This window comes from Eumetopias jubatus, unplaced genomic scaffold (genome assembly GCF_037043125.1).
Source record: "Eumetopias jubatus isolate StellerSeaLion01/CBP00866 unplaced genomic scaffold, mEumJub1_p1.0 scaffold_10, whole genome shotgun sequence".
NCBI classification, from domain to species: Eukaryota; Metazoa; Chordata; class Mammalia; order Carnivora; family Otariidae; genus Eumetopias; species Eumetopias jubatus.
Genome location: NW_028274816.1, coordinates 105425694 through 105999635, shown reverse-complemented (window position 1 = coordinate 105999635; position 573942 = coordinate 105425694). Strand labels below are relative to the sequence as shown.

The following is a 573942-nucleotide window of genomic DNA, read 5'->3' as shown; positions in this document are numbered from 1 at the left end:
AACTCTCTGGTGCTGGTTACCAGAGGAGGGGGCTCCCCCCTTCTGGCTCCCTTAGATCCAGTGCTGTCTGATCCCTCTCACCACCACCACCACCACCACCACCACCCCCGCCCCCGCGACCGCTGACCGCGGCCTCCCAGCGCCCCCGCCCCTGCACGGGGCAGAAGGTCCCCTGCCCTTATTATACTGGTCTCCTAGGCTGGTTCACGAATCTTCCAACCTTCTCCGTCTCTGCCCCCTCCCCCACCCTCCCCTCCCCCCCTGCCCCCGTCTCGCCTTTTCCCCCCTTCCCAGCAGCCGCCGGACGCAGGCGAGGCCGACAGACCTACAGCCGCTACCAGACCCTGGAGCTGGAGAAGGAGTTCCTATTTAATCCCTATCTGACTCGCAAGCGGCGGATCGAGGTATCGCATGCGCTGGGACTGACAGAGAGACAGGTCAAAATCTGGTTCCAGAACCGGAGGATGAAGTGGAAAAAAGAGAACAACAAAGACAAGTTCCCCAGCAGCAAATGCGAGCAGGAGGAGCTGGAGAAACAGAAGCTGGAGCGGGCCCCGGAGGCGGCGGACGAGGGCGACGCGCAGAAGGGCGACAAGAAGTAGGCTCCAGCTGGGACTGCCAGGGCCGCGGCGCCCTCCGTCCGTGGGCCCCCCGACCACGCCACGGCCGTCGTCCGCCCCCGCCCGAGAGAGCTCTGGCCCCGCAAGCGGGGCCCGGAGCCCGGCCTCCCGCCGCAGCGTCCCCCGCCGCGCCAGTCCCCGCTAGTGGTAGTATCTCGTAATAGCTTCTGTGTGTGAGCTACCGTGGATCTCCTTCCCTTCTCTTGGGGGCCGGAGGGGGGGGGGTGAAGAAAAGGATTTTAAGCAAGGACTCCCTCGCCCTGCGAGGGTGAGCGGCTGCGGCCTGGCTGAGCCCCCCACGCCCCGCCCCGTGTAAAAAGCCTCCTTGTGCAATGGTCTTTTTTCCTTTGAACGTGCTTCTTTGTAATGACCGAGGTACCAATTTCTGCTAAGTTCTCCCAACAACATGAAACTGCCTATTCACGCCGTAATTCTTTCTGTCTCCCTCTCCTTCTCTCTCTTCTCTCTCTCTCTCTCTTTCTCTCTCTCTCTCCGTCCTCACTTCCCCCTCCCAACCCCTCTCTCCCCGCTGCCCTCCCTAGCTCGCTGGCTTTCTCTCTTGCTTCTCTCTTTTCCTCCCAACCCCCCCCCCTTTGGTTTGGCAATTTCGTCTTAAGTGTTTCTCAAAAGAGGTTACTTTAGTTAGCATGCGCGCTGTGGGCAATTGTTAAAAGTGTTCTTAGGTTTACTGTGAAGAGAATGTATCCTGTATCCGTGAATTGCTTTATTGGGGGGTGGGAGGGCTAATTATATATTTTGTTGTTCCTCTATTACTTTGTTCTGTTGTCTGCGCCTGAAAAGGGCGGAAGAGTTACAATAAAGTTTACAAGCGAGAACCCGAGACTGGCCCGGCCCGCGCTCCTCATTTGCCCCGGGCGCCTTGCAGAGCTGGGGGGAGCCGGTCACCGGGCTCCTGCGCCCGCCAGGCCAGGCAGCCCAGAGGAGGGGGCGGGGGCTGGAGGCAGGTGGTGCGAGTCCCTTGGCCCAGGGGCGCAGGGGGTGAGGGAGGCGGCTGCGCCTGATTGGAGGAGAGAGGAACGGGGGAGGGGAGCCCAGAGAAACCCCCTCCCTTCGCGTTCCGAGGCTGCCCGCGCGAGACCCAGGCGCCCAGGCCACGCTGGAGAGATGCGCCCGGGCTGGTGGCTGTATCCCCCTCCGCCTCCCCCTTTGTTTTCTGTGGGCCCTCTCCTGTTTGTGCGTGCGTGTGTGGGGGGGGTGGATAAAAGTGGAGTGCAGGGCCGCTGAACAAGCTTATATATTTATTTTTCCCGGATTGGGTGGGTGGGGGGAGCAGGAGGAGAGGAGAGATGCTCTTCCCCCGCCTCTCCCTCTCCACGACTTGGCCACCTTCGCCCAGCTCCGAGGTCGTGGCTCGCCGCCTTCCTTCCTTCGCTGCCCCTGCTTCTCCGGCAGCCACGCTCGACTGAGGCATCCGCCTCCCGGAACCAGGAGAGCAGTATACCCAGGCCGCCCTCCTCCCTTCCTTTCTCTTCCCACCCACCCCACCCCCTTCCTTTTTTATTTTCAAACCTTTTTTTTTTTTTTTTTTAAGCCGCCAGAAACCGCAGCATCCAACGCCCGTGGGCTGGATCCCGCGCCTGTAGGAGCACCCACGAAACCTCACTGCATCCCTGCCTGTATGTCTGGGGGCGCCAAGAGAGAGCCAGGAGGCCAGGCTCACCTCCGCTCCTCACCTCGGGAGGACCGGACCAAGTTCCCCCAAAGGCCCAGCCAGGCCGAACTGGCCCAGATTAATAAAGACCTGACCTGCCCCCCACTCATCCAGTTGCGGGCAATCCCTGCATTTGTTTCTCGTTGGGTAACCGGCTGGGGAGGTGGGGGGGGTGACAACGCGGATCGCTCGGAGGTTATTTATTTTCCCTTCTACTCAATCCCTTCCTCCCCAAATCTCGCCTGCAAGCTGCCTCCAGCCCAAGGGGGTCGACAGCGGCCCTTGAGCCCCCAGCCCCAATCCTCAGGGCTTGGCTTTCCCATTCATTATTGATCATATTTTATAAATCTAACGCCACACAATTTTTTCCACATTACCGGGAGCCGTGGGGAGGCCGCCCGGCCATTGGCGGAGGGGACGTCACGTGGGCGGGGTCACGTGGTCCGGAGAGGAAAAAGGGGGTCCTGTTTGGTGTAAATCTGGACTCTAATTCTGTAATATATCAAGGAATCTCGTAAAACCGACACTAAAACGTCCCTGCCTACAAATCATCCGGCCAAATTATGAGTTCATTGTATTATGCGAATGCTTTATTTTCTAAATATCCAGCCGCAAGTTCGGTTTTCGCTACCGGAGCCTTCCCTGAACAAACTTCTTGTGCGTTTGCTTCCAACCCCCAGCGCCCGGGCTATGGAGCGGGTTCGGGCGCTTCCTTCGCCGCCTCGATGCAGGGCTTGTACCCCGGCGGGGGGGGCATGGCGGGCCAGAGTGCAGCCGGCGTCTACGCGGCCGGCTACGGGCTCGAGCCGAGTTCCTTCAACATGCACTGCGCGCCCTTTGAGCAGAACCTCTCCGGGGTGTGTCCCGGCGACTCCGCCAAGGCGGCGGGCGCCAAGGAACAGAGGGACTCGGACTTGGCGGCCGAGAGTAACTTCCGGATCTACCCCTGGATGCGAAGCTCAGGTAACGCCGCGCACCGAGCCATCCCGAGCCTCAGTGGCCCGGCCACATTCCCCGGAAGGCGCCCCCTTCCCGGCCAAGTGCTCCTTTCCGCGTCCAGAGTGCTCCCGGTAGGAGGTCGGCCCTGGGGACGCGGCAGCCCCTCGGCCCGCAACCCGGCGCGCCGCCCCCACCCCCATTTTTGCTCGGTGCTCTCAGGCTCCTTCTGCTCCCTCGGCGGATCTTTCTCCGCCGACGCCGTGGCGCTCCGAGCCCCCCGCCCGCCCCCCACCTTTCCTCCCGGCCTTTTAGCTTTAAATATTTATCAGCCGCGCCGGCACGGGCTGGAGACGAGGCCGTTTGTCTTGTGGAGGAAGGCTGGGGTTTGCAGAGAATAGCCATTAGGGTCTCCCCCCTCCCTTCTCCCTTCCCCCGCCGGGGATCTCAGCTCTGGGTGTGTCCCCCAGCCCCAGCTTGGAGGTCTGGGGGAGGGGGCCCGCAGCGCAGAGCAATTCTCCCCTCCCCCTTCCTTCCCAGCCAACCCCGCTCCCCCATTATTCCCTTCTGGACAATTAGAGGTGGGCTCTAGAGGCTTGGCGGGAGGAGGGGGTATGAGAAGAGATGAAGATCCAGCCAGGGACGCAGAGCCAGAGAGGCAGGTGGAGAGAGGGGGGCTGAGGCCAAGAGAGATGAGGCTCCTGACCCCCCGGTGAACTTGGGAAGGGGGAAGCAGAACTAGAGAAAGGGTCAGAAGCCTCATAGGAGTACAGCTGGCTTCCTCAGGTGCCCTTCGTAGGGCGCCTAAGTACCCCCTGGAGAACTGTCCCGCAAGTTTGCAGGTATCGTTCCAGAAGGAACGTGATATTCCAGAAGGGTGAATGTTCTCTTTGGGGAGGGACTAGGACTGCGTGGAGCCAGATCACGGGCTGGAGAGTTGCAGGCCACTGAGCCAGCTGCTGCGGGAGCCCCAAGGGACCCCGGCCCTGTGGGGTCTCCTGACTAGCCTGAACCAGACGTCTTTCTTGGTGCTGCCCTGGACTCAGGGGCCAACTCCAAGGTTCAGAAGGCCCAAGACTTGTGGTCAGAGGCTCCCCAGTCCAGTCAGAAGAGGCCCAGCTCTTACACCATCAGTATTGGTGGTCACGGTCCCCATTACCTGCTCCATAATTCAACTGCCTTTCCAGTTGGTTTATCAAAGCCCAAATTTTTCTGCTCGTAAACATTTCAGCTTGGCTTTTATCTGACTTGAAATTAGGGCCCCTAGGCTCTCCTCCCATGTCTACTTCCCAGGAGGGCTGGCACCAGCACCTCCCCCAGGACAACCTCCCCCAAGGCTCCTCAGGGTTTCGGTCTAACCTGGAAAGCTCTCCTCTGCCCTTCAGTCCCCACTTCCCAGATACTTCATGTTCCACCCCAAGCCAGGCTGCTGTCTCCCCTGTGCCATCCTGGAGGCCCAAAGATTGATTTGGAAAACTGGGTTGTCTGGGCAGGTGGGCAGGCAGGACAGCCTGGCCCTGTCTGAACCTGAGCCACTCACTGGAAAAAGTCATCAGAGGGCCCCTGCTGTCAGGCCAACTCCAGGCTCCCAGGAAATCTGCAAATTCTCACCTCCTCATTCCACAACAGGCTGTGTGTGTGTGTGTGTGTGTGTGTGTGTGTGTGTGTGTGTGTGTGTGTGTGTGTGTGTGATAGAGAGAGACTGGGTCTGTGAGCTTCCTTTGTTTCCTTTTCTTTTTGGGAAAAGCACTCAAGCCAGGCCTAGAGCCCCACTCCACTTGCATGGTTTCCATTGCCTCTTACCCTAAAGACCATCAGAGTCGTATCCAAAAGGGGAGTCTTAGGGTGCCTGGTCCCAGGGGTGATGGGAAGATTAACCTTCCTTCTATACCACATACACTCCTCAGGTGCAGGGCCTTCAAAAGCCAGCCGGTTAAATCTTGGGTTCAGAAGCCCTAGGTTGGAAGACTTTCTGGGTGGCAAATGGGGATGTTTGCCTCAGGAGGCCTCTAGAAACGTTGAGGGAAGAGGGAAGGCACACGCTGGGGTATAGAAAGTAAGAATTTGGTTTAGAGGGGAAATGGGCTCTTCCACCCACTGACCCCAAACCTAAGGGTCTGAGAGGGAGATGGGCACTCTCGTGGCTTTTCCCACACGCACTTATTATTCTGCTTTAAATACCGTGAGCAGGGACTGACCGAAAGCGCGGCCGCCAGACCTACACCCGCTATCAGACCCTGGAGCTGGAGAAGGAGTTTCACTATAATCGCTACCTGACGCGGCGGCGGCGCATCGAGATCGCGCACGCGCTCTGCCTCACCGAAAGACAGATCAAGATCTGGTTCCAGAACCGGCGCATGAAATGGAAAAAGGAGAACAAGACCGCGGGCCCTGGGGCCACAGGCCAGGACAAGGCCGAGGTGGAGGAGGAGGAGGAAGAGTAAGAGCCGGATGAAGGGCAGAGGAAGAGAGCCAGAAGGGAGAGAGGGTGAAGCCCAGCTCTGAGAACTGAACCAGGAAACTCCAATTAAATAGGGAGGGGGAAAACTATTTAAGTAGTGGAAAGCAGTTTAAATTTTTTTTTAAGGAGAGACGTGAAATTTTGGTTTCTTAACACTGAAAAAAAAATACTACCTACAGAAAAGTCCGGCGGGTTTGTTTTGTACGATATGGGAAGAAAATCACCTACCTGTTCTGTAGCTTTTCTGCCTCCCCTTTTCTATGTCGCTATTGTAAGGTCTTTGTAAAATCTTGCTGTTTTGTAAGCCCCTTTCTTCGATGCTGTCTTTGTGGTCTGTGGGTCTGGACTAATGTGTGTGGTTCCCCGTCCTCCTGAGCCCCCCGCCTTCCCAGTAGCGGCACTGACGGGGCCTTAGGGAGCCCCATGGACCCACCGACTAGCTCAAGTGTTGCCTCTGTGCACCTGGCCTGCCCGATGCTCCTTGCTCCCGCTAGCCCCTGTGATCCCCTTTACATTGTATGTGTACCTGAAGGATGGAGAAATAAAAGGCAATTTAAAAATGAACAGATGACCTATTTTCTGTGTTCCCCTAAAGCTGAGGGTGGGGGGTCAGGGTGAGCCATGCATCCCTGAGGCCCTTGGCTCCAACTTCTGCGGCTAGTCATTTCTTTCTGTGCTGGGGTCTGCTCTTTTTCCTGGTGCTCCTGGCCCTGGGGGGCTGTCAACAAGTGAACCCCGATAGGACACACGCACCTCCCTTTACATTCTTTTACACACACTGACATACCCAAATGCACAAATCACACATATTTACAGGCTGACATCACACATAAATAAATCTATAAACTGTCACCTACAGTCACAACTAAACACCCCATATTCATATGTCCATAAATAAACATACGGGCATTCACACATCCCAACTCTACCCTGGAACACTGCGTTCACACACACTCACAAGAAAACACACATTCACACTCACAGAGACATTTATACATACCAATGGCACATTCACACATTGGCTTATAAACACAGATTCACATTTGCCCCCAAGTAAACACATCCATGAGCCCACACGCTCAGTCACACCCGTTCACAAAACAAAACCCCCACCCTTCCGCAAACTCTGCCTCCTCCAGGCCTTCAAACCAGGCTGCGGCTTGGTGGCCCAGCTGGGGCACAAATACAGAGCTGAAATCCAAAGTGTTAGGCCCCATGCGACGGAAGAGGGGAAGGAAAGGGAAGGTGACCACCCAAATCCACTCCCGCTTCTTGGGCGATGTTGGGCACAAGCCAGGTCCCCGCCAGCCCAAAGAGGCCTCCAAAACCAGGGCGCGCCGGTCTTCCGCCCCCTCGGCAAGCATTTTCCGCAAGACCTATTCCGTTATTTTATTTCAACTTATTTTACTTTCATTTATCTCATTCTAAATTAACACATCGATCCAAATAGAATTTTTAAATGGGTGGAGGGAGGAGTGGATGACCCCTGAGAAAGGGAGCCTGAGCGGTGCAAGTTTACCCGGCTAGTGTGGCCGCATCCCGGCCGCTCTGAGCCCAGCCGCGCCGGCCGCCGGAGCTCCGCGGGCTTCCTCAGCGCCTTGCTGCCCGCGGTCCGCGCTGCCGGCGACCTGGAATCTTCTCCGGAATACAGAGAAAGAGAGAAAAAAGAGAAAACCATTTTGGGGGGATGGTATTTCGTTTCCTGCATTTAGGCGCTGGTAGCTCAATGCAAAATACAGGAGTATTTCAGGGAAACTGGGAAACGGGGTAAATTTTGTTTGGTGGTGGTGGTGGTGGTGGTTGGTTGGTTGGTTGGTTGGTTGGTTTCCCTCCAAAACACCCCTTGATTGAGGAACATAAACCTGGAGGATGGCCCCTATGGCAATCTAGAACTGTGGAGCTGATTTTTAGAATTTATTCGATTATAAACCTTGGATTATTTAAATGCAAAGAACAGGTTTGGGGACAGAAAGGGGGAAGCAGTTGGAATGGAAGTGCGTTTTAGGAGAATCTCTTTAATTTGAATTTGTAAGTAAAAGTCCCCTGAACCTGCAGTTTTCCCCATTAATGACCACAGAACCCCCAGGAGAGCACATGGGGCTGTCATTGGGAACCTGGGCATGTGGGCATTTTGGTGGGAGAGGCAGGGATCTGACCTCACCCTCTTCCAATTTCTGGGGTGCAGAGGCGAGAATCTGGTAGCTAAATTGTCCACCTTGACCCCTCTCAGGGCTGCCTTTCTTCCCCAGGCAAAAACTAGGCCCTAGGGGATGTAGGGCCCCCACACCCGCAATGCTACAAGCCTCACAGGTGGGGGGCCCGCCATCTAGAGGGCTGGGAACAAGGGGGGCATTCAGGGGGCACTGAAGCCTTCATTTTGCCCTGATGCAAGTGGCAATTTTGGATACCCACTGTTACTCCCGACTCACCCCAAAATTACCTTAGAATGGCCCCTGTGTGGAGGATTTGGGGTGAATTCTTACTAGAAGAGGGGGCAGAGCTCCTGCGGGAATAGGGAGGTTCTGGAAAGAATCCCCTTTCCAGATGGACCCTTGTGGCTCCTCCGCCTGATTCCCTGCACCCCAAATCTCACCCCTTCTCAGATTGGGGTTTCCCCAAATAGCGAGAAGGAGAAGAAAAGAAGATGGCGACCGAGAAAAGGGTTGCTGGTGGAGCAGCCATGAAGAAATGCAATAAATTCCTTGTTGTTTTATGAAAATTTACAACTTTGTGATAGAAGTTTATGAGTGGTTGAATCCAGCGATTGGCCGGCGCCGGTCATGTGGCCGGGCGATCGTGAACATGAACTTTTTATCATTTCCCTGGTGGTTATAATGCAGCATTCTTTTGGACACCACACCTAGGTCGGAGCACTGTCGTCCTTCAGGGCTCCAGCCTCTTGATATTTTTATACTTCAGTATCAGCTTGATAAAGCAAGAGAGAGAGGAAGAGAGAGGGAGAGGAAAGGCGGGAGAGAGAGAGAGAGAGAGAGAGAGAGGAGGGGTGGGAACTACACAAAAGAGAGAACCAAAAATAATTTTAATTTCTAAGTTGATTTGCTTGCTGATCTGGGATTTTAGTCATCATGGAGGGTAAATGGACAATCTGCCCAGGACTGCAGCCTGATACCATTTTTCAAAGCCAGAACTTACTCCATTTTCTATGCAAATATCAGAAAAGCGAAACACCCTCTCTCCCAAGTCAGAGAAGGGGAAGCGACGGCTCTCAGGTTGGGACAATATTATCTGGAAGATGAAGGCGAAACAGAATGCTTTTCCCCCCTTCCTCCTCACCTCTTTCAATCGGAGGAAAGAAATCCCAAGGTCTACAAAGGTAAGGGAGATTCTACAATTCTCTTCTTATTCTTTTGCACCGATTTTGTAGGGGGTGGGGCTTAGGTTTGTCTCCCTCTCCCCCCCACCCCAAGACGGGGCTGAACCCCACCTCTGGGCACTGCAGCGAGAGGCTTCTCAGGAAATTCGGTGGCCGAGAGAGAGAGAGAGAGAGAGAGAGAGAGAGAGAGAGAGAGAGGTGGCTGCTTCCTGGAGGGGGAGCCAAGGCAGGGAAGACGGGAGGAGGAACCGAAAGGGGCCATGGAGGCGAGCTCTAAGTCGCCTTTTTAAGCTGGAAGAAGAGGCTCAAGCGAGGGGGCTGCGAAAGAGAGGACAGGGGTGTCTGGGCTGCGGGGCGCCCCAGAAGCCGGTTGCTACGGCCCCGGTGGGTGTGCGCCCCCTCCCCCTCCCACCATCCCTCCCTTGTTCCGGCCTCCCCCAGTTGCCCCAGTGCACTTCTCTTGCCCGGTGTGGGTATCGGCGGTTTCCCGGAGGCACTGGCACAAGGGGCGGTGGCGCTGAGGGACGTCCTGGTCTCTGGAGGGCCTGGAATCTCCGCAGAGGCCCGCGAGGGTGAGGAGGCAGCGGCTAGAGGGACAGAGAAAGAACAATTCACAGAGAAATGCTCATTATCTCCTTTCGGGAGACGTTTCTGAAATTAAAGGGCTGTGGGTGGAGGCACCCAAATCGAGGGAGACCCCCCTCCCCCCAGGAAGCCAGCCCGAGAATACCCAGGTCTCTCGATACTCCCGCAGGAGGGAGCCTCGCTCTGCAGGGAGACAGTTTTGTGGTTTTTTAATGCGGTAGGTTACAGCGTGTTGGTTTCCGTGCAATATTGATTCTATTACTTGTGTTTTATTGGTATGGGCGTGTGGATTTCGGTGGAGAAAATTGTCATGTGTGTGTGTCTAAAGTGGGAGCATTTCAAACTTTCCTGGATCCAAACGTGTTGATTGTGGAGAAGCTGTTGAGCATGTTGTTGTGTTTTAAGCTTGTAAACAAAAACAAAAACAAAAACAAAAACAAAAAAAAAAAAGAGAGAGAGAGGGACAAAGGGAGAGAAGAAGAAAATAAAAAGAGAACCCAGTTAGGGAAACTGATGGTGTCCGGACTGGAGAGCTGCCTGGTGCTGAGCTCAGACAGCTAGTCCTCTCCCTCTGGCGCCTGATTTCATTCTCCAGCCAGGCCTCCTGGGCGTGAGGAGTGGGGAGAAGAAGCACTGGGCGGGATACTGAAATTCCTAAAGTAGCTGGTGGGGTGGAAGAAGGGGGAAGCTGGTCAGAGCCTAAAAACCAAGTGAGAGGGCTTCTGGGGGAAGCGCCAGCGGAGAGATAAGCAGCTTTGGGCATGGAGGGCAGGAGAGACTGCGATTTAGTTTGGTTTGCACAAATAGGTGATTGCTTTTCTCTTTTTTCTGAAGACCAGATGCAGAGCGTTCAGCCTCGGGCCTGTGGTAGCCCAGGAATTGCTGGCCGCGGGGGTGGGTAAGGGGATATTGGCCCTCTCGAGCCTGGGCTGGGAAGAGAGGGATGCAGGCCACTTGTGGCGCTGGAAGGGGGCCCCTGGAGGCGCAGGTAGATGCCCAGGAAGCAGGCCCAGACCGGGTGCCTGCAGGCACTCCTGGGCTGCGCCGCGAGAGAAGTTCTCGGTCAGCACCCACGGCACTCGGGGCCTATTCTCAAAGGAAAATTTCCCCAAACCCATCCAGACTAAAGGTCTTTTTCTCCTGTAGTCTTGGCGGGGTATAAATCACCCCTTAGACAGTTTGCTCTGACCCAAATTATGCGGTTTGCTGCCATCTACCGTCCGTTCGGAGACATGCGGCTTCGGCGCCGCAAGCCCGGCGACACCGCCTGAACCGTGCCCGACGCCTGGAGCCCCCGCTGCTCAGGTTCGGCGGGTTTCGGGGGACGTCGGCCCAGATTGTCGCTTTCCGCTGGACCATGGTACCCGCCCGTCCGCGTGTGGATTAGAGAACAAGTGTGCCCTCCCCCTCGTCCGCCCCATCCCAGCTCCAAACCCAGCGGCTGGCTGAGAACACGGCTTTTTCTAGGTCATATTTAAAAAGGACTAATACTGCATCCGGCGGGCAGGGGGCCCTGAACCAAAGGGTTGGGGGATCAGAGTCGCGAGCCCTCACCCTCCTACCCGTCCAAGGCTCGAGAGGGGATCATCCGGGAGGCTCAGGAGATTCGAGGCCAAGGCTGTTCAAGGTTTATTTGGTTTTCTTTTCGGCCAAGGCGGGGGGGGGGGGGCGGGCAGCAGGGGAGGCGCCGGCCCCCGCAGTTCCACTCGGTTGTCAAAAGACAAACCCGGGTCTGTGTTCTCCGGGTTGGCTGGTGGGGTCTTGCCAGTTGCTTGGCCGGTGAGTCGGTGGTGAAGGAACGGAGCCGAAATTTTCTGGAAACTGTTGGTGTCTGCAAGTGAGTGTGGGTCCCCTCCCCCATTCTCGATCGTTTCAAGCGAAATCGACACAAATATGCTTCGGGAAAAAATTGGGAGTGGGAGTGGGGATCAACCATTAAGGAACCAAACCATTGTGATTTCCGTTCCTGCCGGACCCCTCACACCCGCTTAACCCGACCGCTTTCCCAGAAGAGGGTGGCGAGGGCAGGGGTACGCGCCTCTGCTGCCGCGTTTGAATATTGGCCCCTGTCTCGCGGGTTACTGATTAGCTCGGGCTTTCAAGCCGCAGGAGGAAACCCTGGCTGCTCCTTTCAAGGTGCTGTGGCCCCAGTTCCTGGGCGGAGGCTCCAGGAAATTGCCTGCGGTGCCAGGCAGGCCGAGGTGTTACTAGGGTCTGGCCTAGAGCTGGAGGAGCTGCCGAGGTCGAGGGGGCCCGGCGGTGCTGGGGGGCAAACCCCGCGGCTGCGCTCCCCGGGTCGATGGCGCCTCAAGTGTCTGCACCACAGGAGCCGCCTTTCAGCTTTCCGGCAGCAAGAGTGACTTTCGGCGGCCAGAAGGCCCGGCCCAGTGCGGAGGCCCCCAGGCAGCCGCTGGAAAGTCTTGGGCCCCTCTTTCTTGGGGGCGGTCCGGAGGACAGGTAGGGAGGGAAGGCGGCTGGTACAGGGGGTTGAAACACTTTGGCTCTTAGGGTGCCGATGGACCTGGTTAGGGAGAAAGGGGAGGGAGCCCAGTGCCACCGCCAATCCCACCCTCCCCATATCAGAGAGGAGGATGTTCATTTGCATAATGGAAATGAGGTCTTTGTACCGCGTGCAGGACAGGCAAATTTTAAGGCAATATCCCATGTAAACAGCTCCCAAAGGTTGAGAACTCCCTCTGGGAACATTTATGCTCCCCAAATTCAGAGCATCACACAGTCTAGGGGAAGAATTGGGTTGAGATGTCTTAATTTGCTCCACCCCAGCCGGAGTTGGGAGTGGGTTGGGGCAAGATGCTCACAACCCAATGAGCTGGAGGTGGGGGGAGCTTTGTAGCTGAGAGGAAATGGGAAGCCTGGACAGTGTCTCAATACCCCCTCACCTCCATACACATCCCGGCAAAAACCCCTCCCTGAGGTTGCCGGTACAGGAGAATTTTACTCACAAGCTGAACACAACTTGGACATTTCCCTGGGAGATGAAAATGCGTGCGTGTCCGCGGGAGCTCAGATTCACAGCACAGAAAATTACAATTATAAATTCTGCCTGTGGGGTTTCTCTGCAATCCTTCTGTTGTATCCTCAGTACTTGGTACACGTTTATATCCACCTCTCTCTATACACACTTCCTCAGTGAGGCTGGGAGAGACACCTCAGACTGGCAGACAGCTGTGCCTGCTGGGTATTTACATATTCCCCCTTGGAGACAGACAGACGATGGTGGACCGAACCACAGACAAATTCGTAGAGATCTGGCTCCAGAAACCAGGCGGCCTCTGGCCAGGCCCTACCCGTCTGCTCTTTCTCCCAAACAAACGGATCAGACGAATAAACGCTCATAAATACCTCTGGGCTTAGATAAGAGCAATGAGGCGCTATTTCCTTTCATGCTGGACTCCAGGCGCCCAGGCCCTGCCTTTGCGGCTCCATCTCATGACAGGCAACCTGCAGAGGTGAGGTTAATTTGGGGCCGTGACTCTAAGGATAAGGCAGTTATTTTCGTACTTCTATCACAGGGAAGTCTCCCTGCCTTATGGCATCCTACTTAGTCCAGACTCTACAGCAAAGCCCACACCGTCCAGTTCTAGGAAGGGGACATTGTGGCCGGGGAGGAGGCAGAACGGATGTGGCCCAAGGCCCAGCCTCAGTGGCAGGGAGGAGGGAGGTGCATACACTCTCCTGACCTTGTTCCCCCAGACCAAATGTTCCCTATTCCTCTCTAGGAGTGGGCCCAATCACTGCTAGACTGGGGCACGTAGGATTCTTCATCATTAGCAGGCTTGAGTTTTCTTAAATCTTGATAAACCTCCCCCTAGAGTTTGGCTAGGAAGTGGTTGGTGGGACATGCAGGGATCACCAGTCGGCCGTGAAGGTATAACCTAGAAGTTCTCCTGAATTCGGGGAGCCCTGTAGGCCACTTTGCAGCCAACCACGTTCCTGCCCTTGGTCACCAACCTCAGCCCTCTACCACCTTCCCTAGTGTCTTGTGCCATCTGCAGCGGACAAATCTGGCCCACAAAAGGGAGCCCAAAGAACAAGGCAGAGGAGAGTCAGCCTGGCCCCTCTATCATCAGATTTTGTCACGCATCCTGGGTCATTCCAGAACCCAGGTCTGAAGGTTATCACCCTTTACTGCCTGGCCTCCACGTGCCTAGTTAGAATGTTGAAAACACATTGTGGTTCAGTCTTCCAGCCTGGCTTCGGTGCTCATTTTCCTTAGATGAGAGAGAGAGACAGAAAGAGAGAGAGAGCGAGAAATGAATGGAGAGGAGCACTCTTTCTCACACCCAAGCTTGTGCAGCAGCAAAGCTGGCGTTACAAATATGAGGTGTGGGAGGGAATGGAGAGATGCTGAGAGACAGACAGGAGGGTGGTGAGCATCTGGAGAGGGGATTCGGGCTGATAGTTATAAGCTGCCTGCTGGGTCCCCAGGAAGATGTGGACACCTCTCCCTCCTTAGAAAACTAAATCCAAACCAAGTTTTGGGAAAGAGTTAATTTTAAAAAGAACTGCCAGCTTCTGGAGAGACCTGGAAAAGGAGCAAGGGCCCCTCTCTTTCCGGTTGTCTTTGATTGCCTCAAATATCAGGAGGTTTTGAGGACCTGGAATTGGAGGAAGAACAATTTCTTCCCTGGGCCCAGATGTCCTGAGACATCTTTGATTCCTAAGACTCTGTAGCCCAGGATATTCTAATAATGTGGGGGGTAGAGGGTGGGGATGGAGTGAGGGTTGCAGGCAGGATAGGGATCAGACAACCTAGGCTGGGCAACGCCCCTCACTCTTCCTCTCCCTACCGCGCAAGTGAAGAGAAGGCGAGTCCCTTTCCCCAGTGCCCCTTCCTGTGCCAAGAGCAAGCAGCACTTGCTCAAACCAGCAGGATGTCTTGGGCAGCAGAGGTAGCAGAGCCTTCCAAGAAGCTCCTAGCCTAGCCTAACCTGGCCACAGAGCCAGAGGGAGAAGCTTGGGCTCAGACCCTCCTCCCATTTCCCAGCCTGCTGGGTCCTCTGGGCAGCAGGCTCTGGCCTGCCCTTCAGACCATAAGAGCTGAGAAGCAGCAGGAATAATAAACCCAGGCGTGGAGGAGGCAGGGTAGACCTGAGAAATAGGAAAAACCAGTTTTCAAAACCTGGGGAGGGGAGAGTTTCTTCTTCTTCGCCTCTCCTTCTGAAAATGATGCTAAATAGTGAACTCTGCTCCTGGTCTACCGACACAAAACCCTAGACACAACCCTTTTTCCTTTAGTTCTCACCTCACCACACAGAGAGGGACATTTACGCACCCTTCCCTTGAGGGAATGGGGCTCAAGCAACGCAGGGGTTAACTTTTCTGAAAACACAATTAACTTTTTCCTATCCTGCGTGGGGAGGGGAGGGATATATTTATTTAATCACTGGGGGATGGGGTGGTCTCAATCCAAACGCTCTCTCCTCCCTCAAAGGCACAGACGCCTCTTTCGCAGATCCTGCGTAGGTGGAACAGGACGCGTTGTGTTGTCGGGGAGGGAGAGAGAGAGAGAGAGAGAGAGAGAGAGAGAGAGAGAGAGAGAGAGAGAGAGAGAGAAAGGAGAAGGAGAAGAAGGAGGAAAAAAAAAAGGTTGATAGGTTTGTGCGCGGGTCCCTCGCGCGGGCTGCGCTCCTCCTGGGTGCTATTTGACAATTCCTGCCTCTGCCATTGGTCAGTGTTGGATCAGATGGTTGTATTTCCTTCTGGCCCTCACTGGCACCTCGCCATCCCCCCTCAGCTAAAACCCAATCTCAGATATACTACTAATAGGCGCGGCGCTCGGACTATAAAACACAACAAATCATAAACCCGGCGGAGCAGCAGCGGCCAAGCGCGCCTCCCCTCCCAATGAGTTCCTATTTCGTGAACTCCACCTTCCCCGTCACTCTGGCCAGCGGGCAGGAGTCCTTCCTGGGCCAGCTGCCGCTCTACTCGTCGGGCTATGCGGACCCGCTGAGGCACTACCCCGCGCCCTACGGGCCCGGGCCCGGCCAGGACAAGGGCTTTGCCGCTTCCTCCTATTACCCGCCTGCTGGCGGCGGCTACGGCCGAGCGGCGCCCTGCGACTACGGGCCGGCGCCGGCCTTCTACCGCGAGAAGGAGTCGGCCTGCGCGCTCTCGGGCGCCGAAGAGCCGCCCCGGTTCCACCCCGAGCCGCGGAAGTCCGACTGTGCGCAGGACAAGAGCGTGTTCGGCGAGGCCGAAGAGCAGAAGTGCTCCACTCCGGTCTACCCGTGGATGCAGCGGATGAATTCGTGCAACAGTGAGTGAGCCCTCCCGCGGCCGCCCCGACCCCCGCGGGCCCCCACCCCTGGGGACAGACGTAGCGCCCCCCTCCCCCCGGGGTGCCGGGTGGGCATCTCAGTTAGGGGCTCAGGGAAGACTGGGCGCCCGTCCGAGGTCTCCCGCTCTGTCCTCTCGCCCTCAGGAGTTACAAAGTTTGCAAAGTCCCAGCTGCACTGGGAGCCAGGGGGAGCGAGTGGGCTCTCCGGGAGCGCCGCGCCAGAGCCCGATGCCGGGGCAGGGGAGGGGGCAGGGGCCGCAGCCACTGGCGTAGCTTCCCCCCCGCCCCCCCCCGGGCCCCCCTAGCCCCGGTCGGGTCCCCCACCCGAAGACGGGTTCCATTAAAAACGGAGTGCGTCACGGGAAGGGGGGCGGCGTGACGCTGGCGAGGAGAGTTGAATCCGTCCCGGACTGTGTTTCCCTGGGGGTTCGGGGCTGGGGAAAGAGGAGGCACTAGGAAAGGGGTGGTAGTCAGAGGAAGGAGGGAGGGAGAATAAGGGGAAGAAAGGGAGAGGCAGCTGGCCGAGGGGGAGAGAGGGAGAAGCAGGCGCCTGGGTCTCAGGTTGGATTATTTGTCGGCCTTAAGTCCCAAATTGATGTCCATTAGCGGGACACGAAAGTGAGGAGCCGTTAATGCCGACTATGGATCGATCCACGTCATTACGGATTAAAGGCTGGAATCTATCACAGGGTGGTGGGGGAGCCAGATAGATGGAAAGAAAAGATAAGGCTAGGAAGAGACACACCTGGCCAGTACTTCCCCAGCCCCTCCCCGCTAGGGCTCAGGTGGGTTTTTAAACTCGCCTCCCATCCCCCACCAAGAGTCTAGACCAGAGGCACAGGCCTGGGAGACCCGGAGGGAATCTGGAGGGGGCGCTGGAGGAGTGAGGAAGTGGGGTGGGGGGAAGCAGGGAACTCGAAGAGTGGAGGGCATCCCGGGACAGGCTAGAGTCCATGTTTGAGGGTCGAGTGGGGGAGGGGGTTCTGGCCCTGGTGACCCCAGGCCTCAGCATCTTCTCTCTGCGTAACAGGTTCCTCCTTTGGGCCCAGTGGCCGGCGCGGCCGCCAGACCTACACGCGCTACCAGACGCTGGAGCTGGAGAAGGAGTTTCACTACAATCGCTACCTGACCCGGCGGCGGCGCATCGAGATCGCGCACGCCCTGTGCCTGACCGAGAGGCAGATCAAGATCTGGTTCCAGAACCGGCGCATGAAGTGGAAAAAGGAGAGCAAACTGCTCAGCGCGTCTCAGCTCAGTGCCGAGGAGGAGGAAGAAAAGCCAGCCGAGTGAAGGCGCCGGAAAGGGAGGGGGGACGCGAAGGGAGCGGCCTGTGTGGAGCCGAGGGCGTCGGAGAGCCCGGAGAAGGCTCTGCGGGCTGGGGGCCCCGGGGACCTGATCTCTAGCACGCGACAGGCGGGGCCCAGCGCTCTCCTGGACGCCCCCACCCGCAGAGCTCTCCCTGGGTGCTGGGAGGCCTTGCCGCCTGAGCCCACCCAGCACCCCGAGCGCCCCCTCCATCCCTGCTGGACCGCTTCAGCCCCATCAGGCTCCCCTATGAGAACTGAGGACCGGATTCACTTGATGTTTCCTGGAAGCAGAGCAAAATGCTCTTGTCCGTGTCGCGTCTCATTTCGTCCATGTCCCCCGTGCACGGTTCAATGGTAGATTCGCAGTCCCCTCAGCAGGGGCCTCGAAGACTCCCTGACCCCAGACCTCTCTCCCACCCCCTCCCTAAAGCCACTGGAAGGAGCACATACTACCTAGAAGTAAGAAGAGGAGCCTCAGAAGAAAACAAAGTTCTATTTTATTAATTTTCTATGTGTTGTGTTTGTAGTCTTGTCTTAGCTCTGGACGTGAAATACTTCGGTAATAATATTAATATTATTAATAATGATGATGATGATGATAATAATAATAATAATAAAGATGTAAAAACTCGCCGCTCAGTCACCTCTGCTCCTCCCCTGCCACTCCCCCACCCCGAAGGTCACCCCAGAGTCCCAGTGCCGGAAACTCCTTAGCAAAGGCGGGAGCCCTGGTCGCCCGGGCGGGCCCGACTCGACTCGGAAGTTATAGTTGAGATAGAGGCTGGGGAGGTCCCGCCCAGGCTCCGGTGCTGCGCCTTGCCACTGCTGAGGCTCCCAACAGCCTCTCCTAGTGCAGACTTGGGGGACAGAGAAGAGCCGTTTCCCTCTTATTCTCTAAGCTTTTCCTCGTTTGTCTGTGGCACGAGGGACACCGCCGAGGCCCCGAGCCCGGAGCCCCTGCAGAGACAGCCAGGCGGGTGTCGCGCCTCAGCAGCGCCTTTCTGTCCTCACGCTCGCGAGGCCCGCAGTCTTTGGCCTGCCCACATGGCCTGATCTCCGCAAGCCTTGGCCCTCGGCTCCGGGCCTGTGGCTCCGGAGACTAAATCAGGGCCGCCGGGTGTCTCTCTGCCCAGAGTTGAAGGCTCAGGCGCCCTTTCCTGCTTAGCGACAAGTAGGGGAATTCGAAGCGGCCGGCAGCCACGGGGCGAAGGGCACGACTTTCCGCTGCTCCTTGGAGACCTGAGGGCAGGAGTCCAGGTGATGAGGCGGCTTGGTCTCATCCCCTCAACCAAAAACGACCCATTCTCTCCCCACCCCCTACCCTCACCCAGGCGGCAAGCTGCGGACACTGTTTTCCTTTCTTTCTCCTCCGTCTCTCTCCCTTTTTTATTTTTAAAGAAAATACACGCCCCCAGAAGGAGCCCAGCTGCGGCAGTCTCTGGCCGCCCAGCACGCTCAGCAAGGCGCCGCTGGTCCTTGGAACCCCTTTCCAGGGAAGATGTGGGCCGCCAGGCAAATTCTGAAACTACCCAGATGTCAGCGAGGGGCCTCGAGTGGGGCCTCCCAGTGCAATAGCTGGCATCTGGTGATGAGGGGAAAGGGTCTTGCCTTGATCCCCAACTCTCAGAACCCCAAACTCCAGCCACCGGTAATGTCATTGCCACTGTTTCTCCCCTGCAACTAGGCCGCTTCGCCCCAGTCCTGCACGTCCTCTGGGCTCCCTGTCCTGCTTTGCCATTCTCTGGGCCTGGGCTAAGGAGGAGGAGAAAGTCAGGAAGAGGATCCCAAACTTCTAAGGGGCACAGAAGTGAAAGCTTCTCCGTGGAACGCTTGGCCCAGCCCTACAAGCTCCGCCTGGACGCTGTGCGTGGGCCACTGCAGCCCCGGCAGGAAGCAGGCCAGGCCGAGCTCACGGGGAAACGCGTTGCAGTAATTGTTTTTCACACACATCTTCCAGCCCTCCCCCCCATTTCCGCCCCCAACACGGAGACTTGCAAAGCCCAAGTGAGGGAAAAGCAACTCAATTTTTGATCATCTCATCCAGAGTGAAAATAATAATGATGATAATAATAACACTAATAATAATAATAATAATAATAATGACAGGGAGAAGGGCACAGATGATCTAACCCCACTCCCAAGAAAGTGGGTGAAGGCTCAAGTGGGTCCCTCCTCTAAAAGATTCAACTCTGCGGGTGAGCCCAGGCCGGGTTTCCTTCTCGCCCGGCGGTTGCAGGGAGCCAGCAGGGAGGCAGCCGTCTCCGCCATGGCAGTCCGCGGCCCGCGCTCCCGCCGATCGCCGGGAGGTGGCGCGCTCTGCTCAGAGGCCGCCGCCAACCTTCTCCCGGTTTCTCCCCCTTCTCCGTTTTTCCCCCTCTCTCGGAGGTTCGCATTGAATCGGCCCTAACGATTCTCGGATCGTCATTATTTGTAACCATAGAGCATGAATTACCTCTTGAGGTCATCAGCGAGAATTTACGACTGGTCAACAAAAGCACGTGATTCCCTAACGCCCCCCCATCCCCCTTCCAACCCCCCCCATATTTGGCCGCATACATAGCAAAACGAAGTACAGTGCATCGCTATAATTCATTAATACATCATAAATCGTGAAGCACAGGGTTATAACGACCACGATCCACAAATCAAGCCCTCCAAAATCACCCAAATGAGCTCGTACTTTGTAAACTCCTTCTCGGGGCGTTATCCAAATGGCCCGGACTATCAGTTGCTAAATTATGGCAGTGGCAGCTCTCTGAGCGGCTCTTACAGGGATCCCGCTGCCATGCACACCGGCTCTTACGGCTACAATTACAATGGGATGGACCTCAGCGTCAACCGCTCCTCGGCCTCCTCCAGCCACTTTGGGGCGGTGGGCGAGAGCTCGCGCGCCTTCCCCGCGCCCGCGCCCGCCCAGGAGCCCCGCTTCAGGCAAGCGGCGTCGAGCTGCTCCCTGTCCTCGCCCGAGTCCCTGCCCTGCACCAACGGCGACAGCCACGGCGCCAAGCCCTCTGCTTCGTCCCCCTCCGACCAGGCGACCCCGGCCAGCTCCAGCGCCAATTTCACCGAAATAGACGAGGCCAGCGCGTCCTCGGAGCCTGAGGAAGCGGCGAGCCAGCTAAGCAGCCCGAGCCTAGCTCGGGCACAGCCAGAGCCCATGGCCACCTCCACTGCCGCGCCCGAGGGGCAGACTCCGCAGATATTCCCCTGGATGAGGAAGCTTCACATCAGCCATGGTAATTCTCGCTTTCGCTCCCTTTTTTTGTCTCCTCGGCTTTCCTTCTCTGCCTTTGGGGAGGTGGGGGGGGGAGGGAGGCGAGGAGAGCTTGGCTTCTCCTCAAATATAGATTTATTTTTTTTCCAGAGGTGGAGAAGTCTCTAAGAGGGTCCTCACAGCTCGAGGGGATAGAGCCAAAGAAGGTCTAGGTCTTTAGCTGGGGAGGAGTATTTTTAATCATTTGTCTCCAGCTTCAGCTAAGGTTTTATTCGCCCAGCTGTACTAGCTATGGGATGAAGGATGGGGTTTATGTAACGTGGGGAAGGGTCCTGCTTACCCCCCGAAATTTTGACGCTGCTGCTAGCAAAGAAGGGGCAAGCAGTAATAGGAGCTTTCCAGGGCAAAAGTGCAGCCGCTCTCCTCCCTCCCGGGGCGAGCGGCCGCCTGAGCCCAGCGAAGGGTGAGGCACAGGGAGGGAGCAAGAGACAAAGCCGGGCGCATTCGCTGCCGGCAGAAGTGGGGGCTGCAGGAGAAGGGGGTGTAGGAGCGAGCTCGGATGCGGGCGTCTGGAGTGGGGAGGCTTGGAGCTGCGGTGAGCTGGGTGCCGGGGACGCCTGGGTCCTGCTCCACGCCCCTCTCCCATCCAGGGCCCCCTCCCTTAACCGGAATAACGTTGCCTCGCGGCTCTACTCTGTCTGCTCCAGATATGACCGGGCCGGACGGGAAACGGGCCCGGACCGCGTACACCCGCTACCAGACCCTAGAGCTGGAGAAGGAGTTCCACTTCAACCGCTACCTGACGCGGCGGCGGCGCATCGAGATCGCCCACGCGCTCTGCCTGTCCGAGCGCCAGATCAAGATCTGGTTCCAGAACCGGCGCATGAAGTGGAAGAAAGACAACAAACTGAAAAGTATGAGCCTGGCTACAGCCGGCAGCGCCTTCCAGCCCTGAGCCCGCCTGGAGGAGCCCTGGGTGGCCCAAGAGCCCTTGCCGCCCCCCAGCCCTGGCCCCTCCAAGCCTCCCGGCGCTGCCACTGCCCGCTGGGGACCGGTTCCCACGAGCCTGCCTCGCCCCGGCCTTGTGTTACGATTTTTCGTTTGGTCTTAGGTCTTCCTGTGGCTCCCTCTCTCCTGGACTGGTTAATCTTGTTATTATTGTTAATAATAATGATAATTATTATTTTCCCTCCCTGCTCCCCACGCCCCTCCACTCACCCCAAATCCGCCAGTGTTTCTGAATGTTCGTGTCTGTGGTTGCACTCCTTCCCCCAGGAAAGAAAGAAACTCGCATGTTTAATGTGAACTTTCCCCTCCCCATCTGTGTTCTTCTAACTTATTTATAAAGGATGGTCGCTGTATTTTGAGTTTCAGCTTGAAACTTCTCTAAGGGGCAGCTGTTGAGGTGGGGTAGTGCCGCAGCGCGGGGCCCAGCTGAGCTGGCCTCGGAGATGGAGTCCATGACTGTCTCTTTCCACCCTCCTCCTCCTCCTTCCTCCCCACTCCCCAGGCCCAAGTCTCCCAGTGGCTTGGTCCGAGGGTGGGAAGGGGGCCTGGAGGACCAAAGGGGTGATCTTGAGAAGAGGGAAGGTAAACCGTGAGAGTTCATTTCCTGCCGCCTGGGTAGGCCCCACAAGGCCTGGCCTGGGAATGTAGGGAAACAAAAATAATCCTCAGTGTAAAATGTCTTGTGTATTTCTCTGTGAATCCATGGGTCTGGAGTAGAGGGCCCAAAGCTTGTAAATATGGGGATAGTCTGGGTCAGACCCATCCCCCCCCCCCCATTTCGCTTCCAAGACCATTTGTAGTGAGCGGGTGGATGCTGTGCTACGTGTGGAATCTGTCTTTGCATTTGCCGGGCCTGTCTCAGTGATTCGCTTTTGGTATTTGTTTGTAGCTTTCCTTGAAGTCAAATAAATGTTTCCCCCACTCCACTGCCCTTCCACTTGTCTTTTCTCTGGGGGCCTGTCTCTCCCATCACTGGGCACACCCTAGACCACTCTTGACAGATCTGGGGTGTAGGGAAGGGAAAGCAGGATGCTCACCAGTAGCCCCTCTCAGCCACCTACACCCCTCAGTTGGTCAGCCGGTACTTGGGCCAGGGGATTGGCCTTCAAGTCTGGGGGACTGAGAAGTCCAGAAATCCCATGTGGGGCTTAGGGCAAGGGAAAGGGTGAGCTGGATTCCACCCTGGCCTTCCACCAGCCAGCAAGAAAAGCCTCTGGAAACCTCTTCAGGGAAAGTAATGTGGGCCTAAGTCCTGAGCAGGAGGCTCCTGGCCTTTTGGGAGTGGTACAGGCCTGCCCAGCCCCCCTGTCCCCTGGCCCAAATCCCAATTCAGCTCCGCCACCCACTAAGACCAAAAAAAAAAAAAAAAAAAAAAAAAATCAGCTCAATTTCAAAGGTTTCCTCTCAACCTCAGTCTTCTCTGTACTTAGCAAGGGTTCCCTCTCTCCAGGGGCCCAGCTGACCTTCCCTCTTGGTTAGGAGCTGGGGTCCCTCCTGGAAGACCCCTGTTTCCCCTGCCAGCCCGAGTGGCCCAGGGTTAAGGCTCAGTTCTCCTCCATCCAAGTCCGCCTTCACCCTGAGTGCAAGAGTCAAGTCTGGGCACTTACCCGGTCAATCCCTTCCAGCTTGGCCCAACTTCTTACAGGACTTGGGGGGGAGGGGGAGCTGGTGAGGAGGCAGCCAAGGGTCGTAGAGGCTCTACTGGGCCCTCCTTCCCCCTCACCCCTTGACTTTGTCCCCCTTTGTCCATAGCAAACTATCCCAAAAGTCGCTATGACATTTAGATGTCAAATGGATAGGGGTTTTATCTCGAAGTTAGATCGTAAAAATCGCCGAGAAGTCAGACAGATACCCCTCACTGGCTCGAGAAAGTCACGTGAGGTCCATAAAGTTAGTTTTATGGTTTTGGGGAGTTGACACCGCGCGGTATATTTCACATTCTCCAGAATGTTAAGTGACACTTTAACTGCTCGCCGTGGTGGGGAAGGGGGCAGAGGTAGGTGAGCGCTCTCCCAGCCCAGAAGGCGGTGGCGGCACTCCCGCGGTAAGTGGCTTCCAGCTTTCGCTTTCTCCCCCTGCAGTTTTGGGGCTTGGAACCCGGGGCAGGAAATCTTGCCTCCGGCAGGGCTGTAGCATAGCAAGTGGGGGACATTTCGTCTGCTTTTTGCACCAAGTTCTGACAGGCTGTGCAACTGACATGGGGGCTCTCGTTTCTGTAAGGCCTCAGCGGTTGGGGTGCCTGGTTTTTATTCACAGGAGTGTCTGACTCTTTGTGGGGGGAAAGGGCTTGTGTGGGTTCCTTCAGTGTCCTTGGAAATTTAGGGGGCGAGAGGGAAGGGTGTGTACTCCTGAAAGAAGGGCCCCTTGTGGGGGGGCCACTTCACTGCTGGATATCTTCAGACAGACATCTCCCCACCCCCAGGAAAGAAACTTTATGACATTCATTTGTCAGGGGTGTGGGGGGGCGCGCCGCTGGGCACTTTTATCTGGATACATCTGAGCTGAGAAAAAGCACCGGGAAGGCTCATGCGGCTGCTGTGGGCCGCCTTGCACTGGGGCTCTCTCTGGCTTTCAGATTTTTGAACCCTGTGAAAGGGGGTACCTCCCATTTCTCCATGGCCTCATCGGGGTTACCCAGGATGGGGCGTGCGGCGCTTTTGCACCCAGCTTCCGCCTGTTAATTCCAAGCCAGCCCCTTCCGCTTGGCTCTGAGGAGGGTCAGAGGGGCACAATCCCCTCAAATTCCAAACCTAATTCCTGGCCAGGAGTGCGGGGAAGGGGGGACCTTCTTCCCTTGCCTGGAGGAGTTAGGTGTTTCAGCAGATCCCTGGCAGACCCTCCATAAATAAAACTTGCTCAAGAACACAGGACCCAACTGTCCGGAGGGGAAAAAAGGGACTCAGGAGCAGGAGAGAAAAATCAGAGAGGTTCTCTCTTTCCTCTCCTCTCCCTCCCTCTTCTTCTATCCCTACCAGACCCTTAAAAGCCCCTTTGTTTTGTGGCACCGCAAACCCAGAGGGATTTCGTCATCTGACCCCCAGGGGGCCTGTTATTTTCTAAGGGTAAATCACCCTCTTCTAAACTAGAGGCCTCCTCTCCACCAAATTGACCCCCGATTTTAAGACCCATGGGGTCTACCACCCTGTCACTCCTGTTTTTGCTAGCCCTCTGTCTCTTGATTCAGCTTACCAACTCCTGTGAATAGTACTTAGAATTGGACATATGGCACCTTAAGGAGCTTCTGATCTTTGGGACAAGGGGAGGGCCACGAGATTCCCCCCATTTCCCATTGAAGGACATCTGCACTCTCTGCCTCTCTCCTCTCTTCCCTGTAACCATTCTCTGGTCCCTGAGCTCGCCAGTCCCTGCCCAGGCCTGACTTACAGGAGAACCTTCACGGGTTTGAGAGCAAAGAGGACAGAGAGCTTGGGGTCCTCACCCTGACTTGAAGACAAATCCCCCCAAGAATGATGAGGCATTTGTAGTCCTTGGAAAGGAGACTCTGGTCAGCTCCCAGAGGGTCCCCAGCATCATTTAAGATACCAATACATTCTGGAGGCACAGCCTCCACAGGCTTCCACTCTGGACAAGGCAAACGAGTAGAGTAAGGTGCAGAGGAGTGGTGCAGCAGGGGCAGAATCTGACCTGGGGCCTCCTGGGAACCCCCATTCCCGTGTGTCCTGGCCTCCCTCCAATGCCGAGCCCTCTTGCAGAAACCCCAGACCACCAGGCCTGCCTCTGAAGACATTTTTTTGTCCCCTTCTATGTCAGCTCTGCAAACTCTGATAAAGAACGCACGGGGCTAGTGGCCCAGGGACATCTGCTGGGCATATCTAGACAGATTTTCCGGAATGGTGAAGAGCAGCCCCGGGCGGGGGAGGGTGCCCACTTCCGCCCCGGAGGTCAAAACCCTTGAAGGGTCTCCTGCTCTAAGAGGTTCCGGGAAAAGACTCCCTAGCTGGTTTTCCTCTTCCCTGCTTCAGGTTCTCTGGGCAATGGTCTCCCTTGAAACCCAATAAGGACGTGTGTGTGTGTGTGTGTGTGTGTGTGTGTGTGTGTGTGTGTGTGTTGGGGGGAGAGGTAAGAAGGGGTTTCTGGTGCAAAGGAACTCTTCCTTCGCCATAGACCCGTGCTCTCCCCTCCCACCTTCCCCAAGATATTCTCTGGGAAAGCTGCTCCTCAATCTGGAGGACTCTTTTCTCCCTCCTCGCCCACCTGCTTCCCCCTCCCCGGCTGGGTCCAGGCCTCAACCTTCTGAGCTCCAGGCTAGCACCCTGCCGGCCAGATGCTGCCGCCCAGCCACCCAGCATCCTCCACCTGGGCAGGCCCCGAGGAGGCAGCCGGGGATTAAGGCCCCAGTTGCCTTTTTCCCTCCAAGGCCTGCCTGACCACCTCTCAGCGGACAATTTGATTTTGGATTTTTTTGTTTGATTTGGTTATTTTGTTTTGTTTTGTTTTGTTTCTCTGCGCGAGGGGTGGCAGGAAGTATAAAGAAGTGTAAACAGGAAAGCCAGCCGGCCCTGGAGTTCCGAGCGCCCATATTTCATCGGCTTCCTCTCCATAACTGCAGCGGGGACACTTAACCCTTCCCTGGCTGTGAGAACCTGTTCACTGGGGGGAGGGGGGAGGCCGGGGGTGGGGGCAAGATCCAAGTGGGAGCTCCTCTCCTGGCCTGGTTCCCTTATCCCTGGAGTCTGGATGCTGGGGCAGAAGCCAAGGATTTGGAACAAGAGAGAAGACAGACCACTTAGAACAATCTCCCAAACTCACTCCCTTCCAGGGTAGAGAGGAAGAAGCTCCCTTGCATGAGCTTCTCAGCTTGGGGACCAATTGGATCAACCAAGGAGGACAGAGCTGGGAAGAAACCCTCCCATCTTTTAGGGTCACTCTCTCCATTTTTGGAGTTTCTAGAAGTAATCAGATTTCGAGGCTGGGATCTGCCCACAGCAGGATTTATCGATTGCTGCAGTGCTGTTACACATCCATATTAATTAACCCAGACACCGGCCTGGAAACTGAGCTGCTTGGGGAGGAGGAGGGAAGAAATGGGGGCCCCTTAAGGAAAATGGACATTTCTCCCTAAGTGCCCCTGGGGCCCAGATTGGAGAGTCCTTCCCCACCAGAATCATGTGGCCTTCCCCAGGCTTGAGGTCCCTGCACTTCTCAGCAGGGGCAAGTGTATCTTACTCCCCAGTGTCAGAGTCCACACACAAATCTTCTCAGGGGTGGAATTAAACACCTCTCAAGCCTGACTCTTCCTTGTCAGACGTAGGTTGCCCTCAGATGAATGGATCTTTTGGTGGATGTTCCCAGGACGTCCTTTCTAGAGGGCTTCAGGACTCCTCCCTACCTTCCTTCCAACTTCCCCAAGGTAGAAGATTTGTATGGCCTGGGGGCTTGTTTTGTTTTTAGTATTTGCTGGTGGTGGTGGTGGTAGCGGTGGTCTCCCCCTTCCACTCACCCCTCCCTCCAAAAAGTGATTAAAATCTGTTAAAGGATTTAATTAAGACAGTTAAATGAAAAGGAAGGAGGCGCAAATGAGTTGGGGGAAAAAACCCACACCAAAGCTATTCTCAACGATTAAATCGCCATTTTAACCATATAATGGAGTTTGCATTCTGAAAGGGGAAATCAACGCTCATATCTCATCAATAATTCATAGAGTCCGGGATCACGCAGAGGTCAGCAGACGGGGCCGGAGTGCTCCGGGCTCCGCGCCGCTGCCGCATACATTACGCGCCTCGGGCCGCGATGCAGTCACCTCCACCGCTCGGGCCCAGGCCGGGGCCCCGGCATGCCGACAGGTTTAGGCCGATTTTTCGATTTTTCGTTCTTCCTTTTGGCGAATTTACTGAGACCCAGATTGGCGGGCTCCCCGGGGGAAGTGGGGGATTTAGGAGACTGGAGAGATTGGACTTCGGGCAATTTGGGACCTCTCGGACAGGAATATCACCCCCTTTCCAAGTTTTAATCTCTCCCCCACCCTTTTTTTTTCTTTCCTCCTTTTCTCTGTTTAAGGCGTCTTCTGTCCTGTCTCTTCTCTTCCCAAATTTCCTCTCCGAGAGGCAAATGCACTCTCTGCAGCATCCTCTAGCCTCTCTTCCCTGGAAACGGCTCCCAGGCTGCCGGGCCGCCCTCTGGCCTTGCTCTCCGGGTGGATTCGGGCTGAGCCCACATAGCTTCGCCCCGGTTGCAGCCTCTGAGCACCGAGGCTGCCTTTGATTGTTGCGATCCTTGACCTCGGAGCCCCGTGGGGTGTAGGGATGAATGCGTCTAGGGAGGAAAGGGACCTGGCAGGCCCCTGTCCAGCTTGCTTAGTTAAGAGATGACCCAGGCCAGGTGGGAAGGGGAGGATTCGGCTTGGAAAGCAGCATCTGGGGGAAAAGTGGAGGGAAAGTGCCAGCATGTGGGAACGTCTCCCCTTGGGGCTTGAAGGCACATGCCGGATAAGCCCTATATTTTGGAGCTTCTGCAGGCTTGTTCCATTCTCTGTGTGTGTCTCTCTCTAATTCGCTCTCTTCTGCTTTCCGACCCCTAAAAGGCCCATAGGGAAGGGGGAACGAACCCTTCCCTGTGAGAAGTGGGGTCCTGGGAGGGCATATTTGGGCGCAAGGGAAACCGAAAGAGCGCGGGTCGCTCGTGCGGCCGCCGCGCGGGCTGAGAGGCAGAGGCTGTAACGTCCCCGAGCTGCCAGTAGAGTCCGCCTTAGACCAAGTTCACAGCCAGGCTGGGGCCTCGGAGGCGCCAGCGAGCGGCCGTGCAAGGTGGCCCCGGGCCCGCTGGGTCTCGCATGGCCTGGACACTGAGCTCTCTCTTTCCAGCCCTTTGGGGACTGTGGCCCCCTCCGCTCTCAAGGAACCCTTGCTCCAAGCTCTCTCCACTCTTCACCCCAGAAACTCCCTTCTCCAGGTCAGCCGACGCGTCGTACTGCACCCCGTATGTCCCCATGCCCAGCAACCGCGGCCCCGCTCGGAGACAAGAATGGAGCGGGTGGGTCATCAAAAGCTTTTCCAGGCACTCCACAGGAGAGACCCGTGGAAATGCGGGAAGTGGGGTCGATGCGGGAAGTGGGGTGGCATCTTTTCCCAAGGAGTTATTTAATAATCAGAAGACTCCTCTTCCCCAGATCTAAGGCCCTTAGTGGGGGTTTGGGGAGGGTGGCGAGGGGGGAGGGGCACGGAAGGCGTTTTGCGCTTGGATATCGGCAGCCGGCGCAGCAGAATGAGACCCTGGGCCGTGAGGCCAGTGTTATTGCCAGAGGGGTCGCAAAGTTGGAGGGTCAAAAGTTTACAGCGTGCGGGAGCGGGCGGCCGCATCTAGTGGTGGGGGCGGTGTGGGCAAGGGGAGGAGGCTGTGTGAGCAGAGACAGAAGAGAGGGAGCAAAGGGTGCTGGGGGTAAGGAAGACCTGTGTGTTTGGGGAGTGGGGGAGCAGAAGTGGGGAGGAGGAGAGGCAGCTATCTGGGTCAGGAGAAACTGGGGTGGGGGAGAAACCCTTCTCCAAAAGCCCCCGGGCTGGTGGGGTGGGGAACTGCGCAAGAGTGCTGGGGGCATGGCGAATCCTCTGCGCAATTTTCTCTCCCAAAGATAACCTTTGAGTCACCATATAAAATTTAATTAAAACCTACCCAGCCGCACACATTAAAAAAAATCCAATTACCCACGCATCCTTGCAGGACGTTTGATGGGGCCAAAGGCGGCTTCCAAGGTGAAGGCCTTATTCTCACCAACATCAGCCCCACCCTCCTTCCCCCAAAGGGTCCAAAGAGCTGACTCCCCCAACTCCCCCTATCCCTCAGACAGGCCTATTCTTCAGGGATTCCTAACCCCCAGGCTGGGTCCAGGCAGCTGGAGTCCATGACAGTGGGCCAGGACTGGAGGGTTTCTAAACTCCCATTCCTCTTTCCAAATTGCTTGGGTTTAAGAAGTTGCATATTGAAAGAAGGTTGGCTAGCTAATTCTTGCACTCTCTCCCAAACCTCCACTTGTATGTTCATCCAGAATCCCTCTCTTCCTATTTGGAGGAGGGAGGGGAAATGAGAAGGAAAAATACTGAATGGCCTCACAGAGATCTTTTTAACTGGAGTTAAAACAAGCGACCTGAAATGAACCTTGAATCTATGCATTAGGCTTAGCTCATAAGTAAAATGTTTACAGAGACTCTGTAATTATAACACCAGGGCATATGCCTATTTTTGGTCTTTAAATGACTGTTTGTCGTGTTATGAAATGTCATCACATTCTCTTCCAAGCATTGGATATAGGAGGTGCGCTGTGGGTGTTTGTCCTACCAGAATAGAGATAACCTGAGAGTTTTCATAAAAACGCCTTTTGAATTATGGCCGGAAGAGACAACAACTTAATGTCAAATTTCAAATCAATTTGCCCCAGTCTTTGACTAAACCAACTGAGTGTGGGTCCCCATTTCTATTCAGCCTTGAGACAAGTTGCTCTGGGGAGTCAAGCCAGGAAGGGATTCCCGAGGACCAGAAGAGGTAGAGGTCAAAGGCTGAACTGAAGACTCTGTTCCTCCACTGTCTCTTTTTCCTCCTTTTCCGGAACAGAATGCTAGCGAATTTATGGTTCTGTGGAATAGCCTGGAGCAGCCAAAGGGCCTGGGCTGGAGGGGCCTCAGGATGGGGAAAGAGAGTCCTCTGCCATCCTAGGCCAAACTGGGTGCCTTGGGATGGTCTCTCTCACCTCCTTGTACCAGAGGGATCTCTCCCTGCAGACACTCCCCCTAGACTTAAACTGGGTGGTAGGGGAGTCACCTGACCTACCTCTGCTGGTCCCTTGGAGGCTAGAGAAAGGGGGAAAATGTCTTGTTGACAGTCCAAGAATTCTAATCCTTGAGAGACAAACCAGAGAAAATCTCTGAGTATTTTTAATGTCTCCTTGCTTTGCTCCTGTACGTCCTTGTGGTGGTGATAGGGGTAGGCAAAAGAGTTACTGTATAGATGAGAAGTGGTTTTAAACAAAAATTGGGGGGAGGGTGTATTGTTTTGTTTTTAAAGGGAAATTAAAGCCTCTGAAAACCAAGTCCTCCTGCTTTGACCAGTACGGTCCAGCTCCTCTCTCAGGATTCTCTCCGTCTTCCCCAGATATGCTGGCCTAGGGACCAAATCTCAGCCCCAGGAGGTGGAGGCGTCATTCTTGGGGACCTGGAACTTCCAAAGTTTGAGCAGAAATGGGATATCTCTGGCACTGGGGGAGGGAATAAGGCAGAGGGAGTATGCAAGGGGGCAGGGATACAGGCCCTGCCAATGCAGCCATTTAATAGGGCAGGCAGGAGGGAAGGGGGCTCTGGCTCAGGCCTGCTCTCTGGGACCCCGAGTCCCAAGGCCACATTTCCATTTCTCCAGGTGCCGTCCTCCCTTCCCAGGCCCCAAAGGGAACCCCTATGGAATCCTACCCTCTCCTACCTTGCCCAGGGAACCAGAACAGACGAGAAAATAGGAATGATGGAATATCAAGGCAGAGGTGGGGTAGGCTGAGTCCTACCATCCTGGGACTTTTTAGGGGGTGGGGGTTGGGTGAAGGGAAGAGAAGGTTCTGGCAAAAAGTCGAGCTGAAGAGGATGAGCTGAATCAAATTCCTGCTCCGTCATTTTTCTCCCAAGTAATGACCTGCGCAAAATTCAATATGACCGAGCGAACTGTGCGAGCGTATTATAGTAACTGCCTGCTCGTGGGGGAGGCCCGGAGAGGGGTGAACCGTAGGTCACGGCGTCTAAAAATTATTAAAATGTTCGAGAGCCTCGTGACGCGCCTAGCTGTTTAACAAAGACTGCCAAAGTATGAGATTAATACGAAAACTTGCGCTTCAAAAACAAAAACACATCAAAAAAAAGTCTTGTTCCGGCCTGCAAGGGGGCCCGTAGCGGCGGTGCCCGCAGCCGCGGTTCGGTTTTCCGGACACACAATAGTGGACGAGAGCGAGCTCATCTGGGGCCGAGCGGGCCCGCGGGCGGGTCTGCGGCGGGAGGGCGCGGTGAGCCGCCCGGTGAGTACTCTTGCCCGCTCCCCCCTCTGGGCCTTCCACTCCGTGCGGCCTCCGGTGCGCCGGCCGGCTGGGGGCTCGCCTCCTCGGCCCTGCGCTTTCCCTCCCTTGCTCTGTGCTCTCTCCCTGGCGACAAAAGGTAGATGATTCCGTGCGGGCTGGGCGCGCCCGGGACAGCGGAGGGGGCTGAACAGCGAGAGGTCACTTTAGCAACCTGTGGCTGCCAGGGAAAGGCGGCCGGCGAGCCGGCGAGCGAACGACCCGGGAGCGCAGGGGAGGTGGCTCGGGACGCGCGCGCAGAGCCCTTGCCTTTTCTTATTTTTATTACGAGTACTCGTGTTCGTATTCTTTTGGGGTCGGAGGGGAGAGGCAGCCTCCGGTGTTGGTGAAATCCGTCTGGGGAGTCCCTGATAAACCTTGTCCCCCACCCATCGCGGCTGCACTCGGCTGGGGTGGGGGGCTGCGGCGCCTCGGTGGGATGGGCAGGTGGCGGCTCCCAGCGCGCCGCAGAGAAAATCTCTGAGCTCTGTCCCCAGGAGCAGCCATACCCAGCCCCGCAGTGGCTCTGCCTCCCATACCTCTCTCTTGGGGTGCTCCGAGCACCTGGGCTGCATCCTTTGTGAAGTGTAGAGCAGCAGAGAGGCCCGGTGGCCAGCCTAGCGGCCCTCCCAAAATTCCGAAAAGCCGGCTGAGTTGGACGGGTTTCAGAGAGCGAGTTGAGAAGGACAGGAGGTATGGGGTGGGGGAGGGGCCTGGCCAGTTGGAATGGGTCGTGGAACCCCTGACTAAGTGGCCTTTGACAAGACTTGGAAAGATCCCTGCTTGACGCTGGGGGGCTGGTGGGGGTTCTACCCAGGCATTTTGTCTGTGGGCCCAGGGCCAGACTCGTCTCCTTAGGTGCCCAGATGGGGGTCTACTGGACCCTCTCTTGGCAAAGGTAATTAAAATGTGTGTGTGTGTGTGTGTGTGTGTGTGTGTGTGTGTGTGTGTGATTTTTCAAATATATGCAAGTCAGCCTGGCTGGGAGAGTGTTGGTGTTAGAAATCAGGCCCGAGGCCAAAATTGGCAATCTAGATTTGGGATAGAAAAATCAAAAGGTCTCTGGACCTAGTTTCTGGCAAGTGGGAGGGAGCACTCCTCCTACCCACCTGCAAGAGTCCCAGGACTGGGGATGGGGAGAGAATTCTGCAATGTGGTGGTTAGAAGGTTGTTTTTTTGTGTTGTTGCTGTATTTGTTAATGAAATTGATACCGTTCTGACTCCATCACTAAGTATGCAAGTATTTCTCAGGGAGATGGGTAGGGAGTCTGGGCAAGGTAGAGGCTTTCTCTGTGCCAATTCCCCTCACCCTTCGATGGTCTCAGCATTCAGTCTAGGAATCAGTTCCCTCCAGCCCAATCCCAGGCTCCCAGCTTAGTAAATTCAGTGGTTACTGGGACCCTTGGGAAGTTCATTTGTAAACCCCAGATTCCCCCAGGTTTACCAGATCCCCATTTTGGTCCCACGGCCAGAGACCCTAGCAGGTGGCGGAATGAGCAAATTTAGACAGAGAGAGCCTGCCTGGGGCTGGGGAGGTGGGGGAAACGGGGTTCCTCCACACACTTCAGGGATTATCCCCCTTTTCTGGCCCCAGGAGGTGCGGGAGGCTGGGAGGGGCCGGAATATCATCTGGCTGCATCTTTTATGGTTCTTCATTGCCCTTCATTCGGAAATGAAACGCCTTTGATCTTTTTCTCAGGTTGTAAACGGAATTGCCCGTCATTAAATATCCGGGGCCCCATCTGTTTGGTCTCCCAGCATTTTTCTTTACAGCTGTTTCTCTCTCTTTTTACCATTGAATTTTTCCAAAAGGACTTTTATGACACCTCCTTCACACCCAGCCACCTCTCCCTCCTCCCCTCACCAAGAAGCGCCTTGGAAAATATCTAGATATTCGTTTGATGGCAAACTAAAGGCTACGAGGGGCACGGAGGAGCCGATTGGGGTTTTGTTTTTCTTTAAAAAAATAAAAGTCCTGGGGGGGAGGGGAGGGGCACGAGGGCACCCAGAAGGGCCTGATTCTGACTTCGCTGCAGCCTCGGGATGACCCTTCCTCCTTTTGTGCTTAGCTAATGTTTACATCTCATAATTCATGCGCCGCCCAGTGTTGTGCGGTGGCCCCGAGGTTCGCGTCCCTTTGCGGGACCGGCTGCTTCTATTTCTCTCTGATAGAAGAGAAAGAGAGTTGAAAACCTTGTGATCCCCAAAATGGACCCGCAGTGTCTTTTCCTGCTCCCAGAGCTCAAACGTAGAACAAAACGAAATAAAATCAAAGCATTGAAACCACACCCCAAACGAAGAAGGCGCGGAAAGTAGGAGAACTGGAAATTTTCTGGGCCAAGAAGATCTGTCTGTCTTCTGTATATACCCTGTAGATCCGAATTTGTGTAAGGAATTTTGTGGTCACAAATTCGTATCTAGGGGAATATGTAGTTGACATAAACACTCCGCTCATTTTTTTCCCGAAGAAATATTTTTCCCAAAAAGAGGACCATCTGGTGACTGACCACACGAAGACCCCTTCCTTTTTTTTTTTTTCCCCTTCCTCTTTCCTTTCCTCCCTCATTGGTTAGAGATGGAGGAATTATCTACCTGAAATCTTCCATGCCTGCCCCCGGAAGGCTTGGTCCCTTTTCACTTCTCTTAATAGGTTAATATTGGTGATGGTGTTTTATCCTCTCCTCCAAGCCCACTTATTCTCTATTCTGGGATCAGGGAGGCTTTACTGAAAATCTGGAAAAAATGACTATTGTTGTCAGTGTGCGAAGGCAAAGAAAATCGTTTTTCAAATGGATGTTGAGGTTGTCTTTTCGTTTGGGATCAGAACAAGATGCCCTGGAAATATGCAATTACTAAGGGGTGTTATTGTGTGTGGGGGTCACCCCTAGGGCTCCTACCTCCAGCATCATAAGGATGTGAGATTTCTGTTCACTGCAGACGCAGCTGCATTAGCGGCAATTAGAACGGCTGGGGCTGGACACCGTGGTTAGCATTGCTCGGGTGGTTCTGGAATTAGCAAATTGCTATTCAGTGTGCTCTCAAAAGTTGCAAGATTTTTACTCCAGCACTCACGTTCAGTGTGGGGAACCAAGTCGTTTCTCGGCGTGGGCCGTGTGGGGTAAGGGGAGGACTGGGTAAGAGAGGGGAACGGAAGGACTGACCGACACAGCCAAACTAATAGCGCAGCTAAATGCGATTTGGAAGGCGAGGTCTCCCCGAATTAGTGCATGAATTTCCTATCGATCCGCCCGCGGTTCCATTCATCTCTGACAAGTCCCTCCTGCACCCGCCTGCTTGCTCCCGACGCCTCCTCTCTTCACTCCCTACCCCTCCCCAGGCGACTGCAGAGAAAAGCCCGGTGCTCAGTGCCCTCTGGCCCCCACGCGGGTTCCTCTCTCTAGGCGGAGCCCCCAGTCTGCCCCTCAACTTAACTCCCCACACAGCCTCCTGGGCTCCTTCCCATCGTGAGGAGGGGATGGGGGCGCCTATTGTAGGCAGAGAATGCGGGGCGGTGAGGCCGGACAGGAGGGGGCTGCACCGAGAGCCCCAACTTCGAGGGGATCCAGGGATTGTTCTCTGCCCAGCGCCCCAACAGGCCCTCCGGCGGCAACCTGCCCTCTTCCTCTCTTTCTCTCCCCCTCTTTCTCTCTCACTCTCTTTCTCTGATCCCGGAGAGAGCTGGGCGAGGAGGCGGTCGCCCTGCAGGAGCCCTATGTAAATCCTGGTGTCGGGTGGGTGGGGAGGGGGAAAAGAGAAGAAGGGGAAATAGACCTCTTTGGCTGGAGTAGGGTCCGGGTGAGCAGATTTCCTTATCCGGGAATCGCAGGCGGGGCGGCCATTGGCTCCGAGGATCACGTGGGCCCCTAACTTTGTTCACTTGACAGTAAGTAGGAGGGCTTTCGGAAACAGGAAAACGAGTCAGGGGTCGGAATAAATTTTAGTATATTTTGTGGGCAATTCCCAGAAATTAATGGCTATGAGTTCTTTTTTGATCAACTCAAACTATGTCGACCCCAAGTTCCCTCCGTGCGAGGAATATTCACAGAGCGATTACCTACCCAGCGACCACTCGCCGGGGTACTACGCCGGCGGCCAGAGGCGAGAGAGCAGCTTCCAGCCGGAGGCGGGCTTCGGGCGGCGCGCGGCGTGCACGGTGCAGCGCTACGCGGCCTGCCGGGACCCCGGGCCCCCGCCGCCTCCGCCACCACCCCCGCCGCCCCCGCCACCGCCCGGGCTGTCCCCTCGGGCTCCTGCGCCGCCGCCCTCCGGGGCCCTCCTCTCGGAGCCCGGCCAGCGCTGCGAGGCGGTCAGCAGCAGCCCCCCGCCGCCTCCCTGCGCCCAGAACCCCCTGCACCCCAGCCCGTCCCACTCCGCGTGCAAAGAGCCCGTCGTCTACCCCTGGATGCGCAAAGTTCACGTGAGCACGGGTGAGTGCGTGGGCACCCCTTCCCCCTCCCACCCCCGGTGCTTTACACCGAAGGGACCTCAGAGGCATGGGGGGGGAGCTGAGGGAAGCCAATTGTCCCCGCTATAAACTCGCCATTGCCGGAGATTTACGGTCGCCTGTTTTCAGAGCCACATAATTACATCCCCCATAAATTTTTATGGCCTGGTGGGCCCCGCGCCTTTGAAGTCGGTTCCCCCATCCTCTTTGCCATTCTCACCAGCGACTTTTTCGCCTGGGAGATGCAGTCTCAGTGAAGTTGCAAGTTGGGGAGGGGTGTGTGGGGTGGGGGAGGAGAAGGAGGAGGAGGTAATCTGTATTTGAAGGGAGAGTTGAGTCAACTCCCAATATTTATTTTTTCCTTTCTTTCCTCTAGTCTGGCTCCTTGGCTTCAGAAGTGGGCAAAAGTTTTTACTGGGGGCAGGCGCTACATGGAATCTGAGCACAGAGGGTGGGAACTAGCAGAAGAAAGGTTTAGGGAAGCCCCCCTCCCTCTTTCACCCCCCCATTCTCCCATCCCGGGCCCCAGGCCAAGGGGGCAGAGAGGAGCGGTTAAAACCTTGTGAAGATTCCTCACTGTCCCCACCCCCTCTCCAGACACCCAAACAACAACGTGGAGACAACACAACCCTCCAAAACTTTGAGGTCTCTTTCTCTTCCTGGGGGCCCGCTTTCTTCCCTGGGCGTCCCCACCCCCCTCTGGAGGAAGAAGAGGTGGCGGGGGCGGGAGGGAGGGAGACACTGTGCTAGCTGGAAGAAAGCGCTCTCCCTCCTCCCTTTCGGGGCAATAAAACTTTCTCTTTCTCCCTCTCTCTGTGTGTGTCCAGTAAACCCCAATTATGCCGGCGGGGAGCCCAAGCGCTCTCGGACAGCCTACACTCGCCAGCAGGTCTTGGAGCTGGAGAAGGAATTTCACTACAACCGCTACCTGACGCGGCGCCGGAGGGTGGAGATCGCCCACGCGCTCTGCCTGTCCGAGCGCCAGATCAAGATCTGGTTCCAGAACCGGCGCATGAAGTGGAAAAAAGACCACAAGTTGCCCAACACCAAGATCCGCTCGGGTGGCACCGCAGGCGCAGCTGGAGGGCCCCCTGGCCGGCCCAACGGAGGGCCCCCCGCGCTCTAGTGCCCCCCCCCCCGCACGGGAGCCGCGAACCTCGGGGCGGGGGTGGGTTGTGAGCGCGGGGGTGGGGGCGGGCGGGGGGAGATGCAGGAGGGGACCCTAGGGCCTGGGTCCGCAAAAGCCTACCTGCCCTCCCCCCACTTTACTTACACGAATAAACGCAGAGGAGGGGGAGGGGAAGCTTTATTTATAGAAATGACAATAGGGAGCCGGGTGAGGCCCCCCCAGAAGCAAGGTTCAAGTCTCTTGCTTTCTTCCTTAAAAAGAAGAAAAAGAAGAAGAAGAAGAAGAAGAAGAAGAAGAAGAAGAAGAAGAAGAAGACGACGACAGAAAAAGAAATAGGAGGAGGCTGCACTCCTCGCTTTCAGCTTTGGCGAAGATGGATCCACGTTTCATCTTTAATCACGCCAGGCCCAGGCCCATCTGTCTTGTTTACTCTGCCGAGGAGAGGATGGGCCTCGGTGGCGACCATTACCTCGACACCCGGCTAACAAATGAGGCCCGGCTCGGCCGCCTTTACTGCTGCCGCCGCTGGAACACAGCCTGGATTTTCTTTCTTTGTCCCCCATTCCTGACACCCAGCGAAAGCACCCTGTGACTGCCAGATAGCGCAGTGTTTTGGCCACGGTAACACACACACACACACACACACACACACACACACACACACACACACCCTCCCCTTCTGTGCCCCCGCACAGGCACACTGACTTCTCACCCCCCCTTCCACCAAGAGGCTGGGCTGGGGGGCAGCAGGAAGGGGACAAGTGGAGGCGGGGGTGCAGGAACAGGCAGGGAAGTTGAGTCCCAAGAAAAAAAAATGAGAGACCCGGAGACATGGGAGGGCCTTCTTCTGGAAGGTCAGGCCGTTCCTGGCAGAGCCAGAGGCCAGTTGAGTTCTGGGAGCTGGGCGCAACCCTGTCGCCAATCTAGAGTTGTTCTGCTGAGGCCTTCTCCCCTAGACTGCGAACGAATGTGAAACTAGCAGATAAAACGGGGTGCCCCTCCCGGTCTGGGAGATGGTGTTGCAGAGACCTCTCCCATAGTTTATCATTGTTTTGCATTGATTATTATTATTATTATTATTATTAATTATTATTATTATTATTTTATGTCATGTGCGTCCTCTCTCCTGTTCGCTCTCTGACATTCCAAACCAGGCCCCTTCCTAGTTCTGGGGCTGCCTGAGTCTAGAACCCTTCGTTGGCGTGAAAATTTGTGTCCTGTACAGAGTGACAATAGAAATAAATGTTTGGTTTCTTGTGACCAGCACGGCGTGTTTTTGTTGAAACCTCGATATAAAGATACAGACAAATGCCACCCAGAGTATATATTAAGCATCTCAGTCCATTCGGCCTCATATTGGATGTGGTTGAGGATTTTTTTCAAAGGGTCCAAGGGGACTTTCTGTCTCAGAGGACTCCAAATTGTGGTAACTCGTTTGTTTTCCTTTTGGGATGGGTGTGTTTTGTTTGGGGCTTTTAATTTTTTCTCTCCAGTCCAAAAATGGATTGAAAGTACTGGGAGGGCTGACTCCAATCCCTAATGGGGGGGGGAATGTTTCATTGTAGGACACGAGAGGCTTAAGTATGGCAAAGCCTTTCATATCGTGATTTATCTGTCATAAGCAAATAAAATGCGGTTAAGCTGTCTCTTTCTAGACAGACGACTCTTTGCTTATTAAGGTTCGGAGGGAGGATTCTGCGAGGCCGGCGTCTTTCCTCCCGCCTAAGAAGGTATCGTTTTCCTCTGAGGTGTTTAAAGCTTTAATGAGTCTAATTTTTTGCACAGATGTTTCTGGGTGTTTGCAGTTTTCAGAGTATTTTTATATTACAAAGGAGCTAGCCGGTGCCATAGCTCAAACTCTGACAAGCAAATAGATAATCAAGAAGACAAATGGCCTCTTTTGTGAAGCCCTGCTCCTGTATTAATTTTCATTTTCTTTCTCATAGAAAGTATCGAAAGTACGACTAGGGACCAAATAGCTTTCTGTCTCTGAGGTCCCAGTCACCCCTAGAATGGAGTGGGGGAAGGGGAAGGGGGTGCCGGTGACCCTCACAAACTCTGTCAGGCTCGGGCCACTTTGGGAGAGCACCCAAGAGAAGTGCTAAGGTCTAAGGGCTCCAGCCCCAGGGTCTCTGGTCTTGTGGTGGGCCAGGATACCGCCACCCACCCGCCTCCAAAAAGCTTGGGGCTCAAGAGAGCATATGCAATTAAAAGTCGTTTTTCGGTCCCGTCTCCCTCCAGAAAATAAACATAGCTGATTCCACCAGCACGTTTTATTGGTATTTCTTTTGTATCCCTCTGGTTTGCAGCGCCCCCGGGGGAGTGTGAGGCTGCGTAGGGCCCAGGACACACGGGCCGGTGTCCACAGCGCGGGAAAGGGCCATAGAACGGCCCTGTTGAAATGCTGCTGGAAGCCTCATAAAAAACCGCCCGGAACCTGGAGGCTCAGAGCGGCGAGCTTTGTTTCCGTCGAATCTCGGTGTGATGTTTAGCTGCCAGGGGATGCGGCTGCCCTTAGTGGAGGGGGGAAATAGTTCTTAAAAAGCATATGCCCCCCCAGGAATGTCTCTATAGAACCAAATCAAAGCTGCTCCTTGGAAGGTATGAATAGAATAAAAAAAGATTTCTATGGAGCTTAAAGTTCACAGCCATTCTGTGTAGACAAGAGCTAAGAAAAATGTGAGAATTATACAGAAAACCATTAATCACTTCTTTTCTTTAAATACGTATCCTCTCTCCTTTGTTATTATTCAACAGCAAATCTCCGCAGACCGGCTGTTGGGGGAAAAAAGTGTTAGCTGGCTCTCCCGGATCTGCGAGGGGGAAAAAATTTGGAACCATAAAGTTGAAAACTTTTTTCTCTCAGTTTGGAAGAAGCCCGTCGTCATGAATGGGATCCGCGGAATTCAGGCCAGAGGAGGCGAGAGGCGCAAAGGTAACAAAGCCCCCGCCTGGGCTGTCTCTTTTTTTTTTTTTTTTTTTAATCGTTTTATGAGCTCTTTTTTTACAAAGGAAAGAAGAAATTCTCTCGCCTCCTTCTTTTCCTTTTTCAACTTTTGTCGCGGGGTTTTTTTATGGTGGATGCTTGGTCAGATTTGCTGCCTTTTATGATGACTGATGCTTGGGTCAGAGGGAGACAGAGGGGCCTCGCACCTGGAGAGTGTTTGAACTGCTTGGGACTGAGGTGTCAGGGCCCCTGAAAAACCCCAGAGAAGGTTGTTTGTGAGGCTGCTCAGAAGTGCTTTTCAGGTTTTGGAAAATGCAGGCGGGCCTGGGGAGGTCCAGCATGTGTGCGTGTTTAGCGACACGCACATGTGGCCCGTGTGTTCTGTGACTTCGCTTGTCTACACTGGGGGCTTGTGTCCCATATGTCTGTTTACCGGGGAGATGTCACTGCTGCCTCCTGGAAAAACGGAATGCAGTTCTTGGATGGAATGCCCCAAGGATTGGAGCAGGGTATAGGTAGACATCTTCATTTTTTTTTTCTTTCTTTCTTTTTGTGTCTAGCTTGGGATTCTGGACTAAATATTTGCAACTCTGAAGCAGGAAACTGTTCCGTTTACAGGCAAGGTTCGTTGATGCCGGAATCTTCCTCTTCAACTCTGCCCCCCTTTCTTCCTGGAGGCTCAGTGTTCAGTTTGGTTTCCTTTTGCTCTCTTGTTTTAGGGGCTCTGTTCCCCCGTGTGGGGCCCTGCTTCTGAGGGCAAGGGAGCCAGGGGGCTCTGCCTCAGACCTGAATGTGCTGGCCCTTTTACCCTGGGGCTACACTGTGGGTTTGGAGGCAGGAGGCTGGCAGGAGAGAGAGTTCATGGAGAGGCCACGTTTTCTAGGCGATTAGCTCAGTATTAGAACCACAAAATGACCTCGGAAGCCCCTTGACCTCTCTGAGACTGGACAGTGTGCTGGCTCCTGGCTCCTGACTCCTGCCCAGGAGGGAAAGTCACACCTCTGCAGGGAGGGGTGCTTGGGCTGTTGTGTGGCCCACCTTCTGCATCTCCCTCCAGCCCCCAACCCCTTCTTTACTATCTGGGAATTTCTGGGTTGTTTTTCTATGACTGTCCATTGGGGAGAAAAGGAGTAAAAATTTTAGCTCAGGGGTACGGCTGGGGGAGGGAAGTAGGGTGCTGATCTGGCCCTCTGTGTAGAATTCCTTTCCTAGGCCAGGTTCTAAGCCCCCCCCCCCCATATCCAGCTCATCCCTCCTTCTTTCCTCTTTCTCTTGGAGGGAGCTGAGGGAAGAAAGGCAAAGGGAGGTGAAAAGATAGGTCCATAGGGCTTCAGAGGGCTAAGGGAACAAGCCCCTGGGTTCTAAAGAGGGGGAAACCCTCCCCCGCAAAAGTCCCTTGGAGGCTACTTTCTCTCAAGGTCTCATATCCAAATCCACAAAGCTGTGGATTTTCTGAAGTTCCTTTGTTTAGGAAGCTATTCCTATAATCACTTATGCCCTCTTCCCCTAATCCCCAGTCCCACCCCAGCTACTCACAGGACCCATGGATACCTCCCTACCAGAGGAGCAAGAGAGTTGGGAGAAGGGTCAGGACAGGCTGTTCTGCCCATTTCCAGGGACAGCGCTGCCACAGTGACCAAAGTTTTAGAAACTTTTAATTTTAAGAGATGGGTGGAGAATTTGCTAACATGGAGCCTTTCCAAATCTCTGTTCTACTTGATGCATCTTAAAATCCACACCAGCAGCCATTCTCTTAGGAGGAGAAAGAGACAAAGAGAGACAGACAGACAGGCAGGCCGACAGACAGACAGACTGAGACTCCAGCTGAGAAGAGAGGAAATGTTCCTTCAGTTAAAACTAGGAGAGACACAACCTTGCTGGGATGTGTGTGGGGTATTGATTTGCATTTTGTAAATTGTCTCCTGTAACTTGGGGACTCTAACTCAGGCAAGAAATAACTGGCATCCGTGGGTACCTTCTCCTTTGTCCCTGAATGGTAGAATACACCCAGGGGCTGGAGGCCTCGGGCAGGAGAGGGAGTGAGTTGAAAGGGAGCTGGGCCGCTGCTGGACTGCAAATGTTTGGGGCTCATGTAAGATATGCACCCATTACTCATAAGGGCAGATAGCCAATTGCGGGCCCTCTAGAGGCCCAGGTGAGGAAGCTGTAGTCACCTGGGACTTTAGGAGTTAGCAGTGTGAGGGGTCCATCAAGGGGAAGGAGGAGGGAAACAATGGAAGGCAAGGTTGGGGTTCATTCCAGGGTTTCCGCCCCATAGGCGAGAGCTTCGAGATTTCCCTTTTCCCTTACTCCCAGACCCCCAGTGTTTTCAGGGATGAGCACCTCCAGCAGGCTCCCCCAGCTGGGTGGGCTCACCTTCTATAATTCCAGCGGCACGCCTCATCTTTGCCCTCTCTTCCCTCCCGGTCCCCAGGCCCTTCCCGTTGGCCCTCCTGTTTGCACCTCCGGGGGCAGAGGGGCTGCCTTAGTCCTGCCACAGCCCTCGAGGCCGCTCCAGCGCCCGTGGTGGGTCTCCCTGGGAAGAGTGGACAGCCGAGGAGGGGAGTCTGGTTGGAAAACAGAGTTGGGAAGTTTCCCAGCGTGAGTTGAGCGCTGACGGATTTGTGATCAGCCATAAAACCGGCGCGTTCAGATTCGTAAATCAATCTCGCCTTTCTCGCAGAATGAACGTTCGCTTTATCGGCAGCAAGAAAGCGCTCCGCTTGCGCTCAGGCTCTTGTTTATTTGAACATGGACATTCCCAGGATCCGAAAAGAGTGTGGGCATTTTAACAGAACCTGCCTGGCGTGCCTTCCTGTCATTCTGCTGTTCTTTTTCTTGTCCTTAAAGACAATTTCTCAGTTTCAAAGATTGTTGTCTTCCCATGCTCCTGGCTATTACTTCCTTTCTGTCTCTCTATCTCGCTCTGTCTGTCTCTCTCTCTCTCTCTCTCTTTTCTTTCAGACTATAGGGGGCTGTTTTCCCAAAGGGGACCATTTTTAATGGATTTGTGGCCAGGACCTTGCAAGGAGTTGCCCTGGCTGGAGCCAGGCGCAGGGCCCACGTTGGGAGCAGGCTGAATTCAATACCAGTCTGTGTTTTGTATCTGGACAATCAAAGCCGCCCACCCCCCTACAGAGTGCGGGGCTCCGCCGGCGCTCCACCCGTGCGTCGGGAGCAGGGATTCCGGAGGAGGAGGCAGGGGCCGCCCGGCCGCCCCAGCTGGAACTTAAGCGGGCCCGGCAGGCGAGGTGACTGTTTCTTTGGGGGCTGCTAAGGCATCTGGGTCCTCAGCCTTCTCCCCATTGAGTTGTTTTTGGTTCAGGTCTCTCCAAACAAACCGGTGGCGACCCCTCGGCCCCTGCTCCCTTACCCTAAGCCGAATTTATTCTCCTATCCTGCCTGCTCTGGTGGCGCGGGCCAGGCTGCGCACGGAGCTGCTGAAGATAAGGCTGGGAATGTGCCGAGCGGGGCTTCTTCAGGAATGTCTTTTCTGCTCCCCTTTGCACTCCCACCCCTCACGATGGCCCAGGACTCCGATTCTGGTTGTAACTGGTCTGCTCCTTCTGGGGCCAAGCTGTAAGTGAGGGTTTGGGGGATTTTTTTGTTTTGTTTTGTTTACATCTGGGAGGAAGGAGTGTGTGTCCCTTTCTGTAGGCCTAGGGAATGGATTGCTCCTATAGTCCCTGTGTTTAACCCTTTATTATGAGATTCCACACCCCCCCCAATCTTTCCCCATCGATCAGACTCCATTGTCTGCTGATTGGGAGCTCAGGATATTAACACCTGGGAAATAGGGACCCCGGGCTGCCAGGCCAACTTCAAAGCCTGTTTCTTCCCTCTCCTTCCTCTCTAGTTCAAATCTTCGGCTGTCTTCACTGGTGTGTTAGGGGTGGAGGGGGTCACTGATATGGGGTGTGACATAGGTAGAGAGCTACTGAGTGTCCACTTCTTTTGTGTAGATACCTTAGTCTGGGGTCTTTGTCTCTAGAGCGTATTCTCAGTTGGTCACTAGAATTTGTTTCCCTGTGATGGTAATAATACAACGGAAAAAAAAAGTCCCCCTTGTGGTTATTCTCAGCTGTGGGAGCCCCAGAGTCATCTCTTCACCCTGTCCCTTTTCTGCCCCTTCCAAAGGTACCACAAAAGGTCAGAAGGAGAATTAAAGCCAGAAGCCCCATTCTTTATACATATGTAACTTGGACTGATGAAGTGTTTGTTTTGAAGCTAGTCCCTTTAGAAATGTTGCTTTTTTAGGAAGAGGGGAGTGGGTCCCACTAAAATCAATATCCTAGGAGCGAGAGAGAGAACTGAGTTGGGGGGAATCTTGATCTTAAAGGATGCAGAGAGAAGAACTGGAAGCTGAGAAATCCAGGGGCTTGGAGCAGGGCTCCGCGCCCACCCCACCCCCACCCCCCAGACGCCCCTGCAGACTATTTCTGCACCTCCACGAACTAAGCAGAAGCAGGAGGAGAAGGGAGAGAGGAGAGGTGGGCTGTGGGTAAGTGTGTGTCTGGGGAGGGGAGGTTAGGGAGCTGTAGGTAGAGTAGGTATAGATGTGAATGTGGGAGAGAGAAGGAGAACTCACTACTCTTCCATTGGTGGGTTGGGGGGAACCTATTTTGCAGGAAAATTTCTCCTCCTGAAGGGGAAGGTCATAGTGGTCCTTTGAGCCTGAAATCAAAAGACCCCCTTCCCCCTCCTGGTCACGTGATTCATTAAATAATTAATGCCGAGGTTGCAGAATAGATATGTATTCGTCAGGAAAATCGCAGGCTCGGTCTCCCTGTTTCTGACGTGCAATTCAACTGTCCTTTGAAAAACAAGCCTGTACCCCGAGAAAAAAAAAGAGAGAGGGAGAGAGAGAGGGAGAGAGAGAGAAAAAGAGAGGGAGGCAGCAATAAAACAGCCCCGCAGCCGGAGCCACACCGCGGGCTGGGGTATTGTAAGTAGAAGGGATTTCTCACTACCTACCGCGTCTTCTGTGTCCATGTAAATTTATTGTTTGTTATTAATGTTATTGTCGTAAAATGTGACAAATAGCCATCTTCATTTCCTGCCATTTCTCTTCACATGGTGCTCTATGTGTTTATACCCATTGAGGCATTGCATAGAGATTTTAGGAATATTCCTCTTCTCTCTCTCTCTCTCCCCCTCTCTCTTTCTCTCTCTCTCTCTCCCTCTCCTCCAACCTTTTTCTTGATTTATAGCAATATGGGTGTCAGCTTCTCGACCAGCATGCCAGCCATTGTGTGTGTGTGTGTGTGTGTGTGTGCGTGCGTGCGCGCGTCTGTGTGTTTGTGAGCAAGTTGTGTTGTTTATGGCCATGTCTTCGATAAATCATTTCTCACGGAAAATGATGTGGAAGCTAGGCTATTTCTGCGGCCGGGAGAGACTCGCTCTCGGAGCCACTTCCTCCCCTCTCTGCTCTGCTCCCAGGAGTTGGTTATTTCAGATGATTTGCAGTAATATATCAGCAGTTAATATGAAAGCTCTATGGCTGGAGGTCTTAAATTACAGCATCTGTGATTATCAATTAAGGCGAGATTTGTATAAATTTGGTAAACCAGAAATGCCTCATTGGCATATAAACCCAGTCAAAGACCACGACCTAATATAAAAATTATATTTGCAAGCCTGAGAGAGCCAACATTCCTAAAGCAGCAGACAGAGCTTCATTTTTCAGCCGTTCCCCTCCAGGAGTTTGGCTGCTCTGACTCCAGCCCAGGGTAAAGAACCCAAATCTGAAGGCAGAAGGAGCCTGGGGGCAGGAGAGGTGGAGGCGGAGGGAGAAATGGCTGGAGTTGAAGGCAAAGATTTTTGTAATCAATGGGGACCAAATTGAAGCCCTCTGCAATGGGAAGGGGGCTGGAAGGATTCAGTCATAGTACTAACGCATCATCTGTAGGATCGATGTGTATGGCACGGTACTGAGGGTGGAGAAGGAGCTCTCCAAATTGGGGGAGACAATGGGGGCAGAGGGTGAAGGGCAGGGAGAGAAGCTGAAAGCTCCCCACCCTCCTGGCTAACAAAACAAGGAAATGAATTCACACCCCAGTAGCCTTCCTTCGACCTCCTGAAACAAAGAAGTTTCCTCAGCAGTGAGGGACTCTGTGTTTGGGGCTAAAGCAGGGAGAAGTTCTCTAAGTTTTTCTAGAAAAGAAATGTTCCAGGAATCAGGTGGTCCCAGAAAGTTGGTGAGGGTTCCAGGACATAGGGTGTGTTCCCCTCCATAAGCCCCCCTCCAAAGAGGGAGCAAATGGGGTGCAGATTGGGAGGGGGAGAGCTGGTAACTTTTCCCTTGGGTTTCATGTGGGGGTCTCAGTTCCTCCCCATTAGGGAAGAGCCTGATGGTCAAGAGCAAAGCCAGAAGTAGCTTCTGGGGACATTCAACACTGCACCCCAAACTTGTGATGGATGAGGAGCAGAGGGCCAGAGCCTTTGCCAAGTAAGGTCCAGGCCGCTGGCTTTTCCTTTTCTGGCTGGAGCCCGGCCAAGTGACTTTATAGCTACTATTATCCATGATATTTAACTGCCTGCTAGTGTAAACCTTCGAGGAGAAAAATTAGAGTGATGCCGCAGCACCCAGGTGTTAATTATTCATGCCGTCAGCCTCGTGGAGTGGCGACTTAGGCCTCAGTCCTGGAGCACCCAGGAGCTCGCTCCCATGCGTGGCTCCAAGGGGTGCTGAGCCCCGTCCTTGTTACCTGGCAGATTTGTGGGTGGGTGGTGGAGGAAGCCTCCCAGATTGGGAGTCTGGATTGAAAAGGGTTTAGGGAAAAAGAGAAGGAGAGGTCAAGACCCTAGGCTGGGATGGGTGTGGTGTCTAGTCTGGATAAAAGGAACTGGGGAGCGTGTGGATTCAGGGGCAGCTTTGATGGGACTGGAGATTGTGGGGAAGGGGGAAGGTGCTGGGGAAGGCAGACTTGAGGGATGGGGGCTCCAGCCCTTCAGGCCTCCCTCTTTCGGGTGTTGGAGAATCCCACACACACTCAGTGTGACAGGCGAGTATGTATTTCTCCCTCACCTGGGAAGTTGTTGGGGGGGATGTAAATGAGGGAAGGGTGAGTTCACCCCCAAAGCAACATTCCAGAACTTAGGCCAAAGTCTTGGAATCCCTGAAAGAAGGGGGAAGGATTACCTCTTCCTTGGAGAGGAGGAGGGACACAAAAGAAAGAAGAGGGAAACCTGTGTTTTATTAGCTTCTGAATTCAGCCTGTTTTGGGGGGATGGGAAACAAAAGGGGAAGGCTGAAGGATTTGCTCTTTGGGAAGGTCAGAGCTAGGGGGGTGAGCTGGGAGCCAGTCCTACAGGCCGCTACCCCCGTGTTGCCAACTATGCCTCCTTCTCTGTCTCCCCTCCCCCTGCTGCCTTTGCCTGTGACAGGGCGATCTGATCCCCCCTTTTCCTCTCCATTCTGTCAGCCCCCTTCAGGTCTTTGTCTCTTCTGGCCGTGGGGATACCCCCTCCCCTCCCCTTTCCCCAACTCACACTCAGAGTCTTCCCCCAGGAGAGACAAAAGCGGGGAGACCATCCCTCTCCACCATTATCTTTTAGTTGCTGGCTCCTTGCAGAATCTCTCCACGTAAGGCTTGACGCCCTCCATCCAGGCATATATCAGCAAGTTTGGAAAGACTTTTGTTGTTGTTGTTTTATATATATAAATATTTGGTTTACTTAGCCAGGAAGCACCCTGCCTCTTATCCATTCTGCACATATGCACCTCCTTTGCTTTTGTGCTGTTCAGGAGATGAGGTAGAACGTATTTGGTGGAAGGGGCTTTCGGAAAGCTGCTGAGTCCATCTTCTCTCCAGACTCTGCTGGTGTCCTTCTTTAGGAATGAGAGTGTTTATCCCCATGCCTTTAAGAAGCCGGGCTGCCAATGCTTTAGCAATCAGAGGAATTGAATAAAAAGATGAGGAGAGAGAGGATGAAGGAAAAAGGGAGGGCCCCAGAGAGAGAACAAGCAGCAGGATCCTTTTCTGAGGGGAGAAGTTAAGGCAGAGCCCAAGGAGAAGATGACAGGGAAAATAAAGACAAAGGCCGGTCAGAGCGGCAGGGAGGCTGTCCTGGGACAAGGAACCCCACTACTTGGATGGGCGCGCGCACACACACACACACACACACACACACACACACACAGTTAAGTGAGAAGGAGGGAACTAGAAAAGAAACCACTCATGTTGCCCCCTTCTCTGTAGAAGAGAATGTCTTTGTGATGGAAGGATGTGTTTTCCCTGCAGATGAAAGGGCCCTGAGGCCAAGAGCTCCACATTGCCCCCAGGAGAGAAGCAGCCTAATAAGTGAGCCCAGAAGTGATTTCTGGAGATACTGCTAAGTCTTTCACGGGCTCAGTTCAAACTCACAGAAGACAGAGAGGCAGAGTATGAGAAGACAAAGAGGCCGTGAGAAAGGGACAGAGACAACAGAGATGGTTAGAAAAGGCGGGAGTGGGGGAGAGTGAGAGAGAAAGAGAAAGAGAAAGAGAGGGAGAGACAGAAGAGAGAGACATGTTGAAAGAGCCCAACCCCTTGGGGAGGCTAGGCACGGGGAGAGGGGAGGGCTGCAGGGGGTCTGGAAGCTCCTCCAGACTCGGTGCTTTCTTTCCAGGCAGCTGCCCAAAGCCGCGGCTGTCCCAGAAGCAACTGCCTCTAGAGTAGGCCCTCCGGGGTGCTAAATCAGGTGTGAGGCAACTGGGGTAGGAACCGAAGTGTCAGGGAATGGCCAAGACTGTCTTAGCCCGTCAGTCTCCTCTTCCACACCACCATCAGTAACTCAATGGCTGGAATCTCCCAAAACAGAATTCCACGGGGGTGGTGGTGGTATTTGGGGTCAGGCGCTCACACCTGGACCCCGGAATCCTTCCTTGGCCACTATTCCCCTTGGCGGGTTTGGTCTCTTCTTTCCCTCTTTAGGGACAGGGAGAAGAAGTTGATCTACCAGCTGCCTAAGAACTTTCCCTTTCACCTCCAATCCACATCTCCTCCCTTGAACCCCCAGCATGAACAAACGGATGCTACCCTTACTAATCTCCTCCCTCCCCCATCTTTCAGGAAAGAAAAGGAAAAAGGGAAAGAAAGCTCCTACCAGCCTAAGCAGCTTTAGAAAACTCCAGGGAACCTGGAAAATGCAAACCTTCTCGCTTCTCCCATCCATCCCTTTACCCCCGAGCCCCTGCTCTCTGCCTCCACTGCGCACCCCCACCCCCATCCTCTCGTCCCGTCCTGCCCAGAACTCTCTCCCTTCCCCTCCCTTCTCCGCTGGGCCGGACATATGGAACCCATTTCGCTGGTGACATTGAAGAGCCGCCCGTGCGCCCGCCTTCCGCCATGGCGCCCCCGGCGCTCCCCGCGCCTCGCCGTGCCCCCAGTCATCCGCCGGCTCCTCCCGCGCGGCAGCTTGGCCCGCTCTCGCGGCCCCGACCCGGCTGGGTGCCAGGCGCGCCAGGCCGCCCGCAGCCCCACGCGGGCCCTCGGCCGAGGGGGCGCCCCGGCTGCTCCGGCCCGGACCCCGGCCGCGCCCCGAGCGCAGCCTCCGCGCGCGCCTCGCCGCCCCGCGGCCTCGAGGGCCAAACAAAGCCGGGGGCGGGGGCGGGGGCGGGGAGGGGGCGAGCGCTTCCGGGCCTCTCCCCGCGCCGCCCGCCGCTCCGGGGCCGCTGGGGTCTGCGCGAGCGCGATGCGGCGGGCTGCGGCCGGGGCGCCCCCGCTGGGGCCGAGGGACCCGGGCCTGGCAGTCGGCTCCCGCGCGCCCGCTGCTCCCGGCTGCCCGCGGCCTGCGCCCTAGCGGGAGTCCGCCCAGGTAAGTGGGGGTGCGGAGCCAAGCGGCCCGGGTCCGGCGAGGGGTGTGTGTGTGTGGGGGGGGTGGTCGAGACCCCAGCCCCCAGGTCTCTCTCCTGGGTCAGGAAGGAGGCTGGCTCCGAATCGTGGAAGACAAAGATGGGCGCACCTTAAAGAGGCGGGTGGGCGCCGAGGGGGTAGAGGGATTGTGCGGGGCAGTGTGGAGGAATGTGAGGCTGTAGGCCCCCGGTGTGTGGACGGGAACCGGCTTAGGGGATGGGGGAGCTCTCTGGCCCAGGAAGGGTGTTGGAGGCTCTGGAGGGTTTTCCAGGGGAGTTGGAAGCTGTGCGTTATGAAGGAAATGTGGGGGCATCTCCTGGGGTTGGGGGGACAGCGGGGGCCCTGCTCCCACAGTCCAGCTGCCACCATGGTGAGCCTTTTAGCACCTGGCGGGTTATTTGAAGCTGAAGCTACAAGGGTTGCGGTGAGGCCGGGTGTTAAACTGAGAAGGTAGGAGAGGGGGGTGATTTATGGCTTCAGAGAAGCTATGTTTACTCCCAGACTGCTCTGGAAACCAAAAACCAAACAGAGCAGAGGCGGGAGGAGCCCCTCTCTGAGGAGTGGGAGCTGATGCCAGGTTCATTCGCTGAGATTTATTTTCCCAGATGTGGGGCGATGGTGGGAACTGTCCCTTTGCAGGCGCAGGATGTGGTGGGTCTGTGTGATGTATAAGGAGAGTGTGCAAGCATGCACACGTGGAGATGTGTTTGTGTATTGTGTGAGACCGTTTGCACGCCGGGGCACATGTGCCCTAGGGCTGGGGTCTGGGGGTGGGGTGCAGCATCGCTTTGTGTGTGGGCACACAGGGAGCTGGGAGGGAGGCTCAGAGTTCTCTGGTCCTGGTATTCTGACATGGTAGCTCTAGACACACTTTACTGCCCCGTGCCCTCACTGTGGGGTGGTTCTGGTCCCGAGTGTGCTTTCTTTCCTCCCACAGCCACATGCAGACAGTCCACTTGGCCTGGTCCCTGGCCCCTCTGTGCCATCTGCCCACGCTGCCTGATCTTCACTTTGAACCTTTAACTTTGCCATGGGAGGCTAAGGAATTAGTGAGCATGGCTGCATGGGGAGGGGAAGAGGAGAGGAGAAAAAGGCCTGGGGTGGTAGCAGAGATCGGTGGTTTGACACTGGGCCTTGGCAGGCTTGGGTTCCACCATTACTGCTCGAATTTTCCTCCAAAGTCTCTGCTTGGGAAGGGGCAAGTGAGCACAAAGGGGAAGAGAGCAAAGGAGCCATGCAGGATGCTGGGGGGTGGGGAGAGAAATATTTTGACCCCAGATAGTTATTTCCTCAGGCCAACTGGTGGCTCTTGCATTTCTGTCTAGAAGCCTGGCTTTGCCTGGAAATTGTTTTGCATTAAATTTTCTCAGCCGCAGAATTATCTTTCCTCGCCTCCAGCTAAACTTGCATTTTTCCACCAGACACTTGGGCCCCGCACCAATGAAATCTGAGAGGAAGCGGCTGGGCCCTAAGTGGCTGTAATTTAATTGATTTTATCATAAATCATCAACTTGATGAAGAACCCGAGGTTTCAGTGAAGTAAATTGATATTAATGGGAGTTTCTTGAAATGCAAACTCGCTGCATTGTTGGGGCATCTTGAACTGGGGAGGTGGATTTCATGTGTCCCAGGAGCAGAGAGCCTGGACCTGGAGCCCGCACAACGTTGGGGGTAGGGAAAGCAAGCTGTGAGGGGCAGCTGCAAGCCAACCGATTTCTGTGGGGGAGCAAGGCAAAGAATGGAACTTTGTTGGGGAGGGAGCAGAGTCTGACTCTGAACCCTTCTGGCCATCTTGGGAGTGCTGGTCTCCAACTGGGGGGGAGACAGTTGGAGAGGCTGGTAGGTGAATGGGCAGAGTTGGGGGTCGAGTGAGAAAGCCAGGCTGGTACAATGGGTGCATTGACTCTTAGTTAAAAATTGCCAGGTCAAAGCCTTTCTCCTCTAATTATACAAATTAATTATTTACTGCTCAGGTTGCTGTGTCCAAAAATAGCACTTTTGATTTAGTGATGGAGGTAGAGAACACCCCGCCTACACACACACACACACACACACAGAGAGAGAGAGAGAGAGACAGAGAGAGAGAGAAGGGTGGTAGAAACCAGTGTATGAGCCTCTGTGGGAGCAAGGAGAACCAGGAGTGGGGTTGGTTTTCAGCAGTGGGGGTGTACACATTTAAATCCCAAGAAGAAATATTCTGCTTTTGGCAGAGGTGGTGCCCATTATTGTCTGAACTCAGTTTATTACTGCATATTGTCACTCACTTTGATATGAGCACACAGAGCACCACAAGCTGTCAGTCCAAAAAGGGACCTGAAACATCATTTAGGCCAACCCCTCCCCTCCACATACGTGCTCCGGCTTTACAGAGGGGACACTGAGGCCCAAGGAGTTCACTGCTTCAGATCACACAGCCAATCTGGAATGCCTAGAATCCAAGCCTCCTGAGGGCTGAGCCTGTGTGCCAAGTATGACTTTAGACAAATCACTTCCTGGCTCTGAGCCTCAGTTTCCCTGTCTGTAACAGTGGCAGTGGTTGGAGAGGACGGTGTCTGAGTTTCTCCGTAGATCTGACCTTGGGAAACTCTGGTGCGTGTCCTGGAGTTCTGAGGGCATCTGGGTATAGAAGTTACTGCGTGCTTATTTGCAATATCCAGGGAGTATGTACGCGCCCAGAGCAGTGGATAGTTACTCTGACTGGCTAGGAAATCTATTAGAATCTGGACCATTCCTCTTCTTGAAGGTGTCTTTATTCTCAGCAGAGAAGCCCAGGCTGAGAGCAATTGAAGTGAGAAGTCAGTGGAGAGGGGCCAGCTAGCTGGGTTGGACTGGGATTGGCATTTGGAGGGGGGGCACTAAGGAAAAGGGGGTTCCCCCTCACAGAGCAAGGCATTTTCCCTGCCAGGCACTGGGCTGAGGCTGGAATTGTCCAAATTTCAGGTTTTGAAATTCTTCCTACTCCAGCCCAGGGACTATTGTGGTTTCAGAATTTGGATTCTGTAATGGTGGGCCACTGCCTGTCCCCCAGCCCCACCCTGACCCCAGGCCCTTTGGGCCCTCTCTTTTTTGGGGGAGGACACACACACGGTAGCAGAGCACTGTAGATGTCCTTCCAGGGCAGCCAAGACAGAAGGCCTATGAGGTAGATGACTCCCACCCTATTTTTGCTTTTGTTTTCATCTCTTTTCCCAGCTGGAAGTAGATAAAATTCGAAAAGAGGTGGGAGCTTCTTAGAAGTTGCATGGTTGTGAGAGGGAGATTTCTTGTAGGGTCAGGGATATGGGAGGCCACTAGGGGACCGGAGGTTTCCAGACTGCCTTGGGAAGTGTGGTCAGGTACATGAGTTCTGGTGGAGGAGAGGAAGAGATGGACACAACTTCATCTTTGGGGTTCTGGAAGTCAGAGTCTCTGTTTTGAGAGAGAGGGAGAAAAAAACAAAACAAAACACCCAAAGGGCTGGCAAGTCCAGACTCTGGCCCTATCCAGTTCTGACTCTGGGGTTTTATATTTGGAGGCAGTTCGGAAGGCCTTCCGCTGATTGGTCATTAATCCGGTGAGTTATTGTCTGCTAAACAGAGGTCGCTGGGAGAGAGACATCCAATCTGTCAGGAGAGACCTGCCCAGTCACTCGCAGCAGGCTGGGCCCCTGTTCCTCCCTTGCCTGCTTCTCCCTCCCTTCCCCAGCCACCCACCTCCTCCCCAGGCTGGCCAGGATTCGGTCTTCCCCTCTTGCTCTCGCCAGTCAGCCCACCTTTGTCTCGACGGGCCGCCCGGGCTGGGTCTGTGAGGCCGGGACTGAGTGCCTAGAGGCGGCGGCCCGGGATTCAGATGCGCCCGCCTGTCCCTGACTCGTGACTTGGCCCGCGGCACCGCCATCCGCTCCGTCAGCGCATCCAGGCGGCCTCCGTGGTCCCCGAGAGAGACACTTTGCGAACCCTCGTGGCTGCTCTGTGTTTCCCTGCTTCCCTCCCGCGCCCCTCCACTTCGGGTGGGGGGAGAGCAGAGCTTGCATTTTTCTTCTCCAACCGTGGCAGCCTCTGTCTTCTTTCGATCCCTGCTTCCGCTGAGCCGGGTCTACACCGGCCTCCAGGGCTGCACGAATCTTCTTCCCGCTTCCTCTTTGTTCCCTCCCGCACCGGCGTCTTAGAGAGGTGGGGGTTGGGAATCCAGATACCAAGAGCCATCTTCATGAGCAATTTAATTTTACAACCGCCAGCTTTGAAATCTTTATTAATATGCAAGAAGAGATGGACATTCCGGTGCATGTGTGAACTCTGCAGCGGCCACGAAGTTGGGCAGTGAAGCTGGAAAAGAGTGTGGGGCCCTGGAGCCCAGACAGGACCAGGAAGAAAAAGCTCTCTAAATCGCCTCGCCCCCGCTCCCAGGTCCCAGCTTCTCAGTGAGCCGGTGGGTTGGTTGAGCTGGGGGCCAGATCTTTGGTCACCCCAAGGCTGATATCAGAAATCGATTTTAAAGCAGCCAGCCATTTTGTCCTTATTGAGAGGAGAATTTTCGTTTGCTCTTTGGTAGATTTTTTTTTTTTTTTTTTTTTTTTGCGGGGGGAGAGGGAAACAGACATGATCCTTCCAAGGCCTGGAAGGTGGGCAGCCAGGAATGGCTCTAAGAGGTTTAACGCGCTCCTTGTCCCCTGGTACTGGGTGCAGATTAGGAGTGGGGGAGGGGAGTGCTCTATCGACTGGGAGGGGAAAATATGCCCAGAAGGGGGCCATTTTTTTCTAATTTTTACCTTTATTATTAATTTCTGCCTTTGTTAGATTATCCTAAAGTCTCTGTCTTAATCTTTTCTCAATTTTTCAATCTCTCTCTCTCTCTCTCTCTCTCACACACACACACACACACACACACACACAGAGTAAGGTTGCCCAAATTTCCCTCCTTGGGTCTAGGAAGAAATTGTTCACTCCTCTCTCTGGTCTGCCCCTAAATCACCATTTCATTGTCAGGAGTGATAAACTCCTCTTCCCCCTCTTTTTCCAGACCCCAGTCTTCCCGCACACCCCTGTGATGTCTCCTACTCCAAGTCCCCTGGCCAAGCTCCTCACTGCCCGGCCTTTGTCTCCTGAAGTTTGAAAGGTCTCAGCCTGCAGCAACAGCTCAGAGGAACGGGGTACCCTCCAAGCTGCCTGTTCCCCCATCCACCTCCCACCCTCCCAGCCCCAACCAGGAGTGCTTGCAAAGAAATCGCCAAGAAAGGAAGAAGAAAGAAACCAAACTGGGATCTAATTGCCTTCCAAGCAGTTCAAATGGGCTCTGTTCTGCAGCATTAATAAGAAGCCCCCACTCCTTCTCCTACCGCATTTGGGGGTGTGTGTCCTCTGAAATTTTTCTCCAGGTTAGCTTTCTGGATCCCCAGTCCTTTTCACCCCCACCCCACCATGCCCCAGCTCCTTGTGTCCCAGGAGAGACCACAATGAGTTGAGGAGGCTCTGGGAGAGGAGGGGTTCACCTCTGTCTTTTGAAAGCTCCTCCACCCTCCTTCAGCTCAGCTCCAGGCTAGATCCTCCTGCAGCCCAGTCCCACAGGCCCGCAGCTGGCTGGGTGCCCTCTGGGCTTTCTTAATTTCTTGAGGTAATGCTGTGCAGCCCCATAGCGACCGGGTTCTCCTCTTGCTTCAGTTTTGCAATGACTTTCTGTAAATAGTGGTAGCAACAGCTAGGAGAGCTGGAGGGTCTGAGGTACATTTTTGACTTACTTTTGGGGAGTAAGAGAAAAGACCCAAAGGTGCTCGTTCCCTTAAGCCTCCGGAAGCCTCCCTGGGCTGAGTCCCCAACCCACCAGGCCCAAAGCTACATAGGAACCAACATAGTAGGTCCCTAACCAGGGTCTAGAAATCTCAGGACAGGCTCGTGCAACCATGTATGCAGGCAGCCGTGCTGTAATGGTGTTCTTTGAGGGTCCTGGCTTGAGTAGCAACATAGGCTTGGGCTTGGGCATTTTCTTTTCTTGATACTACTTAGTCAACAGAAAAATGGCTCCCACCCTCTGTCCTCACCACCCTCCCCTTCCTTCAGTCACCAGCTCTCTAGGCAGGTGGTCATCACAGTGGGAGGTTCTGCGTGTGGTTCCTGTTGCTGGAGAGCAGGGAGGCCATGGGTCCCACCCACCCCCTGTTCAGCCAGGCCCCAAGAACCTGGCTGCTCCAGCCCATGAAAACTGACTTAGCGGGACCGAAAGCAGTAGGGGCTGGAGGAGGCCCGGGGAACACTCGCTAGGAGAGCAGGACCCTTTCTCAGCCCAAAGCAGAGCTCGTGAGTGGGCTGTGAGGGAAGCTCTGCCAGACACAGCCACCGTCTCCTGGAGGGAAGACAATAGCTAGAATCATCTCTCACCTTTGTTCTCCCAGTCCCATCTCTTCTGGTGCATCCAGATGGGAGAAGGCAAAAGCCAAGCATTCTAACCAGGAGGTCACAGGGTAGTGGCTGGCTCTGTCTACTCGAAGTTAAGAGAACAAGTTTTCCAAGCTGCCTTTGTAGAAGAGAGAGACTCTCTGCCTTCTATTTTGTCCCCTAAGCCCCGAGTCAGCAGTTAGGCAGAGTTGCAAGCACTCCTGCTTTGGGAGCTGTCCTGGTCCTCTTTTTGTCCCTCTTCCACCGGGACTGGCTCTCCCCCACCCCCGCCCCAAATCTGCAGACACCTACATTCTTGGCTCTTGGCTCCCTCCTACAGGCCTCCTCGCCCTTTCCTGCCCTTCTCAAACACACCCTAAGAAAAGTTTAGCTTTTGTAGTCCTCCTAAGTTGTGCCAAGAGTCATAAATCTTGCAGAACTAAGAGAAACAAACAGGTTTGTTCTGAAGCATAATAATAACTACCCTCCTTCTCTTCTGCCAGCGCATTTAAGATGAAGCCATTTTGGTAGTTCTTCTCACCTTCTTAGAAGTACAAATGTCCTTGTCACCTCTTAGCCCCTTCTGCCTAACCGGAGGTGAGAATCTTAACAGAAACTTCTCCGTGAAGTTCTTACGGCCTCTCTATTGCCAGCCGTGTCTGGAGCTGGAGCTAAACAGACTGCTCCTTTTGTCACCCTCTCCTCAACCCCCCTCCTCCTGCAAGACGGTCTGGATTTTTAAAATAATCACTCACCGCTTGTTGTCTGTTCTCAAAAGGGGGGGGTGTTTAAAAAAAAAGGTCTGGCTGTCTCCCCTACTGGTTGGAAACTGAGCCTGGAGATTTGCGGGGAGAGAGAAGAAACAGGGAGGGTGTGAGGGAAGAGAAGAAACAGCCTGGGAGACTTGGAGAGGGGGAGCCAGGGCGAGAGGGCGGGAGACCCAGCCACCAGTCCCGGAGGAGTGAAACTACTTAAAAAAAAAAAAAAAAAAAGCCCTAGTGTTGCCACTTCGAATGAACACAGAGAGGCACCCAGCACCCCCACCCCCAGGCGCCTTGGGTGCCTTTGACTAGGCCTCCCCACCTACTTCGCAGTTAGCATAATGGTTTACCAGCACGGTGCCGAGGAGCTGTGAACTCCACTGGCTTTGCCTTGCCTTCCTCTTCCTCTCCACCCCCCCCCGCCAAAATCTCAATTTAAAAATTTACCTGTTTAAAAAAAAAAAAAAACCCAAAACAAAAATCCCTACTTTCTTTCCTTTCTCACTTTTTTTTGGGGGGGGGTTAAAAAATGTCCCCCTCCCCCATCACCACCAACACCTTCCCTCCTTATCAGGCATCTAAGCTTGCTAAAGGGGGAGCGGTGGGGGTGTGTGTGAGCTTGTGTGTGTGTGTGTGTGTGTGTGTGAGAGTGAGTGTGTGTGTGTGTGTGTGGTTTTTTTCCCTGTGCAAAAGCAGAGGCCATTGTTACGGAGAGTAGGGCGTACCAGTCTTGTAGGGCAACCACACTGTGGCGGCTTGGCCGAGCCGGAGCCCGGAGCTGGATTCGCAGCGAGCTGAGCCGCCCGAGCACCTTTCGGTCTTCTTCTATTTTTTTCCCCGCTCCCCCACCCCCTCCCTCCTGCGCACCCCCGCTCCCAAGCCGAGTGAATTGAAGCGGACGCCGCGCGGCTCCTTCGGCCGCTCTGCCCCTCGGGCTCCCCAGCCGGGGTGGCTATTGGGTGGGGGGGCGACGCAGCTTTAAACAGTGGTCTTTTTTTCCTTTGCCTTCAAGGAGGGGAGATTTCTCGCCTGCCGCTCGCGCTGGGGCTCGATGTGAATATATATTATGTCTGCCTGTTCTCCCCTCGTCGGTGGCTAAGGTAAGCTGGACTGAAATAGGCTATCAGTTTGTGAATGGCGGAGAGTATGTCTCAATGATTTATGGCCCATATGACTCCAATCTCGGTTCAAGAAGAGTTCACAAGCTTTAAGCTTCCTTCCACGCAGCGACTCTCCTCTCTCTCTCTCTCTCTCTCTCCCTCCCTCCCCCTCCCTCCCTCTCTCTCTCTCTCTCTCTCCCTCTCTCCCTCTCTCCCTCTCTCCCTCTCCCTCTCTCCCTTCTTGCTTCTCTCCTTTTCTCCTCTCTTTTCTTTCAGCAGCCAGATCCAGGGCTGAATTTTCCCCCGGCTGCTAAGAAGAACCTAACCTTTCTCCCTTTTCCTTTCTTGTTCTTTTATTTTTCTTCCTTCCACTATTTTTTTTTTTTTAAGTCCTGGAAGGTGGCCTATCTCCTGTCTCTGGTCTTCCCCAGCTATTGTTACTCTCTCCGGCTCTTTTCAGGGGTGTGCCTGGACAGGTGGGGTTCTTGGGGTGGCTCACCGCCCTTCTCCAATGAGACCCTGGGGGGAAGCCGGGAGCCACCGTCTCCCTCCCTCCCTCTCTCCCGAGAAGCCATATGGAGCCTGGATTTTTCCAACATGGAGGCAAGGGAAATAGACATGTTTGGCTTGGTAGAGCTGCACCCACCCCCTCTTCTCCTGGATCCCTAGATCTCGGATCCCCTCAACACCTTAACCTCTTCTCACTGTCCCTCCGGCCGATCGGGGGCCTGCCAAAGTCCCGGAGCGGAGTTGCTAAGGCACCTTTTCATTCGGTTACCTCCATTGCCCAAACTTGCTGCCCTCAGCCTGGTGTGCTTGGAACCTGCCGCCGCGAGCCATTTAGGCGTTCTGGATGCTTTCTCTTCGCCTCCTTGGGCCAGCCTAGCTAGTCGCCAGCCCCCGCGGCGGCAGCGGCCGAGACGGCCCCGGAGGCGGCAGCCAGGAGCTAGCTCCGTCCACAAACCTCCCAGCCCTCTCTTGCCGCCGGCGTCTCCATTCTTTCCTGTTCCGTCTCTGGCTTCTCCGCTTCCCACACTCGCCTGGCCTCTGTCCTGCGATGGTTTGCAGGTTTATTGCAGGGGGAACGACAGGAATTTCGGCCTCAGGCGTCTAGTCAGATTATTGCTTTATCATCATCATCATCATCATCATCATCATCATCATCATCGTTGTAACAATCATTTAGACTAAATAAAGCCAGGGCTCAGCCAGCCAACCTCTTCCAACGTTTTTATTTCATTCTCTTCTCTATCTATTAATAACAAACTCAACTGATGCCTGTTAATTAATTCCCCCTTCATCCAGGGCTGCTCCGGAGCTAATTTTGGTTAAATCATCAGAGGCTAATGGTAATAATAATAAAGGGATTGGGTCAGCCTGGTCAGTTGAACTCCAGTTCTCCTCCCTGGAAGGACCTGCTGCTCTACAGACCCATGTGTATTTCCCAGAAACAAATTCTTCCCAGAAACCAATCGGAACTCAGGGCTACCCTGGCTCCCTTTTGAGTGTAAATCTCTGCCATTAAGAAGGGGATTTATGTGTGGGAGGGACTTCTTCACCTGCCCTCCTTTTATTTTATTTTCCTATTTTTAGTTTGCTTTGGAGTTGACCAGCTGGGCTGAATGAGATTTAAGTAGTCCAAACTCACATGTCAGAAGACAGGGTCACTCTGGAGGTTTTATGAAATGCGATGGTGAGAGATGTGGGGAGACAGGGAGGAAAAAAATGCAGTCAGAAGTTTTAGAAGAAATACACAAAATCCTATGACAGCTCGAAGCTTTATTTTTTCTGCACAGTTTTAAAAGTCTGCGTTAAAATAATGATTTTTTTTTTTTTACTTGGAAAACTTCAGTAAACAAGATACCCTGTTTCCAACCCAGAGAATAATATTGTTCTGATTGCTCTGTTGACTTTCTTTTTTTGCCTTGGGAAAAGGTGTTCTCATTCGGGAGGCACTTTAGCATCTCTTGGTAGAAAAGTCCAGCAGTTAGTTATCCAGTTTCTCTCTTCTTTTCTTCTTTTGGAGAAATCAAAGGAAACAGACTGTCAAGGAAAGGGGTGGAGAAAAAATTAGGTCTGATGAAAAAAAATGGAGCTGGGAGAGACTTGGGCCAAATGGTCACTGCACCAATCAGTCGGGCCAGGGAAATGGAAACAATCCTGCTCCATTTGGGGGCCCCATGGGGGCTGCTAGCTGCTGGGTCCCAGACTTAGCTGAGCAGAGACTCAGACTGAAGGTGGTGGTACCTGCCTGCTGCAGGGCCATGGAGGAGGCTCGGTTCTGCTGGCTCTGGATGTTAAAAATCTTCAGGAAGTTTCTAGGTCAGGCTGTTGTTTTCGTGAAGTGGGAGGGGAAAGAGAGGGCTCCTCACAGGAGAAGGTTCCCTGCTCAACTTGCTTCTTCTTCCTGTCTCTTTCAGAGATCCTGTTTTTTTTCCCTTCAGGCTAGACTCTGTTTGGATGAGAGACCTAGAGGGACATGGAGGGAGGCAAAGACAGGAGGCCTCTCAGCTCAGAGGAGGGTGTTGGTGATGCTTTTATTTTGGAGTCTCCTAGTCCCCCCCCCCACAGCCACCCTATCCCAGAGTTGGTGTGTGTGTGTGGGGGGGGCGGAGATTGGGAGAGGGAGGTGGAAGAGGTCAGGGGCTAGCATGCAGGCGGGAGAGAGAAACTATGGCCTTTGCGGTAGTCCGATTCTATACCTAGGCAGTCCCCAAAGGAGTAGAAGTGGAAATAAAAACTGGTGGGCTTTTTCCTTAAAATTAAAATAAGAAATAAGAAAAATCCATTTCAGGTTAGGAAAGTGGCCTCAGCATCTGCTTTGAAGATGTTGGGGTGGGGGAGAAGAAAAAAAAAACCCTATTGATGTCAGTTCCCTTTTCAGCTCCTAAGATGGATTCGAGCCCCAGTCCTCTTCTCCCCCTTGTGTCTCTTCTCTCACCCCGCAGGTCAGCCGCTCCCAACGGACTCGGGAGGAGGGGGGCAGAAAGGGGAGGGGGGGTCCGGCGCCTCACGTGACCCCCGCGGGTGCCAATGTCCGGTCGTGAGGGTATCAGGCTCTTGCAAGTTGTCACCCACTGCCCGGGCCTCGCCCAGCGATGCAGAAAGCCACCTACTACGACAATGCCGCGGCAGCACTCTTCGGAGGCTATTCCTCGTACCCTGGCAGCAATGGCTTCGGCTACGACGGCCCCCCCCAACCCCCCTTTCAGGCCGCCACGCACCTGGAGGGCGACTACCAGCGCTCGGCGTGCTCGCTGCAGTCCCTGGGCAACGCCGCCCCGCATGCCAAGAGCAAGGAGCTCAACGGCAGCTGCATGAGGCCCGGCCTGGCCCCCGAGCCCCTGCCCGCCCCGCCCGGCTCACCCCCGCCCAGCGCCGCACCTACCAGTACCACCAGCAACAGCAGTAATGGGGGCGGGCCCAGCAAAAGCGGCACCCCCAAGTGCGTTCCCGGCTCCAACTCCACCCTCACCAAACAGATATTCCCCTGGATGAAAGAGTCAAGGCAAACGTCCAAGCTGAAAAACAGCTCCCCCGGCACAGGTACCGGCTCTCTGCCTTCCTCGTCGTCAGCTTTTGTCAGGGCCAGGAATGTCACTGTTATTCTAGCACCCAGCCCCTAGGCGCCCGGGCGGCGGCGCTTTGCCGGTACCCCCCACCACCTGACGACCCCTGGCCCCACCAACACCCTCTCCCGCCAGCCACCCTCCACCTGAGCTGCCGAGCGCTCCAGAAGGCCAGGTGCTTGCTCGGCCTCAGCCCTTGGCAAGGCCGCAGAGCCACGGGACGCTGCCAGCAGACGCAGAATCATCAACGATTGATTATTATTAAGTATGATTACTGTGGGTATTAATCACAATCGCTCGGGCGGCCCGGGGTCCCGGCCTCCAGGCAAAGCAGCCTCTTCGAGCCACACTTCCGCGCCCTGCCCCCGAATGTCCAGATTCCCCCAGGGGTTCTCCTTGTCTGCCCACCTGGTCCACAGGACCAGGCGGGAAGTGTGTGGGGGAGGGAGTGGGGGGAGGGTGGGGTCTTCCCAGAACCTGGAATTGGGAAATGGGGGGAGAAAGCTTGCGCGAGAAAATCCACTTCTAAATAAATGGCCATGCGGCTCTGTCTGCGTGACATGATCAAATTTTCATAAGCTGGGGCAGCAAGAGGAGAACAGGTCTCTTAATAAATGCCACTATTATAGAGTGTCCGCTAATGCGACGGGCGTTGGGGGGGGGGGTTAGGAGGAGGCGGGGACGAGAAAGGGAGGGCGGCGGGGGCTCCGAGTCCAGGCCTGGATTTATTAAGAAACCATGCATTCAATTTCGGCGTGTTCAGTAATTATCTTTTATTTCATTTTGTCCCCTTCCCACCCCTCCCCCTCGGATCCAGCGGAAGGCTGCGGCGGCGGCGGCGGCGGCGGCGGCGGCGGCGGCGGCGGCGGGGGGGACAAGAGCCCCCCGGGGTCGGCGGCGTCCAAGCGCGCGCGGACGGCGTACACGAGCGCGCAGCTGGTGGAGCTGGAGAAGGAGTTCCACTTCAACCGCTACCTGTGCCGGCCGCGCCGCGTGGAGATGGCCAACCTGCTGAACCTCAGCGAGCGGCAGATCAAGATCTGGTTCCAGAACCGGCGCATGAAGTACAAGAAGGACCAGAAGGCCAAGGGCCTGGCCTCGTCGTCCGGGGGCCCCTCCCCCGCCGGCAGCCCCCCGCAGCCCATGCAGTCCACGGCCGGCTTCATGAACGCCTTACACTCCATGACCCCCAGCTACGAGAGCCCGTCCCCGCCCGCCTTCGGCAAAGCCCACCAGAATGCCTACGCGCTGCCCTCCAGCTACCAGCCCCCTCTCAAAGGCTGCGGCGCCCCGCAGAAGTACCCCGCGACCCCGGCGCCCGATTACGAGCCTCACGTCCTTCAAGCCAACGGGGGCGCCTACGGGACGCCCACCATGCAGGGCAGCCCCGTGTACGTGGGCGGGGGCGGCTACGCGGATCCGCTGCCGCCCCCTGCCGGCCCCTCCCTCTACGGCCTCAACCACCTTTCTCACCACCCCTCGGGGAACCTGGACTACAACGGGGCGCCCCCTATGGCCCCTAACCAGCACCACGGACCCTGCGATCCCCACCCTACCTACACAGACCTCTCCTCTCACCATGCGCCTCCTCCTCAGGGTAGAATCCAAGAAGCGCCCAAATTAACACACCTGTGACGGGAGAGGGAGGGCAGAGGGGCAGGCCATGGGGCGGGTGAGAGCCAGAAGGGGCGCCCGGCCGCGGAGCCCTGGGAGGGCTGCCTGGAGGTCTGACAGAGGTAGGCCAGGAGGTGATAGGCACACTTCCTGGGAAGTCCAGGCCTGGAGCTCCTTTCCCTCCCCCAGGCCTGAGAAGTTGCTTTTTAAGGTCCTCCTGTCCTTGTTCCATCTGCCTGCCGACCAGTTGGAGAGGAATCCACAGCAGATTGTGGAGATGACATCCTCAGCCCTAGGTCTCCAACAATACCCAGTTGGAATTCTACGCTCCCTGAGTGGGGTGGAGGAAGAGGAGATAGGGAAACAAGGCAGAGAAGCACATTTAAAAAACCAGACAAGATGGCTAGGCCATCACCAACCAACCAACTTACCTTCTATCTCTGTGGGTAATTCCTCCAAATCTTGATTTTTTTCCCCTTGCAATTCTCCTTTAAAAAACAAAACAAAACAAAAAAAACGCATTTCAAAACCAAGGGCACAACGCACGCTCCCCTCCCACTTCCATGAAGCCTCAAGTTTCTTCCCATCTATTTGAGGTTTCTTGGGCATTCCCTTCATTTCTAGCCCCATATTTTCTGCTTTAGGACATTAATATCTCTACCCCGCCCCCATCTATTACAGTTTTCAGAGGGCTCAGGGATGGTGAGAGATCCTGAAAGTCAGAGCTGTCTATATTATAAATATATATTTTTTCTTTTATGGAAAACTGGGTGGTCAGAGCAGGCAAGGTGTCAGGACTGAGGGTTTGCCCATTCTGCTGCCTCCCATCTCAGCTCCAGGACCATCCCCCTCTCTCCACAGAAAGCAATCGGCGACACGAGGTTCTACACTTTTCTTTTCTTCTGTTGCTCTCTTGACTTAACGTGAAAACAGGGTATATTTTAACAAACTGTCTGTCCCAGGCAGGGGCTGCAGCTGGGCCTGTGCGCCTTGCTCAACCCCCTGACAGGACACTTTTGTTGCACTTAGAGTTTACATTTTAATGGATATAAAAACAACTGTGAGAGATGCCTGGGCCTGCAGGAATCCAGCATCGCTCAAAAAGTGTGTGTTCTAGTGAACATTTTCATATATATTTATTGGTTATAGCCTGTTAAAATATTTTCTTTTTTGTATTATTTATCCCCCTACATTATGTATTTATGAGGGAAAAAAATGAAAAACTGTACTTTTTTAGTATTTACTTGTTATAAAGGACATTGTGTTTCCTGTCATGTAAAACCAGCTATTTTAGTTATTATTGTACTCTAGAAAAGAGCTGTAGATTTATGTTAAACTCGTACTTATGAGCAATTGTAATTAGTTCTAAAAGGCATGAACTCAGCTCCTATTGTCACTGTATAGTCCTGAATTTGTAGAATTAGAGTTAATTCCCTCTTGGAACTTTCTTTGTTCTTCCGTAGTTACTTTTTTCCTTACTTGAAAGGGTTGTCTGTCAAACGATTCTTGAATAAACTTTCTGTTATCCATTTTATCTTGTCGTGGCGGTCCAGTTCAGATAGCAGAGCAAGGCCGCTGCCTGCCAAATTTCCCCCAAGGAAAGAAGGATATTGAAGGCTCAGGCCCCTAACCAACCCCCCCCCCCCACCTTGCCGTGCCTCAGGCCTGGAACGTTCTGCCAACTTCTTTAGTTAAGATTTAAGTAACAAGTTGCGGGGCTGGGGGAGGAGGACCCTTGGGTGCTCTCTTTAGGCCTTTCTGTTTGGCTTACTTGCCTCTCACTTTTTCCCATTGGCCTTTTGTCTTCTTGCTCCTTTGGCCACAGCTTCCTGGCCACCCCTTACCCAACAACAACAACAACAACAACAACAACAACAACGAAATCTGGCCATTTACTGCTTCTTCCAAGCAACCTAAACTTCACAGTTCTCTTCCGGAGCTACAAAGAAGTCGTCACGTGACCCGAAGCCCAACCACCATTGGGTCTAAAATGAAAACAAAGGAAAATGATTAAAAAAAAAAAATCTGAGGCCTAGACTTCTCAGGTCAAACCTTAAAACTAAAGTGAAATTAAATCACTAAATAAAACTCGGGGCGGAGGGTGAGGAGGCGCCTTTGATTTCCCCTGCCAAGGAAAGGGGAGAGGAGGGGGTTGGGAGAAGCTGTTGGATCCCAGCGTAAATAAAATGGTCCCCAGGCTAATGTGCAGCTCCGTTTCCACGATCCCTGGGAAAACTTCATTTCTTAGTCGTGGTTCCATAAAAGTTTTATCACATTGGAGCGAGGATAGAGAGGGTCTGTCAAAGATGAAATGTCACCGCCGCGTCGCTGGAGCCGATAAGAGCGAAGAGACAGGGCGGCTGAAATATGGAGCTAATTCGTTGAAAGAGGAGCGATGGCTGCGCCGAAGAGTTGCATAATTCTAATTGTAAGCGATGCGCCCGCATTGCTTAATTAGGAGCATATATTTGGTGGTAGTGATGGGGGGGCAGTGTCAGTGAGAATCGTTCCAGGCCCTCAGCCTTAAAGCGAGGGCTGATTTTCATTTTTATGTTGCATCCTGGCAGTCCAAGGTTAGTAATTACAGTCTTTATGCAACAATAAATAACAATAAAAAAGCAACCTGAATTCTACACCCCCCCCCAAGTAGGATTTTAACTGGACTCGGCTCATCCAAGCAGCAAGCAATTTAGCATCGGGTCAGGCTATAATTTAAAGGCATAAGAGCGTGCAAAGTTTGATTGGGATCAAATAACGCTCAAGGGTTTTTCTTTCTTTCTGTCTTTCCCTCTTCCTCTTCCCTAAATAACATTTTCTGAATGATGTAACTAGATGAAGCGCCATGTTTGGCTCTGGGGGTGGGGTGGATTGATTATCTAGCAGGAGAGAGGCAGGCCAAGAGAAGGAATTTAGCTTGAGTTTGAAAAGCAGAGCTTTGGCTTGAAGCTGGAATTGCAAACGAAAAATAAGGGCCCACTTGGCTTGGTGTCCTCTACCCTTCTTTCTGCGAGATTCCAGGCGCTGGCTAAGCAGCCAAAGTCATGGGGGAAATATCTGTGCTGTGAGATTCACAGCACAACAGGAGGCGGCACCCGGTGTCTCTGGGAAGGAGGGCTCTCTTGGCTGCTTTTAACACCCAACTTTTCTGCTCTTCTCTAATCTGGCCGTAAAATCTGTCAGCAGGGTTAAAGAGAGCCGTATTTCCTGCAGGGACAGCCTCGGCCCGGAGTTGGTGCCGAGAGAAGCGCTCGACCCTGCAGCCAGCTGGAAAGGTCGTGGAAAAAACTTCCCTGGCTTCTCAAGGGGGTGGCCGGAGGGAGAACCCTCTTTCAGGCCTCACTGCACAACTTCCAGACAACTTCTACTCCGGATCCTTCTGTGCCCCTCCCCCCCCCACACCTCCAAAGGGCAAAAACTGGCTTCTTTGGAGTGGGGTGGGACACAACGGTCTCTGGCCAGTTTGCGCAGTTCAGAGCCGCTCTCTCTGTTCTGAGCCCTCCGTAGCCGGCCACCCCCTGTCCCTGCAGCCCTCACCTACAAATCCCCTTTCTCCCTACTGGCTCTCCTCTGTCCTTCTCTGTCCTTTTTAAATACTCACCGCCACCCACGCGGATGAATACTCACCGCCACCCACGCGGCTGTTACATTGACAGAAAGTTTCTAGTTCCAGCTGCCGGCTGAGTTGCCATTTCTCTGCTAACCAGCCTTCTCCTCCTTGCCGGGCCCGCGGAGAGGAGGAGGGGGAGGGGAGGCCAGAGCCGTGGGAGTTCTCCAGACAAACTTTCCACCCAACTCAGCGTCCTTCCCTCTGTCCCCATTTCCCATCTGTTTCCCCGCGCTCCCAGAATCACCTTTCTCTTTTGCTATCACCCCCACCCCCCAGGCCTTTTAAAGGGATGTGGAATTTCGGCTGTTCCCTCTGCTTTCCCAAAGAGCCAAATTCTTTGATGCCATCGGAGGGAGCTGTCAGGGGGCTAAGATTGATCGCCTCATCTCCTCTCGGTCCCTCTGACCCACTTATTTAAAAATCTTCCCCCAGATCGACTTTTCATTTTCTGCTTTGAGATCTAGTTTCCCACCAATTGCTTGGGGCCTCGAGTTTTGTGTCCCCTCTCTTCAGTAAATTACAGCACTCCCTAAAGTTCAGAGTCTCTTGATCCCTTCAAAATAAATAAATAAATAAATAAATAATCTCCCCCGGGGGCCAGAAATGGAATATCGTCTCCTTATTCATTGCTTTTACCCCCTCCATGCTCAGAGAATTCTTTCTTGCCAGGGATTATTATTATTTTTTTTTAAACTAGCACACTGGCAAAAATGGGAAGGGGAATACTCTTTGTCCTGGGAGGGAAATCCTCCCCCCCCCACATTGACCTGAGTTTGAGAGTGCTCTCAGTTAGATCGCACTACCTCCGTTCTTGTTCCTGTCCCTGGAGACAGATGCAGATACAGACTTGAGGCTCCAATGGGAGCACATGCGCCTTAGACCCTGTCCATTGTGGGGTATCAAAGAGGAGTGAGATGAAGACTCCAGGTGAGGAAGGCAGGTGGACATAGGGGCAGGGGCACTGCTGCAAACACCAGGCAGAGGAGGAAACTGAGACCACACAGCAATGGCTGCCAGAGGCCCCAAAGGGCCCCTCACCATCTATCTCACTCCTCCGTGTCAGCCTGGGAGTGCCTGTCGATTTTCCAAGATTTATCTGTTGCTTTTGGGGGGTGGGATGGGAATGGTGGTGCTGGTGATTGTAAATCTCTTCTCTTCCTTATTGCACCTTAACACTGACCTTTCCCAAAGGATGGAAGCCTCTTTCTACTACCTCTTCCTCCCACATATAGATAGATCCTTACTCAGCTTTCTTTCTTTTCTTCTTTTTTCTTTTTTTAATGGGGGAAGGGTGGGGAAGAAAATGCTGCTGGCATTGTAAAGAACGTATTAATGTATTCTATTACAAATATTTGGAAAAGAGGAAGACTTCTCCCTTAGATTCTCTTGTTTCCCGGCTTTCGGAACCTCCCATCCTCTGAAGGGGATGAGAGAAAGTTTCCTCCAGCTTTTCTGGAGAAAGGGAGACTTTGGGGAGTGGGAGTGTAGGACTTGGGGCTCACAGTGTCCAGGTCGTGGTCCTCTAGAGTTTTTGAATCAATTAAAGCAAATAATGCTTTCTGTTTTCCACCAGGCCCAGACGAGCGATTGGCCGAGGCCAGTCCCGTGACCATGAATTCCCTGCAATTTCGCCGGAGTCCTGGGTTTAATAGAGAGAGTCCCCATACGCCTGTATTTATCAGCAATATACAATTATAAAGGCCCAAAATTAAAAAAAAAGAGAGAGAGAGAGAAAGAGGGAAATCTCCCCCTCCCAAAATCGCTCCATCACATAAACCTGGGGGGGGCAGGAGGGGGGGTCCCTTCCGATCCTCCCTCCTGACGCCCCCCCCAGCAGGCCCCCTCCCCCACCATTGAAAGCCATGAATTTTGAATTTGAGAGGGAGATTGGGTTTATAAACAGCCAGCCATCGCTCGCCGAGTGTCTGACTTCCTTCCCCGCTGTCTTGGAGACATTTCAAACTTCATCAATCAAGGAGTCGACATTAATTCCTCCTCCTCCTCCTTTCGAGCAAACCTTCCCCAGCCTCCAGCCCGGCGCCTCCACCCTTCAGAGACCCGGGAGCCAAAAGCGAGCCGAAGATGGGCCCGCTCTGCCGCCGCTGCCGCCGCCGCTCCCCGCCGCCCCCTTGGTCCCCGAGTTCCCCTGGATGAAAGAGAAGAAATCCGCCAAGAAACCCAGCCAATCCGCCTCGTCTCCCCCGGCCGCCTCCTCCTCCGTTTCGGCCTCCGGGGTCGGATCGCCAGCAGGTCGGTTAGCGGGGTAGGGGTGGGGTGAGGGGCAGCTAGAAGAGAGGGGGAGAAAGAGCGATGGGGGAGGTAGAAAGGGTGTCGAGTCTGTTGGGGATCTTTGCCCCGTCGATTCCAGGGGTGAGGGAGCGGAATACGCTGCTGGGATTCAGGCCTGGCCGCTGCCAGCATTTTTTTTTTTTTCCCACTATAGCAGATTTTTGGAACCTGGTTGGGGAAGAGCGTTTTCTCTGCTAGAAGAAAAGGATTTGATTTAGGTTTTCACTTCTGTCTGTGTGGAGGAATTAAAGTGGTGTTGCTGGGTTGTTGAATCTGAGGGCAAGAAAAGATTCGGCCCCATCTCCCCCCTCCCCCAGCTCTAAAAGAGGGGGATTTGAAAGCAAGGGAGGAAAGGAGGTGAGGAATAGTCTTTTCTTAATGAACCCTCTCTCTGGGTTGAGCTCGAAAGTGCCGAATTGAGGGGTCTACTCCAAGGACTCAAGAGGGAGGCTCTGAGGTTCTGGGGGCAAAAGGGAGCCGCTCCCTACCCCCTGCGTGGCCCGTGGGTGGCTCTCTGAATGCTCTGCCCTGACCCGGGCCGGGGCTGCCGGCAAGAGGGGGACAGGAAAGAACGGAAAAGCGGTGGGAGCGAACGGCTTCGGTAGGCGGGAAGGAGGCGGGGGGGGGGGGTGGTACTGCTGATACTGTTTTTGGCGGATGGGGTGGTCTTCACTGAAGCTGAATGAGCTTGGGCCAGGGACACGGCCCGCTCTGACGCCCAGCCCGCTTTCCCTGCAGATGGCCCGGGACTGCCGGAGACCGCGGGCAGCGGGGCGCGCAGGCTGCGCACAGCTTACACCAACACGCAACTGCTGGAGCTGGAGAAGGAATTCCACTTTAACAAGTACCTGTGCCGGCCGCGCCGCGTCGAGATCGCGGCCTTGCTGGACCTCACCGAGAGGCAGGTCAAAGTGTGGTTCCAGAATCGACGCATGAAGCACAAGCGGCAGACGCAGCACCGAGAGCCGCCCGACGGAGAGCCCGCCTGCCCAGGCGCCCTGGAGGACACCGGCGAGCCCGCCGAAGAGCCCGTGGCCAGCCCTGGCCGCCCCTCCGCTTCGCGGGCGGCGCGGGAAGGCTGCTCTCACCCGCCCGAGGTCGCGCCGGCCCCCCCGGGCGCCCAGGGCCCCCAACCTGTGACCGCTCACGGAGGGGGCGGGGAGCCGTTGCCGGAAGATGCCTTCCCGGAGCGGCAGGATTCGCCTTTCCTGCCCGACCTCAACTTCTTCCCGGCCGACTCCTGTCTCCAGCTGTCCGGAGGCCTCTCCCCGAGCCTGCAGGGCTCGCTCGACAGCCCGGTTCCCTTTTCCGAGGAGGGGCTGGACTTCTTCACCAGCACCCTCTGTACCATCGACCTGCAGTTCCCCTAACCTGTCTCCTCGTCCCGGCCCCTTCGACCCCGTCGTCCCCTCCGCCGACTGCGGGAAAAGCCGAGGACCCCCTCCCCCAAGTCGTTTAGATTTCTTTCTGTATTTTGCTAAAATTCAGGTATTACGGAGTTAGCGTTTAATCCATTTCCTTTCTTTTCTCTCTAAAATACTGGGCACTCGAGCATCTTTAAAAAAAAAAAAATCACACAGGAAATTCCGTTTGGTAGAGTCCTTCCAGTGAAATCTCAGGAATAATTAAACTCTAGGGGGGGCTTTCTTAAAAAAGAACTAGAGGAACTTGTTTTCCTCTCTCTTTTTTTTTTTAAGTTTTAGACCGTAGATTATTTATTAAAACTCTTTAATAATAGGAAAAGGGGAAAGTATTTATTGTACATTATTTTCATAGATTAAATAAATGTCTTTATAATACGAAAATGAGTGTTTGTGTTGGGACCCAGCCCCTTTCCCTGCAGCCCCCGTAGGCCGGCCGTCACTCCCTGGGGACCCGCGCGCGGCTTGCCCGACCCTGGGACGCTAAGTCCGGGTGGTACAAAAGTAACCCTATTTGGCCACCGCTTCTCGGCCCGCAGCTCGGGAGGAGTCGGGGGGTTTGCTGGAAGCTCTGTCACCTCGACACCCTCTAACGGACGGACGGACGGCCTTTGGCCCTGCGCCGGCGTTCCCCGGCCTTCGCTTAGAAATAAGGGTGGGCGGGTGACGGGAGAAGGTACCGACGAGGGTGCCAGGAGAGGCCTCGGGGGCCGGGCTGCGGGGTCGTGGGAAGGGGCGCAGAGGTTTAGCCGAATTTGGAGGGGTCCTCGGGTTTCCCAGGTTTCTCCCTTCAGTGCCCCAAGCGGGGTCGAAAGGCTTTTTCCGGGACGCAGGAAGCCTGAGGACGGCGAGACCTGCGGACGTGGGCCGGCGCCAAGGCGTCGAGCGGGGGTCGCGGGTTTTCTCGGGAAGCAGGTTCCAAGTGGGCGCGAAAGGAGGCCGGGTGAGGCGTGCAGCGGGGCCGGGCACCAGGGCAGCCACTGCAGGGCTTCGCGGTCGGGAGAGCGGCCGAGGAGCTGCGGAGCGGCAAGCCCGGGGAGGCCCGGGCTGCGTCGGGAGGCGCTTGGCCTACGGGGGCGGGGAGGAAGAGCGAGGAGAGAGGGAGGGCGCCAGGGAAGCAAGGAAGATGCTCAAAATGGCGCTGGGGCCGGGCTGCAGGGAGGGCGAGGGAAGAGCCGGTGGCCGCCATGACAGCCGCTTCGGGATGCTCGGTCCCCGCGCCCGCCGTCTCCTTTCCGGATCTTGCAGACGCCACGGAAGAAAGGGAGCCCGGGAGCCTCCTTTTCGTTTTTGTTTTATTTAAACAAATGCAGCCGAGGGAGGCCGAGGACGCGAGGTGGACGTGGAGGCCGCGCGGGGCGGGCAGGGCTGGGGCTGAGCGGCGGGCGTGCAGGCCCGGGTCGGCCTCGCGGGGGTCTGACTTTGGGTCCTTCGTGGGGATCTGAAGGCCGGCCAGAGCTCTCTCCAAATGCAGGCCTACCTGTCCTACCAACAACTTCATCTGCCACCTCACCGCTGTCTGCGATCCCCCACTGCACCCGGCCCCGGCTCCTTGCAAACCCGGCAAAGCGGGAAGCCGAGGATCGATCTCCCCCATCTGCCTCCTGGTTTGTTCCGGGGAACGCGGAGATTTAAAGGGCCCTGGAAAGCCATCCATCCTCCTTAGGTTTACTTAATATTTCTCTGGCTCAGAAACAGACACCGCAGGGTTACCTCCCCAGCAGATGCTGCCATTCTCCGAAAGCAGTTTATTTCCTGGGCCTCCCAGACTGTCCCCTGGACCAGCAGCAGGACGGACGGGAACTTGGAGTACCAGGCACTGGGAGGCCACAACTGTCAAGAAAAGCCGGGAGCCAACATAGGTCATGACATATAGGACTAGAGAGGCTCTCCCATATTTTTTTAACTGGTCCCTCAGTGTGGGAAGTGCACACATCTTATTCAGCCGGAATTTAATCCCTTAAACTGTCTTAATATAGAATTCATCTCCTGCATTAAATAATCTTATGTCATGTTAAGTTGCACTTATTTCTTCATAAATAAATTAATATAGAACAATTAGATGTGTTATTATAATAATATCATGTATCTTCTAGTTTATTTTCCCTCATAAAATATATAGGTATGAAATACATTCAATATATTAAAGTAATAATACACAGCTTATTGGCTTGTGTATTTATTTTCCCCATAAATAAGCGAATATACAATATATTAAAACCACACTATACATCTCATTGGGCTGTGTGTTTATTTCTCCATAAAATATGCCCGCAGGCAGTGCTTAACATCTTAAAAATCACAGCACTTAGCCATCTCTACACCAACAAAATGAAACAGACATTTCAGCTGGGGCTTTGATTTCTATGGACAGCCAAACCAGATAATTTGGTCTAATTAAAAATGCTCTTTCAGCTATAGCAGGTTGTTACAAAGATCAAGAATACCAGAAGGATCTTGCTAATTGCCCACCTTCCAGCTTTCTTTGGTCAAAAGGAGAGCACCCTTCATCAATGCCAAAAATACAGGATCTGCTCTGCTGGAGAGAATTCAAATCCTGGGATCATGGCTTGGTCTGCAACACTCTGGGGCCTCTGAGGCTTCAGTTCTCTGAGAGCCTTGCTGCTCCATGGACCAGCAGCATCAGCACCACCTGGGAGCTAGTTAGAAATGCAGAGTCTTAGGCCCCACTTCAGGTCTACTGGATCAAAACCTCAATTTAGCAGATCCCCAAGTAATTTATATGCACATTAAAGTTTGAGCAGCACTACTAGATCATAGTGCCACCTTGCTTCCTGCCTTCCTCCCATGCTTAAGAATTTTTGACCTGCTTAACCTGGCTGCTCCCTCCCCAACTCAAACTAGTGGCCCAAAGGAGATTCCCTGTCTCAGCTCCTGCCTGAGGCTGCATCAGTCCTGATTCCTCCCTGCCCAAGTGAGTGGAGGGCCAGGAGGGTCCAGCCAAAGGCTCATTCTACGTGTTCAGATCTAGGCACTTTGTGTATCCTGAGGGTGGGAAGCAATGAATCTAGGGAATCAGGAGCATTTCCAGCATTTCTCTTGGTTGATTCTTAGAGAGGAGTTGGAACTCTTCAATGCGCAACGCAGGAACCGTTCCGTCTCTCCTTTTCCATATTCACAAAACTCACCATCTCTGATGCCACCACTGCAGAACAAAGAGACAATGCATTTCCAGAAGGAAAGGACTCCTGTTTTCAAGCTCCCCACCGAATTTCAAAATCAAAGGAATGCCTGGCAATTTGGGTTTCATAAAGGACTGGTACTGGGGATGCCTGTGTTCCAAATCAGCTCCTTTCCTTGTTTCATCTCTGGGGCCATCCTCTTTAGCCTGAGTTTTCCCAGCTGGCTTAGGAGAAAGAAGGAGAGGAGGAAGGGGTTCCCAGATAAGGCAGCACACCCACCCCCGCCCCGCCCCGCCCCGCCCCACACGATGGCAAGCTGATAGTGATACCAGGCAGCTGCACGCACTTACCCCATTCTGATTGGGGCGGGGCTCCTCTTGGGTCAGGACCGAGTGTGAGTGGTCTGTAGCACGGACTGGTTATAAACGGGCTGTGGTTGGAGTGGGAAGGTTTCAGTGCCGTCCTGAAAGCTGCTGGTCAGTCCGCCTTGCTCTTGGTGCGTCATCTTTTAAGAAGAATGGCTCGTTAATATTATGGTGAAAGCAAAGGACCATTAGATTGAGAAATTATTTGCCATCATGATAACCCTGAGTCATTAAAAAAAAAAAATTTAACTCATGACGGGGCAAGTCCCTTCCCCTTTCCAGACCTCAGTTTCTCCATCTGTAAAACAGATGGAAAGACTAATGTCTCTAATATCTTCTGCATCAATATATGTCCAAAGTATATTTGTTAGTCTTCACAAATAATGTTCTAAATATTTACTGTAGCTGGTGTCACGCGCTTTTAAATGGAGGTGGTGGTTTTTGATGTTTGACAACAACCCACCTCCGAAGTGTCTGGTAGAGCCATTTTAACACATTTTAATTTGTATCTTTATACCAACATTTATGCCCCCAATCATTATTTAAACTAGTAGGGAAAGAAATCTTTTTCAACAAATAGGTCATCGGGTGTAGTGTTACGTGCCAGGTGTTCAGTAGATATGAGTATTCAGGAGTGTCCTAACCAAGTTTTCCTGTGACTTCCGTCTTTTGTCGCCTTCCCTAACATTTGGTCATGTTTCCTCTTGTGTCAAAAACAGCAGGATGGGGCACCCGGGTGGCTCAGTCAGTTGGGCGTCCGCCTTCGGCTCAGGTCATGATCCTGGGGTCCAGATATCCGGCCCCGCTTCGGGCTCCCTGCTCCGCGAGAAGCCTGCTTCTCCCTCTCCCTCTGCCCACTGCTCTGCCTCTGCCTACTTGTGCTCGCTCCGTCTCTGTCAAATAAATAAATAAAATCTTAAAAAAAAAGACAGTAGGACATTTTATACAAAAAGAGCCACCAAGCTGCTTTGACACAGTGTACTAGACCTTAAAAGTCCCGTTAAGTCAGGTTTTGTCTGGTTCCTCCGGCATCAAAGCGTAGGTACAAATTCTGGGTCCCCCTAAACAGCCCCGATGAATTCCCCTGCCCACCTTTCCCCTAAGTTTCTGACAAGCATTCCGTGACCCTCCTGTACATATTCTTGAAAGTGCTCTCGTCAAATACATGTCCTCAGTTTGCAGAGAGTGGCCTCTAGCCCCCATGTCATCCCCTCCACCTGCTGTGGCTGGTGTGGCCCAAATCCTCCCTTGACCTCTCCAGCTCAGCTCTGCCCTCCTGTCTCCACCCATCCCCCTCGTCACACTCAGCTGGGAAGCAGATATTTAGTGTCCGAAGGAGATCTCACAAACTGCTTCCTCCTGAGAAGAGAGTCACCAGTAAAAGAGCCCTCCTAAAACCTTCTCTAACTCCCAAACACCACAGAAAAATCGCAGTCTGGACAGTCACCTAGATAAAAAGTCATCTCGATCATTGTTCTATAAAGTTTCCAAAGTGGGTATTTTGGCCACAACTAACACAACTAACAATTGGAGAAACCCAATTGAGTAGAAAATTATTTCAACTCTTCATGTCACTCTAACCTTTCCTTTTAGAAAGATTCCAACTATCTGACTTACCTTTCAGTCCGGATGAAATCTATCTAGAATACGGAAGTCAGGTTCACCCAGAAAGGGCAGTTTCTAAGCTAAGTTCCTCAAGGAATGAGAGGCAACATCCTCCCTAGAAAACTTTTTCCAAATATTTGGAAGATCAGGAAGTTCTTGCTAATATCTAACCTCACCCTTCTGCTATAATTTTAATCATTTGGGTTCTTTATAGATTATATGATATTAGGCTTTAGTTCCCAAAGAACTCTGTAGTTTAGAAGAAAATCCTTTGCCTAAACAGAGACAAACTTCTCAATTCTCAATGAAATTTGCATATGACAAAACACATATTGTATAATATATGGTGGTATGTTACATGAAAATATAGCACATATGCTATTTTCCTATCACATATTTCCATATTTTATTTATTTTATTTTTAAAGATTTTATTCATTTATTCATGAGAGACAGAGAGGGAGAGGCAGAGACAGAGGGAGAAGCAGGCTCCCCAAGGAGTAGGGAGCCTAATGCGGGACTCAATCCCAGGATCCCGGGATCATGACCTGAGCCGAAGGCAGACGCTTAACCATCTGAGCCACCCAGGTGCCCACATATTTCCGTACTTTAATATGCTAGTTATATTAAAAAACAGAAGACTGACTCATACTGTTTCAGAATGTGCAAGTAATGGTTTATATCAGACATTTACAGAGTTCTCTATTGTTCATATTTTCTTGTTTGCTTTAATCCTACTAACAATGCAGTGAAGTAAGTAGAATTAAACCCATTCTTCTTCTATGAGGCTGAGACTCAGAAAGACCAGGAAACTTATTCAGAGTCATAATGCTAAGAAATGGCCAAGCAAGGATTTGAACCCAAGTCTCCTGGCCCCCAAGCTAGTAGTCTTCCCCTTATGATATGTACTGCCCATAGTCTGTGGTTCTCAACCAGATTTGTGACAATTTAGTCAGCCTGTATTAAAAGAAACACCACTGAATTCAGATTCCATCCTCTCCTCAAATAGCCATCTCTTATAGAGAAAAAATTAGAACCCTGAAAGCCCTCTTAATTCTTACGTTCCAAACTTTGATCTTGGACTTGGCCTTGGGCCTCAAGAATTGGGCTGGGAAGAACAGGCAGAGAGACACTTGAGGACTTTATGAAGGAACGGTGCAGATTACTCCTGCTACCCCCTCCCCCTCCGCAGCAAAAGCAGCTTCCTGCACAAAAAAAGGCCAGAATCAGGTGTAAACTTCTAACACATCCCCATTCTCAGTGTGATAAGGACTAGCACCTCTCAAAGATCATTTGGGTTCTAAACACGCCTATGGTGTCTTTGCTCTCCTGCGTGTCTAAATAGATTATATGAAAGAGGAAATCAATCAACTTTATTTCACTTTGGCGTTGGGTGCACCCAGGCCTTCTCTGGTGAACTTAATTTGGCCGTCCAGAAAATGCTGTAGCCCAGAGGTTACTCCAGCTGTGGATTACTTCTGTATGTTTCTTTGTTTGTTTTGTACTCAGCTGTGGATTTAGCAAGGAATCCAGGCTTTGGAGACTTTCTACTCAGGCCAGAGGCTGGTGAAGTTTCTTTTAAGGAGGTAGCGACTTGGGGATGTAGAGAGCCAAGTTACTTTTTTTCCCCACCAGTCATTTCTGCTGGAGCTGGGGGATCCAACAGGAATTTGGGGACGTTTTAATCTTTCTGCTACACAAGGGAAGGGAGCAAGACCCAGGGATGCATTAGGGATTATAGTGAATTTGGAGAGCTGAGGCCAAAGCTATCCCTGTAATCAATAGTATCACTTAAGACACTTTCCCCCCATCCCTTTGCACGAACGCTTGGGTGGCTCAGTCGGTTAAGCATCTAACTTTTGATACCTGCTCAGGTCATGGTCTCAGGGTTGTGAGATTGAGCCCTGAGTCGGGCTCCTCACTGGTAGTAGAACCTGCTTAAGATTCTCTCACTTCCTCTCCTTTGGCCCTCCCCCCCTTTAAAAACAAACAAGCAAACTGGTTTGGAATTCACTTCATTTAGACCTCAAATTGTTGCCTTAATTGGAAAAGCAAGGGATGAGATGAGTGGCTTCTTTCTGGGTTGAGGCAAACGTAGAGAGTGAAGAAGTCTCAAGTCTCTCAGAGGCTGGGCCACCAGGTCAGATACAGGCCTCAATCAGATTTGGGGTTTGAAGAGAAATCCTAACTCTAAATAAACCCTTCTTCTCCAAAGGCCTCCATGGAGAATATCTTTTTTTAAAAAATTTTTTATTGTTACGTTAATCACCATATATTACATCATTTGTTTTGGTGTAGTGTTCCATGATTCATTGTTTGTGCATAACACCCAGTGCTCCACGCAGAATGTGCCCTCTTTAATACCCAACCCCAGGCTAACCCACCCCCCTACCCTCCTCCCCTCTAGAACCCTCAGTTTGTTTTTCAGAGTCCATCGTCTCTTCCATGGAGAATATCTTAAAGGGAGAGGAAAAAGTTAGGAACATCTACAAACCCCAAAAAGGGAACTAGAAAGAAATATGCTTGTTCTCACCTCCACACTCCTTTTCTCTTCAACCCTCTGCAGGCCACCCCTGCCCCCATCTCAACTCTCCTTTCCTTTGTCTGCCCTCATCCTTTGGCAGAGAACATTCTCTTACCCTCCCTCGTTGTATCTCCCTTAAAGGAGTTACCAGCTGGCTCCCTCCCCCCCAACTTGTTCTGGTCTGAAGCAGGGTCCAAAGCAGAGTACACATGGGGAGGGACAGGGGCAAGGGGCCCGTAAAAAGCTTTGAGCTCCTTCATAGTTGGGGGCCTAAGCTGGGCTCGCAGTTATTAAGAGAAGAGAAAGGCTGTGTGACTCTGGTGATAAAGATAGAAAGCCAGAGAAGTGACTATAAAGGACAGGCAAAATGATGGGAAATGGGAAACAGAAATACGGGGAGACACACAGAGAGACAGAGAGATAGAGAGGGAGCGCTTTGGGGTTCTTTGTAAAGGAGGAGTACTCACCCTGCCCCTTTAGGGGTGGGGAAAGCTGAGCAGCTTCCAGAGTCTTCTCTCGCACCAGTCCCACCTGCTTGCTTCCCTTCCTCTCCTGAGTTCTGTTGTTTACAGAGATCCCTCCCTGAACTCTTGCCCTCCCGGACTTGCCCTAGCCCCAGCCCCAGGCCTCCGCTCAGGCAGACACCCTGACAGGTTACAAATGAGCGTGGGTGTTGGATTGCGCCAAGCTCTTGTGCTCAGAGTCTGGAGGGGGAGAATCAAAGGGCTCTACCTAAGGGTTTCTCTTCCAGTCCCGTCCAGGTCTAAAAGAGAGAGAAGGAGGCGCTTCCTGTTCTCCTCCCCTCCTCCAAACCTAACCCAACAGACACACAGGACAGAGAGGGGTGAGGCTCCACTCCTGAGCCTCCGCTTCTCTCATTCTCCAGGCGAACTCCCTTAATTTATTCTAGAAAGTTCATTGAAAATTTGACTAATCTTTAAGACATGACTGGTATTGAGTTTATGATTTTGAGGCTTGGGATTTTTGGGGGGGGAGAGTAGGGGAAAGAGATGGAAGTTGGTGAGGGAGTGAGGGGAAGGAGGCAACCAGGGGAATACAGGAGCTCCACTAGTTTTATTTATTTTTTTATTTAAAAATTTTTATTTAGATTCAATTTAGTTAATATGTAGTGTATTATTAGTTTCAGGGGTAGAATTTAGCGATTCATCAGTTGCATATAACACTCAGTGCTCATCACATCCAGTGCCCTCCTCAATGCCCACCACCCAGTTACCCCATCCCCCCGCCCTCCTCCCCACCAGCAACCCTAGAGTTAGCTCCACTAGTTTTAAACACTTGAGAAAGAGAAGAAAAGTTCCCTCTTCTTCCCCTGTGAACATCACCCAGCTCTGTGCCCATTGTGGCTCTCTGCAGAGATACAAGGAGTTATTTGAGTCTGAGTGAGCGAGCCAGCTAGAGCTATGGATGGCTAGAGACAGGGTAAATACATCTAGAGAGATGAGGTGATGGATAGGTAGGGAAGGAATATAAATATGGAGAGAGATGGACGAATGGAGAGATGGATTGAGACAGAGAATATAAAGTGAGGCTGAGGGAGAGAAATGGACGTGTGAATGAGGAGAGAGCGTTTCTGTGGCGAGGTGGAGAGAGAAATGGGGCGTTTCTCATCCTCCTCTCCACAGTTCTGTCGTCCTGCCTTGCTCACTGAAATGAGTTTCCCACCTCTCCGTTAATGAATTCTTCCTCTAGATTCTAGACCCTGCCCCACCCTTGGGCGTTTTGCACCCTCTTCCTTCACAGTTATCCATTTGGTCCAAGATAACATACCTTCCCCTGCTGTCCTAGCCCATCACCCCAAGATAAATTGGGAGAAAGAGACCAGGGGTGGGAGTTTTGGGCAAAGTAAGGAGTTGGATTCCCTCTTAGTCTACAGCCTTGGGGTGGAGGGAAGCTCCTCTGGGGGTGGGAAGAGTGAGGGGCAGCTGGGTTGAATTTGTCCAAATCTAATAACCCAGGAGCCTATTGAAGGCCTTGGGGGTTGGGAGGGGAAGAAAGTCTTGAATATTCCTCTAACTTTTACCCCCTCTCCCTCTGGTCCCTTCTTTCCAAAAGTCTTTGAAGAAAGATGTTTTTGACGCTTCCACGTCGCTCTCAGATGGATGGGCTGTGGGTGATTGAAGTGTCTTTGTCATGCTAATGCTTGGGGGGTGATGGATGGGCGCTGGGGCTGCCAAACTCTGGCCCGCTGCGCCCATTGGCCTGGGAGAGATCACATGCGCCCTTCCACCCCCACTCCCTACCCCCTTCCTGGGGGAGCCCTGGCCCAAGCTAGCTGGGCCGGGCCATGGATGCAAGCTTCAGCGCTGTGACATACTGCCGAAAGGTTGTAGGGCAAGAGGGTGTCTCCCCCAAACGGGCCGACCCTCCTGCGGCCTCCACGCATGGACTATAATAGGATGAATTCCTTTTTAGAGTACCCACTCTGTAACCGGGGACCCAGCGCCTACAGCGCTCACAGCGCCCCTACCTCCTTCCCCCCCAGCTCGGCTCCGGCTGTTGACAGCTACGCAGGCGAGACCCGCTATGGTGGGGGACTGCCCAGCCCCGCGCTCCAGCAGAACTCAGGCTATCCCACCCAGCAGCCGCCTTCGGCGCTCGGGGTGCCCTTCCCCAGCTCGGCGACCTCGGGGTATGCCCCTGCCGCCTGCAGCCCCAGCTATGGGCCCTCTCAGTACTATCCTCTGGGCCAACCGGAAGGAGATGGAAGCTATTACCATCCTTCGAGCTATGGGGCCCAGCTAGGGGGCTTGTCCGACGGCTATGGAACCGGTGGAGCGGGCCCCGGGCCGTACCCTCCCCCGCAGCCCCCTTTCGGGAACGAGCAGACGGCGAGCTTTGCATCGGCCTATGCTGAACTCCTCTCGGAGGACAAGGAGTCGCCCTGCCCATCAGAACCCAGCACCCCCACGGCCCGGACCTTCGACTGGATGAAGGTTAAGAGGAACCCACCCAAGACAGGTAGGAGTCAGGCGCGGCCACCTCCTCTCCGGAGGCCGCTCTGCCGCTCCTGCACGGAGGGTGTCCCGGGCCTGGGCCGGCAGGACAGGTGGAGCAGCCCTGGTGGGGGCAGGTGAGAGCACTCCGCCCCGTCTCAGGTCAGCTGGGCTTTCCCCACCCAGGGAGTGCCCGGTTACCCTGCAGAGGAAGTCTCCACACACCCCCGCTTTCTCATCTCTGTGCCCAACACAGACTCAGCACCCGGTTCGCGGGAGGGGGGTGGCGGGGGGGGTGAACGGAAGCGTTGGGGGAGGTCCGTCTGAATTTGGAGGTCACTTTGGGGGGTGTCTGGCGATGCAGGGGCACCGGGAGAGCTGAAGTTGGGCAGACGTTGGGGGCGCACAGCTGGCCCGGGAGGAGGAGAGGGGAAGGGGAGAGAGGTGAGAGAGCTGACGTGGCCCTTTCCCCGCCCCGCCCCTAGCGAAGGTGTCCGAGCTGGGCCTGGGCGCGCCCGGCGGCCTCCGCACCAACTTCACCACGCGGCAGCTGACCGAGCTGGAGAAGGAGTTCCATTTCAACAAGTACCTGAGCCGCGCCCGGAGGGTGGAGATCGCCGCCACCCTGGAGCTCAACGAGACGCAGGTCAAGATTTGGTTCCAGAACCGGCGCATGAAGCAGAAGAAGCGCGAGCGGGAGGGAGGCCGGGCGCCCCCAGCCCCTCCGGGCTGTCCCAAGGAGGCGGCTGGAGACGCCTCCGACCAGTCGACGTGCACCTCCCCGGAGGCCTCGCCCAGCTCCATCACCACCTGAATGAATCCTCCCCAACCGTCGGGGCTCCTCTGTTCTAGAGCGCCTCAGTGCAGCCCGCTCCTCGGCTCTCCCGAACCCAGGCCTCGGCTTTACGGTTCCGGCGACCCTCACCAAGGCTGGAGCGCCAGTTCACAGCTGCCTTCGGGGAGAATGGGGAAACACTTTTCTCTGGTCTGGGCAGGGTGTTGCTGGCTGGGGACCCTAGAGGACCAGAGAGGCCTGGGACACACGGAACCTGTCAACTCTGGAGGGAAGGGCTTCCTTCCGCCTTTCATCTGGGGATCAGCACGTGGGTGGGGTAGGAGCAAGCCTCACCCTCCCGAATTCTCCTTTCCCTTCCGACTTCCTGTGTTCAGTTCAGTGCCTTTGAGCCGCGAGGACTCCTCTCATGCGCTTGGATCCTAACTCCCTCTTCTAGGCCCAGACAGAGGGAAGGCCTTGAAGTGTCTCTTGGGGGAGGCTTTTGGGTGCAGGCATATTACCGATGCTTAATCTCTCCAGTCACCACAGACCTTACAATAACACCAGCTGCCTTGTGACAGACCAAAAAGCACCCCCCCCATCTAACCTTATTAACCCCCTCCTGGCACATTTGTATTGCACTAACGCAGCCTCCAGAGGTTTTCTGAGACCTGCCTCCTCCCACCAGCGACCTCATCTCTAAGCCACCAAAGCGTTTTGGAACTTGGTACTCCTGGAGACTTCTGGAACGTTGTTCGAGGCCTGCGCCCAGCAAGCCTCTACCAGGAAGGCGCAGGCACGCCCCCACTAGTTCCTCCTCTATTTATTGCCTCCTGGAAAACCCAGGACCCTCCTCCCCATCTCCACCTCTACCCCTGAGGCAGCCTCGGGAGGCCCAGGTGCCTTGAGGGCTCCTAGCAGCAGCAAGCATTTCTCCGAACGTTGGAAACAGTGGAGGTGCCCCCCGAGTTTCTGGAAACCTGAGCTCCAAGCAAACTGGGTTCTCTCTGTACCGCCAGCTACCTCATTTCAATAAAGTCTGTGTTTTCCCCTCTTCCCGACTGCTTCTTCTCCTCCACCTCGGGGAAGAGGAGGCTTCATACCCCAAGAGCCCTGGAGAGAGATGGGGGAAGAGTTGGCGAATGCTGGTTGAGCGGGAAAGATTTGAACTGTAAGATCTCAGCTGGATAAAAAGAAAGACTTACTGGGTGGATCCCAAGCAGAACTGGGCCCCAGCCTCCAGGTCTGACCATGGTCAGTCCTTGGGTCATTGGGGGAACCAGGAAAGAGAGAAAGGAAAAGACGGGGAAGGAAACGGTCCAGGGAGGGTCCTGAGAGGAAGGCAGGAAAAGAGAGAAAGAGCTTGTTTGGAGAGAACAGAAAAGGTGTGAAACAGAGGAGGAAGTGTGGGGGAAAGCAAGGGCCCTCTACCCCCTCCCCCTGCTCTCTCCCCCAGGCCCAGAGCCAGGCCTAGAGGCATAGAGTGGGCCCTCAATAAAAGTTGATGGAGTGAACCCGGGGTCGGGGGGGCTGTGTAATAATGCCCCGGCCCCTCCAGCTCTTGTTCAGAGAATGTCAGAGGATGGGTCCCTAGCAAACTGCAGACTGGCACACAGGTTACCCCCCACCCTACCCTGCCCGGCCCACTCCGGCCCCCCAACGCAGAACCCTTCCACGCAAAGGGGACCGGGACGTGAGACGAGGGAAGCCAGAGTAGCTGGGAGACTCTGGTCCTAGCCGGCCGGCCTCCTTAGGGCCATCCCCGGGCTCAAGGTGAACGTCCCCAGTCTCCGGGGCGCTGGACGGCACGGGGGGGAAGGCAGCCGCCACTGGACGGGGGGGGGGGCGGCGCGGGAGGCTGGCCAGCTGGAGGACGCGGGAGGGCGGCGTGGAAGGGGGGGATGCCGGGAGGGCCGGGATAAACCCCAATCCCGCGCTGACCTTTTTACCTCCAAGCGCCTCTGGGCTTTCCAAACAAGCCAACAGCGAGCCCCGCGGGGGCAGCTATTGTCTCCCGGCCGGTCCCACTGACAAACCTTTGGTCGGCGGAGGCGGGGGGGGGGGGGGGGGGCCGGGGCCCAGGAAGCTCCGCGACGGCCAACAAACCGCCAGCGCTCACTCGCCCCGCGGTGCCGTCGAGCTGACGCGGGCCTGCGGGCACCGGCCCCGGTTATTGAATCCGGTTACCCGGGGAGTCTAAAGGCCCCGGAGCCCCGACAGCTGGGGGGGGGGGGACGGTGGCGCGAGAGCAAGGGGGTGTCCGTTCCACCCCATCTATTTAATTCTTGACCTCAAAGGAAGAGAGTTGGTCAAAAGAACGAGGAGTGTCGGTAAGAAACGCTGAGCATTTGCTTCCTAATGAAAACGGTACCATTATAGGGGAGGCAACGTTATCAATAATTGCACAGCCCCGCTGGAGAGGAAGGGAAGTGTGTTGCTAGAGGAAGCCTAGCTTTCCCAGAGCCTGCTGTCTTAAACCACACACACACACACACACACACACACACACACACACACACACACATACCCTATTAACTGCTTCTCTGCATTGAATTGAAATTGCCACCAAGGTTGGCTTCCCTAAAAGGGTCACCTTGACAGAGGGGACAGAGCAAGGGTCTGTGGAAACAAAACTCCCCTGGCTTGGGGCAATTTACTGGAAGCCGGTAGAGCCTTCTGATTGGGGTATTTGTGGATCCTCCAACCTCTGGACCAGCAAATGGGCAGAAATGCAGGGAGAGGAAGGAGCAGTGGTTAGGACTGGACTACAGGGCTGGGGGAGTTGGGCCTCAGAATGGGGCTGACAGGCCCTGGGGGAAGCGTGATGGAGGGGACAGGAGGAAAGGGGAAGGCCGGCCGTTTGATTTTGGTCATCACAGAAGGAACCGTGAGATTCCCCCAGGGAAGGGTGAGGGGCAAATCAATTCTCTAACAGAGGGGCTGGCTCAAAATAATCCACAAGAAGTCTGAGTCTCCCATCTCCTTTGATGCAACGATCTTGACCTCTTTCCCACTTTGTGCTAAATCCCACTTCGAACCTCAGGCTCCAGACTGGTCTACATGGAAGGCATTTAGTTGGAGAAAGAAAAGATCACTGTGCATTTTCCTATCATAACTGACAAAGGAGAGGATGGTAAAACAAACAAACAAAAGCACATTTTTCTGCTATTGAATTAAGTCTATGGTGTTCATTGTTCAACTTCCCAGGATAGATGCCAAACTGCTTCACTCATAGATTCCACCGCGGCTCTTAGAAAGGTGGATTTTTCACAGCATGGAGGGGCGGGGGAGGAGGGGAATTATATTCACCAGGAGATCTGATAGCGCATTTTCCGCAGAACTGGAAAACCCTCCACCCCCACTTCCATTTACCAAGACCATCTCAAGAAGATTCTCCTGTTTTGAAAATTAAAATCTTAAGAGAATCTTTTCCCCTTGAGTCTTCATAGGAAAGAGAATTCTTCTCAGGGCTGGTTGCAAGTCTGTCAAGGTTTCTGAGGAGCATCTCCCCACCCCTCCCCCACTGTCTGGGGGGGCAGTCAAGCCTTCACTCCACCCAACCCTCCGCACCATCTGTTTCTCAGCCCGAAGTGTGAACTTTTCTTCTTTCATTTGCCTTTTTCTTCAGCGTTTGTTCTCCCAACGTGATGCCCTTTGATCTCCTGGACAAGAGAGACAAGAAAGAGAGATTTTAAAAAACCCCGAAGTTCTTCTTACTTTTAAGTTAGTTGCTTTGTTATGAACATTCCTTGCACCCATACCCCTGAGCTCCTGGAAGGGAGTGGGGATGGGGAGGCTGGAGGCATCTCTGGGATGACTGAGATGGGGGCCGGGGGTGGGGGGTGGCCGGTCCGGATGAGCCTGAGAGGAAGACTGAGGATTTCAGGACGCGTCCAGGATACCTGGGTTCAGCTCCTTCAAACCCTGCCTATCACAGCCAGTGGCCTTGGGCAAGTTGTCTAATTCCCTGTGACCAGTTTCATTACCTACAAAATGAGGATCGTAATAGTACCTATTTTCATAGGGTTGATGTTGGGATTAAATTAGTTAAAATGTGTAAAATACTTGGAACAGTCCCTAATAAATAAATGTGTGCTATAATCATAATTCTCATTACTAAGAGGAACATATCCTCTCCCACTTCTTTGGTCTCTAATCTATTCCAGGGCACATCTGGACCTTTTGGCACGCACACACACTCTTACTTCTCACACTCATAGCTTGTTTGATCCCTGATAAACATATGGGACTAGTGGCAGGTTATGGGGCTACAGAAGGGATTCCCTTCTTTGAGGCTGAGAACAGGTCCAATGGGTCTGGCTGAGACCCTGTCATTTCCTTCAGGTCTCAGTGCACTGACCGGTGGAGGGGGAGAGTGAGCTGGGCCTCCCACACTTTCCTCCCTTCTCCATTATGGGAGGATGGACAGGCAGTTTTGAAGGCAGAGTTCCTGACTTAGAGTGGTGGAGGGCAAGGGTTCTAAAGTGTAACTGGGTTGTCAGTGTGGTCCCCTTCTTATTGGCTGGGTGAGCTTATGCCGGTTACTCAATTTCCCTGTGCTTCCATCTCTTCAGATATAAAATGGAGGATGTTGAAGAATAAATGAGATATACGAGACCTGCTTAGAACACTGTCTCGTGGTGCATTCAGTAGAGATTTTCGGTCATATATATACCTTCACATAAGACCTTTCTCTTACTTTCTTACACCGAGTTGTTCTTGGTCTTGGCATGATGGAAGCAGACATCCTCCAGCCCTGGTCCTCCTGCACTGCACCCACGGGCCCAGCTGGTCCCATAACCATGGGACTTGCTGTTACAGAATAAAATAATTCTGAATGAAAAGATTCAGGGTAGTCCCACAGAATACTGTAACAGTGTCATGATGAGACATGCTCTTGGCAGGACAGCCTCATTGCATAAGTCTGCGAGCACATTCTCACTATTGTCCATGAGATTGGCACCCCCTGCAGTTGTACCAGATTTTTCTTTTCTTTTCTTTTTTTCTGATGATTCAGTCCTGACTCTAAGGACTCCCTTGAATGACCTCCTTTGCATGACTCAGTCACAATATTCCAGATACTTCAGCTTTTGCTGTTTCTCTGCTCTCTAAATGCTTTCCATAATCAGAGTGAGTCCTGGGTGGGACAGGAGTTGGAGATGCAAAATATTTAATGTCCATTCTTGGGAGAACAGAGAGGCTCAAAGGCTTCCTGGCGCCTGTCCACTGTTGTTCTCCTCATCAGGAAATAAATGGATCAGATACTTCAGAGAAGAAAGAATTCTGTAAGAAGTCCGGAGACCCAAGTTTACTCTATCAAGAGACTCCTGTGTGTCCTTGGGTAAGTCACCTAATCTCTCTGGGCCTGCTTTCCCAGTCTTTCATGTAGATTGAATTACCCCACTGCAGTTTGACTCATCCTTTCATCTGAGGATAGCAGAAGACATAAGTAAGAAAGAATGTTAAACTTGGTGGGGGATAGGAGGGTGGGAAGGTGGGGTGGGGGAAGCATCCTGTTGGATAGAGTCTACTGACCCAGTTAGAGCTAATTAAAATCACTCTTTCTCTTCCTACCCCCAGTCCATTTCCTCTAAGCTCTCAAAAGCACTGGCTTGAGTCCAGACAATTCTGAGTCCCGCAGCCCTTTTTGCCTGGAAGGGAACCTAGGAGGGAGGGAGCCTCACAAAGCATGTGCTCTCTGCTCCTCAGGGGCCTGAAGCTCCCTTCAGTTTACTCTGCTCTGACAGCTTTGTTTCAACCCCCAACCTTGGAGATGAGGCAGCTCAATATTTACCCAGCCAGAGAGGTTTGCCCAGAAGCCTGGCCTCCCTAGCCTGCTCCTACTGGCTCTGCTCTGACGTCCCCCCTTCCCTTCCTGGTTCATGGAGAGTTCAGCCCTAAAATGGCTAGCAGCCCCCCACCCCCAGCCCTGGCGGAGCCGCCTGTCCAGGGGATTGCTGAGGCCAGAAGGGCGGGGGAAGGGCCCCGGTCGTGGGGTCATGCCCTGGTCTCTCCCCTCTTGCTGGACCAGCAAGCAGCCAGGGCCTCCCAGAGGAGAGAGGACTCAGCAAATGATTGTCTTTTGGGGGAAGGAGTAGACAGAGATTGACTAAAATGGAACTCTTGGGTCGTGGAGATGATCCAGGACTGCAAAGGGTCACGTTATCTGCACGTTATTAGTATTATAGACTATGTTTCATCACAGAGACACTTGTAACTTTGTGATAGCTTGGACTCTTCTTCCAAAAACACTAAAAGAGCTCGTACAATAAAGAGGTGACACACAATTCCCAGCAAACATATATGAAAACAGTCTCCTGCCTCCTAACATTCTAGAATGTAAGGTCCATGAAGGCTGAGGTTTTGTCTATTTTGTTCATTGCTCTATTTCTAGTGCCTCGAATGGTGCCTGGCACGTAGTAGATGCTCAGTAAATATTTGCCAAGGAAGTGAAGATTGAAGCAAAATGCTTCTATCTAGAAGGCGGGCACCCCAAAAATGGTGTTCTGAAAGGGTGTCGATTTCAGATGTTTGATGAGTCCAAGAGTATTATCATAATCAGTGTATCACTATGGAGGTAATGAAAGCAGGGTTAGGGATGGGAGGGGACTTGGGAGGCATTTTCTTCTCCTAGGGTCCTGCGTTGAATGTGTCTATCTCCAGCAAATGACAGAGTGAGTTGACTTCATAGCTTCAGGGCGAGTCGGTTCCCAGGGCTCACCCGCAGAGGTTTTATTTGGGCTTCCTTTAGCTTAGTAAGTGTAAACTCAAGAAAAGACTCAACTTTGGAAATGTAAGGGATTTGAAGGCTCAGCTGGATTTTGTTTTTGTTTTTTTAAGTATCTCTACCCCCAACATGGGGCTCGAACTCACTCACTACCCCAAGATCAAGAGTCACGCGCTCTACCAACTGAGCCAGCCAGGCACCCCCAGGGTGTTTAGATTGGTAGAAATGTTGGTACAAAAGGGACGAGCAGCCATCCTTCTGCAGAGCGACCCCGGTGAGGAGATCAGGGTGAGGCGTTGCCGTCACAGATAAGCCTTTCTTTTCCCACTCCATCTCCCAGCTCAACCCCACAGAGTCTGGGGTCATCCATACATGAATGGACCTAGGTTTCCTTTCATCTTTTCTAAAAATATTTGGGATGTCTTTCCCTTCTAGGGCCGATATGGTGAATTGGCACAGGGCAGTGCGTGGGCTTGTTGGGTCTGAAGGGGGATAGCGAGGGAAAGCATTACTTTCATGTTACATGCTTCAAAATTACATATTTCATGGAACTTTCCATTAAGGGAAAGCTTAACAGAACTTGGGGCAAGGATGGCCACCTGTTGGAAGGGTCGCAGAGCCCGCGGGAGGATCACCCAGTCTAGCAGGGTCAGTTGCCATCACTGGGAATTGTTGGCAATTGATGACGTCCTTTTGCTTACTCCTATCATAGACCTACACACATGGATCCTGATCACAGAAACAGGAACTGACCAGTCAGGAAAAGAGAAGGGAAAACCATCAAGGAAAAGGAAAAGTTCTCTGCACCCTCTGCTTCTCTGGGGCTAGGTTTCAAGATCGGGAGGAACAAAGCTGGGGGAAGGGAATTCCTCAGCAGCGACCCTCAGGAAAGCGAAGGGCCAAGGGTCCTGGGCGTGGCTCTAACGCCTTGGGTCAGGGTTCTCTGCTTCCCCGCTTCGGACTGGCCGCAGCCCCTGCCAGGTGCTCTTGTTTTTTAGGATGGGGATTCTGAAGATGCAAAATCTGGACAATAGGCTGTTCAGGGGGAAAGTCTTCCAACTCTATGTAAGCAAACACAGGCTGGTTAGGTGGTAGAAGAGCGATCCCACGTTGTTCTTCAGCTCCAACTTCCCCACCGCCTCCAGTTTCTCCTATTTACACTCCATCAGTTTCCGGAACTCAGTGTTCAATCCCCACCTTTGGGGTTTGGCCGGAGAGATCCTACCCAGGGGGCTGAAGCTACAAAGAGCCAGTCCAGCAGGAAGGCAACACCGTCCCCAGAGGATGGGTGGGGTGGGGTTGGGGGCCGAGTGCTGAATCCAGCATGGGGTCTCTATTCAGCAATTCAAATTCAGTAATTTAGGTGCATTGGAAATGGGGAATTGCAAAGATGCCTTTGAAAGGGCCCGCAGGCTTGCAGGCTCCCACCTGCGGGGCGAACATTTCAAAACCTATTGAAATCCACACCTTGATACACTCCCCGCAGTCACATGCTGGCCTCCCTCACGCATTCACAGACCTGTCTATAAACTAGCATTGTTACATGTGTTCTCGATTAAAAATCCAGGACGTGGCTTTGCAGACGTGGTTGCAACAGCTGGAGAAGGCGGGCTCCCGGGGAGACAGGTATTGTTTACCTGCGTGGAAAAGTTCTCTTTCTCTCCTACACCTTGAGTTTGTATTTTGACTATAAGTGGTGCAAAGCAAGACTTCTGAGAAGTGTGAGTGGAAAACAGAAGGGTTCTCGGCATACAGGTGAAAAGGAGGAGGGCCTTTTGCTAAAAATCCCTCAATCAAATTTATCTCTCCAGAATTCCCAGAATGGAAGCGAAAAGGAAATAGGGGGGAAACTAATCAACTCTTCCAGTTGTGGCTAAGGACTCAGAGGGAGACCAAAAATGAAGACAAAGCAAAACAGACAAACAAACGAAAAATCCCAAATGTGGCCAAGCTCCTACATTACCTTCATCGAATACAGAAGATCTGCGAAGCTGATTTTTTCCTTGGTTTTCATTTGGGTGTTTGGACCCACAGTTTAGTAGACTTTATCTGCATCTACCTGCCTTGACTAGGAAAAAGAAAAAGAGCTTGTGTTTATCCCTAGAATTTAATAATGAGGAACAAAGGGACGGATACAAAAATAAAAGAAAAATAGCATACAGTTAGTGTCTATTACCAACCCCAGCTTTGGGTTCTTCAACATCCTAACCGATTTGGGGGAAAAAAATCTAACTTCCAAATGTGCCTTATATAAATCTAACAAAAATAATGAGTGTGGCTCCAAATCCTGCCCTTATGAAAAACTCCCTTTATTTCTCTAGAGAAAATCCCATTTTTTAAAAAATTCCTCCTTTTGAACGAGAGGTTTATCTACAATAGATATGGATCTTCCTTCTGCCTCTTTATTACTTTCTAAGCCAAATGGGTATAGGAGACTGGAAAAAATTTAAAGCAAATTTTGCTTTTTTTTTTCCTTCTTTTCCTCCAGCTTTCTTTTACACAAATCTCCCAAGGTAGGGCAGGAAATAGGATCCTAGGTTTGAATTTAATATAGTCAGTACACAAACCTCTTGCTCTTAAGTCTTCTGCATTGGCCAGGTGCTGAGCTGAGCTGAATGTCAGATTCCTCCTTTGGAAAACAAGAAAAGACCTGATTCTCTCTCTCTTTTTTTCCTCCCCAGATCTTTTAAATTTAGTTTTCAAATTTATTTTTGGTGACAAGTGTAAATGTTTGCTCAGTTGCTGAGACATAACTTAGATTCTTCTCTTAGGTCAGTCGAAGCCTGGGGGAGTACTTTTCCATCCTCTCCTCTCAACCGAGGCAGGGTTTAAGATGCAGAGAATTTTCCCGCTGTCACAGAAGGTCTGACTCAGCACCCCCAGAGTCCTTTCCCACCTCAGTCTGGAACAGGGAGCAGTTTCCTGAGTTACAGTTTCCACTCCCCAACGAGGTCTGAAGCCCTTGTTTGGGAGAAGGAGAGGCAAGTTCACAAATCCTTGATGGTTTGAATAGCAGCTGTTTCTATCCTATGTGTGCGTGGAAGGAAAAGACTCTACTCCTCTCCCAACACACACACACACACACACACACACACACACACACACACACACACACACACACACACACACACCCCACAACTCTGTCAGCTTAATGGAGGAGTTTTGTTGTTTAAAGGAATAGGGACAGAGGAGGAGTAAGTTGTAAATCTGCTTCTAGCAACAGGGAGAGGTGTTTTCCCCTGGCTTTTGGCAGATGTGGAAAAAAGTTCCTGCCTCCAAATGAGATTCTACTCCAGCTTTCAGATCAATATTGCCCTTGGATATTTTGAGGACCAGTCAGCTGCTTCCTGGCTCATAGAGAGAACTGAGGAATCTGCATTGCCTACCTCTCTTCTCATCCCTTCTGTCTTTCCCCGTGCCCCGCCTGGACACAGTCTACGAGCCTTTTGTTTTTCTGTCAGATGGGTGAATTTCCAGACACCTATCAGTGCTGAAGCTGACAATTGCTGGGAACTTCCCTCTTTTCTCAACCCACTAGTGCCCACCTGAGATAGCCTTGGAGAATGAGGGTGGGGCAAATCAAAGCAAAAGAACAATGAAAAGCTTGGAGATGGAAAGACTGTATAGACTTTATCCTTTATACCTTCGCCTAGTCTTTACTACAACAGGCTGGCCTCGCATGCCTCTAGCAATGGGGAAATCACTATTTGTAAGGAAGATTCCTCTAATGTTGGATTGCTCTCAATGATAGGAAATATTTCTTTATATGGATTAGGAGCTCATCTCTTTGGGACTTGCTCCCATCAATCTTACTTCTTTGCCACCCTTCTGGACTCAACAGAATGACTCTGAATTCCTTTTCCACATGCTACCCCTCCAAATATTTGAAAACAGCCGTCACGTGTGTCCCTAGCTCTTTCTTTCTCTAGAGTGATACACATGCCCGATTCCTTCATTTGTTTCTCCTAAGACCTGATTTCCAGATCTTTTCCCATCCTGCTCTTCTTTCCTTAGTTAATATTTCCGTAAAACGAAGCACCCAGAGTGGAACAGAAAATATAAAATGTGATCGCATCAGTTCTAAGTAGAGTGGGAATATCCTCTCCCTTGGTCTGGCCACTATATTTTTGTTGATACAGGGAGCAGGGCCTGGGCAGGAAAGGCCAATGGGGCAGGCTGGTGGCTGGTGAGAAATGAGAGGAATCCTTTATCTCTTGCCAATTGTGTTTATCTTCTTGACCTCTAGGGCTGCATCAGTCATCAAAACCATAATCCATACAAATCCCCAAGCTCTGGGAGGGTGAGCGCTGTCACTGTCAGACTGGCAGCTATTTGTGGGGAACAAACATTTGCTGAGCAGAGCCTGTGTAATTTGTGAGAAGGGAAAGGAGCCTTAGAGTAGAGAAACAATGTGGACAAGTGAGAAGGAGAGGCCGTATTATCTCAGGGGCAGGAAGTGCTGATGACCTGGGCTAAGCCAGCTACTCTTCCTTATCATTGCTGTCCAGGTAACTCTATTTCTTTCAGAGTGCTTCACCCTGACCTCCCTTCTCGAGGGCAGCAGTTATGGTTTTTTGTTATCGTTGTTGTTATTGACATTTATATAGCACTTTGCTATTAGCCCTTACCCCTCACCGCATCTCTGGGAGGTTAGTACGATCGTTATTCTCACCTATGGGGAGCCCGAGGTGCAGAGAAAATAAGTAATGTACCCAAGATTGCGTATCTGAAAAGCAACATATGATTTTCTTTTTCTGCCTCTAGCCCACAAGAATGTATATGTAAGTCCACATATTTGGAATATGCAATGCATTTGGGATCATGGCTCTGCCTCATCCTGCCCCAGCTGCACCCCTAGCTATCAGACCATCAGGCCTTGTTCAGGGTCTTAGGTCATTGCCTTTTTCCTTTTAGGGAACAGAAATCAAGCAGATAACCCAAATATCCAAGATCACCAGGCTCACCTAGGGAATCTCTCTCTCCGTATAACCTTTAAAGATTGAAAATTCCAGCAAATAGAATCCAAGTCAAATATTGGTTGACTCACAGAGTCCAAGAAAACTTCTAATGGTCCAGGGTTTGGTCATGATGGGAGGTTTGGCTTTAGGGACCTTCCCCTTTGAACGGTCTTCCCCAAATTTGGAAAGATGTAGACACTTCGAACATGACTGATCTTGAAGCTGAAAGATTCAGGTTTGGTATATTACAGCAAGCCTGAGGGAAATGGGAAGGGGCCTCTTAACATGAATTTGGGAAGAGTTCTCTTTGGGGCCATATTTTTCCAAATTCTTATGATGGGTATGTGGGCGCTATGACTTCCCAGGTAATGGGAGTCATGACACATGGATGGATAAGAAGAAGGGGCTTTTAGCCCTGGAGTCAGAGACAATAGCACTGCCTAGCTGCCTGTTCTCAGTTTTTTAAAAAAGAGATTTATTCATTTGAGAGAGAGAACATGAGCAGGAGGGGCAGAGGGAGAGGGAGAAAGAATCTCATCTCAAGCAGACGCAGAGCCCAACGCAGGGCTCAATCTCACGACCCAGAGATCAGGGCCTGAGCCTACACCAAGAGTCCCATGCTTAGCCTAACTGACTGCACCACCCAGGCACCCCACCTACTCTCACTTGAATCAGACCTCTTCCGCCTTCCCCATTCCCTGCTGCCCCCCTCCCATCACCCAGGACTTGTTGGAGATCCCAGTCATGGTAGACATATAGGTCAGGGCTTTGAAGACTTTGAGGAATAAGCAGATCAAAAGTCCAAATCTCCAACCTCTTCCACCTGTGAGCCTCCTGGCACTGGTCTGCAGAGCCAGACACAAAGCAGATGGAAGGCAGAAAGCTGGAGGCCATGAGCAGCTTCCTCTCCTATAACTCAGCCCAGGTCCTGGGGACCTATAGAGGAGTCCTGACAATAGGATGATGGGGAAGCTGGGTGAGACAGGAAGAGGAGAGATGAGGGACGTAGAGCCAGATTAGGGGCAGTAGATCACTTGGGCCTGGCATCTACTCTCTTGCTTTATGCAAATGTTGCTCTCTCCCCCAAAGAAGCTACATTCTGGGACTGGCTTGCTATTTCTTTAAAAATACGCAGACTTTGCAGAGCTCCGAAGGGGCTCCTGATAAGGGCATCTCATCGTATCCTAGCAGCAGGGCAGTACATCAAGAACATGCAGAAACATCAAAAAACAAAAACAAAAAAACCCCACCTTCCTTGATCAGATGTTGTAAAGAATTTGCCAAGTCTGCTGATAAGGAGATCAGAGAGTGCATGTGTGAGCCCCTCAGAGAAAACCCACTCATTTTCTCCTTTCTGTTACCTCCTCTGTAGATGAGTAAGGCGTGCACAACAAGGGGGAGGGGGGTGAACATTGGTGGTAAGGCTGCAGGGCCCAGATCACATATGGCCTCTCCTCACCAGGTGCTCCCAGTGAGCAGGATGCGGGCGGTGGGTCTTGCCTTTCTTTGCTCTGCAATGCAAGCTGCAGGGACTCAGCTGCTGTCAAGGTAAAAGGCCATCACAGAACAAATACCTGAATGACAGAGACATATTTGAGAAAAAACAGATAACATTTTCAACATATTTAGAGATCCCAGCCCTCATCCGGCTACCGAATCCCTTCACCTGAGCTTTTACCAGTAAGAGGTGTCAAATAAATTCAATCGTTTATGGGAAGGCAGGAGCCAGGCATCTTCCCAGTCTTCTTTTCATGGGTCGGAGCCAGCCTGGAGACAACATGCTGAAATAATGGGTCTTGGTGATTTCGCAAGCTAGGGGACTCCAAGCGCACCATATTTCACTTACTTTGCAGAGAGTTACTCAGCCCTCTAACCAAAAGGAATAACAATTTTGGCTGAGATTCAGTAAAAAACATTAAACAGCAGTGAGAGTATGGGGGGAGGCAGTTGGAACTATTTTTTATAAGGTCCAGTTAAGGCTTCATGAGTCTGTCCACTCTTACTTTCATCCCTTCCCATCATCAGCCTTGCTTGTTAACTAAGGAAATGGAGGCCAAGGGAATTTCAATCCATTGGAGGTGATATTGGAGGAAAACGAGCCCTCTCTACACATGACACCCTTGCAGGGAAGGTCCTCATGGAAAGTCCAATACAAGCCCATCAAAATGTAAAGTAGGTAGGGTGTATTTTGAGGGGTCAAAAATCTGAAATGTGAGGGGCACCTGGGTGGCTCAGTTGTTGGGCATCTGCCTTCGGCTCGGGTCATGGTCCCGGGGTCCTGGGATCAAGCCCCACATCAGGCTCCCTGCTTGGTGGGAAGCCTGCTTCCCCCTCTCCCACTCCCCCTGCTTGTGTTCCTGCTCTTGCTATCTCTGTCTCTGTCAAATAAATAAATAAAATCTTTAAAAAAAAAAATCTGAAATGTGAGACTCCCAGGTGGCTCGGTCAGTGAAGCATCTGACTTCAGTTCAGGTCACGATCTCAGGGTCCTGGGATGGAGCCCCACGTTGGACTCCCCACTCAGCGGGGAGCCTGTTCGTCCCTCTCTCCCACTTATGTGCTCTTTCTCTCAGATAAATAAATAAAATCTTTAAAAAATCTGAAATGTACAACAAGGAAGGCCCCAATTCCAGGTTGTTTTTTTTTTAATATTTTGTTTATGGGGCTCCTGGGTGGCTCAGTGGGTTAAGCGTCTGCCTTCGGCTCAGGTCATGATCCCAGGGTCCTGGGATCGAGCCCCGCATCGGGCTCCCTGCCCGGCGGGAAACCTGCTTCTCCCTCTCCCACTCCCTCTGCTTGTGTTCCCTCTCTTGCTGTCTCTCTCTCTCTGTCACACAAATAAAATTTTTTAAAAAATGAAAAAAATATATTTTATTTATTTATTTGAGAGAGAGAAAGACAGCGAGAGAGAGAGCATGCATGGGCTCGATCCCAGGACCCCCAGGACCATGACCTAAGCCGAAGGCAGAAGCTTAACCGACTGAGCCACCCAGATGCCCCAATTCCAGGTTGTTATATCTGTAAATCCTCTTAAAATAGGGCAGTAACTGGAGGACAAAAAACACTTAAAAGCTTATACTGTGAATGAGGTCACCAGCTTCTGGAATGAAGAGATATGGGGTTTCAGGAGGGAGGTTCTAGAAGTGGGAAGAAGAGAAGAAAGAAGCTTGGATGTCTAAGTCTTCTGTCTGTCTCTCCCCTTTTAGAATTGTGATACATGTTCCTGACGTTCTTGGTTTTTCATATTTCCTTGAGATCCGGTTTTACCTGGTTATTTGTCCCTCCAAAACCTGACACCCTTTCTATATCGACATTTAATAAGCTCTTCCATTTGCTGAAATGATTTTTTACCCGTTCTATGTCTGGAAAATCCTTCTTTTCCAAGACATAGCTCAAGTTTCACTTCCTCAAAGAAGCCTTCCCCCCATCCCTAAAGAGAGTGAATCTCTGTCCTTGTTTCCTCTGCTCCAACCTTGTTAATCCCCACTGCGGGGCTCTTACCACTCGTTTATATGTCAATTCATTTTTATATCCTTAGTACCTAGGAAAAATATACCTTGTAAGTATATATGAAATATTGAAAAGATAAATGAACAAATATAAGAATAACGATGAGACAGATCTAACAGGTGGCATAGATGGTATAATATTAATAACTGACAGATACAACAAATTTATTTAGTTTTTGGTTTTCTCTCTTCATATAAAGATTTTCGAGATTTAAATAACAGTGAGTATATTAAGGGAGGTATTTGTCTTACTAACTCATATCCATAGCATTGCATTCACTTTCAGGGACCATATTTTAAGAGCATCTTAGACTTTCTGGGTTGGAAGGGACCATAAAGACCGTCCCCCTTTTCTCTCTTTTGTTTTTGTTTAAATATTTAATTTTTAGTAATCTCTATACCCAACGTGGGACTTGAACTCACAACCCCAAGATCAAGAGTTGCATCTCTACCAGGCGCCCACCCCCTTCTCCTTTTCATGACAAAGTTTTCATCAAACGGTTGTCCAGCCTCTGATGACAACCCACCCATTACCAAAGAGAGGGAGCTGACAACTTCCTAAGACAGTTAATTTTCTGTTCACGATACTTTGACTGCTTTTCCTTATTTAGGATGGCATTTGTTTCAATAAACTTTTACCCTTTGCTCCTAGTGCCATTTTTCAGCTACCAGAAGACTATCGTGATGTATTCCCCACCTCAGTCTTTCCCACTCCAGGTGAAACAAGCCCCTTATCCTCCAGCTGTTCATTGAGTGACGTGACTGTATTGCCCAGGAAGGAACCAGAGGAATACCCTCTGAGAACACTCAGAGCAGAGTACACACTGTGCTAGGTGGTGTCACCACCAGCATGGTCATTTAAGACTGTAACGTTTTCCTCATACTTCTGCTCCCATCACCCGCTTAGGGAGAACTTATTGAATATTGGCTTTTGTTTCAAGCCTTTTACATACATGGTCTCATCTAATTCGTCACAACCCAAAGAGGAAAGGGATTAATATAATTCTCATTTGGCATCCTATGGAACCCAAGACTCACAGAGGGTAAATAACTCGTCCAGGGTCACATCACAAATGCCATATTTTTGTTAATACAGCTAATGGTTATTTTTTGCTTTGTTGAATTTTTTTTTTTTTTTGGCAGTCACACCAGAGTTAACTCATCTGGAAAAATCTAATTATTTTTGCATGTATGGAGGCTTGAGTGTATTTTCTCCAGCTGGGTTCATACAGTGATTTAAACATTTTTTCCAAATTTTTATTATGAAAACTTTCACATATTAAGAAAACATTGAAAGAGCAAGTACAATGAACACTACATCTACCACCTCAATTCAGCTGTTAACATTTTGCCAGGCTGGCTTTATGTAACTCTTTATTTATGCATCCATCCTTCCATCCGTGCATTCAAAATAGGTTGTACTTCACCCTTATATTTTTCAGTGTGCATTTCCTGAAAATAAAGACACTGTTCTATATAACCACAGGAACGTTATCATACCTAAAAAATAAACAATAACATCCAGTGCATGTCAAATTTTTCTAACTTCCCCAATGCCTTAAAAAAATTGTGGTAAAGTACACATAAAATCTACCATCTTAATCATTTTTAAGTGTACGGTTCACTAACGTTAAGTACTTTCACATATGCAACCAACTCCAGAATTCTTTTCATCTTGAAAAACTGAAACTCTATACCTATTAAACAACCTCTTTCCATTCCCTCCTGTCCCCAGCCCCTGACAACCACATTCTGTCTCTGTGGATTTGACTACTCTGTGTACCTCATATAAGTGGAATCATACAGTATTTGTCTTTTTATGATTGGCTCATTTCACTTAGCAAATGAACTCAAGGTTTATCCATGTTGCAGCATGGGAAATGTAAAATTTCCTTCCTTTTTAAGGCTGGGTAATAGTCCATTGTACATCTATGCTACATTTTGTTTATCCATCAATTTGTTGAGGAACACCTGGGTTGCTTCCATTTTTAGGCTGTCACGAATAGCGCTGCTGTGAAGAAATATCTCTTTGAGACTCTACTTTCAATTCTTTTGGGCATATACCCAGAAGTGGAATTGCTGGATTATATGATAACTCTATTTTTTAAAAAAGAATTATTTATTTGAGAGAGAGACAGGGAGAGCACAGAGGCAGAGGGAGAGGGAGAAGCAGGGCTCGATCCCAGGACCCTGAGATCATGACTAAGCTGAAGGCAGACGCTTAACTGACTGAGCCCTGAGCTGCCCAGGTGCCCTCATTATGGTTTTGATTTATATTTCCCTAATGATTAGTGATGTTAAGCATCTTTTCATGTACTCATTGGTCATTTGTATATGTTCTCTGGGGAAATGTCTATTCAAGTCCTTTGGCCATTTTTAATAGGGTTGTTTGTTTTCTGTTGTTGAGTTGTAGGAGGTCTTTACATATTCTGGATATGTAACTCCTTATCAGATATATGATTTGTGAGTCTTTTCTTCCATTCCATAGGTTGCCTTTTCCCTCTTGCTGATTGCGTCCTTCGATGCAGCAGTGACCTTTTTGAATTCAAAATAGCTTACCTCTATCTCTATTAAACTTCATGGCTTTTCAGGCATGTTTTCATCCTCACCTAGAATGCCCTCCTTACTTTCCTTTGTCTGGATGACTCCCCTGCATCCTCTTAAACTCAGTCCAGTTGTCACTTCCTCCACTCTGTGGGAGGTAGGAGGCTTTCCCCTATATTCTTATTCTCCGCATGTGCCTCTTCTACGGCCTTTAGTGCAGAGCACTCTAATCCTCTGATGACCTTGAAGGCACAGATCATTTTGTTAGTCCTGGTTTTCCCAGTGCCAACTACAGTGTCCAGCTCCCCGATGCCTACTGAACTAACAAATAAATGTTCAATTGAGCTGAACACACTGGAGAGATCCAGAGGACGTTGGCCAAGAAGGAGGAGCGTGATGATGATTATAAAGCATGTATATAATGTTTTAATGTAGGCGTGTATTATCTCATTCCTCCCCGCCCGGCTTTACTGAGGTATGATTGACAAATATAAATTATATGGGGGCGCCTGGGTGGCTCAGTCAGTTAAGCGTCTGCCTTTGGCTCAGATCATGATCCCAGGGTCCTGGGATCCAGCCCTACATCCCCGCTGAGCGGAGAGCCTTCTTCTCCCTCTCCCTCTGCTCTCTCCAATAAATAAACAAACAAACAAACAAATATCTTTAAAAAATTGTATGTACTTCGGTTGTACAACATGATTTTTTAAAGGTGTACAATGTGATGATTTAATATACATAAGCATTGTGAAATTATTGCTGCAATCAAGTCAATGAACACATCTATCACCTCCCACAGTTTGTGCGTGCGTGCGTGCGTGCCTGTGTGCGTGCGCGTGCATGGTGAGAACACTCAGGATCTACTCTCTTAGCAAATTTCAAGTATACAGTACAGTATTATTAACTATAATCCCTTTGCTTATACCTTAGTTCCCCAGAACTTATTCATCTTAGATCTAAAGATTTGTACTCTTTGACCAACATCTCCCCATCTCCCCTCCCTACCAGTGCCTGACAACTTCTGCTTTACCCTTTGGTTCTATGAATTCAACTTTTTTCGATCCCACATGTAAGTGAGATCTGACAATATCTGTCTCTCTGTGTCTGGCTTACTTCACTTAGCATTATGTCCTCCAGCTTCACCCATGTGATTGCAAATGGCATTTCTTTCTTTTTTTATAGCTGAATACTACAGCAATATGTATAAAATTTTTTTTAACTTACTATTTTTTAATGAAAGTACAGTTGATGTATGTACAACATTATATTAGCTCCAGGTGTAGAGCATAGTGATCTGACAGTCCTATACGTTATGCTCACCATGAAAAGTATGGTTACCATCTGTCACCATACCATGCTCTTACAATGTTATTGACCGTATTTCTTATGCTGTACTTTTCATCCCCATGACTTCTTCATTTAATAACTGGACGTTTATACCTTTTAATTCCCCTCACCTATTGTGCCCATCCTCCACCACCCTCCCTTCTGGCAACTACCAATTTCTTCTTTGTATTTATGATTCTATTTGTTTTGTTTTTTAGATTCTACATATGAGTGAAATCATATGGCACCTTTTCTTCTCTATTTCACTTAACATAATACCCTTAAGATCCATCCCTGTCGTTGCAAATGGCAAGATCTCATTCTTTTGAATGGCTGAGTAATATTCCATTGCATGGATAAACCACATCTTTATCCCGTATCTACCGATGGACACTTGAGTTGTTTCCATTTCTTGACTACTGTGAATAACGCTGCGATGAACATGGGAGTGCACATATCTCTTCAAGATACTGACTCCTGGGACATGTCCCTGCTGTCAAGTGCCCTTCAGACTTCTCTGACAGCCTGGAGTCAGAAGCTTTCAGGAGATCAGGGGCCCTGACTGCTCAGGGCAGCGCCGAGCTCCTGGGAGTAATGGGTGTGGGAAGGACATCGATGCCTGCACATTCAGGATTTAATAAACCGGACGCATATTGTGCTCGCCTTTCAGTGAACCCCGACCTCCCTTTCAAGTCCCTGGCCTCCATGTTCATTAAAAAATTTGATCACCAGTGACCTGGGCCCCGGTGCAGCTGACACTGAGTCGGTCCTTTCATTTCTGCTCTGGCCCTGACGTGCTCCAGGGATGCAAAACAGCCGGCGCTCAGCGGTGAGAAAATAACTTGCTGGAGAAATCTGTCTACAGTGAGGACTTCCGTGTGGCGCCAGGAGGTGGGAAAAGGACAGCTGGAAATGAGAGGTTTTGCCCGCTGAGCAGGAAAATACTGTTTTCATGGGCCGCCAGGACGCAGGGGTTGGGGCCAGGATGAAATCTTGAATTCTCCTCTTTCGAAGGGACGAAAAACAAGAGAGAAATAGCATCTTCTCCAGCTGCAGCCAAATTAGTTTTAGGGCCAACCTTTGGGTCAGTCAACCCCCTTTGGTCTCCCCTCCCACCTTTAAATCCTGGATGTGAGACCTATCTCCAAACAGTTTTTGAAAGGGTGATTTGGGTTATGTCCTCAACAGCTGCTTCTTCTTTTTTTTTTTTCCCAAAATGTAATTTTGGGGTCTTTTTTTTAAACAAATTCTCTCTTTCTTTTTTTAAAGATTTTATTTATTTATTTGAGAGAGAGAATGAGAGATAGAGAGTATGAGAGGGAAGAGGGTCAGAGGGAGAAGCAGACTCCCTTCTGAGCAGGGAGCCTGATGTGGGACTCGATCCCGGGACTCCAGGATCATGACCCGAGCTGAAGGCAGTCGCTTAACCAACTGAGCCACCCAGGCGCCCTGTGATTTTGAGGTCTTAACTTTGAGGTCCCACTGTCTCTGAATTCTCACTCTGAACCTTCACGGAGATAAAGCCCTGGAGACTTGACACGGTTTGACATTCTGCAGGCCTTGACACTGAGCAAGGACACGCGGTATGAGCAGTGATGCTTGGTCCAACAGGATGTGCATACTGAGGGGATTCTCCAAGGGTGGGGCTGAGACACCCCGAGTAATCCATTCTGTCTGGCCTAGGTGCCTTAGGGACAGCATTTGCGATGGGACCAGCTGGGCTCAGGGACACAACCCAAGATCGAAGAACAGGTTTTTCTTTGGCATATGACCTAGCACTTAGCAACAGCCTCAGTAAATGTTTGTTGAGAGCATACGGGTGCCACACACGGCAAGAGGTGGGGCATTAACAAGATGTGCTGGCATGGCACTTCCTTTTACAAGGCCCTTTCAAGACATCTCATTTCCATAAGAGCTCTGTGAAGTGTGTATGGCAAGTATTATTTTCATCATTTTATAGGTGAAGAATCCGAGAGTCAAATGAATTAAGTGACCCGTCCTACAGCTAATAAAGAGTAGAACAAGTTTTCAGGCTCCAAATCCCATGTTCCTCCTCTTATTAAAAAATAACCCAGACTTGTGGCCAAAATTGCTAGCTTACAACAGACTATACCTGCGTAGGGAGGTATGGATGATATAAGGTTGGCCTTGATTGATAGTTGTTGAAACCGGGTATTGGTGGGCATGTGAAAGGCCATTCTATTCTGTCATTTATGTATATGTTTGAAATTTTCTTTGTTTTTATTTTTTAAGGATTTTATTTATTTATTTGAGAGACACAGAGAGCACGAGCATGAGTTGGCGGGGGGATGCTGCAGAGGAAGAGGGAGAAGCGGACTCGCCGCTGAGCAAGGGAGCCCGATGCAGGGCTCGATCCCAGGACCCTGAGATCATGACCTGCACCAAAGGCAGACTTGACCGACTGAGACACCCAGGCGCCCCACGGAAGCAGTACTATTTGAAACATGTTTTCGTTCTCATTGTCTTACAAGAAACTCTGAACACAGGATTGGAGACCTTCTCTTCCTCACTGTGGGAAAAATAGGACTTATAAACAGAGACACTCTGGCCAGCCCTGTCTGTCTTCACCTCCCTTCGGGATTCAAGCATTTAACTTTGTTTTGTCATCTCAGGTGGACGAACTGAGCACGGGGGTCACAGTTAATTTTTTTCAGCTTTTTCAGTGGAGCTTCTGCCAAAGAAGAGGGGAGGCAGGGAGGGTGCGGTGGGGAGGGGACAAAGGCCTTCGAAAGAGATTTAGGTGCCAGGTCTCTTCACGGATTCACAGAAGACCAACAATTGTCCCCTAACTGGACTGGCCCAGGTTAAAGGACACCAAAACCAGCCCCACTGGGATGCTTCCACCTCAAGTCTGCCTGATTTCAGCCAAATCCAGTGCTGGCAAGGCCTCCCTCCTCTCTCACAGAGCCTTCTCCAATCAGCGGGGGAAGAGCCTTGGGCTGTTATCTGGTGTGATATCAAGTATTTAGCTGGAGAACGTTCAGAGCTTCAGGGATGCAGGGACTGTTTAGATATCAGATTCTCTCCTGCCAGGTCAAGCAAACCCCCTGTTGACGAATGGCTGTGTTTCCTCAAGCATCTTTCCCAGCAGCGAGTTATCTTGTGCGCCCTTTAACTTGCTGTCCAGCTGAGAGGCCCCAGGCCTGCAGAAGCTGTGCTTCTAATCCCCGTCTCAGGCTCAAGCGCCTGCAGTGGGCGATGGAAGGTTGTTTACAAAAGATGAAGGCTCACTGCCTTGCACCTGGTTTCTGTCTGGCCCACGCTGACGGGGATGAAGGATCCTTCATTTATCTCAGCCTCTCTTCTCAGGCAGGTCCTGCTGTCATGGCAAGCTCGGGCCCAAGGCTGCTTGGACTGGCGTTTCAGTCCCTGATAAGCAGCTTGCTGAGGGGCCGGGGAGAGCACTTGGAGGCTTACCTACCTCACCGAAAGTCCCCCGCTCCAGGCTGGGGGCAGCAGGGCTGGGATGGGGCAGAGGCTGCGGTGGGTTTATATGGCAGGTCAGGTGGCCTTGATCCAGCTTTCTGGTGGGCGGGGCATCGCGCTCTGTCTCTGTTTACAGATTTGGGAAACAGCTAGCCCAATAACCCGGCTGCCCTTTTTGTCTCCATGGGAGTAAGAGACAAAGAGCATCTACTAGGTGAAGGGCATTAGAGACGATCGTGTTTTATGAAGGACAGGGACAGACAAAGTAGAGAAAGTCCCAGTGGGACAGACATAGCAATCAGGAAGGACAGACGTGGGTGCGGAGAGCGTGGAAGCCCCCTCCCTAAAAGTCCCTGAAGATAATAACTAACGTTTATGGGGTGCTTACCATGCGCCCAAGCCCTGTGCTAAGCTCTTGATCTCATTTAATCCCAAGAAGTAAATACTCTTATTTAACAGATGAGGAAATAGGGGTTTAGAGCGATTAAGTACACAGCCAATAAGAAGAGCTGAGATTAAACACAGGATAGCTTGGCTCCAGGGCCCCAAGCCTTTAACGACCAGGCTGTAGTGGAGAGACACACGGCGGGTGACCGAGTCTGGGGAACAGAGATCCGTGGCTGCTGATGTGTGTTGAGGAAAGTGGGTGCCTGGTTTTACCTGGTGACACCCTGTTCCTCGAACCTGGAGTGAGAAGCAAATCCCGGTGGGCAGTTAGGAGAAGCAGATAGCACACGGTAAGTAGAAACGGGCCCCTGCAGGAAGCTGCATTTGGAGAGGGGTCTGGAGACCACAGGCCCGACGACTTCGGGAGTTTTGCTGGCACAGATTTCCTTGAAAACAACTGCTTCCTTTTGACTTGGATAAATCTGCTTGCTGCCTTCCACCTTCTGGAAAAAGTCAATAACCCTTTGAAAATGAATTCTTTTTTTTTTTTTTTTTAAGATTTTATTTATTTGACAATGAGAGACACAGTGAGAGAGGGAACACAAGCAGGGGGAGTGGGAGTGGGTGAGGGAGAAGCAGACTTCCCGTGGAGCAGGGAGCCCAATGCAGGGCTCCATCCCAGGACCCCGGGATCATGACCTGAGCCGCAGGCAGACACTTAATGACTGAGCCACTCAGACACCCTGAAAATGAATTCTAATAGTAGATCCAGTGGGGGTACTCTCTGGATCGAGCAGGAAGTTAATAATCTCAGGTGTTGGCGTCTACTCCAACTCGTTGAATAATGCACTGTCTCCTCCCTCCTGGGACAGATGTTTTGAGCTGTTTGGACAAGCCACCACTCTCCCCTGCATTGAAGGAACATCAGGCGTGGCCAGGGCCTCAGTCCCAGGAAAGGCTGGTCCGGGACTCAGGAGGTCTGTGTTCCATCTTTGATTCTACCACAGAGTTGCTGTGGGACATTCAGGGCTTCCAAACCCTGGGCCTCCTCTCCTGCAACAGAGAAGTTTCTCCCTTCCCCCATCATCAAAATGTGGCAAGGACGAGGACAAATGGGACCACTTAAAACAAGTGTCACCTACATTCCAGGCAAGGTGGCTTTGATAAAGGTAAGCCCATGCCTCTTCTCTCTCTGCATCCTTCCGCTGAGGTCTGGGTCTGTATTGCAGCAGCCAAGTCAACTGTCTGAGGGGTAGAAAGCACTGACAGAGGCCTTCAAGCTTCGTTTCTGCAACTGCAGCTCCTATCTGACCCCTTGAGGACAGACAGTTGGAGACAAGGGGAGACTGGGGTGGGGGGAGGGGACACACTGTTTCACACTCTACCAACCTGACGCCGCCAGGGCGGGGATGGTGACAGGGCCTGGACTCTGCGTTCGAAGCAGCTGAGTCTTGTGGACAAGAGGCAGATAAACTGCACCAGGCCTCTTAATGAACCCAGCGCCAGCTTCAGATAAACTGTCGCCACTTACTCCTCCCGCCCTCCCTTCTCCAGGAGAGCCGCTCTGCTATGCCTCAGCAGCAAGCTTGGAGCTGGAGCTGGGGCCCCAGGGCCTGTTGCTCTCCGGGGAAGTTCGGGAAGGAACTCCAATGAGAACCTTGTTTGATTCCCCTTAGCTCCAACTGAACCCCACTCTCAGACCCAAAGAGAGGCAGGAAACCAGCAACTGTCTGAAAAATATAGGTTAAAAACCACTGGGGGAATGTTAACTTGAAAAAACATATTCCCCAGTACCTCAGAGTGTGACTGTATTTGCAGATCTGTTTTTTTTTTAATTTATTTTAAGTAAGTTCTACCCCCAATGTGGGGCTTGAACTCAGAACCCCCAGATCAAGGGTTGCATGATCTTCTGACTGAGCCAGCCAGGCACCCCTGTAGATATGACCTCTAAAGAGGTAATTCAGGTAAACTGAGGCCATTAGGGTGGGTCCTAATCCAATATGGCTAGCGTCCTTATATGAAGAGATCAGGATACCGACACGCGTGCACACGCGACACGCACCGGGGGAAGACCATGTGAAGACACAAGATGATGGCCATCCACAAGCCAAGAGAGAGGCCTCAGAGGACACCAACCCTGATGACACCTTAATCTTGGACTTATAGCCTCCAGAGTTGTGAAAAAATAAATTCCATGTTTTGCTTTCTTGCTTTTTACTACTCTTTTTCCCCTTCGTATCTCCTTTGATTCATAAATCCTTTCTAACCACCAAAGAGGTATGTACATTACAAGCAGGTAAATTCTGTTAATAGATGTTGGAAGCCCCATCCCAGATCAGCAGAGCAGTGGCAAAGATAAGACTAAAATCTGGGACTCCGGCCTCCCACCAAGAATATTTCATTATAGTATTTCCCCTCCTATTTATCTCAATAATTCCCTCAACTTTATGCTTTGTTTTGGCCCTTGGAGACCTGGCCAGGCACATTCTAAGAAATGGATCATCTCTTTGTAGGTCATTGGGACAAGCAGATTCTTCTCTTCCAGGTTGCACACTACTCAGATTACCCTATGAGCCCATAAGAGATATACAAATATTAACTAAATATTAATATTCCTAAGGGTGTGAGCATGTGGTCATTCTTATTAGGGAAATGCAGAAGCTTTTTCCGAAGGCATTGGAAAAACAGATCTGTTTCTCATCTGGGGTAATGTCAGTACTCAGAAGCAGGTAGAAATGACCTCAAAGTGGTCTTCAGACACTAGGATAAGGCCCAAGCCCGGGGCTGGGGAGGATATGAGGTGCCTAACCTCAAGCATATCTGTTCCAACAGCTTTAAGATTCCATAGAAATTTGGCAGGAGATAGTTACAATGTGCAGGATATGATCTAGCAGGATCAAGGACCTTCTGATTTCTATCGCAGTGTTTTACATCCAGGGCAAATGTTTTTAACTGAAGGAGACAGGAGAATTCCGTTTTTTCTTTTCTGACCTAGCTGCCGAGTTTGGATGGGTTGGTATTATTTTCTAATCGTTCCACCGAAGTAAGCAAAGCCATGCCATAAGTTTCTTCTATTGCCCCAAACGTGGCTGCCTAACACATTTCCAATGACCTAGTATGGCTCTACTGAATTCTGAATGAGTTCTGGAGGTTTACTTAGATGGCGATGCTCATTGGTATCACCATCCTTTTCGTCTGTCTAGTAAACAGTCCATAGTCTTCTATTCAAAGTGTGATTCATGGACCAGGCTCCGCACCATCACCAGGGAGCTTGTTAGAAACACAGTAGCTCAGACCAACCCACATCTGACTCCGAGTCTGCAATTTAACAAGGCCCCCAAGTGATTCATATGCACACTAAAGTTTGAGAAGCACTGGTCTGTCTTGCATTATGTCTTCTACCTATGGAGAAGGGCGAGTATTCTTATTTCCATTTTATCGGTGGAAACTGAGACTCACACAACTGCCTGGAGGATTTGGAATTTGAACCCAGATCTTTGGACTCCAGATCCCCAGCTCTGTCTACTATGCTGTGATTCAGAAGGAGAGACGAGCAGCTGATTCAATGCAAATGAGTTATCCAGAGACTTGACCTCTTTGTGCTTCTGTTTCTCTCACGTGTAAGATGCTCTCCGAGGGACAGAGTGTTGTGATGATGAGCTCGGTTGTCCCTTCTGTCCTTTATCCCCCAGCCATCTAACAGCATCTCTAACCCTGGCCAACTGCTTCACAAGTGCAGGCTGTTAGCGATAATTGCCAGCACCTGTCACAGTGCCTGGCATTTAGGAGGCACTCAGCAAATGTTTGTTGAGCCAAATAGAATTACCTAGCATTAGCGAGAGCTCTTGGCCGCTGATTACCAAGGTGCGTTGGTGAAGGAGTGCTGTGGGTGGGTCTTCGTGGCCCCTCTCTCTAGTCCTGGAGAAACATTCAAATCACACGTCCTCCTGACAAGAATTAGGGGCACCATCTTCTTAACCTGAAAGGCAGATTTTAAAAACAAATTCCATTCTCTATGTCTGTCTCCTGAGTAGCGCCCAAGCCAGGAGTTGATGAGCGTGGAATTTACATGCTTACACTGGGAAACAGGCTCGGCTGCATTTTCTTTGACTGGAAGCACTGAGTGTGGGAAAAGTCAAGAGCACGGACTGAGCCAAGTTTGAAGCCAGGGGTCAGCAGAAAGATATTACTGGGTGACAGTAACTGGAATCTGCCTGTAAACGTTGGCTGAAGTTTGAGGCTTCCTCTGAGATTGTTGATAATGGGAAAAGCCTCATGTTAACCAGACAGAGGATTTCAGTGCTGCTAAGCTGACATAGGGCTGAATGGGAAATGCCTAGTTTTCTTTGCTTGCTTCCCCCAAGAGAGCAGAAATGAAGCAAAGCTCAGAGGAGGGCTGAATTATTGTTCTGTAAGAAGTTTTCCGAAGATCTGGGCTATAAAGACAGATCTCATTAGTAAATGTGACAGCTATTCCGTTGTTCTGTGCATTTCAGTATTTTACAACAAACTATAAATGAAAGGAATATACTGTCTTTTACAAGGAAGCTGTCAATCCTCGCCCTCGGTGAGCTGGCCACATATTTGGGGGTTCATCCACCTGGGTTGTGCTGCTTAACCCACATGTTCTCCTCCAGCCCTCTTGGTATATGCTGAAATCTGTGAGCCATAAGATAGATAAACCTGTAATATTGTCTTCCTTTGTGTGCATCAGACTCTAAACTACAGACTGAACCCCAGATGCAACAAGATGCAGTGTGGCCTTTGATCATATAAAGATTAGAGAGACTGGCTTCATCCTCATTCAACTACTTTAGCAGTCAGCAAGAGGACTCAGTTGCTTCCCTATAACTGGTGGGGAGGCAGGGATTCAGCTCTTCCGGTGTGGGTGGAAGAAAGTTTTCCCTTTGCCCCAATGCTGCTCCACTTGTTTTGGCCAGGAAATCTGTAGCCTGGGGATTTTCTAAGAGTTGGATCAGAAAGAAAGAAAGTACTAGCTTCAGGGAGCCTCTATTCCTGACTCCACGCAGTTGTTCTCAGAGATGTGTAACCCCATTCCTACTTGCTTTAATTTAGTTGGTTTGTTTGTCTCGTGGCACTGGTGGTGGGCAGGTAGATTTCTTTTCCTTCCTGCTATTCCCTCCCCCCCATCCCCCACCCCGTGCGATCTTCTACTCCAGGCTTTTTGCTGGTTGATTCACTTGTCCAATAAGCATGAACACGTAGGACGCTGTGTAGGTAGGCACGGGAGAAAATCGACTGTTTCCTCTTCGCCATCCCCAGTGTCACTTACTTAGATTTCTGTCACCACATTTATAGCATGTTATTGCATTTATTTGATATGCTTGCATGTATTTCCCCTCAAAGAAAAATGAACATCTCAAGGGAAGGAGTCATTTTGTTTTTAACTTAAGCCAAGTTTTCCAGCACATGGGAAATACCCAGGATAGTTGATTAAATTGGATGAACAAGGGCAGTTGAAAGGATAGAGATGAACCAGAGAGATCAGGTCTCAAAAAAGCCAGATCTAAGTTCTTCTGTGTAGCCTGAACCTGGTGTAAACTTCCAAAATGGTCCTGGGTTTGGAAATTTGACCTTTTCAACCTTGACATTGCTACAGCCTTGCTGTGGTTGCTATGCTGTTGACAGTGTCACAAAGATGTTTGTTGGGACTGAGGACAGCTGATAATACATCATCATTTTCAGCGCCACAAAGGACATTTATCAGTGATAGAGAATTGCTTAGAAACCATTGCAACAATACAGTCTTGCAACTGATTTGTAAAATTATCTATGTACATACTAATGTTCATTTTTTGTGTACATTCTTGAACGGAACCATAAATCGTCAGAAATGAAGATTGTAGAAGGAAGCTCGCCTGCTTCTTTTCACAAAGGAGGAGCTGAAGCGCAGAGACTGAGAAAGAACATATTAGCAGCTAATGGAAGAGCTGGGATGAAAACCAAAGCCTCCCAATTCACCAGAAAATGCTGAGAAACTATGGTGAGGGTAACAGGGGCTACACAAAAAGTACTTCCCTCTTATTCAAGGGACCTGAGCATCTTCTTCGATTTCCTTCCTGCAGAAACACGCACAGAAGCTTTCTTTTTCTCTCGGTCTCTCTCAACCTCCTTCCTTCCCTTTCTCTCTTCCTCTTACTCTTCCCATTGCTAACATTTATTGAGCACTTACTGTGTTCCATGCAGTTTGGTGCTTGACAATGGGGTAATGAAGACCAAGATGGACAGAAAATATCCAAATTCCACATACTTAAATTTGATGTTTTGATGCTTGACAATGGGGGTTCCAGGCAGTTTGGTATGTATTCTCTCACTTCATCTTCATGATAACCCTGTGAGGTAAGCCCAGTAATAATCATAGTTCTTCTTCTTCTTCTCCCCATTTGATAGACGAGGTAAGGGGAAGTTAAACAACTTGCCCAAGATCATACAGTTGGTAAGTGGCAGAACTGGAATTCAGACTTGGGGCACTTGACCGGCTTAGTCGGTAGAGCATGTGACCATCTCAGGGTTGTGCGTTTAAGCCCCATGTTGGACCTGGAATTCAGACTCAGTATGTCCCACAGCAGAGTCCATGCTCCCAATCATCACTCTGTAGTGTTTTCAGAGCTCTACCCAGGTTTAAGCAATACCCTCCTATGGAGCACTGAGGACCCTTGCTGAGAAAGGAATCACTCTTGGCAAGTAGGTGCCAGGCGCCATCTTACTCTGTACTCATCGCCATAATAGCCATTTGTAATGATTTGTTTTTATGCTTGTCTCTCCCACTAGAATATGTGAAAGGGTGTGTCTTTCATCTTTTTATGCCCAACACCTAGCACAGTGCCTGGCTCAGAGATAGTGGCTAACCCATACCAGATAAGTTAATAGAGGAATGCCACTCTGATGGAGATTGCAGGGTTACACACACTAGCACATCTATTCAGAGCTCCTGAGTTGGGCACTTGAACCACTATGTCTGCTCTCTCTGCTCGTTTTCCTTGTGGTGCAGTGCTCCACATGGGCAGCTGGTTCTCTGGTGGAATATGCAGACCCCCTATGGTGGGAGGACTGTGCCAGGGGACTGGGCAGTGCTGGTGTGGCATCCTTCTTTCCTTCAGCAGTACCTTGATGTCTGGAGCCTTTCTCTCCTTGCTGGCTTGGTTGGACCGCCCCAAACCAGGACTGACCTAGGCTTGGCAGCATGGGCCTCAGAAGATTATTGTGGCTTACTGCCTTCTGAAGGTTGGCCTGCTATTTTTACCATGGCCAATTTCTCCAAATCCATGCTCCCAAACCAGGAGAAGGGTCCCCACCACTGGCTCTGATACCTGACCTGAGACTCGGCAGTGTCTGTTTTGATTTGAAACCTCTGCATGGAAAGGTGTCTGGTTCAGACCATGTTCACGTCTCTGTCGGGTTTATCACCTCCGCGCCCGCTGCTTTTGCCTGCTTGTCGTCAAAGACCCATAGGCCCGATGTTCCACGCCCCACATCCTGCTCCTTCTTCCTGCCAAGGGGACTGACCTGACCTAGGCCTGGCTAGGCAGGGTGGGTCACCATCCTGTTCTTTGCCCTTCCTCATGGCCAGGGAGTTCCAAGGTCCCGATGGGAGAGGGCCTGCTGTCCACAACCCCTCTCCAAGAATGTGCTCTCCCATGGGAAAGGACGTGGAACCTTCCACCCGGAGCCCCCAAGAGAGGCTCAGACAGTCATAGGAGGGGGAAGAAAAGTCCACTGTGCTATAAATACTTCTCAAATGTCTCTTGTAAATCTCCAGATGTGTCAGCCAGGCACAGGGAAGAGAGCCTGAATTAGAGCCGATTAGAGACCATATTCTCCCAGAGGAGGGCAAGCCTGCCTGTCAGCCCGAGCCCCACGCGGCCGCAGGGACCACCTCAGGAGGAGGCTGCCCTCCTGCCCGCCTTCCCCGCGGCTGCCGGCCTGTTCCGGGGCGCTGGGCGCTGGGCGCTGGGCGCTGCGAGCTTTGGGAAGGACAGGGACCCCTTTCGCTTGGCTCTCCTGCCCTTTGTGCCGGGAGCTCAGGGGTCCTGGGGGGGCGGTGCCCTCTTTCCCTGAGGGTGGCGGTGGGGGTGGGGGTGGGGGTGGGGGGTGGGGGTGGGGGTGGGGGGTGGGGGTGGGGGTGGGGGTGGGGGTGGGGGCAGGGCGCGAGGACGACCCCAGACGTGGCAGAAGCCAACTGCCCGGGCCGGTGGGTGATTTATGAAGTGCTGAAAAGCATCTTCGAAGCTGTCATTTATCTTACAGCTCTCAGCCTAAATAAACACAGAATCCGCCTAATTATAGTGACAGTGGAAACACAACACCGAAACGACCTGGCCTCCGCCGCCCGCCCCTCTCCTGGCCGGCCCCGCCCCGGCCCCGGCGCCCGCTCAGCCCACAGCTGCACCCTAGCGGCGCCTCCGCACCAAGCCCCGCAGCCCGCCGCCTCGGCCCGCCTCTCCCCGCCTCCCCCCCTACCCCCGCCCGGCGCCCCCCGGCGCCCCCGCGCCCTCCCGTGTCTCTCTCCTCCCGCTCTCTCATGCTCACTCAGGCTCCCACCAGCGCGCGCCCCTGAAAAGAATTTGCCAAGAGCAGAGGCACCATCTCCATCCTGCCGGAGGCCTGCACCTGCTGCGCCCATCCAGCCGCGGCAAGAGCGGGAGAGGACCCCTGGCCCGGTTGTTCCCACTCTTTCCCTGTCCCGAGAGCTTCCCTGGGTTGTCGTCCCCTGATCCAGCCTGGCTCAGGGGACTCCTGCAAGGTCAAGGGACTCTCTCTCTCTCTCTCTCTCTCTCTCTCTGGTTGATCAGGTCAGGAAAGGGGCTGGGGAGTGGGGGTGTCTTGGGTATCCGGTAGGTAGAGAAAGGAGGAAATTCTTTTTGTTCTTTGGTGATTTTGTGCCCTTCCATGAGGGAGGGAAATGCTCCTTTTGCTTGATGACTTTTCCTCTCTATCCCTGTTCCTGGACTTGAACTTGGAACTTCCTTTCCTCTTTTGCATGTGGGAGGCCTCCTGCCTTTTGGAGACTCTTCTGTCTTGGACTTCGAAGCAGAGAGGCAGACACTTCAACAGCAACCGGGACAGTGATATCACAGAGTGGTTCTGGATGAATCCCTCATCCACTGGGGGTACACTTTCCCACTTGGTCTTTGTCCTGAGGAGGGGGGACTTAGGGCCAGGGCTGTGTTTGACATAGAAGAGGAATAACAATCAAGGAGCGTCACAGTCCCTTCCACTCTTCAGAAACCAGTTCCCTGAAAATGGGATTTTCAAGAGCCCAAAGCAGTGCATGACCAGGGGCAGCTCTGGATTTCATCCATGTGGTGTTAACTTACACACTAGCACACACACTACACACTAGACATATAACTCACCCCTAATTTACTGCTGTCTTTCTGTGTGTGCAGGGTCTTGTTCTTGTAGACAAATTTGGGGATCCAATAACAAAGTAAAGGAAGGATTCCTCAAGGGCAGGTGTAATCTGAGTAGGCCCCCTGGAGGATGAGGGCTTTAGAGAAGAGTATAAATAAAGGGCTGCCACCTAGCAGTTGGATGGGAAGGGAGAGGAGGCCTTGAGGTAAGTGAAGAGGAGAGTGAGGCCATAAGACGGGACGAGAAGCGGGAGTAACTCTTCTTGCACATGAAGAGCACAGACCTGGGAAATTTTCATCCTGACTTGGCTTCCTATCTCATCTGTGACTTGTTCTATCAGAGCCCTATGGAATGTAGTCACCTGTGTTAGTTCTAGTGTTGAAACTGAGCCAGAGCGGCCCGTAGCATGGACCCACGTAACGGTGGGCTGAGCAGCTGGGTTCAGCAGAGGCTCCTGATTCACGCTTTTTGATGATACCAGCAGGCTCTCTGCCAGTCTGTGGGTGCCTCTCCCCTCCAAAGAGCAGGATTTCCCCCGCCCCAAAATCCAGTCTGCTCAGCCAAGTCTGGGAATCCTGCTCAAAGGAGAAAGTCCAGACCTTTTCCATATAGTAGGCAGAGAAGTGTGACAAAGGAGAGATTCATTTTTTTACTAGTTATACCACTGCTTACCCATTAAAGTAAGATAAAGATACCTGTTCTCGGCCTGGCTCCCAGAGCGCCAATTCAAATGAATGAGGATGTAAAAGCTCATAGTAAGAAAATCTCTCCCTAGGTAGTTTCAGATGAAAGAACAGCTCTTTAGCACTTCTCGTGAGTTAGACCATGAGGCCTCTCCTTACAGCCGTCTGGGGTAATCTCTGCATTTTTTTTTTTTTAAGAGGGGAGCCTAAAGCCTCAGAACAGTTGAATGAGTTTCCTGAAGTCACACAGTAAATCACTCTTGAAGACTTGATTCTTTATGGGATCACAAATAAGTTTGAAGAGTACTTGGTTTGCATTAACTCTTGGAAGGCAAGACAGGAGGAAAACACAGTTTAAAATGGCACATATACAGATTGATGAGAAAGTACAGTTTTAATAGAGGAGAAAAACTCTCTGCTCGAGTTCTGTTTGCGGAGTCATTTTAGTTTTTTGGGGGTCTTTCTGCCCTTCTCTGCTTTTCCCTCTCCCATTTTCACCCTTTGCCTTGACTTTCCTTCTTCTTCCCTCCTTAACCTTCTGTCCAGTCAGTACTTTTGGCCCCAGGATGCTTTGCTTTTTTTTTTTTTTTTTTTTGCTGCCAGTCCTTTCCTGCTGGCTGCCAATGTCTCCCCTCCCTCCTGACTTCCTCAGTTGATCCTGTGCAGAAGTTGATATCTTATCTCCACGCAGCAACAAGAAAGTGAGATAGTGGGCTCAGAAGCCAGCAACCCAGAGCATCTCGGGAACCCTCCTGCTGGTGTGAGCAGTCTTGTCCACCCCCCCCAACCCCAGCCATCCCCACCCCCAAGTGAAGATCATCAGTCAATACTTCTCTCGCTCTGGTCTCGTCTGTGCTTCCAAAGTCAGATGAAGACAGATTAGAGAACAGGCCGGGGCAGCTGGAGTGTACCATGTCCCCTTGGCTTTCAGATGTCTAACTTCGAAGGGAATTCGCGTCCTGTTTTTGTTTGTTTGTTTGTTTATTTCTCTGATGTGCTGTGCAACATCAGAAAAGTAATTCCGTCTCTCTGGGCTCTAGTTTCTGCAGGCAGGTAGGATCCATCCAGAGCGGGCCTGTATGTATTTGATCCCAGGTTTAGAGCCCTGACAGGTCCTGAGGAGTGGAAAATAATTGCCATTTCTAGTATCTTCTGGGGCATGGCCTCACACTTTTCCACTTCCTTCTTCTATCGCTCCATTCTGTACCCCAATGACCTGACATGGAAATTTTGTCCCAGGCAGGAATGATCTCACCTGGAGTGCTCCCAATTTCGATTCTGAGAAGCCCCCGGGGTTGGAAGGACATTACTCATTAGTTCTTAATCTAATAAATATGCAACTTTTCCTCTACTAGAAAAATATTTTCCATTCCCACAAAGCAATAAAAAGCAGAGCAATTGCTTCTTTTTTCCGCCTCATTCTAGGTCAGTGGTTCTTCAATGGGAATGATTTTGTGCCCTGCCCTGCCAAAAGAACCCAGAAGATAATTTGGGATTGCTTGGAGACAGTTTTGGTTGTCACAATGGGGAAGGGGTCGCTACTGGTATCTGGTGGGTAGAGGCCAGGCATGCTGCTAAGTATCCTACAATGCACAGGCAGCCCCCACATCAAAGAATTATCTAGGCCAGAATGTCAGTAAAGCTGAGGTTGAGAAACCCCGGTCCAAGTCATCATTAAGCTAGGTCTTTGGTGAAGTTTTGGGTCCCAGAGAACATGGAAGTAGGAAGAATTTGCTCTTAGAATCCTCCCATATAATAGGGAAATAGTGCCTCTGGGTTGGGAGGCATCCTGTCTGAGAGGAAAGACACAATTCTTAAGCCCATGCTTGAGGAATGTACAGTCTAAAGAAAATCACAGGAATATGATATATTAAACCAATGTTTATCCATTTAACATGTATTTATTAAGCTCTTACTGTATGCCAGGTCCTATGTAAGGTTCTAAGGAGGCCCTAAATGAGTTCCCAATCTATGCGCCTGGGAGGGAGTTTCTCTTCCTCTTGGTCCTGTTTCCAGTCACCTCTGTGGACAAGATTTGACCAATATACTTGGGAATGAAAAGGATGTTTCAGAAGAAAGTTATAAAGTATAACTTCATAAAGCAGAATAAAGAAGTTCTAGGGAACTGAGTAGTTACGTTGGGTGTATTTGGGAAGTGCTTAGAAAAGTAGAAACCAAACTCATGGGAAGAAACAAAGGCCTGGGTTCCAGTGGAAGAGGGGTGAGCCTACTGGGTCAGGGAGGCAGCCTCAGAGTGGAGAGGCTGCTGAGAGGTGAGACCTGGCCATTGCTTTTGGACTCAGGTCAGGGGATTAAAATTCTCTGAGTTGCCGGGCGCCTGGCTGGCCCAGTTGGTGGAGCATGTGACTCTTGATCTCAGGGTCATGGGTTCAGGCCCACATGGGGTGTAGAGATTACTTAAAAATAAAAAAATAAAAAAAAAAGACATTCTCTGAGTTGCCTGGGCTCACAGCATTGGACAAGGACAGCCCTGCTTTGCAATATGCCCTGGAGCTCACAGTAAATATTGTGAGAATATGGTAGGAAGAGAGAAAGCCTAGCAAGCCCAGTGTGGCCTGGAGGTACCCTGGGACAGATCCACCTTTACGCACTTTCTGCGATGTAATTCACTTGCCAAGGGTGAAGGCAAAGGGGGATCCCAGAAAGTGAGAGTTCCCGTCAGCATTGGCGTGAATGGCAGTAGACCAAATACTTAATTCTGAACTCTTCTGCCAGGAACTTTGGAGACGTCAGCGGATTCCTGTCCTCATGTAGTAGGATGCAGATGAAACAAGACTTTTTTTTTTTTTTCATTTTCTTTTTTTAAGTCATCTCTACAGCCAACGTGGGGCTCGAACTCACAACCCCAAGATCAAGACTCTCACACTCTACTGACTGAGTCAGTAGACTCAGGCCAGGTGCTCCATTATGGGATATACTACATGCATTCATTCAAGTAACATTTTCTGAGCACTTAGAATGTGTAGAAATTACTCTAGGTGCTTCAGGAGTTACAAGGATGCATTTATTCATTATTCATTCATTCACAGTCATATATTGAATACCTACTGTATGTCTGGCACCATGCTATATGCTTGGAATACAGAAATAAAACACGGCCTCTTTCTCAAGAGACCATGGGGGACAAACATTTCTTAAATTCCTACTATGTATCAAACCTCAAGCCAAGAGCTTTATGTACATGATCTTTACAATACTCAAACTAAAGGCCCCAAAAGTTTAAGCCAATCATATTGCAGTTACTCAAAAAATTAAAAATAGAATTACCATGTGAACCAGCAATTCCACTTCTGGGTATATACCCAAGAGAATCGAAAGCAGGTTCTCAAAGAGATATTTGCACACCCTTGTTCACAGCAGCATGATTCACAACTGCCAAAAAGTGCAAGCAACCTACCTGTCCGTCAACAGATAAATGAATAAACAAAATGTAGTGTAACCATACAGTGGAATATCACTCAGCCTTAAAAAGGAAATTCTACATTTCCCAGGCTACAACATGGACAATCTTTAAGGACATTACACTAAATGAAATAAGCCAGTCAGAAAAAGAAAAATACTGTGTCATTCCACTTATATGAGATACCCAGAGTAGTCAAATTCATAGAGACAGAAAGTAGAATGGTGGTTGCCAGGAGCTGGGGAGGGGAGATTGGGGCTCGGTGGTTTAATGGGTAGAGAGTTTCAGTTTTTCATGATGAAAAGACTTCTGGAGTTGGTTGCACAACAACGTGCATGTACTTAACACTATGGACCTGTACACTTAAACATGATGAAGATGGGAGCCTACCTGGGTGGCTCAGTCGGTTGAGCATTCGACTCTTGAGCATCGGCTCAGATCCTGATCTCGGGGTCCTGGGATGGAGCACAATGTCGTGCTCCCCGTTCAGTAGGGAGTCTGCTTGGGATTCTCTCCCTCCCTCTGCCCCTCCCCCTGTTCTCTCTCTCTCTCTTACAAATAAATAAATAAATCTTTTTAAAAAATGATGACGATGGGGGCATCTGGGTGCCAAAGTCAGTCGAGTGTCTGACTCTTGATTTCTGCTCAGGTTGTGATCTCAGGGTCCTGAGATTGGGCCTCTGTGGGGCTCCGTGCTGAGCATGGAGCCTCCTTGGGATTCTCTCTTTCCCCTGCCCTCTGCCCCTCCTCCCTGCCAACCCCCCTCTCCGCTCCCTCTCTCTCTAAAAAAAATTTAAAAGATGAAGATGGTGAATTTTGTTATGTACCTCTTTTACCACAATTAAAAAAATTTTTTTCTAAGTTTAACCCACATATCCCAGGCCTGATTCTAGGATCCCATTCTTTTTCCACTACAAAAACAACTATAGGGTAAGAGGGAAAGGAATATGTCATTGGAGGAGTCCCGACAAGGAATCATTGATTAATGTGTCAATCTTTGCATCCAAAGATGACAGTAGTACTATTTTTCTTTGGGCATTTGGGGCCAGAAAGAGAAGTACTAGCCAACCACCCTACCCTAAGCCAAGGTTTAACATGGTTTACAGAGTCCCATGCAGGTAAGATGCAGACTTCTCTCAGAGTCTTTCCTCAGGAAGACCTTTGCCCCATTCCCCGATCTCCCCAACCCCTTTCTGCCCACCCATGCTTCTTTGCAGGGGCTCACTGCCGAGAGCAGAGGTCACCCCATGACAGAGGCAGAGATGGGGGGAAGGGCCAGCTCTGGCAAAACTTTGAAGCAGCCAAGTTTTGTACTGCAGGCCTTGGGAGCTGGCACAGGGCTGAGTCCGGAGCCTGGAGGTCTAGCTTCTGCTCCAGACTTGCTGTGAGACACCGGGAAAGATGTTCTTCTCTGGGCCTTGGTCTCCTCACCTACAGTATGAGGGGTTTGTTCTATGTGAGTTCTAAGCTTTCCCCTCTAGCGCTGCCCTTGTAGGAGCTTTGAACCTTTGGACCCCTTTGCTCCACTGCCTCGCCAGGGTCCTCCTGCTCTCTCATACCTTCTCTTTCAGCAAAACTGGACAGGTTCTGATAAATCCCTGAGCACAGAAGCACATTTTCTCCCGAGGATATTTGCATTTCTATTGGCATTCAGAGGAGAGAGAGAAGGAGGCTCTAACTTGGGATCTCTTTTGACCGGAAGAGCAAGGGGCTTTTAGAAGGGGGCAGGGTGGAGGTGGTGGTGTGGAGGGACGCGCCCCAAGCTGCCAACCGGCAAGGTGGTGGCTCAGCCCTTGGGTGGAGGTCTTGGCACACCTCGCCCAGTGAGGCACAGACGTGAACCCACCATGCTGCCTCTTCTTTTTCCAGGGAACCTGCAGGGGTCCTGGCAGCCCGTCTGTCTCCGGAGAAGTGAGTTCCAGCTCAGATACCGATGAGGTCATCAAGATCCCCGGTCTGAGCTGGAATTTGGCAGGAGGGCTCATGGGGCAGCTGTTTGTGGTTTCTCTTTTCCTCTGAAGGAAAGTCTGAGCAGATGATCTCCTAGGTGCTGCCTGTTTCCATGTGAAGGAGAAGCAGGATGTGGCTCCGGATCAGTGGAGTGGGAGGGGGCTTGGCAAGGAGAGTCCGGGGCGACACATAAGCGACATATTTTGTGAGATGAAAGATTCCAACTTCTTTCAGTAACTTCTTCAACTCTGCTTTTGTTCTTGGGAAACCTCATTTCTTCCTTAATATTTATTCATGAGGAATTTTTTTTTTTTTTTTTGGAGACTTTGAGGAGCAGCTGCTTTGGGTCTGAGGGAATTCACCCCACTGGGAAGACAGCTTTTCATCTTACTCGGTGCGGCCAGAGCTCCTCATAAAGAAACATCAGCTCCTTGGGGTGGAGGGGCCTCCAACTCCAGAGGGATTACTGTGCAGTTGTGGAGGGCTCCCGACAGTCTCTGCTTTGGGCCAGGCAGCCCCGGGACCTGGAGACAGGGCAGGGGCAGCTTCGGGAGCATGGAGGAGGCCACATGACAGGACAGGCATCCCTGCCTGGGGACCTCACAGAGCCTCGGAGGCCAGCAAAGCGCTGTAGTGGAGGCTCCATGAGCTGGAAGTTCCAGACACTTTTCATCTTTCAGAGGCTCATGTCTAACAGGAGAAACTGGACACTTCGGCCCACCAGCACACAAATTCAATGTAACGTGCAAATAAGGGCCCGGTGGGGAGGGCCAGGCTGGCTCAGTCACACAGAGGGGAGACAGGACTAGAAAAAGACTTACACCCGGTGCTTTTGACTTGGGGGGGGGCTGGGGGAGTCAGGAATTCTACAATGTCAACCTTGGGAGGGATTTGAAGTTCTGGCCTAACCCTCTTATTTTCCAGATGGAGAAATTGTGGGAAATGACTTGTCTAAAGTCTGCTTCAAAGAGGAGATTCAAATATAGATTTTCTGGCCCTAGTCCAGTGCTCTTTCCTCTGCATTTGATCTCTAAATGTCTGGTTTTTCCCAACATTCTAGGGCTCCACGCGTCACCAACCCTAGGACTCCCCAGCTAGCGCCTTCTCGTGCATGCGTTTTTTATTCTGCGTTCCCACCCACCCCTCCCCTTCACTAGTTCACTGCTTGCTTGCTTTTTTTTGTTAAAGGTAATGCAGTATTTTATTTATTCCGTCCACTAATAACTAAGATTTGAGAACATTTATAGTAATGGAACTTAACCTAAGAAGTTCAACTTGCTTTTTCTTACATTTCAGTATCGGGTATTAGTAAGAGAGAGAGTCAAAATAATAATGGTCAAAATTATTCAGTCAAAAGCTTATAATGAATGCTTGGGATTAGTCTACATACAATTTAGGTTTTGGCATAAAGTTCTTTGGCTGCAAGTAAGAACATTTGGTTTGCTTCACTAATAGGATATCTTTTAATGCTGGGATGGCCTCTTCTTGATATTTCTTCTGCTGTGGATTTTTAGCATAGTTATCTGTGATGGTATGAATGGCGTTGAGTGGAGAGGCACTCCTAACATTTATTCCAAATAGGAGTACATACCCGATTACTATGGTAATGAGGAGGTAGACAGGTAATGCAACTGCCCAAGATTTTTGAGGCCAATAGGTTAAGCCTAAGGAGTTCAGCCAAGATTCAGGAATAAAGGCTCACACAAGATATAGTATGAAGCCAAATTGGGAGCTTAAGAAAAGAACAAAGCCATAAATCGTTCTTTCTGGCAATGGCAAAGGTGAATTTTCCAACATTTTCCCTGTGGCTTTAGACAATCTTGATCCTTGAAGCTCCCACTCAGGTCCCTCCCGACAGCTTGTCTACCTTAGCACACTGCTTTCTTTTTTAATGCCTGCCTGTGTAAACTCAGCTCTGTCACAAGCTTCTGCAAGGCTCCTGGGTTGTAAATGCGGCGCTCCAAGTTCTGGAAATGTGAGAGTCCGGGGCAGAGGCACAGACCTTCTAGAAGATGCAGGGGGATCAGGATGGTACTTGGTTCTTCTTGAGGCTCTGGACCAATTCCTCTACTGTCCACTGTCAGCCCTTCAACCTGACATGCAGTCCCATGCCCCAGATCTTTTACCTGCTCCTACACCTGGTCACCTTCTTTCCACCTCCCACCCCACCCCATTCAATGACCGGAGCGTTTCTCCCCCCCCCAATCTCTACCCCAACACGGGGCTAGAACTCACGACTCTGAGATCAAGAGCCAATGCTCTCCTGAGTGAGCCAGCCAGGCGCCCCAAGGACCTGAACATTTATCTATCTATCTATCTATCTATCTATCTATCTATCTATCTAATTATTATTTTTTTAATTTATTTTTTTGAGAGAGAGACAGTGCATGAGCAAGGTGGGGAGGAGAAGAAGGAGAGGGAGAAAGAGAATCTCAAGCAGGCTCCACAGTCAGCGTGGAGCCTGATGAGGGGCTTGATCTCACAACCCTGAGATCATGACCTAAGCTGAAATCAAGAGTGCAACCCTTAACCAACTGAGCCATCCTGGTGCCCCAACCAGAACTTTTAAAAGTGTGATTGAGCACTTGGGCACTTGAATGAATCCTTCTCATTCCACCCTCGTGACTGGCTCTGCTTCCTTTTTGAAAACCCTGAATGCACTCCTGATGTCATTCCAAATTCTAAAAAATGCACAGGCACCTGGGTGGCTCAGTTGGTTAATCGACTGCCTTTGGCTCAGATCATGATCCTGGAGTCCCATGGTCGGGTCCCGCATCAGGCTCCCTGCTCAGTGGGGAGTCTGCTTCTCCCTCTGAACGTACCCCCTCTCATGCTCTCTTTCTCAAGTAAAAAATAAAATCTTTAAAAAATGCTGAGGATTCATCGATATCTGCACTAGCTGGGGGGAAATGGGAGATAATAGTAACTGAGACCACAGGCAAGGTTAAGTGTAGAAAATAGATCTGAATCAAGCCACTTGGCAAGGCTCTTCTGCCACCTTGCTGTGTGGTCTTAGGCAAAGCCTTTAACGTCTCTGTGCCTTTGTGTCTTATTTATCAGGTGAGGATAATACTGCCTGACTTATCGACTTTCAGGATATGTTAAAGATCAAGTAGGGGGACAGATTTGAACTTATTCTTAATTTAAAAGAATATTGAAAAGAAAAGAATATTGCACCTAACTAGCATGACTATTAAGATTTCCCCCAATCTCATTTTATATATATAAATGTATATTTTTTAAATTACCCGTCTCCATCAGCATCCTCTGAGGTATATTGGTAAGTAGCTAATTGTTAAACCAAGTCTGAATTTTTTTTTAAAGATTCTATTTATTTATTTTGACAGAGAGAGTGAGCAGGGGGAGCGGGAGAGAGAGAAGCAGACTTCCCGCTGAGCAAGGAGCCCGATGTGGGGCTCGATCCCACGACCCTGGGACCATGACCTGAGCCGAAGGCAGATGCTCAACCGACTGAGCCATCCAGGAGCCCCCCCCCGAGTCTGAATTTCATCTCCTTTAATACCCTGTTGTCCAGGGAGGAGGGGCTCATGAGCAGTGCCATGCTCGGTCAGGGGAAACAGGACCTGCGTAATCCAGAAAGGTCTGAACAACCTCACGTTGATTGTGAAGAAAAACGAAGCGAAATAGCAGTGGGACCAGGTTCTGGGCTCACCCCTCTTATCCTACTAACCCTTACCCACCTGGATGTTGTTAGGGTTGAGTTCAGATGGGGTTTGTTGTGTAGTTAGGGTCTAGGTGAGGATGAGGGTTAGGGTTGAGGTTTCAGTTAGGTTTAGATTCTGAGTGTGGATGCAGGTTTAGGTTAGAGTTAGGTGTGGGAAATTAGGTTTAAAGTTATATTTAAAGTTAGGGTCAGTGTTAGTTCAATTTAGAATTAGGGGTTAGGTTAAGGTTAGGGCAATGTTTCTCCGCCCTGGCACTACTGACATGAGAAGCTGGATAATTCCATCTTGGGGGGGCCTCCCTGTACTTTTTAGGATGTTCAGCAGCAACCCTGGCCTCTCCCCCCTAGATTTTAATAGTATCTGCTCCCACTCCCATTGTAGGAACCAAAAAATGTCTCCAGACATTGTCAAATGCTTCCTTGGGCGTGCGGGTGAGGGTGGTGCTGGCGGTGGTAGGAGTCTCCCCTGGTTGAGAGCCACTGAGTTAATATAAGGGTTAAGGTTAATGTTAGGATTATGGGCTGGAATCAGGCTATTTTATTTTTAAATTTTATTATTATTTTTTTAATTTTAAAGATTTTATTTATCCATTTGACAGAGAGAGACCGCAAGCAGCGGGGAGAGGCAGAGGGAGAGGGAGGAGAAGGCTCCCAGCTGAGCAGGGAGCCCGAAGCGGGGCTCGATCCCAGGACCCTGGGATCATGACCTGAGCCAAAGGCAGACGCCCAACCAACTGAGCCACCCAGGGGCCCCCAGGCTATTTTAGATGTGGAGTTGTGTTTGTGTTTGTTTTTTTTTTTTAAAGATTTTATTTATTTATTTGACAGAGAGAGACACAGCAAGAGAGGGAACACAAGCAGGGGGAGTGGGAGAGGGAGAAACAGACTTCCTGCGGAGCAGGGAGCCCGATGTGGGGCTCAATCCCAGGACCCCGGGATCATGATCTGAGCGGAAGGCAGACGCTTAACAAACTGAGCCACCCAGGCGCCCCTGGGTTTGTGTTTAGATTAGGGGTTAGTTTACAGTGAGGGTTGGGAAGTCCTTTAGATGTAGGGTCAGGAGTAAGGTGAAGGCTCAGGTTCAGGTTCAGGTTAGGGTTAGGCTTTGTGCATTGGTCACGTGTAGGTTAGTAGCTTGCTGTAAGTGTGTTGTGGAAATATCATATAATGGATTTTGTGTCTTTCCTCTGGCACCATTGGGAAGCGGTTGTAGGACTTGGGGGACAGAATACAAGGAGATGCCCCCTCCCTGGGGAGCTCCTCATGGAACCCTGCTGAGTCTGTGGAGAGTGACGCATACGGGCCTTCAGGCCTAAGGAAGGTGATTATTTGGGATTGTTCTCATCTCTGTGTGTGCCACAGGGACAGCTGGGAACAGCCCACGTGCACACGCGCACAGGCATATATACTCTGTGCCAAGTGCCTGTCTACATGTTATCGCGTGTCTCATTTGCATGGTGCGGCCCCAAAGACCTTCATGCTGAAAATCAGGAAACCAGTGTGTATGCCAGGGCTTCCTCGGAACAGCACAGCTAGCTATATGACTTGAGGACCCTAACGATGGGTAGACCTTGGAGCTGAAAGCCTGGGCACTGACTATGCTCCCCTTTGCTGTTCTACTGTGTGTGGAACCATGGGCAAGTTCAGAGCCCTGCCTGTTTCCCCTTGTGTAGAATGACCAGAATGAAACTTACCTGAATCCCTCCACCCACCTCTAAGTCAATTGGGCATGAAATTCATTTCAACAAGCTCTTGAAATGTCGGGGAAGGAAGATGCTGTGTCGATCCACAGTAATTTTATTATTCCGTTTCCAGAAGAAAGGGGTGTATAGAGCTTCTAGCTCAGCACCTGCGTGGTGGCTGGAGCCTGCCAAGGCCTCCATCCGCCCATGTCAGAGACTACAGGAGGAATGGTGGTGTCAGAGGCAGACGCAACAGAGAGGGAACTATGCTTCACCGGCTTGTCAACATGTCATTAGGGTGTTCCTGTGGGAACCAAGAGCAGAGACAGGAGGCAGGAGAGTGGGAGGGAGGGAGGCGGGAGGGGGGAGGAAGGGAGAGAAATGGAAGAGATGAAGGGGTCCATGCCAGTACACATTCATCCCTGTCATGAGGAGAGCTCTATCAAACCAAGGCCAGGCCTATAAATCAGGCCATAATTAGTTGCAAAGAGAAAGCTTTAACATCCTCATCAAATTGATTAATACATCTTGCAGCTCAGGACAGGCTGGCCCCGCCTTGGAAAAACCGCAAGCTTGCCCGGCTGGGTGGGGATGGAGAAGGAGAAGGGACAGCACGGAGCCAGGGGAGGCCTGCCCCTCTCTTTACTCGTGTTGAGAAGGCTCTGACAGGTGGCAGGTGGGGCCAGTTCTTAGTCCAGCTCGTCATCATGGGCCTGGAGCCTGGCGAAACAAGTGAATGTGTTGGTTTTGTCATGAATGAGCCCTAACACCTCTGACATATCGTTTATTTTTCTAGGTCTCAGTTTCACCATCTGTAAAAGGGACATCGTGGACCAGAGGAATTTTGATTACTTCCAGTTCACCATAAATATCTAGGAGCCCAAAGGCCAAGGACATTTGGGGGTTACGGCCAGTGAAGACCTAATTACAGGTTCAATTGCTAGGATATTCAAAGGGAGGTCAGGAGTTTGGGATAAGCTTAAATAATTTGGTCTGCCTTAGACTTGAGATTACCAAGTATTGCCTTTGTGTCTTTCCTGAGGCCCAAGCAAGCAGCAAATACCCTTCATCTCTTAAAGCGCACAGAGAGAAAAGATACAGATCCACTTGGATTCACATCCTGGCTCAACCACTTCTTAGCCACGGGTTTGGCAAAAGTTCCCTAATCTCTTCAGCTTTCCCCTCTGTAAGATAGGGGTAACAATGTCTAGCTTGCTGGGTCATTATGAGGGTAGATCAGATACATATGATGTGCTCAGCTCCAAGCCCGACACACAGTAGGTGGTCAACAGGTAATAATCAGTATTATTATTGCTCAGAGGACTCTTGAGGTCCGAAAAATGGCATCAAAATCACATGGAGACTGAAAAAAGTAAAGTCTAGTAAAAAAGTAAAGCCCCGACTGCCCCCAGGATATCCAACTAGTCACCCTCTTGGGATGTAAAATGAATAGGCAGCAACTTGTTGTGTAAAAGGCACTGGACTTGAGCTTGAAGACTTGGGGATCTCACCTTTGCAACTTATGGATTGTGTGACTTTGGGCAAGATTCTTCACCTTTCTGAGCCTTGCTTTCCTGAGTCAGGAATGTTTTTGGCATCCAGGCAGATAATGTGTATAAATGATCCTTGTAAGATATAAATCATATTCAAATATATTTAAATATAAAGCATTTTATAAGCAACATTCAGGGTATCAGTCCCTTTTGTCTGCAGCTGACTGCCCCAAAGTCCCCCATCGGGAAGAACAAATAAAATACATTCTTCTCAGAGTACCTGGGGGGCTCAGTCGGTTAAGTGTCTGCCTTCGGCTCAGGTCATGATCCCGGGGTCCTGGGATCGAGCCCTGCGTCAGGCTCCCTGCTCAGCAGGGAGTCTGCTTCTCCCTCTGCCTCTCCCCCTGCTTGTGCTCTCTTTCTCAAATAAATAAGTAAAATCTTAAAAAAAAGAAAGGAAGGAAGAAGAAGAAAGAAAGAAAGAAAGAAGGAAAGAAAGAAAGAAAGAAAGAAAAAAAAGAAAGAAGAAAAAGAAGAAAGAAAGAAAAGAAAGAAAGAGAGAGAGAGAAAGAAAGAAAGAAAGAAAGAAAGAAAGAAAGAAAGAAAGAAAGAAAGAAAGAAAGAAAGAAAGAAAGAAAAGAAAGATGTTCTTCTCAATCCTCCGGGGGTCGTGCTCTATTGCTTGAAGGGACCCTGGGCCTTTATGTCCTCTATAAATTGCATTTTCCTATTTTCTGCTTTAACAAAAACTCTGACCTAATTGTTTATAAGAACCAAAGATCCTCTATTTGGTGGTGTTTGGGTCACATGCATGCTTATGTAGTAACACTATCCAAAAATCTATTCTTTCCTTCTTCTGTAATAATTGAACTGTGGAAAGTATGGCTGCTCATATGTATATATTTATTTCTCAGCCTCCCTTGCAGTTCGGATGGTTATATGACTAAGTTCTTCATAGTGGGATGAAAGCAGAAGTGATGTGGGTCCATGATGAGCTGGGATCTTCAGAAATGGGTGTGCATCTTCTACACTTTTTATCCTTCCTGAGACCCAGAACATAAGTGTACCCTCAACCCAGCTTGGATCAGGCAGACAAAAGCCACCATACGGGATGAACCCAGGGTCCTCGAATAACAACATGGAGGAGAATCCCCTACCAACCTGGAGCTCGGACTGTTCTGTGAGGAAAAAAAAAAATCTTCTATCTTGTTGAGACATTGCCTTTGGGTTCTTTATTATAAAGGTTTAATCTTTCATCTTGAGGAATTTTTCGTTGCAGTGCATGTCCCCCAGGAGTCCAGGAGTTTTCTTACCCATCCCACTATCTTTAGACAATGGCACCAAATGTGGAAGACACTCTTCATTTTAAAAGACACAGTAGGATGGGGCGCCTGGGTGGCTCAGTTGGTTAAGCATCTGCCTTCGGCTCAGGTCATGATCCCAGGGTCCTGGGATCAGGCCCCTCATCAGGCTTCCTGCTCCACAGGAAGCCTGCTTCTCCCTCTCCCGCTCCCCCTGCTTGTGTTCCCTCTCTCGTTGTCTCTCTCTCCGTCAAATAAATAAATAAAAAATCTTAAAAAAAAGACACAGTAGGAGATTCCACTGCTCGTGGTGTATTTGAAGTCTGGCTCTGCATCTCATTCAGAGTCATCTTCTGATCATAATTTTATTAAGAAGCTCTCCATCTATTTATACTCAAAACTACCCCCTAAAAAATAATCAGCTCCATTTTCTTGTACTCTCCTGCATAATGAAGTCTACTCCATTCCTGGAAAGCAGCTGTAATTCGAAGGCCAATGGGAGGGAAGATGGAGCAGAAAACAAGACAACCGTAGATTGAGGATGGCTGGAGGGATCCACAGGGATCTGAACTCTGACCCTGGACCATGTGAAGGGACAGGGAGGGTTCAGGGACCTGGAGAAATAAACCAGAGGTGTCCAAATGATGCGTCAGGAGCCTCTGGTAGAGGAAGTGGAGTTTTCAAGATCTGTACACTGCTTTCTTGTGCTTCTAATCCCCAAGAAAACTTGACCCTCACTGGCTGACCCATTGGCTTCCCATCAGTTTGTCATCATCAGTCAAGGGTTTTTCAAGGCCTATGACATTTAGAAAGCCTCCCTCCTGACACCCACCCCTCCCCTTTTGGAATGTGGTCCTGGGCAGACTCAGAATTGCTCTTTAAAATGTTTAAATGTGCAGATGGTTTGGAATGTGAGGACTGAATACCCCCCTTTCAAAAGCCAAGAGGTATGGGAGTCTCACAGACGTGGGATCTCAGGGAAGGGGAGACCACGGAGGAAGGACATGGTGCCAAAGAGCCACAGGTGGGAGCCAGAGTGGGGAGGAGGGGCGGCCTCACTTTGTCACACTGCTGGCCCGAATCACCGGGCAGGGCCGGAAGGGAAGTGCCAGTCGTAAATGCTCCCACCTCATCTCACAGCTCACCAAATATTACGGCCTAGCACATAAAAACCTAAGCTGCCAGGAGTGTTAAACTCAAGGAGCTGTGACCAGAAGCAGGCAGGCTCGGGGAACAGGAGTGAGGAGGTGGCTGCGGCAGGCCAGGGCCTCCCATTACGCCCCGTGGCTCTCAGGCAGCGACCAAGACCAAGCAGGGAACTTAGCCCCTGTCCTGAAACTCTCCTCTGCCTCTTGCCTCTCCATGGTGAGGGCATTTAGGGGAGTCCTGAGCCTCCTTAGCAGGAGCCGGGAAGCTTCTAAGCAGAAAATAAATGCTTTCAAGCCACATAAATTAATGAAAATTAGCAGGAGTCAAGGTAAAAAATCTTTCCTCCACCACTTGGATGTTTGAGCCATGGTTCTTCTCCGTGATTTAGAGGCTTATGATTAGAGTGATCCGATCTCGTTTGTTTTTTTTCTTCCCTTTATACTCCCTTCCCTTTCCAGATAAAGCTCTCTCCTATGAAGCAGGTTCCCACTGGCCGCAAGCTACTCTGGCTGGAAGCAGGTGTGTGCACCTGTCAGCTCCGCACCTTGATGGATCTCTGTGTTATCTTGGTTCGTCTCCTCCCTGCCAGCCCCTTAATGAACAGTCCGCCCCAGGCCAGGGATGAGTCGTGGGTGGGGAGCCCACATTCTGAAGAATGTTGTAGAAGAGATGTGTGGCTGCTGGTCCCAAGTGAAACGTGGCACCCTCCTAGAGGTGGAGGAGGGGGCTGCCATAATCAGAACTTCTAACTCTGACCTCTGAACTTGGGAGAAGATGGATAAGGGCATGATGGTTTCCCAGTGCGGAGCATCCGTCAGAGGAGGAGCATAATCCAGCAGTTGATGGAAGTGGGGTCTGGAAACCAGAGAGGTTAGGTGCCTGGATTTGCCTCAGGAAACAGGGCTTCAGAGGGACGGCGTGGTATGGGGGCTGAAGGTGGAGTTTTGAGTCAGAGAGACATAGGTGCAAATTGCATCTCTATCACTCACCACCTAGTTGACCTGGCTCAAGTGTCTTAAGCTCTTTGAGCCGTAGTTTCTGCACCTTTAAAATGAAAATAACGATATTACCTCACCGAGTTGTAGTGAAGACTACATGAAATAAATGAACTGATGTCAAGTTCCTAGCACATGGTGCCCAGAATGTAACTCTTGCTCACAACATGGTATCTTCCTGCATCTCCACTCTTCTTGCCCACGCCTATGCAGAAAGCTAAGAGAGAAATCAGAGCCCCAGCCTGTGTCTCCTAACTCCTCGTCCAGTACCTGGTATCCATCCAGCTCAGGAATCTACCCACTCTGGGCCTTTGGTCTAGACAGCTGAGTGGCAGAGAGAGCATTCCTCTAGGAGACAGACTAGAACGTGCCCATTCTGAGGAAGGAAGAATCAAGCCAGCAAGGTGTTGTGTGATATAAATTGCCAGGTTCAAGTCCTGACTCAGCCACTCACAAGTTGTGACCTTGGGCAACTCCTCGGGCCTCAGTTTCCCCAAGGTAAAGGAGCTGTGATGATAATTCTTGCCACAGTGTGGCTCTGAGGTTCAAAGGAAATAGTGGATGGGAAAACCCTGTGCAAATGACTCTCTATGTATAATGGAGTGGTAATCATTTTATTCACCAGGTTTCTCTTAGGAAGGAACGCTGCTTGGAAGAATGCCTTGATATGTGTTTATCATGTGGCTGACGTTACCAAAGCTTTAGAGAAGGGAGAGTATTGCTCTGCAGGAGACAGAGAAAGGACACAAAAAGGGGCAGTGAGGCTCCAACAGGATAGAGAGAGGCCAGGCATCCTGAAGGGGCACGTGAAATGCCACCCTGGTTGGGTTGACTAGCAAGTGTTTTAGGAACAGCGCTGCCCACTGTGCCCATTACAGGGGCTTGTGCCATGAGATACAGCCTCCTCTTCCTGGGCCAAATCTTTGGGTTTCTCCAGTAAACTCACCATTTTTGCAGCACTGATCACACACGCCTAGTCACTGATACACATTCTTTCATTTATTCCTCCATAACATTCCACAGATGAAGAGCTGCGGCTCAGAAAACTCAGACGACTTACTCAAGGTCACAGGAATGGTAGCCACTAGAGGAGGGATGCCAATGGGCATCTAGCTGTGGGTACTGGGCCCTGTTGCCCCTCTGGACCTCCGTTTTCTGAGGTTAAAAAGGTCACTTACCCTCCCCAAGCCCCAGTTTTTCTATCTTTAAGAAGAAATATCTCTGTTGCTTCTCTCCTTAGTCAAATACTTGATAGATGGAAGAAGTAATAGATGTAAAGTGCTTTGAGAGCTTTTAAACAAACAACCCCGTTGTGAAAGTAAGCTATTATTAATACCAAATCTCACATGCTAAAAGGTCTGCTTAATCCGTCCTGCCCTAAGGAGCCAAAAAGGATATTTCCTCTCTCTGTTTAGTTTATCCTTTCTAGTCAAGTGCCAAGTCTGGTCCATGTTTCTTTCTCTCATCAGAGAGCAGGCATATGGATCTCCCCTAAAGCTACCCAAGTCGAAATACCATGACTATCTCGAAGGATTCCCTTCCTGCTCTTCATCTCTCCAGCCCCCTCCAAAGATAGGGACTAACCCCAACGTGTTTAACAAACAGCTCTCCAGAAAAAAAGTCCTATCTTGATTTGTAGCATTTGCCAATTTCCTTGGTGTAAATGCTCCCATCATGCCTGATTTCAAACTATCATTATGATATCGCTCAGTGCAGAATTGTGAAGAGATGGACAGTATCACACCCTTATAGTTTTTCCACCATATAGGTACAACAGATATAAATAACCCCAAAAGATTATGGTAAAATCTAGTGATGGGGTGCCTGGCTGGCTCAGTCAGGTAGAGCAAGATCGAGTGACTCTTGATCTTGGGGTTGTGAGTTGGAGCTCCATGTTGGGTATAGAGATGACTGACTTAAAAATAAAAATCTTTTAAAAAATCTAGTGAAATAAATACTAAGGTATGTGTTTTTATTTATTATTGTTGTTTTTTTAATTTATTTAATTATAACTTTATATAATTTTAGTTTTTTATCTTTTATTTTTTAAAATGATTTTATTTATTTGAGAGAGAGTATGTGCGTGAGCGCATGCAAGCAGGGGCAGGAGGTGGGGAGGAAGGAGCAGAGGGAGTGGGAGAGGGAGAGAATCTCCAGCAGACTCTGCACTGCGTGTGGAGCCTGACACAGGGCTCAGTCTCATGACCCTGAGATCATGACCTGAGCCATAACCAAGAGTCTCACGCTGGATGCTTAACCGACTGAACCACCCACGTGCCCCAATTTTAGTTTTTTCTTAAATAACTGTTTCACAAAACTCTTGAAAATTTAAAAATCAGTGCTCACAAGCCAGAATGAGTCAGCTCCAGACCACCCCTGTGTGACCCACAGGGTGCACAAAGACAGATGTCTGTAGCACAGAAGCCGAGGCATGTTGAAGGAAGTGCCACGTGACCCTGTGATATATTTTTGTATTTCAGAAACAAGGATCTCACAGGAAATAGTATTCTGGCTTGACAATGGTTATTTTAACCTCATAAATGGGAAGTCTTCATCTAGTCCTTTTCCCTTGCCGTGAGGCAGAACTCCTGAGTCTGTTCTCCTGGGATCCTGTACTGATCAGGGTCCTGTTGGGAAAGAGATAGCCCACTCGAACAGGGTTTGTTTGAGCAGAATTTAATAAAGGCATATTTACAAAGCTGTGGGCAGGGTTCAGAGAAATCCACAAGGGATGTGAGTGGGGAGCAATTGGCACTCTAGGCCTGAAGGGTTAAAGAAGGAACATTCCCCAGAATCCGGAGATAGCTATAGCAGAGGGTGACCCACAGGAGCCATGCCCTTTGATTAAGGAACATGGGCATTGTCAACCCGAGGCCCTGCAGGCAGGGAGCTGTGGGGAATAAAGACCCTGACCTCATGCTTTATCTTCAGTCTTCCAGTGACCTGCTGCATGATATAAATGCATTATCTTGTTCTCCTTTAAAAACTTGAGGTGATGTCACTGTTTCTTGAGCATTGGCCATTGACTGAGCCCAACCAGAAGTCAGAGGACAAGGGAGACTGTTGAAGTAGTTCATAAAGATCATCTCCCAGCACCAGTGCCAAGAGTAGGGGAAGAGATGTGGAAGGCCAGAGAGATCACCCAGCCCAGGTCCTCAGTGGCTCATTGCAGGAAGTCATTCCCAGACTAGCATCTTAGGCTAATGTTTCTGAAACTTTAACAGGCATACTAACCATCTGGGGATTATAATGCAATTTCTGACTCAGTAGGACTGGGTTGAGTCCTAAGATGCTGCTGGCCTGTAGACCACCATTTGGTTAAGAGGGTCTTAGGCCATACCCACCCCACCTCAGGCCCTAGTGGGCTTGTCTAGTTAAGGGAAAACCGGAGATGTAAAACTCCCTTCCTACTTCCTACCCCCCCCTTCTCCCAAAATACCCTCCTGGTGGAACCCAGCTATCTAATAGCAACCCAGAATTTGATTCTTTCTCCTCCTCCTGTTGCAAGGCCACACTAGAAAGATGTGGGTTTGCGGACCCCCAGAACTTGAAGGCAGATCTCTCCACTGGAGGAAAACTTCAGGGAATATTCCAAAGTCCTACAACCTTCCCTGTCTCCTTTTTCTCTCCTTGTTTTTACCCCTACTACAGGAGGAAGAAGCTGCAGGCTTAGCCCCTGGATGCTCGGTCCAGTTGCCTGGTATTAGGAAGGCTGGCCCTAGGGGTATCTCCATTAATTCCAGACATAATGCAGGTGTGTATACACATATATATGGAGGTAAGTGCATTGGGGCAGGCAAGGAATGGAAAGTTGGAAACTAGATCGAGATGGCGTAACACAATTCCTTCTCCTTGGGAACTTAGATAATCTTCTCAAAGAGGGACGATGTGGCAACAAAGGTAGTTAGACCTAGTGACTTTCAAGACGTGCCCCATTACCTGCATGCATTCACTACTATTCCAACATAGGATCATTTCCATGCAAAGGTCTAGGAAAAAGGCCTAGTCAAGTGAGCATTTTCCAGAAATGGCCTGATAGTAAGATCAGCCACAGATATCCAGATTCCACCAGTAAAAGGCTCCCCAAGGGACATGTGTCCAGCAGCCTGGAGAATAGTCCTGCTTGCTCCTTTTCCCAAAAGAAAGCAGGAGAGGATGTATCCCCAGATTCCCGGCGAGTAGGCATACTGGTTCATAACACTCACTATATCATTTATTTGGCGCTTGTCGTAAAACACCCGGTACCAAAGAGCAATTTACGGTTTACAAGGAACCCTTCAAATACATTACCTCCTTAAATTTTTACAATACACCTATGAGATAAGGCAAGGCAGGTTTATCACCATTTTACAAACAAGAAGTTGAGGTTCCAAGAAGTTAAATAATTTACCTAAGACCACCAGACTCTTGGGTGGCGGAGCCCAGAGGGGAATTCAGTTTTCCTGACTCCTACCTAATATAGCAGCTTTTCTGTTCACCGCCTTTCTCGAAAACACTTTTTTGTCTAGTAGCTAACTGTTTGGCATTTTCTGACTTTGTTCCCTTACAGATATATCAAGTATGGACTCTGTCTCTCTTCCTTACCCATTTTTCTCCAACACCTGCGACAATGCCTTATACATAGTATGTACTTAATAAAATTCTGTCGAATGAGTGAATAAATGAAATGAATCACAAGCTACCCAAAGGTAGGGCTCTAACTTTGAGTTCTTGGAATCCCTCACCATATTTACACAGTGGGAGAGTAAATACTATTGATAAGAAAAATGACCTAATATCCAGTGGGTGTGACTGACTCGCAGGAAGTCATCTGCCCTGGAAGGTAATATATCCTGAGGAAGAAAGTCCCTGCCATGGCTTCTAGAATTCTAAGCACCGACTCTCTCTTTCTCAGTATTTCTCATTACCTTCAACTTTGCCCTCGTCACCCTCAGGGTTAAGACCTCTGCCCTTGGAACAGACCATCCAGAAGCTCAGGCCTGTGTCTTTTTGATTTAGGAAACAGGGACTATGGAGTCTTGTAACAATGGTCTGTATCTCCACATGCTCCCACTGCCACCAGAAATAATAAAATGGTTTGTTTCTCTTGGCAGCCTCCACCTAACAGTTCCCCATGTGTGTGTTGCTTTCTTCAATTTTCCCCTCTACAAAATCTGGTCATGTTTAATAACAATAAATCAGAGGAGAGATTGCAGCCCGGAAGAGAAGTCTGGGGCGGCTGGGGTTTCCACATCTGGGGCCCATTCGGGTTGAAGCGATGACAATTCCTAATAAATGTTAATGGAGAACCTCCTCAGATTCATACACTCCAGCCATAATTTAGCCTGTCTCCATGCCAGATGACCTTTTGAACATCCAGAATACACCCATCATAGCACCAGCTACAGCCCTGGATTGCTTCCTGCATATGAAGTGGGGGGGGGTGTGTGAAAAAAAAACCACCAACGAGGCTTCTCGTTATTGATTACATTTCTCCATTTTCCCTTCCCTGGACTTCTCTTCAAGGTTCACAAAACCTTGGGGTCCCCAGCCACCCAGGTGGTTAGAGGCCAGGAGTCAGGTTAAAGGATGTTCCCTTCTGCTCCTAAAGGAGGCTCCCTAAAGTCTGACAGCCAACTCAGTTCCCACAAGAGACTGGGCTGGACATCAACATTCCTCCCCTTCCTTGTTTTTGTTGTTGTTTTGCTTCTGAGAGACCCTTTGCTGATTCCGCTGTTCTCTCCCTTTCGTCAGCCAGTCTCCCCGCTTCTGCCTCCTCTAATTAGGCAGTCGGTAAGGCTGGCTTCAGTCTCCGGCTTCTCTCTTCCAATAGCTGTCACCTCCGTGAGTCTGCGTCCACTTGTGCTTGTCCAGTTCTGACCTCTCTCTCTCAAGATGCAGTCCTGAGACTGCAGGCCAGCCATCCTGGGGGCGAGGTGTTTTCACCTGATATCCAGGCCACTGTCGAAAATTCTATCTGTCCGAATTAACTTATCATCTCACCAAAACATTTGGCCTCTTTGTCAAATTTCCGTATCTCTGTTAAGAACATGGTTATTCTGTCAGCCATACAGGTATCTGATCATGGCACTACCTTAGACACTCCCTCTCTGCTGCCTTCTTTTCTCATCAGGGGGATAGGGTTATTGGAGCCTCCATCCCAACCTCACTCCTTTTAACTTCCACTGCCACCTCATGCTTCAGGCCTTTATCCCCTCACTTTGAAATTACCTCCTACCTGGTCTCTCTCTGCTACCCCACCCCTGAACATGGTGGTCAGGTACATCCTCTCAAGGTGCTTTCGTGTTCTCCTCAGCTCAAAATTCATCAGTGGCTCCCCATTGACTTATCGTTATTGTTATTCAAATGATTGTTTTTCATAATTAGGTACCCCTTGAACTGTCTAAGATTGCATAATGTTGGAGCCAGATTTTTTTTTAAAGTACACTCCACGCCCAACTTAGAGCCCAACCTGGGACTTGATCTCACGACCTGGAGATCAAGACCTGAACTGAAATCAAGAGTCAGACACTTAACCGACTAAGCCACCCAGGTGCCCCAGAGCCAGATTTTTAGATTGTAAATCCCAGGCTTTTTTCAGTTTCTTCCTTACCTGTTTCAGGAATATGCTTTATTAGAATTCCTTTATTTATTCAACAAATATTTTTTAAAAGATTTTATTAACTTTTTTTTTTTTGATGGAGAAAGACACAGTGAGAGAGGGAACACAAGCAGGGGGAGTGGGAGAGGGAGAACAGGCTTCCCGCGGAGCAGGGAGCCCGATGCGGGGCTCGATCCCAGGACCCCGGGATCATGACCCGAGCCCAAGGCAGATGCTTAACGACTGAGCCACCCAGGTGCCCCTCAACAAATATTTTTTGAGCCACATCTACATGCCAGAGTTTGCTGAGTACCAGAGGATAAAGTCGTAAATAGATAAGCACTGTCCCATGTGGAAACACTCTCGGGGGAGGAAAACCAAAGAAAAAGAAAACAGGTAGATAAATAAATAATTGCAAACTCTGAGAAGTGCCAAGAAAGAGCTGGGAGAGGATAAGGGAGTTCTATAGTATTTTAGACAGGTCTCCAAACTCTCATCTCTCCCATTCATTGCTACTTCTCTGGTTCCTGAAGGATATGGGCACTTTTTGGGAACCCTCCCTTTAATAACTCCAGTAAGGACAAGCATAAGTGACACTTTGTAAAACAATTTCTTGAGTGCATCTCCAATTTCTTAGCACAAATAGTTATTAAACAAATCAAGCTACATTCCTTGGACATTTAGAATAAAGGATGTAATCTAATGACCCCCTTGTTTGGCCTGAAGACAGAATGGATATTTACCTTAATGTATGAGGGATTCAAGTTAGACACAGTGAAAGACTGCATGGGCAAAACTTTCAGTGGAAAAGGTGCCTGAGGGAGTATATCAGTCAACTTTAGCAAAATAATGTTGTATAAGAAATGACCTAAAATCTCAAAAAAAAAATTTATTTCTTGCTTATAGGGTTTGCAGGTTGGCTGCAGTGGCTCTGTTCTAGGTTGTGGATCTTGTTCAGGTTCACTCCGTGTACCTTCTCATTCTGGGACCCAGGCGGAAGTGACCAGAGCATGCTCTTCTCATGGCCAAGTGTAGAAACAGAAGAGACCAAGCCAAACCAAGCAAGTAGAATGAAAACCTCTGCTTACACTCCATTAGCTAAAGCACGTCACATGACTAAATGCATCATCAGGGGTGTGGCTAAGTTTTCTCCCCACCTGGTGGGACAGAGAGGACACCCAATGTTTGCTGAATAATAATACCCTCCACCGCAGGGAAGTTATGGAGTTTTCCTTCACATGTTGTCTTTACAAACAGAAGAGATTGTCGTTTATCTGGGTGCCTCTCAGTACCATATGACCTGAAGTATAGCAAAGGAGGACCAGAAGATATGATTTCTTAAAGATGCTTATTTTGGTACAAGGGCAATGTAATTCGTGTTTGATATCTGGTTGCCACTGCAGTCCCTTTTCCTTTTCCACCAGAGCTGTGCCATGGGGGTGATTTGCAGCCCAAGTCTTAATACCAGAGTCTCTATGTGATTATATACAAGTGACAGTCACACAGCAAACATAAATACAGAAGAGGTTCTCATACCATCGGGGAACCGTATTCCTGCCGTCGGGCCAGCTTTGTCTGCTGACAGTGCAGTTAACTCTGGAATGAAATTGGAGAGCTAACTGATGGTCAGAGGGGACCGGGAGGACTTCCATTTGTAACTGAGACAGGCAGGGCTCCGCCAAAGGGGAAGCAGGACGAGATTTTATTTACCATGGCTAGATAAATTCAGCTCACGAACATTTATACAGTGTATGAAATCACTAATGGTTTAGCTTTGCAACTTATTCAAATGTAAAGACATGGGAATAATTGTGAACCCACATGCTCAGAAGTCTTTGACTCCAAATTTCCGTATTCTGTATCCATTTCAACCATGATAATGTCCTTTCTCTCTCTTTTTACCCCAGGGTGCTTTTCCTCCTTTTCCACTCTCGATATCTGCTATTAGGAATTTTTTAGGTACTGCTGGAAGAATAGCTCCCAGACTGGGGCCCCTGGCTGGCTCAGTCAGTAAAGCATGCTACTCTCGATCTCAGGGTTGTGAGTTTGAGCCCCACGTTGGGTGTAGAACTTAATTAAATAAACTTAAAAAAAAAAAAAAAAGAATAGTCCCCAGACCAACAGCAGCCCACACCTGAGAACTTGTTAGAAACGCAAACTTGGTCTGAAACAAATAATGCAATATATGTTAAGAAAAAAAAAGAAGAAGAAGAAGATAGCAGGAGGGGAAGAATGAAGGGGAGTAAGTCGGAGGGGGAGACAAACCATTAGAGACGATGGACTCTGAAAAACAAACTGAGGGTTCTAGAAGGGGAGAGGGGTGGGGGGATGGGTTGGCCTGGTGATGGGTATTAAAGAGGGCACGTTCTGCGTGGAGCACTGGGTGTTATGCACAAACAATGAATCATGGAGCACTACATCAAAAACTAATGATGTAATGTATGGTGATTAACATAACAATAAAAAATTTAAAAAAAAAGAAAGAAAGAAACGCAAACTTGGGGCTCCTCCCCAAGACTTGCTGAATCAGAATCTCTGGTGATGCAGTGGAGAGAGTTTGTCCCAGGAAATTGTGTTTTAATAAGCTCTTTAGATGACACCTTAAGCACACACACCCTGAAGTTTGGGAACCAAGGTAGTTCTGACTTAGTACGTCTGGGTCGGAACCCACAACCTGTAATTCGAACAACATTCAAATAACACAGATGCTGCTGTCTGTGGACCACACTTTGAGTAGCACAGATTTAGAACTCAACCACATGCGCATGAAATGATAGCCAACAGTGTAAGCCTTACTGGTCCTGGGTGGATAGGATGAAAGTTTTAGTGAAAGGAATGAGTCACTAATGGTGGGACTTCAGGTAAAAACCACCAGATTTTACAAACCCCAAAAGCAGGTTTGGGTCAGAGGATAGACTTGGAGCCTCTGAAGCCACATTGTGTGTGCTTTGCTTTCTTTGACCTAGAGAGCCTGGCTATGGATGATTAAAGAATGAGGGGGAAAGCACAGGACTGGGAGTCAGGAGACCTGGGTTCTACTTCTTGCCTTATCACTAGGAATGTAGCCATGGCTGGGTCCCTTCTAAACCTAAGAAGGTGAGAGCGACACAATCTCTACCATTCCTACTCTTCCCCCCTACCATCCTTTTTTATTACACAAGATTATGATTACCTTAGCCACAATTTTCTCTCCAGCTGAGTAAGGCTGTCTCAAAAATAGGGAACCCGAGGTGCAGAATTGAGGGTCCACTGAATTAAATACTTGGCCCTGAGTTACACTGAGAATCATGAGTGGAGTTAGGACTGACTCTAACCGCTCCCCCATGCCCTCCTTAGTGTAATGCTTGTTGAACATCCAGGCTCTGAGGGACGCTCTCAGGGTTGGGATCCCAGCCTCCCACTTGTGAATGGGTGTGACTTTGGGCAAGTTACTCTCTTGGAGCTGTGGTTTTCTCTTCTATGGAATGCGGATGACAATACCTACCTCATAGGGTTGTTGTGATGTTTAAAGGATCATCCAAGCGCTGAGGATAGTGTCTGACATGAGAAAAGCATTCAATAAATGTCAGGGGCTACCACGAGGAGGAGAAGGAGGAGGGGGGGAGGGAGAGGGAGGGGGAGGAGGAGGAGGAGGGCGGTGCCCAGTTTATTCCGGATCCCCAGCGGTCTAATTCTCGAGATAGATTGCAGGTCTTCCTCTCTCCTGTAGGTGGCGCCTCCCCTCATTGAGCGCCCTACCTGAGTTCTGGAGCGCTTGAGGAAGTTGAAATTTCTTTACATTTCTGCTCTGTGTAGGATTAATAGTGTGGGCTCTCCTGCAGTCCCTTAAAACCTACGCCCAGGACAGCCCGGTTTGGGGATCCCGACTTCCTTCTTGGAATGGTTCCACCTCACCCCACCCCCATCAGAAGCCACACACTATGGCCTGCAGCCTCCCCTGCAGATGCGACCCTGTAGGCCTTGTTGGGGGAGGATTTAACCGCCAGCACCTGAGCTAGGGAGTTCAGTGGGAGTTTCTTTCCTGCTCGGTTAAAATGACAAATTGGTACATGAGCGCTTAATGAAAGATGCTGGAAACGTCCGTGAAGATCAGAAAAATCGCCTCTCGGAGCTGACAGCCAGGCCATCTGCATTCCCCGCATTCCTATTAATTCCTTAACAATAAACGACAGGAGCGCCTAGAGGGTTAACAGCTTAATTTAATCTCTGAGATTCCTTCCTGGAGCACTGAGAATTAGAAAGGCATTTACAAAACGTTATCTGCACACCTGATTTTTCCCCACTTGATGTGTCTTCTGTACCGGTCACACCCCTTCCTGACACGTGGGCCACCGAGGCTCTGCCCCTCCCGCCATTGATAGAATGCTCTCCACTGGGCCTTCGTGGCTCCTTGAACCGCATGATTAGGCTCCAAGTGCCCCAAGATTTGGCTTCGTAGCAGTCACCTCAAATGCTGGTTTACATGATTTCCCCAGGGCCTTTTAGGGACAGTAAAGTCCCTAAATAGCGCTAGAAAGGCGTTCCTCCTGTTTTCAGTAAATTTCCTTCCTGGTGGGAAGCAATGCAAAAATAGGAAGAGGTGTGGGGTAGCAGCAACTGGCTTGGAGAGCTGTCAGTCCGGCTCCGAGAGTCTCTGGCAGATCATCAGCTATTTATTGAAGATACCAATCCTCTCATTTTACGGAGAAGGAAACTGAGACCTGGAAATATGTAATAGTTCAGGGTCACACATCCAGGTAATGTCAAAACCTCAAAATAGGATTCAAGGCTCCTTAGTCAGGGACAAGTATTCGTTCCACTACAGGGTTGGCAAATAGATTTTATCTTATGCAGTAAATCCCATCACTGGTTGGTAGGGGCTGCCCGGGGCCCAGGGGCTTCTCAGGCTGTGTCCAAGCTTAGGAGGGAGGGCCTCAGTGACAGTTTGGAAATGTCTTCTAGGAACAGAGAGGGGCAAAGGTGCCAGCCAGGTAATCGCCCACCCTGCACTTTTCAGGTTGTTTCCTTTGGGTTAAGGCATTTAAAGGCTTCCATTAAAATGGAAATGTTATCTGGGAGGAGTAATGCATTAAGCCATTATCTGTCATTAACACCTTGGCTAGAATTCAGTTAAGATTAGTTTCTTTGTTGCTCACCAGATCCCTGAGAGAATGAGAGGTTTGACCAGGATAGGGGGCCCAGGAAAGGATGAAGGGCCTCGCACTGGTGGATGCAATATTTAGGGGCTCAGTGCAGATGGGAGATAGAAAGAAGACACTGGACATCTAGTAGGAGGGACACTGAAGGGCCGATGTAAGGGGAAGAGGCGATCCTGAAGACATTTTTGCACTATTCTCTTTTGGCTTACCTCTGCCTAATATGGTTTCTAGCAGTCACCCTGCTTGAGCCTCAGTTTCCCCAGCTGTTAAATAAAGAATTGGACTAGATCAGAGGTTCTCCAGTCTCTACATATTAGAATTACCTGGGGGGCTTTTTTCTTTTTAAATACCAAATATTTGGGCCAATTAAATCAGAATGTCCAGGAGTGAGACCTGCTTCCCCTTTGCCCCAACAGCTGTCTATAGAATATCCTTCTATCAGACATTCTACCGTCCGGTCCTCGCCCACACACTAACACATTTTATGTACTTACAATTCTAGTTTCTGTATCATTTTGCATTTTGAATATATCAAAATGCTTTCAGAAGCAGGTAACAAGAATACTTAACACAAAGCCTCCACAGCAGTTTTCACTGTCTCACAAAATAAGAAGTTGTAGAGGTCCTATTTTGGTTCCTCAGCTGAAAAATACTACAACCAACCAGGCTTCTTTCATCCTTTTGTTTCTTTACTGTCAGTGTTGGCTCTTGGTCTTGCTGTTGTATGGTTGCCATAGTTGAAAAAAACATGCCTTCACACAACTATGTTCATAGACATCTAGGAAAGGGCAGGAGCCTCACGCATGCTCATCCTTTCAACTAGAAGAAAAATGTCCCCAGACATCTCCCAGTGTAGTCTTCCTCTTATTTTTTTTTTTAAGATTTTATTCATTTTTTTTTGACAGAGACACAACATGAGCAGGGGGAGTGAGAGAGGGAGAAGCAGGCTTCCCAGCTGAGCAGGGAGCCCGATGCGGGGCTCGATCCCAGGACCCTGGGATCATGACCTGAGCCGAAGGCAGACGCTTAACCGACTGAGCCACCCAGGCGCCCCTTCCTCTTATTTTTATTGGCCAGAACTGGGTAGGGCCATCTTCAGTTTCATGGAAACCTGGGAAAGCAAGAATCTGGTATTTTCAGCCTCTATCATGAGATGCAGTTTGGCCAGAAATAAAGAATGGTGAGAATGAGGTAAGTTACTTATAGAATCTGCCCAACTGCAGTAAGTATATTTGATAAGACTTAGGATACAATTAAATATCTATAACAACAGTTAAGGACTTAAATGTAGCTGCTGCTTCCTTAAGCAGCTAAAGCCATTTTATTCATATCTCCGGTGCTAGCTCCTGAGACCACATCCTCTTACCTAGTCAGGAAGTATAAAAGAAGATCAAGGCCATTTAGATGTGTTTTGTTAACTTGTGGTGTGACTTTAAATGTCTTCCTGAAGAGCAGATTCCTGTCATCTGGGATCTGATTCCCCTACCCCACCTTGCTAACTGACCTCACGGCATTTAGACGTTCATTATCCTCTTGGACAAGGGAGACCACCCACGTTATGGCATCTGCCCCTTCAACTCCAGATCCCATACCACTGGTATTTGTCTGTCCTGGACATCTACAGAGCTCTCTAGTGGTCTTGTCTTTCCAACAGACAAACCCAGTTCTGCTCCTGGGAGTGTGGGGGAAAAAAAAAAGCATGTGCACACACCGAATAAAGCTGAATATCGATGAAACAAACTAAATGTGTAAGTATTGAAGGGGTGCCATACAAAGGGACCATCAGCTGGGTTCATCAGATCAGGGCTGGCTCCTGGCAAAATTTGACATTTTGAAAATGATCTTTGATGAGTGGGGTAATACTCTAAACATATAAAGAGTTCTTAAAAATCTATGAGAAAAGAAAGGACAAATACCCCCCAAAGGAAATAGGTAAGGAATAGAACTAGTCATTTACAAAAAGAAGTAATGAGAGGCCAATAGATACATTTTTGAAAGTTCATCTTTACCAATAATCAAATAAATATAAATAAAAACAAGATACCAATTCTGTCAACTTGACAAAGGCTTAGGAAAGTTTTAAAATATATCATACCTAATGTGCTGGATAAGATCAATTAGTACTCGGTACCCATTCCCACTGTTCTGGTGTGCTATTATTGTGGTGCAGAGGCAGGAAAGCTAAATATTACATTTTCCACCCAGCGTTCTGCATGGGAATTAGGTTCCACTAATTAAAAGCACTTTCCTGAGATTTGGTTGATGCTGTCAGCTGCTGTCCAGAAGCCTTAGCCCCATTTCATTTGGGTTAGATCCTTTAGATTACTGAAGCACCTATGGTGCTTCAAATAAGTGGAAAAGCCAGTTGATATATTATTATATATTATATATTATTAGCTCAAGGAAATAAAGTATTTAGTTCCAATTCCGGCTCTGGCTTCATGGCCCTGAAAAGCTCACCTGTTTCTCTAGTTTCCTAGAGTTTTCCTGTCAGTTTCCTCCTCTACACAGTGTAAGGGATTTGCGGGATAACTCCTTCCTCCTTGATAGCCTAGCCTTGTACCAGTTAAACACTGTGCCGGCTCCTCTCCGCTTGGGCGGGTCTGTCAGGCAGCTGACCCTAACCTAGCCTGAAGGTCAGTGGGAGAATCCCCAAATCCTGGGGCAGATCCAAGTTCATCTCTTTGGTCAGGGCAGAGACCATACATACACTCTCAGTGTTAGTATCTATGTGCTTTGCCGTTTTAGTTCTTTTTTTTTTTTTTTAAGATTTTATTTATTTATTTGAGAGAAGGAGAGAACAGGCAGGGGCAGGGGCAGGGGCAGGCGGAGGGGCAGAAGGAGAAGCAGACTCCCTGCTGAGCAGAGAGGCCTGATGAGGGACTCCATCCCAGGACCCTGGGATCATGACCCGAGCCAAAGGCAGACGCTTAACCGACTGAACCACCCAGGCGCCCCCTGCCATTTTAGTTCTATGACTCTTCTACACAGGTGGGGCGGGTGACGTGGTTTTAGGAGTCCTTACACAGATGTTCTTAAAACCCTCCTGCCAACTCTTTCCCAACCCTCCCCTGCCCTGAATTCTGGCACAGTGCATTCACCATTAGAAATGGCTCTGTTAGGTCAAGGAATTGTTTCCAGTTAAAGTGAAAATACATTATCAAAAAAAAGTAAAACATTAATATATTAACCCCAGCTAACCTCATTAGCACTCACTACACATGGGGTTAGCTAACTAGCTATCAGTCTGAAGGGCAGAGGGAAGAGAAAGGGAGGGCTGACAGAGTTGGATGGGAAGAAAGGGATCTTAAGGAGGAGAAGAGTAGGTGAGGTGCTACGGGGGACACACTAGGAAAGTTGGGGGCAGCATGAATGTATTTCATTCATTCATTCATTCATTCAAACAAGTAAACATTTATTAAGCTTTCATTATATGCTGGGCACAAAGGTGGGTGTTATGGATACAGAGACAAATATCAGTTCTGGTTCCTAAGGCAGGTACAGTCTCTCTGGAGAAACATAAAATGAGCAAGAAAGTTTTCTCTCTCTCTCTCTCTCTCTATATATATATATATATAGATAGATAGATAGATGGATAGATAGATAGATATCTTCAGTGTGTGCACAGAAGAAGGGATGATCAATTCTTTTTGGAGGCAACAGAACAAATTTCATGGAGGGGCCCTTGGGTGGCTCAGGTGGTTAAGCGTCTGCCTTCGGTTCAGGTCATGATCCAGGGCTCCTGGGATAGAGTCCTGCATCGGGCTCCCTGCTTGGTGAGGAGTCTGCTTCTCCCTCTCCCTCTGCCCCTCCCCCAACTCCGGTGGGTGCGCGCATGCGCGCTCTCTCTCTCTCTCTCTCTCTCAAATAAATAAATAAAATCTTGAAAAAAGAAAACAAATTTCATGGAGAGGGTATTGCTTTCCTGCCTGGTGTGAAGAGGAGCTGCTAAGGGAGGGAGAACAAACTGTTGTTACTCACAATTTTTATCTAGGGCCAGTCTTGGTAACAGAAGTGAAAAACATTCTTTGTGATTGGATAATGAGGCAAAATAAATTTATAGAAGAGTTGGAGGCAGAATCCCACTGGACTCCTTCAGCGGTCAGAGGGCAAACTGCCTGCCCAGCATCTACAGGTCACCAACAGCAACGTGGAGTAGAGCCTGTGGCTGAGCACATGGGCTTTGCTGTCAGTCTCCCTGGGTTTGAACTCCAGCTCTGTGACTTTGGGCAATGTACTTACCAATCTGGGTTCCAGTTTTCTTGTTTGTAAAATGGGGAGAAAATAATATCCATTTCATGAGGTTGGGAGGATTAAATGAAATAATGCATGGAAAGCACCTAGCAGTTGTGGCAATTACCATGTATTTTCTGAGATGTGTTCTATGAAACAGAAATTACCTAATTCAATGGTAGAGCTCCAGTTCGGTGTCTTTTGTCCCACTGATGAAACCAACAGCTTTTACATGTTGTCCCAGGGATCTTGTGAATTTTTTTTATAACCTCTTTGCCTGCCTCATGTTCCCATCCAATTCTTTTATAATTGCAACCGTGTCTCATGTTCAGAAAATTCAGTACAGGAAAAGCTGAGTGTGTTAAACAGATACACCTAGGGTTTGTTATTCATATTACAAAATAATTATTTGTTTTACAGGGGAATTAACCTTTATGAAGTTAATTTCCTATGTACATGCAAAGCTAATGCAGAATATAAAACCTATTTTCTTTTTCAAAAAAAGATTTTATTTATTTATTTGAGAGAGAGAGAGCACCCCCGCGCACAAGCACACATAGGAATGGGGGTGGGGGGTTGGGCAGAGGGAAAGGGACAAGCAGGCTCCCTACTCAGTGGGGAGCCTGAGGCTGGGCTCAATCCCAGGACCCTGGGATCATGACCTGAGCTGAAGTCAGACGCCTAACTGACTGAGCCACCCAGGCAGCCCCTCTTTTTTTCTTAAAGATTTATTTACTTTATTTGAGAGAGAAAGAGGGGGAGAGGGGCAGAGGGAGAAAATCTTAGCAGACTCCCTGCAGAGTGTGGAGCCCAATGTGGGGCTTGATCCCATTACCCATGAGATCATAACATGAGCTGAAACCCAGAGTCCAACGCTTAACCAACTGAGCCACCCAGGTGCCCCAAAATCTATTTTCAATACATTTGAGAATCATAGAATTGTGAAACCTTAAACATGGAACTGGTCTAGAAATCATCTAGGGCACTGGTTTTTACAATTTTATTGCAGCAGCCCTACTTCATTTGGAGTCTTTCTTACACTTCTTAGATGCATGAGGCAGAGGAAGGCAGATCTACATCGACTGAACCATGGATGGGGAGCAGGCTGTGCTCACTCCCTGACCCTGTTACCCTCTCCCTGAAGTAGCTTCGGAACCCTCTGAGGAACCCAAGGGCTTCTAGGAGGATACATTTGAGTTCCAGCCATCTGCCTCAAAGATTTACCTTTACATTCCTTTCGTAAAACGTGGTACTCCTGTATTTCTATTAGTTCAATTGTCTTATTTTCTTCTTAAATTACAGGTTTTTGAGGGCAGGAAATTTTGTTTAAATTAAAAAAAAATTCTTGTATACTGCTCTGAATGTAAGTTGAGTATTTAAAGCCTTGAAGTCTTCCTGTTAGTGCCAGAAATGACCAGACTATTATTATATATAAACATCCTTTACTGAATCTTTGAAAAGTGATTTCATAGAGCCACCAAATTTTCAGCTTGAATGGACCTTAGAGAACATGTACTCGAACACTCCTTTTCTGGATGTGGAAACGGGGGCCCAGATAAGGGATTTGGTTGATGTCATGTTGTAAGTAAATATCGGAGCTGGGACAGGAGTTCTGGGCGCCTGATTCTTGGGTTAGGGCTGTTTCCACTTCTAACCAGAGGCTGCTCTTACACTGGAATATTATAGATCTGTATTCCTGAAAACACAGGTAAGCTGCCTACGAATCTTTCTTTTCTCAATAGTTAACCCAGAGAACTATCTTTATAACCCGTGGCCTATGTTTTAGTATGAAAATTTTTAAATTCTAATAGTAAAAAAAAAAGGACTGACATGAAGATATCAATGAGATAGTAAATGAAAATACAACTGTTATATGTAGGATGATCCCATTTTGTTTAAAGCTTAGCTTATTTGTGTAAGGTTTAGCTGGACCTATTTTTCTCTGATCATTCCACTCAATTATCTAATGATGTGATAACCACACCTGTTAATTTATATAAGCTGACATTGATGCATGACTCTAACAACTGTGAGAGTTTTTTATTTACTTTATCCTATTATTTTTACTACTGCACAGTGGTGCCTTCCATACATGCATCATAATTTATTTACCCAATCTTCTATTGACAACGTTCAGTTTATCTCCGATTTTTCAACACGCTGCAGTGAAATCCCTCATACATACATCCTTCTGCACAGAAGCGCGTTTTTGTGGGACAAATTCCTGGAAGTGGAATTGCTGGCTCAGAGGTTGAGATACTGTATGGCTTTATCCTCATTATTTTTCTTTTGTTGCTGAGGCTAAAATGAATAAGCCCCAGCGTCTGTACATAACTTTGTAATTTACTGAGGCTCTCATGTACACGAAGTGCTTTGCCCATTTTAACAACTGTGTGGGTTTGCAGATGGGGGGAAAAATGACGTTTAGGTAAGTTAAGTCATTTGCTCAAATTTTATAGCTAGGTAAGGTAGAGCCAGATTTGAGAACTGGGTCTTCTCACTCCAGGTGTAGACCAAAAGTCCCCGGTGTAAACACCGAGAAAGAACCATTAGGATGAGGGCAGGAATGTGAGCACATTATCTTGGGGCAGTGGAGACCATTAATTTGATCTGTGGGTGGATATTAGTTGGGGCATAGACATCATCTGGCCTTCACCTTAAAATCACTAATTATTTATTTATTTGTTTGTTTATTTATTTGAGAGAGAGCGAGAGAGCATGTGCACATGTGCACGAAAGTGGGGGCAGGAGGAGGGGCAGAGGGAGAAGGAGAGAGAATCTTAAGTAGGCTCCACGCTCAGCGCAGAGCCGGATGCAGGGCTCAATCTCATGACCCTGAGATCATGAACCTGAGCCAAAATCAAGAGTTGGAGCTTAACCAACTGAGCCACCTAGGCACCCCCTAAAATCACTTTAAAACCTTAAAATCATCCTGAGGATGGTTTAGTTGTATCTCCACAAACAAACACCGTTACATTACTCTATTGTAAGGAGAGGTTCAAAGAGTATTGAATAAACCATTTGTGCCTAGATGCAGAGTAGAGAAGCCCTAAGATTTGCTAATTAGACTTATTGGATAGGCCTTTGTGAACTGAAGCGGGGTGTATGTGCATGTGGGGAGGCATAAGGCACTTTTTCTTCAGGACACAGAGGACTCTGTTCTGCTCTGCTCCAAGCTGTATTTTGGCTTGTCAGTGGGTTTCTAGCATGGACCGGGGCCCAATCAATGGCTGTGACAGTAGAGATATCCCTGTACAAACATCCCTTTATCCCTTCCCCCACCAAGCCCACGTTCATGCTATCTTGTGTAAACTTTTCCACCTAATAATTGCTGCTAAAGCAAATACCAAGCCTTACTTGGTTTACTAGATATTTCTCGGGCATCTACCATGTATAAGGCCCTGAGGTTGTTGTCCTAGTTTAGGATGCTATAACAGAATACCATAGATTGGGTAGCTTAAAGAACAAATATTTGTCACAGCTCTTGCAAGCTGGAAGTCTGAGATCACAGTGTCAGTGTGGTTGGGTTCCCGGTGAGAGCCCTCTTTCTGGTTTACTTTAGGCTGTCTTCTCCTCGCTGTAGCCTCTCCCTATGGAGAAAGATCCTGTGTCTCTTACTCTAATTATAAGGGCACTAATCCCATCATGAGGGCCTTGCCCTCAGGACCTAATCTAACCCTAATTATCTCCCAAATGCCCCATCTCCAAATACCATCCCCTCGGGGATTAGAGTTTCAACATATACATTTGGGGAGATTCAAGCATTCAGTCCATAGAGGATATGAAGCTAAACAGTGCACAGAGGTTTCTGCTGCAAGATTAGGGACACTTCTGTAGCACCTCCATTCTTTTTTTTTTATTTTTTATTGTTATGTTAATCACCATACATTACATCATTAGTTTTAGATGTAGTGTTCCATGATTCATTGTTTGTGCATAACACCCAGTGCTCCGTGCAGAACATGCCCTCTTTAATACCCATCACCAGGCTAACCCATCCCCCCACACCCCCGCCCCTCTAGAACTCTCAGTTTGTTTTTCAGAGTCCATCGTCTCTCATGGTTGGTCTTCCCCTCTGATTTTCCCCCCCTTCATTCTTCCCCTCCTGCTATCTTCTTCTTCTTTTTTTCTTAACATATATTGCATTATTTGTTTCAGAGGTACAGATCTGTGATTCAACAGACTTGCACAATTCACAGCACTCGCCATAGCACATACCCTCCCCAATTTCTATCACCCAGCCACCCCATCCCTCCCACCCCCCACCACTCCAGCAACCCTCAGTTTGTTTCCTGAGATTAAGAATTCCTCATATCAGTGAGGTCATATGATACATGTAGCACCTCTATTCTTGATCATCAACCCTACCCAACCATGGTCCCTCTTGGGAGCAGAGGCTGATGTGGACAGCAGTAGAGCTAGCAAAGGCCTGGCTGCCCACACCACTGCCATGGGCCAGTGGTTGAGATGGGGCGGGGGCGGGGGGGGGGGAGCTGGGTAACCGTAACCCACCTTTCGGGCCTGGGTTACATTTGGCTTACTCTCCTCTTCTGAGACCCCCGGCTCCAGGCTGCGTATTATGCTAGCAGGACCCGGAGAGATTTATTTGGTGACCTTTCTGGATGTGGAATCCAAGCTGGGGGAGGGAGCAAATCAGCTCCGAAGCGGTTAATTTTACTGGCTCCTAAATTGATAAGCGGTGGGACGTCAGTCTGAAATGAACTCGCCTTGTTCAAAGGGGTTCTAAGACAGCGGAACTCAATCAGCAGCGGGCCGCACGGTTCAAGGCTGCAATTCATCCCTCCGTGCCTCTGAAAAATGGGAGGTGACAGTTCATTTTGCCAGTGACAGTCTGTCGGTCTCGCTCGCTGCTTCTCCTGTCGATTGCCTGGCTGAGGTGAAGTGCGGCGGGGAGACACCCTCGTTTGGTATTCCACTCAGCCGAGCAGGATGGTCCCAGGACCCAAGGTGTGCAAATCTTACTCTACCCCCACAGCTCGTCCTCTTCCCTTCTCTGAGACTCTGAGATGCCCACACACGATTAAGGGTCCCAGGAGGCACCTTTCCCACTTCCCGTGCCTCACCTTGCCTTCCAACTTCCACTTCCGGTAGACCGGCCCCCTCCTGTTTCCGGAGCCTTGTGGAACGAAGGCGTCCTGCTCAGGGGGGCTTCCAGCCTCCTGACAGGGGACTGTGGAGAAGGCGAGATGGGGGAGTGCAGAGAAGTCACTGGAGCAAGTGGGGGGCACAGAGGAACAGCAGACACAACAAGCAAGGGAGTTCTTCTTTGAGAAGAGCTGCAGTTTTTGAAGAAACCCCTGAACAAGGGCAGAGACAAGGGAGGAAGGAGAAATGACTGCACTTAATCCTGGACTGCCACCCTTCCCTGGTACTTCTACTTTTCTAAAAAGAAAGAAAGAAAAAGACCAAAAAAAAAAAAAAAAAGTGAATTAGAACTCATTTATCTTTGTTAACTTTCCTCATTTTGATAACTGCACTGGGTGTTATTTAAGGAAATACGATTGAAGTATTTAGGTGAACAGGACCACGAGGTCTACAACTTATTCTCAAATGGTTTGGAAACAAATATGTAAATTCACATAAATAGGAAATAATAAAGCCAATGTGACAAAAGCTAACCATTGATGAATCTAGGTAAATGGTACATGAGTTGTAGGTACTCTGGTAAGTTTTCTGTAAGTTCGTAATTAATTTGAAGTAAAAAGTATAATGAAGCCCCAACAGACTTACCTCACAGCATTCCCTCAGTAAGCATTTATTGAGGACCTACAGGCATAGTAGGTGCTGGGGATACAGTGATGAACAAGATGGGAAAAGTCCAGACCCTCGTGGAGCTCACAGTTGGGAGGGGAAGACAGGTGATAGACAAGTAATTACAGATGAAAGGTGAGGTTTTGTTTTTTTTTTCTTTAAGATTTTATTTATTTGAGAGATAGAGAGAATGCGAGCACACGAGCAGGGTGGGGGTGGGGAGGAGCAGATTCCCCACTGAGCAGGGAACCTGATGTGGGGCTCGATCCCAGGACCCTGAGATCATGACCTGAACCGAAGGCAGATGCCTAACTGACTGAGCCACCCAGGTGCCCGGGAAGGTGAATTTTGAATGGCAGGTCTTAAGTGCTACAGGAATGTGAGGGAGGGAAACAAAACAACCTGGGGAGCCAAGGATGATTACCAGAGGAAATGATGTTTGAGACTTGAAGCAGGAGTAGGGGTTAGCGGAATGAAAGGTAGGGGGAAGGGTGTTGCAGAGAGGGGGACACAGGGAACAAAGGGAACAGCATGTGTGGAAAAAAAATGACAGTGGGAAGGTGTGGTTCACTGAGAAACAGAGAAGTTGGCCACTGAAGATGACAGAGAACAAGGGGACCATGTGGGAGGTGGGTCAGGGGAGAAAAGCAGGACATCAGGCATGGTGGGGGTGGGGGTGCTTCTTAGCCATATCCGGAAGTATAATATTGGGAAGCCACTAACGTTTTAATTACAGGAGGACATGAGCAGATTTTTTTTTTTTAAGAGATCACTGGCTATAAGGTGGAAAATAGGTGGATGAGTATAAGACTAGAGGGCTGCAAGGTGAGAGGTGATGGTGGCGTGGACCAGGATGGTGGCAGCAGGGCTGGAGAGAAGTGGATAGTTTGAAAGATATTTAGCAGGTAGAATTGGCAAAGAGAGAATGAGGAATGAGTGACTCCCAGTTTCCTAGATTGGGCAATTGGATTATCCACGGTATGATTTACTGACTTAGGGAAGCTGGAAGGAGAGAGAGTTGGCCAAGAAAAGATGAATTGTTATCTCTGTGGAATCTGGGTCCACCCTGTGCATTTCACAACCAAAAGTATAACACCTAGTAGAGCAGAGCCCCAGTCAGGCTGGAACTATGGCTCCAGTGAGCGGAGTAAGGATTTAAACCCCCTATCTGACCACATCCCTGATTTTCAAGGGCCCAGATGTTCTGTGAGAATTTGAACCTTCTCTATAGTGACTGAGGAGTATACAGGTAGATCTGAAGAATAGGGGCTATGATAGATAGATGGCTCTTTCTGTTCAACAACTCTACCCACTTCTAGAAACAATGATCCGTGTTGTCTTAAGGATCTCTTCTCTCCCCCATTTCCACCCATTTGGATTCTGCAGGAGCAGCTATGTTCTTATGTGACGCTGCCTCTGTGGCCACGCAACTGACCAGGTTGGGCCAATGACAGCCTGCCCTACAGCCGAAGGAACAATGGAATCAGGGATTCCAAAGACCAGTTGCATTTAAGACCCAGTTATATTCCTGCCCTTCTGCGTTCAATCCTTGGATTCTCAGTGATAATTAATTTCCCTTTTTGCCTAAGGCTATTTGACTTGGGGGTCTCATACAATCAAGAGTCTTGATTAATACAAGGGATGCTTAAAGAAGCCAGGTTGTTAGAAAGACAATGAAACCGTTGAGAGAAAGATAATCACAAAAGAAAGGATAGAGTCTGCAGATGGGCCAGAAACAGTGACAAAATTTGAGTGGAAGGCAGAATGTGGTTATTCTTGGGCCCTCCTGACCTAGCCCTTGGAGGTACTGGGGTCTCTGTCAGGTGAAGGGTAAGTACTGGGACACGTTTCACGGGAAGCATAGCAAAAGTAGGACTTCAAAATGAGCCAAGAGAACAAACAGAAAGCAATGTGTTGGCAAAGGCAGAAGTGATGCAAAGCTGTGAAATGACCCTGGAAATATCAGAAAGACCTAGAAAGGAGAAAAAAGGACTGAGATCATTGCATTTGAGAGAGAAGGGCTCTCGATCTGGTGGACTTAGGGACAAATTGTTTAAGTGATCTCACCTGGTAATACCTGGAAGACCACACTAAAAAACTTCTTATTCATTTATTTGAGAGAGAGGTGGTTGGGGTGGAGGGCAGAGGGAGAGAGAATCTTAAGCAGATCTGCGCTGAGCACAGTGCCCAACGCGGGGCTGTATGTGGGGCTTGATCTCACCACGCTGAAATCACGACCTGAGCCGAAACCAAGAGTCAGACGCTTAACTGACTGCACCACTCAGGCGCCCCTAAAAAATTTTTATTAGCACAAAGAGAAGCCATGGAGGAAGCCCGTATCTGAGCCAGGAATTTAGTAAGGATGACCAAAGATGGAAGATTCCAAAGGGCAATGATCAGGGCTCCTAGGGAGGAACTTCTGAAATAAACATTGCTTGCCTTCAGATGCCTTTTGTTCTCCATCCTTCCTTGGTACCCAGTCCCCCAGGTGATTTTAAAATTAGTATTTAATTAATTTTTAATATTTGTGCATGCTGGAATTCTCTTCTGTAATCCTCAGTGTTCCAGACATTTCCTGCTTTCATGTCCTATCAAAATTTACCTGCCTGTATCCAATATCAGCCCCTCAGGACAGCTACAAATCTGATAAATCAGTGTGTACTAATGGGATAAAGAGTATGAATGTAGCAACATGTTGGCCCTGCTGGGTAACTCATGTCTTATTTATGAATTCTCACTACCTGACACTGTTCCTGGCACATACCAGGTTTTCAGTTCATGTCTACTGAAATGAAATTGATGGAGTATGGCCCTTTTCACGCAGACTTTCTGGAGGCAATACCTTACTCACAGCTAAGGCCCTCATGGTAAGAATTTCAAGCATGTGGCACATCAGAGTGGGGGAGATAGCTGTGGGGCAGATGGCCTTTTGACATTCCTCAAACCACATCATGAGGTCAGCTGCCCATCCTGGCCTTGTATAGGATGGATCTTAGCCTGCATCTTGTGGTCTACCTGAAACATTAATTGAGCATTTATTTTGGGAACCTCTGTTTTGGCACCAAACATCTTTGGATGTTAATACCGAGGCATTAAAAGGCAAGGATTTTGGTCTCCGAAGAGCACGGCATTGTCATTTAACACAAAGGCGATATTATTAATATAGCATTTATAGGTCATGTGTTTGGGTCCAGTCATGAGAATGGGAATATTTGATAACTACCAGGTGATGTGTTTCTTAAGGGCAGTCATACTGTCTCCATGTTTGTGTCCTAGTGTTTTGAACATAGTAAGAGCTTATTTTTTTTAAAGATTTTATTTACTCATTTGAGACACAGAGATACAGAGAGAGAGAGAGAGCATGAGGAGGGGGAAAGGCATAGGGAGAGGGAGAAGCAGGCTCCCTGCTGAGCTGGGAGCCCGATGTGGGGCTTGATCCCAGGGCCCTGGGATCATGACCTGAGCTGAAGGCAGATGCTTAACCATCTGGGCCACCCAGGTGCCCCAGAACATAGTAAGAACTTAATAAAGGAAGGGAGGAAGGAAGGAAGGAAGGAAGGAAGGAAGGAAGGAAGGAAGGAAGGAAGGAAGGAAGGAAGGAAGGAAGGAAGGAAGGAATACTGGTATTCCTGGTTCTCTTCGTGACTAAAGGAATACACAAGCCATTTTGCAGTTGAGGTTGACAGAAGTTCCAGGAAATAGAAATGTTTGGTAGTATTTTGTTTCTATTTTCCTCCTCTTGTGAAGCTGATGCGTCCACTGAGGACTAAACCTTGAGTCCAAACAACACTATTGCCCTCCCTCAAACTGGCCCATCAGCTGGGGTATTAACAATTTGGACCGACATGAGTAAAGCACAACAGGTTTCCTCCTCCTCCTTCTTAAAACACTAGAAGTTTTGCTGCATGTGCCAATTCTGGCCTGAAGTCGGTGGTAATCGAGGGAGTTGAACATACTTTTGGTGTTTGCCACACAGATGATGCTAAAGTTGGGGCAAGGGAAATAAGCTACTTCCATTATGTGCATTACCACTGATGTAATCAAACACTGTAACAGGAAAAGGCTGGGACGTCTCCACTTTTAGGATCATGGAATTCTGGATGTAGAGCTGGAAGGAGCCTTATTTCCTCATTTACAGCTAAGGAACTGGGTCCTTTAATAAAAAGGAAAGACAATCAAATTACCTGTCCTAGATAGTTTAGTTACCAGAAGACATAATGCCAAACCAGATAATCTCTTGGAGTTCTTATAAACTCCATTATTCTTTGGTTTCATGATTCTGTGTTGGACACTAACCAATAATCCCCCTGAAAAATCAGATTCATGTTCCCCTCAGTGGCCTGAAACAGTATGGATTGGTTGGGGACTATTGTGTAGAAGCCCACAATCCTGTCACTTAACTATTTTCTTCTCCGGAATCTTCCCCCATCTTCCCTCCACTGGCATCAGCTAACACAGGAAGTGGTAGTGCTATTATCTGTAGATTCAGCCAAATCACCATTTCCTGATTCTAATGTGCAACAACCACTTTTGAATCCTCCCCCACTTCCTCTCCGCTTCAGTTTGAGGTTCAAAAGCATCCAAGAGGCAAATTAGTACTTAGCTGGGCAGAGTGGGGCCCTGACACTCCTGTGGTTCTGCCATTAATTTGCCATAACTTGGGCATAACACTTCTCCACTCTGGGTCTCAGGTTTTCCCCTGTGAGTTATGGGGTTTCTAAAGTCCCTTCCAGCTCTGATATTCTGAGGTTCTTTGTTGAGCCCCTGAAAGGAAAAATCTTAATGGTCCATTCCCTTTGGGAAGAAAAAATGTGTCATACAGCGTTATGAATCTCTTAGCCCAAACCTTGTTGTTTTTTTTCCAGAGCACTATCCTGGAACTGTGAAAGAAATCTGAGAAGCAGAGTGACTGATAACTGAAATCTGCTAGCGTCTCATGTGGATTGGCAAATGGAATCAGAGGATGCCAGCATCAAAATGGCCAGAGGAGCTCTTTGCTGAGGCTGAGTGGAATTCAAGGAAAGAGGCTGGACATTGCTACATTTTCTCTGAGCCTGTTTCCTGTCAAAACTCTGGGGTCCTACTCTAGGCCAGCTCAGAAAAAATTGCATCCTGATTTTGTTTCCAAACCAGCATAGAGGTGAGGAAGTCCTGCTGAGGCCCTCCAATGGCAATCCCCACACTTTCTGGTGACAACCATGGAATTGGGGCCAGACACCCTATTGACTAGCACTGGCGAGATGGAAAACTCACTTCCGGGGGCAGAATTCCACTGGGAGTTGCAGAATTTCCCCCTCTCCCAACAAGCACAATTGGGTCCCATCTTCTCCTGGGGGACTTTGGAAGCCCCCAGCCCTCTCTTCTCTAGGCATTTTTTCCTGGTGGGAAGATGTTGAAAGTTGGAGGTCAAATGACTTGCTCAAGGTCACAGTGTTGGGAGCAGAGCAGAGATGAAAACTTCTGCCAACATTCTGTGTCCTTGGCTGTCTTTGGGCCATGCTGCAGCTGCTCCTCGTTTAAGGGACAGTCACACGTCCTGAGGATGCTGGGCAGGGATGCCAGGTATTGATATGAGTGCTGTTCCGGTCCCCAGTGACCTTTTACATCGCACAGCCTGCTCAGACGGAGGAGGCAGCAGCTCTGGGGCAGAGGGGGTTGCCATATGCAGAGCTGCCCTGGCAGAGATAACAGGTTGTCTGTCAGTGTATGAAGCCTATGTACAGCCCAGACCACAGAGCTTCCACCGGAGGAGAAATTAAACCTGTCTCACATACCAATCCCAGTGCTCTGATTACATTTACAGAGGTCATGGCCTGCATTCTGTCACCATGGAAACCTCTCGGGCTGCCAGTGTGTTTTCTGTGTGTGTGGTTGATATTTAAAGGCAAAGTCACAGGCCCCGGTGCCGAACTATCAGCTGCCAGGGGCATTTGCTCTCCTTCACAAGCCTGAGTCCTGGTGCTTCCTCCTAGAGATAGGAGGAAGGGGAAGAGATGGAGAAAACAGCCTACCTGTCTCTAAGAGGCAGGTCTCTTTCGTAGAGCCAGGTTTGCAAGGAGGAGGGCTCTGGGCCGAAGGTGCTGGGAGAGCAGACGTGAGAGAACCAAAAAGCCCCCCCAACTTTGTCAGAATACAAACATCTCCTCAGAGGCACATGAGCCTCCATGTTGAGTGGAGCCCTTCCTCCTCTGAGAACTTCTCTGGTTCGTGAGCACATCTCAGAGCGACCAGATAGAGCTGGGGAAGCCCCCTCTGCCTGAATGCCCTTGGTGGTTTCGATTTTGCACATCTGGTAGCTGTGTGAATTGTGCTGATAACAACACGGTTTATGAAAGATCCCTGCTTCTTCTAAAGACCCCACAGCACTGTCCTGGAAAGAGCTACCAGGGGAGTGACTTATCAGGAGTCCCAGGTGTTGAAAGAGGTAAATAACACCTGATTCAACAGAGTAAGAAAAGAACACAAGTGCTGACTCGGCTTGTGACCATCCATTTTTTTTCTTTAGTCTCAAGACAATTATTTCCACACCATTGAATGGAGTGTAGATAACACAGGCAACTTAATAGGCTGGGAGCAGAGGCTGTTTAGAGGAGATTTTAAGCACTGTGAGCATAAAATGAACATGAATATTCTGCAATATGCATCTTACAACTTGTCATTAAGTGGATGACCTCAATGATGTGATGCAACAGGCTTTGATTGGAATATTGAGCTCTGAAAAGGGGAATTCTGCATCAGTAGCCTCACGATGCAGAATATCACATATTACTCAATAAGACATGTCATTGTTTTGATAGTGCATATGCTAAAAAGTACAGCAGCAGATAATAATGGCTTGAATCTCCACAAAATGCACTTTTCTTTAGGAATTTACAGCCACTCCCTGAAGCTTCTCAGTGTCCTTGGGGGTGGAATATGGAATATCCTGAAATTACAACTCAGGAAATGGAGCGAATCTGTTTGATTGAGTTTCTAGTCCTCTAAAGTGTGGGAATCTCTTTATTTTCTCCTTATGTTTTCTTCCTATTTCTCTATCTCTTCATTTTTTTCATCCAGCTTCTCGTTCACTTTTTCTTTTTTTTCTTTCTTGTTTGCTTTATCCCTAGTCTGTCACCCCTCCCTGTCACCACAATGCCCTCTCCTTTCTGCAGTTAGCCCTGCTGGCAGGCCTCCAGAATAAAGAGGCTACTGACTCTACTTGGGGGATATAATCTGCCTTCTGACTGGTCCTTTCTGGGGCTTGTGTTTATAGTAGAAACTTGGTTTCTGCCACAATGAGTGAAAAGAGGAGTTAATATCTCATGCCTTCCAGATGAGTGTTTTCCCCATGTGGTTTGGAGAACACTGCCAGTATTCCAGAAGAGATGGGGCAGGGAGAAAATCTTTGGAGGTGAGCAGGGAGAATCTGCAGGCTGATTATCCCAATTTGTTAGAGCCTCGTGCTAAGGAAGTCAAGACCACTCTTTCCATCTCTTTAAAAGCAAGTTAACTTCATAACAAGGAAAAACACTCATCCTTGGAGACCAATGACACCCATATCTTGGCCAGTCACTCCTCAAATGTTTTTAGTGAGCAAGGAGGATCAAGTGAGAGATTATGGATGATTCAGTATATATATTTATTTAGCACCTCTCAGGTGCTGATTGTTGCAGGGAATGCAGAAATAATAACCAGAGCTGACATTTATGAAGCGCTTACCATGTTGCAGACAGATATAAACATGATATGTATTAGTTCTTTGAATCCTCACAAAAACCTTGAAGATACTTTTAATATTGCCATTTTGCAGATGAGGAAATTGAGGCATGGAGAGGATAAGTAATTTGCTCAAGGTCACAGTCAGCGGGTGGCAGACTTGAATACAGGACTGTCTGACTCTAGGGCCACTATACGCTATCACCTCTTTGGTGGGGTCAGGATCGTGCTTTGGGATGTGTATTCTGGAACTTGGGTGATGGGTGCAGAGATTGGATGTCAGAGACTGGATTAGAAGCCATTTCTTTTTTAAATTTTTTTATTAACATATAATGTATTATTTGCTTCAGGGGTACAGGTCTGTGATTCATCTGTCTTACACAATTCACAGCGCCCACCATAGCACATACCCTCCCCAATGTCCATCATCCAGCCACCCCATCCCTCCCAGCCCCCTCCACTCTAGCAACCCTCAGTTTGTTTCCTGAGATTAAGAGTCTCTTATGGTTTGTCTCCCTCTTTGGTTTCGTCTTGCTTCATTAGAAGCCATTTCAATATCGCTTCTCAACAAAGATAATGAGAAACCAACCAGTGGTGACACTCAGGATGCAAAGGAGGATGAGAATTCAGAAGCCATTGTGAGAAGGTAAGACTGACAGGCTTGGCGGATGTTTGAAATGAGGATGAAGAAAGGTTCTCCATTTTGTGCTTAGATTACTGGAGTAGATTACAGCCTTAGATTACAGCAATTCCTTTCTAATTGTTACAAATTATTGAACATATACCATATATTATATGCATATGCCATCCTATTTAAGCCTCACAATTACCCTGCAAGCTAGGGATTATAATCTCCAATTTACAGATGAGGAAGTTGAGGATCGTAGAGCTTTGCCCAGAGTCTTAGAGCTGGTAGGTGGCTGAGCCAGAATTGGGATACAGGTCTTTTTCATTCCTAAGATTTTTTACTGAGCTTTCTTGCCATTATAAGGATGAAGGAGAAAAGGGAATAATAAATTGGTGGAACTGTTCAGCTATCCAGGTAGAAATGTGGGACAGAGGTATAAATTAGAGAAGTAACGTGAATGAAGGGAAAAGTTAAGGCGGCGGGAGAATGAAACTGTGGGGGGCCCAGAGAGCAAGGAGGAAGCCAAGAGGAAGAAGGAGAGGAGAAAGGCAAGTGCAAACCTCTGGGGGAATACCCATGACCAGAGGTGAATGAAATTAAGTGAGGGCGCCTGGGTGGCTCAGTTGGTTAAGCGACTGCCTTCGGCTCAGGTCATGATCCTGGAGTCCCTGGATCGAGTCCCGCATCGGGCTCCCTGCTCAGCAGGGAGTCTGCTTCTCCCTCTGACCCCCGCCTCATGTGCTCTCTCTCACTCTCTCTCTCTCAAAATAAATAAATAAAATCTTTAAAAAAAAAAAAAAGAAATGAAGTGAGCTGGAGAAGGAGGCAGAGCAACAATAGTTAAGAATGGGAAGGATAGTGCAGTGCTGGGGAAGCTGGCTGCTTAAAGCAAGGGCAAGGGGCCAATGCCACTCAAAGCTGCAGAGAGAGGTTGGTAAAAATCAAGAACAGCTGAGAAGCGTTGATGACCTTGGGAGAGAGTCACCTCAATGGCGTAAAGATGGGCAGATTCAGGGGTACCTGGGTGGCTCAGTCGTTAACCATCTGCCTTCGGCTCAGGTCATGATCCCAGGGTCCTGGGATCGAGCCCCGCATCAGGCTCCCCGCTCAGCGGGAGGTCTGCTTCTCCCTCTCCCACTCCCCCTGCTTGTGTTCCCTCTCTTGCTGTCTCTCTCTCTGTGTCAAAAAAGTAAGTAAAATCTTTGAAAAAAAAAAAAAAGATGAGCAGGTGAAGAGACAGGATGTGAGTTCTGAAGTGGGGGAAGGAAAGAGAAGAAAATACTTAGGGAAAGTAGCAGGGTTGAAGGAAGGTTTTTCTTTGTTTTGGTTTGTTTTTTAGGATAGAGGAGACCAAGAATGTTAGCAGACAGATGGGAAAGACTTGAATATGACAAAGGATGTGAGATTGAAGCTCTAACGGGGAGTAGGAGAGGGTGGGATCATGAATTCTAGTAGAAGAATGAGAGGAAGGACATTCATCTTCTAGAAGAGGAGGAAAAGGAAAGCCTGAAAGCAACACAGGAAGAACTAAGCGTGAGGTCTTGTATATGAGAGTGTGGTTTATGCTATCAGAAAATGCTGACAGAAAGGGAAGACCAAGGTCTTTAGTTTCTCCCTTTCTAAATGTCTGTTCCCCCAAACAATATTGTTTGGGAACAGACATTTAGAAAGGGAGAAACTAAAATGGACACTGACACAATTCTGAGAGCAAGGAAAAAACATATTTTGGGGACAAATAGGCGATTACATATAGGATGTCCATGGGGGAAAGGTATTTTTACCTACTTTCTGACATTGAAATAATCTGCCATTGCTGTGTTATCTCTGACTCCACATAGTGCTTCTGTTGGTATTTGTTGACTACTGGTGATTCCAGTCAGATTACATCAACTGGTGAGTTATTCTTCCAAAGCATGTGTGCACATGGGCCGTGCAGGCCAGAGATTTCTATCAGATTCTAAATAACTGCCTCTTCTCTCACCTTGAATCCCCCCCTACCTCTACCTTGAATCCTCAGATCTGTAGTGAAATGAGGGAGAAGAAAGGCCAGAAATAAAGGAAAGAGCTTAGCTTAAACTTTCACCCTTTGAAATAACAGATGAAAGGAAACCAAAGAAAGCCTGCTCACCCTTAAAAAATTGCCATCCCTCTATTCTTTACCTTAAATCTCCTTAATCACCCCCCAAATAAATGGTTCCTCCTTCTGTATAATTTCCCAAAGTTCTCATGTCTGCAAATATCTAGCATATAAAATTGGCCCAGACCCACCTGCCTCCCATGCAGATTAACCCCATAGAGGGCCTGCACATCTCACTCAGAGAGTGCACAGCCTCATCTGGCTACAGCTGACACATTCTGTGTGCCCCACTCCACTTCAGATTCCCAAGAGAGGCAATCAAAGACAGAGAATGTCAGAGTCAGCAACCTCTTTGGTCTTTAGGGTTTCTGCTGGGCTCAGCAGTGCCCATGGGGGATGTCTAATATGGTCTAAGGGATAGGCAAAGAAGATACAAAAAAAAAGTGATTGGGGAATATGGGGAAAAATAACAGGGGTGGGTGTGATAGAAAGATGAGATAAAGAACAAAGAAAAAAATGTTACTATTTAGATGGAGGGAGCCCAACAATGGTGGCTTCCCAGATCACTTCCCTGTCATCCCTGGGCTGTAATTATCCATCTCAGGTGTTCAGTTCTACAAGAGCTTTGGACCAGAGTGAGAGAACTGAGTTTCTAACTCCAGCACAGACCCTGGTGAGCTGAGTGATCATGGGCAGAGCACTAGGTTTGTTCCTCATCTTGAATGTGATCACCCTGAAGATATTTTTGAGTTTTAATAGTCCTTTCTTCTGTTCTGAGCCTGTACCTCATTAAGAAGCTGCTTTCAGCCTGTTCCCTGATGTGAGGACCTGCTTATTTTGTTGTATGTATCAGTGCAGAGAATCTAGGAGTGTGAACTGGGAAGGGAGACCATCAAAGTGCATTTGTGTGAGTGTGTGGATAGGATCCTCCCGATTCAAAAGGTTGGCTAATTACTAAGAGCAGGGCTTCCGGCGAGTTGTAGACACCCTGCATTTTAAGGCCACTGAAGTGATGAGCCCACGTGCACCTCTCGTGTCCGTCTCCTCTCCCTCTGGGGTGGCATGAAGCTGGGTTTCTGGGGCCTTGCAAAGCACGCAGTGAGCCTGGTTCTTGGCACCGGGTGGGATGCATCATCTCTCCTTCCACAGCCCTTAATGAAGTGTGCAGCTCTTGTCCTCATTAGGCCCCAGCATCGTCAATAAAAGAGTCAATAAACCCGGTTGATGGGGTTGGGACCAAGGGGCTGAGATGCAGCAGCCGCACATCCACAGGGCAGACGTCAGCTTGGCCGCGTGTCGTGACCCAGCATCCAGGGATCAATAACCAGCTCAGAATAAAGTCCAAGAGCCTGCCCTCCACAGTCTCCTCTCCAGACCCATTTCACCCAGGGAGGAGCAATGCCAGACGGCTCCTGCTTTGCTTGCAGTTGATCCCACCCCATGCCATTCTGGGTGCCAGATGCTTTTGCTTCGTCCTGATTGAGCCCCCCTGGACACCCCACGGATGCATATTTAGTGAGGGCCCACCTGGCATGAGAACATGTAGATGGCATCTCCAAGCAGCCCAGAACCTGGCATGGACCCTGTTTCCCGTGTCTTCTGTCTGCTAACAGTTGTGTGAGGGGCCCCAGTGGATCGGGCGGTATATTTTCTGCATGTTGTGCTGCTGGACTCCATTCCTGGCTGCTCTGCATCTCTTTAGATACCCTTATCTTATCTAATTACAAGGAATTTCAGATTAATTTCGTGGCCTCTGCTCCGAAGGACCTCTTATCTGTCGGGGGGGCCTTGTATTTTGACCTTGTCATTCTTTTGTTGTTTGCCTTTAAGGGGCAGGCAGCTTCGAAGGGGATGCTAAGAGCTTGCTGGAATTGGGGCTGGGGGAGGGGAAGAAGAGGGAGGCAGACAGATCTGGGATTTGTGTATTCTGCTCCATCCTCCTGCCTGTGTGCGGAGACAGCTGGCTGCTTACTTCCATGACAGCCACATGGTACCCAGCCACACAGAAAAGGACCCGGTTAGGGACTCACCTGCTGCCAACCTCTCCAAATCCCTTTGATATTTCCGACAGAGCAGTAAAGGACTCTCGACTATCCCGTTTGGCCTTGCCTCTCTCCACCTTCTCAAAGACTCCTCGGTGTGGTTTCCATGGCTACCCCCAATCAGATTTGGCTTCTTGCGAAATTGGATTTCAAAGAAGGACAAGGCTTCAAAGGAATTTGTCCATTTAACAGAATGTCATTAGGAGGGAGGCTGACTGCTGAACCAGGGTCCTCAGATGTTTAAGGAGGGGCCGCGCTCATGTGTGGAGGCAGGTTTCTGTCTGCAACGAGGAAACTTGATGCAACATGACAATGCCGTATTGCAATCTGCCAGTCACCCACCACACACTACCCAACTCTGCACCTCCCTCTCCCCCATCTGAGACCCAGAACGGATGTAGAATACCTATGCCTCCAGTTTCTGCTGCTTCCTTTGGTATAAGGAAGCTATGCAGGCTTGAGAGGACGAAAGATTACCCAGGTTCATTGCTCTTCGCCAAACAACTCATTAGCTTGTGGCCTATATTAGCATTTGACAAATATCCTTGAAGAAGATTGGGGGGGGGTTGTCAAATTTCCCCCCACTGCTGAGAGGGGGAAAAAAGGCAAAGTGCTGGGGTTATGTATAGGAGGAAATTTCTTCCCTTGCTTTTTTTTTTTTAAGAACAGTTTCGGATTTACAGAAAAATTACGATGCTAGTACAGAGAGCTCTGATATATCCTCCCTTGCTTTTTAATATGTCATAAGCATTCAAAAATGATTCCAGAGCAGTTACAATTTTATAGAAGGAGCAGTTGAGTATGATAAAAATGCCCTAGCAGGGACCCAGTATTTGCTCTGGAGCCTAGAGAAGGCAGCCTGTCTATTGTTAACTTTCCAGAGCAAGAAGGAGCAAAAGCGGCATCAGCAGCCAGCCCACCACCAGCCCAATTTGCTGCAACTTGTAGGTGGGTCATGTGATCCTGAAACCAAAGGACCATTCCTCTTCAGATTGCAGGATGTGGCTGTGTAAAGATGACTCAAAACCACTGCACCCCTTAAAGGATCAAGCCCCCAACCTTGGGAAACTATGCCAGGAGGCAGGGAGTGCGACGCCATGTCTTTCTGGACAGTTTCTCCTTGTGGCTCCCGTCCCCATATCCATGGTTCCATCATTATTTTCCCTGAGGCTGCTGTAAAAACCACCTCACGGATCTTCCCTGTGTTCTCTCCCTTACAGCTTCTAATCCTTCCCACATATTCTGAAGGAAAACAGTAGAGGTAAAGTGAGATGTGCAAGATCACACACTACACAGGTCGCTCTCCAGCTCAAAATTTGTCAGTGTCTCCCCAGTGCACATTCGGTTGAGTTCAAAATCCTTGTTCTGACTTTCGTGTCCCTTCACGATAAAACGATAAAATTTTCTTGACAACTGTAATTTCCCTCCACCATCCAGTAAAACTGTTATTAGCTATTCCTCAAGCAGAAGGTTTTTCCATCTTTGTTTACTCTTGTCGTTGCACCTGGAAAGCCCTCCTGCCCCTTGGAAGTCTGGTGTGTTCGGAGCCCATCTTGAATGCCATATGCGCCATTAAACACACATGGACCCACACTTCACTCCTTTTTATATTTGTCTCCCTCCTTTTACCGCTCATGGCACTTTATACTTTCATGGCACTTGATTTATTGTGCTTAAAAAACCCCACGAAACTATCTTGAGGTCGAGATTTGCAGAAGTTAAAAGAAATGATACAGCGTGATCCTCTCTACCCCGTACTCAGTTTCCCCCGCTTTTAACATCTTGCAATATGACAGTACCATATCACAACCAGGACGCTGACCCCCACTCGTAGTTTGGATGAGGGGAGGAGAACACTTTTCTGTGATCTTATCCTTCACTTTCCTCCCTTTGTCAGCTGTTAGAGGGAAAAGGCTTGGTTCCCCTCTCCCTCGGTCTTCTCCCCAGGTTACCCCTTCCTTCCCTCACATCCTTTCAGCCTTAGTGAGGAAGGGACACTAGCTCCCTGTATCCACTGCCGCCCTGCCGCTGCTTCTCCCCAATGTTGGTGGCTTTATATTATTTAGTGGGACGTGTGGCCATTCTCTTTAGCCAGCTGGTTTGCCCGAGACAGTGAACGTTCTGCCCTGGTTTTCGGGGCGTGGGCGTGCGAGCTGGATCGGGAACTGCCTGCTGCTGGGCTTGGCGGGGACGAATCTCCTCGGATTCTGCCTCTCGGCGCCCCATCTCGGGCACCACCGTGGCTTTTAAACCTGCCCCTTGAGGCCAACTGCCCCGTGCTTAGGATAGAAAGTGTCCCAGGAAATGAAGTTCCTTTGGGCCGCGTTTAGTCTTTTGTTCTGGTGGGGGGGGGTTAGCCTGTGCAGCGCTCCCCGCCCCCCAGTCCTTCCACCTGAGGGCGCCGCGGGCGTGGCGCGTGCACCCGCGCACAGGTGTTTCCTCCCCCGCCGCCCGGGGCGCGCCCCCCGCCCGCCGCGCGCGCCACTTCCTGAGCGCGCCCGGGGCCCGCCGCCCCGCCCTGCGGCCAGGCCGGGCAGCGGCGGCAGCGGCGGCGGCGGCAGAGGTACAGGTGCCTCCGCCAGGCGACAGCCGCCTGCCAGCCCGCCGGCCCTGGCCCCAGGCCTTCACGCCCCTCTCCCGCCTCACACTCCGGCCTCCCCACCGCCCGGCCAAATGCAGGCCGTCGCCCTCCCCGAGGAGATCCGTTGGCTCATGGAAGGTAACGCCCCGGCCCAGCCCCAGGCCCGTCCCGACCCCCTGGGAAGTCCCTCAGGTGCAGAGCTGGAGGCCCGACCCGAGACGCCAGGGGGTCCCAAGACGGGCCTCTCTTTTCAACTCCATCACCCGCCGCCTTCTAGAACCTCAAGACTTCTAGAGCCCTCAACTCTGCACAGCCAGATTTTCATCCTGCCCGCTCAGGGTCCCATTCACTCCCCTCAGTTGCACATTTTCTTTTCCCACGAGGCGTCGCCACCCCTCCACGTCACCTCCGGCCAGGTTCTTGGGGTGCCCTCCATGTCACCCTGAGTGGTCTTTGGCCCGACCCTTTCTCCTCGGGACAGCCCCCCGCGCCTGTGGGGTTTTGCTTTCCTCCCTCCCCAGCCTCGAAGCCCCCTTACCTTCCCGCTCAGAGCTCCTTGAGGCTCTCGGGGGGCTGCGAGGGGCTCGTGGGATGCTGTTGGCCAAGGCCTGGGGGTTAGTGTGAGTTTTGTTGGCGCCGAAAAACCCGGGCCTCCCTTTGCCAACCTGCAGACTTCTGGGGGTCTTGCTGTCCACCCAGGGCAGGCGGATGCAGTAGTACGTTTCCAACTTTTCTAGAAATGCCCCCATCCTGGTGTGTTTACCTTCAAACTATGGTGCCTAAGCAGTCCTCTGAAGAGTTAAGGCCATACTCAGCGACACTCCACAGATCCTTCTAACACTGGAAAGAGACTTTTTTGCTAATGGGCAATATCACCTGCTCCATTCACACTTTTTTTCTGGAGAAAGTAACTTGCTTTCCTGTAACTGACTTTCCTAGAAGGACAGAGGCCTGGAAACTGTGCTTGCATAAGGGGCCCAGGGGGAAACTACTCCGAATTAAGCCTTTTGGCATCCAAGTGACATTTTTGACACATGTTTAACAGATGGCCTGCTTTGGGCAGGTCAGACTTTTGGCAAGGGAGTATTTTTTTTTTTTTTCAGTTTCTCTCAATTTAATTGGTTTTATATCTCCATTACCTTGTTATCTCAGTATAAATGCCTCCTAATCAAATATTTGGCAGTCCTTTTGGTCTCTGTTTGTAGCACTGTTTCCATTCTGGATTGCTTCTATGTAAAAGCTGTCAAGTAGGTATTTCTTTTGAGGTGAAGTTTCCAAAATCCACTTTACTTATGACCCGAGTCAATCTAAACTTTCAGCGTAGAAAACTATTTGTAGGGTAAAATAGCATCATCTGGGTGTCTGAGAAAAAGCAATCTAGCCTTTCCCTCTGCCCTTGGTTCAATATTGGATGTTGAATGTAAAGAGAGGCTGTTAAGTGTGGTGGTTTCTGGGAGAGAAGGAACTGTAGCAGAAAGGGTAATTCTGTCCTTGCATTAAAAAATATAAAGTGATTCTTCTTATTGGTATCTGTCATTTGATGAGAGAAAACTTATTTTACAAGTTTGTTAAACTATACTTCCGTTTTGTGTGCAGCCTTAGTAGAAAATTCCTTTTTATTTTCAGAGGCTTGCAGTGAAATCCACTCCTTTAACATTTTTGATGTGCAGTTCTTTATTGTTCAAAACTGACACTTTGGTAAACAACTCATTTCTGCACCTGTCACCTTCCTTTAGCTTAGATTATTTTCTTGTTAGCTGACTGTTTTTAATTGAAGTCTTCAGATCTCCTCCTAAAGCAGAACCTTTGTTTGCTGACAAGTAGAGCAGGGTATGAATGGAGATTAATTGCATGTCACATACTTCTGTGTCAAACTTGCTGTGTCTTAACAATCTCTGTTGGTGCTTGGGTCTTTAGAATCTACAGAGGAGTCTGAGATTAAATTTTAAGGAGCTTCATTGGTTAATGCATTTCTTTAAGGCTTTTTTTTTTACAGTTTGCAATCAGAATCTGAATCTGAAGTAGAGGGGGGAAGAAGGTAAAAGTGGGATTCCAACCAATAATTCTACTAAAAAATGTTGGAGGACTATGGTTTTGAAAGGTTCATGTAATCAGCAACACATTGGTTATAGGTTTTTTTTTTTTTATGAAAGATAGTCTCCGGTGTAGACCATCAGAATTATTCATTATACTACAAATAATTTGTGGATATTAGAAACCCATAATGGCCTTCAATTTATTGTCGTTGCTGTGTACTTGTCTTCCCACCACACACACTTTTTAAGGTTAACTGTTGACAATTAGAAAATATGTAGGTCCTGATCTCTATATCGTCACTCAGTGGAGAGAGTCACAAGGTGAGGGAGCTGCTACTTTGGGGTTGCCCACATGGCTGTGGGGGTAGAGTTTCCACAATGAATTACTACTTTCATAAACCAAGGCAGAAGCATTTTCACAGTGATTTAACGCTGACCATCACAGCCATAACTTAAGCATTTATTTATTTATAACTACATGAGCATAAATGACAGGGGCGTTTTTTGACATAATATGTGTGCTTTCAAAAAACAAAATATGCAAAGCATTATGAAAGGTTTATGCCAAAATTTTGTTTAATGAAGAAGGGAACAGAAATGTTGAAGGTCTAAAATTAATTTTGTTTAAGGATAAAATTTTAAACATTTGAAAATGTTTCATTTGACCCAGAAACTCTACTTCTGGGAATCCGTGTTACTGAAATTAAAGGACATGAAGTCTAGGTACAAAGGATCCATCTTAAATGTGCACGCTTTGGGAAAGGTGGGGCGATGGTATGAATGAATTATCCATCTTACGGAATATTTTGTAGTCATTAAAAAGAATGTGAAGGATCTGTATATACTGGCTTGGAAAGTGTCCATATTTTTAAGACTAATAATATATATAATCCATTTTTTCTTGAAAACGAATAAGTGAACCACCCCCTCCCTCCCATATATTATATATATTTTTTGTAGGCCTAGGAAGAAGTAAGAATATACACCTAGCTGTTAACATTGGTTTCTTTGGCAGGGGAATGAGAGGGTGCGGGAGACAGAGATTATCACTTTTATTTCATACATCTTCATGTTGTGATGTTGACCATGTATTACTTTTGTTAATCAGATAAACAACCAGTAGCGTTATTTAAAAGAAAAAGGAACAAACAAAAGACAAATAGAAGCTTGGAGAGGTCATAGTGGTCAGAGTGGTAAAGGACCAACCACTAACCAAGGTTATGATTGTGTTTTTCTCTTGTTAGCTCTGGGTGTGTGTGTAGTTTTTTTTAATTCTTTCTTGGATTTTTGGCAAATGTTAAAGCAGCTAGGGTACTTTCAGAATAACTCAGGAAACAGCTTCCTCAGATAGACTGTCAAGCTCTTACGGAAATCGTAACTAGTCCATATCAGCAAATAAGTACCTTACAGATAAGTAAAATGAAAGGTGTTTACTGCTTTATTGAAAGAGGAGGAAATATTCAGGTCTGTTTTCAAATTATCAGGCTTCAGATGTAGAAGTTATCTTTTTGTTTTTGTTTTGTGATAACCATACTGAAAACAAAAACAATGGAGTGCTGGCAGTTTGCATAATCTTTGTTCCACAGATATAAACATAATCAGTTTCTTCCTTTTCTTTGTATCCCTGCTTTTTGAAGTCAGAAGCACAAGAGGCAAGTGTGAAAGAGGTAGAATATATATTTCTTCAGTTCAAATGTGCTGTGTGTGATGGAATGGGGCTTACTGATTTTATCCTAATAAGCTAATAGGTCCCACCTACCTTCGAGGTACATAAATCCTGCTGGGAATATGGAGTAAAGCAAAAACAAGACAAACAAAAAAACCATCCACATCCAGGCTGCATTCAGTAGCAATTGCTGTGTTAACACTAATTCTGATATGCCTATGGTTACTTATTTTTAAACTTCTTTGGAAAGAAGCAGTCATTAATCATTTCCTTCTAGATTGTTCTCCAGATTTGTATCGGTCGATGCAGCCAACTATAAAATCCTTTTCAATATAGTAAAATTCCAACTCTGTGGAACTCGCAGAAGTGAGCTGCTCTGGAGAGCTGAGGATATTCTCTTTAAGCACTCTAACTTTTTATCATAAATATTTATGATCAATCTTTTTTCTAAAACGTATTAGGAATTTTTCTCCCTTCTTCAACCAGCCAGACTGTGTTCAAAGGAACTGGCCTTTGAACAATTTAACTCAAGAGTTGTTACAGTGAATATCGGTTATCATATTATTTGTGGAAATATATTCAGTTGTTTAGGGATGACTCTGCCGTAATTGTCCTGCGGCTGCTTTGCGCATGTTGAAGTCTGTTTTGTAATTGTATTTTTGTCACTTTTTTCCTACTGTGAGGCTGGGCCTATCACTTTACACCATGCTCTGTGTGTTGTATCTGCAGTGCTACTAGAACATCAGGTAATCAAGCTTGTTGGAATTGATACGTATAAAAGAAGTTATGAAGGGCTCTCTTGAACACAGTACCCTGATCTTTAGGTGTGTCATGACATGCATTTTGGCTGTTCAGAGTCATTTTTGCTTAATTTGTGATAACGGATTGTTTTCTAGCTAGGTTATGCTACCGAAAGCTGAGACATAACCATAATACTTCATTTTGGTTTTTATGTTAAATTTTTCTCTGATTATAAAAGTAATAATGCTCATTGTAGAAAATTTAGAAAACACACAATGATAATACAGTCACCCATTCTCAACAACTGTTAAATTTCCATGTATTTCTTTCAGTTTTTATTATATGTACATACTTTCAAAGTTGGGACATATTGTGTGGGTAGTTTTATATTCTGATCTTTCCATTTACAGTCTTTCAGTTGCTAAGGTCTCCTGAGCATTTTCTTAGATCATTAAAAAAATTTTTTTCGGGCGCCTGGGTGGCTCAGTTGGTTAAGCGACTGCCTTCGGCTCAGGTCATGATCCCGGAGTCCAGGGATCGAGTCCCACATCAGGCTCCTTGCTGAGCAGGGAGCCTGCTTCTCCCTCTGACCCTCCCCCCTCTCATGTACTCTCTCTCTCTCATTCTCGCTCTCTCAAATAAATAAATAAATCTTTAAAAAAAAAGATTAAAAATTTTTTTTCCTGGTGATTTAGAAGTTATACATTCAGGTTTTATTCCACTGGTTGCTTTCCCGTTATGGCTTTAAAAAAAGTACCATGTCCCTTTGATTTAGCAACATTAAGAATGAAACGGTACCTTTTGACTCTTTCTTCCAGTATGAAATGTGAAATTGTTGCTCTCATCTGAGATTTTAAGTAATCTCTGTACCCAGCATGGGGCTCGAACTCACACCCAGAGATTAAGAGTCCCATGCTCTACTGACTGAGCCAGCCAGGTGCCCCTCTAATCTGAGACTTTAGACTCAGAGAATTGTTCATGTTTTATTATGTATATTATATTACAATAATTATTTTTGACATTTGTGTTATATTTTAAAACCATAGCTATAATGCTGTTTTTTCCCCTTAATTTGTTCATTGCTTCCTTTTGGTACCATGGCTTTTTCATTCTTGAACTTTCAATTTTATCTCTTAGATATTTAGCCTGGTATGGTAACCACTAGCCACAGGTGGCTATGTAAGTTTAAATTAAACAAAAAATTTGCTTCTTCAATTGCAGTAGCTATATTTCAGCTGCTCAGTAGCCGTACTGACTACTGGATTAGACAGAGCATAAAGCCCTAGTAGATGATGATCTAGAATATAATCCTGAGTGAATTTCTCAAAGAGGGTTCTTTGATACTATGCTTACTGATTCCCTGCATGTCTGAGAAGGTGTCTATCTAGTTTCATATAAACTTGGCGTGGGCATAAAATTCTCGGTTTATACTCTGCCCATTCCTTCCCCTTCCTACTAATTCACCCTCTAGAAGTGTTCCATTATCTTCTGGTCTTCAGTTTTGTGGAGAAATCTGATGCCTGATGTATTTCTTTTATAACCTATTCCTTCCACCTCCTGCCTGGATGTCTATAAGATATTCTTCTTTGCTCTCAGAAGTGTCACTAGATAGTGTCGAGGTCTTAGGTTTTTAAATAATTTTGCTCAGTTTGTGATTAACACTTTTGATCTGTAGACTCAGGTCTTTCTTAAACTTGGGAAAGTTTTCTATTATCACTACTTCTGCTCCATTTGCTTTATTTTGTCACAATGGGGTTTACATTATGCATATACTGGATCCCAATCTACTCTCTTTTTCATCTTTTTTATTGTTTTATCTGTCACTGACTTCATTATGATTTTAAGTTCAGCATTCATTTTTTAAAAAAAATTTCCATATATTTTTTCCTTACCACTCATTGTTTCATTTTCATTATATTTACAAAGCTCTGGCTTGTAGATATAATGACTTTTTGTATGTTTTGAGATTATGAATTAGAAATTTTCTATACATTTCTGTTCTTTAATAATAAATTTACTTCAGAGGGAGGTATTTTTTTCTAGTTCTTCTCTTTTGAACTTTAGTGTTTTCTCTTTGAACTTTAGTGTTTTCTCACAGCTCCTGTATGGTTTTTTTCGTGTGTTCCGTTTGCCTACATTCAAATCCTGACTCTGCCACTTTCTTGCTACCTGTTTGACTCTGGGTCTCAGTTTCCTCATCTGTAAAATGGGTATAATAATAGTACCTATCTCATAGAATTTACATGAAGAATAAAGGAATGAATGTTTGAGAAGAACTTACAACAGTATCTGGCATGTGTTATACATGCTATAAATATTTGGTAAAATTTTTAAAAATTATTTTCTTTGAGAAAATCCTATCAATTTTTTGTTGTTGTTAATTTGTTTCGTTTTGTTTGCATTTGTCTCTTCATAGGAAAGCTCCTAGACATGGCCTTTTGCCTATGTTGGTGATTTACCTTGGCTTCTCTAAATTAGGGGGAGTTCGTAGAGTTTGTTTCAGAGTCTCCTCCATTTCCTTCGTTCCTTAGATTAGAGTCCAGTAATCATTCTGTGAGAGACTTTATGGAAGAAGCATAGAGGAAATCTGCTTCATTGCTAACTTAGGAAAAATATGGGTTCCTTACCTTGTTATAGAATGCTGTGTCTGTGCGTATGCATGTGTATGTGTGTAAAATAGTCCTTTTGCATTACTCCTCCATTGAAAAAAAATGAAAGGTTTATTCTTCCTCTTCTTCCTTTTTGTTTTTTAATATATATATATATATTTGGGGGGGCGCTTGGGTGGCTCAGTTGGTTAAGCATCTGCCTTCGGCTCAGGTCATGATCTCAGGGTCCTGGGATTGAGCCCCATGTCAGGCTCACCACTCAGTGGGAGTCTGCTTCTCCCTCTGCCTCCCCCCCTCCATGGCTCATGCTCCCTCTCTCTTTCAAATAAATAAATAAAATCTTTTAAAAAGAAAAAAAATTTTTTAGTTGGTAGAAATATTTGAATTTCATTGTGGGTATAGCCTAGATATTAAGTGGGCTGCCCAGACCTTTTGAACTCTAGGCATGATCTATTCCCCACGGAAGCCCAAACATCTCCTCAAAATCCTAATATTTCTCAAGGAGCATGCATTCTCAGGGTTGCCTTTCCTTTCAGGCTCTTAGCTGCCCTAAGTCATGTGGGCATAAACTTGTGGATCCCAATTCAGGTGATTTTATCTGTCAGGGGACTTTTGGCAACACATGGACTTTTTTTTTTTTTTTTGTCACAACTGGGGAGGATGCTGCTGTCATCTAGTGGGTAGGGGCCAGGCATGCTGCTAAACTTCCTGCAATGCATAGGACAGCCGCCACAATAAAAGAATTACACAATCCCAAATGTCAGTAGCGCTAGATTGAGAAACCCTGGTCTACACATATCCTTTTCCTCAGTTTCCACAGAAGCCTACCCGCGTGAAGCCCGTGTGACAGTAGATGACATCACTAGAGATTTAGGGGGTGCCAGGAGAGGGAGCCAGTGTTTACATAGCAGTAATGCAAATTATTTCAATTTGAATATTAGGCATCGCTATTCCTAAGCCCTTTTGCCATCCCAGTCATCAGAGAGTGCTCTCTGGCCCTTCATCTGAGGTGGTTCTCAGCCTTACGCCTTCTCACAGGCCCTTTCTCCCTTTATCATATCTGGAGCAAAACCAAAAAAACAAAAACAAAAACAAAAAAAACCCCAACTCTATTTCCCTTGCCATCTGAAAAGATAGTTTAGCTATCTGGTTAGTTGTTTAGGTTCCCCCTAACACCCACACACAGAGAAACAAATTATTTTTCCAAACGGTGACAGTTCTCTAAGAGGAATTCTGGTGCCAGCTATTAAGATAATAACATTCTTAACCTCATTATGTAAGTGTAATACCTAAACAATTTTCAATCATTTTAAGTATTGGAAAAATAAGGTAAGTTTCAAGTTTTACCATCATCTGAGAACCTTAACATATTGACATAACTATCATAGATCTAATTTTTTCACGTTATAAGCCATTACACCCTACAGAAATCCTATAATTTCTGCTACATTTATTCATACTTATTTCCCCTGTGTTTCCAAGTTCATTGCTTGCTTTTCCGGTTTGTCAGTGCTGCATTTATAGGTTAGGTGATTATAACAGATGGCTTTTCAGGTTTGGAGTCTTTGAGTTCCACTGTTTAAATTTTACTATCCAGCTTTTACGTGGAAGATGGGACAGATGTGGGCTCAGGAAAAAAGTGGTCTTAACATCCAGAGGGCAAACTTTCCTGAAGGCTGATGGACTTGATAAAATCATTTATGAGTTACCTAAATTCTCATCCAGGGTCTCCTCCTAACATTGTTGACATTCCAATATTAGGATGTTACAGGGAAATAAGGTTTTTATTCACATAATAGGAGCGTTGCTAAAATGTGTCCAGTGACACATATTTATGCTTAGGTAAATTAATAGTATAGTTTAGTTGAAATTAATTAAGATAGTGTACCTTATAAATCAAGTATGTGAAGTATGCTGGGGTATATCTCTTTTTGTTTATTTTATTTTGTATTATTTTTATTGAATGCAATATACTTCCGGGAAAATGCTTAATCATTAATAAACAGCTCAATGAATCTTCACAAAGGAAAATATCCTCTAAACAATGGCAAGACTTTGTTTACCAAAACTTCCCGAGACCCTCTGTGTCCTTCAGTAACTACTCACACCTATAGGCAAGCACGTCTCTGATATCTAAGAGCAAAGTTCAGTTTTGCTTATTCAGTCTCGCAATATCTTCTCATGTATCTGGCTGTTTTGCTCAACATTTGCTCAACGTATGCAGAAAATATCTCTAAACTGAACCATAATAAACCTTCTTAAAATCACACTGCCTTTAGGGGCGCCTGGGTGGCTCAGTCAGTTAAGCATCCAACTCTTGCTTTTGGCTCAGGTCATGATGTCAGGGTCATGAAATCAAGCCCCAAGTCGGGCTCCACCCTCACCGTGAGGTCTGCCTGAGATTCTCTCCCTCCTTCCTCCCACTTGTGTGCTCTCTTTCTAAAATAAATAAGTACATAGAATCTTAAAAAAAAAAAAAAAATCACACCGTCTGTCTTTCTTTCTTTCTTTCTTTTTCTTTCTTTCTTTTCTTTCTTTCTTTCTTTCTTTCTTTCTTTCTTTCTTTCTTTCTTTCTTTCTTTCTTTCTTTCTTTTTCTTTCTTTCTTTCTTTCTTTCTTTCTTTCTTTCTTTCTTTCTTTCTTTCTTTCTTTCTTTCTTTCTTCTTTCTTTCTTTCTTTTTACACTGCCTTTAAAATAATTTTTCCTTTCTGGTAGCTTTTTGTGTGAGCCTCTTCATCCCTCAATCCATCCATCCATCCATTCCTCCCTCCCTCCTTTTCATCCTTCCTTTCCTGTACTTTATTAAGGTATGATTTATATACATAAAATGCACTAATCTTAAGTGTTACAACTCTCTGACTTTAATACAGGTATACACTTGTGTGACTACCACCCAGATTAAGATATAAACATTTCCATCAAAATGGAAACCTGGAAGGTTTCCTTTCCAGTCAGTAACCCTCCCCAGAGACAACTGCTATTCTGACTTCTGTCATCATGGGGTAGTTTTGCTGTCAGTATGATCTCTTTTGTGTCTGTCTTCAACATCATATTTTTGCGATTTATTCATGTAAAATGTAACACAAGGTTTAAAATAAGTTCTAAACAAACTGAAAGTCATTTTCCCCCACTAAGTTACTTCTATTTAATTGGTATGAAAATAGACAAGATTTCCATGAAGGCTTCCATTATTAGGGGTAGGAAAAATGAAACACCGAAGTTTTAGAGGTTTAATTTTAGTGAGACATTTAAGAGTTTCAGTTCTATCTTACCCTTTTTGCAAAGTAGTATTCCATTGTGTGAATATTCCATAATTTGTTTATCCATGTTTCTGCTGATGGGCATTGAGTTGTTCAGTTTGGGGGCTATTATGATACAGCTGCTATGAGCATTCTTGTATAACTTGTTTTGTGAACATAAGCACTCATTTTTCTTGGATAAATATCTAGGAATAGAATTACTGGTCATAGGGTAGATAAATGTCTAATTTTATTAGAAACTCCAGTTTCCCAAAGTGATTATACTTATTTTACCCTCCTTCCAGCAGTGTATGAGAGTTCTCAGGGATATATTTTTATTGTGGAATGTTTGCATAACATAGAAATATATAGACTACTTGGTTTCTTTAAAAACATAATAGTGTTGTATACTTTTCCATGTGGATCTATCTATCCATGTATGTACATAAATTGCCACATGGTGTTTCAAAATTTATTTAACTATTCTCCTATTGATGGATGTTTAGGTTGTTTCCAACTTTTTTTCCATATTTCCACAATGCTGTAGAGAACATATGTATATGTGCATCTTTGTGTACACGTGCAAATATTTCTGTAGGATAAGTTTCTAGACACTCAAATGGAGATTGCAAACATGTTAATCCTAGAATTTTAGCTTGACCACTAGTTAAAACTTAATCTAAAGTACTCTCTGTGTTTTAGTTTCTGGTTTTTGTTCTGTCTGTGCTGTGAATATACAGGTATTGTCATTTTTCCCCCCACAGGAGGTAGAATGAGATTTAAAAATATAAACACCACACACTTCTTGGGTCATGGGGCAGAAACAATCAGCAGGTTGAAGCAAATCACACCCAGAACATGCTGGTAATTTCTCTATTGTATGTGGACAACTTCCTGCAAGTCAAAACAAAGCTGGTGGGGGTATGATTTTGGCCTTGCCAATAAATTTACCTCTTTTTTAAATAAAGATTTTATTTATTTATTTATTTATTTATTTATTTATTTGAGAGCGAGAGAGAGAGAGAGAGAGAGAGAAACAGCATGAGAGGGTAGAGGGTCAGAGGTAGAAGCAGACTCCCTGCTGAGCAGGGAGCCCAACGTGGAACTCAATCCCAGGACTCCGGGATCATGCCCCGAGCTGAAGGCAGTCACTCAACCAACTCTTAACAAAGGGCAAAAAAATATATGCCTTAAGGATTGCAATGAAATGCCAGATCAAAAATGTAACACAAGGTTTAAAATAAGTTCTAAACAAACTGAAAATCATTTTTCCCCACTAAGTTACTTTTATTTAATTGGTATGAAAATAGATAAGGTTTCCATGAAGGCTTCCATTATTAGGGTAGGAAAAATGAAACACTGAAGTTTTAGAGGTTTAATTTTAGTGAGACATTTAAGAGTGACTGCTGAAATTCTAAAGATCTGATATGTTTAGTGTACCTGTGACAGGGAATCAGGAATTTTTGTTCGTTTCTACCAGAAGCTGTCAATGAGACTTGTAGAAGTTGGATTAGCAACCAGTCTGGTTTCTTCTGTAAAATGGGAATATGTAACTTAAAGGAATAGTTGTGATAATTTATTTAATGTAAAGAATACCCAGAGATCTTAGTAGTAAAAAATGTGACCCATAAGTAGCCTTGTAAATGGACAAGGTCAGATATTTGTAGAATGTCAGAAACTTTCACTTGTCTACAAAACCTAGTGGTTTTGAATGCAAACTGCCAAGAATCTTTTTAGTTGGCCTTGGATCCTGCAGCAGTTTTTCCCACGGGTGTGAGGATCATTTTATGTCTACAGTGTTCCATATACCCTCTGTTCCCTTGTCCTTCTGTCTTCTTTTCCTATTTTCTTTTCCTACTCTGACTTGCTGGAGTAGATGTAAGCTGCTTAGAAGCTGAGGGAATCCATAGATCAATGGAACAGAATCGAGAGCCCAGAAATGGACCCTCAACTCTATGGTCAACTCATCTTTGACAAAGCAGGAAAGAACGTCCAATGGAAAAAAGACAGTCTCTTCAACAAATGGTGTTGGGAAAATTGGACAGCCACATGCAGAAGAATGAAACTGGACCATTTCCTTACACCACACACAAAAATAGACTCCAAATGGTTGAAAGACCTAAATGTGAGACCGGAGTCCATCAAAATCCTAAAGGAGAACACAGGTAGCAACCTCTTCGACCTCAGCCGCAGCAACTTCTTCCTAGAAACATCGCCAAAAGCAAGGGAAGCAAGGGCAAAAATGAACTATTGGGATTTCATCAAGATAAAAAACTTTTGCACAGCAAAAGAAATAGTCCACAAAACCAAAAGACAACCGACAGAATGGGAGAAAATATTTGCAAATGACATATCAGATAAAGGGCTAGTATCCAAAATCTATAAAGAACTTATCAAACTCAACACCCAAAGAACAAATAATCCAATCAAGAAATGGGCAGAAGACATGAACAGACATTTTTCCAAAGAAGACATCCAAATGGCCAAGAGACACATGAAAAAGTGCTCAGCATCGCTCGGCATCAGGGAAATCCAAATCAAAACCTCCATGAGATACCACCTCACACCCGACAGAATGGCTAAAATTGACAAGTCAGGAAACGACAGATGTTGGCGGGGATGTGGAGAAAGGGGAACCCTCCTACATTGTTGGTGGGAATGCAAGCTGGTGCAGCCACTCTGGAAAACAGTATGGAGGTTCCTCAAACAGTTGAAAATAGAGCTACCCTATGATCCAGCAATTGCACTACTGGGTATTTACCCCAAAGATACAAATGTAGGGATCCGAAGGCGTACATGCACCCCAATGTTTATAGCAGCAATGTCCACAATAGCCAAACTGTGGAAAGAGCCAAGATGTCCATCGACAGATGAATGGATAAAGAAGATGTGGTATATATACACAATGGAATATTATGCAGCTATCAAAAGGAATGAGATCTTGCCATTTGCAACGACGTGGATGGAACTGGACGGTGTTATGCTGAGTGAAATAAGTCAATCAGAGAAACACATGTATCATATGACCTCACTGATATGAGGAATTCTTAATCTCAGGAAACAAACTGAGTGTTGCTGAGTGGTGGGGGTTGGGAGGGATGGGGTGGCTGGGTGATAGACATTGGGTAGGGTATGTGCTATGGTGAGCGCTGTGAATTGTGCAAGACTGTTGAATCACAGACCTGTACTTCTGAAACAAATAATACAACATATGTTAAGAAAAAAGAAAAAGAAGAAGATAGCAGGAGGGGAAGAATGAAGGGGAGTAAGTCGGAGGGGGAGACAAACCATGAGAGACGATGGACTCTGAAAAACAAACTGAGGGTTCTAGAGGGGAGGGGGGTGGGGGGATGGGTTAGCCTGGTGATGGGTATTAAGGAGGGCACGTTCTGCGTGGAGCACTGGGTGTTATGCACAAACAATGAATCATGGAACACTACATCAAGAACTAATGATGTAATGTATGGTGCTTAACATAACAATAAAAAATAAAAAAAAAGCTGAGGGAATCTATGTTTTAGGGCAGCTATGAATAATAAAAGGAAGATATATCTTTGCCAGAACTGAGTTTACCTTATAAATATGGGACTTAAAATCATCATATATTACTTCAGTACAAAATATTGTATATTGCTACAAGCCTGCCTTCCAGAGTAATCTTTCACCCACTGCCCCTCTCACCTCTAACCTTCATGTTCTGCCATCTAAGTTGAAATTCTTTCAGTCTCTCCAGATGAACTGAGATCTGTCACCTCAGGACCTTTGCACATGATGTTCCCACGCTTGTGCCATTCTTTTCCTAGTTCCAACTCTGCACCTGCTCCCACCCAAAACATACATACTTGGCCTGCTAATTTGGGAATTCCAGATAAAAGGCCAGTTCTCTAAGGGTCTCCCCTGACTTACTTTCCTCTCTAGACAAGGTGCCTCTACCATGGGCCTGTGCCTCCCTTACTTTTCTTATTAAAACTCCTATCACAATGTATTTTAATGGCCTGTTTAAGTCTGTATTCTTTGCTAGACTGTCAACTCTTACAATAGAGTTTAGGTCTATCTTACTCACTTTTTTCAGTACTTAGCATGTATTAAGTATTCCATAAATATTTGTTGAAGAAGGAAGACATTTAGGGAAAAGTGGCGTTGTTGATGGTGTGTTTCTGATTTTGTCTTTTCTCTTTGATGTGAAGACATTTATACCATGTGGTTTGTATTGCTCACTTACCAGCTGCAGGCAATGATGTGCAGACCCTGTAACATCGAGTATTCTATATGGTGAAAGCTGTGGTCTCAGAGGTGCCTCAGGAATGTTCTTACACAGTGGTGTTTTTCACACTGGACTTTGCAATTGCAGGAGCCTAAGGCACCCTACTGTGGCAGGATGTGATGTTTATAGAAGAGTTCTTATTTGTAAAAAGTTGATTGCTTAACAGAAGACCTACAGATAGCTCAGTTAAATATGGAAAGTGATATGTTGAGGGACCTTTTAAAATGTCTTTCCTGTTCGGGCGCCTGGGTGGCTGAGTTGGTTAATCAACTGCCTTCGGCTCAGGTCATGATCCTGGAGTCCCAGGATCGAGTCCTGCATCGGGCTCCCTGCTGAGCAGGGAGTCGGCTTCTCTCTCTGACCCTCCCCCCTCTCATGTGCTCTCTCTCTCTCACTCTCTCAAATAAATAAATAAAATCTTTTAAAAAAATAAAATAAAATGTCTTTCCTGTTCAGTGATGGGTGGTGTGTTTCTGAGCAGGGTTGCTCGGGCATCTTCAGGTCATAATCACAATAAGCAGCAGCATCTTCTAAATTGAAAGATAAATGTATTATATATTGAGCTGTAATTTTCTTTCCTTAGTATCTTTATCAAGTTGTGATGCCAGGGTTATGCTGGCTTCATAAAATGAGTAGGCAAGTGTGTATAATACTGGAAATATAATATAGCCCTTGTTTTTAACTTATTTATATCTTTATTCATCTAATAAGGTGTGGGTGTAAATTTGGATCTGATTTTTTTATGTTTTTTAAATTTTTATTGTTATGTTAATCACCATACATTACATCATTAGTTTTTTTAAATAATTTTTATTGTTATGTTAATCACCATACATTACATCATTAGTTTTTGATGTAGTGTTCCATGATTCATTGTTTGTGCATAACACCCAATGCTCCACGCAGAATGTGCCCCTTTTAATACCCATCACCAAGCTAACCCATCCCCCCACCCCCCTCCCCTCTAGAACCCTCAGTTTGTTTTTCAGAGTCCATCGTCTCTCATGGTTCGTCTCCCCCTCCGGCTTACTCCCCTTCATTCTTCCCCTCCTGCTATCTTCTTCTTTTTCTTTTTTCTTAACATATGTTGCATTATTTGTTTCAGAAGTACAGATCTGTGATTCAACAGTCTTGCACAATTCACAGCGCTCACCATAGCACATACCTCCCCAATGTCTGTCACCCAGCCACCCCATCCCTCCCAACCCCCACCACTCAGTTTCCTGAGATTAAGAATTCCTCATATCAGTGAGGTCATATGATACGTGTCCTTCTCTGATTGACTTATTTCACTCAGCATAACACCCTCCAGTTCCATCCACGTCATTGCTGGATCTGATTTTTATAAAATATTTTATTTATTTGTTTGACAGAGAGAAAGAGAGAGAGTGTACAAGCAGGGGGAGCCACAGGCAGAGGGAGAGGGAGAAGCAGGCTCCCCGCTGAGCAAGGAGCCCGACGCAGGGCTCGATCCCAGGACCCTGGGATCATGACCTGAGCCGAAGGCAGACACTTAACCATTTGAGCCACCCAGGCACCCCCCTAGACCTGATTTTTAAAAAACAGATGAGACATGGGCGCCTGGGTGGCTCAGTCGTTGAGCATCTGCCTTTGGCTTGGGTCATTATCCCGGGGTCCTGGGATGGAGCCCCGCATTGAGTTCCGCATTGGGCTCCCCGCTCAGCAGGGAGCCAGCTTCTCCCTCTCCCATTCCCCCTGCTTGTGTTCTCTCTCTCGCGGTCTCTCTCTCTCTCTCTGTCAAAAAATAAATAAAATTAAAAAAAAAACAGATAAGACAGACAGCAGAGGTTGTCTTTGTGTTATTTTATTCCTGAGTAGCTGATACTTGCACGTGAAGGAATGGGTACTTAAATTAACATGTGAACTCCTAAAGTATTTGGAAAGGAAGCCTTTCAAAAAAGTAATTTGAAGTGAAACTTAAAAAGTAAACTCATAATAACAATATCAAGCTTTTCTTAGTGATATCGTTGGGGGATGAATATATCCTGTTGATGTTCTTTTAACAATTTTAGTATATACAAATATACTTACATAGGATATTATACTTATAAGAATATAGTAAGGAGGGTAAAAGTACAAAATACAATATAGTTGATCCCTGAACAGCGTGTGGGTTAGGGCTACGCCCCCATCTCCCCTCCTTCCACAGTTGAAAGTCCTCATATAACTTTTGATTCCCTCCAAACTTAACTAGTAGCCTGCTGTTGACCAGAGCCTTACCCATAACATAAACAGTTGATTAACACAAATTTTGTATGCTACATACATTATATACTGCATTTTTACAATAAAGTAGGCTAGAGAAAAGAAAATGTTATTAAAAAATCATAAGGAAAATACATTTATAGTACCATACTGTATGTATTAAAAAAATCCGTATATAAGTGCAGTTCAAACCCATGTTGTTCAAGGGTCAACTGTATATATTTATCATCTATAGGAATAAAGCATACACTGTGCCCACCTATCTCCCACAGGATCTTCCTCATGCCCTACTTTCTGTCTGTCCAGGTTGGCCTGGTCTCCTGCTCACAACCAGTTCAGCCCACTACCACTAAGTGAAAGACAGATGAACAACAAAAATTTAAGTCTATATGAACCATGAGAGACTATGGACTCTGAGAAACAAACTGAGGGTTTTAGAGGGGACAGGGGTGTGGAGATGGGTTAGCCAGGTGATGGGTATTAAGGAGGGCACATACTGCATGGAGCACTGGGTGTTATACGCAAACAATGAATCATGGAACACTACATCAAAAACTAATGATGTAATGTATGGTGACTAACATAACATAATAAAATAAAATAAATTGAAGTCTATAGATAGAAAATACAAGTAGAATTACTCTATGCTTACATAGTGACTTTTATTTTACTTTTTTCATACTCTAAAACACGTATTTTAGAATATTTAGAAAACATAGAAAAGTATGAAGATGATAAAAGTGGATTGTAATTCTATCTAGAGATGATCATTGTTCATATTTTGGTATTTATCATAGTACCTGACTGGCCTGTAGGAAAGACTCAATAAATATTGAGTTAGTGAATGAATTTTTTTAAAAGATTTATTTATTTATTTATTTTAGGGCGCCTGGGTGGCTCAGTTGGTTAAGCATCTGACACTTGATTTTGGCTTTCGTCATGATCTCAGTGTAGTGGGATCAAGCTCTGTATTGGGCTCTGTGCTCAGTGTGGAGTCCACTTGAGACTCTCTTTCTCCCTCTCCCCTTTACCCTGCTCACATGTGCACTCTCTCTGTTTCTACATAAATAAAACCTTTAAAAAATTCATTAAAGATTTATTTATTTATTTGAGAGAAAGAGTGTGTGAGTGTGAGTAGAGGGAGGGGCAGAGGGAGAGAGAGTATCTCAAGCAGACTCCCCACTGGGTGTGAAGCCCGACATGGGGCTCAGTCCCACGACCCTGAGATCATGACCTGAGCCAAAATCAAGAGCCAATTCTCAACCGAATGAGCCACCCAGATGCCACTGGATTGGCTTCTTTCATTTAGTAGTATGTACTTAAGATTTCCCCATATCTTTTCATGGCTTTATAGCTCATTTCTTATTAGTGGTGAATAGTATTCCATTGTCTAGATGTTTATTTATCCATTCACGTACAGACAGACATCTTGGTTGCTTCCAAGTTTTTGCAATTATAAATAAAGCTGATGTGAACATTCGTGTACAGGATTTTGTGTGGACATACATTTTCAATTCAATTGCATAAATACTTAGGAGTGTGATTGCTGGATCTTACGGTAAGACTTGTTTAGTTTGTAAGAAAGTGCCAAATGTCTTCCAAAGTGGCTGTACAATTTTGCATTTCCATTAGCAGTGAATGAAAGTTCCAGTTGCTCCACATCCTTGCCAGCCTCTAGTTCTGTCAATATTTTTTGAATTTAGCTGTTCTAATAGGTGTGTAGTGATTTCTTATTGTTGTTTTAATTTGCAATTCCCTAATGTTATATAATGCATCTTTTCATATGGTTATTCTTCATCTGTATATCATTTCTGGTGAGGTATCTGCTCAGATCTTTTGTCCACTTTCAAATTGGATTGTTTATTTTCTTATTGTTGAGTTTTAAGAGTTCTTTTTAGGGGTGCCTGGGTGGCTCAGTCAGTTAAGCGTCTGCCTACGGCTCAGGTCATGATCTCAGGGTCCTGGGATTGAACCCCACGTCAGGCTCCCTGCTCAACTGGGAGTCTGCTTCTCCCTCTCACTTTCCCTCTGTGCTTTCTCTCTTTCTCTCTCAAATAAATAAATAAAATCTTTAAAAAAAAAAAGAGTTCTTTGTATATTTTAGTTCCAGTCCTTTATCAGTTGTATGTTTTGCAAAGATTTTCTACCAGTCTGAGGTTTGTCTTTTCATTCTCTTCATATTGTCTTTTGCAGAACAGAAGTTTTCCATTTTAATGAAGTCTAACATCAATTATTTCTTTCATGGACCATGCTTTTGGTGTTATATCTAAAAACTTATTGCCAAACACAAGGTCATCTACATTTTCTCCTATGTTATCTTCTAAGGTTTTATAGTTTTATGTTCTACATTTAGGTCTGTGATCCACTTTGCATTAATTTTTGTGAACGGTGTAAAGATCTGTGTCTTTTTTTTTTTCTTTTTGCAAATGGATGTCCAGCTGTTCCAGCACCATTTGTTAAAAGACTATCCTTTCGGGGCACCTGGGTGGCTCAGTCAGTTAAGCGGCTGCCTTCGGCTTAGGTCATGATCCCAGGGTGCTGGGATCCCTGATCAGCGGGGAGCCTGCTTCTCCCTCTCCCTCTGCCTGCCTCTCTGCCTACTTGTGCTCTCTATCTCTGTCAAATAAATAAATATAATCTTTAAAAAAAAAGACTATCCTCTCTCCATTGAATTGCCTTTACTCCTTTGTCAAAGATCAGTTGACTCCATATGGGTCTATTTCTAGGCTCTCTGTTCCATTCCATTGATCTATGTGTCCTATCTTTCAACAAAGCCCTCTGTCTTGATCACTACAGCATTAGAGCAAGTCTTGAAGTTGAGTAAAGTCAGTCCTCCAGTTTTCTTCCCCTTTCTCCTCCTCCTCCTCTTCCTCCTTCTTTTTCAGTATTGTGTTAAAAATACACTGTGAGAATTTTCTGAATTCCTTAAAATTTCATGATGAATATTATGCTTAAATGGCTATATAATATTTTATTATATGGATCTATAATATAACCAATAACCAATGTTGAATGTAAAAACCTCAGAATATCTGATACCTTATTTTTGTAAATGAAGATAAAAAGGTCATGTTAGCAGAGAATAAAATCTACAAGAAGGGTGGAATTGCAAGTAATTGCTATTTTCTTCCTTACGTCAATTTTTGTATTTTCCAAATTTTCTACAATGAGCAGCAATACTTTCTTTATTTTTTAAGAATTTATTTATTTATTTTAGATAGAGAAAGAAAGCAGGGGAAAGAGGGAGCGATTCCCAAGCGGACTCCCTGCTGACCATAGAGCTCCACATGGGGCCCGATGTCATGACCCTGAGATCATGACCTGAGCTGAAATCAAGAGTTGGGCACTTAACTGACTGAGCCACCCAAGTGCCATAGCAATACCTTTCTTATTAGACAGAAAGGTAAAATATGTTTGTGTTTGTTTTCTAAAGTCTGAGAAATCTCTCTCTCTCTTTTTTTTTGTTTTCCTCTATCAATCTATCTGAACACTTTAATGGTTGCATGGGCTCCCTGCTCAGCAGGGAGCCTGCTTCTCCCTCTCCCTTTGCCCCTGCTCCTTCTTTCTCTCTCTCTCTCTCAAATAAATAAATAAAATCTTAAAAAAAAGGAGGTTGATTGCTTAACAGAAAACCCATCAGATAGAGTGGTAAGTTTGGTTAAATGAGGGAGGTAATATACTGAGGGACCTTTTAAATTCTCTTTCCTGTTCAGTGGTGAGTAGTGTGTTCAGATCTCATTCACTGTGAATAGCATTATCTTCTGAACTGAAGGGCGAATGTATTATATACTGATTTGTAATTTTCTTCTCTTAATATCGTTAGCAAGTTTAAGTATCAGAATTATGCTGGTTTTGTAAAATGAACTGGAAAGGGTTCACTCTACTCTTTTTTCTGTAAGAGTTTGTGCAAGATTGGTATTATTTCTACTTTAAATGTTTGATAGAATTAACTTGTGAAATCATCTGGACCTGACTTTTCTTTCTGCAAAGGTTTTTTTAAAACTATGCATTAAATTTCTTTTATAGATACAGGGCTATTTGGATTTTGTATTTCATCTTGTATACGTTTTGGTAAATTGTGCTTTTCAAGAAGTTTGTCAGTTTAATCTAAGTTGTCAAATTTATTGGCAAAAAGATGTTGATAATATTCCCTTATTATTCTTTTAACTTCTGTGAGATTTTTCTTAATATCCCTTCTTCACTCCTGATATTGGTAATTTGTGTTTCCCTTTTTTCCTTTGATGGATCTTGATAAAGCTGTTAGGGGTTCATCAAGTTTATTGGTCTTTAAAAAAAAAACAACCAATGTTTCTTCTGCTTTCTAAATTGATTTCTGCCCTTATCTTTATTATTTTCATTTTCTACTTGGGATTTAATTCTGCTTTTATTTTTCTATTTTCTTAAGGCGAAAACTTAGATCATTGATATAAAACTTCCTTCTTCTCTAACATGAACATTTAAAACTATACATTTCCCTGAAGCACAAGAATTTCTAAATCTTATAAATTTAGATATGTTGTATTTTATAGTTATTCAGTTTGAAATATTCAGTTTATTCAAAGAAGGCTATTTCTTCTTTGGTTTATATTATTTCAAATTGTGGAGGTTTTTTAGACATCTCATTGTTACTAATTTCTAACTTAATTCTTTAGTGGTCAAGGAACATATTCTGCAAGGTTTTAGACTTTTGGCATTTATTAAGACTTATTTTATGGCTCGGAATAAGGTATATTTTGGTGAGCATTCCTTGTGCATTTTTAAAAAATGTATATTCTGCAGTTGCTGGATATATCATCCTATGGATGTCAATTAGGTCAAAGTGGTTGATAGTGTTTTTCAGGTTCTCTATCTCTTTAGTGATTATTTGTCTAGTTGTTCTTTTAGTTTCTGAAAGAGGTGGTAGAATTCCCATCTATGACTGTAGACATGTCTTTTCCTCGCTTTAGTCCTGTAGGAGTTTGCTTCAAGTATTTTGTAGTTCTATTGTTATGTGCGTATACATCTATGATTATATCTTCCTTATGACTTGGCCCTTTTATCATAATGAATTATCCCTCTTTATCTCTGGTAACACTCCTGTCTTGAAGTCTACTTTGTCTGACATTAAAATAGCCATCCTTATGCTAGCTGTTTGTTTCTATGTCACTTCCATTCTTTTATTTTCAGCCATCTGTGTCTTTATATTTGAAGTATGTTTCTTGTAGACAGCATATAATTTCATTTTTATTCCGTCAAACATTCTCTCTTTTTTTTTTAAGTAGGCTTCATGCTGGGCGGGTGGAGCCCAGTGTAGGGCTTGAACTTAAGACCCTGAGATCGAGACCTGAGCTGAGATCAAGAGTCCTACGCTTAACTGACTGAGACACCCAGGCACCCCAAACATCCTCTCCTTTTTAATTGGAGTGTTTAGTTCATTTACATCTAATATAACTATTGTTATGAGTGGATTTAGGGTCTACAGTTTACTTTTTCCAATTGTCACATTTTTTAGTTACACTTGCCTTGTTAAAAATTAATCAAATGCTTTTTAGTATTCCATTTTAATTTCTCTATTTTTAAAAACTGTACCTCGGGGGGTGCCTGGGTGGCTCAGTCATTAAGCGTCTGCCTTCGGCTCAGGTCCTGATCCCAGGGTCCTGGGATCGAGCCCCACATCGGGCTCCCTGCTCGCAGGAAGCCTGCTTCTCCCTCTCCCACTCCCCCTGCTTGTGTTCCGCTCTCGCTGTGTATCTCTCTGTCAAATAAATAAAATCTTTTTTTTTTTTTTTTGTACATTAAAAGGCTTTATTTTGGTTTGACTTTAAAAAATGGGATGTACTATCCACCCAGGTTTGCAAGGAAGTGACTAAAGGGTCCAGGCGGGTAACACAGGTGTGGTGGGGGCTGGGGGCCGGCACCTCATTGGAGTCCATTCTCCACCTGAAGTGGGCAGAGGTGCCTTGGTATAGAACCACTGCACAGACCACCACGAGCACGTCTGTGGTGGGATCTGCTTTGTGCCTTGTCATTGGGATGTCTCCTATGTGCCAGCTTGCCAGCTTTCACCCTGGCATAGCTTCTGGTCAACCCATGTGTCACTATCTCCCCAGTAGCTGGGTATCTTTCCAAAAAATGCACAAACTTGAGGTTACACAGCGACCCACCACTGATGGATCCCATTCCAGGGTGTTTCTACCACTGAGATGCTTAGCTGACCATTTGCACATGCAATCTTTTTTTTTTTTTAATTTTTTTATTGTTATGTTAATCACCATATATTACATCATTAGTTTTTGGTGCACTGTTCCATGATTCATTGTTTGTTCATAACACCCAGTGCTCCATGCAGAACGTGCCCTCCTCAATACCCATCACCAGGCTAACCCATCCCCCTACCCCCCTCCCCTCTAGAACCCTCAGTTTGTTTTTCAGAGTCCATCATCTCTCATGGTTCGTCTCCCCCTCTGACATACTCCCCTTTTCTTCCTCTCCTGTTATCTTCTTCTTTTTCTTTTTTCTTAAAATATGTTGCATTATTTGTTTCAGAAGTACAGAACTGTGATTCAACAGTCTTGCACAATTCACAGCGCTCACCGTAGCACATACCCTCCCCAATGTCTATCACCCCAGCCACCCCATCCCTCCCACCCCCAACCACTCCAGTAACACTCAGTTTCTTTCCTGAGATTAAGAATTCCTCATATCAGTGAGGTCATGTGATACATGTCTTTCTCTGATTGACTTATTTCACTCAGCATAACACCCTCCAGTTCCATCCACGTCGTTGCAAATGGCAAGATCTCATTCCTTTTGATGGCTGCATAATATTCCATTGTGTATATATAGACCACATCTTAAATAAATAAAATCTTAAAAAAATAAGATAAAATAAAAACTGTACCTCGGGGCAGCTGGGTGGCTCAGTCATTAAGCATCTGCCTTTGGCTCAGATCATGATCCCAGGGTCCCGGATTGGGCTCTCTGCTTGGAGGAAGCCTGCTTCTCCCTCTCCCACTCCCCCTGCTTGTATTCCCTCTCTTGCTGTCTCTCTGTCAAATAAATAAATAAAAATTTAAATAAATAAATAAAAATAAAACTGTACCTCTTTCTTTTATTTTGTTTGTTACATTTACTCCAGTGATTACAATATCCTAAACTTGTCACAGTCTACTTAGAGTTAATATTATACCACTAAATGGGTTCCATTTACCCACCTCCCCATCCTCTATTCTATTGTTGCCATATATTTTACAAGCACGTATGTTATAAACTACAAAATGTAGTATTTATCTGTGCCTTAAATTGCCAGTTATTTTTTTTTAAGATTTTATTTATTTATTTATTTGACAGAGAGAGACACAGTGAGAGAGGGAACACAAGCAGGGGGAGTGAGAGAAGGAGAAGCAGGCTTCCCGCTGAGCAGAGAGCCCAATGTGGGGCTCAATCCCAGGACCCTGGGATCATGACCTGAGCTGAAGGCAGATGCTTAATGACTGAGCCACCCAGGCGCCCCTAAATTGCCAGTTATCTTTTGAAGAAATTAAGAGGAAGAGGAAAAAAGTGATAATGTTTTATATTTACTCACATACTTAGCATTTTGGTGCTCCTGTTGATCTGAGGTTCCCACTGGTGCCTGTGCCCTTCAGCTCAATGAATTTCCTTTAGATTTCTTTTAGTGCAGATTTCCTGCAAAAAAATTTCTCCTTTTTTATCTGGAAAATGTCTTTATTTTGCCTTCACATTTTGATGACTGCTGTCACTGGATATAGAATTCTGGATTGACAGGGTTTTTTTTTTTTTTCTTTTCCACACTTTAAAAGTGTCATTCCAGTGTCTTCTGGCCTCCTTTATTTTTGATGAAAAGTCACTCTTATTCCTATCTTTATTCTCCTATATGTAATGGGTCATTTTCTCTGTCTTCTTTGAAATTTTTCTCTTTATCTTTGGTTTTCAGCAGTATGACTATAATGTGCCTACATTTAGTTTTCTTTATATCTATCCTACTTGACATCCACTGAGCTTCTTGAATTTGTAATTGATATTTTTCACCAAACTTGGGAAGTTTTTAGCTCTTATTTCTTCTTCTTCTTCTTTTTTTTTTTTTTTGACCCATTCTCTTTCTGCTTTTCTGGAACACCAAAAAATGAAAGTAATGAAAGTAATGGCATTTGGTGTTGTCCCACATTCCACTAAGCTTTGCCTGAGGGTACTCCTTAGCTACTCCACCTTATGCGGCCTGGATGTACCCTTAGATGAAAAGCTATAAAAATGCAAGTCTCACTCTGCAGTTCCTTTCTTTCAGGGATCAAATTCCTGTCAATTTCTGCCTGCTTTTGGCTACTGTTTGGTGCCTTAAAATTGTTGTTTTTAAATATTTTGTTGACAATTCCTATCTGTACAAAAGTTAGTCCAACACAAGTTATTCTGTTATTTCCCAAAAAGCTATTGATTTTTAAAATACTTACCTTCTGATGTGGTATATATACACAATGGAATATTATGCAGCCATCAAAAGGAATGAGATCTTGCCATTTGCAACGACGTGGATGGAACTGGAGGGTGTTATGCTGAGTGAAATAAGTCAATCAGAGAAAGACATGTATCACATGACCTCACTGATATGAGGAATTCTTAATCTCAGGAAAGAAACTGAGTGTTACTGGAGTGGTTGGGGGTGGGAGGGATGGGGTGGCTGGGTGATAGACATTGAGGAGGGTATGTGCTACGGTGAGCGCTGTGAATTGTGCAAGACTATTGAATCACAGTTCTGTACTTCTGAAACAAATAACGCAACATATTTTAAGAAAAAAGAAAAAGAAGAAGATAACAGGAGAGGAAGAAAAGGGGAGTATGTCAGAGGGGGAGACGAACCATGAGAGATGATGGACTCTGAAAAACAAACTGAGGGTTCTAGAGGGGAGGGGGGTAGAGGGATGGGTTAGCCTGGTGATGGGTATTGAGGAGGGCACGTTCTGCATGGAGCACTGGGTGTTATGAACAAACAATGAATCATGGAACACTGCACCAAAAACTAATGATGTAATATATGGTGATTAACATAACAATAAAAAATTTAAAAAAAACAAAAATAAAATAAAATAAAATACTTACCTTCTGGCTACCCTAAGAAACTCTTACAATTTCTAAAATTTTTCAAATTCATAGTTTTAAGCTTGTGTATATTTGATTATAATATCTGCACATAATGACAATTTTTTTTCCTTCTTAGGCTTCTTTTTCTCCAGAACAATATTAATTAATAGTGGGAGTAGTTGACAAACCAATCTCGTTCTTTAATGATAATGACTTTAGTTTTTCAGGCATGAATGTAATATATACATCTCTTAGGTTAAGAAGGTATTCTTTTACATCTATTTCATACAGTTTTGTCACAAATAGATAATAAATATCAGGTGAGGTTTTTGCCATGTATCAACCTACTTGTATAGTAAACCACTAAATGATTAAAGAAGCATTCACTTTTTTTTTTAAGATTTTATTTATTTATTTGTCAGAGAGAGAGAGTGCACACAAGCAGGGGCATAGCAGCCAGAGGGAGAAACAGGCTCCCTGCTTAGCAGGGAGCCTGATGTGGGACTCAGTCCTAGAACCCTGGGGTCATGACCTGAACCGAAGACAGATGCTTAACCAACTGAGCCACCCAGGCATCCCAAGAAGCATTCTCTTCTGTGCACTGGGATAATTTATGTCGAATGAGAATGATTTATTACTTAAAAGTTTGAAAGACATCTATTCAACTATATGAGTCTGAACTTTTTTTTTTTAAACAATTTGATGAACTTTTCTTCCTTTTCCCTGGTTATTAGCTTGTTTGGGATTCAGGTTTTCCATTTCTCAATTCAATTTTAGAAATCTGTATTTTTCTCAGAAATTGTTTCACTGCAGTTTTCAAATTTATTTGCATGGCATTTTATTTTGTTTACATAGGCCCTTCTTTTTGAAAATAACCTTTCTAAGGGGAAAAATGATATCCAATATCATAAAAGACAGATTACATAAAAGCACAAAGAAGAAAATTCAAATAACTTGTAATCTCACCAACTTTTTAAAATGTTTCATTATCTTATTAAGATTCCTATATTTGTTGTTGCTCACTTTTATTCTGCTTCATTTCTGTATATTTGTGCTTTCTTTCCCTTTTCCTTGATTATATATGCTAATGCTTTTTCAACTTATTGGATTTCCCCCTCACCTCTGAAAATTCCCAGCTGTTAAACACTTCTTTAGCATTTACACATTTTTTTCACTGCTTTTAAGATCAGTGGTTTTTAACCACTAAGATGTGCAATGGAACCCTTTTCAAAATTAAAGTCTCACATGAAATCGCAGTGTATAAATAGATAAAAGGCAAGTGCTTGTGATTAAGGCATAGGGGAGGGAGGGAGTTTCTCAGAGTCCCTCTCATTTGACCTGTCCCTGCTTTTTCTCTTCCTTATCAGAGGGTTATGACTCTAGAGAGCACTGTTAGACACTGTTCTGACTTACTAATTCTGCTTTTATCTTTATTGTTTCCTTCTTCCTATTTTCCATAGGCTTGTTTTATTGCTCTTTTCTGATTTCTTGAGTTTGGTGCTTTTTTCTTATTTAATACTGGAAACATTTAAGTCTATGAATTTGTCAGTACAATGCTGGTTACATCCTACAATATTTTATTCAGGCTATTTTCTCAGTAGGTTGTAATTGTAGTTTCGCGTTTCCTCTCTGACCCATGACATGTGTAGGAGTATGTTTTCAGTGTCTAGGTGTGGAGGGGTTTGTTTACTCTTTTTAATATTAAGTTCTGGTTTTATTTTATTCTTGAACACAGAATTTTTCCTTTAAAACTCTGTACAACTTTCATCTTCTGATGCTTATTTTGTGGAGAGGCCATTTTGACTCTGTTGTTTTGTAAGCAACTTATTTTTTTTTTTGTCTGAGTCCTTGAGGGATGTTTTCATTTTCCTTCAATTTTGAAAGTTCAGAAAGGTATGTACAGATGTTGTTTGTCCTTCCTCCCTCCCTCCCTCCCTCCCTTCCTCCCTTCCTCCCTTCCTTCCTTTTTTCTTTTCTTTTCTTTTTTCTTGTCTTTCTCTCTCTCTCTCTCTTTCCTTCTTTCTTTCATTTTTAACAACCATTGAGATATAGGTCATATATCATGCAACGTACCCTTTAGAGCGTACAATTCAATGGCTTTTAGTATATTCACAGAATTGTGCAATTATCACCACAATAAATTTTAGAACATTTTCGTCAACCCAAAAGAAAACTTGAACTCCTTAGCCTTCACTGCCCAGTCCCCCTCCTTCCTGAAGCTGTAGGCTTCCACTAATCTACTTTCTCTTTCTATAGATTTGCCTATTCTGTATATTTCATGTAAATTGATTTATACAATATGTGGTCCTGTGACTAGTTTCTTTCACTTACCATAACAATTTCAGAGATTCACCCATATTGTAGCATGTATCAGCATTTCATTTCTTTTTATTGGTGAATAATATTCCATTGTATAGATATATCACATTTTATTTATTCATCCATCCATCAGTTGATGGACACTTGGGTTCTTTCCCAAGTGAGAGAGAACATACTGGCTATTAAGAATAATGCTGCTATGAATATTTGTTTTCATTTCTCTTGGGTATATATCTAGTAGTGGAATTACTGGGTCATATGGTGACTTTCTGTTTATCCTTTTGAGGAACTGCAAGACTGTTTTACAAAGCAGCGACACCATTTTACATTCCCAGCAGTAAAATACGAGGGTCCCAATTTTCTACAGCATTCATTTTTGTCCATATATTTGACTGTAGCCATCCTAGGGAGTGTGAAGTGGTATCTCATTGTGGTTTGGGTTTGCATTTCCCTGATGACAATTGATATTGAGCATCCTCTCATGTGCTTATTGGCCATTTGTATATTCTCTTTGGGTAAATGTCTGTTCAGATCCTTTGCTCATTTTAAAATTGAATTGTTTGTTTTTTATTGTTGAGTTGTAAGAGTTCTCTATATATTCTACATTATAAGTCTCTTATCAGCTATATGATTTGCAATTTTCTCCTGTGGGTTGTCTTTTCAGTTTCTTGATGACATCCTTTGAAGCACAATAGTTTTTAATTTTTTGATGTCCAATTTATTTTTTCTTTTGTTGCTTGTTCTTTTGGGATCACATCTAAGACACTTACCTAATTTTGGAAATATTACCTAATGCAAGGTCACAAGGATTTATGCTTGTTCTCTTCTAAGAATTTTATAGTTTCACATTTTACATTTAGGTCTTTGATGCATTTTGCATTAATTTTTGTATATTGTGTGAGGTAGGGATCCTACTTCAGTTTTTTGCATGTGGATATTCAGTAGTTCCAGCACCATTTGTTGAAAAAACTATTTTTTCTCCTATTGAATTGTCTTGGCATCCTTTTTTTTTTAAAGATTTTATTTATTTATTCATGAGAGACAGAGAGAGAGAGAGAGAGAGGCAGAGGGAGAAGCAGTCTCCCAAGGAGCAGGGAGCCCGTAGCAGGACTCGATCCCAGGACCCTGGAATCATGACCTGAGCTGAAGGCAGATGCCTAACCATCTATCTGAGCCACCCAGGCGCCCGAATTGTCTTGGCATCCTTGTCAAAAATGTATTGACTATAAATGTGAAGACCTATTTCTGAAGTTTCAATTTTATTCCTTTGATTTATGTGTCTGTCTTTATGCTGGTACTGTATTGTCTTGATTACTGTAATTTTGTAGTAAGTTTTGAAATCAGAAAATGTGAATCCTGGAGCACCTGGGTGGCTCAGTCGGTTAAGTGTCTGCCTTCCGCTCAGGTCATAATCCCAGGCTCCTGGGATTGAGCCCCTCATTGGGCTCCCTGCTCAGCGGGACGCCTGCTTCTCCCTCTCCCTCTATCCCTCTCTCCCCCAGCCCCACTTGTGCTCTCTCTCTCTCTCTCACCTGCTCTCTCTCTCAAATAAATAAAATCTTAGAAAAAAGAAAATGTGAATCCTCCAGCATTGTTCTTCTTTTTCAAAATTGTTCTGGCTATTCTGGGTCCCTTGAGTTTTCAAATGAATTTTAGGATTAGTTTATCAATTTCTGCAAAAAAAGCCAATTGAGATTTTTATAGGGATTCCGTTAAATCTTTAGATCAATTTGGGGAATATTGCCATCTTAACAATAGTAAGTCTTTTCATCTATGAACATGGATGCCTTTCCATTTATTTAGATCTTTAATTTTTTTCAACAATTTTTTTTGCAATTTTCAGAGTTTAAGTCTTGTGCTGCTCCTGTTAAATTTATTTCTAAGTATTTAATTCTGTTTTATGCTATCTTTTTTTTTAAGATTTTATTTATTTGACAGAGAGAGACACAGTGAGAGAGGGAACACAAGCAGGGGGAGTGGGAGAGGGAGAAGCAGGCTTCCGGCAGAGCAGGGAGCTCGATGCGGCGCTCAATCCCAGGACCCTGGGATCATGGCCTGAGCCGAAGGCAGACGCTTAACTACTGAGCCACCCAGGCACCCCTGTTTTATGCTATCTTAAGTGGAATTTTTCTAATTTCATTTTTGTTTTGTTCATTGCTACTCTATAGAAAGATAGTTTTTGTTTATTAATCTGGTATCTTGCAAACTTAATGAATTTGTTTATTAGTTCTAGTAGTTTTTTAGTGGGTTTCTTAGAGTTTTCTTTATACAAGATCATGTAGTCTTCAAGTAGAGATAGTTTCACTTCTTCCTTTCTAATCTCAACTATTTTAATTTCATTTTCTTGTGCAGTTGCCCTGACTGAGCATACATGGTGGGAGCAGACATCCTTATTTTGTTTCTGATCTGAAGAACAAAGGGAAAGCATCAGTCTTTGACCATTAAGTATGATGTTAGCTGTGGGGTTTTCTTGTAGTGCTCTTTATCAGGCTGAGGAAGTTTCCTTCTCTTCCTAGTTTGTTGAGTATTTTTTATCTTGAATTTTGTCAAATGCTTTTTTCTGCCTCTATTGAGATGATCATGTGGTCCTTGTCCTTTATTAATGGGTGTATTATTACATTCATTGAATTTTGGGTAGCATTTATTTTTATCTTTTAATTCAACTTCCCATCTCCTTATTCTTTAGCCTTCAAGGGACCCATTAAATGACAAATGCAAGAAACATGCGGTAAGCCTTGGAAGTTGATGATGGCCTTCCATGAAATTTTTAATTTCCAAAACTTTGTACCTCATCAAAAGCACTGGTGATGGCTATCTAGGATTTTGTTGTTGTTATTTTGGTGGTGTTGAATGGTATAAATGTAAAACAAATTTTTAACCATGCTTATGTAACCCAACTGTATAAATTCATAACATTATTTTGATAGCATATGTGACACAGTTGTATATGGCAGGCACTGCTTTTGGAGGTGGGAAATTTTAACTGTGTCATTTATATACTTTGTAGGGATGATAACCCTTTTTTGCATAATAAAGTATGTAGCTGGTATATCTGGCAATTGTAATCATTATCAATGTACTTTGTCTTTGAAAGTATCTAGATGCCCCCCATTTCTTTCAACATAACATGATTTGTTTCCTATTATATATTTCTATCATGTCCCTATTTTATAATGTATGTTCACATTAATTGCAGTTTCCTTCTCTTGGACACATTTTTCTTTTCCATGTGAGTTCCTTCACTTGGTTGCATTGTCATTTTCATTGATGATGTATTTGCCAATTAATTTTTCTTCTTTGAATGCCTGCCCTTTTTGTTCCTGATTTTGTAGTTCAGCTCTGTTTTTAATTTCAGCTCTATTTACTGGTGTTTCTTTCTCCCTTCTGTTGCCCTGTGACCTTCTATGACTGGTCTGTAATATTCATAGGTTTAGGAAATTGACAGTCCATCCTCTGCCATCAGAGATAATTAATATTTCCATGTTCCTTTGAAATGGTTTAGAAAATCGTTATTTTTTGTGATTAATAAATGCAGTAGCATTCCAAATTTGTAGCAAGGTCTTGGATCATCCGAAGGCATCACTTATAGTTGTATTAAAGCTTTATTCCTTTCTTATTCAGGTAAAATATACATGACATAAAATTTACTGTTTTAACCATTAGTAAGTGGTATTAAGTATATTCACATTGCTTTGCAACTTTAAAGTTTTTAAAGAGAAAATAATATCTATTTCTTAATCCTTCAGATTTTCCTATTTCTCCCTTAATACTTCTTTTCTGTTGATCAACTTTCCTATTCTTTTAGATGCTGAGGACTTCTTGGGGGAAGGTTTGCGGAATGAGAATCTCAGTGCTACTGCGAGGGACCACAGAGACCATATTCTACGGGGCTTCCAACAAGTCAAAACTAGGTTTGTATAAACTGGGTCCATTTCTTGTCAGCTTTGAAACAATTCATAGTCAGTAAAATCTACTTTCATAGTGTATCAATCAACCAGGTAGGACACACTTACCATAGTTTTTTATACTTGACAGAGCCTTAATAAATTTTTACTGAGTTGAATTGGAGGTAGGGAGGCATGGTTAATGTAGCTAGCTTACCAAAATAAAAATATTTTCATCATTATGTATCTTATGATAATGAACCTGCTTTTAGCTTTAGATTGTTATGTTCATCTTTATTGAATGCTTTTGCAAAATGTGTAAAGCTAAACATTTATGCTTGTCCAAATTACCAAAGGGAAAATGTTAGGCAGTTAGAGATAATTGATTTTTGTTATAATTTTTGGTTCTTATTTTACTTCCACAACTCCTTCCCTAATAGAAAACTTAAACCAGACTTATCCAGTTGATTTTTTGACCATATTGGAATGTTTTAGGCTCAGACTCGTTTGGAGTATCATACTCATTGACTTTTTAAAATAAGAGGTCCTGACTGAGAGATGATGGACTCTGAAAACAAACTGAGGGTTCTAGAGGGGAGGGGGGTGGGGCGATGGGTTAGCCTGGTGATGGGTATTAAAGAGGGCACATTCTGCGTGGAGCACTGGGTGTTATGCGCAAACAATGAATCATGGAACACTACATCAAAAACTAATGATGTAATGTATGGTGATTAACATAACCATAAAAAATTTAAAGTAAAAAAAAATAATAATAAAATAAGAGGTCCTGACCTAATTTGTGCCTTTTAGAATGTGAGCATCTGGCAGATACATATACTTTCTAGGGGGAGAAAAAAAATAAAAATTTTCTTTTATAATATATTTCCTGGCCACTTTTTGCTTGAGATATGGTAACTGAATGAGAATTGGGGATAAGTTGAGTGTTATTTTAAGCTTTCTCAACCCTATGGCAATGTGGTTCAGAATGTTTGAACTAAGCACTCTTAGAAAAGAGAGAACATCTGTAGGGTTATGACTAGGATTTAATTTGTGTGCCTGACTGATCTGAACATCTACTTTAGAAACCTCACTGAAACTCCTTAGAAGCAGGGAATTTTATCCTTTGGAAGGGCACAGTCACAATCTATTCCCTCCAGAAATGTGAGAGAACCTCACAAGATGCCCTGGTGGATCTTAATCGATCTTTCCTGCTGGCTAATTAAGCATCACTTTTACTCAGCAACTGGAGACTGTGTAATTATCAGCCTGGGTTGCCCTGAATAATTGAAACAAACAGAATGCAAAAGTTAGGAGCTTTTTGCAAAAGTGAGAATATCTATAATTTTTTGTATGCTGGAAGAGTGTTTAAAACAAACTTCTCCATAATGTTACTTTATCAGTAGATAAGTTTAGACTTACTTGTGTATCTGAAGCCTTCATTAGTAACCCATAGAATTTATTTTCATAAGTTGACCTTTGTATTACAGGATTATTATAAGGATTGCCTGAGGAATAAAGGTGGCATTATTTCAAATTGTAGAATAGGGAAGAGGGATGCCCAAAATATAATTGTGTAATGGTGGTGCTATTGGTATAAATTTGTGATAAGGAATGCAAAAAAAAAAATGTTACTGCATCTTTACAAACAAATATACAATGAGGAGGAATTCTCCTTTCCCATATTTGTACCACAGTGTTTGGAGGGGCTAAATTTCAATCTGAAATTGGTAATAAAAGGTGATTTTGTGGTAACTCATTGTTATCAATTGCATATTACTTCTTAGTCCTCCTTTTAAATGCATACACGCACCCATGCACACAGGAAGGAGCTGTATTTGTTATGGGTGGAGAGGGTTCCTTGTTCTCAAAGAACTTGCTGTGTGGTTTGTGGGATAGAATTCAGGAAATAATCAGCAGGAGCTTTAGGAAACCTCTGATGGGAGCTTTCTGTTCATTGATTTGTTGCAAGAAAGATGACACTTTATTTAGAATTTCATAATTATCAGATCACGGAGGAAATGAGGAGCCAGAAATTAGATACTGTACCAGAAAATGGAAAAATGAGGCTTTCCTTTGGCAAGCTGTTTGAAATTGCCTTACATCCACCCATTCAATCATCATCCTGTTAATGTAACCCTTATTTTACTGAATGCTCTTCTTCAGCCATATTGCTTCTATAGTCCTGTTTATGGCTGGTCAACATTATATACTCTATGTATTGATACTGAAAGCTTTAATAGCGCCACATTTACTCTTGTTGTATGGCATTTTATCTCATGCCAAAAAACCAGGTGTGAAAAGAAATTTGGAAATCATCAAACTTGAGAGTTAAATGTGTATGGCAAGTTGCCATGTAACATGGAAAGAACCACTGAAAGTTGTTTAAAAAGTTATATCTTTAGTCATATTAAAGCGAGGATATTTTAGGGTTTGGTACATTTTGGGGGATAGGAACCTATCTAAAATTATGATTTGACACTTCAGGGCTTACTTGAAGGTGGATAAGAAACCTCACGCAGGAAATCTGAGAAAGCCACTCAATAGATATAAATCCTATGTATACTTACACACATACATATATATTTCCCCCCACACACACATACACACAACTTTCCACTCTATCTTTGTTGTTTTCTTGCTTCAGTTCCTCTAATTCTTTCCTCAAGTTGAGCTGCTTGAGAATGAAAATGGTAGAGAGTAGTGAAAATAGCTCTGTCTCTGATTCTTGGTAAACTCTAGAGGCTTGGCCCTAATTTTTATGGTGACTCAGAATTCAGTGGTGTTTGCCACGGCTATGGAATTGCCCTAAGTCAAAGTGTCTGACTCCATCACAGCTGTTATAATATGCCGTTTGCCACCTTTCTTTTGTCTAGTGTGACCAGCCCCAGGAAATGAGAGTTGTGTCAAGAGTCATGGATGTCCTCCAAGTGCTCATCTGTTTTTCAGTACCAGTAAGCTTAGCTGTTCTCTTTTCTCCCAGACTTAGAAAACAAACAAAAATCATATCTGTATCTCTATCTACACACTAGTGTTTGTTGTTTTTTTTTTTTTTTTGGCTTTCATGTATCACCAATGAAGGATAATGTATTCCATGTAAGACAAAAAAAAAAGGTGTTAATTCCTGTGATTCCAAGGAAGTGAAGCTGTTTTGTGGTATTCCACGTCCTGAGCTGTGATACTCATTGTTCTTCTTCCAACTGCCTCATTTAAACCTTCTCCCTAAAATCTAACAGCTTTCGCATTCTGAGTCCAAGTTTTCATTGAGCTCTTTAGAGAATGATTAGAATGAAAGCCAGGCACAGGCTCCTCCTGTTTTATTACGGTGATCACTGCAGGATCAGCGCCAGATGTGGGACACCTGGAATGAAGCAGACAGGAGATGCACTTAGACGCTTGGACGGCGGCCTCAAGCATTTGCAGAAACAGTCGAGCATTTCTTAAAAGTTTGATTCAGGGGAGGCTATCTGACAGCAAGAATACCTTGAGAGTGGGGGAAGGAATGAAGAAAATAGAATATTTTTATTCCTGAGTTAGGGATATATTCTTTCTTGATGGCCTGTTTTGGAACAACTAGTCGTTTATGCTCACTGTTGGAAGTGAAGGGCAGAGCCAATGGAAACAAACTTGGAGTATTGTTTCCTTCTGTGAAACTTAAAGGAGCTCCAGAAAGAGACAGGTAGATTTATAGCATATCGAAAGGGAAAGAAATCAAGAAATAATTTTCTGTAACAGGATTATGGCACAAAACCCAGGACGTTTAATGTACTGAAAGAGTATTTTGAACGTGTCTCATTGTGGGTGGCTAGTGTATAGCTCCACATGAAACATGATACTTTAATACAAATATAAAAACAATTCAGTTTTCTTTAGGAAGTTCAAGCTTTTCTTTCCAGCTTAATATGGATTTAACTTTAAAGCAGGATTTAGCTTAAGAATGTATCATCAGGATTAACATAACAATAAAAAATTTTAAAAAAAGAATGTATCATCAGGGACACCTGGGTGGCTCAGTCAGTTGAGCATCCGACTCTTGCTCAGGTCATGATCTCTGGGTTGTGAGATTGAGCCCCATGTTGAGCCCTATGTCGGGCTCTGTGCTCAGTGAGGGGGTCTGCTTGAGATTCTCTCTCTCGCTCTCCCCCCTCCCCCACTCGCTCTCTCTAAAATAAATAAATAAATCTTTTTAAAAAAAGAATGTATCATCAGATGTCTTTGTTTTATAGGAAGAGAGATGAAAATTTAGTCTGACACGACTCTTAGAAGTAAGAGTTTCAAAATAGTATACTGTAAATATCATTACCATTAATTACATAGAAGGTTTGACTTTTCGTAAGTGCTGGTTATTGAGCTTAAATACCCCAAAAGAAAACGCACTCAAATGAAGCATGCTTGAAGAGAACTAAGGTATAATGTGCTATTAATTAATACGTTTGTGTTACTTGTGATTTTAGTTATTTGATCATAATATCTTTCTGATGTTTCATTTTGCTACCTACACTGGAGTTTCATTGCCAACTCAGAAAAAGAAAGAGGAGGAGATACTTGTACAATCCATCTAAGTTTCAATGGCTCTGAAAAGGCTTCAAAGTTATAGCAATAATTTGACCACATCTTGAAGGTTAATAATTCATTTCTTCTGGGTGCCTGGGTGGCTCAGTCGTTAAGCGTCTGCCTTCAGCTCAGGTCATGATCCCAGCTTCCTGGGATCGAGCCCCGCATCGGGCTCCCTGCTCCGTGGGAAGCCTGCTTCTCCCTCTTCCACTCCGCCTGCTTGTGTTCCCTCTCTCACTGTCTCTCTCTCTCTGTCAAATAAATAAATAAAACCTTAAAAAAAATTCATTTCTTCCTTTCTCAGTCTTATCCCTGCTTTCCATCCTTAAACCAAGAAAGGAAACAACCCCGCATCAGGGCTATCACCGATCAGTGATATGCCAAATTCCTGTACTAGTGTTCTGTTATTCAGTGAATCTATGTTGAGATTTCACAACCGTGTTAAAGGATTTTTGGGGATATACTTATCTGACAGTGTGGGGTTATATTTAGTGTTGAGTCTGAAATGCTCTACAGGTGAGACTGATATGATATTCCCTACTTCTGGTCTCTTGGCTTAACCTGGAAAGGAAGATCATCTTATTATATGTTGTTTCCTAGCAAGTCTTTTGCCCTTCCCAAGCGGCCTTGAAATGTATAACTTGCCTTTTAATGTTATGATGATGATTATCACTTGTAAGGCTATCTTGGGTTTGGTGCCGGATCCAAGATTAAATTGATCGGTTTTTTTCTTTTACACTGGGTTATTGTGGTGATGTTAGTGGGCAGATGCTTCTCCCTTTGAGTATCCTATAAAATATTTTATATAAGTAACTCTAATATATAATAATATTTTAGTATTTTTTCATGCTAAGTAATAGGTAAGTTTTTTAAAAAGCATTTTAAAAAGCATGGATGAATAAATTTTATTAAAAATTCCAAGTACTGATCTCTTTAAACAGAATAATATGGTCTATCAAGAGTGAAAGGAATTTTGAAATGTGACCTAGGAGGCAGACAAGTGATTGAGCTTGCACCCTTCAGGTTGGACTAACCCACTAGAAGAGTAAACTGAGCACACTCTTTAGCCATGTGGTTAAGTCACTGAAATTTGCTTTACTCCTGATAGAATTACAGCCATTGTTATCGCTTGGGCACATTCTTATTATCTACTCAATATGGATTTGTCTTGAAAGGTCTCAGAAAATCCTGTGTCAATTTTTTAATACAGGAAGCTTGTCTTTCTGTCTATAAATAGAAGTTCTTAATTCATGCCTTGTGTGAAAAGATCATTTGTATGAAATCACTGTCTTCATTTTACCACATCATTGTTTTGGCCTTGATTTTAAGTTTCATTCTATCTGGAGCTAGTCTTTTATTCCAGCACTGCACTATTTTCTCTGCTTATAGAAAGCCACTGGGAAAAAAATGCCTCCCAGTATTCATCTATTTGTGGATTTCCAGGGACCTTGTGGTGTAGAGCCTTCCTGATTGTGGTTTTCTCTAATTTGCTTGTTTTCTCTTATTTCGGATATAGACCCACCCTGTATCCACTTCGTGAAACTAGAGCAAAGGGCTATAAGAGCACTGGGTCAGCTGTCAGGAGCCAAACTCTTTGTTCTGTTATTTCTATAATGCTAATTGATTCAATTGAGGATACCCCTCACGATTATCTTATGTTTTCTTTTGAAGTTGCCTCCCCCAACTTGTTTTTTGGATTATTTTTTTTCTAAATGTTACAAAAATAAAAACATTACCAACCAAAGTTTGACACCTCTATTTGATTTCTTTTATGGTGTTGCTGTGATTTTTTTTTTTTTTTAATTTGGAAAATGATGCAGGAAATTTCATTTCCTTGGGATTTTATTTTATTTCACGATTCTGTTGAAAATGAGTTGGGCCTAAAGTGGGTTTTTATAATCACGCCATGTGAATCATTTCTTCTTTGGAAGCTGGATCTTCTCCCCCACTGTGTAGCCTCATCTAGTTTCCCTGAAGTGCAGTGCTAGCAGGGTTGATAATGAAATGCGGTCCTACTTATCACGCTCAGCAAAGGGCTCAGAGAAGACGGGGGGGGGGGGGGGGGGGTGGCGTGTGGGGAGGTGGGGAATCAATCCCCCAGGAACTTCTTGAATGCTAGATATCCATATTTAATCCCCATGCATTTAAAATGGAAATGAGATATCTTAGGGTTTTAGTTTTTGATTTACACAAGATGTCACCGCCTCCTTGGCAATGGGAATATTTTACAGACCAACTGCTGACCTGTTTGGGAGGATCTCAGCCTATCGCCCCAGGTCCAATGTAGTTTCTTCATATTTCTTTCAAAACTCTCAGCAGTGCTTTGCAATAGCTTTGATTCTTCAGGCTTCAAAGGATGCCCCTTCCAGGGCCAATCCTCTGAAAGAGGAAAAAAAAAAAGGAAGATCAGTGTAGGGGAACAAACAGCTCATAAAGGACGAGCAGCTCTCCCTATGGCAGCTCTAACTGTAGTCAGTTATTAGGGAGTTTACAAATCAGTAACACCACGGCTTTGCGAAGCCAAGAAAACTCCAATCTGATGCTAGTACTTTGCTGCCCAATTTATTCCTGGAGTGACCTAGTCTTCAAAAGTCCAGCTTCAGATTGTTGTATTGTGGATACAATGTGGCTTATATAAGATGCATTATTATTTAATGCTCAAACTCAAGCTCCCGCTTGAGTTTGTGAGCCTTGTTGAGGTTTTCATTATGATTTACAGAGAACCTATGTCCATATAATCTCCAGTTAGCTATTTCTCCAGGTTGTATCTGTGAGTGTCTCTCTCATCTGTGAATTCTGCCATAACCCACAAGGTCCATTTTGCAGTTTGGTGACTGACACTTTTTACCATGTCTATCAAGTGTCCTTGTGCCTTTGTTGGTGAGAGAACTGGGATATAAGAAATTACTCAAGTTAATAGAATTAATAAAAGATTAGGATTTAGAATTTGTAATTGGTTGTTTAGTTCACTTAGCTAAGCCATTACAAAAAATGAATTGGCATCTTTCAAAAGATTATTGGTTTAAAAGAACTGTAACAAATACTGAAGTTTAGTCAATTACATATGCATACTAAAATGGTTATGGATGGAGCATACTCATGTCTAATGTATCCTAATTTATTTTGGAATGCATCAAAAAAAGATGGATGGGTAGATGGATGGATATGTGACAAAGCAAATACAACAAAATGTGAATTATAGAGGTTATGCTGTAGGTATATATGGAGTTCTTTCCATTTTTATGCATATTAGAAAATTTTCATAATAATGTTGCAAAAATATTTTTTGTTTGACTTTGCATTGCAGAAACCATGGATTTCATTCACTGTGGTTTCAGAAAACCATAGACTTCCTCAATTTGGAAATGTAATAAACATATTTGGGGTTTTTAAGGATGGTGATTTTCTAGGAATAACCTTATTATTTTTGTTACTTTAAGTGAACTAAAGGATAATCCTCCAGTTTGTTATTCCTGATATAAGCAGCTAACTTTTATACTTCTTTAAAACTTCTAGGCCAGCAATTATGGAGTGCTGAAATTCAATTCAAACATTCTGCCCAGGAGATCCTGAAATCTTTATTTTTTTTTTTTTTAAGGAAAGGCAATTTCTGACTTTTCTCATAAATTTGATAAAAGGAAAGCTAATATGAGATTGGTAGTCCAGTAGGAAATGGAACTCAATTTTACATTTTTAAAATCACTTTATGGTATTAAAAATGACAGAGGTTAGAAACAAAGCTCTTATTCTTTTATTGAACTAGAATTGAAAGTGGCAGAAAATCATTTTGGCCCTAGTGCAGTAAATGTTATCACTAAAACATGTTCAGGGGATATTAGGATGGTCTCTCAAGCACTGGAGACAAAAGTTCACAGAACAAGAACTGATTTTTCTGTCCTTGTCTTGAAATTATTAGATGTACAGGAGATGAAAGTATCTTAGCTTTAAGAGAACAGGGGATGGAGTATGTGTTGAAAATGATAATGTCTCCATTCTGGAGAGAGGTGAAATGGAGAGTGTATGGTGGAATGGGTGTCTCAGCAGTGACAGGCCTGATGGAGGGAGTCCACAGGGATGGGAAGCCAGCACCTGAACCAACTCCAGGACTGGGGAATCCAGAACCAGAAATAATTATACTTGTGCAAATTTGTGAGCTGATGATGAAATGAAAAGCCAGTGATTCTATTCATTAAAAGGAGAACTATTTGAAGATTTTATTTAACAGGGAGATTAAATTGGAGCTGTCAGCAGCTACTTTATTTTGAGAATCCGATAGGAGAGATTTTAAGTCCATGTGGGAAAAACCAATCATTTTTGAGTGTGCAGTGTGATTATTCTTTAGAATTTTGTGTAAATGGAGCAGGTTGGTAGGCATATGTTTGCTGATCCTACAATGATTAAAATTCAGAGTAAGTAAGGCTCTTGTGAGATTGAGTTTTCAGGTTCCAGCCAGTGTTCTATACTGCCATATGGCATAACTAGAATTAATTACTGTTCCCAGTCTCTTATTCTTTTACTGAATATCTAGGTGCCCTGTTTGAAATATTAGAGGTTCCACAGAAGTATTTAATCACATGAGATAGATGTTTGACATGTTCACGAAAGCAGTGGGTGTAGCTAATAGTTGCTTGGAAGAAAAAGCCCTTTGTGGGCGCCTGGGTGCCTCAGTTGGTTAAGTGACTGCCTTCGGCTCAGGTCATGATCCTGGAGTCCCGGGATCGAGTCCCGCATCGGGCTTCCTGCTCAGCAGGGAGTCTGCTTCTCCCTCTGACCCTCCCCCCTCTCATGTACTCTCTCTATCTCATTCTCTCTCTCAAATAAATAAACAAAATATTAAAAAGAAAAGAAAAAGCCCTTTGTGAGATTTTTCTACCCCCTCCCCACCTTTTTATTAGAAAAATGCATGGATAGGAGAATTAGCAAGGAAAAGAGATGTAAATAGAAAAGTTAAAGCAAGGAATCTTTTTGCTAGTCTTCAGCTCCTTGATAATCCAAGTGTGGCCCATGGACCAGCAAGATCAGCATCACCTGGAAACTTGTTAGAAATGTAAAATCTCAGGCTCCATTGAATCAGACCTACTGAATCAGAATCTGCATTTCAATACAATCCCAAGGTTATTTGTATGCATATTCACATTTGAGAAGCATACTTTTAATTTTATTTCAAATTCAGTTTTTCGGAACTCAGAATACATATTTCCAGAGATTATTAACTCTTTAAAGGCATGGATGATCTTATGTTAATTAAAAAAAAAGTCACATGCTGGCATGTGGTATGAGCTCAGTAATGTGAGTTGAGTGAATGGGGGGGAGGGGCAGCTGTTAGAACCAAAAACTGTATTTTTAGGTCCTAGGCTAAAACTTAAGAGACCCTCTTTATTAGGACATTTATTTAGCCCCACATACTCTTTTCCAAAGATAGGATGCTTTCTTTTTACTGTTAGGGGGTACAGGACCTTTGCAGACATGGTGCCTATCTCTTCATATATCTGCTATGATAACGTCTCTCTAACATTCTGTGAGAAAAGATGACCAGACTGCTGACCCTACACTGGCATTCCTCCGGAGCATGGATACCAGTCACTCCCACCATCTCTGTAAGCTATCACCAGCCCTCTGCTTCTGGTCGTCATCCTTCCTACGCAGTTTGGCATGTCCTTGTCTCTGCCATCTCTCATCTCTCCTGATGACTTCTCCTGTAGCCCTTTCCCCTGTGTTTCTTAGGATCCATGTCCTTTTTGTAATCAAAGTCCACTGCATCCTCAACCACTTTGCTCCATCTCTGCCTTAGTTACTAACACAGCTCTTCTGCAGGACCCTGTTTTGCTTGCAGTCATCTTAAATAGAATTTGCTTAATTTCCGGAAGTGCTGTTGGCATTCTTCAAGCTCCTTGCTGCCACTTCTAGACTTTTCCCATTCAATCTTGTCCCAGCCTCTCCCCTTTTGAGATGTGTCTACATAGCTTTACAGTTCTCTGTCCCTCTGTCATCTTTTTTTTTTTAAAGATTTTATTTATTTATTTGAGATAGAGTGAGAGAGAGAGAGCATGAACCGGGGGACAGAGGGAGAGGGAGAAGCAGGCTCCCCACTGAGCAACGAGCCTGACATGGGGCTCCATCCCAGGACCCTGGGATCATGACCTGAGCCAAAATCAAGAGTCAGTCGCTTAAACGACTGAGCCACCCAGGAGCCCCAAATCTCTCCTAATATTAAGAAGAAATTTACATCCTACACAGTGATTCCCTTTCCAGTGACTATTCTGTATTTTTTTTACAGACAGAAGCCTAGACTAGCCATTTCTGGTTTCCTCTTCTCTGGTCACTCCTCATTCCTTTATGATCTAGCCCCTGCTTTTATCAAGTTACTCTTGCCAAAGTACCAGTAACTCTAATTGCCACATCCAGAAAACATTGTTCACTTACTTGGTCTCTCTGCAGCATCTGACACTGTTGATAGCTTCCTTTTCCTCAAAAAGTTAAAAAAAAAAAAAGCAACTCTCCTGTGCATTCCCATGATAATAGTCTCTCCTGGTTTTCTTTCTTCCTTGCATTATACACTCTTTTTTTTCCCCCTAGGCTCGTGCTTGGGTTCATTTTTCTGCCCTGCCCCCTTTAGCATTGCCCCTCAGGCTTGCCTCTGTCCTCATCACATTGTTCTTTGGCAGTGGCACCCATGTCCACAGCTCCACGACTTCCTCTCCGGCTCCATAGCTCAGCTGCCGTTCTCTGGGCAAGGCTTCAGACAGCATATTGGTAGCTCCTTTTGGGTGTCTCAGAGATCACAAAGTTCACAAAGCTGGGGCAGACCCAGCAGGCACCCTCCATTCTTCCTTGACAACAGAACCCTACCAGCCAAGGGATGAATCATGATTTGAAAGCCAAGACAGACTTCTGATAGCCTCTCACAGGATAGTCTTATGCTCGGGAGATGACAGTACATTGAATGATGTAGCCACCTTAAGATATGACTGTTATACGGTGTTAGAGCAGAAATACCGCAAGAGCCCAGGCCCTTCATGCCACTGTTGGGCCCCTGCATCAACCCTGGAATCACCTGTCTCCAGACCTTCTGTTTTGAGGGAAAAATAAACTTCTATTTATTTAAGCCCTTGTCAGTTGGGTGTTCTATTACTGGTAGTCAGAAAAATCCTGACTAAGTGTCCAGAACTGAACTTATTATTTTATATTCTGCTCACCCCTAATGCCTAACTCTGCTTTCCCTAGCCCCAGGCCCCCAAGGAAGAATCCTGAGTGTCATTCCTGACTCCTCTGTCTTTACTCCCCAAGCCATCAACAAGCCTATTGATTCTTTATCCTAAATCAGTCTTCTCCTCTCCCTTTGTCACTGGCTAAACTTCAGCCTCCATAAAGTCTTACTCAGAGCATTGCAAAATTCTCCTTTCTGGTTCTCTGTCTCAAGTTTCTCCCTGTTCTAGTTTATTCTCCTCTGTTCTGTTGAAAGGGCAAACTTAAAAATAAATAAATAAGTAAGTAAATAAATAAATAATTTAATCATGCTATCTAAGATTTATTGATGTGGAACGATAAGATATACTATAAGTGAAAAAGTAGGTTAGATATATATGTAAAACCTCAGAGAAAAATGTCTGGAAAAAATCCACCAAAATGTTTTGTTTTGTTTGTTTGTTTGTTTTAAAGATTTTATTTATTTGACACAGAGAGAGAAAGAGAGAGAGAGCACAAGCAGGGGGAGTGGCAGGTAGAGGCAGAGGGAGAAGCAGGCTCCCCGCTGAGCAGGGAGCCCGATGTGGGGCTCAATCCCAGGACCCCGGGATCATGACCTGAGCTGAAGGCAGTTGCTTAACCAACTGAGCCACCCAGGCACCCCTTGTTTTGTTCTTTAAGTTAATGTATTTAAGTAATCTCTACACCCAATGTGGGACTTGAACTCATGACACCCAGATCAAGAGCCACATGCTCTTCTGGTTGAGCCAGCCAGGTGCCCTGCCCCCACCAAAATGTTAATGACGGTAATCTCTGGCAAGTGGAGTTTGAGTGATTTTTAATTTCTCCTTTTGTTTATTTGTATTTTCCAACTCTGCAGTGAATATGTATTTAATCCTAAATCATTGAGATCAGAGCCTTTCCTGTTTTAAAAGGGACAGAGACTTAATAGCCAAAGAATATTTGGTTTCCAGGTGGAAAAGGAGTTGGAACTGAGCGGGAAGAGATGTAGAAAGAGGAAATTAGTCTTTAATTGTGTCATGAAGCCTTGGGTCACTCCTGCACAAATAAACAGCTGTATGTGGAGGTGTTTTACTCTGTGCCAAACACACACACACACACACACCCGTAAATGCACATGAAAGTGAAATTATTTTTGAGCCATATGAAATACAGCAGTCCTCTGAGTAATTTTTGATGATTTTGCTAAAATACTTTTTTTTTAATAAAGGAAGTTCATTCTCAAGGTCTTCAATAGATGAAGTATCACTGACTGAGGACAATTTTCATTTCTTAGATATTATCCCTTTGAGCTGCACTGAACTGACACAGGATGAATCCTTCATTAGAAAAGGGTTATCTACATTCTGTGTGACTATCTAGTAAAACATTGGCATTTGTGGGACTAGTTTCCCAAAGTGATGGTGCTTGAGTAAACCATTTACTTCCTCCTTCTCAAAACATCAGTCACCATGATTGATTTTTATGTTGGTCATAAAGAGAAACGGAATCACCTAAGAGCAGGGTAAGGATTACAAGCCCAAAGAAGTTAATTTACTTAACAAATATGTATTGGCTATTTGCTTACTCTTTGTTGGGCACAATGCCAGGCTATCAAGATAGTGTCACATATTACATATCCCTGTTTTCCAAGAAGTTATCGGGCCAATGAGTGGCCAGACTCATGACCAGAGCCAGCATGGAGACCACTGCTCACAGATATCTTCTCTAGAAGGTCTGAAATGTCTGGTTCCCATTTGTTGCATACCTTTTCACCATTTAGAAATATATTTAGGCTCATCACCTTTTAAAATACAAATTCACCTGGAGGGTTAAGAGACTTTTGAGTGTACATTAGCTGTGTTTGATGGTTTTCTTCTAACTTTTGGTTAAGATGACTGTGCTGAGGAAATTCAGCAGCCAGTGAGCTGTCGAACCTCTATTATGGGCAATGAACAGTGCTAGATACACTGAAAGTTATCAAGCATCAGAGGATCCTTTTCCTTGGGAAGAATGACAGCTCCAGAGACTCTGACATCTGCAATTTAGGAATGATAGTCACAGCCAACACTCACCGCACATGTACTATAGGCCAGGCCCATTGTCAAGGGCTTTACACACATTATCTCATTTAATTCGTGTGTGTGAGGTGGATACCGAATGATCACCATTTATCAGATGAGAAAACTGAGGTTCAGGAAGGTAACGATGTGCTCAAGTTACACAAATGTTAGATTCTGGAATTTAGATTTGAACCCAGCCAGTATGACTGTTAGGCCAGCACTCTTTTGAGGCTCAATTTCTTCATGAAAAGTGAATAATGTCACTTCATTCATTCAACAGATGTTTACTGAGCAAATACTATGTGCAAAGCATTTTTGTGGTGAATATGACACAGGTTCCAGTCCTCCTGTAATTTATTTTTGAGCAGGATAAACCAAATAATTATACGATACATTCACCTTGTAGGATTGTTGTTATGCATATAAAAGTGTCTAATATAATTCATGTTACATAATTAGATACCCCCCAAAATATTCCCAAGAAACAACCCAATGGGAAAGATAAAAAAGCATGCACAAATAACTATATCTCAAGATATATTGTGGCTAAAGCTTTAGAAAAGGTACACATAGAGTGTGCTGTGCAATCCCAGAGATAGAAGTCACTTCTGGCTGGTGGGTTCTGAGAAGCCTTCAAGGCTGTGAGATGACATCATGGCTTGGCTGTGGGTTGAAAGGGTTGGGTTTTTGGTGAGATACATTGCACCCAAAAATAGCAGGTACAAAGATACAGAGAGGATAAAGTTTAGCCATATTTGGGAACGAAATGGTGATTCAGTTTATTAGGTATAAGGGAGTAATGGGAGAGATAAGCTGAAAAAGATAGGATGGAACCAAATTATGGAAGTGAGCGTTTTGACTGAATTTTGGAGGGGGGAGAGGTAATTTGGGAGAGGAAAGCACAGGGCAGGGGTGTGTAAGCTGATGCTTTAGCAGGGAGCTATGGAAAACATGTGAATCCTTGGCACCTGGGTAGTCCTTGGCCACTCGGAGGTGGGAGATGGTTGCAAAGGCAGAGAGGGTAAGAATGTCAAAGTTCACCTACGTTTCCTATGCCCAGAGAAGGAGGACATATCATTTCTCCCTCTCATTATCTTTTGCTTTGAGGACACCAACTTCATGTTTATATCTGTGGTTCTGTAGCTGGCTTTGGCTTGTTATGGGCTTAATAAGTTTTTATGGATAGCCAAGTAACCTAACCATTTCTCAGAACTTTATGGAAAAATACATTCTAAATAGCCAGCTTTATACTTCCACTTTTGAAATGTGATTGGTTTGTAAATGAAAGATTGTATTTATTATTCTTCGGATCTGTTAACAAGATTTAATAGGTTTTTGAAGCTGGCCCAGAAAACTTAACACTATTACTTTGTTTTGTTAGGAAAATGCATTCCAAGGTCCAAACAACTGGAAATGGGACACAGTCAGTACTTGAACTGGGGGCTACCTGTCTAGAATTTTCTTAACAGACAACTGTTGGCAAAATGCCCATTTCCTTTATATTGTTTTCCAAACTTGCCCGATCATATGGATTACCTGACGATCTTGTTGAAAATACAGATTTTTAGGTCTCTTCCCTGGAGATGTTAATTTTCTAGGTTGGGGTGGTCTCTGGGAATTCGTGTTTCAATAAGGGCTCCAGGAGGTTCTTAAAATCAGGCAAGTATATGTAAAAATCTTTATCAGAAGACTTCATTTTTGTTTTTAAGGTAAGACACTACTTTGGTTTTCAAATGAATTTGAATAACGAAGGGGAATGATGGTGGAAGGATTTAACTGGAAAGTATGAGTTGAGGCTGTTTTTTGGGTGGTGAGGAGGAAAAATTTTAACTGACAGGAAAATTTTACAGGCAAGGCTTAGGACCAGCAAGTGACTGAAAACATTTCAACCCAATTGGCTTGTAGGGCGAGGAATGGGGATAGGTTCAGCAGCAAATTCCCTTGGCCTGATGTTTACCTGCTGCCTTTTGTGCTTCCTGCTGGCCTGGCAACATGGGGAGACATTTCTTGATGTTGGAGAATCCCTTAAAGTGTGACAGAACCAAAATCCTGGCCCCACAATGGGTCAGGTAAGTCCTGGGATTGAATGGTTGGTTGATTGTAGATGAACTGCTGGTGACCCCTGACCTGTATTGATACAGCCTTGGAACTGATCACATAGTCATTAGCCTTTAGATCTAAGTAGTTCCATTCTTTATGATTCGGATAACTGTGTACTTCTTGTAAGGGTTTAATATGACGGCGAGAGATACTATACAAAGAAATAAATGGCCAAGCATTGTATTTTAGTATAGAATCTTGTACAATTAGGAAAAGGCTCAAATTGAGGGCAAAACCGAAACAATTTAAAAATGAGTTCTGGATTTCTATGTACATCTCAACTTCTAACTGGAAGAAAGCATATACATAAGGATATGAAATTTTTAAAATATATCGGTAATTCATTGTAGCTCTTGGAGTGGTTACCAGTAGAAGCCTGCATTCTCAATTCTATTTTTATATATTTATTGTTTTGGAGCAGTATGAATGAGTGAAATAATATTATGTCTTTAATTAGAATTCTGTTGTTATTTTTCAATTAATCTGTGTCAGTAGCTTTAGCATTTCTATTAAATCATTTTCTTCATGAAAGCTTTTAATGAAGAAACAAATTGATTGTATTTATATATTGGATTCTTGCCACTACGATGTGTATTCGGTCGTGTCTTTTGAAGTATACTTTTGCTAGTCATATTGTGGTTATTCTTTGAAACCAGTCTTGGCAGGGGTGGGGGGATTCTGCATTTGGATGAAGGTTTTAATTTAACAAGGTTTTCTTATTTTTTTATCTTTCTCTTCCTTTTCTTCTCCTCCTTTAATTCTCTTTCTGCATTTCCTTCTTGTCTTTGTGTGAGTAATTTAGAGGAAAATGAAAGTCCCTTTCCCCATCTTCTTTGGGATAAAATCCACACCCCCATGGCATTATCTGGAGAACCTTGCCTGCTGCCTGCGTCTGCAGCCTCGTCTCTGACCCCTCTCTGAAACGCACTCTGTGCTCCACTCGTGCTGAACTCAGACAGCCCTTCTGTTTCTCATGTCCATTCACTTTTTTAGCAAGCATTTATTGAGCACAAGCTCTGTGCCACTGCCCCTTGAGGGCCCAGTGACATAGGGAGACAAGAGGATTGATGTTACAAGTGCTGCTGAGAGGTGTGCACAGAGGTGCCATGCATGGAAGCACCTTACACAGGTGAGAGAGTTGAGCCTCAAAGGTTCACTGGGAGAAGAAGGGGCACGATAGAGAAAGTGTGCTGGCAGAGAGAGCAGACACGTGAGAGCAGCAGCGTGAACAGAGCAAGGGAGGACCTGAAGGCTGGGGCTGGAGTAAGCCACTGCAAGGTTTTTGTTGTTGTTGTTTTCTTTAAATATTTTGTTTATTTATTTGATAGAGAGAGTCACAGTGAGAGCAGGAACACAAGCAGGGGGAGTGGGAGAGGGAGAAGCAGGCTTCCTGCTGAGCAGGGAGCCCATTGCGGGGCTCGATCCCAGGACCCTAGGATCATGACCTGAGCCGAAGGCAGATGCTCAACGACTGAGCCACCCAGGCGCCCCAGCTACTGTAGGGTTTTAAGCAGGACAATGACAAGACCAGGCTTGCACTTTAGGTCAATAGAATAATGATGATGCTAATGACATAACAGCTGACATTTACTGAAGGCCTGCCAGGTACCAGGCCTAGTGCTCAGTTCTTCATGTGCATTATCTCATTTAATCCTCCCAAAAAACATATGAGGCCAGTATAGTTATTATTTTTATTTTAAAGGTGAAACCAAGGGAGGGGGTGGGGGGATGGGCAAAATGGGGGAAGGGGATTGGGAGATAGAGGCTCCCATTTATGGAACGAATAAGTCATAGGAATAAAAGGCACAGCACAGGGAATATAGTCAATATTGTAATAGCATTGTATGGTGACAGGTGGTATCTACACTACTGGTGAGCACAGCATAACGCGCAGACGTGTGGAATCACTATGTTGTACGCCTGAAACTGATGTAACATGGTGTGTCAACTATACTTCAATTAAAAAAAGAAGATGAGGAGACCGAGGCTGCTGCCAAAGTCTGCCAGCTAGAAGACGGAAGAGCTGGGACTCCAACCCAGACCTGTCTGCAAAGCCTTTGCTCACCACTGCCCTTCCTTCTCCATCAGCACCGAGGAGAATGGGTCAGAGAGGAGCAGGGTGGCGGGTGGACATCTTAGGACATGGGGACATCAACCTGCGTCAGGCATCTTGAAGGCTTAAATGAATTCAGTGCCTGTAGGGATGGAGAAGAGGTAGATTTAAAAGATAATCAAGGGAGTAGAATGTCCAGGTCTTGGTGATGGGAGGTACACAGTAATAGAGAAAGAGATGAAGGGATGGTCCCTAAGTTTCAGTTGGGTGGACGAAGATGTCAGCCATTGAAACAGGGAGCATGAGATAGGAGAGGTTTGGGACTGGTGGGACAGAGGGTAGTCCTGAGAGAGAAGAGCAGAATAATGCTATCTCCTGTTTTTGTACATTTTAATTGATTGTTAAAAGTCTCTAATATGTATAGACACTTTGGTCAAGTCTTGGGCTGTTGGCTTTTCTCCTACCCAGCCTGAGCCCCAGTGTTCATGCCCTCCAGGGTTCTCTTGCTCTTTTGTCCTTTCATCTCCCAAGTCTAGAAGAATCCTAACCTCAGATCAATTCAACTGTCCACGTTTCTGCTCTTATATTTGGGCAGCTACTCAGTGTTGAAGAAAAATGACACAGTAGAAGTGCCTCTACTCTTAAGCTTAGTCTCCCAGCTCAGCTGAACCCTTAATGACACCTGGCAGTGACCTTACATGACCCTAGTAGCAACTTTTCTAATGTTCCTCTTTCCCCCCTTACCTCTCCAATGCTTAGCAGATTTATCATATCACTCTTGCTTGACATTATCACCTACTTCACAGGAGAAAACAAGAGGCTTTCAGGTTGGAACCCACTCAGAATCTTGCCCTATCCCTTCCTCAAACATGTCTGCTTTGGGCCTCTGCCACCTGCTCTGATGAGCCCGGCCCCTCTGCATCCTGGGCCTGGCCTCTCTGTGACCCTCCCCTCCCCTGCCAGGCATCTTCCTTTATCTGATCCCAGATCCTCCCTCAGCAACCCTTATCTGCAGGCAGTAAGACAGCTTCTGGCATTAGCCAGGCCTGGGTTCTTCTGGCCCCAGTTTTTACCTTGTGTGTGTTTTGTGCCAATTCTATCACTTCGGCACAATTTGACTATTCCAGCCCAACCGGCCCACAGTTGGGGCTTTCCATACTCTCAGTCCCTCACAGAGTATCTGGCAAATAGTGGAAATTTATTAATGTTTGGGAGAACGAATGCAGTCTTCATAACTTGAGATACAGATGGTATGTTGGCATGTTAATGTTGAGAAATCCACTCTGCCTAGATGAGCACCAAGAATAGTCCAGCCTAAATATTTTTCATGTAACTTTTGTTCTCAGGTGAATAATGTGACCATGTTCATAACAAGGGAAATATCAAAGGAATTTTCAAGTGAATATCATGTTTTTGAACCTGCCTGCACAAGATAAACTGTGGTAGCTTCACAATGTGGACTTCTAAACTTCTATGATGCAATCACATAACCTCTCCATACTTCATTTTCTCATCTGGAAAGTGAGGGGTTGGATTAAATGACCTTCAGTGACCTTCCAGCTGTAAAATTCAATGAGTATAGGGTCCAGTCACAGTGTCATGCAGATATCAGTTACGCACTAATCCGATAAGTAGGAGTCTTGGTGGTCTAAGAGTAGCTATTAACCTGAAGAAAGCAAAAAATAAAACAAAATTAGGTTCCAAGCATCAACAGAGATAAAAATAACAGGACAAGAGCCAAAGAGACCACAGTTTAAAATATAGTAATCAGCTGGAGTTCTTTGTGAGTGCTGCCTTGTTTTCTTCCATACACAAGTTTCGAACCAAAAGATATCTCTGATTTTCCTCTTGACGCTCTGTTCCCAGCTCGCCTCCAAATCAAATCTCTTGTCACTCTTCTTGGTCTCCAGTAAACTGCCTCTCAGGTTTTCTCCCTCCCATCAAGGCTGCATATTTCTGCTGGTTTGATCGTGGTGGATATCATTTCCTATCCTTAAAACAAGCAAACCAACCAACCATCCAATCCTTCAGTTGCTCCCCTTTATCTATAGAAAGAAAAAAAAAATCTCAACTCTGACTTGACATTTATGGTCTTTTATTTTGTCACAAAATACCTGGCTGGCATTTTTCTTTAATAGTTCATTGAGTTATAATTGGTTGCCTATTACATGTAGGGAGTATGGGGATTACATAGACATACAACCACAATTTGCAGTCTTGATGCTAGAACATAGGGGAAGGAATATTTTCAGTGTTGTGGTGAAAGACCATAATCATTGACTAATTGAGAAAAGCAACCAGATTTCTTACTGTTGGTATCCAGGGTGGATGTTGAATTGGGCATAGCAGGGATTTTATGTAGTAAAAGTGTTATGGAAAACTCCAGTGATGAGTAAGGTCTTATTTCTTTTTTATTGTCTGGGAACAGACTTCTAAAAAAAAAAATCAATACTGTCAACATTAGATAATGTTGCTTGTTTATTATTTAATAAAAGTTTAATTGTGACCATTTCATAAGTAGGAGACATTGTGTTGCCTTCCAGGGTGGGTTTCTAAAACTCATGGATATAGACTCGAGACCACAGAAATATTACACCCAAAAAAATGAACTAGGAACTTATTTTTTTTTTTAAGATTTTATTTATTTGAGAGAGAAACAGCCTGACCGGGGAGAGCCTCAGAAGGAGAATAAGGCTCCCCAATGAGCAGGGAGCCCGATGCGGGGCTCAGTCCCAGGACTCGGGGATCATGACCTGAGCTGAAGGCAGTCGCTTAACCAACGGAGCCACCCAGGCGCCCCGGAACTAGGAACTTCTTATGGCAGGTCCTTCTATTACTTGAGTTACATGTGAAACTCTATATGTGAAACTTCTATTACTTGAGTTATACGTGAATGTGAAACAGTAGTCATCAATATGGTTGCAGCAATTTCTGTCTGCTCGAGTCCCGCCTCGGGCTTGTCTGTTGTTACCATAGTATTTATTATTTACTATCTTAGATCGACGTCTGTTCATGTATAAATATCTCATTGTTCAGATTGTAAGCTCCTTGTAGGCAGATACTAGGTCCTGTCCTTTTGATGGATTAAAGGTACTGGGGCTAGAGGGGGTACCAGCTCCCTTCCAGGGGCCTTCCCATTGCTGCCTGACTGTTTCCAAGGCTGGTGTCCCGACCCCTGGGTCCCAGCCTCTGATGCCACCACCAGGGACTTCCACCAGATGGTGCTCTTTTCCCATTTCTGTTCTTGGGTGTCACTGGCCATATGACCCTTTGCCACTTGCCCATTCTTTCTGCAAGGTAGTAGATGGAGCACTGCTACTAGAAAGAAAATTTGAAATCAAGTGAATCTTCCAAAGTAAGAAAAGAAATTATAGGAACTATCTCCAGTGTACAGACTATTAACATTATTCAGAAAAGCCATTTCCTTGGACATATATCAGTCTCTACCATGTGGCTCACTGATCAAGGTCGATTGCAAGGGGTTTTCCTAGTGATATCGACTTGCTGTTGAAAGCCCCTGCTCAGCCAGGTTTCCATTTGAATTCCATTTCTATTGTCAGTGTAACACTTCATTCTTTGGAGATAGTCATTACCAAGAGAACAGAGATGGTCAAGAGGGAAATAAAAGTCATCTCTGGACAAAGAGTAGTGCAGACAGCCTATCCATTGAGAAGGCACCACTGTTTTGGTACAAAAACCAAAGTTCAAATTTACATCCTTCAGTCATCAAGAAGAGATTTGATTTTGTTTAGCAGGTGGTTTAACGAAGCAGAGAATGTATGATGTGTTTTAAATTTCCATAAGTCACAGGCAAAATAACATGTTTAATACTTATGTTGCAAAATAAATTCATTTAGATGTTCTAGATTTATAACATTACAGATGTTGGCCTTTGTGGGTAGTTAGTTTTATAATGCCATTACAACTTTATTCATCTAACCCAGAGGGTCTTATCATTTTGGAGGGAAAGAGTTATTGACATTTTTGGGAATCTAATGAAGTTTATGGATTCTTCTTCAAGAGAAAAGAAAATGTGGGTTGCTTTTCACCCACAATTTTCAGGAGTTCATGAGTCTTCTAAAGCTCAACTGTGGACTCTAAGTTAAAGATGTCTGATCTAACTACTCTCTAATACTAGCTGTCTGACAATAATAGATTTGTTTTCTACATTACAGTCAATAGAAAAACAGTTAATGTGGGATTTAAGAGCTTGAGCTCTGGAACCAAGGAGACCTGGATACAAATCTGAGTTCTGCCATTTAATAGCTATGTGGTTTTGGTCAAATTGGTTGACCTACTGAGTTTCAGTTTCCTAATCTGTAAAATGGGAATAATAATAGTACTGACTTAATAGCGTTGTGGTGAAGATTAAATAAAATAACACCTATACAATGTATACATAACACAATGCCTAGCATATGTTAAGTGCTGAATATGCTAATTTTTTAATTGTAATCAGGAAATGGAACTATTTTTCCTTCCTATATATTTGCAATAATATGAGGGTAGTTACAGTTGTTACCTGTAGAGTTACCTCCTTCGCCAGGATCTAATTAGCTGGCTGAGTGGTGAAAGCTCTGAGTACTTTGATCTCAATAACTACGTTCATTCGTTAGTTCCATGGTCAAGAGTTTGATACCCACGTCAAACTCCCCCCCTCATCTAATGATTAAGAGTTAATAGCTTCATTTTTAGCAGGAATCTAGTGCTCTGTGATTCTTGAGTGGCAAACTAGAATAGTTTGCAGTTTGAAAGATACTGAAATATATCTGCAGACAGACTATATGTACTTTAGTCACCATTTCATCCAAGGCACCAGAGCAAAGGACTTGTCATATAGAAGACATTCAACAAGGATTTGTTGACGGAGTGACTGAATTCTGTTGGGATAGTAGAAAGTCTTCAGAGAAAAAAATCATTCTTTTCTGAGTGTCTTTAAGTTAGATTATATTTTCAAGACTCTCCTCCTTAACTTGTTATTAGAGTGCCCACTCTAGAACTAGTTGCTAGGATTGGAAACTTGTCTGCCTTATTACTAGCTGTGTAAACCATGGGCAAGTCATCTCGCCTCTCAATGACTTGGCTTCCTTATTTATAAAATGCGCATAATAATAGGGCTACAGTGTGGAGGAATGAGTTAATATAAGAGAAGTGTTTAGAACAGTGCCCCCAATATATTCGAGAAATCTTAACATTGTTACTATTTGTCATTGCTATTACTGTTGCTATATTAGCCTCAAGATCCCCTCACTATGGTGAATCCCATTTATTTATTGTTACCATCCCCTAAACTAAAGTTCACTGAAAACCTCTCTGAATTTAGAAACACAAATAGCAAACTTTGTCTCACATGTAATGTAACTCTAAATTTTCTAGACTCTATTCTGCAGAGCCGACAAAATATTAGGAAATTTTGTTCTTCCATTTTCATTTTCGGACAATCAAGTAAAGATGGATTTATTTTGACTGAATGTGAAAGCAATAATCATCAATATGATTGTGGCAATTTCTGTCTGCTCGTTCTGTACTCATCTTTTTCCAGTTCCAAATATCATTTGCATGGACCTGATGATGTTGAGTATGTATATTGCAGCAGAGTGATAGCTTCCTTTTCATATTGAAGCTGAAGCTTCAAAGGGAAGATTAAAGGAGTGTTTGTTATCTATCTGCACAGGCCTGATATGAAATTCTCAGAGGCCTTTAGGATAAACACAACTCTGTGTGTGTGTGCCTGTATGCCTTTTCTTCTATGTAATTCTATTGTGGTGTTTGTATTTTGGTTTAAAATGTCTAGTTTCAGACTTGTTGGAGTCTCTGGCTAAAGGATAATTGTTTTCAGAGTGAAGGATAAGAATTAGAAGATGTGGGCAGGATTTGACTAAATGCCTCCTAAGGAGTGTAGAATTCTCTAGTGTGGGGTGATCTTTCCAGAGAATGTGATGAAGGTCATCCATAGGATATGTTTAATGAGACAAGATCAAGACTTTAAATGTGTTGTGCCCAGCAGAGAAGAGTCCATGGTGCCCTCCAGTGAGGGATGAGATTGCTCACTTTTTGGCCTTGCCTTTTAGAAGTATCCTCTGGGTGTGTGTGTGCGTGCGTGCGTGTGTGTGAGTGTAAACAAACTTTCTTTAGGGTTGTTGCACAATTAAGACTTAGAGTAAGACAAAGGGGAAAAAGTAGGGTAGCAGGATTGTTCTATACCTTGTGAAAGTGAAAGCAACTAAAATTCCACTTCATGCCATTCCATGTCAAGTTCTACATATGATTTTTACTGACAGAAATATTTAATTACAACATCATCAAGATTAAGGCGGATTCAGGGGCGCCTGGGTGGCTCAGTCAGTTAAGCGACTGCCTTCAGCCCAGGTCATGATCCGGGAGTCCTGGGATCGAGTCCCGCATCGGGCTCCCTGCTCAGCAGGGAGTCTGCTTCTCCCTCTGACCCTCCCCCCTCTCATGTGCTCTCTCTCTCTCTCATTCTCGCTCTCTCAAATGAATAAATAAATAAAATCTTAAAAAAAAAGATTAAGGCAGATTCTGCTATTTAACATCAACTCGATAGACCTGCTACTTTATTTAATAGTGTTTAATACCGTTTTGTTTAATACTGTTAAGTTGAATTCTTTCTCTGTAATCGGCCTTCTTATGATACAGCTACCATTGGCAGAAACAGTACTCTTAGTGTATGTGAACTTATAAGACCTTCTTAACTAAAAAGAGAAAGCAGGAAACCAGCATCACTTTACAGTAGGTAGAGAAGGGGACTGAAAATGTGCATGTGCATTGGGGTGGGGATGGTGGAGAAGAGAGGAGAAAAAAAGGTCGAGGTCATCAGTAACATGTTTTACTTATTTAACAATTAGCTAAGAGTTGGCCTTTTAACTGCCCAAGCATGGCTCCATTTTTTTTTTCTGGGTCAATAAATGAGAACGACATTAGTTAGCGAAGTTCCTGCTATTGCCATCATATACATTTCGGAAGGAGAAGTACACCCCCCCACACCCCACACACACACTTGCACAGGCTCACATTCTAATTTCTATTTATATTGAATTGGAGGTTGACTAATGATTGGAATCAAGGGCTAGAGCAGTGCCTCCAGAGAAGATGGGAAACAGCAAAAACATGGAAAATTCCTCGCCCCTTTGATGATTTACTTGATTAACTGCGTTTTATAGAAATGAGTTTGATGGAAAAGCTCTTCACAGTGGCCAGGTACAGTGGAAGCTGCAGCATCTGCTGGGGGGGGGGCAGGGATTGACCCGTCGTACTAATATATACAACTTGTTTTAAGTTACAGCCACTCTCCATCTACATATGCCTTCCTAGTGACATGGACATCCTTCTTCCCACCTGCTGCAGCTTTACCTTTCCCACCCCTTCCTCTTATTATTCCCTCTCCCCCTTTCCACTGCAGATGTCGGAGCTGTCCTGAACTTTCCCTCCCTGTCATCCAAGTATCTCACATTTCCCTTCACCTGATTGCCAGCCCAGAACTCTTCTGGGAAAAGAAAGGAATAAGAAGAGTCAACCAGGAGGCTTCTCCATCTTCTCTTCCTTATCTCTGATAATTTCCCACAAATGCATCTCTGAATTATGGCAACATATTCCCACTTATCTCCTACTTCTCCATTTCCTGAACTTTAGTCTTATAAAGAAATAACCTCGATACTCACTGGGATGATGTTTGTCTCTAACGTAACCTTACCTTATTTCAGTCATGTGTGTGCCGGAAGACACACCTCATTATTACCTATGTATTGCCTTTTCCTTAATCTTTTATTTTGGGTTATGGATTCTTTTAAGAACTGAACTCTTTCCCAAGGGAAAAAAAGTGTTCAAATGAATGTATATACTCCTGAGAGGTCAAGATGAGGGTAGAAAAATATTCATTCTGTTTAGTGGTATAGAATTATGTCCATTGCAGGAATTCACATGTGGTTACTATAAGCAAGATTGGAGTGTGTTGAGGAGTGAGTGGGAGGTGGAAGAAAACAGAAACTACAGACAACACTTTTTGAAAATTTCACTGTGACGTGAAGGGAAAGAGGACAGCAGATGGAGGGATATGAAGCAGGTGAGGGAGGCTTTGCTTTATTTTTAAGGGAGCATAAATACTGATGGAAAGGGCCAAGTTGAGAGGAAGAGGTTGAATATATACAAGAGAAAATCGATATAGAATAGTGTAAGGTTCCTGTGAAGGCAGGAGGAAATGGAATCCAAAGTACAATAGACTTTTGTGGGTAGCCACCCTGTAGAACATTGCTTCTATGGGGGAAGTGTAATTTAGATTCCAAATAAGTGACTTACAAATGATCCTTTCTGCGGTTGCCATTTCATTAGTTTGAAGACTTGAAGGGCTGTTGGTTTTGCCAATAATACCCCAAAATAAAAGAGGAGATGGAATGATACAGTGGACTGCAAAAGCCCCAGTCTTGGCACAGACACTGAAATGCTAAGTGACCTTGTGTCCTTTGTTCATGCTTCAGCTGTAAAATTAAGAATTTAGACCTAGAAGTGTTTGAGGATGTGTTGGGGGGGTGATGTTTGGGTTGTTATAACAGCTGGGGGTGCCACTGGGATTAGGTGCTGAGGGCCAGTGATACCGGTTGCCCTGTAATACACGGGACAGGTTGTCACAACAAAGAGTTGTGGCCCTCCAAGCCTGTAGAGCTCCTGAGGAGAAACTCGGACTGTGGCTAAGTAACCTCTTAGGACCTTTCCAGCAACACGGTCAAAACTGTCTAAGGAGTTACATTGAGTTAAATGCCACTGAGAATCTTCCAAATCTCAGGGACAACCCTTTCATTTTTCTCAAAGTGGGTGGTGGCTTGGCTGGTTATTGACTATTTAGCCAGCTTTTTGGACTAGGTGCCGTCTCTACCATATGCCAACCAAGATTGAAATACAAGTTTGACTTACCTCCATTCTTTTCCTTGTATTTCAGGTACTATTGGGATATTCAGCCCCAAGGTGAGTGCTTTTGGCCATTTATGGTTTTACACTAAAGATATGTGGATGGCATTGTTTACCTCTGCGTCTTCTAAATAAGCTTCTACACAGAGTGGCATTAGCCATTTCTAAGGGAAGTTAGTGGAGTGTTTAATTAACCTTCACCCTGCTGGGCTCCCCTGCTCTGCTTTTTAGCAACGAGAGGCTCTGATGCATCTGCCTTCTGAGTGGATTGGTGCTGGATTATTTTACAGAACCAAAGCTGTAAGATGCTTTTACTCCTTGAGCTTTGTCACATGCCAACAGGATCCGCTAATATTCAAATAAAATGGTGGCCGAGTCCATAATAATAACCTTGGGAGGGCTCCAACTCAGCTGATCCTTCATTTGCTCCAGAAATAAATTCCAGTAGGTTACCTCCTTGGTCACAGTGCTCTTCCACACAGCCTGCCTGTCTGGCAGCAGAGAAATGTCAGAAACGGAGTAGTGTTGAAATTCCCACTAGAACAGTGTTATCACATTTTAATATGAGCCCCACTGCAGCCTCTGTGCTTCTAATTGCTTTCAAACCATTGTTTTCCTGCTTTTGCTTGATGAACCCAGCATCTGGCATGATTCTAAAAACTACAACAGACAGCTGTGTGCAAAATTAAAAAAAAAGGGACAGGATTAGACCATATTCTTAAAAGGTTCAAAATTGGAATTTCTTTTTTTTTTCCAAATTCAGTTTGAAGGGATGTCTTTCTTTTTAGTACCCTGGTTGAGAATGTCAGAAACATAATTCTGAATACTAACTCTTAACCTATTTTAAGTGGGGGATTTTTATTTTCTCAGAGAATCAGGGAGAGTTTTAGATCAAGCTTACAAATAGCTTATATGAACTATTTTGCTCTAAAACTTTTTTTTTAAGATTTTATTTATTTGTTTGAGAAAGAGAGAATGAGAGAGAGAGAGCACATGAGAGGGGGGAGGGTCAGAGGGAGAAGCAGACTCCCCGCCGAGCAGGGAGCCCGATGCGGGACTCAACCCTGGGACTCTGGGATCATGACCTGAGCCGAAGGCGGTCGCCCAACTGACTGAGCCACCCACGCGCCCCACTCTAAAACTTTTTAAAATCAATTGTAAACTTTCCAGGTTTTCCATTCTCTTAATATTGTCAATGTATCCATTCTCAATGAGCATAATACCTTAGAGAAATTCAAATTGTGAGGAATGATACTAGTTTTATGAAAATTTAAATTTTCCTAGATCATACTTTCAGTGTATTTCAAGTCTATTTAAGGTTTTCTTTAAAATCAAACTTTAAGAAATAAAAAACTTACATATTTAAAGCTTTTTGACTCTTGTAAGTTGGCCATAGTATTTATAATATTTGAAATAATGTGATGTGGTGTTACCATATATCTCACTATCCTAAAGCACTTAAGGCTAAAAACACAGACTGAGAATAGAGAATTATATGTAACAGTGTAGCAGTTTGCTTTGCAAAGTGTGAAATATGCTATTCAGGCAATGGCCCTGTATCGTTCAGGGTTTAACAGCTGTCAGCCAAAATCCACAGGGGGCAGAACATGAATGTGAACTGGCAGAAACGAATGGAACTGTGAGGGTAGAATTAATTACCTAAAGGAGAAATAAAGAATTAGTGTCAAAGCTATGGTATAGTAATGTGTTGAGAAGAGAATTCTGGAGTTGAACACAAGAGACTATACGGGGCTACAAAGACAAAGGGCAAATCTTACCAGATTCTTGTAATAGTGTCATTGCAGTCATCTTCCGGTTGACGGCAACTTCCACACAGCCTTTCTCTCTTAGGTAGAGCAGCCAAGGGGACAGTTGAAGAGTTTACCTAGAACAGAAGACTGTATTTACTTCTCAATGATGATTGGATATATAGAGCAAATTCTTGGCTCATTTAGAAGTAAATGTAGGGAAAGATCAAGTTGGAAAGCCCATACTTGTGTCTTGGCTCCAGCCTTGCTCCTACCCCTAAGTCATTTTTTGGGGGGGAGGGGGTGATTTTTTACCTTTTGCTCTTTTGATTGGATCTTAGCTGATTGCTAAGTGCTTCAGAAACTTGCAGGGTGTGTGGGGCTGGTAACAGGTCTCTGTAAGGTACTACAGGACAGTTTACGAATATGAAAAGTATAGGAATATGTAAATAAGAGAACAGCTGACAGAAGACTTTAAAAAGCCCTAGAACACTAGGTAGTATTGGGAAGGGAGTGAGAGAAGACAGAAATGATGGCCTCAGATTTCCTTATCATTTTTATCTATGGCAGTATCCTCGTGCAGGAAGATGATGGGATGAATTTTATTGACTCCAGGCATTTGCCTAAATACATACTTTGTTCTTCAGGATATGTGGACTAAAATAGTCTGGTGCCTAGAAGGAAAATAGTTCTTTTTTTTTTTTTTAGATTTTATTTATTTATTTGAGAGAAGTTGAGGGAGAAAGAGAGAGCACGAGCAGGGGTTGAGGGGGGCAGAGGGAGAGGGAGATGCAGACGCCCTGCTGAGCAGGGAGCCCACCACAGGGGCTCCATCCCAGGGCCCCAGAATCATGACCTGAGCCAAAGGCAGATGCTTAACTGATTGAACCACCCAGGTGCCCCAGGAAAATAGTTCTTCATTATAAAAGATCCCTTATTTATAAATCTCTTTAGTAGTCTACAGTTAAACATCTGGTTATGGAAAAGTCTGTGATGAATTGGTACAATGTGCTTTAAAGTTTACCCTTTAAAGAACGATGCTTGGGAGAATGGACTACCTAATAGAGAAGGTTGCAAATAAAATTTTTCTTATCCATCATTCCATTCAATCCCAGGTTTAATATGGTGGAGTAGTGACCATTGAACAGTGTCAGGGAGAGTCTTGTCTCTGTTCTGGAGAAGAAACTTGGCATGGTAGAAAGAGCATGGACATTGAGGCTTGACAGACCTAGTTCAAATCCTACCTATACCATTTAGCTAAAGGTCATGTGACCTTAGCAGTTTGCCTAATTGCTCTGAAATTCAGCTTCCCCATCTATAAAATGGGGGATCTGCAGACACTGTGCTAAGTCCTTCATATGCACTATCTTATGTAATTCTCAGAACAGCCCTACGAAATAGGTACTAATAAACCCATTTGACAGACGTGGGCACTGAGGCACAGAGAGGTTGAGAATCCTTCATGATCATGCCCCTCAAGGATTCTAACTTGGTCAGGCTGACTCCATAGCATTTGCTTTTTAAAAAGCAGTAGCTTTTTTGAGATATAATTCATATAATATAAAATTCACCCTTTTAAAGTATACAAGTCAGTGGTTTTTAGTATAGTCACTGAGTTGTGCACTCATCACCACTCTAGTTTCAGAGCATTTTCGTCACCCCAATGAGAAACTCCATGTTCATTAATAGCTCCAAAGCCCATGCTCTCCATCGCTGTATTTTACTGCCTCGTTGCAGTGCTGGTATGAGGACTAGTGGTAACATGTGTTAAGTTCTAGCATGCAACCTGGACAGTAAGAAAATATAGATCGCATTTACAACAGTGTTAATGGCAATTCTTTCCCTCACATTTCCACCCAAATTTTCTTATCAGTCCACTGTCACCTTCCTGAATGATGTTCATTAATAAAGAATGAAACACGGGCAAAATAAAACATAATCCAAATAATTTATTACTTTAATGTGGAAGGAACATAAATGAAAGAGCTCTTTTAATGAGCTCAAATATGATTGGAGAATGTGGGAAAGGCTTTTTATTTTTATTTTTTAATAAGACATAGATTCCTTTGACAATTCAGGTCCTGCTTGCTTTAAGAACTTTTTTTCTACTTAATGTTTCACTTAAAGTTACAAAGAAAATTCACGTGAATCTTTGCCATGGAACTTTTACCATTTTATTACTCAGGTACCCAAAGCATGATATTGATTGGATGTTAAACACACATTAGTTTTACCTTTTAGATATAGTGACAGTATGACTTTATGGCATCGAGCAAACTGATTTACTTCATTATATTTAGTTTCCCTTTTTATAAAATGAGTTAATCATCAACAGCTAGAGTTTAATCAAATTTGAATGACAAGGTATAATGTTTATAATTAAAAATTTATTGCTAGAAAAACATCATCATGAATATTAGAAAAATTGCCCACCATGGACCCAGACTCTAAAGCAAATTACACAATATTTAAGTAAAAATTTTAAGAAAGACCTATGTATATAAATACATATAACAAAATTCTTATATGTATATAAATACATATAACAAAATTCTCATATGTATATAAATACATATATATGTGTATAAATACATATAACAAAATTGCCCAATGGTCACTCACATTACATTTGTGATGGTGGTAAATATGAACCACTGAAATTTCTTACCAGCTTGAAGATTCTTTGAGTGTTTTCATGAATGATGTAGAGAGTTTCTGAGAAAATGATTCAGTATATTTTAATATGAAAAATTTCCACTGTGTGAGTCTTAAAACTCTTATGAAATGGCAAGTCTATATCCCTTGTCAAAGTAAATTGATGCCTAAAAATACAGCTTGGCAAAAGCAAATAATGCAAAGTGAGTAAAGAAATGTTATTATAAAGCCTTATTAACTATAGATTAAAAGAGATTTAAAAGGCATATCAACTAATGTGTGGACCTCATTTTCATCTTGAGTTAGATAAACTCTAAAAAGTTGTAGCTATGAGAGAATTTGAAATGTGAACACTGAATATTTTATAAGAATCTACTGTTGATTACATCAAACTAAAAACCTTTTGCACAGCAAAGGAAGTCATCAACAAAAAGAAAAGTCAACCTCCTGAATAGAAGATATTTGCAAACCATGCATCTGATAAGGGGTTAATTCCCAAGTATATAAAGATACAACTTAATATCCAAAATAAAAAAGAAACCAACCTGATTAAAAAGTGGGCAGAGGACTTAATAGACATTTTTCCAAAGAAGACACACAGAGGACCAACAGGCATGTGAAAAAATGATCAGCTTCACTAGTCATCAAGGAAATGCAAATCAAAGCCACATTGAGATATCATCTCACACCTGTCAGATTGGCTAGTATCAAAAAGACAAGAAAATGGGGCACCTGGGTGGCTCAGTCGTTAAGCGTCTGCCTTCCGCTCAGGTCATGATCCCAGGGTCCTGGGATCAAGCCTCGCATCGGGCTCCCTGCTCGGCCAGGAGCCTGCGTCTCCCTCTCGCACTCCCCCTGCTTGTGTTCCCTCTCTAGCTGTCTCTCTCTCTCTCTCTCTCTCTGTGTCAAATAAATAAATAAAATCTTAAAAGAAAAAAAAAGACAAGAAATAACAAGTGTTGGGGAGGATGTGCAGAAAAGAGAACCTTTGTACACTGTTGGTGGGAATGTAAATTGGTGCAGCCACTATGGAAAACAGTTCAGAGATTTCTAAAAAATTAAAAATGGAACTACTGTATGATCTAGCAATTCTACTTTCAGGTATTTATCCAAAGAAAACAAAAACACCAATTCAAAGAGATATATGCACCTCTATGTTCATTGCAACATTATTTACAATAGCCAAGATACGGAAGTAAGCCAAGTGTCCATCAATGAATGAATGTTTAAAGAAGATGAGGCTGGGGCACCTGGGTGGCTCAGTTGGTTAAGTGTCCGCCTTTGGCCCAGGTCATGATCCCAAGGTCTTGGGATTGAGCCCCCCATGTAGGGCTCCCTGCTCTGTGAGGAGTCTGCTTCTCCCTCTCCCACTGCCCTCCCCCTGGCTCATGCACTCTCGAGCTCGCACTCTCAAATGAATAAATAAAATCTTTAAAAAATATATGGATGATGGAGTATATTTATACAATGGAATATTTTTCATCCATTAAAAAGAATGAAATCTTGCCATTTGCAACAACATGGATGGATCTAGAGGGTATTATGCTAAGTGAAGTAAGTCAGTCAGAGAAAGACAAATACCATATGATTTTACTTATATGTAGAATCTAAACAACAAAACAAATGAACAAACAAAACAAAGCAGAAACAGACTCATAGATAGAGGAAACAAATTGTTGGTTACCAGAGTGGGTGAAATAAGTGAAGGGGATTAAGAGGTACAAACTTGCAGTTATAAAATAAATAAGTGGTGGGGATGTCATGTACAGCATAGGGAATACTGTCAATAATATTGTAATAACTTTGGTGACAGATGCTAACTAGACTTATCTTGGGGTCCATTTCATAGTATATATAAATATTGAATCACAATGATGTATCCTTGAAACTAATAGAAGATTGTATGTCAATTATACTTCAATCAAAAAAGAATCTATTGTTATTTTTTTAGGTGTGACAATGGTGTTATGCTTATACATTTTTTAAAAGAGTCCTTATCTTGGAGAGGTGTACACTGTGATATTTAAAGATAAAATAATAAATGTCTGACATTAGTCAAAATAATATTTTCAATATCAAAATGATAGATATTCAAAATAATATGGGAAAGAAAGAAAGAAATGGAGTAGGGGTTTATGTGAAACAAGATGGATCATAAATTGACTCTTGTTGAAGATGGATGATGTGTACGTGGGGGTTTATTACACTGTTTTGTCTACTTTTGTATGCATTTAAAATTCTTCATAATGCAAAGATAAAAGAAAAAGAAATCCAGGTTGAGATTAATAAAAAAAAATGTGGCATTATTCTTTTATTTCTATTGTGAGACGTAGTACATTAATGCATAAAATACTTTATGTATCTTAGACACAAAATACATAGAATAGTTAGCTTTTACAAAAACTTCAAGTTTAATGTTTTGTGATGGAAAGAGCATGAGTCTTGACATCAGGCCTGAATTCGAATCCCAGCTCCTCTACTTACCAGCTGCTTGAGCTATGGCAAGTGATATAACCTCTTCATCTATAAAATATTGCTAATAATATCTACTTCACAGTTATTGTGAGTGGTAAGGAATTATAATGAGATGATGAACTTGAGAAGTACTTGCTGCCTGGTAGTCACTTACTGAAGTGGTAGCAAGTATTCTTTTTATGTTTCAAAGTAGGGCTATGTGAGTAAATCCATGTACAGAACTTAAACTACATATATTTCACATGTCCTCCCATAAAATTCATCCATTCCAACTGAACCCTGGTATAAGGCCATGTACGTATTTGTGAGGTTTGCACTTAAAGGATGTGTGTGCAGAATTTTTATTGGTAGGCACTTCAGAGGTTAGATTTATGAGCCTGTTGCTCTGTAATGTCTGAGACATGTTGAATCGAAGCCTAGATGTCATTTAACTTCTCGTCTCTTACTATCACATACTTGGAGCATGTAGTTATGACAGCTACAAGAAGCAAACCATTAAAGCAGCAAAGAAACACCATCTTTGCACTAAAAAAGGAGAAAAGGGTTTCCCTTTGAAGTTGAAGAGAAGTGTTTTTAAATTAATGGAGTGTACAGTGATTTTACCAAGTTTTATTTATGAAAATACTCTTTGCATTCATGCCAAAAGGTTTTAGCACAGTCCTCAGCAGGATTTATACAAAGAAACACAGCCCAAATTTATGATGTGTTTGCAACTGTAAGAAAAAGTCTGAATTTACAATATTTGTAATTTATTGTTAAATATCTTTCTATCACTATTCCCGGAATGCTAATATTTTATAAACACAAGTGTTGGTTATGAACCTAGAATATCCTAACCTATACTACTTTTATAAAGAAATCTTCCAGAATGTTTTCTATGTCTTTTGGGGATTTAATAGCGGAAAATGTACACAGGACGAATACTCCTGCCTCTGGCTTTAGCCCAGCCTTTTAGCATCAGCAATCTTGACAGCTGCTTTTGTGACTTGACTTCCCTTAGGCCTTTCCCCCTTTCCTTATTTGCTACATATTATACAAATTAATCTGTGGAAAGTGGATATACACACAAGTCGTTTTTGAAGTTAATTACTGACTTTGATACCTTTTCAAATATTTTACTTCCTATATGTCTACTGTTTGGGTGTTTTGTTTTGTTTTTAAGAGTGGACCAGCGTATTTTAAAATTAATACACTTTTATAACAGTTGTCAAAAAGAGTAATATTTTTTTAAGTAAAAAGACTCACTTTTTTTCTTTTCAATGTTAAAATTTTCTAAGATTTTTTTTTAAAGATTTTATTTATTTGACAGAGAGAGACACAGCGAGAGCAGGAACACAAGCAGGGGGAGTGGGAGAGGGAGAAGCAGGCCTCCTGCCAAGCAGAGAGCCCGATGCGGGGCTCGATCTCAGGACCCCAGGATCATGACCTGAGCCGAAGGCAGACGCTTAACGACTGAGCCACCCAGGCGCCCCAAATTTTCTAAGATTTTTATGTTCTTCCTAAATGCCCTTTTCTGGAGTAGATGATATTGAAACAAAAGAAAAAGAACTGAATTTCATGTAGTTGAAGGAAGAAATCATTGGAATTAGATACTGCTGCTTTCTATATTCTCTACACAATATGTTATGTACAAGTATTGTTTTGAATAGCAAAGACTCCAAACAGCCTGAATGTCCAACATTAGGGGACTAGTTAAATAAATTATGTCACATTCATTTAATAGAATGCTACATATAGGTTAAAAGAACATGATACATATACCTGTGTGACATGTGCTGCTCTCCAAGGCATATTGTTGAGTGAAAAGGCAATTTAGACACATAGTGTCCAATTTGTTTCTGTGTGTGTATATACACTGGCCTTGCATGTGTGCTTGCTTTTATTTATGTACAGAATATTTTTTGGAAGGGTACACATGAATCTATTAACAGTGGTAACCTCTGCTGAGGGTGATATCCATATGAATGGAAGAGAGAAGCTTCATTATTTATATTCTTTGGTAGTGTTTGAATTTTCACCATATGCATATATTATTTTTTAACTAAAAATTGGTTAAAGTGCAAAATGAGATAAATCAATATGTGCTGATACGGAGGAACCTCAAAGATAAATGAATAGGAGGAAAAGCAGACTACAGAACTGGACAAATGCTACCATTTAAAAAAAAAAAACACGACTAACACAGACACTTGTTATATTTAGATAGAAAAATTTTAAAACACCCAAAAAAACCTCACAGTGGTTGCCTCTGGAGAGAAGAACCAAGAGGAGGGAAGGAAGATGAGATTTCATTATATATCTTCTTGTAATGTTCGAAATTTTTGCTCTGGGCATGCTTAACTTTTTTTAATCTAATAGAGAAGTTTACTATAGTTAACAATATTGTATTATATATTTGGAAGTTGCCTAGAGTAGATCTTAAAAGTTCTCATAGGAAAAAAAATTTGTAGCTATATGAAGTAGTGAATTTTGACTAAACTTATTGTGGTGATCATTTCACAATATATACAAATCGCTATGGTTGTACACCCAAAACTGGGGGCAAAAAAGAAGCTTACCAAAAAACTACATTTAACATGGTAGTGAGCTCTTTTTCAGTAGAATCATGATTTGGCAGTTTCATATCTGTTCAAGAGCTTTTTTTTTTTTTGGTCTCCTTTACTTATTTATTTATTTTTATATATGAAATTAGTGTTTGAGGACCAGCATATATAGGTGTATTAGGTTGACTTATCTCTTGAAAGTGAATTTATTTTATTTTATTTTTTAAAGATTTTATTTATTTATTTGACACAGAGAGAGCACAGCGAGAGAGGGAACACAAGCAGGGGGAGTGGGAGAGGGAGAAGCAGGCTTCCCACTGAGCAGGGAGCCCGATGTGGGGCTCAATCCCAGGACCCTGGGATCATGACCTGAGCCGAAGGCAGATAGATGCTCAACGACTGAGCCACCCAGGCACCCTGAAAGTGAATTTAAACATAAGTGATAAAGTAGTATCATATAATATCCAGGGTCACCAATAAAGAATACCTTTTTACCCAATCTCAGTCTTTTTTTGTTCCCATATGTGGTAATTAAAAGTTGGTGAGAGTTCTTGGGCCCCCACCCCCCAACTCAATGGCTGCAATCCCACAGATACATTAATTGTATCTGGGAACTTTTGTTGAGTAAAAAAAAAACATATAAGCAATTTCTCTTAGAGGGTATTATCCCTGGACCAATACAGAAAATCAGGTAAGGAGTACAGTTTCTGAACAGAGAATTTCATCGTAAGAATTAATCTACTTCAGGAATTCTGCTTCTAATGAATTTTCATGTTCTGGACACAAAATTATTGAGAGAACTGTGTAACGTATGGTTAATTTGAATACAAATTTGGTTTCCTAAGTAAAACTTCTGTGAGTACGTAGGTTAAGTCTTTGGACTTGAAAGCCAGTGAATTTGATTTTTGGAGGCTAAATAATGTGTTGGTTGAGCGAAATTATAAAGCATTAATTTTTCACTGCGCTTCCCGTCAACACATACTTCTCTCAGAAACTTGTTTAATAGTTATCATTTATCAGGATGGCTGGAGTATCACTAATACAGGAAAGGAATGGCTTAGTTATGGACAAGGGGATTTATATGGTATGCCAAAGGAAGCTTCTGGTTACTGCTGACTCTTGTGAGGCAAAGAGTAAAAGAACCAGTCTTCGAACTCCCTTTGTCAGCCAGTGTGTATTTATACAAACTTGCCAGCCCACAATAGATAGCTCTTGATCACAATTCATCTCCAGAAGATATTTTCCTAAACTTAAAATGCGATACCACTATCCTCCTTATCCTCCTCAAGATTTGTGCACTTTCCTCATGTTAGTGATACCCTAATAAAAAAGGAAAAATAAATTTTAAAGATTATTTACTTATTTATTTGACACAGAGAGCTACAGAGGGAACACAAGCAGGGGGAGTGGGAGAGGGAGAAGCAGACTCCTGGCAGAGCAGGGAGCCCGATGCGGGGCTCGATTCCAGGACCCTGGGATCATGACCTGAGCCGAAGGCAGATGCCCAACTACTGAGGCACCCAGGGTCACTGGAAAAGTAAATTTTAGAGATAAGGAAATGCTCTTCCATGTGAAATCTTTTCTGTCCCAAAAGGGGCCAAACGTTTAATGGAATTGTTGATAGTGAGAGATTTTGATTGTCGATGTTATTGTTACATGCTGTTTTCATACTTGAACATGAGTCCCTGTTTGAGGTGGGGTAGTCACAGGGAGGCTTAATCTTGTCACCGTCTGCCATTACAGCTTTAGTTGTATTGGAGGTCTCTGTTACTCCCAAAGAAAACTCACCACTCTTCAGGATGTTAGAAGTTGTTTCGAGTGTTCAGGCCTGCTAATCTTACCCATAACCTATTCTTCACCATATGTTGTTTTATTTTTACTCTTTGGACTTCTGTAAAGCTTTTCTCATGTCTACCCTTAGCCTATAGATCCTGTAGTTCTTTTTTTTTTAAGATTTTATTTATTTATTTGAGAAAAAGAGAGAGAAGGAGTGCATGAGTGGGAAGAGGGGCAGAAGGAGAGGGACAAAGAATATCTCAAGCAGACACTGCGCTGAGCTCAGTGTCCAATGCAGGACCTGATCTCACAACCCAGAGATCATGACCTGAGCCGAAATCAAAATTTGGGCGCTCAGCTGACTGAACCACCCAGGGGCCCCTAGGTTATGTAATCCAACTGGCCTTACAGTTTCTCTCAAGAAGAGATGTCAGTAAACTAATTGGGGCATAATAGATCCTAGAATGCATCAGGACTCAAAGTGGGTGCTTAAGTCTACTACAATTTGTTATTTGGGAGAAGATGGGAGTTAAGAGCAAGATGAACCATAAGTAATAAAAATGCTGCATTCATGTGTAATTATATATATATATTTTTAAATATATATAATATAGTTATATATGTTATATATATATTTTAAAGATTTATTGATTTATTTTAGATTTTACTTATTTATTTGACAGAGAGAGACACAGCGAGAGAGGGAACACAAGCAGTGGGAGTGGGAGAGGGAGAAGCAGGCTCTCTGCTGAGCAGGGAGCCCGACGTGGGGCTCGATCCCAGGACCCTGGGACTGTGACCTGAGCTGAAGGCAGACGCTTATGACTGAGCCACCCAGGCTCCCCAAGATTTATTTATTTTAGAGAGACAGAGCATGAGCAGGAGGGACAGAGGGAGAGGCAGAGAGAATCTCAAGCAGACTCCCCACTCAGTGCCAAGCCCAATGCTGGGCTCAATCCCACGACCCTGAGAGCATGACCTGAGCCAAAACCAAGAGTGAGGTCACTCAACCGACTGCACCACCCAGACGCCCCATGTAATTATATATTTTTTGAGGCATTTTCCTCCTGTGAGACTTAAACCATGATGGTGCCAGAAAGGAAGTACATTCTTTAATTAAGCCAGGTCAAAGCTGTATTTGGGTGTGGAGTATGTTGGCTCATTTTATATGAAGCAGAGTCAAAGATACCCTGGATCCAAGAAAATCAAACAGAATGTGCTAGAAAATATTTAATATACCGATCTGACAAAACCCAAAGTTGTACTAAATTTTCTAAGTATGAAATCCATGCCAAAAGGTGTTATTTTAAAAATCACAGCAACAACACTACTACAGTAAATTTGAACCTGGGAATTGAACCAGCTCCTTCTTCATGAAATCACTGACCACATTTGATTAGTTCCATACCTAATGGGACTACTAGTATTACTATTATTTATAATAATTTGTACTTTTTATTATAGATTTACTTCACCGAAGTAAAGAAAAAACACTAATAGCACATGCCATAAATTCAAGTCATTGGCTGTCATTCAGTATGCTTTGCCTTTGAGTAATGATCATAATTTATGAAACATACAGATTTGGAGACTGTACAGATCAGTGGATTAGAACAAGACTTTAGTAATCAGACAAGGTGGGGTCAAAGCCTAACTACCATTTATGAGTCACTTATGTGACTTTGGGTAAGTTAGGTAATCTCTGTGTCTCAATTTCTTTATCTGAAGCTTTGAGATAATAATATGTCACAGGATTATCTTGAAAATTAAATGAGATAGTACATGAAGAGTCTTGACCTAGAGCCTGTATCCAGTAAGACTTCAGTAAGCTGCTATGTTTTTATTATTGCTGTAACTGACTTTCTCCTCTAAGTCAAAGCATGTTGAGAATTCAGTTGAATAGTTTCATAATAAGAATTAAACACTGAGAATACAGTGGTCCAAGGGAAACAGAACTATGAACCAATAATTCCAGGTTATGATTGCCTGGTTGACATATGATAAATGCACTTATTTTACAGAATATTTATCCATATATATATATATACCAAATACTTAAGTTTACATGTTTTGAATTCTGTCAAAATCTCATTACTATTGAAAATATTCTAACTCATCAGGCTCCATTTTAGTAACAGTTGAACAATAACAGTGGTAGATGGAATGTGTTGTTATAAAGCCAGAATGATTGCTGACAGGCTATAATTTGCTTTATGAAGTGTGTGTTGTCACATATACAATTATCTGGTTTATATTTGTTGCTGCCAGCCCTCCAGGTTGTTAATGTCCAGGAGTTGTGCCCTGTGTGAAACCTAAGAAGGGTTAAAAATCTTAGCATTTTCTGGTGGGGGAGGGGTAGGAACAGAAGGGTTCACTTGGTGGCTACCTTTTTTTTTCTTTTTCTTTTTTTAAGAACTAGGGTGATGCTACACACTGCAGCCCACCCTACTGGTCAAAATGAAAAACTGCATCATAAAGGACCACTTTTTGGAAGAAGGGGGAAAAAACTTTTCAGTTGGTTCCCATGGGCATTTTCCTGTCCAACCACTGCCCTCCCCTCACTCCTGACAGACGAAGTTCCTTTGGAAATATTATTAAGCTATGCTACCCTTTTGGTTGTAGCATCAAATCAATTTTGTTCCATTTCTGATCATTTAGACTGTGCTATTCTCTGCAATGATAACCCTAAAGGTTCTTGAGAAGTCTGTTATTCTTGGCATGATGAAAATAATACAATTAGTAAACAGTATCATGAGCTAAAAAAACTTAACCTTAGGCTCAATTTATTTCTTGTACATTCGAGATCTTGTTGGAGCAACTTTTTTTAAGAGAATGATAAATGGGAACTTTCTTTACCTGACCTGTCATTTGTTCTGTAGACTTAATGACATTCAGTACATTATACTCACTGCCAGGGCCTTGGGGGAGGAAAAAGAATATTTATACATTGAGTTATGGCTAGATGTAGGAGGGGGAAAAAAGAGATGGGCAGGAAGTCAGACTATAGACTGGAGAAGAATTTGAGACCTTCACTACACATGGATTAATCACAAGAACGAACCACGCAAATCCAAGTGGATATTTAGAAATCAGTGAAGCCTCTAAGATGTTCTGTGGGAAATACCATACATTTTCTAATGCATGAGTATGTGCAAAATGTTATCTAATTTATAACAGAAGTGTTGACAGAACTTTAGCTTTGGTGTTGCAAATGGGCTCCATAACATATTTACATGGGAGGAACATTTCACATATATGGGCACGTATGTACCCAACCTATTTCTGTAGTTGGTGTTATATTCAATAATTTAGGTGAATGGTTATAATAAGGAATAACAAGCTGCAGTTTTTCCAATCTTCTTAGTTCAGCTTTGGGAACTGTATTACTATTAAATTGGTCCATGAAAACCTGGCAATATTAATGTTATCAAGCATGAAACCTAACTGGATTTGGATCAGGGGCCTTTATTTATAGCATTTTATTTAGAATTTATTAAAGAGGGAGCTGTGTGTCTCATGGGTTCTTAAATATTAGAGTCAGAAGTCGTGTGTTCCCTTCCAGTGGCAACAATAAAAACAAAAGCCAAAAAATTGCAGATAATTCTACATTGATTTCAGTTTCCTTATTTTATCCCAAGATACTTGGTGAAGTGATAGCAAACCCTGGGAATTTTGAACCATACCATAGAAACAGTGGTTGCAGATGTGAATAAAGTCTTTATAACACAGCTCACAATTAATTAGAAGTAAAAGATGATGGCTTCATACTAACGTGGAAAAACCGTTGAGCCTTTATATGTCGAATAAGCAAACATGTATTTAGTTTTACCTATTTGTTATTGTCATGTTACTTTTTATGCTTAAACTGCTTTCCATCTTTTTTTTTCATTCCTTTGGTAAAGTTGTCATTATGGCCTGTTTTTGTCCCGAAATAGTACCTGTAAATTCAGAATCAGATGGGTTTGCTATGAGTCAAAATAGCTACAACTGGAATATCATCATGGTTCATTTTCCGCCCCCCCCCCGTTTTATTTGGAATTGAATTAGGAAATGAAAGTTTTTAGCCGTTTAATTCACTTCTCCATAAAGTTTATGGAGCAGCAACAGCTGGTTGAATCCATGGCAGAAAAATAACAACTTCTAGTGGCCAAGCTATTGTTTCAGAATTAAGGGGGAAAACTCATTAACTGTTAATGAAAACACTGGGAATAAAAACAAATAGCACAGAAACCCTCGCAAATAATTACCTCACACCTGACACAAAGCTGCTTTATATTTCTGCTCCAAACCTCAGAAATTCCCAACTTATTCTATGGAGCATGGATGAAATTGAGTTTGATTCTCAGGAAGGAACAATAGAGAAATCACCCCCCTTATAGGCCCCTCAGTACAATACTCAGTGGAGAACCTGCCATTGAATATACTAAGGAGTGTATCTAGCACCCAATTCTTATGACACTTAGGATAGAGGGGCAAATTACCAGCTAATAGCAGATGAACCCTTGATATAGTTTCCCCAGATCTTGTTTAGAAATACAAAGAAAAGGGACCAGAGGTAGTGGATGTGATTAATGGAGATATTGTGTGTTAGAATATATATCTGTATAGAAATATATTGATTCTGAGCAAGTTGCAATGGGAAAGTGTGTCTCTAGTGGCAAGGGGTCTTGCTTGTGAGAAAGCCACTCTAAGCAATGGAGTTCTAAGCCCTAATTGTACAGCTGCTGAATGGAAGTGTCTGTCACTATAGTTTGTGATCATTTATGTTTCATCCCACTGGACTACGGTAGCGGTGGCCTCTTGGAACTGCGATTCTCAGCTGCAGATGAATCCAGCGATCACTTGCAGTTATGTTTTAAGGAAAAATGATGTTCTAAACTTAAACAAATCCAAAATGACCACAGTAATTGCTGGTTCTCCTATAAAACTTTTCACCCATGCATCTTGAGTAGTTGTAATCATTTTAATTACACGGGAGTGTCTATTTATATAGTGTTATAGGCTTTTTTTCTGTGTGTGCCCAAGGGAGTTGGGCCACTCGATGTGACACTAAAAACACTTATAGCAACATTTCCATCATCAGGAACTAATTACGCTCGGATGTAAAACATATTTTTAAACATTTCCCCCACCACAACCATTTTTTAGTATTAACCCAGGCTCTGTTTTTGCTGCATTGAGTTGTATACCTTTGTTGTTGTATACTTTACAAAGGCATGGTCTTATATTTGGCATAGGGTTGGCTGTTAAAAGCCCATCTTGGGTAACTGTGTTCAGAAACCCTAGGAAACATGCAGAAGTGACTTTTCCATCTGAAGTTGATAAATCGAATGTTAAATCCAGGCAGGTATTTTAGATGAGATTTTTAAAATGGAAACTCTAAATGCAATTAAATTGGATCCTGGAACAGAAAAAGGGCACGTGTTGTGATGAGCACTGGGTGTTATATGCAACTGATGAATCATTCAACACTACATCTAAAACTAATGATATATTATATGTTGGCTAATTGAATTTAAATTTAAAAAAAAGAAAAAGAAAAAAACGTTAGTGGAAAAACTGGTGAAATCCAAATAAAGTCTATAGTTTCCAGTTAATAGCAGTGCACCAATGTTAATTTCTTGGTTTTGACAGAAATACCCTAGTTACGTAAGAAGTTGGGGGAAATTGGATGAAGGGTGTGTGGGAACTCTCTGTACTATCTTTGTAATAATTTCAATAGATTTAAAATTATTCCAAAATAAAATGTTCATTAAAATACAACAAAACAAAGTCCCTCCTGATCAACTTTTTTTTAAAGCCTGGAATGCTAGAACATGTAAGAGTAATTTTGTCAAATTTCTGAAGCAAGCAGAAAACCTTCAGTCTAGAATGACAGTTGATAAATAACATTCAGTATACCTACAGATGTTAAATTTTACTTGGCAACTCAAACTACTTCTTCTTTTATTTTGTTTTTTTTTTCTGTTTTTGGTTTTTTTTAAGATTTTATTTATTTGAGAGAGAGAGAACACATGAGAGGGGGGAGGGTCAGAGGAGAAAGCAGACTCCCCACTGAGCAGGGAGCCCGTTGCGGGACTCGATCCAGGGACTCGATCCAGGGACTCCAGGATCATGACCTGAGCCGAAGGCAGTCGCTTAACGGACTGAGCCACCCAGGTGCCCCACTACTTCTTTTAAAAACAGATTTTGGTTAGGCTTATTATTTTAAAATTCCTTTAACCTCACAGCTCACTTTCAGGTTATCTGCCAGTCCATTTAGATTGTTTTGGTAATATTTCAGTGGATTTACAAATTACACTGATGTAAAATTTGAGTAGTTCAACCCTCAGTCCAGTATTTGAGAATTTTTCTGGTTATAAGGGAAATTTCACAGCGATACTATAAGCATAACTATAATAAGCTTTGTATCCTGATCAGTAGCCTAATAAAGGAGAGGATTTGTTCTGGCTCTGGCCAAGACTGCTGTGTGAGGTTGTTGTTTGTTGTTGTTGTTGTTTCTTTTCCACAATCAAATCCATACTTTATTTCTAAAGTCCTGTATCTGCAGGTGTTCAACTCAGTTATGGACAAGCTACCTACCACTGAGCATTCATAGAAGAGACTCTTATGATCATCTAATTTATGGAAAGAGAAGGCTACAGCCATTCCCTTTTTATCATTTTATATCCTCCCTATCCTTCCAGTTTAATTGTAGGAAATAAACCTTTAAAGTGAGGCAATACAGATTCTATGTAGGTTGTTTGGTTTCACTGCTCCCTCGTTGAAATCCAGGGCCAAAACTCTACAGTGTTTACTGAGATTAGCATTGGTGATTTCCTTTGGAAATTAGTATTTGAGATAATATTAAATTCAGTTGAAAATCCCCTTTTCATGTTTGTGAAATGAACTGAGCAGCTGTTGGTGTCCTTTTATCAACAGACTGTACCTCTGTTTGGGGGATTTTAAGGAAAGCCATTTGCAATGCAGAGCCTTTTCTTCCGGTTTCTGAATGATCGAACATCTTCCATCTGAACCTTTTAAAGTATCATAATAGCATGGGCCACTTCTACAAAATATAATCCAATGTATGTTGAAAACACCCAAAAGGGATTAGCATTGTTTTAATTGCATAATTCAGTATTGCATATACATTACCTTTCATCAAAGCCATTTTACAGAACAAATATTACCTTCTTAGGGCTTTTAGAATTCCTAAGAGGTTGGTTGCATAGGCTGTAAACTAGAATTATAAAGAGACAACTTTCTTAAGATTGCAAAGCAAGTATGATTTAAATTGGAATAGAATCCAGCAAAGTCTAGATGCTCTCTGTTTTTAAGTCTCTTAGTTTTTAGAGAAGGAAAGAATACTGACCTGTTACACTGTATTATGTATAGGTTAACCTTTTGTGTGATTTATTCTGTTCCATCCGGAAATATAAAGAGAAACAGGCATTCGGGGTAAAGGTTGCAATTAATGGAAGACAGTATATATGAATATGTATTTATATAGCTGTGTTTTCATTTTAAGTGTGATGGAGAAGTTTCTCTCTGGGTGGCAAGAGGTCTCCCCACTCTATGGTAACGGTTTCTAAGTTCTAGTTAGTTAGCTGAGTGGAAAATTTCCCATCCAGGTAAGTTTGTTCTTATTTATCTGTTTCTCGTATGTTTATGGATAGCGGCCATGTCCACCAAGTAAAAGATACATCTTTCAGAGGAGGGCAGGGATGAGTATCAGAAGACATCTACAAAGAGCTTTATAAAGATGTCCAAAGCATGATCTTATTTTCCTTCTTTTTTGTCCCTCAGGGGGAGACCAAGCTGAAAGTTACCTTGGACAGGACAGCTCCGATGATAATCAGAGTGGAACTCACCGCCCTTCTCTCACATCCGATGCCCCTTTTTTGCCTGATTATCAGGATGAGGGTGAGTGTCATCTTCCTGGATTTTGGGTTGATCATGCTGCTTTGTTACTTTTTGTCTTAGTGTTTTTAGCCTTTTGTCTTGTTGAACCAAGCGGACTTCAGTGGGTTTTCTGTATTGGTAATCACTAGTTTGCAAAAAAACAACTATTTGTTTCATTGTGGTGCTGATCCTTCTAGGTAATTCAATACTTCTGAAGCTAATGTATTTAGGGAAACACTAATTACATACTGGAGCAGGAAGACATCATTATTGATCTTTTTATAAGAACTGTAGCTCAAAAGCTAAGAGGACGTCTTAAGATTGCAGGGCCCAGTCCACCATCTTTCAGATTTCTTAGTTTCACAGTTGCCTGAGAATCAGAGCTTTCATTTAGTGATTATTGGATTATTGATTTATTGTGGATTATTTGAGGCCATTTAGCTCATCATATCATAATAAGATACAGTTTTTACCCATGCTTCTCACATATCCCTTTCTGACCATATTAATGTTGTTCAAGGGGAAAGGGAAGCCACAAGAACCGCAATGTAAATCTTCCTAGAGCATTAATTTTACTTGAAGATTTGGGAATGGGAGGAGTTAAATAATTCAACTGATATAAACATTACTTTTATATTAAAAACACATTGGTATGTAATAGAGTGGGGTGCAAAATGTACATGAATTTTTAAGATACATGAATATAAAATTTTTGGCTTAGTGGCTGCCAGTTTCTGGCTCAGGCTCAGATATCCCAAGGGTGGGGGTTCACTGTGTCTCTTCTGGCATCTGGCCACTGGAACAGACGGTTTGATCATCACTGATGCACACGGTTATCTTACCAAAGTCTCTCTTGTGCCTTTTCGGTGGGGGAAAAAGGTAGACATGCTACTAAACTGAATATTAAATTGGAAGCATATTATTCACTTAGGGATTGGGAGTAGAGTTGGTAAACTCTTTCTTATTTCTCTTTATTAGTCTGTAATCTTTCAATTTATTTTTCTTTCAAATTTCCCTATGACTTTGGCATTTTCCAGGAGTTCATAATCCCTAATTCCTTTCTCTTTTTAACTTATCCACAAATTCTTTTTTTTCTTAAGTTTTTATTTAAATTCCAGTTAGTTAGCATAGAGTGTAATATTAGTTCACTCGTCCGTTAATTCTTATTTCATTTAGCCCTTTTGGCGATTCAGATTTTCTCCCTTTCATTGAATTAATAACCTCCACTTCAGAACTATGGATTCCATCATACAGAAACATTTTATTTTGCTTGAGCTTTTTTAGAAATTGGGCCTTGTAATTTAGGATCTGTATATTGATTCAAATGTACACTAAAAAATTGTTTGGATTGCAAGCTTAATAATTACACTGGTAGTTTATTAATAATTTTAGAAAATTAACAGTGCAAAACCAACCTTTCATTTGTTTTTGATTAATCCAATGCCTGACAGAATTAGAACAATAGTACCTCATTAATCCATAGGTCACTTTTTTGGTATTTCCAACTTTCCCAGACACCACTGAGAACACAGTAAGTAAGCCAGAAGGACCTCTAAGTGGAAATGGATGTTCCTGAGTGCTGTGTTAACACTTCCATACCATATTCTTGGGAAAGCCCCTGAGGCCTTCACTGGAGATTCCTCTTTTTACACATTTCTAACCATTACAGTTGTTTGATTTCTCAAACCCATAATAGGATGAAACATCACATTTAGAAGAGGCACTTTAGAGGCATCAATTAACAAATAATATTGAGGTGGGAAACAGGAAAACAACTAAAAATTTATGCAGAAAACAAAATAAAATTTATATGGGAACTCAAAAACAGCATTCTGGTGCCATATCATATTGTAGAGAGAAACTAAGAGCTCAGTACCTTTAATAAAGTAAAACTTCTCGGCTAGCATTTATTAAGCACTTACTATGTACCTTGCATCTGTGTTCTAAGTATTTTGCATCTATCATCATTTAATACTGAGAATAGCCCTAAGAGGTAAATAGTAAGATTATCCTCATATTACAGGGTGTTATGCTTAGTGAAATAAGTCAATCAGAGAAAGACATGTATCATATGACCTCACTGATATGAGGAATTCTTAATCTCAGGAAACAAACTGAGTGTTACTGGAGTGTTTGGGGGTGGGAGGGATGGGGTGGCTGGGTGATAGACATTGGGGAGGGTATCTGCTACGGTGAACGCTGTGAATTGTGCAAGACTGTTGAATCACAGATCTGTACTTCTGAAACAAATAACGCAACATATTTTAAGAAAAAAGAAAAAGAAGAAGATAGCAGGAGAGGAAGAATGAAGGGGAGTAAGTCGGAGGGGGAGACGAACCATGAGAGATGATGGACTCTGAAAAACAAACTGAGGGTTCTAGAGGGGAGGAGGGTAGGGGGATGGGTTAGCCTGGTGATGGGTATTAAAGAGGGCACATTCTGCATGGAGCACTGGGTGTTATGAACAAACAATGAATCATGGAACACTACATCAAAAACTAATGATGTAATATATGGTGATTAACATAACAATAAAAAATTTAAAAAAAGATTATCCTCATATTACAGAGAAGGAAACAGAGACCCAGGGAAGTTAACTTATTTAGGATTACACAGCTAGTAAGCAGTAGTGCCAGGATTTATAACTATGTAGTCTAGTTCTGGAACCTCTGCTCTTAACCACCCTACTGTCTTTACCACTATCCTTATCTGGATTATCAAAAAAGATGGACTCATGTTCCAGACATTTTGGTTAAGACTATACAGATACATAGTTTGCTTAAAAATATTTTCACTAAAAAGAGTTTAAATTTAAAAAAATATATAGTGTTGAAAGAGGTAAGCCTAGTATTTGGAAAATTCCAAGGTGGAAACTTTGCTCCATTATGGTTCCTCGTAAGAGAGGAGCTAACTAGATTAGTAATATTAAATTCTTACTTCATAGCTTTTAATTTTTAGTTTCATGTATAAAAGTTAAGAGAATTCTCAAAGTGAAACAGTCAATGATAGAGGTAGGAATAGATTGTTGATGTGTTAAAAATTTGATTTTAGGATGATGTTTATTTTTACAAAGTGTTTTATTTGTTTATTTTATTTAAAATTTCACTTTTTAAAGTTTTAATTTAAATTCCAGTTAGTTAACATGCACTATAATATTAGTTTCAGGTGTAGAATATAGTGGTTCAACACTTCCATACAACACCCATTGCTCATCACGACAGGTGCACTCCTTAGTCCCCTTCACCTACTTTACACATGCCCGTAGCCACTTCCCCTCTGGTAATCATCAGTTTTGTTTTCTATAGGTAAGAGTCTGTATCTTGGTTTGCCTCTCTCTCTCTCTCTCTCTCTCTCTCTCTCTCTCTCTCTCTCTTTTTCTTGCCATGTGCAATGACATGGATGGAGCTAGAGAGTATTATGCTAAGCAAAATAAGTCAGTCAGAAAAAGACAAGTACCATATGATTTCACTCATATGTGGAATTTAAGAAACAAAACAAGCAAGAGGGAAAAAAAGAAAAGGAGATAATGTTTAAATATGAGTTTCTGCAAAGCATTGAAACTAGCACAATACCGGAGTGCCTGATGCACAGTGGGTATGATAAATGTTTGTTTCCTTCCCCTAAAAAGTAATGATATATACATTTCTTGTGCGATTAAGGAGAAAGTTATAAAGATGTTAAAATTTTCAGTAGACATTCTATTCTGTTTAACTAGATTTTACCATTATTGAGAACAGTAACACTTCTTATGTTACTTATTCATTATTTTAACAAATACTTATTTAGAGATTACAAGGTAGTAGCAAGGCACTGTGCTAAGCAGTAGGTGAAATGTGCAGTAAAAAATCAGACACAGTCCCTGTCCTCATGGAGCTTACCATCTCATTGCAAAAACACACGATTAGTAAGGAGACAAATGAACAAATATAAAGTCAATGTCTTCACGTGCTGGTGGGATAGCTAAGGTGATCCTTTAGGAAGAAAAGATATTCTTTAACTTTTCTTTGTAGTGACAGTTATTTTAGACTTTTGGAATTTTATCTTTATTAGAAAATGAAAGATTACTGTTCAAATATTTCAGCATTGTTGCATTCCCCCTCCAGCCACAACAGTGTCCTAAATGTACAGTTATAGAAGGACACACGGTCTGATGCATCCACCCATAACTTCAGCGTAAGAAGCAATAACCACAGTGCGTGTCGTGTTTGGATCATGCTTTTGTGAAGACTACAAAGAGCTCTAGAAGCATATAGAAGCCCGGCCAGGTGCACAGCAAAAAATGAACACCAAGGTTACAGGCTAAACCATGCATAAAAATGAGAGCATGTCGCTACCTAATCCCAATTTCTTCTCCTTTTGCTTGCAAATGTTCTCAGTCTGAGAACAGCAGGCTATACCCTGTGGAGAGAGACCCACAAGCAAGAGCATAGCCCCACTGTGGGGAATGAAAACTGGCTAACAAGTAATAACATTTAGATTTCTAAACCCAAGGAGGCATAGTTTCAACCATATTAAAGGAAAAAGAGTTCAGCATGAAACACTGGATACAATTACTGTACAAAAGCCAGCCAACTATGCTGCTCAAGCTCTGATTGCTTTCATTGTTCAAAATATACAATGGATTTTAATGTGTTTATAAACTTATCTCATTAATGTACATTTTTATTTTTTTAAAGATTTTATTTATTCAGGGGCGCCTGGGTGGCTCAGTCGTTAAGCGTCTGCCTTCGGCTCAGGTCATGATCCTGGGGTCCTGGGATCGAGCCCCACATCGGGCTCCCTGCTCAGCGGGGAGTCTGCTTCTCCCTCTCCCACTCTCCCTGCTTGTGTTCCCTCTATTGCTGTCTCTTTCTGTCAAAATAAATAAAATTTAAAAAAAAAGATTTTATTTATTCATTTGAGACAGAGAGATACAGAGAGAGAGAGAGAGAGAGAGAGAGCATGAGCAGGGGAGAGGCAGAGGGAAAGGGAGAAGCAGGCTCCCTGCCGAGCCAGAAGCCAGACTTGGGGCTCTATCCTAGAACCCTGGGATCATGACCTGAGCTGAAGGCAGACGCTTAACCATCTGAGCCACCCAGGCGCCCCTCATTAGTGTACATTTTTAAAAGATGGGTCTACATACATTTTTTAAAGATGGGTTGGGCAAAGTGTTCTATAAACAGGATATAGTGACTCCTTCTGGAAGAAAAAGAAAAAATAAAGTTATTTTCTAGGAGAAGAAACCTAGAATCTAACAGTGTATTGTTTATCATGTAATATATATTATCACATTCTAATTAAAGAAAAAGTAATGAATGAATATTGGACAATAAATCTGGGAAGAAGTGAGAAAAATGTTCTTAGAGTTTATTTTTACATAGGTTGTCGAAGGTTAGAGAAGGTTCTTATTCTCCAGTGAAATGAAAAATAGAACAGGGAAAGTTAAAGACCTGTAACCATTTTTGGGCACCTGGGTGGCTAGTTGTTAAGCGTCTGCCTTCGGCTCAGGTCATGATCCCAGGGTCCTGGGATCGAGCCCCACATCGGGCTCCCTGCTCTGCAGAAAGCCTGCTTCTCCCTCTCCCTCTCCCCCTGCTTGTGTTCCCTCTCTCACTGTGTCTCTCTCTGTCAAATAAATAAATAAATAATCTTAAAAAAAAAAAAGACCTGTAACCATTTTTGGAGAACAGTAATAATGAGTAAGTGAAAGCCTGGTTTTGATCAATTTATTATATGCTACTTGACTTTAAAGGAATTACAGTCCCATTAAAGTACAGATAGTGGCCATTTTCAACTCCATGTCTTTTCTGAAAGGTACATTAAAAAACATATAGAATATTTTGAAAATAAAGAGAATAAATTTTTCACAGCTTTAGTTTTAGCACTTTTTTTTTTTACATTTCTCTGCTTTCATTTTAGTTCTGAAATAGAAGTCAATTTTTGGATTTGATATTATGAATAACAATAGACTAGCTTTTGTTGATCCTTGTGTGTTTCATTTCTATAATAATAATAGAAAGAAAACACTATTTTAATATCTTCCCTAATGGGGGAAGAATATATTTTAAACAAATCTACATTAGTATTGTAAAATAAAAATGAAGGTTTAATTTATTAATAAGATTTTATTGATTAGACTTTTTTTGGCTGGCATTCATATTTGTCTTAAATTTCATTGTACCTAAGTTAGAATCATCCATTCTGGGAGTTGGAAAGGATGATTTTAAGAGGAATCATTTATTGAGCACTTACTATGCTGCACTAGGTGCCTTTTGTGGATTATCTCATTTAATTCTCAAACCAGCTCAGAGAAGAAAGTCCCATTATCCGCACTGTTTACAGGTTAAAAAATTGAAGCTTAGAGAAATTCAGTAACTTGGCCAAGAATGAAGTATCTAATCCATGGGTTGGTGGGGGGCAGTTCGTAGAGGTGTAGGGTTCCAATAAATTACAAACCTACTGCTTTGTGTAGAGCTCGAGTTAGCTGGATGTTTTTCCTCTGAAACACCCATTTTTATGGGCTCTACATCTCATTTTCTCTATTGCTTTTATTCCACCGAGTATAACATTCATTTAAAAAATAAATGTATTCAAAGCTAAAAACTATCCTCTAAATACCACTTTAACTGCATCCTTCAAAATTTGATATGTACTACTTTCATTATAATTTTGCAATTCCATTCTAAGTATTTTGTAATTCCTTTGATGATATCCTTTTTTAACCTATGTATTATTTAGAAGCATTTGTGTGTGTGTGCATGTGTGTGTATTCCCGGTTTTTATTTTGGCTTGTTTTTAGTTTCTAGGGATTTTTAAACCTGATTTTTTATTTTGACCGTTAATTTCTATTACATGATAGTCTAAGAACATCGTCTATATCATTTAGATTCTTTGGACTTTGTTGAGACTCCTTTTGTGGCCTAGTAATGATCAATTTATGCTTAGGTGCTGTGTGGCTCTCAAAAGTATTTATTGAACACACTCTTATCAAATTTTAGGGGTTTTTTAATTTATTTTTATACTTACAAATAGTATTCTTCGAATCTTTTATATCCCGGCTTTTCTTTTATCTGCTGAAAGGTTCATGTAAAAATCTCCAATTATAATTGTAGATGTATCCATTTTTCTGTTTTGCTTTACATTTTCAAGGTCATGTTATTAGATACTTATAAAGAGCTGTAATTTGTTTTAAAAGGCTTCCTCTTATTGAACCGAAATCCTATCCCTAGAACTTCCATTTATTAAGCTAGTCTACCCATAACACCCCCAACTGATTTTCTTCTACTCGAGGAGTATAAAAGATGTCTGTTCACAAGCCAGTTTGAGACCCCCGTTGCTCTGAGTCATATATAAGGACTGAGCTTAGCGTATAAATTATGTTGTTTCACAGGATAAATAAACTGCATGTCTTACAGCGTTTACTGAGGTATGTGAATTAACGATGCAGTGGTTAGTGGTAAGTGACCTTACCAATCAGGTAAATCTTAGGCCACATCCTGCTGATGACTTTGGAGGAAAATGTGCATATTTTAGGACGGCTTTACTTGGAATGTTAGAAACCTATTGCAGGCTCAGTCATTGGTACCATAGTAGGTGGACAGAGTTAATGGGCTAAAAACAACAAGCTGTTTACTTCCTTCTCACTGATAGGGTCAAGCCCACTACTCTGTGTGTATGTGTTAAAGATTTACTTAATTAATTAATTAATTTGAGAGAGAGAGCGCGTGCACCTGTGTCTGCGAGTAGGGGGAGGAGCAGAGGGAGGGGACAAGCAGACTGCACTGAGTACAGAGCCTGACACGGGGCTCAGTCCCACGACCCTGAGATTGTGACCTTAGCCTAAATCAGGAGTCAGATGCTTAACCAACTGAGCCACCCAGGAGCCCTTGGATGTGTGTGTTTTTAAGTACATAAACTATGAAGATATTTAGAATTTTTAGTTCCTTCTTACTCTATGATATGAAGATAACAAATGTGACTCAAAATAGTCTCTCTCCATATACCAATACATAATAAACATATGTGCATACATATATGCATTCAAACAAGCATCCATCTCATTTTCTTTTTATTCTTCAGACAGTTGCTTTCATCTTTGTTGCTCACAGGAATATTTTTCTTTAATAAAGGCACATGACTCCTGTCAACCCTGATGGAGTTTATGTGTGTGTGTGTTTACAGTGCACACTGTGGAAGAACACAAAACTTATTTCCTTCCATGTCTCACTTTTGGGGCCAAAGAAAAAATTCTACTATAAAACACATACTTTTCATAAGCACGGTGGATTTCTGAACAAGTTTCTGTTGGCTTCAGGTGAGTCCATCAGATCTCAGATCATTGGGAGAAATTAAGGACCGATGTTGGGTTAACTGTGATAAGGGTAAGTAAGCTGTCACTCAGGATTGCAGTGGCCTCCTTCATGAAGATAAATGTCTTATTAGATCGAAGACATCATGTCGTTTATATAGTCTGGTATAAATCACAGATGAGGATGACAAACTGGGTTTCAAAGTTGACAGTAATTTATATAACTTAAACAAATGATTACCAAGGATTATACATGTTTTGTGAAGAATAAAAAAACAATAACAATTATCTGTCTATGAACTACCCATTTTTCATTCTTCAGCCTGGCATGTTGGGCTGTCAGTGAGTTTTTAAACTCTAACCTTCTGTCCAGTACCCAGTAAAGCAGTCTCTCATGTGTTGATGGGGGATATCTTCCATAATGCTTCTTTCACTAGAACATACCCTACTAATTGAACCCAAGTTTTTTACATAGAATCATGGCAATTTAAAACTGAAAGAGACTACTTGGTAATCACCTAATCTAATCTCTGTTTTACCAAAGAGGAAACTAAATTTTAAAGAGGCTAATGCCTAGGTCCTATATCTAACAAGATAACAAGACAGAGCCAGTATGGAATCCAAGACCACCATCCTGGGAGTGGCCTTCCCAGGCTCACACTATATACCTTCCCTCACCTGCATGATCTCAACACACTTTTCAGTGCAAACCCAAACAGCTTTGCAGAAGGTCTGATCGTGGCTCTTAAGCTATGTCTTGCAAGTTTCAGTCAGGTTCTTCAGGTACATGTGTCTTTCTGGTCAATGTATATTCTTATTCTTTTCCCAGAATGATTTGGGAGGAGTATGTTTAATAAAGAATTTCAAAAGGTTCCATAAATGCTAGCAATTAAAACTATGAGTAACAAACAATAAGTCCCTGAATTGATTTGATGTATAACTCATTATCTTTTTTGGCCTTTTTGTCTATGTTATAGATTTTCTTTTCTTTTTCTTTTTTTTTTTAAAGATTTTATTTATTTGACAGAGAGAGAGAGCAAGAGCAGGAACACAAGCAGGGGGAGTGGGAGAGGGAGAAGCAGGCTTCCCGCGGAGCAGGGAGCCCGATGTGGGGCTCGATCCCAGGACCCTGGGATCATGACCTGAGCCGAAGGCAGACGCTTAACGACTGAGCCACCCAGGCGCCCTTTGTTATAGATTTTAATATACTGCTAATGAAGAGTTAGCTATTGAATATCTGTATTGGATGCCTTTATTCAGTCATGAGTTTAGAGGCTGCATGGAGGATACAGAGACGAATAGGATCTGACTCCTTTCCTTAGTGAGTAAATAATCTAGTTGAAGAGAGAAGATTAGACACGCCCACAACAAAGTATACAATACATAATCAGGTGGTGATTATTAGAGGGGGTTTGCAGGCAACAAAACTTGGACTTGCAGTGGTTTGGAAGAAAGTCAAGATAATATTTGACCTGCGCCCTGGCCGAAGTGTTTTTAGAAGTCTACTCCAGACTGGGAGTGTACGCTCAAGTCCATTCTCTGAAAGGTCAAACCTTTATTGAGCTTCCACTATAATTAGTAGTGAAATAACAGTGGCCATTTTTAAGTGCAAATAGTTGATTTTTAAGTGAGTGACTCGGCAAATGAGATTAAGCTGTTTCATTCTGCCTCGAGTATTTGTTTCTCTCCAAATTCTAAAGTAGTCAACAAGGTTCGTGGTAATGTGAAGGTTCTAGTATATGATTATTGAAGATGTTAGTGTGGTCATTACAGTGGTGATAAAATGATATGCGGTGTTTTGGTTGCTAATGTAACATATTTATCTGATTGATATATAAATCAATCAGTGGTGGGGAGGGTTTATATATCTGTGTGCTGTTTATTAGAAAATCTTATATATCATACTTAATTACCTTGTTCTTAGAATCTATGAATGCATTATAATTAAACATAGCATCTGCCTTGTAGAAGAACACTGAATCACATGAGGGTTAGCTACCTTACAGTCATGTCTAAAGTTCAGGAATTCCGTATTCTCAGGTATGATATAGATACATGTACTTAATTTATGTAAATATAAATTTATATTTATACTCTCTATGTGGATATATATTTTTTTAAATAGTGATTTGTTTTTTCAAACAGTGATTTGGTGATCTTTATTTTTCTGCTATCCATAAATTCTTTGGCCTATCATAGAACACTGATTTTTCAAGCAAAAAATAAATGTTAGAATGTTATTAATGCTGTTTAAAACAATGTGGAAGCACCTGTTAATCTAGAATATTGTGTTCTACTAGGGAAAGATTGTTGAATTCACAAACTATATTACACTTATGCTCTCTTGACTGTGTTTCTGACTTTGAGTGACAGGCTTTTTTATGTTGGGCCCTAAATAGCTTATGCCCAGATACACTAGTCTAGTGGGAAAGAAAGATTATACAGAGTAGTTACTCTGGCTTGTAAAATTGGGATTTATAGGGGAATTGTTCCTTCATGGAAAGTTTTCACTTATAGAAGCCTTTATCTAATTTAGAGATCTATTTCTATAAATTGTTAGGGTATAGCTTATATGGCACAGTATATTTTAGTGGAGTGCTCTGAAAGATAAACATCATTGTTGTTGTGGTTAATTTTATAATTATTTCATAGTAATACTCAGATTTTTTTTTTATCAACAAAACATGGGGTTAACTGAGATCATGAGCTCTCCTCTCTACAAAAGATCATTATCATCATTGAAAGACATTTATAAATGTCCAAGAACACAGTTGGGCCTAGAGATTGTCACAGCTTAGGCGAAAAAAATCACTTGAGTTATCTAATCTAGCCCTTCTAATGAATTCACATCATTCTTACTAATATCTCATTTAATTAATTATCAAATATAGCGATTGTGCTTTGTACCCTTCCCTTGCAGGACATCTTGCCCGCCCAACTATTATTACTAATTTATTCTTCACGTCTAACCTAAACTTTTCCTTCCTTAGTTTCAGGCCATTGCTCTTTTCTATACCATATTCTGAGATGGAATAATTCCCCTAATTCATTTATATTGTTACCTTTAGAAGGTATTTAAAGACCATGAACGTTTATCCCCAGAGTCTTCACTTTTCCAAACTACATAAATTTCAGTTCTCTTAATCCTTACCTCACTCTGCCCCTGTCATACTCTCCAGTCCTGGGGTATTTTATCATACTCCTTGATATTTTCCATTCCCAGGGGATCACCTAAGCAAGAGAGCTGCCTTTTTGGGGAGGGAAGTGATAAAGTGTAAAATCTCATATAAACCATGAGACGATGCCTAAGTGTTTATTTGATGATGGTGTTGGTGATCATCTGGTGGGCACACCAGTGTAGTGCTTGCTTTGGCATATGTTGGGATATATGTGTATTTTAATGCCTTAATGTATTATGGCCTGTTGTAATTGAATGTCTATAAAGTAGCCATTAAGAGGGTTTTACCGACCTTAGAAGAGATCAGAATTCTCTAGCCCCCTCTTGTGGTAAAAGAAAATACTACTTTGGGGCTTTCCTGGATTATCTGGTTTTGGCTGATGAGGAAGGCTAAAATACATAAATTCTCAACATGTGAGCGTAGATAATGAATCAAAAAATTTAAAAATTATACACACACACATATATCCATATATATGTACCCAAGCGCATATACACTTGGATCTGAGAAATTCCTGTTCTTTTATTTTATTAATGCCCTAAAACCCAAAAGATACTGCTTTCTTACAACTGTCATTTCAGTATATTCTTATTACATAAGTTAGGATGAAGACAAATAAAATAAAACTATAATCTTGAGGGTTTTATATTCCTAAATAGATAAATAAAGGAGGCTTGGATAAGAGTTTTAAACCAAATTTATAGGTACTTTTTTCTTTGCCATTATAAACACATGTGGTTAGCATTTCTAACAAATTTAAACAGATATCCTAAATCCCCTATAACATATTCATTTGACCAGTTTTATAATTTATTATTGTAGCATTCCTTCTATGGTAAACACATTCAGATATTCATAAAGTCCTACTAAGTAGCAAATAGCTGAAGGGAAGACTGAATTGGCATGCAAATAAGTTCATGTATCTTGCTTATGGAAAAAAATTTCTACAGGTAGCACAAAATTACGTTTATTTTTCTAGGACACCACTAAAAGTAACACCTCTGTCTTGGAATAGTTGGTGTATAGAAAAGAACCAGTGAGGAGTTGTTATTAATATGCCTTACATGGCAACCCAGGAAGTAAAGAGATTCAGATTAAACACAGCTCCTAAGTAATTTTTGTGTTTGCTTGGTTTTTTTTTAAAGCTACTCTAAAAATGTGAGCAATGGTTTAGGTAGCTTGCCTTTACGTTCAGGTCACATTCTAATGAAAATATGGGGTCCTATCTGGAAATTCTGAGAACTCTAGAAATAAATGTGGGGCCATGCTTTTTAATATCAGATTTTTTTTTCCTAAAGGGAATATTGAATGTTGCACCAATTGAGGCATTGCAAGAGAGGAATGGCATAGACATAGCAGAACAAAATGAAAAGGGGTTTGTCACAGGTGAAAAGAGTGAGAATATTATAACGATTTAAATATTAAATAGAACACTGATAGTTTTTGACTGATTGTCTTTTTTTCTTCCCTACTTGAAGAGATGATTGTTGTTTTTAAATAGGGAAATTAACTCATTTTGTGTGCTTCTTCCTTAAGATGTGTGAATAAAATTTAATCTCAGCCGTTTATCGATCTGTGGTATTGACATTCCTCTCAGCATCTGAACATAAACCTTAACAAACCTAAAGATAAAATCTCTTAATAACAAAGTATGAGTCTTAATAGGAGTAGTCTAATTTTTACACTTTTTCAAAAACAATGATTTGACATTAACATTTCTGAGATTTATCTGTAATCAGGTTAGGTGATCTGATAACACCCCGATTTTCTGATCTGTGTCAGGTTTCCCAAGCACCTGCTGGATCTGATTTTTTTTTTCATGTAAAGGCTGCACTTTTCATGAGACAAGACTAAGTTGTGGATTTTCATAAAAATTTTGGAACATTATTTTAAGAAGAGAAGCAGAAAATGGTCCTTAGTTATACCTGCACCATTTACTACCATGTGTATTTCAATTGGTTTGGTCACCAAAAAATTGTGACTGCTCTTGGACACACATTCTTTGACTATTGATTTTAAATTATATATATATGTATTTTCACAAAGCTCTCTGAAATGTACATTCTTACTTAGAGATCTTTCCTTGGCTAATAGAAAAAGATCTATTTTATTTTTTTTTAAAAAGATCTATTTTAGAATAATTATTTATTAACCTAAATTTATTAATCAGTTTAAGAGTTTGAATTCTTTATTTTAGCATTAAAATTAAGGAAATTATAATGATCAGTTTCCTGGATATTATAATTAGTATAATATAGAAATTGTTTGCAGAAGTTTGACTTTTCTAATGATAAGGAGGTGTCATAGGGTCTGTTGGAGTATTGCAGTCAACGTTGGTGTAGGATAGAAGAGATTTTCCTAGGAAATTATATCTGAGTTCTTATTAAGTGTCTTATTATAAATAATAATTATTTCTTTATCATATCATTTAAGCTGAAAGGAAGGCAGATTACTTGTTCCTTCCTTGTCTTCTCACTCTATATGTGTAAATACCTTCCGCTGTAAAGCAAGTATCTTTCTGAATTTTCTTAAGGAATACCAGGGCAATTCAAGGAGCTCTTCATAAGAAATCTGCATATTTGCTCCTCCAAAAATAACAAATTTATTTAAATTTGATAGTGTTGCTTTTTAAGTGTTTCTCTCTTAATATGGAAATCATTAAAATTTGCCTTCATTTGGGATGAGAGCATTAAAAAGGAGCCAGAGAAGACTTTTACTACTTTTTAAACTTGTTCAAATCCTGCTTTTCAAAAAAAGCAACTTCTCACTGCTTTTGTATCCGTCCAGTGGATAAATTATCAAATTTGTACTGTAATTTAATTCTAAATATGTTAACTTTGAAAAAAGAAATGTTTCATTTAGTGTTAAGGGTGCCAGTGGAAAACCTTTTTCAACTATGTGAGAAGTCCCAGCTTTATCTAACTGAGAGAGAAAAATACATGCATGAATAATGACTTGGCATATGGGATGCAAAGAAATTTAGAAGAAATGCTGGAAAAGTTGATATTAATTCCAGTTCAGTTAGGAAGGCTAGGTTACTCCACTAAATTATGTCTAGCAAAAACACATGGGGGCTAACTTGTGAAGGCACATAAATTTATAAACGTTTAAGATGTTTACCTTTCATATCTGATGGTGGCCTTCCTCCAGCATTTTTGTTGTTTCTGATACTCTTTTTGTTTACTTGTTTGTTTTAAGAAGTTAGCTAAGGGGAAATCTCTGGAAAGGCGCAAGTGGTGATTTGGTAAATTCTAACAGTTGAGTTAGTAATGAGGCACATTTTATAGTTCACTTATGATTATTACAGTGTGATATACTGTGGGTTTCACTTATGACTGCTATAGTCTAAATTACCATCCACAATAGAGCAGAGGTCCCGGTCTCGCACTGTAGAAGCCAGACCGAGGTAAAAAGTTTCACAACTTTTAAGTTTTCTCTTCCTGTATAAAATAGGCAGAAATTGAGTTCTGTCTGATTTAGTTGTAATGTTCTTTAAACTCTTACCCAACCGCTCACTCACAATAATTCTAACATACTCTGTTTTTCAGTCCAAGTGATATAAGAGCATACTGGGTATGATTTTTCAATATATGGCAAAGGTATAAAATTAAGAAAAGATTTTTATGAAATTTTTTGCACACTCTGCTAAAATGAATTATTGAAATTCCAATAAAGAATTTTAAAAAAAAACCTAAAAAGCAGCATGGTTTTTATTTTTCCCTCAATCCTTTCAGCTCTCGTAAATGTCTCCATGAAAGCTGTATCTGCAGGGTTAGAAAAGAATATCTCCTATAATATTTACCTGATCAGGAAGATTTTTAAAACATGGTATCTCAGTGTGAGATATTGACTGAGGTGGGCTGGCAGGTTTACTGGCCCAGCAGATACAGAAGGTTTGCAGTAAATCCATGTGGTAAAAAATCTCCGAGAAGTTTTTGATTAAGAAACTTTTACTATCCTTTTAAAATGAAATATGCTGGTCATTTTTTAAACGGTAAAAGCAGATATTTTATGTTGTCTGAGTCAGTTTCTGAAGTATATTTTAATGAGTTTGCTATATGGAAGTTTCTGGATTTCTAAGATGCTAACTTAGACCACAGTCCACATATCCAGAGAATATATAACAAGAAATGACAAAAAGAAGCCTATTCAGCAAAAAATAAGAATAAAATTTTATATCTAAAGCCAGAAAGCCTACATTCAGAGAAGGGTTAATAGTGTTCTTCTTCTTCTTTTTGTTTTTTTAATAGTGTTAGTCTTTTAGAAATGTTATCAGTAATTTAAAGCTGTAGTAATGTTATAAACTCTGCTGAATGGTAAAATTAAAGAAAGAATATTTTAAGATAACAAATGTGATTTTAAAATATATTTGTTTTTAAAAAACAAACAAAAATTATGAAGTGGTTTCCGCAAATGCATTACAGGTTGCATTTCTATTTAGAGTCAGTAGAAGCAATGATTAATTTAAAACAATGTGAAGTGACTCTGTTAAGTGGTAAACAATTTTATTCGGCAGATGAACTTAGAAATAACATTTTGTGTAGAAGTTTATATTTAACTGAGAATTAAATTTTGAAGTTTGTGCCTACTCCTTCAAAAACCACATGCTCAGTGAGTATATTCTCCCCTTCCTTAGATGTTTTATTAACTAGTCCTTGAATTTTGCATAAAAGTCAGTGTTCAACCCAACTAGACTTTTAAAAAGTCTTATATGATTATTTTAAAACTTTCTGATTTAATGAGGTAAGAGCAGAGGTTAAAAAGAGATCTATGTCTCAAAATGATTTCTGGTTGCTGTTGAAGAAGAACTGTGTCCATATACCCTCCCAAATTAAACTTAATTTTTAAGAAATCCTCGACACCACAGTAACAAAAACTGCTCCTTAACTCACGGGGACCCTATGTTCTACTCCACAATTTCAGGAGAAGCAGCTAAAACAATCGGCATCATTCTTCACTTAGATAATGCTTTCTCTGCAGCTAATAGCTCCTTGTTCATCAAGGAAACGAATGTGCACGGAGGTGACATACTCTTCACCCACTGCTCTTTGTTCTAGGGTCCCTCAGACTGATTATATCAGCCCCAGCACTGATAAATAACCCCGCAAACTTTAACACTATGTTAAATTGAGTTATGAGGTTTTAAGTTTACACTCCTCTTGCTGAAGGTTGATTGTCTCTGAGAGATAAAGGACTCGTGCTCAATGATAACAGAATCCTTTATCTCTTGCCATGGGATAATCCCAGTTATTGAACTCAGAGCTCTCTTTATTTGGTGACTTGGTCTCTCGCGCGCGCTCTCTCTCTCCCTCTCTCTCCTTCCTGTGGAATGACTGGGTACTAGATTGGTTATTCACTACTCTTCACCTCCTCCCCCAGGAATAGTTTAGAAAGACCCACAAGTAGCAGATGAAGGAACAAGAAAACTCAAGCAAATAGAAAACAACTCCTTGAAATATACCCTCACTTAGGGTGTACCAACTGCTAGAAGCAAGAGAGACTTGGTTCTTGTTTACCCATCTCTTGGCAGCATGAATGTGTAAGAGGGTCTGAGGATGCAAAATGTTTCCCTTCTCCTTCCCCTAGCCCTCCAGTTTCTCATGCATGTGTTTAATCTGTTAAAAAGAAAAAAAGTTGTGATACTTGGATTATGCTCTGAAGGCACATATTTCAGACTTGTTGTCCAGGCAAAATTTTAAGCTACAGCCTCTCTTGGTGATGGTGATAGTTGACAGTTCTTTAGGCCAATCTTTGCAGTTTCAATCCAGCATGCCACTCCATAAATGTCTTTATAATAGTTAAAACTACTGAGTGATGGTAAATTAAAACCTGTCTGATGAGTTGTGAATGCTCAATTTTTTCTCTATATCATACAAACTTAGGATAACTGCTATGAGTAGAATTAATAATACCACAGAGGAAAAGTTTAGTTTAGCTGCATCCTAGGAATACCAGAGAAAGCCCTGTTTGGGGAGTAGTGTTTAAATAATGCATAACACCATCCTACAAAAAGTTTACTAGCCTGACCTTCATTACCAGCAACAATCATTTAGCATCTAACTATGCTGGATATATGGCACTCTCTAAAGTGAATTCATAGTACCTGCCTTCTATAATAAATTTATTGAACTCATACCATATGCCAGACAGCATTTTTTTACATACATTGTCTCTCATCATCATTACCACTATGCAACATAAGTATTATTATTCCCATATTACAGGTGAAGAAACTGAGCCTCAGAGAGATTAATTTGCCCAAGATCCTCAGTTAATCAAGTGGATCTAAACAAGTCTCTATACATCCAAAGCCCATAATCTTTCCAATATGCCACACTGCCTCACAGAAAAAAACAACCTTTGTTGTTATTCCTTCAGATACTCGTGTGTACTGCTAAAAGGAAAAAGTAGAGGTCCTGGACTTACTTGAAAAAGGAATAGAGTACCAATAATGGCTACCACTAAGTGACAGGTACCCTCTGGCAGGCATTGTGCTAGGCAATTCCACAATTTCATTTAATCACCTTTTAGGTCCACTATTCAAAAGCTAAAGGGCATCTAATTTCAAAACTCACATCTCTTCCCTCACATCTAGCAAGACTGTGGAGGGAGAGGAGATGTGCTCTTGTGCAATAATGCTATCCAAAAGAACTTTCCACAACAATGAAAATGTTCTGTAATATTTACACTATTTCATGAAACAACCACCACCAGACGTAGCTACTGAGCACTTGAAAATGTGGCTAACAAGACTGACGAACTGAATTTTAAAAATTAATTTAAACTTAGGGTCCCTGGGGTGGCTCAGTCATTAAGCGTCCGCCTTCAGCTCAGGACATGATCCCAGGATTCTGGGATCAAGCCCCACGTCGGGCTCCCTGCTCCACGGGAAGCCTGCTTCTCCCTCTCCCACTCCCCCTGCTTGTGTTCCCTCTCTTGCTGTGTGTCTCTCTCTCTGTGAAATAAATAAATAAAATCTTTTTTAAAAATTAATTTAATTTTAAATATACCTTTAAATAGTCACAGGTAGCTAATAGCTACCATGTTGAAGAGCACACCTCTCGAAAAATGGCTTCTTCTTAACTAGCTAATCAAGACAACCTGGAAATAATATTTCAGAAACTTCCTGAGAGATGGATTGGATAAAAGTTGGGTGGGCAAGGGAGAGAAGAAAGGAAGGCTCAGGCGTAGGCTGTGGCTGAGGAGGAGGTCAGAGGTGTGAGGTACGTGAGTAGTCAGAAGAGTTCTCAAGTGAATTTATGTGAGAAGCCCAGAGAAAACAGGATGTGGAGTGGAAGAAGGAAAGTTGGCCTGGCAAACTGCTTTGAAGAAGAGCATTAGAACCCATAGTTAATGGATTTGCACAGATTGAAAGGTAAATAAAATCAGCATTTTTTTTCAGTATTCACCAGCTATAAATCATTACTCGTCATTTTGATGAGTGGCTTTGGAGTGGGTTGTTTAAATGGCGCTGTGATGTTTGTGTGCGGTAGAAGCTTGCAAGGCTCTCATCCTACAGAATTCACAGAGCTCCTGAGTCATAGGGCTGTAAGTTTCTGGGACGTGCCCGGGAGGCTGTCATTTATTCCTTCACAAGGACTCATTAAGTCATACATATCATCTTTTTGTTTTGTGTTAGTGCCATATCTAACCTTTTTTAAAAAATTGATTCTCTAAGACATTAAAATATTTTTTCATTATGAAACTGTTTAAGCCCCTGAGAATGAGTAACATCCCTATTTTGTGCATGTTTATAGTACTTTACAGTTTTAAAAATCTTGTTTGAATGCATCACCCCATTTAACCCTCAGAAGTCTCATGAGGTGAGTGGTATCCCTGACTGAGGGGGGCGGGGAACTGAGGCTAAAATTTGTCTGGGATCACGTACCTCCCATGTGGCAAAGCTGGAACCAGACAGAAGCCAGGCAATTGCAGGGTCTGAGTTCTCTGACCAAACTCTTGCCAAGGTTGTTTTTTGGCCTTCAACTTCCTCTGCAGTGATAAGTACAGATACCTCAGTGAGCTGTAATACTTTCATGTGTGGGTTTCCAGTTTTCAAATTAATAAACGGAGGCACATATAATCAATAGTATTGTAATAGCATTGTATGGTGACAGATGGTAGCTACACTTGGGGTGAGCCTAGCGGAACATAAAAAAGAAAGAAAAGAAATTGAGGCACAAAATAATGTCAGACATGAGTCATCAAGCCTTTGGATCCAACTGGCAATTTGTAGGAAAAACAGGACAGAAGAATGTGTGGAACTGTGAGCGTGCAATTAGCAAAATTCGGGCAATGGGAAGCTCTAAACAATTGAACATCCCAGGTTCTTCAACGGATAAATTATAAGGAAAAGTAAGGGATGAAGGGCAAAGGGATTTACAAGACATAACATTTTTTTACATGGGCAAATTTTTTTAAAAAGGAAAGAAAGAATTTAAGGTGCAGATATATTGGAACCCCAGTCTGAAAACTAGGATTTATTTTCTGGTCTACCACTTAGTACCTTGAGCTTTATGCCTTTCTGTACTTCAGTTGAAAGAGTGTTCCATTAGTTTCATATTTAGCAAACACTTTGGAAAATACGTATTTAAACATTTTAAAAAATGTTTTGTATGCTACCCCTAATGGTCTGTTTTGAATGGCAATAAACCTTTTGCCCAACCAGTTTTCTTATCACACACCTTGTGGTCATCACTTAAAATGGTTCTTTGGAAAGAAAGCATTTTGGACTGAGGAGCCTTGTAGTAAGTTACTAGTGTTCTGTAAATCTTGATAGTGCTTGAGTTTATAGCCATCACAACAAGGAATAATCTAGAAAAAACAGTAAGGAGAAGTTATTGGGTATGTTATTAATGTCCTGCTCTGAATTCTGATCTACAATCAATATAAGAATGAAGACAAACATTAAAAAAAGAGAGATTTCAAACATGAAAGGAATGCACTTATACTGAGTTGCAACATCCTAAGTGTTTGAATTTGCTCTAGATAAACCATTTAACACAAAATCAGTTTCTTCACTCCAAGGGTGCTGAGTTTGCAGGAAAAAAATATTTCAATGAGAGACAACAACCTTGCAGATGTCATTTCCAATCAATTCCGAAACTCCAGAAGATTGAAGAGCCTGAGACATTTGACCTGTAGAGTTTCCTACAGGCTATGATAGTTTCTTTTGTTTTTATCATCTCTGTTTCCCCAGCTTTGAAACAAATGAGCTTATCAAGGTTTCAAGAATAATATGGGACAGGAAGATTTTGACAGGCATACTAATTAGTCTGGCTCATGCTAAAATAAACACTACATTTCCCCCCATTATCAGGACAGTTCTTGCAAGATGTATGTACAAGGATGTTCATATTTTGGGTTGTTTACAGTAAAAGTGGAATTATTGATGCTTTACACCCTTGGAAGGATTATGAAGTGTTATCAAATTAGTTTAACATAACTATTTTTAAGTTTCCCCATATTCTACTTATTTGGAACTTGTAGATCTTGGTTGTTTGCATACAGTGATAGGGTGTGTGTGCGTGTGTGTATTTGACAATGCAAAGTGTGTTTATGTGCATTAATGAAAAATTTCCCTTTTAAAGTGAAAACAGTTTATAACATTAAGACTTTTTTACGGGGCACCTGGGTGGCCCAGTGGTTAAGCGTCTGCCTTCAGCTCGGGTCATGATTCCAGGGTCCTGGGATTGCGCCCTGCAACGGGCTCCCTGCTCCACGGGAAGCCTGCTTCTCCCTCTCCCACTCCCTCTGCTTGTGTTCTCTCTCTCGCTGTGTCTTTCTCTGTCAAATAAATAAACAAATCTTTAAAAAAAAAGACTTTTTTGCTTATAAATATCTGGAAGACCTTTTGAAATAGGTCTACCAGATAGTTTGGAAATGTATGCCTTGTTTTCCTTTCCATAAAGATTACTAATGAACACTTCCCACTAGATTATACTTTAAAAAACCAGGATACTTCCTATTTTTGTTTAACACCAACAGATTCTTATATGGCTCATTATATCAAGAATTGAAATCTGAAATCAAACATGCAGCATTTTCTGTAAGAAAACATGGGAAGTTGTGACAGTAATCTATACATTCATCCAGCAAACATTTGGTGGTGCCTAATGTGTATCAGACACAGCCAAGCACTGGGACTACAGCAGTGAATAAGAAGCACACAGTCTACTTGAAAAGACAATATTTGAATGCGTACTTTGACTACTTAGAAGTAAACACTAAAGGGGCACTTGGGTGGCTCAGTCAGTTAAACGTCCAACTCTTGATTTTGGCTCAGGTCACGATCTCAGGGTCATGAGATTGAGCTCTGCATCAGGCTCCGCACAGGGCATGGAGCCTGCTTAAGATTCTCTCTCCCCCTCTCCCTCTGCCCCCTACTCCCGCCCTGCGCTCTCTCTCTCTCTCTCTCTCTCTCTCTCTCTCTCTCTCTCTCTCTCAAAAAAGAAGTAAACACTAAAAATGTAGAACATAAATCGTGTTATAGAGCATAGTGAAGGGAGCAATAACTATACCTGGGAAGGAAATGAGATCAGGGAAGACCTCTCAGAGGAGGTGATATTTGAATTATGTCATAAAAGATCTATAGGAATTTATCAGACTGACAAGGGCTGGGCAGCAATAAGTGAAAATATTCAGGGTTGGGCAAAAGTGTAGAAAGTGGCCACACACTGCAGGTAGGTATATTGGCTAGTATAACCTTCTCAGAGGGCAATATGGGGGAAATGTAACAAAAATTTTAATTGTAAATGCCCTTTGACTTGACAATTCAACCTTAAATGTACTTTAAGAAAATAAATATACATAAAGATGTTTAAAGGTATTCACTGAACACTTGTTTATAAAAGCACAAAATTGGAAACAGGCTAAATGTCTAAGCTACTAGCATACAATGGAATATATGCAACCATTAGAAGTGATGTTTATAGAAGAATATTTAATGAGTGGAAAGATGTTTATACCCTATTAAGTGAAAATACAAGGTTATAAGACATCATATACAGTAAGTTCTCACTTTTTGAAATAGATGTAGCACCCCAGTGTTCATAGCAATGTCCACAACAGCCAAACTGTGGAAAGAGTCGAGATGTCTTTCAACAGATGAATGGATAAAGAAGATTTTGTTCATATATACAATGGAATATTACTCAGGCATCAGAAAGGATGAATACCTACCATTTGCATCGACATGGATGGAACTGGAGGGGGTTATGCTAAGTGAAATAAGTAAAGCAGAGAAAGTCAATTATCATATGGTTTCACTCATATGTGGAACATAAGGAATAACACAGAGGACCACAGGGGAAGGGAGAGAAAACTGAATGGGAAGAGATCAGAGGGGGAGACAAACCATGAGAGACTCTGTACTCCCAGGAAACAAACTGAGGGTTTCAGAAGGGAGGGGGCTGGGGGGTTGGGGTAACCAGGTGATGGGTATTAAGAGGGGGCACGTGTTGTGATGAACACTGGTGTTATACTCAACTAATGAATCGTTGAGCACTACATCAGAAACTAATGATGTACTATATGTTGGCTAACTGAACATAATAAAAAATAATAATTAAAAAAAACTATAATGTTCTTCACCATAATATTTTGACATGCTTTTATTTCTAAATTTTATACAGTAGAACATTATTTTTATAATTAAAAATAAATAATAAAAATTATTTTTCAAAAATCTTGAAAATGTGCAGAGCCCTAGGCCCAGAAGTTTCACTTCTAGGAATTTATTCTAAGGAAATAAGCCAATATAGCTCCTAGAACATCAAGTAATTGGAAACAAGCTAAATGTCTAATTATATGGTATTGGTTTAATAAATTATGGTACACCATATGATGGACTGCAGTGCAGCCATTAAAAGTCATGTTGTCAGTAGATGAGTCATTACTGTTACAGGAAAATGTTCATGATTCTCCATCCTGTCCCTGGAGCAGTGTTAGAGTAACAGATAGCCCAACATCCATGGTCCCATTTGGAATCTGCTTTCACTCAGCACCATCTCTCCCAACCCTTCTGTTTTGCCCAGGCCTTCATATGTGTCTCCCTCCTCATTCTAATCTCTTTTGAAGGCAGTGATAATGCCTAACCCCACGTTGTGTTATTTTTTCCTCCTCCAGCCTCCAGCATCTGGCATGGTACTTTTCACATAGGAATGCTCAATAAATGTTTGTTAAACAAATTTTTGAATACACAAATTTAAAAATAAAAGTCACAGTGCTTTTTATCAGAATGCTTCCAGTTTTGTGCCCTATTTGCCCAGAGAAGCCCATTAGACTAATGTCTTCAAGAATCACTTCCTAAAGATCTAAGTGAGAAACTTTTCTTTGGTTTTAATTGTTGAATGTCCATAATCCATTAAGTACAATTTAGATTCTGTGAGTAAAATTTCTTTTATGTTTTCCCAGTACTAAAAAAACATTAGCTAACACTTAGCTACACTGGAGTTCATCTGCCATTTCTCTGCCCAGTGACTGATGAAGTCTTGGGAGGCTTTTCTGCGATTTGTTCACATTAACTTGATTTTTTTTTTCTCTAGCTTTGTTTTACTGTTGCCTGAAAATGTAGCGATTTCACTGTCTTCCCTCTTCTAAGTTGTTAGGGGCTCTACTAATTGTGTATCAGTACCATTTCATTTTATTTCTTACTTACAGAACGCTGATTTTGGTGAAGTCACCAAATCACCAGAGGAAGTGCCATTCCTAACTAAGAAAGCTGAGTTGTCTTCACCTTTCCTTTTGTTCCTCTATCTTCCTCTTGCTTAGAATACAGACTTGTTGCCTAAAGCTATAGCAGCTATTGACTCAGAGATATTGTGACTTGCCCTAGACATAGCCAATAAGTAGCAAAACTAGAAGAACATAAATATCCAGACCGCTCTTTCTGTTATACCTTGAGTGTAACAGTAAACTTATCAGTAAACCTTCCCTTATTGTAGATCCTGTGCAAGTTCCATGCCAAGAAATAAATAAAGACTATCCCTGCCTTCAAGTGGATTACAAATAAATTTTTGTGCAAATGTAATGAAGGTAGAATGTGGTAATTATGTAATGTGTTAAGGGAACAAAGGAGTGTTAAGATCCATCCTGAGTGGGAAATTCTACAGAAATTTTGGGAAGGCAGTGGGCCTTGAAGTACAGTCAACAGTTGCAAATGAAGGAAAGGTAATTCCAGGCAGATAATGAAACATAAGTGAAGAGATAAAAGGAGACTTTTTTGGGTAGAGTTTGATAGTTGAATGTGGCTGGAGCATATGCTGCACAGGTGGAAACAGGACACAAAGCTGGAAAATAGTTTGGGTATGGATTGTGAAGACTGTTTCTTTTTTTTTTTTTTCCTTTTTTTAAAATTTAAATTCAATTAGCCAACATATAGTACATCATTAGTTTCAGATGTAGAGTTTAGTAATTCATCAGTTGCATATAACACCCAGGGCTCATCACATCATATTCCCTCCTTAATGCCCATCACCCAGTTACCCCCCTCCCCCCACCCACCTCCCTTCCAACAACCCTCAGTTTTTTTCTCATTGTTAATGAAGACTATGTTTCAATTGTATTTTGTAGGTGGTAGGCATCTATGAAAGATAATTTTTAAATCATGAATTGACATAGTCAGATCTCTGTTTTGGGAGGAAGGAAGCAAGGATATGAGACTCTTGCCATAGAGTTGATGAGCAGTGGTGAGGACCTTTCCATGTCATTGGTGGGAGCAAAAGAAAGGGATGGAGTCAGAATGCATTTTACCTGTAAAAATGATGAAACAGAAGGATGAACTGAACATCAAAGATGAACAATGGTATATGGTTCCCTGAAAATTTTTAAAAATAGAGTGGCTAACCATCTATCTTGAATGAGTTGCATATTTATATCTAGGAAGGTAAGGAATTGGTCGTATGATTTCTTGAGGGACCATTCTCTGCCTTTGGGAAAATAAAAAAACATGTACAAATGGGTAACTCCTTCTGCAATCTGGTTGGATTACTAATCATCTAAGTCTATTGCTTTTTTCTCTCCATCCTGTTGTAGACTGCTAACTGTATTATTGGTTAGTATGAATTCCTCCAAAAAAAAAAATCTGGAGAAATTCTGAGATCTCATATGCCAAGATTCCTGTTATCTGGATGCCTGTCATTGGCTTGGGTAGCCTATGCCTGAATACACAGATTTCCACAACAAATAGAAAATATTAGATGTGTAATGAGTTCAGTAATCCCTGACTTCCCTGGCCAGCATGGTAACAGTTGAATGAATCTTTAAGTATCTATGAATTTTATTTATTATTGTTCTTTTCCCCACAGCTTTATTGAGGAATAATTGACAGTATCATTATATATATTTAAAAGTATACAATGTGGGGCACCTGGATGGCTCAGTTGGTTGGGTGTCCAGCTCTTGACATGATCAGTCAGTCATGATCTCAGGGTTGTGAGATCGAGCCCTGCACTGGGCTCATGCTCAGCAGGGAATCTGCTTGAGATTCTCTCTCTCCCTCTCCCTCTACCCCTCCCCACTGTGAGTGTGTGTGTGTGTGTGTCGTGCACACACATGCACGCTCTCTCTCAAATAAATAAATAAACCCTAAAAAAAATAAAAATAAAAATAAATAAAAGTATACAATGTGATGATTTCATATACATATGCATTGTGGAATGATTACCAAGATCAAGATAATTAACATATTCATCACCTTACACACTTAACTCTCTCTCTCTCTCTCTCTTTTTTTTTTTGTGCTGAGAATGTCTAAGATCTACTCCTAGCAACTTTCAAGTATATGGTATCATGTTTTTTATTGCTCTTTTAACTACCATTATTAGTGATAAGAAGAAATCCTGTTTCTTTTGATAAAAAGTTTGTACTATTTTTTCTTTCAGACTGTTTCCTTTATCTTAATAAGATTTTTGAGAGAAGGTTACTTTTCTATACTACAGTCACTGTTGCTATTTTTAGGAATCACAAAGTTCAGCCTCAATAAGTTTTTTTTTCCAGTAAGTTATTTTTATTTAACATTTATAAGTGTTCTAGGCACTATGAGTTTCTACCATGTTATAGATTTTTATAGAAACCTTATTTCCAGAATAATAAAGGAAAATTTTACTTTTGGAAGACATCTTTGTCTAGAAATATCAGTTTAATATTAAGGTAAGGTAATATTACTGATTTGTTTAGGTCCCAGAATTGATTTAGAGGTTTTTTTAAGGTATACAAAGAGCCAATAGGATCATTTAATTCATACTTAAGGCCAAGTTTTTCCTGATGACATGTTCTTGAGTTACTGTGTGGTTATTTGTGGTTCTTGTATGCCTTTGGGTCTCTTATCTCATGAAATATCCTGATAGTTTTGCTCCAGTTTTTTTTTATCTGTTGATTACTAGAAGACCTTGGGTTACTAGTCCATTTGGTAGATGGTTTTTATATAAGGGATATTTTAGACACTTGGTCATAAGCTTTCTTATTAAGCCTTCAAATTTTCATTAATAGAAAAGAGTCATCTCAAAAACAATATTCAGAATTTTAGTAGAACTGTTCTGTTCAAGTTGTGAAGCCCCATCATTGACCACCATGATCTGCTGCAGTTTCTTATGTCCAGAGTACAATGATGGAAAAAATGATTGGTTTCTCCAAGTTTGTCATTGTTTTCCCAGTTGGGAAAAGGCTTTATCTATTCTTTCCTATTAGCTTAAATATCATTCTAGTTCTAATTCTTAAAATTGTCTGCTCCAGGGCTAGGGAAAGGGTGTGGTAGGGGAAGATCTTTTGCAAAGGAGAGTCTTCTGGAAGTGACAGGACCTGGGTTTACGGCTGAAAAATGCTTCTACAACGGACGTTGGAACCTGAAGGGGACTGTAAACTACTGAGACATGGCTCTAGTTTCAAACTCCTGATCACTTGCCTGCCTTTTGCCATTCTAGTCTACTTATTTTATTATTATTTTTTTTCCTCTGTCAAAGAACCATCAACAACAAAGCCCACAAATTCATTTGTTCTAGAGAATTTCATTCCTTCCTTTCTTCCTTTTTTTTTTTTTTTTTTTTGTTCTAGGGAATTTCTATCAAAAGGCTATTCTTACCACTCTGTGTATTTATGGTCTCCTTCAAACATGAAAGTTTCATATCTCCTTTTTGTCTCCACTTCAAGATGATTATTTATATTAAATTGGGAATATTCATGGAAGTAAAATGGAAAAACAGGGAAGCTAATAATAGAAAACCTTGATTTTTTTAAAGAAAGCAACGATTTTCAAAACATCAGTTGCTAGTACAAATACAACCATTTGTATTAAACCTACATGATTCCAAACCTCTGAGAGCCTAATAGTGATGGTGATGACAGCAGATTGTGAAAGTAGTTTAGTGTGTCAGAAAAGCCAAGTGAATGAAGATAGCAGCCTTGATGTAATTTTAAGTGGAACGCCTTAAGTGGGCCACCCAGCATGAAATCAAAGTGAGTCAGCCTCCTGCTTTGGGTAGAAGATAATTGCCATCTGAGGTCAAAAAGAAATGATGTTCTTGATATAGAATTGCACCATTAGGTGTATTATTGGATTTGGGTTGCTGAGAGTAGAGCTTTCCTCTGAAGCATCTGTTCCCTGTCAGAGTCACATGGCAAAAGGGATGGACCAGTGGTCTGTTTCAATATGGCAATTCCTACATAAGACTATAGAAACAAATACCTTTCTAGGTCATTATGAATTATGGTGATGAATATGAAATCTAAAAATCATTGTTTTTGCTAGTGTGTCATACTGCAAGCTCATTTGCCCTTCTCTGTTGCCACGAGCTCTTTAACAGTATTATCCCTTTGAAAACTTTCTTTTTTATTGATACTTGTATTTTGGATTATTTTTCTCCCAGACCTGTTGATTGCAATTTTTTTCTTGATTGGATTCCATTTTATTTTACTCTTGAAGTACTTCAGTTTCCACCTCTACACTCCCTTTTGATTGCTTCTCTGTTTTTGTGGACTTCTATGATAAGATGGACCTTGGACCATCTAAGTTAATGTGTCAGAGTAATATTTGTTCTGGGCTTGGTCATTAATAAGCATAAAACAAACACATAAGCATCCTGAAAAACCCAACTAGGTTCTTATCTGAACTGTTATAATTCAAATAAGAAGAGACTTCAAGAAGTTATTTATTTCAGTTCCTTTAGTTTATAGACAATGATACTAAGATGCAGAAGTGCTAAGTGGCTTGCTTATTATCATTTGTCTTCAAGCTTTATCTAATTTTTGGTACATGAAAGTTATTCATGTCCAAGTATATTTGAATTTATTTTGAAAGCAGATTTTTATGGACATTTTATATGACCAGCCTACTGATCTAAGTATAGAATATTTTGCTTAGTCTGAACATTTGAGCACTTTCATTTCATCATCCTTAAAATTGTTCCTATTGCATAACTTGATTTAAGTGTATTCAATATAGGATATGTAGCTCTACTAGGCATTATTATGTAAGTGCCATGTTTGTGATATTTCTACTTCTGTTAGGAATTGACCTCTAAAAAAGAAATGAAGGTCATCTGATAATTTAAGTTTAGTCTCTATTTGTGTTCATCATTCTTTTATCAACATTGAGATAGTTTTTTCCTCCATTATCATGCAAGGAATTGGTGATTTTTCATAGATTCATTTCCAGTGTGAGTCTTTTTTCTTCATTCAGCCTTGTCAACAGATGAATGCCCACGAACATCCATCTGATTGTAGAGTCAAGGATCATCGTTTAGGGTAGCTCCAAGGGGCTGGCAACCCTCACTCTCGCATGAGCAGCTGGACCTCAATTTGTCATGGCCAGGATGTGACTGTCAGCCCCACCTGCAATCCAGAGGCTGGGCACCTACTATATGTTGGAAGTGGTGAGGGGTAAAATAAAGGATTAGATAGGGGAGACAAGATCTGTATGCAAAAAAGCACAATACAAAAGAAACAGTAATAGGTACCCTAAGGAAGATGTGGTTTTAGTGTTAGGGAAGTTGAGAAAAGAGAGAGCTGATTTTTAGCTGTTAGTTTAGTTGATGGTTCATCTTAGTGTGGTGGCCTCTGTTATGTAAACATTCCTTTGAGGTTCATTTTCAAATGAACAGCAGGTGGAATATGTGTCAGTTACTTTGACTGTTCCTCATTCATTTATCATTGAGGACCTACTGTCTGCTGGACCTTAGACTAGGTTGTTGGGGACACAGGGATGAAACTGACAAAGTCCCTAGCCACATGGAGCTTACATTTTACTGGGGGAGATAGATAGTATAATGTCAGGCCATGGTAAATGCTCTGAAACAAAACAGAAAAAGACTGGAAGACACAGAGATAGAAAATGACTGAAAAGGGGTGGCAGTGGGACTCTTTGAGACAGACACCTAAATGCAGTAAGAGATCACACCATGCCATGATCTGAAGGAGAAGCGTTCCAGGCAGAAGGAACAGCAGACACAAATGTTGGGAGGTAGAAACCATCTTGAAGAGTTCAAGGAATAATTAAGAAGCCTGTGTGGCTAGAGCTAAATGAGTGAGACAGAGTGAGGAAATGAGGTTGAAGAGGCAGAAAGAACTAAATCCTGGAAGGTCTTTGAAGCCATAGTAAGGTATAATTTATATTTCTAGAAGATTTCTCCAGTTACTCTTTGTAGAATTGATTAAAAGGGACATAAGAGAGGAAGAGGGGAAAGACCAGAATGAAATGTACTACATGACCCACAGCAGACAGGGAGAAAATAGTAGAATGTGTGCATGTGTGTGTGTGAAATTAAGGTTTCCTAATATTAATGGATTAGTGGTAGTATGTGTATATAATTTATAAATTAATATACAATATTTTTGTATCTAATAAAAAATTTACAATTGGGGCAATCAATTTTTAAAAGTTTGAAAACTGCTGTTCTAAGTGAAAGATGATGGTGGCTGTTAGTTGGCTTCCAACATCTTTTCTTTGGAAATGTAATAATCATTTTTTGTGTGCTTTTATTCCTTTTCTTATCACTATGTAGCAGTGGCTCTTCATGCCATAAAAATGAGCATGCACAGGCAGGCACACACGCACATTTGCATATAATTTCAGGGTGTTCACAGATACCACATTAAGAATCTCGACTGTAGAGGATCATTTCACAGCCCCCCCCCACCCCAGGGATATAACATTTGTCCTTTTTTTCTGAATACTCTACTCCAGCATTTCTATCCATGTTTGTGTCAATCCTAAAATTATGAGTTCAAATTTCCAATTTATTCCTCAAGTCTAAAATTCCCACCTGCAAGTGAGCCAGTTTCTTTTAGTTATATTTTACTACCCATCCATTTTGACATCTTGACATTTGAACTATCTTGAGGTTCAGAATAATGCCAAATCCATTTCTGAATGACTACCCTATTTCTTTGTTTTCTGGAGTGTTGCCTGGTAGACCAAAATTAATATGTATTGATAAAGGTCCTTATGATAGCCAAACACAAGCTAGAAGTAATGTTTTTATAAATAAATGATGTGATTTTAACATGGATCCCAGCCATCTGGCTATAATGTTGTTCTCTCCTCAGGGAAGTTCTGTGGCATTCTTCTGTGCTTCCTTGGCTGTACCTCAGGCCCTTGGGCAGAAGTGGGAGTAGAAATCATGTGTTTTTCAAGTATTCTGCAGAGTGCTTTATAATTGTACTTTTATAAATGAAGGAAGGTAGCAGATTTGAACTCTTCCTTTAGAAATTCTACCTAATGGCTCAGCATCATGAGAAACTTCCAGCCTATTTTGTAATGTCTGTCTAACCCTAGTTACACTTGACATCATAAAACTTTCATCTAAGATTTGCTTCAATGCACACTGTGATAATTTCCTACTTAAAAAGTTTGCCCACATACTTTTCTCCCCTGTTTGCTTAGGCCTTTGGTTTCAAAGTATAATTAAAACTAACTGCTGAGAATAAAACTTGGCATGCTAGTCCACTATGGTGATCAGATGAAGGATTACATTCCCAGTGTTGTTTAATTTTGTAAGAAAGGACATGAGTAGCTCTAGCAAAAAGAACAGATGATTTGAATTCATAGGTGTTTTTTTTCCAAGCCTTTTGTCCTTTTCCACCTGTAATGCCCATTAACATTTGGAGTGATATGATGCAAACATGACACTAAGGGAAAATTGACTGTCATGTCATTTTTAAGAGAACATGATGCCCTGAGTTTAAACTATGACATAAAAAAGTGAAAACAATCTCTTCTTTGTTTATTCTTTCTTGTTTAACTTCTTGCAATTCATCTTTATTTTTCAGTTGTCTAAGACAAGATAGTGAAAATTCTGGTTTCAGTTTATTCCTTTTAAAAATGCATCGTAGGGTAGAAATACAAATTCATTTTAAAAGTGAATTTATATAGTTTCTGTCAACTCTAGTTTTGCTTTTAAATCAGATATTTAATTTTTAAAAACGTATTCCATGATTTAGGCTTTCTTATTAAAGTCTTTGGGATTTGTTGCACTAAACTTAGCAGACATACACACACACACACACACACACACACACACACACACACACACACACACACATTCTCTTTTAAAAAGACAATCCCCTATAGTTTAAATTGATTATACTAACTCAATTGATATTGCCTGTGTCCGTTTTATATCCTGAAGTTTGTAAATTATTAGGAGAGAGTCTGAATCTTAATAGATTGATGCTAAGAAGTCAGATAATTTCAGAATCTTGTGGGAACTTTCTAGTTTCCACTCTTTTATCACCTCAGAAGACTTTTTCATGAAAGACAGGGATTAGTGACGACTTTCTAATGCAGAGTTAGTCTTTAGTTTTTTGTTTAAAAATGACACTTTGAACATGTAGTGCATAATGCATTTGAAGGTCTGTTGCCAAGCAGCTTGAAACCCAGGGGGCATTGTTGAATTTGAAGGAATAGTGGGTTCAGGGAAGGGGCCAGAAGAAAACTTGAGAAAAATAGAGTAAGACTGAAAGTGTTTTATGATAATTAGAATAAAAATTGGATATCAGAACTTCACGGGTCAGCTTCTGTTCACACATTTAGCTTTCACCTTGCAAAGAAAGGGATGTATCAGATAATTAGGTCAAATCAATGATTATATATCTTTAACTCAAGTGGAAGGGACTGTAATTGTGATGAAATTTGTCTGAAGGGGAACGCATGGGGAATCTTGTCAAAGGTCATGAGTTCAAAGGGGAAATTAAGTTCAAGGTTCGGTTCCTGTTCACACACCCCCACCAGTGGTGCATAACAAGAAACCAAACAACCAATATTTCTATAAACAAGTTATTTTATTATTTTTGGAACAAGCAGAATTTCATATCCCTTCTGGGATATAAAATTAAAGCAGTTACACCACCTTAATGGGGCATTTTCTCCTGATGTGGACAGAAAGAATACCTCTAGTATTATATTTCCTGCTTGTTGGTTTCTTCTGCTTTGTTGCTGATCACACACAAGACATCCAGCTGCATGGAATGCAGATAAACAGCTCATCTTCAGGAGATCACATGGCCATGTGTCCCCTAATGCAAATTCCTAACTCGTTTACAAGATAACAATAAAATATTTTAAGTTTAAGATTGGAGGCGGTGGGGGGACAGCTAAGAAAGTTGTTTGGGTCTCCCTCTCTCTTTTCCTGAATTCAGTTTCCCCTTAAACTTGACAAAGTGGAACCAAAATTCACCCTTGTCTTGGTCATTCTTCTGAAACAAAGGGTCTATTCTCCCTTTTAAAGCATGTAGAGCTTCCATTAAGGTTGACCGTAAGCTCTTGCATGGGATGAAAAAAGAAAAAGCCCTCAAAATCTTTTCTTTACCCTGGTATTATTTTTAAAGGACAAACAATAAGAACATAGTTTCACATAGTGGTAAAGAAACCCTGGCTGAGGAGACACAGCCTTTAAGATCCAATGGCCTTTAAACATTCTGGATTCCATGTGTAACCCCAATACATTAAATTCTATAAGATTATTTCAGTAAGTGTTTTAAGAAAGAAATATATGCAAAAAAGTATAGAATTGCTTAAAGCAAATCAAGAAAGTTCTTGCAGATTTTTTTAAGTACTTTTTTCGCCCAATCAAGTATTACATTTGCAATTCATGAAGTGACATTATTATTGACTGGAAACCAAGAAGCATAACTGGTAAAGAAAAACTAGCCAGTCTGTTTTCTCTTCTCTACAATGGAGCCATGTGTGAGGACCTGCCACCACACATGACTGGGGCTCAAACAAACTGGCTAATGACTGGAATAGTATTTTAATGTTAAATGTTATTCATGTAACAGAATACAGAAAGATTTTAAATATAAATACACATAACCAAACCCCAGGTGCTTGTGTCCTTAGAAAGATATGCATTGAAGTAGATTCTTGCCATGAAACAGGACAAGAAAGCATTTGATGAAAACTACCCGTATTTTTGCTAATGAATTTCCTTGTATTTATCATGTTCAATGCTTGGATGGGCTCATTATCTTGGCGTTTCTTCTCGAACAACTCCTTTTTTGTGTCAGAATGTATGTGATTTCTGTCTGTAAATTCTAAGATACTTCCCAGATTTTAACAGAAAAATAATCTTTGACACAGATCGTGATTGATAAACTATTTTGGAATAAACAGTCCTATGAGTGGAGAAGATTCTAGGAGACAGGTGCCTCACTTGACTGAATGGGTTTGGGAGGGAGGGGTAAAGGGCTGGGGCAGTTCACACTTTGGTCAAACTCTAGAAACTAAAATTTCCACCATGGTAAAACTTAGAAGTTCAAGGAACAACATTGCCATGATATTAATGACCTTTGAGGGCATATGGAGTTCAAAGTTCATTTTCTGTTTACAACATCCCTTGCTGCCCCACCTCTTACCCTTCCCCCTTCCAAAAAAAAAAAAAAAAAGCAATTATTTAGGACATTGTGACATTCAGCCTGGCTAATTTTTATACAAAAAGATAGAGACAGTGGCAAATATAGCAGTTAAGTATTAGTAATGGATAGAACTAGGGGTGCCCAACGTGGGGAGAGGGTATCTCCTGAGCAGTTCAAAGTTCATTCTTTGTTCACATATAATGAAAAGTCTTCAGTTATCAGGTATTTAAACCCAAATCAGCAGTTCCATATCCGTAACCTGAGCCGAGTGTTCCTCCATCTAATGGCCATGCTGCTGTCGTTTGCAGTGAGTTGGGTGACATTCGATTTGTACTCCGAGACAGGAACAGATGGGCTTTCATTGTGAGGCTCCGCCTGTATGCAAATGTGAACCGAGTTTCACCCGATCCCGGGGCCTGACCTGACCGTGCACATGCATTTACTCAACGTGGCTCAGCCTTGGGGGGGCGGCGAAGGGGGAATAAAAAATGGCAATCGGATAGTACCAGCGGCAGGTCAAGTTTACCATCCGTCTTACAGCAGGACTGAGATGGCAACACAGTTATTTAGTTTCAGTGTTGATGTGCGTTGCAATAAACTCCATCATTTCACCTGTTTATGAACCGAGCCTCGTATGAGATCTCTGTGAAATCAAACAAAGCTGGCAATCAACTCTCTTGTTTCCAGCAGAATGGGGGATTATGGACTTTTTTTTTAAGCATCTTTATTTTTTCCCCAGCCTCACATACATAAATCAATACTTTTTTCCCCAGTCCTTTTTATTTCTTACATTGAATTTATTAATTTCTTATTTGGAGGGAACAAAATGCATTTTCCCCAAATGCTTTTTGTTTCAAATTAAGAAATATGGTCATTAATGTCAGAATAAACAACCAGCATTTTAGATGTCGATTAACTGTTTTGCATGTACACAGCAATGTACAGTACCTAATAAATCTTACAATTAAATGTGCAGCCCTTCATTAGAGTGAATATGAACAGCTGTAATCATACACATTCTATTGACAGGGAAAAATTTGGTTTCATTTGTAATTTTTCACACTGGGAAAGAATGAGGGATGGATTGAAACACGACTGTTTCTGTAACTGTGGGCTTTTTTCTTCTCATGTACAGAAGGACAACAAACCAGTATCTCTGACTTCAGGGTCTAACAGCAGTGATTTGCCTCAATTTTCTCCTCTCATGAAAGTAAATTTCTCTTGGGAAACATATAAGCCTTTGGCTAGAAAACCCACAGGACAGACACCCCCAAACTGTAACAAATAACGAATTGATGCATTTCTTCAGTACATCTGTTCTTTAAGGGGTTCTGTTAACTGATGTCTGAAACTAGCATAAAAGAAAGAGTTGCTAAGAATATAGTGAAAGTTGATGCATGCAGCAAAAACTGCTTCTGGCAACAAAAGACACCGCTGCTGGTAACACATATATATTGTTCACAATGGAAGAGGGGTCTTTCGAAGTTGCATGTGTGCAAGTGCAAAAGCCAAGGCAAGCTTCCCTCTAAAAAGGTGCCAAATTGTTTTGGCATAAGGATTCTTCTCCCCCTCCCCTAACTCCAGAGTGCAGGACCAACATATCAGGACAGCATTTTCAAGCAGTTCGAAAGAGTTAGGCTTGAAATAATTCCAAATAGAAATAAATGGTCAGGACTAGAACTAGCATTTGTCTACTAGGCACCTAGTAGTAGCTGACAGAGATAATAAAGAATAAAGGGTTGCATGACAGTATAGCAGGTATTAAAAAATGTCATACTCCTTTCCTTGGCTATTGAAAATTGATTTGCTTATTTCACCTGCTCTCTAAATATGTATTTCCATCTTTTTGTAATATATGTGACGGGCATATATGTGGACATATATGTATACATAGGTGCTGACACATACATACATATTTACATCTGTGTATACAAGATCCTTCCTTATACAAACAAGGATTTATGTGAACGCAGGATTTTATGTCCGCATAAACTTTTGCTCATGGTTGAATTATTGTAGGTCACCTCATTAAGGATACCATTTGTACCCTTAGAAAATGTGTTTGGGAATTGTCAAGGCAGTGCTTACAAGGAAATTCAAAATTGTTTATTTACTTTAGAAGCAGGGGACTCATATGTTCTAAGTTTAACAAGAGGCTTAACAAAGTTACATTCTGGCATGAGTGAGATACTGAGATTTTTTTTTAATATAGTGAAAAATGAAAATTAAAACTTGTATAATATACACATTATAACCAAGTAATCAGAACCACCACTTATGGTTGTTTGCTTAAGTAAAATGATGCATTTGCCAAGGTAATATCTGAAACAAGCCTTAGAGTTGGAAATCGGCAGTTTATTTTTTTAATGTCATATTGAAAGTAATATCATGAATTGGGAAGAAATGCTTTATATATATATTTTTTTAAGTTCTTGAGGAGGAAAAAACTCAGACACCATCAGTTACCCCTGATCAGAATATTCAGATACCTAGAAAATGATACATTCATGTCTTTACAAAAATCTATGAAAGTTCATTTGTCTCAAATGTTTGTGTCACAAGATGCTTGCAAATGAGGAGGTACTGAGCTCAAATAAATAATAATAATAATAGCAAACATTTATATAGCCCTTGTTAAATACCTTGTAAGTGCTTAACATATATTAACTCATTTAATCCTGACAAAAATCCCACGAGGAATAGGTTCCTATTTTTATCTCCATTTTACAGATGAGGAAAATGAAACTTGCCCAAATCACTTCTCCCTGGAACAGAAAATGGAAAACATGAGAAATTAGGACTCAGACTTTTGGAAAGAATTTCCATGTAATCTGATGAATGATTTGTCTCTTTATGCTTACTTCATCTGTAGAAAATTATGATGTACGCTGTAAAAATCACATTTGTGAAATATAGACCCTGTTTCCTAAGCAGTAAGAAGTAAATATGTAATATTTCTATTCCTTTTAAAGCCTTGCGGTATTAGAGATCCCTGCTCTTCATCTATGACATGGTGCAGGACTGCAAGGAAGTGTTTCAAAGCCCTCATGAAAACTTCCTTGTGGGGAAGTTACCAGAACCAGAAAAGTCAAATCTCTTTACTACTACAAAAGCAGGCTCCAGTTTGAGTGAGAATAAGTTACATACTTTTCCTTGAAATTTTGCCTTCTCTGTTCTGTGTCACTGTTCTTTGGCCACAAAATTGGGTTCCTGTAGGGCATGTCATTATTTTCCTTTTTTTACTCTAAGGTTAGTGAGTTGTACCCTTGAAAGGATAGGTGAAGAGCAATCAGGCAGAACGCGAAAAACTTTTTCTCTCTTTATGAAGACCAGTTTTGTATTGTATCTTACTGTACCAGGGTCTGGGTTGTTATCCATTCAATTCACAGTGAAAATAATGGTATTTAGGGGTCATAATTAGCCTCTGAATCCTAGTCTGCCAGCAGGACTCAGCAAAGGTGTGCGCCCTGTTGGCTCGACAGAAGGGGTGGGGGGAGCCACCTTGTGGCTGGAAGATAACCCAGCAGCTTCCAGAACCCTTGCTCTGTTCCTTGTAGAAAGTAAAGGAGATGAGGGTAGAAGCCAGAGATAAATCAGAAGTATCAATCACTAAATATTTGCAGAAAGTGGTAAGGGATATAAATAGAATCTATAACTACAATAACAGTGAAGCTGTAGTTGTAAATATACATTATCCTCTTTAATATGACATAGAGTAGATTGAGAACCGAGAAATTATTAAGACCCCCACAAAAAAAAAAAAATTGGAAGAAAGAATGAAAACATTTAAGTTAAAATTATGTTCATTTTGTAATTCAATAAAGAAATCCCAGAGACATATTTTTAAATTTAATGTTGTTTTCTAAAGCACAGAAAAAGCCCCACAGACATCTGTTTGCATACATTGTGTGTCAGGCAACATCAGATTTGAATGGAATTTATCTAAATTTTATATGCATGGCTTGATGTAAATTGAAATAAATTGTACAGCATACTCTGCGTGGACATATTGGTTTTTCCATCGCTGCTTGAACTTTTAACCCCAGGGCCTGAGCCGGTCACATGTTGACCTGTCTGAACTCTGCTGGTAGATCCAAGTGTGGAAGGCTGACCTTGCCTCCATGGCAACCATAAAGTAGGGTCCATGACTCCTCTCTCCCTTTCTCTCTCTTTTCTCCACACTCCAAACAAAACAAAACAAAACAAAACAAATTAGTATATTCTAGCACAGCCAGTCAGTGTAATCTTGGAACAGTTTTGCCAAAATGCATTTTGCCCCTAACCCAAGCTCTAAGCAAAGCTTTTTCAGCTTGCTTGTCAGATGTTAATGAAAGTTTGAAATGAAAGCCTTTATAAAAGTTAATGGAAAAGACCCCTTCCTGGGACACATTCAGTTTGCTTGTCTACTGTTATAATAAAATATACTTCACATACTCATATACTAAGTAATGTTGCTATCGGTATATTATACATGCAGATGAAAATTATGCTGGTGTGGGATTTCAACATAATCCTTTATGGCCGAATTTTTAAAAAATAGATAAGATTTTACAAATGGGCACAGTATCCACATCACATCTAATGTTTTCCAGTGTCATAGAGCTAAAGTATCTGAAAGGAATAAGCATTAAGGATCTAGAGTTAATCTTTCTATTGTGGGTTGTAGTCTCCATTTTAATTAAGGTACTTTTATACCTCTGATCTGTTTTAATTTTTATAATTGATCTTTAAATCCATGTACTAACAAATTATTATTTCCACAATCTTGGTGGTAGCATAGAAGTATTATTTTATTCATCTCTGAGGTTAAAATTCTGTTCATTGGAGGTATTTGTGGCTATTCTTTTATTAATGCAAGATGCATTTGTCGAAAGCCTACTACATAAAAAACTTCAACTAAGTAGTGTGAGGTGATACCAAAAAAAATGGTGTGTGCCTGGTCCTAAGGAATTCCAGTTTTGTTGCAAGATAGGAAGTATGACATAGAAAGAGAAAAAACTGGAGCAGAATTAGACAGCAGTGACAAATATGTAATTGTTTAAAATTGTATACCACCTGACAAGGAAACATGGCATAATGAAGTGACCATTTGGGAATGGATTTAATGAAGAAAGACTTCTTATGAACAAAACTTCAAAACGGTGGTTGTCCAGGGCTAGTAAACAGACATCCTACTCGGTTTAAGAGGTTTTACCAAGAATAACAAATATCCTTGAATGCTCATGGAATAATCTGTGATCATTCAGATCCTGGTGTCTGTATGCCTGCCTCAGTACTTTGTTTCTGAAGTTTTTGCTGTAAATATTGAAAAAAAAAACAGACTCATCAGTTTTGAGTTGTAAGGGACTTGGAGTGTTCTTTTTAGAAAGCGTAAAGAAAATCTTGATTTCTAGAAGTTTGAGGTAAAAACCTGAAAATCTCAAATGTTCCATAAGTTGCCTTTGGGCAACTATAGGTCACAGGATTGATAGGAGACCAATCTGATGAAAGTGAAGTTCTCATTTACAGTGGCCTTGAGGTAGTTTAAAAACAGCAACTAAAACGTCACAAGAATGTTTTTCTTTGTCAGGCAATATAGAAAATAAAAAAGACAACCAACTCAGTTTAGGCAAGGAGAATCAAGAAATTCTCCCAGTTTGCTTTGGGCCAGTTTCTTCTTGTGTAATAATAATACTGAACGCAGTTAACGGAATTCTTGCTATATACCAGGCCCTAGTGTTTGAAGCACCTTCACTTCATTCTTACAACAACCCTATCAGGTAAGTACCATTACTGTCCCCCGTTTACAGATCAGGAACCTGAGGCATGCCATCTTTTCCAGGATCACACCCAAGTGGGGAGTCTACCTTTAGAGCTTATGTGCTTCACAAGCCTGCACCAAGGGTTAGCAAACTTATTCTGTAAAGTGCCATATGGTATCTTAGGATTTTCAGACCATACAGTTTCTAGAGCGGCAAATGTGCCAGTGTAGGGCAAAAGTGCCATAGATAATATGTAGATATTGTAATACGTAGATAAATGAATGTGGCTGTATTCCACTAAGACTTTTTTTATAGGCACTGAAATTTGAATTCCATATAATTTTCACTTAGCATGAAATATTATTATTTTAATTTTTTATCCAACCATTCAAAAAAATGTAAAAAAAAAAAAAAGCTGAAAACCAAAAGAACACTCTAAGTTTGCAGGCCCTATAAAAAGAAAGGGTCAGTGAGATCTGGCCCATGGGTCATAGTTTGCTAACCTATCGACTGCCTTTATATGCCTCTCAATGTACAGAATAAGAAGTTGAACTAGATAGTCTCTAAAGCTATTACTCTTCAAAAAACTTTAAATTCAATGATTTTCTAGCTCCAAAAATAGGGTAACCATTTTGGATTCAATGCTTTGTAATTAAAGAATTGAAAGCCACCTTGGAAAACAAGCCTGCCCATTCCTTTCCTTTGGAAAGACTATATCTAAACTATCTCAGAAGGATGAAGAATTATCTTCATTTAATTGATATTTCTAGAAAGAGATTTCATTATCTCCTTTAACAAGCCATTTTATGTTAATGGCTATTCCTATCGGGATTGTAGTCCTAATATCTAGCCTGAGTTCCTTACGATGCAGTGGAAGCCCACTTCTCCACTCTTCAGAAATAACAATGAGCTTGTCTCTGTCTTCTACACAATGGTACTCTACCTTCTACAACTTCTGTATCACCTCTGCAGCTGAAGGTAAGGACCTCCAATCCTTTTCCCAGGCATTTATTTTTCACTCAGGTAGATTGTTTTCTATTCTCCTAGCTATTATTGTAACGTTCAAAGGAACCCTTTCCAAAATGTCTTTATCTCTATTTTATGATAAAACCAGGAACTGGAAAGGTTAGAGACGTCTTTTCTCTGTATCTAAAAGTTTCATTTTCCAAGAGATGTACGTGTGAGAATTCCTATAAATGTCATTATTACCTAAAATAAGTGTCTTGCAGAGGTCCATATGCTTAACTCATAACTGCTTTAGTTGTGTAATACTTTGGTATTCAGATAGATGTAGCAAATCATCGCTTCTTTTAAAATCAAGTAATACAGCTGGTTGTGAATTTAAAACTCTTTTTTTCTTTTCAGCTTTAAAACTCACAGTCATTCCAGAGTTTGCTTCTGTTTCCTTAGTGTCTGTTGAGGTGATGTGATAAAAACAAAATATCAAAGATCTCGTATATCATGATGTTCCTACATATTATCCCCAGTTACAACCTCAGTGTTCAAACTCCTGAATAGTCTACTGAGCTGTATGCCTTGTAGCTTCCCAAGCACTGGCAATTTATTTCATAGATAGCAAAGAAATATCCCCTTATTACCTAATAACTTTCTATATGTCCTAGCTATGATAAATTCAGAGGACTGTATTTCATTATCAGAATAGCCATTGGAGTCAAATTTTCAAAGGTTTTTCCCAAGCCTATATCTTCTACAGACATTTTTGTCAGAAAACTAATATTAACACATATGGAGTTTTTTTACTTAGGATAGTTTTATAGCCACAAAATTGGGGGTACATGAAGGAAAACATTCTGCCTTAAAAGTCTGCCCCCTTTATGTGTACTTGGAGTACTCACTCAACAATATGGTCTTGGAGTACTCACTCAACAACTTGGGTCATAGAGTTGTAGTGAAACCTGATGAATAAAGTGCTCTGTAGGAACAAAATGTTCACCTATTTATATTTCTAAGACTGCGGAGCATTATTTGACAGATTACATAGACATTCATGTAAAGACTATTCACAGGTTATTTGAAGGGGTTGAGATAAATGGGATTTTATCTAGGAAAGGAGAGCCTTAAAGAAAGAAAACAGTATTATAATAAAAAGATTCCCTTCCCTACAACAGTGTCAGAGGACAGTGACACTGGATCGCCCACTATCTGGCAACTTCTTAGCATAACCAAAAGATAAATTTTAAGTTGCTAGTTGTAGCAAGATTCTCTGATATTTCTTTGCCCCTTCTACTGTTGAGTAAAACGTTTACTGCCTTTAAGGAGCTTTATTTTGAAAGGAATCTGTTCAGTGACTTGTTAATGTTTTTTTTCCCCCTTTTACTTTGTACTTATTTATTTATTTTGTTAACATTTAAATCTTCAAAAACAAATTGTAAGTTTTAAATTTGGGCAATTCTAAATTTTAAGATAAAATTTAAGTTTTTAATTAAATTTAATTAATTTAATTTAAATTTTAAGTTGTATTTTAAGGGGCGCCTGGGTGGCTCAGTTAGTGAAGCATCTGCCTTTGGCTCAGGTTATGATCCCGGGATCCTGAGATCAAGCCCTGCATTAGGGGGCTCCCTGCTTAGCAAGGAATCTGTTTCTCCCTCTCCCTCTGACCCTACCCCCTGCTCATGCTCTCACTCGAGCTCTCTCTCTCTCTCATAAAAAAAAATTCTTTAAATTGTATCTTAAAATATAGAATTGCCCCAAACATGGTTCATTCTTTTTTTTTTCAGTCCCTGTGATTTGACTTTTTCAAATTACTGCCAACATTATATTGGAATTCCATGTTTATAAATCTCTATTCCCACTGGACTATGGTTCCTTGAAAGCTTAGCATGATGCCTGTCACAGGATAAGTACTCCTGGAGTGTCTGTTGACCTGAACTGTTGAACCAAACCGTGGCAAAGAGGATGGACTTTGACTTAGCATTAGAATGCCACGTAGAAACTCATGGATTCTTTACATTTTTGGTGGATAGGCTAAAGGAAGGCTACAAGTAAACGACTGTAACAAGTTAGTATTGCTGGCTTTCTTGGACATTTCATGTGACTTACAATAAGCTGGGCGGCAGTGTAGGGTAGAGAAGTGGCAGGATAACCCCAGGATGAGCATGTATGAAGAAGTCATGTGACACTTGAGCTGTTCCTAACCAGTCCTAAAGGATCTCATTGAAATGGAGGAGTTTGTGAGAGATGGGAGAATAGGTTTCCATGTCTTGTTAGTAAAATTCCATAGCAATATAAAACACCTGAGGGAAATGTAGAAGTAAAAAAGAGTTCCTACATCCCATTGATTATCTTTACACATTTGGATTTCAAGTAAGAATATGTGTTCTTTTACCTTCCACAGAAAGGAAGCATGTTTTTTTAAAAGATTTATTTATTTATTTGAGAGAGAGAGCGAGCACGAGCAGGGGGGAGACAGAGAGAGAAAATCCTTAAGCAGACGCCCTGCTGAGCGCGGAGCCCAATATGGATGGAGCTCGATCACAACCCTAAGATCAAGCATCTGACTCTTGATCTCAGCTTAGGTCTTGATCTCAGGGTCTGAGTTCAAGCCCCATATTGGGCTCCACAATGGGCATGGAGCCTAGTTAAAAAAATTTATTTATTTATTTGTTTGTTTGTTTGTTTATTGTGACTGGCTCAATTCCTGGTTATGTTTTTGTATTTGTCGTGTCTCAGCCACCTGTAGAAATTCCTAGGAAAAGTCTCAAGAAATATAGCTTATTGAATAAAACAAGATATTGCAATGTGGTTTATGTTTGTGTCAACGGGAGGCCACTTGATAAGTTTGGCAAGCCAGTGTGTCTTGAATTCATCATTTTCAAATTGCTGATCAATACCGTTGATCATCAATGATACACATTTCATGTTGGGTATCTATTTTTGGTTGTGTATATTTTAGCAACAGAATAAAAATAACACAATCTTCACCATACTTTCTGGTAAATGGGAGTTTAAAATAATTTTGTTGGGCGCCTGGGTGGCTCAGTTGGTTAAGCGACTGCCTTCGGCTCGGGTCATGATCCAGGAGTCCCGGGATCGAGTCCCACATCGGGCTCCCTGCTCAGCGGGGAGTCTGCTTCTCCCTCTGACCCTCTTCCCTCTCGTGCTCTCTCTCTCTCATTCTCTCTCTCAAATAAATAAATGAAATATTTAAAATAAAATAATTTTGTTGTCAACAACTGAGGATGAGATGTTTTTTTAATTCTCTAAACTTATTAGCGAAAGCTACATGCCCTGATACCAGCTGTAGCATCTGAAACCATTGCTACGTTCCTAATATGGTAGAAGAAGATCAGTAGTCATGGGGGCCATGAGGAAGGCTGAAGAAATTCAGATTCGATTCAAATATTCATGGGGTCTCTACCACATGCAAGGCATAATGCTGGGTGTTGAGGGATTATATAAGTAATTAACCATACCCCCTTCATGTTCATAAGCTTTTAGATATGGTCCTAGAGGACAAGGATGGTGGGAATAGAAGGGAAACAAAACTAGAAGTTATTTGCTACTCTTTCAAGAAGTAGTTTCAGTAGGCTGGTGAAGGGAACAGCCTGGTTTTAGGGATTCAGGAGTGAGTGAGAGGTGAGAAACTAGAGAGTGTTTACACTGCTTTTAAAATTTGGCCAAAAAAAAGGGGGGGGGGAAGGGTAAATCATAGCAGGGAAGAGGAACTTTTTTGGTTGTTTTGTTTTTGTTGTAGGAAAAGGTAAATTTGAGCTGATTTTCCAGCAAAGGGGAAAGAGAGAGAAGATAACGGGTAGAATCAAGTCTTGAAAAAGGTGGAAGTGCATTGGATAATACAATTCAAGAATCAGTCTTAGCTAAAAGGCAAAGCACTCACTTCTTAGAGCTCAAGGATAGAAGGGGGTAAAGATGCAGAGATGTTTTTACTTGAAGGGAGGGGTGGGCAAAGCCACGTGCTAAGAGTAAAGAGCATGGGGTAGGGATTGGCCCAGGGCTTGGGGAAAATGGAGAGTAGAAGTTTAGGGCAGCCAAACTTCCCAAATAAGTATGATAGTCAAGAAAAGAAGAATTACTGCTAAGCAGTAAATGATATACAGTGAGACCCATCTCAATGTATTCAACAAGTATTAAACATTAAATGGAGAATTCATGGAGGTATGAAATGGTAAAAGCTACTGGTTCAACTTCATTTTCAGGCTCAGCCCTCATCTTTCTCTCTCCTGGTATAGTGGGAGCCAAAGCCTCCTATCCGTGGAAAATCACATATGATCTCTCACTGAGCTGTCCTGAATAGGTAAGCAAAGATTACCTAGCATCCCTGTTGACACCAGGACCCAGTCCTGAAGACGTGCCACATCCACAGAAGCACAGTAAGAGTAAGCACTTCAGTTCTCAAAAATACCTTTAGTATTTTTTACAAGGCAACTTCCCCTCCTCAAAATCCCACCACTCCCCGGAACCTCTTGCTCTCTTGCCCCAGAACTTTCTCAAACATTCCATTCTGCCCTGTCTCTCCGGATCCTCAGCCACACAGGGTGGAGAGTGCTTCTTTGTTCTTTGTCCTTCACTGTTGATCCAAGTGACCTCTTCTGCCCTTTCAAACTCCTGTCTCATTCTCCTTCTTCTCCCCATACTGCATCACAAAATGCCAAGACACTTGTCCGAGGATGGCAGAGCCCTCCTTGGATGGGGGCTGAGCCAGTGAAGCCAGAACCTCTTGAGCACACAGGGAATAACAGGCTATAGGAGAACTCATTGTTTCGTTTTGTTTTGTTTTATTTTAAGATTTTTTTTTATTTATCTCTTTGCCAGAGAGAGAGAGAGAGAGCATGTGAGTGTATAAGCGGGGGAGTGGCAGGCAGAGGGAGAAACAGGCTCCCCGCGGAGCAAGGAGCCCGATGCGGGACTCCATCCCAGGACCCTGGGATCATGACCCAAGCCAAAGGCAGATGCTTAACCGACTGAGCCGCCCAGGCGCCCCTAGGAGTACTCATTGTTAAGAACTGTTTGGTTACACTGCAGCTCCATCATCTCGGCTTATTTTGAGGAGGATTTGAAATCACAACCTGAAATATGCACTGTATTTCGAAACCTTTCCTCTTACCTCCTACGTTTGAAACTCATGCCCTAAACTCTGGCCTTATGGAATTATTTATCATTCCCTAAATCCAGCCCGGTGCCTTCTGCCTGGAATGCCTTTCCCAGCCTCTCTGGCCACCCACATTCCACTAATCCTTCAAGGCTCTGCTCAAACTCTTCTCAACATAGCTTTCCAGTTGCCCCAACTTGGACTCAACATCTCCCTGTCTTGCATTTTACTTGATCAATGCCTCTATTATAGCTGTTACCACCACATGCCTTGCATTGTAGTACTTACATGTGCTGGCTTCTCCAATAGATTGTGAGCTCCAGAGGGCAGGGGTTGTGTCTTAATTATTTTTATGTATCTCACAGGTCTCAGCATATATTACACATTCAGTAAGTGTTTGTCAAATTGAACACCCCCCTCCCCCACAAAAAAATGTGATTGTGTGGTTCAGAATCAAATTATATCAGATCCTAAAAACCTTCAAAGAACCTTGACATAAGAACAGTCTCTTGTTCTACAGTATTTCTTAATATGCTACAGAGTGAGTGCCGCCCCCTCTCCCCCTTCCCATGGTACCTGGAGGATTTCCTCCCTTAGACACCAGAAATACTGAGGGTGGAAAACACTATGCCAGATAGGTCCAAGATAAATGTTTATTTCCTTCAATAATAAAGCTTATGAGTACAAAGGCAAATGCTGGACGGTACACTGACACCACAAAGACAGGAGAGAGACAGGAACTTTAAAAACGGGAAAAGAGCCAGCCAACAAGGACGTGCTCCATTGTGTATGTCAACTTGGGGAAGAGAAAATGGCAGAAAAAACAAATCCACGTGAGAGTTTCTATCCCTTTGACTACTGAAATATGTTTATGCTGAGATGTCAACAATCTGTGATCATCCACAGGAAGTGAAAATGCTCATATTTATATGGTGCTTTTTATCCAGAGAATCTCAAGGTACTTTATAAATATGAATGTTCCTTATGCAATGTCCCTGATGTTCTCCATACCCCAAATCCGGTTCCTGATGGCCAAAATCTCCCCCTATCCCCACCACACCACTGAATGTTTAAATATTTTTGCCAGGTCACAATTTTTTGTCTTTAAAGAGAAATCCTCTATTTCAAAAGTCTACAATTTACACTATTTATCTTCTAACATATGCTGCATCTCTCCTACCCACCTCCCTTCCCCCACTAACATGGAAAGTGAATTCAATTAGATTTAAGACAAAGAGTAATTGCATTGGAAAATAGAAAAAATATCTCATCCCAGAGTGATTAAGCTCTTTACCTTATAGAAGGAGTTTAACTCCTTGGAGAAAACAGGATCCCATGTAATAAATGAATACAGAGATTTGCTAAATCAAAGTATAGTGTCTTGAATCTAATTCCCTAGTCATCAGTGAGCTCTTTGCTCCAGGAGAATAGTGTACTCATTCATTGTAAGGTGTGTAAGAAATATAAAATAAAGATTAAGTCATTTAGAAGTTTTACAGTTTTATCTTTTAATTCTTATTTTTACACTAAGTATCTCAAAATTCAAAACTTATTCTAAACCCTTGGATTCCTTAAAGCGAGTTTAATCATCTACTTTCCTAGAATTATTTTGTGCTTTTGGTATCTTGATTTTGATAACCTTTTCACATACTAATGTGAATTGTTCCCAAGCAGAGCCTGAGTCATCCATGCTACCAAAACTGCCTTGCTAGCAGCTTCTGACTAGCTGCTTACTGGTGCTCATTTTGGAACTTTTGCAGAAAGTTCCCTAATGTGACAGGTTCTATACAGAGGAAGTCCCAGCACTTTAGATGACCTACAGTTAGGGATGACATATACGACTTTGCTTTGCAATACTCCATATTTAAGGAGGATAGGGGTTGTATCAATTGCAAGGGAACCTCAAAAGGTAAATGTTGGATCATCTGAGAGAACCTGGAATAAAGAGGCAGGTCAAATACGCAAGCATAGGCTACAATTACCCTGTGGGGGTAGCTGCTCAAGGTTGGAGTGCAGCAAACAGAGGAGATCTTTCTGGGCAGGGAAATAAGTTCAGGTGCCTTGAACTAAGAAATCTCCCTTCCCATCTTTATTATTCAGGCATTTTATAACTATCAGTGTGGTTTGGCTTAAGTAAGACTGCCAACATTTCTGAGGCTGGCCCTGTTTTAATACCTATGTTAAACTGTTTTTGTAATGGTAAAGTTATATAGGTCCAGTCCCATATAGTCCTATTTGTTCTTTTAAATAACCAATAAAACAGGTACTACTCATTTTATGTCACATTTAGAAAGACTCTAGCAGCACAAGGCATAGGCTCAGTTTTGACCTGAGTTTCTCATAGCAGCATGGATTTTTTCTCTTCTGAGTAGTGCCTGGACTGAACCAGATGTTTTTGATTGTTAATAAGATTCTACTTTTAATTAGTTGCTATTCTAATAAGATAGTAAATCTGATTTTTAAAAGTAAAGCAAGGAAATAGAAGTTGAATACTTGCCTTAAAGTTTTAGCTCTACTTGTCTCACCATATGATCTTGTTTTGCCCCATCCTAACTAGGGGTTGATGATATCTGTAGGTACTTATAAGGTCATTTATGTTGTTCTTTGAGATCTGCTTGTGAAAAACCATATAAATGAATCCTGATGTTAATATATCTATATTTTTATCCATATCTTATAAACTCTGTTGTACATAGGACAGATCCATTTATTTATGGTATGTCCTTAGTTTGTTACTCTTAGCAGAATTTGTGTCATGATAAATATTTCAGAATAATTACACGTTTACTGGGTATTAGAGAGACTGATTGATAGATTTGGAGTGGGGGGAAGAATGAAATAAAACCACCACCTATTAGAGTCAATCAAATAAGTTTAGCAGTTCTTAAGCGAAATGTTCTTAGTCAAGTCAACAACAGTGTGGGTCATATCCAAAGGAGCATCTGTAATGAAGGAACACAAGGATTTTTTTTTTTAATCTGGAGAAGAGTGAGTTAGGAAAATTAATGGCTCTTCTAGCTCCTTAGACAGAGAGTGGTCCTTTCAAGTTTGATGAAGGTCATTTTCAGGATAGTCTAAGAGAGAGGTTACAGTTCAATTTCTACTAGCAGGACTTCAGAAAAGGCAAAAATGCTTGAATTTCTGAAGCTTCTGTGCTTTTTTAATAATTAAGGCTGATAAAAATGTAAAATATTACCTATATTCTGAATACCTTATAATAATATTTTATAGCCCCCCCAAATTAGGAATTTATCACTTTTTCTAAAGACTGGAATGGGAGAATACCAGCTAACCAAGACACAGTGAATGGGTGCCAGTGTGTACTCCCAGCTGCCCATGTAAATCTTTCTCCACAGTAGGATCTGAACAAAAACACACCACTTAATTGAATAGTTCAAACGCCACTGGATAGAAAATTTCAGTTAGGCCAGAATATTTGTAAACTTAAAGTAGATATATGTATTCTGTTGGCACAGTTAATTTTGAAATATCAAAAATTTTAAAAGGATCTTTTGTGCTCTTATGCCAGTTGTGGGTATTACTTGTTTTAGAACTTTGGATGTATTCTTTTTATACTGTAGCTGTTTTTTTTAAACAACAACAACAACCTTGCTTCATTTTCCTTTTTATTTTTCAACTGTTTGCAACCCCCTTTTGAATAGTGAGAAACAATGCAATTAATTTTCTCCAGCGCAATCATGCATAGATTTAATAAGCCTACGAAGGTAGGATCCATCTGTAAAGTATGCATCGCATGCTAAATTACTTCTCTTCTGTGGTTTTTTTTTCTTTCCAAACCTTAATTAATTGAAGAAAAAAATGTTTATTAAAGTGGGAACAGGCTGGGCTCTGGCTCTCCGCCTCTGGTTCAAAAGTTCATACAATTCCCTGAAGGCTCATCTGAATGTGTGTGTCTCCCTCTCACAATCTTTCTTTCTCCCTCTCTATAGTAGGGATTGAATGCCTAGAAAGGTGTATTATTTTGTTCCCAGGATCAATTTTAATAATCCTAACTTGAGTAAACTAAATTTTTTGTGTTTATAGATTTGTATACATTATATATGTTTCCATAAGCAGCACATGCGCATGGACACATAAATGTGTTATTTACCCATTTTCCTATTGCCTAGAATAAAAAATTGATATACTTTCAGTGGCATCTTTAAACAGGATGTAGATAGAGAGCAGGAAGTATAATTCTACAGGTGGATCTCAGACAGGAAATTAAAGGAATTATATATGAAAATAAGATAAGTCTTTATGAATAAATTTAGACCAAAAGAAAAATATTAAATCTATCCCAAGTAGAAAAGTATCTACCTATAAACAGAGAAATGGAAAAAATAAATCATAGGAAGTGACTCACTCCTGTCAGATGCTTTGGAGACAGAAGACATTTCCTGAACTGTAGTAAGCTTTATGTGACCTAGGTGAAAAACAGCAAGTTTATTGTAACAGAAAAATATTATCTAACAGACGGACTCAAGATTTTTTCAATTATCTCCATCGCTTACTTAGGATGTCATGATCTTCCTTTTGTTTTTTTCAAAGTATTACTTCTTTCTCCTTATTATATGCCACAATTTTTAGATCTTTGTGTTTTTTTTAAGTAAATACAAAGTTGTCATGGTTTTCATCCAAATTCCTTATTTCTTTTTTACTTTAAAGTAAGACTAGTTTTCTCCTTTAACACAAACAAGATTTGCATATCTGCTTGCAAATTTAGGAGTGTTTAGAATCGGAAAGCAGTGCTGAACCTGACCGTGATGTTGCCTGATTAAGTCTACTTCCCTTTGCCCAGTTGCTGCTTATGAAGCATAATGTTCACACAGGAGCCTAACAGAGAACTTTCTACAGGTTGTTTCATTTTCTCTTTGGACTCTTGTACAGGGTAACTAAAACCACCGTTCTATTAGTCATTTAATTTTTTTTAAATAGACATTTAAGTAGGAAAAACTAAACACAGAGGAGCTATTTTAGTTGGTGATAGACACAACCTTAGTCACGTTGGCCCTTTATCACATACATGCCTACCATCCTATTCTTTTGCCATGTGAGTGTCAGATGAGCCATGGGGACATTCCTGGAAGGAATTTTGAGGAATCGACATTTCATATTTTCCTCTCAGAGGTCCTGTTGCTACTGCATATTGCCATGTAAACATTTGGGCCACATTTGCAAACTTGTATATCAGCTTACATGAAGGTGATAATGAAATATGATCACCAAGTAACAATTATAATTGATGTCTTGGAAACTTGAAAGTTGTCATCCACTAGGTAGGACATCTGTTTATGTGTAAAACATATCATAATCTCCCCACACCCCAAATTCTGTGACTTTTGGAAGAATCTCACCATTGCTTTCCAAACAGATTTTGGTTAGACTTCTGTGAAAACCCTGAATCGAATAGCTGTGTGTTTCACAAATTACATGCATGTAAGCAACATACCTTTGAAAGGAGGATGTGGGGGCCCTGTCTCCTATATGCTTATGTCTCTGTTGTCATAGATTGGCGTCCTTTGTGAGCTATTCAGTGACATTTCAGAACCATTTCACTCTGCAGAAAACCCACAGTTGTGTTTCTTTAGCTGACACTGTGGCACTTGCACTCGAAATTGCTAGTTAGAAAAAAAAATTGTTGAGGCCGGTGGCTGTAATCAGCGTTGTTGCTGTCTGTTTCCTCAGACTAATAGCAGAGCGATCCGAGTCTGAGAGTTCATACAGAGGTTATCTTTCCCAGGTAGCATCTCGTCCAACGAGAATTTGATTTTTTTCTATAGGACTTTACTCCATTAGATTAATGAAATTTCAATGAGAGCCTGGCGCCCCCTGAAGCTTTGTTAAGAAAACAAATGGTGATTCTGTAGGTGTGACAGCTTGCTTGGAGAGTTACGAGAAGGTGAATACATCCCCACAATCCAGGCAGCCTGGAACACATTGATCTCTATTTAAAGCACCAATCGGATTTTTGTTAATTATAAATGATTGATCTGCAGTTTTTTCCTCTCTCTCCTCTTATATGTGTGGTTCCCCCTCCTTTCCCCACTTCTAACTTCTTTGCATGCTGAGTGCAGAGCTTTTTGTTTAAAGGGACAATCATAGAGAGCAAATTATAGCAATACCCAGCAGCGATGCTATTGTGAATGTCATTGTCAGAGCATTCACTGTTCACCCGATTGAGGTGAGCCCTGAAGTAAATTTCAGACTGACTCCATGTTCCCTCTTTACTTGGCTCATTCCTGAAATAAGGAATTATTTTAACGGAAATAAAGCATTAGATTCATTAGAATAGTATCACAGACGCTACCATTATTATGTTTTAAAATCTGACTTGTGAGCCCCATAAACCAAATCCCCAGTATTAACTCTGAACCACAGTGCGTACCTTATATGAACCAGGGTATGATGTGTGACCAACCAACCCCATGTGAGACAACAGAGTGAGTGGAGGAAATATCTCTGACCTTAAATTTCAATTTATAGGCATTTAGGTGATTAATCCACCTTTTATCACCTTTGTGGAGTGATTTTTTAATAATGTTTAGAAGCAATACTGTACTCAAAAACTGACATGTATACTATTCCTGATAATTGTTCACCATACATAGTTCTGAAGAGTACAGAAAAATGTCCCCAGCTTCTTTGTGGACCTATCTTTAGTGAAAATATCTGAGCATTTAATGTATTTATTATTGAATCCAAAAGCACATAGTTGCTTCTTTGTTATTTATAACATGTGCAGTGCATAAAGGAGATAATTTACACAGCTCTTAGGAAACATATTTGTAAAAATTACAGTTTAAATAATATGGTTATTAGTGGATTACATTGAAAACTACATTGACTTCACACTTCTAACTCACATGTAGACTTTTAGGATTGTGTTTCTTAAGTTTGAGCCCTTAAGTTTTAGGACATATCAAGTTAGAAAAATGAATTTCCCCCAGTGTTCTTTTTTCTTTTAATTGTCTAAATAATCCATGCAATGCACAAGAAACTTTTCTAGGCCAAGAATCTTAAAGTAGTTTATAGCTTGCAGTAACATTTTTCTACAGAATCCTTTAGATTTGAAGAAGTATTGCCTCATTTCTTCAAATGTCCTGAAACTTATGCAATTTCCTTATGAGTTGCTTTATCACTAATTGCATATGATAAACTCTCAGTAGCATAAAAGCAATACTGCCTTTAAAAGAGCAGAATAAAATGGGCAATAACCTCATATATAATAAAACATAATCCCCCCACACCCCAAATTCTGTGATTTTTGGAAGAAGTTCACTATTGCTTTCTAAGCAGGTTCAAGCTATAATACATATCTAAGTCTGAATGGTGTTCTGACAACACTTCCTCATGAGCTAATTATTTAATGATCCTGTAAGTACTCTTAGAAAACTAGATTTAAAGTGTTATTTTTGCTGTGTAGTGTTTGTTCCCAGTATTTTAAAATATTAATTTTTTTCTTTATTACTGCTTATTGTTTTTATTGTAATATTTTTTAAATTAGCAAAAGTCATTAAAGCACATTTATAAATAATTATAACTATAACTTTTTAAAATCAGATTTTTGAATTAGCCAGAAAAAAGCAATGTGACTTTTTCTTTTACAAATATTAGCATATCGAATAGTTTGTTGATGTCAGTATCCAAATAAGTGACAAATGACAACATTAAAAAATGGGTGATCGTGGTAAATTCACCAACTTATTTTTGAAACATGTTTCCATGTTTTAAAGGACTGATTTTAAAATGTTTTCATTTTATTCCTCTTGTTTTTTTTTTAATAGGCTAACTAATGATTTTCATTAGTGTATTTGTAATTTATGTGATCTTAGTAGGTTCTACCAAGGTTAAATAATTTAAGGAAATAAGCCCTTATCTGATATAAGATAGCTAATGAACTATATTAGATACTTGCCCTATTGCTGTATGAAATGGATCTCCAAAGCTAACAACAGCTTTCTGCGGGAACACAAATCTCTATATAAATATCCAAATGTAGCAAGATGTTGCAAATTTTTAAAAGATATGCCATAAAAATAGATTAACGCTAGTATGCAGCCCTGTTCAACTGAATTACAAAGGGATATCATGGGATTGCCAGTGACATTCACATAAATAAAAAATCAATTCTTAATGATGAGGCAGACTTGTTTTAACGCATCACCCAGGTTAAATGGGAGCACACAAAGACATCAACTCCTATAAGACTAGTGAAATCATTGTATATTAATATGATTTAGGGAGCTACACACCTCGATGGAATAATTGTTATTATATCTATAGAGCCAGATGGCACTTGGTGTAAACAGCCATTGAGCACCTCAAACACAAGTGTGGCAGGTGATCTTTAAGGTGTTCTTCATCCTGCTCACTCATCTTATCATTGGAATCTGCGTTACTGTTTGCAAAATGGTTTGATTGCCAGTACGCAAATTTTTCAGAATGATCCTATTGTTCAATAGGAGTATAGAGTATAGAATGTCTTTAGCAGGAGAACAGATAACAATGGATGAGACAGCTACCCGGATTTGTGTGATTAGTACTGTATTTTTAATAAGAAACAAAACAGAGTCAATTATTTTTCAGCATAGTGGCCCCCGCAAAAAAAATATTTTCCAAAATTTAAAAAAATGAATTCACGAATTTTCAGTGAAGTAGGATCAAATAATTACTGTTATCAAAATAACCCTATAAAGGAAACCAAAAGTTATAAAAATGTGCACTTCTAAAGTTAGAGAAATCCAATTTCTGAGCAGAAGTATCTTTTATTTCTTGTGAAATCTCTTTGTTTTGAAGGTTTAAATTGACTTCTGCTAACTCTAATTATCCAATTAAGGAAAACTCATTAATTCAACAAATATTTATTGGGCACCTACTATGTGCTAAGTTCTGTTCTAGGCACTGGGAATACATCAGTGTAAAAACCCTGCCCCCATGGACTTTACATTCCTCAAGGGTGGCAGTAAATGATATGATATGATATATGTTATATATGATATATATGATATAAGATATGAGAGAAATGAAATAGGGAAGGGAGACAGTGCTAAGATAGAGTGTAAGAGCATAAGATTTGCCTTTTCCCCCTTAAAAACATAAAAACACCTAGGAATAATAAAAGAGGCTAGGAAAGTTCTTTATCTTCCAACTTCGTTGATCTTGTAAAATTTCTAGTGGGTTGTCCAATAACACACCTGCTGTAATAGCCTCAGCTCAGTGACCAGGGTTTTACATAGTTGGATGTAGTTTAGATTTTCTTGGCTTAAATTAAATTTAATAATGTTATATAAATTTTTTATGCTTTGGTTTCTTTCCTTTGATAATAGCGTTAAAACACGTATCATCTTTAATTTTAAATAATTTTTCAATTACCCCTTGCTCTACCTTATATAATCCATATTTCCTGGTTTCTAAATCTCAAGGACATAAAACTAGCCTCATATAGGAATCTTTTTGTAGGTGATTTAGTGGATTTAGATTTCTAAACATAAAACAGATTTCCCAAGTGTCTAAAATATAGGAAGCTCCTCAAAATTTGGGGCTATCACAAATTAACCCTTCTCTATCCTAATGACAAAATTCATCTTAATCCAGAGAATATATTCCCCACCTCACTCCATGGTGCCATTGACTAGTTAACTCCTGTATTTTAAACTAATATTCAGTTCTTCAAGTCATTTATCGTATAAAAAAAAGTCATTTATCATATAACTGTAACTACTCTTTAGATGAAACATAGTACCTGCTGTGAAGTATTTATTCCTTTAGGTGAAAAAGTAAAACTCATTTTGTAATATGCAGAGTCTTCATTCAGATTTATTTTTGGTTAAATACACACACACACACACACACACACACACACACACACATACACATACACTTATTGCTGCATGGAAAAAAATACTGAAAAGATGTGTTCCAAAGTGCTAATAATAGCTAAAGTTATAGCATAATATTTACTCTTTATCTCACACTTTTCTATTTAATTTTTTTCTACAACTGTATCCTTTTGGAATCAAGAAGAAACTCAATATTATTTTTGAAAGCTAAAGGAGCCTAAAAGTTGGTATTTTTTACCTACCACAAAGCCTCACAGGTGGCAAGTGTATGCAGGTCAGCAGTTCTGCAAATAATAGAAAGTAGTAGAAATCGGTAAGCATCAAAATTTAGATAATACCATGAAGTTACTTATTTTACCTATTTCTGTTTTGTACTTGAAAAGTGCCGTGCTGCGCAAAGTTTGACCACTTTATCCCTTTTTTCCTTATTCCTAAGACATCAAGCTCCTTTAAAAAAAATAGTAGGCTGAGATAATTCTATAGCAACATGCCAGATAGACCAAATTTCATAAGGAAACATGTTTTTAATTTCAGGCCTTTGAATGTGGTGTTGCTCCTAAGGATGAGTATTTATGAATGTGTAAGGGAAAAAAAGAGGCTTGAAAACTTTCTTTTAACAGTCAACAATATTTAGCCTATCAGAATGTTTGAATGGATAAACATTCCTACTGTTTTAATTTTGAATATAGATTGTCTCGTGCTGATGGGAAGTATTGTTAATTTTAATAAAATTAACTTTATATTGTTATTTCACCGCTTTATAATAATTTTACATGACGCCCTGGGGATGCCTTTGTTTTACATTATCAGGTGTCACATTTGCCATTTGGTTGGTATAGTAGGCGTTCAGCTCCACTTCTCTATTCAGTTGCCTGGAGCCACACTATTCACGTTATGTTACAAGGAGCTATTTTGCTATACACTGCACAAGTTTATATACTTTTATTTTATATGTATATATCATTTTTGTATTTTCTTAAAATCATTGTTTTGTGCTATTTCCCAGCATTCCTGTTGCTTGCCTTTAGGTAGACACAGTTATGGTAACAAGTTGACTAAGACACTTTAGCAATCTGCCTCAAGTACTACTAATATGTTTAAATTTAGTTTCAATCTGATAGTCAGCCACAATTTTGATACAATCTAAGCGAGTGCTTCATTGTTTTTGGTAAGAATTATAGCTTGATAAATCCATTAAAATATAACTTTTTACACAGAGAGAGTCACTGCTATTTTAAAATAAGGGAAAATTATTGACGACTTTCATAACTTACAGTATGTTGGACAGATCACTCAGAGATAATTAATCAGAACATGTCTCCATTAGATGTTACCACTTGGCTTAAACTCTCCCTGGAATTCATAGGAATCAGACAGACTAGCAAATAATCTGTAAGCGAATCGAGTACTTGTCAAATTAAATACCACTGTTACCAAATACACAGTAGTTAAAGATATACCAAGTTCCTCTTGAATCAGTCCATGTTCTTTACTTTTTCCTTTTTTGTAAAATGTAAGTTTATGGCTCCACTCTAAGTTTGAGTTATATCTACTTTGAGTTTTTCTATTATATGCTTTATCATGCTGCTATTTAAGCTGTTAAGAGTATGCTAAAACATTTTGGTTAGCCGTGTCAAATATTTATTATGGACAATTCAAAATATGTATTTTTAAGTAGACTTCCTTTTCCACTTGAGTTTGTGTATATATGTTGATCAGCAAGCTGGTCTCTTGTCTGAGACCTTATGTGCTGCTGGCTGGCATTGGATTGATAAACTAACGATCCGTATAATCTGAGAAGCATTTAACTAACTGATAACTGATAAATAGACTAATCAATTTAACCCTGCCTTGGTAATTCATAGTCAGAAACCACATAAAAATGAGTACTGGGAAGTTTCTACTTTGTATGCTGTGTGTGCTGTGGTATTTTTGTTTTTGAGAAACTGCTCTCTTTTTTCTTTTACCAAAATTTCTGTGGCTAGTAGGAGCTATGTCTCTGCTTTGAATTATACCACTATCCCATGTTATTAACAATCATATATCACTTCCTCTCATACCTTCAAGTTTAATATTTTGCGTACACTCTTTTAGTTAGAACCTTGGAACAAAATATTATATAATAGTTTTACCTTTGTTTCTACTCAATAAATGTAATTACCCTGCCATTCTCTTAAAGTGTAAGTTGCTTATTGGATATATTTTTCATTTTCTGTTATTATTGTGAAATCTGTAGGTTTGGGGGATGTTGCTGACTACAGGTAGTAAAAATGTAGAACCAGGTGGTAAGAGCCATGCCTACATCCTAGTTGCAGCGTAGCACAATCAACCAAGTGATGAAGTAATTAGAACTACCTGGTTAATTAAGATGAGCAATATGAAGAGGAATTATTTATAAAAAAGGGGGGGACAGTTATTGTTAAGCTGATTGCAAGCCAAAAAGAACTCTTGCTCTTGAGGAAGAGGTCGAGTGTCTGTGTTTGCTATAGGGATATTATAGATACTGGTTGTAGATGTTGTGTGCCTGTTGAGTCCTTATGTAGCTTAGATCCACTCAGTAATTCCTAGTTGGCTGTTTTCCTCTGAGCTGAATGCATAGGCTTTATCTGCTTTTCTAGTTCAAATATTTATTTTTTTAAATTTTTTATTGTTATGTTAATCACCATACATTACATCATTAGTTTTTGATGTAGTGTTCCATGATTCATTGTTTGTGCATAACACCCAGTGCTCCACGCAGAATGTGCCCTCTTTAATACCCATCACCAGGCTAACCCATCCCCCTACGCTCCTCCCCTCTAGAACCCTGTTTGTTTTTCAGAGTCCAGCGTCTCTCATAGTTCGTCTCCCCCTCTGACTTACTCCCCTTCATTCTTCCCCTCCTGCTATCTTCTTCTTTTTCTTTTTCTTAACATATGTTGCATTATTTGTTTCAGAAGTACAGATCTATGATTCAACAGTCTTGCACAATTCACAGCGCTCACCATAGCACATACCCTACCCACTGTCTATCACCCAGCCACCCCATCCCTCCCACCCCCCACCACTCCAGCAACGCTCAGTTTGTTTCCTGAGATTAAGAATTCCTCATATCAGTGAGGTCATATGATACATGTGTTTCTCTGATTGACTTATTTCACTCAGCATAACACCCTCCAGTTCCATCCACGTCGTTGCAAATGGCAAGATCTCATTCCTTTTGATGGCTGCATAATATTCCATTGTGTGTGTGTGTGTGTGTGTGTGTGTGTGTGTGTGTGTGTGTGTGTGTGTGTGTGTATACCACATCTTCTTTATCCATTCATCTGTCGATGGACATCTTGGCTCTTTCCACAGTTTGGCTATTGTGGACATTGCTGCTATAGAGATTCTACATGTGCCATTTGAAAAGTCCTACTTATGCCACTGCAATGGAAATGTTGCAGAGAACTTTCTTGTAAAAATTTAGCAGGACATGGAGAGAATTTGAGGATAAAAATAGTTTGCATAAACTCCATTCTGAGCCAGAACTGAAGGCAAATAACCCACAATGTGCACAACAATTTAATGGCTATTAATATATTTCTGAATTTTTATTTTTTATTTATTTTTTTAAAGATTTTATTTATTTATTTGAGAGAGAGAGGGAGAATGAGAGAGAGCACGAGAGGGAAGAGGGTCAGAGGGAGAAGCAGACTCCCCGCCGAGCAGGGAGCCCGATGCGGGACTCGATCCCAGGACTCCAGGATCATGACCTGAGCCGAAGGCAGTTGCTTAACCAACTGAGCCACCCAGGCGCCCTATTTCTGAATTTTTAGAGGAAAATTTATTTGAAAAAGATTTTATATAGTTTCTGAATGTAGGTAATTTGAATCATGTTTATAAATATTTTACCTGCCTCAAATAGATGATTAGTTTTGTCCAATAACAATTTCAGAGTAGCTAATGTGGCAATATAAATATGAATATTTAGGAGGCATTTTTTCTTTATATAGTAAATGTGTGATTAGTAATGATATCTATTACAGAAGGTTTTTTATGGCACATTGCTTTATACAGGAAACGAAGTTAAGTTTGAAGAATTACACAATGAAATCTGGGAGTATGTGGTTTAGGTATAATTACAAAAGTAAAAATGTATAATTTATGTTTGCATAATGCCCTTCATTGAAGATTATGAAAATAAGTCTTGTGATGTACTCCAGGCTTCACATGTCTTATATGTCTCCCTATATAAATGAAACAACTTCCCTACTATGGTCTAGCAATAACCCCACGCTCAAAAATACCTAAAATTCAGCATCATTCAGCAAATTCTCTCCATAAGGTAATGTGACTGATACCTCATTTGTCTTTCTTCTTAATTGTTTGTTTATATATTTCCTCCTTCTTCCAAGCATTTGAGGTAGCTTTCCCCACCTTTTTAAAGACTTTTACCCAAATTAAATAACTACTATCAAAAATTAAAATTACAATCATTTATTGGGAGCCCTATCTGTTCTAGGCATTCTACTGGCGGCTTTCCATATAATATCTCTCACAGGAATTCTGTAAACTAGATATTACCATCCCCATTTCACAGATAAGGAAACTGAGAGTGGTTAAGTAACTTTCCCAAGATCATACTACTCAGCTGTGGCAAAACAGGAATATTAATTTACGTCAGACTCCAAAAATACATGCCTGAGAAAATGAAGAACAGAGTAAGGAACAATTCCTGTCTCCTATTTTCACCGTAAGATTACACTTGATGGCTATCATAATTTCTGGTGGAGAAAAAGATGAATCATAAAAAATGTAGCATTTGTTTAGGGCCAAAGAATCCAAAAGGGTTCATGTGAATACTGACAATATGGGCTCCCTCCTTCTTTCTAGACCCAGCATGACCAGCAAAAGGAGTTGGTATTGTGTGAAGGAGAGTAGGTGTTTGATGTAGTCCCACTTACTGATTTTTTTGCTTTTTCGCTCGTGCTTTTGGCATCATACCCAAAAAAATCATTGCCAAGACCAATGTCAAGGAGCTTTTTCCCTGTGTTTTCTTCTAAGAGTTTTATGGTTTCAGGTCTTATATTTAAGTATTTAATCCATTCAGAGTTAATATGCAAACCATATATCTGATAAGGGGATAATATCCAAAATATATAAAGAACTCATACAAATCATAACAAGAACAAAAATCCAATTTGAAAATGGGCAGAGGAACTGAATAGACATTTTTCCAAAAAAAGATATACAAATGGCCAACAGGTACATGAAAACGTGCTCAACATCACTAATCATCAGGGAAATGCAAATCAAAACAGCAGTGAGATAATCACCTTACCCCTGTTAGAATGGCTTGCCATCAAAAAGGCGAGGGATAACAAGTGTTGACAAGGATGTGGAGAAAGGGAATCCTGGTGCACTGTTGGTGGGACTATAAATTGGTACAGGCACTATGGAAAACAGTATAAATTTTCCCCCCAAAATTAAAAGTAGAACTGCCATAGGATCCAGCAATCCCTCTTCTGGGTGTATATATCCAAAGGAAACAAAACAGTTTCTGGAAGAGATATCTGCACTTCCATGTTTATTATGACATTATTAACCATAGCCAAGATATGCAAACAACCTAAGTGTCCATCTACAGATGAATGTATATGTTACATATATATATATATATGTATATACACATATACACAATGGAATATTATTCATCCATGAGAAAGAAGGAAATCCTGCCATTTGCAACAACATGGATGAAACTTGAGGGCAGTATGCTAAGTGAAATAAGACGTACAGAGAAAAACAAATACTTATATATAACTTATATGTAGAATCTAAAAATATTATACTTGTAGAAACAGATAGTAGAATGATGGTTACTAGGGGGTGGGGGTGGGGGAAATGGGGAGATGTTGGTCCAAAGGCTGCAAAGTTCCAGTTAGAAGATGAGTAAGTTCTGGGATTCAATGAAGTGTTGTGATTATAGTTAAAGATACTGTATTATATACTTGAAAGTTGCTAAAAAGAGTAGATCATAAATGTTCTCACAACAAAAAAAGAAATGGTAATAATGTGAGCTGATGGGGGTATTAGTAAAAGCTATGGTGGTAACCATTTTGTCATAGAAGTGTGTCAAATCAACATGTATACCTTAAGCTTACATAATGTTAAATGTTGATTGTATCTCAATAAATTTGGAAGAAAAAAATGTCAGTAGGCAGAAATATGATTTCTGTTCATCTCTTAGACTCACCTTTCCCATCTTACTCACTGCTCATTCAGAAATGGCTGAAATATGTTGCTCAATGCTTTCCCCATCCCTAATAACATCCTGACCATTGAGCAAAAAGCCAGAATATTTAAAGACGGCTGTGAATATTTGGAGAGCTTAGACAGTGAATATACCAAAAGCATAAAAAATGGCCCTCTCTGAGTGTCACAAGAGGCCTCAGGCTTACTGTGAGAGATCTCTCCATTTAATTGCTTTGTAGGCTAATCCATACCTCCATGTCTTTCAATATGACTTCTGTAAATCTCAAGAAACTAAGAATTTCAGTGTGCACTGCCTGGCATCCTATGCTGAAAACTACTGATCTGGTAACCTGATTGGAGTTTAATGACTACTGTGGGAGAATTCTGTTGAATTGTGAATAAAACCCAAATGCTTTCAGTCTTATCGTGTATGTTGTGCCAAATTCTTTGGCAGCCCATAAAAGCCAGGTCCTCCCAGACTTGGCTAAAATCCAATTTTCTTTATGATTTCCACGCCTCTAGAACTGCTAAAATATGTCCTGTTTGACTCTAGTATAAGGGGAGAAGGAAATTGTCACAGAGTATCTGAAACCCTGAGTTACTTATAGCAAAGAGACATATCAAATGCAAGTGTATTTTTTTTCTCTACAGTGTGCCAATTGTACTTTTCAGAAGCTATTTCTGAACATGGTGATAGAATATATCTGAACATAGACGTCACCTATGTACTCATATCCAAGCCTCCTTCACCGATGACCACCTGCAGAATTGGCAGAGATGCCATAGGCCCAGGTGTCTCTGAGTACAAGAAAAGGAATTCCATTTCGTTAATAACCTATGCTCACTCTCTCTCTCTCTCAAATAAATAAATAAAATCTTTAAAAAAAGCGCTAGTACTTTAAAAAAAATAACCTATGCTAAAATAGCAAACAATGTTTCCTACATGTTCTGACAACTACCCATGAGTGGTCTGTTTCAATGTTTCAAAATCATTATAAAGTTCCTATTTGATCTAGAGTGTCTTAAAAGAAACTGATCTCCACAAATTATTCTTTATCTTTATTAGCAGTTCTATTCATGACCTACTTTCCAAAAAATTGTTGTAAAGGATCATCTCATTAAAATCAGAACAACTACAAATGTTTGCCATCAATGGTGTTGTGTTAATCAGTCAACAGGTTGGTAGCTCCCTCTAGGAGAAGGGGCTGTGTGGGATTTAACTAAGGAGAAACAGGAATCAGTGTGAGAGGAAGATTTAGGGATGCTGAAAGAGAGGGAGCAGCTGGTTTTACCGGGAGCTGAATTTAAGCTTGGCAAATACAGTTACACCCAAGGCATTCAAGATAAGAGTACTAGGCAGAGAATGGCATCAAAACAGACTGCGGGTTTAAAGAATGACAGGTGAGAACCCAGGGATTCACCAGGGAGTTCCATGTGGGACTGGAGGGAAGTGGAGTCTGGTCTCAGGGAAGGAGGATGACCAGAGTCCCCCTTCTGCCCTGGCTGGAGTTCAAGCCCATGGGCAACTAGCTAGGTACAAGACGCCCAGACAGAAGGGCCAATTAGGCAGACTGAGAGCACACTGTCCTTCTGATACCTAAGTTACTTCCCCACCCTGAGGGAAATGGAAGGGAGCAGCAGCTTGTAACCAGCCCTCACCTACAACCGTAGATGAGTATTAAGGAACCAATGAGACCCCACCCCTGCCTGCCTCCCAGATTTCAGTGAAGGTGAAATACCACTAGTCAGCCAAATCAACAAACATTTGATCTCCTCTGTGTGGTTCTCATTGTCCCAAGCCTGCCGAATCTATAGATAACAGAGGATAATATAAGCACTTGGGGTCAAGTTGGGTTTGAAAGGGTTAAAGAACTTGTCTCAGGGGGCACCTGGGTGGCTCTTGGTTAAGCAACTGCCTTCACTCAGGTCATGATCTCCAGGTCCTGGGATGGAGCCCCATGTCGGGCTCGGCAGGGAGTCTGCTTTCCCTCCCTCTGCCGTTCCCCCTGCCTGTGCTCTGTCTGTCTCTATCTCTCTCTCAAATGAAAAAATAAAATCTTTAAAAAAAAGAACATGTCTCAGGCCACAGAGCAAGAGGGGGTTGAACTGTTATTTGAATCCAAGCAGTCTGACTCTAGAGCTAATTTGGCTTTAACCACTAGGTTACATTGCCTCAATCTTGTGCACTTAAACTTTAGATAGAATTTCAAGCAGCTTTTCTCTTGGAATACTTTCTCCAGTTCTCTTTCCCAGTCCACCTTCGTCACAGCTTGTCTCTGTATTCCCTCATCGTTACATATTTTGTCTAAAAACTCTAAACTCTTTATTTTTCACTGCTGTTAATGCTGCTTTGGAGTTTTTCTCAAGTAGCTAAAGATATGTGAATATTTTGATGACCTTGACAAAATTCTGAGCTCCCAAATAGCCTGGGCTGTGTTTCTTGCTGTAGTTCATGTATTTACTGGAGAGACAAATAGGCACAGCATCCCAACCCTGCCAGCTCTCAAAGAGCTACACTAAGTACAGTCCCAGTCACCCTGCCTAGGGGAACCAAGGCTGACCCCCACAAGGTCCTCAGACCCAGGATCCCAAATATTTGATGGCTTAGATAACTCATTATATTTCATAATTAGTAATATGGAATTCTGAGTGGCAGGGAGAAACTCATTTACTCTTGAACATCCTAATGGGGGACTCAGAGCAGGAATCTCTTGACATTAATTATCTATATTTTAGAAACAGCCAATGTGTCTGAGCCAAAACTTTATGGTATTTCTGTGTTGGGATAATTATTAGATCATATTCTGTCCCTAAAATAGGAGCTTGACTTTCCCAAACATCTTGTTAAATAAAAATTTCATTAGTTTATGGCTATTTCAGAGATCTTAAAATACTTGCTTTTATCTAAATTAAGAAAATAATTACAAGAAATTGCAAAACTGCTAAGGATGGATGGTGTTTTATAGTTATCGTTCCCTCAAATGGGTAGATCTGCATTCAGCAGAGGAGCACAAAAATTGTGCAGATTTTCTTACAGAAAAATAAGAGCAGTTTCTTGGTTTGGGCAGTTAAGCATTTATACTGTGGTTTTGCAATATGTTAGCATTGGGAGTTGCTGATGAAGGCTATATGGGAAATCTATTTTAGCAACTTTTCTGAAAATCTAAAATTATTTCAAAGTTAAAAAGTTTTTTTGAAAAAGTATTAATTTGGGTGGAAGTGAGGAGTGAATGGGAGATAGAAGACACAGGATTGCCATGAGTTGGTAATTGTTGAAGCTGGTGCTAAGAACAGTAAGTTTATTATATTCTCTATGTTTGTACATGTTTGAAATTTTTACAACAGTTTTTAAATCTGGGGTTCCTTTGTGACTCAGTTGGTTAAGCTCCCGACTCTTGATTTAGGCTTCAGTCATGATCTCAGGGTAGTGGGATCGGCCCTGTGTGGGGCTCCACCCCCAGTGCAGAGTGTGCTTAAGATTCTCTCCCTCTGCCCCTCCCCCTCACATGCTTGCTCTCTAAAAAAGTAATAATAATAATAATTTTTTAATCTAACAAAAAAGAAAGACATAAGAACAATTATGCAATTCAAATTTAGGCAAACATAAGAATTTTCCTTTTTTTTAAAGATTTATTTTGTTTTAGAGAGAGACAGAGAGAGAGCACGAGCAAGGGGAGGGGCAAAGGGAGAAGGAGAGAATCTCAAGCAGACCCCGTGCTAAGCATGGAGCCTGACATGGGGCTTGATCCCAGGGCCCTGAGATCATGATCTGAGGTGAAATTAAGAGTTGGACGCTTAACTGACTGAGCCACCCAGGAGCCCCAAAAGGTTTATTTATTTAAGAGAGAAAGAGAAAGAAAGAGAGAGCAGGGAATGGGAGGGGTGAGGAAGAGGGAGAGGGAGAGAGTCTCAAGCAGACTCTGCACTGAGCGCATAGAGCCAGGCTCAATCTCATAACCCCGAGGTCACAACCTGAACCAAAACCTAGAGTCAGTGGCTCAACCAACTGAGCCACCCAGATGCCTCAAACATAATAAGAATTTTCTAACTTATATTGTTAGCTGAGACAAATTTTTATTATCTTTGTTGTTGGGGTTTTTTAAGTTTGTTTATTTATTTATTTAAGTAATCTCTACACCCAACGTGGGGCTCCAACTCATGACTCTGACCTCAGGAGTCACACGCTCTTGTAATTGAGCCAGCCAGGCATGCTAAATTTGTATGATCTTTGGATTTCAGTTTTCTTTGACATTCTTATCATTTTGTGCACAAAGAATCAAGTATATGTTTGATTGTAATTTTTTTAAATTCTAGAATATACTTAGTTATTTTAGCTATTATTATTCAGGTTTTCTTTATTGTTATAGTACTAAAAATATATGCCTACAATAAACTAGAAAAAAAATTTAAAAGTTGTCTTACCTGTCCATAGACTGTTAGATAGTACTATTTCTCTTGTAAGTCTATTTTTATTCTTGTTTTTCTAAACAGTATGAGTGCAAAGTCACACCATTGGCAAGTATTTTTCCATTGTCTTTATAATAAACGTACGCTGTTCCAAAGAAAATAAATTATGCTAGATCAACCCTTCTGGGTAAGAGAAGTTTTAAATGCCATGTTAGAACTTAAACCATGCACCACCAGATGGTGGCCACAATGTTACTTTCTTATTTTCTAAATCTTCTCTTTAACGATACCTAAATTAGAGGATTTCTTTACAAATAAATTCCCTCAATTAGTCTGGGAATACAAAGGCTTTCTTTAAAGCACAGTTTGAAGGCCTGTTGCTTTTGCCCACTTGCCTAACTATGTTGTGCTTGATATGGGACCAGGAGAGCTCCAGGAGCAGTGAGAAGAACATGAGAAAAGAGGTGCCAGGAGCTTTGCAGCTCTTGATGGGGCATCAGTGGAGTGGAGCGCTTAAAAACATGGGTTGTGAACCTAGACTGCCTAGGTCTGAACACAGATTCTGTCTTGAGTATTTATCGTAGCTTTATTCACAATAGTCCAAAACTGAAAACAACTCAAGCCCCCATCAACTGGTGAACACATAAAGTTTGGTATATCCATATAATGAATGAAGTACTATTCAGCAATAAAAAGTGATAAACTGCTGATACATATAACATGGATAAACCTCAAAAGTTTTATGCTAATTGAAGGAAGCCAGACATAAAAGATTAAATATCATAGGATTTCATTTATAGAACATTGCTAAAATGTCAAATCCATAGATAGAAAATAGATTGATGGTTGCCAGGGCCAGGGATGGAGGGAGTATATTGACTGCAGAGATGCATAAGGCAACTTTTTGGAGTGATGGAAATATCAAACTTTTTGATTTACTAAAATTCTACAACTGTATACATAAATTGTCAAAGTTCATCCAACTGTATATTTACAAACAATTGTATTCTATGTAAATTATGTCTCAGTAAAATACTCAGAACCAAATATATAAAATACATTTACTAGAACCCTTATTAATTTTTCTGGCTCCCATGAACAAGCCTATCATTATTGCTTTAAGTCGTGTCTTTCTAGAACCAAGGGATATGTGAGTTCTTTGCCACGTGTATATTCTTGTATCTGCTTTCTTCTGGTAAAACTGTACATAACAACAGGGCCCCAGGATGATAAAGATAGCAGAAGGGATCCTGAGTTAAATGCTGGCCTTGGATGAACAAGCTCCCAGGAGGAACTGTAAGCACAGGAGAGAGGGATTCAGGAAAAGTGGGACTCTCCCAGGCTCTAGAGAGAGGAAGACTCAAGAATAGAGCATTACCTGGCCCTCAGAAGGGGAGGAGAGGGTGAGGTGACCCTGCTGGGAGACGGAAGCTGAGAAAGTGAGATTAAATGTACCTCTTTAGGTATCACAACTCTCAAATTAACATGTTTACACATTCATGACACCCATGTGGCTTCAATTTCTCAGCAGTGGAATTTTTCACATAATTAAGCTTTTAGGGAAAAAATTCATTTTTTGCCATTAAAAAACATGACAAATGGTCTACATGTATCATTTGGACACAGGTCACATTACCCAGATAATGAACTCTTTCATGTAAAATTTCCAGTAGATTTTTAACATGCAGAAGTCCTCCTCATATGTTATCCTGTATTGATCCGATTGGAGCTGTTAGTGTCTAGTGGATCAATGATCAGCAAACTAAAAAGTCACTTAGTGACTATGACACCCATGGCAGTGTTAGAATCTATTGTGTCAGGAATTCTTGTTTTATTAACTCTGTAATTACCTGTTCAGCTGAACCAGTGAATTTTATTACACATTTTCTTTCACCTGAACAAGACCTTTGCACTTCTACCAGTGCCCTGAGGATCCACCATTTTTTTTCTGTTCCATGTCTTTCTCCAGTGGCCTATGGCTTCACTGCCATCTGTTTACGCAGAGACGTGTGGGAAACAGGGCTTTTAGAATACCTTCGCCTAGCTTTGGAAGCTGTTCAGTAGCCCTGCCCTCCAGCATAGTTGCTTCAGTTGAGACACATTTAAGCCTCAGGAGGAAGAAAGTCAACAGGGCAACTCTGCTTGCTGTCTATTGGTACTTTCTTTAAACAAAAGATCACTATGCTGTATGGCATGGGCTTTGGAGGCAGGTCTGGGGCTGCCTCCTGGCTCTACCGATTGGCAAGTTATATAAACTCCTCAGCCTCAGTTGCCTTGTGTGTTAGGGGAGGGGATAGGAATAGTCCCTCCCTCATAGTGATGCATGGATATTTCTCCAGCACCCCAGACTCAACATGCTTGAAATTTTGTCCCCCCTAAAACCTGTATCTCTTCTACTTTATTTTGGTAAATGGTGCAGTCATCTTTGACTCACTCTTTCGTTCACCCCACCCCAATATCCAGCGCTCACCAAATGCTATCAAGTCTGCCTCCTAGATGTTTCTCTGATGCATCCATCACTCCTCACCATCTCTGCGCTAGCCCAAACATCTACCATTTCTCATCTGGACTACTAATTGTCCAGCTGGACTTCACAAATTCACTCTTGGCATCTTTTGTTAGAGTCACCATGCTACCATTATTCAAAGGTTCCTGTTATCCTTAGAATTGGATTCAGTGTCATTAACACATCCAAGACTTTGCATGCTTTCATTCTTTTCTCATGTCACTCTTCTTGTTACTCTTACTGCCTATGGTTGTACTGGGATTTATACATGTAATTTATTTTTTCATTTGTTCACTCATCCAACTAACATTTACTGAGCATCTTTTATGCATCAGACACAGTGCAAGTGCTGAGAATACAAAATGAATATGGTCTGCTCCCTGCCCAAGATAAGCTCAGGGCCTAAAGGGGGATAGAGATACAAGAAGATTATTAAAAACAGTAAAATGTAACATGGGAACTGAGAAGAGAGAGTGATTAGCTTTGTGTTGGCATGTCAGAGAAAGCTTTGCAGTGACAGTGACTGTATTACATCTGGAAGAATAAATAAGAATAACGTGTGCATGTATGTGTGTGTAATTTTAAGTCAGATTCTTCATGCCAGAAAATATTTTAGGAGTATAATACAAACCCAAAGCATAATTCTCCTTTAGAGTATGTGCTGGGTAGTTTCCCATATCACTGAGGTCATCACCACTAGCTATTAATTTCTCTTAGAACAAGTAGAGCTGAGGAAACATCCCCTTTTTTATTCATTGAGTACTTTTCTATCAACTTTTGTTAAAATCTTTCCACTTGTTTAAGTGGCCAATCCAATATCCCCAAATTTCCCTTCCCTTGGAACATATCTCAGGATCTAGAAATTGGAAAAGCCATTGATTGTAGAATATGGTCAAAATCAACCAAAAAAGAAATTAATTCAATGTCTTCAGATTTTGAGTCTTTTTAAACAGCTTCTTAACAGGAATATTCCATATACTCATCATGTAAATCCCACCTTCTTTAATAATTAATTTTAGTTCAGAGGAATTAAATTATCCACAAATGACAGAAGGTCTGTCACCTTAAGGTTTTGTGGGCTGCCTAAAGCACAGATTAGGTATGAAATACTAGTTTTCTAGAAATGCAGCTTTAATACTCAGCTACTACTGAATGTCCACTTGATAAATTTAACATTTATCTTGTTACACTTGATAAATTAAATTTAATTTAATTTAAATTTAAGTCACAGTTTCCTGTCAAATTTCATCTTCTGATTGTATTTTATTCTCCAAATTTTGGGGTAATCAAAAGCATTCTCTTAATTTTTGAAGAAATGTATTATTCAATTAAGATACTTTTCATAATGTAAAAGAAATATTCTTAAAAGAGAAATTTAAATTTCCCATTATGCCTGTGATGCTTATCGACCATATTATTTTGCAGACATCTCACAGAAGCATTTTTACCATAAGGAAACTGACTCATAACCACAGACACTTATTTCCATTGTTAGATATAATATCCTCTGTCTAAAGTCTTTTAGTGTTTTTACTTTTAAGCCTAGTGTCTAAGATACAGAGAAATGTATGCAAGTACCTCAGTCTGTGCTTCTGAAAGAAACATTTATCAATTAAGCAAAATTGAATTGCTTGTTAGACCTCTGAAAGTACTGATGACACCTCAGTTGTGAAGAGCAATGGGAACATTACTCTCTGCTTCCTTCTGCTGAAGAATAAGAAATAAGAAAAGTTACCTGACCCAGAGCGAAGTTGACCTAGAACTCTATAGACTGTTTCATTTGAAATGATTAGGCAAGTACAGTGTATGGGGCAAAAGAAATTAAGCTGAAAAATGTAAACCATAAGCTAAGAGACCTTAGCTCATTATAGCAACATCACCTCTTCTGTTTCCTAATTCTTCCTTAAAATGTGCTTACTGATGTAGACAATGAAGATATAAAGATGAATAAGACTCAGTCCCTGCCTTCAAGGAACTAATAATCCAATGGAAAACAGATGTGTGCAGCTAACCCTAATCATTGAGATATATGAGTGTTTTCAGCAAAATGCTAAGTAGAGGGAGAACAAAATAAATTAATTCTGCCCAGAGGAATCAGAGAAAGCTTCATAGAGAAGGTGACATTTAGCTGAATCTTGAAGGATGAGTAAGATTCAACCAAATAAAGGAAAGTGGGGATACCATGGGAAGAGAAAATATCAGGAAACAAAGGCAAGTTGTATGAAAATACTTGCTATGTGAGAGAATGTATAACGAGAATGGCTGGGGTAGGTCAGGGTTAGTTGTAAAGAATATGGATCTACATCCATCCCCATCACCTCCTGTTGATAGTTTAGGCTTTCTTTTATAAGATATTAGGGACCAATCAACTATATAGTATTTTATGGTGGGTGTATTTCATTATTTGGCCATCTGCAGTCTATGATTCTCCCTTCCTATAAACTCTCTGAATGCTTTTTGTGTTATCTCCTATTATGTGTGGTATTAGTTAAGAGATAGTGGTTCTCTTCCACTACCAGATCCTTCCTCAACCAAATCTGGTGCTGCCAGGATCCAACCACATAATTCAGATTTAGCCAAAATGACACTCCCTCTTTGAAGACTTTGCATCTTGACCATGTGATACAAAGATGTGAAGACATCTGGCAGTTATAGTCATAGGTCACAGCAGCAACGACTGTAGTTGGTGCACTGCTGGATTTTTGTTGTGGTTCCTGTCCCCTGGCCCTCAGGAGCTCCCCTGATTCTGACCTTGAGTCAGCTTCTGCCTTGCAGCTAAGAACTCTTAAGCAAATAATGTCCAAAACCAAACTCATCATTCAAGTTCAAGGAGTTACACACCTGGAGCTTGAAACTGTAGGTTTAGAGCTTTAAATAAGGGCTTTTCAGAGATGGATACAGGTTTAAGATTCCTTGTATTAAAGCTGAGAGTTCAAGCCCAAGGGATAGATCAGTCAGGGAGAGAATATAAAGGAAGAAAACAAGGGAACTGGAGATAATATCCTGGGAGATGCCCGCATACAAAGAAGCAGACAGAGGAACTAACAAGGATGCCTAAAAAGATGCCTCAGAGAGATAGGAGGAGAACCAGGGAGAAAATAAGCTCAAAGAGGGGCAGTGAGATCAGACAGAGTAAGCACTGAGAAGTCATTGGGATTGGCAATTAGTGGGTCACTGGATACTTTGAAAGAATAGATTTAGAGTAGCTTTCCAGGTGGGAGCCAAAATCTTATGGTTAAGGAAATACAATTGATACTTGAACAATGCAGAGGCTAGGGGTACTGACCCCTACACAGTCAAAATTCACATATAACTTGACTCCCTTTACTAATAGCCAAATGTTGAATGGAAGCCTTACCAATAATAGAAAAAATCAATTAACATATTTTGTATATGTATTATATACTTTATTCTTACAGTAAAGTAAGCTAGAGAAAAGAAAATACATTTACAGTACTTATGTATTGAAAAGATCCATGTATTAAGTGGACCCATGCAGTTCAAACTCATGTTGCTCAGGTTTACATCGTAGTGGGAGGTGACAAGTAGAAGCAACAGTAGAGACTGTTTGAAATGAAAGTCCAGTGGAGTGCTGAAGGATGAAGCAACAGAAAGGGATTTAGTGTTAAAAGAAGGCTTTTTCTGTAGTGAAGAACTGAGCCTTTTCTAAGAAGAGCTGGTGGAGGAGAAGAGACTGAAAACGTTACATAGCAGAGGCACAGATGATGAAGCATTATCTTGGAGAAGAGAAGAGGCAATGGAAATTGTAGCAACGTGGAATGGTTGACCTTGGAAGGGGATAGAGCCTCTTCCTCTTTGAAGTCAGGACTGGAAGAGGTAAAATGAAGATTTAAATCACCTGGGTTCTTGTTAAACATGGAGATTCCCCAGGCCTACCCTAGACTTGGTGAATCAAAATATTAGAGGGCAGGGCCCCTGAATGTGCATTATTAAAAAGCTGCAGGTGGCAGTTATGCATACTAAAATTTAAGAAGTACTAACAGAGATCATATAGAAGTGGAAATGGAGTTGAAGCTAAAGAGTGTTAAAAGTCTGGCACAGCCCTTGCGGGAAACAAAACATGGAACCTAGCAAAAATGAAATAAAGGATTCCCAAAGAACACGAAGAACCTGGGTTGAAATCATAAATCAAAATGTCAGTCATTTAAGTATGCTCTTTCTTTCTGGTGAGCTCAGTGGCCCAGGAAGGATGGAAAAGCAAATATTCAGATTGATCCAAGAAGTTGGGAATGGACCAATGAGTGTGATAGCTCTCTAGGAGGCAAAAGGAGGTTGACCCTGGAGTCCAGGCTGAGTAGGCAGGAAAGTGAACTGATTCTAAAGTGAGGCAGAAACAAAGAGGAAGCTCCTTTCCAAATAGGCTGGTTGGATTGAAGGAGTGTATTTGGAATCACCAAATCCTGAACTGCTCTCTTTACTACCAAGTACCAACCAAAACTGAACAAACCTGCTATACTTGATCCTTGACGTCTCCATCACTATGGTGAATCATAGTGGAATCCAGTGAATCCACCTGGAACCAATTTAGGTGTCCATCAGTGGGAAATTTGTTAAATAAGTTATGATGTATCCAGATCATGGATGCTATGTAATCATTAAACATAATGCTAACAACCTACTTATTTTGGAAAATTAGTCACGACATTTTAGAAGGTAAAAAAGCGTTGTTATATAACATCATGTAAAAAACTACTTTTTTGTATTTTGTATTTTGCTAAAATTGGTGTGTATGTGCAAGTACATGCATGTATGCAAAGGAGATATCTGAAAGAAAAGTCACAAATGAGATATTTTGGTGATTTTTATTTATTTGTATTTTCTGTATTTAAATTTTTACTATATGTTTCTATTATTTTAGGGTTAAGAAAATACAATAAAGTTATTTTCATTTTTTTTAGTAATACAAAGTGTTTAAAACTCCCAAATTACTTACCTTTCCTTCCTACCAGTCAAAATTCTCTTCATCTTAGCATGGCTTCTCTCAGATAGAGGTAGGAGCTGAGCTGATTAGTTGTGTGTCAACTTGTGAGTGATTAGTACCTCCATTGTCCTTCAAAACATATTTATTGTCTCAAAACATAAATGACTCTTCAAATGATGATATTCGAGGTGGAGGAGTAATGAAGCACAATAATTTGGACAGTGTGGATTAACGTGATTTTGGACAAGAATTTGACAACATAGCAGGTTAACTCTTCTTGGGAATGTATATCTCTCAGGGTCAGCATCCTAAAGCTCTTCCCATTTATACAACATTTTGATGCATAGATTGATACTTGTTACACACAGGAGTGGTTTTTGTTTGTTAACCTAATCATATTTATTTACTTATTTTACCACTGCTAACTTAAAATGTCCTTTTTTTTCTCCAGAGATTTATTAAACTTTCCATTTTCTTCCAGTTTTCTATAATTTGACTTCTATATTTATATTTAATTCAGGTGGAATTTATTTTGACATCTAGTGCAAGATGGGCATCTAAATTTATATCCTTCCAAATTGCTACTTTTCTCAGAATCATTTATTGAATCACCCTCTTTTAGTTGTGTGCCTTATTTATCATATATTAATGTATTACATATAAAAGGAGCTCTTTATTCTGTTACATTGATCTGAGTATTTTTGCACCACTACTAGGACATGTTGTAGCTCTTTATGTTTTAATAATTGTTAATGTCAGTCATTACTTTTCTTTTTCAAAATTTCAAAATGCTATTTCCCTCTTTTTATTTTTCCTATAAATTTTAGAATTATTTTTATCAAGTGTCTTAAAAATCTTATTGTGATTTTAGTTGGTATAGCATTAAACTTAAAACTTGACTTGAATCTCTCCACTTTGTACCAACCAATTTTCAGTCTTAGAAGCATTTCCCACAGACACTCCCTGTCAGCAGCAGCAGTAGATATACGTTATCCGTGGTAACTCAGGAGTTTGTAAGTTCAGGGATTGCCTGTGTTCACGTAAAGTTCATGTACTGGAGAACTGTGCCACTATCAAGTACGATATGTAATACAGATTTTGTTGTTTCTTAAAGTAGTCTTTTATAATTCTATTATTTCTGTCTGCCATTCTGAGTGTTAGCTACTAATTGTTAGGTTACCCAGGACTGATGTACTTTGCATCTTCCCATTTTAAAAATTGGCTTATTATATTAGATTGGAGTCTTCTTCAAGTTTTCTTTTTAGAAACTCTAAAGAGAGAGTAATGTCTCTCTTTCGAGGATTTTACGAGATTCATTTTGTAAACTATTCCAAACTCCGAATGATTATTACATTAACTACCTGTATGATCTCAAGGAAGTCATTTAAATTCTCTGATCTTAAGCTTTGTTGTCTATAAAATGGGCATAATCATACATACATGAGGTAGTAATATAATGGTGCCTATAAACAGCTTCTATGTAATCACTCAAGAAATGATGCACCTTACCATTCTCCCCTTCCCTCTGTTTATCTGTTATCAACTTTGCCAGTCATCCCTGCCTTTGATTCCATAATTACCCTTCCTAAGAGAATTCCTAAACTTCTCCTATGGCTCAGTACCTAAGGCCAAATGGGGAAAGAATAGAGATACAGCAAATAATTTTGTAGGCAATCTAGCATTAAATTAATTGATACTGAATTAATTACAAATCATTTTAGTAATAGCAAATGAAGCTAAACCAGTGTTCATAGCCCCTCTTTAGAAAAATAAGCAAGGTTTGAAAATTATTTTGTAAGCTATTAAGGATTAATATAGGGCAATAATTTGGGTATAAACCTTAATGCCTTATATACAGAGTGCTTATTAGTATCAAGTGTTAATTCTAAGTGTAAATGCTGATCATGACCCCTTAGAGCCAAAATCGTTGATTAGATGGGTATGTTCAACATTAAAGTGTGTGTGTGTTTAATTAAAATTGATTTTGGAAGAACTCTCCAACTACTGTTCCTTATGCTCAACTTTATTTTCTCATTGTGAAAAAGAAGTAAAATTGAGGTATCGTTTAGGTTAAATCTTGTATGGTGAGGAGTATCTAATTTTGCTTTTTCTCTCTAAGGCCTGTTAACTCATATACCTACTTCATGGCTTAATTTCATTCTATCCTAGGAAAGGCTTCTTAGTGTTCATAATTCATAAGTTGAAATTTTATCTAAAGAAGGTCCTAGATATTGTAGGCGCATCCAGAGCCCTGAGTGTGGGGAGAGATATGGAAAACAAATTTGAGAAAAAGAGTTCTGATTGCTCTCCATCACATTTTTCCATGGCAAAACAATATTCAATGTGCTAATTCTGTCATCTGCTGTTTTCTCTGAGAGTTTTTCTTAGAGCAATGAAAGCATTATAGGTTCAGTGTAGTCATATTCACAGAAAGAACAACAATTTCTATATATTGAGCATTTCCATTTCATTCACCTAAGAATTCTTTCTAGTAATTATAAGGTATAAATATTATTTTTGAATTTTTAAAAGGAGAGAGAAAGAGAAGAGGAATAAAGAAAAGAAACCAGAATTTTAAAAATTCCGTTGATTTCTAGATACGGACCTGATTTCTTGCACTAACAGTTTCAATACTGTATTTGTGGCTGTGTATAGCATAATTAGTATCTCACAGGCAATACCCATCCATCTGTTCCCATAGATGGAAACTGTCTTTAAATAATAAAGGAACTCCTTTCTGACATAAATGCTCCCTGCCTTTGAAAGCTAAGTAGAAATATATAGCATAATGTGTGTATCAGTGTGTCATTTACATTGAGACCTATCAGACTACATCTTACGAAATATATTATTTTTAGTAAATACTTCAGTTAAATAGACTGGGTTGGTCTTTGTTTTTGTTTTTGTTTTAGATTGTCCCTAAAATATTTCCAGCTCACTCACAGGTTAATAATCACACAATGATGTCAGCCAAAGCAAGTACTGACAAGGAAATGGGAACCCTGTTCAAGAGAGAGATGAGTAAATATCCCAAGAGAGGAATCAAACAGCAAGCAGTCATTTCTCATAAAGACAAAAATCACCAAATTAAAAAAAAAAGGTTTAAAAAAATAAGTTTAACTGAGAACTTGGACAGTCTAAAAAAATGTGCAGATGGTAAACTTCTAATGGAAGAGACATTTGGGAGTATGGCCAGCAGCATGTCCCACCTGCCACAGGAGTTTGTCTTTGGGCAGATACAACTCCCTAGTGGGAGAAGGGGGGGGGGAGTGAAAAGGTTACAACCCAGGTGGGTTAGACACACCTCTAGCCAGAGTGATATTCCTAAGCTACTCACATGGCTGATGGCAACAACGCTAGAATAAAATAAAATGTGAAAACAGTGTGCTGATCTTTAACTACCACGTCAAGATGCTTAAAAAAAATAATTTGAGGTTCTGTGTGCCTTTTCTGAATATACAGGACGCACATACCACAAGTTTCATAGGTTTCTTGCTAACAAAAGACTCTGGATTTATTAGAATCAAACTTCATTTTAAAGCCTTTTGAGCTTCAGTGTGAACTAACTTCCCAAATTAAAACCGGATCCAGGTACTCTTTCTCTTTAACATATTGGGACCCACTAAATCTCACCCCACACACAAATCCTATACAGAATGTGTATTGTCTCGAATAGCTGGAGAGGAGAGCAGCTTTCCCCATTGCTTGGAGCCGTAGTTCTCCCCAACAGAGTCATGTTTTCAGCAAGGTTCCTGTGGGAAACCTGTTTGTGAAAGTGGCATTTCTGATTCAGACTCCAGTTCCCCATGCCAGCTTCGGAAAGTCAAACAGATGTTTCCTTGTTTACTGCAGCGTAGCTCATCACTTATCCCAAGAGGAAAATCAGAAGAGACTGGGGACAAGCGCAATTCTGTCAGCCAACCCCAAGAAAATGGAGATAGAGAGAGGGCTTATTTGTGTGTGTGTGTGTTTGAAACCTGATTAAATATGAGTTTAAACTTTGTTTTATTTAAAGATACACTCATCTACAGGAAATTTTACCCTCCACCTAAATTTCATTTTTTTACTCCCTTTTCTCTCCCCGTTTTCTGGCAAAGTTCAGTATCTTTGATAGGTCTCTTTGGAGTACAGTCTTTGTGCTTTTCAGTTTTCCTTGGGATTAATAGGTTGTTTGAGAGCAAAGCTTAGCTCTTGATTTGTTTTGCAAGAATAACAAGACCAAAAGTCATTTCTTATTCACACACGTCAAAACACATGCATACTCACAAAAAAACAAAATAAAATATATTTTGAATCTCACACACCACAGTGATGTGGCCAGGGAATTATGCTCATTAAATGGATTTACAAAGAGCTGGGTAGCATATAGTGGAAAATAATATTGCACTAAGGCTGAACTAACAGTAAGCGGAACACAGTAAGCCTTTTTCATTTCTGATCCATACATTTTTAAAAAATAGTATTGCCGATTTTTAAGCTAGAAATCAAGTTGCTATAGGAAATATTTTAAAAACCAGCTTTAAGCATTCCCTTGTTTTTGTTTTGGACATATCGTAGATATAACCTTGCCTGATTGTAATCTAGAGTCAGATTTTTAAGTTGGATTTTTTTTTTGGAAAAAGATTTGCTGTCTCTTTGCTTGGAATGAATTCCTCCAGTCCCAGGCCTGAGACCGGTGGAAAGGTCACGGCTGATTTAGAAGGTTCTCTGCTGATGTGCATCTCTGTCTCTCCCTTTCAGACGTTCTCGTTTTCTCTCCTCTCTTGCTCTATGCGTACGCAGAGTGCTGTCTGTGTTTCAGGAAAAGAATGTGTGCTAAAAGAAGTAATGGTCCGACTGTCCATCAGACTGGGCAGCAATGGAGGTCATCTGGCGGTCAAAACCAAATAATTTCAGCCTGTTCCTAAAGCCCCTGAAGCTGTTGACTCCATGACTGGAGTTCACTGCCTCTTGTTGCTTCTGTATCCTCTGAAACCTGGGAATTTTATTTTTGGAGACAAGAACAGACATATTTTCTCCCTAGCAACTGTGTGTACACAGTGCCTGCCATTCAGCATTGGTTCAGGTTAGCTTGGCCGAAGTATACAGTCAGTGCTCCTCCTTGATACATGTCTGCCCTGAATAGACAACAGACCAGATTCCAAACCTAGAGGCTCCCAAAATATTGGAAGAGTCTGAATAATATTTGTGCTTGTTTTGAAGTGCATTGTTATCTAGAAATTTAAAATTTAAAAATTAGAAAGTATTCTTTTATAAAAAGATCTGATGTTCTTAATGTGAAACTTTCTACAGGCACATATTTTAAGGTAACTCCCAAGTTTCCACATTCATATGGAACAGATGGGAGTGGAAGTGGTTTCAGAGTGCTGACAACTCCATTAAAAATGTTTTAAAAATCCATAATCCATAAATCTGAGCCACATATTGGTTATATTCACAGCCCTTTCAGAATTTCTTGTACCCTATTTGTGAATACCACCACCTGCTGGCAGTTAATGACAAGCTCTTACTTTGCTGAAGAATCAATCTAAAAGTCAATATTAAATAAAATTTAAATGTTTTTAAGTAGGCAAGTTTTTGAAATGAAGATCTGTTTACTGCATCAGTTTGAAACATCACAGCCACAATTAATTCACCAAAACTTTTTAAAGGGCATTGAAAAAAAATTACACCTGGAATATTGTTTTGAAATGAAAGCTATTCTTTATTTTTACTTAATACCAGCTCTCGATTATATTCTCTTCAACTTCTTTTTCCTTGCCCACAATATTTCAAAGTGATGTTAGAAGTATCCAAATCACCAAGTTGGAGTTACAGTTCTACTTCTTTCCTCTGCCTACTTTCTAAAAGAAGTATTTGTGTGCAATGAAATATCTACATACGGAAAAGGAGGAGGGGCAAGAAAGCATGGAAAATCCACAGGCTGGATAATTAAGTGTTGACTTCTAAAGATTATGTCTGTGATTGAGGGATTTACCACCCTTATTTTGGCATTGACTCATAAAACATATGTTCACAAAATCTGTTTTATGGGTTTTTTTAACAGGGTAGAAAATTTTAAATGTACAATAAAATAGACAAATCAAATCTTCATGCAGTGATACTACAATATACTGGTTCCTTTTCACTGTTCAAATCTTAACTCATCAAACAGAAATATGCTATAATACTTTATAATAAAATAAAATACAATGTTACTATGGCCCAATACAGTGAATGACAAAATTTTATAGATTAAGGTAATCCAAAACTAGTTTTCCAACCAAAAAAGAAAAGTGTGCTGTTTCAATTCTAAAGCTGTGCTCCTAGAATTTTCTGCGCATATTTAAAAATGTATCCTGGTCCAATTTTAACATATGCCTTTAGCCAAGTCATTCTTTGTATCCAGTAAGGCTACTTGAAATGTACTAGGTAGGAGCCAAACTCAGATGATGATTCCTTCTTCTTAAATATGTTTTTCTAACCTCCTGATTGAGGGCTGTCCTACAGATCATGGTTCTCTCTGTTGCTCCAAAGGTGAGATGCTCTGATACCTCAGCCACTCTCCTAATATTTTCAGTTGTTTGCAACATTAATGTCACATTATATTCAGTATTTCAGGCAGTTATAAGCTGCAGGTCTTTGACACCAAGAAACAAAGCCTTACTGAAATTTGGTTGTACTTACTTAGCCTGGTGCTAATTTTTATGTGCTATCTGGAGAAGAATGAAATTGATGCAGTGCCTTTCTGAGAGGAAGAATGTCTTCCAGAGATTTTGCTCTCAGGGCAGTTTTTACAGATGTTTCTCGATATTCTTTCATAGGGGGCGGGGGGGGGGGGGTTTCCCCGACCATAAAACAAGCGTAACCTCTTGTGTCATAAGGGAGGGAGGAACAGAAGTGTAGAGAAGGATGGCACCAAATCTTTTTTGATGATGAAAATCTAAATAACTCTTTAATTCCATTAAAGAACTTTCTCTATTAATCAGAATTTTGGGTTCAGGCTGGCCTTACTTTGGAGATTTTGCAATTTTTTTCCCCCCAGGCGTCTGATCACTGCTGGGAGGCCTGACTTATGCCCCCTGCTGCTTACATTTAAAAGGTCACCAAAACAATGACTAGGTTTTCTGCAGGCTCCTCCCACCAGTCAGTGAGCTCACACTCCGCCCGGATCCTCAGCTGTAAAGCGCCCCCTACTGTTCTTATGAGGCCAGTGCACTAATGATTCTCAGGTCTGCACTTCCGGGACTCCTCTGCTTATAATCAGTCCGTAGAGCTTGCTGCCACATTTCTTATGCTTTATAAGGGTCTGTTCAGAGCAAGCCACTGTTCTCTTGGTCATCCATCCTCACTGTCCTCAGTGGTTTTAGGTAATCCTTTCAAAACTCAAATAAACACACATGAAGCATTCTCTCCTTGGAGAGCATGGCACCAAAAATTGTCAAGGACTGACCCTTGCCCTCCTGGGACATGCAAACTTGGCGGTCATTCAGACCCAAACACAGGCATAATGATTTTAATACTAGAATGTAATACTGCAATGTGATAATTACTATAATAGAAGTTTTTTAAAAAGATATTTTAGGAGAGGGAGAGATTAATTCCACCTGGGAGATTCTTTTTTTTTTAAGATTTTATTTATTTATTTTAGAGAGAGAGAGAGCACATGAGAGGGGGAAGGGTCAGAGGGAGAAGCAGACTCCCCACTGAGCAGGGAGCCTGATGCAGGACGCGATCCTGAGACTCCAGGATCATGACCTGAGCCTAAAGCAGTCACCCAACCAACTGAGTCACCCAGGTGCCCCACACCTGGGAGATTCTGAAAGGCATTTTGGAGTAGGTGGATTTTAAATTGAATCCTAAAAGATGAAAAGAAGAATGTTCCAGGCAGGGGAACAGTAGTATTGAGAATGTGACATTTGCTTTCATCAGGTTTCTTGCATCCCTCGACTTCTTGGTTGTCTTTGTTGTTAACTGCATGGTTAACCAATTAAGGCAAGGAGAAAAGCTGATTTGAGATAACCATGGTGTGAAAAAGCTTTGATCTGGACATTCACTTTCCTTTCTTTTCACACAGTGGTTGTAGTATGAATAACATCATTAACTTTCTTTTTTCCTCTTAGAATTCGTTTACCTGTTTCTTTCCATCTGTATTCACACACACACACACACACACACACACACACACACACACACACACACACACCCATCTCCAGAATTTATTCTTGGACACTATCTCAGTTTCTACTACGATCTCCACAAGTCAAATCAATTAGATTGAATTGACAATACAATTTAATGACCCTGCTTGTCTTTGCAGGTAAACTTGAGAACAGAATGAATCTGAGTGCCAACTCATTAACCTTGAAAGACAATTCAGGTGGCTTTATTCTAATGTTTCTAATGTTTGTTTAGAGTCGAGCACACTTTAAATATGTCTACATTGTTTAATAGCCTCTTGTACACAGTTTTTTGATGGACTCAATTGATATTTTTCATTAAAGACCAGATCCTAAAGAACTCATTCACCTTCCTCTTGAATTTACATTCAAACAGATTTCTTGATAGCTTCTTAAAATGATAACTTACTACTAGTTTTAAATGTCTGTGTTTCATGCTGCCAACCACAGAGTTTCTTGTCCACATCAAATTCCTAATTCTTACTCTGGGCTTTGTGGGGAACAATTGTCCAACCCTTCTCTCTTTACAATTTTTCTAATTTTCTCATCTGTGCTGTTCACTCTTCATGCTATGGATATCTTCATTATGGGACTGGGAGGATTTTAGTCCCTGAAGACAAATATTTTATTAGCTCTTAATGGTGATCTGCTACGGAAGGTTACATTTCAGGACATTATTTATTTTAGTATGTTTGTAACTTGTTTTTAAGGAGGTTTTTTCCTCCTTTTACATTTCCAACGGAGAAAATTCATCCAGAAATGTCTCCACTGCCACCTACTTGCAGTTTGGAAATTTACATGCACCTGGTTTATCAAATAAAGCTGATATTTTTTTCCTGCAAGGCAAGATTACTAACAAGAATACTGTAGGTGGCATTGTGGATTCTTCTCATGTTTTTAAAGGCATGGGTTTTGTGAAATTGCTAGAAAAATGCCTGCATTATAGGATTTTTACTAACATTCGTGGAAACAGTTTTTTCTGTAAATGTGGTATGTCTTCTTCTATGATAATTGTATTGCTACAAATTATATAGGTAACAGTCTAAGTGAAAATACCATTCCTAAATGCTTTATTCATATTTATATTAGGTTTACGTTGCTATAGTCATAATCCTTAATAACTTCTTATAAAGCACATTATAAAGGCATTCATGATTATGCTATGGAAAGCTGTTACCTAGCACATTGTAAAAGACAGACATTTTAAAAAACAATATATGTTCCTATTTAATACAGAGAGATGAGTTATCAGACACCGTGTGTACTTGTAATTTCATAAATAATAATAAGGTATGCATAAATGGCTCTTTAATGCTCAATGTTATTATGTAGAGAAGAAAGTGAACTATTCTAATATAATAATAGATATGAGAATTTTGAGTTATTTTTTCTTCTCATCATAGCAGTGACCACTCTGTGCCTAATGATTTCATTTTATTGCAAATCCCCTAGATGGAAGCTTAAAGATTTGACATTGTTATGTGCTTTTTTAATACAGGTTATTCTACGTTTTATTCAGCCTCCTAAAAGTATATAGCTCTGTCTTAGCATATTTAACTGGAAATCCTAGCTCAAGTCATTTCTGCAACATGTTCTACAGAGTCTCCCATTTTAAAAAATTATGAGCATCTAAGCATCTGCCTAAAATTTTAATTATTTCCCAAACTTCACCTACTTCATTTTTGCCAGTTTTCCTATCAGATAACTAGACTCAATTTTTCAGAATATTTTGGAGACTGTTATTTAATCCTTCTTAACCTAAGAAATCATTTGGATCACATTGTAGATATATGTATTTGTATATGAAAACATATGATTAGTGACAAGAAATATTTCTTTCTCATGAATGTGGAGCTGGTTGTTCAGAGTATAGGGCTGGTCCTTTTCTGAAAGCATTCAGTACTATCTAATTTCCCATCTATACAGTTTGTCCCTAAGTGACATTTTAAAAGCAGCTGTAACTTTATGGTTGTTTATGTTCAGTGACTGTGGAATGGTTGTCTAAGAGAAGTAAAACAAATCTTTGCTGTGTGTTCCCTGGCTGGTACACAAGCTGTATTATGCTTGCACTTTTAAACAACTTCTAATGTAATCTGATTTCATTTGTATGCTGCACACCCTTTTTAAGTTTTTTTTTTTAATCTCATCTAGAGAAACTGCAAGTCATTCAAGTTTCCTTAACGGCACCAATAATGTATATAAATCTTGTTAGTATGCAGTGCATTACAGAGTGGAGTGGCATTAAAACTCCTTTGTTGCAAAGTCATGCTTCAAGGAAGACTTCCAGATCTAAAGATAAACAGTGTGCTTGGTGAATCCACTTCATTCTGAAAGTGTCTAGAATATAATTTGTCTAATAAGGGCAATCCTTTCATATAACATAGAAACCAGGTGAGTTCTTAAGCATTTGGAAATCTGTGTGCCAGGATGAAACCAATCTTTATATTTTGCATCCTTTCTGATAAATGCAATAGAAGAACACATTGAGCTTTATGGGAGATTTTGTTTATGGTGTTATTCAGGTAAACAGAGACCTTTGAAATTTCAGTATCAAAAGCATCATCAGAAGATAGTCCTGGTGGGAATACTGACAATTTACTGTGTAAGAGCATCCCTGTAACTGGCCAAGAATCCTGACTGTCCTGGTTTAAGATGATAAAGCACTAGCATGTCCCACCAACAGCTTTTTGCTGGCACTTAGTACAAGAAGACAGGCCAGAAGGTGACTGTTCTCAGCAAACTCCTAGTGTCGGGGCACTTTTCTCATCCACATGGCCCATACCCAAAGCAGCTCTCCCTTTGTAAGTAGATCAGCCTCTTCCAGGCATCCAGGAGATATATGGACAGCCTCAGAGGCTCCAACTGTCAGCTCCTTTTCTGCTTCAAGAAATGAAGAAGCTCCATACAGCACAGTTATTTTTTAAAAGACTATAATAAGTTACAGTTATGGGTCATGGTAGTTTTTTCTATAGTGTTATTACCATTATTATCTTCTACAGCAGTAAAAATTGATTGTTCAGATGAGCAGTGTGAGAGACCCTCAAATTCAGGCAGCAGGACTAAATCTCCCATCTGGATGGCAAAAAAAAAAAAGAAAGAAAGAAGGAAAAAGCGACGAAAAGAGCATAGTAACCTGCTACTCCTCTCCCCCCTTCATGACTTCCTAGCAAATTTTACAAATGTCCATGGATGTACCACAAATATAACCCTTTAAGTGAAACTACACTGTGAAGTTGTAAATCTTAAGTTTGCAACCATCTGTTCTCTGTTTTGGTCATCTTCACCCATCTCTGCTTTATGGCTATAGTTACGGTAACTTCTTACATAGTTCCACATGTAAGATTTGTGTTTGTAATAAAATGCCTTAAATAGTATTTGGATCATATTTGTGAGTTCAGGTAAATATGAAAAGGCAAACATTTTGGAGCCCCAGAATGTGTTAGCAGAGAATACAGCTAGTGGTTGAAACAGGGAACATTAGTCAGGAATCCTTGAGTTCCTGACATGCAGCAAGCTATAGTCGTTGCCAGACTCAGTAGGCAATGAAACTTGTTTTAAAATGTTTTAAGATAGAGATTTTAAAATACAATAAAATACATTTAAAACTGCAATATGCTCGGTTTTCATAGTTATTGTTGGTATAGCTTTAAAAATTGAAATTGTTAAAATAACATTCTGTGTTTTCTCATCCCTTTACTACATACCAGTTCCTTGGTATCATCCATATGCTTAATCAAGTAAACTGACAAACACTTAATAAAACCCTCTTTGACTTTAGGGGCTATTTTGAATCCTTCTAAAATCACAAGAGTGCCAGCAGTGTTTGGACCAAGTGTCTTGTGATATTGGCTCTATTCCATCTTGAGATGTGGCCACTCTCCCTTCCATATTGAGATATATTTCACGATCATTAATAATGCATCAACCACATACCGTTTCTAGAAATATTTTTTATTTATAGCTTGGCTCCTTCCTTCCCCACCTCCCAATCGCCAAAGGAGCCCTCAGAGCCTTCTGCCTCATATTTACCCTCCTCCTCTCATATCATAGGCATTGTCCTTTAGAAGACTTTCTGAACACAGATGAATAGGTCAGTCCTGCTCTTCCACAAATCAGAGCATCTCCAAAAAGTACAGAGGGTTTCCCTTCATAAGAATTTAAGAACACTGGGCGCCTGGGTGGCTCAGATGGTTAAGCGTCTGCCTTCGCCTCAGGTCATGATCCCAGGGTCCTGGGATCGAGTCCCACATCGGGCTCCCTGCTCCTTGGGAGCCTGCTTCTCCCTCTGCCTCTCTCTCTCTCTCTCTCTGTCTCTCATGAATAAATAAATAAAATCTTTAAAAAAAAAAAAAGAATTTAAGAACACTGCCCCACAGCTGTTCTGCAAAGTAAGAGGACTGAGGTGCTGGTAGAGGTCTAGTTTCCTTCACTGTCAATGAAAAACCACAGACTGAAAGAAACATACAGTGTTGGGACCCTGAAAATATGTGTGTTTCCTTTTATGTGTACACTTGATACTAAAATTTTTAATTTTGGCTAAGATTTTTCTTCATTAAATACTTAATTTTCATTGATAGTCATTTTCAACCGTGGATGTTTATTTGTACAGTTTTTTTTCCCTTTTCAACATGTACTATCAGACCATTAATATTGTTTATATGGGATTGACTTACTTCAATTTTTCTCTCTTTCTCTACTCCCTAGACCTTCTTGATCTAGTTCCATGTGTGAACTCCTACACACACACACACACACACACACACACACACACACACACACACACACACATTTTGGTAAACTGAAGAATACACATGAGTTTGAGGAAAGTGACAAATGCATAGGGGTAACAAGCAAGGAGGAAACCATGCTAAGTCTGGCTATTTTATAACCTTATTTATATTGATTTAAAAATGCATTCTTTGCAGAAGCCTTTTCCCTTTGCTCTTTTGCCTGTTAAACTGCACAAGAAGGAGAAACCAGTGATAGAGCGTTAAGCAGAGAGCAGACGGTAGCGATTTAGTAAATATTGCGGTGTCAGTTTTATTTCATTTACACAATTTATTTCATTGAGAAATATTGGGTAAAATAGATTTCCAAAACAAACGTTATGACTTATATCCTCTTAGGGTGAACCAACTGCATTTCTCATAAGCTGAGGCTGCAGATCTCTTCGAAGGAAACATCATGGGGGTTGATATTACAAACCTCCTAGATGGCTCTTAGGGTGCAGAGTTTGAGGTGGGGGGGGACTAGAATGTTTGAATAACATGGAATAATTGTACAACAAAAACCCTAATCTCTGACCACATCTTGCTTAAGTTAGGGAAAATTGTAATATTCAACTTTCTGGCTGGAAGGTAAGTTTCTTTGCCAGATTACTTAATTATCCATTTTAGGGTTTTTGTTCTGAATTTAATAATTACATAATGCCTCAGAGGAATGTCATGATTTTTTTTATGTTACTGTACTCTTCGTTCTAACATGCAGTACATCTGTCTTTATACATATATTTAATAAGTATTCGTATACAAAGAAGAAAAATCCTTTTTTATGTGGCTAAGAAATAAAAAAGCACTTGCCTATAAGTGGTGGAGCAAAATGGAAGACCCAGAAAGTAGTGCAGGTCACCTCTAATTGAGTGCAAACAGATGACTGCAGTCTCTACTGTTAGACATAATTCTGATTTAAGATCCAGTCATTTTGTCTGGCTTTAATTTTAATTATATTCTGTTAATTAAAAACAAGATAAGCCCAAGAAGAGTTTTAGACTCTTTTCCTCTCCATTTCTTCACCAAGGATGAAGCTTATCACCATCTGCCTCTCACTAGGTCCCTCTGTTATGATGACGTTCAACATTAGAAGGGGGAGCACTAGCCCATCCCAGGGAGGAGCTTCTGTTTCATTTCAATGTGTAGAGAAATTTCCATGAGTGGAAAAGAAGAAATCTCAACAGCTTACCCAAAGGAAAAAGAAAAACAAAACCTCAAGCTTTAAGAAAATTCGGGTCTCTTGGGATTGTACCACAGATTTTTCAGACCGTTGCTGATGATGTTAGGATTGTATGAGCTTGAGTGATTGAAGTTCACATTTTTATCACTTTGGATTTATAGATTTTAATGGTATTTCTAGGTGACAGAAGTATAGGGGAATCCTTGTCACTTTAAGGAGATACAATACCAAATTTAAGTAAATCTACCTTTCTTCCAAGAAAACATAAAGAAGAAACTTCATGTCTTGCATCTGATAGGCACTCAGTAAATATGAAAGAATGAATTAATATCCCATGAACACTATCAGAAAGCTCATGTGTTGTCAGAATTCTCTAAAATAACATGGTGATAATGTAATGAAGTATAGATATTAGTAAATCTTGCTCTTCTCTTTAATCATACATATATGTACATGTACACCTGGGGTTTATACTGTATTCATGCACACACGTTTATACTGTGTGTGTATCGAGAAACTAGTTTAAATTTCTCAAAATGTGTATGCCTTATGTAGAAGGTATGAATTAGAGAGTTAAATCAATATGTTCAGTAGCAGCAAATGGCAACTGATAATGTGCAAATTTTGTATATTCCATTCTAGCGTCGTGATAGGATTGAAGGTTACTCTACACATGATGCATCATGACTGAAGGGGGAAAAAAGAAAAGACAACATTTCCTGAAAGAAGTTTCTCTTACCAAAAGTTTTCCTAGTGTTATTTTTATAGCCGAGTGAGAGAGAATTTACAGGGAGCTGAAATCATTGAAGCTAATTAGTTGAATGGCCCTATTATTTATCCAGGGACACGTAGTACAATAATTGCTATTGCAGGTTTGAAGCATCTCAGGGATATTAATTCCAGAGCTTTCATGTCATCTCAGTACAGTAAAACTTCCTAATGGCACCCTGAAGGTGCATAATCTCATTTTAAAACTACTTTTTCTTATTTTTTTCTGAAGGAACTGGCAGAATCTCCTTCCATAAAAGCTGAAAAAGGGGAAGAACTCATAATATTTTCCTCATAAGAAAGCAGTTATATTTTCTTATTATTTTTTTTTACTGTGTGACCTTTCCTACCTTCTGATGAGGGGTTTGCTATGGCACTTTATCAAAAGTTTATCTGAACTCTGCTTCCTTGCCTCCCCTTGATGGTAGCCAACATATCTCTGGATCTCTCAGGGGAAGATAGGGAAGGTGTGAGGTGGCATTGGCTCTGGTCCCTTCCACAGTCATTTAGAAGAAGAGGACTCATTACAGAACACAGCAGGGTCCCAGTTAGGTGGGGAGAGAGAAGTCCATCACCTATGCCTAAGAGAAGTCTCCTGTAGCCATCCTAACCCATCCCTAATTTGGGTCCCCTTGGAAAAAAACAACAACCATAATACAATCTCTATAAAATCACTCCAAGAAATGCCACTTGTGTAATTTTAGAGGGAAATGAAGCCATTGCTCATAAAACTGCTAGCACTGTCTTGAGTCACGAATAGTGTTGGTTGTTGGCAGACATCCCACACTCATCTTCTGGAAAACCATCTCAATTCTCTCATTTATCTGTCCTTCCTTCCTTTCCCTCCCCTTGCTGTTTCATTCTTGGCCTTGACACATTTTGAACACCCAAGTTCTGACCCAGGGGGGAAAAATGCTCCATTCTCAAAGTTTTGACACTTAGACTCTGGAGAATCCCATTGGACTCAGGACTTGAGAATCCCATAGGATCTGCAGGAACCATTTTATTGATGCCTCCGCCTCAGGCCTCTCTCTACTCTGACCTCGCCAATCTCCAGGGAGATAAAGATTCAGAGCCTTCCCTTCAGTAATAGTTTGGAGGCCTCCCCACCTGAAACTTACCATGCTTACTTCATGTTATAGTCTGTCAGGTGAGGAGTAAACAGAGGACCACAGTGATATGTCTCCACTGGGGACCAGAATGACGCCACTCAATCTATGGTCTTAAAACCTAAGCAACAATTTCTGTCCAGTTTTCTTTCAAGATCTGAAAAGCAAATACAACTCTTACTATGCCATTAAACTGGAGAGAAGTTCTATAGCATCTACTGTAGCCATAAAGCAGCAGAGACCTCCAGGGAAGCTGATGCAATTAGGAAAACCTGACTTAAGTACAGTATATAGATCAAAGTTCCTCCCTTATATTGGCTGTAGTTGTAAGTGACTGGATCTGTACACACACACACACAGATGCATGCCCACGCACACACATACTGTCTCAGAGCTTTGGCCATTTTTATCATGGTGTCCGAATCCCTTTATTAAGGTTTCCTTTAATTCCTTTAAATCCAATGTAAACATATTTGAATACCAGTTCTATTCATTAAGGTCTTAAGTTGAACAACACACTAACGTGGTAATGCTCCATCCTGGTACTCCTTCTCTTAGAAGTTCATTTTAAGGATTGGTAGATAGTCCCAGGAGTCAATGGCTGTCATTGATACACATATAAAGACAGGCAAAAGTAACAAATGGTTTGTGGCTTATCATCAAATCCAGGGCAAAATAGCATATATCAGAAAATCCTATAGGGCTGCTCTAGGGAACCTCTGCTCTTGCTAAAAACAGGACTGTCTCCTATCTGACTTTTGGGCTCAAGACGTGCTACTGAGTGAGAAAGCCAGGATTAAACTCAAGGATTCCGTCTTTCAGTCCTATGTCAACTAAACTAACTAACTAGGTCACTCAGGTGTGTGTTCTCCTCTTTATTTCTCTCTCTCAGGGTTTTCCTTTCTCTCTCCTCCTGTTCCATTCTCCCTTAACATATATTATTTACTCAAGAGTCTATACCAACCCTTTGGGGGCTGTTAGAATCTATTTTATAGTTTGTTGGTCACTGACCTGATAAGTCATAATCGTTCAGAAAGAATCATCACAGTTTTATCAGGTAAGAGCAGCCGCTGCATGGGTACAGTAAATTCTTCGGCTTAAAATCTGTGCAGTTTTTTTTTTTTTAAAGAAATGTTAAATGAGTGCTTTATGCATGCAGTAAAAGACTGCTCTTATTTAGAATTTAACAGTGGTGTTCTGGAAGACAAAAATTACCATTTTGTCTTCCAGAATTCAAAGATTCCAGAATTCAAAGAAAGAATAAAAAAAAGAGAATTTTTAAATTTTACATGGTCCAACCCATATTTGACTTTAAACACCAACCCCCCAGCTTCTCCTTGCTTGAGTTTCCATTTGCAATAAAAAAGATGGAGGAATTATTTGTTGTACATTTTGTGTGTGTGGCAGGAGGTGGGAGGCAATACAATAGAATTTCTAGTATTTAATATCCTTTAGAAAATCCAAGCACAAAGAAAATTTCATGTTTTAATCAATTTTATAGCTGGAATGCCTTTGAAAGCTTTTTTTGTTTGTTTGAAAACCAAGAAAATCCCGACTGAATGTCTTAAATCACTAGTATGTCTGTATCTTTTGCCCCAAGAGGGACTTTTAAGTCATTAAAGATAAACAAAAATTCATTTCCAGGCCAAGCTCGTCTGTATTAAGGTGGGTTTTTCTTTTAATTTTCTTCTGTCCCTTCCAAGTTATAAACTTGTGGCAACAAGGCTTTGCATAAAAATGCTGACAGACCCTTAACTATAACAATGTGAATGGTGCTACTTTCACTTTAATTTAACTTGATTTAAATGAAAAGAATGTGGAATAAAAGAGGGTATACATTTGGAGGTGATTCTATATACTTGGTTTTAACCAACAGGCTTTATAAGTGTTCATTAAGAAACTCCACTAGGCATGTTTCCTGCTGCAGAATAGACTTTAACGGAAGAAATAAAGCTGTGAAGATTCCGTTTTCACTTTGTTTCTCGTAAAGACAGTCAGGATCCAACATAAACAACAATTTACACCCAGCATTTATTCTGGAAATTACAGTATCGTGCAGTTAACGCACACAGATAAATAATGTTTTATGGGATTCTGTGGAGCCCTTTCAGGGTAGCGGATGTTTAACCGAATTAAAGGATTTTGAGAACTCAAAGCTCTCATTTTAAGCAGGTTTAAACAGTTAATATTACAAAACACCAGCACAGAGGAGCTGGTCCAAATATATTTTTAATGCAGTTATTTTATTTTCATGATTTCCCATTTTGGTTTTATTACCATTTGGCACCTTCCGTTTATACTGTTACTTGTCTCCCAGGCCGTCTCCCTCAGGATTTTGCTTGCTTCATGGTAACATTTCTTAATCCACTTTTAATCCCTTATATATTTGCAGGTGTGGAAATATCAGAAATGGAACTATAATTCCTGATAGATGGAGTTATATAACAGAGATTATGATAAAAATAAAGAATTGTAATTTAAATAATAATGCAAAAAACTATTTTTTTAAAAAAGGAGAGAATTGCATATTCGGGCTAATTTCTAACTTTTCCGTTCGTGAAAAGGGGCAGCTTAAAAATCATCTTTCATTGTAATAGCGATGATGTATCAGGACAGATGGTAGCTAGACTTGTGGTGAACATAACACAATGTATAAACTGGTCCAATCACTGTGTGGTACACCTGACACTAATGGAAGAGTGTGTGTCAAATATGCTCAAATAAATAATAATAAATTTTTAATTAAAAATCATCTTTATTTCTAGGGCAGCAAAAAATAAGGTATCCCTTAAATCATAATAGATTTTAACAGTTTGGGGTCATTTTAATATAAAGCATATTATAACATTGTAGTCAAGGAAGGCTTATATGAAAACAGGCAGGAAATATTTAAATGCCAGCATCAGTGACGGTGAGAGGCTCTGGATGGGATACTACAGGTAAAGAGCAACAGCTCCAACCAGCAAGCTTGAGAAAATGCTCCTAAGGTGTCTCTTACCCTTCAGAGCTATAACAAATTTACGTCATTTTCCAAAGATTGCTCCCTTTCCGTGTTGTTAGGACTACCTAGTCTCCTTTCTCACTCACTTAATGGGGCCTCTGTGCTTTCCCAGATAAGCAATATGTGTCAACAGTTATCAGTGAGCCATAATTTTTAGTAAAATTCAAATTGTGACTTTAAATTTTACTAAAATTCTTTTTTTAATATAACCTCAGGAAAGAATTATAAAATTTTAGTATTCTTGTTTCACTCATATATTTTACACAAGGTGTGACTTTCAGTACTATTATAGCATTAGTTTAACTGTGGTTAAGGTTAAGTTGGCATTTCTATTTTAAATCACTTTTAGGCTTTTGAAACTTGACCTTTTAAATTCTAATGGGACTAAAGCTGAGAGAGCTAGACCAAGTAAGTGTGATTAAACATACATAAAGCCATTAAACCTGCTATGGGGCCGACCCAGTAGTCTAGCAGAACTATATTGCATTGACAAGCTACTGTCTATTGGAGGATCTCAGAGTATTTCTATTCTTTAATTAAACTTACCCAAACCTGGGGTATGTTGAGGCATAACACAACTACAGTATCTTTTTTAAAGGCTCTCTAGTGAGCCCTTTTCATGACAGAAATTCAACTTATCTTCAACTCAAAACCCCCCACACCCCCAGGTATCCCTTCCCAATCATACCACTCCAAGGCAGCTTCTCCTTTCTCTAACTGAGAGCACATGTTGATGCACCACTTACTCCAGATTTGTCCTTATGGTCTTATATCACTATCATATTGCTGTAATCACATGGCTCCTCTGGGACAAGGATTACATCTTAAACTTCTTGTCACCTACCATTCTTAATGCAGTACCCTATACAGAGAAAACTCCCCAAAATTATTTAGTGAAGGATTAACAAAACTAAAAACATGATTTGTTCCTCTGGAGATCATCTTTCTTGGAAGAATAAATAAGTAAAAATATAGTTAACCTGTTCTACATTGGGAAGTCTGTTCATTGGCCTCTTTTATCATTATGACTTATATGCCTTAATAGAAATAGCTTTGTTGATCATTCATTTATTTATTTAGCAATTTCTTATTGAGTGCCTGCAACAGAAGAACAAGACAGACGACATCCTTGTCTTCATGGGGTTTTACATCCTTTTGGGGAGACTAACAATAAAGAAGTAAGCCAATAAATAAAATAATTACATATTGTGATTAGTGTGATAAAGAAAATAAGCAGGGTATTGTAATAGAGAGATGCCCTCCCTCCTTTGGGGAAATTCGTAAAGGAGATTCCAGAAAAAAAGTAGAACAATGTTGCAAAATTGATGTCTAGCTAATATACATATGCATATTACATACATATATTATACATATATACATATAGCTATATTATACATATTGTATATATGTAATATACCTATACATCTATGGTATATGGCCTGCACTTGACACTTCCCTCCTGAGTTTGTTGGGGGGAGGATAGAAAGAGACCTATAAAAGCACTTTGAAAAACTGAAAACGTTTCATGTGTTGTTACTGTTACTGCCCTCAGGTGGGAAAGTACATGTGTAATGGTGCTTAGTCAGACTTTGGTCAGTGACCAAAATTTCCATGGGGAAGGAAAAGAAGGCTATCCTTAAATCATTGAATAAAGAAAATGAATGCCAGAGGGAAACAAATCAGAAATTAGGCTTAGTTTGCAAATTGGAGGCCCATAAAAGAGATAACATAAGATGTGTTACATGTCCAATGCTTTCATGGTGCTTAGTTTATAAATTGCTCCTTGTGGGGGCGCCTGGGTGGCTCAGTCGTTGAGCGTCTGCCTTCGGCTCAGGTCATGATCCCAGGGTCCTGGGATCGAGCCCCTCATCCGGCTCCCTGCTCTGTGGGGAGCCTGCTTCTCCCTCTCCCACTCCCCCCGCTTGTGTTCCCTCTCTCGCTGTGTCTCTCTCTGTCAAATAAATAAAATCTTTTAAAAAAATAAAAATAAAAATAAAAAAATAAATTGCTCCTTGTGTCGTGCATGGTTCTTCCCCATTGATTGCAATCAATCCAACCAATCGAAACACCAGATTTGCTCTCCTACTTCTTTGGTAAATGATCGCTCCAAGATCTCCTGTGCCCACCTTATAGTGACATGTATGTGAGTGCTCAGAAAGTTTTGTGAAGCAAGTGAATGCATGCATATGTATAATGATACTTAAGTTCCACTAACTTTCTGCAAGCATGGAAATATTTATTTATTGTACCCCAGAATTGGTAGTTCAACTCAGAGAGCTGGGTTAGAAAGAACTTTGGGACAATGAGAGATAGGAGTCGCTGGGATGGGATGCTTTTCACTCCTCCCCTGTGACATCCATTCATACATTAATTCAAATATTTGTTAAGTGCCTCCTGGTTATAGGCTCTGTTCTAACACTTCTGGGGATAGAAATGTAAGTGTCAAAGGTGAATGAGATCTGGGGGGTTAAGACCTGTACCTAAAAAAAGTGCAATTCAGTGGGGTATGTGTTAAGTGCCATAGGTACTGTAGCCGCTGCAAGGAGACCAGTCAGGTTCAGACTCCAGCCATGAGGACCAAGAGGCTCAACGCTTGGCTCTGAAGTCCCTGCAGAGTTAGGAGGCCTAGCTTGCAGCCCAAGCTGTAACTTGGTGTCTTTGGGCAAATCAAATCTCTCCTGGCCTTAGTAAAATGAATTAGACCATTGAGTCTCTATAGCTCTTCCAGCTCTAAAACTCCCCGATTCATAAAGTAGCTGCATTTGACTCAGGCCTTGAAGGATGGATAGAAAAGTAAAATAAAACCTTACTGTTTGCATGAGAGAACTTCTGTGATGCAATGATTTCAACAGGTAGAGATGCGGGAGCATAAAAATGGGAATGGCAAACTCCAGAGTGAAGGTGTGGGAAAATGAAGGATGTGCTTGGAAAACACCAAGCAGTCTAATCTAACAGGGGTCACTTTATTGTAGGAGGATAATAAGAGAGAGAACTGTAAAAGTAAGTCAGCCTAATTTATGGAAAACTGAATGCCAGTCTTCGGCCTAATAGCTTATTTGAAGCTTTTTAAAAATGTAATCAATACCCTTTGCTTTAGATGCCATCCAGATGACTGAATTACCTAGATCTTCCATTTTCCATGCAGGCTAACACTTACATAGCCCCTACAATGTGCCAGGCTCTATTTTAAGTGATTTACACAAGTTAATTTATTTTATCTTTGTAATATCCAGTGAGAAAGGGAATATAAAGAAAGTAATTTGGAAGCACTGAAGGAAGAAAAGATACTAAAATGGAATAAAATAGGAAAATTATGAAATCTTATGGATTAAGAAATGAACTGCACTTTATGACTTTAAAGTAGATTTTTTTAAATATTTTATTTATTTATTTGAGAGAGAGAGAGCATGAGTGGCAGGGGGAGGGGTGGCACAGAGGGAAAGGGAGAAGCAGACTCCCCACTGAGCAGGGAGCCCAACACAGGACTTAGTTCCAGGACCCTAGAATCATGACCTGAGCTGAAGGCAGACGCTTAACCGACTGAGCCACCCAGGCACCCCTAAAATAGATTTTAGTGAAAATAAAGCAATGCTTAAAAGGGGAAACTATGGTTGTCCCCATTTTGTAGATGAGAAAACCAAGGCACAGAGAAGTTAAGTAACTTTCTCGGGTTTACACAACTAGTAAAGTGTCAGGGCTGGAAGTCAAACCCATTTGTTGTAACTACTATAGAAAACTTACCAGTGTAATGTTCATTTTTCTCTCTTTAAAGTAGCACAGTATCTAAAAGCACATGTAAAAAATCAAAAGATTGAGGGGCACCTGGGTGGCTCAGTCGATTAAGCAGCTGCCTTCAACTCAAGTCATGATCTCAGGGCCCTGGGATGGAGCCCCACATGGGGCTCTCTGCTCAGCAGGGAGTCTGCTTGGAGTCTGCTTCTCCCTCTGCCTCTCCTCCCCCCCCCCACTCGTGCTCTCTCTCTGTCCCTCTCTCTCTCAAATAAATAAATAAAATCTTTTTTAAAAAATCAAAAGATTAAGTAAAATAAGCCAGTACAGAATAGCCATTCTCAAAGCATAGTGAAAGCTCTTTTACCCAACTCCTGTCTGAGCAAGAAACATCTTTTTATAATCAACAGCAGCCTGTCACAATCATTATTATTTAAGAAGACTTAACTGTTTTATCAGAATGTGTTCATAAAAATACTGCTTTTTAAAAATCAGATTGTGGGTTGTGTTTTAGAAAGACTGTAATCATGAAAGTCAATTTTGAAAAACACACACATCCCAGAAATTCAAGAGGTGCAAAATTACTCCAGTCCAGCTGAGGAGGGAGATACCCATTATCTTCCAAGTTCCTACCACTTTAGATTCCACAATTTTGGAGTGACCAAGAGTCCCTCGGGCAGATGGTTTTCCAAGCATAAAACTGCTCACCTGAAAGGGAGAAGAGTCAGAAAGTCACTCCTCCCACATGTGCGCAAATTCTGTTAAGTAAAGGGGTGTGTTCTTTCTCCATCCTCTGGTTAAGCAAGGACTTTGTATTGATTTCCATCATGCACGATTATGGTTCAGGCTCCAGACCTATGAACCAATGGAAAGAATTCATGCAGCCTTTTGGAGGTTCTAGAACAAAAGCCACTGATACAATCCAGCTCTTTTTGTGTGTTGGTTTGTCACAAGCATAATTTTTAACTAATTAGCTAAGCCATTTACTCTGTGATGGCATCTTCCTCTAAGTGGGTCTTCATGCTCTTTGCTAGATAATTTGGTTATTTCTTAATCTGACCAAGCCCCTTCTTTGAGGTTCCCAAACTTCCTTTACTGCACTATAACTGTGTATCCTGAGCAGAGCTTTCAGTTTTCTCCCCCCACTCAGTTCTAAATGTTTGCCGAAATGAACCCTTCACAGGAAGTAAACTTGCCTGGCATGGCCCAGCTGTGCATGAGGCTTGAGTGAGAGGTATTTATGACCTGACAGGAAGATAAAGATAAAGATAAAGATGAAGCTGACTCGGTGGCTGTTAGCAAGGGGAGAAGGAAATGTTTATGACCCCATCTGCTGGCGTTTCAATAGGATAGAACTGCCTTTATGGCGTCAATCTCCCCTGTGACTTCCTTCCATTTGGGGAGTGATATCTTATTTCAAGATGTTCCCACCGAACACACTGTTGTCCCCTTTGTTTAGGGGCACAGGAGGAAGGAAGGACTTTGTTACCGGAATGTGGGATGGGTCAGTATTTATGGTTATGACTCAAGCTAGAGAAAAGGCTTCATTGGAGTTGATTGTACAGATCCAGAAAGCTGCCATACATTCTGCTACTTCCTTAAACGTTATCCACACTGAAAGCAGCACTGTATTAGCTCTGGTCATTACCAGGCATTAAGGCTAACCATTTTCTAACACTATTAAAATGAAAATTACTGTAGCTTCATTTCCTTGTCCACTCGGAGCAGAGGCAGGATAACTTTTTTTAGTTCCTTTTTTTCTTGTCTTTTATTTAACTTCTCTTGTGTTTCTTCTCCTCAACATTTTTTCTTTTCCCTGGAGGAGGAAACGCTTAAAACCAACAGGTGCAATGTCTGCTCAGGTCAAAATCTACATACATATAACAAAAGCAGCATAGAATGACCCCTGTCTTAAAACTAGCCCAGGTTAAGAGAGCCTGTAGATAGGTTGATAATTCCTTTGTGAGGCAATGCATTTTTAAAGTGCCAAAAATATGGGAATATTCTTACAACATTGTGTCACTGAAACCTATATTTATATATATAGATAGATGGTATTCATTTTACTGCAAAATAAGTATTTATTTCTCTGTTTTATTTGTACTTCCCCCAGGCCCATTAGTACAGATTAAATTTTATATTAAATTGCTCAAATAATCAGCACAATATATGTAAATCAGGAACTTTAACTTCATTGGCACTATTTGTGTGGATATATGTACATATTCAATATAACCTTTTTTCTCCTTTGTTAAAACAGGCTTTCTTTCCTTTTTAGTGCAAAGATCCTATTTCTAAAAGATGAATTGTTTGCCAAATTACATACACAAGATGCTCAAAATTACAAAAGGAATGACTTTGCTATTGCCATTGGATTTGTCTGATTTAAAGAACAGAGGGAAGAAGTTTTGGGGTGAATCACCCAATGCTTGGGCTTATATATCTCCTTAAGGTTATGTCTTCTTTTCCACTGGTGGGAGAAGAGGGAGGACATGATGGTTTGTTCAAGCATTTTTCCCCAAAGAATTCCATAGTAATAGTTTTTTTTAATGGGAGAGTCCTATAGTTAAGTTGGGCAAATTAGTTATAATTTTTGTATGTGATTACCTGAAGACTGGAAGGTGTGTAACAAGTTACATTTTACAACATAGCTCAGGTACAGTGGAAATACTCTGGTGGCAGTGTCCCTTCAAGGATTGGAACGATCACTGAAATAAAACCTACCTCATATAAACACTGAATAGCATAATTCCAAGATTTCATCCTTGATTTTCACAGAAGTTCCTCCAAAAAATATTCTACCATTCCTTCTACAAGCACAGGACCAAGTCTTGACATGTTCAATAGACCAGCAAGTCCAATCCCAACCACATTTATTCAGTGTGATTCTGGAGAATAATTTGACAGCCCTGCTAAGGGGAGGTCCTATCCCACCTGCAATTTTCTGAGACCTTCTTCTCAGCGACAGGTTACCAGGTGGTGTTCCTATTAACAAAGGTTCAAACCACACCATCAAATGGTTCAAACCACATAACCTCCTGTCTTAGGAGTTAAGCTAGCTTCCAAACCTTCCCTTGCAGTGGTTAACTCCACTGAGAAGCTTTCTATCAGCAATAATAGCTTCAAGGTAGGAAATAAAAAATGGAGAGTGTTTAAATTGTTAATGGGTTTCATGTTCTTGTCACTGTTGAGGGTTTGTTCCCTTTTATAAACTCATAGTTTTTGGTTGACATTGCTTTTATGCGAGCCATCAGCCAGTTGGTGATGGTGTTGCTGTGTTAGACCATTACTGCCGGATTGTATTTGCAGTAAAGAAGGAGAATGGGGGCTGTAAATCTGCAAGTGGAGATTTAGGGCTCTGTTACTCCGCAGTTTAGGCCCATGTGCTGGGGAGTCCATTCTCCTCCGGCAGAATTATACCCTCCAAACATGCCTTCTCAGGCACTGATCGACGACGTTCATTCCCTGGGCTACCAAGGCACTTAATACGGCTAATTCAGTTAAAGAAGCCTGAGGGGTGAGGTGGATGAGCCTCTCTCCCTGCTGGAAGCCAGATGCCAGGCAGGTTAGCAATACCGCTTTATCCCTTCCCCCATGTGAAGCTGCAAGGAGGAGCCATTACTGCAAACGCAGAGAAAAATAAGAAAATGCTGCTAATGTTGGACTTTTTTTTTCTTTTCTCCCTTAAAGAGGAAATACTGCCTTATGCAACCTCATTAACCCCTTTAGTAGTAAGCCCATTATCAGGAATATTCAGGAAACACATTCCCTCAGAATTCAGGATGTGTCAGGGGCCTGGGTATCTTGACATCATTTTGCAAAGCTACCACCAAAGTATGGAAGGCGGGAGAGTCCGTGCTTTGGGGACAGGTAACTGAAAAGTAGAAAATAAAATTTTCCCACCCTGACCCAGCCAGTTGGTTTTGAATATAGATGAGCAGCTTGGAAGATGATATCTCTTACTCCTGGATTCAGAAGGCATCAAGATTAAATATATTTAGAACAGCTTTATTAAGCATGTATCCTTTCTACTACTAGACATTTCATAGTGAAAAGAATGCCAGAATATTTCTTTGGCTGGCAAAAGTTTTAAGCATGATTTTAGATGTGTTTTGTTTTGCTTTGTTTAGCCTTCCCCGGAGAGGAAGCATGTTAAATATAGACTCGTCCGCATGATCCCTCTGAGGCATGTGGGTCTGCTTTTCTGTGTCAGCTGTGGCACAAATGTGCATGATTTAACCATACAACTATTGAACCAGCATTGGCCTATTAAGACTTCAGATGATCTGTTCATGAGCTGTCAACACAAATTGAGCTTGAAGCCTGCTGTAAAAGATCTAATTTTCATAATTATCCAGAACCTTCACACCCTCCTTCCCTTCAGCACCACCCACCTCCATCCACGCACACGGAGGAGCAAACACATCCATACGGACACAGAGGCACAGAGAAGCACTGTCCCTGGAGATTCATCAGGCCCCTTGCCCGAAAATGCACCGAGTTCATCCAGGGGTCATTCCTGGCTTTGACTTCCTGTTTGAGGAGCCCCATGTGTGGTGTTCCAGCATCGCTAGAGGCTAGTGATGACTAAGTAACCTTTCACACTGTAGCCTCCCACCAAGAAACAAGGTCCCTTATGATCCTGGACCTGAAGTGATTAAGGCACAACAAATACCTTTTTAATATATAAGGTGGAACTAATGCTTATAGAAAGAGCACCTTACTGTCTCATGGCCTTACATTTATAGAAAGAGGATAGAGCTGTTGTCTTTGAGGATGAAGAATTTTAAAGGCAACCTGATTTAGTCTCCGAGTACACCAGGGACTTTGATCATTTAGCAGTTGCTTAAGGCTACCTTTGAGCTTTACCTGACCCTAGTCGCCAAAGGAAATCATCATCCTATGTATGGAGTTCAGCTGGTAATATCCCACTAGGTAAGCTGGCCTGAAAGGTAGACCAGTGGAAACGGATAGCACTTTCAGGCATAACCCTTTGCAGCACTGGGGAGAAATAGTACACGCTTCAGGGATTCAGTCATTCCGATGTCCCTGCAGTAATTCCACTGCAGCTACATGGCACGATAAACCATGTGGTTCCTGGACATATATTGCCCACGCGTTAAGGGTGGACAGGCAGCACTTTTACTAGGTTCTTCTCATACAACCTCAGGTTTTTGAGGCGGCTGAGGCTTAAATTCCTTGTCTTAACACGGGACAACTGTATTTATACACTGGTCGTCAATTGTCTATACCCTCAGAGGGCATTTGCTGCAACTCAGGCAAGGTTCTACGGTTTAGAACAAAGGGAGGTATTTCCTGTCTTCGTTGCTTTTTGCTGCTGCTGCTGCTGCTGCTGCTGCTGCTTCTGCTGCTGCTGCTTCTGCTGCTGCTGCTGCTTCTCCTTCTTCTTCTTCTTCTTCTTCTTCTTCTTCTTCTTCTTCTTCTTCTTCTTCTTCTTCTTCTTCATCTTCTTCTTCATCTTCTTCTTCTTCTTCTTCTTCTTCTTCTTCATGAGGGAGACTGAGTACATTATTCAAACCTTGGCTTTTCCCTGAAGTCCGTTGTTTACAGAGAGACATTTGGGTCCCTGGGGCTCACTCCCATAAAACCTTATTATCATATATTTCAAGGCATAAACTTCGGTTGTCAGCTTGGGAGCACAGTTTTTAAAGCCCTGGCTGCTCTTGTTTTTCTTCTGCTTCACTCTGGTTTATTTTTCTTTCAGCTTTGGCTTTCCTTTTCCCTCTTCTTCATCTCAAGCAATGCTCAGTTCCAATCTGGCTCGCTCCTTATTCCACTAATTAGACAAGAAGTCCAGAGAGGCCATTATTAGATTCTGAGAATCTTTATCAGAGCCCATTATGGCCTTAAACACTGCACAAACATTTTGCTAACTGAACCCATGAAAATTTCAGCTGATCCGTCCTTGGTCTTTAACATCTACCTTCTTTTGTATCGACAAAGTTATGTTACTGATGATGGAGATTCTCAACAGCTTATTTTTCTTTGTATTAATTTTCTTAGACGCAGCAAGTCAGATTTGTTTCCATTCTCTCCCTCTCTCTCTCTCTCTCTCCCATTCTAATTACTGGGGGTGGGGGTGGAGAGGGTCTGAGAAGCCTGCTTTTGTTTGGTGGGGTACGTGTGAGTGTGTGTAAATGTCATATGTATTAATGTCACCAGTGAGTAGGATTCATGGTTGCCTGTTTTTCTCTCATTTTCTTCACAGGGCCAGGGATTATATGTATGGACCAATGGTCTCCCTTTTCTTTCAATGGAAGAATAATCCTGCATTATAATATAGTAACTGCAAAAGAAAGCTCTTTTTCTATTTCATTCTTTTCTTTCTTAATTCACTGTCTAGTGAGTTTCTGATTGACTCACAGACCAATTAAAGTAAAATTTAATGGAAGAATAGATTAACTCCCTGAGGTTTCCCCACCATCCATCACATTTTTATAGCAGGAGCTCTGAGGAAGCTCATAACTTCATGCTGTGAATGTGATAATAAAGAGGGCACAGAGAGGATTCCGATTTACTACCGGGCTGATGTTCGCCAGGACAGAATTTACTGCCCAATCCCCTTCCCCCTTTTATTCAGGAGGAGGTCACTAGATCTGCCCTCAGCCCGGGTCTGAGATACTGAAGGGCAGATTGTCAGGTCGAGATTCTTTCACTTTAATTGGGGTGGCGTGAGGGGGGAATGTGAATTTCATCGGCCAGAGATGGATGTTGTGTTAAGTTCATTTCTGTCTTCAGGAAGCTGCTGTCACCCCAAGTGTTCATATTTTTAAATGGTGCATTTGATTTGTTACTATTTACTCTCAGAGAAGTTCAGAAATAATATCAAGTACGTCTGTTTCCAAGTCCCTTAGTCATTGTATTTTACCTACAGGCTTTTCTGGATAACTAAAGATACCTCTCTATTTATCTTCATAGCCAACATTAATAATGTGTTCTTCTGGGTATCTTTCATTTGAGGATCTCAAAGCACTTTGTAACCATTGTTTTGGTTTTTCTGATAGGTCCAAAATAACCTACTAGCCTTCTAAACATTTTGCCAGTTCACTAATGTTTCTTTGATTCATCTTAACAATAAAGTATAACAGTGCTCACAATATAATAATAGTCATATGATAATCACACCCATACCTAAGATTAATTTTGTACATTTGCTAAAATTTTTATTTCCTGTAGCAAGATTTATTGTTTAGGGCTTGAATCTTAAATCTATATCAAGTGTCATGACTAGATTAGATAATCTTTTTTTTCCCAGAAGCTTGGTAAGGTAGAATCAATATTTAAAAATCATCTGTATCTGTCCTTGAAATCAAAACATGTCTGAACTGAACTCATTAGCGGTCTCTCCCCTTACCAACCCACTCTCCCTCCTGTATACAAAATCTCATACAGGAGGATCCACCCTTCAAAGTGTTGTAGTCTGAAGGTAGGGAATTGTCCTAGATCCCTTCTCTCTCTGGCACATCCCATGTATCATTGGCCACCAAGGCCCACTGAGTCTACATTTTCAGTATCCCTTGAAACAATGCCCTTCTCCTCATTCTCTTGCCTTAGTCTTGGTTCAAGATTCTCATCATCTCTTTGTTGGACTACTATGCTCGTCTTCCAGCTGATCTCCCTGTCTTCCCTCTCAGCATCCTCCTCCAATCCATCCTCAACACTCATAAAGGAATAATCCCTCTAAAATGCAAATTTTATAATTTTCCTGCTAAAAATGCTTAAATGACTGCCCATGGCTTACAGGACAAATTTAAATGCCATAGCAATGGCTTACACAACCATTTGTAAGGCAGCAGAGCTTCAAAGCTTAGAGCAGTGATTCCAGGATTTGGAGAAGTGCATGGGATTGACAGTTTTTAATTTTGATGAAAATATTCTTAAAGTAACTATCATCTTCTATCAGCGTAATTTCACAAAGGAATATTTTGATGTCAGAAAACAGTAAGAACACAAGTTCAATAGAAAGTTCTTACAGTGAATAATTACATAACTTTATGGAAAAAATCACTTTATAGTTCTTATTTTTCTTGTTTTACTCTAGTCCTGAAAGTTGTATGTTTTATCTTATTGTATTTGGGAATTGGGAACATGGAGTGGTTAAGGCATAATAAATATCTCTTTAATATATAAGGTAGAACTAATGCTGGCTAAGTAGATGGTCTCTGGAATCGGAAAGAGCTGGACTTGAAATCCAGCTTCAGGGGCCCCTGGGTGACTCTGTCAGTTAAGCCTCTAACTCTTGCTTTCAGCTCAGGTCATGATCGCAGGGTTGAGATATCTAGCCTCACATTTGACTCTGCACTTAGCACTGAGTCTGCTTGAGATTCTCTCTCCCCCCCTACCTCTGCCCCTCCACGTGCTCTCGTGCTCTCTCTCTCTCTCAAATAAATAAATAAAATCTTAAAAAAAAAAAAAGAAAGAAAGAAATCCAGTTTCATGACTTAAGAGCTGTATGATCATGGGCAAGTTTCTTACCTTCACTGAATTCAAGTTCCTCTATCTGTGAAGTAGAGATAATAATAATACCTACCTCTTGGGGCACCTGGGTGGCTCAGTCATTAAGCGTCTGCCTTTGGCTCAGGTCATGATCCCAGGGTCCTGGGATTGAGCCCCATATCGGGCTCCCTGCTCAGTGGGAAGCCTGCTTCTCCCTCTCCCACTCCCCCTGCTAGTGTTCCTGCTCTCGCTATCTCTCTCTGTCAAATAAATAAAATCTTTAAAAAAAATAGTACCTACCTCTTAGTATTGTTTTGAAGATTACGTGATATAAAGTGCATGGCCCAGTGTCTGGCATATATAAAGCACTTGACAATAAATCGATGTTACTATTATGACTACAAGCACCCTATGTCTATAGATAGACTCAAGTGTATCCAAGTGGTCCCCTGGACCAAAACACACTCTTGCTCACCTTAACACATGCTTTTCTCTTTGTCTGGAATCCTGTTCCAGTGAATTGTATGTCTGGTGAATTCCTAATCTTCCTTCAAGATTCAATTCAAATTTTACAGTTCAGCTTAGCATCCTTATTTGTCCCTCCCCCTCCATTGCCAAACAGTCTTCCATGGTCTCATGTTATTTTGCAGATTGCCAAACTCACACCAAGTGCTTGTTAGGTTTCTTTGTTTAGTTTCAATAAGTGACTAAATAGCTTAATATTATAGATAATTTATATTTTGGTGTTTGTCATTTTATTCATTAATTCAATGAATATTGAGAACCAACTATGGAGTGTAAGCCTCTGCATAGGGTGTATTCCAATAACTATAATGCAATATTCAAATTTGAGAAGGGTTAGTTACTCTCCTCTGTGATTCCATGGAATCTGGTAGAAGCATTAAAAAATGATTGTTTGTATTATGATTATTTGTTTACTTTCTGTCCCCTTCTTTTCTAGAGTGAATTCCTTAAGGGCAATTACCTTAATCATTTTTGTCTCTCCAGTACCTAAAACTTTGAAGGTGCTCAATTTCTGTTTATTGAATAAATAAAAGAATATCAGAGAGCATTCTCAACTTTAAAGAGCTTGATTGAACCTTATTAACTCTATGATTGATTGTAGTATCCCTGATTTTGAAAGGACACCATCATTCCATGCCAATGTAACTATTTTAAAAAGGCTGAACATCTTTTCTGGTGAGTCCATGTGAATTTTATCCTTAAATTATGTCTACAGCTCAATCCAAGACCCTGGGGTGGTTTCCCTCTTAAATCAATGGATCATCCTAAACTATTACTCAAAGGGAAAAAAGGGGGAAATGTGGTCCCTTGAGCCAATACCAGACTGTAGTAGGAAAGACAGTATGCACTGTTATGTTTGCTCTGGTATGTTTGACTATAGGTTCATTTTGAGTAAAACAAGGGCAGGACCTATGATATCTAGTCCAAGTGCACACAAGACTTGCCTCTAGCTGATGTTATTTTGGGAGTGGAGTAGCCTCTTACACTTGCAAAGAATGTGTTCTCAGTGCTATGAGCCAGATTTGGGAGGTGAACACTAACATTACCAGGCATCCTCGTTTTTGCTGAGCTGCTAAATGCTGTGCTTCGTGGGCAATTAAACATGTCTCCAATCATGCTTGTCCCAATTTCACACATTGTGCAGCAGCATTATGGGTATTCTGCTGTTGTTACCTTGGCACAGGATAGAATGACTGCATTTCCCATCCCAGAGTTTTGTTGTAGTTGATCTTATTCTGCAGTTTGCTACTAAATGAAATTAATGAGCGACATTGATTTCACTAGAAGAATGAAAGCTAACCTTTGCAACTCTGTCCCAACTTCATGTAACATGGCAAGTTAAGATAGTGGGCTACTTCTTGACCTTAAACTATCATGATGCTTAATGCTCCAAGGTTATACATTCTGTGATGCTTCATTTCCCTTTGCTGCTCAGTCCCCCTTCTATATATCAGATACTCACCACTTTTTACATCTCTTTTTTTCTATATATTGTTTCTTTATTCTTAGAGAACTTCTATTCATCCTTCAAAACCCAGGCTCAGTCTTTATCCCCTCTGTGAAGCTTTCACACACACACACACACACACACACACACACACACACACACACACGGAAAAACCTAACATTTCTGGAGTTCCTGCTAGGAAACTCATACCAGAACTATGTTTGATACTTCTACAAATCTTACCTTGCTTAATCGTCACAAAGCATTTCAAAGTTTGTGTTATCCTCATTCTCAAAACATGAAGCCAAACCTAACACAGTTAAAATAATTTCCCCAAAGCTTTATAGCAAACAATTGAAAGATCTAGGATTTAAACCAAAGTTTGCATGGTTTTAAAACCTATACATATTCTACCATAAGATGCCACTACTTATCTCTTTTATCTGTTTTCTATCAATGCATGTGTCTATAATGTTGCTTTTTATTCACAGTGTCTATTGTGTTATTCATCTGACTGTCTTTCCTAGCAGAAAAATAACTCTTTGAAAGTTAAATTTATTTCTTATTTATCTTCATACCCCCAAGGCTTTCAAAACATTACGCATACCAGACACTGAATAAAGGTTTACAGGATGGATTGGATCTCATTACAAATGAATTGAACTGAACAACATATTTACCTTGAATCTCAGAACTTTGCATTTCTGATATCTGGAGCTCTGGATGCCATTTCCATGATGCCAGGTGACATGTCACCTCACTTGCCTTCACAGTTGTCCATGTGTAGCCCTGTATCAACTTCATCGTGAACAATTGCTCATCTCCCCATGAATGTGACTGAAGAACACAGTCATTAGCATATATAAGTTCCTAGAGAACCATCTTCTATCTCATATATTTACTGTAGTCAGTGGAGTATACTCAGTCTTTTAGGAATAATTAAAATAGTCTGTGGCTCTAATTAAAGTAGTCTGGATATTTTTAAGAAACCTATATATAAGAACAAGCTGAGTGCTGACATCAAGTTAATTGTGTTATTTTTAGTGGCGCTATCACTGGAGATAGCAGTATGGAACCCAATGCCTTTTTAATTCTCATATCTGGATTTTAATGTTAAATAACCAGCATCTTGAGCTCTTAAGAGGAAAGGCATTAAAACGTAGATAAATAAAGCTGTTATGAAAACTCGGAAAAGTATCTAAAGGCACATGAATAAAAAGTCATGTAGTTATTAAATTGCTAGCTGTGGAGATAAATGCCCTTAAATACCTCTTGCTGCCAAGAACAAACCACCTACCACTTTGAACCTCTTGTCATGTAAGGGTCGGGGGGACAGCCAGAGAGGAAAGCTGCTGGGCTTAAATTTTGTAGTGTTAAATTTCATCTATTCAAATTACAAACTGTTCTTATTTTTACTAGAAGTCAGAATTTCCCCCCTTCTTTGTAGTCCCTTTTTCCAAACCTTGGCCAAACAGGGAAGACAAAGTGCAGCAAAAGCTTGCCTTCTAGCATTGCAATTCTTTCACTTTTCTTTTGCAATAGAGTCATCACTATTTTCTATTAATATTTTCCTTTATCTTAATTCCAATTAAACATTGGACCCCATTGTGAAGTAGCTCCCTTTAATTTTTCTGTAGTTGAAATGGGATTTCTTTTAAATGGGCTGCTCAGAACTTGTGTCCTCCCCACCCTGTGATGCCTACTAGCCACAACTGCTAATTCCAGTTGAGTTGGAACACACAGTGGAGGTGGAGCATTTCTTCTGTAAAATTTGCATAGGAAGCACTCACCAAACCAAACTTCTCTGGTCTTGTACTGTTTCCCATGATTGGGATTGACCCCCCCCCAAAAAAATGCATCTCTTGGAAATAATCAAGGCACAATGACTTACACAAGGACACAGTCACGGTCGTGGGTATCCACTAGGGAATTTAGCTCTGGATCATCTGTGAGCCTAAGAAAAGGAAGATCAGGGAGTGAATTTATTTGGAAATAATAGGAACTGTTGGTTGGGTTTTGTAGGCTGAAGTTCTGGAGTTAATCATTATTCTGCAGAATCCTGAATGATATTGCCTGTAGCTTTCCTATGCAGGCAGCATCCCCATGGGAGTCCTACTAACAGTCTTTTGTCAGGCACTATCAGCAGTATTGAGCCAACCTGAGCACCCTATTATTAATCCTTTTCTCCCAGTGACATGACAGCGATCGATGTCTGAACAAGCTATTGAAACTGTAGCAATCAAGTGGACTCCAGTTAATCCAATGGGATACTTACTCAGAGCCTATGGGAAGGGCAGGGAATTTTTTTCTACTGTTGTACTATTCCCATATCCATACATTCTATGCTGCTATAATTTAAGTAAAGGTTGACATTTACTCAGGCCTGTAAAATACACAGGGAACCCTTACCAATGACTCAAATGCATTCATATCACCTTTGCAGCCATCTGCTACTTCTGTAAATACATGAACTTGTGATCATTATATAAATATTTGTACCTATGTAAATATAAAGCAAGGACAATGAAGCTTTTATATGGAAAGGTACTCACCTGGTGACGTTTTTTGGACTCATAGAAGTCTATCAGCAATGACTAAGAATAGTATGTACAACACAAGATGATCAGATTTCCTGTCCCCTAGTTCAGACAGAAGTCTAAAATGGTGTACATTCAGATTCCTGGGTCCCATTCCCACAAATTGTGAGTCAGTAAATCTGGTGTGGTGCCCAGGAATCTGTGTTTTAAATTCCAAGGTGACTGGCCTGAAGTAGCAGTTTTCAAGCTATATTCCAAGATGCCATAGGGCTTCTTAGGCACCTAAATGGTTATAGGTTGGGGCAAGGAGGCACAAGAGAGAAGAAGGCCAGGAAGGACAGACCTGTTCTCAGCTTTGCTAGCAAGTCCATCATGTTTGGCAATTCACCTTAGTTCGATTCAATTTCTCTGGCTGTAAAATCTGTATCAGTAATGTATTCCTTTATTTATTCTACATGGGTATTTTGAGAGGCATGAATAGGAGAGTGTAGAGAGAATAAGGAATTATAGAGGATGAAGCCAACTTCCCAGTCAGTAGAGGACTGTCACCATGAGGTCACATGGTCCCTGCTGAACCCTGCAGTGAGGTGCAGCTTCCTACCTGGTGGTCACCTTCATTCCCCAGGACCGGGGACTGGGGGGAGCACTCCAGAGTTTGCAAGATCTTCCTAATGCTGGGCCTAACCCTCCTTCTCATTAGCTCCTGCTCACAGGTCCCTAGTCTTGCTTCTCCCTGTTTCTGTAGGACAACCCTTCAAATATTTGGGGACAGTTATCCCATCTCAGGCTAAAACACCTTGCTTTCTGCAACTATTCTTTGATTAACTCATTTTCTGAAATCCTCTCACCTACGTAAGGTATCATGTTGTTAAATTAATTTGCCTTTAATTTCTGCACCTGAGTTTTCCTGTTTTCCACCCAGCCCTCTTTCTTCAGCATTTTTTTTTGCAGTGCATGCTTTTACAACAGCTATTGCAATAAGTTTCACTGCAGTTTTAGTTTTTCCTGAAATAATAGTGTAAGTGTTGGTCTGAGAAGATACTTAGTGGGCCAGATGCTTCTCAAACAGGGCTGCATGATAGAATGATTCGGGGACTTTGTAAAAAAAGAAAAAACATGTCCATTTCCAGTAACCTCAACCAGAAATTCATTCTGAGATCCAGTTGAACAGAGGTAGGCTCTGGAAAGTGTATGTTTAAGGTATATCTTTAAGGTGTTGAAAATGCAGCTGACTTGAAAACCACTGTACACACTGAAGTTGAGAACCCTACATGGTTTAAAGAGGCCAAAACAGAGAAATCCAAACCCTGCCTGCACCTACCCCTTATCTGGCGTAAGACTGGGCATGTTCCTCTTTCCTCATCTACATCACGTCTACGGCCTACATCATGAGGATTACATGACATGATATATGTAACACTTGGTTATCATAAAGGACTACACAATGTCCTGTTTATACAAGCGCATTTTTAGATAAAGATCATTCAAGTGACTATTTTATTATACCTCTATCCTACTCCATCCTAAAATATGTTTATCTAATAAAGGATTAGGATCTTAGAGTCATATATGTTTATTTATTCATAGAACAAATTTAAGAGATGGTCATTTGTCGTGTTTGTTTATATGTGTGTGTTTGTTTCAAGTAGTCAACCAGCAAATCATTCTTTTGCTGAACATGATTTTGCCTGTGGCCATCCAGCAGTTCTGGAAGAATCTGTAGGAAGAGACCTTTAAGTTTAATGCAAAACAAAGCTTTGTTGTTGCCCTAACGTGGCATGGATAGGAGACATTCTGTAAGGCTCCCCTGCGGACAACAAGTTCTAAGAAACAGGTTTCGACAAGAAAATTGCCTGGTTTATTATTTTTAATTTAATGAGGCTTGTTCCTGTAAAAATTGCAGGGCAGATATTCCAGGAAGTCAGCATCTTTTTTTAGCCCTAGAGCAGACAGCCCAGTAGTGGCCACAGCTGGACAAGTGTGCCTGACCTCCATTCCAACCCAAAGGGTCACTGTTGAAAAGTGAGAAGGGTTTTTCAGTTCAAGGTCTGAGCCTGGATGTTCTGCCCTTCCCACAGACACTGTCAGCAAGGAAGCGAATGTTGAAACAAAATTTTGTGACATGTGCACTTTCCACTACAAACTGGACAGGGCCCAAGATTCATTTCTCAGAGCTCCTTACCCAAGCACAAGATGAGGAATGGTCTTTGGTCATTAGCACTTGGTTTGGAATAGTCCAGAGGTGAAAGAGTTGCTGCTGGATTTCATTAATCTGAAGAATAGTGTTTGGGTTAAAATGTCTTCCTGGTATTTTAATTGGGGAGGGTAATGTTGGTGTTCAGCAACAGGAAAAATACATACTTAAGATTCAGGGGGGAGAAGGTTGTGGTGATGAGTCGAGCCTGTAAGTAAAAAGCTATAAATGTTTTATGACAATATAAAAAAAGCTTATTTTTGCTAATTCAGTTGACCCTTCCAGACCACAGATACTTATCATCTTCTTGCTTCATTTCCAAGTCTATGTGATTAAAAACCAAAATAAAATAAACTTTTCATACTAAAACTTCAGAAATCCCTAAGCTGAAGTGAGTATTCTTACTTCCCACATATTGATTGGGCCCTCACAACAGACCTGGCAAAAATAAACCTTTTTTTGTTGTCATTAGGAATCCCACCACACTAACCTCCCTTTCAGTCTAGATCTGTGGTGCCTAGCTCTCCTTCCAGTTTCCTAAATTGCCTGAAACCCCAGCTAGTAAGCTTAAAGTCTTGCCTATGAGCTCTGACATTCACTAGCTGTGAAACCTAGACAAGTTACTTACTCTCTCTATGCCTCAGTTTCTTCATCTGTAAAATGGGAGAGTGCCTACCTCATATGGTTGCTATAAGAACCAAATGAGTTGATACATATGAAACACCCAGCACAACAGCTGGCACACAGGTGGGGTCTAATAAGTGTTAGCACAGTTCTAGCCATTTCCCCAGTTCTAGCACAGTACCTAGTCCAAAGCTTCAATCGTGCCTACCTTTGTCTAGATGTTGGATATGACTGAAGAATCTAACAGAATCTGAATGATGCTCTGACAGCAGAAACCAACCTGTGGAAGCTGTTATTAGCTCTGGCCAGATGTCAGAAAACATTTAGAGCTATTCAAGTGTCAGTGCTCTCTATGGGAGGTTTATTAACACAAATGTTCTATATCCTGTCCTTGAGCTAGGCACACAACACACCAGTGAAAAATTTCTGAAGTATTTTAGAGACAGACTTTTCCTTGGTGGGTTAGAAAGATTTCTCTCTCTCTCTCTCTCTCTCTCTCTCCCACATGCACGCACACACACACACACACAAACACACACACACACACACACACACACACACACACACACACTCTCTCTCTCTCTCTACTTATATGATGATGTTTCCAGCAATTTTTTAAAGATTTTATTCACTTATTTGAGAGAGAAAGAACACGAGCAGGGAGAGGGGCAGAAGGAGAGGGAGAAGCAGGCTGCCCGCTGAGCAGGGAGCCTGATGTGGGGCTCAATCCTGGGACCGTAAGAAACCGACCTGAGCTGAAGGCAGACACTTAACCAGCTGAGCCACCCAGGCGCCCCTGGTTCCAGCAATTTTAATGATATTGAATTATATGAATGTTTCTATGCACATAAGCCTACAACTTAATTCTAGATATGAAGTATGGGTCATAATATCTCTGCTACTCAGGAATGCTCAGGACATACATAGAACATATTTTGAAATGCAGGATGGAGTTTATAGTTCTAGTATTTTTCTTTATCTAGCCAACATTTCTATAGTACTTAACTATGTGCCAACCACAATTCTAAGCACTTCTCAAACAGTAACTCATTTTATCCTCATAACGACCTTGTGAGGTAGATATTATCATTACCCACATCTTACACATGAGAAAATTGAGTCACAGAGAGCAATTTGCTCAAGTGTCACAGCTAGTTAAGTGGTGGAACCTGAATTCAGACCAGGCCATTTGGCCCCAGAGTCCTGCTCTTCACTGCCACTTTCTACAGCCCAGTAAACTTCACATCTTCCAGTCCTCACAACAAAAAATTAAAAATAAATTTCTCGTTGGGGCGTCTGGGTGGTTCAGTCAGTTAAGCGTCTGCCTTTGGCTCAGGTCATGATCCCGGGGTCCTGGGATCGAGCCCCACATCAGGCTCCCTGCTCAGCGGAGAGTCTGCTTCTCCCTCTGCCCTGCCCCCTGGCCCCCGCTCATGCTCTCTTTCAAATAAATAAAATATTTTTAAAAAAAATAAAAATAAATTCTCTTTGAGGCTATGTTATTGAGTCTCCTCTCTTAATATAAATTTCCAAAGTGCTAATATTCTCTGATTATATAAAATTCTTTTTTTATTTTATTTATTTATTTGAGAGAGAGAGAATGAGAGAGAGAGAGAGCACAAGAGGGGGGAAGGTCAGAGGGAGAAGCAGACTCCCTGCTGAGCAGGGAGCCCGATGCGGGACTTGACCCCGGGACTCCAGGATCATGACCTGAGCCAAAGGCAGTCGCCCAACCAACTGAGCCACCCAGGCACCCATGATTATATGAAATTCTTAACTCAGAGTGTTAATGCTCAATCAGCATTTATCAGTGGTGATGATGATGCATAAAATTTAGGTTTTAAAATGTTTCCTAGTCCCTTTTTCTACCAAGCTGAAGCCAGGGTGACTAGGGTCCCAGGTAAAACAAAGGATCTGAGAATCTTAGAACCTGGAAGGAGCCATGTACTCATGAGGCCTAGCATACCCATTCTACAGACCAACATGCCGATAGACCACATGACTTGCCCATCATTACAGAACCACTTAGTAGTAGTAGTGCTGGGACTAGAGCACAGGACAAGAATGAATAGGGGCAGCTGAGGAAACAGTCCTGCTAGAAACTGCCCTCATATCTCCCAAGTCGGGGCTGTTTTCCCCCAGATTGTGTCCCCTCTCTATCTACAGAAACTGAAGTAAGATTTGAGGGATCACACCAATCTCAGAAGTCAGAGTAGGGGAAAATCCAGAATCTAAGTTGTTAAGTAGGGATTGAAGAATTCACCTGTGGTGGAATTCAAAGCAAGGTCAATAGCCAAGACTAGAGAGACAAGGCAAGGTCAGGCCCAGAGGAATATACACTGAAGGATGAAGCAAGACAGGTAGCTCAAGTCCAGGAAAACAAAAGGTGAAGAGTTAGGAAGGAGTAATTGGAATTGCAATAACCTGATCATTTCAAAGCCCAGATGCCTTAAAAAAAAAAAAAAAAAGTCTCAGACTTGGGGGGAGGATGCACTGTCATCCTAAATGGTACATTTCTTTTGAATGATAAGCATTAGATTTACCATGCAGATGATATAGAATTTTTCCGTGAGGTCAAGAACAGCAGTACCAAGTTTAATGTCCACTTAAAAAAATAGATAAGATTATAGGTTACTACAGCTCATCTAAGAGATCTGTGCACAGTAAGCTTCTTGGTATCTTAATTTATCCACCAGTGAAGACTTGAGGACTGAGCCAATTCGGCTGGGAATTGAACCTGTGGTTCCAGGAAGTCTAGATATTTCAAACCTCATACTTAGTCCATTAAGATATCCCCTCCAAGAACATAATGTAGTTAAAGTAGACTTAGATATCTTTAGTACAGAGAGTGGATTTTATTTCCACTTTGGGAATTTCTGATCCATAGTAGGGAAAGATATAGATGAGACTCACCTACAGTAGTTCCTATGGAATAATGCATGTATGTCAACATACACTGTCACTTTCCTGATTTACAGTTAAGAAGAGAAAAACCATCTTGGGTGAAGAATAGATTATGAGTACATTTGCTAAGTGGGGACTTCATACATATCCCCCCCTCTCATTCTTTCTAAAGACTCTTCTCCTCTATCAATAAAATAGAACGAATTCTACTCACCCTCAGAATCTGAAGGGGGACCACAGATTTCACACATCTGTCAGGTGAGTCCGTTTATTTGGGGCACAGTTGGGGAACATCCTGTACCATTACAGGCTGTCAGCCACAGAGAATGTTTACTAATAAGCCTAGCCATTAAGTTGGGTCAGTGATGGATGGTCTGAGTTCCCCCACCCTGGCCTGGCATGTGCTGTCATACTCACTGACCAGCAGCAGCTGTTGTGCTATAGCTGCCTTGTTAAGGGTCTCGCCAAATGACATCAGCTATATATCACCCTAGCTGATACCTTTGATTATTTGGACAGCTCCTGGCATGATGAATCGCTGGGATTGATCTGTCTTTTCTTGCATGTCCTAGTCAGTGTTCTTTACCCATCTCCCTCAACTCTTCATTCTTAAGTTAAGGGTCCTTATTCCTGCTCTTTCAGACGTACACACCTTCCACCCTCTCCAATTTAAAGGACCTGCTCGTTTCGGCATCCGTAATGAGAGACTGGGATGAGGCTGAAGGAAATAAGTGCATCATAGTTAGAACAGGCACACAGGGGAAACAGCAGTCATTCTCTTACAGCCAGAAAAACAAGGAGAAAATGCTTTTCTCCATGGGCATCAAGGGCTCAGCAGCTTTCATTACTGAGGTCATGGACCTTCCACATATTCCATGTGGTACAAATTAAATTTGAATGCTGTGGGTAACCTGAACAGTGTCTTCTATTTATAAGATCCCTTTCTTCAGAGGAGTGCAAATCAATTCACACACAGTCTCTCAAGCATTACCGTATTTCTGCAAAAGGAGTTTTATCATCTCGATTTTACAGAGGAAAAAATGAGCACAGAGGGGCTCTATACCCAAAACTATTTGATAAATAAATGTGGGACAAAATCAATAATGGGGCCTAAAATCTCTGACTCCCTGCAGCTATTAAACCTTTAATTCATTGATTTATAAAATGTTTATAAAGCACCTACTATGTGTGCCAAGGGCTGGGAAAACAGGAGGACAGTGGGGCAACTACTAACCCATTTAATCCCATTGAATTCTAAGTCAATATTAGTGGGGGAGGGGAGCAGATGGAAATAATACTATTTAGAGAATTTATATGCATGTATTAGAGCTACAAATACTATTCTATTTTACCATGAATCAGCCAGAGGCCATAGTAAACTGCCCTTAGCTCTGAAATTATAAATTCCTGTGTGGTAAAGACAATGGTCCCTATACAGCTCTTTCCAAATCTGTTGAAAGTGAATAGATTCAAATAGGGCATGCAGTAGTTCTTAAATGTGTTCTAGTACATTTGACAAAACCTTGTTAAATACATGGGAATACAAAAGGAATCAAAATTCCTTTTCTATAAAGAATTTCACTAGCATACAACGTGACTATATTATATGTATACAATATAAATTTTCAATCGGGAGTATACCCATCTCCTTTCTCCCCCAGAAAAGGCCACTGAACTCAGCAGGATCAGTGTGGTCTCCAAAAATTCCCATTAATGTATTTACTTGCTAGTTCTTTTTTTTTTAACACCTGTAGAAAAGTAATAAAATAATTCAGGATACAAGAGAAAATTATGGGAGAAAGTCTTAATTTGATAACATTTCCTACTAATTAAATAGGTATAAATATGCCACATTGTTCCAGAAGGAATCCAAATCAACTTTTTATTAAGAATTATTACTCTGGGAGCACCTGGGCGTCTGCCTTCGACTCAGGTCAGGATCCCAGGGTCCTGGGATCGAGCCCCGCATTGGGTTCCCTGTTCAGCGAGAAGCCTGCTTCTCCCTCCCCCACTCCCCTTGCTTGTGTTCCCTCTCTCACTGTGTCTCTCTCTGTCAAATAAATAAATAAAATCTTTCAAAAAAATAAAAAATTTAAAAAACTTAGAATTTAAAAAAAAGAATTATTACTCTGTTTGAAAAATGGAATAGCTCAGTCAATAGGAGAATAGTTGTAGGACAACTGTATTAAAAATCATCTCCACTACAAGAAAAACACTGGTTTTGTCATGTAATTTCCTGGCTAAAAAACTTCCAATGGTTCTACATAACTAAAAGGAAAACTAGATTGTTGGAACTTCATAATGTGGTCTTTGAAGTTTTTCATAGCTCATCCTAAGCTTATAGAAGAAATGTTGAGTTGTTTCCCAGAATACACCCACACCCACACACCCAACAAAAGCCCTAGACTTTAGTCAAGTTCCTGTTAACCAAGATTCAGCATAAGGCTTTCAAGCTCTGCTCATGCTCTTTTCCTGTCTAGAAAGCTCATTCTCCTTCAACGCTATGCCATCCACCTCTCAGAGTCCAGCTCAAATAAATACCCTTGTCCAGTCTGTGAGCACTGCCTTCTCTGAACTTTAGCTGTTTATTTGGGCCCCTAATCATCTCCTTTCTTATGTTGTTCATTAACAACTTCAGAGATTCAGCTTGCCACACAATGACCAGCTCCTAGAGGCCATCTGCCCTTCCTCTTGGTCCCTAGCACATAGAACATGCCAATAAAATTTTGAAAGAATGAGAATAACTCCAAGCAAACTGCTAACCAGGAGTCACTATGAGCTCATAAAAACTGGTTGAATTGGCTTATTTTTTAATAATTGGTTATTTCTGAATATATGTGATAGTTCTTCTAGACTTGATTTGTGGAAATTTGCAGAAGTTTCTCTTCCGTGGCCTGGCTTATATCGACATCTAAGCACACAGGACATTAGCTTCAGTTTTCAGCAGCTCATGGCTGCAAGCTGAAAGGAAGGACATTGCTGTATACTGTGCAGTGTATAATTGCAGCATATAAGGTGGAAATTTAGTAGTAACCAGAATGTAAGAATTAGTCATATATTTCAGAGGACTGCAGTGTTGCTTATAACTGAGCGCCAGTGCCTTGGTTGTGTCAGAAAGCCGCTCCAGACAAGTTAGAAACCTAAAAGGGCCTTAAGATTTCCACATAATTATTTTTCTCTTAGGTCTTTATGAAGCATAAATCTCCTTCTGATGCTTCAGACCTTGGTTGCTGTAACTCAGTTTCCATTTACCAAGCAAGAATCAGCAGTTTTTAGAATGCCAATATCTCTAAAACCACACGGGAATTGAGCTAAAAACCTGCTAGCACTTTAACACTGAAGAGCTTGATTTCAAACCATGCACCTTTCAAGAGGACATTTTAGGAGCCATTAAAAATATTTTCTATTTGCATTTCCTATATTGGTTAAGTATATTTTCAGCTAAAAACAACCACCACCGCCACCACCCCCAAAGCAGTTCAATTACATCTCTGGAATATAGTTTTTTTGTTTTTTAGGTTTTTTTAGAGAGAGTTTGCACACATGTCGGGATGGGGGAGGAGAGGGAGAGAGAGAATCCTAAAAAGTCTCCATGACCAGCACAGAGCCCAACGTGGGGCTCAATCTCACCACCCTGAAATCACAAGTCGACACTTACCCAACTGAGCCACCCAGGTGCCCCTGGAATATAGTTTTTTTTTTTTTAATAGCAGAAAGAGTATAGGAGTATGGAGGATAATCAAAAGGAAGAAAACATCTAGAAAACTCCAAATGATAGCTAAAAGTATTATTGATTTACAATCACTCGAGAAACCCTTTTTTATCACATTTGCTAAGGGGTTCCTCCAAACCCATCTCCTTTTACCCTAGCTTAGCTCCCTAATGGCCCTTTGGTGATTCCCTCTACTCAAAGCCCATGGGTACCTAAAGCAACTTCATCCCTTAGCCAGTGTTAAGGGTTCCAGGTTTCCATTTAAATCGACATTTCTGGCACCATCAATGTTGCAGTTGGCAGGGTTTATGATAATAATCATTCTTTAAATTTACATACCACGTGTCATCACAGAATCAGTACAATTTATACATGTTAACCAGTTGGACTCTCTCCCTCCTTTATCATCAGGAGGAGACGACAGCTGAGATTTACAGAGAGAAACTTAGGGATGTTTCACCGTCAATAAGTTTAGGGATAAAGCTCTAAAACTTGCAGTACTCTCTGTAAGTATTATTAACGGATACAGTGGAGCTAATTTTTTTTTTTAAGAGAGAGCGCGAGTGCAGGGGGAGGGGCAGAGGGAGAGGGAGAGAGACTCCATGCAGACTGCGAAAGCACAGAGCCCAACATGGGACTCCGTCTCACAAGCCTGAGATCACAACCTGAGCGGAAACCAAGAGTCCGAAGCCAAACGGACTGCAGCACCCTGGCGCCCCGCTAATATTTTTTAACACTTACACTTACTAGTCGTTGTACTAAGTTCTGTGCAGAGTAGATTTTTTAAACTATCCCATCATTCTGCTGTTGAACTGAAGAAAAATAGCTGAAGGATACCTGAAGGGATCTTATGATCAGTCCACCTGGCAGATGGTTTTCCTTTCTTTTCTTCAAGATATGTAGCAACTCTGGTTCCACAATCACTTAACTTCCTGGTCCAGAAATTCCTAACATCCAGCTGAAATTGTTTTTGTTTTAATTTAAGCCAGTTTCCTATTGCTGTACAAACAGAATAGCAGGTTAGCCACCCTCCTTATAAAACCTCTGATAGAATGCACGATACCTTCAAAATCTAAACCAAATTGCCACTTGCCCTTAAGAGCTCCAGGCAGAAAAACAAAAAACTTTTTAATGCCACCTATGTAATTTCTCTGGAATTTTTTTATATATAATTCTGTGTAAATTTCACTCAAGGAGCTACTGCCTTAGTCATTCTTCTTTTGTTTCCTAGTACTTCAGAAGCTGACAAAGGCATTAGTTAATAACAAACTGCACTGATAATTTAACTTTTTATTGCAATATATCATAGATACAGAAAAATACCCAAATCACTAGTGTAGAGCTCAGTGATTTTTTTTAAACACTCATGTAATCCCCACCCAGATCAAGATATAGAACATTACCAGCACCCCCAAAAACTTTCTTCTGTATCCCTTCCCAATTATCTCCCCAAAAGTAACTACTACTCTGACTTCTGTCACCAGATTACTTTTGCCTATATTTGACTTTCAGATGAACAGAGTCATACAGTATATACTCTGGTCTGTCTGGATTCTTTCATTCAGCATTATGTTTGTGAGAGTCATCCATATTTTTACATGTATCAGTGGTTCTTTGTTCTCATTACTGTATAGTATTTCATTATGCATTTTAGTTTGTTGTAGATAGACGTTTGGGTTGTTTCTACTTTGAAGATAGTATGAATAATGCTACCGTGAACATTCTTTATATATAAATATATTTTTTTAAGAGAGAGAGCGCGCACGCAAGCAGGTTTAGGGTGGGGGGGTGGTGTTGGTTTGAGTCCTAAGCAGACTCCATGCTGAACCGGAGCCTGCTGCAGAGCTCAATATCGACCCTGAGATCATGACCTGAGCTGAAATCAAGAGTTGGATGCTCAACCGCCCGAGCCACCCAGGCGCCCCCTGCCGTGAACATTCTTATACCTGTATTTTGATGCACATCATGTTGGCATTTCTGTTGGGTCTATACCGAGGAGAGGAATTGCTGGATCCAGTGGTTCAGCTTCAATAGATTCTGCCAAACAGTTTTTCAAAGCGTTTGTACCAGTTAATGCTCCTACTGACAGTGTGTGAAAATTCTAGTTCCTCTCCATCCTTACTGACGTTTAGTACTGTCAGCTTTTCTGAATTTTAGCAATTTTTGTGGCTAGTAGCATGTTCACTTGGAATAAATAAGCTGCCTGGGTGGATTAGGTCTCTGAGAATATCCTTTTTTCCTACTGTTGTGCATTTGCCAAGGGATCACAAGAACATCTGCACAGAAAGGAACAAAGTGAGAGCCGTAGCCCTCATTTGCATGACTTTGAACCTCTATCTGTGGCTGCTGGAGATTGTAGACAGAGCAGACTGGGAGACACCACATGTGGCCATGATAACATTTTCTTGTTCATTAAGGACCCACTTAGCTTTCTGTGGGGCTGCAGCCCACAGCCTAGAAAAGCAGGTCATGACTTTATGACTATACAATGATAATCTTGTCAATAATAATTCAAAGAGGAAAAAAACCAGAATTTAAATAACTGATGAAGATACCAACCCATGAAGTTACACAAGTTAGGTTGAGGACAGCTGTATTTGTTTATGCACATACATATGACTAATATGACCCCATTTTCCACAATATATATTCAAATAAAGTTTTAAATTGGATGCTAAAATCTAGAGAGGGGAGGGTTAATTGTCTTGAGGTGTTTTGAGAATATTAACCAATAAACAGTCTTTTGGAAGCAGGTAGGCAGAACTGGTGCAGTACTTAAGGCTGGATACATAAGAGCTTCATAAATGTTTGTGAATGATAATTCCTTTCCTTTTATCAGCAAAAAATTCAAGTTCAGTGACCAGGTTTTTTGCCAGGGAGAAGTGAATAGTGCAGCTAGCTTAGAAAATCAGATATCAAATTCCACATACCTCCCACCTTGGTCTCATTTACTCTCTTAACAGTAGAGCCATTTTCAATAAATGCAGAGATGCAAATGCTACCCAAGTAACCTTGTTAATAATGAGGGGACTCTTATGTATTGGAAATCTGTGTGTTTTGTCCCAAAATTGGAAACAAGGAACCCTTTAGTAATAATTCTGGAAATTCAGATATTAAACATATGCTGTTAGATAAACATGACTAGGAAATTGGATCATTACATTTTTTCAAAAGGTTAACTTTTTTCTTTCTCAAATTGCCTTTCTCCAAGTTCCCACAAAAAAAAAAATATATATATATATATACATATATACATGAACATTCCTTTCTGGTTTATGTTCCAATTTCATATGGCTGCCCCTAGGAGGGGTCTGTTAGTCTGCAATCCCCAAAATATGGGATTATTATGGAAACAAGGTGCAGTATTTCAAACATCATGCCACAATAAAAATAACAGGATAATGATTTTCTTTCTCAGTTCAGATATCAGAGGCCCAAGTATTGATTGCCTGTTTCTTTTGCCTCCTGTCCTCTGATGAAACTACAGTTTTGACACAGAGTCACAATAAAATGTGCCCTTTCCAGTATGAGATCTCTGTAAATGTCATTCACACAGTCATTGTTTTCTAATTCTCTGTGTTTTCATCAGAGTAACATAGAAGTATTTCACTGATGGAGAGAGCAAGCAATGTTTAGATTTAGAACTCCCTGGAACAAGTTCCATTATTTTGCTAAGAACAAGTAACACTCTAAAAGTAGGACTACTTTTCATACGTGACTATGATATTACTCTTATGAGGACTCTCTGAACAATGAATACTTAGATAAGGGGAGGTTTCATGAAATGTTTTGGGGAATATTCATCTTGGATTTGGCAAGGAAAGAGAGGTCGTAAAATCAGCATGAATGTTAGCACTTATATTAAGAAAGGGTCAGTTGGTGGCATGAGCTGGAACCAGGCTGGAGACCCAGAGGTAATGGGCAGTTGCCTAGCCCACCACTTCCCCCTGACCTGTACCACTCCTGCTGTCTCAGCTCCAAGTCTCTGATCCCAGCTGCCAGCAAATGATTTGTGATTTTGTTTAAGGATAGTTATTGGCGGTAGCCTCACTTGAGGCCACCAAACTCATTTCACTTGTGCCCTGCACCAAATTTGATCCCAAAGGTGTAGGGCTTGTGTATTAACACAATGTGACATTTATTACCTTCCTCCTCTTCTGTGAAATCAGTTTATCTAAAAATATCTCAAATGAAAGACCTGCAAAAACAAGCCACACGCAAAGCATTCACTAATGTCGTGATAAATGTAATCAGTGCACCTATGGCTTTTCAAGATGTTCCCACACTGTGACCTTCCGTTTCACATAATGTAGCCTTTTTATTTATTTCCAATAGCTTTCCGATCGGTCAGGGCTGGCGTCCTTTTTCTAACCTCAGATCATGGTCTAATAATCAGTTTTGGTGCTTTTATTGGCCTCCAAGGTAGTTTGAGCTGTTAAAATCTTTCTTTAACAAGTTTCCCTTTGATAAGAGATGCTTCAGTAGGCTACCTATCTCTCTTACCTTTGCCTAAACTTTTCCAGACAGACACAAAATCATGGGTGACACAGACCCTAACAATATCATCTAACCTTGGCATTAAAGCTCATTTAGATGTAGCATCACCAAAATTTCTAAAACTTCCTAGTCATGTTATGTCCAGAAGAGAAAGCACAGAGTCTATACCAATAACTGCACCCTATTGCATTTTATGAAAAATTTTAAGTGGACCAGTATTATGAGGATAACCTTCTTCCCACCGCTAGCTGGTTGACTTGTCTTTAGGGGATGAAATACAGGAAAGAGAATCAATATTTTATTTGTGTTCTCCATTTTGTTTATATGTGTCTCAGTCTCTACCTCTCTGGCCCAGTTTATGCCCCAGAGGGATGAAGCTAGCCAATTGTGGTTTTTATCTAGCACTACTGCGCTGATCCGGTCTTGAGAGCAGTCCTACTAGAGATCTGTCCAGAAACTTCTCTTTTGTTCATGTTTGCATCAGCCTGTCTGGGAGGCAAAGTCACCTGGGAGGCCACTGGGAGAGCAGGTCTTAATCTCTTTCCTTTTCCTCTGCTTGCTTTCAGTTGATTGTCCCTAAAAGAAAGGTAACTGATTTAAGGGGTCTGAAAATGGTTTGGGTAGACCATAAAGAAAAAAAATGAGATCAGCAAGAAGTCAATACCACACACCCTTCTCAAACTTGGCAGAAACATTTAAGTTTTGAAGTATTTCAGGTAAAGAAATAAAATGTGTGATAAGAGGTAGGCTACCTGAGATAAATTGTGGGAAACCCAGACTTTAGACCCTAATCCCTCCTTTCCACTCTCACCGTATGCAATGCTGAAAATGGAATTTCTGCCTACTATATTGAGAGTTTTCAAGATTTAAATTTCTTAGTTTTAAATCTGATACATGTAATATTTGCCAATTTTTCAAGTAAAGTAAATGTATTTTAGAAAATGTCTGACAAGAGAAAGGTCAAAGTTTTCTATCTTAATAATATTCATAGAATCAAGGACTTGGTGGAGAGTCCACATGGAATATATATATACCAGTTTCCCCTGATCTCTGAAAATTCGCTTTATGCTACTTTGCATTTATGAAAGACCTACATTATACCTGGTTTTTAGTAATGGAAAATAATACGGAAGAGATTTTCACTTCTACAAAATGACAATTGTTTCTTTGCTTTACACCATTTCAGCTTACAGAAGATTTCATAAGGAACACTACTTTTGGATAGCAGGGAAAACCTGTAGTTCTTTTTTTTTTTAAGATTTTATTTATTTATTTGAGAGAGAGAGACAGCAAGAGAGGGAACACAAGCAGGGGGAGAGGGAGAGGGAGAAGCAGGCTTCCCGCCGAGCAGGGAGCCCGATGTGGGGCTCCATCCCAGGACCCTGGGAATCACGACCTGAGCTGAAGGCAGACGCTTAATGACTGAGCCACCCAGGTGCCCCTAGAACCTGTAGTTCTTAAGACTTATCAGAAATTGGGGTGCCTGGGTGGCATAGTGGGTTAAGCCTCTGACTCTTGGTTTCAGCTCAGGTCGTGATCTCAGGGTCCTGGGATTAAGCCTCGCGTCGGCCTCCACGCTCAGTGTGGAGTCTGGGTGAGGTTCTCTCTCTCCCTTTCCCTCTGCCCCTCCTGCTTGTGCTCTCTCTCTCTCTCTTTCTTTCTCTATAAAATTTAAAAAAAAAACTTATCAGAAACGTGTCAGATGTTATTTATATCTTATAAGCAAGGAAGATAAGTAGTGGCTTTATTGTTATCATAAAATATATCAGTATATCATACAATATATCAACAATATATTGTTGTCAAGATAGAACCAAAGTTGTAAACTCTCTATTCAGGAGTTTTACGTAACACTGTATTGCTTCCTATAACTCAGACAAAATCAAGTTGTTGCTGGCACCATTTACTTAAGAGGGCCAAAGACTGAACTGATTCCTTTTTGAGAAATGTCAAGAGTTATCCGACCATTGAGAGGTTGACAGAATACAGACTGCCAAGGAAAACACATGCCTGACATGTTGCTAAGGTCCCCTGGGCAGATTTCCTCTCTGTGGCAGTGATGTGAACCCAGCAGCTTAAAATAAGGCCATTTCAGGAAAGAGGGCATCCTGAGCCCTTATGGCATCCCTCAGAGAGCACACAGGCCAGACAGAGATGGAATCCACAAGGCAGTATTCTGGGAACCAATTGTTTTAAGTGTGGAGAAACAGATGTGGGGGTGAAGAGCCGTGGTGAGGACCGGAGAGGTTTGGGGATCTCCTGAGAGGCAAGCTCGCCCTGTTGGTACTCACCCCATACACAGTGGAAGGAAAGAAGGACTGTCTCCATCAGAATCAGAGAACGCTGGTGGGGCTGGGGCCACCTCTGTCTAAACTCTGATCTCATACTGCTTCCCTGTGGAGAATTCTCAGAACTGCAGCCTCCCCCTGTGGGGCCCTGCCAGTCACACCCACCTCGTGTGATCTCTGGCCTGGGCTTGCTATCATCCCAGAGCCATAAAAAATAAATAAATAAATAAATGCAAATTCTTAAAAAAAATTTTAAAGAAAAATTTGCTGTTGTTAAGACCTCAGCAAAAAGAATGGAAAAGCCACAAGAGAACAGTCATGTCCGGAACCTAGAGGTATATCTGACTGTAGGCTGACCTGACAGGCCCACATCCCCACCTTTCTGTTTTCACATAACCTTTTAAAAGCCCAAAGCCTCTATCTGCCCTATGGTGTTCCTCCAGCTCTGCTTTCCCAGACCTATGTTCTGACTTGTACCCTTAGAAGTTTCAAATAAATTGGTAAAATTGCCTACTCTTTCTCTGAATTTTTTTCCACAAGAACTACATCCCAGTGCTCTGGCCACCATAGAGGTTCCCACATCCATCTTTTTAGGACTGACATCACAACTCCCTGCTGACCCTTAGTACCCACCCAGAGGTGTTTCAGTGGGATTCACGGGCATTAAAAAGGATACTCTTACCACCAGCTGCCCTTCTTTGTAGGATTTTAGGGCACTAAATCACCTTTTGGAGTATAGATCTCTAGCTGACTACTTCATTATGATATAAAAACAGCATTATAGGGACACTATAGTTAATATGGTTGTCCCATTGCCTCGTTTCTTTACATTTTAGGAATGAGGGAAATGCTCAGACGAAGAGATAATTAGTAAATAATTAGTAAAACGGTCAGAAGCTAATGAAAAGCTATAATCAAATTTTGATACTTTTTAGGGGGAGGTGAAGAAAAGGGCAATAAATCCTTTGGGCTAGTTGGTGGTATTTTCCAGGGAATATCTGAATCAGAAAGTAGAAAGGAAGTTGATGATAGAATTCACATTCCACAGAGAACCTGTGACCCTTTCTCTTCCTCTCCTCTCCACCCCTGTTGAAGGCTCCAGGGTGAAAGCTGTAAGTTGAAGAGGACAAACCATCAGCAGAGGGTAACACATGATGAGAAATGAAAATATTTGGATTAGCTATAATACCAAGCCAGTGATATTTACAAATTATTAAACTGCCATCCACACATCAAACGCTCTTTCTTTTATGAAATGCTAAGCTGTACTTTCAGTCTGTTTCAAACTGTCAGGTCCATTATTTGATGTTCCTCTTTGTTTGTTTATCTTAATTAAGATGTTGAATCAATCATTTTTACTTTCTCTCTGCAAGAGCAGCCGCCGGCTCAGAGTCAGGATGAGGGCCAACCACCCTTGAGTGTCACGCAGGTGCGGAGTCTCGTGTATTCACAGAGGGATAAAAAACACATTTGTTCTCCCGCTTGTGTGGACAGACTGGCAGGTTTTTGATAAGAGGGTGAAAAAGTCTTCCTGTAGTGAGAAATGATATTTCTATGTACAACAGGTAACAGCAGCGGCAAATCTTATTCCTGTTTTGGACATGATTTTCCTCCGCATCATCATGACAACTCACCACCAGGTGGGGAACACTGAGGTGGAGTGGGAAATGGGTGGCAGAATGTGGTGTCCTGGATCCAGCAGGAAGCAGGAAATGAAGGGCTCTGGACCCCCTAGCCCATGAATACGATAATTGTTCTTGTTACTCCAGCTTTCTTTTTCCATTCTTGACGTGGCAGTTCAATTTCCATGTTTCTGGATCATAGTCTCCTGGAAGTAGGATGACTTCTTTTTGGAGGGACCATTTTGTATCCAAAATACTTTGTGTTCCTCTTTGTAGAGATATACTTCTGGTCCATCAGCTCTGTAGAAGGGCCTTTGCAGAGTTTTTCCAACAGTACGGCTTAATTCTACGGAGACACCCACTCTTTCCTACTCAATCCCCCCTTTGAGAAGCATGCATTCTTTCAGAACAGCTAGGCAGGAATAGAGAAGCAATCAACTAATCATGGCACAAAATTTCACTCTGTACACCAGTCAGCCTATCTAGGGATAAAACCTGTGACCTTGATCTCTCTCGTTAGCACCGTGCCCTATCTAACTGAGCTAACTGGCCATACAATTCCATCAGCTGGACAAATGAGAAGCACAAAGAAAGGAAACAAGTCTATTGGATGATTTAGGAAGATCAGATGGGAAAAAAAGCAGTGCTTTGCTTTTAAAACCATCCTAATTAATGAAACAATCCAAACACAGCCATAGAGCTGAAGAGATTTCTTATATTTTGGATCACATGCTTCTAGACCAGCATGGTTCTGGTTGCACGCTCAGATCAATCACGACTGGAAGGTACTGACATATCTGTATGCGCTTGGAGTCCTAGAGTCAGGGGGAAATACACCTTTTCACTGATCAGAATCTTTTTAAGCCCATCCAAGCAGAATCTGTATGTGAAATTAGCATTAGCGTTTCTCCTAGTTAGCACTGTGTGTACTAGAAGCTAGTGAGGAAATCCATGGTCTAGTATGCTATTCTGCTCCTGACAGAGGACAGAAGTTGACTCCAGGGACTTGGGCAGGAAGGACCACATTTCAGTCCTTCATTAGGCAAGAGGTGGATTTTTGAATCACATAATTCCAAGAGGAAACATAAGCTTTCAAAAGACAAACCAGGCACTTCATTTATTTGAGATCTCTGTTATGACTCCTGGGCCACAGATAACTACTTTCAACAAATTCTCACTCTTCATTAGTGGAAAACACGTTCTTCTAATCCCCATGAATTACCCAACACCTGGAATGAAGCAGACTTCTCTCACCACACTCATTTGCTTTCCTTCCGGTGGGATATGCTAGGTTCATAAGGTGACCACCAGTACTTGTTGAACTGTGTGCAGAACTCCCAGTGTGGCCGAGACTGCTAGCTAGGCCCCCATAGCCCTTCTCCCCTTCTTCTGCATTTCTAGATGGGCTCATGGCTGCCCAGGACAACTCCCTGCCTCCTTACTTCCCTGACATCTAGATTTGGCCATGTGACTTAAGTTCTGGCAGGTGCCATGTGAAAGGGATGTGTCAACTTCTAGGGTCCCACAGATGTGTCCTTACCAGGGAGGGGAGTGTGGTGCCCTTTTCCTTGCCCCTTTCCCCCTTTTCTGTTGGCTGGAGCTGGGGCCAGTTTGGACCATGAGGAAGAAATCACATGCTCAAGGTGGTGGAGATAGATGGAGCCTGAGCACATGGAGGGCCCTCCCATCTCCAGACTGCCTCCGTTCAGTCTTAGGATACATGAGAGACACTAACTTTTATGGATTCATGTTGCTTCTTCAGATTTTGGTAATAATGCTCTAGGGTAATTTGTCAAAATTGTGCTGTGGACAAGTTGTCCTGGTTTTTCCCCAGGTCACCTTTGGTTACTTTCTTCTGAGGGCACCTCTCTGGTCTCTTACCACCTGTTCTGGTACTCAGTGTCCAGGCCCCCCAGCTGGGGGCCCACCTCACCAAGGCATACCTACAAGCTATTAGGCAGACAAGGGCCTAATGTACAAATTCACGCTGAGGCTGTGGTTTTCAGCCCTGCCTGAGCATCAGACCATCTGTAGAGCCTTGTAAAAATAAACATGCCTTGGCCCTACTTCCAGATGATCCTGATTCAGCATATCTAGGATGCAGCTCAGATATCTACATCTTTTGAAAGGTTGACAGGTGATTCTGATGTGCAGATGCTCTAAGGTGCTAATGAAGGATAATGGCGCAATGCGGTATCATCAACCGCATACACTTCATGGATAAGTCACTGCTGGACAGACTTCTATCCATTATGTCTGCTCAGTGGCCTACTGCACAGTTACAAATGGCCATGCCTCCTCCCTGTGAGAGCTGGAACTTTGCGCCTCCCTCCTCCAACGATCTGCAATGCACCCGTTTGTTACCACACAGTGGATGAGAATGCCTTGCTTAATGTACTACCTCTCCCAGAGGCATTTGTAGTTCAATGGGGAATAATGCTTTAATTTCGGGGAATGGGCTCCTCACGGTGGAACATCAGGAATTAAGGAAGTCCGTTGAGAAGGTATTTTGGAAGAGGGACCTTTCTCTAGTTCCCTGAAACACATCCTATTTAAGCAGCACCAATTCTGCTTGGTGGTACTTCCAAAAAAAAAAAAAAAATTTTTTTTTTTTTAAATCACGGGTCTGTTTCAGAAGATTAGGTTTCTGGGGGGAAAGAAGAATCTTCTTTCTTCATTTTTACTTGTATTGTGTTTGGAATCCCCCTCAGCCCTCCTACTTTCTCTTGCTCCCTTGAGAAGCAGTGCCATTCATCCCTAATTCAGCCACAGTTAGATGGCAAGAGCATGCGTGTTAAAAGAACACATTACACTATTCTGAATATCCTTTCATGCCTAGAATATGATCTTGAAACATGGAGCAGAGGGTCATTTAGAGATTGGTTCCTATTACAGCACAAAGATAGGCAGGCGAATCAATATTTTCATACATCTGGCCATCTTTTACGAACCTGGCATAATTAAGATTCTTCAGTCTTAGGTAATCCTTAATAACTCTTCTCAACTGTTTAAACGGTTTCTTTTTACTTTTATTCTCTCATTCCAGATTCTGTAAATACCTACCTCATCAAGCTATTATAAAAATCAAACCAAATAAAGGGTTTGAAAGTGCTCTAAAAATTGTAAAACTCTGTACAAATGTATATTTGTGTTTCTATAATAGGGAATATATTCTTTGTGTAACTGTGCTTCAAATCTTTGATGGAGAGAGGAAGGTGATGAGCTAGAAATGGGCCCATGGCATCCAAGCATTTATTCCTCCATTCTAATGATTAGCACACTTTCTCTGCTAATTAGGATAAAAGAAAGAGCTTTTGTTTTTCCCCATTACAAAAATGCATTGCATTGTCTATGGAGATTTTTTTTGTAACCGTCACAAATTTATTATCCCTGGAAATAAGGATTTGTAATGAGGGTGTTCTCACACCTTTGTTGGTGTGAACTGTTCTCAGAGAACAGGCAGAGAGATCATATATATAAAAAGGACCAGTGGGCTAAGTGCAACCTCCACTAATTGTTTATTTTCTTTCCAAAGTGGCAAGAAGTTGTTGGAGTTTCATACTTCATTTTATATACAAATTGAGGTCCTGGGGGAGAGTATCCTTCATGTGAACAGCTCTCCCAGTTACAGGAGAAAACTGAGTAACAATAAAAGCCTAAGGGACATCATTTAATATTTCCAGCATTTCACATGAGCTTCTGACACTCAGGTCTTCAAGGGGAAAGCTGATTTATACCTCCAGTCCTTAGACAATGTAAAGGTGAGGTCAGGCATAGGCATCCTTCATCCCTTTCCCCGGTGCTCGCAGGTCCCTTGGGCAAGGTGGAATCAAAGCATTTCAAATGGTAGAGGTCACAGGAGTGACACTATAAGAGGCAAGAGAGCACAGCCTCCTTCCTCTATCAATGGGTCTGACACCCATATATCTTCATATTGCCGTTGTTCCCACTTGAAAAATTACACGCAGTCGGTTTTACTTTTCCTTCCCTTCCTATTCTTAAGACAGGATTTCCACCCCAATCCAAAGTGTAATTTATGTCAAGAATGATGATTATGTGTTTCTGATTATTCTTTAAAAAGGTGAAACCCTCAACATAAATGCAGGACAACAGGTGTCTTGTTTTATGGCCTTGTACCTTTCCAACCCTATAAATTAAAATCACATCTGTGCTGTCTGTGTCTTTGCACTGGTCTGAAGTTGTCTTTCTGGGACATCCTGGGAGTTCCATGCTCTCTGGCACAAGGCCTCCCACATGGTAGGTTCCAAATAGATTTTTTCTGATTTGATTTCATCTCCAGGTACTTTATCCAATTCTGGTTATGCCCAGGGATACAATAGTATTCTGTAGATTGCAGCCCAAGTTTATAACCTGGGCTTCTGACCCCAAATTTCATAATGGGATTGAATACCCTTTGTTACTTGTGAAGTAAAACGGATCTCCAGTGGAAAGAGGCAACTGTTTCTGTGGGTTCCCTTCCAATGCAGGAAGAGCTTAAGCAGAATTAGACCTGTGGTACAAACAAAATACAATATTAGAGTTGCAAATGAGTCCTGAAATTGCATAAAGACTACAGATTATTATAATATTCATCAAATGATACCTAATTCAAATATGGTTTTGTGTTAAGTGTTTTCAATAAAATTGTTTCACATTATTCTACACAGATTTCTTCTTTCTTTTCTGGATTCCTCTGACATATACCCTTCATATCAAGCTTGAAAATTTTGCGTATTCAGCCACTCGGAATGTTTTTTAAAAATCAAATACTGTAGTACTGCACGAAGTCAACCCTTCCCAATCCTGGAGTACTGCTCTCCAGAGGCAAGCCCTTTCAATTCTTTCATCAGTTCTGGTGTGTACTTCCACATTTCTAAATAATATTATTATACATCTATTTTTTTTTATTTATCAATTTCAGACATTATCTATTGTTTTCATATCGTGGCAGAGGAGAATTTAATTTAACACTCTTATCTCACCCCACCCCTCACACCTCCTCCCTTCGTCTTCCCAACATGATTATGCCATCATTTTTAGTAGTTTAGTTTAAGGGCTTAAATGATTTTAACTATGTAGATTTCATTTACTTCCAGCCCTTATGGCTGCTTTGGAGGCCCAGGGCAGAGCTGTCACCCTGGGACTTCCCTTTGTCTCTTTCCTTTGTCAGAATCTCACCTGGATCTAACATCACCTTCTTTCTTGCTGGACTCCCTCATTTTGGTGGAGCACATCCTCTGGTGGCATCCTGCAAAAGGCTGCCTAGGAGGTAGATTTCTTGAGACTGCACATGTCTGAAAACCTCTTTATTCTACCTTTATACCTGATTGACAGTTTGTGTGTAAGAATGCTAATGGAACTTATTTCACCTTAGAATTTGGATAGTTTTGCTTCATTGACTTCCAGCTTCTAAGTGTTGTTGTGGAGAAGTTCAATGCCATTCTGAGTCTTCATTCTTTGTGTAGGACCTATTTTCCCCCTGATTCAGAAGCTTTTACAAGCTTCAAATTATTGGTTGTGTCCCAAAATTTCACAGTGATTTATCAAGTATGAGTCTCTCTTCATTTGTATTCTGGGTGTATGCAGGATCCTTTCAATCAGAAGACTCTTATTCTTCATTTCGAGAAATTTCATCATTTCTTTGATCATTTCTTTCCCTTTATTTTCTATGTTTTAATATTTTTAGTCTTCTGTTTTCCTTTCCTTGATCTTTATGTCCAATTTCTTTAAGATTTCCTCAATTATATCTCCTAACTCATCTATTGATTTTGTTTTTAATTTTTGCTGTCATATATTTAATTTCTGACTCTCCTTTCTTGCTCTCTGATTGTTCCTTTTTAAGCATCCTATCTCATGGATGTAATGTCTTCTCATCCCTCTGGGAATCTTAATGATGGCTTGTTTGTTGGTTTGCTTTGGTTCTTCATTTTTCTTTTCTGCACCTTGCGTCAGCTCTGTTTCCCCTGAGTTCCTTTTTATCTGTTACATGTTTTGTTCTTTGTCTTGCATATTGGAAGCTTTTCTGCAAAGTCTGGTGATCCTAAGATCCTGCTTATATTTAAAAATGAGGCACCAAGAGCAGACTGAAACTTCTGTTTGCCAAGGTGGAACATATCACCTGTGGGCTTCACTTTAGAAAGCCTAAAGTTGAGAGTGATGAGGGGACCCAACCTTATTGGCTTGAGGTCTCCCAAACATCCGTAGCTGTAGGTCTCTATTCTGAGGCCATTCATTTTTCCAGAGAAAGATCCATGAATCTCTCGGTGGTACCATAATACACTTACTACTAGCAAGGTTTTTGGAACTGAGCAGTGAAAGGAAGCTAAGGACCTCGGTGTTCAGGACTATTACTTAATAGTCCACCTGTTTTCAGGATGGCTTCTTACGCTCACCAAACTGTCTGTCCCAAGCTTTGGGACCTCCCTGGTCTCGTTTCCCCACAGAAAATAAACCCCCTGTGCCCGGCTTACCTGAGTATGGGAGCAAAAGGGTGATATTATGCTGGCATCAGAAAACTCTATTTCTCTTCTCCACTCTACAACAAATTAGTCACATCACCATGGGTAATGTCACATCATGCCACTGTTGGGTGAGTCACATAATGACATCATTGGATGAGTCACATAATCTAGCTGGTTACCCCATCGGTAAAATGAGTGGCAAAGTCATTTGCTCCATCACCACTGGAGAGCCCTGTGACCTCTCCAGCTAAGAGTTCTTCATTAGGGTACCTTATGGAGATGCTAACATATGTGATGAAATAAGATGTAGAAGAGTTCCCTTAAGTATTACTACCTGCGTAAATTATGCTACTTTGTGGCAGTTGGTCTTACTTATGGAAATCTTAGCTTTGGTATCATAGGATATGCTGCTCAGGCTCTGCATCCAGAGCCCCTCTAGCCTCTTCTTTCCTATGTTCTACACAGTTTGGCCCATGAGAGACCCAGCAAGTCCACTCAGTGGGCAAAGCTTAACATCCCTGTGAACCTCAGACAGGCGGTCATCCAGGCACCTGTCTCTTCTCCAGGGAATGCCAAAGATCAGGTCCCCATTCAGGGCTGACATCCTGGACAACTCCCAGGCTCCATCTGGCAAGTACCATAGCCATGCTTAGCAGAGAGGGTGCCTAAAAACCCTGAAATCTGAACTGAGAAATCTAGAATTAAAGCATTCTTCATCTTAAAAAAAATTCTTCATTTTGACTTTACGTTATAGTTATGACTATAACATGATTCATTATGCAAATATGAGGGGGAAAAAGTACCCGATTTGAAGCTTAAAAACAAAACAAAACAGAAACAAGTTTGTGTCTTGACTCTTCTTTCCAGCTCTTGTGAGAAAGTTACTTACCCTCCCTGAGCCTTATTTTCAGCCTCAGAAGGCTAGACTGGCAAGGTCTTTCTGTCTGTATCAGAATCAAGGAGGTGCCATAAAGGAAACCATTTGACAAACACTAAATAAAGTGCTATCCAAACATAAAGTATTACTATTACCATTGTTACCACTGTAACTATTTTGTCTGGGAAGCCTGAATTTCATGCTGCCTCCTCCTGTCTATAACACACAGGCAATTCCACAATTAGAGTTGGCTTTCCAAAAAGACACTTTCGTTCTTTTCTTCCCCGAAAACAAATGAATCTGTAACCAATGTACCCTAGCCATCCAATATGTGCAGCCTCTTTTGTTCATGAACAACCTTAAGGTAATAAACTGGTATGCCCCTGTGACAGAGAAAAATGTTGGAAGGAAATGGGTTTCCATCTGAGGCTTCTAAGGTGCTAAACCAAACAATAACAAGGGAAAAATTATTCAGCTAAACGCACCTGACGTACATTGACATCCAATATGCCACCCTCCTCGTCAGGCATTATTACTTATATACCTGCTTCTGAGAAGGGCTGCTTGGAAGAGCTACTCTGCTTTTAACAGAGATACATTTTAGGGACTTTTAAATAAACTTACATAGCAACACCGAGCTGCATGTCTTCTAAACTTTGCTTTTTCATCCGTCTGTACCAAGCACCGTGAAGCAAAATGGATGTGCCTTCAGCTTTCTACAGTCCTGGAAAATGAACCAGTCCACTTAACAATAAATGGTGGTTGGTTCAAACACACATGACTGGTCTAGTGAGGAAGAAAAGAAAGTTGAGCTTAATGAAGTCCAGTGTCTGTGTCCCTGTGCATGGACAGGAAAGGACGAGTGTTTTATAACTGTTTATTGGAGTTAATGGTAATAAATTCCTCACTTGTGATGCATTAACTTTAATGTTTTCATTACTTGGTGATTTAGGTTTTCCCTTTTCACATTGTAAATCATGTTGTCCCAGTAGCAGAGCAGGTCGAGTGCCTGCTGTAATGTTCATAATGCTCAGTGGGAAAAGGAATGTTCTCTTTCTCTCTCCAGCACAGTCTGACAAAAGACACTTTGTGTCATCCCAATTTGCTACTTTCTAAATAAGCAATAAAGACAGACAGACGGATGCATCTGACAGCAGCTTAGCTGAATGTGACAGAGTCTAGGTTAGATCCAGGGAAGGACAAGTCTCCACAGTAACTTTCGAAATGTATTTGGTGCTGAAGGTTCCTTTTTTCTTTTCCTTTTTTTTTCTTCTCTCTGTTTGCTGAGTGTGAGCCCTTAGTTAATGAGCTGTGCAAATAGATATTGAGATTTAGTGTTTTTATTTTGCAATTACAGACTTGGTGATTTGGTTGGAAACTTTTGGGTCTAGAAACATCACCCTCATTTTCCCCTCTCTAATTTTTTCCCTTACAAAGTTTGACTTACTTCAAACTTGCTTGAGTTTTATCAGATGAAACAGAAGACTCAAGAAAGATTTTAAGCCTCAAATGTGTAACTTAAAAGAAAAGGGGGTGATTTTTGCCCTAAAGGTTCCTTATCATAGTCATCATTTTTCTGTCTGATCCCAAATTGCTGCACAGAGACACCCAGGGAGCTAGCTGGGAGTGAGGTCTGGCTTGGGAGTGACACTTTGTCCAGTAGATGATACATACCAGGTCAAAGCCACAATGCTAAGATCATTGCATTCCCATCAAGTTCTTCTTGATGGGGTGTGAGAGTTCTCATTAGATCACCCACCCTGAAATACCCCCAGAGAATCACGATAATTAGTTCCTGAGTCTTCTTTTTTATTTCTGCTTTGTTTGCTTTAAAAGTTTCCTCGATGCAGTGCTCTGATGATATCAGAATGTCTTTAACTAAAGAGACACGGAGAAAGCAAAATTATTATCATTTGATTTCTCTTTGAAACCTTTTGGTTCGGAGAGTAACTGAAATAGAGACCCCCAGGATTCTGGTACACTAATCCCCACATAGCTTTCACCGTCAGCTGTATTAAGTGATCAGACACACATGAGATGTCTGCATACAGGATGCAGAACAGATGTACCTGTGGAAGTTCGAAGAGAAAAATACCATTTTTTGCAGGGAAACAAGAGGACTAAGGAAATACTATCAGAAAAGGTCAAGTTCTCAGCCACTCAAGGTCTGTAGCTCAAAAGTTGCTTTCAACAGCTATTTCTGCAAAGTATTTCACTATCCATTTAAGTTGTTGGAGTTTTGGCTTGGTCCTTTGTCCACCTATGGCTTCCTCTGGATCCCATCCTTGGATGCTCTCCCGAGGATAGATCAGGTCTGAGGTGAAGACAGTTGGTGTCTCAATGAGGCTGTGAAATAGGCTCAGAAATGTAATTCTTTCCAGTTGAGGCTCGTGGTATTTTTTCTAATTCCCCCCCAAACTCTATTTGCCCCTCTTCCTATCATTCTTAGCCCTGTTATTCATCCTGGTTTCTGCACTGCCCACTTCCTCCTTGTTCTCTTGGATAAAGCTTCTTCTCCTCTCCCTTTTTTTTTTCTTATTTCATGTTACCAATCTTAAGATTAAAATTGTGAATATACAGCAGAACAGAAATTACCATTTGTGGCTTTGGTGAAAATGATTTATCTAACAAATATTCACTCCCATATTGCCTTCTTAGACCACAAATCCCATTAGGCTAGAAGTGGTTTCATTTCAGCTTAGCAAACATTTACCCAGCACCTACTGTGTGTACTAGGCCCCTGGGGATACAGGGAGAACTAATGAATAACGATTCTGTTGCCCTCTATGAAGGGGACCAGAGTTCCCACCAGCAGTTGTTCTTCAGGTTTCAAGAAATTAAATAATTAGCACCAAACCCCTTAGCCTTTACTGTGGAATATTTTAGGGAAGGATCCTTCTTAATCCCGCATCAGTTCAACAACTACTTAAAGTACACCCTGGCCCTGATGGGTCTCAGTTGTTGACATGTTCCAAGTGCTCCTCAGTCTAATTCTTACTCTCCTTACCTAGACAACTCTGGTGCAAACACTGCCCATCCCACTAGGTGCACAGCAGTATTGGATTCTTCTTTGTTCCCCCATTTCGATCCAGGTACTATGATGTTTGTTCACTGAGTTTCTTCCAGTGTCATGTCTCTTCTCTGAATGCAAGATCTGTTTTTACTCTCTTTCCCCTTTCTAGATCATCCTCCCTACTGCCTTCTCCCTAGACCCACAGCTACAATCCCTTTCCCAGAAGTAACCCCTTTTCAATTTCCTTGTTCATAGTAGCTTTACTTAGTAACTAAGGTCTTATGTAAACCTATGCAAAGAGGCAAGACTGGAGAGTATTGGAGAAAAGTTTCAGGGCCCTTGGGAGCCCTGAAATAATGTTATAATAATGCCCAATAGAAAATGGTATTAGACACAAAGATACAAATGTAGGGATCCGAAGGGGTACGTGCACCCCAATGTTTATAGCAGCAATGTCCACAATAGCCAAACTGTGGAAAGAGCCAAGATGTCCATCGACAGATGAATGGATGTGGTCTATATATACAATGGAATATTATGCAGCCATCAAAAGGAATGAGATCTTGCCATTTGCAACAACGATGTGGATGGAACTGGAGGGTGTTATGCTGAGTGAAATAAGTCAATCAGAGAAAGACATGTATCATATGACCTCACTGATATGAGGAATTCTTAATCTCAGGAAACAAACTGAGGGTTGTTGGAGTGGTGGGGTGTGGGAGGGATGGGGTGGCTGGGTGATAGACATTGGGGAGGGTATGTGCTATGGTGAGCACTGTGAATTGTGCAAGACTGTTGAATCACAGATCTGTACTTCTGAAACAAATAATGCAATATATGTTAAGAAAAAAAAAAGAAGATAGCAAGAGGGGAAGAATGAAGGGGGGTAAGTCGGAGGGGGAGATGAACCATGAGAGACGATGGACTCTGAAAAACAAACTGAGGGTTCTAGAGGGGAGGGGGTGGGGGGATGGGTTAGCCTGGTGATGGGTATTAAAGAGGGCACGTTCTGCGTGGAGCACTGGGTGTTATGCACAAACAATGAATCATAGAACAATACATCAAAAATTAATGATGTAATGTATGGTGATATAACAATAAAAAATTTAAAGAAAAAGAAAAAAGAAAGAAAGAAAATGGTATTAGAGCACAGGCGAGGGAGTATATAATTCTACATGGGTCAAAGAGATCCAGAGAAGATGTGACATTTGAAAGGAGTCTTAAAGGAGCATGCCCTACTTGAAAAATGGAAAGAGGGCACCTGGGTGGCTTAGTCGTTAAGTGTCTGCCTTCGGCTCACGTCATGGTCCCAGGGTCCTGGGATTGAGCCCCACATCGGGCTCCCTGCTCAGCTGGAAGCCTGCTTCTCCCTCACCCACTCCCCCTGCTTGTGTTCCCTCTCTCGCTGTGTCTCTCTCTGTCAAATAAATAAATAAAATCTTTAAAAAAAAAATGGAAAGAGAGGAAGAGAAACTCCCAAGCAGGAAAAACAGATGAGCAAAGTTCTACAGTATGAAGCACATGGCACATTCCAGAAGGCAGTCTGTTACTTACTGTTGCTGGAGTATCAGGACGTATGGGGGTTGGAAGGAAATGAAACGGGAAGGTAGGTGAGACCAAAATATTTTAAAGTTTCTGCATGCTGGAGAGTTTGAGTTTCATCCTATAGGTAGGGGGGAACCATTAAAAGCTTTAAGCAGGAATGTGACATGACTATGTTTCAGAAAAATGATTTCTGGCCAAAGTATGGTAGACAGGTAGAAGGTAAGCCAATAAACATGTGATTCCAAACCCAGGCAAGTCTCTTCTCTTTTGCTTTCCTTTTCCCCATGTTCTTATCATGGTCCAGTAGAGTAGTAAATAAATAGATTTGGAAATGATATTTTGTCATTCATTTTACAGAGATGCTTTCAAGTGACACATATATAATGGTGATCTGCCTCAGGACAAGGAGGGAATACAGTGATCCTTCAAAGTTTGTAAAAAGACAATGTGGCATTTTACATCCTTTCCACCTCCTTATTAGAGTCACAGGGCCATTTGAGCCTTGCTGCCTGGATTTGTATCCGGATTCTCACTTTGCACAGTTGCCACTTACCATGGTTTGGCTGCTAAAGAGACTTCAGGTAATTTGGATCTTTGTGGTTCTATATTAAGGATGGATTCCTAGGATAAAAATAAAGCTGATGGTACTGGGTTTACAGATATGCATAATTAATAAAATCAGAAGACACAAGAGGCTTTCTGGGTTTAAACAGTTTGTGTGGAGATCACTTGAATTCTTAGCCTTTTTCCCACCGTATCACATGTCCACCAACATTTTTACGCTCATCCCACTTCCGTGGAACACCCATAATTTCGAAGAAACACCAACTTTTTCGAGGAAATAAAGCACTGGGGGAATTCTTTTTTTTTTAAGATTTTATTTATTTATTTGAGAGAGAGAATGGGAGACAGAGAGCACGAGAGGGAAGAGGGTCAGGGGGAGAAGCAGACTCCCCGCCAAGCAGGGAGCCCGATGTGGGACTCGATCCCGGGACTCCAGGATCATGACCTGAGCCGAAGGCAGTCGCTCAACCAACTGAGCCACCCAGGCGCCCGCACTGGGGGAATTCTTGATTGTCACAATTATAATAATGCATCTGATGTGTTTAGTACCATAGACTGTAGCATAACTAAAATATGCTATAAATTATTTTTCATTGACTTTTTCCCTTAAGAAAGCATATCAGAATGCAGACGAATGGTATTATTAAGAAAAACTTTGACTCCATTCTTATTCTAAAAGTAAATTATTCGAAATCTCTGCCCTTCAGATGAACACCTTCAATTGATCAAAAACACCAATGTGTCATGATGCCATGATTGAGAATCAGTGGATTATTATATTGAGTTAGTCATTCTTTAAAGTGAAATGTTTACACCTAGAAGATGCTGCTGATTATTATTACCGTTTACTTAGATGCTAGAAATAGTGTGTTGAAGTTGGAAGGGCTTTTTTCTAATACTTTCACTTCTTGCAAGTAAAATTCCACTGAAAGTGAAGATGTGGGAGAGGAGCATCCACTAAGACCACAGGCCTCTTAGACGATTAGTGTGTTGCCTCTTTGTAGGAACAAGGTTCTTTATGCTCCATGAATATTCATGGTTTCTGTATGTTACCTTGTAACTTGGCATTATTGATGAATGTTTTGTGAAAAGAAACCAATTTTGGATATTTGGCTTAAAAATCTTTCTTTCTTAAAAAAAAATCTTTCTTTTTTTCTTTTTTGAGAGAGACAGAGTGTGAACAGGGGTAGGGAGGGGAGAGGGAGAGAGAGAATCCCAAGCAGACTCCACATTCAGTGTGGAGCCCAACATGGAGCTCGATCTCAGGACCCCAAGATCACCACCTGAGTCAGATGCTTAACCGACTAAGGCCAGGGGCCCCCAAAATCTTCTTTCTTTTTAAACCAAGTCCTCTTCCTTAAAGAGTAAACAAATCATGTTCAAGATTCCTGCATGAGCCCTACACTGGAGCAGGGCTTCATTCTTCTAGATACCACTCTTGGTGTCAGAAGACATCTTCCAAACCTTGGTGACCAAGCACCATTTGTGAGAGCTCCAGGTTGCTTCCTCCTGCATTTTCTTTACCTGTGTATCCTTTTCTCACATTCTCATATGTTCTTTTCTTTTGCAGTGTACTGTATATCTGTTGATTTCCCGGACTTTACACAGACCTGCCCTGGAAAGCAATTTCACAGACTAGTCAGCCAGTACATTAAAAAGTAAATAAGAAATATAGTATCTTAAAATAATTTTTTGACCCCAACTACTAGAATAACCACACGCTGTGTCTGTTTCTTTCCCCCTACTTAAATGGGTCTCCTTTTGTGGAAGCATGAGGTGAGAAGACCGTCTTTCTTGAGCCACTTCTGAGTGTGTCTCCTCAACTCAGGCTCAGGGTGGTGGAAAGTGCACGGGCTGTTCCAGCTGAGCAAACTTCAGTAAGTTTGGCAATCTCACTGAGCTTCAGTTTCCTGGTCAGTAAAGTGGAGCTGATAATAATACATACTTCACAGGGCTGCTGTGAAGCTCAAATAAGATGTAAACATGCTTTATAAAATGCAGATTAAGGGAAGCCTGGGTAGCTCAGTCTGTTAAGCATCCAACTCTTGACTCTTGGTGTCTCTCTCTCTCCCTCTTTCTCTCTCTCTATATATATATGTACATATATATATCAGATCAATAAATAAATCTTTTTTAAATGCAGATTAAAAATGTATTAGCTTTTTTCACTTTTATTAAAACATATTCATGTCATTTTGTTCATCAATTCTCTGCTTTTTTTCTTAGTACTTCTCACTGGCCTAGAATCATGATTTTTCTTTATCCTCAGTATAACAAGATTTCTTCCACAAATGTTTACACATTTGTATAAATGTCTGGTCTGTTACCCAGATTAACAGGTTTTTATTTTTTGAAGACTTTAAAAAGTTGGAGGGCCAAAAAGTGTCCCTCAAGATCTTCTGAACGTTGTCTCCTGTGCCGGTTTGCCAACTGCAGATGTGTGATTTCTTTCCTTTTCCGACCTCCTCAGTCTAGCTCCAGCTGTCCCTGTTTTGTTTTCTGGCTTCTTCTGTCACAGCTTGTTGAAGAATTTGACCAAGTGCATGCTATTCACCCCTTCCTTTCATCTCATATCCGACTTATTCCTCCACGAAATTAACGCTGTCCAATTGGTCTCTGTATCTCTGAAACTTTCAGATCCTAAGTCTATTACTATTCATGATTTAGAATTTTCACCTTATATGTGTTGGTGTAAATTCCTTAATAAATGAAGCAAGAGGACAGAAAAGTGGAGGAACAAGTGTAAACTCAGGTGGGTATCGAGTAGAACCACAGAAGTTAGAGAATTATATAAGCCGTCCCCAAGAGACTAACAGAGGAAGAGTCATTGAAACCAACTTCCCTGTTAGTATCATGCTCAGAAGTAGAACACCGCAGGCTGGACACCTCAAACTGACTGTCACTGACTGGGTCCTGAAAAATGAGAAAAAAGCAAAAAACCACCCAGAAACACAAGAAGCTAAGGAAAAACTGTAAGGAGCTTATTAAGGAAGGCCACAGGAGCCAAATACAAAGGAGATTTAGGACCAGCGACCACCAGACAGGAGAATACTACCTTCTCCAACCCTCCCTGCAAAACCTTTCCCCTGTGTACATTTGAGGCATTGTGAAATGTGTTTGTCACTTTTCTACAAAGGCACATATGCCAGCAAACTATGAGTGAATTGGAATTGCAGATGGCGCTTCACCATCCCCAGCCTTCAAATACTATATTTTCTCCAACCTCATCCATCCAACACCCTGGGGCTCTTGTCACAGGTACTTCAATGGAGGAACCTGGTAAACTTCACCCTGCCTGAAATTCACCACTGGTAGCTGTCAGTCTCTAGGCTGGAGTTTGGTCCCTTTTTCAAACAATTGAAAAGAACTTGAATTGAAAGGCAAAGGGAGGATGGGAAACATCCACAGTTTATGGGACAGGTGGGGGTTGAACAAAGATTTTTTTTTAAAAATCACTGATGTTCCTTTCAGCTTGGTTTAGCAAGAAACCAAGCCTGCTGCCTATAATGAAAGTTCATGGGCACCTGGTTGGTTCTGCAGGGGCTGCAGCCTTTTTGCAGTGAAATTGTGTGGCCTCTTGTGCCGTTCACCTTCTGCTGTGGTGTTGCCAAGTGATTTCTCCAATTCTCTTTTCTCAGTGGGCTACAACACAGCTGATTAAATAGGCCATGACTCACATAAGCTCCCGTGTCTTTTTTATTGACTGCTTTATGGAAATGTATCACACTCTAAAGGGTCCCCATTGTTGTTGCTGTGCATAGCTGACTGAGGAGTCATGTTTAGCGCTGAGAGATGGAATCCTACTCTGTCGTTTTTTACTGCAGAGTTGGGTATGGGTGGAATACAAGGGTTTAAAGGCATCTGGATGAGGAGAGAAGGCTGTCTGAGAATTTCTTTTATCTTCATCTGCCATGAAAGTTGGGTGGCCATCACTTCTAGGTAACACTTCTCTACTGATCTTATCTTTATGGCCCCACATCCTTCAGCTAAGTGAATCTTTTCTTTATATGGGCTATTCTGGGAGATTTAGTTAAGTGCCATGGTAGAGAGAGATTATGACATGAATGTAATTCTGTTTTGTGCTGATACAATGTGATACATCCTTAGGTTTATCCAAGAAGGCCATTTATTCCCAATAAATCTAAATCATTTCTATTTTTTCACTAAGATGGTGATATCTTTTTTTCAGGTAATGGACAAAAAGCCTCAATTTTTTAAAAAAAATGTATCCTTAAATATAAATGTTTTTGACTTAAAATAGCAACTCATGCAATTCTTTGTGGCTTCTTCCTATTTTTATTATCATCCTGCAAAGCATTTGCATACTTTCTATTAGGCATGAAGTAGCTCTGCAGATCTGTTCACTTGCCAGGAGGTGCGGATTCAGGCATACAAGACTCCTCCTGCCTCATCACCCCAGGACCATGGCTAACGTTGTACATCCTCAAGATCACTGGTTCTTGATCAGTAGGACACTGAGCTGACACTGAAAGAAGAGAGCAGCTTGATTGCCACAATGGCTTCCCATCTTGGTTGTCTGGATTTATCTGATAGATCATGGAGTTAATGAAATTGAGCTCGGCGTCAACACTGAGCACAATCCTGTTGTTATACTCACCACACAGTGCCTTGTACACAGAAGACGGTCACTAGAAATCGAGATTGATTTGATTTGATTTCCTAATTTTTTTCCATAGCCATTTCAAACTTCGCCTATCATCCCATTTTGTCCACTGCCCTTAAGGGAAACCAGGCAAGAGTGTTCATCAGTACCAATTCCTTCTAATAAGAAAGCAACATAACACATCTTGCTAAAAACGCAGCACATTAAAATACCGCATTTCTAGCTCTGATACTCTTCAGAATCTGTTGGTGAATGACCAAGAGAGAAAATTCAGCAACTCATTCCCTGCCCAATTTTAGCAAGCTAAGTGTGACTCTTCGGGAGAGAAGGTGGTGACAGGGCTGACCCTAGTTTCCTAGAATTCATGACTTAGAGTTCAGATATCTCTGCAGCATTGTGCCTTTGTTTTCTTGGTGGTGGCATTCTTGGGTTTCGGTTGGTGGGGAGAGAAAAGCCTCATGCTGATAATGTACTGAAAGTAAATGAAATTAAATAAGCGAAGCAGTGCTCATCACTACTTCCTTCCCCCCTGGGTAATTCAATTCAAGCTCTCTCTCTGATGGCAACTCACAGGGACTGTCTCTGTCACCCCGCTGGGGCCTGGAGTCTTAACATCTAAATAAAAGTTTCACTCAAGCATTTTTTATGCTCCTGCCAGCAGGATCAGTGAGCTGGTGTGGGCACATTAATGTAATATTCATACTCACAGACTCTCCCTGCACACGAGGCAATGTCTTCCCATTTTCATAATTATAGATGTTCCATAAAATGGCATTTAGATTTGCATTAAAAAAGGAGGTTTGAATTCTAATAGAACGTTTAACATGTCTTTTATGATTCAGACTCTCGGCATCTTTAACAAGAAGCTGTGTCTCTAAGTTTAACAAGACCTTAAAAAAGGAAAAAGAAAAGAAAAAAACTGGAAGAAGGGATGTGTCCTCCAAGCTTAGGAGATCCTGTTTTTCTCATCCCCTGTCTTTCATTTAATTTTTAGGCCTCTAGGAGCAATTTCTTGACAGTGCCGCAGAGAGGATGGGGTCTCCTGCAAAGGGTCTTCCTTCTGAGCCATGCCGGGTCCTCAACCCAGCCACTCCACCCTCAGTGGCTCAGTGTCTGTTTTCTTGGAGAGCATTTTCAGAGAGGTATTAGAATTTTCAGAGGGTGGGAGAAATGAAAGGATCCTAGACAAATGAACTTCCCTTTGCTGCTGTTCATCTCATGTGTGCACCCTGAGACCCATCTGGGAGGATTTATAGCAGCCACAGAGTTTGCTAACTGTAGAGCACACAAATGAAAATAGTCCATGAACAAGGAAGTTGGCAATAAGGACAAAGAGAAAGAATCAGGCACTTTGACACATGAAAAAAGAAAAACTTTGGATCTCTATGTTTAAAACTAAGTTTGAAACTGCTTAGAAGCAAAAGGTAAAATCTTAGTTGCATTTTAAATTGTCTAAAAATGTTATTTTTAAACAAGAAATATTTAAACAAGAAGTAAGTGCCAGCTCATAGCCATCCCTGAATAAGTGTTAGTTGTAGATTTCAAAAAAAAAATCGTGCAATTGAAAAAACAATTATTTCACCCACAAGTCTCAAGATATTGTATAGGTGACCCAGTTGATTCATATGGGGTTGTGCCTTATTTTGGCTTGTATTTTGTTTTGATTTCTAAATCAATTAAAGGAAACCAAAAGAACTTTGGTTTTGGAGACTAAAAAGAACAGAGTAGGATTCTGCCAGGCCACTCCCTTTATTTCTCCTAATTAAGAAATACGGACTTGGGGGCACCTGGCTGGCTCTGTCGGAAAAGCATGCAACTCTTGATCTCGGGGTCACGAGTTTGAGCTCCATGTTGGGTATAGAGATTACTAAAAAAAAAATAAACTTTAAAGAAAGAAATATGGACTTGTATTTTTTTAAAGAGTTTTTTATTGTTGCTGTTCTTGTTTCATTTTATTTTTTGAGGAGTCAATTTCTTCTCTTTTGTCCTTTTCCCCTCACTTCTGTAAAATAAGTATAAACCCCAGTAGTGAAAGATGGATCAGGATCTTGACTTCTCAATAAATTTGTACCTAACGAGGCTAATTGAAAGTCAAGGATGTGAGCAGCATATGTTTATTTCTTTAAGGTTTTATTTATTTGTTTGAGAGACAGAATGAGAGAGAGAGAGAGTATAGGAACAGGGGCAGAGGGAGAGGGAGAAGCAGACTCCCCTGCTGAGCAGGGAGCCCAACACAGGGCTCCATCCCAGGACCCTGAGATCATGACCTGAGCCAAAGGCAGACGCTTAACGACTGAGCCACCCAGGCGCCCCAGCAGCATGTGTTTAAAGGCCGATGTCAGTTCTAGAGTCTTCTCTTGGTAAAGGCTTCAGTCCTTCTTAGACTCTTTTCCATACTTGGACAAAACCAGGATGTGGCACCTACTGCCAGTTCAGCCTGCATAGGCCTTCTTTGTGCAAAGTTAATAAAATTTATGTTCACGAGGTGGCTTTCTGTTTTGTTGTTGTTTCTTTTTTTTTTTTTTTTAAGAGTGAGTGTGTGTTTATTGCTCTCACGGAGGTGGCTGCATTTATGGTGAATTCTATCACTCATTAAGCTTCTTTCTGCTGGTAGCTATTCATTTGACTTTTGATTATCTGGATGTGGATTATCCAATTTGGAGCTTATAATCCACAGCAAATTCTTAATTCTCTAGAGTCCTTTTCTTGCCAATCCATACATATTTCAGGCTACTTCCCCTTGCACAAACTAATGTAGGTTTCGATCATTATAAGTGATTTTAGCATTAGATATAATTAGGAAGAAAGAAAATTTACCTTTTCCCCCCAATCATATAAAAATTGTTTTATTTTGTGCTGTGTTTTAAGCCCCTGCCCTTCTGCACCCCCTTCATTAATGTGGAATATCTAAAGGAGCCTAAATAAATGAAAATTCTGTCAGGTTTCAACAAAGCATTCTGCTGTTTTTCCTTTTAGGAGTGGAAGACATCGTAAGAGGAGCTCAAGAACTTGACAACATCATCAAGCAAGGATACTTGGAGAAGAAAAGCAAAGGTACTGACCAGACCCACAGGTCTCAGAACATTCCGGGAAGGGAAGGGAAATGAGGAAGAAGAGGCCTAACATAGCAGGTGCTTTTTCTATGCCCAGTTCTGTGCTCAGGAGGGGGAAGGCCAAAAGGAAGATGGGAGAGGAAAGGAAGTCTGGTGTTTGTGCGTAGGCTGAAGAGAGAAGCCCCAAAATCTTCAGCCGATTGTGAGCTTCATCAGGATAGGAACCCATTCTGCTTTGTTCACCTGGTACACAACAGGTGCTTAATAAAAATACTTGTTGAATGAATGAGTGATGATATTCTTGTTCTCATCTCTCAGGATGCTCCTGTAGAGTAAAGCTATGTTGCCAAAGTGTAATTTTACATCCTGCGTGAAGCAACCCAGTTTCACATTTCAGAGGAGCCCGACTCTCCACCTCTCACTCACTGGATTAAAATAGATACTGGTACCCTAACTAAGCCCCGGGTCCCAGGTTTAACACTCAAACGGCAAATTGCCTTAGTACAATGAAAGCCTTTCTCATGCCCGTGGCCTGGAGCATCAGCTAGGTTTGCTAAAAGGCACCACATGAAAGTATCACAGAGAATTTGAAAAGTACTGGATGAGATTAGAACCCGAGAGCTATACAGGAAGGTAGATAGTGGGACAGCCGTGAGGGGCCGGAACAGGCAAACCCTGTTTAGAATTTGGACCTTTAACTGAGCGAGCCCTCTGGACTCTGAGTCAATATGGGATAGCCTGCAGGAGTGAAAGGGAGGGTTTTACAGTCCATTAATCTAGGAAATAAAACAATAATACACTGGACTGTGTGTTGGACTTTACAGACTCATCAGTGGTTGTAGTTACCTGAATTTATGTCCCTTACCGCTGTTCCCTTTAGATCATAGTTTCTTTGGATCAGAGTGGCAGAAGCGATGGTGTGTTGTCAGCAGAGGCCTCTTCTACTACTATGCTAATGAGAAAAGTAAGTGTTCTTCATTTGCACAGCAGCATCTCCCTCCTGGATGCAAGCACTTCGTAAATTCTCAAGCACTTAGATCTCAAGATAGCAGTCTTTAACTAACACCCATAAAGGGACATGCTTGGGAAAGAAAGAGACTTGGGTAAGTAATACCTTGCCCATCCCCAAAAACTCAGATGCCAATTTAGAAATTATTTCCCCTTTAAACCTAGGATCGTGTGGTCAGCATATCAAAAGGTTATCTTTGGGGTGCCTAGGTGGCTCAGTCGGTTAAGCGTCCAACTCTTGGCTTCGGCTCAGGTCATGATCTCGGGGGTCATGTCTCATGGGTCATGGGATCAAGCCCCATGTGGGGTTCTGCACTCGGCGGGGAGGCTGCTTGAAGGTTCTCTCCCTCTGCCCCTCCCCCTATTCACGTGGACACACATGCTCACTCTCTCTCTCTCAAATAAACTCTTCAGATCATATAAATCTCTCAAATAAATAAATCTTTAAAAAATAAAATAAAATGTTAAAAAGTTATCTTTTTTTTTAAAGATTTTATTTATTTATTTGAGAGAGAGAGAATGAGAGATAGAGAGCACGAGAGGGAAGAGGGTCAGAGGGAGAAGCAGACTCCCTGCCAAGCAGGGAGCCCGATGCAGGACTCGATCCCGGGACTCCAGGATCATGACCTGAGCCAAAGGCAGTCGCTTAACCAACTGAGCCACCCAGGCGCCCAAAAAGTTATCTTTTATTATGACTAATAACATAATACTATCAAGGTTGAGCACTTTGGCATTTTTTTAAGAACCTCGAATTTTTTAAGATTTTATTTATTTATTTAATTGACAGAGAGAGAGAGACAGCAAGAGAGGGAACACAAGCAGGGTGAGTGGGAGAGGAAGAAGCAGGCTTCCCGCCAAGCAGGGAGCCCAATGCGGGGCTCGATCCCAGGACCCTGGGACCATGACCTGAGCCGAAGGCAGTCGCTTAACCAACTGAGCCACCCAGGCACCCCAAGAACCTCAAACTCTTTATAGATGTTAATAATATAGTTAAAATACTGAAAAAAAATCTGAGAAGGATTTGAACAGCTTACCAACAGCCCAGAAATAGAACCCTTGGGTCCAAATTCTCTAAGAATATGCTCTCAACTTTATCTTACTGCATACTGGGAAGTAGTCCAGTGGACATCCCTAGAGTCATGGAGTGTTGAGACCAAAATGGTTGCTGTGCCCAAGAGACACCCTCCAGCCAGATGGCAGCAGCAGTGAAGTGTTGACTCAGGCCAGAGGCAGCTTCTTAATGAGCCACCACTGAGTCAATCAAGCATAACACTCATATGCAATCCCTAGAAGATCTCCCATCCATGCTTAACAGTGTTGCTAAGTTCATGAGAAGGAACAAGATATAAGCACAAGTTGGAGGCAGCTACAACTAAATACAAGTTAAAAATTATCATTGTAAGTGAACACAAAATTTCAAAGAGGGGATACCCTCCTGCAGACTCTAACTAGCCCCAGGAATAATTCTATGAAGCAAGAGAGAAATTAAAAAAGCAACACATCAGTTCTTGTGGGGGCTTTCCTTAGGCTCTGCCACCTTGGCACAGAGGCCAGTTATTCCAAGTAAACCCTTCGTTTTCCTTCCAGTCATTCCCTGCTCCTCCCCTCTTCCGTCCTTCCCAGGATTATGCATCTCCCAATGCCTAGATATCCAGTACCAGGGAATAATCAGATATCTACCCAATTGCCTTTGGACTTCCCATGCCTTTGGTATTAAGATAACAGAAAGAACTGCAGCTTTGCTAAATGACTTGGCATCCTTAAGATTTGCCCTTGGGCTTCAAGGCAGTTGGCTCACCCTGCCTTTCTGCCTACCACAGGTATCACTGACTTCATCTTGGGTTCACCCTCTTACATTCCTCCGAGACTTTCCCATGTAGGGGTGAAGTGTGAAGCACTACTTGGCAATCATAGCCGCATAGCTCAAAACCATCCCCAGCTTCCGTCCAACCCCCAAACCACTCTCCAGCCCAGCAACCATAATTTCTTCCCTGAATTCTGGGTGTACAAGCCAGCCAGGTACTATTTTCTTATTTTAAACCTTCAGACTCATATAACATTTACATCATTGTAAAAATGTTCATTTCCCTTGCATTTAAATAAGTGTTTGGCATATCTGAACATAAAGCCAGGTATCATGTTCAATCATTCAGAATCCTCTATACTCAAGGTGAGAGAGTGGGAGAGGGAGAGAAGTGGAGACTTTTATGGACCATTTTGCCGTCAGGGTGAAATAAAACCTGGTGGCCAAAGAAACAACAAAACATTTTAGTGGCCAGTTAGAACAAGGAGAGATACTTTAACAAAAAAGATTCTGGTGTCAAAAAGCACTGTTGCATGGCTCCCTTCTTGCCAGTTACTTCTTATTGTGCCCAAGACATTTTTCTTAGCAAGTATTGAGTGTTTGTATATTTCTTTTAGCTTAACCAGGTAAGGATAGAGTCTTTCTCTTTTCTTTTCCTAATACTGTCATCCCACTGCCAACTTATCATCATCATCCTCAAAAGGCATGTATTAAACAATCCATTGCACATGATACAGGACACAAATCATCACCCAGACACTGTGGTTCCACTCCTCTGTATGTTCTGCCTGAACCACACCAGGAGGACACAAAATCATTGGAAACAAGACCCTCTTTTCCCATTCCTAATAGTTTATTTAAAAAAAAAAAAAAAAGGAGCAACAGACAGAGTGGTCTCTCCTTTCCTTCCCTTAATCCTGTTCCTCCTTCTTCATCGCCCAGTGATAATTAACAGTACTCTACTACTTCCCAATTTGACCTCTTGGAAGGGGGATAAATAAAATACTGAGATTTAATTATTCTCCCTCTAGCACCAATTCCAACCTGACCAGCAGGAGGGAGAGAGCAGTCTAGCCCAAATGCCACATAGGGCAGAGGAAGAGATCCCGGGAACTCATCACGCCCCCCGCACTGCTGTCCCTCCCCTCAAATGTGAGCTCTGCCGGCCCTGATGATAATATGCTGCAGTTCTCTAACAGCCTTCAAGAGCCTCACATTTACAGCCACACTCTCCCTGCTGTAATAATTCTTTCCTTCTGTTATTATAGATCTCTTAACATTCTAATAAATTCTCTGTCTCTGTTGTACTCTTTTGGCAAAATAACCTTTCATGTTGCATTTCCCTAGCTTGGCAGTGATCTTTGCCTCGCTGTCACAGTAGCCTCTTCTTAAGCTTCCTTAATAACCTTTCCTTGACTGTTGTGTTTCCTCGGGGAGGTAACAGCTGTTTCCATGCTTTTATTTTACATTCCAGAGAAGATGCCTTCCCTTGGCGGTTGCATCTCTCTAGGGATACAGGGAGCTTTCCTGTCTTGCAGGCAAGCAGCCCAAAGGGACCTTTCTCATTAAGGGCTACAGTGTACGGATGGCCCCCTACCTTCGAAAAGATTCCAAGAAAGAATCCTGCTTTGAACTGACCTCCCAGGATAGGCGCAGCTATGAGGTAGGATGAGCTGAGGAGATGATGATCTTCATTTGTGTTGGAGTTTCGTTCCATGCGGCATGTGAGCTGGGGGTGCTCTGCTGGGTTCCATCCTTTCTCTGTTACCTGCTCACTCCTTACCAGGACCTTCTTTCTTGACATGTCTTTACCTTTGCTATGTGATGCCCTCCTTCCTCCTCTCTCTTGCCACTCTCATCCCGGATACCGCCTTTGGTTGGCTTCCACCCTTCACCCCCCACCATCCCAGTCTCACTCCATAGGAGAGAGTCCTGTCTATTGGAGCACACAATCCAATTCCTTATTCAACACCTCTGATTTCACATCTTCAATTCCCATTCTCTTTATTTTTCTTAACTATCTTTACTTCCTTCCATGAAACCCAGGAAAAGAAAAACCTGACTGTAGAATGAAAAGTTATTTTCCCATATTCATCTTGCTATCCAAAGTAATTTTCCTGTGTGTAGAAGCATTGTATATCTCTGGAAGGACTCCCAAGACATTGGTGACAATGATTAGTGAGTAGTAACAGTGATAACTGGAGGGACTAGAGTACCTGGGTTGGGGTGGGAAAGGCTTATTCTTCACTGTGTTCATTTTTATATATTTTGACACAATATAGTAGGTAATATAATAGGTAAGGCATTTATTAACTAAAGCAATTTTTAAAAATTCTGACTATGGGAATGTCATGATTTTCTCTGAAAATACATTTTTACGTGTGTGTGTGTATAAATATATATATACAAACCAGTATTATTTCCTGCTTGTTGGTCATTTTTATCTTGTCACAGTTTTACTAAAACAATTTGGAAAATTTTTAGCTAACTTATGAAAAAGAGAAAAGACATGCTAAGGTTAATATTAACCACTTGAATAACCCTTTGACTCTTCAAATGCTTCACAGTACTCATCCTTTTGTGTTTCTTCAGTATCTTAAACCTCATTTTGATAAAACGACCAGGTCTTCAATATGGAATTTCAAAAAAAGTTTTTTTTTATTTAAACTAAACTTTTCTAGAGAGTCCTTCATAGATATATACATAACAGATGTATGCACTGGGCATGTATCTAAGTTATTTTTATTATTCAGTATTGATGGTGCCTCCTCCAGATAAAAATTTATATGACAAGTCTAAATCAATTTCCTTAGATGTTTCTTATGGAAATGAGTTTTTAAGAAATCAAGAATGACAATGTCTATTAATAAGTATTAAGCAGGAATCTAGGTTTCTTATATGGCACATATCTTTATCTTACCCTAATGGCCAGATAATAAAAATGTTTTTCAGGAACAGTCATTTCAAGTTGATTCATTTAAAATAAAAAATTGCTAAGGCTTGATGCTTGACTGGCTTGTTTTGTGAATCAGAATGCAGAGTTTGTTTACTTCTTTTCTTTGGCCCATTGAATCCAAATCGTTATCATGGTCCGTGGATTCTTCCTCTACAATAGCCTTTGGATCTTCCCCTTCTGACTTATTCCCACAGCCATCACAATAGTTGTCCCAACCACTTCCCCCAGAGGACCAGTGAAATAGCCTTCTAGCCGGCCTCCTGTCTCCAATTTCTCCCTTTTCTTATCCCTCCTCCCCAGATTCTTGAAAGAATCTCCCACATCTTTTGCTAGAATTTACAGTGGTTTCCTCTTGCCTACATTTTAAGTCTGAACTCCTAGTACTCAGAGCCCCTTCACCAACTCCTCCCAGACCGGCAACATTCCCGCATCACCTGTTACTGTTCTCCGGTCAAGTCGATCTGCCTACCTTCCCCCATACACAGTGGTCTCATTCCTAATCTCCGGCACATGGTTCCCTCCACCAGGCAGTTTCCACCAACTCTTTTAAAATCCAACCAAAACAGTATTACTTGCACCAGCTTCCCTGGCTTTATTCCAGGCAACAGTAAGGACTCCTATGCTCTCTCAGCATCCAACTGTTCTCAGATGCACCTACTTCGTGGGTTCCCATCTCAAGTGTGTATCTTGTCTTCATAACTGATACCCTGTTCTTTAAAGTCAGGAGTTTGGGTTTGCTTTTTTTTTTTTTGTAACCTTTTCTCAAAAAAATGCCTGATGAATGCATGGATAATTGAATGAATGCATGTGAATGTGAAGGTCTGGACTCAAATAGTAGTCAACATTGGGTATACAAATGAAAGAAAATATCACTTTGAGTAAGATTTCGATCTTTTTTCTAAATATTAAGCAGATAGAGCACCCTCAGCTTTCAACCTGACTCTACAACTTGACTCACAGGCTCTTCTGTTTGAACCTCCCTGTAGGATTCATGGAAATTTTATGAATTCATGAAGGTAATAAATTAATTCACTAATTTTCTCTAGTTTACAGCTGCTAATCCAGCTGAAGCCAGAGACTGGGTGGATCAAATCAGTTTCTTGTTAAAGGGTAAGTATCCTTATTACAGAAACAACATTTAAGTGGATTTGCAGTTGAAGTTATATTGCGTAAATATAATCCACAGTCTTCAATCTGTATTTTCTTTTCTGTTCGTTCTCCCTTCTACCATCCCTTATATTATAACAACAGATAGTACCATGTATGAATCATAACGTAAAGAAACCATCAACCTGGAGATGACCTCTGTAGTATTCGTAATCGCTAGAAAAGGAGCTTCTGAAAACCAGCTCAGCTCAACTCGGTATCTCCCAACCCCTTATGTTCTGGAAAAGAAATTCATGATATCAAATGTAAAGTCACCTAGATGCAATTTAGGCCCCAAATCTTCTTGTTTGAAACTTAGCAGGAAGTAGAAATCTATACTTATCAAGGTGGCCTTCATCAACGTGAACATTAAAAGCAAATTGTTCTTACCCAAACCACAATAAAATGTCCCTTGCTTTGGGATGGGAAGAGTCCTGCCTGAAGATGTTAAATGACCGCTCTTAGAGTACCCTCTGCTGGCCAGCCTGCAGGCACAGCAGTGAGAGTGGCCCAGGAAGGTTTATCTGGGAGTGGCTTGACAGGTAGAAACAGCCAACCTGAGTCCGTCACTTGGCATCAGATAACCCAGGATAGACCCTCGTGGCAGGACCCTGCCGCTGCAGAAAGGCAGAAACGCCAACGTTGTACATGGCCCAAGACCTAGGGAGAAGCACACCAGCCTAAAAACACCAAGCCTTCTCATCTCCGTTTTTTTTTATTCTGCCATAAGATTTTATTGTGGATAAAAAGAAGGAAGCACCAGAGCTTTAATTACAAGAATTGCCTATTTTACTCAGTTTATGCCTTTGCTATCACAAAAACAAACTATTGCATCTACTAAGAGCGTCACGTATAATAGACTGGAACTAGGCAAACATGAACATTGATGGCAAGACTACAGGGTACACTCTCATCTAGGTGCCTTGGATTTATGCGTGTAATATACCCCTAAGTGTGTAAACCTCAATAAAACTCAAAGCAGCTTTATTGAGCTGTACCCTGTGGTACGTTCAGAATCCCACATTGAAGAAATTATTCATTCCATTTTATTTTAAAACAAACAAAATAATAACATATGGTTTAAGCCACAAATGTGTCTTTGATCCCTTCCTCCTATGAGGTGGCACCAGAATTCCGATGAAAATTGTTACAAAATCTTTATTAAATGCCTAATCAAGCCAAACAGTTTTATTGTGTTTTGAAATGAACATCGGATGTCTCTCCATCCATTCCTTCCCCAGAGTACCCTGACTGCACTCCCCCATCCTGCAGAGACCCCTCAGCAGGGTTTCAGAGAGCCTTCTGTACTAGACATCCGAGAGCGAACCTTCCCAGTTCCCCATTAAAATAAAAAACCAATCTCCCTCCCCTGCCCTGTGCTGCCCAGTGCTGTAACAGCTCAACATCCTCTCTGCAGTGACCCACTTTGAGGTCAGCCAGACTGCACAGTTACAAAATGACATGGTAACCCCGTGGCTCAGCCATTCCATTTGGTCTCGCACAACTGTCATATTTTTCTGTATCTCACTTTCCCTCCTTCCACTCTTGCCCGTTTTTCTCTTTATGAACAAACTTGTCTGACATTCTGCAGTGAGGTCATGGGGGTGACAAGCTTCTGACAGCTCGGCTACCCTCTGGGAGCCACCGTCGTTCCCAGGGCTCTGCGCACCCTGGGGAGCCACAGGCCATCCACCTGCCCTTTCTCTACTCAGGGAACAGCGCACGGGGTGCTGGCATGTCCTCTTCCACCTTCTTCTCATCCCTTCGCCTCTTGTGCTCATTCGCACGCTCCTACTTTTCAGAGCTGCTTCATCCTGATCAAGTTTGATTGCAAGGAAGGATTTATGTTGATGGTTTCAACCTGACGCAGTGCTAGTCTGGCCTTTTCTGTGGATTTCCTGGCACCAAGGCCCCCATCAGAAATAACAGCACTTAACCCGGCGTTTCATTTTCTTTTGACATACCTTATTCTCATCCCTCTGCCTCCTTCTCCCTCTTCCCTTCCCTGCCTTATTCTCTCCTTTTTCCTCCCCATCTGGATTCATTCTCATCTCTGCCCTGGCAGATCTGAGCTCCTTAACTATTCCATGTGAAGAGGAGGAGGAAGAGGAGGAAGAGGAAGAGACATATGATGATATCGATGGTTTTGATGCCCCAAATTCCGGTTCCCAGTGCAGACCTGTCATCTTGCCTGGGAGTCTGGGGCCAAAAGAGCCCACAAAGGAGACAGAAGAAGATATTTATGAAGCCTTACCAGGTGAGAAATTTTGTCTTCTGATTATCTTCTATGAGTTTCAGAAATTCTTGACCTGGTGGAAGAATATAAGTTTGAAACCTCCAGAGGAAGCCAAATCTCTGAAGAAAACAACTTAGGGAAGCTTCAGTGGAGCTTCTGTGATTCCCAGTACAAAAGCTCTCCCTTGCTCTGGGAGCAAGACGAATTGATCAGGGTGTGTCTTTCACCCTTGCCGTGTGAGGTAACTTATTACATATGTCAACAATAACTTTATTATTACATATGTCAACAAGGTTAAAGAGTCAGGTAGTCTACTCATGTTGGCCTTCATTGGTTTACTCTGGATCTTGCGGTAGGTCATCAAAACTCTCTAGTTTCAACTTCTTTTCTGGGTAAATGTGAGAGTGAATAAAGTCGCCTCAAAATGATGAAGATTATCAAAAGTCTAAAGGAATACAAGTAAGTGCTGACAAACCTTGTCAGTAACTGAAGAAGACCTGATAGAGTATAACTCATCAGTCCCTACTTCAGATATACCACAAATCTAATCGTCTCTCTCACACATAAACCTGTTTCCTCTGCCCACCATTACAGCAGGCCCATGTACATATTTCTTTTCTTCCAAAGGCATGATAACTGGCATCTCAAAAAATGTATAGTCATCACTGCTTCCACATAGCCCCTTCTTGTGGGAACAACAGCAGCTGTTGAACGGCACAGAGCACAGTGGGGGTCAGACTGTGGAAAACCAAAGCCTGAGCCTCTTAATTGTGAGGTAGTTAGACCACAGGAACGCTGAATCTTCAAGTCCATTCAGAAAGATTGCTTCTGTGGAAATTTGCCAGGAGTTCAGTGCTCTGCTGAGAAATTCGAGTTAAGCCAAAATTTATAGCAATTTAAACCTTGATCCCAGATGAACTTAGGAACGAAGGTGAATCTAATACTCAGGCCCCTGAAGACAAGACTGGTTGCTAAAAACAGGGTCAGTAAGCAACTTGCATTTCAAGACTTCCTAAGAAGAAGGTCCAACCCTGTCAATGCTGCATTTGTCTCTTCCCTTGGTGGGGGGGGGCGGGGGGAGCCACGTCATTGCTTCCTGAGTCAAGGAGCCAGGCTGTGGCCCCACCATGTCTCCTTGCTGAGGACTTCGCCTACCTCCCCACCCACCAGGGAAATCCTGCTTCTCCTAACACTTCCAGCCTCTGCCAGTCCCGGCTTCCCCAGCCTTTTTGTTGTGTTTTATTATGCAAATGATATCTTGGTTGAGGTCGAGCCATTTCTTGTGTCTGAAGTTAAAAAAAAATGATAATTTCCTCAGCAAGTCATCGTCGTTAATGAAGTTTTACAAAAACAGATACAACCAAAGGAAAATAAAATTTCACAGGTGATAAATTTTTCCAATTTCCCTGGCAGAATTCGATAGGATTGTTAAATTAAGAGTGAAGGTGTCTGTTAGAAAGCAACGAGCAGTGATGGGTAATTTTATAGAGTGGAAAATTGAATCAAATTGCTACATTAAAACACAGCTCCTCTGAGAATCTTCCCTTTCACAGTCTGCTCCATTGCAACAGCAGGGTGCAGAAATGGATCTAATTCACAATACTCCCTTAAAGGAGATGTACTCCCCAACTTGGCCAGAATCTTCTTAGGGAGCTGACATTCCACTCACTCCCATCTAGGCTGGGGGAAATATCCGGGTGACACTCCACTTTGGGTTACAGCTGTGGAAGAGTGCTCTGGGAAAACCTCGCTGAACCACTCAGCCCTCTGGGGAGCAAAGAAGGGCCTTTTTGTGCACAGGTTTAGTTCTCAGAGGAACCAGAGAGGAGGGGGCTGATGCTCAGAGGTGCAGAGCAAAGGGCAGGAAAGAGAAGGAGCCTCAGGAAATAAGATGATTTTGAGACCATCATCTTACCCCAGATGATGGGTCAATGAATGTATGATTGGCTTCTTAACGACCATCCTTCCGGAACTTGCCTCCTCAACTCTTACCCTTGGCCATCCCGGCACTGCCGAGGGTCCCAGGGCATGCCTCTGAACTTTGCACCGGTTGAGATGTTGGAGTAGACTCTGGGGGCATGGACACTGGCCTGCTTTCCCGAGGAAAACCATTTCGCCTATGCTCACAACTGTCCCCCGAAAGTGAGGAAGGCCACACTGCAGGAGATCCAGGGCATCTTTCTTCATGTTAGGGAAACCGCAGCTAACTAACAGGTTCTTTCCCGAAAAGAACCATCTATCCATCCCAGTTTTTAGAGACAGCATTGGAGGTGGGCTATATTGGCATTTAATGATGATAAGGATATTTCAGCCCCAAGTCTCCATCCCCCAGCTTCCCACACACACCACTCAGCTTGTTGCTTCTGGAATTTTCTGTTCACTACACATGTGCCACAGTACCAGCCCTGGAGGAATTGGAAGGGAATGTGAGGGCAGCTGACAATGCCTACCCTCTGCTGCCATCTTACAAGATCTACGGAGCAGCCGCATGCGAGAGACAGCAAGGTATTGCAAGTAAAAGTGCTGGCTCTGAGTCAGAATGGACCTGCTCAGCCACCTGCTAGCTGTGAGGTCTTGAGCAAGTGATTTGCCCTCTGTGTGTGTGATTTTCCCACCTGTACAATGGGGATAATGATAGTACCTGTCGTAGAGGGATGCTGTGAGAAGCCTAGAACCGGAGTGTGTAAAGCACTTAGAACGGAGCCTTGGCATGCAGTGAGCACTCAGTAATGCTGGCTGTTAGTAACTTGGTGGTGTTTAAATAGGAAAGGTTACCTCCTTGAAAAATTGAGGGATGGCTAGTTCCCCGCCTCCACCAACCAAACCTGAGACAGTCCAGTTGGACATTTTCAGCTCTAAGTATGAAGCAGGTGAAATTGAAAATTCTGAGCAGATGGAATGTGGAGCACACCTTCTGCTCAGGCCCGTTTTTACTGCAAGGACAGGTGCTGGGTGGAGGGATGGCCAACGGTAACGTTGGATTGTGCTAACACTGCATACCCATCAAAAGTCAGATGGCTTGTGCTTCTCACATTTGTTTCATTATAACAGGTAAATGTGCTTTGCAGAGAATACTTAGCATTGATGGCTCTGCTATGGCTTCCTCTTTGGGCTGCGGCCTACGCAAGCCTCACGGTCTCTATTGGAAGGCCACATAAGTGAGATCTCCCTTCCAGAATATAATTTCAGTGGTCTTCCTAGTGGAGAGAAAAGTGCTTGTAACACATACCAAGTCAATACAAAAATGTTTTTTCCTAGTCAAAATAATGTATGGGTCATCAAATTAAATGCACTACATCACATTGATCATGGGATAATTAGCATTTGCTACGTGGCTGGCACTGTCCTTCCCATGAGGGAAAATCAGAGTGCTCGAGGTTTTCAGCCAAGACCACAAAAATATTAGGCCTGGGTAATATGGTTTCAAGGTTGGTATCCGGTGGGATTTCTGAGCATCCGTGTTGAGCATATGGGGGCCCTTGATTTTTAAGATCTCATTTGCAGTAGATTAAACTGTAGGGAACTACCACAAAGAAATGCTAAAGCAGTCTGTGGAAGATGGGAGGCTTTGCTGAGCTCTCTCTCACCCCTCCCCGGAAATTATTTTACAGGCTAGCACAGGCCCAGTTTTGTGATTCAGTATTCCATAAAAGGACAACTTTTATCAGGTTTCACTTTGTCTGGGGCCTCAAAGCTGGAATCCAGCAAGGCGCCTGAGACCATTGTACAGCTTTAACTGGGGCCTTGTCACAGCTGCACTGACAACAGAATCTGGCAGTGTTCTCAGGAGAGATTTCAGGAGAGCAAACGGAGAGAGAGACAATGAGTTCTCCCTAGGAATTTCTGTGTGCATTCCGATGCTGCCCACACTGCCCCAGAGGGTTATTACAGACCCAGGAACCAGATTGCTTTATAATAAAGCATATAACTGGGTGGTTTTCTGTTTCTTGTTTTTTTAATTTGAGTCAAATGGAAACAAGCGTTCTATGGAATTATTTTTTCCCCCCTCACTGTTGTCCAGACCCATAGGAAGAAGAAATGGTGAGAGTAGGTCTAAGGAAAGAAAAAAACAGATGCCAAAAACACAAAGTTTATGAAGAAAGGGATTTTCAGCTTCACGGAAAAGCAACAGCACTCCATGGAAGGGAGCTTCAAAGCGTAAAAGCCATCAGCAGGCCTGAGCTTCCTGGCCCTTTCTCTCTCTCACTCCCGTGCACACTGGGCCCCAGGCACCAGGTGTTGTTTGGCCAGCACCAAAACCAGGATCATGCTAGGGGTTTTTTCACCTAGAACATCCTCCCTGAGCTCAGCCTATGAAACCCTGCTCCTTTTGCTCGAACATGTCTCCTTTGTGACACCCTCCCAAATACTCAACTAGAATTGAGCTCCGTTTCAGCCCTTACCATGGTGATTTGTATTCAGGTCTTTCTCCTCCAATTAGTAGGTGCTCAATTATTATTTGTGAAATTAAATTCAGCGTATTCCAAGTGTTGCAGTTAGCACAAATTGGATTTGATATCGTGTTCATCAAGACCCATACCACAGAGATAGGATGCAAATATTCTGAGGTAACAGTTGAGATTAAAAACTATACAACAGAGAATTAAGTGTGTTATTAGCATCTTGCTCATATCTTCCGTGTTGTCTGAAGAGGTGCTGTAGCATCCACAGATTTATAGCATATCTGTGCCTGCTGTGGAGTGCTTTCCATTTCTACTTTCCTGCATGCTGTCTCTGTACTCCGAGTCTATCTGCATTTCTGTTGCATCTGTCACCAGAGCACCTTGACATCTGGTTGCACATTGATACAGTTGGCATTTTTTAAGCTTCTGTCACCTTGCTTTGTTTGGGGGAAGTGATTTCCCTCTTTCTGATCCAGTCATTTTTTGCGGCATTGTTCTCAGTTTAGCCCATGTCAGAGAAAGCACTTCAGAAAGGAGCCAGGTGTCATGGGAAGCTGGCTCCTCTCTGTGTCTCTGCAGTGAAGTCAGTGTCCTGTTCCTTTCAGCCTCTCATTAGTGTCCCTGACATTGTGCCAAGACAGTTGATTGAAATCAACTCTCTGGATACTGAGGCTCATTTGTGATGCCCCATGGTTCTCTCACATGTTCGCACAGCTCACAGAATCTTCCTCAACTGTTTTCCCAGTTGAGATGAGATATTTGGGAATCAAGTAGAGCATTTAATGTAATAAGTGGACAGTAATCTTTAGAGGTTAATTTGTTTAAAACCTATGTAAGGTTGGGGTCCCATATGCCCTGTTAGGAGCAAGGACCATTATAATCTATTACTGTTTAAAGTTGAGCTAGCACATAAATTTTAATTCTCTCTTAAATGAAGATGTATTCCAGTAGATGTAATGCTAAAATGCCTAATAATATTCTTATAAAGAAGTTCAACAAGCTCTTTAGCCTAAAGAAAAATTTTTTTTCAAAATCTCTTTAAAATTGAAGGTTCATTTTACAGATGAAAAAGAGAAAAAAGAGAGAGAAATCTAGCTGTTTAACCCACCCTCTTTTGTGAGCAAAGAGACATTTCTTTCTGGGGCCACGGAATTGGTTTTCTCGATGTTGGAGTTTGAAAGATGCCAGTTTGATCTCACTGAAGGATCCGAGGTAAAGGGTCCACCTCTCTGCAGCTGGGAAGGTGCTGAGAACTGCTACCTTGTACACCAGCTGTGGAGAGCATTGCCTTCCCTATGGGACGGTACCTCCATACTCACACCTTCAAAGGCACAGCACCCAGCCTCTCGCATCCGTAGCTAGGCTTCTTGACTTGAGCCCACTTTCAGCGCCCCGGGAAGGTCAATGTCAGATAGAACAGATGTGGGGATTAGAGCTATGGCCAGCGTTCTGCTTTCTTTCTAGGTGACTCCACAGGCACAAAGGAAATCAGAGTATCTGGTCTGGAATTGAACGGCATAGAGCAGATTTTTATTTTTCCCATTTTTGTATCATGACTAGATTAAGTGCTGTTGCCTGAAAGGATAAAGGAATAAAGTTTAGTTTTCATTTTTATCATTGCAAATACATTTACATTCTCCTATTTTACAAATGCAAAGAGCAGGCAAGCCACTTTCAATAATTTATTTTAAAATCAATGCTAATGAGGTTATGTCTCGTCAGTGGCCAAGTTTTACAATAAAGTCTGATTTATTTAGAAAAGATCTTTGGTGTAGCTTCCCATCTAATGGTGGTGGGAAGGAGGTGGAGTCACAGGCACGGTGACCCTCCAACTTCGGATCCAATTTGTAATTCACAGCGGAGATCTGACCCAATTTACATTGATTAGAATTGGGAGGAAGAGACATCTGGGCACAGACAGCAGAAGTAGAGTAAACCGTCTCTGCAAAGGTGCGTAAGCACAGCCAATTACTGGTCTTTGTGACTGAGGCGTTTGGTATCAGGAGAGGAGATGCTCCCCGTCCAAATTACTGAGTACCTCTAAAACTGAGGCCGTAACAACTCTTCTTTTAATGTTTTCAATCCTGTGAAATTGGTCCCATGTCAAAAAGGAAAAGCATCAGGGCAGAGGAAGGAAGGAAGTGGGCAAGTAATAGGAAGACAATGTGCAAAGAATGATGTTTGACATGATTTATTTCAGCAAGGTCTATTTCCGATATTTGATTTCACTCCTCCATTATCTTACATCTTTATTCGTCATCGCGGCGGCGGTTGGGGGGGAGGGCTGGGGGGGCACAACAGGTGGTAAGTAGGAAATTCTCTGTTGTGAGGCCATACATGAAGGTAAGAAGAGTTGAGTTCTTTCCCCACAGAATCTTGTAGGGCAAATATACATCACATATATGATAATTTTTTAATCTGGGTGACATATGACTCATTTCCCGAGAATATCAATCCCTTAATTTTTATTTTTTGCAGGGAAATTGTATCATTTTAATGTAAAATCGATTACTTCTTTAATGTTCTATAATGCTCTAATGTATGTTTGTGCTGTTTCTTCTTACTTATGAGCTCGGAGTTTACCTCCCCCATTCTGACATACCAGAATTCATATTGCTCTATAAAACTTATATTTTTTAAAAAAAAGGAACTGTCCCCAGGCCATCTCCTCAAAAGTTTCATTTAGTGGCATAACTATGGGGAAACAAGCCAGGTAAGTGCCCCAAGACCCAGGAAGAGAAAGTAAATGTGGACCAAAAAAAACCTAAGTGTTCAATCCTCAAAGTGTTGCTTATTATGCCCCATTCATTGTGTGTGTGTGTGAGTGTGTGTGAGTGAGAGAGAGCGTGTGCAAAGATGATGAAAAGGAGAATAGCAACTGTGTTTTTGCGCATCCTACTCCACATAGAAAATGGCTTAATATGAGTCCGGTACTCATGCTTTCTTTGTAAAGACCCAATTCCCATGGTATCAGGTAGTATGAAGTCTGAGATGAAACAGGTTAATGAGGGTAAGAAACAGGCCAATCATGTTGTGACTTTGACCATATAAACACTTGATTGGAGTTAGACAATAGCACTGACTTAGAACCCATTGTGTACCTGCAGCAATTAATTAAAAGACCATTCCAACTGCCCTCAGGAGCTTACACTCTAATGAACATGGCAGGCTGAATAACAGCAGTAAAAAGATAACTACAAGCCCTAAGTACTAGGAACATAAAATTACCTACATGACCAACTTCTGCTACAGCTGAACAAAACTTGATACATTAAGGACTAATTAATCATGGAGGTTTTAAACACATGCTTAGCCACACACACACACACACACACACACACACACACACACACCCATAACTCTGGATGCTTACATAGAAACAATACATTTAGAAGAGAATTCTAGAAGAAGAGGAGAAATAGAGCTTGAGGGAAAGGATCAGGATTCTAGTGATAGGTGCCTAAATAGTCCAGTGGTTTGAAAGCTCCACAAGGGCATGGACCCTGCCAGTCTTGTCCATTGCTGGGCCTCCAGTTCCTAGTGTAGCACCTTGCATATAGTAAGCGCTTAAAAACATTTATGAATGAATGAATGGGGAGGGAAGGAGAAGGCCAGTTTGAAGATGTAAGATGATTTAAAAAAAAAAAACAATTATTGCCTTGAAAAGAGCATGACGAGAAAGAAGACCCACCAGTGAGCGCTGTGAATTGTGCAAGACTGTTGAATCACAGATCTGTACCTCTGAAATGAATAATGCAATATATGTTAAGAAAAAAAAGAAGAAGAAGAAGATAGCCGGGGGGGGAAGAATGAAGGGGAGTAAATCGGAGGGGGAGACGAACCACGGGAGACGATGGACTCTGAAAAACAAACTGAGGTTCTAGAGGGGAGGGGGGTGGGGGGATGGGTTAGCCTGGTGATGGGTATTAAAGAGGGCATGTTCTGAGAGGAGCACTGGATGTTATGCACAAACAATGAATCATGGAACACGACATCAAAAACTAATGATGTAATGTATGGTGATTAACATAACAATAAAAAATAAATTAAAAAAAGAAGACCCACCAGTATACAGAGCATAAGACTATCAACCACTAATTGCTAATGCTGATCATGTTTACCCCCTCAGATGAAGAGCATGATCTAGAAGAGGATGAGAATGGCACTCCACATAAAGAAGGTATGAGAGCCTCACAAATATACAGGCACTGGGTAGGATGTTCAGGTTTCTGACTGAAGAAGGCACTTTTGTTCAGACCACAAATATTACCGGGCTCACTAATTAAGAGGGTACTGGTGTGTCAACCTCGAGAGCCCCAGATAAGATGACTGGATAGGTAAATATCTCAACCTTCAAAGCAGCCACTCACCTTAATTAATGTTGCCAGAACAGCTAAGATTTATCCTACAGAGGGAAGAAACCAAACCGGATATTTATTTTTTCCTATCAGTATTTCCTAAATCAGTACAGTGAAAATAGAATTGCCTCATCTCTAAGAGATCAAAGGATTGAGAATGGAAAGAATGGAAATGCCTCCTCTCTGAGAGGTCCGGAGATTGCAAGTTCAGAGGGGAATGGAAATGTGTCAGATCTGAAAAGTGAACCTGGGGTGAAGGATAGAACTCCTTGGTGATGCTGACTTCTGATGGCCTGGTTTGATTCCAGGCACATCTGGAAATGAATATTTAACAGGTTTGTTGAATACAAAATTACATCTTACTCATCCCAGACTGTTAACCATGCTTCAGGCAGTTAGTGAGCCCATCCTTTTCTAAGGTCAGATGCCCCTCCAAAGCCTCTTTAAGTGAACCAAGGACCTATTCTACCCTTGTCAGTGAAGGAATGTGAATTGCAAGGACCACCTCAAGGACATTCATCTCATCAGCAGAGTCTAAATTATGGCTGATATAGATACTAGCTGATTTTTTTCTTAGAGATTCTATGAAAGTCTTAAGCCTAGGAGTTCTTCCCAACTCTCCCTCCCTGGTCCTTCCCCATTTCCCTGGCCCTTCCTTTTCCCGTTCTCCTCTCTCTTCTCGTCTTTTTGCTGTTTCTTCTCTTTGTTATCCACTCGGCAAGGCCCCCTTCTCCTAAGGTTCGTGCTCTAAGGGAACTGGATATGTAACACGTTCAGTGAAGGACCTAACTTCGCCAATGCCCAACTTCTCCCAGGGAGAAGAGGCAGCATCAGAAGTCAGGTGCCAGAGCAGGAGAGAAAGAAAGAACTGTCACAAGTGTGGTCCAGGATTAGCATAGCTTCCAGTGAGCACCTCGTAACAATGAACCCATATAATTAAGTCCATTCTGAAACTTATTTTCTACTGTTTCCTACTCAATGTGCAGAATTCCAACAGAAAATCTGTTTTCTGACCAACCTATGTCCCATGTCTTTTCTCAACCAACTTCCATCACCAGTGCAGGAAAGAGATGCTTCATATGGACAACTTGGGTGGAATAACTATAAACTTCCTGTGGCCAACTTTATAGTAAACTCCATTCAGGAAGCAGCAGTCTCTGGCAAAAGTCTAAAATTCAGTTTCAGACTCCTCCTTCATCACATTTCCTCCTTCAGCCTTTCTTTCTGAGGTTCTATCTTGGGTAGGGGGATGAGGAGGGGAGATTTATTTCTTAACTGTTCCAACAGCTCTATTTCAAGTAAGTTAAAAAAAGGGGGGGGCACCTGGGCGACTCAGTCATTGGATGTCTGCCTTCAGCTCAGTTCATGGTCCCAGGGTCCTGGGATCGAGCCCCGCATCGGGCTCTCTGCTCAGCGGGAGTCCTGATTCTCCCTCTCCCACTCCCCCTGCTTGTGTTCCCTCTCTCGCTGTGTCTCTCTCTGTCAAATAACTAAAATCTTTAAAAAAAAAAAAAAAACTCTTTTGTTCCTCATGCTTCCTTCCGCCAAAATAGGTGTTGTTGAAGTGTAGTGAACTCTAAATATGTTTCTATGGTTTATACTTCCCACCAGTTATGATTGGTGACTTGGTGATTAAAAAACAGAGGACTTTTTGCTCTCTCTGCGGAATCTGAGGCAGGAATTTTTATTATTTGTGTTTACTTATTTATTTATTGAATTTATACAGAGCCTTTTCTCCAAAGGAGCTATAGAAATGGCAACAAATATGGAGCATCCAAATGTCATCACTTAGCTTTGTAACACTAAAATCTACAGGTCCAACGAAAGAGTAGGCAGGCCCATAAAGGCATATAAAAGGGAACTAACTCTAGGACAGTGTGACTTCTTATGTAACAGACAAGCTACACAAGTTCGGTTCACTTAGTTTTTTTCTCAAGGGTCGCATGTCTTTGGCAGGGTTTGGTGGGGGCGGGGGGGGGGTGGCTATTCTCCTAAAAGATACTATAGCTAGCAGGGTTACCTTTTTTTTTTTAAGATTTTATTTATTTGACAGAGAAAGACACAGCGAGAGAGGGAACACAAGCAGTGGGCGTGGGAGAGGGAGAAGCAGGCTTCCCACTGAGCAGGGAGCCCAATGCAGGGCTCGATGCAGGGCTGGATCCCAGGACCCTGGGATCATGACCCGAGCTGAAGGCAGATGCTTAACAACTGATCCACCCAGGCGCCCCATATCAGGGTTACCTTTAAAATCCACATACTCTTCTCCAGAACTCTTCCAGGGATCCTGTTCCCAGAAATGCTGTGCTTTCCTGTGATAGAGTTACTAACATTTTTAAAGCCCAACTAGATCTTATCAGAAGAGGGGGGAAAAAAAGGAATTCAGTTTATCCTCATTGGGTGTTAATGACCCTGTAAGATGTAATTTCTTTTATTTTATTCTGTTACCTAGAAAATCTATCACAGCCTTGTAGTATTGATTGTTCAATCTATAAAGAGCTCAGTTTACAGCATGACTGTTAGTAACAGGGTTATTTTAATGAGTGAGTCTTCAACACCTCAGATTCTCACTAAATTGCAACCCATCAGCCTAACAGTCTAACACTAAGTGTCTTCTGTGATGAGAGTTTATCTCCCTTCCCTATCATGAGAAGGTAACGTCCAGGTAACCAAAAAGAAAACTTGTTCTGTGTTGTTTATACAAAAACTCCTGTCCATTGGCTTGGGTCAGCCATGTCAAATAAAAAGCCGAGCTGGAGGCACAACTCATCCTTAGATACATCAAATATCTGACCAAGGAAGATCTCCATAAAGGTTGTTTTCACTCTAAAATCGTGGGCAAACTCAGCCAAAAAGGAGCCCACAAGCGGTAATTTCTGCAAGGCAGAAACGTGGTCACTGATGAGCTTCCACCGCTAAGGCGCCTTTCCATGTTAGTGCATATACCAATGGAGTTGATTCCACGAAAGAAACAGGGAAGCCACAGAGGGCTTTGCAACTCTTACTTTTTGAAACCTGTTTCCTAAGACCAAACATAAGTTGAGCATCAGCCAGCTACAATTTTGGCCCAGTAAAAGGAGCATAGGAGATGAAGATCAGGATCTGTGAGTGGTCTCCATCCAGTTCAAGATCATACTTACAACATTAAGGACCATAGAGATTTCAAAATTCAAGATTAAAGGGCTATGAAAACAAGCAAATGGTAATGTTCAGCTGCTCTTCTTGTTCTGGTGTCCTAGCCAGTGGAGTTTGGCAAATTTCTTTTTTTTCTTTTTTTTTAAGATTTTATTTATTTATTTATTTATTTGAGAGAGGGCGCATGAGCATGGGGAAGGGGCAGAGGGAGAGGGAGAAACAGACTCCTCTCTGAGCAGGGAGCCCCACACAGGGCTCGATCCCAGGACCCTGAGATCATGACCAGAGCCAAAGGCAGACGCTTAACTGACTGAGCCTCCCAGGCATCCTGGCAAATTTCTTTATGCCTTTTGTTCTGAAACAGTAAGGTATCGGACTGAGTCTGTTTTAATGGACTGAACATGGTGGACTTCTCCGGCCTGGGTTAGAAAATATTCCAGTTCCCTTCCAGTGGGTCACTGCTTTGGCCTTCCATGTCCATTTCTCACCTACCCATGGTCTAGCAAGGACTGGCTTTATCCGTCTTCTCATTCTGTCTCTCTTTTCCATAATTTTTTTAGTAGTTGCTCCCATAACCAGGCCTCATTAGCACAGCCCTTTGGTTCATCAAGCAAATGTAAACAACATGCTGACCTGCCTTTTAGCCTCTTTTTCTTGGTCACAGCTTGAATTCTGGAGCTACCCAGTATCTCCCAAACAAAAGCCCAAGGTGACATATGAACTCTGGAAGGAACACAGTCAAGTTCTGTTGTCTCTAAGGTGGAGGACAGGCAAAAAGGTATCCTGGTCCTTTCTAACTTAGAATTCTCCATGTCAGAGAGGATCATTTTCAAATTCTGACCCTGTCAACAGTAGTACCAACTTGGCCTCCTTTACAGGAGAAATGACTATTACTGGTTATTAAGAACTTGGTGTGCAATGGCAAATGCTTTGCAATAAATACCTAGAGAAGAGAGAAAACAGTATATTTTTAAACTTAGACTGTTTCTATTCTTCCTATGACATTTTGTTTGCGGGGAGCTTAGCTTCTCTTACATGGGATAAAGAAAATAAGATGATCCCCCCCTTTTATTTTCTCTAGAAAAAGTCCTTCTCAGCTCTGCTTGCAATTTAAATGCAGTGATCATACCCATTAGCTTCTCTATCATTGTAATTGTTGTTAATTGTTATAACTGTTTTAGTTATTAGTGGTGTCATTATTGCTCTAGGTCCTCTGTCTGTTTTATGCTGAATATATTAGTGCTTTGCTTTTGAATTACCAGGCTTTACTTAGTGCAGAGTTACGTTTTTTTTTTTTTGGGAGACATTGAGAAATGCTGGCATTAAGCTTTATTCTTTTGTTTTTCATTCCAAATGGACAGACTGGAAAAAAAATAATTAGATGGAATAATGTCCTCAAAATGAGAATGAGGATGCTTTGAATTAATTAAATGGTCAGAATGCTGCACCATGTCTGATCTCAGACTGCTGCTAGAGTCGTGTAAACCTAAAGGAACCTGAATCCAGTCCACAGAGGAAATCCTCTCTCAGGCTCCCAATTCCTCAGTGGTCTAAAGACATCAGTCTCCTCAGGCATTCCCCTGTTTATAGAATGACCTGGACAAATTTAGGGAGAAGCTGGACTGCCCCAGCAAACTTCCAGGCCTTTAAGCTCTTCCAGAGGCAAAGGGTCAGGAATGAAGCCCTCCTCCACCTTACCTCGTCCCCTCTTCAAGATCTTTAAATAACACCCGTTCTCGGTCAGGTGTTCATAACACAACCAAAGCTTCCGGGAAGCCTTTCGTGAAGTTAGCTTCCCTGTTCTATACAGCACCCTCAACTTCCCCTTTGAAGACATATCACAATCGTAGATAAGTAAATATCTGTACGACTCTGTTTCCTGGTACCTCCCCCACTGGACAGTAGCCCAAAGAGCAGGGACGGTGTGTGGTCAATGTGGAATTCCCAGCATCCCGCACGGTCCCGGGCACTTCATAAGCGCTGTGGACGTGTCTGTTGAATGCTGAGGAATGAATGTAGAGAAGTTGTGTGCACACAGACACATAAACGCAAGTCACACCTATATTAAACAGGGAGTCTGCAATACCGAGTCCAATCTTGTCCGGTTAAGGCGTTCCTCCTCACTGAATTCCCTAGTACCAGAATACCTCTGTCTGGACAGCAAGTCCACATGTTTAGCCCTTCATTCTGCTTATTTTTTGAAGCTGCCCTTTTATGGTTCTAGTTCTGACAATTCTGGTTCTTGCGCTAGGTAAACTATCTGCCAGATTCCTGCGCTCTATCTTCTTTTAGCCTTTAGCTTATGAAGAACCAAAGGCATTTTTGATATTTTTTCTTGGAAGGCTCTTGTTTTCTTCCTAGCTTCTTGCTTTCCCTATGATATATATTGCTTTTAGAATAGGTATACTTCGGGCGCCTGGGTGGCTCAGATGGTTAAGCGTCTGCCTTCGGCTCAGGTCATGATCCCAGGGTCCTGGGATCGAGTCCCGCATCGGGCTCCCTGCTCTGTGGTGAGCCTGCTTCTCCCTCTGCCTCTCTCTCTCTCTGACTCTCATGAATAAATAAATAAAACATTAAAAAAAAAAAAAGAATAGGTATATTTCCAGGTATTCTCCTCTGGTGTCTTATATGCCCAATATCAAGTCACTTTTTACATATATACCCAAAAAGTACTCATAGTCTTAAAAGCATTTCCAGGCAAATGGGGAGCAGTACTCCACAGTGACCATCTGCTAAGTTAGACAAAGCCAAGACAATTTCGCCAGTCTTCTTATCATTCAGAAATACCAAGTTGTGCTTTACAAATCTATTTTTAGAAATTATTTTCTCTATAACATATAAATGCATGAAGAATATTGACGTCAATATGCGTTTCATTTCTGGGACACCTGGGTGGCTCACTCAGTTAAGCATCTGCCTTCAGCTCAGGTCATGATCCCAGGTTCCTGGGATCAAGCCCCACATTGGGCTCCTTGCTCAAAAGGGAGCCTGCTTCTCCCTCTCCCTCTGCCACTCCCCCTGCTTGTGCTTTCTCACTCTCTCTCTCAAATAAATAAATAAATAAATAAAATCTTTTAAATATATGTATATATAGGGACATCTGAGTGGCTCAGTCAGTTAAGCATCTGCCTTCGGCTCAGGTCATGATCTCAGGGTCCTGGAATCGAGCCCTCCATCGGGCTCCTTGCTCAACGGGGGAGCCCGCTTCTCCCTCTGCTTTCCACTCCCCCTGGTTGTGCTCTCTCTCTCTCTGACAAATAAATAAATAAAATCTTTAATATATATATATATATATATATATATACACACACACACTTTTCATTTCTAATTTTGTCAAAATCTTCAGGTGATTAATCAATTCCATTATAACTAAAAATACATTAATATGTCCTCTGGGAAAACTATTTTCACTCTTCAGGGACTGATATTTCTCTATTATTTCATGCCCTGGTATCCCCCAAAATACATGCCTTGTCTTTCCAAAAGTTAGCATTTTTCTCCCAATGCATTTTTCTTCCGAACACATTCTTAACTAATGGTTTCCAGTGTGGTTGTCTTGTTTGCTGCCCTCTGTTGTTTACTGCATATACAAACAATTACCTTCATAAAAGAAAACATGCCTCATTTCTATACGGTTAACATGTTTACTTCTGTTTGCAGCATCTGAGTCTTAATTAAATAGATCTGTCCCTCCTTGGTTTTTGTGCACTTTAAGACTCCTACTAAGGTTCTTTTCCAGATACACACAGGGATTTTGTTTTCCTGTGCCTTTATTATTTGAATTGCTGGTAAGTTAGGAACAAGTTTTTTAGAAAGTAAACCTAGCCAGTGCGTCTGTCCACCCACACTGCCCACCTGCCTTCCCCCATCTATTCTCATCCTCAGTGACCAGCACTATCATTCCTCATGGGAGGGTCAAAAACAAAGGGCAAGGTAGAAACTGGTACAAATAGGATCCCCAAAAGTCACTTGAATTTTAATTAGAACCCAGGACTCCTGACTCCCATCAACAAGAATCTCATCTTTGGTAGGTGCTTTGCTGACCGCTCTCCCCCGCAGCATCCGAAGGAATGGAAGCACAGCCACATCATCCCTGGTCCAGTGGGCGTCTGCTCTCCTGCCATTCAAATCCCCAGATCCTCTCCCACTTTGTGCTCTAGTGTTTAACCTTTCCGGGTAGAAGAAGATCAATACAGATTCTTCATTGCTAAGAATCGATGGCTGTCCTGTGGCATCACTGCCATCTAGTCTTGCTGAGAAGCCCAGTAAATCTCTCCAGCTGCTTCGAAAGCTTGGTTTGTCGTCTTCAGTTGCTTTCATTTTTAATGCAGATCACTTTGGTTTCTGTCCCCCTGGGGGCTTGCAGATAAATCTTGGCAGGCATGTTCAGGGTCTACAAATGAGATGCTGGAAAAGGGCCAGCCCACCCAGAATTTAGTTGTAATGGATGAGACACCCCCCTTGGTTCCACTTAAAGACTGGGCTATTCGTAACCGTATTTATTGGGGGATTACCTCACACAGAATCTGGGTGGGAAGTGCCCAGGATGAAGTTCCTGTTAACAGAAGAGACCAATGTGTGAGATTGTGATGCAGACACAAGCTGGCTGACTCAGCCTCTCAGTAATAGGCAGAAGTTGGAGACTTACCCATTCCTTCAAATGGATTTTGAAGACAAGCACTGGATAGTTTAGATGCCCTGGATCAAGAAAATCTGGCAGGAAATCTCTGCACTGCTTACGTACAAACCAAGTAAAAAATTACCTGCCTGTTTTTCTTTTGTTAATAAATGAATGTATTTATCATATTATTGAATAACATCTGACTTAGGGTGATCTGTAAATATTTAATGTTAGTTAATGATCTCCTTTTCCCACAGTCCTTTGCTCATGCTGAGTCTTTGGCTGATTCTCATCCCAGCCCCCCAACCCCCGGAATCCTAGGTTTCCTAGGGGCAATATTAGAACCCTGGTTTCCACTTGCAGCAAATATGTGGGCTCCATGGAAAAAGACAGAGTCCTTTTAACTTTGATTTCTCCTCTCTTTGACCAGTGGACTATACCAGTTACTACCAGGGCCTATGGGATTGCCATGGTGACCAGCCAGACGAACTGTCCTTCCAAAGGGGTGACCTCATCCGAATTCTGAGCAAGGTAAGGACATAGAGTGTGGGGTCTGGATCAAAAGTCAATTTTGGGGAGGCGCCTGGGTGGCTCAGTCAGTTAAGCATCCGACTCTTGATTTTGGCTCAGGTCTTGACCTTACGGTTGTGAGATGGAGCCCTACGTCGGGCTCTGCATTTGGTGTGGAGCCTGCTTAAGAGTCTCTCTCTCCCTCTCCTCCTGCCCCCCCTAAAAAAATCGATTTTTTTCACTCTCAATGATGTAGTCACCATAACCAAAATTATTCCATGTCATACATTTCTCTTGTGTGCATTACATGGCTCCCTCACACATAAAGTAAATTCCCATTGATTTATAATTGTTAGGGAAAAGTTTAATTGAAAATTCAGATTCAGGAACTAATTTTCAAATTTAAAAATTCAATAAAGTAGATATAACACTAAAACCATGCCAATCAATTTATTCTTTTTAGGGTTTTGTGGTACTTAAAAGGTCATCATTATATACATAATTTATTACTGTATAATTCTCTTGAAAACATTCAGGCTTGGCAAACCATCTTCTTATGTCATTTACAGATAAACAAGACCGTAATATAATTATGATGGGGCAGTCAGAGCTAGTTGGCTCAACTGGTTTGAACAAGTGCTGATAAGGTCAAGATAGTGAATCCAGCCCCTCAAGAGCCAGCTAACTTTATTCTCTTCCTCAGTCATAAAGTTAATCCCTAGCCCCAACTAACCATCTCACAAGTAGTGTTGTTGATCATAAAACAATTGGGAAAAAATAAAAGGATAGATTATTGAAGATCCATCACTAATGTGAAGATGATTCAGAACTCACAGGCTACCATTTGATGGTTCAGTATCATCATCTTTGTAGAGAAAGATTATACATATTCTATATAGGTGGGCTAAGGAAACAGGTTCTGAAGTAACTTACTAAAAAGTTCTTTCTCTATGAGGTCAGTCAATATCTACAAGCACATTTTTTAAATAAGCACCGTTTGCTCTTTAATTAATGAATATGTGGATTCCATAAAGGTAAATTGAAAACCTATTGTGTTATTAACCCATCATTTGCCATGTATCTTTATTCTGTCCATGGCCAAGGGTTTGTCTCGATTTGAAAGATACCATAAGGTCCTTAGGAAACAGACCAGGGCTGACTTAAGGTAACTTTCAGGGGTTGCAACAAGTCCCCTTGGAACAAGGACCAAATTCAGACCCAACCTTTTGCAAAAGAGTAGGAAGCCTGCAAGCTCTGCTGACTGAGATCACAGTCTTCTAGTGATTTCTTCCAGAGTCCTAATTCAGCTCCATCCTAGTGCCATTCTGGTGCAGCTCCAATACACCAAGAATAAATTGGAAGTAAAGAAGGGAGTGGACATTGGCCTGATTGGTATTTCAAATGCCCGAAAGCAAGGTTTGCCTTGTAATAGAATTTGTGTACATTACCACACTGGCATTACAGGGGTAATCGAGTTATCCACTCAGGTGTGACCAGGCCTCTGTTTGCCCAGAGCCTGCAGGTGAACAAATTAACTGTTTACATTGTCTGAGGTGCCTGCAGCAGGAGGGGGGTGCAGAGAACAGAGCCAGACTGTCTGCTGGCCTTCTCTCTCGGTCATGATTATTTTGTTTGTTTTGCATATCTTTTGCCTTTGTTAACGGCTTCTCACTGGGGGTCCCTTTCCTCCATTTAGAAGGGACTGTGTGGTGACTTGCCCTGAAGTACAGAGCTATCTGTGGGTACCATGGCTGTCATATTTTTAAGAGATACCAAAGAACATGGAGAGCCTCCTCTGTCTTTTATAACCAATCCCCCTCCCTCCCCTCCCGTACAGAAAGCTAATATATCAAAGTTTGATTCAGGGAGAATACCTTGCTGCTCTGGTTCTGTCTGGTTTCTTTCTCCATCTTTTGGACAGTCTTAAGTCTATTTTTATCCTTTGCGGGTGTAGTAGCGCATTTCTTCCCCCAAAAGCTACAGCAGCTGCCTCCCTTCTTTCTGCACGCTGTTAATCCCTGCATGTCAGAGGAGGAAATGAGAAGCTGGAAGCTCAACTGGAGTTTCCCTCATAAAGCTTCATTCCAGTTAACGTTGGCTTGGGGAGCATTTCGGATTGGATTTACCTTTATTATACCACCTAACTCAATAACGGTCCTTGGACAGGAAGGAACTTTAAAAAGGCCACCCAATCCATTCCCTTGCCTCGAGGAAGCACAAATGAAACAATTCAGACAGATAGAGAAAGGAGATCCCTCTACCATTAGCTGTTTGTCTATTCAGACGTTCAGCAACTCCCAATCTCTGGAATTTTCTCTCACATGAATCCTAAATGCATTCCACTTTAGCCCCAGCTGGCTTCCTTTGTTGGAGTCAGTTATACTCTACAACCTGCCTCTCACATGTGGAGGAAAAGAACTGACCCAAGTGGAGGTTAGTCCAGAAAAATGGTATCCGGAAATCTCCATTTTACTTTTCTCTCTGGCCAGTCAAACATTTGTCAGACAAGAAAAGCACACTGGGTTAGGAACTGGAGAATTCTATTTCCACCAAGAAATGCAAGGCAAGGGGTGTCTGGGTGGATCAGTCGGTTAAGCGTCTGCCTTAGGCTCAAGGTCATGATCTCAGGGTCCTGCAATTGAGCCCCACATTGGGCTCCATGCTTTTCCCTCTCCCTGCTTTGTACACTCTTTCTCTCAAATAGATAAGTAAAATCTTTAAAAAAAAAAAAAAAGAAAGAAAGAAAGAAAGAAAAGAAACAAAATGCAAGGCAAGATGCAACCTAGTGTGGCTCAACTTACCTGGACCAGTTTCCTTACCTGTATAATGAGGGAGCTGTGTTGGATAACCTCTAAGATTCCTTCCACCTCGAGCATTCCTGTTCTAAACATGATGAGGCTGTCACCACAAAACTGCTAAAGAAATTCCACACAAAAAAGTGTTTCGCTTTAATTATTTATTCAGATTAAACAAATTTAAAAATTTCAATTATAAGCTCTTTTGTTTTGGGCCCTCATAAATGCCTCTGGTTTCCCCCTCTCTCTTTGTATGATAAAAGAAATATTGGTGGGGGAGGAGCAGGTTAAGAACAGGAAGGGGCCCCTGGATGGGGAAGCCAGGTTGGGTCTGGATCTGGGCTTTATTCCTGGGCTCCTGCCACTCCCTGATGTTTCTGAATGGTTGCCCAAATATGATCCAACCTTGAATCCTAGAATCCTCGGGCCTCTTAGGCCCGAGAATCTGTTAGGGCCTAGGGTCTTTGGACCCAAGAATGACTGCAGAAAGAGAGCTATTTGTCCTTTTTATATTTTATTTTATTTTATTTTGGGGAGAGAGAGAAAAATATTTATATTTTATTTTATTTTGTTTTTGACACCCCCGGAGTGGGGGTGGCGGGAGGGGGGGCAGAAGAAGAGAGAATTCTAAGCAGGCTCTATGCCAGGTGCAGAGCCCAGCACGGTGCTCAATCTCACAACTCTGAGAAACCAAGAGTCTGATGCTTAACCAACTGAACCACCCAGGTGCCCCTATTTGTCCTTTTTAAAATAAAATTTCCAGAGAGGATGATTGGCTGGGCAAGAAAGATACACCCCAGAGATAACCAAATACCCATCACCTGTCCTATTCTTAAGGAAGCAGGTCAGTAACAGATGAGTTACTTATGTGATCCTGAGCAAAGTCACTTAATCCTGCTAATCTTCTGTTTTCTCATCTGTAAAAATTGGGATAACTTCTATTCACAGGGGTTATGATGCTTGCATTAGAGAATTCATGTAAAGAAGTGCCTGGCATCTAGGGAATGGTAACTATTATCATATTCCTTGCTTTTCCACTAACAATCAAGTAAACTTTTTATTTTATTTTATTTTATTTATTTGACAGAGAGAGACAGCGAGAGAAGGAACACAAGCAGGGGGAGTGGGAGAGGGAGAAGCAGGCTTCCTGCTGAGCAGGGAGCCCAATGCAGGGCTGGATCCCAGGACCCTGGGACCATGACCTGAACCAAAGGCAGACGCCCAACGACTGAGCCACCCAGGCGTCCCTAAAGTAAACTTTTGGGCTCAATGCTGGGTACATACTAGGAGTTCAATAAACTATTGGTGAAGTGAGAGAGAAAATTAACAGGTAGCCTGTCCTGCCCAAGAACTCTCCACAAAGACACTCAAAAGCACAAAAGCGTCTTACTTGGAAATAGAAAACCATCCAGTGAAGAGGCCTACATGAAAATCCATGTAGGCCTTCCTTGGTCTGAGAGATTTTGTCCCTGACAATAATTGATGGATTGTTCAGACTTCTCATTTGATGAGAGGCGGGAGCCACGTATCCAGGCTCCGAAACGGTAACCAACGGGCACTGTCAGCAGGACCCCTGCTGACCTCCCCTAACACATCCATACATTCCTAGGCCCCATGCAGTTTCATGCCCACTTAATTCACTGAGCTCCAATTTGGGCCTTAAAATATATTAAAGGGAGATTTTAATAACGAAGCAGATCTGCGCATCTAGCGATGTTCCCGTGTTCCTTTTGGGCCCAGATATTTCTGAACAGCTTTTTCTGGTACAAGAACTGAGCACCGCTTCCCCCCACCCCCACCCCCACGGAGGGACGCGGCTCAGGCCACGGCGGGGTGTTTAGCGCTCTTCAGTGGCTCCAGATTGCGGCGCCTGTGCAGGTCTCCTCATACGTAACCGATGGCTCCTGAGAGCCTGTCTCTCGTAAATTACTTCCCACGATGCCTGCGACCACCGCAGAATCCAAGTTTGAATAGAGAGCAGGAAAAAGGTGTTTGAAAGGCCTGTTCACTCAGCTGCATTTTAATTTCCTTTTCAATCTTGTCCCAATTAATTTCACAGAATTAATCTCACAGAAGCAAACTCGGCAGCATCGAGGCTGCGGCTTTTAGTGTGGCGGTCGCTCTGCCTGAACATGAAATAGGAGCTAATATAAAAATCCATCTGCTGTGTTTGAAATACACACCGGCTGCTACTCAGTCCTGTCTGACATTCCAAACATCAACAGCGGGGAAAAGTGATTTGGGGGTTAGTGGCCATCAGTACTTGGCAGGGGTTCAACAACAGGTGTACTCCAAAAATCCATTCAGCCTGGGCACCAGGCATGACAGGGCAGGTGCTTGAAGCAGCCTCCGTGCAGGAGCGCCGGGCCCTGGCTTCATTCTTTTTATCTGCGGACCATGAGGCCCTTCTGTGGACCAGCACCGCTGTGGGCATTTATTCCAAGTGGGAGAAAGGGAGTAAGAAAAGAAGCCTCTATTTGGGTAAGATGAGTCGCAAGTTCCAACTTTCAGGGAAGTGACTCTCTTCCTGGCTCCAAGGTCTCTCACTAGGGAACCTGCTTTCTAAGTAATAAAGGTGCTCATTCTACTCTGTGAGAGAACTTAAATAAATGCCTATTTAAAAATTAAGCCTCCTGTTCCAGAAGTAATTCATAGTGGCAACGTGAGCTGTCCAGCAGATAGGGCCAAATTAAAGAGAGAAAGAAAAACTCTTTCTCAATTGACTAGAAAGGAGACGAGGTCCCTGAATGAGGTCTTCTATTTAGGGTAAACTGAGTCAACAGGCCACATCTCTTAGGCTTACATTGTGCGCCTCATAAGTTGGGCTTAGGCTCCTCCAAGATCTGCCCTGCCACTTAAGCCCATGGAGATCAGCCTCGGAGCAATCAGCTGGGCACAACAGAAGGTTTCTACTTATATAGTGGCTTAGCTGGGCTGGGAGGATGTTCCCGTGGACCAAACACGCCAGCCTTTTGGTTGTCTTCTCTGCCGGTGCAGTTAACATGAAACAGAGAGCCTTACAGGCAAAGTCAAGTTTAATATCAAACACATGATGCTGTCAGATGCTTTGGGCCTTTTGAGGATGAGGAGAGACCGACTGTCACCCTGAGTGACATTTAGCTTCCAGCGTGGCTGAAGCTACTTAGAATTAGGCTGGACCCTAACTCCAAACCCAACTCCTTGTTATCTGAAGGCAGCACGTCTGTTCCCAGCACATGGACTGTGTTAGCACAACACCATGTCTGTTATAATGGGGTTTTTAAAGCCGCCTGTTCTCCACCTCCTCCCTCAAAGGACTACTTAAAGAATGTAGACCTTTCCCCTCCCTTGACCCTATTCCCTCCAAAAGAGATTTGTATGTTGTAAAATTATCTGAATGCGGCAGTACTTCCTGTCCTGAGTGTGCTTAGTTGAATGTGATAAAAGCCTCATAAAAACAGATAAGTTAATTCCTTCAATTGCTTTAAATGAAGGGTTGGGTTGGGTTTGGGTTGGGTTTTTGGGGGGTGGGTTTTTTTTTTTTTTGGTTTTTTGGTGTTTTAATTTCAGGGCTCTGAGGGAAAGGAGGTGTTTGGTGACATCTAGTGTCCATTTTGGACTTCCTCAGGCACCATTACCCTCAGCTTGGCTGTGTGGGGGGATGGGCAGGGTTATTTGGGAGGTAATTCAGGGGAGTAAGTGGGGAGAATATAGGCCTGGGGCGCAGGCTGCCCAAACAGTGTGATGAAACTGATCAATGCCTGTCAAAGAGCAATTACTCACCTCTGACCTAACCAAAGGGGGCGAGTGAGGGGGTACCATCGGAAAATATCTTTTCTTATTTATGATGATATGAAAGAGAAGCAGAACCTGTCCCCACCACCCCATTTCATGTTAACAAGCAGGTCACCACCGTGCTGTGATGACGAAGATGATGATGATGGTGTTTTCTCTCATTAATAACCCCAATGGGAGTCTATAGAGTTAGGAGGATGGGAATGGGATTTGGGGTCAGCTGGAAGGCAACGGTCATACACCGGTCAAATTCAGTAGAGGCCATTCCTTTCCCCCAGACAGGAACCAATCGTCTAGAACAAACCCTGGCAGCCTCATTCCTTCCAGGTAATTTTTATAAATGAGGGGACACCCATTCCAAGAGAGGACAAAAGGGAGAGTATGCTTGTGTGTGTGTCTGTGTGTGTGTGTCTGTGTGTGTTTGTGTCTGTGTGTGTGTCTGTGTGTGTGTGTCTGTGTGTGTGCATATGCATGCATATAAACCTGCTACCAAGAGCCCCAATTGCATATCAACCCTATCCTCCAAACCCTGGCCATTTATTATAAAACCCATCTTTTAAAAAGAGAAAAAAACGCATTTTCCACTTTACTCTACTTACTCTTAAACTGTTGTCCTGGACAGGAGCCTTCACTTTCTACACACAACACACACACACATACACACATGCACACACCTTTCAGTCAGGTGGAAAGTCCCAGATCAGATAATTACCATGAGGCCCAGACAGAATTGTTTACCTAGAACCATATAAGCCATGGCAGGGTTAGGTTAATGCTCAGAATCGCCTGATGCTTTACAAACTCCAGTGTAAAAAAATTCCAGCCATTTATTTTGCGGTGAATTTATAACAAACGCTGTTAAAGCCTTCGTCTTTTGACAGAGGTAATAATAAATTCACTGTTAAAGACGGTAGTTTAATTCCTTATACCTCCAATACTGCACAGAATAAACCATATTCATCACTGAGTAATTTTTTACCACATAAATCTTTAAAACTAACCGGTGAAGGCTGTTGAGACTGAAATATTGTGAATTTATTAGATATGCCCATGTAGTATTGGATTCAGAGGTTTCCATTCGAATATATTATGGGGAAAATTTGTGTCTTTAACTGTGACATTCCCTCCATTTCCCACTGCCAGTATTATAACAAGCAGCTCCTCCAGAGTCAACTGCACGTTTATTAGACAGAGATTTAGTAATAAACTCCTCACTAATCTGCCAAAGAGGCTGGATGACATTTCGGTGAGATGCTCTATTTAAAAGGAGTCACAAAAGCTTTGTTTCTGTTAATTATTTTCTCAAAAGGAGCTCAGCCTCCCCAAACCTCTGTCTGCCAGGCTTTCTTGGTAGTATATGGGTCCAGTTCTCCAACCAAACTAGCAAAATATTAAAAGCAAATTATAACCTCATTGCAAACATACAGGGGAGTAACTTCCACGCAGTTTATAGAATTAGTTGGCGGGGGTGGGGGGGTACTTGGGGTAATTGGTTAGAACACAGAAAAGCCGGAATTAGCAGACATTGCCAGACGTATGGTATTTAAGGGCTAATAAAAAGATTATATTGATTCTCAAACTAGAAATAATAGACAATGGTTTCAGAAAACTCGCTATTTAAAAACTTTCATCTTGACATATGACACATTAAAGATACAATTAAATCCTCAGATTTGAGCAAAAATCCTTTTACCCTACCATATTAATTTTGAGTGAAAATCTGTGCCTGTTAGATGAGAATATTCTGAATCTTCCTTATGATTTGCTAGTGAAGTGACATTTAAACTAACCAATTGATTATATCAAATTGTAATGCCCTCTCCAGTTTCATTAAGGAAACAATATTGCCAGGATGAAAAATATTTTTTTCTTTTAGATGCAGAAATGTGCATTTTTTATTTTATTTTATTTTTTTTTTAAGCAAAGAGCTTCAGCATCTTCTCTGTTCCCACTAATATTCTGTATTTGGGAAGAGTTCCAGATACTAAAACTTCCAAGGAGCATTGTGAACTAAGATTCTTTTTTAATAAAATCAAATCAAATAGGTTTTTAACTGTTAAACAAAGGAGAAAAATCTCCTGGCGGTGCAAGACTGCAGCCCATCAGAATAATTGTTAAAAGACAGAACCCGGCTAGAAAGATAAGCATAATACCAGCAATTAATATTCAGCATTTCACATTATAGTCAAGAGGATGTGTTTTTCTTTGTGATGTGTCTCATAAGCTAAGAGTGTTGGGAGCCAGACTCTGAGCTCTGTCTTCTTTTTGTGCATGAGGATTAAGGAGAAAAAAAACAGCAACAACAATCCTGCTCCATCTGTAAATGAACAAACATCTTGATTTTATAGCTATTTGCTTTGTAAAACTGAGGAATGAAACAAAAATTACTGGATGCCTAAGTAACACTTTAATTTCGAATTCATTTACGCTGTAGCTATGTAGTTGTCACAAACCATAATGCAGTATTTAATTAAAATAACACAAGTGCATCTAGATATGTCCTGGGGTAGCTATCACCAAATTATAGTCTATGCCATCCGTATTTTATTTATGAAATGGCAGATTCTAAGGTGCAACTAGGCTGATACAACAGCATAAACATTTTAGACCTGCATTTTTATAAAAGCTCTTTTTTTTTTCCTGCTGTGTCTTTAAATATTTTCCTTCTTCTATCGTTCTGGGCTTTTTTTTAGTGACATTGTTTTGATGTCGATAAAGATCTCGCTTTCTAACTCTTGCTTTTCAACTATTGACCTCCTGAGTCTTCTGGCTGTGAAATCCCCAGTCTGTTGTCATGAAAAGGCTTGAGTTCTTAGCAAAACTTGGACGTGGACTCCAAGAGGGTAGGAAAAAAGCAAAACCCTTTTCAGGCTCAGTGTGCTTGTTCCCATACAATCTTCCTTGCACCTTTTTTTTTTTTACCTATAAATACCCATTATAGTTTACACGCTTGCTTGCTCTACTCTGTGGATGTTCACATGCAGACATACGGCTCCTTTTCATAAACGCATAGCATCTATCATACACGCACCCACCATCTATCTCCTCGTTCACATTGGCTGTCCCATCCACCTCCTTGTCTGCAGAATTATGTTCAGCAAGGTCCCGATTTATAGGAAATAAATAATGAAAATGGAACAGACTGGGAAAGATAATCGAAACATTCAAATTGTTATTTTTCACTGTACTTTCCACAAACAGAGCATCTATAAACACCTAGCAAAGGTGTTGGCCGATTCCAAAAAAGCAGTGCTTTATGGAACATCCTGACCGACTGGGTCTCTACACTGAATCTTTCCTGTTCTGTCTCTCTTGCTTTTTGGTGCTCCAAGATCTGGCCATTTTTAAATGGCAAATGATGCCATGCTATTATTTTCATTCTTCCTTCCTATAATGACAAGTTTTTGTCATCATTCATCCTCTATAAGACAATCCTAAGAATTTTAAAACAGAAACAATCATTACAAGCAACTTTTTAAAGAAAATAGCCCTTGTAAGTACATTATAAAGATATTCCAGTAATGGTATCAGCAGATCACAGCCTGATCCTGCAGCAAGGGTCTTTTGGAGAGAGGGTTTCTTATACACACTTGTAATTATTTTAGCCCCTTTCACAGGTCACATAGAAAGTTAATTTCAATTGCTGCTAATTTCCGTCCAACAAGAGTGCGGTACTTTAAGCCACCCAAAATAATTGGATTCAAAACAAATTTAGGAAATTGAGTGTGTTAGAAAGCAAATAAAAATATCCTTTTGGTAAGGAGGAGGGTGGAAGTAGTAAAAATGGCCTTTTTTTTCCCTCCCTTCTTTCCCCTTCACAACTTTGCATTAAAGTTGCACCTACAGCTAGAAGTTTGTCCGTGAAAAATGGTCATTTTGTTTCTCTCCTCAAAGAATGTTATTAAAATGCTAATTTAAAAGAAAAAGGAGTTAAATATCTAGCGATGGTGCATTCTAATTGCAACCATAATGAGCTCTCTAAATGTGCGTGCCCCTGACACACACAGAGCATAAACAGCAGTAAACAGATCATTAGTACCCGCGTTCATTTATTCTGGCGACCTTACCATGACCCCACCGAGGGTAGGGTGAAAAGCAGGTGGATCTGGCTGTGACACCCCCTAGAGGGATCCAGGAAATGAAGCTATAAGCGGTTGTCATGGAAACGCCTATGTGTGCAGATGATGTAACACACCGACAGGCTGTAGGGCTCCGCAACTGGGACGTTGCCTTTCCCTCGCCGGAACAATCTTGAGGACTAAATTATTCATTTCTTTAATTCACAAAGCAAAAGGAATCCTAATTTTCTTGGTGATGTGCAACTCTCTTTCATTTGTCTAAGGTCTGGAACGTGGCAACTTATCATCCCCTCTTTCTCTGAAACCTACCCCAGCTTCCTACATTCTAGCCCCAAATCACTGAATCTGGCAAAATCAAGTGGGGGACGGGGGAGGCAGAAATCTGACGCTCAACACCTGTACCTTAAAGAGAGAAAAACCTAAGTTTTGAAGCTGAAATTAATAATACAGACAGTGTCCCTTTCTGGTGAGGGCATTTAGTTGACCAGGGACCAAACATATACCTGTCCTGAACAAGATGGCTTTGTCTGGAACAGGGCAGAGTTAAGCCAATACCCAAAGAGGAAAGCATAAAGCAGAGTAGGCACCAGCCCCAAATGAACACATCACCCTAGCAAGGTGCAAGAAAAAGAGATAAGAGAAAACAAGCATCTGCTCACCCCCTCCCATGTCCAATTGAGGGAATCGAGATTAATAAAAATAATTCTTTGGAGAATGATTCCACTCTATCCTACCCTGTTTTGTACCAAACAACCTCAATAACCTTCCGGCAATAGTAGAATAACGTTTCTTTTTTTTTTTCTTTTTTTTTTTTTAAGGAAGCAGAAAAGACGATCTCTGGAAATTATTTTAAAATAAAAAATATCTTGGCCTGTGCCTCCCCCCCCATTGCACTTTAGATGAACCTGTGATATTGTAGCAATGGCCCTTGAAGTGCAGTGGGGAGGTGATTTAGGAGAATATTAAAGGCAATGTGGAGATTCAAGGCGCCTCTCTCAGGGAGATCTGGAGAAATACGCAGCACAGATGGGCCGAGCAGATTAAACATTTCCGTCACATTGTTTCCAAATTGTGTTGTGGTGCCTGAGGCTGGTACTGCGGTCAGAGCAAAACAGAGCGGTGCAGAGCTGTGAGCTGCACAGTTTATGGAATACATATTAATACGCCGGTCTCACATGGTATCACAATTCTATCAGCTCCGAAATGGTGCTGTCTCTATTGTTCCTGAATTCTGCACTTGGCACCTTGTTTTCTCCCATCTGCAAAGTGTTTACCTTCCCTTTATCCTTTCTGTCTTTTTTAGGCAAAGTTCAAGTTGTATGTTTCTTTCTCATTTCTCTTCCCACCCCCCCCCCTTCTCTTCACCGTTTAGGATTTTTCTCTCCCGCACAGCCTGTGTTTTGCACACACTTTCATCACCAACAGTGTCCAGTGTGTGCACGGGTCCTGCACACCAGGCTTCGGGCCTGAGGCTGGATTTCCCCTTGCTTTCAGGTGCTCTCAGACCCCTCCCCCCATCTAGCTGACACATTCCTCCGCAGAACACTCAACTCTTGGCTGTCCAGTTGTCACCTTATGCCCTCACCCACCCAACTGTTGTCACTGACCACCCAGCCTCTCCTCACCCCCTTTCTCACACTCCTATGCCTTTCCCTCCTCCCCAGTCCAGGCCTGCCAATCTCCAGGTTAGCAAGTTCCCTGAAATGTAACAATAAGTAAAACTGGTTCAATTGAGGCAAATTTAATGATTCATTTTTATTATGATTGATAGACCAAAACTGAATAATGGAAAAAAGAGAAAATGATTGCCAAGAACTTAAAACATGGTGTCAGCCTAGGGAGGCTGCCAAGCTACCCAAGGTTTCAGCCGAGCGCTGAGCTCCAGTCCTCTGACAGCTTCCAACCCCACTAATCCACCATCCACCCGACTGACCACTTCCTTTTCCCTTCTGCAAAATCTCCCCACAAAACCACTTATGCTGAAATATGGCCACCTGCTTGTCTTTGGTGAACAATCCTTATTCCCAGCCTTGCTTTTCTCAGCAGTTGGAAGGGTGCTGAGTTAGAGCCCTCAATTTATTTAATAATTTATGATATCCTCAGAAAGCATTAAATTTCCTAAGCTGGATTTTAGAAGTAGAGAAATTGTGGGCCAATCCAAAGTAAAAATACAATGTTTTTGGCCGATCCTGGAATATTACAATCTACTCTGCTTAGGAATTCGAATTTCCCATCTTTGCTAATATTGTCGGATGCACAAACACTGATAAGAGAAATAAGCAATCATAAACCAATAATTCTGTGATTGATTGGCCTTTCCCATACATATATCAAGCTTCTATTGATCTTTCAAGTCAGGGGCTGATTGATTGTGCTCTTGAAGAGGAATTCTCTTATTTACAAGCACTGGTATAGTGAACTTTGATGGTTAAAAGAACAAAAGTATGAGACATTTTCCGGGAATCTTGTTCCACAGAGGCTTATCGAAGCCCAGTTCAATGCGAAAAGAGAACATTTCTATCAGGAACATTCTCAGGGCAGACAGGGTCAAGCAGCTTGCTCCAAAAGCCATCACGTGGATTTGAATGGGAGCTATTGAAAGACGTCACAGCTAAAGAGATGGTGCCTTAGTGGTACACGTGAAAGTAATGTAACACTGTACATCAATTATACTTCAATAATAAAAGAAAAAGAGAGAGAGGGATGGTGCCTTAGAAGGAATGAGGAAGCTTGGTCAGCCTTCAACCTTAGAAGGAACAGACTCTGAAGCTGGAGGGCTGAAGCCTAAGAAACCCAGCATGGCAGAAACAAGGATTCTTGACTTCCTTTCACTGCTTTTAAAAGCTGGGGGGAGGGTGGAGTGGAGAGGCCACCCTGGGCCAAAGTGCAGATCCAGACCATAAAGATCATTGTATCCCCCCCGCCACACACACACACACACACACAGCACTGGTTCATAAACTGTAGAGGGTTCATAAACCCTTTGAGAATCTGATGAAAGTTCTGGATTTCACCCCAGGGACAAGACATAAAGACATATAGACACGTGCACACAAAATTTTACACCAAATTCAAGGAGTTCAGAGAACCCTTCACGTCCATCCATGGACAAGCCAGGGGTTCACAGACTCCAGTTTAAGAATCTGTGCCCTAGAGGATGGTGCATTCCTTTTGTTGGAACAGCCTAGGATTCACTGAGCCTAGAAATTGAATCCTCATCCCAAGACAGGATGGTCATTCCAGGTCATGTCTGTGCTACTCCAGGGGAGCCATGGAAGAGCTTATACAAATAGGAACCAGCAGGGAGGAGAGAAATTAAAATGTAGCAATCATGGAGTAGGGGTATTTAATCTCTTTTAAGGCTTATGATAGGCGCCTGCTGGTTTTCCCCCTGATATCCCCTGACACCTACTGACAGGGTATTTGCAGCACCACACAGGGACTCAGGGCCCTGTGACAGGAGGAGCAGTGAGGAGGTCCGTGATAGTCTTGAAACCATAAACAGCAATAGGGAACCACTAGAGGCAGAGTCAAGCTGTGCGACATGCCCGTGGTTGGTGGCCATACTGCTTTTTGTTTATAGAATTTGCTATTCTTTTTATGGCAGGTTTGGTAGGGTTGTTTTGTTTTGTTTTTTTTCCTTTTGATGGAGATTAGCAGCATAAATCCTTTTATGGCAGTGTGCAATCCCCCATAAACACTTTTGATTGTTGCTGATGGTGAGTGCTGTGTCTGTTTCAAGTTCACTCAATGTTCTGCTCATCTAGGCCAATAGCTTCTCCAACCAGACAAGGGAGTCCAAGTAGCCAAACTTTACTTTCATGATTCCTTCATTTGGGGAGTTCAGGGAGGTGGAACAGGGTGGGTGTTGAGGGAAACGGATGTCTAATCAAGCCTAGAAATATTTATGATGAGAACAAACCACACGGTGCACTATTTTTGAGTGAAAAGCTTCCATAAAGACTTCGTGACAATAGGCAAGTGCTGATGTAAAGGGTTTATTTGCTTTTTTTTAAAACAGCTTTTTATATTCTTATCTAAAGCATCTTGTGTTATGTAATTAACCCCTTAGCTATACCATACACAATGTGTACAGAGTTAAGGAGTGAGGAGCCTGTGCAGTTCTGATCCCTTCCCATGGTAGGCATGTATCCCCACCTTGGAGGTAGAACCACTTCCTCATTGAGGATTTCAGGTCTCTTGGGAGTGTCTCAGCATTTTTCTGGTCTTTCTAAACATCCAGGCAGGAGAGTCAAACTTTATTGAAGACGTTGATCCCAGGAATTCAGTCCCGTCTGCCATCCAAAACTAAAACCCAAGAATCAGCAACTTAATAAAAATGCAATAAATTAGCACCTCTAGACAAGAACAGAGTTCATTCAGAGCTGGGGTCTGCCTGGCTGAGCCAGTACTCTCTCCATTTTAATAGTTTAATAAAAATTAGCATAATTAACGAACATCTGTATGATCCAGAGTGGTGCAATTTGGCACTTGGAAACGAGGGTTTAAACATGATTGCTGTGAGTTTAATGTTGTTTTAATTCTTTTTGGCACTGTGCAGTGAAATAAACGTTTGGTGGTGATAGTTCTCGGCCGGATCTCATTTGCATTTTTCTCCCTTTGATTATGAGCAATTGTGGACTCCCCAGCAATTCATCAAAGTAGAAATTATTTTAAAATACCTCGTGGTGTTCAGACTGGGCTGGAGCAATGCATGGGAGGTGGTAGTGGAAGAGAAGCCTAGAAATTTTCCATTCATGCTTTAAATATCTCAGCCCTGCAGCCCTTTTTGGGTATCCAGCCAAGGGATGAAATCTGGAAAAGCCAGTCAGATCCCAAGACTTGTAGGTGCTTTGATTAAGCTCCTAGGCTCCCACAGCAGGGTACTTATGGTCTCTGAGACTGTGCCATCCTCCTTATTCTCTGCCTGCTCTTTTGTTTTGAAGGGCAGAGTTGATTTCACTCATTTCAGTTCTCAGCACTGTGGTGAGGCTTCTCCATCTGCGGTCGGCAGGGTCAGTGTTCCCCTCGAGCAAGAGCACACGGCCTGGGAGCCTGGTCTTTGCAGGTGTCCTGCTGAGCCTCATCTGCTTCCTGTTTGCACCCTCTTCGGGTTGGCAGAGAGCACCTTCCTAAGGCTTGGTCCCTGCTCCTAGCATTACGGCTAAAGGCAGATGCTACAGAGCATGAGTCGAAGTCAGGAGTCTGGGACAGTCCCTACGGAGGGAATGCCTGGTCTGAGCCCCTCAGGTGATGAAGATGACACCATATGGCAGGTGGAAGACCACCCTTCACACGTGTGTCAGCAAGTTGACTTCGATCAAAAGACTATCAGACGACACTGTGCCCACCCTCCCGCCTGTGAGGTAGCAGAAGAGCTAAAGCTAGGGGTTTTATGAGTAACAGTACGAGAGGAAGACAGAATATGTGTCTCTCTCACAGCAAGGCTTTGTGGAAATGGCATTCCAGCAACATGCTAAGCGAAAGGCAACGCTACAAGAAAACTTAAGGCAGAAACTGCCCTAACTTCAGTGTTGGAAAATGGACAGTAACATAATTTGTACGGAGAGGAGTTTAAAACATCCTGACAGGCAGAGGCTGAGGGGCTCTGGGTAATTTCCCACAAGGCAATGCAGACTGTAGGGAGAAGTTGGCCTGGGGGAGAGCTGGGGGCATGAGAAGGTGTGGGGAGACAGTGGGCTGGGTGGTAGACACATGCAGTTATTTAAGACTGGTTCTTAAAAGGTAATTCCCCATTCTTTTTAGGATCAACTCAGCCTCCCTTGGTATGGCATTTGAGGCTCTCTTCATGGTATTTAGGGAGCCATTTGGGGAAACTGTCTCCAAAGGCAGTTGCTCTTTTCCTGCCACAACCAGTTCAATCACCAGGGGAATATCTTGGAGTTAGTTGACACTAAATCTGCTCAGCTGAAAGAATAAATCCCACTGCTCCCTTCATTTCTTCATAACCTCATTTAACAAGTATTTTTTGGCCCCTGTCTGTGCCAGCTACCATGCCGAGTGCTGGGAGTAGAACAGCAAACAAAACCAGCAAAGTTCCAGCTCTCACGGGACTTTCCACCTGGTGACTGGCAGTGAGACAAAGGCAGCAGATACAAGGCAGTGTGATGAACTCATGTCCAGGGAAGCACAGGACACAATACACAATACAGAGTTGCAGCCCCCACACAGAGAGTGGCAAAGAGAACCTTCTAGAGAGTCTAGAGAAGCCCAGGAATTGAGATCTGAAGGCTGCTTAGGAGTGAGCTCCATGAAAGGGTGAAGGGAAATAGGAGCTAAACAGGCAGAGGAAAGGCTCCAAGCTAAGAGAGCCTGTGGCCCATGGGAGTAGCAGATACAAAGTCTGTTTTACTAAGGGTCCACTAGATTTAGGGGGTAAATGACAATGCTGAATAGTGAACAGGACCAGGTCATGCACAACCTTGTCCACCTTATTAAGACATTGACAAGAGGCAGTGGGAACCTACTTAAAGGTTTCAAGCAAAGCAGTGATTTTTTATCAATGTGCATTAAAATGATTCTGGCCCCAGAATGAAGACTAGATTGGAGGGGAACAAGAATGGAGATACAGAAATGAGCTTGGAGGTTTTTTCTGTAGTCCTCATGAGAAATGACAGTGACATGACAAGGGTATTGGCAATGGGAATGGAGAGAAGTGGATGGATTCCCGTAATACTCTGAAAAGAGAATCAACAGAACTCAAAGCCTGACTGGAAGAGGAAGGTGCAACTGGAAATGACTCTTGAGTTTCTGGCTTGACTAACAGAGTGCATGTGTTACCATCCACTGAGATAGAGAACACGGGAGGTAGAGCTGGTTGGGAGTAGGAATGGAGACAGAAGCAGGATGATGGGTTAAATTTAGGATATATTGAGTTTGAGCAGCTTGATGGACATGCACTTGGCATTAGGACCAACACTTAGATCTGGGCTGGAGCTATGGTTGTGAGTCATTTACATGGTGGCTAAAGCAAAGAGGTATATCAGATTGCTCAAGGAAAGTGCATCAAATCAGAAGAGGGCCAGGACAGAATGCTGGAAACAACCACATCAAAAGGAAGGATAGAGAAAGATGAGCTTGCAAAGGAGAATGAGAAGCAACCAAGGAGCTAAGAGGGAAGCCCGGAGAGTATAGTTATCACAGAAACTAAGAAAATAAAAAGCCTCAAGAAGGGTCCATAGTTGCCAGCACTGTTGAGAGATCAAGTAAGTTAAGGACCGAGAAATACCATAGAATTTGAGCAATCGGAGGTTATAGGAGACCGTGGAGAAAAAGTGTCAGTGGAGTGATAGGAGCAGAAGCCTGAGTAGAGAGGCTTGAAGGTGGAACAGAAAGCAAGAAGTTGGGGTAGAAAGTGAAGCAAACTCTTTCAGTAAGTTTGACCGTGAATTAGCATAGATGAGTAGAAATGGGAAGTAGGCATGAGGTGGGGACTATTTAATCACTGTTTCCAAAGACAAAAGAAACTTGAATACATTTCATGCTGATGAAAGGAGCCATTTATATTAGAGGCAGAAGTCAGACTCCACAGAACCTCACCTCTAAGAAATAAAGAGAGTGGAAGGGTTACAAGGCCATGTTACCAGGGAGAGTCTTCAACCGTAGCTGCGGGACCTTACGCTCTCCTAGCTTTAACTTCCTTTTCTGGAAGAGTAGGGATAATATCATCTCTCCCCTATGTTGTGGGAATATAAATGTCTGATGCATAGTAGGTGCTCTAAACATTAGATTCTTCCCCCAGAAGAGTTGGGAGGTTGAGAGGCACAACAGTAAAGACAGGCAGGACATAGGAGCCCACATGATGCTCTTATGTACACATGATGAGAAAGAGTCTTAAACCAGAGGAAGGACACCTCCTCCACTTTAATGGGAAGGAGGGGTGGTTGTCAATACAGGTAAGTTCCTCTTTTGGTGGCTGAAGGTTGACACATCTGATGGCTTCTCTTTTCTTTTTGAAGGTGGAAAAGAGGTCATCTGTTGGAAGGGTGGGGGAGGCAGAGCTGGAGGAAGGGAGATAAGCTATCCAAAGGAAAAGAAGGAGGACTAGTTGACCTGGAATTTTGTGTCACCAACCTGGTTTTCTTTCTTTTCTATTTTTTCCTAGTAGAATTCAACAGCCAAGTGTGTAAAAAGACAGCTTCATGGTAGCCCATATGCAGTCGAACTAGAATATATGATATTCCCTATGTATTCCTAAATTTTACTTCCTTTAAAAGAAAGAAAATATTTTCTGGTGCTTTCAGAAGCAGTCCCATAGTGTTTAACATCTGCTATGCTTTTGAAAAGCTCTTCTGGGGCGCCTGGGTGGCTCAGTTGTTTAAGCGACTGCCTTGGGCTCAGGTCGTGATCTTGGAGTCCTGGGATCGAGTCCCGCATCGGGCTCCCTCCTCAGCAGGGAGTCTGCTTCTCCCTCTGACCCTCTTCCCTCTCGTGCTATCTCTCATTCTCTCTCTCTCAAATAAATAAAATCTTAAAAAAAAAAAAAAGAAAAGCTCTTCTGTATTCAGGGCGCCCCACTCCCAACCCTGTGATTGCTCGTTCTTTTACACCCTCTCATTCCCTTTCTTATTTGCCCCTCTCTGGGGCTTCTATGTCCTGCCTGTCTTTACTGATGTGCCTGTCAACCTCCCAAATCTTCTGGGGGAAGAATCTAATGTTTAGAGCACCTACTATGCATCAGACACTTATATTCCCACAACATAGGGGAGAGATGACATTATGCCTACTCCTCCAGAAAAGGAAGTTAAAGCTAGGAGAGTGTAAGGTCACACGGCTACTAAATGACCAAGTGGGGATTGGATCCCAGTCTGTCTGACTCCAAAGCCCATCACTCTATGCTATAAGCTCCTAGGGAGCAAGCAATACTCTGATTCATCATTATATATCTCATGGGATCTCAAACAGCACTTTGCACATAGACGATGCTTAGTAAATATTATTGATTTGAACTATGACCTGACTCCCTGAATATCTTTAGTGTTCTGGCATTTAGGATGTGCCCAACTTTCTCAGAAGAAGCCATTCCACTCTGCTTGATAAAAGTCATGCTCTTTAGGTTCAGCAATGGCATCAAATATACTAGGTTTACAATGTAGACAGGGAGACAGCAAAATGAAGGTAGAGTTTGCTTTCCTCCTCTGGGAGATTTTTTTTTTTAATCTAATAATCCCATCAGGGGTGTTAAGTCATACTGTAGTGTCGACAAAGAAACCGCCCAACATAATCTCCCATGCAATCACTGTCAGAGATTAACAGAAACGTGACTAAATTCCAACTGAAACCACTCTCTTTTCATTTTTCAGGAGTATAATGCGTATGGCTGGTGGGTAGGAGAACTGAACAGCCTCATTGGGATTGTTCCAAAGGAGTATCTCATCACTGCCTTTGACATGGAAGAAATATGAAGCCCAGGTATCAAAACTATTACCAATAAATCCATTGGTCATGCCTTCATCTCTCTGTGAAGGATAAGAGTTGCCAGTGGCTTTTCTTCACTTCTACAAGTGATGCTAATGATTTACTACTGAAACAAGATGAAGCTGGAATTGTTTGTCCTAAATTGGGGAACTGTGTCGGTTAGGATTAGGTTCAATGACATGTGAAAGAAAACTCAAAATAACAATGATGTAATTAACATAGAAATTTATTTTTCTCTTCCGAAAAAATCTGGAGGTAAATGATCCAAGGTACCCAGATTCCAGATATCTTCTCTTTTTGCTCCACTGCATGTGCCCGACATTCCAAAGCTTACCTCGCGGCCCAAGGTGGATGCTCCAGCTCCAGCTACCATGTCTGTACCCTACCCAGCAGGAAAGGTGAAATCAAAGAAGAAGGGTACACCCACTTGTTTTAAGGACATTTCACAGATGTTGCACACACCGCAGCTTACATTCTATTGGCCAGAACTCGGACAGAAAGATAGACTTATTCTAGGTAGAACCTGTGTCCAGCTTAAAAGTGGAGATGGGAGAGGATTCATTAATAAATAAAAAGAGGAGAATGGATATTTGGGGACAACTAGGAATTTTTGCCACAAGGATGGGTCTGGCTTTTTTTATCCCCAGCTCTCAAATCCAGAGTACCATTTCCCCCAAATGCCCATGTATTACGATATGATTGGCCAAGACTAGGAATCCAGTATGAGGATTCCTATGGAACATAATCAAATTAACTTTTAGGTAATAAAGAATATAGCTTGTGTTTTATGAGCAAGAAACACATCACATTTAAAACAGTGGAGGGAGTGCCTGCTTCGGGTAGCATAGCTTTGGTGCAGAGTGGGTTTTGTTTAAAATTAGGATGGTGATGGAGGGCACCCAAGGCTAGCATGATGTCTCTAGCTCCTTCTTCTAGCCTGAAAGGGGAGCAGCCTTTACTACCGGGGGCGAAGGATGACTTGCATGACAGTGACACAAACTATCCTTGGAATCTTCCAGACCAGGGCCCATTGTAGTGTCAGCAGCAGCTGAGTGGATTCATTTAGGAGGATACATAAGTATAGATCTTACTCTATGATGCCCTTGTACAACCATAAAGCACCAGCTCAGGCCTGTCACTCAAGGTCTGACTTTATGACTTTCCTAACGAGGATTCCATTTCCTGGCCATGAATGCAGAAGCATTGGAATTCTTCTGGCAAATCTAAACACATTCACTCTACTTCACTTCGTCATTTATTTAATGACACAGCTGTTTATCTCCTCTTTCTCTTCGGCCCAACAATTCTACAGCTAGGAATTAATCCTATAGCTACACTTGCACACATGCAAAAGGATATACACATGGGGCGCCTGGCTGGTTCAGTCCATGGAGCGTGTGACTCTTGATCTCCGGGTTGTGAGTTTGAGCCCCACACTGGGTGTAGAGAATACTCAAAAATAAAATCTTAAAAAAAAAAGGGGATATACACACAAGGTTGCTTGTCTGTAATAGCACACCACTAGAATGACCTAAATATTCAGTAGAGACCTGGCCAAATAACTGTAGTACATTCATAGAATCAAATACTATGCAACAGCAAGAAAGAAAAGGAAGCTCTCTGCACTGATGTTGGTAAGAAAAGGAAAAAAAAAAGCAGCAAAGAAGGGTAGGCCTAATGTGTTCCATTTGTGTAAAAAGGGGGTCTCCAAGGGCACCTGGCTGGCTCAGTCCATACAGCATGCAACTCTTGATCTCAGGGTCATGAGTTCAAGCCCCAAGTTGGGTGTAGAGCTTACTGAAAAAAAAGGTGGCAGTTTAGCGGGGCGGGGAGGGGGGAATCTCCAGTTGTTTCTGTGTGTAGAAGATATCTCTGGGAGAATAGAGACCATAGCACTGGTCGCCTCCAAGGACGAAGTGCATGACTGGGAGGCTAGGAGGGAGACACTCTTTACTTTGTGCCTTTTATACCATCTTTGTTTTGAATCATAAAAGCAAATTTATATATTTTTCCTCCTTAGGACACATATCCTTGTCTCTGGCCTGCCTTTATGAAGAAACCGATCGTCACGAGTTCCTATCCCCTACCCCAGCCACCCCACCAACACCATGGACTCTTCTCTTTACTGAAGAGACCCAAGCCTCTGACACCTTGTAGTAAACTGAAAAAACTGCCTTGTGAGACAAGTGGGAAAAGGCACAGTCAGCAGATCTGTTACTACACCTGCCTTGTCAGAGCTCATCCCACCTTTATTTTTTTTCATCCCGCCTTTAAACATATCCACACATCCACTTCTGCCCTCTCCACAGGCTTGTCACAGAGAAGGTGAGAGAGAAGGAAACCTTTGGAGGAGGAAGTTGCTGATTGTTTCATCTGATTGGAAAAGCACAAATAAACTTCATATTTGGTTCCTGGCAGTGTGTGATAGTGTCAAATTTCTTTTTGCAGGGCGCCTGGGTGGCTCAGTTGGTTAAGCGACTGCCTTCGGCTCAGGTCATGATCCTGGAGTCCCGGGATCGAGCCCCACATCGGGCCCCCTGCTCAGCAGGGAGTCTGCTTCTCCCTCTGACCCTCTTCCCTCTCCTGCTCTCTCTCATTCTCTCTCTCTCAAATAAATAAATACTTTAAAAAAAAAACTCTTTAAAAAAAAATTTCTTTTTGCAGTGATCTCAAAAAGGCTAGTTCTGGGTGTTCCTGCCACCTCCAGACAAAGTAGAAAAGGAGAGCCAGAGAGAAAACAAGAACCCAGACGGGGGGGGGGGGGGGGGGGGGGAGGGGGCGGGGGGAACTTGAGATTATCTTCCAGGACAGAATCATCTCTGGAATCCGAGCCTGACTGCTTTCTGGTTGGCTTCTCAGACTTCCTTTGGCTGCCTTCTTGGTGGTTTTTCCTTATGTGCTGAATCCCTGAAATGAGACAGGGCTAGTAGCAAGTCCTTGGAGTCAGCACATTGGAGAGTTCCTTCCTGGCCCTCAGCTCACAACCACAGTGTGTCTTGCATCACAAGTCCCAGGCAAAGGCCAAGGAAGTGCTTTGGGAAGGGCTTATGTGTACACAGCCCCGTTCCTCTTCCTGTGGTCTCATGTTATCTGTGTCTTAAAGAGGCAACAAACATAGTGGTTAAGAACATAAATTCTGGAAGCAGACAGCCTGAGAATAAATCCCATTTCCCCATTTACTAGGGGAGCAAGTTGCTTGACCTACATATGCCTCATCTTCCTCACCTTAGAAAGGGTGTAGTCCATTTCACTGCGTCATTAGGAAGATTAAAGAGTCAACACGTGTAACATACTTGGAACAATGCCTGCCACATAGTAACTGCTCAGTAAGGGTTCGCTATTATTAGGGCCAGTCGCTATGCAGAAATTTTGAAAAATGGGCAACTGCACAACTATAGAAATTTTCTCTCTGGAACTGCCTATTCAGAGCAGCCCTGGGTCGGCAGTAGCCCTCCTCAGATCTGTAACAGCCGTCTTCTAGCCCTGCAGTAAGACACCCATTTCACATCACCAAAAGAGAGAAACTGGAGAGCAAACAGGGATGTTTCAGGGCATTCCAAGTTTCTTAAAAGATTTTTATGCCAGCCATTCACTTCCAGATTGACCCAGGAGCACAAAAAAAAGAAAGCCTTCTGTGTATGTGATGGATAAGGAGGTAAGAAAAGGGGACAAGTGAGGTCAGGGAGGGGAAAAAAATGAGATAAAAGGCAATGCAGAACTGTTGGTAACGTGCCCTCCACTTTACACAGGGTGCTAAAGGAGATTGAACCACTAGGTGGCAGCAGATGAGCAGATGAACCAAAAACAACCAATTGCCTCCCCTTTTAGGAGCTTTTGCACCAATCCCAACCTACAGGTAAGCACAAGGGCATTGTTCTAAAGTAGTTAACAGAGGAAGCAAACAGAACTCCCCCCACACACACCCCCGCCCCAGAGTGATCCCTCCCTTAAAGAACCCCCAGGGATCCAAGGCTGGAAGGCTGCTGGGCTAAGAGAGGAGAAAGGCATTGTGCCATTGCTCTGGGACTGAGAGACACCGGAAAAGGGGGCACCAGAAGAGGAAGAGACGGTATCCAGGACAGAGTCAGAAGGGGGACGAAAAAGGAGCAAGGTGAAGGTAACTTCACTCTCTGCACAGTTCAGGGATCTCTCAGTATCATGGTCATTGGCTTCCAGCATTTAAAACAAAATCCCCTTAGTGCAATAGTGCCTTCTATACCTCTAGGCTTGTGTATACCCATACCACTCACCATTCTGTGGAGGTCTCCGGTGACTGCAAGCTAACCACCACTCAGACCTCTGACCCTGCCAGCTGGAAAACCCAGCAGGAAGAGAAATCAGATTGGCCCTTTTTAAAAGATATAAAATGGACTAATCCGGAATTCAGTCCATCGCCATGGGGTCATCTTTGACCTTGCTACAGGCAGAAAAAGATAAGAGCAAGTCTGAGGGGTTGATAAGACTATCTCCAGGCTGTAGGGCATTCTCTGAGGAGAACGTTCCATAGGAGAGCTTTGGGAAGCACTGGGTTCCTAAGACTTGAAGTGAAACCTCACCCAGCAAAACTGCTCCCCATTCAGTTCAACAGCCACTATTTTAACCAACAGGTTCAGAAAGCAACTGGCTAATCAGATTACCACTTCTCTGTTTGACCCCACTAACCAAATCCCCACTTTAGCGCCTGTGATTAACTGTAACCAGGGCATTAGACCACGTAACTAACCACATGGTATGTAAGATGGCTTCTTAACAGCCACTAATTGCTCTGGCATGTGAAATAGGAGAGGGAGGCTATTTTTCCTTCCCTGATTTTATGTAAAGGAAGGAAAATAAGAAAGGTAAGATCCTAAATTTAAGAAGCAAATGTATGGGTGCCTGCATAGCTCAGTTGGTTAAGCGACTGCCTTTGGCTCAGGTCGTGATCCCGGAGTCCTGGGATGGAGTCCCACATCAGGCTCCCAGCTCAGTGGGGAGCCTGCTTCTCCCTCTGACTCTCTCCCCTCTCATGCTGTTTCTCGCTCGCTCGCTCTCTAATAAATAAATAAAATCTTAAAAAAAAAAAAAAAGCAGCAAATGTATAGGGGCACCTGGCTGGCTCAGTCAGTTAAACGTCTGACACTTGGTTTCGGCTCGGGTCATGATCTCAGGGTCATGAGCTCTGTGCTCCAGCAGAGAGTCTGCTTGAGATTCTTTCCCCCACTCTTCTCCCTCTCCCTCTGCCCCTCCACCTGTGCTCCCCCACCCCTTCCCCCCAGCTCATGCTATCTCTCTAAAATAAAGAAACAAAATCTTAGAAGAAGCAGGAGCCCCAAATGTATAAGGGCGCCTGGCTGGCTCAGTTGGTGGAGCATGTGACTCTTGATCTTGGGGTTATACCACATTAGGTATAGAGATGACTTAAAAAAGTAAAATCTTAAAAAAAAAAAAGCAGCCATTGTATATCTGCCTTTTACAGATAAATAAATAATAATTTACCAAGAACTCGCTGACATCCACTGCATAATCTGACCTAGGGCCCCGTACAGTTGGGCCTGCATTGTCCAAGCTGGTATCTGAGAATCCTAAATACTCTGAAAGCAGTCTTTCAGCTCCATTTCACTATGTTTTCTCTGTCATCCGTTTGGCAAAATAGCATAGACATTGTTTTGCAACCATCTCAATATTAAATTTCCTCATACTGTTATTATCTCTTAGAAATCTGTATTTAATCCAAACCAACTGCACTTCTTCCTCTGGCGAATAAAAACGGGAAAAAGAAGGGAATTCCTACTGCGTCTCCTTCCCGAAACCCAGACAGTTTGATCCCATTTAAAGTTCCAAGGGTGGAACCGACGAGATGCCCGCCCTCCCTTTCGAGGATACTTGATCTAAACATAGCACGTAAGGAACTGCCTAGATTTCAAGTTATCATTCCCTTCTTTTTTTAGCCCTTCAGTTTGCCCAGTTGCACCACCTCACATGTCATTGGGTCTTTGCGAGTGGCAAAACTGAGGATCTGAAAGGGGGTGACTTGAACAACAACAGCAACAAAAAATCACACAAAATCTGCCGGGGAAGAGCGAATGCAATGAAGGACTCTGGAAATTCTCAGTCTGCTGCTTTGCTTACTGAATCGCTTGAGTTGTGCCGCCGTTAGACACCTCCGGTGACACATTTTCAAATTCTACACTCCATGCCCAGCACGTGCGTCACAGTAAAGCAGAGAGCCAGACAATGCCATGATAGTGGGGCGAGGGAGATTCACCCCTGCCTTTAAAAACCCGTTGGAGAAAGGTGGAGTTGAGAGAAGCAAGAAAGAAAAAAAAGAAACCAAAGTAGGATTTTTTGTGGTTGGTTTTTGGTTTTCTTTTTTTTTTTTTTTTCATTTTCAGAACAAAACTCTCAGATGCCAAGGACAGGGGTGCTTTCATCTTTGGCCCCAGAGCAGCCCTCCCCACAGGTTCTCCCCAGCCAAGAGTGGCTCGGAAGGGTAAATCTTAGGTGGCATTGATTTGCTAATTCCCGGAGCACCAGCGAAATCTGTGGAGCTGACTTTAGAAAAAGCAGCCGTCTACGCAGAGGATTATCCCTGCTACACAGCCCAGTGACTCAGGCTCATTTACTAGTTTGTGGATTACCATAGTCCCTTGCTCCTCCCCCCTCCCCCCTGCCCGGCTATTGCCTTTCCCTGTAGAATTTAGAGATTGGGTAGGGAGTTTCAAACTCGCAACCAAAAAGAGATTCTTCTTCTTCACAGGATTCAAATTGTTCTCCCTATTTCCCTATCAAAAACTGTTCAGAAAACATGGCTGTTTTCGGGGGGGGGGTTGTTGTTATTAGAATGAATCGAGGGCGCCTGGGTGGCTCAGTTAGTTGGGCGACTGCCTTCGGCTCAGGTCATGATCCCGGAGTCCCGGGATCAAGTCCCGCATTGGGCTCCCTGCTCAGTGGGGAGTCTGCTTCTCCCTTTGACCCTCCCCCCTCTCATGCTCTCTCTCTCTCTCTCTCTCATTCTCACTCTCAAATAAATAAATAAGATCTTTAAAAAAATGAATCGATGACCATTCTTTTGCAACTCTAGGATTCAATTAATGATACATTTTGTTTTTTTTTAAAGATTTTATTTATTTGACAGAGACACAGCAAGAGAGGGAACACAAGCAGGGGGAGTGGGAGAGGGAGAAGCAGACCTCCCGCTGAGCAGGGAGCCCGATGCAGGGCTCGATCCCAGGACCCTGGGATCATGACCTGAGCCGAAGGCAGACGCTTAATGACTGAGCCACCCAGGCGCCCCAATTAATGATACATTTTAAGATGCAGCCCATTTTGCAAAAAAATCTTTTATAAATGTAACACCTCCCCCCACAAAAAAAAAACTATTGTATTAGAGGAAACTGAAGTAGAATCAGTAGGATGACCGTATAATTTATTCTCCAGAGACACTTTGAGACTGAAAGGGGGAGTTATTGCTAATTGATGCCAAGATCACAGGTGTAAGCCAGGATCAGAGGTCACCCTAAAAATCAGGCAAAATGGGTTGTCCAGTCACATGGGGAGCGGGCGGTAGATAGATGACAGGGCTCTCCTGGTACGATGCTGGGCAACGTGCCTTCTAATGAAGTCCTCCCCTGCCGGCCTGGTTCCTAGGCAAACCCTGCCAACGAGGCTTTCTTTTCCTGATGCCCAGGCTGTCCTGAGAGGCCCGGTATCTTTGGCATCAAGCGGCTGGTGGGGCTGGCCGGCTGTCAGCAGCTGTGTGTGTTCAGTTCCCTCGTGGGGCCCCATCACAGCCCGCCACCCCTCCACCTGGCAGGGTGCCACGGAGGGAAGCATGTTTGGAGCATGGGGCAACAGTATGCCACTTCTTGCCTCCTGTGACGGGAGTGAGTTCCAAGAGGCTTCTAGTGCTGGTCCTCAAAGAAGGCAGGCATCTGGTTCTACTGCAGACGCTCTCAACCTGATGGTGAGCAGCTGGTCCTCTTTTATCCCCCCTCATCAGATCAGGGAACAGAAAACAGGCTACAAACACTCCCCTTTACCCACGATCAGCCGCCCCGGCATTGCTCTGCCTTGAATCCCCCAGGCGGCACCTGCACGCCACCCACATGTACCAGACGCCTGCCACGGGGCCGGGATGCAGGGCTGACTGCGGGCCTGCTCGGCCTGCCACTGGCACAGCCCACTTTGGGGCAAGCGCCCGGCATCTGGAGATTTTAGATCATTTCTTCTGACATCTCGAAGGCAGTGCAAGGGAAGATGGCGGGGGGGGGCGGGGCGAGTGGGGGAGCGGCGGCGCAGAACTTGGAGCTTTATTACTTCACCTGTTAGTGCAAGGTCTCTCAACCTGGCACTCCTGGGGCCTGACATTTGGGGCCAGATAACTTTATGTTGTTCGGGGCCATTGTGGCATGTTCAGCAACACCCTTGTTCTCTACCTACTAGATGCCGGTAGTACTCCCCCCGCCTCCCTCCCCCCAACCCCGTGCTGACCACCAAAGCTGTCTCCAGGCATCGCCAAGTGTCCCCGGGGAACAAAATCACCCCGGGTTGAACACCAATGTCTTGGGTCATTTGTTTGCTTAGGGCCAAGCACGGAGAAACTGACCTACCTTCTAGAAGTCTGTGCTTTAGCCACTGGATTATAGCACTAGAGAGGAGCGTATTGCTAGGTTGGGAAGACCCAGAGTAGAAAGGCCATGGAGTCCTCACGGTTTAACACCGGCAAACAAACTGCCACTCTCCACAAGCACCTTAGAGAATCGTGGGCCTGCACAGCTGCAGATTTGCACTACAAAAAAAGATGTTTTCAAATGAATAAGCCCAGAATTGCCGGTTTAGAGAGCTGCAGGCCAGCGAGTCCCTCACGTCTGGAGCTCTGTGGTTGCGATCCATGTTTCCCTTTTCTGTAGCAGAAATCTAAAAAGGGGAGCCCTGAAACTCTTGATCAGGACTGAGTGAAATGCCGTGTTCTGCTTCAAAGCAGGAGACCAGGGTCGTCGACCCACGGAGAGGGAAGCAGCTGCCCCCGATGGGGGGGCTCTGGTGCCCCGCCCCTGGCAGGCACTGGGGCGGGCTAGGGCGGGGCTGACTGCAGCCGTCAGGCAGGACAGATGTCACCTCCCAGCGGCTACGGCCGCCATCCTTCCTGCTCCTCCACGTTAGTTTTGAAGGGGAAGTTTTCTTATGCAAAGTAAGTCCTAGGAGCTCTATCAAGGAACCAAAAAAGTAAAACCCAGCCAAACCCACTGCCTTCTCAGGAGGCCAAGATAGGACGAGGGGTCCATTGCCTTTGTTGGTTTTGCCTGCACGGGCCAGACAGCAAGGCCATTGCCGGCCCTGGTGCCAGCCAGAGCCCTGACGACACTGCCTCCCATGGGCCCCGAATCCGAGGCACCTGGAAGGGTTATTAGCAGGATTGGAACTCATCCCTCTGCTGGGACTAGATCATAATTACAGTAATTTTCTAACAGAGCTGGGCAGTAGGACTGTTTAATCAGCATCCGACTCCCTTGTGCTCCCAGGCCTCATCACTCAAGGAGAGGAGTGGGATGGCTCTTAAAGAGACAGTGCCCGCCTTTCAGCGCTTCGAACAGATGTGCCCTAATTGGTAGAATATATCTAAGTCTCGTAGCATATAGCAGGCAGGTTGCATTGCCTCCAATAAACCGCCTCGGGCTCTCACTATTCTGGGCCTTCTGCTCCAGGGACTAGGGTCAAGCTGCTGGTGGGCCTGGCTTCCCACACCAACGTAGCCACCAGGGGAAGTACAGACCCAGGGCTAGAGCACTTATGGAAAGATCTAAACTAGCTGGCCCCTTCGAAATGGATGGTACGAAGGAAGAGGTGCTTGGCTGAAGGATGGAGGGAGGGACGTACAGCCACAGATAAGAAATTCTGGCTGGGGGCTTCCCATAATCCAAAGATTACAGAAGCATCTCATGTTCCTGCCCTTCGTTGGGGGGGAGGGGGACCCTTAAGGACTTTCGGGCAATCTCCGAATTCTCACACTCTAGCTTTCCCATCTCTCCCTACGTATTATTCTTGCCCCTTTCACTGCTGAGTAAGTCTCCTCTCCTTTGCCTCCTTTGCTGGTGGAAGTGGGCCAGGGTCCCCTGAATGGACAGGAGGTAAAATTATTCACTTTGCTCATTGACTCAGGAGCAGTCTGTCTCCAAAAAGCATGGCTGTTACCCTTTTGAGCATAAACTGTCCATGTTTATTATATCTTGAGATTTGAGGTTCCAGCTTTCAACTCCAAATCTAGCCATTTCTAAGGCAGAACTGGTTCTTGCCAAGAAGTTATTTCTCTAATAACATACTAGGACTGGCCCCTGCTGCCCTGTTGGTAAGTCAAGTGCATATTTGGTCTTTACAGCAGTTCCTGAAAGAGTTCTGTAGCACGGGGAGTAAATGAGAAGAGGTGAATTGGGAGGCTCCCAAAGTGGGCTGAGGAAACCCTCAGGAAGGAAGGGATAGTGGTAAGGAGTATGGGAAGGGGAGGTGCTTCTCCACAATTCAAAGAAAGGTTACTTTGAGCCAGGTGACATGCCCTCGACAGAGCTGAGTCCCTGCTGGCAGAGGGCTGCCCAGGAGCCTTAGCTTAGGATCCGTGCCCAGGCAGGCCTGAGGAAGTCACCATCCTGCACCTCGATGCTTATCTGCTGGGCTTTAGCTGTGTCTCAGCTGGCAGCCCCCGCATAAATCAGCAGATGCCGCTCTAGTCCCTGACTGGATGGTCCTGTGGCCTCCGGGAGGCAGGCCAGGCGCTGGTCTGTTTCCATCTCTACCTTCAACCCCACTTCACATCCTCCTGGCCCACTGTCTTCACACCTCAGGTGGGAAATATATCCAGCAAGAGCTGAGGCATAGAAACAAATTCACAAACATGGAGCTAACTTAAAGTCCAATCAGAATGTGGAAGAGTCATGAACTCCTCCCAAACTCAGCTGCCAGAGAGGTGTCTAAGACATGGTGGTGTGCATCTAAAGAAGGAGCAGTCCGAAAACTGAGGACTGCAGAGGAGCTCGGATTTCTGAGAACTACTCTGAAAAGCTACAGGAGGGGACTTGGTTTTTTTTTCCTTGAGTAGTAGTGGGTTTATTTTAGTTTTAAAAAAAAATGAGGGGAGAAAACAAACAAAAACCTCATCTTACAGAGCTGGGGAGGTAACTCCCATGAATATATTCTCCCACCATCTAAAAACATGCTTTGTAGGGTCACCTGGCTGGCTCAGTTGGTAGAGCACGTGACTCTGGATCTTGGGGTTTTGAGTTCGAGTTCCATGTCAGGGGTAGAGTTTACTTGAAAAATAAACAAATACATACATTTTAAATGAATCAAAACATGCTTTTTAAAAACCACGCTCAGCTCAGTTTCCTCAGCTAAAAAATGGCTGTAGTACTGGACTTGCGTGCCTCACTGGCCACTGAGGTCAAGTAAAGTGAAGCAAACAAAGGAGACTTATCTTCAAACGAGACCTACCTCCCCCTACACACACACACCCTTCCACCAAACAACATGAAACCCATGAGCAGGGGATCACTTATCCTGGGTAAGAAGAGACAACCAGACTTGGGCCACAAGTAGCCACCTGAAGTAGCGGTCAGGTGGTGACACACAGGGACAGAGCAAAACGTGAGCGGCAAATGGCACTGCCTGGATGGGGAGGAGAATTCGGCTTTGCTGTTTTCCCTGGAAACCAGGCCCGTGTTAGGAAAATTCTTCCCTTCTTAAGGACATCTCCTCCCATGGTGCACACTCTCAACTGTGCACAAGACGGTGAGGGGGTGGCGCCAGGCCTTAGAGTAACTGAGCTGCTATTGTATGCACTGCTGGTAATGGATCATTAAAAAAGCCGGGAGTCAGAAAAATCGCATCCGTGTCTTTGACTGGCCCCTGCTGTCCCAGCAGCCCACCCTGCTGGCAGAACTAGCTGCTGAGCACCAACTCCAGGAAGAAAAGGAGCGAACAGAAGAAGGCCAACCCGGCTTGCTGTTTTTTGGCTGAGTAGGGAATTGACACAGACCACCTCTGGCTCCTGTCTGGAAGTTTCGAGATCAGAGAGCTTCAGGCACAGCTGGGCTCACAGCTGCACCATTTGGAGCACTGGGCTTATTAATATTCATGAACCATCCCCACCAATCGGCAGAGCGGATGCCATTAGCTCAGCATCTGTCGGGTTTTTGTCAGCGTTGTGGATGGAGTTTTTTTGGTTTTTTTTCCCCCCTTTTAAATGAACTTCTTTTGACATTTTGGATTTGCCTCTGTAGGTTTTCTCTCCCCGCCTTGCTTGGCTGCATCGTCTAAAGGAGAGGCCCGGGGAGGCGGGCAGGAAAGAGGGAGGAGTTCCCGCCAGGGCTCCGCGTCTGCCTGTTGACAAACTTTCCCTCCCAGCACCTGGGACCTCAGACGGGCTGCGAGGCCGCAAGCGGCAGCAGGTAATTACACCTAACGAGGCTCGTGCCCGCGCCGGTGAGGAGGGCCTGCCGCAGGTGCCCCGGACGGCGGCCCCTCCTCGCAGCCGGGCCCCGGGCCGTTCGCCCCACGCGAGACAACCGCGCCCGGCCCTGCCCCCCACGCTGATAAATTCGTGATTTATGAAAGCAGCTCCCGCCAATGCTCGCACCCCCTCCTCGGCTACAGCCTGTTAGACACAAATGGCAATAACAGCCTTAAATACTTGGATTTTATTTCAGGCCAAAGCCTCTCGACTCCGAATGCAATGCCAGGACAGGCCCATGGCAGAGGCCAGGAGGAAAAGAGCCCACAGCCGGGGAGGGGGGGAGGCAGGGGGGGCGCAAGCCACCCGCCGACGGAGTACAGAGGCGCAGACAGCAGGCAGAGCGGCCCGGCTGGGGCTCTCGGTGAAGAGGAATTAGGGCAGTGGGAGGGCAGAATGCTTCATTGTCTGAAGGCGTGTGGTTGCTCATCTCCATCCCCAGAGCCCTCTCTCCAGGCACAAACAAAGCCCTTGCGCCCCATTGGACTGAACATACGGCCTCCCTGCCACACAGGAGAGGAACACTGTGGGAGCTGAAGCCCTGGGGGCAGGGGGCTGTTACTAAGAAGAGCAGGATTCAAAAAAGGAAGGAGCCCAGGCCAACCCTGCAGAAAAGACCTCCAGGTCTCGGCTTTATAGCCAGAGGAGACGGTGACAGCCCCAGACAGCCTTTTCTAAAACAAAGCCCCCCCGGGGGTGTTGCCTTTCCTCTGGCTTCCCCCGGGTCTCGGGTCTCTTCCAGGGACAGCCCTGAGCCACGTCCTGGGCCTTGGGCCCCTCACACCAGGCTGAGGGCTGGGGAGGGGCAGAACCTGCAGCCGTCAGTGGTATTCGGGAAGGAAAAGCAAGGAGGTGGGAGAACAAACATTCACCACCTTGGCCGCGAAAGGAGGGAGGCAAGAGACCAGCCTCCCAGAAACAAAGTGCTCCAAGGGCTGCAGCAAAAACCCAGCCAGTGGGAATACAACTACACAAGCATTTCTGTCGGGTCAGGATTCAATAGGACAGCTTCACAGTGGTCACCTGCAGGGCCCCCCAAACCAGTCAACCTGAGGCAATGCTCCCGGGCCCATTAACAAACATCTAAAGAAACTCAGCTCCCAGGAGAGTAAATATACCCCATATTTCTGTGCAAAGCCAACAGCCCACGGGCCTTATGCCTAACTTACAACCGTCCAGTGTTTAATCCTATGGAGGAAACTTGAGGAGTTGTGGTGACCGACCTCTGTGCCACCAACCTGAGCAGAGGTGACCGTAAGACACTAAGTGGCCCAGGCTCCCCAACACCTACCCTGAGCCCCGTCCCACCCCAGCAAGCCTCCTTGCCAGAATCTTCTCTGCCTCGCAGCAGAACCCAGCGCTCGGACCAGAGCTCATTTTTCTAAAACCCTTTCTAACTGCCCAGGGTCCAAAGGCACAGCATGGTCCCCTCCCACGGCCCTCCTCACAGGCTGAGGAACAGAGGTTTCCTCATCAGGTCTTGCAAAATCACAGCATGATGGTGAGGGGGAGGGTAGTAGAGGGGGGCTTTCCAAGGAAGAAGCTTCACAGTCAACAACAGGAGCCCACACCTCAAAATGGTCCTTTTCTTCCCTGGGAGGTGGTGAGGGAGAGCTCCTCCTGCCCGATCTTGGAAGAAAGCAGCAACTGGAAAAGAATGGGAAAGGAACAAGAAGGGCATGAACAGATAGACAAAAATCAATGGATAAGCCCAGTGAACAAACCAACAAAAGGTGGTATGGCCGTACAGATGGAATATTATTTGGCCATAAAAAGGAAGGAAGTGCTGAAAGGCACTACAGTATGGATGAACCTTGAAAACATGCTGAGGGAAAGCAGCTCATCACAAACGACCACACATCATATGACTCCACTTGGGTGAAATGTCCAGAAGAGGCAAATCCAGAGACGCAGAAAGATCAGTGATCACCGGGGGTTAGAAATTGGGGAAAATGGGGTGTCACTGCTGATGGGTACAAGGTTTCTTTTGGGGTGATAAAAATTGGGGTTCTAAGTTAAAAACTACTGAATTGTATATTTCAAGGGTGAATTTTATGGTATGTAAATTATATCTCAATAAGGGCACCTGGGTGGCTCAGTTGGTTAAGCGACTGCCTTCGGCTCAGGTCATGATCCCAGAGTCCCGGGATCGAGTCCCACATCGGGCTCCCTGCTGAGCAGGGAGTCTGCTTCTCCCTCTGACCCTCTTCCCTCTCATGCTCTCTATCTCTCATTCTCTCTTTCTCAAACAAACAAATAAAATCTTTAAAAAAAAAATTATATCTCAATAAAGTTGTTACTTTAAAATAGAGAGTGGAGAGGGCGCCTGGGTGGCTCAGTTGGTTAAGCGACTGCCTTCGGCTCAGGTCATGATCCTGGAGTCCTGGGATTGAGTCCCACATCGGGCTCCCTGCTCAGCAGGGAGTCTGCTTCTCCCTCTGACCCTCTTTCCTCTAGTGCTCTCTATCTCTCATTCTCTCTCTCTCAAATAAATAAATAAAATCTTTAAAAAAAAATAAAATAGAAAGCGGAGAGAAATAAAGAATAAGCGAGACTTCTCTTCTTTTCCCCAGGTTTCGGTGGGAGAGCCGGCTACCCAGGGACGGGTTAACCCAGATGCTCAGGCCCCGGCACATGAGGAGAGAACCATGCACAGGGAGGACGAGGCCCCTTCTGAGAGCCTACAACGCTGTGACGGCACTTCCTCTATCAAGCGGACACCTCATTGGCCCAGGTGACAGTAATCCTAGCCCTCAGTGCCTCACAAAAAAAGAGGGAGCTCCAGTTACCTCTTCGGCTGGTCTCCTTTAGCCAGGTGAGAAGAGCCCTGCCTCTCTTCCTGGACCCAGCCACAGTTTGACATAGCATAGTGAAGAATGGCATCAGAAACGGTCATGGCGCTTCGGCCCTGGACACAGGCTTCTATCTCGGGTACCGAGAGCTGGCTTTGCAGGAAGAGGTGTAACTGGCTGTCTGAGAGGAGGACCACACTCTGCAGGACCCTGAGGCAAACACAGGAGATACAGCACAGACTCACCCCGAGCAGCTGCTCTCCCCAGGCCCCCCCCACCCCCAAAGGGCTTCTGGCTTGAGCGGGCACTGAAGGCATGCGGGTGCAAGAAAGGCATCTACCACAGACGTGCCTGTCTGTTCCAAGGGGCCATCGTGCCCAGCACCTTCCCCCCTCCCCGCCCGCACCCAGGAGGCAGGTGCTAGCCCACCCCATCTACTCACTTTTCTAGGAAGCGCTGCAGACCTTGTCGCCGCTTCTCAATGAACTCATCTGAGCTGCCAAAGAAGGTTGACTTCCCAGGAAGTTCAGGTACAGGCCTGTGGGGTCACATAATGTAACACCCAAGATAAGTGCGACATTAAAGACAGTCATTCCACCCCCTGATCAAGGAAATCCCCTAAAAAGAGGCACAAATCAGAACAAATAGCTTTTAATAAGGTGGGGGGGGGTGGGGCAGGGCTACTATTGACTGCATGCCCCGTGTCAGCCACTGTGCTAAATGTTTTACAAACCTTATTTCATGTACTCCTCCCAAAAACCCTACGAAAAACCTATTGATGTCCCCATTTCAGGAGTAAGGAGATAGAATCAGAGAAGTTAAGTAAATTTCCCAGTGTCACACAGCTAGTAACCAGCAGAGCTGGTATCTGAACCATGTCTGTGACTTCAAAACTCTACTGCTGCTATGTAGTTTACTACATTGTGCAGAGACCTTTTCCCAGAGATATAACAGACTGAAAGCCTTAGGAAAAGCAGTATTGTTCACTCCTCACTTACACGACTCCAAATAAGAGTGTAGTATGTACTATGTACTATGTAGTTTACTACATTGTTTACAAAACCCACTCCCGCCATCAGCTCTTATTTTAAAAAACGGAGAAACCTGGACATGGAGGCATGAAGCATCCTAAGTCCCTGTGTGTAAATCAAGACTAGCTCCTCCAATCCAAGAAGGCCACATGCTTAGAATTTTTTTTTTAAGATTTTATTTATTTATTTAGAGGGAGCATGAGCAGGGAGGGGGGCGAGGGAGAGGGAGAGAGAATCTCAAGCAGAGTCTGCACTGAGCCAACCTGGGGCTCAATCTCATGACCTGAGATCATGACCTGAATGGAAATCAAGAGTCGGATGCTTAACCCACTGAACCACCCAGGCGCCCCTCACATGCTTTGAATTTTCTAAGAGTAGTTGAGTTGCAGCAAGGCATCCACAAACTCTTTCAATCTTCCTAGCTTCTATTACGAACATATTTTTTTAAAAATAACAGGCCAGGGGTGCCCGGGTGGCTCAGTTGGTTAAGTGTCTGACTCTTGATTTCAGCTCAGGTCATGATCTCTGGGTCCTGAGATCGAGCCCCGGCTCAGGCTCTGCACTGAGTGTGGAGCCTGCTTAAGATTCTCTCTCTCTCCCTCTCCTTCTGTCTCTCCCCTACCGTTCATGCTGCCTCTCTGTCTCTTACAACAACAACAACAACAACAACAAAAAACAGGCCAGGGGTGTCTGGGTGGCTCAGTCCATTAAGCATCCAACTTTTGATCTCAGCTGGGGTCATGGTCTCAGGATTGTGAGATCAAGCCCCACATCTAGCTCTGAGTTGAGCATGAGGCCTGCTTGGAATTCTCTCTCCCCCCCGCCCCTCCCCTCCAGCTCACACTCTCTCTCTAAAAAAGCAAAACAAAACAAACAAACAAAAACAGGCCAGGCAAGAGAATGCAGGATCTGTCAGAAGTTCCAACTGGCTGTGAGGGCCTGACCCTTGAGAGCGGCCTCATCAGTCCTACATTTTAACTAACTGGCTAGGTCACCCACAGGCCCCCTGTTCCCAGAGCATTCAGTGACTGTCCTGCAATGGAATCACTGTTCTACACTTCTCCAGTTTAGGACTTATTTGGAGTGGTGTAAGTGAGGAGTGAACAATACTGCTTTTCCTAAGGCTTTCAGTCTGTTATGTCTCTGGGAAAAGGTCTCTGCACAAAAAAGAAAAAAATTAACATTTTGTATTACATGTCAAATGGACAGGAACACCACGGGTCACATAGGTCCAGGTGCTAACAAGTTTCTGATCACGAGTGATACGCACATATAAAATACCAGCAGTACATTTGTGTAGCCCTAGATGAATATGCATATTAAAAAATGAAAAATATTTTTGATGTTTGTATGACTTTGTTCAGTCAAAATACTACAGCTCTGTTTTTATTTTTTCCACTGACTTGAAAACATAATTTAAGAACACATTTCTTTCCTAAGTGCCTGACATGTTGCCAAGTTTTCTTTATTGTAAACTCTGGTTCTCATGTATGTGCCTAAAAAGCCAGTCTCAGACCCAAGAAAGAAGCAGAAGCAAACTCACACCAAACCAGCATTTCTCTGTAGCTGCTTCCTCAGCCACACAAACTCACGGTAGCGGCGACGCACACAGGACGTCTTGGCAGTAAAGGCCTTGCTGTTGGTCTACAGGAGGAAGTACGTGAAAAAGAAAAAAAAAAAAAAAAACCCCAAGTAGAAAAAGACCAGGTTCGCTCCCCCTCATCGCGCTCACAGAGGATCCGAGCCACCAGGCTACAGTGCTGAGCCGAGGCTCCAGCTAGAGCACCGGGCCAGCAGGCAGTTCCCACTGCTGTCCCGCAGGCCCCAAGCTCAGTCCTCTCCTGCCTCCTCTTCAGTCTCAGGACTGTCAAAACACCCACAAACAGGTTCCGCCTCCACACTAGCCCTCAGCCGCGGAGGGGGTTGACCCCAATACGAAGTCTGATGCACTTACATGGAGAAATATCTTATAATCCACATAAGAATTCCAGGAGCCCTCATTCTGCACACGGGGGTCCTGAACACGCACAGTGATCACCTCCTGGAGGTAAGAAAGGCTCCTTCAGCTCAGCCACATGGTGAGGCACCTCCGACAACACAGGCTGCCAGATTCTTTCCAATCGGCACCAACCTTCTCTCATGCAGTCATTCAATTCAACAAATATTTATGGACCACCCACTATGTGTCAAGACACTGCTCTGAGGCACTAGGGGAAGAACATGAACGAGAGACAAAAATCCTTGCCCTCATGAATCAGACATTCAGCTGCATCCCAACGAATAGAAAAGTTAGTCAAAATGGACCCTTATTTCCCAGGAATGGCTTTACTATGGATTTCCTTCTCTTGCCTTTATTTTGAGCTCATCAGAACCCCCAAGGTATTACTGTCATTAAAATACCATGGAGCAATGACTGGCATCTTTCCCCAAATCCCATCAAACTTTTACCCACCTGTTTCCTGGAGACCACACGCTTACCTCCTGCTCTTGGTTTTCCAACATCCTACACTGAAAGCCCATTGGAAGAAAACATCTGGTGGGGACAGGGGAACAATCATGGTTAGCATGCTTCTATTCTTATCACTCTTTATCAAGGAAAATTTTCATTGACCCCCCTCGGGAAAACCCAGGCACCTTTTTTGTTGTTGTTCTTGTGTAAAACTTAAAGAGGAAGCAAAAAAATCCCCGTCTTAGCCCAGTGCCGAGCCAAAAGCCCCGGGGGATTTGCCTCCCTTCGCAGACCACAGCCTGGACCCTTAACCAGGCCACCTCCAACCAAAGCATGTTTGGGTCTATGCAGCGTTCACCTCGGGCAGCCAGAATAGGCAAGTTGGGTTGTCAAACCTTTCTGCAGGAGCACTGCAGGGGAAAGCCCCTGTCTTGTGGCCACACAACACACCTCTGCAAGTGAGCCTGACACCGCCCCCTCCTGGCGGTTTAGAGACCACCAAGCCCCACAAACACCCATGCTCTGAAGTCTCTCTTTGTCTTCCTAACCAGTCGCCTACCCAGGAGTAAATCACAGAGCTGGAGAGCGCGGGGAGCACCTGAGTGGGTTGCCCGGTTGCGACCTTCCCTTACCTAATCTGTTCTCCGGAACCCAAGCCAATGGTTCCAATCATTTCCTCTCTCAACATGCTTTCCGGTTTGTACCTCTGCCCAAGCACCCCACAGCTGCACGGGTCGGCTCGGGATGTTTTCCGCTCCTTTGTAAAGATTCATTAAAGCCTAAGCCCCTGATTTCCCCCAATGTGGCCGTTTACATGTGCAGCGACATCGCCCACTTCGACAAGGGGATCATGAAGCCTCCAGCACAGGGTTACTCCAGTCCAAAGGGGCCCATGATGTCACCTTCTGTTAAAATACAGCACTAATCTTGTTACTCCTAGAACCACTCAAACAGCATCCACCCTGGCGGCCGCCTCCACCCCCTTCTCCTCTCTTAAGAGCGGAACAATAAGGTTTAATTTCCCTTTCCAATTTACCTTGAAATGAAAACTGACTTCAGCCAATATGTACTGCCAACAAATGATCCAGGCTGGCTCCTGGGAAAACAAGACTATCTCGAAGCTCTCCCTCACCTCCCCCCATGCCCATTCACACACCCACTCATTTTTACAGTCCTACAATTAATTTTAAACACATTCTCTTATTAGTTCTGCCTTACCATTAGAACAGTGTATAATGAGTTCCCTTCTATTTTATGTTTTGCTAACACAAGGCTAACGTTTCAAGGGGAACTCATTTACACCACAAAATTAGCAGAGCAAACAGCTTTCCCAATCCTTTCCAGTATACCAGAAGATCTCTCCACACATAGCCACTGCACACAGAGACAAAACTGCGTGGTGGATGATGGGACTGGGCTACACCGTTGAGCAAACCAGAGGTTTTATGACTGCGATGCCATCTTTGTACTTTCGCTGACAATCTGATTTTTCATCTGATGAAGGCACCGTCACAAAGGGGTCCTGAACTGAAAGGAATCCTTAACAACCAATCTGTAACATCCCCGATGTAAGCAATCAAATGGCTGTGACCAAAAAGAACAGGCCGACTCGTGAACAATTAACCTCCTCAGATTAAAAAAAAATTTTTTTTTCCTTTTCTCTTTTCAGGCATTTGGTAAATTGCCAGCACAGGAGCAGAGAGTTAAATATTCTGACGTGTCTTTTCACAAAAGTAACGATGGGCAAGATGACAAGGAAATCAGAGTCATCCACACACTCAGTGGAGCTCACACATCTCCTGTGCCTTCAAAGGTCTGCCAAATTCAGTACCATAATTTAGTGACTAAGTGGCCATCATTCTCAGGTTCAAGAAGAGTGTGTCTAGGGCCCTGAACCACGTCCAAGCATAGGTTCCTCTCCTTTCCTTTGAGGCTAAAACCACTTAGAAAAAAATAGCTATAAACTGGCTTTAATAAACTGGCTTAAAATAAAAATCCTAGCACCACCCCCCCCCACCAAGTTGCTGTAAACTTAAATCTAAGTTTAAAGAGCACTAACAGTTTCCATTGTAACTCTGCCTTAAAAACACTGGACACTGGAACAAATACAAAAACCTAGACTCCAAGTCATAATTTCTAGCAATTACCATTCTCCATCAGCTTCCTCCACATAAATGCCACTCCCCAGAAGGAAATGAAGCTGTTTTGCCGGTGGAGGGGAAAAAGGAAGTTCCTAAAGTTAGCTCGTGATCTGGGAGATGGATCCTCGTCATTCAAATAAGGATAGGTCAGCAATCCTCTCAGCTATGTATGTATGCATCTCACTCTGCACTGACTACATTTCCTGGGTCCTTTCAATCATATCTGAAGCTTCCTTTACCTTCTCCACCTGTACCACCACCAATCTCTCTGGGAAGAACCCAGTTGTTTGCTTTTTACAAAGCAGATTCCTTGTAAGGTTTTCTTGTGTCCTAACAATTCAAGTTAGCAATTCAGGCTTTCGCACCACCATTTTCACTCCCATTTAAACTACTTCAAAAAGGTTGAAAAACAGGGTGATAAAAGCGTATTGAGCCACCAAGACTCCTATCCCTTCTTACTCATTCTTGAGCCCCTGGAGCCTGATGCCAACTCAAAAAGCTCTCCTTAAACACCCACAGGTGGTAGAGGATGCTCCCTTTTCTGACCAAGTTCTGTATGTTCCCAACCAAGCAGCTCCGCTCCATCCTTCTGTCCGTCTGTAACTTGCCACTCCTTACACTTGGGAGGTAAATTACAAAGGCGACCACAATCTAGCACAAGAGCCCACCTCTGTCCCGTAAAATACCTGTCGTTACTCCTAGCCCTAGTCGTTTCGGTAAATGTTGCCAAACTCTGGTCACTCCACCTCCATTCTCCACGAACTAGGAGCAAAAGGGCCCCACGACCTTCTTCGCCTTTGACTATTAAGCTTAGGGAGTGGAAAGGAAAGATGCTTTATACTTTAAAAACAAATGAAAAAGCCGGGTTTCCTTCCTTGGATCCGGAGCAAGCCCCCGCGTTCATCCCGGGAGGTGAGACAGCCTCTTCCCTAAGATGTCAAGCGAGATCCCCACCCACAAACGCCACTCCTGACGCTCAAGCCTCGCTTGAGAGCAGCACCCACTCCCCGCGGCCCCGCCCACGACCCCTCACCTGAGAGCAGCACCCACTCCCCACAGCGACACCGCCAGAGCCGCACCATACAGCCAGAATCTCGGCTTCTCCTTCCGGGTGAGTGGCCGGTGCCCCGGTGCACGACGGGAGAAGGCTCCCGGCCACACCAATGCCCGGGGCCCAGGACGCCCCGCCCCTGCAGGCCCGAACTCTTAGTGGAGATCCCGGCTCCGGAGACGCTGCACTTGGCCCCGCCCAGACCCTGGCCGGGAGTCGGGATCCCCTAAGACTCACTTGGGACGCTGGAGGGTGGACGCGGGAGAGGAGCGTCGAATGGGTTCTGACGGCCAATCCGGAGCCGTGTCCCACCCATCGTTGTCAGGCCCAGCCAATCAGGCCCAGGGAGCGTTATTAAAGGTCCAAAGGAGGGTGTTTGGGGCCAAGAGGTGTCAGGAGGCTGTCTCCGGTATTTGTCTGGCCGAGGGCCGTCCGGAGTGTGAGAGGATCGGGGAAGAAGACGTCCACGTTCCTGGAGCTTCGCAAAGTCCCGAGAGCTTCCCCATTTCAACCCCGTGGGTTGCAGTTCCCTCGCGGAGTTATCGAAGGCGTTCCAACTCAGTTCGTAAAACCACAGATTGTCACCGCGAAAACCGAACTGCGATGGCCCAACAAACATCGGGTTCACTCGCGGAAACAAGTCCAAAGAAGGATCGTGCAGCTAGTTAGGGAAAAGAAAATACGTTGAATATGATGTTTTTATGTTGTTGAAATGTCTTTTAACAACCTGTTAAAACATCATTGTTGCAAAGATAACTATCAAGGAAAAAGTCAGGGTCACAAAACACAAGCTCTGAAGTTAGGTGGCCTGACTACAATACCCAGCACTGAACTGGGCCGTGGGGCTTTAAACTGATCTTAAAGATTTGTAAATCTTAGTCCCCTCATCTGTAGAATGGAGAATACTGTGCAATCTCAAAGCAGAGTTTCTCAAACCTTTTAGTCTCAGGATCCCTTTACATTTTTTTTTTAAGTAAATTATACACCCAACCTGGGGCTGGAACTCCACCCCAAGATCAAGAGTCACATGCCCTAAGGATTCAACCAGCCAGGCGCCCCCACATTCTTAAAAATTAAGAGTGTTTCTTTAGAGGCGCCCGGGGGGCTCTGTCCGTTAAGCGTCTGCCTTTGGCTCAGGTCGTGATCTCAAGTCTTGGGATTGAGTCCCAAATCGGGCTACCCGCTCAGCGGGGCGTCTGCTTCTCCCTCTCCTTCTGCCCTTCCCCCAGCGCACCTCTCCTTCTGCCCTTCCCCCAGCACAATGCGCGCGCTCTCTCTCTTTCTCAAAAAAAAAAAGAGAGAGACTGTTTATGTGAGATATTCACCAAATTAAAAATTAAAATTGAGAAATTAAAAAGCATGTATTAATTCACCTGAATTAATAATAAACCAATACATTTTAATATATTTTATGAAATATAACTACATCTTCCCCCCCAAAATTAGTAGAGTGGCAATGCACTACAATTTTTCAAATCTCTTTAATGTCTGGCTTAAAAGAAGACAGCTGGATTCTCATATTTGCCTCCCCATTCTCTCTGGTTTGCTATGTTATTTTGGTCTAGGAAATGCAGAAAATCCGGTCTCTCACAGATACATAGTTAGAAAAGGAAGGGGTATTTTTAGCCAATAATTGTGGATACTTTATGATACTAGCAAAACTCAACTAATGGTAATTTTTTATTTATTTTTATTTTTTTTTTTTTTTGGAGAGAGAGAGAGGGAAGCAGAGAGGGAATCCCAAGCAGGCTCCACACCCAGCACGAGCCCAAGGAGGGGATCCATCTCGCAACCCTGAGATCATGACCTGAGCGGAAATCAAGACTCAGACGCTTAAGGACTGAGCCACCCAGGCGCCCCAGTTTCTTAAAGATTAGCAGCCTGGGCACCTCAGTCCATTAAGCGTCTGACTTTGGCTCAGGTCATGATCTCAGAGCCCCCGAAATTGATCCCTGAATGAGCTACCCGCTGAATGGGGAGTCCGCTTCTCCCTCTCCCACTGCCCCTCCCCCTCCCCCTGCTCATGCGCATGCTTGGGCTCTCTCTTAATCAATCTAAAAAAAAAAAAGATTACTTGCAATAGGGAATCCGAAACCACTTGGAAAATATTGGTTTACTGAATTATGCGGATCTTCCAAATATTGATGAATTTCACTACTCAACATAAAAAAATCACATTTATTATAATCATCATTGATCTCAACAGGAAAATTCAGGGAAGCTGTCAAGCTCACTTTGGTGGATACCACCTTTTCCAAAATTGCAATTTTTTTCTTGAAAGCTCAAATTTTGGGGTGCCTGGGTGGCTCAGCTGGTTAGGTGTCTGACTTTGGGTCAGGATCTCAGGCCCCTGAGTTGGAGCCCCAAGTCTGGCTCCCTGCTTAGTGGGGAGGCTTCTCCCTCTCCCTCGGCCCCTACCCCCTACTTGTTCTCTCTGGCTCTCTGTCACTCTCAAATAAAGAAAGAATCCTTAAAAAAAGAAAAAGCTCAAATTTTATCATTGACAAAAATACCTTTAAGCCATTTTTCCTTGAAGTGTCAGGCTCATTCCATTCAAATAGTCAAGTCTGAATAACCACAGTTTCCCTGTCATTCTTTCAAACAAAAATGGTGTTCTAAAGCCCACAGCCATACCATCTTGAACACCCCTGATCTCAGAAACTAAGCAGGGTCAGCCCTGGTTAGTACTTAGATGGGAAAAATGGTGTTCTATGAAAAAATGCAGCCAGTTCAGCTCACACAACTCAATCACACAACTGTATACATCAGTAAGCAGCAGAAGTGTTTTATGTACCTCTCCTATTTCATTACACAGAACATTTAAAAGATGTATACTCCAGAAGAGAGATTTCACAAAATTAATAATTTGTACTGCTTCATAAGGGATAGTCTTAAGTGGAAGTGGCTTTCTTTTTTTAAGATTTTATTTTTTTTAGGCTTTTTCTTTTAAGACTTTATGTATTTATTTGACAGAGAGAGAGACAGCAAGAGAGGGAACACAAGCAGGGGGAGTGGGAGAGGGAGAAGCAGGCTTCCCGCTGAGCAGGGAGCCCGATGCAGGACTCCATCCCAGGACCCCAGGATCATGACCTGAGCTGAAGGCAGATGCTTAATGACTGAGCCACCCAGGTGCCCCTTAAAGATTTTATTTTTAAGTAATCTTTACACCCAATGTGGACCTCAAACTCACAACCCTGAGATCGAGAGTCACATGCTCTACTGACTGAGCCAACCGGGCACCCCAAAGTGACTTCTTAATTCTTTTATTGCATAGGCATGGCAGGGAAGAATTGGATGACTCTAGCACCAGTTGGCACTGTGCTGCCCTGATTGACACTAAGGTGCCCACAATGTCACCCACCGTCGCCTTTACGCCATCAGTGAAAATATAAACACAGTGAAAAAGAGCAAATCATGTCTTAATATTATCATAAAAATAGTTTCAACTTTACAGACTCCCTGAAACTCTCTCAGGCACTCCCAGGGTCTGTGGACTACACGTGGAGAACCAAAGAATATATCTGCAAATAGTCATTAGACAAATATTCATTGAGCCCTTTCTATGGACACTGTTTTAGGCAGTATGAATAAAGTGAGCCCAACAGGAAAATACCCTGACCTCCTGGAGCTTATATTATAAGTAGTATAAGGGCTTAGCATCATTGCCTCACATATCACTCAATTTTTTTTTTTTTTTTTTTTGAGAGAGAGAGTTAGAGTGCATGCACACACCAAGTTGGGAAGGAGGGCAGAGGGAGAGAGAGAATCTCAAGCAGACTCCACGCTCAGCACAGAGCCAGATATGGGGCTTGATCTCAGAACCCTGAGATCATAAGCTGAGCAAAAATCAAAAGTTGGATGCTTAACTGACTGAGCCACCTAGGCACCCCCTCAATAAATGTTTTTATTTTTTATTTTTATTTTTTTTAAGATTTTATTTATTTATTCATGAGAGAGAGAGAGGCAGAGGAAGAAAGCAGGCTTCCCGCGGAGCAGGGAGCCCAATGCGGGGCTTGATCCCAGGACCCTGGGATCATGACCTGAGCCGCAGGCAGACGCTTAACCATCTGAGCCACCCAGGCGCCCTCAATAAATGTTTTTAAATAAATTTATTAAACAACTTGAATGTAATATAGGTTTCTCACTCAGTGCCATATCTTGACCTTATTTTTTCAACGACAATTTCTAACACTTGATAATGGGGCCAATCTTTATCATACCTGAAATTCTAGTGCCTCTCCAGGCAGTTATCATTTTGCATGAGAAAATCAATCAATGTCAGGGCTATAGGTACATGATTTGAGATGTGTAGGTTTTAATTAGAGTCAGTAACTACCAGGAAGTCAGGTGAGAATCAAACTGACCAGGGGAGGTAAGAAAGACAGATAGCTCTTAAGTATATTTGCCTCTTAAAAGAGAGTACTTATTAATGCCAAATGAATAAATCTTTAACAATAGAGTGTCAAGTAGTAGTGAAAATGAAACAAAGAATCTCACACCCATTAGAAGATGACTACTATCAAAGAAACAGAAAACAACAAGTATTTGCATGGATGTGGAGAAATTGGAACGTTATGCACTCTTGGATGGAATGTAAAATAGTACAGCCACTAGGGAATACAGTTTGGCAATTCCTCAAAAAATTAAAAATGGAACTAACATATGATCCAGCAATTCCACTTCTGGAACTGAAGAAGTGTTAAACAAACAAAAAATGGATCCAAAATGGAGTCACCTGTGCTAAGCCTGTCAGTAAACCAAGACTTAAAATCTAACCTAATTGCTGTTTCAGCCCCTCCCAGAATGTAATCTTAACTGGTCAGTATAGTGAGGTAACCTTGTCAGCACTAGTGAGGTAATCTGCCTGAAAGACCCCTTCCGTCTCCCAAAGAAAGATAAAATAATCCAGTTTTTCCCATCCCTGCCCCCATTTCTCTATAAAAACCTTCCATCTGGGGGCACCTAGCTGGCTCAGTCAGTAAAGCATGCAACTCTTGATTTCAAGCCCCATGTTGGGCATAGAGATTACTTTAAAAAAAAAAGTCTCCCGGGCGCCTGGGTGGCTCAGTTGGTTAAGCGACTGCCTTCGGCTCAGGTCATGATCCTGGAGTCCCGGGATCGAGTCCCACATCGGGCTCCCTGCTCGGCGGGGAGTCTGCTTCTCCCTCTGACCCTCTTCCCTCTTGTGCTCTCTATCTCTCATTCTCTCTCTCTAATAAATAAATAAAATCTTTAAAAAAAAAAAGTCTCCCATTTTGTATGCTCTTCAGAGCTCCTTTCTATTTGCTAGATGGGATGCTGCCCAATTCATGAATCATTAAATAAAGCTAATTTAATCTTTAATTTCACTTAGTTGAATTTTTGTCTTTTAACACCCAGAAGAACTGAAAGCAGTGTCTCAAAAAGATATCTGTACACCCATGTTCAGAGCAGCATTATTTACAATATCTAAAATGTGGAAGCAACCCAAAGGTCCAACAGTGGATGAATGGATAAGCAAAATGCAATGTATAGGGGCGCCTGGGTGGCTCAGTCGGTTAAGCGTCTGCCTTCAACTCAGGTCATGATACCAGGGTCCTGGGATCGAGCCCCGCGTCGGGCTCCCTGCTCAGCGGGAAGCCTGCTTCTCCCTCTCCCACTCCCCCTGCTTGTGTCCCCTTCTCACTGTCTCTCTCTCTGTCATTCTTTTAAAAAAAAAAGAAAGAAAAGCAATGTATACATACAATGGAATATTCTTCAGCCTCAAAAAAAAAAAAAAAAGGAAATTCTGACGCATACTACAATGCATGAACCTTCAGAACATTATACTACATGATATAAGCCAGTCACAAAAAGACAAATACCATGTGATTCCATTTATATGAGATTCTTAGTATAGTCCAAATCTTAGAAGGTACGATGATGGCTGCCAGAGGCTAGGGGGAGGAGGAATGGGGAATTTTTGTTTCATGGGTATAGAGTTTCAGTTTTACAAGATGAAAAGAGTTCTGGAGATAGATGATTGTGATGGTTGCACAACACTGGAGTGCATTTAATACTACTGAATTGTACACTTAAAAATGGTTCAGATGGGGTCGCCTGGGTGGCTCAGTTGGTTAAGCGACTGCCTTCGGCTCAGGTCATGATCCTGGAGTCCCTGGATCCAGTCCCGCATGGGGCTCCCTGCTCGGCAGGGAGTCTGCTTCTCCCTCGGACCCTCCCCCCTCTCATGTGCTCTCTCTCTCAAATAAATAAAATCTTAAAAAAAAAATGGTTCAGATGGGGGTGCCTGGATGGCTCAGTCGTTAAGCGTCTGTCTTCCACCCGGATCATGATCCCAGGGTCTGGGGATCGAGCAGCGCATTGGGCTCCTTGCTCCGCGGGAGGCCTGCTTCTCCCTCTGCCTCTGCCGCTCCCCCTGCTTGTGTTCCCTCTCTCGCTCGCTCTCTCTCTCTGTCAAATAAATAAATAAAACCTTTTAAAAAAATGGTTCAGATGGTAAATTTTTATGTTATGCATATTTTACCATCATTTTAAAAATTGGGGGAAAAATGAAACACAGAACTTCAGACAGGAGGGAAGAAAATATTTCAAAAGTGCTGTACTTCCCCCCACTCCTTAAATCACATGAGAAGCAGCTATCTACTGTACCTAAAATAGCTACTGTTTATAAGTGCTGGTATATGGCATTCCCTTCATACATTACAGTCCATCCCACAGAAATGCTGCAACTTAGGTCTTTTTTTTTTTTTTAAGATTTTATTTATTTATTTGACAGAGAGAGAGAGAGAGAGAGAGAGCACAAACAGGGAGAGCAGCAGAGGGAGAGGGAGAAGCAGACTCCCCACGGAGCGGGAAGCCTGATGTGGGGCTCGATCCCAGGACTCAGGGATCATGACCTGAGCCAAAGGCAGATAGATGCTTAACCCACTGAGCCACCCAGGCACCCCTGCAAGTTAGATCTTGAGTAATGTTTCCATGTTTCAGATTTTTATGTTGGCCAAGGCTCAGAGAGGTTAAGGAGCTTGTTTGAAGTTACACAGCAGACAAAAAGTAGAGACGGAACTGAATCCAGTTCAGCCTGATTCCAAGTCCTTGTTCCTTTTTGCAGCATCCAACTTCCTCTCTTCCCCACATTCCTTGTGATTTTAGGAACTTCATGTGAGAGACATATTTCCTGTGGGCACGAGCAGTGTGACTTCAAATGCTGTCTTGAGCAAGGTTATTATGACTGAGTTGCAATCACCCTTAGAAGGGAAAGAGACTCTGAGGCTCTGAATAATTTAAAATGCCGCCATTCTTATGGGAAGAGAAAAGAACTGAACCCATTTGATCCTAAAAAGACTTTCAAAAAAGATATTGTTATGCAGAAACTTTAGGCTTGAGAGTTTGACCTTCATCCCTGACAGAGTTCCAGAATAGATTATTAACAAGAGAGCTCTGAGTAGATTGTAGATTAGCATAAACCAGTGGTGTTCCAATACCTGAAAAGGTGACCTTTTACTCCCTTAATTCTAGAAAGGTGTAGAGCATTTATACAATGATGATTCCCTCTACTTTGAAATACCCATATAAAGAGCCAGAATTTACTAACAAACCATATGTGCTAGACCAGAAGCTGTTTTCCGATGACGTAGGTTTAAGAAAATGGTGACATTTAGCCTAGAGAAGTAAGACCTTGGGGAACATAAAGGCTGAATTTCAATACTAGAAGGATATACGAAAGAGGAATTAGGTTTACAGAACACAACTGTGTGCAACCACACACCCAGAATTAGGAGGAATTGGTGGTATTTAGATGGGAAAGCAGAATTCAGCTTAATATGAGGAATTAGGGATGGCAGCATTTCATGTGGGCAGAACTATGGTTTGGAAGTTAGAGGTAACATCAAACTTCAATTCTACCCCCTTCTTGCTGAATGCCCCTGGTCAGATTATACGACCTCTGAGGGTCTTTCTGTAAAATGCAAATGGTAATTCCCACTTCTCAGCGTTGTTTAGGATTAAATAACAGTAATCAAGGCCTTAACAGAATTCCTAGTGCTGGGGTGAACATCAATAACAGTAGCTAATATTATTAGAACTAATTTTCTCATTACAGTTATTAAAAACAAAATAGGACACTTTAGGAGGAAGTGATTAGGTGGATTTTTGCCTCTTCCTGGACACCCAACCCAAATGTCTCAGGAAGAATTGCCCTTTTCTCTGTGCTCTCACGACTCTTAGCAAAAGTATTACGATATTGTTGGGCTGGGTTTCTTTCACAGCAACTTTCCAGAGCCCTGCACAGTGCCTGGCTCAGCAAAACTGTTAGGTAAATACAGGCTCCTGCATTCTGAGGTGGAGTTCAGTAGACTGGTTGCCTTTCTTCTTTACCTCTGATTAGGAGGATATTTGAATATTCAAAATAAGGGGGGGAAAATCATATTCTGGTAGTTCTATTTTAAAAAAAAAAGATTTTATTTATTTATTTGACACAGAGAGAGCACGAGCAGGAGGAGCAGCAGAGGGAGAGGGAAAAGCAGGCTCCCATTGAGCAAGGAGCCAGATGCTGGGCTTGATCCCATGACCCTGGGATCATGACCTCATGACCAAAGCTGAAGGCAGATGCTTAACCCACTGAGCCACCCAGGCACCCCTGGTAGTTCTATTTAGTTCCTGATTATATAGAAAAAAGAAGAATAAAGGAGGGGGGGGGGGAACCCAAAACCATAAATCTGATGTGAAGAGATGAAGGAAAGGTTAATCACCCCCACTTTCCCATCAGATAGGAGAACATTTCATTAATTCACTTAATCATTTATTCAACAAATATTGCTTGACAACTGCGTGCCAGGAACTGTACTGGGCACCAGGTATAGAGTGATGAACAACACAAGGCGAAATTTCTACCCTTAACAGGAGTTTCGAGAATAGCAGATATTAACTAATGACCATAAAGTGGGGTGAATGACATGAGAGACTGAATTTCCAATATGAACAAATCTGGGGACAGCGATATAGTTGAAATCAGAACTGAACCGTTTGTCTCAAAGAATAACAAGAGTGATTTTTACCTATTTCTATGTTTTGGGAGGCTGGGTGAGGAGTGCTGATGGAGATAAGGGGGTTCTGCACTAGAGCTTCTCCCTTGGCACAGCCAATGAAAAAGGGAAACTCAGGATGCCATGACAACTACCAGGGGGACCAAACCTAGTCTAAAAGGTGAGGCAAGACCTAGAAGGGGAGGTAGGAGCCTTACACAAATCTGAGGCAGAAATTGAGGATTACGGAGATTATTGGATATTCGATAAAGCTCTGGTGAGAAACCTATTTCGATTAAAAATTTTCGAGGACGGGGCGCCTGGGTGGCTCAGTTGGTTAAGCGACTGCCTTCGGCTCAGGTCATGATCCTGGAGTCCCGGATGGAGTCCCACATCGGGCTCCCTGCTCAGCGGGGAGTCTGCTTCTCCCTCTGACCCTCTCCCCTCTCATGCTCTCTGTCTCATTCTCTCTCTCAAATAAATAAATAAATAAATCTTTAAAAAAATAAATAAATAAAATAAAAATTTTCGAGGATGTTAATTACTGTCCAGAAGTGGTTGATTTTTCGCACCAAGCATCATGAGGCTCGCTTGTAAAACCGCAGGTTCTAACTCTCTAGGCGGCAACGTTCTAAACTACACTCGCTCCGGCGCTTGCAGTTAAAAAACTAAAACTCCCTGAAACCCTCGCAAACTCCGCGTGGAGGTGCAGGACGCGCGCAGCACTTCGGGTCTTGTAGTCTGGGACGGACTCCGAGTCCCATACTGCTGTGCAGAGGGTCGTCGCGCCTGCGCGGTGCGGGCGGCGGGCTGCGCCGAGTACGAGGCTCTTTTGTTCGGCTGAGGGGAGGGCCGTTGGCTGGGGCCTGCGGTACGCCGCTTCAGTGAGGGGGTCGACTACGGCCATCGGCTTGTTGCTTTTCTGGGCGCCACTCCCCCGGCCGGCCCGACGCGACGCGCCATTAGCGCGGCACCGATTCCTCTCGGGCTCTTGGGCGCTGCTCTGAGGTGAAGAGCCTGCTAGAGGCGGGGAAGCGGGGGGGAGGCGCGCGGTGGTGGCGGCGGCAGCGGCGGCGGCGGGAGCCCTGGGTGAGGGGCCGCGCGCGCCTGTGGCGGAGGTTGGGAGCGGGGAACGCGCCCGGTCCCGCGCCCTTCCGCGCCGAGCTCTCCGCCGGGTGCAGGGGGTCCGGGCGCCGGGCGCGAGAAGGATGGAGAGGGCGGGGCGGACAGCGTACTCTGAACATGAGATAGAGGCGATTCGGGGTGGGCCGAGCCCTGGCGGGTCGCCCCTCGGGGCCTGAGTAGACCAAGACAATGTTACGTGGGTTGGGTGGGCGGCTGCCGGTTTGGGCTGGGGAGGAAACACTTTGAGTAAACTGGGAAGGGGACAGGCTGGGCAGCCTTGGTGCTGGGACATGCGTGGGGAGGGCTGACGGCTGCGAGACCCTCGCAACCTGAGAATATTGGGTCCTGCCGGGGCTGCCAGCGGAATTTCGCTCGCCGGGCTAAGGAGAAGTAACTTCGAGGAAATCGTAGAGGGGGCTGGGCAGCCCAAGGTGTGCTACTTGGGGAGGAGACCTGTTGGTTAAACAGGAGAGGGGGCTAGGAGAGGGAGGGGCAGTTCTGTGCCCGGCTTGGATCTAGAGGGGGAGGAGCTGTTAGGGTAAGTAGGGCGGAGGCCCCGAGAGTGTTTCTGTAAGGAGTGAAGGGGAAAACTGGCCGCCTTTGCTTCCTGATGGGTCCTCACACAGTGGGGAGGCTGTAAGAATAATGTGTGAAGAAAGGACAAAACAAGATTTCTTCCCTCTTCCGGATTTTCTACTATCTTCACTCTGATTCTTTCAGGGAGTTAAACAGTCCCAGTGCAGCGCTTGCTTTGGTTCACAGTCCGTAAGTTGTTATCTGGGATCGTCACTAGTCACAAAGGACAGTGAAATTGTAGAAGCGTGTAGGTGAGTTCATACTTAAGGAATTAAGTTAGTGAGAGAGACTGTGAGATGATGTGGGAAATGGGGAGACAAGGAGGAAAAGTTAGTGAGCTCGTGAGATTTATTTCTTAGGCTCTTGTGATTTTTTAGCCAGCCTTTCTTTGTTGTTGGAAAATTTGAATACAAAATGAGCAATACTTCTTCAAAGCTTCAGATGAAGGGTTTTCACGGACGGCCTTATATACAGACTTGTATTGGTTTAACTCGATTGAGGGAGTTTACAAAAAGGTCAGTTATACTGGAAACTCTGGCCTGGGGTAAGATAGCCTCCTCAGTTGTATTAAGAACCTGTCAGCAGTTTGGAATAGCTCCGAAAAGGTCCAAGGTTTTGGAATGGAAGGACGAATACAGTGGGGAAATTAGTACCTGTGTTCCTTCCTAGGTGCTTACAGACATTTGTATTGTAAGTAATATGAATGAGTGGGAAACTTGTTGGAACTGGTCACACCTTAATAAAGCTTTAGGGCAGGTTCAGGATCCTCATTCATTTCCAGTTTTCCCTTTGGTGCCATTTTTCTTCATTGACTGCTGTAACCTAAATTGTTTTTTTCATTAAAGATGTAAATAGTGTGTAGTCTGGTGCTTCTAGCTTCTTGGTTGAAAGGGACCAAGTAAGGATACCCTAGCCTTCTGCGTTTTTAAGTGCAGGATACGGATAATTTTCTAACCAGACATCTGAAAAGAAGCAACCATTAAATAGGGGCGCCTGGCTGGCTCAGTCAGAAGAGCACATGATTCTTGATCTCTGGGTCCTGAGCTCAAGCCCTACGTTGGTGTAGAGATTACTTACAAATAAATAAACTTAAAAAAATAAAAAGCAACCATTATATCTTGTGCCCATTTTAGGGACTAGGAAAATGTTTCTTTTTGAGTTCATACCATTTAAAAAGAGAATTGATGCGTTTTGTCATTTTTTTTAGTAGTTTCTTCATCAGAATCTCACCTTGTTTATATACTACCTCTGGTGATATAACAGATTGTGCATTAGACTTGATAGATTTTCATTTTTTTTAAAGATTTTATTTATTTATTTGACAGAGATAGCGGGAGCAGGAACACAAGCAGGGGGAGTGGGAGAGGGAGAAGCAGACTTCCCCCCGAGGAGGGAGCCCGTTGTGGGACTTGATCCCAGGACCCTGGGATCATGACCCGAGCTGAAGGCAGACGCTTAACGACTGAGCCATCCAGGCGCCCGATAGATTTTCATTTTGTAGGTTATTTCTCTGAAGAGTTTTTGGAACAAAATACTAATGGCTAGTATATAGTATCTCGCTGTGTCTCTCTCTGTCAAATAAATAAAATCTTTAAAAAAGAATAAAGATTTTATTTATTTGACAGCGAGGCGGGGAACACAAGCAGGGGGAGTGGGAGAGGGAGAAGCAGGCTTTCCACCGAGCAGGGAGCCCGATGCGGGGCTCGATCCCAGGACCCTGGGATCATGACCTGAGCTGAAGGCAGTCGCCTAACCAACTGAGGCACCCAGGCGCCCCTCTTTTGGATTCTTTGCATAAAGTTAAATAAATAGTGTTTCCAGGTAGTGATGTCTACTGAAAAATTGAATAGCCTTTCCAAGGTTAATTGGAGAAGTTATTCAAATATGGACAAAATTCAGATCATGTCAGTATTTGAATTGAATAACTTGTATTAAATCTTCACTGCCTTTAGCTTTTATATTTGCTGACCAAAAAGGAGCTACCTAATTTATCTGTGAAATTGTGCCTTTCTCTTTAGTAATAGCTAACACATTGAGGGCCTAACCGAACTGTGGTATTTGAGAGGTTAGTGTCAATAATCTGGTTTTGTTTTATCTTTGAATGCTTTGGTCTCTGCTTTTAACTCCAACTCAGCCATAGTTCTGGTCTAGCTTTCTAATCATTTTTATTTCCCCTTAAACTAAAAGACTTGCTTCAGGTTTATCACTGTGTCCTACTAATTCTTGCACATCCCTTTGGCCCCTCAACCCAAAGCTGTGTGTGTCGGTTTATCCACATCAGCATACTGAAAGGGGTTAGCCAAGTTTCTGGACACATCTCAGATAAAATTCTAATTGTATTAACACACCAGTTTTCTAGTCCTAGTCCTGGAATTCAAGGGCAGGTATTCCTTTAAAAATGAAACTCCTGCTTACTGGGTATGTGGCACGAATTCTTGTTTTCTACTCAGTCAAGTTTTCCATCTGGAAAGCATTTGCCTCCCAAACAGCCATAGCTAACAAACAGACTAACGGCAGTTTAGAAACATGAGTCAAGAGGACTACAAATGAAGTATATATCACACATGCCTTCACCTGCCTTTTGATGACTGGTATGTAGTTGCTAATGCTCAGCAAAGAAGTACTTCTTTCTTGTTTTCCATTTTGGGCTTGCAGATGAGATTCCTCTTACTGATCATTCTCTAAAAGACTAACAGCTTTGAACTTCTAGTCCCTGGTTTTTGGAGTCTGAGACATCCATCCTTACTGTCCATACAAGGAAGGTTCAACACGTTACACAGGGCTCCGACCTGCCTTTCATTGAGTGAGTAAAAGTAGAAACAAAATGTTTTAGGAACCACAAGGAAAAGAGAAATATTTGACTAGGCTTCATGGAAGAAGTAGCATTTAAGTTCGGTCTTGAAGGATGGCTCGGATTTTGACTGTTGGTGTTGGACAGGAACACTTCTTAATAATGAGCAAAGGCTTGCATGGAGGAAATGTGCAGGACATGTTCAGGTTATAGTTTTGACAGGAGTGTAGGTTTTGTGAGGGAGTAGAAGTATGAAATGGTTGGAACCAAAGGGTGCTAGATGTTGCACTGAGGAGTTGGTTTTTGTTTTAAGGAGGAGGGACCTCGTAGAAAATTTTTTAGCAGTTACCTACCACTTTCCTATTCAGTCTACTCCGCCCAAACTGGTTTACACACCGTCTGCCTCAGATGTGCCTCATTGCTTTTGTTCACAAAGGTTCCTTGGGCCAAATTACCCTCTTTTCAAAATGCTGTTGGAGCCTGGCTTCAATCCCAACTTTTCAAAACCTTTCCTAATCAACCTATCCATTTATTCTTCCAAGCCCCGGTAGTGCTTTTGTGGCTACTTATTCTTGCTTATGTTTCTTTTGCTAATTATTATACACTTTTTTTTTTTTTAATTTTGTTTGACAGAGACACAGCGACAGAGGGAACACAAGCAAGGGGGAGTGGGAGAGGGAGAAGCAGGCTTCCCGCTGAGCAGGGAGCCCGATGCGGGGCTCGATCCCAGGACTCCCGGGATCATGACCCGAGCTGAAGGCAGACGCTTAACGACTGAGCCACCCAGGCGCCCCTAATTATTATACATTCTTACCATTTCTCTTACTGAAATAAAGTTCAACTTGGATTGTTTTGTATGTTTTTATCTTTCAGGCCTGGCTCTGGGGCCTTTGGGAAATTTTCATAAGCCTTAGTTTTCTCATTTGTGAAATGGGTCTAATAGAGTTGCCATGAGGATTGAATGCCTTTATATACATTAAGTGGGTTTTTTTGTTTGTGAGAGAGAGGCACAAGCAGGGGGAGTGGCAGAGGCAGAGGGAGAAGCAGGCTCCCTGTTGAGCAAGGAGCCTGATGTGGGACTCGATCCCAGGACCCCGGGATCATGACCTGAGCCGAAGGCAGATGCTTAACCAACTGAGCCACCCAGGTGTCCCTATATACATTAAGTTTTAAGTGTTCAGTAAGTTTTAGTTATTATTATGTTGCTGTTACTTACCATTAAGGGATTCTCAAAAGCATGTGCTCCCTGTGTGGCTGTATATCCTGCCGGCCTGAACAAACAGCTCCATTTGTCTGGGTGTGAGAGGGTCCCTTCAATGTGGAACCGTCAGTGCTTTCGCCAGTGACTTGGTCACCCTATATGCCACCCAGGATTTTAGTAAATGCTTATTGATTTTATTTGGTTTTAAATAGATAGTATTAAACGCTGGAGGAGCTGTAGTTAAAAACTTTGATGGTCATTAATGCCTAGGTCTTTTTTTTTTTTTTTTTATTCATTTGAGAGACAGAGATAGAGCATGAGCAGAGGCAGAGGGAGAAGCAGACTCCCCGCTGAGCCAGGAGCCCGATGTGAGGCCCGATGTGGGGCTCAATCCCAAGACCCTGGGATCATGACCTGAGCCTAAGGCAGACGCTTAACCATCTGAGCCACCCAGGCGCCCCAATGCCTAGGTCTTTAAGCTAGAGGCAAAAGAGGCAGAAGGAAAATAAGGAATGGAAAAAGGAGCTAGATGAAAGAAGGAGTGATGTGGGGAGTGATATGCACAATAATTATCATCTGGTCCTTACTGGCCATTCCTTCAGTCTCGTTATTTCTACCTGGTCACATTTCTGTTCCTCAGATAAAGCAAGCTCTTCTCACTTTAGGACTTTGAACCAACTATTCCCTCAGCTTGGTGTGTGTTTCTGATTTTTGCCAAGTTGTCTTGTCATTGGGGTTCTGTTTAAATATTACTTAATCTAAAGATACTTTCTTTTTTTTTTTTAAGATTTTATTTATTTATTTGAGAGAGAGAGAATGAGAGATAGAGAGCATGAGAGGGAAGAGGGTCAGAGGGAGAAGCAGACTCCCTGCTGAGCAGGGAGCCCGATGTGGGACTCGATCCCGGGACTCCAGGATCTTGACCTGAGCCGAAGGCAGTCGCTTAACTAACTGATCCACCCAGGAGCTCTAAAGATACTTTCTTTATAGCATTTATCACTACTACCTTCTTGCTTATTGTCTGCCCTGCTCTGCCTGCACATGCATGCGTGCACATACTCCCACTCATGCTCAGCTTGTCCACATTAGAATATAAATTCTAAGAGACCAGGGATTTTTGTCTCTCCTGCTCGCCCCCTTTGTCTAGCACCTTACACATAATAGGTATCCAATAGATAATTGCTGAATGATGAATACTGTAGGAGGGTGTTCATAGGAAGAATTAATAACTTAACCTAGTCTGGGGCCTCAGGGAGGCTCTGACCCTGACATTTTAGGTAAGGGAATCAGTGAAGTGAAAGATTGGGTCAAAGATCAAGGTAATTGTGATTGATAGGTTAGGTGTAGTGGTCTTCAGCTCAGATGCTCACAGATAATGATTTGAAAAGATCTGCATTTTAAGTGAGTGGCTAGTATTGAGAATGCTTCGGGTTAGGAGTTACCCAGTCAAGAGATGATGTTAGCTTGCAATAGGATGGAAGTAGTAGGCCTAAAAAAATGTAGGAATTGAAAGATATTTACCAAAAAAAAAAAGAAATTTAAGATACAAACTCAATAGGATTTAGTAAGAGGCTAGATCCGGAGGATAAGTGGGGAGAAATCAAGGATGGCTGTCACTTTTGTCGTGAGCTCAGTAAACACACTATGAATTCTTAGACGACTGTTCATTTAATTGGCTTTTTAAAAAAGTTAATGTGTAAAAGCTGAGCCTGAAATCATAACTTCTGGAGTTTGTTAAGAGCTTTACTGGTTGCATCATCAAAACTGATTTTTGGTATTTATACTGATTTTCAGAAATCTTAACGTTCTTTTCACAAATCAAATGGTTGAGATTTTCCATTGTATTCAGGGTTTACTTCCTTTCTCACCCGTCTTACCTTTCTTGTAGGAAGGTAATATTCCTTTTGCCAGTTACTACAAGAGTGGTGTTACTTTCTTTTCTTTTTTTTTTTAAGATTTTATTTATTTATTTGAGAGAGAGAGAGCACGAGAGGGGGGAGGGTCAGAGGGAGAAGCAGGCTCCCCGCTGGGCAGGGAGCCCGATGTGGGACTCGATCCCGGGACTCCAGGATCATGACCTGAGCCGAAGGCAGTCGCTTAACCACCTGAGCCACCCGGGCGCCCGTGTTACTTTATTTTCCTGTGTGGGCCAGATAAAAGGAAGAGCACAAGAAATTTTCTACACTTTAGGTATATGAAGTGTGATTTTTCAGTTTCTGGCAGCTCTTCTGTCTGGTCGTCTAGAAATGAGATCTTGGTTTCTCTGTTTCATAATTATTGGTTCCTTCATGACAGCCAGACCTGGGTCCTTCTTGAGTGTGTTTTGGAGCTGCTCTCTGGTTTTAAAAACTTAGCCATGAATTTCAACCATACACAACAGGATGGAAGTGCTGTTTTCTTACTGAGTTCTTAATGCATTGGGTTTCAGAAAGCTATCTTTAAGCTTAAAGCAGTAAATAATCTAATGAAATAGGACATATTTGCAAATGCATAAATAGATAATACCAGAAGGTCATAAAAGCTCACCTCAGGAACCTCATGAGGGTTGTTACATGTTTGGTTTTTTTTTTTTTTACTTATTAGGAAATCGAGTTATTTAATAAATATATATAACTGCCTATAGGCATAAAGTTGTTTTGAGAGGTAGGGACAGGAAAGATAACCATCTTGACCTCATACTAGCTTTCTTCTGGTGAGAGGAACTATGAGGATCCTTCAAGCAGTGCTCTTCCAATTTTATTGCTCTTGCAGAAAGGGTCTAGATTGAATAATGCTGAATGTGATATAGAGAAGGTTTTGTTTTCAAGAGCATCAGTTTATTGCTCCAACCTTATTCTCAATTCTATGAAGAAAGTAAAATGTTCACCTGCCTTTTAGCTGACTCTAAGAATTGATTTATGTCTGTAATTGTGTCATTTCACCTGAGGAATGTAGTTTCTGCCAGTCCTCTTACAGCAATGGCTTTTATCCAAGGATATGCATTAAATCACCTAAGGAGCTTTTAATTTTATATTATTTATTTATTTTTAAGCAAACTGTATGCCCAGCGTGGCGCTCAAACTCATGACCCTAATATCAAGAGTCACACAGATCACCTAAGAAGCTTTTAAAGATGCAGATGCCATGGTCAAAGCAACATTGTTTGTAATAATAGAAAATTGGAAACAACCCAAATTTTCATCACTAGGTGATGGTTAGAGTATGGTGTGTCCTTACATTATGGAATACTGTGCAGCTTGTTATGAATGGAGATCTATATGGAACAGTGTGAAAGATGCACTACGTTCTATAAAAAGCAAGTTGTAGAACCATAATAATCTATTTTCACTTAATGTATATCTGTGTTTATAAAAGAATGAGAACAGGCTTTGGCAGGTTTTGGGCCAAGGAACTTTGATTTCCTACAAAAAATATTTTTGTAATTGAATATGAATACATGTATTATATTACAGATAGAAAAACAGTATTTCTTTTTTTAAGATTTTATTTATTTGATAGATCGTGAGAGCAGGAATGACAAGCAGGGGGAGTGGGAGAGGGAGAAGCAGGCTTCCCGCCGAGCAAGGAGCCCGATGCGGGGCTCGATCCCAGGACCCTGGGATCATGACCCGAGCCGAAGGCAGACGCTTAACGGCTGAGCCACCCAGATGCCCCGAGAAACAGTATTTCTTAAAAATAATGCACACCCTACTTTCTATGTCATTGGATCTGGTTGTCTATAAACTTCATGGGTGGTTCTGATTCTGCTGTAGGTGAAAGCTCTCTCCTCAAGGTCTGCTTTCCTGTGAATTCTTTCTTAGTAAAGATGGTCACCTCACCAGACCAACATTCTGAATGCTCTTTAGCATTTAGCTCAAAGCCCTACTGCTTTGGTTTCAGAGGCCTGTGATTGTTACCTGTCCTGACATCTGGAATTTGATCTTTCAGGCTGGCAAGAAGTAAGTACCAGCTCCTCAAAAACAAAACAAAATGCCTTATCTTGTATCTGATACTTACCGCCTTTTGCTTTCAAGTAGCATTGTTCCTCTCTATTTTCTAGCTTCTTACCTCCTGGTAGAGGGTGTAGAGGGAGAATCAGAACAGTGCTTTTTTTTTTTTCCCCTCTTGAAAGTGCTATGAGTTTGTGACTCTTGCTTCAGATTTACACCATCCCTGGATTCATTGGGACACTCTAGATGAATTTTGGTTTCTTAAAATTGGCATTTTCTTAGTACTCTCTCCAGCCTACTTGGTGTAGGTACTTCACAATTTCCGCACCGTCTATCATGTGTCAATTTAAGACTCCAAAGGCTTGCTGGGGCACTGACAACCAAGGCTTTGTTACTGCCTGCTGATTTAATTAACAGTGAATACCTTTGTATTCCAGTAACCAATTAAGAATCATTGTTTTTTTAATAGCCATACCTTACAAGGTCTTTTCTGAAAGAAAATCATTATCAGTCACTTCTTATTTACTGATGACAAATTGTAGGGAGGATCCATTTAAAGAAATCTCTGTCCTGGGGCGCCTGGGTGGCTCAGTTGGTTAGGCGTCTGCCTTCAGCTCGAGTCGTGATCCCCCGGGGTCCTGGGATCGAGCCCCTGCATCAGCGGGGAATCTGCTTCTCCCTCTTACTCTGTCCCTCCCCCTGCTCATGCTCTCTCTCTCAAATAAATAAAATACTAAAAAAAAAAAAAAAGAAGAAGAAGGAAGGAAGAAATCTCTGTCCTGTTCTTATACAGGTTGAAGGGAAGTCTCCCTCCAGGTGTGTGGCTAGCTCCTGGTTCCGTGTGTGCAGCAGGGCTCCTAGCTCTGCCTTGCTGGGCGTCCTTACTGAGGACATTACATTTCGAGGATCGAATGAGGTAGCGCTTTGTAAACTAAATTTCAATAGAAGTGTATTTTTCTAGGCAGCTTAAAATGTGGCAGACCCAGTAAATTTGTTTGTTTATTTTGAGCCCAACGTGGGGCTCAAACTCAAAATCCCAAGATTAAGAGTCACATGCTTTACCAACTGAGCCAGCCAGGTGCCCCCGCCAGTAATTATTTAGATAAAAGTTATAGCAGCTTAGGTTAACTCTAGTTTTTTTTGTCTGCAACATCGGGATAAGCCGTGAGGAGACTTGTCTAAAACTAAGATTTCTGAGTTCACCCTTACGTACACCTCTTGTGTTGTTCTGTCATAAATTTTGACTCTTTGTTCAATGATTATGGCACTTGTGGTGCCAGGATGCTTAGGGGGAAATGGCAAATTGTGTTGATGAAAGGCATTTTTTCCGTTGTGCTACTACACTGATTTGAGTTACCTTGAGATTTCCTTGCCAAGCAATTCCAATTGAGAGTTGTCCTTCTGGATATCCCTGCTAGTGTTTGGAGGCTGCCATATTCAGGGAAAGAGGATTTCTCTTGAAATAATCCATTTGGGGGGGCGCCTAGGTGGCTCAGTTGGTTGGGTGTCTGCCTTTGGCTCAGGTCATGAGTCGGGATTCTGCTTCTCCCTCTGCCTCTGCTTCTCCCTCTACTCCTCCCCTACTCATGCGCTCTCTCTCTCTCTCTCTCTCTCTCTCTCTCAAAAAAGTAAATAAAAACTTAAAAAAAAATCATACAGAAACTGAGAATCGGCACTTTGTAATATTTAAGGGGGTTCTTGGCTCATCTGAAGGTGCTGGATTCTATAGAAAGAGTGGGTTGCATATTTAATTTACTTCACTGATTTTGACAACCAGCTTATTCAGGACCCTAGAGAACTACCTATAAAAAAGGGGAAAACAAGTTGGGAAGCCTGGCTGAGAATCTCCAATATAAAGAATCCGGTACCTGAGGTAGATGCTGGGATGAGCCAGATAAGCAAGCCCAGAGAGAAGCAGGAGTCTGTTTTCTACATTCTTCACTTTTTAGAGTTGCTCTTAAGACAATGAGTTAAATGAGTAAAGAAAATCAAGAGGTCTCACTTTAGATTCCCCATTTAGGGGGGTTTCTTTACTTAACCTAAAGGATATATTCTTTGTCCCTTGACTCTTCCTCCTGGGGACCAGGTTAATGATACAAGGAGAGGAGGCCTGCTAGAGTAGGCCCTGTAGGATAGCTAGAGACAAACCAGAAGCTGTCCTGACCCCTTTGGTTCATAGTAGCGGGATAGGATGGGCAGTGTTCAGTGCTGCTGCTTTTTGTGAGAAAGACAAATACAGCTCTTAATGTAGATAACACAGGGCCTTGAATAGCTCTGAATTTTGAAGCCATAATGATAGAATGCCTTTCCTCTACTTTCTTAAATTTAATTACTTGGTAGAGGGGTTATTAGGGGACAGTTACTGTTTTTGGATTGTCTGTAACCCATTGTTTTCCTTCCACCTATTGAGAAAGGGAGTATCTTCCAATTTCTAAGTCCAAATTAATGTATGGAGAGTTGTGGTACCCTTTGTTATCTGAGGTGATTGTCAATTTATTTTTCTCCACACGTTAACCAAAGACTGAGGATGAATCCTGCTTACTTCTTCAACTCATAGTAGAGGGAAGCAAAGAATAGGACTTGTTCTTGGGAGGAAGCACAACTGTACTTATCCAAAAGGAAAACTAAATTTTTCTTTCCTCATAAAATAATACTTGTAATATGGCAGTTAGAATTCTGGAAACATGAAATTATCTCCCTCCACAAAGAAGCACACAGAGCCTCTGAATCAGAGGCATAGTGAAGCTAGCCAAGAATTAGCCAGATTATATTCAATCCCCTGGTTAGTCTGATCAGTAAAAGATAGAAGGGAAGACTCGTGTGGCATTTTCTCTAAAAAACAGAGAGGTTGGGGAGGGAAGGAAAGCAAAGCAGATTCTTCAGTATGAAAGTGGAGAGGAAGAGTGTTGAAAAGATGCCTCTTATCTGAGAACTGTTCTGAATCCTTCTGTGGACAGGGGCCTTGCATGTTGCCTTAGACTACACTAAAAGCACTCCAGAAAACATTGTTTTGTGCCACTCTGCAAAAGTTCAGAATACCTGGGGCACCTGGGTGGCTCAGTCAGTTAAGCCTCTGCTCAGGTCATGATCCCAGGTGGGATTAACCCCACATCGGGCTCTCTGCTCAGCAGGGAGCCTGCTTCTCCCTCGCCCTCTGCCTGCCACTTCCGCTCTTGTGCGCTCTCTTTCTCTGTCAAATAAATAAAGTATTTATTTAAAGATTTTATTAATTTATTTGACAGAGACAGCAAGAGAGGGAACACAAGCAGGGGGAATGGGAGAGGGAGGAGCAGGCTTCCTCCTGAGCACGGGGCCTGATTCGGGGCTCGATCCTAGGACCCTGGGATCATGACCTGAGCTGAAGGCCAGCGCTTTACCAACTGAGCCACCCAGGTGCCCCATAAATAAAATCTTAAAGTTCAGAATACCTTTAAGTAAAAGTGGTGTTTGCTTTTTTCTTTTCAGACATTAAGCATCAGAAAAGCAAGAACCATGTCTTAATTCTCTTGAATATCCAGTATCCAGCAGTGTCTAGATTTTCTAGTATAGTTAAACAAATGTTTCAGTAAGTAAGCATTGCTCATGTATGCGGACATGGGAATATCTCAGGGTATAAACCAAAGCTGCTTGTGGATAATTTAACTGATTCATATGATGATCTTGACTTTTATGAAAATTTGTTATATTTCATATGGTCTGTAGATGGACTTTTTTTTGAAATTTTATTTTTTTCTAAAGATTTTATTTATTTATTTGAGAGAGAAAGAATGAGACAGAGAGCATGAAAGGGGGAAGGTCAGAGGAAGAAGCAGACTCCCTGCTGAGCAGGGAGCCCGATGTGGGACTCCATCCCAGGGTCCTGGGATCATGACCTGAGCAGAAGGCAGTTGCTTAACCAACTGAGCCACCCAGGCATCCTGTAGATGGACTTTTTTAAAAAAATATTTTGTACATGCCCATATTAAAGTATGTTTAGAAGAATTTCTACTTAGGCTAAGTAAGACTCCCTTTCTCAAGGATGCTAGGAACAACCAGTTTAACCCCAAATCAGCATTGCTTTGAATTTCAGACATGGTAGTAACTACTTTCTTGGCTTGGATTATCTGCTATACTCTTGATTCTTTGTATCTCATTGTGGGCAACTGTGATCCATCAATTAGATTTTTGGCCAGGTTTGTAGCTCATTTTGTTGTATTGATATCTTAGGGCGCCACCTACTGACACAAATTGGTAAGCAAATGGCTTTAAGCCTACCAACAGTTGTTTTATTTGAAGGATTAAAAATAAATTCATAGGGAACTAGAATTTAAGCACTAGGAGTCACCCGGCCTGGAGATGTATTTTACAAAAGAATAAACTCAGGTTCTATAACTGTAATAACAATCTCTTTTTTTTTTCCCCTATCATTTTCCAGATTGTTGCGTTGTCCCAGTTTAGAGGATTTTGTAGTCATTCTGGCATTTTTATGAGTCTTTTCTCCACCTCAGAAATAAACTAAGTAGAGTAAGAAACTAACAAGAAACTTTCAAATTGTAAATCATTGCTGGCATTCAGAAAACGCTGCATAAAAAACCTTAAGGAGACTCAGGAGAGGTGTTTTAACAATGCAAAGAAATGGGGAAAAATTAAGCCAGATGTTTGATAAATAGGACAAGCTACTTCACACTGTAAAAGTTGAAGTCCAGTAATACGGAAGTATGGATCAGAGGGTTATATGTATATAAGTCTGATGTGTACATTATTTTTAGGAGCCTTGCTTTCAATTTAATTTTTTTTTTTAAAGATCTATTTATTTTAGAGAGAGAGCATGAGCAGGGGGAAGGGCAGAGGGAGAGAGAGGAGACTCCCCGCTGATTGGAGATCATGACCTGAGCTGAAAACAAGAGTTGGATGCTTAACCAACTGAGCCACCCAGGTGCCCCCAATTTAATTAATATTTTAGATACCATGCTCTATATTAAAGGGGTATTGGGAACATAATAACTTAGAAAGAATAGGGATGCCTGGGTGGCTCAGTTGGTTAGGCATCTGCCTTTAGCTCAGGTCATAATCCCAGGGCCCTGGGATCAAGTCCCGCATTGGGCTCCTTGCTCAGTGGGGAGCCTGCTTCTCCCTCTGCCTGCCACTCCCCCTGCTTGTTCTCTCTCACAAATAAGTGAAATCTTAAAAAACAAAAACAAACAAAAAACTTAGAATAGGTATAAAAGTTTTAAGTGGATATGCAAGAATAAAGTTTTGCTATGAGATTGGTTGGGGCTGTTTATGCACTAACTTTCTAGCTGAATATATCAGAAAACTTTATTTTATACTGAAGCTGCATAGGCAGAACACAATATAAGCAGCATACGCTATTAAAGTCAGTGAAGTCCCTGGATTTCTAACCGTCCACATACTCACCTAACCAAGAAAAGTGTGCCCTAACGCCCTTTTTATTTTATCACTTTAGCAGCGTCACCCTTTAGACCAGAAAGCTGGCGGGCACTATGGGGAAGAAACAAAACAAGAAGAAAGTGGAGGAGGTGCTAGAAGAGGAGGAAGAGGAATATGTGGTGGAAAAAGTTCTTGACCGTCGAGTGGTAAAGGGCAAAGTCGAGTACCTCCTAAAGTGGAAGGGGTTCTCAGAGTAAGTTTCATTAACCTGGGTAAATCCATTCATTTAGTCACTGACTATTTCTCAGGAGTCTAGTAATGTGCAAGGCCTAGGGTGCTCTGTTGGGGAGTGTGACCCAGGCCTGGCCTTCATGGCTTATAGTCTAATTAGGAAAACTGTCTACATGTACAAAGTGCTATAATGCAAGACAGTGATTTCTGAGAAGCAGTTTTATGTGCAGCTTTAGACTGATTCAAGTATGCAAAGAGAGTAATTTTCCTTTGAAGAAGGCAAGTTTCTAAGCTTTCAATTTGTATTAAAAAGTCCCCTACCTCCCCTCACCCCCAAGAAATTTCAGCATTACCAAGTTCTTGGTCTTGGACACAATCTGGTTACTCATTATCATTAACTCCTCTTTTCCAAGGACACCAGCTCTCGTCATCCTGTGCGTCTCCTTAGTATGAGTGTGCTAACTTTGAATGGGAAGTGTGACTCACTGTGCCCTCTGGTTTCAGTGAGGATAACACGTGGGAGCCAGAAGAGAACCTGGATTGCCCTGATCTCATTGCCGAATTTCTACAGTCACAGAAAACCGCACATGAGACAGATAAATCAGAGGGAGGCAAACGCAAAGCTGACTCTGATTCTGAAGATAAGGGAGAAGAGAGCAAACCAAAGAAGAAGAAAGAAGAGGTGAGGGGAGAATTTTTACTAGCCCAGAGTTCCTACTGCTGTCAAAGAAGCTGAAAGCCCTTTTAATTTTTAGATTTAAGGACTTTTATTCAGCTGCTTCTTGGACCTCAGCAGCCATCTCTCATTCCTTCTGGAATCTTGGGCTAATGCTTACAAAGTGTTAGGGGGTTCACTCTGGTCAAGCCACATAATCTATACTTATTTTATCTGAGGTTCAAAAATAGTAAGTGCCAGTAAATTCATTCTTGTAGGTAGTTTTCAGTGTTGTAATCATTATAGGTGTGAGATAGCTATGTTCATCTATTCAGTACCTTAAAGTAAGTTATCTTCTGAGGGTGAAGAAACAGCTGTGAAAATTTATTTTGCTTGAGATGTATGTCCCTTTTTACATATGGGGAAACCTCAAGACCTTGATGGAAGAATCACTCAAGGATGCAAAAAGGCCTGTGACTTGGAGCCAAGGTATTGGTGAAATATTGACAAAGAGTGTGATTATATTAATCAGAGAAGCAGGAGTGACTCCAGTCTGGATAATAGCCCCATATAATTAAAGTTGTTCCATCCATCTGGTTTTTACAGTCAGAAAAGCCACGAGGCTTTGCCCGGGGTTTGGAGCCAGAGCGGATTATTGGAGCTACAGACTCCAGTGGAGAACTCATGTTCCTGATGAAATGGTGAGTCTGCCAGTGGCTCTGTGTGGTGGTTTTTTTCTTCTCCCCATCTGTTCCATGCCAGAGGAAAAGAGCTGGACCTTCGAAATTCCAGTCGCCCAAGTGTGAAATCTTTAAGATGGCATAGTCCTTCGATAGTGACCCTCGGCCTGACTGCCAACCTGGACTCATGAGTTACAGGTAGGGGCCCTTAGGATTCTCAGATCTTTGCCCGGTTTTTTAGGAGATGGGAGAAAATCCAGAACAGAAGATACGGGAAGGATCACATTTCACTTATGTAAATGAAGGGGGAGAATGAAATGTGATTGAATCACCCTCCCCTTGTACTACCTCCTTAATAAAGATCGGGCTGGCCCCAGGATCAGAAGTTCTGTTAACTTCTCAGGGTTAGTTAAGAATTTCTGTAGCTCTTTGTCCTTGGTTGTTAGATCCTTTCTACTTTGTGCAGATTCTGTAATTCCAGGATCAGCCAGTAGGGGTCAGCAAGTCCTCTTTACTACACTGAGCATAGAGCAAGGCTATTTTTTTTTCATTAGAAGTATAGCAATGGTAGTAATACTCCACGTAACAGCTTAATGAAAACACTTGTCTTGAGAGTTACAAGAACTGTAACCCCAAATTCTCTAAAATTTCCCTGTTCTCTGTCCAAAAGGAAGGCTTTCTTTCCTTTTTCTTGGTTGTTGAAAAATACTTGAGCTTCCCCCCTCCCATAGGATCATTTGATTCTAAACTTTTGCCAATTAAGGCATCATTCTAAGGATTTTGTCCTTTTGTCAGTCTAGAACCTTCTCTGAAACTCCCATCTACACTAATTCCTCTGGTTTAGAAGGTGGCCAGAGAGGCCTAATTTTGACACTACTGAAAGCCTATGTCACAGGTGAAACTGTTTTCTTATTTTGCATTCCCTAGATGTTCACTGAATCTGAACTTTTAGCTGATTTATTGCAGCCTATAGGAGAAACGTTCATTTTTAAGGTGTGCATCTGGGGGAAAAGGATTGATAAGCAGGGGTTATAGTCCAACTAGAATGTATTTTCTCTGCCTGCATGTGACCAGTCTGAGTTACAGTACTGTCTCCATATTGTTTAAGATTACACTCCTTTGGTTGAATTACTGCTATTTGTAAAGATATGTAAAGAATGTAAATCTACAGGTTAAGATAAAAAGATTGGATGTTGATTATAAAACCAAGTTCATTTTAAGGTGATTTTCCTGGAGAGTTGAGATGCTTGTCTATTTCCAAAATAGCAAATATTTCTTTGCTCTGAAATGACTGAATGAACTTCCCTCAGAAAGTGTTGTTTTTATTGTCAACAAGGGCAGCCTGCTTCAGGCTCCCGTACTATCATACTCCTTTTCCCCTCCCATTTTCTTCAGTCCATTGTTCAAAAACCTACCTTACCAGCTTAGTCAACCCTGGTTCTTTGGGCTCTCTGGCTTTGGTTTTATCTGTTGCTGAGTTCTAGAAGTTTTGGGTGGTGCCTCATCAGAGATCCCATCGTATAACTGCTACCTACCCTAATGCTGCTGCTCCCATCTAGGAGATTCCCAGTGGCCTTACTCCTAAGTCCCTTGTAAAAATGTATGTGATTTTCAAATTTTGAGACCATTTTAAAAATCCAGAAAAATACAGAAAATTATGTAACAGTCCCTTATTTTCTACTTCCCAGTGTTGAAGCACCATTTCAAAGCACCTGGGAGTTGTGGAATATCTGTGTGAGCATGGCATTTGGTAATGTTAAACAGTGTAATTATGAGTCAATGAGAACGTGTCCACCTGTGTTGGCTAGAGCCAGTGGTATTAAATCTTAGTATTGGTATTAAATCTTACTATCCAACTTGATACTAAATTCTGTTACAAAGCTGAGATCTCTCCATGGGCTTTTGGTAGCTGGGATATGGCTTTTGGAAGAGTGTGGAAGCCTCTTTTCTGCCCTTTAAGAATCTGAGAGTCATGTGTTTTTTTTTTCCTGACCTTGCCCGGAGGTTCAGATGTGATAGATTGAGTTAAGTGACTTAGCTTTTAACAAAGATACCCAGAGAGGATTTTCAACAGAAGATCTCTGAGGATGTCACTTGACAAAATGCTGCTTGGGCCATGTTATCACCCTTCCTTAGGCTACTCTTCTGGAATTGTAAAGCCCTATCCCTTGTGTCATCCAAGTTAGGAGACACCAGCACCTCGTCTCAAGGTCTCTCTGCTTTGTTCTGCAGGAAAAATTCTGATGAGGCTGACCTAGTCCCTGCCAAGGAAGCCAATGTCAAGTGCCCACAGGTGGTCATATCCTTCTATGAGGAAAGGCTGACGTGGCATTCTTACCCCTCGGAGGATGATGACAAAAAAGATGACAAGAATTAACTCTCCTGAGTACCTGCCCCTGTCACATCTGACTGTGGGTTTCGAGTGGGGAGGGAAGGAGTTCTACTTGTCTTGACACCATAGAGGTGGCTTGAGAAGATGTTCTTTGAAGAGTCAGTATCGTTTCTGTGCCCTACAGCAGCCCAAGTGCTTTAAAGCCTTTCCATGCTGTGTAGTTGGCACACCCATCCCAGTGGAGGGGAAGGAAGAGAAGTGTTGCAAGGCCGCCCATTCTGTACTTTGCTGAGACGGGCAAAGGGCCTTCCATGAAGGACAGAACTTGCAGAATGGGTGTGTGGGAGAGCAAAAGATACTGTAGATCTTCAAAGCGCATCTCCACAACCCACAGCCTTCTTCCCAATAGTGTTAACTCTGCATTTTTACAGCGTAGCATGTGTGTAGTTTTTGGCTATTACTGGTGTATCATTTGGGGGTGGGAGGGTTGGGGGTGGGAAGGAAAAGAGATGGGTAGGATCATTTTTGTTAAAATTTGGGGCCTGATTGGGGAAATGGTGAAACAATGGAAAGAACAAACTTGTGGTGATTCGGTTCTATGTCCAGAATATTTTATCTTTTCAAAAAAATGTCATTGGCAACCTAAATGAGGACTGTGAGAGACTGTTTAAAAGCTGTGAATGCCCGAAACTTAAAAGCCAAGGTGTTCCCTGCCTGAGCTTAATGCTGTTCCCAACAAAGGACTAAGCCAGTTAATGTTACCAAAGCTGCCATTTTGGGTATGGAAACTGGTTGAAGAGGAAAAGTCTTATTGGAGTGTATACATAGGCAGATTGTTCTGTCTTAGAGGTGCTAATTCTTGAAATTGTTAAGAAGACCCTTTCTTTTCCAGTTATGAAGTTTTAACATCAGCTTGTCCATCCACGCCACTGGCTGAGGTATTTGGGGAGGGGAAGAGGGTAGAATAGAAAGTGGGAGAATAGAGAAAGAAAAGTCCCTGCTCTTAGGGTGGAAAACTCTTGAAGCCTGTTATTTGAACTTTGAACTCTGAAATCAATCATAGGTGGCAGGGTTCATCACTGACAGCACAAGTTCACTGAATCACTTCAAGAGTGGAAGGATTTCAAAAGCCCTGGTCTCAGGAGAAGATTTAACTTTCATACTGGGGCAGTGGTTCACTTTAAAACACAAAGCAAAATAAAACTTTTTTTTAATCCTAAGAATTAACTAATACCCAAAATGCTGTCTTGAATCATGAGATCCATCAGTTCTTGACATCGTCTAGACCTGCATTCTAGAACTCCATGGTAAAATCTTTTTAGGCATGTGTTAGGTTTCTGTGGAAACTTTGTTTAAATGTAAACTTCATACCACATTGTCAGTTTTTGTCTTAATAAAACTATAGATTTATAATCTTTGATTTCTGTCTTGATTAAGCATTACCAAAAACCCTCCCTGCCTTTCATTACCTTATAGGTTCAGCCCAAAAGGAAACAGCTTCCACAGTTTGATGGCTTAATTTCTTGAACACTGTAGGCTTGAAAATCTAATGTCTGGCCTGAATCTTTGAGTGGTTTCATCATTATTTATTTAGTAAATATTTATTGAACATTTATAATTACTCCAGAGATTGTAAAGCTTGTCACATCATTCTGTCTTCATACTGCTCAAAGTTTATTTAGCACTCTGACCTGCTTGCATTTTCAGACTACGATATGTTTGGAAACATGGGTTTTTGAGTTAGGTTTAGTTCGTGGCTCACATTTTTTTTTTTTTTTTAAGATTTTATTTATTCCTTTGACAGAGAGAGACACAGCCAGAGAGGGAACACAAGCAGGGGGAGTGGGAAAGGGAACACAAGCAGGGGGAGTGGGAGAGGGAGAAGCAGTCTTCCCGCAGAGCAGGAAGACCGACACGGGGCTCGATCCCAGGACCCTGGGACCATGACCTGAGCAGAAGGTAGACGCTTAACTACTGAGCCACCCAGGTGCCTCTTGGCTCATGTAGTTTGTAGACTTGTGTCACCTTAGCTAAATAGTCAACTCTAAAATTTTCAGGAATTGGCCTCGTGTTTGATCACTGAATTAAAATGTTACCTGCTTTCTTAACGTCATTTTCTGCCTATAATTCGAGAGCCAAAATGGAACTAAGTTCTTGTTATTAAGAGGGAAAATGAGATTTCCACTGAGATCAAATCAGCTCTACTCACTAGTACAAAGCATTTGTTCCAAATAAACTGATGCATAAATATTTTTTTCAAAAAGCCTCTTTGGGGCATCTGGCTGGCTCAGTCAGTAGAGCATGCAATTCTTGATCTCAAGGTTGTGAGTTAGAGCCCTACGTTGGGTGTGGCGATTACCCAAAAACAAAATCTTTTAAAAAAAAAAAAAGCGAGCCTCCTAGGAGTTTGGGGAGATGATGGAGAGATGAGGTAAAGCGGAGCCCGGGAGGCAGTCTTTCTGCATAGAGGTCTGGGTATGTCCTGGTGGTTGGCAGCAGCACAGCTGCTAGTTGAATGAGGTGGGGTGTGGTGGACAGAGATGTTCTGGTTCTCTTCTGCCTCATTAGACGCACTGAAATTAGCCTTCAGCCTTGGTGTGTGTCCAGAATGGAGTGCTGTTAAGCTTTAGTCTTAACCTTTGGAACCTACTTAATTGCCATTTCTGGCATTCCTGAACCCTGGTAAAACCCTCTCATTCTTCCCCCCAGGAAGATGCTGAAATTGATAATGCATGCATGAAAATGGAAGTGAGGATAGATTTTCACAATTTTGTTATCTTTTGAAAGCCAACTGTCACATGTCTAGATTAAAGGTTTCGGTATAAAATTTTCTCAAGTGCTTGTTGAAGCCACAGATGCGTGCAGAAATGTTGGAAATAAAAGCTACACAGAGGCACAACAAAGCTTCCATGTTTCAGAAGGTATTCGGAGAGGATTTCTTCAGGCAGCACAAAGGCAAGCTGGATGGCTTCTGTGAGGCTGCGTCATCAGGGACTCCAGCCGGGAGTTGAAGAGGAGACGGGATCACCTTAGTTGCTATTTCAGAAGAAGAGCTTACTAATCTGGGGACCAGTCACCATCTGAGGTGTCCTCCACTGTCTTCAACTGAGTTTCAAGTTAGTACAGTAAATGACCACAGAGGCAATCTGTCAGCCGACAGTGCTCAGGAATAATTATTTCTGCTTTTCAGTGTGATTTGAAAGTTTGGACAACTATGTTTAATAGTTGAGTTTTTAAGTATTTATTTTCAGATACAATCTTATATTCCAGAACTCATTCCAACTCAGCTCAATTTGATTTTAACATGGCCATTTGGTGTTTGGCCATGTATGCTCAGGACATCTTTATGACCTGTGACAGTGGAATGTGTGTTACAGTCCCTATTTCCATCACAGAGAAAGGGAAAATGAGAGGAAACTGCTACTCCAAAATAATTTGGTGGAACTGGAACTCTGAAATCCAAATTTTCTACAGTGGCTCCAGATCCTAAACTATGTACAGACCCGGGTTCTGTTTGAGATCAAATCAACTTGATCAGTTTCTGTGATACTGTATTAATCTGGTTTGCAAGTTGGGTCGTTCATGAGGATAAAAAGATCTTGTTTAAAATTTAGGGCTGATAGGACTCAACTAAGTCCAGGCTCAGTGTTTCCCCTCTAGCATACAACTGAAATACAAATATCACTACCAGGCTAGCATTCCACTTTAGTAAAGGCAGGCATCTCAGCTTCATCTTGCTTTTCAGCGGTAGGAACCAATCTGCGCAGACGCATCCAGGGGTTGTCGTGTGGCTAAGGAAGCTTGGTGATGGTGGAGCTCAAAGATTCCGGAGACAATCCTCAATCTGTGATCTGCATATCACGTTGGTTTGACTGTCCAGCATTGAGGTTTTCTTCAGAAATTACTGCTCTTCTAACTAATGTGTTCACAGTTGCTCAGCTCTCTTCTGTGGATGACTTTTAATTGACCTCGGCCTTGGGAGCTTCCCGCTGAATAAATTGCTGAATATTGAAAGCAAATGAAATCCAAAATAAAACCATCTTGCACTGGGATGAAACATAATTGGTCCTGCTCTATGGGGGGCCGGTAGAGCAAGTATTCTGTTTTCTAAGGCTTCCCCCCCCGCCCAACCTTAAGCCAGTGAGGCAGCAGGACTATGAGGCGAGGTTGAAACGTCGTTTACGATATATACTGATGATTTGGTTCTGTAGTTGTTACTTACATTAAATAGCTTTGTGTTAAAATATTCAATAGCATATCTGGATCTGCATTGTAACCTTGGTGGTTTGTGATAATACCAGAGCCACTGTTTACCCCACAGGGATTTTTAAATCCTAGTTGACTTTGACCAATCCTGCCATTTATTGTTTGCATAGCCTCAGGTCAGACTGGGCTACTTTGGGGCCCAGCTGTAGGGCACTGGCTCATTGTTTAAATTACTGTTTCAGCCCCTAGCTGAGAACTGGAAGGTTTAAGACAACTGAATTAGCCTGATTAAATTTGTGTTTAAAACAAAAGGCAGAGCACCAACTCCTTAGCCTTTTCCCTGCCTCCCCCCAAGTATAAACTAGGTTTTGTTTCCTTGGTTGAGGTAGCATCTGGAATTAAGTAACAAATACTGTGCAGCCTATCCATTCTGCAGTTAGACTGGAAAAGAACCAGCTTTAAGAACACACCTCTTTAGTGGGATCCCAAACTCCTCCAGACAATCCGTGCACTGGATTCTGTGTCTCAACTAATTCAGGCTGACATGAACTTCAAAAAGTCCTGGACAGAACAAGGAGTAGAACTCAAATCATGTGCTAAGTTCCATGTATATACTAAGCCCCACACGTTCCTTCTGCACTACGAAGTTCAAAACTAGAGGCAAGGAGGATGGCTGGCCTCTGTGGGAAAAGTGAAAGGTGAAAGGTTCTTGTTAGGCTGACAGAATGACAAATTGAAGGTCTGTGAGTCCCTTTCATGTCCCAGATTGATCAGTGATAACAAGGCTCAACCACTCATGATAATGAAGCACGTGGGTTTTGCTAGACAATTTCTATACTTGGTTGGGAAGATGACTTGCAGAGAGGCAGCCACCAGTCTGGTGCCTGTGCTTTTATGTGGATAGCGTCAACAGTGAAATGGACTTCTTGCTGGTAGTGCCATAAAACAAGTTAGTTGGAGCTGAAGCTGTAGGTCTAGGTCAGTGCCTCCTGGGTGAGGCAGGAGACGTGAAGATGGTGGGGATGTTATTTTTTTCTATTGTTTTTCCAGCTTTTGCCAAACAAACCTGAAAAGCAGCAAAGTCTGGCCTAGCTGGGGGTTGTAAAAGGGCCGAGGGCTGCCTGAGGAACGCAGGGCTCCACGGAAAGTACTCCCCATTCACTGGCTGACTGTTGCTGTTCAACTTTCCCTGGTCGGGGCCAGAGTCCGCCATTGGAGGCCAGGTCTTGGTGACACTGAGCATTCTCTAGCTCACTACATTTCCCCTTAGTTCGGGATTTCTGTTTTTATTGGCACTGAAATAATGGGCCCAGCCTCACAGGTGAGATCTGTGCAGGGCAGAGGTTGAAATAAGGGGTCTACTTCCAAATGCTAATGTGAATTAGGACATGGGGAGAAATCGGCTCGAATGGAGCCTAGTGCTGCTGAAGTCAAGACAAAGCCAGGCTTCCGCCCCCACCCAAGCAGGTCACCTTGAAGTCTGGTGCTCAGTTAAGCCTGAGGCCTGCTCATCTCGCTGCTGACTCTAGGACCTCTTCTCACTTGTCTGAGGGGTAACAGCTCTTTGACAGGCCTTACTCGAGTCCTCGGATCTTCTTCCTGCCAGAGAAAGCCTTGAAGCTGGAGCACCCACTCCACCTGCCAGCAGCAGAAAGAGGTCAACCCCACAGCCAGTGCTGACCAACTTGGCCCAAAGCCCCAGCTCATCAGCGGGATCCTAGACACAACTGTACGTCTCTCCATAAGGGGGCGTGGGGGAGGGGGTGACAAAAAGGTACTTTCTCAGAGCAGGGGCAGCACGAACGGTAAGATGATTTTTTTTTTCCTCTTAAAAAATTTAAATATGTTAGGTTAAAATTGCAGGATAAAAGTTACAGCCTAATTGTGTACTTAAAAATACACACATTTCTAGAAGAGATACAAAAACATGACTTTTACCTGTCACAATTTACTCTTCTATATATTTGTATTTTTTATCATCATGAATTAAAGTTTTTCAAACTTAATTTTTAGTCTTATTCGTTTTTCAAGAATCTTGCTTTTATCTGGCTTACAGACATTAGCTAATTCCTGATTAGGAAAGAGCTCATCTGATGACAATTTCCAACTAGATGGGGGTTAAAAAACAAAAGCCAGTGTAAACTGAAACAAACTCAGGTTATGAATTCTATTCCATCCCTTGGGATACTCCAGTAGCACCATTAAAGCACTATGGGGCTAAGCCAGGTCACACAGTGGTACACGGGACATTCCATTATGGGGATCAACTAACTGCTTCTGGTCCTAAACCTCGTCCAGTAATTTCACAGGCTGCCAGGTGAGCATTCATTCCTTAGCATTTGCTAGGCACCTACCTCAGCATGTGGTGGCAGATCCAGCAAGCACCCAGCACCTGGAAGCATCCAGCTCTTCGTAGGCTTGATATTAAAGCAGGTTTTCGAAGGGAGAACAGATTCTGTTCACCTCAGCTGGGAGGCTTTCTGATGCCTTAAGCCCTGGAGTCTGGCTTCTTGCTCTAGTTCTGCGGCCCTGCTCTTACGTGCAAGTACCGGGCATGTGTCAGTCTCGTGGATTTCTCGGGTTTTTAGTCCCGGTCATTGGTGTGGCTACTCGCCGATGCTCTGCACCCCTTTGGCAGGTGGGGCCACCAGCGAAAGGACAGCATGCTCAAGATTAAAAATGCATTTTCTCACAGGTGGACAGACAAGGAGCTGGGCCAAGGGACAGCACCTCCACCTAGCCCAGTCCTATGAGAAAGGCCAAAAAGGATTCTGAATCCTTCCTCTGAGGATTCAACTAGCGAACCCTGTTAAGAGGTACCAACACCTGCTTGGAAGGTTTAATATGGTACTTAAGACTTTTGTCTTTCTGAATTCCTCATTGTCAACCTCCCCTTTCTCCACCCACCTTCCCAAGTGAGCTCTGGCTTAGCCACACAATGGCCAGTCCTCCCCTCCTGGGGTCTTTTACTCAGTTTAAATTAAAAGTAGGGAAAAACTGCACTTGAGAGTGAATCATCCATTTTATTTTATTTTATTTTGTCATGTGCTCACAGCATCTCTCTTTCTCTCTCCTCTCCCTGGCAGGTCAGAGATAAATTAAAAATAAAATCTACAAGGAAAATAATTTATAAAAGCACTTCCCAGGCTCATGCCTTCTTTCCCTACTGCTCAGTTAGAATGCCCCCCAGTGGGGAGGAGAATCGGTCCTTCTCTCCCCACAACTCACCCCTCCTAGTCTGGGCTGACTGTACTCCGGAGCCAGGCAGGGGTGGGGGCAGCAGTGGCAAACAGTTAAAAATAAAGACACTGTGGTCCTGGAACCATCTGGCCACCTTGGCGCTCCCCTCTCTGCCTCCCCCAGGCAGTCCTCCTGCCTGGGGCCCTTTGCTAAACTGGGGGTGTAGAGAAGCAGCCTGTGGCCGAGAGCCTGGGGGGGGGTAGGTGCTCTCAAGCCCTCATTACATGCACTTCTCATTCTCCTAGAAAGAAACCAAAAAAAAAAAAAAAAAAGAAAAAGAAAAAGGCAGACAGAGACCTCGGGACAGAGGAGAAAAATCCCAAGTGTTCACACAGTTACACGGAGTCTTTATGGCAAAGAGAACATTTAGCAGCTTTGAATATTGGGGTATCTCCTTTTTACTCAACACAAGCATTCTAGACCCTATAAGTGAAACAGGGCTCAAGCCCTAAAAAAATCAAAGCGCAAGAAATTCTAAAAGGACTAGTTTGTTTTTGTTGCTGGGTTTTGTGGTTTTGTCCTCCAGTGACATGCCCAGTGGTTGGCAGGGGAGGCCTGAGGGAAGGGTCACTCCCCAGTGTTGTGCTGAATACTGCCTGGCTTCTCCACACGCCCTGCCTCAGAGCAGCCCCCCAGAGGCCGCAGGCTCAGCACTAGGGGTGCGCCGGCACCCCAGCTGCAGCAGAGCTCAGGCAGTGGGGAGGGGAGGGGCGGGAAGAGAACAGCATTCGCATGCAGGCTCTGATGGAAACATGGGGGGCCTCAGCTGGGGGGGTGGGAGGAGACGGGACCGGGCACAGAGGGAGATGGAGTGGCCGGGCAGTGAGGGACATGCTTGGTGTTGGGGCTGCTGCAACACGGCATGGGGGCCTCGTGACCCTTTCCTGTTCCCTCTCCTTTTTTGACCCTAGCCCCCCAAGCCAGTGTTGGGTCCCAGTGGCTCCCGTCCAAATGAGAGCATCACAGGACACATCCAAGAGCTCCCCTCTCAGGGCTGCCACAGGGCAGGAGCTGAAAGACCCACAAAGCCCCTCCCAGATTCCGCCTTGTGTTCCACCCTCCCCTGGGGTGAAGTGGGGTTTACTCATGCATAGGGCCTAGGCCCACCTCAAACCTGCCGCCTGGTATCCTGGCCAGAGCCAACCTTAACCTGTCCTTTGATTTTCTTCCCGCTTTGATTTTTTTGGGGTTTTTTTAGTCCCTCTTCCTTCCTTCCTTGCTTCCAGGAATGAGACTTTCTACGACTTTCCTCTCACAAGATCCGCCCCCCCTTTACCCTCGCCTCGGTCGGCCTCCAGCAATGCCAGCACCACCCCTTCTCTCAGAGGACACAGTAGGGGTGAGGACCCTGTCCACCCAAACGGTCTGGCTGCTTCCGCACCCCCCAACCCCCCCTACGGCGGGAAGCCGAGCCAGACAGCGCCTGCGCCCTCCTCTTCCTGTCCACTGACCCGCAGTTCATCCCATCTGAAAAGATCTACTGGATAAGAAGGCATTCAAGTCCCCACTGTAGGTCCAGGTCCAGGCCCAGCCCTTCTCCAGTTTCCATCCCAGTGAGCGTCAACCCCCCTTTCCTCCCCAGGCTCACTTTCTTCGGTCCTTTGGCTTCCTCTCCTGTCGCCGGGCCTGCTGGTCGGCCAGGGTGCGGGGGATGAGGAGGACACTGCCGTCCCCGGCATACTGGAGTGCGTACTGGCTGGGCGAGTAGGGTCGCCCGTTCTCATCCCGCAGCCGCCCGAACACCTCCTGGTACAGGCTCTGGACCTTCTGCTTCATCTGCCGCAAGGACCGGAGGAACTCCACCTTCTCCCGCAGCAGCCGGGCTTTATCGCGCTGCAGGTCCTCCACGTCCCGCTCCAGGTTCAGGATGGTGTCCAGCTTGCGCTTGCGGCAGTTCTGCGCCGCCATCTTGTTCTTGCCCCGGCGCCGGATGTCGCGGATGAGGCTCAGCTGGGCCTCGCTCAGCTGGTATTTGGACAGCAGCTCATTGAACTCCTCCACTGGCAGGTTGATGATTTTGTCATTGGTGAAGGGGATCTTCATGGCTCGGGCTCGATGCTCATCCCGGCTCATCTGCTTGTCTAGGAAGTCGGCCTGCTTCTCCTTGCTGCTTTTCTTGAGGGTGCCGGGCGCTGGCAGCTCAGCTGAGTCGAGGGCGCTGGGCGCCATGTTGTACGTGTGGTTGTGGCCCACGTGCTCCAAGTAGGGCAGGCAGGAGAGCTGGGCCGGGTCCTGGTAGCTCATGCGGCAGAACTTGGAATACTCGGGCTGGTAACCCACAGCGCCCTCAGCCTCTTCCAGATCCAGGGTCTCAGAGTCAGAGCTGTAGCCAACGGCGCCTTCCTCAGAAAAGGAGGAAGAAGCCGACGAGGACGCAGAGGAGGAGGACGACGAGGACGACGACGACGAGGAGGACGAGGAGGAGGACGAGGAGCTGCCTTCGGAGCTGCTCAGGGAGGAAGGGCTATGGCTGGAGTCCAAGGAGAGGCCTGAGTCAGAGTCAAACTCCTCTTCGAGCTGGGAGGCCTGCACGGGGTTGAAGCCCTCCTCGATGGCCAGGTCCATCAGGCTGATCTCGTCCAGCATGGCTTCGTCCAACAGGCCCCCCAGCGGGTCGGGCAGCTCGGGGCCGGCCGTGTCGTTGGCAGAGCCGTTGAGCTGAGCCGGAAAGAAGAGGCCCGCCAGGTTGGTGGAGCCAAAGGTGGAGTTGAGGCTGGTGGAATTGCTGGGGACCAGCGGGAGCAGCGTGGAGCCGCCGGCCACAGGCAGGCTCTCCACCTCGGGACTGAAGAGTGAGAAGTCCTGGCTGCAGCCCCCCAGGGATGCCTGATGCAGGCTGACATTCTGATTGATGGGGGTGTTGGGGGCAAGGCTGTAGTTGGTGCTCAGGGGGTCTCCAGGAGGGGCACTGTACAGGATCTCACTCGCCGAAGTGTTCACTTCCATGGCCTGGCGGGGGGCGGTGGGGGGGGGGGGGAGAAGAGCGTCACCGTTCACTCCGCGCAGACTTCCCCCCCCCCCGGGGACTGGCGGGGAGGGGGGGCTCCCACCAGGAGGCACCCGACACAGGCACAGCTGCACGGGTGGAAAGGCAAGAGACTGGAATCCAGAGCCCAGGGTCTACTCCTGGCCCTGCTCGATCCACCAGACCTACTAGGACCTGGCAGAGAAGGTCCTCCCTGTGGAGCCCACCCCAACGCAGGGCTGACCAGCTCCCGGCTGTGTTTGGCCAGACTCCCCCACCTTGGAGGGAGAGGAAAGAAAGGAAAAACACCCAACCCCGCCTACCTCTCCTCAGTGTAAAATCCGCACAGCGAAAGGAACACCCAGCCTTGGAGGGAGAAAACCTAGCTGTACCACTTTGCTGTGTGACCAAGGGCACATCACTCAACCTCTCTGAGCTTCAATTTCCTCACCTTTAAAATAACAAAGGGCTGACTAGATGACCGTAAGGGGCAAGAGAGCTGGCGCCGGCTGCAAAAACGCACCACACGAATGTCCGGTTTTAGAAATGCTAAAGCTGGAAGCATTCGGTCATTTGATTATCTACCTAAAGGGAAGGAAGAAGGCATACCTAGGGGACAGTCCTGTTTTAGAAGGCCTAGCCCTGGGCTTCTAACCCAAACCCCACTCCTGACTGTACCCCGTACCCCAAGGAGACAGCCAGACAACGACCTCTCAGCGTCCCCACTTTACTATGGATCAGAGAACGACTCCGTTCTCTTCCCAGCGGTGAAAAAGCAGCTGAATGCGAACACCCCCCACCCCCACCCCCGGTCCGAGAGCTCTGTGTCCTGCTCTGGTAATCCTACCTGCATTTCCATGATGGACATGAGATCTTGCCACTGCTGCTCCAAATCGAATGGCGACTCCGTCCCCGTCAGGAGAGGAGACAAGAGGTGGTTCTGAAGACCTGGGGGCTCACTCTCACTAGGCACTGCTTCTGTTATGCTGGAAATGTCTGCTGGAAACTAGGGCAAAACACAAAAGGCTTTAACGGGGGGGAAGGCAAGACCACCGTCGCATTCCTCCCAGAGACTACCGGCTGAGGTTCTGTCTCTTCCTTCCTCTGAATTCAGCCCCGCAGCCAGGAGCAGGCCACACCGGGCGCTGGCCCCTCGGGCAGCCAGCACAGAGACCCACGGCGTGCAGGCTGCCCTGCTGGCTCGGTGGGCTCTCCCTGGAGTCCTGCTCACCTCAGCATTCTCCCCAAAGGGGCAGGTGGCCTCCAGCAGCCTAAGGCACTCTTCCAGGGACAGGGCCGTCTGGTCCTCCCCACCAGGCACCTGTGGCAACAGCAACCGTAAGTCTGACTGACCTGGGCCTTGGCTGCCTGCAGGCCAAAGCCTCTTCCCCAGCCTTTTGAAGGGGGAAGCTGAAGGAGGGCCGCAAGGGCTACAGGCCCACACTCTCCCTCTGTGCCCGGGCTGATGGCTGCCCCTGCGTCCCAACCTCCAGGGAAGAAAAGAGGAAAAGTGGAAGAGTCCTGATGCAAACAGGAAGCTGCTAGGTGCTTTGCCTCCTCCGTGCTGTTCGTTACCAAGGCCTGGCCCCTCTGCTTCTGTTGCTCATCCACTCCCCCTTCCTCAGCCCAAGTGACTTAGAGACCCCAACCCAAAAGATACATTCGGGTTCATCCCACAGAAGCGGCCTTCTCTAAGGAGAAGTTTCTAGAAGTGGGCAGAGGTGGGGGTACCTGTGCAGGGAAGCTCTCCCCAGTTTCTCCATCCACTAGCAGGTTTCGCGCCAGAGCTTCTGCACCCTCGCCTGACCAGGTGTCGTCCTGCTCCGCTCCATCGCAAAGGTCCTTATCCACATCCTGCTCCTTCTGGCGATGACTATAGTCAAAAATCTCACGCCCAGCCCCCAGGTCAATATCCTGTCGCCAAAGGATGTCAATCAGATCTATGTCCTGAAAGACAGATCACCGTGACTTTAGCTCTCGGATCCAGCGGTCTTTCCTAGCATCACTCCAATTAGTCCCAGGAGTGGGGAGCAGCTCTCCCAGCCTCTGTCTCCTCCATACCAACAAGGCTTCATTCATCCATTTCCAGATACCAGCCTCCAAAAAACAAAAAAAAAAATAAAAAAACCACAAGAGCTAGCAAAAATTACCAGCATGATCAACCCCATACAAGCCTGTGGGCTCAGGACCAGAAACACAGCCAGGCCAAAAGGCAGGGCCACCTCACCGCTACACAAGAAAGAAGGGGGAAGCAGGAGACACTTCTCATTCTGGGAACAAGAATCCCTTCAAACTTGGGTTTGTAGGATGCTGGCCAGGCCAGGCAAGGGCGAACTGTCATGCAGAATTGCTTCGTGGTGGCCAGGCTTGCATCAGCCTATGGTGCCATTTCATTTGCATAAAGGGGTGGGGTGGGCCAGAGAGGAAAATCCCTGCATTTGCAACCACCTGCTGCAACCAATGGCAACGACAGGCTGCCTCCAGACCTTCCTAGAGCCATTCCCCTTCCCTGGCTGAGGCCAAGAGTAAGGCTGGACACCCAAAGCCCAGGCTCACCTCAAGATCCATCCCTGCCAGAATTCCCACTCTCAGCTGATCCTAGCAGGCTGCCTCTGTCCCAGGAGAGCCTCAGGCAGTCAGATGATCCTCACTGGGCACCCCACCCCTGCCAAGGCCGGCCCCCGGTGTCCCCTCACACCAGCACTCTCACTCCCTTCCTCACCACACCCCAGGACTCACTGGCGCTCCGTCAGTCAACCCACTCAAGGACATGGGCCCCATCACCGCTCAGCCACAGCTGCCACCTCAGGGACCAAAATTCCTCCTTCCCACTCTACCCTGGTGGCTCCTGATCAGTTCCTGCACCAAATGCCACCCCCAGAGCCACCAGCATAGAACCCCAATAAATAAGAGCCATTTGGGCTTCCTACACATGCCATTCCCCTGTGGCTGAAGAAATCCTGAACTCTTGCCTTCCATTCAGAGGTTTTTTAAAAAAGCACTTTCCAGAAAGCAATATCCTTACATGAGACCCACCTCCCCAGCTCTGACCAGGTACCCCTTTCCCACCGTAACCCTCCCAGATCCCAAGACCTCCCAGGTGTACCTCTCCCTTCAGTCTCCCCACATACACCAACCTGAACAGAAGCCCTGGACCCAGGAGCAGAGGGGGGCTGGGCCACCCGGTGCCCAGCCAGCAAAGAGTTAAGGGGCCGGCTCCCTTTGGCATGGCCCCCACCACTGTGAGAGCTGCGGTCCAGGCGGGTCATGGTCTGCGAGAAGAGCCCCAGGGCAGCTGGTGCCGGGAAGCCGGACAGGGGGCTGCAAGGAGCTCTTGGCTTGCAGGGAGCACACCAGGCTGGAAGGGTGGCCCCTTGCTAGCTCCGAGGGGCCCGAGGAGGGTGCCCCGCCCGTGCAGCTGCCTGGGCGGCCCAGCCCAGCCCCCTTCCTCCATCCTCAAGCAGCCCCCTCCCACCTCACAACCCCAGTTCCACTCAGGCACCCGGCAGCCCCCACCCTGAGCTCACCGCAGAGGCTGCAGTGAGATGGGACTCCCACCCCATGCTCCGTGCTCAAGCTGCAGAGGAGAGCCAGCTCCCTCCAGGGCCTAGCCTCCCGCTCCTCCCTCTCTCCCCCTCCCCACGCCCCCCAAACTTGTTACCTAGGCTGCAGCAAGGAGCCAATCCCCTCCCCCTCCCACCCCGCAGGTCACTGCTGAGGCTGCGGAGAGCCAATCCCCTCCCCCAGGTCAGCAGCTGGGCTGCGGAAAGAGCCAATCCCCTCCCACTGTCGTTACCTAGGCTGCGACGAGAGCCAATCTCCTCCCCCAAGTCTCCGCTGGAGATGCGGAAGGAGCCAATCCCCTCCCACCGCCTGTTACCTAGCTGCAGCCGGGAGCCAATCTCTGCACCAGGGCAGCTGGAGAAGCTGCCGCAAGGAACCAGCCCATCCCTGGGCCGCCTCCGTCTCCTCAAGGAGACGCACCCAGGGGCGGGCAGCCCCACCCAGCCCAGTCAGCCAGCCGGGGTGGCGCAGTGAGAGAGCCCTGGGGGGGGGGAGGGAAGGGGTGCCACTCTCCCTCCTGTCGCATCCTGCTTCCCCAGCCCACTCAGGACTGGGCAGAAACCACTCCCGCAGCTTCTCGGGAAATCTAGTTCTTCCCTGGAAGTGGAAGGAGTTTTCCTGTTCCTCAGCAGGGCTGCAGCCGCTCGTCCTGAAGCCTAAGGATCGCAAGCTGAGGCCAGGCCTGCTGTGAGCCAGGGGCTCTGTTCCCCCGACCCCAGGCCAGAGGAGACGAAGGAGTGCTGGCCAGGGCTCACCCCAGGCAGAAAGGAGCCTCGGGCCTGAAGGCCAACCCTGAAGGAGCCGCACACGTGCGCCATGCTCCCCCTTCACTCCAGCTTCGTTCAAGAGCTTCTCCCCCCGGACCCCTGGTCCACATCTCTAACGCCAGGAGAACACCACCCACAGAATCAGGAGCACAGTTCCAACATCCAACCTCACTGCTGCACCCCTCGAGCCTAAGGTCAGGTCAGGGACAGTATGTTCTCCTTGGTCACAGAATGCTCCTCGCCAGGAGAGAGTTGTACCCAAGCCACCCCCTGCTCTGGGCGGAGTGCCAGCCTCCAGGGGAATCCTATCCCCGGCAAGGGCCTGGGCTAGGGCTGTCCATGGAACCGGCCTCGCAGCGGGGGAGTGCTGCCCCCCGGGGGGAGAATACCAGCTCCAGCAGCGCCTGTCACATGCTCTGGACCTGGGTATTTTTATCCCTGAGTTGCTGAGGAAATGTTGTTCTAGACACGTAATAATTCTCCCTTCCCCCACACCCAGCCTAGGACCCTAACGCTGACCCACCCCCAACCCCCAAAGGAAGCAGAGAAGACCTGGGGTCAGGGACAGCACAACCTTCATGAAGGCCAAGAAATAGAAGAAAGCAGGGTCAAAGTCTCATCCCATTCTGCCCCAACCCATCGAACCATATCCAAACTTCCCACTCCAACCCAGGAGAGCTCCCAACAAGAAGAGGAATGGAGCTTAACCTGCAGAGTTCCGAGGAGTGAGCCCAGTTACACACCCCACCCCTTGGGGAGCTACATCAGGACAGAAGGACGGAAGAGGAAGCTGGGAGGCATACTTCTTCAGACCACCATGCCAAGACTGAAGCCCATTTGAAAGAAAAGAACAGAGGAAGCAGAAAAAAGGCAAAGTTCCCAGTGGCACTGGAAGAATCTAAGAACTGAAGCACTGTAAGGTAAGGAATGCTCACAGCTCCCGTGCTCAGATAATTCTAGTCTTTCTCAAAGCAGATCCAGTGAGGCAGCTGAGCAGAGAGCAGCCCTGGCACTACAGATGTGTGGGGCCAGATCCATCTGACATCTGGGGGCTGTCCTGTGCTTTTTAGTAAGTTTTGCAGCATCCCTGGCTTCTCCCCACCAACGGCACCTCTTCCAGTTGTGACAACCAAAACTGTCTCTAGACATGGCCATCTATCCCCTGGACGGGCAAAATCGTCCCCAGTTGAACACCACTGGCCCAGAAAAAGCCACAAGCTCTGACAGGCACTAACATTCAAAGAAATGAGCTCAGAAACAGGCTCAAATGCAGGACAAGAGGCAAAACCTGGTCTGACTGGTGGGCGGAAAAGAGCCAAGATCTGCAGCCCCTCTATAACTTTTTACATACCCTACCCCCGCTCCCCAGGACTCAGCTCTGGAAAACCCAGACCAGTGCAATCCAGCCTTAGCCTTCCCTTTCCTAATGGCCAGGACAATGCAGCAGGCTTTTCTCAAGCTCCTTAAGGCTAAGTGGCAAGCCCAGGCCAAACACAGAGCTCAAAGTGGTTTTATCATCATGCTAGTGAGGTGGGAGCAGCAGGAACCATTCACATCGTTAAAGGCTTTCTGTTCCACCCAGAACAGTGTGTCAGCCACGTGTCAGGAGCTACAGATCTCTGACAGCTCAGAGCAAGCTGACTTAAGCAGCGAATGCAGTTTCTCTTCTAGCTCCCAGCCCTCTCCTCCCTACTCCCTACTCCCTGCAGCAGGCCTTTAAGCAAGGAATGGGAGCCTTGGCCCTCTCCTGGCCAAGAATAGCCATCTAAATCTACCCCTTGGCTCAAGCCCAGGAGAGCCGACTTATCAAGGACCTTACAACAACAGGCCCGAACACAAAGGAGAACTTCAGGCTATGCTAGTGTGTTTTGATATGGGGGGAGGTACAAGGCAAAAGTCCACAAAGTATTTGTGTCTTAGCAACAGATACACACGGCACCAAAGCCCATCACAACACCACTCCCTCCCCCACCCTGGGGCCTCCAGCAGTCATGTTGAAATCCAAGCAGTAAACACGCTGGCATGTTCTAGGAACCTCCCACTGCCCTGACGGTACATTTAGAGGTGGGTCAATGGTTCAACACAAGGAAATGCTCCCAGCCCCCAATCCTGGTCAGACAATTCAGCTCATTCCCGTCAAAGAACAATGCCTGAGATGCCCCCCGCCCCGCAAACCACTCTCGTTCTTTACAGGGGTTAGTACTGACCTCGCCCCTTCAGGACCAAGACCAGCCCCCGCCCCCCAGAAACCCCAAACCCTTCTTACCCACCCCGACGTGTGGTCACTAACCTCTTTGGTTAGGTCTCCACTGACTGGAGGGGCTACAGCTCCCAAATCCTCCAAATCTTCACTGAATCCCTGCTCCGTTTCGCTTTCTCGCACCCCGTTGTCTGGGCCTGTCACATCCTGGAGGCCACTGGAACTCTCGAGGGTGAGGCCTGAGCTGGGCTGGCTGCCAGAGACAGACCCCTCTGGATCCCGGTGGACCAGCCAGGCGTTTACCTCAGTGGTCGGCACCTGGAACCTGTCCAGGGCCCTCACCTGACTGAGGAGCCGCCGGGCAGTGAAGTAATTGTCCAGGTCTATGCTCTTGGGGTGGATACCATAGCCATCCAAGGTATTCCTCAGGTTGTGGAACTGGGTCTGAGTATAGGCAGAACTGGGCCCCAGGATGATCTCCCGGAGCGGGGGAAGCTGTGAGGTCAGGTAAGTATCCACGTCCACCCGCACCCCAATCAAACTCAGCAGAATGGTGAACTGGAGGAGTCCTTCCGTTAAGTATTTCTTCAGAGAAAGCATTGCTGAAGGACCAGAATGTTTATGCTTTTTGGTTTTTAAATCTTCCAAAAGACAAATCAAGGCCACTGCTCTGCTGCTCCAGCCAGCAAGTTACCCTCCTCAGTGCCAAACCCTGTATCCCACCCTGGCAGAACACAGGGGCTGAGCTCCCGGATGGCCTCAGAGGAAAGCACACCCTGTGAAGCCAAGGCCACTCTCCAGACCACATTCACTTTTCCCTTCTCAGCACCTCACCTCAGCATGTACAACTGTTGCTAACCCAGTCCAGGCCCTCAGGGCCCACGTGACTTACTGTCTCCACAGTCCACATACAGTCACTTCCTCACTCACATTAGTTGTCCTCTCTGTAGATTCCACCGCAGGCTGTTCTCAGGAACAGCTGATGGGTTGGTTTTGTTTTTTGTTTTTTTCCTTCTCCCTAAGGTTTATTTTCTTTGGCTGGAGCTACAAGCCTTTTGTCTTGGGTCAGAGTGTCCCGCCTCCTCCACACTTACCAGGGGGGTTTCCAGAGAAACCTGAAATGGGAATCACAAGAGCAACAGGATAAGATTCCAGAATTTTCACACCATGATCAAGGCAGAAGGCAGGAAACACGTTCAAATTCCACTTTCATATTTTATTGAAAAATAAGTCAATTATTTTACTCCCAAAGAAATGAAAACCAAAAATCTGTTATAGGGAGAACAACTACGAAAGGAAAATATTGCTCACAAAGGATCTCCGTTTCTGGATACTAAATTTGTAATACCCTAAAAGGTAGCTTGTTTTGGATAAGCAGATAATGCCCGGGGCATCCAAAATATTTTACATGTTGTCTGATTTACCAACCCTCCCCCACCCCATCCACACACTACCCAGCTTCTATTTTTAGCATGAGAAGCCCATTTCCTAACTTAAAGAAAAGTTGTATCCTCCATCTCTCAAGAGAAAACTGCCTACAATCCCTGTCCCTTCCTGTTTTAAAGGGAAGGGAGAAACTATTAATGGGAGAAGTGTGTAAAAGGACATGAGGGCTACGTTCAGGACACCACCTCACGAAATAATGTCTTTTGTTTTCCCAACTTTAAAATATGGTTTCCCTTTCCTCTCTCTCACATTAAAAGGGGGAAGGGGGACTGAGAGGGCTTTGGGGGGGGGCAGGGAGCAGTGAGGCAGGAGGATTATTCGACCCAGAATTTGTGATAGGCAGGTTTTATTTTCATTAATATGACCTTCTGAGCCTAAGCAGGATAAGGCCAAGTTCTCAACCTAGATAGCAAAGTGGGGAGGGAGTAAACCTGCCTTTCAGTTTCTGGTCTCTACTTTTGCGCTTCCATTAACCTCACAGACCAAGACATAACTCTCCTCTTCACTGTTGTGACCCAGCTACCAACTTCATCCCAACGGGGAAGAGGGACACACGGACGGACGGACGGACGCACACACACACACTCCTTATTTGGTTAAAGTAAACACAACTGCGACTCAGAATTCCTGCTTACACTACCCTCCCGTTCTCACGCCAATTTATTACTAAAACCTCCCAAGAGACAATTAAGTTCCAGAAACCGGACAAGGCCCCTTAAAGACGGAGTAAGGCTACAGGCCTCTGGTCTGAGCCCGGTCCCACCCCGCCCCGGATACCCGAGTCCGGCCGGGACCAAGTCGCCATGCCCGCTGTCGGTGCCTCGGCTTCTAGCCTTCTGGGGCAACAGCGAACAAGTGCGACTCAGGCGGCCTTGACCCACCCTCACAGCCAAACCCCACCCCGCCCTCCGTCCCGATGGCCCCACCCCGCTCCAGGCCTGGGCCTCACACCACGCCTTCTCGTGCCCTCAGCCCTCCCCAGTCCAACCCACCCCGGAGCTAGCTTTCTCAACGGCCTCGCGGCCCCTCCCTGCCAAGCCGAGGCCCGGGCCCGACGCGAACCCCGCTCGCCTGCCCGTTCCCGCCTCCAGCCCCCTGCCCCTGGGCTCCACCCCGCCGCCCTTCACCCCACAAGCCTCGTTCCCGCGGCGCTGCGCCCGCCACCCCCGCCCCCACGTCGGGGAAAGGAATATGCCGGATACCCGCTGCAGAGCTCGGCGTCCGCCGCTGCCGCCACAGCAGGCCCTCAGCCCGAGTCCCGGCCTTGCCGCCGCCACCGCCGGCCGGCCTGGAGCTCCCCAGCCTCCGCTTCCCTCCCCGCCCCCTCCTTCCACCTCCCACCTCATTCGGAAGCCCGCCCTCCGCGTCCTTCCTAGGACCACGTTTCTCCAATCAACGAGCCGGGACCGCGGCCGTCGCCGGATGTCATTTTGATTGACAGCCGAAAGAGCCCAATGGCTGAGTGTGCCTCCTCCTCCCTCTCCCGATTTCCCAAGACTGACATGGCCCACAGCCCAGTGGGCGCATAGACCCGCCCCGCGGCGTGGGCTCACCAGTAAGGGGCGAAGGCCCTACAGCCCGGCGTTCTGGCACCTCGGCGGTGCGTCGGCCGCCCAAGCTGCTGCAGGCGGGGCGCGGAGTAAAGTGTGCAAGCTAAGCGCTACCAGTGCATTCTCCAGCTCGGGGATAAGGGCTTAGGGCTGGGGGTGAGAAGTGGTTTCGCTGCCGGAGCGCGGAATTCTCCCCCGCCCCGAAGGTTCCCACGGTGACTTGCAAAAGCCCAGTAAGACCTGAGGGGGCCGAGGCGGGACCCAGATTATTTCCCGCGGTGGCGACGCTCGAGCCGCCATATTGGGTGCTGGCAGCGGAAACCGCTATCGCCGTTTCCGCTCTGTGCAGGCCGTGGCCCGCGCCAGTCAGGGACGGTTGCGTCGCGGGAATGGCCCAGCGGGCCGATTGCCACCACAATGGTGGGGCGTTGGCGGTGTGAGGGATGTGGCATAATTGGCGAGTTTTCTCGTGATAGGAACAGCCCGTAGGGCTCCCCTTCCCCGTCTAGCCCCACCCTCCAACCCCCGCCCAGACTACCTCCGAGTTTAGTCTTGCCTTTCAGGAACTTTCCTCGATTTCAGGTGCTGGCCAGTCTCACCTAGCCAACGTCTTTGTGATTTTCGAACATTGCTTTATTATCCCCAGCCTCTCTTGGGGGAGCTTGTTAAACCTTCAAATTCTGAGGCCTAACTCCAGAGATCGTGATTCACTCAACCCTGGGGTTGGTGGCCTGATAACCTGCCAGCTTAGTAACGACTCGGGTAGTTCTAACACAGTTGATCCCAAGACCACCTTTAGGCAATCACTAAGTTGAAGTTCATAGTACTTTGTTCCCAGCTGTGGGACAAAGAGGCATCAACTCAAATTCTTGACTCCCAGGAAGATCTTCGTAATCTAGTGGGCGAAATCCCTAGTCCTTGTACAACTAAGGATGAGGCCAACTGCTAACTCTTCAGATAACAACATGCAGTCCTCACGTGTTTGGAGAGTTGGGAGGCTTAATTTGGGGTAGTTCACAGATTATAAAGCACTTTCAAAATTCATACAGAAAAGTACACCAGCGTCTGGTCATTGAATCCTTAACAAACTGCTAAGGTAGTTGTGCATTTCAAAGACTGATTCAGAGAGCACATGTTTTACTTAACTCGTTTTACTATTTGGCTTCTAGTAGATGCTAGAATATAAACTCCATGAGGACTAGAATTCTGTGTATTAACTGTTGAGTCCTCAAAACCTGGAACAGTGCCAGGAGCAAAGTAGACAATAAATACTGAATAGTTGAAGGAGAACTCCAGCAGGCAGGCCTGTGATTAGAAGTTCCTGCTAAAAACAGAAATTAATATGTGGAAGAGATGTGGTTTTGAGGGATACGGCATGTTACCAAGGAAATGGGAGACCATTCGGACCCGGAATTAATAAGACCATGAAGGGAAATACTCCTGTTGGATAAGAAAAGAGGAGAAATTGAGGTGTGCTTTGTTAACTCTAAAACTATACCAACGGGGTTGAGAAGGGAATAATTAAAAACCGTAGAACTGAAAGATACCAAAGCTAGACTAAAGTTGCGCGGCTTAAATACGAGACTTTGGAGAAAATAGGAGAGTGTCATTTGTTTGACCCAGCAGATACAGAACAATTTTAAACCTTGACACAGTTTAAAACAAAACAAAACAAAAACAAAAACTGGGCGAACCTCTAATCTATGGGAAACCTTAGCACCAACAAAACTGATGTTTTAGACAGGTCCACTTGTATTTTCCAAGTTCCTTTTGAGCTGCATAGCAGGGTACCAGGTGCCTGGGATAAGAAAGAAAGTCCTGGGGCGCCTGGGTGGCTCAGTCGGTTAAGTGTCTGCCTTCGGCTCAGATCATGATCCCAGGGTCCTGGGATGGAGCCCTGCATTGGGCTCCCCGCTCAGCAGGGAGTCTGCTTCTCCCTCTCCCTCTGCACCTCCTCCCTGCTCATGCACTCTCTCTCATAAATAAATAAAAATCTTAAAAACAAGCAAAAAAAAGAAAGTCTTACAGTGGACACCAAACTGACTAATGTGAAGTCAAATGAGGAAAATATTCACTGAAATGAAATGGCAGCCGTAGGTTGAAGGCCACACTGGGGAGCTAACATGTGACATCGTCACATCACTTGGAAAGCTTAAACTCATTTGGTGGCTTTTAATGACTCAAAATTTGTTGAGATAGATAGCAGCCCTACCCATCCTCTCCTCCCCTTTCTGGGTCCTGGGTGTAGAGTGAGGTGCAGGCACTGAGGAGGGGAGGATCTCCGTGTTAATCCCTAGAGAAGGGGTGGGAGAGGTGTGGAAAAGTCTTCTGTTTGTGCCTACACTGTCCCCTTCATTTTCTTTTGCCTGCCACAGTACTTCTAGTACTGTGCTTCACTGTGTCTGATTATTTGAGCTTTCAGTGGGAGAGAGGTGGATCAGGAACTGTATAACTGGGTTAAAGGATGCCTGGACAGTTCAATAGTTTCCTGCTTAACGGTTAAAGAATTGTTCGCCTGTTGCAAGGGCTGAGGAGAATCTAGATGTAGAGAGTCTCAATCAGCAGTAGGCATTTAGGCCTGGCAGCCTGTGGGCATCCAGGATACTTGATACTCCATGGTAGGGAGCGGGGATCCAAACACTGTCTTCCACTCTGTGGAGAGTTCCAGATCAAGTCTGAGCAGGTGCAAACCTCCTTCCCACTGATTAACCACCCTGTAAAATCCAGGGTGTGTCCTTCACCTAGGAAGCCACCCTCCTCCCTTCTCCCCCCCCATCCTCTCCCTCTCCTTTGCCTGGGACAGCTGTTAATAGGAAAATTACCCAAGAAGCAAAAGAAAGATGCCATGCTGATGTGTCATCAGTCCTGGTATATCCATTAAATCAGACTGAGAAGACCACTGGAAAAAGTGAACACATGCGCTCCCTTCCCTAAGGGAGAGGCTGAGAGCCGTCAGTAAAACCAGGCCTTGCCCTCGAGACTCGAGACCGCTTGGGAAAGGAGAAGGTAGTGGGAAGCCAGGAAGAGAGTTTGTTCTAATGCACAGGGATTTAGGGTCATCGAAGAGCCGGCTAACTATACGCTGAATACCCTACTCATCTGGGTTGTATCCGTGTTGGCCCAGCTTCCTCCATGGAAAAAGCTGTTGCCACCAGCAGGCACATCCAGTCATCCTGGGAGGAGGACATCTGCCAGGAAACCCTCAGAGAAGAGGTTGGATTTCTTCTGGAATAGCAGGGATTGCTTTTTCCCTTAAGGGGAAATCTAGTCTTTCTGCTATCCTTGTTGCCTATTGTTTTTCCTCTTTAAAAAAAAAAAAAATGTTTTTAAATATTGCTAATCTATATAAATATTTCTCACTCTCCAACTTTCATCTAATCCAGGGGAGTATATTAGATGACTGTGAGATTTCCTTATAGCCCTTCTGAGAGATTCTAGGATTACATCCTGTCAATACTAAATGTTAACATGTCTTGCAAGGAAATCAATTAGTTATCCAGCTAATCCAGACATCTGGCCTCCTTTCTTACATGGTAAACATCATTAGCAAGCTTGTTACCATTAAACCCTCAAAAGAGGTAAAGCTCTTCCACAAACCAGCCACTTCCCTGTGCATCCCTACACCTCAGCTGTCTTAGAAGATTGCTTCTCAACCCTGGCTGCACATTAGAATCACCTGGGGGGCTTGTACAAATTATCCATGCCCAGGTCCCATCCCCAACCAATTAAGTCGGAGTCTCCCAGAGCAGCCCTGGGCATCAGGATTTTGTAAAACATTCCTCAGGTGATTCTTATGTGCAAAGTAGAGAATCGCCAGCTTGGAGCAAGAACCCAAATTGGGTAAAAAAGAACAGCAGTGGGTGCCTGGGTGGCTCAGTCGTTAAGCGTCTGCCTTCGGCTCAGGTCATGGTCCCGGGGTCCTGGAATCGAGTCCCTCGTCGGGCTCCCTGCTCAGCGGAAGCCTGCTTCTCCCTTCCCCACTACCCCTGCTTGTGTTCCCTCTCTCGCTGTGTCTCTGTCAAATAAATAAGTAGAATCTTAAATAAATAAATAAATAAATTCTCTTTCCCTTAAAAAAAGAAAAAACAGCAGTGGGGGCACCTGGGTGGCTCAGTCATTAAGCATCTGCCTTCGGCTCAGGTCATGATCTCAGGGTCCTGGGATCGAGCCCCGCATCGGGCTCCCTGCTCTGCAAGAAGCCTGCTTCTTCCTCTCCCACTCCCCCTGCTTATGTTCTCTCTCTTGCTGTGTCTCTCTCTGTCAAATAAATAAATAAATAATCTTAAAAAAAAAAAAACAGCAGTGGTAATGCATAAGCATAGACTAGAATCACCACCTGATTTTAGGATTATAGTCTTTCTCAGTCCTGGCATGCCCTCTTCCTTGAACTAGCCAATGAAAACACCTCATTGTTAATTCATGTTTTGGTAACAATTTATGAAATTCAGCCGTTCTGCACGCCTCATCCCATTGCCCCAACAATGTTGGGTAATTTTCAGGGAGGTGCTATTCTGAGGTGGGAAGAGTGGGTGTTTTGGACTCAGAGCTGGGTTCAAAAATCTGGCTTTCCCGCTTACTTGTTGGGCCCTCCTGAGCTAAATGAAGATAACAACATACAAATTCACAAGGTTTAAAAATCAGATCCAATGGGGCACATGGCTGGCTCATTTGCTTGATCTCAGGGTCACCAGTTCAAGCCCATGTTGGACCTGGAGCCTACTTTAAAAAAAAAAAAATCAGACCTGTGTATAAAGCCACCTGTGCCTGGGTAAAACCGAGCATGAGGCTCCTTTCTTGCCCAGCTCTCTCTCCACCCACCCTACAAACTTATTATCCCAGAGAAAGCCAAACGCCTTGAAGAAATGAGAGCTGTCCTTAGGATAATCAGCTGGAAACCCATCCTGCAGACAGAACAGGGAAGCTTTCATTTTCTCTCTGGAGGATGCCACAAGCACACACATCCACACCTCTCATTCCACACACACCTCCCCCTCTTGACATTATAGCAAGAAGGAGAGAGAGACTGTTACCCAAGGGAGCTGTTTCTTCTTGTCACACAAAAACAGATGCCCAAATCCTAGGACAGCACAGAAATGTGGCAGCAGGAGAGTGAGTCAGAGGAAACAGAATGGTCTCACTTCCAAGATCTACCAAGACCCAGAGGGGAACCCATGTGAATCACTAGCCTCCAGGAGACTCCCAAGGGCAGGGACCTGTGTTTAGTTGTCAGAACCAGTTCGGGGTCCTGCTACTCCGCAGACTCCAGCTGGTTAGAGATGTGCGCAGCCTCTCACCCCCACCCCTCACCCCAGCGCACCCACCCCCGAGGGAGCAGAGAGCAGGGAAGCACAAGGCTGCATTCTTTCTGAACACAGCTTTGGCTTCCTCATTCCAGGGAGCCTCTCCAGCTGCTTCTCATCTGCTGCACTTGTGCACTTCTTAGGTGCTGCCAGGCTTACGCTGTGACGTCCCCTTGGGACAGTCCTCTGGAGAAGACACTGTCTTGTCACTGCGCTCACTGAGCCAGTATTTTTACATTTTTACATATTTTACATTAAAGGGGCACCCTGGGCTGGGGGCCCAGAGAAGAAAGTGAGTCCTGAGCTCTCCGCTGAGGGACTTTAGAGGAACCATCCCTGGGGAGAATCTCTTTCTGGAAAAGTTACCTTGAAGTCTCTGAATTTACTTTTTCACCACAGCATGTAAAGAGATCCCAGTGATTATAACTGTAACAACAACCAAGGTGGTAGAGGTGGTAGTGGGGAGGATCTTGTGGTTCCTACGCTTCCTTCCAGGGCCTTCTCTCTCATCCCATACCCTAAGCCCTATGCCCACTCTCCTGTAACCAGCTCCCCCACCCCCGCTCCCCCGTGGAGCACACACAGGCTCCCTAAGTCCCCTATCAACCCAGGCCTTCTGGAAGCTGACCCTCTCCCACTGCGGGTACCATACGCCAAAAAGAGGCTAGGGAATGCCCCCTGGAGGCTTTTTGATGCTGTCCTTGTAAATATGAGCTAAAAGTGAACTAGCTGACAAAAATATCAAGGCATTGAAATAATCAAATCAGTATTTTTTATTATATACAGAGCCGGCATGACCATTGACATAACTTCTGATGATCTGGACTCCAAACAAATAAAATACTGTGTCTTTTCCCCTTATTGTGCCAAATAGTGTTGATTCATGTTTACTATTATAACACTGATAGCCTGCAAGGAAGATTCAGATGTGTCTTCTAAATCATCATAGAAAGAGGTTGGGCAGATGTTTTCCTCAGATGCTTGTGTGGCTTGCTCTCTATCTCTTTTAGTTCTTTGTTCAAATGTCACCTTCTTGAAGCCTTTCTCAAATGACCCTAACGAAAATGGCATTCTGTCCTGCGTTCCCCAACCCCTCACATTCCTGATCTTTTTTCTTCATAGCATTTATCACCAACTCACGCAATACCTATCTTTTTTTTTAAAGATTTTATTTATTTTATTTGAGGGAGAGAATGAGAGAGAGCATATGAGAGGGGGGAGGGTCAGAGGGAGAAGCAGACTCCCTAATGAGCAGGAAGCCCGATGTGGGACCCGATCCCGGGACTCCAGGATCATGACCTGAGCCGAAGGCAGTCGCTTAACCAACTGAGCCACCCAGGCGCCTCACACAATACCTATCTTATTCATTTGTGGCTTATCTGATTTGCACAGAAATGCCTGCACACACACCAAAACACTTGAATATAAGTTCCATGAAAGCGAAGATTTTGTTTATTTTGTCTACTATTGTATCCCAGTGACTGGAAAAGTACCTGGTACACAGTAAGCACTCAATAAATATTTGTACAGCACATAAAATACAGTTTCATTGATAAATACATTTTTATTTTTCTTTGTTTAAAATAGGTAGTCTGTGGCTATATACAGTCTTCCTCAACCTGAATTCATTCACTTATTCACAAATCCTTTGAAGTACCTGTCACTCTCCAGGCCCTGTCCAGGGCCCCAGGGATTCCACAGGGAACAGGACAGACACATGCTCTCTGTTCTCCTAGGACTCAGAGTCTGGTGGGGAGAAGGACCGTACACATTTGTATGCAAATAACTCAGAGAAGATGAAATTTCGAGATTAAGAAAGGTACAATGTAAGAAATAAGTAGGGAGCTGAGACAGAGAATGTGACAGGAGAGACCTATCGAGTTAGGTCCCGTGGGTTAGGTTCCCTTTGGTGATGAAGTTGACCCTCGAAGAGCGAGAACACCTTCGTCAGCAGAGGAAGAGCCCACTCAGGAATCATCTGGATGAGAGAGTGTGTGGTACACAGCAGAACAGGCCTTGAGGAGAAGGGAGAAGCCATGTTGAGCCCGAAATCGGCTCCCCTCCCCCATTCAACTACGGTCTTTATTAGCTGTACCATCCTGAGAGGGTCACACAAACGGAGTCTCCCCACCCCTTAAAATGTGGGTGATGGTACCTATCTCACAGGTGTGGGTTATATTAGCTAATGGCTGTAAGTGTTTAAATGTAAAACATACGCATGGTGTTGTTATGGGCAAATGGGTAAGGACACTTAACTTTGTACCTTCGGAATGTGAATTTTCCACTGGCCTTGAGAAGTCTCCTGAAGTGAAAGTTTGAACTCGGGTATTCTCCAACCAAAGAAACCAAAGCACGGCAACGCCTGATGCCATGGGTGAGGCATCTGTCCTGCCCCAGATTGTCTTGTCTGTGTCTTGGGAGATTCTGGGGAGGTGTCTCTGGGCCATGGCTCCCTTGCTGAGGAGTGGGAGAAACTTTTCTGCATAGAGGATTCTCCCCAGAACTGTTCTTGTCTGCTCTCACTCCCAGAACCTGTTCCGAGACCCGAGGGATGACGAGAGATATTTTGTCCCCGAGGAATTGAACACAGGAGTCAAGAGACAAAACTGGGCTTGGCGTGTGTTTCCTGCTGGCCCCAGGACCGGCTGCGGACCCTGCAGCAAACCAAATGCACGGGCCAGGGCGGGAGGCGGCAGGGGAAAAGCAGGGCCGGTCCCGGAGCAGCGCGAGGATTCGGTGAGCTCTGGACTCGGTGGAACCGAGAGCCGCGGAGGAGGAGAGAGGGGAAGGAGCAGCGGGGGAAGGGGAGCTGGGCTGCGGGGCGCAGGGCGGGGTGGGCGGGAAGGGAGAGCGGGGAGGGCGAGAGGCAGGAAGGGGCCACGGGGAGAAGGGAAGACACGCAGAGCGGGGCAGATGGGGAGGGCGCGAGGCCTGTGGCCGCGGGGACAGCACGGGCCGCGGCGTCCGGGGGGCGGCCCAGCCGGCGGGGCGGGCTGAGGCGGGCCGTGCGGGCGGAGGCGGGGCGGCGGGCGGTGCTGTCAGCGCGGGGCGGCGGGCGGAATGCAGCGGCCGGAGGCCTGGCCACGTCCGCACCCGGGGGAGGGGGCCGCAGCGGCCCAGGCCGGGGGCCCGGCGCCGCCCGCTCGAGCCGGGGAGCCGGCGGGGCTGCGGGTACGGAGCGGGCGGGCGCCGGGGTCCCGGGCGGCGGGAGCCGGGCTGGGGGGGGCGAGTGGGGAAGAGGGGGGGACCGCCAACTCACGGCTCGCGCGCCCGCGCCCGGGAATTTGGGGCCCCCGCCGACCGCCCGGGGAGGGGGCCCGGGGCCAGGGCAGGGGAGAAAAAGTTCTCCGGGCGCCGACCCGCGAGGAAGCCGGGCTCGAGTGCGCGTGGGACTGAAGTTCTGGATCAGTTCGGAGCGGTGATGGGCACGGCTCTAGGCGGGGGGGGGGGGGGGGGGTAGGGGCGGTGGACCGAGGTTCCGCTGGGAGGGGTGAGGAGTGGCGGGGCCGCCCGGGACTCGAGCTTCCACGGTGTGGGGGGTGTGGGCTGACGTGTGGGGCTTCTGGAGCCCCCCTCCCCGGGCCAGGGGGCTGGGGGCGCGCTGAGAGCGCGGGTCCAGCCTCGGCCCAGGGTCCGCTGGAAGGAGGAGGCTCGGCGCCGCTGTCCCCCCGGCCCAGGTTCTGTGATACACTCCGACTCGGGCTCTGGAGCAGTCAGTGCATGACAGAACTTGGGCCCGGACGGACCTTCTGCACCCAATGGGCACAGCGCCCACCCGGGGCCTGCAGTGGAACATCTGGCGGGGAGTGGAGCAGGCGCCCGAGTTGGCCCGTGAAGCACAGGGGTGGGCCAGAACCAGCTGTGGACCTTTGGGGTGGCTGGACCCTGAGGATGGCCTCCTGGGGCCAGCAGAGGCCATAGAGCCGATGGCAGGGTGTCTGCCTTGAGTCAGGAGTCAACGGAGCTCTCCCCTGGTGTCAGTTGCAGGAACCTTCCCTCTACACCATCAAGGCTGTTTTCATCCTAGATAATGACGGACACCGCCTCCTGGCCAAGGTAACCTCCCAACCTCACTGGAAGGCCCCTGAGGACACTGTGCTACAGCCCCAAGACCAGAAGTCCCCACCCAGCTGACTCTCCTGTCTCAGGAGAGACCCCACTGTGGGCTCAGTGACTCAGAGCAACACAGCTTAGACCCCTCCAAAGGTCATTTTGTCCATCTGCCTGCCTTGTCAGACTGCTGGCCCTGGGCGGGGGCAGTGTGGTACCTCTGTTTCTGCTCATATTCCCCGAAGTGTCTTCTCATCATTCTTTCCAGTGGTCAGCGGGACCTTGGGCACAGAAGGACCTCCTGAGAGGTCAGGGGAGTGTTGAGTTTGGGACCCAGGAGCCTTAGTCCCCATATTCTATATAAGCAACCTCCACTTTTCTTCTACAGTTTGGGAAACACTCAGGATTTAGTCTGAGGAGTCTGAGAATTTAGAACCAGACAAGATCTTAGAGACTATTTGATCCCGCTCTCTCCTTCCACAAATGAAGAAAATGTGGTCTAGAGAAGCTAGCTGAGTTGCCCAAGGTCACAAGTGTTACTATCAGAACACAGATCTGAACTAAGGTATTTTGACTCAGGAGGGTGGTTTTCATTGCACCAACTGTTCAGTTGTCTGGTGTCTATCCCACATGGCCTGGGTAAACCAAACTAGAATAATCCGAAAAGAAATGTCTATCATCGACACAATTAACTACATACAGTAAGACTATGGCATCTAAACTATGAAATGCATTCTAGATGTGTTTATTTGGGACTGAAACTTTTTGTCTTCCTGATATTCAAATGAGCTTGCTCACCACAGCAGTGGCCAGCAGGGAGGCTACTAATTTGCCTGCAGATGGGGTACTAAGTGGCAAAATCCACATCCAGAAAATTGAAAGCTGAGCCGATCACACACTGCTCCAGCAGATGATCAGCCATGCCCAAGGCTCCAGGGCCTCCTCCCACCAGGACCCATCCATGTTCAGTTTAAGACACTGAGTCACAGAAAGAGGCTCACCCAGCCAGACAAAAAAGCATCCATCTAGTTATGCGGTGTGCGCCAGAAACTTTCCCTTTGATATGTAGTCTTCATCACCACAACCCTGTCTGAAGTCGGACCATCCTTGGTTCTGCCCCTTACAACTGCGAGATATCGGGGAAGTTACCTGACTTCTTCACACCTCCGCATCCCCCTCAATATAATGGGGATAACAAAGTAGCTGCTGTGATTGTCATCGTTGTGATAAGGGACCCCCCCCCAGCTCTGCATTCTTTCCTGTGGACTCAGGTTCCTGTAGCAACAGGGTGACCCACTGACCACCCCAGTCCTTAGCACACTGAACATCTGCCAAATGTACAAAAGCCTCCAGGAAATCAGGCAAGGACTCCAAAAGCAGGGCTTAAAATTCCTCGACTTTTTATGACTTCCTTTGCTTAAAATGTGTGGTTATGGGGAGACAGTGAGCACACAGGCCTAAAGGGCTACAAACAGGGGACAGGGGCTCTGCTTGGCCAGCACCTCCCATCCAGGGAGGAGCCAGGCCCTGTGGAAAAGCTATCACCCCTCTCCTTACCTTTCTCATAGTATTATGATGAGACATTCCCCTCCTTGAAGGAGCAGATGGCCTTCGAGAAAAATGTCTTCAACAAGACCAGCCGGACTGACAGTAAGTGGCCGCCTCTTCCTTGCCCGGAGCTCTCCGATGCACACGGCCAGCCTCTCAATCCGGACACATCTATCCCTGTCGGCCATACATACCCACAGGCCATCCCCTTTCCTTCTTCCTCTCCCTCCCAGCTGTTCTCCTCTCCCTTCCTCTGGGGGACCTTCACTCCCAATCCCTCTCTAACCCCCCCCACTCCACCCCCCAACACACCCAGACCTCTCTCTCAGCAGAAGAGGCCAACGGCATTGTGTGTCCCCCACCAGCCTGGGGCTGGAACAAGGCATTGCACATGGTGGGAGGGGGACCGAAGGACACCCTGCACTGGATTTGTTGACTTCTCAGAATGAGACAGTCACCAGACATAGAGTGAGTAGCCTAATGGGGGTGTGCCTGGTGCTAGTCTTTTCAAGGGTTCCTTGGAAAGTGAAGAAGGAAAAAGGGGGAGAGAAGCAGAGCTGGAGATCGGGAGGAGGGGCCCAGCAGAGGTGGCCAGACCTGAAAGCCCCCTCCATTTCTAGGTGAGATTGCATTTTTCGGGGGCATGACAATCATCTACAAGAGCAGCATTGACCTCTTCCTGTATGTGGTGGGCTCCTCCCACGAGAATGAGGTGAATTCAGGAGGTTGGGGTGACAAAGAGGGTCTGTCCGTAGCTTGGATTCTGGGGTAGAAGCTGGGTTCTGAAGGCTTATCATTGGTACTCCTCCTTCTAGGCTCTTGGGGCTGGGGAGCACCCAGAATGAGTCTTTTTGGGATGGGACATATCCATGATGCCTCTTAGGTTCCTCAGGAACCAGAAATGAAGTCCCGGGCAGGGAGCATTGGTTTCTTCCTTAAATATCACCAGGGAAGGATGCACTTAGGGTCCCACAGTAGGGCACCCCAGTACTTCTCAGCCCATGCATCGGGAGGCACCCTGGGGTCAAGCTGCAGTCAGTCTCCAGCCCTGTCCTCTCTGAAAAGGGACAACTGCCCACACAGGTAGGCTCTGAATGCTCCCGTTGGCCTCTCAACCTCAAGCTCTCTTGTTTTCCTCCTCCCTGATGCACCCACCCTCAGCTGATGCTCATGTCTGTTCTCACCTGCCTGTTTGAGTCCCTGAGCCATGTGTTAAGGTGAGTGAGGTCCTCTGCCCTCCAAGGCCCTCACCCCCCAGGCCTTGATACATCGCAGAGGCAGGACCCTTCCTCTGCATTCCCCACGAAGTCCCCAAAAGACTAACACTGGAGCCAGAGCACCCTCCTCCAAGGCCCCTGCCCTTTACTGGACCACCGTGGTGTTACCCAGAGCAGAGCCACATCAGGTTATGGCCAGAAAATGAGGTCCAGAGAAGCAAGGTGATTTGCCTGGGGTTACAGTCTGTTTATATCAGAACAGAGACTCAAACTCAGGTTTTTTGACTTGAAGCTCGGGATGCTTTCACTGCACCCCCATTCAGTTACCTGGTATCTGTCCCAGGGAACATAGCCTGGGTAAACCAAACCAGGATAATCCAAAAATAAATATCTGCGGCTGAGACACCTAGCTATGAAATGCATTAGGGGTAACTTGGTGGGTGCAATGTCAATGCCCTGAGTGTGGGAGGTTGGGCAAAGGGGGGCCTAAGCTCAGGAATCCCTCGCATAGGCGCTGCCCTCTCTGCCCTTGACATTCTCCTTCTCTGTGCTTGGGGTGGGGGAATGGGTGGAGAGAGAGGGTCTGCCTCACCTAGGCAGAAACCCAGCTCCTCCTGGCCATGGAGAGGTCCAGGAGCTGTGTCTGTCTTCAGGAAGAATGTGGAGAAACGCTGGTTGCTGGAGAACATGGATGGAGCCTTCTTGGTACTGGACGAGATCGTGGATGGCGGGTGAGGAGTGGGTGGAAAGAAGAGGGGCGGCTCCGGGACACTCACAGTGGGAGGTGCCTTTGAGGGTCATCAGCTCTAGATGGTACCAAGCACATTGTTGGCTCTCTGGCCAACTCCTCCCTCCCTTCCCCCACACGGCTCATGAGGATGGAGGTTGATTTCAGCGTTAGCCAAAGTCAGGCAAACAAGGAAACAATCACGGGTCGAACGATAGCCAACTGTTGAACAGGCAGGGTTTGGGGGCATGGTTTGATCTCCAGTGCCCAGGAGAAAGGGGCAGGACAGGCCCCCGCCTCTCCTTGGGAGATCCCCATTCAGCTCCCTACTGCCTCCACACCCCCGCTCTTAGAGCGCCATCCCAGCCTAGATCAGCTAGATATGACCTTTCCTCATCTTCCAATGGGGATAAGGGGACTACCTCGGCCGGTGTGGGGATTAAATGAGGTGAGGCAGGTGAAGCTCACGCCTCTCGCCTCTCATCCAATGAACATCACCACCTCCTGCTGTGCTCCGATAGTCCTGGGAAGCTGGGAGCCCTTCCCGGAAGGGTTGGGTAGTGAATTTCCATCTCGGATGATACTGAGGGAGAAAAAGAACTCTGGCTCTGGGGCAAAGGATAAGAGAAAGACTTGCCTCTTTCATAACAACCAGTTTATAGACAGGAAACAGAGGCTCACAGATTCAAGTGACCCGACCAAGGTCCTGAGGCTAGGGAGCAGCAGGGCCAAGATCAAACGCCATGTGCGTGGTTCCAGAGATTGTGCTCTTTCCACGACAGTGGACACTCTGGGAGGGGGGCACGGCGCACTCCTTCCCTCCCTCTCCCCTCCCACGCCTGTTGCGGCAAGGCCTTGTGCTAACTGCCTGAACCCCAAAGTGAGTGGGGTAAGACCAGCCTTGGTAGGACCTGAAGTGTATACAATTTTGTGGAACCTCTTTAAGGAACACACACACACACACACACACACACACACACACAAACACACAAACACACATACAGTATTATAAATACAAAATGAAAGCCTTGGAAGAAGTGTGCAAAGGAGGATGTAAGCTTTGTATACATCCAGGCCTGTACCCCCAGAAGGCCCAGTCTCTGCCCCCTCAGGAGCTCAGTATCCCTCTAAGGAAAACTGGGGCAGTGTCAGTTGAGACAGTGCCTGGACGGGAGCCTTGGCTTGGGATACTCCTGTCTTTATGGATGAAAGGATCTCTGGTGAAGGGGTGCCGGGTGCCCCAGTGATGGGGCCTGGAAGAGGCTATCAAGAAATATCTGTTCACTCCCCTGGGACTGGCATGAAAGAAAAACTCGGCTTCTGCCCTAGAGGAGCTTCATGGGGTGAAGAGCATTCAGTCAATCCCACCCCCCCCGCCTCTGTCCCACCCGCAGTGACCAGGCCTCACACCCGCAGCCCTGCACATACCCACAAAAGCTCCCCTGCACCCCTACTGCATGGTGAAGGACTGGCCGCTAGCCAAGAGAAGCCCTGGTACTTGGGTCTATCGAAAGGGAAGACAGATCCTGATTTTAAGTGTTCTGTTTCCCTCCTGTACGGCATGACCCCGTGGCACAGAATCCTAGTGAGACAGGATGGGGTCCCCAGAGGCCCTCCCTTCCTTCACTGCATCTGAATTCATCCTTAGATCCAGAACGTGAAGTGCACTTTCAAGAGCTCAAAGTTTTTCAGTCTCTGCTTTTGACACTCTGATCATTCTAGACTGGACTGCTCTCACCCCATTTCACAGCTTTTGACCAGGGACAACTAAGTGTGTGACCATCAGGTTTGAAGCATAGAGGAATCAAAGCTGGGGCATCCATAGGGAGGGAGAGTCCTGGCTGAGGAATATCAGCGGGAAGGTACCCTGGAGGGGGCACTTGCAGGATATGGTAAGACAGGGAAGGGGCCTGGCAGGGAGAGGCAGCAGAGGGGAGAGTCATGTCATTGATTTTCCTCCTGGTTTCTCTCTCATCCTGTAGCGTGATTCTGGAGAGCGACCCTCAGCAAGTGATCCAGAAAGTGAATTTTAGGGTAAGAGTCGTCCTGCGTGTCCCTGACTCCCATTTCTCCCGGGCTGCCCTTCCCACCCTCCCCGCCTCCTGTCCTCCTGGTGTAGGCGATGCCAAGGCCAGGAGACTAGGAACCCACGCTCCTCTAGCAGAAGCAGGTCCTGAGTCGATGCACTTGCAGGGGTGGCAGTGAATAAAAGAAATCTCTTGCCCTCTGCCCCCTGTAGAATTACCAAGTACCTCACCATCCTCCCCAGTGGGAAGTACAGAGTGGGGAAAGAAAGAAATTCTCCAAGAGACACCAGGCGGCTGCCTTGGCCTTGAGTTTGGAGAGTGGGGGTACAGAGAGACCCTCCCTGCCTAGTTTAGCTTCTCGTGTCTGGATGAAACCTTTTCTCCCCATCTTTATTCCCCTTCATGCCTTTGCTGCCCATGTACCCATCCATAGGTGGGCCCCAGGGGCCTGGTTCTGAGTGGCAAGCTGCAGGGCTCCCACTCACCGGTGATACGGGTGCACTCTGGGTCCCCCCAGCACTGCATCACCTCCCCCCGCCCTCCAAAGCCCCCTTCGTTCACCTCGCTTTCCTCACCCAATCCCTCCCCTGGCCTGACCGCCCTGTGATACTGCTTCCCTGCAGGCCGATGACAGCAGCCTGACTGAACAGAGTGTGGCCCAGGTAGGCCCCCTGCGTCTGTCTGCCCCTGGAAGTGGGCTAGAGGGAGGAGAGCAGAGCCTCCCAAGGGGAGCTAGGGGGGCCGTCGAGGCTGAGAAGTCATGGGTGCAGGAGGGAAGGGATGGGGCAGTGACAGGCCATCTCCTGGAGAGTCATGGTGCAGAGCTGGGTATTCATAAGTGATGCGCACCTGCCTCACCAGCAGCCTTCCTCATCGCCTGGCTTGGAGTAGTTGGATCGAAACCCCAGGGTGAGCTACCACTCTGGAGATGACTGGGGTCCCTTGTCCCCCAAAGCATTCTGGGGCCTGAGGCCCCTGATGCTCCCCCAAACCCAGAAAGGATACCAAATAGGAGTTTTTCTCTACCCTTTCACGCCATGCTGTTTAGGATTCCTGCTGGAGTGTTAAGGGACCCCCTAACCGTCTCCACTCACCACTTGTCCCCTTGCCCCTGAATGACCTGGCTGTGGAAAAGTCCATCCTCACCTGCATGGTCCTATCTGGGATGCATGTGCGGCTGGGGGGGTGGGGGGCGGGTAGGTTCCTGGATCTGAGGCCTGACTGGTTCCGTAGCTGTGCAAACTTCCTGCTTGTCAGGCCCACTGCTTGACCTCCGTTCTGTCTGCCCACAGGTCTCTCTGCCCAGACTAATCCTGCTTTTACGGAGCTTCCTGCCTCAGTGCACTAACCACCTCCTACTGTGACAGCTAAGGCAGGGGATGGACCCAAGCCATCCCGCGTGGAGCCCCAGGTGTGGTGCCCACTTCCTTTACTGCCCTTGCTGCGCACCCTGTGTCTTTCTCCTCCCAGTTCCCCAGGCCTCCTCATACCTTGCTGGGATGAAGGCAGCCACATGGCAGTTTTCAGGTCAGAAAGAGGTTGGAGAGCAGTGAGCAGAGCAGTTAGGAACACAGGTGCTGGTGCGAGTCATCCCAGGGTGTCTTTTCCACCCTACGGCCTGCAAGCTGTGTGACCTACAGCAAGTTACTCAACCTCTCTGGGCCTTACATGATCACAGGACACTGCTCACAGCGTTACTAGGAGAATTAGGAGAGCTAATGCAGGGAAGGCTTTTAGCCCAGCTCCTATTTTTTCCAAAGGGGGAAAAAATGAAGACATAGCACTTTAATGGAATTCTTGAGGAAGAACCAACGAAGTTGTAGTTAGTGAACTGGAGATAAGTGAGGGGAAGTTTAGTTTCTGGCTGGGAAAAGCAGGAGAAACCCAGGGCCGGGCTGCCCCGAGGGAGGAGGGAGACTGGGCAGGAGGAAGAGACATACAGCGTAGGATGGGACTTCTTCGGAGGGGAATGAAGCTTGATGGCGGGGAGAGGGGATCTGAAAGACAGACCTGGGGTCCCCACCCTGTCGGCATTGTGTGTGCCCAGTTGTATGGATTTGTCTAAGTCCCGGACCGAGGCTGTTTCCGCAGCAGGATGTGAGAATGAATGCATCTGAATGCAGGTGTCCCGTGGCAGCACCGGGCCAGCCCCCCCTTGGCCCCCTTTGCCACATCAGCAGCGACCTGGGGTGGGGTGTTGAGGACACACTGGCAGCCCAGGCCAGAGCTAGGGGGCTGCCGAGGTGTCTGGGCACAGGAAGTGACTGGCCTGGGCCTAGTCTCTGCCCAGACGTGGCACTCTGGGCGGGCGCTCGAATGGCACGGCCTAGGGGAGACCGGGCCGGCTGCCACACCCCTGGCTGCAGCCGCGGGAACTGTGCAGGCTCGGGCCTGAGCTGGGAGCCGGCTGCAGCCAGTTTGGACTGCCTGGCCCCACTCAAGCCAAGCACGGATGAGCTGCTGCCACCTAGTGACGGAGGATTGCGGGGACACTTAGAGAAAGCGGGCTTGTAAACCTCCCCCTCACTACCGTGGTAAGGCACTTGATATCCACCCCCCCCCAATTCTTTCTCTCAACCTTATTCCCTCTCCTCCAGGTTCTTCAGTCTGCCAAGGAACAAATTAAATGGTCGTTACTGAAATGAAGGCTGTGCATTCAGGGTTCCCTGCCCCCAGAGCATTTCCCCAATTCTGGCAAAAGCTTAAAGACCCCAGGGAACAGGAGAGACCCCTTTGTATCCTAAGCCCCCCCAGAACTGACCCCTGAGGTATCTGGCCAGGGACTCTGAGATGCAAAGATTTGGCTTCAGCACTGACTCACCCCTTCTCACTGCCCTGGCCTGCCCCTTGGGCCATGAGAACCAGCTGAGCTGCCTTAACTCAGACCTTAGGCATCCCTGGCCCCAGAACCCTAATAAACCTGCTTTGTCTCCTGCCAATGGTCTCCTTCTCTCGTGGCCTGAGAAGTGTGTATAAGTTCTGATGAGGGCTCCTTCACTGTCTGCGGTTCATTTTCAGGATGCCCAGGACCGAGGTGTCCAGGACTATCCCTGAGGTCTTTTGATGGGGGAGGGGGTCAAGAGAAAGGGGACGATTTATCATCGTGAGGGGGTGTGCTACTGATACCACGGGGCCCCGTATGTGATGGGAAGGGCTAGGTATGATTGTGTGTGGCACTGTAAAAAAGTAATAATGGGTGAAATGGCGCACATTCGGGGAAAAGGAGACAAAAGATGGTACTCCTAAGTGGCGCAGACCTCCGGGAAAAGATGGTACACATATGGTGACCCTGTTGGGGATTCTTTGAGTCACTTTTTCCATTCCCAGCTTCCAAAAGGGAAGGGCGTAAGGCTTCCTCTAGACAAACTGAGGAACAGCACGCCCGTTTTTCTTGGCATGTCCGGTGCCGCGGAATTCCTCTGCTAACAGACATCCTGGGCACTAGAGCTTGCGAGCTTGCCATGGCTGGGCCCGATGCTGGCCGCGAGGAAGCACTGGCCAGCCCCAACCGTGCATGTGTGTCCAGAACACCCAGTGCGTTCCAGAGGGTGTGAGTGAAGAGTGGAGGTCCTCAGGGTGAGGAGAGAAAGGCAGGGGATGCCAGGGGCAAACGGGAAGGATGGAGTGACTTCCTAGGCGACGTAACTCCCCTTCTTTCTCCCTGTCCCAGAACTTCCTGTTTCTCCCTTTCTTTCTCTGACGCGTCCCTGCGTCCCTGTACATAAGTCCCCTAGAGTGTGTAACGGTCCGTCCCGGAACAGCTCGTTTCCCTCGATACCTTTCTGACGGCAGCCGCGGGTCCACGCTCCGCCCTGGCCCCGCCCCGGCCCTGCCCCTCGCTGGCACATTTCACCGCGGGGAGCCACGCCCCAGGACCGCATCCGCGATCCTACAGCACCACCTGGAGGGAAAGATGGGAAACGCGCTCCCTGCTCCGCTGACTAACTCCGCCTCCAGGGCGGGACCAAGCCCTGCTCCTAAGATCTTCCCAGGTCTCCAATACCGACAACAGGGCGTTGCCCTAGCAACCAGCACGCTTGACCCGCCCTGCGAGTTCCGCACCAGCGTGGGCACACGAATTTCTGCCAGCCACTACAGTAGGAGAGCAGCGAGCCTTGGATGTTAATGGAGGCTGTCCCTGCGGGTTATCACGTCCTACATTATAAAACTCTCTAAGATTGGATATTTGTAATGGGTATGACTACTTCTGTAATTAGAGAAAATGATAAAGATATAGTTATGTAAACAAATACATTGTAAGCACTGTGTACATGACCCATTCCAGTAAATAATGCAAAAAGGCAACTCCGAAAGGGAGAAAAGGATATGCAATTAACTGCTGTAGAGTTCGGGGGGCCAGTGTAGCGACGGGAAATGAGAAGTTCTCCAGGAATACTTTGGCAAACATGCGGCCTCATCCGGTGCCCGGCTCCATCCACTGCCTCTAAACGACCGCAAGGTCGGAAGGGGCAAATTCGCTTCCTAGCAACCCGGTTGCGCCTGCTGAGGCCCGGCAATTCCAGTTATGCAGGGACTGGAATGGGAGGGCCCCGGCGCTACTCACAAACTGGTTCACTGAATTCCTGTGGACCAAGCGATGCTATTCCCATTTTACCGAGGTTGCACACCGAGGCTCTGAAAGTTAAACTGTGTGCAGCAGTTTCTGCAAAGCCTCCTGGGGGAGGACTGCTGGAGAGAGGTGGCTTTTCTGCGCCCCCTGACCTAGGGCCACGCAGGGACTATACTGGGCTCAGAGGAATGAGCGGAGGGGGCATAGTAACGCAGAGAGGCGACAAGAAAGGTGTCTTCGCCCGCCGTGGCTAAAGGACTACGGGGAAGGGGATTGCAGGAGAGTAGCCGACCCAGGCCCGCAGCGAGGGGAGGGCGGCGCAGAGAGGGCAGTGGAAACCGAAGAGTGGGGGCGCTGCTTCTTCCCGGGGATCCCAAGTTTGCTGGCCCGGCTCTCGGCAGGCCGAGGCGGAGACTCCGCTGCGCCCCCGGGCCGCTCAGCGCCCGCAGCCCCGCGGCGCCGCCAGAATGGCGGGCCTGGCCCTCTGCCTAGAGCTCTGCCCGTTGGCACCGGCTTCCCGCAGACGGCCTCATTAGCGCGGCCCCAGGCCGGAGCCGGCGAGCGCAGAGCGGAGCGCGCAGCACCCCGCAGGCGGGGCCGCCGTCTGCCCGGGATCTGGTTTCGGGAAGGGCAGTCGGCGGTTTCGGGGGCGGGGTGCGGGGAGCGGCCGCCGAGGCCTTGCCTTTCCCGTCTATTCTCATCCCCAGGGGCCCTCCCCGTCTTTCTACATTCTCCTCCTCCTCGCCCTCGTGGGCGACCCAGCGAGTCTCGAGTATACATAGACAGGGGGACTTCAGGGCGCCTGTTTTTCTCCTGCAGAATGGGCACCAGGGCAAGTCAGAAACCGAGACCCCAGGTGCTTGGGTCCAGGCAGAGGGCGCACGCAGAAGCACTGGCCCCGGGACTCTGCTTGCAGGAGGGACGCTAGCCACACCTAGACCGGGCTAGGCCCTCGGACCCCCTTTATACCACTCAGAGGGGGTCGCTCCCTTTCGCGCCCCGCGCGCCCGGCGCGCCCCCTGCTTTCCGGCCATTGGCCGGCAGGAAAGCAGAGCTGGTCGGATTGGCTTGCATCCAGACAGAGATGGATGGCTCCCCACTGGCTGGACCGCTGCCGGCCGAGGTTGTCTTTGCCGGGAGGCAGTTTGGCCGAGGTTGTCTTTGCCGGGAGGCAGTTTAGCTAAGGCGGAGCCAGCCAGACCTGAGGATGCGGCGGGGAGATGAGCTGGAGCCCAACCTAAGCTCAAATTTTCTGTGCCCTAAATCTACCTTTGAAACTCTACAGAGGAAAAAAAAAATCTTACCTCTGAATTCCCAATAAATAAGTACCTTTTAACTCCAGAACCTGATGTAGACAAAGTTGGAAATTTTACCCAAAGCAGGTTTGGCACAACCCTACAGGTCTCCCTTTTCCCTCTAAACCAGGTCTCAATCATATAACAATATTCGTGAATTACACTCATTCATTCATTCAAGTATTTGAGTGTTTGCCATGAGCCAGGAACTAAGGAAAGTAGAGAGACACTTATTTGCAAGTGATTGACTCCAGACTTGGCAGTGGGGTAGGGGTGGAGGGCTGAAAGGAGAAAATGGTTTTGGGAGATATTTCAAGGTTGAAGTACATTGTAAAATCAAATGATCATCTTCTTCTTCTTCTTCTTCTTCTTCTTCTTCTTCTTCTTCTTCTTCTTCTTCTTCTTCTAATGTGGGCTCCATGCCCAGTGTGGAGCCCAACGTGGAGCTTGAACTCATAACCCTGAGATCAAGACCTGAGCTGAAATCAAAAGTTGGGGGCTTAACTGACTGAGCCACCCAGGCACCCCTAAAGCCCAACAATGTTCTATATCTTGATCTGAGCGGTGGCAAAAATTCAAAGATTACACTTAAGATGTGTGTACTTTCCTGTAGGTAAGTCACACTTCATTTAAAAAGAAAAAGAAATGAATCGAATGGCCGCCAAATTTTACTCTATCGTCCACATTTGTATGATCCTCATCTCCGCCAACTAAAACTGGAAAACATCTTCGATGAGGATCCAAAGAAATGAGAGCCATTGTGAAGCTCACGTAGATTTTACCCAGCACAGGTATATGAGTGCCATCCCCCAGAGTGGACCCTTTGGTAAGAAAAGCAGTATTGATAAATAATAATAATGCTAGTAAAATTCACTTTCGTTTGGAGTGAATTCTTTCAACAGACATTTACTAACTGTCTGTTCTGAGCCAGTCACCTTGCTGAGGGTGGTGGGAGCATTTAAGATGAATTAGAAGACACAGTTCCTGATTTGACTGGGAACAAAGTCACATAGGCCGAAATAATAAATATTGACATTGGAGATGGTGTGTCACATACTCTATGAAAGAAAGAAGGGAGCGATGGTATTAGCATAGCAAAAGGCAGAGTCTCTGTTCAAGGAAGCGAAGGTGGGCAAATGTAGCTGGAATGGGAGATGAGTGCTTCTGTGGGGAGGCTGGGGTGTGTTGAGACAGGCGGCTTCTCCCAAGGCAGGTTGCTCTTGGATGGGGGTGAATGTTGAATGCCATGCTGAGGAATAACAGCCATGTACTGAGTTTACTACTCTGTACATCTTAGAAACGTAACTGTCCTCAAAACAACCTAACAAGGTAGATGTTGTTAACCTTGCTTTTACAATTGAGGGGACCTGAGGGTTCGGATCATTTGCCTCATGGCACAGAGGTGAGATTTAACTCATGCTGATCTGATTCTATGGCCTGTTGCCATTCGCCCCAACCACAGAGCTAAGGAGCTTGGCCTCTATTCTGAAGGCAATAGGGAGCCACCGGAGATGTTCAAGCAGTTAAGTGGTATCAACTCTGTATTTTGAGCAAGGAACTCTGCCAGCAATGCAGAATATGGATTGAAGAGGGGAAGAAGAACTTGGGGTCAATGTATGACCCACAAAAGACAATCGCTTTCATTACAACTGCTCATCCTCTCTCTAAGATTGTGCCACCCAGCCTGATTGAGGATCGTGTCACCAAATAACCTGCAAAACTCAAGTTCCATTTAGCGTTTGAGTTGGTGCTTTTGATTCAATTCAGGTAATTCCAGGTAATCATTCCAAAAGAAGGCTTCCAAAGGGACCACTTTGTTAGGGACAATGACTTGGATATTAGGTCCTAAAAAAAGTAATAAATTTACATGGTAGCTTATATATTTGGTACCCTCTCATCACCCTCACCTACCCCGTCTGAAAACACGCATACACACACACACACACACACACACACACACACACACACAATGAAAGAAAGAGTAGTCAGAGCAATCTGATCTCATTTGACCAGACCCACAACTCTTTATCTAGACACCTGATTTTTTTTTAAGATTTTATTTCTTTATTTGTCAGAGAGAGAGAGAGAGAGCACAAGTAGGGGGTGTGTCAGGCAGAGGGAGAAGCAGGCTCCCTGCTGATGTGGGACTTGATCCCAGGACCCTGGGATCAGGGCCTGAGCTGCAGGCAGACGCTTAACCAACTGAGCCACCCAGGCATCCCTAGAAACCTGATTTTTAAGGCATTGAAAATAAATATCTTATCCTCCTGACTGCAATGAATCCTCATTCAGGAGAACTTAAGTATGGAAGAAAACTCTGAAGGTCATGGAGGCCATGCCCCTACCCCCAGGCAACAGCTTAGTGACTGACAGGGGTTCCCGAGGTGGGTATGTTGGGGCATATGGGGTAGATATGTGGAGACAGGACTTCACTGACAGAAATGACTGGGAGATATTGGCCTCAGCTGCTCTGGATCCAGTGGGTGAAGGACCATTCCTACCGCTCCGGAGGGTCCAGCCCTGTGTTCAAAAGGTTGGAGGTCTCTTGGAACATGCTCTCCTAAGAGATGGCTGGAAAAAGCCTAGAATTCAGAATTTGGTTATGGGGAAGCAGATGAGATTTTTTAAAATAATTTTTATTGTTATGTTAATCACCATACATTACATCATTAGTTTTTGATGTAGTGTTCCACGATTCATTGTTTGTGCATAACACCCAGTGCTCCATGCAGAATGTGCCCTCTTTAATACCTATCACCAGGCTAACCCGTCCCCCCACCCCCCCCAGAACCCTCAGTTTGTTTTTCAGAGTCCATCGTCTCTAATGGTTCGTCTCCCCCTCCAGCTTACTCCCCTTCTTTCTTCCCCTCCTGCTATCTTCTTTTTTTTTTCTTAACATATATTGCATTATTTGTTTCAGAAGTACACTGGGTATTTACCACAAAGATACAAATGTAGGGATCTGAAGGGGTATGTGCACCCCAATGTTTATAGCAGCAATGTCCACAATAGCAGATGAGATTTTTAAAACTTCTGGGACCAAAAATGTTCTCCACCTTCTCTGGTTGGCAGCAAGAAGCATCGGCTCTCACAGGTCTGCCCAGAAGATGGTGCTGTAAGACAAGCCCGGCTTCCATCCTTCCTTGCCAGGCTGGACTCGGGATGGGGCGGTAGAAAGCCTGCAGAGACTAGATCTAGGGGGCTTCCCTACTACCTACTGGCGGCGGTTATCCTACAGTGCTGAGCACTGGAGTCCCTTCCTAGAGGTCCCTAGACGACCGAACAGAACCTTGGGGGCGGCGCCCCCTCAGAGAGGCGAGAGTATTTTGGAAAGGATGACAGAACAGAACCTTGGGGGTGGGGGGGCACCCCCTCAGAGAGGTGAGAGCATCTTGGTGGAAAGGAAAGAAGGTCCCTTGGTGAGGGACATAGGAACCAGCGACAATTGTGCAGAGATAAGAGGGGCCCCCCATAAATATACTGTCAAGAAAACCAGATATGCCTTTCAACACCCGAGACTTGACCCCACTCTCCAGGGCAAATGAAGGCTTGAGACAAAGGCTGAGAGGCTTGGGCCACGGAACACAGTTTATACTCTGAGGTAGAAAAAGGAAGTTGGGTGGTTGTGGGAGAGGAAGCTAGAGACCCTCAGATGAGGGACGTGAAGCTCCAAGGATGACTTCGTTGATGTCACAGAGCTAACAAGTGACAGCCGGGACAGGAATGAGGGTTTCCTGAAACCCCACTCACCTCCCTCTGCCCCACTGCGCCCTGCTTTCCGCAGAACACCAGAATCTAACATTTATAAACAGAATTTCCACGACAAGGACTGCCTTCCTGGGCAATTGAAAAAGATAGGGCTAAAAAAAGAAAAGAAAAGAAAAAGATAGGGCTCTTGACTCCGAATCCCAATTCACATTTTTCTTGGCATGTTTTCGATCAGATTTATTGAGGTATGATTTACACACATTACAATTCATCCATTTTAAGACTACATAAAAAAATTTTTTTTTTTTTTTTCAAATGTAAACCCCAGCGTTGGGGCTTAAACTCATGACCCTGAGTCAAGACCTGAGCTAAAATCAGAAGTCTAGGGCTTGGGGTGCCTGGCTGGCTCAGTTGGTAGAGCATGTGACTCTTGAGCTCAAGTTTGTGAGTTCAAGCCCCATGTTGGGTGTAGGGATTGCTTAAAAATAAAATCTTTAAAAAAGAAAAGTCGCGGGCGCCTGGGTGGCTCAGTTGGTTAAGCGACTGCCTTCGGCTCAGGTCATGATCCTGGAGTCCCGGGATCGAGTCCCACATCGGGCTCCCTGCTCAGCAGGGAGTCTGCTTCTCCCTCTGACCCTCTTCCCTCTCGTGCTTTCTATCTGTCATTCTCTCTCTCTCAAATAAGTAAAATCTTAAAAAAAAAAAAAAAGAAAAGTCGGGGGCTTAACCAACCGAGCCACCCAGGCGCCCCTTAAAACTACATTTTTTTTAAAGATTTTATTTATTTATTTGAGAGAGAGAATGAGAGAGAGAGAGAGAGCACATGAGAGGGAGGAAGGTCAGAGGGAGAAGCAGACTCCCTGCCGAGCAGGGAGCCCGATGCAGGACTGCATCCCGGGACTCCAGGATCATGACCTGAGCCGAAGGCAGTCGCTTAACCAACTGAGCCACCCAGGCGCCCTTAACACTACATTTTAATTGACAACCGTATATAGGGAGTTTGTATGGTTTCCAGATACACCAACTCCAACAGTGATTTTCAAATAATGAAATCAAGAAATGAGTACCATTAGCCGCATTTGTTTTCAAACAGTGGAAGGAGAATATACATACAAAAGACAAAAGTTTCTTGCATAGACTTCTTTTCACAAGACTTACACAAATAGCTCACATTTGCCATGTTCTGTAAAAATAATTCTGTCTCCTCCACACACGTAATTTTATTTGCACTCCCTGAGCTGTGAGGCAAGCAGGGACTGCCATCCCCACGTGACAGCTGGGGAAACGGAAGCTACTCTGGACCTGGGAGCAGAGGCAGGGAGGTCTGAACCCAGGTGTGGGCTTCGCTTTGAAGAAAAGTCTCTCTTCTGTTAGAACACTGTCCAGGACCCAGTGGGCCTGCCCTTCCTAGGTGTTCCCCGTGAACCCAGGATGTTTGCTGGAGTCAGCAAGATGGAGCATGATGACTGACAAAATGGCTGGGGTTGGGCTAATGGGTGGGTAGGTGGGTGTGTGAGTGGAGGAGAGAGATGGAGAGTCAGACACTCTTCCCTAGGGCCCACTAGAAACTTTGGGGGCAATACTGAAATGAATCAGAGAAGGTAAGAATCCCGGAAAACCTTGCGGAATACTGCCCCCCCCCCCCCCAGCGCCATCCCCCGATGCAGGAAGGCTGCTTCTGTGCTGCAAAAGGATGAAACAAGGTTTACAAAGCATGCCGGGATGCTACCCCAGGCACAGAATGAATTTCCAGGACATGAGATTAGTATCAACTCCCTCCTGAAAAACTAAAAGAAAAAAAAAAAGTGTGGGTCTCTAGCTCTGTACCTCTTCTGTTCCGAGGGGGTGCATTTGGGGTCTCCTTTGAGTTATACCTGAAGACATTCAGGGGAGCTAAGGTGCAGCAGGTGGGCAAGAGACAAAGAGGAGTTGGGAAGGCGTAGAAGGAAAGCAGGGGAGAGACCAGGATGGGCTGAGAGACAGCCCAGGGCTTGAGAGGGCTCCTGCCTGACTCACTGAGGGGCATTCACAAGTACCCCTTCCAAGATGGGGCCCTCCCGGGGAAGCTTGACTTAAAGTTCAGATGCTGGGCAGCAGCAGGTGGGAGGGCCCCATTGGAACCCCAAACCTGACCTCCACCCAGGGCAGATTGGCTCAAGGGAGCTATTTGCAGAGTCAGAGGCCCCGGGTTCTAGGTTACGAGAGGAATAAGGAGCTTCCCTGATGGTAGTCTTTCTCCTCCTCCTCTGCCTGACTCACCTCTCCCTTCCACTCTTTTTAAACCTGCTAAATCCCTTAGGCAGCTGGGATCAACATAAGCTAGAGGCTGATCCGTGTACAAGGGAAATAGGGGAGCCTGGAAACAGCAGAACCTGGGAGAGGTATCCGTGTACAGGGCAAATGAGGGGAGCCTGAAAACAGCTGAATCTGGGGAGATGGAACTGCCTAGTGAGAGAGCAAGGGGGTTCTGGAAACTGTCGAACCCGGGGAGGCCAATTTGTATACCGGGGAAACATGGGGGAACCTGGAAACAGCAGGATCTGGGGAGACAGTTCGTGTACAGGGGGGCAGAGAGTGAGAAGCCTGAAAACTGTTGAGGCTGGGGAGGTAGATTCGTGTGCAGGGGGAGCAAGGGGAGACTGGAAACCGCACAATCTGGGGAGATGTGCAGTGTACAGGAGAAGCTGGGGCAGCCTGAAAACAGGGGCTCTCAGGGGATAGATTTGTGTGGGATTGCGGAGGGGGGCATGAGGGGGGAGCCTGGGGAATCTGATGAGGCAGGCGGGGCAGGGAGACAGCCAAGCACAGGAGTGGAGTCCGGAAGGTGGCTAAGTGGAATGGGGGCAGGATGAACCCCCTTCCTCAGAGGTTTGAGTTGGACTTCGCGGCCCCTTCTTCCAAACAAGAGTAAATCTCCAATGGCGACCCAAGAGTTAATGGAACCCCATTCCTAGGAGGTTTGAGTTAGACTCCTTTGCAGCCCCTTCTTCCAGACAGGGCAGAAATAAGGGAGTAGATCCCCAATGGCAACCCAAGATTTCACGTGGCAAGAAGAGAAGGGTCTTTGTGGACACTTGCTACCCGGCTCCTAAAGTGGGCCAAGGCTGGAATTCCCTAGGGGAGCTGAGGAGTTGGGGTGAGGGGGCATGAAGAGGTTGAAGAAGCAGCACCCTCCCCCTGCCTTCTTCCCCACCCCTCACAGCCAGGGACAGGCCTCTTTCTCCCTTTCCACCAACCAGCCTGACCTCTCCCCCCAGCGGTTCACTTCTGAGTGACAGACAGACAAAGACAGAGCTGCAGACAATCGACTGAGGGAGGCCCCACAAAAGCTCCTTCCCCACCCCACCACCCCCGAGAGAGGCCTTAGGCTGGCCCCGGGCCAACGGGAGCTGTCACTCAGCGGCGCTGCCTTCAGGTGACAGGTCTTCTGGAGACAGAGTGACGACCGGCTCAGAAAGGCCTGAGATTTTTGGGATTCTGCCTGTGCCTCTTGGAAACCAGTTTCCCAGCCAGTTAGTTGCCTCTGAGAGAGGAAAGGGAGGGGCACCAGCAGCCACCATAGCAGAAAGCAAAAGGGAGGTCCCACTATTTGCTAGGTATGGGATCTTGAGCCAGTTATGGGCCCTCTCTGAGTCTCCAGTTTCTCATCCGTAAAATGAAGGATTGCTTTGGGTCTCGAAAGGCCCTTGCAGCTCTAACATGAGGATTCTTAGTAGACTCAGGAGAAAGAGCCCAGAGCGTAGCATTTCTTCTCATTGGCTGATACAGCTCAGCACTTTGCAGGCAAACACTGGGAGGAGGCTCGCATTTTGGATGTAGTGGGAGTGTTTAAGTAAGCTTTGCCTGGTGCTCGGAACTTTTCCACTTCTCATCACCCCCGGGGGGGGGGGGTCCCTCACTTGAAACAAAATTAGTTTTTGCTCCAACCACCTTGGACTTCCCGGCTTCTGAATTAGCCTGGAATGTGGAATCGACACCCACAGTCTCATATCCCTCTCCCACAGGTTTTGCTCTGCTTCCAGGCTGGCCTCACCCCTAGCCCCTCTGTCCTCTTTTGCCTCCGGCCTCTGTTATTACCCTGTTTCTCCTGAAGCCAGAGATGTTTGGAAAGGGATGTTTGGGTCTAGTAATGAAGCCTCAGAGTCTAAAGGAAAAGATTCTCCTCTTTCAATAGAAAGACCTCAGGGTACCCCAAGGCCCTGAGGCCTTCCAGCAGCCTCTTGCCCACTACCAAGCCTGGAGAAGGGACAGAATACATGGCTTGCAAGACTGCCCGCTGGGAGTGCACGGGAAATCGCCCATAAACAAAACCCCTCAGCCTGGGAGCATGAGAAGCATATAGTGTGTGTGTGATGGCGAGACGGTCAAAGTCATCGTGGGCCAAACTCGGGCCAGGCTGCACCGTTGGATTACCAGAACGTGCGTCTCCCCACTCCTCCCTTAGTCTGAGAAAACACGGGGTCTAGCCCAAGAAGCAGAGCTTGGAGGAAGGTTCTGATGGCTCCAGGAGCCCACCTCACCTCCGGACTGTGCAGAAGAAATTTCTAGCATGTGCAGAATCAGAATGGAAGCTTCCTGCGCAGGTGGAAGGGGATCTAGGGTTGCCTGCCTTACCTCTCTTGGGGACCCCAGGTAACCTGCCTGGACATAACCAAGAAGCGGGGGCAGGAAGAGTCTCCAGGGGACAGTACTGGGAGCTGGACGGCGGGGGGGGGGGGGGGAAGGGGGAGGGGGGAGGGGGGAGTCCAGGGCCACCAGAGATGGCTTCAGGCGCACAAAACCTCTTCCCAACTGGGGCCGATCATTCCTGAACACGCGAGCGCGGGGCATGTCTGCCACTGGGCTGTGGGGGCTGGACGGGTAGTGCGCGGGGCAGAGGCGGGTGGGCTCCGCCGGGCCACCGGGAGGGGTGGGGGGAGGGGAGGGGAGGGGAGGGGAGGGGAGGGGAGGGGAGGGGATCTGATTAGAAGCCGGGCCGTATGGCGAACGCCGCGGAGATGGAGGTAATCACTGAGCGGGCGAGACAGCGTGCTCGGCGACAGCAGGCGGCCCGGCCGTCGCCATGACAACCGCGGCCTCCGGGGCGCGCGGCTCGGCGCAGCTCCGCGTCCGCGGCGGAACATCTGCTTTGCACGGGGCTGCTGGGAGCCGGGGGGCGCGGGCGCGGCTGCTCCCCCACCCCGCGAAAGAGAAACAAATTAGGCCAACTGTCCAATGAGGGGCCGCAAATGTATTTATTAATGCGAGGGAAAGGTTGTTCCGGAGCGCAGTTTGATTAATGTTTGAGTCTTCAGCTTGTCAGTCTGGTTTTGTCTCCCGCAAAAGGGGAAGGGGAGGGGTGGGGTGGGGGGCTGGAAGGGGAGTGGGGAGGAGAGAGACAACAAAGCAGGAGGGGATGTTAATAGCCAAATAGGCTCTTTTTCATGTTTCCCTCAGCCTGCCACCCTTGATGGATGGCTCAGACAGAGACTGGAGCGCATCGGGGAGACGCGAGCCCCTCCAGAGAGCTGAGGGAATGGAGGAGAGGGGGGTGGCTGGAGCCTGGCTGGGGTCTGCGGGGAGGGAGCTCCCCGAGGGCTGCAGGGAAAGGAATGGCCCCGGGAAACGGGCAACTCCCGGGGAAACCGGAGGAAAATTGCACAAACTGTTCACTGTTTCCCCTGTTTGCAACCTCTGGGCCCGGGAGACAGCCCCGGAAGTCGGAGGGTGAGGGTCTGGGTCCCCTCTGGATGACAGAGAAGGGCGAGAGGCCCTTACCGTGGGGTTAGGGATGGGGGAAGGGAGGTGGGCGAAGGACAATGGCTTCCAATTGTCCCTCTTTCTGTCCTCCACTATTCCCTTTGCTGTCACCCCTCTGCTATATTGCCCATCTTCACTTTTTGCTCCTCTTGCCTCCCTTCTCTTTGTCTCTTCTTCCATTGTTTCTTTCCTCCATCTTCCCCTCCTCTCTTGGTGACATCAGCTGGCTTTGCTAGGGTCTGCCTTGCTGACATGTCTTCTGTGAACACAGGCTGAACACAATGCTTCCTGTTTTCTGTGTCTTCTTTTCTGGAGTCATGGGGAACTGAGGGCCCCATTGGAACCCCAAACCTGACCTCCATAAGGAGAAAACACAACCCTACCCCTTTTCTGCCATCCTCACCAAATTTCCCTAAGCCCCAGCTCACTAGGAATTGGGAGAGGTGGTGGAGGCTGAAAATTACGGATTTCTAGCCAGGCCTGGGATTCAGAAACACAAGAGTGGGTCTGTAAACTTAGACTGCTCTGAGGTTAGAGTCTTCCTCGTTGCTAACCCTTGCCAAAACACAAAGTAAAAAGAAGAAAGTAGCCCTTTAAAGACCAGGTAAAATTCTGTTACTTTGCAGCTCATTTTATCTTCTCAAACAAAAAAGGATTGAAGTCATACTTTCAAAGAGCTTTGCGAGACTGAAGTCATTAAGCATTGGAAAAGCTGCTTGAACAGCTCAGAGTCCTACTTCCCTTGGAAAATGTTTATTTATTATCATCAGCATCACAATTATTATTATTTAAAGTCTTGGGGGTGGGAGGACTGTCCTCTTCGTAGCCATCACATGGTGGAAAAGAGCAGGGGCTCTGGAATCAGACCATTTGGGTTGAACCCTGGTTTTTCTCCTCACTAGCCAGATGATCATGGGCAAATTCCCTAGTCTTCCTGAGCCTCAGTTTCCTTATCAGTAAAATGGGGATTATAATTGTTCCCAGATCATTGGGTTGTGGAAGGAACAAATGAGAGGGTCCATATAAAGTGTATGGCGTTGTGCCTAATGGTTATGTGCTCAATACATTGTTGCCTGTTATTATTTCTCAGTTATATACCCTTTTCAAACGAATCCCATGGTCACCAGCACTAAACATGCATCGTGCTCCAACTATAGAAATGGCATTACATTAAATATAAGATGGGAAGAGATACGAACATGGTATCTGCTCTTGAAGGGTTTATAGTCTTTCTTACGAGAAAGAATAGATGCATGAACATTACAAATCCTCAAAGGAGTCATGTGCCAAGTGCCAACTAAGTAGTAGAGATGTCAAATGATTTCAACACTCCGCTGGAAGGGAGAGGTTGCAGGACTTGAAGCTAGGCGGGCCCCCAAAAGGAGCCACAGGGACCAGATCTCCAAGGAAATGAGAGATGGAGTGGGGTGGATGGGGGAAGGGTTAGAGCAAGAGCAAAGGCCAAGAAGATGGCTTACTCATGGATGAGTGAGTTTGGCTGGATCTAAAATGGAAATGTAAGGAGAGTATTAAACACAGACAAGGAGAGCGTAGATAGATATAGATGTTTTCTAAGGGAAACTTAATCTAGCGGTAGTACATAGAATGAATTGACCGAAGAGAGACCGGAGACCAGGGAGACAGTAAAGTAGGACCTGGACCAGAACGGAGAGGAAAGAATAAGTGTGAGAAGCGTAAAAAGGTTTGGTGACTCACAGAAGTTGGGAACAGAGGGAGAAAGGGGAGCAATTAAGCACTGAGCTCTCATCCAAGCCTTGGAACCTGGTGGGAGGGACGAGATCTACAGAAGCGTTGCTTGGGCATCACCACCCTGAGTTCCGGTGGGAGCCTGCCTTGAGCAGATCACTGCGCCGCCTGCTGCCTAGTGCTTGCTGATGGGCTTTCGTGTTCATTGGGCGTCCATCCTGGAGTGAGTATGGCAGGAAGTCAACGTTATCCATCCTCCATCAGCCTGACACGTGTTGTGAGTTGTTGGGAATTGATTAGCCTGGACATCTTCGTTCTCCCACCTCCCTCCCTCATGACTGACCTTAGAGGGGAAGGGTTCATTCCCTGGCAAATAAAAATAGCCCTTTGGGGGAGCTAAACCTGGGGCTTAGCTCCAGCAGCCCAATACCTCAACAAATGAACTGAGAAGGATGGGCCTATCATACAGGCCCTGCTCTCCAGAAGCTGAAACTCTAAGATGGTGTGCAGTTTGACTATCATGGAATGAGGCAAATTTATAAGCAAATGCCTTAGGAGTCCTAGCTCTCTTTGAGGATATTCCCTCCACAGTGATATCATCAGGTGGCGGCACTTGTTCCAGATGTTTCCATGGCTCAAAAACATTGGCAAAGCCTTCATGGGAAGTACCTAGAGTCTGCAGCACATTTTGTTTGGCTGTCCTCGGAGGTACGGGATCTTCATCCCCGGAAGGTGGGATGGTTTCACTGTTTATCGTAGGTTGGTGTTTTTCAAAAAAGTTTCCAAACTGCTTTTAACAAAGTGCTGAAAATAAAGCCATAGCCTCCCACGAAAGAGCTTGACTACTGAATGCCATGCATGATTCTGGATGGGAGCCCGGACTGGGGAGAACAGCTATGAAGGACTTTACTGGGAAAGTTGGTGGAATTTGAATATGGACTATGAGTTACGTAGCGGTCTTGCAGCAATGTTCAATTTCTGGATTTTGATCATCATGCTGAGGCTGTTTGTGTAAGAGAATGCCTTTGTGTTTAGGAACAAAACACTAAAGGGACACTATGTCTCCAACTTTCACAAAGTTCAGGGGAAAAAATACATATTTAAACATGTGGACAGAGAAGGATCAAGCAAATGGAGCTACATGTAAACAGTGGATGAATCTGGGTAAAGGGCATGTGGGAGTTCTTTGTACTGTTTTTCTGATCCTCTTCTGTGTTAGAAATTTACCAAAATTGAAAGTTCTTAAAAAACGAAAAACCCAACTATGGCCTCCATTTGAAAGAGAGAGACTCATTTAGACCTCGGTTCTTTCAAAATAGTCCTCCCAGGAGACACAGTACGCTTCAGCACTTTACGGATGGTTGGATGAGGGCATCAGACCTGGGGATGATACAGAGCTGGTTAATCTTTGGGTGACAGGCTCAGGATCTAAGACCTTGGTAGGATGGGAACATTGGCTCAAATCGAGCACGGTGAAACATGGTAATACTCCATCAGTGTTAGTTAACTTGAGCTGAGTGAGATGAAATTTAAAAGGGTTAAATGATATGTTTGATATTTATCACTAAAAGCATGAACTCAGTACGGATGAAGACATATGGCCTAAAGGTGGCATATTCCCAAACAAGTAAGTTTGGTTGACTGTAACCTCAGTATGGCTACGATGATCTGTGGTTGCCATAGAAAAATGATAGATTCTGAGCTGCATTAATCCCAGGTACAGTCTCTAGAACAGGGGAGGTGATGGTCTTTCTCTGTCCTCTGCGCACTGGACTTAATCTAGAGCATTCATTTTAGGCCTCGGGCCTCAAAGACATTGCTAACGAAAACAGGCACAAAGAAAGAGAATAGTGAGGTTTTGAAGTGAGAGCATTTGAGGAATGGCTGAAGGAACGAGGGTGGTTCAACTTTCCGGGATTCCGACTGGCTGCCTTCTAGACACTGGAGTGGGGAGGAAGCTTACACCTTCTCCATGACTTCACTTTCAGGAAAATAGGACAGAATGTTGGGAATCACAGGGAGACGATATGACACATGATTTTCCAAATATTAAACCTGTCTGAAAATAGAAAGCAGACACCTAGTGCGATCGTGAGTTCCCTGTCACTGGAAGTATTCCAAGAAGGGTATTTTCAAGGCCACTGTAATAAGAATTCCTGCAGCAGGAAGGACCCTGGGTTAAAGAGACCTCCTTGGTCCCCTCAACTCTGAAATTCTAGGCAATCGTGTATCTGTTTGGAAAAAAAAACAACCCACCAGCCTCATTACTCTGTGGTCCTTATTATGTCATGTTTATAGCAACTGCCCACACACTCACTGCTTGCATAAGGCTTGGGAAGCCTGAATAAGGAACCTCCTTTTGAGTGCCCTCGGCTTCCCTGTACTGCCTATATTCCAATCTCCCATCTGCCTCTTGGTTGCCAGAACGTCCATATCTACCTGCAGAATGGGACGCTCCTTGAGAGACTTCTGACAATGAAAATTCTAGGGGCTGTACCAGTCTCCCTATCCAGAGCCCATATTTGGCATTTCTTTCGGAGCACAATTCCTGCATTTGAGGACTTCAGTTGGGATCCCAGCAACCCTGCTGAAGGTGGCAGAAGGCGGGGTGGAGGTGCGTGGGTTCTAAACCCCAAGTGAAACCAACATCTGAGGAAGGACTACAAATCTTAAAACCAAAGGAAGGTAGAAAACAGAGATAAGAAATAGGCTCCCCTTCTCTGCTGTAGACTTCCCCCCAATCCTTTTCTGTTTTAATCACAGGAAGAATGATTAGTCAGCCGAGGACGGACGGGGGAAGAAAGCAGATGAGTTTTATCTGGCTGGGGTCTGCCTGAACCGAAGCCATGTGACTACCTGGCTGACCTGAGGTCTCCATCATGTCCCTGCCTGTCCACAAGACGGATCAGGCTGCCCTTCCCTCCCGCCCTACCCCCCTCATTCCAGGGGACGATTGCTAGCATAATTATAGCCTACTTTTTTCTCTCCTTCTCTCCTACTCCTTGGGGTCTTAAAAAAAAAAATTTTTTTTTTTTTTAACTCTCTCAGGGGACTGAGGAACTTCTTTTACGCTGTGGCAAACTAGAATCTGGAAGTTTTCCTCCAGCAGAAATAGGGAGGTTAGATTCTCAAAAATCATCCCTAATTTCCATCCGCCGTTAACTGGGGACCTACTGCTTTGCCCTTCATCTCGGCAAACACAGAGCCTGTCCCCAGATACACAGGCCCTCTCTAGTATCTGCAAAGCTGCTCCCTGCCCGCGATCTCATGCAAGTTGCAAAATCTCTCAAAGCGTCAGTGAGCCCGCTTGTAAAATGGGGAGAATTATACCTACTTCACAGAACTTTTCTAAGGTTCAACAAAATAAAACACATAAAGCTCTTAGCCAGCGACTGGCAAAAGACAGGCTCAAAACACAACCGTGGTTATTCCTGGGGCTCACATTTGTCTGTACTGGGTGGACAAAGCACAGGGAGCTGATAAAGGTCAGGGAGACACACCAGGGAGGAGACTCAGAGAAGACAGGTTGAAGGCGTGAGTTTGGCTAAGTGCAGGAGGGACGCATGGGGAGCCTGGGGGGCTCAGTCAGCTGAGGGTCCGACTCTTGGTCTCGGCTCAGGTCATGATCTCAGGGTCGTGAGACTGAGCCCGACATGGGGCTCGGTGCTGGGCGTGGAGCCTGCTTAACATTCTCTCTCTCTCTCCCCCGCTCCCCCTGTTCTCTCCCTCTCTAAAATAAATAAGTAAATAAATGCAGGAGGGAGGCAGAGAAGGAGAAAGAAGACTAGAAGAAGAAAGGGAACAGGTGGGCTCTCTGGAGACTGGCCTGCAGAGAAGGACAGAAAGTTGGAATGGATGGAACGGGACAGAGCAGGGGGAAAGGGACAGACAGACAGCAGATGGGAAAGGAAGGTGGAATGACAAAGATGGGGGGAGCAACTCCAGCTGGTGTGAGACAGACAAGAGGTGCTGGGGAAGACAGACAGAAGGAAAGGAGCAAATTGAGGAGCTGGGGTGGTCAAAAGGAGAGGGGGAAGCAGGGGCAGGACAGACAGACCGAGAGCGAGTGGGGAGAGCATAAGATGGACAGACAGATGGCAGGGACAAGAGGGGGCCCTGGGTTGCCTGCATTCTGCTGTGTTTACCAGCTAATTGAGTTAAATTGTTGTCAGAGATGTAATTAAAGGGTAGAGAGAGCTCTCTGGCAGGCCCGAAACAGATGGAGGGGGCTTTAATTGGTAATTAAATTCTTCCCTGGCAGCTGAGGAAGGAGCTTGTGCTTCAGCCTCACAAGGCCACGGGTGGCCTTCCCCCCTCTCTTGGCCCCTCTCTGGGGCTTTTTGGGGAGGGGGGCTGGGCTCCGCACACCAGCAGCCTGGCAGGCGGGGCGGCCCGGTAACTGCAGGAGAATGCCAAAGCATTCCTTCCTCCGCGGGCCCACTGGGCCGGCTGGCTCAGCTCCCAGGGGCTAATCCCAGCAAACCCACCCCCCTGCCTGCCCCTGGCTGACCTCCCCGCTCCCCCCCCCCCCCCCGCCCAGCTAGCATTGACCAGTGAATTCCTTCGTGGTCCTTCGTGCGTCACTTGGGATCCCAGGGAAGAATAATGGGCACACACGGGTCGGCTCGGGAAGGGTTAGCCGGTTCCGGCGGGGACCCAGGCAGACCCATCTGTTGGTATGGCTCCCGTGAGCCTCTCAGCATCGCCCCCCCCCGCCCCCCGCCCCGCTGCCCTCCCTGCCAGGAGCCACTGTGTGGAGATGCCATTCTGCCGGGCACATCAGGGTCTGGCGCTGACTCGGCACCGCCCTCGCCTTCCCCGCCCCCATCCTCCCTCCCCAGCAGCAAATGAGACAGGATGGGATCAGCCGCCTTGATGGGCAGATTAGTTAGACTCTCTAAGATGTGAGCATTTACACTAATCAGCTTTCAACTCCAAATCTCAGTTTGACCTGCATTTCATTGGAGAAGGGCCCTGGGGACAGCAGATTTCCCGAAACCCGCATATTCTTGCCTCTGTTCCACTTCAGAAGGAGATAAGTACCAAGACGGCCAAGAGGCCAGGCTTTTAAAAAGAAAGCTGAAAGGGAAGTTAGGCAGAAATCAAATCCAAGACAGACATTGTAGAGTTATTGTAAAACGCATGGCTGCCTGTGAGTCAGTAATCCGGTGCTGTTCTTAGAACAGCAAGCTCCATGCTGGATGCAGAAATAAGGGTCCTGGGGATCGTTTCTCTCATTATAGCTCAGCTGATCAGACAAAAGTTCTTTGTCTTGCTGTGGACTCCATGGGGCCCAGACAGTCATGGGGGAGCTTAGAGTGGCTTCTGGGAAGGGCCAGAGGAATGACAGAAAGGTTCAGGAGGCACAATGTCCAGCTGTATGGACTTTCACTTGGTTCTTGGAGGTCCGCTCTGGGGTTTTATTTCAGCCCCACATACGTTGTTCTCTCTGCCAGGAACTATGATCTCTGCCCTCCCATCCCCCTTCCCCAGACTATCCTGAGGCCACAGCCCTGCCTCCTCTCTTCAGGACGCTAACCCTCACCCCATGTCCCCTGGCCCAGCATCCCCACGTTGCTAGTTGGGGAATTCTGATTCCCTCCCAAGGCTGAAAGCGCAAAGGCCAAGGACCACGGCCACTTCACTCATCACTGTCTCCCCAACACCCAGCGTAGGACCTGGCAATTAGTAGGTGCTGAGTTCATTTTTGTGGACTGAAGGAATAAGCCCAGAACACTCAGCATGGAGGCAAACTCTGAAAGCCATCAGCAAAGTTATGCAGATGAGAGTGTTACAAATGCAGCAGGGAATGAGGTTAGCTGCAGGGAAGAACTTTTTTTTTTAAGAGTTGATGGGTTTGGGGGTGCCTGGGTGGCTCAGTCGTTAAGCTTCTGCCTTGGGCTTAGGTCATGGTCCCAGGGTCCTGGGATGGAGCCCCGCATCGGGCTCCCTGCCCCGCGGGAAGCCTGCTTCTCCCTCTCCCGCTCCCCCTGCTTGTGTTCCCTCTCTCGCTGTGTCTCTCTCTGTCAAATAAATAAATAAACTCTTAAAAAAAAAGAGTTGATGGTTTTTTAAAAAAAGATTTTATTTATTTATTTGACAGAGAGAGAGCGAGAGCACAAGCAGGGGAAGCAGCAGACGGAGAGGGAGAAGCAGAATCCCCGCTGAGCAGGGAGCCCGATGCGGGACTCCATCCCAGGATGCTGGGATCAAGACCCAAGCCAAAGGCAGACGCTTAAATGACTGAGCCACCCAGGCGCCCCAACGGAAGAACTTTTTTCAAAGCATCTTTCTATATGTGCTAAAGGAGAATGAGGAAATCTCTTTTAGAAATAGAAGACAAACTCAGGAGCACCAGGCTGGCTCAGTGGGTGGAGCACGTGACTCTTGATCTTGGTGTTGGGGGTTTGAGCCCCACGTTGGGCATGGAGAGTACTTAAAAAATAATAAAAAAATTTTTTTTAAAAAGAAATAAGACAAACTTGAGTTGATGGCCTGCATCTCCACTACGGGCAGCCAGGAGAGTGAATTTCATGGTTCCCAAGCACCAGAACCCCTCCCCCCAGCGGAGATTTTTAAATCAGTAAATTTAGGGGCAGGGGCAAGAAATTGTATTTTTAAAATCTTCCTAGTCATTCTAACGATTTAGAAACCACTAGATTAAATGTCAGGCTTGTCTCAGCTACAAACATTTGTTTTTCCTTCCTTTTGCTTGCTGCCCCACCCCCCACCGCCACAAGAATGAATCAGCCTGGCTGATTCTAATAAACCAGCAAGCAAGCAAGCTTTGGGAATATTGACTTCTGTATTCTTCACAGAACCTGGGCAAATGTAGGAGTGAAACATGCTTTGCTGAGTGGGTCCTTTCAACCCAAGCCGAATGAGGTTAATGATCCCTGGTGACCACCCTCTACTTTCCCTGTTGAAAAGACCAAATTGAAAATGAATATGATTTTAACCCTGGTTTAGCAGCTCCCTCCCACATAATGTTACTGAAATACAAAAATTGTCAAGGTCAGGGGGTGCCTGGCTGGCTCAGTCTGAGGAGCATGCGACTCTTGATCTTGGGGCTGTGAGTTTGAGCCCCACATTGGGTGTAGAGATGAAAGAAAGAAAGAAAGAAAGAAAGAAAGAAAGAAAGAAAGAAAGAAAGAAAGAAAGAAAGAGAAAGAAGGAAGGAAGGAAGGAAGGAAGAGAAAGAAGGAAGGAAGGAAGGAAGAAAGGAAGGAAGAGAAAAGAAAAGAAAAGAAAAGAAAAGAAAGAAAGAAAGAAATATTGTCAGGGCTCCTGGGTGGCTCAGTCGGCTGGGTGTCCAACTCTTGATCTCAGCACTCGGGTTGGGATCTCAGGGTCGTGATCTCAGGAGTCGTAGGATCAAGCCCCGTGTCAGGCCCCATGCTAGGTAGGCAAGGGAGTCGGCTTGAGGATTCTCTCTCTCTCTCCAGCTGCCCCCCATCTCTAAAATGAATAAATCAATCTTTAAAAAATTAATTTAAAACAAAACTTGTCAAGGTCTGGGGCGCCTGGGTGGCTCAGTCAGTTAAGCCTCTACCTTTGGCTGGGGTCATGGTCTCAGGGTCCTGGGATCGAGCCCCGTGTCGGGCTCCCTGCTCAGCGGGGACCCTGCTTCTCCCTCTGACTGTAGCTCCCCCTGCTTGTGCTCTCTCTCCCTCTGCCTCAAGTAAATAAATAAAATCTTTTTAAAAAGAATTTTATTTATTTATTTATTTGAGAGAGAGAGAGAGAGATAGTGAAAGCAGGAACACAAGCAGGGGGAGTGGGAGAGGGAGAAGCAGGCTTCCCGCTGAGCGGGGAGCCCGACGCGGGGCTCGATCCCAGGACCCTGGGATCACGACCTGAGCTGAAGGCAGATGCTTAACAACTGAGCCACCCAGGCGCCCCATTGTGTGTGTGTGTGTGTGTTTAAGATTGATTTATTTATTAGAGAGCGAGCAGGGTGGGGGGAGAAGCAGAGAGAGAGGAAGAGAGAATCTCAAGCAGACTCCACGCTGTGCGCAGAACCCCCCGCGGGGCTCAATCTCATGACCCTGAGATCATGACCTGAGCCAAAACCAAGAGTGGGACTCTTAAATGACTGCACCACCCAGGTGCCCCTGCTTTTTTGTTTTGATACAACATGTTAGAGTTCTGGTCAGCTGGTAAAAGTTGAACAGCAGCCTCTCACTGGGGTCCTTGTGAGAAGTCCCAGTTTGTCGCATTTGCCCATTTCTCTCTCTTTTTTTAAAGATTTTATTTATTTATCTTACAGAGAGAGACACAGCGAGAGAGGGAACACAAGCAGGGGGAGTGGCGGAGGGAGAAGCAGGCTTCCCGCGGAGCAGGGAGCCCGATGTGGGGCTCGATCCCAGGACCCTGGGATCATGACCTGAGCCGAAGGCAGACGCTTAACCCACTGAACCACCCAGGTGCCTCTCGCATTTGCCAATTTCTGTGGTGTAAATACTCCCACTGAAGCCCATTTCAGGCTACCAACTGGATGTCACCCAAGCCAAAGTTGAAAAATGCACATAAGGCATTCCTGGGAGCCCTAGCTCTGGTCCTTTTTAAGAGAAGTGTGGGGAGGGGCACCAGGCTGGCTTAGTCAGTAGGACATGCAACTCTAGATCTTGGTGTTGTGAGTTTGAGCCCCATGTTGGGCATAAAGTTTACTTTAGAAAAAAGAAAAGAAGTGTGAAGACCGTTATCTAGCACTGCCTTTTAAACAAATATAAGGCAACTGTGGGCCCCTGGGTGGCTCAGTCGGTTGAGCAGCCAACTCTTGATTTTGGCTCTCGTCATGATCTCGGGGTCGTGGGATCGAGCCGTGCGTTGAACTCTGAGGCACCCAGTGTGGAGTCTGTTTGTACCTCTCCCTCCCCCCTGCCTCTGCGTGTGCGTTCTCTCTCTCTCCCTCTCTCTAAAATAAAGAAATAAATAAAAAATCTTAAATATAAGGCAACTGAGGCCCAGAAAGTTTAAAAGAATGGCTGAGCATCACACAGCTAACCAGGACCAGAATCCTCCTGACCACCAACCTCTAGATGCCACACTATGACTCCCGCTCAGCCTGCACTAGGCAGCTGGGGGAGGGGGGAAACCAGAAATCATCACAGAGAAAGCCAAGGCCACGGCTCTGGGGATGGACTGGCCGTGGATAATGTCCAAATAAAGGGTCAAAGGGTCTTACAGCCAACTTTTGCTGGGCACCCACTTGGTTCTCCTTACTCTCCATGGGAGAAAAAAACAACATCCCAAATCATAAAACTTCAAACTCAAACTCAAAAGAGCCTCTTTTCAACCAACCTCACTCACGTCATCAGGGAGTGATGGCTCCCCATTCCGGGCTAGGAACTCAGGAGGCACCCTCCCCCGCCCTCCCCCAGTCTATCTCCCAGACCTGGTGGAAGCCCTGGGGCCAGGTACTCTCCCTCATGGGGGTCGGGGGCAGGAAGGAGTTGGGAAAGAACAAGCCCTTTCAGATGAGTCCAAGAACAATGATTTCAGCAGTTGTTCTATTTTTTTCCTCGGTAAGAAGCAAGGAGAGAGTGAGACCGGTGCCAAGTAAACGAGCTTCATCTTCTAGAACCCTGGATCCTGGCTCTGGCTCTGCCACTAACTGGGTGGGCCTCTTCTCCTCCCTAGGCATCAGTTTCCCCATTTGTACAATGAAAGGTGAGAACTGATGCTTTCCAGCATCTCTTCCTTTTAAAAGTCCATGGATCACTAAGGGGGAATGTGTAGGTGACCATCCAATAACGTTTTTCCCCCACTCCTACCTCCCCCTCTTTTTCCTGCTTCAAAAGGACCCTTCCCTTGCCCTTCTGAAGATGCTCCCCACTCTATAGACAATACCCCACAGAGCCTCCCTCCCTCTGATTTCTCTGCACATGGAGACGAGACACGAAGTCTCCCAGGACTGCCTTGGGCCTGCCCCCGGCCAGGCAGCTGGTCTCCTGTTTCCTAGCGATTCTTTGTGTCTGTGTTTCTTCCCAAGGAGCTGGGGTCACAGTGCCAAGGAGAAGGAATGAGAGGTTGGGGGGTGTCTTTTTTTCCCCAGCCTCTGCCCATCTCTTCCTGCTCCAGTCTCTCTCCAGGGAGGTGGCAACCTAATCCTGCGGCCCCCAAGCCTGTCCTGCAGCCTCTCACTCCACTGTCTTCCCCTCCCCAGAAGGAAAATGGGTCACGCTCAGCAAGGGCCGTTATTGCCAACCTGGTCCTGCTGCTGCCTGATAGAGCCCAGCCCTCCCCCGCCAGATCTCATTAAGGGGTCGCCACTTACGCTTCCCAGCCGCCCCCCATCCATCTTTGGCCATGGATGACAGACTGGGCCCGGGGGCTGATGTCCGGCAGGTGACAGGGTTAATGGCAGAAGAGGGCAGAGGGCAGAGGGCAGCCGACTCACAGTGGCGGGAGGGCAGCCTGGGGAGGCCCTGGGCCCATTCCAGCTGGGCAATCCCTCAAATTACAGCACCTGGGGGAGGGATGCGTCCTGGACCCATCCATCCCCAGGGAAGCAAGGTGGGCAGTGTCGGCCATCTTGGGAGCAGATGGTAGGAGGAGAGAATGTTAGCCTGGGAAGAAGAGGAGTGAAGAAGCCTGGGGCAGGGGGTGGGGGGACAGGGCCGGAAAGAGAAGGAAAAAAAAAAATCCCTATAGGATAAAGTAGATAGTATATAAAAAGCCACTAGGTATGTGGGCTCTGTGAAAACAATTACCTCTGGGATCCCTGGATGCTTTTTGGCAAGAAACACGTATCTTGCTGAGGTGTATGAAGCCAGGTGAGTGTTTTGGAGCGGGTGCCCATCACTCATTTTGCTTTCCCTCCCAGCTGCCTGTTACAGTGGTCCAGCCCTGAGGTTAGGAGCAAGGTTCCAGAGTCAAACAATGTGGGTCCAAATCCTGTTCAGATCCTCCCTGTGTGAGCCCAGGTAAGTTACTTAACCTTTCTGAGCTTGATTTTCTCCCTCTGTGCAATATAACTCTAGAAGCACTGGTTCCCAGGAGGATGCAATTACATGATGCGTGGACACAGCTGCTGGTCCGCTGTGTGTGCGTGCAGTAAAGGCTAGGTGCTCCTGGGAGGAGCAAGGGCTGGGTGCTCCTGAGAGGAGCAACACTGTTGCACTATGCAACACCTTTGCTGCTTCCCATCCAGCCCCAGGCTTTTCCCAGGCCGTCTGCCTCAGGCCCTCCCCTCGTTTGACCTCCAACACGCTCAGGATCACCCCCAGCCTGCTCTACTCACTCCCAGAAAGCTCGCCCCCCTCACCGCTCGAGAGGAGGCCCCACAGTGGCAAGGGTTAGTCCCTCTGGGCCTCTGAAGCCTGGAAAGGGGAGGGGCTGCTCTGTGCTCCCGACCTGGGGGGACCAGGCTCAGCCCCCCACCTCCCACTGTTGAGGGGGAGCCAGGAACAATGGGCAGTGGAGCTGGCCAGCTTGCAGTCAGGTGAGGGGGTGGGGTAGAGGTGGGAGCATGCCCACCCCAAAGCCAGCAGAAAGTCCTTCAAGAGAGCTGACAGTGGCTGGGGTCTGCCCCCCAGGGGCACCGGATATTGAGGGTATCCTCTGGACAGGAAGAGAGGGATTGCTGCAATGTCACCTCCTGGACTGGAGTTGTCCAGAGCCCTCCCAGAGGGGTGGCAGAGAGCCCCTCCTCAGTTCCAAGAAACCCCCTCTCAACGTGTACCCCAGTCTCAGGGTGGATAAAGGAGCCAGCAAGGACTGTTTTGCCCTCCTTCCAGAGCCTGGATGGAGTGGCTCCCCCGGGGGCTGATCGCCTCCATTAGGTCCTCAATCTTGCGAGGATAATGCATGGCCCAGTCTGGGCTAGGGGAGGAGGCCCCACCGGCAGGGCGCTGGGAGGCAGGATGCAGGGGCCTGAGCAGAATACCAAGCAGCCAGCTTGGGCCTGAGGCTGCCCCTTGTGGCCAGCAAACCTGGGCTGGGCCAGGAAAGACATGGGGAGCCTGGCCCCATCTTCCACCGCACCCACCCCCCGCTCCCTCTGTGCCCTCCTGCCAACTCCACCAACTCCTTACTGTGGCTGAACTCCCAGATCTCACCCCCCCAAGGCCGTCAGCCCTGTGTGGTGCCAGGGTCCTGGGGGGCAGGAAAAAGTAGCATCTGACCCACCCAAGCAGACCAGAGTCCTGCTCGGCTCAGCCCCTCTGAGGATGACCTAGCCAGAACAAAAGAAAAAATACCCTTTGTGCGGGTGGGAAGACTCAGAACATAGGAATGTTCTCCCTTTCATTGTTTATCCACAATTGTCAAATGAAATCAACTATAATGCGTTCTTCCAAAGTGAGTACTGCTATGATGTGGTCATGCTTGTTGCTAAATTCAGTCCCCTTTGGGATGTTGCTGTCTTTGGCAGCCCTTTTTTTGCCGGGGGGGAGTTTATTGAGCGATAGTACAGAGCTCCCAAAAAGGGAGGGGACCCGAGACGGTTGCCCTGTCTTTGGCAACTCTAATTCAGCTCACCCCAGCCCAACCTCTTCTTTTGCCTTCCGCTGGGAAAGCCCTTTAGACCACCATGTGTGAGAGAGCACTGTGTGGTTGGCGGAGCCTTTGCACTCTTGTGGGCACGTCTGCCTGTCCCCTCCACCTTACCCCCGGGGCCAGGTAGGAGGACAGGTGTTACTGCCCCTGGAATGCAGCGTAGCCTAACAGCTGTGGGCTTAAGCCCTGGAGTCAGACAAATCCAGGTTGTAAACCAACATCTCTGCTTACCAGCTGTGTGACCTCGGGCAGGCTTCCGCATTTTTGGGAGCCTGAGTTTCCTTATCTACCAAGTGGGGATTCAACTAGTATTATCATATACATCGGTTAGGAGAACGTGTTAAAGGAGAAAAGCATTGAGCACAATGCCTGGCACATCATAAATGCTTAAAAATGGCAAAGGGGAAAATAATTCTTTTTTTTTTTTTAAAGATTTTATTTATTTATTTGAGAGAGAGAGAATGAGAGAGAGAGAGCACATCAGAGGGGATAGGGTCAGAGGGAGAAGCAGACTCCCTGCCGAGCAGGGAGCCCGATGCGGGACTCGATCCTGGGACTCCAGGATCATGACCTGAGCCGAAGGCAGTCGCTTAACCAACTGAGCCACCCAGGCGCCCCAAGGGGAAAAGAATTCTTAAGAATATTTTGTAAGAGAAGAAAAGGAGGTCCCAGAAGGTAAGAGGTTGGGCTGGGTTATGGAACTAGAGGCACGTTCCAGTGCTTTCTCCACCACCACACCCGACAGGCATCCCCCTGCCCCACCTCCACGGGTTCCTTCTCACTCTCCTGCCTCATCTCCCAGCCTTGCCCCCCCAGAGCTGCCATAGCAACAAGCAGCCGGGGCTCCCGCCTCTGAGCTCTCCGGGCATGTGAAAGGCTGGTTCTCCCTTCCTGGCGGACCGGGTAGAGATGTTTGTAGTAAGGGGAGTGGCAATCAGAATTCATCAGAATTCAAAGTTCATCATTCCCCAGTGATCAGATGTAGAGAAGGTGCCAGGACAGTTATATTAATAACTGGGCTGTTAAAAACTAGTAAGTGATGTTCTCATAAAGCATGTGTTGTTTGGGGCGGTTGGGTTTGTTTATTTATTTATTTTTCCCTTCAGGATCAAACTGGGCCACAGAGGGAGAACATTAAATTATCTCTTGAAATGATTCCGGTAATAAGTCGGGCAGGTTAGGAGAGCTGTCGGCAGCTCCTGCCAGACCTCCCTCGACCTTTCTGCACTCCTATGTTTCACTTGGCCTTATTTTATAAGAGGCCAATTACTCCCTTCTGGGTTAGCTGTGTCCCTTTAGAGCTGCTGTCTATATGGGCAAGATGTGCGGTTTTTCATCAGCCAAGCAAGTGAGGGGGATCATATATTATTCCTTGCCAGAAATCAGAATGTGCTGTGTGACATGGAAAAGAGAGGGGACCTGTAGGGACAAAGGCTTTGAATATTTGAAATAAGCACTGTTCTGGAAATCAGGCCCACAGAGACCCAAGGATCACAACATGAGTAATAATCACAACTAAGGTTTATATTGCAGGGACGACGAGCCGGGTTCCCTTCTGAGCACCTTCCGTCTGTGAACGTATTGGATCTTCACAAGAAAGCTGTGCAGTGGAAACTCTCATCATGCCCACTGTAGACAGGAGGAAAGGGAGGAGTCCTAGCCGGACTCTGAGATGGGGATGCCCTGGCCTGAGCTGAGGAGATGATTCTTGGAGTCTGGTTATCCCCTCCTGCCCGAGACCGTCACAGTTACAGTAGCCTGAGTACTTGCCATGAGCCAGGCCCATGCTCAGAAACCTGTTCCGTGCATGATCTCACTTGCTCCGCTCCCCACCCGTGAGGTTGGTGCATTTATCTATCATTCCCACTCTGCGGATACGCACAGCAAGGCCCAGAGGTGTCTAGAAGCCGATGGCAGCAAGCAGGGATCCGAGTCTCCCTACCAGGGCTGACTGGGCATGCCCTGCTGCCCTCAGGCAGTTTCTCGCACTTCCCACGCCAGGACTTCTAGGATTCTAACACTCTGGGATCAGGTTGGAGCAAGCCCCGTTGCCAGGAGTTTCGCCCATTTCCAAGATGCCCAGATTTCCAAGGGGGTCCTAGGCCAGGCGACCCAACCCAGCCGGAGACAGGCATAGGCGGGAAGGCACAGGGAGTCTTTCAATTTTACATTAAAGGGGAAGATCCCCTCCTCCTCCCCTCCCCCTCCCCCTGCCTCAGCAACCTTCCAATCACATCAGAGACCGGAGAAGGGGCCTGACCTCTGTCCTCCAGGGGAGGTCAGCCAGGGTGACCCTGCCTGTGTGCAGGATCCCGTGAGAGAGGCCCAGCTGCAGGCCCCGGAGGGCTGGAAGCGCACCCGGAAACGGGCTCGGGGTCACCGAGGGCGGCTGGGCCGGGGGAGGGGCTTCCCTGGTCCTTTGTGAGCTGATGGGCAGGGGGAGATTAGTTCCACAGGCAGCCCCTGTGTCTCCAGAGAAAGGGGCTATTGTGGAGCGACTCAAAACACAGGGCACAGCCCACCCCACCTCCCCTTTTATCGCCATGGAGATGGGGGGGGTGGTTAAGAGAGCAAAAGAGGGAGGGAAAATGCAAGGCAGGTGAAGGGGGGGGGAAGTGGGCAGGAGGGGGCGGCCATGCAAGCCAGCCAGAGCCAGAGCCAGAGGGGTGAGCTCTGTGCCTTTCTCACCCGGAGGGACTCTCAGCCTCATGTCTCTCCTCCTCTCCGCATCCTGCCCGAGGGCTACTAGCACAGAGAAGGCCTGGCCCACTACCCTGCAGCTGGCCCTACGACCCTGGAGGGTGAGGGGTCTGACCATCTGGGAGTAAATGGCAAGATGGCCACATGGAAGGCAGCTGGTGAGCAGCTGCTAGGCCTTGTCCTGCTTCTGGACATACCGAGTGCCCCCAAACCATTGAATCTCAGAGTCACAGACCCCATCTCCCAACCTCAGCAGCAGCCCGTCAGATACCGATCGGGTGTCTGCCCACAGTCCTCAGTGATGGTGACTTTCTCACCTGGGCCCTGTGGGCACCTCTGGTTGTCAGAGGGGGCTTCCTTATGTTAGGTAGAAACTTGTCTTCCTCTTAGCACCACACACAGGCCTAGGTCTGCTCTCCGGGGCTGCACCACAAAATGAGGGAGGCTTTTAGTAAATACTGTAGAAAGAAAAGATAACAGTCAGACCCTTCGTGACTTGAGATATTTGGGAACAGCTGCTGAGAAGGTAATTTTGTTGGAAACACAGTCCATAGTTTAAAATCTATCCAAAGCTAACTGGAAATACTGGCTGGGGAGCAAATCTGGCTGCTGCACACCGGGTGGGCAGAAGACAGGACATCTCAAGATGCCAAGGTCCTGGGCTCCGCCCGGATGCCAACACAGAAGGTCATGAACAGGGCTTTTGGCATGTTTCAGCAAACTAGGCATTTGGGGAACACCCCGCCCAACAGACAGAGATGGAGGCCAGAGTCAGAATTTGCCAGGGGATTGGGCCTGGTCTTTGGCTGTTTGGCTCTGCTCCAAGCTGGAGAAACCCCATCCATCCAATAGGACCCTCTTGAGAAGAGGGGTCAGTTCCTAACAAGCAGTCCGAGGTCATGTGTTCTTATCAAATACATAGAAAGGAAAAGGCCTCCCTGTTTGGGGCCAGCAGCCCCCAGGCAGAAACAGTTGTGGTCCCAGAGTTTGGAGAGAACCAAGGATTCAGGGCTGACCGGGGTCCTCCAGTTAGCAGCCTGCACTCTGGGGAGCCCACCCAAAAGGCCGCAGGTCCGCTTCCGGCCCCCCAACAAGGCTCTTCTTACCAAGGCGGGTCGGCCCTGAGGCTTCACGGGACTGGGAAGATAAAAGAGGGACAGGAGGCCAGCTGCAGCGTGGAGGGAGAGCTTAGGGCTCTCTTGTTACCTTTTCGTTCCTCCCCCCGCCGCACTGCCTGGGGAGGCCTCGGGAGCAGGCTGCACAAACGGACACTTAGAACAGGGGCCGGTTAAGCGCACCAGGCCCCAGAGATAAGCGGAGGCTTGTGGTCCCGCTAACAAAGGCCACATCCTATGCTCAAGAGCAGTTGTTTCAAAATGCCGGGCCTCAGCAGATGATGAGACGGCCTTGCTGCTCGCGAGCGAGAGAACAAGGAGATTAGTCCGTGGCTCCCCGTTTGAACGGTGCCAAAGCCTCAGCTGTCAGGCAAGGCAGGCGTACCTGCTGTTGTCTCTTCCCATTCAGCACCGGGGCTCCTGCCCAAATGCTCATGTCCAGATTGTATTTATGACTGTTTTAAGAAGGAGTGACAGAGCCTTTTAATATCCCTGACAGCCCGGGATGTTTTAATAGATGGCAGAGCTGGGCCGCGGGAGTTAAGGAAAAGGAGCAGAGTCGCTGAGGCTGTCAGGCCTGGTTTCTATGACAGACCCACTGATCCACTCTCCGACGAAATAAAATACGGGGCCGCGTCTCTCCTCGGCCCCGTCAGGGTGACAGACAGTCTGTCACCGTTGTATGTCATCTTTCACCTCCTAATCACTCAGGCTTCGGGGACCTGCATTTAACGGGGAGTCCCTAAAGGATTTCCGCCCAACCTGCCTCCCGAGAGTCAGGCCTCTGCTTCAGTTGCCCCAGAGTTCCGGCTGGTGTTCTCCAGTGTTCTCGATTTCAAGCACAACTTTCCTACCTACAGAGTTCCGCCCCACTTGTTGCTGTTTGGTAGAGGTGATAGGTCTTACGGAAAGGCTCAGTAATCACCTGTGAAAACAGATGGGCTGGGTGGTGGGGAAGGTTGCACAACAGTGTGGAAGTACTGGGGCGTCTGGGTGGCTCCGGCAGTTAAGTGTCTGCCTTCGGCTCAGGTCATGATGCCGGAGTCCTGGGATCGAGCCCTGCCATCGGGCTCCCTGCTCAGCGGGGACCCTGCTTCTCTCTCTGCCTGCCGCTCCTCCCCCTGCTGTGCTCTCTCTCTCTGACAAACAAAATCTTTTTTATTTTTTGTTTATTTATTTGACAGAGAGAGAGAGAGAGAGAGAGAGACAGAGTGAGCACAAGCAGGGGGAGTGGCAGGCAGAGGCAGAGGGAGAAGCAGGCTCCCCACAGAGAAGGGGGAACCCGATGTGGGACTCCATCCCAGGACTCCGGGATCATGACCTGAGCCGAAGGCAGTCGCTTAACCAACTGAGACACCCAGGCGCCCCTCTGACAAACAAAATCTTTAAAAAAAAAAAAATGTGGAAATATTTAGTGCCAATGAGTTGTACACTCAAAAAGGGTTAAAATGGTCAACGGTGTGTTATGAGCTGGGTCACATTATCTAACCACACACGGAGTAAGAAAGGTAAGTAAGAAACAAAGAGAGAGATACTTTGGATCTCTGAGCCCTTCCAATTTGGGTATCCCACCGTGTATGCCTATAACTTGTATAACCTGTTGTCACACTATTCCCAGGACTCTGCCCCCACTTCCTACTTCTTTACCTCTTCCCCCATTCCTTGGGCTAGTCATCCTCAAGGTCAGTTTTGGAGTTGAACATCTGGAGGTTCCTTATACGCGCCTTTCTGGGACTGGGTTTGGGGCTGGTCTGACCAGGAACTGTTTGTGGCTAAAGCCTCTTTGGTCCTATCAGTATGTCGTGGCAAGTGAGGCCTGAGGGATTCTCTTGCCTTTTGGGCGGGTGGGGGTGGGGGAAGAAGGGTAGCAAATCCCAGGGTCACCACCTGTTCTTTCTGGAGTGGCTGAAAAAACCCTGAAAGAGACCACACAGCCCTCCTCCCTACACATTAAGTTTATCTGCTCCCCAACCCCACGGGGGCTTCCTCCTTCCGACCCCACCGACAGTGCCAACGACGCTGATGGGTAAGGGGCAGCACTCATGCTCCTCCGTCCCAGTCCCTAGGGCTGCAGCTGCAGACCAGAGCTCCCTCCATGCTCGCCGGCCCAGGGCCCTGCGTTCGAGTCCTCTGCCAGGAGAGAGTTAAGGGCTTGGGTTTAATTTGCCCGTTAATCACAGTTAAAAGAAGTAATGAGCGTCTCCCCAAAGCCGGGGTGTTTCTCTGCAGATTAAGCAGCAATTTGCATAGCCCCTTTATTCATTCCCACCTTCCCCTGTGGGCGCCTTGTCCTTTCCGACACAGCCAAGCGCAGCCGGCGGCAGGAGCGCTTTGACAAATGGCTTTGCCACACGTGGTCTGGGCGAGAGGGAGGGAGGGGCAGGCTGGGAGGGAGAGGGCAGCTCCCGACAGTAATGGATAGCGGGGCCGTTAAATAGTGCAGAACTTTTTATTAGACACACAGGAGAAGTTTAAATATTCAAACTGGTTTTCTTTGAAGCCTGGGGAATGAGGGGAGGGTGGCAGGCAGAATAAGTACGAGTTTACTCAGGGCCAATTTACCCAGGATGGTGGGGGGGCTGCCCATCTGCTGAGAGGAAGGGCACCTGGAGGACAGGCGGGTGTGCGGCCGGCCGGCACCCCGGCCTCCCTAGCCCTGCAGCGGGCCTGACACCCTCCTGCCGGGCCCCAGGATCTGCTGGGCGGGACGGCGGCCTGGGGCCTGATCCCGCAGCGGGCGGAACAGCTTGTTCCGAGCCCAGCATCTGAGCGCCATTCAGTAGTGGGGGCTGACCTCGGCTTCAGAGCAGACCCCGGTCTCTGAAGCAATGGTGTCTCCGGGAGGATGGGACAACAGCCCTCGACTAAACAGGGAGAGAGGACGGAGGGAGCCCAGGAGAAGCTCGGGGCAGGCACTCTCCCCGGAAACCTTGTAGAAGGGATTTTAGTTTGACCACCGGTCCATTTTAAAAGCCTACTTAAACCCAATTTTCCTCCCAACTTCTAGTGCTTTGTGGGACTTTTCCTTTTTGCTAACTTGTGAGCCCCAGGACCGTAATATTTTAGAGCTCAAAGTCACTTTAGAGATCACCGAGGCGACTGAAGTTTGGAGGAGTTGATTTTGAGATTCCAAAGGGGACACAGAGGCGAGCAAGACCCAGTCCCTGTCCTTAGGCAGCTCAGTTTGGAGCGCAGATGCAGGACCGCACCGGGACGCCATGACAGGGGAAGGGCATCTCCACATGGCTTCACGCTGCTGAGGAGGACGGGCTCCTCCTGTCGGGGCCTGGAAATGCCCACAGAGAAGTATTTGAGCCTTATCCGAGTGAGGGCAGGAAGGCTATGAGGGGGCTGAGGATTGGGGACCCATGTGGCTTTGGTGTCGTGGGTGGATGCCCAGTCTGGAAAGGATAGAGATCTGCTTACCAAGGGCTGGCCTGCTACTCTAGGAGCTTAGGGAGCTAAGGGGGCGTCAGAGTTTCTAAGCAGGGGAATGATGAGGGTGACAAAGCAGGGGCTGGGAGCTGCTGATGGACAGAGATAGGAAATATCAGAGAGGAATGAAGAGTGGAATGGAGAAGACAACGGGTTTGGCTCGGGACGTGTTGGGCTATCCAGGACACACAGAGCCAGGACCCAAACACAAGTTCTGACCTCAGTCCAGGTGATTTCCGGTCTGTCCCCTCTCACAACAGCTGACATCGAAGTCTGACTGGGCCAGGGACTATCCAGGTGCTGTACACACTGGCCGAGGCTCCCTACCCTGAGGCTGGTAGTATCTCTGTCCTCATTTTACAGGTGAAGGAAATGAGGCACAGAGAGGTCCAGGGACTTGCCCAAGATCACATGGTGGCAAGACCAGAGCCAGGATGTGACCCAGGCTGTCCGGATCTTTGCCTGCTTCCTTCCTAACCTACTACCGTGATCAGATTTTGTATGTGCGTGTACGGGAGCACAGAGAATGGCAGCAATTAAAAGAAGAAATGAAAACTAGTGATAGGAAAAGCAGGTGCAGATGAGGAGGCAGGGAAGTGCCATAGGACCTCTTTTTCTAGCGGGGAGACCGAAGCAACATCTGGGAATTAACGAGGGAGAGAGAACGGGGAGCGGGGAGGCGCACGCGGGTGATTGAGCAGGACTCGGCAGGCCTGGCCACAATTAGCACCTGCTCCTGGAGCCCTGGGACGTGCGCTGCTCTGGTCGTCAGCTCCAGGCCAGTTCTCCGAAGCAGGGCTTTCTTCCAGTGGGTGAGGAGATTTCCCGTCTGGATGACACAGATAATCCCTGCCCACACCGGCCAGGGGGAACTAGTTCTAGAAGTGCAGGACCCCCGTCTCCTCGGCAAGCCCTTAGTGGGCAGCCAGAAGCCAGAGGGCCAGTTGTTAGCACTCCACATAGCTCATGGTCATGGCCAGCCATCAGGGGCTGCGGAGCCAAGGGATCCTACTTCTGTTGATGACAAAAAGAGCCGCACTTTTGAGAGAGGCTGTGGGAGTCTGTGAGGGAAGAAAGGCTTCCCTCCAGCAGAGAGATGGCAAGGGGGATCGGGCAGCTGAGTTAGCAGGGGGGAGGGTCTAGGGAAAACTGGTCACTGCAGGGTGACCAGTCAGTCAGCTGAGTGGTGAGAGCCTGACATCTTCTCTGGAAAAAGGTAGCATAAAAGTGAACACAAGGGGCGCCTGGGTGGCTCAGTCGTTGGGCGTCTGCCTTCGGCTCAGGTCATGATCCCAGGGTCCTGGGAGCGAGCCCCACATCCAGCTCCCTGCTCGGCGGGAAGCCTGCTTCTCCCTCTCCCACTCCCCCTGCTTGTGTTCCCTCTCTCTCGCTGTCAAATAAATAAATAAAATCTTAAAAAAAAAAAAAAAACTGAACACAAGAGTAGGGTGCGCTCTTGGCAATACAATTCACATCAAACTAAGGGTGAATCTCGGCCCGCCTCCTCCCCCTCTCCCAGAACACTTTTTTGCAGCCCCTGCCAGCTCAGGACTTGGTCTTTAAGCTCCACAAAGAGCCTCTCGCCACTCCCTTCCAGGAAGCCGAGTCAGACCGGGATGGAAGGTCCTTAACCACTGCTTCACAAACCCAAAGTAGGAGCTCCCGTTTGTCTAGGAGCACTGACTCTGGGCCAGGCACTGTTCTGAGACCTCTGTGTATATTAACTCACTTAATCCTCACAGTGGATTCTGTCAGGCAATCCAGAGAACAGCAAGCAGGATCCCAACTGCAATCAGAGCGACACGAGGGCAAACCTGGGAGCAGATCTGCGAGACACAGCGCTGTTCTCCTGCAGGGCCAAAGTGTCAGGCTTGGGGGGTCTTCAGCGTGTCAGCGTGGTCGGGAAAGTGGGCCCGAGGAAGCGAAGCCCAGGCCAAAGGCACCTGGAGCTCAAGGTTCTGGACGAGCCTAATGTTATGGGGTTATAATGGCTTTTAGGAAACAACTGTCATCGGTGTCAGGTAGGCCTTCATTTTACCACAAAAGCAGTGGACCGGGCCTAATCCCTCTGAGAGAGAACAGTCCCCTAACCACACCGCTTAGCAAGGTGCCCCGAATCTGAGAAAACCCTATCTAAACCCACTTCCCCTCCTGCAGAGATGGCCAAACCTCGGCCTGTGTGACTTCCTGCCATCACCCCAGGCAGAGCGGAGCAAGCAGGCAAGGCGCTCCCGTGGAAGGGCAGGAGCAAGAACTTTTGAGGCCTGAACCCAGCCCGCCACGGTCGCATGGTCCATGGGGCTCATCCCCCCCTCAGCTCGGGGCCTGGAAGCGAGAGCACTGGCCCACGTAGCAGCTGGCGATTAGGCAGGGCCTCGGAGCAGGGAGGGCGGCCTGCCTCGGTGAGGTGATGGTGGCTGCCAGGGATGGGCCAGAAGGCCAGCAGCTGAACAGGTGGGGCAGGAGGCAGCCGCCACCCTCCAGAGGGACAGGGACTAAACGACCCAGACAGCTCCCAAGGCTGAGCGGCTTCATGGTGACGGAGGGCAGGCTAGAGCCCACCCAGTCCCGTTATGTCCTTCGATGCTAAGGACACTTTTACCACGACATTCTGCACCAATTTTTCCTTTTCCAATTCCTAGACTAATTCCAGCCCCCAATACCTCCAAAAGGAGGTGAACAGGCAAAGACTGGGGGGAAGCGATGGGCTGACGTTAATTGATAGGAGCGGCTTCAAGCAGTTCGTGGTGCCTTATCTCTCTCTCCTTTGGATAGCGTGTGTCCGCCGGAGTCCGCGGGGTCGGTGATTAATAGGGGCCATCACTCACTGTCCAGGACGGCTGAAAGGCAGCAGGGAGGGGGCGGCCCTCCCCAGAACTGAGATAACAAGCAGCAGGAATAATGAGTGGTGTCACTCCACTTTTCATTTTGATGGAAAGTCATTACAGGAGTCAATGCCAGCGACAAAGAGCCATGAATCAACTGCTCTGCTATGAAATTAAAATCGAATTGCCGGCCACCCCCAGCCCCTACCCTTCCTGGGAAACGGGGATGGGTAGGTGGCTTGGGAGAGGGGTGCTATCCTGGGGTGGGCTCTACCCAATCACAACGCAGGCAGTTATGGGCAGGAAGTGGACAGGCGGCTAGTGAAGGTGACAAGTCCTGTCTCCACCTTGTTTATCAGACCCTTCCTCCCCAAACCACATTTTCCCTCTGCCTGGAGGTAAGCTGTGATTAAAAGGCAAATACAGCTTTGCTGGCTCCAACAAGGCTGCCACTTGACTGGTCCCCTTGGGCCTCTGGCCTGAGTGGGGCTGTCTCACCTGGCCATGGAGGGAAAGGGGCCCAGCCGACTCAGCTACCCCAGAACGCCTTGCTGAACCACTTGTACTCAACTGGGGCCCTCCCTGTCACCAGAGGCAAAGGGGAGACGTCCCTACCCTGGGGCTCCATAGGAACAGCCAATGGCCTTGGGAGCCTACTGGATCAAGAACCCCCGGCCAACAGGCGCACAGCCTTGACTCAAGGCCCCAAGAAGCAGAAACTGTCAGTAGTGAAGCAAAAGTCTCTTCCTTTTTTATTAAGTTCAACTAGATGATGAGAAAGGGCAGAAACTGTGGTTCCAGGCTGACGGGCCACAGGGCCAGTCAAGACAGCTCCTTGCCAGAGAGTAAGCGACTGTCAAGGTCACCATCTAGGGATGTTGGCTCCCTCCTGTGGCTTTCCATCCTCCAATCACCTGGTCTCTGGCCAGGAAAGGCCCTGCCACATCAGCCCTGGCTTCCCATCCTCCTTCCCGAAGGCTGGGAAGACAGGCAGGTAGAAACGTGGAGAATGTCATAGAGAGATTCCCATCAGGTTCACGGGGCGCCCATTGTACCTCTTGGAAATGTCAGCTTCAATCTGAAAGACAGTGACAGCCCGCGGGCGGGAAGCAGAGAGGCAAAGGTGCCTCGTTCTGTAAGACGGGGGGCCCTCCCCCTCGGCAGGTCTGCCTTTCCCGTCTCACCAGCATCTGCAGCTCCCTGGTCTTCTCCAGCAGCAGATCTAGCTTGGGCTCCAGGGCCGCCTGCTCCTGAAGTGCCTCCTTCTGCTTCTGCACCATCAGCTCTTTCTTCAAAGCCAGCAGCTGGGCCTGCTTCAGCTTTTGCTGCAGAAACTCAGTCACGCGGTCCACATACCTGTGCAGGGCACTCAGGTTAAGTGTGTGGTGCAGCGGAGGCACCTGCGCATCCTCACTCATCTGCTGGGAAAGGGGAGGCTCAGGAAACCGAATCCCTAATTGGCCTCTCAGCCTCCACACTCTTTGCTCCCCCTTTGCGAGGCACATGGCTCCCAGTTCCCCGTCCTGCTTGGGAAGCAGAGCCTGTCTGCACACCTCAACCCACCTTGTTCTGCCCCATGAGAACCCTTGATCCCAGCTGTGACAGAGCTGCTAGGGGAGGTAGAGAAGAGCTCTGAGGGGTCATGGAGAAGGGGAACACAAGGAGTCGGGGCTGCTCAAGATGGCGGCACCCCACTTCATGCTCCTGAACAGCCCAGTGTCAACAGGAAGGCCAGACCTTGGTGAGGCCAGGATCATAAACAGGTGCTGCATTCGAAGACTGGTGAGCCGGCCAATCAGATCCTGCAGCGCCGACACCATGGTGAGCATCTTCTCTTTGGTCTGGCCCTGCAGGATGGCTGGAGCCAGCTGGAACTGGCTCATGGACAAGATGTCCGCCTCCTCACTCATCTCCACGGCTCTCTGGGACAAGAAGATCTCGAGCTGAGGGCATAAGAGGATCTGGTTGAAACCAAGAAGAGAATTCGGAGGCCAAGCCCTCAGACTGCTCAGAATGTAAGAGTGAGAGGTGAGGGCTGGACCCCGGGTGATGAGAGATCATTTCCTCTGAATACTTTAACTGCTAGAAACTTACCAACTATAACGTGAGAGCCTGAGGCAGCCCCCACTGCCACTCTTCTTGTCCCCTGCTGCCATCTCAGCCCCCCACCCCCAGCCCTGGAGACCTCTCCTTCCTATGTGTGGCTCAGATAACTAAGAACACTGAAATTCGACGGGTTCTCTCTGCCCCAGTGAAGGTATTTTCTGTGAGAGGAATGAGATTCAGGGAACAGGAACCCATGTCTGAGAAACTCTGGATTAAGAAAGGGCTAGAGGAATCTGGGAACCAGCCGCACATCTTGTCACTCTTATTCTACCAGAGAAACGTGATCCCTTTGTCCTCCTGTAGCCTGGATGCTAAGAGGGGCCTCCCTGGGCAGAAAGAGAAGGGAACAGGTGAGGACTACGAACTCCATGAGGCCCCCTCACCAGCCAGCAGGCCACTGGGAAGGGAACAAGACACAGATGAACACAAATGGGAAGGGTCCTCCCAGAGGATGAAGGTACCTCCATGAGCTCATCAATGAACTGATTCCGGGTCTCAGGGTATTCAAGAAGTGTCAGGGCATCTGGGCCCCTAGCAACACCTTCCGGAGCTGCCGGGAAGAGAGACGGAGAAGTGATAAAGTTGCTGGAAACCAGAGAAAAAGACCCTCAAGTTTGAGAGGTTCTGGCGGGTTAATGTGGATGCAAACTCAATGCACTAAAGCTACTTGCTGTCTCATTCCAGGGGGCCTGGGGGGAAGGGTCACCCAGCCCAAATCAGACGCTAGGACTAACAGCCAGTCTGGGAGGACCACAGAGCCGGCTTCAGGGCCTGGAAAGGCCCTCTCTGCTCCAGCGGGGCCACGAAGTTTCATCCTGCACTGCCCTCTAGCGGCTCAGATCACTGCTACATCCTCCCGGCTGCTGGGCAGGGGGGTCACGTGAGACTTAGAACCTCCCACCAGAAAAGATGACCCATATTCGCTATCTCAAAAGTTGAGAGCTTCTAGACTTAACTTTAAGAACTCTCCGTCCCCGTACTCTCACATCATCATCACGATTTTGAGAAAACAGTTAGATGTGCGAGCCACCCTATCTCGGCAGTGCACTGTTTCTGGAGACACAGGGACCTCTGAGCACCCACTTCTGCCAGGGCTCCAGGGAGGGTGTGCTTACCCTGGGTTCCGGCTTCCAGCACCGTGATCTGCAAAGCAGCATCGTCTCCCCAGTCTATCCCATCACCCCCAGCTTCCTGGGTGGAAAGCAAAGAACCCCAGCAGGGTTGCAAGAATCTTCCCCAGCAAAAGGAGCCGGCATAAACCAAAGCCCTTGGTAAGTTCAATGCCTGCACATTTCAACTGTACGAAGGACGTGCCGCCCTGATGTTGGCAGCAAAGATGGAGGTGGGTGCCACGTGTGCCGCTCCCCTCATCCCTGTTTGGAGAGTTACCACCGGTCTATCCCCCCACACCTTGCCCCCAGATACCGGGAGAAAAGGGGTCAAACCTCTGATAGGTCCCTGTGGAAGCTCTGCCTCCCCTTGGACTACACCTGGTCTGAGGGCTATGGACTTCGAGTAACGTCCTTAAAGACAGACACCACTTCTCTTAACCCCAAAGCAGAGATCACAGAAAGTACTCAGAGAGAAGAGCTTCCTAACCTTTGAGTCCGATTCCAAGGAGATGCCCCAGTCGATGCCAGCAGCCTGGGCAGAGATGACGGAGTCAACCCCTTCAGAAGCCACCTCCACTCCAAAGTCGCCCCAGTCAATCTAGAAGGGGAAAAAGGTGTTAGCTCAAAGAAAGTGGGTGAAAGAAAAGGGGCACGCCTCCCCGGGAGGCCTCAGCTGCCCCTCTAGGGGGCACCAGCACACCGTTTAAATGCAATGGCCTCCTGACGCCCCAGAGGACAGCCCATCTTCAGAGTTCACGGGACTGAAGGATTCCTAGTTCAAAGCCAACCTGCTGTGCCGAGCCTCTTCAAGGTTAATCTGTACTCTGGCCTCAAGAAGCCCGGAAAAATAAAGGAGGGCCTTCTGGGCCCTTCCAGCTCTAGTCTCTCTCACCCAAATCCCTCTTTCTTCCTTCTGGGACTCCAAACTCACGCGGAGGGGGAGCGGCGTGCCGGGGGTTGAGGAAGCTGCCTCTCGGCAGGCTTGTCTCACCGCGTCTTCTTCCACCTGCTCGGGCGGCTCCTCGAGGTGTGGCCGCTCCACCACGGAGGGCTCTGTCCCCGTCCTCCACTCGTACACTGTGGAGTTCCCGCGCCTCTGCACGTACCGCAGCATTGGCAACACCTGCTCTTCGGGACTGCAACAGACCACCAGACTGACCCTCCCACCGCACCCGCAGGAAGCCCATGCCAGCTCCCGCCCGCGCCCTCTGGGCAGATGGCCGAGGTTCCCACAGGCTCACCCGTGGAAACTCAAACTCAAACGGGATGCGGGAAAAATACAAGCGGAGAAGACAGAACAGCCAAGGAACGCAGGTCAGCCGTCCCCTCCCTGCCGGAGAGACCCTGAAGTCCTTTACCTCTCACACACAAAGCCCACACAGGCCTGGTACACGTCGATGGCTTGGCCCAGGGCCTGAGCCCCCGCTCCGATCTCGGCCAGCTGACTCGGCAGGTCCTTCACCAGGGCCAGCAGCTCTCTGCGGACGTTGTCTCCCTAGCGGGGATGGAAGAGGGCGCCTGAGACAGGGGCAGTGGGAGGCGGAGGAGCCGGGCTCCGGCGTCCCGAGGCTCACCGTGACGCCGTGCTGCCTGCACGAGTGGTAGAACTGCTCCCGCATCTCGGCCGCCCCCGCCTGGCCCTCCTCCTGCTTGCGACTGTATTCCTGCTGCAGCTGCTGGCACTTGGCGAGCTGCTTCTTCAGTGACGGGATCTCATAGTTGACATTCCGAACCAGGAGGCTAGAGAGTTCCACTGAAGAGGGCCCGGGAAATTCACCCCAGACGCCCAGGCCGCGAGGCAAGCATGCCCCTGGGACCCGCTTGGCCTCCCAGCCGTGGCACCTGGCACAGTCATTCAACCTCTCTGACCCAATCCTCCTCTCTAACAGTGGGGCAAGAGTATTTACCATGAGGATTAAGAGAGAAAATGCACATAAAACATGAGTATAATTCCTTGCATTTAGTAGATGCTCAGTAAGTATGAACTCTTATTATTAGGACTTTTAGGAAACACCCCAAAGTACAATGCGCCCTGTAATTACTCTCTTGGGCACCTGATGTGGCCCGCAGATGACCCATGCCTCTTCTGCCCAGGGGAGAACAGAGATGCAGAGAATGTCAGTCATCAAGAGGTCAACGGGGGAGGACCAAAACCCACCTGCCTGGCCAGGCCCGGCCAATGCCTACTACCTGCCTGGTCTTCCTCCTCCTCCCAACACTCTGGGGAATTTCTTGGCCCACCTGGCCGACATCTATACCCTAGGCTCTTCCCCCACACGGACTGTGCTGCCTGGAAGCCTATTGTCTCAGAACTCAGGGAGTGGGCTGCCCCACGGACGCCGGGCCTCCCAGGCTGGGCAACTTTACCTAGGTAGGTGTTGTCCTTCTCATACAGGGCTACGATCTCCTGCCAATCCTGGGGAAGGGCAGAAACAGAAGTGAGCTGGAAGAGCGCTCAGCAGCCACATCTCAGCTCAAGCCCCAAACAGGGGACGCTCCCCCAGCCTTCACATCACACCAGACGCAGAGCCCTTGTTCTCCTTCATAATGCTGGCTGGACCACCCACTTCATTTTAAGAACGTGGTGCCAATGAGCGCTCCCCAAAGCACCGGGCCTGAAAATGTAAACCCAGGCGTAGGGTCTATTTTTGCTATAAACTTTGGGGATGGAGAGAAAGCTCAGTCAACGTAAGCATCTGCACTGGGCCCTCAGCGACACCAGAGGCTCTGACCCTGGAGACGGGGTGTTTCCAGCTGCACCTTACCAGCTTTGCCCACACCTGCCTTCATTCGCTGTGAAGAGTACCAGCCAAAAATATTTTTTGTGGAGGCTTCAGTGCCTTTGAGGAGGTCCACGATCCTTAGGCAGTGGAAGTAGTGAATGTCTGGAAAGCAAGGAAGAACAAAGACTTTGGGAATTACAGTATCTTCCCCACCTACTCTGGGCACATGGCTGACTGATGAACATGCTGAGAATTTTAGCACGTACAGTTCTCCCCTTCAGCATGTTGTGTTGGGAGAAACCAGCATCTGTGCCCCCAAAATAAGTCTCTCTCTAGGGGTCAGCCCTGCGGCTAAACAACAAGGGAGCAGCTCAGCTGATACACAGTGCTCCAAGGAAGAGGGGGCGCCGACAGTGTAGCTCAGAAACACTCACAGGATCCAGAAAGCAGCTGGGCGATCTCCTCGCTCTCTGGCATGTCCCGGATGGCAGCATTGATCTTCTCTCGGATAGTCAACACCAGACTCTGCCATTTCAGATTGCAGTGCCTTCTGTCGACCAGCCAGTCTATGTGAGAAACACCCAAATCACAGCATTCCCATTCACACAGCCAAAAGTCCACCATTAATTCAAGCGAAATAGGCTAAGACACTGGCCAAAAGTTGTACGCAAACCGGTTAAGGTGTGGGGATCGTGGGAATGAAGAAGAGCTCAAAGGGACCCTTGGGGTTAAACGGACTCCATTGCAGTGTGACTTTTTATAGAGCAACTGCCTCCACGCAGGGATAAAGAAAAACTTTAAATTGGTCCTGACATCAAAGTGCCACTTTTGACCACTCTAAATTCTCCATAATATTTTTGCTTCCATGGTAATTATAGCTTTCTTACTGACAGAGGATGCTTTTCAACTTCCACTTCCTCAGGGCTGGGATTAACCATACAATGAAAAATACAAGATGATTATGCCAAGTACCGGATGAATGAACAACTGCAAAGCCCCTAATACCCACAGCGCCCTAAGGACTAGATACCACTGGTCTACTCTCAACAGTGAAGTACCACCTGGCACCATGAGAATACCAACGTGACTGACCTCCTGGACTCTGGGCCCAGATCTGTGTTTTTAGCAGAGGGTGTGGGTGGGGGAGAGCCATGCACGTTTCCTCAGTAGGAGAGAGCTAAGAGCTAGGCTTTGTGTTCTGATGGTCCTGGCTTCTAATTATCAACTTTTTTGAAAAGATTTATTTGAGACAGAGAGAGAGGGAGAGAGCACATGAGCATGGGGGGGGGAGGGGCAGAGGGAAAGAGAGAGAACCTCAAGCAGACTCCAGCTGAGCATGGAGCCCAACACAGGGCTCAATCCCATGCCCCTGAGATCATGACCTGAGCTGATATCAAGAGTAGGATGTTTTTTATTTATTTATTTTTTTTAAAAGATTTTATTTATTTATTCATGAGAGACAGAGAGAGAGAGAGAGAGGCAGAGGGAGAAGCAGGCTCCCCGCGGAGCAGGGAGCCCGACGTGGGACTCGATCCCAGGACCCTGGGATCATGACCTGAGCCGAAGGCAGACGCCCAACCATCTGAGCCACCCAGGCGCCCAAGTAGGATGTTTTTTAAATGACTGAGCCACCCAGGCACACCTAGTTATCAACTTTCTTAAGCAAGTCTCTCAGCCGTTCTGTGCATCAGCTTCCCCACATATAAAATGGGAATAATAAGTTCCTGAATACAAGAGGGAATGAAGGTAAAACACGGAGCACTATGCCTGGCACATGGCAAGGGTTCCATAAATCCTAGTAAAAATCTTCATTTTAGGGGCACCTGGGTGGCTCAGTTGGTTGAGCGACTGCCTTCGGCTCAGGGCATGATCCTGGAGTCCCGGGATCGAGTCCCGCATTGGGCTCCCTGCTCGGCAGGGAGTCTGCTTCTCCCTCTGACCCTTCCCCGTCTCATGCTCTAACTCATTCTCTCTCTCAAATAAATAAATAAAATCTTTAAAAAAAAAATCTTCATTTTACAATGTCAAGTGCCTAAAATAGCACCTGGTAGAGCAAACACTCAACAAATGTCATGGTCCTTTTCATAACCAATGACAAGCTCATATACCAAGAGTGCACCTGTGCTGAAGAACTGGGACAAATCTGAAATGACACTAAAAAAGCTTCATTAAGTGGCCACTGCACAGGACTGGCTACATGGTCCACAGTGGTGAATTCAGAACCTTGTCTTTGTTAATACACCTGCCAACTGGTCAAACACTGGGGTCCCACACTAGTTGCCAGTTATACTCCCTCTGATGTATTCCTCTAAAATCTTCAGAAAGAAAAATTCTGTAGGTGTCATAGAACCAGAAGGGGATGAGGTAGTCAAACAGATGTATCTTAACGACAAAACTGGCATCAAATCAATTAGTGCAATGAGTATTTTAAAATCTAGAAGTTGTGCACTTGCCCTGAAAGGGTGGTAATGAAGAGGTCCTAGCCTGGCTCTGAACTGAGAAGGTATTTAGATCAGATACAGACAGCAGGGAGATGGCTGGCCACTAAAAGGTCTTTATTCCCAGTTGGGTCTATGTCCCTATTCCTCCTAAAATCAAGGGAAGATGGAAGCTTTTAAAAAGAAAGGAGGGAAAGTTTTTTTCATACAAAAAGCGTAGACATTGGAACCTGACAGACTCAAGCTCCAATTTCATATCTGCCACTTAGTAGCTGACCATCTTTAAAGTAAGCCATTACTCTGTGCCTAATGATTTGACAACACGTGTCGTGAATGTTATAAAGTAGAAGACGCAGGTCAAGTACAGACCATGTACGGTTCCCTCCTGCTCCTTCAAGCGTGGCAAGTAGCCACCGCTGGGAGCATAGTTCATGGCGAGTGGTCAGCGCCTCAACAGGGGCCTTGGGGCCTCAGGGCTCCCAGCTGTTGGTGACAGGGCAAAGGGCAGAGCCTCCCCCTGACAGCCGGTTGCGCGGGGCGTCCCCTCCTACCGAGCAGCTTGCTGGTCTGGATGTCGATGGGCACGTGCTGATGGTCCTGGCGGGAAACACGGAGGGGAACGGGGCGTGAGCGCGGGGAGGGGGCGTGCCACCCGCGCGCTCATTTCATGGGCCCAACCGCCACCCTGCGGGGCCAGAATGATGGGCCGAGGGGATGGCTGCGCCCGGGAGGGAGGCCGGGGAAGCGGGCCAAGGACCGACGGGCTAAATTCAGTCCAGGGACCCCGGGACAGTCCCCCATTCCCCCCCCAGCTCCTGTCCCCACACCTGCATCTTTCCTCCACTTCCGCTTCCGGCCGGCGACGCAGGCGACCAATCCGGCGCAGGCCTGGTTGAGCCTCAGTTTAGGCACGGACTGGCCTCCTCCGGCCACGTCGCCACCTTCCTCCGAGCCAATCGGGATCCGCGCTCCACCCCTGGCCACAAGCCCCACCCACCCCGGGGCTCCGAATGGCTGAGCCCGGGAGGGGCGGGAGAATGGAAGATAGCCAATGGGAGACGCGAGGCGGGCTCAGGGCTGAAGAGGGGCGGGGGCGCCGAGAAAAGGCTGCAGGGGCGGCGAGGTCGCGGCAGGCGGCGCCGGAGAGCTGGTCCCCGCCGCTTCCGGCCAGGTGGGCGCGGAGCCTTCGATGCGGGGATTACCGGTCCCGCAGAGAGGGTCCTCGCGCCGACCCTGGCGACCGGGAGCCCGTTAGAAATGCTTCCTTCCGGCCTTGCCTCGCTTTACCGTCTGTAGTAGTTTGTAGGTCTCTTGTGGCACTTGTGACACTTTGCCTTCCCGTTCAGTTTATCTGACAGACATGTGTTGAGCACCTGCTACGTGTGGATGATTAGGGAAGGGGAAGGAGGCATCCCAAAGATAACACCAAAATTGAGTCTTAAAGGAAGAGCTGCAGAAAGAGGGGTATGTGCGGAGGGGTGTCCCAGGTGGAGGAGACTGCACAAAGCTTTGAGGGCACGAACTGCAAGAGGGGTGCAAGGAACAACAGGCAGGCAAGACTGGAAACAATTGGTGGGGCCCAGCGCAAAATGAAAATGCAGGGCCCCTTGTTTAAAAAAATGGAAGAATTTCAAGAAGGCACTTGGACAGGTCTCACACTGATGATGCCAGTGGCATCACAAGGCTGGCCAGCCCCTGTGCAGTAAAAGTTTTGAGGCAAGGAGTGGCCAATGAGGAGACTGTAAAGGTGAAAAGGTCATATCATAGGGAGGAGCCTCATTAAGGAACTTGGACTTCACCCCTGCAGACCCAGAGGAACCACTGGAGGGTTTGAAGGGCTTGAAGCAGGGAGGGACCTATTTAGATTGACTGCTAGGAGAATGGATTCATGGGAGGTAAGACTGGAGACAGGGAGACTGTCAGGAAGTTATTATGCAGAGGTTAGGGCCTGACCTGGGACAAGACAGGGGAGGGGGGCAGGGCTGGATTTGAGAGATGTTTTAGAGGGAAATGGACAGAACTTGGCCATCAAATGGCCGTGTGGATGGGGGAAATAGACAGCAAGGATGAAACCTAGGTGGTTGGA

General features: G+C 44.9%; 14 protein-coding genes, 1 long non-coding RNA gene and 1 pseudogene across 23 annotated transcripts in view; 11 read left to right on the top strand and 5 right to left on the bottom strand.

Annotated features, from left to right (window-relative positions):
- Positions 1-602, top strand: part of HOXB8 (homeobox B8) — a 1666-nt gene extending 1064 nt beyond the window's left edge. Inside the window, exon 2 of the mRNA XM_028096853.1 lies at positions 295-602. Within this exon, the coding sequence (XP_027952654.1) occupies positions 295-602 (308 nt within the window). The remainder of the gene's footprint in view (positions 1-294) is intronic.
- Positions 603-2743: 2141 nt separating this feature from the next.
- HOXB7 (homeobox B7) lies at positions 2744-6253 on the top strand. The gene is made up of 2 exons (XM_028096858.2): positions 2744-3255; positions 5419-6253. The coding sequence occupies exons 1-2, from the start codon at positions 2856-2858 to the stop codon at positions 5670-5672; spliced, it is 654 nt and encodes a 217-aa protein (XP_027952659.1). The 5' UTR covers positions 2744-2855; the 3' UTR covers positions 5673-6253.
- An 8940-nt stretch (positions 6254-15193) lies between these two features.
- Positions 15194-17802, top strand: HOXB6 (homeobox B6). The gene is made up of 2 exons (XM_028096849.2): positions 15194-15891; positions 16943-17802. Exons 1-2 carry the CDS (start codon positions 15477-15479, stop codon positions 17200-17202), a joined length of 675 nt encoding a protein of 224 aa, XP_027952650.1. The 5' UTR covers positions 15194-15476; the 3' UTR covers positions 17203-17802.
- A 2085-nt stretch (positions 17803-19887) lies between these two features.
- HOXB5 (homeobox B5) lies at positions 19888-21415 on the top strand. The gene is made up of 2 exons (XM_028096848.1): positions 19888-20455; positions 21141-21415. Exons 1-2 carry the CDS (start codon positions 19888-19890, stop codon positions 21386-21388), a joined length of 816 nt encoding a protein of 271 aa, XP_027952649.1. The 3' UTR covers positions 21389-21415.
- A 13905-nt stretch (positions 21416-35320) lies between these two features.
- HOXB4 (homeobox B4) lies at positions 35321-37108 on the top strand. Its single transcript, XM_028097110.2, has 2 exons — positions 35321-35904; positions 36749-37108. Exons 1-2 carry the CDS (start codon positions 35448-35450, stop codon positions 37045-37047), a joined length of 756 nt encoding a protein of 251 aa, XP_027952911.1. The 5' UTR covers positions 35321-35447; the 3' UTR covers positions 37048-37108.
- Positions 37109-39690: 2582 nt separating this feature from the next.
- On the top strand, positions 39691-64758 carry HOXB3 (homeobox B3). The gene is made up of 4 exons (XM_088028300.1): positions 39691-39985; positions 57954-58041; positions 60990-61587; positions 62428-64758. Exons 3-4 carry the CDS (start codon positions 61140-61142, stop codon positions 63243-63245), a joined length of 1266 nt encoding a protein of 421 aa, XP_087884426.1. The 5' UTR covers positions 39691-39985; positions 57954-58041; positions 60990-61139; the 3' UTR covers positions 63246-64758.
- A 3935-nt stretch (positions 64759-68693) lies between these two features.
- HOXB2 (homeobox B2) lies at positions 68694-70490 on the top strand. Its single transcript, XM_088027306.1, has 2 exons — positions 68694-69081; positions 69859-70490. Exons 1-2 carry the CDS (start codon positions 68694-68696, stop codon positions 70488-70490), a joined length of 1020 nt encoding a protein of 339 aa, XP_087883432.1.
- Positions 70491-80579: 10089 nt separating this feature from the next.
- HOXB1 (homeobox B1) lies at positions 80580-81945 on the top strand. The gene is made up of 2 exons (XM_028089781.1): positions 80580-81156; positions 81617-81945. Exons 1-2 carry the CDS (start codon positions 80580-80582, stop codon positions 81943-81945), a joined length of 906 nt encoding a protein of 301 aa, XP_027945582.1.
- Positions 81946-121623: 39678 nt separating this feature from the next.
- LOC114198415 (phosphatidylinositol N-acetylglucosaminyltransferase subunit P pseudogene) lies at positions 121624-122027 on the bottom strand (annotated as a pseudogene).
- A 45202-nt stretch (positions 122028-167229) lies between these two features.
- SKAP1 (src kinase associated phosphoprotein 1) lies at positions 167230-441658 on the top strand. Its single transcript, XM_028089854.2, has 13 exons — positions 167230-167419; positions 199260-199365; positions 226241-226266; positions 245195-245311; positions 392905-392982; positions 393862-393945; positions 397332-397456; positions 399796-399859; positions 401961-402152; positions 410664-410714; positions 419076-419176; positions 439127-439235; positions 441262-441658. Exons 1-12 carry the CDS (start codon positions 167374-167376, stop codon positions 439226-439228), a joined length of 1092 nt encoding a protein of 363 aa, XP_027945655.1. The 5' UTR covers positions 167230-167373; the 3' UTR covers positions 439229-439235; positions 441262-441658.
- A 10233-nt stretch (positions 441659-451891) lies between these two features.
- SNX11 (sorting nexin 11) lies at positions 451892-461299 on the bottom strand. 2 transcript variants are annotated; one of them, XM_028089861.2, is made up of 8 exons: positions 461166-461299; positions 459028-459087; positions 458021-458075; positions 457497-457583; positions 457086-457186; positions 454954-455049; positions 454509-454721; positions 451892-453366 (listed from the first exon to the last, which is right to left on the bottom strand). In XM_028089861.2, the coding sequence occupies exons 3-8, from the start codon at positions 458060-458062 to the stop codon at positions 453093-453095; spliced, it is 813 nt and encodes a 270-aa protein (XP_027945662.2). In that variant the 5' UTR covers positions 458063-458075; positions 459028-459087; positions 461166-461299; the 3' UTR covers positions 451892-453092. The 2 variants fall into 2 exon arrangements, with proteins under 2 accessions (XP_027945662.2, XP_027945661.2); XM_028089860.2 differs by lacking the exon at positions 459028-459087 and having other exon boundaries at positions 461166-461243.
- Positions 461300-470991: 9692 nt separating this feature from the next.
- CBX1 (chromobox 1) lies at positions 470992-490488 on the top strand. 3 transcript variants are annotated; one of them, XM_028089934.2, is made up of 6 exons: positions 470992-471193; positions 479758-479816; positions 485254-485430; positions 485913-486090; positions 486670-486764; positions 488976-490488. In XM_028089934.2, exons 3-6 carry the CDS (start codon positions 485291-485293, stop codon positions 489118-489120), a joined length of 558 nt encoding a protein of 185 aa, XP_027945735.1. In that variant the 5' UTR covers positions 470992-471193; positions 479758-479816; positions 485254-485290; the 3' UTR covers positions 489121-490488. The 3 variants fall into 3 exon arrangements, with proteins under 3 accessions (XP_027945735.1, XP_027945736.1, XP_027945734.1); XM_028089935.2 differs by lacking the exon at positions 479758-479816 and adding an exon at positions 488432-488493 and having other exon boundaries at positions 488976-489042; XM_028089933.2 differs by lacking the exon at positions 479758-479816.
- Positions 490489-492292: 1804 nt separating this feature from the next.
- On the bottom strand, positions 492293-495112 carry LOC148163463 (uncharacterized). The gene is made up of 3 exons (XR_015769350.1): positions 494754-495112; positions 493752-493842; positions 492293-493076 (listed from the first exon to the last, which is right to left on the bottom strand). It is a non-coding gene; the product is annotated as an uncharacterized LOC148163463 (long non-coding RNA).
- Positions 495113-496284: 1172 nt separating this feature from the next.
- Positions 496285-508767, bottom strand: NFE2L1 (NFE2 like bZIP transcription factor 1). Of its 5 annotated transcripts, none has more exons than XM_028089823.2 (6): positions 508666-508767; positions 506108-507132; positions 501218-501433; positions 500718-500807; positions 500334-500492; positions 496285-499470 (listed from the first exon to the last, which is right to left on the bottom strand). In XM_028089823.2, exons 2-6 carry the CDS (start codon positions 506615-506617, stop codon positions 498106-498108), a joined length of 2340 nt encoding a protein of 779 aa, XP_027945624.1. In that variant the 5' UTR covers positions 506618-507132; positions 508666-508767; the 3' UTR covers positions 496285-498105. The 5 variants fall into 5 exon arrangements, with proteins under 5 accessions (XP_027945624.1, XP_027945627.1, XP_027945626.1 ...); XM_028089826.2 differs by having other exon boundaries at positions 501218-501400; XM_028089825.2 differs by lacking the exon at positions 508666-508767 and adding an exon at positions 508241-508309.
- An 8606-nt stretch (positions 508768-517373) lies between these two features.
- On the top strand, positions 517374-526741 carry COPZ2 (coat protein complex I subunit zeta 2). Its single transcript, XM_028089904.2, has 9 exons — positions 517374-517484; positions 518295-518369; positions 519932-520013; positions 520532-520623; positions 521073-521128; positions 521782-521859; positions 523838-523889; positions 524506-524544; positions 526480-526741. The coding sequence occupies exons 1-9, from the start codon at positions 517374-517376 to the stop codon at positions 526525-526527; spliced, it is 633 nt and encodes a 210-aa protein (XP_027945705.1). The 3' UTR covers positions 526528-526741.
- A 37465-nt stretch (positions 526742-564206) lies between these two features.
- CDK5RAP3 (CDK5 regulatory subunit associated protein 3) lies at positions 564207-572810 on the bottom strand. 2 transcript variants are annotated; one of them, XM_028089909.2, is made up of 14 exons: positions 572684-572810; positions 572408-572453; positions 569853-569984; positions 569480-569580; positions 569063-569111; positions 568270-568448; positions 568054-568190; positions 567627-567831; positions 567183-567293; positions 566699-566774; positions 566045-566133; positions 565215-565420; positions 564662-564833; positions 564207-564555 (listed from the first exon to the last, which is right to left on the bottom strand). In XM_028089909.2, the coding sequence occupies exons 1-14, from the start codon at positions 572687-572689 to the stop codon at positions 564490-564492; spliced, it is 1575 nt and encodes a 524-aa protein (XP_027945710.1). In that variant the 5' UTR covers positions 572690-572810; the 3' UTR covers positions 564207-564489. The 2 variants fall into 2 exon arrangements, with proteins under 2 accessions (XP_027945710.1, XP_027945711.1); XM_028089910.2 differs by having other exon boundaries at positions 567687-567831; positions 572684-572809.
- Between the last annotated feature and the right edge of the window lie 1132 nt (positions 572811-573942).

What these genes read in the sequence shown, in the direction of transcription:
- HOXB4 (XM_028097110.2), top strand. Translation starts at nt 35,448, where the DNA reads ATGGCTATGAGTTCTTTTTTGATCAACTCAAACTATGTCGACCCCAAG. An exon ending in CAAAGTTCACGTGAGCACGG is followed by an intron (nt 35,905 to 36,748) that starts GTGAGTGCGTGG and finishes GTGTGTGTCCAG; the next exon opens with TAAACCCCAATTATGCCGGC.
- HOXB6 (XM_028096849.2), top strand. Translation starts at nt 15,477, where the DNA reads ATGAGTTCCTATTTCGTGAACTCCACCTTCCCCGTCACTCTGGCCAGC. An exon ending in GCGGATGAATTCGTGCAACA is followed by an intron (nt 15,892 to 16,942) that starts GTGAGTGAGCCC and finishes TCTGCGTAACAG; the next exon opens with GTTCCTCCTTTGGGCCCAGT.
- HOXB5 (XM_028096848.1), top strand. Translation starts at nt 19,888, where the DNA reads ATGAGCTCGTACTTTGTAAACTCCTTCTCGGGGCGTTATCCAAATGGC. An exon ending in GAAGCTTCACATCAGCCATG is followed by an intron (nt 20,456 to 21,140) that starts GTAATTCTCGCT and finishes TGTCTGCTCCAG; the next exon opens with ATATGACCGGGCCGGACGGG.
- SNX11 (XM_028089861.2), bottom strand. Translation starts at nt 458,062, where the DNA reads ATGGGCTTTCAGTGTAGGATGTTGGAAAACCAAGAGCAGGAG. An exon ending in CAGAGAAATGCTGGTTTGGT is followed by an intron (nt 455,050 to 457,085) that starts GTGAGTTTGCTT and finishes GTGACCCCACAG; the next exon opens with GCCTGTACCTGAACTTCCTG. An exon ending in AAAGGAGACCAGCCGAAGAG is followed by an intron (nt 453,367 to 454,508) that starts GTAACTGGAGCT and finishes ATTCTTTTCCAG; the next exon opens with TTGCTGCTTTCTTCCAAGAT.
- HOXB7 (XM_028096858.2), top strand. Translation starts at nt 2,856, where the DNA reads ATGAGTTCATTGTATTATGCGAATGCTTTATTTTCTAAATATCCAGCC. An exon ending in CCCCTGGATGCGAAGCTCAG is followed by an intron (nt 3,256 to 5,418) that starts GTAACGCCGCGC and finishes TACCGTGAGCAG; the next exon opens with GGACTGACCGAAAGCGCGGC.
- NFE2L1 (XM_028089823.2), bottom strand. Translation starts at nt 506,617, where the DNA reads ATGCTTTCTCTGAAGAAATACTTAACGGAAGGACTCCTCCAGTTCACC. An exon ending in GTGGAGACCTAACCAAAGAG is followed by an intron (nt 501,434 to 506,107) that starts GTTAGTGACCAC and finishes TCTGTCTTTCAG; the next exon opens with GACATAGATCTGATTGACAT. An exon ending in GGGAGAGCTTCCCTGCACAG is followed by an intron (nt 500,808 to 501,217) that starts GTACCCCCACCT and finishes CTGTTGCCACAG; the next exon opens with GTGCCTGGTGGGGAGGACCA.
- SKAP1 (XM_028089854.2), top strand. Translation starts at nt 167,374, where the DNA reads ATGCAGGCCGTCGCCCTCCCCGAGGAGATCCGTTGGCTCATGGAAG. An exon ending in CTACTATGCTAATGAGAAAA is followed by an intron (nt 393,946 to 397,331) that starts GTAAGTGTTCTT and finishes CCTGTCTTGCAG; the next exon opens with GCAAGCAGCCCAAAGGGACC. An exon ending in TATTTATGAAGCCTTACCAG is followed by an intron (nt 402,153 to 410,663) that starts GTGAGAAATTTT and finishes TTACCCCCTCAG; the next exon opens with ATGAAGAGCATGATCTAGAA.
- COPZ2 (XM_028089904.2), top strand. Translation starts at nt 517,374, where the DNA reads ATGCAGCGGCCGGAGGCCTGGCCACGTCCGCACCCGGGGGAGGGGGCC. An exon ending in GACACCGCCTCCTGGCCAAG is followed by an intron (nt 518,370 to 519,931) that starts GTAACCTCCCAA and finishes CCTTTCTCATAG; the next exon opens with TATTATGATGAGACATTCCC. An exon ending in TCCAGAAAGTGAATTTTAGG is followed by an intron (nt 523,890 to 524,505) that starts GTAAGAGTCGTC and finishes GCTTCCCTGCAG; the next exon opens with GCCGATGACAGCAGCCTGAC.
- HOXB2 (XM_088027306.1), top strand. Translation starts at nt 68,694, where the DNA reads ATGAATTTTGAATTTGAGAGGGAGATTGGGTTTATAAACAGCCAGCCA. An exon ending in CGGGGTCGGATCGCCAGCAG is followed by an intron (nt 69,082 to 69,858) that starts GTCGGTTAGCGG and finishes CTTTCCCTGCAG; the next exon opens with ATGGCCCGGGACTGCCGGAG.
- CDK5RAP3 (XM_028089909.2), bottom strand. An exon ending in CCAGCTGCTTTCTGGATCCT is followed by an intron (nt 569,581 to 569,852) that starts GTGAGTGTTTCT and finishes CTTGCTTTCCAG; the next exon opens with ACATTCACTACTTCCACTGC. An exon ending in CCTTGGAATCGGACTCAAAG is followed by an intron (nt 566,775 to 567,182) that starts GTTAGGAAGCTC and finishes CTTTCCACCCAG; the next exon opens with GAAGCTGGGGGTGATGGGAT.
- CBX1 (XM_028089933.2), top strand. Translation starts at nt 485,291, where the DNA reads ATGGGGAAGAAACAAAACAAGAAGAAAGTGGAGGAGGTGCTAGAAGAG. An exon ending in CAAAGAAGAAGAAAGAAGAG is followed by an intron (nt 486,091 to 486,669) that starts GTGAGGGGAGAA and finishes TGGTTTTTACAG; the next exon opens with TCAGAAAAGCCACGAGGCTT. An exon ending in CTCATGTTCCTGATGAAATG is followed by an intron (nt 486,765 to 488,975) that starts GTGAGTCTGCCA and finishes TTTGTTCTGCAG; the next exon opens with GAAAAATTCTGATGAGGCTG.
- HOXB3 (XM_088028300.1), top strand. Translation starts at nt 61,140, where the DNA reads ATGCAGAAAGCCACCTACTACGACAATGCCGCGGCAGCACTCTTCGGA. An exon ending in AAACAGCTCCCCCGGCACAG is followed by an intron (nt 61,588 to 62,427) that starts GTACCGGCTCTC and finishes CCTCGGATCCAG; the next exon opens with CGGAAGGCTGCGGCGGCGGC.
- HOXB1 (XM_028089781.1), top strand. Translation starts at nt 80,580, where the DNA reads ATGGACTATAATAGGATGAATTCCTTTTTAGAGTACCCACTCTGTAAC. An exon ending in GAGGAACCCACCCAAGACAG is followed by an intron (nt 81,157 to 81,616) that starts GTAGGAGTCAGG and finishes CCCCGCCCCTAG; the next exon opens with CGAAGGTGTCCGAGCTGGGC.